The sequence below is a fragment of the Polypterus senegalus genome, chromosome 1, assembly GCF_016835505.1.
Source record: "Polypterus senegalus isolate Bchr_013 chromosome 1, ASM1683550v1, whole genome shotgun sequence".
NCBI classification, from domain to species: Eukaryota; Metazoa; Chordata; class Cladistia; order Polypteriformes; family Polypteridae; genus Polypterus; species Polypterus senegalus.
Window position 1 is genome coordinate 146560795 of NC_053154.1, and position 576716 is coordinate 147137510.

Genomic DNA, 576716 nt, shown 5'->3' on the forward strand with positions numbered 1-576716 from the left:
TAGTGTGTGTGTGTGTGATGCCAAGGCTGGGGTTATCCCTGGTAGTCCTCGAGTAAAATAAATAAATCACTGTCACTCATGACGGTGTGAATCTTAGCGACTTCTGACCGCTACATGAATTTCATGTTAATGAATTTCAGGCTCACAGGGCGCCAACACCTATCCCTGTTTAGATAATATAGTTTTACCTTACATCCTCTTATCTAGCACACTGTGCTCTTTTGCATGAACAAATTTTAGGTAACATAAAAAAGCAGGCTTATTTCCTGTGTTTCCAATAAAGCAGTTCCCCTTCCACCCTTCAAGTTTAGGTTTCAAGTGCAATGTGTTGTGGGTACGATATAAAACTGTGTACACAAATGCAAAATCGTGAGTATTTAATGACCACAAAATGAGAGAAGCCAATCAGTAAAAACCTAAAGTCAAGCACAAAGTAAAGATCTAATGCCAAAATAATTAGTAAGAAAAATAAGTTGTGAAAAGCGAAAAATGCTGAACAGAAATTAAAATAAAAATTTCTAAACCTGTATGAAAACATTTCCGTATAACTGTGAGCGAAGTTTCTGTGTTTTTTCAAACTTATTTAAAAGCTTGGTCATTAGTCTCTGTGAGTGTCACCAGTGTCTTTATAAGGGCGGTCTGATGATATCAATGATCGTGAACCACATGACTAGTGTCACACACGAGCGCATGGGGAGCAGTTTAAGGACCCGGGCTGCATCGTGACAGGTCGTGCCAATGGACAACGGCGGCAAATTAACCTTTCTTTTCTTGACTTCTCTGCCAGAACAAGGAATCGCCGCCGAAACAACCCCCTGACAAGCCAAAAAGCAGGCATACTTACAGGTTCCCTTCTACCCTCCAGTTCCTCTATGATGACATCAATCACTCATCCTGCATCACGATTTTCCCAGCATTCCACCTTCTAATTTCCGGTCCCCCTGTATAAATTGTCCCTCTTCCCTTCATAATATGTCTTATGTTGACCTTGTAAAAAAATACGTGGAGACGTTACTCTTTTTTTGTTGCAGTATACGGGGCTAAAACCCCAAACCTTTACCTTTAACCTTCACAGATTGGCGTAGTCGGCAGGATAAAGCCTGAAGATGTCGGAAGGCCAGGACTTGAATGCTGTGTTGAATCCTCTGGCGAATGAGCTCCAGGTGGTCAAGGTGAACCAGGCTGCCACCAAGGCGGAGCTCGCACAGACAAAGAGATGGCTGGCGGCCGCTGAAGCAGCGAGGCCAGAACCCACACGGCCTCCACCACCCCCAAATGTTTCCCTTACAGAAATCGATGATCAAGAAGCATACCTGACCGTCTTCGAGAGGACGGCGACAAGGAATCAGTGGTCACGGGCGGAGTGGGCATCCATCTTGGCTCCCTACCTGAAAGGTCCGGCGCAGCGGGCCTATCACGACCTTCCTGAGGAGGAACCTGCCCAATATGACCTCCTGAGAGCTGAATCATATAAGCGCTACGGCATCACATCCGGCCAGCAGGCGAGGGTATGGCGACACTGGAGGTTCAACCCAGAGCTCCCACCTAGGGCCCAGGCGTTTAAGTTCTGGGGAAAACTTGGGCGTTGGCTTCGGCCAGATGTCAATCAATCCCGCCAGGTGGTTGAGCAGGTAGCCTGTGAGGCGTTAGTTTACGCTATGCCAGATTGCCTCACCCAGCAGGTATGGAGACATCCCTTCTGGGATATGAACGGGCTCCTGGAGTTCATAGAGCGACACCTGGGAGTGAACCAATTCGAGGGTCTGAGAAGCCTACTCGTGGGGCCTGACAGGGACGGGCTGCCACCCCGGAGCTCTCCCATCATGTTGTCGCTACGGAGCCACCAGCGAAGTCAGACTGGGTGCTTACCCCACCGCTGTTTCAAGTGAGGCTAGGTGGGACACATCCTTCCCACCTGTCCCCTCAACGCAGAGCCCATGGACTGCAGCTACATGAGAGGAGAGAGGTACTATGCGCTGTCGAACCCTCTGGCGGTCACTAATACAGGAGTGGTGTTGGTGAATGGGCATTCAGTTGTGGCTTTATTTGATTCCAGGAGCAATATTACCATTGTTGCTCACCGTTATGTTTTACCGCAACAGTGGTTTGCAAAGTGGACGAGCATAACATGCGTACATGGAGAGACCAGGTCATACAGGTCTGTGAGGTGTTTTATAGCCTTGAAGGGGACTCCAAAACAGCTATTGGTTGCGGTGTTTCCCGAGCCCCCCTATCCGGTTATATTGGGACAAGACTGGTCCAAAAATAAATGCAGCAAAACAATCATCACTCCTGTACACAAGCTGGGTCTGATTATGGACGGTCAGGGGACCCTCCAAACTGCTCCCACGCCGTGCTCATCGGCAACCATTGATGCAGAAGGCAGCCCAGGAGGACCGTGCACCTGATGTATTAGCTGGCGTAGACTTTCAATTTCGCTCTACGTCGGTGTCATTTAAAAGGGAGCAGTGGAATGATGATTCCCTGAGGTTTGCCCAGAATGCTATTGTACCCATAGACGACCTAGATTCCACACCACCAGGACTCTACTTTGTCCTAGAAAATGACTTGTTGTACCAAGTTGCAGAACATGAAGGTGACGTGTGGAAGTTGCTGTTAGTGCCACGAACCTACCGGCGGGGACGAAAAGACGCTGGAGAGGATAAAACTCCGGTTTTATTGGCCCAGGATCAACAAGGAGGTCCGCCGTTTCTGTCAGTCTTGCCCAGTCTGTCAGTTACGCCAGATTCCCTGGAGGGAATCTCGATTGCCCTTATTGACGTTCCCTTTGAGAGGATCGGAGTCGATCTCGTAGGACCCCTAGAGCCTTCGGCCCTAGGCCATAAATACATATTGGTCACGGTGGATTGCGCAACACGATACCCAGAAGCAGTTCCCCTGCGAGCTGCTAACACAAAAAATATCGCACGGGAATTGGTAGGACTATTTTCCCAAGTGGGCATACTTACAGAGGTGCTTACGGACCATGGTACGCCCTTTACTTCAGATACGTTCAGGGAGGTGGCCAAGTTACTCCGTATTAAGCATCTCAAAATGTCCGTTTATCACCCACAGATGGACGGGCTGGTCGAAAGGTTTAACTAGACCCTTAAGCAGATGCTCCGCAAGGTAGTCAGCACAGACGAGAGGAACTGGGACCAGCTATTGCCTTTAGTCCTTTTTGCTTACCGGGAGGTGCCACAAGCCTCCTCGGGGTTTTCCCAGTTTGAACTTCTCTATGGGCGCCAACCCCAGGGTATTTTGGACTTACTAAAGGAAGGCTGGGAAGGGAAGGCACTTCCCTCCACAAACCTGTTGGAGTATATCGCGCAATTACGCGATCGATTAGACAAAATCCGGCCTATACTAAAAGTTCACATGTCTCGGGCTCAAGCAGCGCAGGCCCAGAATCATAAATGGAACTCCTCCCTACATGAATTTCAGCCAGGCAATCGCTTATTGGTGCTTGTGCCCACCTCTCACTCAAAACTGCTAACCCATTGGCAGGGCCCATACGAGGTTAAGGAAAGAAAGGGGCTCGTCGACTATTTGGTAAGTCAGCCAAACCATTGACCGAGCGAGAGGGTGTATCACATGAACTTACTAAAGCCATGGAAGGCCAGGGAGGAACAACCTCTTTCCGAGCCCACCCTCTGCTTTTTCTCCGAAAAGTCATGCTTAACCTCGGCCACAACCTCCCACCAATGACAGGAGCTCGAAGGAGCGATCCTATCTGCCTCAGAGGTGGTAAGTGAAGCACCAGGCTAGATATTGTGACAGACCCGGAGGTGGTTATCAAGGAACGACCCTACCGCCTCCCAGAGGCAAAATGGGCTGAGGTGGAGTTGGAGGTCCAGCGGATGTTGGACATGGGCATTATAGAGCAAATCCACAGTCCGTGGTCCAGTCCCATTGTTCTCGTGTCCAAGCCAGACGGCTCTTGGAGATTTTGCAACAACTTCTGACGTCTTAATCAGGTCTCCAAGTTTGACGCCTATCCCATGCCCCGAGTCGACGAGCTCCTCGAGAGGTTGGGAACGGCCCGGTATTTGACTACTCTTGACATGACCAAAGGGTACTGGCAAATTCCCTTAACGGCATCCGCTAAAGAAAAAACTGCCTTCAATAACCCTAGTGGACACTGGCAATACAAGGTCCTCCCATTTGGGCTGCACGGGGCACCAGCAACTTTCCAGCATCTGGTAGACAGAGTACTATGGCCCCACCAGTCCTATTGTGCCGCCTACTTCGATGACGTTGTCATCTTTTCCGGCACCTGGGAGGTGCATGTGTTGCAGGTTTACACTGTCCTCCTGATGCTAGTGAAAGCCGGCCTGCGTATCAATCGCCGGAAATGCTACTTTGGGTTGAACGAGGCCAGATATTTGGGCTACCTGGTAGGAGGGGGATGGTGAAGCCACAGTGTTCAAAAATAAAGGACATCCTGGATTGGCCCAATCCGATGATCAAGAAACAGGTGCAGGCTTTCTTGGGGTTAGCGAGTTACTACCGCCGGTTTGTACCTCGTTTCTCGGAGAGGGCAGCACCCTTGATAAATCTGACAAAGAAGAAGGCCCCTTTGCATGTGGTGTGGAATGAGGTAACGGAACAAGCATTCAGTGAATTAAAAACAGCCCTCATATTGTCACCTATATTGAGAACACCTAACTTTTCACTTCCATTTTTCCTCCAGACCGATGCTTCAGACACTGGCCTCAGTGCCGTGTTGAGCCAAAGTATTGACGGTGTCGAACACCCTGTGATTTACTTGAGCCGGAAACTGTTGGACTGGGAGACAAAGTATGCGGCAGTGGAACGGGAAGCCCTGGTGATAAAGTGGGTGGTAACTCACTACTACCTACTGGGCCGGGAGTTCACCTTGGTGACGGACCATGCTGCCCTCCAGTGGATGGCCCTCCACAGGGATTCAAATCATCAGGTTACCAGGTGGTTTTTGGGCCTGCAGTCATATAAGTTCTCTGTCACTTATCTTCGAGGTAATCTTCAGGCCAACACGGATGCCCTCTCACGGGCTCACAACCTCTCAGTTCGGGCCGCCCGACCTGGTGGGTCTGGGCTGGAGGGGGCCTGGGGGTCATGCCACGCACAAGTGCATGGGGGGCAGTTTAAGGACTCGGGCCGTATCGCAACAGGTCGTGCCAAGGGACAAAGGCGGTGCACTAACCTTCCTTTTCTTGTTTTCTCAGCCAGAACGAGGAATCAGCGCCATAACAACGCCCGGACAAGCCAAAAAGCCGCCATACTTCCGGGTTCCCTTCTACCCTTCAGTTCCCCTATGATGACGTCACCCATCCTGCATCACGATTTTCCCAGCATTCCACCTTCTAATTTCCGGTCCCCCTGTATAAATTGTCCCTCTTTCCCTTCATAATATGTCTTATGTTGACCTTGTAACAAAGTACATGGAGACGTTACTCTTTTTCTGTTGCAGTATATGGGGCTAAAACCACAAACCGTTATGCTGTGTTGTGTTGTTTCTTCCCACTAGAAACAACTGTTGCCAACAATGAAATGGCAGCACCCTTAAGAACAATGCAGAAAATGGGGGCGACTTGGAGGAAAATGTTAAACAAAATAGTGGTCAGTTGCTTGTTGGCACTTCATCATAGTGCTATTTTTTTCATTTCATTGTTTCTTTCATTATTTCACTGTTTCCTTAAGAATATACATGCTGGGCAACTGATAAGATAAATTAGTGTTCCTCACGTTCCAGTGTTTTTGTTCTAAATTTTTGATTCTGCCTTTCTACTTTCTCTTTTATCTGACGCTCAGATCCACCCTCAGGATGCACAGAATTTGTTTTTTTGCTCCCTTATCAACCCATCCCCTCTAATTTCACTGCCTCTTTCAGCTTCTTCTATTCAGGCTGTTTCTTCTATTCAAGTCCCTACATGACTGGTAAGATCACTGTCCCTATAATGCATAAATTGGATTCTGATCTTCCATCATCTTCTTTGTGCTGGCATACTATTTTTAAAAACTTGAAGCTTCAGTTAACAGAAGTTGCTTTTCTCCTAGATTACGTTTCACTGGAGACACGCTCTGTGCACTTTGCCTATTTAACACTTTGGGAATCTTCTTCCACATGCTCTGGGACTGTCCTTTCGGTAGCTGCTCACTGGTTATCTCTTTTCTCTTTTAAATTTCTCCACTTTTTTCTTTTCTATTTCTTTATATTCACCTGCTAAAGTCTTGATGGTCACAATGGTTTACCTGGAGGAGGAAAAAGAAGAATGACTTTTCTTGTTAAAAGGGAAGAATGAAAAATGTGGAATGATGGATGAATCTTGAATAGGGACATCCAAACTATGAGACACTCGAAAAACTAGTCAAATAATCACATACACAGTAATCTTTTTTTCATCTCCATAGCATTGCACACCTGCGACCCTCCCTCACACTAAAAAGCACCATCATACTTACTCATGCATTGGTCACTTCCCGCATTGATGATTGTAATTGTAATTCTGTTCTTTTTGGTCTCCCACGTAAGCTTCTCCATAAACTCAGGCTTGTTCAGAATTCAGCTTTCATGCAACACATTACCCCATCTCTTAAACAGCTTCATTGGCTTTTGCTAAAAAAATTCTTCTACTTACCTTCATAGCACTTCACAGACTTGCTCCATTATATCTCTCTGACCGCACCCTTAGGTCCTCTACATCTGGTATTCTCATCACCCACCCTGCACGCCTGATCACCATGAGTTCCAGGGCATTTAGTCGTAGTGCTCCACGTCTCTGGAACTCAATACCACAAAACATTCGGGACACAGATTCCCCACCTATTTTCACATCTCGTCTAAAGATTTATCTATTTAGATTAGCTTACACTACATGATCTTAGGCTGTATCCTTTTTTCTGTATTTTTAGTTCCATAGATATAGATCTATGTATATGTGTATGTGTACATGCATGTTTTTGTTGGTTTTATTATTTTATTATCTGTATGGTGTCCTTGGGTGTTTAGAAAGGCACCTTGAAGTAAAATGTATTATTATAACTATTGTTTTATTATTATTATAAGGAACAGCACATCTGGGTGTGAGTTTTCCAGATGGAACCCTCAGGTGGATATCTTAAGTAGCAAGCAATACTCATAGTCCAGTCTTAAAATCTAGGCAACTTCTTCAATTGTCAGAGATTACCTTGGCTGAGACTTCAGCCATCAGCAGTTTGCCCCAAACTGTTGCCCATTTGTTCCTCAAAATATTCAGTAAGATTAATACAGATGAATTGATGGCAAATAGCAGCTTCCCTGTGGCAATGGTTTTTAAAACATTCAGGAGCAGTTCAGCTAGTGTTAGCAGATCTTTCCTATCAGATCAATTTGAATTCACCATACATGTGTTATATCCTTGAAGATCTTAGTTAACATGTTCTGTCTCATCATTGCCTTCAAGATGATAACCAGACATAAGATTAAGTTAAATTCACAAAAATATTTTCAGAATATGGAAACAAATTGAGGTTCACAGTCAGAATTTATTGTTCTATGGAAGTCTAGCAACCTAAAAAACCCTTAATAGAAATGGAAATTAACTCCTTTGTTGAAGGCATCTTTTATAGGGTGATACAATGTGAACTCTTAAAGGCATTTAATAAGGACTAAAATAGTTTAAACTTGTGAATATAGTAGGTTTGTAATAACATTTAAAGAGATTACCTCCCACTGCTGTGGCCAGTGGAATATACTATGAAAGTAAAACTGTTTGGGATTACGTATCTAACAAGATTTCATTTTTATATCTCGTGCCAATTTTGGCCAATAATGGCGTTCTTTTTTTTTTAATTATTTAATTAAAATCAAATAACATTCCATACAAACAAGTCAAGTTTTACAAAACTAGGGTCGAAATAAGTCAACCAACCAAGGGTGTTCTTGTATTCATTCAGTTTTCCAGCCTGGGCAGAATCATATTCTCATATTAGGAAGTTGCTACAGTTAGATTCAGGAATGAACAGTTGATCTTCAGAGACATCAGTCTTCACCGTTTTGTTTTACTGAATAAAACAAGTCATTTGTAACTGAAAGTTGAAGCAAACAATAATCTTTGTTTATAACAAAACCAGCCAACCCGCAACGTACGCTGCATAATCAGGCTGTTTTTTTAATGATTTTTAAGCACAGGGAGAAAATGAACATTTGAAAAATCGGTAATATAATAAATCAGCAAGAAAAGCAACATTGTAACAATGCACGGAACGAACCAACACACAATTGTCCGTGACTGAAAACTGGCGGACCGCCATCGCACCTTGCTGATTTCTCGTTCAGTATGCACTGCCTGCTCATGTGCCCACCTCCAACTTGAGTCGTTGTCGTCTTTGCACAGTCCAGATGCACTTGTGACTCACGTAGACTTTCCGTGTAGATGCAAGTTTGTCGCGGATGCAAATCGCTGTATGTAGCGTGTAAAACAGTTTGCTATGGTGCACGCGGTCATGCATCGTAAACGAAAACTCGGTTTTTAAAGAACGCTTACTTCATTGTGTTTTAACCTCAGTTGTAAAGGATTGTTTTAAGGATCCCATGGGATAACCCTCGCAAACCGTTTTACATGCTGCATATGGCGATTCACCTCCGCGAGAAACATGCCTCTATGAACAGCCAATGTGGCCTCTGTGACAGACGAATATTAATGACACCTTTTTTCTGTGTCGTCGCGTCCGAGTTGGTGGGCGTGGCTCTGCGAGTTGTCGTCGTATCCAATGGTCTTGGAGTTGGTGGGCGTGGCTCCTTCCTGCGTGCGCCATAGGTGTCTTACTTGTCGGTGGCTTAGTGAATCCACGCCCCTTCCGGCGTGCTTTCCATGGGTGTCTTGCCTTAGTGAATTATATATATAGATTGGATTATTATTACCTTCAACTTGAAGGGATAATGCATTTCTTTTTTATTCTATCATAATAATTCAAAAAAGAACAAAAACTTATATTTACATAGTATATTTTATTGATGAAATGCAGTAAAGGCATTTGTAAGATATGAAATGCTGTAGAAAAATTGTTAAATTCATTTAAATTATTTTGGATGTTAATAATTACACATTTATATGTGGATAATATTTCTATGTTCTTTAAAACATTTGAAAAATCTGGATTCTAAGTTTTGCTATTACCTTTATTTTGACAGAAGCATTTTCTTTATTGCAATTGGTTATGGAGAGAAGCAGGAATAATGAAAAGGGAAGGACACGAATTGGAGTTTTTTATGTTTGGGGAGAGAGAGATACAGCTGCAAAAAAATCTACTGATCAGAATATCCATTAAATCCTGTACCTGTATCTCCAACCACCTGAAAGAGCCCACTCCTTACACGTAATTTAAGTTAACCCTTTGGGCTGTACCTGATAGCCATTCATATTGTCAGCCCCTTGGAGCCGAGTCACACCGGCTGTAAGGGTTGTCAGCTTTGGACATACAGGTGATGTGCAAACACCAAGGACTTTTTATACTGTATATTACTCTTTTTTCCACAAAGAAGCCGACAGGCTAATTACACTACCAGACAACATTGTTCCCGAAAAAATTCACCAGCAACTTGCTTCTTTTATTTCTGTAGAAAATGACGTACTTTCCACTATCACCCATATTCCCTTAATAATCACCTTATTCTCAGAGTTCAGTTTACCAGGTAAAAGTGATATCTTGGAGCTTATAACAAAATTTTATTCTTCCACTTACCATTTGGATCCAACACCTACAAGCGTTGCTAAATCCTGTATCATATATCTCCCTCATGATAACTACTATAATTAACTCTTCCCTTACTACTGACTTCTCATTAAAAATGGGCTCAATTACTCCAATTCTGAAAAACCCTGGCTTAGACCCTAATATCCTTAATAATTATTGGCCTATTTTAAATGCTCCATTCATATCAAAAATTCTCAAAAAGATAGTTGCCTCCAAACTTCAGTCCCATCTTTCAAAAAAATAACCTAAACATCCTAAACACACCACAGACATTACCCTGGTCAAATCACAAATAATTTTCTCCAGCAGCTGACATGGGACTCTTATCAATTCTTGTTCTTCTTGACCTCAGCTCTGCATTTGACACCATATCACATCAGATACTTTTTAAACGTCTAGCTAGTTTTGGAGTCTGTGGCCTTGTCCATCAACAGTTTTCTTCCTACCTCACTGACAGTGGGCAGTTTTTCAAGCAAAGTGCTTTGAGTCAGAGAATGCAGTCGTTACTCATCTCATCTACATCTTCCCAATAGGTAATATCTTTCAACACCATTGTATTCAATTTTGTTGTTATGCTGATGACACACAGCTTTATCTGTCCACTAAATCCACTTCTGTTTTCCCTCCAAATACTCTTATGGAATGTCTCCAAGACATAAAGATATGGATGACTCACAATTTTCTTCAATTAAATAGCAATAAAATTGAAGCGCTCCTCATTGATTCTAAAGCTACACTTGATAAGGTTAACCATTATTCCATTTTACTTACCATCACAAACATCTCTTCCCAGTTTAAGAGCCTGGGTAGTCATTCTAGATAGTACCCTCTCTTTTTCTCCCCATATAAGTAATGTTTCACAAACTGCCTTCTTCCATCTCCGAAACATTTCTAGACTTCGTCCTGTTGTTACACAAAACAGTACTAAAGTATTGGTTAATGCCTTAGTCACTTCATGTATAGATTGCTGTAATACTATTATATCTGGCATCCCTTGAAAACTTAATCCATCGCTTACAACTCATACAAATTTCTGCTGCTAGGATAATAAACTGTTCTAGACCCACAGAACATATCACACCTGTTCTCTTGTGGGTTCACTGGCTTCCTGTCTACTATCAAATACAATTCGAAATACTGCTCTTAACATTTAAAGCTCTCCACAATCTTGTCCCTCCCTGCCTCACTGATCACCTACAGATTTACTCTCCCTGTTGCCCCCTCAGATTCTCATCTGCAGCTTTACTTTCTGTACCACACATCAAACTCTGCTATATGGGAGCTCGAGCATTCTCTTAACTCTGGAATTCTCTTCCCTCTCACATCTGTCAGCTAGACTCAATAACACAGTTTAAAACTGCCCTTGAAGCATATCTGTTTAAACTGGCATACCAACTATGAGTTTATCACAGTTACAGCCAGCTATCTTTGATGTTTGCTACTATTTCTGGACCTTTATTGCTATTTGATTTTATTGTCCTATTTGTTTTTATCTTTATTACTGTTGTTTAATTAATTGTAAGGTGACCCTGGATGCAAAGAAAGGCACCTATTAAATAAAATGTATTATTGTTGTTATTCTTATTATGGCAAGGTGGCCTGAGAGTACCCATGATGCCCACACTAGAGCCAATTCAGCAGTCTGTAAAAATGAGTGGGGGATGGCAAATGGGTGTTGGTGGATTTGTGCATACCTGTTTACACCGGTAAGTAACCTCAATACAGTGACTGAATTTGCAAACCCGCAATGTTTTGCAACATTATATATTTATAAAATCCAACTCTGCTGTCTTCAGAAATTACTAGGTGATATCAGATGTTCACCTCAGTGGTGCAGCATTGTGACGGTTGTGTGTGCAGTGCTGCGGGTGTACTATTGCCTTACGAAGAAGAGATGGAGGTTGGAAAAGTAAAAATGTCCCAATTTTAGAACAGAGGGTGTATACCAGGCTAAGGGGACCATCCCAATTACTTTGTTTTCTTTAACAGTATGGATTTCATTCATCTTCAAGTATTCCAAAAAATGTATATTTAAAATACAAATACAAAACGTGCAGTTCAAAGGAGTTTGGAGGTTTTTAATAAATAATGGAATTAATTTAGTGGTACTCATCTTCCTTTGGAAACTATTTAAAATAACAGATGATATAAATGAAATATAAAGTCCAAAAAAGGTTTGAACCAGCCACCTGTATAATTTTTCCTTGCTGCGAAAGAGTTAAATTGGGAGTGCCTGTACATTGTGTACAGATACGAGTCCAAAACAGAACTGACTTAAGGAGGCAAAGATGGCAGTTTTAAGAAAGAGCAGAGGAAGTGAGGTCATCAGGATCGGAAACGGAAGTGAGGTCATTGGACCAAGGTGGAATTTCCCGTAATCGGTCTGCAGTGGAAAGAGAAAAAGGATCAGTACACTCCTCCACCCCCTGGTCTGTATAAACATATACTAACAATTTTAAAATTGCCTCTTGACTGTCCAAGCAGTGTCTATGTAGCTAAAAGAGAGCAAAGTCGGGTTGGCAATTCTTCTCTTTGCTCGCTCATCCCGCTTGTGTTTCCTCTCACTGTTGGAAAGGCTACCATATCCCTCTGTAAACAATTATATTCTTTTGTCACCTAAAGGAGTAAAACATTATCTTTCATGTTGTGTGTCCATTATTTCCTTTGTGTTTGTTTTAGAAAAAATAGCTGCCTGATGTGGATGCCAACTTATATGACTTGAACATGTTATTGGCTGAAATCACACACTATCATCTCTATGTTTTACATAAATCATCTATGTTTTATTAAAAACAAAAACACGGCCATGCGCCTACACCCATTTTGTGTTGTCCGTACTTGTTATACGAATATGCAGTAGTCTTTTATCTAAAAATGTCATCCAGCAGTAACACTAACAAGAGGAAAAGCAAATTCTCGGACCAAATGAAATGAAGTATCTGTGCTTTGGTGACGGACACACCAAAAACAAAGCAAAGTGTTTGGTTTGTGATTCTTACGTGTCCGTTGCAAACAAGGGTACCACTGATTTAAAACAACTTGTTACCAACAAAAAACACAGAAACATGGTAAAGACATCTGCATTGTTTGCCAAAGTCATGTCACTTTTTCAGCTGAAACATTCAGCTGAAGCAACATTAGCATTTCACACTGTTGCTCATCATCAGTCATTTAAATCTATGAATTGCACTGCTGGTCTAATGTGTAGGCAGTTTGATGGCTCCGAAACTGCTAAAAATATTTCATGTGCCAGGACAAAAATGGAGGCAATTGTAGACAATGTCATAGGTCTTCCCACTGTTATGGAAGTAGTAAAGTCATTATATAGCATTAACTGCTTTGGAATTGCAACAGATGACAGTAACCATGGTGTACGGAAATTATTCCCAATAATCATTCAGTATTTTAATTGGAAAGCTGGTGTAACTCAGACTAGATTACTTCCACTGGATATCATGCCAAATGAAATGTCTGAAACGGTATCTAATTACCTGCTGGAAACCCTTGAGAAATACAGTCTGTCGTCAAAATGCTAGACAATGCAAACATGAACTTTGGGGGCATCAACAGGAAAGAAGGCAAAAATGTTTTCTCACAAGCCTTAAGAAGCCATTGGTGGGCCTTGGACATCGAGCCCACATTCTTCACAACTGTTTTAGACACGGTGCAGATTTAATGGCAATCAATGCTGAAGCAATTGTGCTGAAGGTGTTCACCTATTTTTTATGTATACTGTTCGCACAGAGGCTCTAAAAGATTTCTGTGAATTCATTGATGTTAAGTATCAGCAGTTGCTATACCACAGCAAAAACAGATGGCTCAGCCTATTTCCAGCAATTAAGAGGCTATTGCAGTTATTACCTGTGCTGAAAATATACTTTCAGAGCATAAATCAGCCACAGATACTGACCAAGAATTTTTTCGAGAACAGTTTTTCAGAAGTATATTTGTGGTTTTTGCATTTGCTGATGTCAGTTTTTCAAGTGAAAATTGCAGCCAGTGAAATGGAAGAAACATCGGCATTGGAGGTTTATAACATCCTATAGTCGATAAAGCAAATCCTGCTTAGCAGACAGAGTGAAATTTTTATTTCCCTGAAAGTGAGAGAACTTCTGAAAAAACTGTATGAAGACAACTAAGATGAAGAATGCAAGACATTCATGACAGGAATTTAGTCCGTGCAATGATAATTTGGAAAAGTGGTTGACACCCGTCGATGAATTTTCAGTACTTTTGTTGGATGTTTTTAAACAAAGTGAAAGACAGTACGATGATCTGTGGCCATGTGTACAGTTTATGAGCAAAAAAGGTATTGTTGTGGACGATGTTCAGTTGTTTGACCAGGGCAGAAAGATGACAAGTTTTTTTTGTCTCCTTCATGAACAGTGGAGTTCATACTTTGTAAGTTGTGCAAATGAAGCCTGTTACTCAGAGCTGCTTAAAATCTGCAAATTTTTCTTTTGTATTCCTGGGCACAATGTCAGCATTAAAAGAGCATTTTCCTTGATCAACACACAGTGGACAAAAGAAAGAAATATACTGTCTGTCGGAGGAATTCTTCTTACTAAGTACAATTTTAAGAACGTTTCTTGTCTGGAATTCCACACCTATGTTCCCGGAATGATGAACTGCCTCATCTGAAAAATATGAAACTGCATAGTTATAATATAATTTTTAATTATAATGACTCATTTTGTGACCTGTCAAATGAATTGTTTTAAAAGTTTTCATTGTAACACTCTATTCACACTGTGTTCCGTGAATAGAAAGGGACGCATTCTCCTTCGTCCTCCCTTAGGTGTGCAGGTATCTGGTAACCCTAGGACTCCTGACTCACCACAATAAAAATATAAGCTAACATGCATCTTTCTTTCTTTCTTTCTTTCTTGATAATTTGTTACCCTATTTCTATTATAACTGGTACTTCTGCTTTGAATGAAGTTTTTCATAGTTTAATTTTAGTAAATTATTCTTCATGTTTCCCCTCCTCCACTGGAAAACAAAAAATATACTATACTAAAAGAAGTGAACAATCTGCATCTACATACTCTAATGTTAGTACCAATTAAACCTATTGAACAGATTTCACTGTAATAACTTATCCCATAGATCACAACCTTATAGATCAAACCAGTATGCCATAAGTGCAGCAAGTGGTGTTAAGAATGTCCTCTTATCCAAGTTAAACAATATTTTTAAACACATGGAGCAAGCTTAAAACCTCGTCAAGATTTTGTTTGTGGATTTTAGCAATGCATTTAACTTCTCAGTCAACAGATGCAGCTGAGTTGATTTAATTTAGGATTAATCAAAATTTAATATGTGGTTGTACAAAATTCTTAACAATAGCAGCCAGCAAGTGTGTTTTAACTCTATATTGTAATTGTAAAAAATTAACAGACACTGTACAAGGATGGGTTTTCTCCTATGTAGTGTACATTTTGTGCATAAATGATTACTGAGCTTAATTCTTATCTCACATGTGTGTTAGGTAGATAGATAGATAGATAGATAGATAGATAGATAGATAGATAGATAGATAGATAGATAGATAGATAGAAAATGAGCTAAGTAAAAGATAGATAGACAGACAGACAGACAGACAGATAGATAGATAGATAGACAGACATGTAGACAGACAGATAGATAGATAGATAGACAGACAGACAGACAGACAGACAGACATGTAGACAGACAGATAAATAGATAGACAGACAGACAGACAGACAGACAGATAGATAGATAGATAGATGTGAAAGGCACTATATGATAATAGATAATTTTTTTTAATTTTAAACAGACCTTTATTAACAATTATAACATAATTGCAGTCAAATTAACAGTCAAAATTAATCAGCATTTAATAACACAGTTTTCCTACTCATACTTTAAGACTAGACATTCATCTTCCAAGGAGCATAAAACATCATTTACAGCCCAGATCTCTCTAAATATATCTAATTGATTAATTAATTTAAAATATTCAAATTCGATTCTCAATCTCCTTTGAAGGAGGACCTTAAACATTAATAGAGCATCAGTGGTTTTCAAATCTTTATCTCGGTTTCTTCTCGTTTTTAACGTTGCCATCTTGGCCTGGCCTAACAAAAAATTGCCAAGTAAACATTGTCTTTTACAAACTCTTGACACCGGCATTCCAAAAATATAAATGAGGTTATTAAATATAATTCCCAAATCCTTGAACAATAAATCAAGAAAATGCAGCAGTGGTTGTAATCTGGTACAATACAGAAATAAATGATAAACTGTTTCTTTTTGAAGGCAGAATGGACACTGATCTGTTGTGCTGGCACCAATGGTTTTTAAAAATGAATTGGTGGCTACTGCCACATGTAGAATCCTCCACTGCAGGTCCCCAACTCTTTTCTCAATTGGCGGTTTATATAAAGTCCTCCATGCTGGAGATGTCGTGTCATGCAGACACAGAGTGTTCCTCCACAGGGTATCAGTCATGTCTTTCAAATGAATAAAATGGGACACTTTAAGACACCAGTCATACAATTCTTTTTTTGACAAATTTTGGAAAGAAATTCCATTTATGTGATTAATTGTTAAAATTGAGTTATTAGAACTGATAAAATCTTTTACATTTGGTTTAATTGTAATTTACATTCAGGAGGTTCTGCCTCTTTATGAGATCTCCTGAGATATAATCCTCACACAGAGGACCTGCACCCAATTGCACTAAAGAGACTTTAAGTTTGTTGATTATCGACCCCCCAAGACGGACAGACCTAATCCCAAGCTCATGTGCCACAGCTGCCCCAGACTTCCACTGGTTGCTGACTGGATCAATAAAGTTGGCTACTTTGGTAAAGCCTTTGTTCATTAGCAGTGAGTTTAAACTGACCGAGTCAAACTCCAAGACTGGATTCCATATTACCGGTTCTTCAAGTAACCAGAAGACTGACTCCACATTAATTCCCACTCTGTTTGTTTTGGTGTGCCAAATCAATAACATGTTGCGTAAAAGGTGGGCAGCACAGATAGCCAATCGCTTGACATCAATTAAAAGAGTTGCCAATCAAAATTAAGATTTCCGACCCTGTGAAAAAAGCAATGCTAAACTCCTCCACAGTAAAGGCTGAGGGGCATACAAGAGACGCTGTAAATCTGTCAGCCTAAAAGCTTCAATTCTGCACAGAATGTCCACCAAGCCCTGACCACCTTCATCCACAGGCAGATGTACCACACTGCGTTTCACCCAATGAAGTTTGTCCCAAAAAAAATCCAGTAATATCCCTGAATTTCTTTTAACAGCCAAACTGGAGGATCTGCACACCTAAATTTATGCCAAAGCATTGAAGCAATCAAATTATTAACAATAAGCACCCTACCCCGAAAAGAGAGCTTAGCGACCACCCATTTCCATTTGTTCAGTCTCCCCTGAATTTGGTCAATTAAACCTTCCCAGTTATCAGCTGTGGCTCCAGACTTCCCAATGTAAATTCCCAGATGTTTAAATACCTTAGAGTTCCATGTTAGACCACTTGGGAGGTTTGGGGGAGGACAGTCCCAGTTGCCCATCAGAAAGGCATTACATTTGGACCAGTTGACCCTGGCAGATGACACCGTTTGAAACACCTGTAAACAGTCCTGCAGCAGGACAACATCATCAGGTTCAGTGATGACAACTGTGACATCGTCAGCATATGCCACCACCTTAAAAGATGCAGTGGGACACACAGGCAATGACAGGCCGTGAAGACATTGGCGAAGTCTGTGGAGCAGGGGCTCTATGGACAGCGAGTATAGCATACCGGAGAGTGCACACCCCTGACGAATGCCCCTTGTAACAGAAAATGGGGCTCCCAACCCTCCATTAATTTTTAAAACACTAAACACATTTGTGTACATTAATTTAATATATCCTAGAAAGGTCTCACCAAAACCAAACCTTTCTAGAACTTAAATAAATACTGGTGGTCTACCCGTCAAAGGCCTTCTCTTGATCCAATGAGATGAGACCGCCTTAAACCCAAAAATCTCAGAGGCAGATACCAAATCCCGCACAAAGAAAATGTTATCAAAAATGCATCGTTCAGGGACACAGTATGACTGATCGAGGCCACCAAGCAGTTCATGACAGTCCTCAGACGAAGAGCCAGCGCTTTAGAAAAGATTTTATAGTCTGAGCAAGCAGGCTGACCGGTCGCCAGTTTTTAATGTTGCAGAGGTCCCCTTTTTTAGGTAAAAGAGTCAAGACTGCTCTCCGACAACTCACAGGAAGTTCTTTATCCCTGATGCTCTCCACAAACACAGTCAGGAAGTCCTTACCCATGATATCCCAAAAGGACTTGTAGAATTCGACGGAAGTCCATCGATCCCAGGGGCTTTGTTCTGATTTAAACTCCCAAGAGCACTAGTGAGCTCCTCCAGCGATAGTGGCAGGTCGAGTTCTTCCTTGGTGGATGGAGTCAGCTGTGGTAGGTCATTAAAGAAAATTTCTGTGTTTGAAGACAAGTCCACTGTTTCTGCAGAGAATAAGTCTTTGTAAAATTTAAGGCAAATTCCGGATCTCCTCGGTCTCCGTCATTCAGTCCCATCTGCAGTTTTCAGACAGTGAATGATTTTTGCCTGAGCAACCTTCTTCTCCAATGAAAAGAAAAACTGCGTAGGGGCGTCTATTTGGGAAATATTCTGGAATCTCCCCCTGACAATGGCGCCCTTCACCTGTTCATCCAGCAGGGACCTCAGAGAATCTTTTTTGTCTTTTAGAGACTCAAGCAAATTGGCATTAAAACCGGTTTCCAGTTTGGTTTGAATTATCCCAATGTCCTCTTCCAGTTCTTTAATGGCCATGGTGACCTTTCTAGAAGAATGTTCAGAATAAAACTGGCAAAAGAGTTTAATTTGGACCTTGGAGACGTCCCACCATTGCTTCAGAGATGAGAATTCATTTTGCTGAGTCTCCATTTGTCCCAAAAGAGACGAAAGTGTTGAAGAAATAGAGAGTCTTTAAGAAGTTTAGTATTAAAGTGCCAGAAAGATTTAAAATTACGCTCAGACCCCAAAGAGAAACGAGTGAGAGCTAAACTATGGTCTGAAAACCCTGTGGGCAGAAGACAAGAGCCCAAAATGAGGTTCAGATTGTGCCGTAAAGTATAAATCCTGTCCAGCCTTGCCATGGATAACATGCCACTGGAGGCCTTGAGCCATGTGTACTGTCTTGCGTCGGGTTCGACTCTCTCCACACATCCACAAGTTCTTGCTGATGAAGGACCGACTGCAACACCTTGACTGACCCGGGTGAGGCTCAGCCCATTCCTGTCCATCTCTGCATTTTCAGTGCAATTAAAATCGCCAGCTAAGAACACAACGTCCTCTGAACTGCACTCAGCTAGCACGTCTTTTAACAAAAGAAAAAGAAACTCTCTTTGCCTTCATTTGGAGCGTAGACATTTAAAAAATAATGTTTTTCCCTGAATACGCATAACGACCTTCATGAGACGACCTTTAATTTGCTCAAAACAGTCAATGGACTCCGGGAGAAACGCCTTACTGAAGAGCACTGCCACCCCTGCGCTGGCACTGGAGCCGTGGCTCAGAATCGATGTCCCACTCCAGTCCCTCTGCCACTCCGACTCATTCATTGGGTCAGTATGAGTTTCTTGAAGAAAAGTAACATCTAGTTTTTTCTGTTCCAAATATTGAAAAGTACGGCTCTCTTTAAGGAGTCTCTGCAGCCGTTAACGTTCAAAGAGCCCAAAGAGAAAACAGGCATTAGAAAGAAAAGAAACGGAGCAGCAATGACAAGAAGAACTTTAACTAATGAAAAAGAGAGGAGCTGGTGTGGAGCCATTATGTGCTGGAGGTGAGAGACTTTCTAACTTTACTGATAACATTCTTTAAACGATTAAATTATTTTCTTTCCATTCCCAAAGGAACAGCATTGCGCATAACTCGCTTGGCTGAAACCAAAAGTTCCAGGTCAGGAAAATGTTCTACACATTCACCTTCCTTTTGCCTTCAAGAAAATCCAGAAAGCTCAGAATGCTTTCAGTGCTGTACTCGTTGTTCCAAGAGTGCCAGTTAAATTGTCACTTGACATACAAGAGTCACTGTCCTCACCACCCTGCTGACTCCCCTCACACTCTGGGCTAATTGTCACCTCTCTGGTACTTAGAAAACGATTCTTTAAAGACACGTCAGCCCCCTCTGTCAGGTTCATTTTGTTACTTCTCTTGGCTCCTACTCCACCGTCTGAGGTTTCTTTCCTCTTTCTGGGGAGTGTCGTCCATTCTTCTTCAACATTCATTTCCTCAACAATTCCAGCTTTTTCTTCCCTAACTGCACTGCCTGAATTAGTGCCTGGTTCAGTTTCTGCCACAGCTTTGACATTTAAGAGAGGGCGAGCAGTTTCACTGTGGACTGTGGACTCAGGACTGGCCTCGGCCTGCTCATCCACCTTAGATGGCTCACAGGTAGCAGCATCAGCATTCAGACCTTCAATGTCATCCACCTCAGTTGGTGTCGTTTCACTGACAGCTGCATAACCTCGGCCTTAGCTTGGCCCTTTTCTTCATCCTGATTTATATTCACAGTAGAGGACTTCAACTCGGCCTCGGCCGATCCATCCACTTCAGGCATTTTTATCTCAGCTTTCTTTATTTCACTCCTTTCAACTGTGGAGCTACAACTGGGTATCTGATTATCAGAACTTCCTACAGTCGAGCTAAGAGTACCTGTGGATACCTCACAGACAACAATCTGCTGATCTTCAGCATCGGAGTCGGAGTCTTCAGACTCATCCTCTACATCTGACTCGCTCACTGCATTTATGTTTCCATCCATCGCATGACTACCATCAGCTCTTTTACAGTCAACTGCTTTGTGCCCTGCACGGCCACATTTAAAACATTTCATTGAATCAGAAGATATAAACACAATATAATCACATCCATCTACTTTGAATTTCAGAGCAACATCTAACTCACTGTAACCTCTGTTGAGGAGCATAAAAACCTGTCTCCTAAATGAGACCACATGTTTTAATTCTGGCTGTTTACACCCCAAAGGAATCATAGTAATGTCAGAAATAATCTCGCCATACCTCAATTCATTACGTAGCAGTTCATTCTTCAAGAAAGGAGGAATATTAGAGATTATAATCCTCTTTGCAGGAGTTGAAAGCGCAAAACAGAAATGAGGGTTCCATTAATGACTAGGCCTTCCTGAACCAGTTGGTGAACTAAGGCCTCTTCATTTAGAAATATCACGACAGCCTTATTCATTCTTGAAGCAGAAATAATGTTTTTACATCCAATTATTTTTCCAATTTCAGTAACACACTTCTCTACTGAAACTACTGGATCAACAATCAATTTGATGCCATTTCTTCTGCTAAGTTTTTCGAAGCCATGTGGCAAAAGGCCTGGCTGTATCCCTCGGGACACAGCCATCCTAGACACTTCTTTTAAAAACACTAAATAAACTTGAAATAATGACTATATATAAATAACACAGCTAAGAATTAAGAGAAATGACTAGAAAAAAGAAATAAAAGAAAAAAATGGAAAAAAGAAAAAGCTAAACTCAACTCACTCTCCTGCTAGCACAAAGGCCACTTCCACTCCAGACCAAAGCAATCGACACACAGAGAAACAGCAAGACAAGATAGATAGATAGATAGATAGATAGATAGATAGATAGATAGATAGATAGATAGATAGATAGATAGATAGATAGATAGATAGATAGATAGATAGATAGATAGATAGATAGAAGATAGATAGATAGATAGATAGATAGATAGATAGATAGATAGATAGATAGATAGATAGATAGATAGATAGATAGATAGATAGATAGATAGATAGATAGATAGATAGATAGATAGATAGAAATCAGATTTAGGCAACCTTCTTGACAACAACAAAAAGAAAACTAAAGAAATGGTTATAAACATTAGGAAAAAAAGGCGGAAGTCCCACCTACACAAATAAATGGAGAAATGGCTGACTGACTTGCCAAGTCAATAATACGTTGATTTATTTTGAATGCCATTAAGACATTTCAACAGAAACTTACGTCAGCGGTTGGATTCTGCTGTTTTGCAGAATATTCTGTCCTTTAGTCAGCTTTTTGTTTTGTGTTCAAGTTAAAAGTTAAAATGAAAACATTAAAGTGCAGTGCAATATTAAAGGTGTGAGAAGAGTGATTGAGATTGATCAGATAGATTTCTACTGTACCATATGTACTGTTAAGACCAACACCTGAAAAGCTTCATGAAATCCTTAAAGAACCTACACTTCGTCTGCATTATAAATTTTGTTTCTGCAATTTGGAATAAAAAAAAATGATACAAGATATCATTTGGGCTTTTTGCATTTAAGTTGTTTGATGGTGGAGCATAACTTTAGAAGAAGCATTTTATCTTATGATGTACTTTCTCTTTCTTTTGCCTCCTATATTTGTTGTTCATTTGTAATTCAAAAAGCCCAAACTGAATTGAACCCTTTTCATCACAAAGACCGACAGTCTGCTGGTTAGGGCACTGAATGTAAACGTTTAACTTACCACACCGACTCTCTGTGTGTGACTCTTAGCGAGACGCTTCACCTTGCTGTAGTAAAGTTACAAACATATGCAAACAATTGCACTGTGCTCCTGTGCTTTGAAAATGTTTTTGCTAAATAAATAAATTTAAGTACAGCTAGTCAAAAGCAGTCAATAAGAAGTTAGTAAATCTGTAAATACATGCATCACGTTTTTAGAATGTGGCATCTTTTTATTTGTTGCCAAGCTGACGCTGTCATTCCCCTCTGCCAATTTGCAGTCGTCAATGTACGATATCTCATATTGAAGGGATGTTTGTAATGGAAAAACTGGCTTCCCATTTACTACTCGGTATCAAAATCCAAAATAAAACATTACCTTTTTTATAGTACCTCTCTTTATATTCAATTGAATTATTAATGAAAGAGATTGCTGAACAATACAATACAATAAAACATACTAAAGAACAGAATCAGCATTATAAAATAAATGATAGAAGTGTTTACTAAATGTACTGTAAATTAGTGTTTGTATATAATTATTGTGATCATGCAGGATTTTCATTTTTTGCTTCAAGATATGCTTTTGCTTAAATTTTGACACATCTATTTAAAATAAGAAACGTCTCCTTAATGGAGAAAGAGTCCTTAGTGACCTTGACACAAAAAGCCAATTTGAGAGTTCCATATGAGGAGACTTTTAGGCTGTTTTTTTTTTTTCTGTTTGGCCATTTTCTGTATTTTGTTAGTTCCGGGCGATTCTTTCATTTAGCGTTTCTTGTTTTGTCTGTGTTTTGGCATTTGACATCTGTACTAACTGGACAGGGTGGCAGCAGTTTAAAGTAAAATGGAATTATGAATATAATAACAAGCCAAGGTCGTAATTGTGAGGGCAGGCATTAAATAAACAAAGGCCAGGATGTGAGAGAAAATTGTAGAATAGGAAATGTAAAGAGAGAGAGTCAGTAACCAGAATATTTCACATTGCCAAAATGTGAGCTGTAAATCAAAATCAAAGAACAGAAAGTAATTCCTAGGCAGAGATATTGAAACGATAATAACACAAGGGGGTTTTGTTTGCTTTGATTTATCCACAAACTAGAACATTTGGGTGGTACAGCATAAGGAGTGGACTTTATACTGTCATAGTAAAGATGGCATGCATGACACACACACACACAGCGACAGCCTGGCAACACTGCACCACAAAGAGCAAATAATGGTGGTTCCCATAATAAAAACAAAATGGAATTGTTGGACGACATATTTCAAAAATAAAGTCCTTTAAAACATTCTGACTCAAGAAGCAATTACACCATTACATTTCATGACCCCCAGATTTATATCTGTATTATTATTACAGGGCAAGGAAAAAAACTGAGAAATTCTACAGCAAAGCCCAGATCATGAGAACGTCATTGTCACCATTGCTATAAATCCAGCTGCCAAGTACAACATGTTGTATGGTCCGTGTATGGAGATCCTACAAGTATGAAGAGAAGCACCTTTTCAAAGCCAAGAAAACTGCTATTTTGTTTACATAAAAACACACATTTTTTAGTGCCAGGAATCTTGAACTCTGGACTGAGCAGGAGTAAAAAACCCAGCAAGCTGTTTTTTTCTGTCTAGTCCACAGTGCCGGTTGTCCGACAACCAGACAGAAGCAGCCATGATTCTGGCCTCTCTGTTTAACTTCCTAAGCCACAACCAGACAGCAGCTGCCTTGCTTATGTCATTTCAGTCTGCTCTGCTCTTTAGCCAATAGATGGCGGCCGTCCTGTAAACTTAAAGGCTGTATGCCTTGGTTTCTGTCCAGTTTCTTGTCCTTTTATGAGGCAACTGTTTTCCTTTGTGGGTTTCAGCAGTTTTGATTGAGCTGCCAGCAACTACATTTAAGTGCCTTCACTAAAACATCTATTGTATTATAAGGAAAGGCTTCTGATTTCTTCTGGTATTTTTTGATGAGCGTAATGTCATCTAGAGCTTAACTGCTACCACTGTAGAACACAAGTCTTCCTAAGAGACAGGGAGAGAGATGGCCAATGCTCACAGGGAGAGAGCAGCTCAGCTTGTCAGCACGAGAAGGCAGGGACTGTTAGTGGTGGCAAACCAAGTAATATGTGGAGCCCCAGAAGTGCAACAGGCAAACAATGAAGAGCAGAGGGGACGTGTTATCTCGTCTCAGGGTGCCGGAGAGCATAGAACCCAACCATTCCTCACCTGAATTGTTTCTGTAATGTCAGTCTGTTACTGTTCACAGGTCCATCACATTAAATGACATCAAAACTGATGTTTATGGACGGATATTATCAGAAAAATAAAATGTTAGTCTGTCTATTGCACCTGTTGTCTGTACGTATCACCATATTTATTTTATTTACTTTACTATTGATTGGTGCATTTTTTTAGGGTTATGTTTACTAAAGAAGAAGAAACTGGATGGAGACCACAGCAGATTTCTAGGACTTCGTCCACCCACTTTAAAGCACATAAGCTGTACTCCATTTTGTGAAATCATCTGTCCAACTATACTTTCATATCTCACAGATTACTTATTTATTAACAAAAAAAGTTTAAGAACTAGTCAAACATTTGGGTGAAACATTCAGTAATAAACAGTGTGAGATGACAGGAAGCACAAATTCTCTTTATACAGTTTACTAGTTAAAACATATACTGTATTATGCTGGCTTGCATTTATTTATATGCAAGGGGCAAATTGATATCTCTCTATTATAAAAAAAAATCCTGGGAGGGAGACTAGGGAAATGAGATGTGATCTTCTCGGAAGACATTTTGACGTCCCTCAAGAGACACTTTAACTTCACACGAAAACAATTTGATGTCCCGCGAGACAAGGCAGTGAGACCACATTTAAAACAAGTTCATGCACATCTAACCAAGCAGTTGTTGGAATTCTTTTGGCAGACAGACATCATGGGCTCCCAGCTCTTAAAGCATTGACAAGCAACAAGCAGAACATGCAGCTTGCCAGCAGCAGCAGCAGGAAGCCAGCAGATGATCCGACTGCTTCTCCTTAGCGTGCATTCAGCCCCCCCTTCACAACGTGAGTGGCATAGACACGAAGTGGTAAAAGGACAGCTGCTGTACAGGCTTTAAAATGATCAATGTGCAGAGCAACAAAAAGAACACGCAGCTCACCAGCAGCAGGAGCAGAAAGACAGCAGATGATCCGAAGGCATCTCCTTAGTGTGTGTTCAGCCTTCACAACGCGAGCAGTGTTATACGTCCTGCGAGAAAGATTTAACCACACCCGGGGCTGGAATTAAAGGACAAGTATTGTTTTTACAAAAGTTTTAAAGTAAAAGTGAAAATAATGCATATGTAACAATTCCCATGAAAATAACAATCTCTTTAAATTGTATATCTGGCAAACCAAACCCCCTAGTTTGTTAAATAACTATGACAGAAAGGAATGTAATGTAATCATGATCAAAAACGATTTCTTTCCTGAAAGCAAGAGTCTCATTTGTGGTTTTATTTGTTTGGTTTTATGGGTGAAAGGGAAGCATCAGTCCTTCAGATTACCTTTCTTGTGCTGGGTAAAAGCAGACATCATAATCACGTAGTAAATAATTCATAAACCAAGTCCTAAATAAGATTATTCCCCTCTATTGCTTTTGATTGAAAGATGATTACTTCCTGCAGTCCTTTGTTCTTAAATAATTTGGTCTCTTATATGTCGTAAATTGTCGCATGCACAGTAGCCACGCTTCAACAGTAAAGCATGCCCGGTAGCAAAATGTGATATGAAAAATAAAAATGATGTCACCAATCCAAACAATGAAACCAGTAAATAAAATTAATTCGAAAGAAAAACAAATATGGAAAAACAATTTATAGAGAATTTAATCTGTCACTGATCTTGATAATAAAAAGATTAGATTATCGCTAAAAGCTGGTGATCCTTATATTTGCAATTAAAATGTTACCTTCTATAGGTATTTACACAGTAAAAATGTAATCATTTTTATATTGGTTTGGTTGCAAGATCAAAAACGGTACAAATAAACTAGCATCACTTCATAAAACTGTGTGAGTGCTGAGTATTGAAATACTGTCCCATACACCATTCATAGGGTGGGATCTTCTTCTATCATATTTATTTACAGTTCTTTTTTGGTGCACACTGATACATATTTTTATTTCAACATTTTACTTAAATTAAGACTCATTAGTGAACTATAGCTTAGTTATGTTTCGTGTGTTCTTTGGGTGTTTTGGGCATCACAACATCAGATACACTCGCTCAGTTGACCCAGCCAGGAACCTCTGCAGTGCCTCCTTGTGGCCACCCCAGATTCCAACAGGGCTTTAGAGAACTCCATCTCCCATGGAGCCCTGCAGGTATCTGAGGCAGCACAGTCATCCAGGGGGCCTGCCACCAAGTGGTCCGGGGAAGGAACTGTGCAGCCCATGTTTGCTCTCCTGGAACATATTGAAAAGGGGCGACGCAGACAGGCATGGGCCCCGCCCATCCGTCACAGTGCCCCTCCCTCAGCTAAGCTCCATGGGGCAGGTTAGTTTCAGCGTCCCACCCTGCCAACCGTGAGCCATCGAGGCCCTTTGCAACCATGGTCCCCGGCCGCCTGTCACAGTATGATATGATATGTTACTGAAACTGTGTGTATGTGTGTGTGGTGTATTTGCTTTTTTTGTCCTAAACACATTTGTACTGTGTCTGGGGAGATTATGAATAGAAGCCCATATATGTAAAAGGTAAGGAGCTGTTAATACTGCGTATGTATCCTAAATGATTTATTCTTGCATTTCCTGTGAGAGTTCAGGATGATCTTTCATTTTGATATGTTTGGCAGTGTCTTTGCTTTTTATTTTTGTAATTCAGCTGTCAGTGTTGAATACACCACACTATCATGGTGTGTATGAGTTTGCTACATGCAGGGAGATGTTTGTAGACACCCCACTGTGAATTTCCTGTGGAGGTTGCAAGTCCATGTGTAAGCAATGTCACGTGCACGTTGTGCGACCACTTCTATGTTCTCTTTGCACCCAGCAGTTTTTTTCTTTTCAGGTGATGAGCATCACTACATCTTCGTCGGCCATGACAAGTACTCAAGGTAAACATTCAGAGCCACTGTGAGCCAGACATCAAGATCATGAACCATGTTGTGTGTGTCGTGGCATTAGCTGTTGATTGAGATCAAGATCAAGCGTCCAAGGCCTGGGGTGTGCACATTATCGTGTGATAGGTGAACATCCCTTACAATTTTATATATATAGACTAGCTGTGCTACCTGTCTCAGATGGCTTGAAATCTAAATAATCAAAGTAGAGCTCAGCATTAACATTTGCAGTGCAGTCTTCGTCCAGACACACAGACATTGCCCTTTTATTAAGGACGATAACCAAAGGTAATAATGTGTTCACACTTTACTTGCTAACATACATATATACATCATTTATCTTACTTTCATTAATTTTTCAGTATGTTTTGTTTTTAATCTGTCACTTATACACAAGTATTTTAATGTTACAATTGTTTTGCTGTTGGGGAGAAGGGTGGCTGATCCTTTTGAGTTGTGGGCAACATCTTCCTGGTTCACATCTTTACATGCTTCTAAAATGCTTATGTTCAGACACAGAAAACCACAAATACTGTGTTATGTTTTCTTTATGAGGCATGACTGGTAATTCTTGGCCAGCTGTAGATTTTTCCTCTTTTTGTGGTGGCTGCACCACAACCATTGCATTAGAATGTAGTCTGGACATTATTGAGCTGATGTGTAAGGGCTGAATGGCTTCCTCTTCCTCTTAATATCCTCATCTATTCTGTTTGTTCACTTTGTGTTGCAAGAGAGCAGAGCAACACAGAATTAGCACATTGCTACAAATGGAAAATCTAACTAGTGTCTGTAAAATCATCTCGGAATCTAGCATTTGAAATTTGTAACTGTGACCAGCAGTGCCTGTGAGCACCACCACCTCAGCATTTATTTTTTGATCCACATAAATTATACAGTACAATCATAAAATGGTCAAGACCACAGCAAACGTAAACTGCATGGGATGTGAATCACCCATAGTTATCTGGAATTAAAACTACAGGTGATTCAAATAACCAAAAAAGCACTGACTTACCCACAAGGTAGTGCATTAATGTGCTGTGCAAAAATCACTGATTACAAATTGAGAGTCTAAATGGCATGTAACTGCCTTCATAGTAACTATCTACCAAAAACACTGTGAAATGTGGAAATGCACCAGAATTCCTTCAAGTCTTAATCAGAAGCTTTGATAGATAAAAGTATTTTGTTAGAACACCAGAAGGTGACATTTCTGTTTGTGATTGCACCATCAAGCGCAGTTTTATTTTGTTTTGGAAGGAAATGAGGACAGCTGGGTTGGCACCCCAACATTTATCACAGTTACTGACCCGCTACTGACCACAATACAAACATCCTCAGTCCACTCAATCCAGTTCAGCCTCATTTTACATTGTGCTCATGGACAGGAATAAATGAGATAATCAGGTTTGGGTGTTGACAAGTTTGGAGCCACAGTAAAGAAAGGTTTCAAAAAAGCATTATAGGGAAAAAGCCTTATAGGGATATATATATATATATAGTCACACATGGGCGATTAGGAGGCAGTCAAAGAGCCTAAAGGTGAGTAAAACATCGCGAGATAAGGGGTTGTCACGTGGTACTTACCTGAACTCTTTTTTCTCATCAACAGAAAACAAGAAGGAAAATAATATTGCAACTTCCAGGTTCCAACATGGCCGCGATGACGTCACTTCCGGCCCCCACAAAACACCTCACTTCCGGATCCTGTTGCCACATCACCACATTGCCAACCGTTTCCTGTCACATGTGTTTTGCTTCCTATATAACCGCCATTTTGAAAACAGTTCATTGTTCATTGTACTTTTTTTACAAGGCTTTGAATCATTTCATTTTCTTATTGTCTGACGACAATATATGGGGACGGTCCCCAAATCTTTATTTTGTACTTTGTGACGTTTATTCAACTACTATATATATATATATATATATATATATATATATATATATATATATATATACTGTATATAGTGGTATTAGTGCTTTATTGGCGCCAACCCGACACAGACTGAAAAAACGAAAAACTTTTATTTTCTTCCCTGTGAACCCTACAGGCACAACACAGTCCCAACACAAATAAAGCACCCAAATCACCACATTCTTCTCCTCCACTCCTCTCAGAGCAGCTTTGTCCACCTCCTCCCGATTCTGGAGCCCTGAGTAGTGGCTGCAGGCTCCTATTATAGCCCACCTGGAAGTGCTGCAGGTGCTTGTTAACCTACTTCTGGCTGCACTTCTGGGTGTTGCTGCGCGCTCGCCCAGACAGGCTCGTTACGCCATGCAGCTCTATGCAGCTCCCCCTGAAGGAGGCCACGGAGTCCAACCAAGATGAGCTCTGGTGTTCCATGGAAGTGGCCCCGACACAACCCAGGGGGGCTGCCACCAAGTGTTCCGGGGGGACATAGCATGCATCCCATGGCTGCTCCCCTGGATCCAGCGTTGAAGAGGCATCCTCCACAATATATATATATATATATATATATATATATATATATATATATATAAAATATACACACACACAGTAAACCCTCGTTTATCATGGTTAATCCGTTCCAGACTCTATCGCGATAAATGAATTTCTGCGAAGTAGGATTCTTTATTTATAAATCGAATATTTTCACAGTTAGAGCATTCAAAACCTGTTTACGACCTTCTAAATACATTTTTTAACATTATTAGAGCCTTCTATACATGAAATAACACCCTTTAGTCTTTGCTCCATGACAGAGATGACAGTTCTTTCTCACAATTAAAAGAATGCAAACATATCTTCCTCTCCAAAGGAGCGCCGTCAGGAGCAGAGAATGTCAGTGAGAGAGAGAGAGAAAAGCAAACAATCAAAAATCAATACGTGCTTTTGGGCTTTTAAGTATGCCGAAGCACCGCGATAAAGTGGCCGCAAGGAAGGGAGCAATGTGAAGGTAGTCTTTCAGCATTTTTTACAGGCACGTCCGTATCTTCTATCAGTTCTGTCAGTTTTGGCTCTGACATGGAAAATCAGTTTTGATTATCTTGTATACCAACAAAGGGAAGTTGTACTATTATTGGGGAAATACAGATATATTTACGAAAAACACTTCAAATAATCACCTTTTCTAATTACTGTAGATCCGGCTACTCCAAAGCCTCCACACAACTTTAAAGTCCCATTTTTAGAGCAGTGCTTCTTAACCTATGCATTACTGAGCAGACTTTTTGGCAGTTACAAAAACAAAATGCAAAATAAGCAAAAAGAAACACTTTTTCAGCCATTTGAGTAAAAACAGCATGCCAACAACGAAGTAAACATCGCTGAACTTTCTTTGCTAGAGAGTCCTGAAGCTCTGTAATGGTCTGCCTGCTACTATAAGAGGTGCCCAATCAGGCTCAGCTTTTAAATCCCAGCTAAAGACTCACAACTTCAGTTTAGCATATCCTGAGTAGAGCTGCTGATTATCTCTGTTGTTAGTAATTTTTACTAAAATATAAGTAATACCATCTTTTAAACTGTTAGTATTCCTCCCATATTCTGTTTCACTTCTCGATATACTCTTGTAGCAATTGGTGCCACTGCTCCGTTGTTTGCCTGCCTATGGAAAAATCATTTCAGATAAAGGAGCACTGGAATCATCAAGCAGAAGGGTCCTTTCATTAGATTCGGGGGAGGTGGCAGCTTGTTGGCTCAGGTTTCCAGGACTCTTACTGTGTCTCAATGGCTTCTCTGACTCCTTTTTTTACAATCTGGCAGAGGTTCTACAGTTAAATGGAGGACAGATATTGTTGCTTTTCATTTAGGTTAATTAGTTTCTACCTTTGGTTTCAGTGTATGTGAACAAATCTGTTTCCTTAAATGTGATAGTTCTGTATTCACTGAGTGGTATAATCTGTTCTTGCATTTTGTCCATGACAGTTGTCACGGTACTATTTCTGTACCGTGTTTCTGAGGTGGCAATGATAGACAAGAGCTGTGAAGAGGAACACTGTACTTGTGTTCTGTTTTGTGTACTGTATTTATCCTACTTTATGACACCCATGGCCAGCCTACCTGGAAGGGGGTCTCTGAAGTATCTTTCCCAAGATTTCTTCTTCAAGGGTTTTTTGGCGAGTTTTCTTTTCTTGTCTTCTTAGGAAGTCAAGGCTGGGATGCTGTCTAAAAACAGGACCTGTTAAAGCCCATTGAGGCATTACTTATATCATTTTGGGCTATACAAGAAATAAACTGTTGTTGTTGTTGCTCCATGAAGAGGGTATTCTTGCAGTATAGTATGTGTCCAAAAACAGACAAATGTGTAGACAAGCAAGAAGGTGTTGTTTGGTCTTTAGCTGCTTTATTCAAATTGAAGTAAAAGGCCAAATCAAAGTAAATCATACATATCATATGTATGTATTTTCTTATTTTTCTTACTGATAGTGACTATCACTTTATGTCTTACCATAACAAATAATACTGTACTGCTGAAATGAACAAATATATTACTATAATTATAAAGAACATATAAAAAAAACACCCTTTACAGTGGTAAATGAGGATGTAGAATCACCACCATTTGAAAGGCACTACATATAATAATTTTTGAGTGACAAAAAGCTACAAATACAATGTGGACAAAACCCAAATATACAATCGACACCCAATCAGTGGCACTTCAAGCAAACTTTGAACGTGCCAAAGATAGTAAGAATACAAGGCTAAATTTAAGAACCCCTTTCCAAAATCAGTCCATCAAACTACTTTGATCCTAAAACCTGCCACTTATTTAATCCAGTTTCAGAGTAATATTCTTAGATTTTATTTGTAGTTCCTGAATTTCTGCCTAAAAGTATTCTTTCTGATGTGCTGTCATCTCAACCCTACTGTTAGGTGCATTCAATGTTTTTTCATAATGGTGTACTATAATATTAATTGCTTTGTGTCATATATAATATAAATTTGTATCTATTGATTGCTTGAAATGTCATCTCTAACAAGTCATATTTAAAATGTCCAGGCCTGTAGAGAACTACTTACATTGCATAGGGTCATTATTGCCTTGTGTATACAGTAAATTGAAATTCTTACTTACTAGTGCTAAAACACATGCAAAATGCCAAAACTCCTCGGCTCCATGATTAGTGAGTATGAGTGCCGTACAGCAAACGTCTGTCTTCCTTACCTGAAAAAAATCTTACTACTTTTACAATTATATAATTTGTAAATTCCATTTAGTTTTGAAAGACAAGCTGGTGATGTAGTACTAACATACCAATATCTGGCTGTAGAAATTCATCCAAAACATCTAAATATTATTTCTACAACTCATCGACAAGGTAGATATATTGCTTTAAGCCATGTTTCTTCTCAGTGCCCTACCACCCACCCTGCTTCTTCACTTTAGGCTCTCCATAGCTCTCAGTGAATTGTGATTTAATGTTTGCCTTTGTTGTCCCAGTGTCCTCTGCTCCTTTACATGCAGAATTCCTCACTAGCCCTGGCTAACCAAGTAGTGCCTGCAGATTATAATGTCTTGAAGAAGTGGGGGAAAAAAAAAAAACAAACAGGAATCCATCCTCCAAAATACCACTCTCTCTTTTCTCTTTGCCCTCCATTTTCTACATATTAGAATCCTAACAACCAACTTCCCATTCAGTTCCTGATGATCCTACCCATCGCTCCCTTCTCCGAAGGACTGTATCCTTTTTGGTTGTCCGAAGAGTTGCTAATGGTACAATATAGTTTTAAGGGAGGTAGTGAACATTGGGATACAATGCTTCCATTGATTGCTCTGATATTTCAGATCTGTCAGTGACCACTGACACACATTGTGAGCACATCTTGTTCCCTCTCCCTTGAAAAGTCTGATTACATTTCTGTTTTTTTTTTTATTTCCTCATGGTGCAATCCCTGAAGACTTTAAGAAGGTTAATACATTCCCAGTCCTCAAATAATGTTGCTAGTACTGAGACCTACCATCTAGCTTTCCTTCTCCTATTTAAAACATGTAGTACTAAGGTGTTGTACCGTGTTAGCCATTATGAATGTAGTGAGAACTAAAGCAAAATGACCCCTTTTATTGGCTAACTAAAAAGATTACAATATGCAAGATTTTGAGGCAACTCAGGCCCCTTCTTCAGGCAAGATGTACATAAATTGTGGAGTGCTGAATCCACAAAATCTTTTGGTTTGAGCCAATATTCTGCAAGATCTTCTACAAAAGTCATTTCACTGCAACATACCACTTTTAATAAAAGATATTCTTGTATTTGCTTGATCTGCAAACCTCTCATCTCTCCTCATTCTTCTCAGTTCCCAATCATCTAATTTAGCCTCATCCCTTTTTCTCTTCCCAGATGTATTGTCTTCCTCTTCAGCGGTCTCTCTCATATTCACACACTCAGCTTCTCAAGCAACCAGACTCATCAGAGTTATTCTAGAAAATATCTGATAATCATCTTCATCAAACTCTCACTTTCACATCTGACAGGAAGCTTCCCATATTCTTAAACGATTTGCTTTCCTGAACTCACCAGATATCTTCAGTGCCTAAGCTAGTTGCTTCTTTTGTTGTAACATCTGCAAAATCCATTTATTCTTGACTTATTATACTGCTAAACTTCTTGTCCTTTAAGGTTATATTACACTGCTGGCCACCAAGAATGATGCAAGAGATTAAATTGATATTTATGTGATTACTTCTAATACATGGCTTATATAATTAGAAATAGATCTCGGTCATGCATGTTGAACTTGCAATAATCAGCATTTGGAGTATCCACCATGGAAATAACCAACAGGAAAATACATTGGATGTGTATTTGCGGAATGGCATACTATGTAGCCTCCATACATGCCCAAAGTTTATCTGTTGTAACTTCTGGTAGTCTCGGATACACCACCAATCATTCATTCATGCCCCAGATCATGTCCCCTGTATTGTGGTGAATGCAGGGGCCATGGAAGAAGAGACACCTGGTGGTCATTCAGGAACTGAAGGATGTTTGTCCTCTTGGAATATGGCCCCAGTGAACCTCTGCAGATAGGGTACCAGCCACCTCAGCTTCTAAAACTTCTGTGATGTATTGCTGGCTGGTCAAGTTACTGGCAATGCGTATGAGGCAGGAACCCAAAGGCATCCTGTAAGGTACTGCAACTTACATGTCCCCAAGAGTCTTTTGCCAGTTGCTTCCATATACCAATCTATCCATCAAAGTGGAGTAAAGCGAACCAGGACTCATCTGAAAACACAGTTCACAGATGCCTGTGCTTGAGAATCATGGACGTCCAAAGCAGTGAGCAAAAAGGACTCACTGTTACAAATGATGTCAAACAATGTGTGTGGAAACCCATTGACAATGGACAGACCCCAATATTTGCGCTAGGGTCTATGATGTGGCTGTTTAATCTATCATTGCCATTTGCACAACATGTCTGTCCACCTATTGGTTTGTATGCCAGGTTGCTCCAGAATTCTTTTTGGTCAGTCGGACCCTGCTTTACTCACTGACGTCGTACTCTTGTTACTGTCCTCACATTCTGTCAATAAGAGTGCTAGTGTCTCAGAAGGAGAATCTGTTTTCCCACATTCCCACAATTCTCCCTCTCTCAAAGTCCAAGAGCTAGACATATGGCTGTTATTCTCTTTGACAGGACATGTGTGGTCCCTAAGATTACACTAACTGTCATTCAGTGAGGTTCCCTTTGCATGTGCCTAAATATCCACTGTGGCAAATCCAGGGGGCATAACTTGCACTGATCATTTAATCCATGGCTTGTCCACACATTCATTGCTATTTTAATGACCTTCCTGGCTCTGTTCCTTGCTCCTGTACCTGCAGTCTCTCTGTACTCTTCTCCTTGAAGTCTCCATTTTTTGCTATCCCTCGCATAAAGAGTGACATGATCACTCCCTGTGTTGACTTTAAAGTGCCTCTTGAAGACATGCAGCATCTTGGTCTACTCAAGCTTTAACCACTTTGCTCTAATTTAATTTCTTCTAAGCCTATGTGTCTTAGGTCTACTGTTTCTGGTTACTTGTTTATACGTTGCTCCATAACCATCTAGTCCTAGAGGTCCACTAAGTGTTGTGTGACAGGGACCATAAGCTCTCATTGTCAGGTGACTGTCAATGTTGTACTGTCTTGGAGGACTGAGTAAATAAGTATAAAAATATTAATAGTTATAAAGTACAAAAAGGAAAGGATAAGGTAGAAGCAAAACACAAACGCTAATAAATCAGCAAAAGTACAACAAAAATGGAAATGTTTCATGAACATTCAGCAAATTACAGAACAACCCCTGAACCCAAGCTTTGTAGAGACTTTTCTTACAGACATTTAAGGATAAAACAAATAAAACAAAGAAAAGCTGATAGTGAGAATTAAATACAGTTGTGGTATGCAGTATTTAAATGTATTTGTTTATACTAGAGCAATTTGTTTTTGCAGAAAACATTAAATATTATTAAAATGTTTAGTATGAAGTACATAGTTTTGTTTATTTTCTTACGATTCACCAAGCATGTCCGTAAAACAGAGATAGTGATGTTTTCTTTTAAGCTATATGCAAGTAATACTTTTTTATCGCCATTTTCAATGTAGTGTGTTAAATTAATAGCTTGTATATGTTTCATAGGTTTATAGAAAGTGGTTTATACAATTGCCAAGATATATTGGATACAAATAAAAGAAAAAGAAAAAGTAATTTTCTTTAAAGATTTGTTACGTTTAAAAGCATAGGGAGATATGTTGTACTAGCTGATAATCTCAATGGGGTTAAGAATCCAAAATAGTAAAGTATTGTGCTTGAAAATGTGTTCCTCATGAAACATCCTTAAAGAGTCAGTACTGTAATCACATGAGTACCACGGAGTAGTAACACCAGGCCTGCTTAATCAAATACGTGGTCCTGAAGAGCCAGAAGTTATCAAGCACAAGAGATGAACAAACCCAGACAACACACAGCCCATCACAGGACCCACAAAGAGTTGACATGTCCTTACGATGAGGTAGGAACACTGGAGTACTGAAAGAGAACTGATAAAAGTGCTGCGGGAAGAAGCAAACTCCACCTATTTGAACCTGAACACTGGATCTTTGAGTCTAACTACTGTGGCCCACAATAAACACGAGAAGTACATAATCATTTAGAGCATCCTGGGTGGGTTTGGTTTGGTGGGTTTTCTAGATGTTAGAATGGTTTAATCTCGTATTTTGTAAGGAGAAGCCCATACCCAGAGGAGAAAAATACAGTCTCAGTCTCTTACATCTGAGGTCTGTGTTTTCAAATAATTTGTATTCTGATATCTTAAACACAATAATATGAAGAATACCCAAAGGCTTCATTCTTTCGTGGGAGTTTTAACTCTTATGGATGCTGTTATCTGATATAAATTGCAGGAGATGACATGCCATTTAACTACTGTATACACATGCAATCCACTTTGAATGGGGTTACTTTTAAAAAACCACTTGATTGGTGCCCAGTAATCCACCCTTTACGTACACATAAACTGGTCATTATTCAAATGTTATTGCTGTCTGTAAATGTGTTCAACTTGTGCAACGATTATATCCTAAAATAACACTGTTTTAGGAAAAAATGTGTCTTCAGTGTGATATGTTGAAATGTATATAAAAGTACACAACATACATAGCTGGAGGGGGCAGCAAAATAGATGACAGATTTTAGAAGACTGTCATTATGATGTTAATTTATCCTTTTTATTTTTTAATAGACCTAAACTAAAGTAATTCTATAACCAAGATTATTTCAGACATATACACAGTGGTACATTGGGCGAGCTTGCTTCCTCACAGATGCAATGTCCTGGGATTGAGTCTCAGGATCAAGCATCATGTCCCCAGGGCCTAACCCAAAGCTCACAAGACCTCAGGAGAGACTAGAGAAAGACAGCAAACAAGCCTATAATTCAAAGGACCCCATCCACCATCTGTAACCAGATATGGGCCATGCAATAATACCAAAAAAACTGCTGGGATAAGGCATGACAGCTCCAAGTTTGGACAGACTGTGCTTTCCCCCTTCCCATGCATTCGGAAGTGACCTTGGGAATGGAGTTTACCTCGCAAAAGTCCTCATTTTACTGCGCCTCCAAAGGATGAAATGTTATCAACATACCAGGGAAAGTTGTGCAGGGAGAAGCCAAGCGATAGAACAGGGACAGGGAGTCCCAGGAGAAAGCGCAAGAGAGAACGGAGAGTGGTGGCCTACTAGATGGAGACCAAAGACTGCAGAAACGGAAACTAGAAAACAGCAAGTGAGGGGGGAAACCAAGCCCAATCAAGGAGAAGGGAAACTAAAAAAGGCCCAACAGCCAAGAGGGGAAACTTAAGCCCAAACAAGTAGTAACAGGGCAGTTCCACAGGCATCAGGTAAAACCTCCAGACACCCTAGGGCCTCCGGCGGGTCTACCCCAACTAAAAAACCTAAGCTTAATCAAGGGGACCCCTATCCTAAGGCTAACCCTATCCCTAATCCTAAGGGTCTTAATCTAAAACAAAGAAATAGAGGCCCCAGACAGTAGAAGAATCACTGATGGAGGACCAAAGAGCCTTTTCCTGAGGGCCAGAGCCACAGACCCGCACTAGAGGTCTTATCCTGGGTTAGGCTAATTGTTGATTGTAAGCTGGTCCTGTTTGAGTTATGCATTCAGAGGTGTGTCCTGCCTTGTGTTCCCCTGTGATCTTGAACTGGATTTAAATGGGTTTGGAAGTGTTTTATAAAGTAAAACATATCTTAAACTATTCTAAAGTGAAATCATACACTATTTTACCATATTGATCCTAAACTGTGCTTGTGTGCATTAACATTTAAAACAAGGGACGCCATGTGCAATCGAGCACTACATTGCAACAGCACGTCATCCACTATCAACCTTGTCAAAGAACTGCTCAGCAGTATTTAAAGGAAAGACTCCAGCTGGGCCTTCAAGTGAGTGTTTGGCATCGAGGGACTAAGCCTGGACGCCAGGATTCACTGCTGAGCCCTATGGAGGTGTTGTGGGCCTATCAGCTAAACATCAAGGAAAAAGGGTGCCCTCCTGAAAACCCAGAAGATGCCACCACTCACTTGAAAATTCCTTGAGGTATATATGTTGAAGGAGCAATTCCAAAAAGGAACAACACTGGAACTGTTGCTGTTTGCACCGTCAAAGGCTACAACAGCACAGAAGACCATCTCGAAGAGTCTAGGCAGCATGTCTCAGACACTCCATTAAGGGATTGTAACATCCAGTTCTACACAACAAATCTGGTTTTCGGAACTTTTCAGATTACACAATTGCTGATAAGGGATTGTGGAGCTGCATTTATAAATGCTTATAAATGTATACTTATATACTTCATATTGGCATGTTTTCTAAAAGAAAAAAACATAATTTGAGAAAGACATAAAAGAGTTAAATAACAGTAAAAGTAGTACAACAGTTCAAAACCTTTTCCTCACATAGGGGATTTTAGTTTATCAAAGTTCTGAAGCAATCAGATTACTGAAGCCCATGGTCACAGCATACTTACAGTCTAATAATAATAATACTACATTTTATTTATATAGCATCTTTCCCATTCCCATGTAATGAATACCACATTGACACTTTCCAGAGGTCAGATGGGAATAACATGCGTTTTTCAAATTATCTACTGTATTCTGAACAAACGGATTTCCCAGTGCTAAGGCAAACTGCAAAGTCTCATTTTCTACTGAGGAGGAGGCCTAGATTTTAATGAGATCATTGTCTGTTATTAAAGGTTCCCAGGTAGTAACTGTTTTTTTTTTTTATTTAATCAATTTGAATACTGTGAATAAAAGCTCATGGAGACAAGTCAGTGCTACACCTCCATGAAATCAAATCAGATATTTTCTCCCTCTCCAACCTCACTCAAAAATACTCAGATATGAAAAAGGTTTCAGCATGTTCAAGTACTTAAGAGGATGAATAAATGTCTGCGAGATTCTAAAGATTCTGTTATGTCTACTTTATAAACTTTGCATCTAAGAAACTAATGACCAAGATGCTAATTATCTGCTTTAATGTTTAAATTATTATGATAAGTACAGTAACATTGCTTGGAGTCCAGTGTTATTCTCATCCATATTATCTTTTGTTTGGGATCTGCATGTCCTTCCAGTAGCTTTGCCTTCCACTCCCTGTCAAAAAAATCGGGTGAGCCTGATGCCAACTCTGAATTCCCTCTCTGTGAGTGAGATTGTGATGTTGGCTCTGGACTGGTGTCAAGAGTTGATTCTTACGGGAGTTCGCTCTGCCTGAAACCTGCAACTGCATATTCCAGACAGAATATGGATTGTTGGGTAAGGCCGAGTTAAAGGTACACAGCACTGCTAATAAAAAGCTGAAAAGCAGAAAGCATCTGAATAGAAAACTGAACAGTTCACGTAATTTCAGTATAACTAATGATGGAGAAAGAGAACATGTAAAACTTACCAATACAAAATACGAGCTGATCACGATCACAAGTACTTCCTTCAAATCACACGTGAATGAATGTGGGGGAAAGGGGGACCTGCAAGAAGAGTGCCTTGGGGTTGACTGAATTCAAGAAGAACTTCCAGAAAGTTATCCAGCATGACTGGAGAATTTGGGGCAATGGGTGGGACAAGTGGCATAGTGAGGATAAAGATGTATCGAGTTGATTTGTGGTGCTGTGGGAACATGGGCTTAGGGTGTATTTTCTATACATCAGACAAGAAGGTGGTCTTTTATCTTTTAAATGAGGTACTCTTTGTACTCCCTGTACTCATTGCTCTCAACTGACTTTTTGTTTTGTTCATCTCAGTTATAGTAGTGTAGCAAGGTGGTTTCTGTTTACTGAGGGACTGTAATATTTCACAATGTATACTGTATGCAAAAATGTTACACATAAATTTATATAAAACAAACTTTGCTTTCATAGATTAAAATCTATAAATATCTCAAAATCAAAAATGAGTTTAAAAAAAGTCTTTTTTTATCTCTAACTACCTCATACAATTGTTGTGAGACACACACATCATGAATTTAAACCTTAGAGTTGTAATCAGCTGCACAAATTAAGAAGTGCCCATCAATGCCCACACACATACCACAGGGGCACGACATTGCCCCGAATTCAAATTCAAACCAGGGTCTACTGCTCACTTTTAAGAGTGCCACACATCTGGAGAAACCTTTCCTAAGAAAACAGCTTCATAATAATTGCTAACTTGAACCCATACACAGTCATTTTCAGCTACTTGTAGGGTCTCGGTCTAATACAAGGGTAGATAATCAGTATCCTGCGACGCCACAGTGGCAACTCCATTATCCTCATCAGTGGCTAATCTGTTCTTGCCTTAATTAGCCTTCTTGTTTATTTCTTACTTTATTTGTGACAGCATGGCTGCTTGAGGATGTGCTTGTTTTTTGTTTTTTTTAACATTGGTACTGACTGACATATACTAGCTGTGCTCCATCTTTTTAGACTGAGGCTGAAGACGTTGAGGGAGAATAATGTTCAGTTTTGGTTGAGAAAACCTGCTTTGCGCAGGCATAGGTCCATTAGTGCTAGTGTCTTTTCAGCATCACATCTCAACTACCTTTACAATGGGAATCCACAAATTAAGAGGATACATCAGGGAATCAAAACCAGCAATGTAAAGACCTTCAAAACAATACAAATATATAGTAATAAACTTTAAAAAACAAAAAAGTCACAATGGCTCTCACATTCTCTCTATTCTTTTATTCAGTACTGTTTTTCTCAAATGTTGTCTACATTTTTAAAATATCTGAATATGCTTGTTATTGAGTATTGTAAAAAATGATCATTGAAGTGGACTGCTTTATGAAAACCACCTTGACTGCTACATACTTTTGGGTATTTGGGCCTGACTAACATTTAGCCACAAAAGACAGCTGTGTGTGCTCATTCAGCCTACTTTGATAAGAATGTCATAAACATACAGTTCTTTGTGGTTGTGTGTAATCATGCCATACATCAGTTAATCAGTGTTACATATAATAGTTTCCTTTCCCTGTACACATCAAAACATGAGTGGTTATATGAATCCTATGCAATGCTGCACAGTGACCCAGTAAAGAGAACTACTGTCTGGGCCAGGGCACTGTTTGAGGGGAGTTTGCATGTTCTCCTTGTCCCTGTGAGGGTTTTTTTACCTGGATACAATAGTTTTCCTCCCACAAAAATGTGTGTTTTAGAGTAATTGTGCTTTGCAACTGCCAGGCACCATGTCTAAAGTTCAACTCGTTCAGCTGCAGGGATAGGCAGAAGCTCAGTATTTGGACATGTGTCCTAGAAAATGGAGGGATGAATGCAGCATATGTAAGAATACCCTTTTTTTCCCAAGAACCTACTCTGCAAACTGTTTCCATGCATCTAATATTCTTTTTATTATACTTGAAAAACACATTCATACATCTATTTCTTCTGCTCAATTCTTGGAAAGGCTGGCCGGGAGATGACCCCTAGGTCAGAAGCCATAGACACAATGCAGGAGGAAGCTCTAGAAAATTGTACGCCATAGCTGGATACTTACTCAAACTCTGTCACGTCATAAAAGTGTGTCTTTGGGCGAAACAAACATGCAAACATCAAACCAGTACTTTACTTTGAGTGACGAAGCTTCCTGAACCATGTAAGCATTACAATGTTCAGAATATACATGAGATTACATGAAAACCCACACAGCCTACAGTATTTATGTCTGTAAAGTTATTGGTAATTAGATGCATCACTTCTACCACACAAATAAAAGATTTACGGTTGGTTTTATGAACAGGTCCATGGTTCTAGGTGACTGTGACAAGATGTCATCTTGTCTGGAACACGAAATATAATTCATATGGAACAAGCTGGTTAAGTTTGCAGATGATACCAAGGTAGGTGGATTAGCAGATAATTTGGAATCCATTACATCATTACAGAAGGACTTGGATAGCATACAGGCTTGGGCAGATTTGTGGCAGATGAAAGTAAAAGGAAGTAAAAATATTAGGTTTGAATACACAAACGGTCGGAAAATCGAGAGTACACCTTATGAGAAGGATTTAGGAGTCATAGTGGACTCTAAGCTATCAACTTCCCAACAGTGTTCAGAAGCCATTAAGAAGGCTAACAGAATGTTAGGTTATATAGCACGATGTGTGGAGTACAAGTCCAAGGAGGTTATGATCAACCTTTATAATGCACTGGTGAGGCCTCATCTTGAGTACTGTGTGCAGTTTTGGTCTCCAGGCTACAAAAAGGACATAGCAGCGCTAGAAAAGGTCCAGAGAAGAGTGACTAGGCTACAGGGGTTGAATTATAAGGAAATATTAAAAGAGCTGAGCCTATACAGTTTAAGAAAAAGAAGATTAAGAGGTGACATGATTGAAGTGTTTAAAATTCTGAAGGGAATTAGTACAGTGGATCAAGACTGTTATTTTAAAATGAGTTCATCAAGAACACAGGGACACAGTTGGAAACTTGTTAAGGGTAAATTTCACACAAACATTAGGAAGTTTTTCTTTACACAAAGAACGATAGACACTTGGAATAAGCTACCAAGTAGTGTGGTAGACAGTAAGACGTTAGGGACTTTCAAAACTTAACTTGATGTTTTCTTGGAGGAAACAAGTGGATAGGACTGGCGAGCTTTGTTGGGCTGAATGGCCTGTTCTCATCTAAAGTGTTCTAATGTTCTAATGTAGTAATAGTTATAACCATTATAACTAAAACTGTTGCCACTCCTTTACACTGTAATAACTGTTGTGGCCAGCTCCCCAAAACCCCAACACAGACAGGTTCAGACACAATTGTAAAAGCACAAGAGAGTATATTTGTGGGAAACTTTTCCAATAACCCAATTAACCCAATTGTAAGTTGCAAACACAGCATCTTGGGCTCAATCCCAGGAGTCACTTGGCTCCAGAATGTAACACTAAGTGAGTGTTAACCACCATTTGTTCTGTTGGTTAAGATCATTTTATATATTCTTATATATTACAGGCACCGCAACCATTGTGACAATTTTGATCTTTATTACATCATTCAACATTAAGTTTAAGTACATGAGTTTAAAAAATATATTAAAGAAGGGCATCTGTCAAAACCTCAACAAGTTGCAAATCCAAAAAACAAGAACTGACCCCAAGAATAACACCACAGTCATATAAAACTACAGAAAAAACATACCTGTTACAAGAAGGTAAAACTACAGTAAAATGCACATGTTGAGCAAACCTGATGCAGAAACATCTCCTTAGCAGCAAATGATTAGATTAGCAAGCGTTTCATACTTTTTCAACAAACATCACTTCACTTTCATAGTGAATTAGGCCACCCGTTCTCCTTTACAGGATCATTAAAAACTTATTTTTCTAAGGCCAAAAAAAACCAAAAACTTAAAGATAATATAGGCATTTTAAAAATGCAGAAATCATACCTACCCATGCACCAGTAAGATAAACCAATAATCACTTCTCTTAGTAAATGACAGAACAAATGCAGACATTAATACCACTACAAGTTTTTGGTAACCTGAATAGATCTACACACACTGTCTTTTTTCTTTTCTTTCTACATTTTCCTTAATTCTACAGCTGGAGCTGCAAATATAGAACCTCACATATTACACGCTGAGCTAAAAACTAATTTGATACTTCTAATCAGCAGCAATTGATAATAATCATATTTGTAATAAATATGTCACCATTAGCTAAATAAATGCACTTACCAGTATATGCAAACTAGTGTTGCATTAACATAGTAGCATCACATAAGTTCACATTTAAAATGTATTTAATTATCAAATTTTATTTTCCCTTGTTTTTAGAAATACTTAAAAGGTAATTTGAACATAATTTAATGAACAGATTATATAGGACTACCTTATACAGTATGTGGACCTCATACATAATAGTATACAATGTTTCCTTGTTTTCTCATCATCTTCCACTCACACCAGATAATATTACAAATCTTTTGTTTTAATTAATGTGACTAAAGGCTTGTCATCTGGACTGTAGTCTTCATATGTTATTGGAGTAGCATCATACATAGCTGGTCTGGATTTCTTACCAAACCTGAAAAAGAGAAAAACACACCGTTTACTGTTAATTTCAACATTAAGATCATGTTATTGTACACACAACCAATATGTCAAATTTTATGGGTGTTGTCGGACATCCCGTGAGCACGAGAGTACAAACTTAAAAACTTAGTGGAAGAAAATCCTACCTACTGTACTTTTGAACTTGAATGTGAGATGCAGCACTTTACTAGAAAGTATTTGGGCTTTAAAAGGAGTCTGGCCTGGTAATTTGAAGACATTCTGTTTTACTGGAAAGTAGCTACTGGATTTATCTTATTTCATTGCAGACAAGAGTTCCATGTCTGCAATATATAAAGCAGTCACACATGCTGGAGTTTCAATGTAATTGTCCAAATATACTTAGAATGGAGTCATTGAAGCTAACTACCTTGCATCATAAGCTGTTAAGTACAATTTTAAAATACAGTATAAATAGTGACGGTCCGGGTTAGCTCCATGTGTTATTTGGGAGTCTCTTGAACCCGAACCGTTGATAGTCATGAATTGAGATGAGCCGGGCAAATGAAGACACACACAGTTACAGCAAGGGGTAGGTGCCCAAGTGTTATGTGTATTTATTAAAAAGAGTCCAAATAGTGCAGTTCTCCATCTATGATAAATAGTCAATAAATAAAAAATCCCTAAAAGCAGTGTATGTGGAGGTTAAAATCCATCAAATAAATATATTCCATAAAAACAAGGTTAAAACTCATGGGCAGGAAACAGTTTTTTAGAAACTCACAAGTCTTTTAATATCTGGAAAAAATTTGGGATTAACTTGCTTAGAGATCTTTATATAGACAACGTCTTTGCATCCTATGAACAATTACATTCCAAATTTAACATTACAGCTACACATTTCTTTCACGATCTTCAAATCAGGAACTTTGTTAAACAGAACCTTCCAGATTTTCCTCACCTTGCACCCTCGTCCATGCTGGAAAAAATATTGCCCAATCTCAAGGACTTAGACTCCATCTCTACAATATATAGAATCATTTTACAGTCCCTCCCTTTCAAAGATCCAAGAGGACACTGGGAAAAAGATCTCTCAATTAATATATCAGAAAAGCAGTGGAAAATAGCAATGCAGAGAATTCACTCGAGCTCCATATGTGCAAAGCATACAATTATACAACTCAAAATTATATATCGAGCACATCTGTCTCGACTAAAACTCTCCAAAATGTTTCCAGGGAAAGATCCAACCTGCGGACCCTGCAATCAAGTCCCAGCCTCACCGGGTCACATGTTTTGGTCCTGCACCAAATTAACGTCATTCTGGATCAAAATTTTTAATTACCTTTCAGACAGCCTTGGACTCACAATCGCTCCTAATCCATTAACGGCTGTGTTTGGTGTTCTTCCAGATGGGTTTAAAGTGGAGAAAGACAAACAAATTGTGATTGCATTCACTACACTTCTGGCACGCAGACTTATTCTGATAAACTGGAAGAATCCTAACTCTCCTCTTTTAAGTCAGTGGGAAACCGATGTGTTATACTATTTGAAATTGGAAAAAATCAAATATTCAGTTAGAGGATCTTTACAGATTTTTTTCAAAACATGGCAGGATCTAATCAATAATATTTTAGAATAAGCTCTTAAAACACAGAGGAAGCCATTATTTCTGCATTTCTTTTTCTTCTCCATTCATCTATATTTGCTTATCATCAATCAATCATCAATTTAGGTATGTTTACAAGCCTTAAGTTTTACCCTGTTGGCCATGCTCTCTCTCTCAGGGGTGGGGGTCGACTTGTTCTCAATCCTACTTTTTGTAAAAATTAATTGATTTCTATGGAATGATTACAATAAAATTAATAAAAAAAAAGAAAAAAAAAAGAAACTCACAAGTCTTTGTGCATTCTTCCAAACTCCTCTGTTTACCCCACACAGGATCCAGCAGACAGAGGAGACGTCCTGCTGACAGGCACAGCCAACCTTTTTCAGAGGCTCAGGTCCCTGCTGTCCCACAGGCTGCCTGCAGGGCACCACACCAAGCCTTGCTCCTTCATTTCCTGCTGCCATCCCTTGGCCTTATGTGGGAGCTCCCTACAAGCATCGGGTCACTCCAGTTACTCCATAAAAAATGCTCAGCTGGAGTGGCCCTCTTCATGCCGGAGCAGGGGCTCTCATCCCGGCTGCCTGCCTCCACTCCTCCACACCCCTAGGGTTTCCTGATTCTACCGTATTCATTTTCTCTCTCTCTCCCCTCTTTAACCTCCGTCTTGCTCTTTTTCATTCTGTTTCTATCTCTGTTTTTCTCTTGTTCATTTTTTATTTGCTGTACAGGCTCATCTTTATATGGCTCAATTGGACACAAGTGCAATGTGCTGCCACCCTAACCACACACACACACACACACACACACACATCCAGCCCGAACAACACACTTGGCACCTGACTGATCTGCTCACCTTGCACTGAGTGTGTGATCAGCCATGCACTGCAATCAACCCGGGAGCCTGCACACTCTCGGGTTGTGATTATTTATTTAAAACCCGTCCTACCCCACAGACCACTTCTCACATAAATACTATATAAAATTAGAAACCAGACTAAATGAACGGTCAATGTCGATTTTTAACAATCTATTTGACAGCACGAAGCCCAGTAAAGAACAGTAAGCTTTCAGTTGACTTTTTGGGGAAACTTGTTTTTCTTTTATGAATACCAACATACCTGAAATATAATTAAACTCTGGAGCACAAGCAAAGATTAATTATTATAGATGTAATATTAATGACTGGCCAAATATTAGAGTTCATTTTAATACATCTTCCATTTTTTTTATTTATGTATTTATTTTTTTAAGCATTTTATTGATTTTATTAAAATCAAATAACATTCCATACAAGCAAGTCAAGTTCAACAAATCTAGGTTCGAAACACATCAACCCCCACCCATGAGAAAGAGAGCTAGGCCAGCAGAGTCAAACTATTTACTTAAAAATAAGTAAATAGATAAATTAATAAAAATAAATAGAATAAAAAAATAGGGGAGAGAATCTGCTTCCTCAATTTAAATGCTTATTCTAGAATGCTATTGATTAGATCCTGCCAGGTTTTCAAAAAGTTCTGCACAGATCCTCTAAGTGAGAATTTGATTTTTTCCCATTTCAGATAATATATAACATCAGTTGCCCACTGACTTAAAAGAGGTGAGTTAGGATTCTTCCAGTTGAGCAAGATAAGATAAGTCTTCCATATCTTTAGCTGTGGTATTTATCACATCTTCTGTCTTGTTTTGTGCAATAATTATTAAATAGCTGGATGTTTAACTGTGTGTTCAGTACTGCATACTGGAAAATAGTAAATTTCCTCATGTGGGAAATAAGGTTATTGAATCTAGCTTCAGTATTTATTTCACTGATCTACTGTATCTGCAATACTCTGTCATTTAGTCCAAATGAAGCCCAATAACAGAAAGAATAACCGGGATATATAATTATAATAAGTATATAATAATTTATTACAAGTTTCTTTTGCAGCTATCAGAAAGTCCATTGAAGACTGATTCAGTGCTGTACATTTCTTCACACAGAGAACATCAAAAACCATGGAAATGTATTTTCTTGGCACTTGTTACTTTCAGACACATTGGACACACTGAAGAGGTTTTTGTAATTGTCCAGCCCAGAAGAAGAAGGATCTAAAATATCAAGTACCTTGCATGTCGAATGGAGGCAATTGCATTGCTAAACTCGCTGTCAATGCTCCTGCAGTTGTAGAACTCTTCATAGGCTGACCGGGATGAGCCTTGGTACTCAATACGACTGATGCGGCATATTCCCACAATAAGAATAATCAGCATAAGAACAAAAGCCACACACAGAGCACCGATGATGATATACAGGGAATGCCGAGGCATGTTGCTTAATGTTTCTGCTGTCCGAGAAGATTTCAACTGCAGATCTACAGAAGAACAAATCAAAAAACATTTTTGAAGGTGTCCTTAATATCACTTCTAACCATAGACTTTTGTTCAACATATTTAATATTACATACAATAGAATACCACACAGTCTATTAAAATCATATGGTAAGTCTAATAGTATAACTAAGGTATCTTAATATTTCATCCAGGCAGTTTTTAAATGTTGTTAGTTTCCACACCTCATTTTCAGGACGAGGTAGATTTCTCCCAAGCCTGTTTGTGTAAAACAAAGTTTTTTCTTCTGTCCCATGTTTAGATTACTTTTCCTTATTTTCCACCAGGCTGAATAATTCACTATACAGTAGGAGGTGTTTTACCGGAGTAACTCTAGATCAATGCCTTTAAGAATTTCAAAGATCTGAATTAGTTGCTTACCTACTCTTCTCTGTTCAAGGTTAATGAGACTTTGTTCCATTTGCCTTTCAGCATTTTTCATTCAAAGGAAAAATCATTTTACTCTTCTCTACACACCTTCTAGTGGGGCAGTTGGCCCTTTTCTGCATGCTGACTATGAGTGCACAAAATACTCCAAATTGGCTTCACTGCAAGATGACTAAGTTGCACAGTCAGTTATATGGTTATATGGTCTACAAGGTTCTGTTGTTTGGGTATTTTATGGCTTATGTCCTTTTCCCTTTATGAGCTCACAATACAGGAATTATTTTTTCCTTTACTAAGGGGCATTGCCCTCTGCTCACTTCGCTCGCCAATTATGACAACACAAATTAAACGATCTACAAGTCTCCAACTTAAACTTTAAATCCAAACAATATATTCGATCTCTTTTCGCTCTTACGTTATTTCACCGAGTAATAATTTCCGTTTGTTTGCGATAATTCAATCTTTACTATCATTTTTGGAGACTTTCGAATTTTCGTATTTCCATTATTTCTAACCTGCTCTGCATGTGTATTGCACCAATGTTTTTGAATTTTTTACGACGTTCTACTTTGTCATCTACTCTTTGTCTCACGGGACGTGAAATTGTCTCTCCGAGAAAGTCACGTCTCGTCTCTGTGAAAAACTCCTGTCTCGTCTTAAGATTTTTGTATATAATAGAGAGATTAGTTATATCTGCACACAAAGAGCGAGTATGGGTTCACATCCTCGGTCCTCCCTACATGGACAATCTGAATAGTGAGAAAAAGCACTATATAAATGTAAAGAATTATTAATACATTCCTTACAATCACATACGTTTAGCAGGCGTGCAAGTTGCCCACCAGATTTTCCAATGTGGTAGAACCTGCTTAGGTGGCACCATTCAGGAACTACATGTCTAAATTTTAAATTAATTCTGATTCAATTTTTAATCAATGTTTCCTTCGCTACCCATGCTATTCATGGCAATAATAGTATGTATTATGTGTATTGAAGATTCAAATAACTTACGTATTTCACAGTTGGGTCCAACCCATCCCTGGGGACAGTGACAAATGTAGCTCTTTGGTTGGTCCACACATGTACCACCATGATGGCATGGATTACTTTCACATTCATTTATGTCAATTTCACAGTCATCACCTGTTTAGAAAAGATAGATGGAGTGCCTTTATTTAAGGACATGATAAAAAAGCCACATGGCAAAGTTAACTGTTTTTTCATTATTGTTTTACTGCATAGAACAACATGGAATAATGTAGGCCATATAGTACATGATGTTGTGCATAGAGAATCCATTCTTGTTGTGAAATGCATTCTCATGCATACCTAACTTTTCCCTCATTACATGATATCGGAAAGAATCTTCTGAGAAACCAACGCTGAACAGAGTGGTAGTCTATTACAGGTACACTCACTTCATTACTCTCTTCATTACTCACAGCCATGCCATTAGGTGTCCTGTTCAAGCTCTTGATCTCTCTCAGTTTGATAATAGTTACTCTCTCCTGTCATGGCTCTCACCTCATGTTTTCTGTTCTTTGCTTACTCTCTAATCATGTGCTTTGTTCATTTTTATACTTTCTTCCCATTGCTCCTAGTATCCTTTTCAAAACTGAACGTAAGCTCCACTATCATTGCTTAGGCCTGCCTATTAACTGTAACTCTGCTGTGCAGATGAGCTAAAATGTTTGCTGTTGCTCAGCTCTTGCTCTCAAGATGTTCTCAGTTTTCTTTGTAAACAGCCTGTGTGAGTTTTCAAGAGAACATGAAATAGAAAACTGAGAATTGTTTCACCCTAGAAATAGACAAATGAAACTGCACGAGAAAATATTAAGCTAAGCAAAACAGTTGCAATAAAGGCAGGAAATATCAGTCAGTTAGTCACTGTCTAACCCGCTTAGTCCTGAACAAGACTGAGAAAGAGAATGAAGGCCTGCACTCACTGAAGACTGGTTAAAGCTTAGGAATAATGTGTGTGTTTACAGTCCAACCATCATTACATATCATCTTGTTCTGCCTTGCTGTGTCTCAACAGATGGTATATCCATGTGTTTCTGTAAGACAATAGGTTTAAAGAAACAGTAGATATTCATTCTGGAGCATTGCCTCCCTGCAAACATACTATATGATTGAGCCTAAGGCCTGCAGATGCTGAGGTTCAAGCTAATGCAGTAACTCCAAGTTGCTGAGAAAAAAAAAACTGACAGCTGTGGGATTCATTCTGGACTAAACAATCGTCTCCCCTATTTTCATAACATAGCTGAAATAGTGAATATTACAAAGAAACAATTTTCCAAGAGTGGTATACCCAATAAAATGTCCTGCTTCCACTTATATGCCATTTACAGTTCATGAAATGGATGTCCTTTTCCACACCACTACAATTTACCTGTAAATCCCAATGGACACATACAGGTTGCATTTAGTCCTTCACTTTCACATTTTCCTCCATTCTGGCATGTTACATTAACACAGGGGTCTTTGTAGAGCTCACAGTGTTTGCCTAAAGTTTTAAAATAAAATACAATGTTAAGTGAGAAATATACTGCAAAGGCACCTAGAAGCAGAGCCGATCTGAGTCAGATTAGGTGCCAACACCTTGGTAGAGTACACTCATACACACATCAACACAAAGCCAATTCCCAATTACCGATTAACCTAAAAACAATATCTTTGGACTGAGGGAGGAAACGCAAGCGTCAGTACATATCAGACTTTAAACCAATGGCTGCTGGGTCAATCACTATCTCCCTGTCACTGTGTGACTCTCCATTAATCACTTAACCTTCTATTTTTCAACTGTTAAAATATTGTAAATAATGATAATGTATTCTGCTCTTGTCTTTAACCAATGCATCTTATATCTTAAACAAAAATAATAAGAAGTAGCAGGCAACTTAAAGCACTAAATCATACTTATGTCATTGAAATTATGGATCAAAACAAGGATTAAGCATTGTAAGATGCCTTGCCATCAACAGTTCCTAAATGTACAGCATAACATCAGCTTATGTTTCTTTAACAGATGATCCGAGTGCAGCATTTTTATTCATCTATTATTATTTTTGTGCCTGTGTTAGATATAGGAAGACATGCCAAAGGGATGCTGTTTGAGGCTGCTAATGTTTGTGAGTCAGAAGCATAAGCCAGTTACACAGCTAAATAGGCCCAGTCACTTAACTGAGGAAAGCATGAAAGTAGGGAATTCATGCTGATCAAAAGGTACTGGAAAGCAACCTTAGTTTTCTGTATTTTAGGATGGCGATTCTTATTTAAGAAGTAGGAGTGGACTCTTTTGGCAGACTACCAATAGTTTGCTTTTCAAAGTGAAATTCAGCATTTCTCCTTGTTTACTACATCCACGCAAAATGAAACTTTTCATTTATATTCAGCGTGTGAGGTCTGCACAAGAACATGCCAGACACATTAAAATACATTTAACTGCACGCAACCAAGTTGTCTTTATGACCTGGCTAGGCTCATCTTCCACTTGTTTAAGAATTTCAAGCCACCATTCCTAATTTACTTAGTCCAAAGATTCAAGACTCAAATCCACAGATGGTCAACATTTTCTAGATTTATCACTTATCCAGTCAAGTTCCTTCTATGCATTACATGCTTATGTAATCAATTGATGTATTCAAGGTATACGAATCCTTTAACAAAAAGATATTCCAGGTTGTGTTAGTATTCTCTATACTGTAAATTGTATTGCAAGCCTTTCATGGATGAAATTGAAGTGAGGGATTTGGGGGTTTCACCACAGCTTACTGATTTGTGTGATTCTTCATCTGTTTAGGGGACAACAACTGAGAAGAACTCTTTTTGAACCTGTCACCAACACCTGACAGCACCTCCTTTCATTTTCTGGACTTCAGAGCCCTGAAGACATCTCCACAACTCATCAGTCTTGATGGCCAGAACAGCAGCTTTTCACTGTTGTGCAAGATGGCAGTTTTGTTGTTTATTTTCCCTGGCTTTGCAAATGGACAAATAAATATGTGAGTTTTGTGCTGACCAGACAGTGATTATAACATTCTCAAAAAAAAGATTGTAGCCTACTATGATGTCAGCTCTAATGTACAGTCCAACCTGTGCTGTGAGTAGAAATATAATAATTCCAAATCTGTCAAAGCCCAGGTATTTTATTTCTGGGAGTAAACGACTAAGTGGCCAGAGCCAAGATTGTGGAGTTAGTAGTGGTGGAATATTTCTTTCATGCTCTTTGAGACCTCTTTCTCCTGGTGGTGCAACATCATTCACTGAAGAATATGGAAGACCTGATCAATTTCATCAATTACCACAGAAAGACACTACCTGAAAGAACTTCCTGGGGGAGCAACCAACAATCGAGAGAGAAGAGAGGCCAGGACATAGACTGGAGTACTCAAAGATGAAGAAATCTCATGTTCATGAATCACTAAACCAAAGCACAGAGCCTAGAGACCTCTGGTGTAGAGAATGTCACTATGTCATTGTCCACTGTCCCAGCATCTGAGCTCATGGGAAATGGTACTGTGCACAAGCAGTGTATTCCCTTAAGTCAAGCCCTTGGTTTGATATGATAGTGGTGAATAGGTTTAGACACACAACAAAACTATTAGACACTAGAAACAATGTGTCTTTTGTTGCTGTCCAAGAAATGCCCTCAAAATGAGCAGATAAAACTAAAACCATGAGCCTTACATACATCCACAGAAACTTCAGGCCTCTGTCAAGTACCTACAGAGGCCAAACCCAACGTCTAAAGGCAGTGGTTTTCCCCGAGTCCTCCTTGTAAGTTATGTGGATAGACTGAAAAAATATGAAAAGTAATGTACAGTAATGGATACTACATGATGGGGCAGAATACAAAAAGGCTTGTGAACTCTGCATAAGGTGTGTTTGGCCAGGAAGAAGAAGTCTAAAGGAGTAGCGATTCAAATTGACCCTCAGTATATCTGCTCCAGATGTATCCTGACCTTTTTGAATCTCTCCTAAAATAGCAAAATGTACAGTCTTTATTTAAAAAGAGTAGTGGAATGGTGATTTTTTTGAAGAATGCTAGAAACTTAGTGGTCTACAAATGGTCACCTTATTAACAAGAACATATCATATCATTTCATGTTGGACATTTATTATTTTATAAAAGTGAACAACCATCCAGCCAACACAAGCAACTGCTTGTATGTAAAGGGTGTTTCGTAAAGTATGCAGTTTTTGAATTGCGTGGGATTTTTTTGTTTGAAGGTTGTCAGCACTGTTCCTATCAATTTCGTCCTCTATTATCACTCCGATTAGAAGACCAATTCCATTTAGTAGCCATGGAGCAGTTCAGTATCAAGCAGCGCATTCTTAATGTGAAAACTCATTACAAAAATGGGGAGTGCTATGCAGAGACTGTCCATAAACTTCGCACGATCTTTGGACGTGACAATGCTCCTACCACAACAACAGTTTCGAGGTTGGTACAGAAATTCGAAGAATCTGGGTCAGTTGCAACCAGAAAGTTGCCCGGTCGAAACCGTAATGTTCGAATGCAACAAAACATTGCGGTAGTGCAAGATAGTGTGAATGTGAGCCCCATGAAGTCGCTTTGCCATCATTCACAACAGCTGGATATGTCACCATCTTCGGTGTATCGAGAAAAGATCTTCATACTAGCAGATCATGCAAAACAGCAAAGATTCGTTGATTGGATTTTGGAACAAAAGGACGACAATTTTTCAAAAAGAATAATCTTCAGTGATGAGGCACATTTCCATCTCTCAAGGGATGTCAACAAACAAAATTGCCGCATTTGGTGTGATGAAAATTCTAGAGTGATCCAAGAGCACGAAATGCATCCCCTACGAGCCACGGTTAGGTGTGGTTTTTGGGCAGGAGGTGTGATTGGCCCCTTCTTTTTTGAAAATGATGATGGAAATTCAGTTACTGTGAATGGCAGCTGTTATCAGGACATGATCACTAACATTTTGTGGCCTGATCTGGAAGAAATGGAGGATGACGGAATTGATGAAATGTGGTTTCAGCAGGATAGGGCTACCTGCCATACGTCCCGGGAGACAATCACCTTGTTTCGTGAAAAATTCCCTGAGCGTCTGATCTCGCTTCACGGCGGCAACCAAGAATGGCCTCGGAGGTCATGTGACCTCACACCTTGTGACTTATTTTTATGGGGATATGTGAAGTCACAAGTTTACGTGAATAAACCTTAAACGATTGGCGAACTGAAGAGGGAAATTCAATGGGTAATCAGTGAAATCGACAGAGACATTTGCGAAAGAGTTATCGTTAATTTCAACGATCTCATGACTGCCTGCAGAGAAAGTGGAAGTGGACATATGCTCAATATCATTTTTCATTATTAAATCGAAGTGTGTGTTGAATGAAATTAAATAAAAATTTTGAATTTTGCTTCAGTTTTGGCTGATTTATTGCATTTTTAAAAACTGCATACTTTATGAAACACTCTATATTGTTTGGCACATGCTCACAGTATAGAGGAGCACAAGGGAATCAAGCTCTGATTTTAGAGGTATTATCTTTTCTCACTTCCAAAGGGTCAATTAAATCAGATCACCAGGCAATCTAGTGACTTCATTTTAATTGATGTACTCTTTGAAAGGGCGGAGTGGTGGCTCTGAGGCTAGGGATCTACACGGGAAATTGGAAGGTTGCCGCTTCAAATCCAATAAACGCCAGAAGTGACTCTACTCCATTGGGCCATTGAACAAGGCCCTTAACCTGCAATTTCTTTGTCCTGGGTATGACATTAATATGTAAGCAGTTCCTCCAACATACAGGAAAAACATGGGGATTGGTGGCAGGATTGACATTACAGCCACTGTAAAAACCTCACACTGTTTTAGTGTATTGCTGAGGTGTCACCCACTGCACTTGGGTCCCAATTTAGGTGGTTTGTTGTGTGGTGGGTGTGGCAACACACTATAAGTGCATGTTCCCAGCCTCACTTTGAAAGAACTGAGAGAGATACTGTGGGACCACCCAATCCATTGGCTCACGGCCTAACATTTGTGGATAATGTCACTTGATATCCCAAAGCCAACTTGAAATCCATTTCTGAGAGCTGCTAGGGGTCTTTTCATGAAAGGGAACCCCTAAAGAATTTTTAACCAACCAATGCATTCTATTTACTTTTGAAATATTTATACAAATAGCCAAGCACCTTAGTATTAAGCATTGAAATGTTCCTGTTTATGACCTAAAGTGTGATGGTCTGATAGAAAGAAGAATATAGTACAGACAGATGTGAGTGTGCCTTGGATGAGCTGCTTCCTGTAATTATGCTGCAAATTGGAAGCTGCCAGAGTCATCTACATGATCCCACTCCCCTTAGAGAGGCTACACCTCCTAGTGCAAAATCATATGAAGAAAGCCACCAAAAGTAGGACCAAAATTACAATTGTGCAACCTCATTGCATGAGTTCTAACTGGAAAATAGGGTCTAGTTGCTCTTGCATTGGCTGAGAAGCTACAAGGATAGAGAAAGTTAGAGATTAGTGAATTGGGAACTTAACTATGGAATGGATCTGTCTCCAAAATAACAGGACCATTTATGAAAAATGACAGGATAGGAAGCAGATATCATGGATATTAACCCAGGACTAACCTGCCTCATTTCATACATTATCTGGGGTAGTGGTGCACCAGTGGCCCATTGCCACCTAAAGAAGGAATGTGCTGAAGTGGAGCTGGACATATATGAAATGCTCATGCTAGGAATCACTGAGTCATTTTAGGCCCTCAACTCTCATTCCCATATGCATTGGCTCCTAGTGTTTCTGCAGTGTGGTTATTATTTCTATATTAGATTAGATTAGATAAACTTGACTAAGGGGAAACTCACATGTATGCATCTGCAGAAACATAAGGATACTGTCACGATTTAGGCTGAAAACTTATGCTTCATAAACTTTTTCTTTAAGAGACGCCATATTGTGTACTGTTGTCAGGGCCACATCCCTCGTTTCTAGGGGAGGGATCTCCGGGGTCGAAACCTTGACTTAATCGACAACCGGCATGAAAGGTCAGCCTTTTGCTAGGAATCTTATTCGTTATGCGGATAAAATCCTTAATTTCAATTTGAATCTATTGTGCGTTTTCTCTTCTTGCATTGCCTGGTTTTGACTTATTGCCTGTTAGTTGTCCTTGATTTTACTTCTTGTTTGGGTAACAGTTGCTACAGTTTATTTTTAGTTTCTTTTGTTTTGCCTTTTGCCTGCTTCTCCCAGTTTACTCACAAAATCAGTTCTTCTGTTTTCCTGCTGAGTCAGGACAGATACAGACTCACAGGACAAATAATACAGCCAATCAATCAATCGATATGCAAATAAAAATAAATAAATAAGTGCAAATTATTAAGGCATTTCAAAATGGTATTTCAAAATAAACTTAAGTTCTCTGAGAGCAAGCACTGAAATGCCTGATAGCAGTTAGCAGAAATGACCCCCAGAGGTGCTTCTTAACAGACCGTGGTGTAATGAGCCTGTGGCTAAATGTGTTCCAAGACAGCACCTCATGGAGGGGATAGAAGGTATTTTTATGATGGCATCCAATTTTGACACCATTCTCTTTTTCTACAACAACTTCCAATGTGTCGAGGGTTCATCCTGTCATGGAGCAGGCTCTCTTGATAAATTTATTCAAGTATTGTGCTTCTTTTGAGTTTAAGTTGCTTCCCCAGGAGACCACAGCATAGAAACCACACTGGCTACTCTGGACTGGCAAAACATTTCCAGCAGCTTGCTGCACACATCAAAAGACCTGAGTCTCCTTAGCAAGTACAGTATGTATTGGCCCTTCTTACACAGTGCCACTGTGTTGTCAAACCAGTCCAGTTTGTTGTTTTTATGCACTCCCAGGTACTCGTAGTTCTGAATCACTTCTATGTCCTCCCCCTGAAAGGTGTATGGTGTCTGAGGCTGTTTGGCACACTGGAAGTCCACCACCATCTCTTTTGCCTTGCTGATGTTGACTTGCAGGTTGCTGTCCCTGAACCACAAGATGAAGTCCTCCACAACCTTTCTGTACACTGACTTGTCTCCATTGCTAATGCAGCTTATGATGAAAATTCCTATAGATGGTAAGTGTTGGTATTGTGCTGGAAATATGATGTGCAGAGGGTGAACAGGAAAGGAGACAGGACAGTTCCGTGAGGTGTTCCAGTATTACACACCACCATTTCTGACACACAGTCCCTCAGCCTCACAAACTGTTGTCTGTTGGTCAGGCAGTCCATGATCCAAGAGACCGTGGGGGCATCAAGATGCAAAGCCTTGAGCTTTTCCCCCAGTCGATGAAGCAAAATAGTGCTAAAAGCACTGGAAAAGTCAAACGTTATCCTGACTGTGGTTCCAGCTTTGTCCAAGTGAGAGTAGGCTCTGAGGAGCATACAGATGAGAATGTCTTCCACACCCATACTTGTATGTGTCTGGTAGGAAAACAGGGAGGATCCAGTTGTTCTGAAACTAGGAGCTGTAGCTGGTTTTCATGATGTACGAAGTAACAGCAACTGGTCTGAAGTCACTGGGATCACTGGAACGACCTTTCATTTGCACCAGGACCACATGGGATGTTTTCCACAGCTGGATAACTTTCTGTAAATTCAGGGTAAGGGAGAACTGGCTAGCACATGTTTTCAGTACCCTGGAGCTGACTCAACCTGGCCCTGAAGCCTCGTTTATGCAGAGTTTTCCTAGTTCTCTCCTTACTTCTCTTCATCAGCAGAGACACAAAGTCCACAGAGCGGAGAGGAGCTTGAGAGCACAGGTGTGATGTCATTGTGGGGGAAACTTGTGCAGGGTGCAGATTGCACTTCCTCAGCTCGCTCACAGGAGCTAGCAGTGTTTGGAGAGGGCTGTACTGAAAAGAATGAGTCAAACCTGTTCAAGAACTGGTTCAGATCATTAGCTCTGCTCTTGTTCCCATCATCACCATATTTTAAAGAGTGTATGGTGCCAGTGATAGTCCTAAACCCATTCCACACTTCCTTCACGTTGTTTTGTTGTAACTTGTGTTCAAGTTTGTCTCTGTAGTGAGCTTTCCCCTTTCCGAGCTGCTTCTTTGGTTGTGACTGCATCTGCTTTATTTCATCTTTATCTTCAGACCTGATGGCTCCTGTCTTCCTGTTCAATAGGGCTTTCAAGTCTTTTGTGATCTATGGCTTGTTTTGGAGGAAACAGCACACTGGACTATGTTGTCTACACAAAATTTGAAGTACAGTAATTCTTATTTTTTATTTTTAAATCTTTTGCATTTATATAGCGCTTTTTCTCACTACTCAAAGTGCTTATCAACTGTAGGTTAAGGGCCTTGCTCAAGGGCCCAACAGAGCAGAGTCCCTTTTTGGTATTTACGGGATTCGAACTGGCAGTGCAGATCCCAAGCCTCAGAGCCACCACTCCGCCCTGTCTGTGCCACTAGTCTGTGTTACAGTGGCAGAGTCTGTCTATATCCTGGCCATGTGACTCATAAAGCATGTCCCTGACAGTGTTTTCCAAGGCAACCTTCAGAGCCTCTTCAGCCTCCACTGTCCATTCCTGCATGGTCCTGGTTGTGGCTGGCAGCTGCTGGACAATGGGTTTATATGTGGGTATGAGCTGAACAAAATTATGGTCTGATTGGCCTAAAGGTGGCGAAGCAACAGAGTTATATGCCCCTTGAAAATTGGCATACAATAAGTCCAGGTTCCTTTTTTCACTAGTTTTACAGTCCACAAACTGGTAAAAATATGATAAAGTGTCTTAGTCTAGCAAATGTTCCCTGGTAAATTCCTGCCTTCTGAATTCCTTTGGCTAAAATGTAAGTATTTAATCAGGGGTAAAATTGAAGTCTAATTACTGAGTAGTGATTGTTTTGTGCCAGATGCTGAAAGAAAGTTTGCTCACAGTAAAAAAATATTTACTTGCAAACTTCTGCCATCATTATCATTTTTTTTTTCTTTCATTTCTAGCACTGCTAAAAGGAGGAGGTTGTTTTTCTCTAATAAAACTGTGCTTGCGCAAAGAAAATCCAAATAAAGTAAATACCACTGCTGAAGCCTAATCTATAAATATAATATTAACTCTGGTGTTTCTCAGTTAAAGCAAGACCCCAAGGGGCATGTGGTGAGCAACTGTATGCTTGGGACACCACAATTGCGTCAGCCTTACCCCTGAGCTCCTGTTCAACATGTGGTAACCTCCTCAGATCCGGGGCAACCATTAACATAAACAAACAGAGTTTGAGTTGACAGAGACTGATGGCACTGTTTGTTTGTTCAAGCTGCATGTTTGCAGAAAATCCAAACATCCAAGACCCTTACCCCCTTTCTCCCCAACCCAGGACATCTCTATTACACACTGTTCTTAGCAACAAAGCTTACCTTCATACTCAGGAGTGCACAGGCATTCATAATCATTTACCAGATCCTTGCATGTCCCCAAATTCTGGCAAGGAGTGGAGAGACACTCATTGTATTCTTCCTCACAGTATAATCCATGGTATCCTATTGCAAAATAAACACATTGAAAGCTGTTAAGTTGTAGTAAAAACAAAAGTTGGGATTTAGTATTTATTGTTAAAGAATGTGACAGAAACAGAAATGCCTTACAACTTAGACAACGTTAGAAGACTTACTCAGTGGACAAGCAAACACACATCGCCATTGTATTATTTCAGAAATCAACTTTTATTTATCAGAGCATTTTTCACAGGACATATAGAAAATAACAAAGTAAAACAAAACAACATTAAATTATACAGTCCAGAAAAATATAATCACAATACAAAAACTGTATGCATCTCCAATAACTCTAGTATAAACAGACAAATATTATTTAGTTAATTGTGCTAGAGATCAAATCAGATGCTACAGTAGATTAATAAAAGGCATCCAGCATTATATCATGTGGGGTGCCAGTAAGGCACAAATCATGCCCAACATTTAAATGATTTTTAAAAGGAATATAGTTGGCAATACTGTATGAATAAAATGAATGGCAAAAGAAATGTGGCCTTGTATGTGCCCCAGTAATTTGTTGGAATGTTCCTTTATATGCACTTTTTCATTTGCAGTGGTACCCTTCATTAACTGGGAAAAACTCAGCCTTCTAAAAAGCTAAAACTCTTCTTAATTTATACATTCACATTTCTCCTCTTTGCCACTCCTCTTAATTTATGGTGCCACTCTTATTATTGCTGCCAGCCTTTTAATCTACAATACCATCTCCTTTATTTTTCCAGCATCCCTATTCTCAAACTGCCTCTCGTCAAAATCTGCGTAACGCTTCTTTTAAATGCTGCCAACCTTCCAGTTGAGTTATGGAGATTTAAAAGGGACTGCAAATAAGGTCATGGCAGAAGGCACAAAACTGCTTCTTTCTTCTGTATAAATATATACCTACTTGATGCAACAATTTGTAAAAATATTTTTAGGGGAAAAGTTTCTGAAGAAGTCTTTTAGTTTAAAAAAAATGACTTGCATTTATAACTAGAAGCTCCTTCATGGAAGCCAGATTTCAGCATGGTCATGGATTTTTTGGTTAAATTGTGAAACTTTTAATGTGGCACAGACTGTGACAACGTTTAAATGTGGGGTGTATAAGTGATCCTTCAGTGTAGGTAGAACAGTTTTACATTGTTCTATCAACATTTTGGGGCAGTAGCATGAGAACAGGAGATGCTATCAGTATTTCAGGATGACTGGCACCATTCTGGGCACTAGCCTAGACATAATAGTGGCAGTAGTAGAGTGAAGGGTGCAGGCTATGCTGTCGGCCATCATAGACAAAGTCTCCTACACGTTACATGACACCCTGGTGACCATGTGCTGTATCTCTGTCCTAAGAACGGTCCATTTAAACATAACTTGCATTATATTAATTTTAACCATTTACTGTATTTTCAATTTAAACAATGTCAAAATGACCAGAAATGACTCGTGCAATATACCCTAGTATAAGAGCTGCTTCCTTAATTGTCTAAAACATTTTTAGTAAAAAAAAAATCAAAACATAGTTATGGTCAACTTAATATTAAATACTAAAGTAGTCCATCATTAGCTTAAAGGAAGGAAATAATTATCATTCAAGTCTTTAATTACTTAAATGAATGTCTAATGATAACTGTCATGGTTTATGTAAATTGGTTTAATAGTGCATTGTTTTTATTGGAGCCGGTCACAGCCCTCACTTTAAATTGCTGATGATAGTTATTATTCGCTGTTTGAGAAAACAAATTATACATCTAGGAGGATAGAGTAGAACTTTTATGGAAGATGTGGAACTTTTCTTGCAACATTTTAAAGAAGACTTTTGCAATGACATTTATTTCTTCTCTATGCTACGTGAATATTTTGCAGTCAGTTTGGTGTTAGGGGTTAAGGCTTTGGACTTCAAACCCTGTGGCTATGGGTTCAAATCCCACCATTGACACTGTGTGACCATGAGCTGCCTGTGCTCCAACTGGAAAACCAGCAGAAATGTAAACAATTGCATGATAAATGTTATAAGTCACCTTGGATAAAGACGTCATCTAAATAAATAAAAGTAAATTATTAGTTTAAATAGAAAGTATTAAAATCTTGGTGGTATTGTAAGTGCAGAGTTTTTGGAACGCTGTGTGCAGTGCTTGACTGTGCCTGTTTTTGCTGATAAGAGATAAGTCAGTCAGTCATTCATTATCCAACCTGCTATATCCTAACACAGGGTCACGAGGGTCTGCTGGAGCCAATCCCAGCCAACACAGGGTGCAAGGCAGGAACAAACCCCGGGCAGGGTGCCAGCCCACCGCAGGATAAGAGATAAGGCCTGGTTTAAATCAAAGGTTTAACTGCTATCAAAAATCATATGAGCCATTTAAGTTGTTTCTAAGTTATACAAGCATGTCGGCACTACAGTCTCTTCTGGTGTCAGAATCACGAGCTTAAAAGTGGTTGATTTTGGAATAGTACAGCTTTGTAAGATCAGACAAAGTCAAACCCACTGCAGAGACTTCAAGCACCAGACAAGTGCCCCCTGGACTACCAGCACACACATTAACTGATCTTCAGCTGCTTATAGAACTACAGAATGATTTAGGCTGTATGGTGTGAATCATTATCATTTATGGCACTAGCTATTTTAATACTGTTTAAAGAGTAAAAGTTATTAAGCTTGCTTCCATTCTTGCACTTTTCACTCTATTCTATTGCCAAGGGCTAGGAACCAAGTCCCCTTATAAATTAGGCCAATCAGAGGTGAGGATGGGTGTTCCTACCAGTAGGATACCTGGGTGAAGTTTGGAGAAGTTACACTGACAGATGCTGGTGGACGGAAGTCCTGAGTGCAAATGTAAATGTGCAAAAAGCTGGTAAGTGTAAGAATAGGAAGAAAAAGTATCAACAGAGGTTGGACATTATGCTGTTGGGACCACATTAAAAAGATTCTGCACAAGCATGAGAAATTATGTTTTGAGAAGAGAGTGTCCCCAAAAGTCCTTCCATGATTAAACATACCACAATTTCCATCCATCCAGCTATATCCTAACTATAGGGTCACGGGGGTCTGCTGGAGCCAATCTCAGCCAACACAGGGTGCAAGGCAGGAAACAAACCCCGGGCAGGGCACCAGCCCACCGCAGGGCATGCAAACACACTAGGGACAATTTAGGATCGGCAATGCACCCAACCTGGATGTCTCTGGAATGAAACCGGAGCACACCCATCCAGACACGGGGAGAACATGCAAACTCCACGCAGGGAGGACCTGGGAAGCGAACCCAGGTCTCCTAACTGCGAGGCAGCAGCACTACCACTGCACCACTGTGCCGCCCTATACCACAATTTAAACATGTGTTATATGTTTTCATGCTATTCTCCTTGACCCATTATGAATGAGAAGCCAAAAGTGTCATTGTGGATTCTCAATGCTTAGACACTGACTCACTTCCCAGGTGGCCTAAAATAACAACGTAAGAAATTTGCCAGATGAGGGGGGGACTATTCAGTCCATCAAGTCAATTTTTTTAGTTAATAGCTACACTGTCCCAATATCTTATCCATATTTTTCTTAAAGGATGTCAAGGTGTCTGCTACAGGTACATGTCTCAGTAGTTTGTTCCAGAGTCCCACAACTCTCTGAGTAAAGAAATGCTTCTTGGCTTCAGTTTTAAATGCTTAATTTCCTCTCATGTCCGTGAGTACGTGATTAGCTCTTAAGCCAAAAGAATGTTGCTGGGTCTACTTTATCAATGCCTTTGAGGATTTTAAATACTTTGACTACGTCCCCACACAGTCTCCTCTGCTCCTGACTAAACAGGTTTAATTCTCAGAGTCTGTTAGAGTATGACTTGTCCGTAAGTCCTGGGATGCATTTGGTTGCTCTTCTCGGCACAGCTTCAAGTGCTGCTATGTCTTTATTGTACCTTGATGACCAGAATTGCACACAATACTCCAGATGTGGTTTTACCAGTGCAATCTATACTTTCAACATAATGTTCCTTGACTTAAATTCAGCAGTATTTATAATATAACCTAACATTTTATTTGCCTTTTTTAATTGCTTCTATGCATTGCTTAGTCAATGAAAATCCTTTTCAGAGTTGGTTTCCTGTATGACAGTGTTGCCCATCTTGTATTTATAATTGATGCTCCTTTTGCCCATGTGGAGCACTTTGAACTTTTCTACATTAGACTACATTTTCCAGGTATTCATACAGTTCTGAAGGTTCATCAGGTCTTTTTGAATGATTGTTGCTGCCTCCTCAGTGTCTGCCATCCGTCCAGTTTTAATGGCATCTGTGAATCTGACAAGTTTACTAACTATACCAGAATCAATGAATTTAATATAAATCACAAAAGGTAATGGTCCAAGGACAGACCCCTGATGGACTCCATTGATGACCTCGCTCCATGTGGAGCATTCTCTTTTTCTGTTCTATGTCTCCTGCTGGTTACCCAAGTAGTGATCCAGTTTTGTAGGCTATCTCAGATGCCTACAGCTTGTAGTTTTAGAACTAATCTTTGGTGTGGGACTGTATCAAAGACTTTTTGAAATTCTAGGTAAATTATGTTGTATGCTTTGTTTTTGTCAACTATTCCAGTTGTTTCTTCAAAAAAATCGAAAATATTGGTTTGACATGACCTTGCTCTAATAAACCCATGCTGGCAGCTATTTAGAATGTTATTTCATTTAAGTAATTTTGTAATTTCTTTCTTATTATCGTCTCCATAATTTTGCATGGCACAGAAGTAAGACTAATTGGTCTGTAATTACTAGGATCCATTTTGTCTCCCTTCTTGAAGACTGGAGTCACATTTGTAACATTCCAGTCGTCAGGTACTTTTCGAAGTGACTTCTGAAATATGCCTAATAAGGCTTTGTAGATTATGGCTTTCATTTATTTTAATACAATTGGTAAGTTCCCAATCAGGTCGAGAGGTTTTATAAGTCTTCAACATATTAAGGGCTTGAAGAACATCTGACTCTTCTATTTTAACATCTATGAAAATCACAATATGCAAGCTTTCAAAGTAACTCAGGCCCCTTTTTCAGGTAAGATGTAATGATGACATCTTGCTTGAAGTAGGGGCCTGAGTTTCCTCGAAAGCTTGCATATTGTGATCTTTTTAGTTAGCCAATAAAAGGTGTAATTTTTCTTGATTTCTCACTACATCCATTAAGGCTAACAAGGTACAACACCCTAGTACTACAAAACCTATTAACTCAGAGTGGACACCTTCAGGCTATAAGTCTCATAATTAGCAGAATTCTTGGCCATCTGCATTACATGGACCTACATTATTTATTTCTGGTGGCAAAACCTGGCACAGCAGCGTGGCAGCACTCACATGCTCCATGAAGGTACACAGAAGCTCCACTCCCACCTGCAATAGGGAAAAGGAGGCTCAGGCAAGGAGCAAAGACAGCAAAGGGCCAGGTATATACCATCGTCAGCAGCAAGGGAGCCAGCATGGGGAGCGATACTTCTAGTTGGAATAACAAAGCTCCAGATGATGGGCTCCAGAAGGATGTAGTTGCCCTGGCAGGATCACTACAATCTGCGAATGTTTTACATCCCTTGCATGCACTTACCTCCTAGATGGAGAAAGCGTGGAAGCCTATTTGTGGTAGACATACTTCCCTGGGGAAGATGACAACTGCGCAAGCTGTTGGAGACCTCGCCATTACGTTTGCCCAGGAGGATACCTGCCGTGAGAACCCAGGGGGTGTCCGAAGCAGGTGGTGGCCCTTGATGTGGATGCAGCCTCACCAAACAGACAGGATCTCACAAAGTGGAAGGAGGCGGTGGATGCCTGAACTGCTTTTCCCAGAGCAGGTAAGGGGTCAGGAGGAATGTGCTGGGATCCCATCAGTAAATTAATGGAGGTGGGGCCGGCTGGCTAGGCACAGGCTTTATGGCTCACTGCTGGTGGATGCAGATGAGCGAAGCCCAGGTCAACCACTGGCCGAAACAACTGACTGTGTTTTCATTGTACAGGAGCTAGAAAGAGGGCTCCAGAACATAAGGGATGTTTTACAGATGGCTGGTCTGTTGAGAAAGATGATTGAGGACCTGGAGAGGAGAGCCGAGGTGCTCTTGAAGATGGTGCAGTAACAAGTGTGGAGATTTATAGCAGGACTCTCCGTCCACGTGAATTCTGCGGTACAGGGGGGTGTCACTGGTACCGTACAGAAAAGAGGGATGCAGAGAAAAAGGTCCCCGGAAATAAGTAATTTTGGTGCTAAGTAGCGAACAACCCCTACAGTTGAGAAAAATGTGATGATCAACCAACCAATGGTGATGGAGAAAGAACAAAGGCTGGATGAGACCAGCCCCCTACCAAACCGGCGGCAGTCGCATGAAAGTCAAAGGCGGGGGTACAAACAGAGCGGGGTCTCTCTTTCTCGCACAGAGACATCCAGACCATTGCCATACCCCGGAGAAGAATGGAAATCAGTGAAAGGAAGACTGGGTCTCCTAACACGGCAGTGCATGAGCTCGTGTGCTTACGTGGGTCTGAGGGCCATCCTCCAGCATCACAGAGGGCCAAGACAAACTCAGCTGAGCATGGGGAGGGGCAGAATTTCCCGTCCTGCTTTCACACTTGCATGTCACAAGCTCCAGGAGGGAGGTGGCACTGTTAAGTGTGCCGTTGGACGGGGCTTGACAGGAGACACTGCCCATACACATCAACAGGAGATGCCAGAAGGCAGTGTCAGCACAGCATCTCCCCATCATTCTATTGTTTTTACATTTCAGGGCAGAATTCTGGACCAGTCGGTAATGACTGCCCCTCCTGGAGGAAGACAGCCCTCATGAGATGGACGCTTCACCCCACAAGGCACAGCTGAGGAAGGGGCTGTTTGGTGGACAGCTGGTGCCCTTGCCTGGCCGGGTCACCTTTATAGTGGAAGGACTGGAGGAGAGAGCATGCACAAGGCATTAGCCTCCCTGGGTTGGCACTTCAAGGATTCCCACAGGGCATGCTGGGACTTGGAATGTGTGGGCTCATCCCTGTTGGGTTCCAGGGGTGTCACGAGGGGAAGCTGCATAGACTAGGGAACCCTACTTTGTCTGGCTCCCACCTCACCCAGAAGTGCTTCTAGACCATGTTTACAGGACATCAGAAGTACTCCAAGGTGTAACATAAAGCCTGCTACCGCAGCTCAGAGAGCCAGAGTCGGGATGATGGAGACAAACCTTTCTGGGAGTGGGAGAAAGAAAGAGAAGAAGAAAAAGTAAAGGAAAAGGGCACTACTGAGTGCTTGTGCTTTGTACTGTGATTGTGGTGTGGGAAACAATTGGTAGTGAAGAGTTTCCCATGAAAAACATAATAAAGCCTGTGTTTTACTTCCTGAACTTGTGCCTGTCTGTGTCAGGTATGGGGAGCTGTTCAGGCCACGATAGATAGATAGATAGATAGATAGATAGATAGATAGATAGATAGATAGATAGATAGATAGATAGATAGATAGATAGATAGATAGATAGATAGATAGATAGATAGATAGATAGATAGAAAATGAGATAGATAGATAGATAGATAAAGATAGATAGATAGAGATAGATAGATAGATAGATAGATAGATAGATAGATAACAAAAGGAGTGCTATGATAAAATCACAAGAGAAGCACCACCTCCACCATGTAATGGTTGTGTCTGGAATGACACAACAGATGGAACATGTTGTGCTGGCCTTTAACCCATGAACACAAATGAAAAGAAACACTATTCATTATTTTTAATGTTGAGCAAATCGCCCTCTGATGACAGCACTCAAGCTGTTGACCTGACTTACACAGTATTTGGCTTTGAAAGTTTTATGCTGGAGCAAAAACAACAAAACAAAACAGATTGTACAAAGATATTGTCTTTGGTACTTGCCACTCCATGTTATAAATAACCTAAAGAAAACATACCAAATGGATAATGGCATGTGCTGACAGATCCATAAATTTTTTTAAATGTGCATATTTTTTAAAGCATATTTTTTGCCTTGTACTTTATGTATAAAACTATTATGAGCAAACAATTCAAATTTTGCTCCTCTTTTCACCAATGTGTTATCAGGTAACTGTAAATTTTGATGAATGAATCATTCTGTCAGGATATGCAGCACAAGTCAATGCCTTCATTTAAAAATTAAAATAGTAGCATTTGTATTTTAACTTCACAATAAAGTGATGCCTGCCTCTACTTTCCAGGCCTTAATACACTGGTAGTTTACACCAAATGCCAAAACAGTGTAGCTGCACTGCATAACCTTATCCATTTTGTGTTGTATGTATCCTTTTTTCTCTCTTTAAATTAGATGGTCTTTCATTCTGCCCAATGCTCTCAGTTTTATGTGCTTCATTATTGCTGTGTCTTGGAGTTGTATCTTAAATGATAAACAGAATTATATTCAAAGTCAAGAGTTGTTTTTTTTTACCTGTTTAGTAATATGATCTGCTGGTTTTGATGGGAAAAACAGCTGGCCTAATCCCTGAATATTTCTACAGAGCTGTGCCCCACTAAGTAGCCGCAGTCATACCACATACAATATGGCTACAACCCTCCTAGTGTCTCGACTGTCATGGACCAAATGCATTTGCCTGGTAATAGATAATGATACAGAGATTCTGGCAATCATTTTTCCAGGGCAGTTACTGCATCTTTTTTTTCATGAGTAGTGCTTCTGACTCTTTGACTGTTAAACCATCCACTTTCTTGACTGGTACTAACTGCTTACAGTGCATACTGGCTCATTGGCCTTAAAGACAAAACCCGCACCAAGCTATGCTAATTCCACTCATCCTGATGTCAAATGTTTGTAAGAGGCCCTATGCAGAAAATATTTTGTGTATGCATCTTACATCTTAACCATTATTAAAAGAAAATGTCTAGACAGCACCCCAACGCTCAAAAGGCACCGAACAAATAATTCAAGTACATTCACATTCACATTTTAAACCCTGACTTTATATTTGTGAGTGTGAAGAATTGACGTCTGTTTTCAAACTGAACATTGCAAGCAGTCCAGGAATTAACTACAGTGTAACTCTAAATGTAATTCTAAAGCAATGGCCTTGTGTCAGTTAAAAGGAAACACAGATGGGTGAGAATGTTGGGACCAGCACATGCTGCTACACATCATTAAAGACAGTGAGTCGTACAGAGAAGCTTCACAGGAAACAAGGCATGTAATCGAAGTATTGCCATAACCCTGTTACTTCTTTTTTTGTCCACATTAACACAAGTGAAAAGTAAGGGAGACCTCTAGTGGAGATGTTGTAAACGGTAGTTTAGTAAGACCTTTGCTGTAAGACAAGGATATTTTCCTTCTTGTGCCTTAAATATTTAGCACAATGACCCACTTAAGTTACTTAATCTAATAGTGCTCCAATCACAGGTTTAATTCAACCATAAATTGAATAATACATATAAATACAAACAAATTTATTTTATACATTTAAAAATAAAAATGTTTTGCACAGTGGCACAATGCTTGTCGGCCAATTATGTGTGGATGTTGCATATTTTTCTAATTCTGGACTCCTGCTTATTCTAACAGTAAGAAAATGCTAGCAGGTGATCTGATTTTATCAGTCGAGTCCATTTTTGAATATTTTTGTTTTCCCTTTGAATGCTTGGCATATGATCTACAGCAGGTAGATGTTGTTCTGGGATAAGTATGCATGAACAGCAGGACCATTGATGGCTTTTTAAAGAAAAATGACAACATATCCACTGGCAACCGGATAGGTAATTCTGTAATGGAAACATGAGATCTAATTTAAAATCTGGAAACATTTTCTTCATAATCTGTAACCCAAATGGCAGATATATCATATTTATCGCATTAGTGAATTTATTTTGTAGTTTAGTGCTGGTTATGTCAATAACAAACCTTAAATTCAAACATGAGTTTACCTGGTACCAGAAAAATCTGAGTTAAAGATCGATGATCAGTTTTGTTATTGAAGAGCAGACATACCACATGTGCTTCAGAAAAGGCCATCCACCTGAAAATAAGCATGTTTGGGTCCGGCCAGCACTTGGATGAGAGATCATCTAGAAAAAGCTTGGGTTGCTGTTGAAAGAGGTGTTGGTAAGATCAGCAGGTGCCGCTTACCCTGTGGTTTGTATGTGGATCACAATGCCCCAGCGCAGTGACGGGGACATTGTGCTGTAAACATGGCACCGTCCTTTGGATAAGACGTAAAACCGAGGTCCTGACTCTCTGTGGTTATAAAAGATCTGGGCATCTTTCGAAAGTGTAGGGTTTATCCCGATGTCCTGACAAAATTGCCCACCATGACCTAGTCATTCTGGCCCCCTAATCATCTTCTGTCTCTAATTGGGTATCTCTTTCACCACTTCACCTTCTAACAGCTAATGTGTGGTGACTGTACAGGTGCAATAATGGCTGCCGTCCCATCATCCAGGTGGGTGCTGCATACTGGTGGTGGTTGAAGTGATTCCCTTCTGTCTATGTGCTTTAAGTAGCTAGAAAATCTCTATATAAATATAATTAATTGTTATTGTGGTATCTGATATAATGTGGGAGTTTGCATGTTCTCCCCGTGTCTGCGTGGGTTTCCTCCGGGCGCTCCGGTTTCCTCCCACGATCCAAAGACATGCAGGTTAGGTGGATTGGCGATTCTAAATTGGCCCTAGTGTGTGCTTGGTGTGTGGGTGTGTTTGTGTGTGTCCTGCGGTGGGTTGGCACCCTGCCCGGGATTGGTTCCTGCCTTGTGCCCTGTGTTGGCTGGGATTGGCTCCAGCAGACCCCAGTGACCCTGTGTTCGGATTCAGCGGGTTGGAAAATGGATGGATGGATATAATGTGATATGGTTTGGACACTCGGTTTGAGGGGCATGTTGAACTTTCAGCTATTCACTTGGTACAGAGTTGAAATTGATGGACACAACATGAGCTTAACAGACCATGGAGCCTCTCTCCTGGTAATGCCTAGTGGTTTCCTTTGTCCTCCAACACAGCTTCCCTTGCATGTTGTAGGAGGCTGGAGTACATGGCGGTTGAATGAAGGGTGTTCAAAGCCATAATAGTAATCGTAACTATGAAGGGCTTTGACTGAAATTTGGTCAAGGCCACAGATCACCTTGGTAAACACACGCTGTGGAGAAACAAGGCAGCCTTTCAAACAATGTTAGCAGGATCGTTTTGTCAGGAACTACGATTTTGAATATCATTTGTGTCATGTTCCTCCCCTGACTGTGGTTCAAATTCATGTTTTATGTCTTTTTTGTTCATTTTGTGATTCTTTGACTTATATTGATTATGTTAACATTATGTTTGTTTATTATGTGCATTATTCTTTATTTTTGAAATGTTCTAATGCATACAAGTTGTCTATGTTATGTTCTGTATTACTGGCCACCTGCCAATCACCACCAGAAACTGCCCTCCATCTTATAAATCTGGAGGGTCTCCCATAGTTTCTGGAGGTCCATTGTAAATACACTAAGGAGATGGTGAGTGTACGTACTTATATTTATTGTCATTTCTGTGAGTTATTTGGATCTCTGATTTTTCGACATTCTGCTGTTTGTTTTTTTTACCTTGCTTTTGGAATCTGTACTGGGACTTGTCTGATTTGGATATACCTTCATTATTTCAGACATAGCGTTTCTTTGTGTTTGGAATACCATTTGTGAAAAATAAATATTTTACTTTAGAAAGATGCCATGCTTGCCCTTATTACTAGTCAGTGATATCCCCCTCTTGTAAGCATTATTGGAAGTGTTTGGAACCACATGCTTTGGAAATATTTAATGCTTTGGACTCAAAGTTCACGACAGTTTGCTTCTTCTGGGTGATTTTACACCCCTAAGGTGTTAATTGGATTAATGTATTTTTGAAACATACTGTGTAGTTACAGTTTGAATTTTAATCCGTGATTTGGATCTTTATATTACCACCATTCTGACAGCATTATTGATGATTCCCATTGCTAAAATCATCCTGGAGTGGGCATGTCCTGAGAAGTTATGGTCTATCAATCACAATGCAATGGGAAACATTCATTCAGGAATATACTTCCCTATCTGACTACATAGTTTCCAAAAACCTTTAAACCTTTTTGAAAATGTTCTTTCTTGCATTTCCCTAGTTTTGAACTCTGGACACTCCTTCTGACTTTGATTTTGTCTCAAGAGTCTTGGCTTAGGTTATTGATAGTTGTTCTTCTAGTTCTGGACCTCGGTATATTTCTTTTCACTACATTGTTGTCTTCCAGTCACCCTTTGAAATCTGTTGCCTACGGGGCATAACTGGTTTCAGGATAAGAATGAGAGGTATCAGCAAGCCTAGACAGTTGCAAGTACGACAGTGGTTAAACTGAAAGTCTAGGTGAGGGAAACAATTTTGCGAGGATATGGGGAATGATACAGGCGGCCACTGAATGCTTCTCAGAAGATCTCCCTGACCTAGTAATGGTGAACAGGACATTGTAATAGTTATAGTTATATAAGTGGGGGGGGGAAACTGACTTCAAATTGGGGGGTATTATTGGTAGGTAGAAGAAGCCTGTCTGGATTTCCTGGACAAAGAAGCAAGAAGTATCCGGAAGGTTTGGGTCCACTTATGTAGAACAGCTTGTTCCAAACTTAAAGAAATCACATTTTTCTGGTTTCCCAATAAAGATAATGCCATGTAGATGGGATGGAGACCTTGAAGAACCCTTAATTCAGAAAGAGGAAATGTAGATACCATCCTGAAGGTAGAAAAGTTTACTTCTTCTTCTTTACCCTATGCATAGTCATGGAGTTTTGGTGAAACCTGTCTATATATGTTTTTGGAGAAGGCTTTTGACCATGATCCTTTTATTCTGAGAGAGGGAATGCAACAGTATGAGATTAAGTGCCAGAGTTATGTGCCAAAAAGATAATTTTATCAAAGTATGCTGCACTGTAAAATGATTGCTCAAATACTAATACTAATTTGTTTAGTGACTCAATCGTTCTTCCAACCTGCTTATTCAAGTTCTCATTAATAGTGAAGATGTGCAGTTGGTGAGGACATACAGATACCTCTGGGGGCAGAGTAGAGTACCAATGCAGAGGTACACAAAAGGGTCAGAGTCAAATGTATTTCTTAAGGTGGTTGCGGTCACTTAGTGTATTCGGGTCACTCCAACACATTCTCTACCACTCTGTAGTGTATTTTTGTATGCAGCATTGTGCCGGGGAAATAGCATTATTGCATATGACTAAATAAACTGATTAAAAAGGCTAGTTCAATCTTGGGAGTCCGGCTGGACTCACTGGAGGAAGTGATAGAACAAAAGTCACTCAGGAAGCTTCTTACTGTCCTGAACAATGACTCTCACCCCCGTATGCGGCTTTAGCTAAACAGAGGAGCACCTTCAGTAGCAGACCACGAGAGGTGTGTTGCTCCAAGGAGTGCTGTGTAAGGTCATTTCTACCCTCAGCTATTAGACTCAGCAATGAATCACCTCTCAGCCGAGGAGGTATCGCTCCCTCATCTTAACAGATACTGTGCCAATGAGTGACATCATGAACTGTGTAATTGTAACTTATGAAGTATGTGCAATTGTAATCACTTTACACTTAGTAAATATCTACACTTTTTAAAATTACTTATACAGTACATTATTCTTATTATATGTGCATTTGTGTCATTTTAGTACACTTAAGAATTGGTATAATTCTTGTTACATGTGTAGTCGTGCCTCTTTTTGTCTGCTGCAGTAACACTGTAATTTCCTTTGGGATTAATAAAGTTTCTATCTATTTATCTAGTTTAGGGTTGTTGGAGACAGTGCCTATCCTTTCTGCAATGAGTGTAAAGCAGGCGGCAAGCCAGGAGAGACTACCAGTACTTTTCCAGTACCAATTTAAAATTACCAGTCAACCTAAATGAGTGCACGTGCTGTAAGGCTCCAATATTACTTTCTGCCCTTTTTCTAACCATCACTGTTTTCATTTAGAAATATATTTGAATGGGCTTTGCCTCCCTGCAGTGCTGATCATGAAATGGCATGTAAGAAAATGGATGGAAATATAAATGTAAATATAATTAAAATATAAAAGGAATTCATGCATAATATAAAGTAAGTCGGAGAATCAATACCAGTGTGCAACTGTGACAGCTCCTAACTATCTCTATTAGTCATGCCATCTGGCTTCTAAAGCACTGCCTTTTTCATGAAGTTCAGGGGATACTAAAATTCAGACCCGATTTACTTGCTGAAAGGTTGCGATTTCTCAATTCAGTTTTTCTTTTCTTTCATTTTCTAGAACTGTGGTGTCTGAATACAATCAATAGTGAAACACTCCCATCCTCCTAGACAAGTGCTTTGTCATTGCTGTAACAGCATCACAAGGACAAAGGTGCAGTTACCACTCTCTGAGGCTGTGAGGAGAAAAATCCATGGCAACTGCCTCAGAGCGATAAAGCCATCAGTCTCTGTCTTACCCTCTTCTCTTTTTCCAGTCTCACACGTTTGTCATTTTCCTAGATAAAAAACGTGCATTGAAATAGCAAGCAATTTGCCATTTATTTAAAAGAAATCAATCTCTTTGATTCTCATGAAAGAAAAGAATCCATTCTTTATGGAGCATCATGGGAAAATGACTGACAAAGAGTTGTCAATCGGATAATAAATTAAAGTCAAATAGGCATATAGTTATCTTAATAGTTTTCATTTTGAATTTAATTTTTAAACATTTTTTGTGTGAAGCATCATAGTGGCTTAGACAATAAGTGGCATTTTATTTATGACTTGTTTAAATTCAACTTTATTAATGAAAGACTTGGGTGTAAGAAAAGTATCAGCATATTAAAGTGTAATTGCTTATTACCTGAATTCTCTTCCACTTTAAAACAGACAAGTGTTAGTGTATCTGTCTGCATGAATGTCTGTTAGCTTTGTCTCTGTCATTCCCAAAGATGGAGCATCACAAGCAGTTTTAGTAATTAAACTGATTACATTTGTCATTCCAAAAGATACCACATCACAAACATTAACTATGCTTTTTATGAATCCCATACGAAATGGCACATAACAGAGGCATCTTTATTGCATGGTGTACTGCACACATTAACACAGAGGTCTACTTTGATATTTTAGATTTCAAACCATCTTAGACAGCTAGCACAACTAGTTTAACTATAATCAGGCTGTAATATGTTATTACTTGAATTGTAAGGGACAATCACAGAATTTCATTGCTACAGTACAGTGGGTTTATTGTGAATACTGTGCTGTAAAAATTGTTTTGGGTGAAGTAGGGTTCAAGAAAGGAGTCAATGAGAGGGGGAAAAGTAGTGCTGGCTTTATGATCTTTTCACTGTGCACACTTCAGTTTAATTTCACCCATGCGGTTCCTGTGTTGAATATACAGTTCCTTCTATTAAAAACTAGTTTAAGACACTTTTTAATGATTTAGTAGTAGTAGTAATAGCTGTGGTAGTAGTACCAACAATTATCCCGTCACCAACCTCCATTATAAATTAGAATGTATTAAAATAATTTTAAATAATACTTTTACTTAAAGGGTGTAAAAATTCACTCTCTTTCATAAGAACAGAGAAAATGAGTTATTTTCCTGTAATTTATCAGAAGTATATTGGGTTATTAGTTCAATAAGAACAGTTGTATTCGTTCTAGGTGTAGCTGTCTTAACTCTGTACTGTGCCTAATCTAACCTGTATCCTCCATTCATTAGCAAACATCCTCACGCCAGTTCAGAACTGCTAAAGCTAGACACTACTGTAGCAACTTCATTTGGAAGACAGAACGTCTCTCTTCATGGTGAGAAAGACCATTCACAAACACACAGACCCTCAAATTGGACCAATAACAAGTCCACAGTTTACATAATGAACATGTTTTGGGAATTTGGAAGGAAATCAGATTACTCATAGAAATATCCATGCAGAAATGAAGAGAACATGAAAACACCAAAAAGGCACTGGCTAGGTCAGGATTTGCAAATTATAACAATAAAACATTGCAGTTAAAAACCCATTGAAATACAAAAAGATGAACTTGAACTCATACAGAAGGATCTTTGATTTTTTCCTTTTGTTAATTTAATTCACTGACAAAACCTGGTATAATTTAGACCTCTGTGTGACAATATGTGACATCATCACTGATGAGTGAACATTACGGAGTTCACTTCAGTATGACTTTGGTGGAATCACAGAAATGTTTGAGATATTCTCCAAACTCAGCGTATTGCATTAAATTAAAAAGGGGAAGGAAGGCGATTAAGTGTCCATGTGGATTAGGGGAAAGTCTGCCAACTCTGTTGGACCAATTAATGTGACCAAACATGTGATCTGATCTGTGAGGCAGCAGTGCTAACCAATGTGCCACCGTGCCTGAAATCTCATAATACACAGAGGAAACAAAAATACCACAAACAAAATACAACAAACGGCAACAAACTAGCACTAAATAAATAAAATATAGATCATTGAACTCGGGTGGCACGGTGGCGCAGTGGTAGCGCTGCTGCCTCACAGTTAGGAGACCTGGGTTCGCTTCCCAGGTCCTCCCTGCGTGGAGTTTGCATGTTCTCCCCGTGTCTGCGTGGGTTTCCTCCGGGCGCTCCGGTTTCCTCCCACAATCCAAAGACATGCAGGTTAGGTGGATTGGCGATTCTAAATTGGCTCTAGTGTGTGCTGGGTGTGTTTGTGTGTGTCCTGCGGTGGGTTGGCACCCTGCCCTGGATTGGTTCCTGCCTTGTGCCCTGTGTTGGCTGGGATTGGCTCCAGCAGACCCCCGTGACCCTGTATTCGGATTCAGCGGGTTAGAAAATGGATGGATGGATGGATCATTGAACTCACAGACTCCAACTCTTGCTGCTCACATTGGCCATGCCATGAAGAGGTAGCGTGAGACTGGCTCATTCCATTCCAGCAGGCACGTATTTTTTATTTCATGTGTATCTGTACAGATGCTTCTTACTTTCTTCTTCCATCAAGAAGAAAGAACCATTTTGTACATAGTAATAAATGTTTTATTGCCATTAAACAAAACCGATTGTGCTGCCAGCCATACAAGTGTAAAGTACTGTACATATCTAACATAAAATACATATATGTACTTAACAGCTTTGATAAACAGATATGTGGCACATATACATGTATGTTCTCTTTATTTTTATATGTTAATGTGTACTTTCCATATTTACTAAGAAAAATAAACACTGTATTGTATAACATTGGCTACTAGTCTCATAGCATATCGGGCACCAGCCCTTGCGTCTAATCTTGTTCACAGACGTCTCCTGTGTACGTTTCGTACATCATACCTCCTAAATTATTGCAAAACCAAGGGCATTGTGGCCTTTAAATGCCTTGTGAGGAGTTGCAATGAACAGCATGACAGGTCAGCAAAGGAAAGAAGGCAGTGTGAAGACTCTTGAGGGCAGCATTACCCCTTGAAGATGAAGAGGATGAGCTGTGTTTACCAGCTGATCAGGGTCCTTTCTTAATAGATAATAAACAGTCCTTTCAAGTACAATTAAAAAGCTGCTTATGTCGGGGTGTCTGTCTCTCTTCATCTTTCTGGGGGATCACTGTCCTCATGGGTGCTCATATCACAAGGCTCCCCCCAGCAGAGACTCACACCATCCACAGTCACTGCACAAACTTTCAAACAATATGAAGGAGGCAAAGCACTGAGTGTTATCACACACTTCTATGGCGAGTCGCAATCAATGATAATGACAATTTTTAAAAAGAAAGTGGTTTATTTAAATATGAGTGATATTACTGTATCATTTGCTTTACAGCATATTTGACCTCTTCCCTATAATTATTGAAATACACCCATATGGACTTGCGTCTCAGTGCCACAACAAAACCTGCACACAAGTCAAGGGACACCATAATGTACCTGTCAAATGAAAATACAGCAAGATTTTATTTATTTTTTTTTTAACACATGCTGCGTGGAAGACTGGTGTACTTAGTGGGTCGCAACATCACGGGTGTCCGAAGCAGACTGGCCTTGCAAAGCATCAGGGGGTGCTCTGAAGTCAATGTTTGCCACGCAAGAAATTTCAAGTATGGATGGGGCGATACCACTAGTTTAGAATTGCAAATATTAATGGGTCAGTCTGTATTTAAATCAACTAATATCACAACACAGTATCAAGGTCACCCTAACAAATTTATTACAAAATATAAATTAATGGAATGAACATGTCATATTATTTTTAACCCGTTTGCTGCAGTGCAAGGGCTGCGACCTGCGCCATCACCACCTAATTAAAGCACCATGATGTTCCTACATTGATGGATTAAAAGCCAGAAGTCTACATGACCATCATCATCAAGTCTTTCCATGAGAACCCTAAATACAAAGAGGACTGTTTCATTTATGTTAGGTAGAATGCCCAGAGGGGGCTGCGTGGTCTCATGGCCTGGAACCCCTGCAGATTTTATTTTTTTCTCTCCAGCCGTCTAGAGTTTTTTTGTTTTTTCTGTCCTCCCTGACCATTGGACCTTACTCTTATTCTATGTTAATTAGTGTTGTCTTATTTCAATTCTGACTTCTTTTTTTTCTCTTATTCTTCATCATGTAAAGCACTTTGAGCTACATTATTTGTATGAAAATGTGTTATATAAGTAAAAGTTGTTGTTGTTGTTGTTGTTGTGGGGTGCCACAGCCTATCCCAGCTGCCATAGGGCACAACATAGGAGCAAATCCTGGACTGGGCGCCCTTCCATTGCAGGGCGAACGCACCAAACATATGGCATGGCCAAATGAGGTTTGCCAGTTCACCAAATCAGCATGTCCTTGGACTGTGGGAGGAAAGAGGCAGACTGCATCTTTCCCAGTTCATTTTTATTTTTGATAGTTTGATCATACAAATATACAACCTCATATATATATGAGTGTTCATCAATGAGAAAGCATATGGATGTTGGAAGATAACCATGATTTAGTGAACCATACAGTATGAAAAGCTGAAACTGTGCAGTGAAATTGTACTTTCACAGTTTATTTGATCCTTTTGCATTTTTGTACTGTGCTTTCTTTGTTGTGCATTTTTATCCTTTTTCAATAACATCATTTATTTGTTAGTGATTTTTATTTACTCTTTAATCATTCTGTATTGTGATGCTTTTCCTGAACTTAGCCACGAAACTTTTAACAAGTGGGTCTGAAACACAACTTCAATAAGCAAGCTAATGACACTGCAACTACTTGGTAAGTAAAGGTCTTGAATAACTGTGTCAAGTAACTACAGTTCTCATCACAGTAACACTTGACAGTCCTAATTTAATAAAAGACCCCACCACTGCATAAACAGAAAGAAATTTAGAGCTAGGAAGAGCTAAGAAACAAATGAAAACCTCACATAAAACACAAACTGGGCTGGATTTGCTTTTAGCTTTCATGTAGATCAGAGTAGATTGCATATTCTTAATGAGGCCAAATGGGACCTCCAAAAGTGTCTCAAACCATGTCTTAATCTTTTATTTGTCATTTTGAACACAATGCCTTTCTTTATATAATAAATGGGGAATGGGTAAAAAAAAAAAAAAGTAGTGGGCTAAGGATGCTGTAGGACTTCTTTGGAGCTTAAGAACACTTGACAGGCAAAGGCCAACGTGACACCCCTTGCGGCTCAACCTTAAGCCTGTGTGCCACTGCAGATGTTGTAACCTATCTGCTTCACCTGCTTTGATATCTTCTGTTTTAGCAGAGGTGGAAAAGGGCCCTCGTACAAAGTACACATATTGTAGATCACTCGGTTACTGAGGTAAGAATGATTTTAATTCCGGATGATCGCTGCAATGTGCAATGATGTCAAAAAAAAAAAACCCAAACAAACAAACTTGATAATGGTGCCTAAATTAGTTATAATTGACTAGCCAACCCGCGGCGTAGCATACGCCACATAATCAGGCCGCTTTTTAAATGATTTTTAAGCACAGAGGAAAAAATAAACATTCGAAAAATCCGTAATTTAATAAACCACCAAGAAAAGTAACATTGCAACAATGCACGCTACGAACCAGCATACAATTGTCCGTTACTAAAAACCGGAGGAGCGCCGTCGCGCCTTCTCCTTCCAAAGCGAAGGACGGGGTTGAACGGCGCCGTTCAGTACGCACTGCCGCTTATGTGCCCGCCCCAACTCCCTACCTGAGTCGCTTTCGTCTGTGTACAGTCCACACACACCTGTGAGTCACGTTGACTGTTAATTTTCCAAACACTGCCTCAGTCGGTTTCCACGTTGAATTTTCATTGTTCTTTGCGGTTCCGGTTGCTTTTTTATATATAATCCACTAAGTCACACGAACGGGGTGGTGTTTACAAAGGGTAGGGACATAATCAGTGTCCCGGATGTGAATTGCTGTATGTAGCGTGTAAAACAGTTTGCTATGGTGCACGCGGTCGTGCGACATAACCGAAAACACGTTTTTTAAAGACTGCTTACTTCATTGTGTTCTAACCTCAGTTGTAAAGGAATGTTTTAAGTATCCCATGGGATAACCCTTGTAAACCGTTTTACACGCTGCATATGGCGATTCACCTCCACGAGAAATATGCCTCTATGAACAGTCAGCATGGGTCGGAGCTGCATGTTGCCTCTACGACAGACGAATATAAATGACACCATTTTTTCTGTGTCGTCGCGTCTGAGTTGGTGGGCGTGGCTCTGCGAGTTGTCGTCGTATTCTATGGTCTTGGAGTTGGTGGGCGTGGCTCCTTCCTACATGCGCCATAGGTGTCTCACTTGTTGGCGGCTTAGTGAATCCATGCCCCTTCCGGCATGCTTTCCATGGTCGTCTTGCCTTAGTGAATTATATATATAGATACTGCAAAATGCACTTCACGTAAGAAAACTAAAATGGCAAATTTTGTGAGGGTTCATAATAAGTGTAAGTCTTTCTAACAAAATGGAGGACATGATACTCCACAGACTAAAATTCTACAGGAAATAAATACTACGCATTTGCCTTAACACACACTGTACACAATTTCCTGTGTGCACTTTTCAGAAGCTCATGCAAGCTGCCAGAAGCAGTAAAACACTTCTAGACCTTATATAGACATCATCATTTTTACAAATTTTTAACCAGTGAGTTTGACTAAAAGAAGCAAATTTGCTGCATATGCAGGACTACTTTGCAAGCATGGCATATTATGTAAAATGGGGGTTTCTCAGAATATTTTGTGAGCAAAACAAACTTGTCGTGCTACGCACAGTTATGATAAGACAACTGTTTAACAGATCACAAGAAAGGAGAGGTTTGGATAGCATTTAAGTGTATAAAATTCAGTGATTGATCCTATAGGCCGTTTTATTATAGTGACTGTATCAACTGATAAAAAATCTAGAGCATTATTAATACATATGGCCTTAATTCTAATCAACTTAAATGTAATTTTTTATTGATACATTTTTAATTGATAGATATTACAGAGAATACAATCTTCTACCACTCAGACTATAAACTTGTTCTAAACATTCCCCATTTATGATGGAATTGGATGATTTCCCTAGTTTACCTAACAACTAACCTTGGAGAATTAATGACTTTTTACTTAATCATTCTAGAGTTTTTTCACAGACTGAATGGTCTCTTACAGGATTCCTTTGTACCGATGTCGGTTCAGTCCTGAGCATGCCATGTTACTGTGTGCACATAAACCACAAATGAGAAATGAGTTCCTTTAGATTTGACCTTTAAAGAAAAACAAAAGCCAACAAATGATGGAAGATACGTACTTGCTTACATAACAAAGAACTCCAGAATAAGCTGTCTTTCTGGCATAAATTGATAAACTGAAATCAGCTTAAGCTCAATAGATATGAATTAGCTATGAAGAAACTAAAATTAATGCTTAGATAATTATATTTCACAAAGTGGAAGACCTAATAAAATGTTAGCTACTAATAAAGCTAAAAATCAAGATGACTAAAACAAAAATTCCTTTTCTGATTTTGAATAGAGGAAATAAGAATGTGAATCTCTTTTGCAGATGAATTTAGATCATATTATATCAAACTTTATAATTTAAATTAAGATTCCCAAACTCTGAACTCAAATATGTCAAATAGGGAATTTATTTTTGAAATATCACTTTCAGGGTGACCAACAGAACAGCTGTTATTAGTTATTACTCATATTGAGGGTAATGTTGCTATAAAATCATCCATCCATCCAACTACAGGGTCACGGGGGTCTGCTAGAGCCAATCCCAGCCAACTCAGGAACAAATCCTGGGCAGAGTGCCAGCCCACCACAGGGCACACACTAGGGACAATTTAGAATCACCAATGCACATCTTTGGACTGTGGGAGGAAATCCACGCAGACACGGGGAGAACATGCAAACTCCACAGAGGGAGGACCCGGGAAGCGAACCTGGGTCTCCTAACTGCGAGGCAGCAGCGCTACCCACTGTGCCACAGTGTTGCCCGATATATTGCATTCTGCCCAAAATTACTTGTGTCATTGCTCCCTAAATTTTTTAGTCAGTTTAAAGTCCTATGTGGATAGGAACAACATCTATGAGGTAACTATTACCACAAAATGTCTATAATGTTCACAACTAATTAGTAAAGAAGTAGAAATTTCTATCAATTAGAGATGGGAATGTCTGCCTAATGTAGGAGTTTGTCATCACACCCAAAACCCAATATAATGGAAGATTAGACAGAAAAATTGAAGAATGACTCTTCTGTTGCTGAGCCTACTGCTGCCTGTATCTAACAAGGCTTCTGATGTAATGCCATCAATCCACTGCAGGTTTAGCAGATAGCTGTCAAAATACTTCACCGTAGGTAAAATAAAACACCAAGGCTGTGATATTGCTTGGTTAAACACAAACATACACAAAGGCAGATCATAAAAAAATTAAATCATCAAGTCTGAAAACTGAATGTCTTCAGAAGTAAAGCAATCAAAATCATCATACACCAGCAAAACTGTGCCAAGAAAAGCACACTATGATAAATATCCACAGAAAAAAATGTGCAAGCATATGCATTTAATAATGTTCAAACATTTGAGAAAAAATAAAGTCCTCTTGGTAATCATTTCTTCACAATATGTACTATAGATTGCACATATAAATTCAATGGAATCCTCATTTAACACTTTTCTAGTAATAAATCACAGAAAATCTTAAATGAGGAAATTTGTCACTGACATCTCAGGTTCCTATTAGTACAAGACTGTGTTCATGTTGTTTTAAGGGGTTTATTTTATAGTTTTACCAAAGCTATTTTTTTAATTTATAGTTTTCATCAACTTTGAACATGTTCTTAATTGTTCACTTTAATTCCTAGAATTGTTATTGTCTTTTTCGCTGTTTCAGATAGTTGTTCCATTTCATGAGCAATGCCATGCTGTTGATAGCAATGACTGCAGCTCAGGGCCTACAATCTTGCATGTGGTTTATGAAAACTAAATAAGGCCACACACACATCAACTTAACTTCCATTTTTTCACTCATATGTGACAAAGATATCTGATCTCGGTAGAAAACTGTGATGAGCAAAAAGGCAAAAGGATTTTCATTACTTTCATAACTGCCATTTTCAATCCAAAATTTCAACACCTCAATCCCACCAGGCCTAATTTCTCTCTATGTGCAAACACGGCAGTGATAACTGCGCTCAAAGCCACAACTAGGATTGTCTGTGTTCTATTTCTCTTCTTGGCCATCATAAGCTGATATCCTGCACTGAAATGATGAGAAACACACCATCTGTCTATTACACTGAATCTGTCTGACAAAATGTTTTTTATTCATTTTGCACATGCAGGATACATCTCTCGTCTCTCAGATGTGGTTCACTTGCAAAATAAATTTGAGCTGTCAAACAACAAAAATCTTATATGAAGCAAAAATCAGAATAGTCACACTACAGAGCGAATGCAGTCTTAAAAGACACACACTTTTTCAGACAAGAGGTTTTTCTATTTTCACCAACAGTGTCTAAGAAAATGATAAATGTGGGAAAGTGATAGATATGGGAATGTTAAATCAATTTAACTATAACACACAATATATAATTGAATTGTGATTTTAGGAGCGTATTTGCTGGTGTGCTTTTTTTGTCATACCACCCAAAATTCTAGTGCATTGCTGTCCAAGAAAAGTGTCACAGTTTTATCCAACTAGTAACTTTTATTAAGTTAATTTTAATAATGTACATTTTTATTATGAATAACATATATATTAAAATGTATACACATATTCTGACACAAGTTTTTGTAAGCATTTGTTACGAGGGGGCTAACATTACAGAAATTGGGTGGAAGGTATGATGTCTTTAGGGACTCCTTTGTGACACTGGCCAGAGCCTGATGTATAGTGTACTTAGCTCACTCTTCATTTTCCTTATTTAAAAGCAGCCACACTTTAGATCTGTTTGGTCTGCTCACCATATACACCCTCTCCCCACACACTCAAGTACGCACAACAGATGATAATATTTTAAAAAACCCATTAAAATAAATAGCTAAGAATTCATCAGGCAGATTTTGGTAAAGATGAATTGGTTCCTGAATGGAACAAGTTTTTGGTACATAGTCATATTGGGGATAAAAAGAATACTCCCTTAACTTAACAAACTGTATACATATTGTTACATGTGGCAGTAATGTATATTTTTGCACCTTTATTAACTAATTCTGTATACTGGTTGGCGATCCTAAATTGTATGCTTGGTGTGTGCCAATCCCAGCCAACACTGGGCACAAGGCAGGGCCAACTCGCCAGCCCACCACAGGACATACACACACTAGGGACAATTTAGAATCGCCAATGCACCTAACCGGCATGTCTTTGGACTGTGGGAGGAAACCCACGAAGACACGGAGAGAACATGCAAACTCCAAGCAGGGAGGACCCGGGAAGCGAACCCAAGTCTCCTAACTGCGAGGTGGCAGTGCTACCACTGTGCCACCGTGCCGCCCAACATATAGTTAACACTTCAAAAGTATTTTTCAAGCCTGTACTAGTTTGTTTAATGCTTATGTTATCTACTCCTCTACAGTTTTCTGACTTGAAGAATTCTTGCACTCCCTGAATCTGTTTTTAACATACTACAGTTGTTGGCAATACTGTGTTGTGTGAATAAGATCCCATGAGACAATTACATCATCCCTGGTTTCCATAGTGCATATGCACAGGATTTGATTACAGTGTCAGCCTTAATTAATAAAATGTTCATCATACCCAAATAAAAAAAAAAATCAAAATAATACAATAATGTATAGTAATCATTCCCATGGCCAGTCCCAAGCTTTAGGCTCCAGAATATTATGCTATATAAATTATACAATTAAGGTCCTGCTAACTGCAAACATTTTGTTATGCTTTGACAAAACATTTTAGAGTTGGAGCATGTGTAAAAGTAAGTAATAAGAGAAATGTTTGTCAACTGTGGGATGAATCCAATAGGGGGGATTTTTCATTAATATTTGACTTCAGCACAGGCAATGGCAGTTAGCAAAATCAACTATGATGTTGTTTTCTATTTACAGAGTGCAGTTTACGCTAGACACAGTGGACTATAAACCACACCATCCCCAGTTTATAGCTCACTCTATGACCAGGAGCAGGTCATTCAGTGATTTGGGCTGTGGGACTATTGAGACAACTGACTGTAAAAACAAACAGATAAACTGAAACATTAATAATATGAAAGTATATAACAGTCTGCTCTCTCCATTCATTTTCAAACCTGCTCTGTCCACTTCAGGGTCTTGGCTGGCTGGAGTTTGTTCCAGAAGCAGCAGCAGTTGGGATGCTACAAGTAACAGCCTTGGACAGGGTGCCAGTTTTCTTACACTCGTCCATACTGAACCCATACAGAGTCGATAGCTAACGTGACCAACAAATACTTGGGAATTGAGAGGAAAAGCAGAGCACTCAGAAAAAGCAAATGCAGACACAGAGAGAGAATGTGCAAATAATGATAAGGCAGAATTCAAGCCAGCTCTCCTGGAGTTGTAAGGCAGCGCGGTTCTAACCACTGTACCAGAATGATGCTCTGAATAAAAGTCTGTTTTAAAGTCAGATTTAATACCGAAAATCTATTTCTGGGAAGTTTTTGAAGTAATGATTACAAAACCCAGAGACCAGAGAGTGGGAGATGTTTCACAAACTATTAGGGTTCACTTTCAAGGAGTATTCACTATGAAATATTTACTGGCAAGGAAGCTGATGCCAAAAGATGCTTCATGGGTTGTTCGGCTTAATCAACAATGACATAATTATAGCTGTATAAATTAGTAGCTTAGTTTTTAAGATAATTCAGTATTGGACAGAATGTTAAAGTACAACAGCCAAAATGGTTGGGGCAGGGGTTTGTGTGTGTGTGTTTGCCTTCTGCTTAGTCCAATAAAACTTAGAAAACAAAGCATGAAGACATTTCACTTTCAACAGTGTTTTTATTTACTGTTTACCTGTTGATAACATAACCGGCGTAATAAACCTACCTGGAACACATAGGCATTTGTAACTAGTTCCTACGCTGCGACAAATTCCATGTGAACAGGGGTTCAAGGCACAGAAGTCAATCAGCTGAGCACAGGTAGGACCCGTGTATCCAGGACTGCAGCTGCAGCCAAAGGACATTCTGTCAACATAGCAGCTTCCATTGTTCTGGCAGGGAGATGAGGAGCATGGGTCTATCTTCTGTTCACACATATTGCCACGATATCCTTTAAAAATACAAAAAACAAAAATAAATAGACTTGCCAGGAAACTTGAACAAAGACTGTGCCATTTGAGGCATTATAAAATAATGAAATATTAAAGGAAGACTACTTAAAAGAAAATAATGCATTTTAGGAATAAATGTGAAAATACTTTAATTTTAAATAAACAGAAAACTATTAAAACTGTATATCCAAAAAATTCTCTTACTCTAAACATAGTTACAAAATAGTAATTCAGATAGATATGTATTTAAAATAGAGACCCAGAAGAGAAAAACCCATGCAGGTAAGTAAGGAGAAACTAGTCTTACCTTTGTTATTTTAGCTTACAGAATGAAGATTATTAGATTTTTTGTAGCTGATAAACATGTTGTCTTTGGTGTTGTACATATTTTAGATGTTTTGTTTTTGATGTAGTAAATATTTGACTTTAGATGTTTCTCAGGGCGGCATGGTGGCGCAGTGGGTAGCACTGCTGCCTCGCAGTTAGGAGACCTGGGTTTACTTCTCGGGTCCTCCCTGCATGGAGTTTGCACGTTCTCCCCGTGTTCTGTGTGGGTTTCCTCTGGGTGCTCCGGTTTACTCCCACAGTCCAAAGACATGCAGGTTAGGTTCATTGGCGATCCTAAATTGTCCCTAGTGTGTGCTTGGTGTGTGTGTGTGCATGCCCTGTGGTGGGCTGGTGCCCTGCCCGGGGTTTGTTTCCTGCCTTGTGCCTAGCTTATTTATACCAATCCAGTCTTCAAGTACCTGTGCAATATGTAGCTAATGCTATTAACATAGCGTGAAGGCATCTTGGGAATGTGTGTATCTCTGGACTGTGGAAGTAAGACTACAAGCACATGGGGAGAACATACAGACTCCACAAAGTGAGCTCCTGGCACATGAACTCCAGTCTCCTTGTTTCAAGGCAGCATCACTACCATTACATCACTGCGCCATCCAAATTTTTACCAGTACCAGTAACAATAATATCTTTAAACACTACTAGCAAAACTCCAATAGGTTCAAAACTATACTCCAGTGCATCTAACAGTAATGCCTGCAGTGCATATAGTGTATATAAAAAGTATAAACCCCCTTGGACCTTTTCACATTTTTTTGTTATACAACTTTAATTTGCAGTGGATTTGGGTTTTTTTTTTTGACACTTCCAAACACAAAGATACTTTGGTGTCTAAGTAAGAACAGATCTCTGCAAAATGATTTAAATTATATATACAGTGGCATACAAACGTTTGGGCACCCTTGCTTAAAATATCAGTTACTCTGAATAGTTAAGTGAGCAGAAGATGAACTAATAACCAAAAGGCGTAAAGTTAAAGATGACTCGTATCCTTTCAGTATTTTTTTCAAGAATAACAAATTGTTTTTCTTTTGTAAAATTGTACAGCGGAAAAAAAGAAAGGAGCATCATGAAAAGGTTTGGGCACACCAAGATATTTGATGTCTCAGACAATGTTTACCAAGGTCTCACACCTTGTTTAGCTTGTTAGGGCTATGGCTTGGTCACAGTCATTGCTAGGAAACCTCTGATGATGCACATTGCAAAGATGTAGAAATTTTCTGACTCATCAAACCTTGTCTCAATAATCAGCAGCCATAGGTTCCTCTAAGCAACTGCCTAGCATTCTAAAAAATATGCACAGAGCAAGAAAAGGCTACAAGAAGATAGCCAGACGTTTTCAGGTAGGTGTTTCCTCGGTTTGTAATGTTATTAAGAAATGACAGTTAATAGGAATAGTGGAGGTTAGAGTTAGGTCTGGAAGACCAAGAAAACTTTCTGAAAGAACTGCTCATTGGACTGATAGAAAGGTAAATAAAAACCCCCATTTGATTACAAATGACCTTCAGGAACATTTAGCAGACTCTAGAGTGGAGATGCACTGTTCTTCTGAACTTCATGGTAAAGTCAACATCCTTACCCACAAAATTTAGCAGCTGAAGTTTGCAAATGAACAAATGTGCGCTTGTGAACCAGCCTAAGGGCTTAGGCAAGTGTGATTCTCTGCCAAGACATGAAGGAGCGCTCTGTTATAACAATGGTTCTTCTCCTTGCACTCTGCAGAAAGGAAGATTGTTGTGCCTCCATCCATGACATTACATCCGGGGTCAGACCACCTGGACCCGCCTCTTCCTCCCAGAAACCCCCGCAAAAGGAAACACCACCATCTTGGGCATACTGACTGATTTATTCAAGATGTCTTACTTTCCGCTGTACAACATGTTTTATTTTACACATGTGTACTTTATAATAGACAGGGTTAGCCATATGGTGCCCCAGAACCTTTTACTTTGTTGTTTGTCTTCTTACAACATGTAAACAAGTCTGACACATTTTGGAAACAAGTTCTGTGGACTGAAGAGATCAAAATAGGAAGTTTTGGCCACAATGTACAAAGGTATGTATGCTGAATTCCAGGAAAAGAACACCTCTCTAACTGTTAACACTAGAATCCCTGAAGGATACAAAAAAACTCCTAACCCCAGGCCACTTTAAATTCCTTTGCACCTCTCCTCATCAGTGTGTTTTGTTTTGCAAATGTGTCGATCAGCACAAGCAGCAAGCAGCCTGCTATCCCATCAATATCCCAAAAAAACAGAGTTGAAGTCAGTCATAAAGTTCTCCCAGCTCAAGGCTCTTTATTGTGGTGTGAGGTGCAGTTCTGAGTTCTGTGGTCATCACTGCTTTTGTGAAAAGAATGGAGATAAATGCCAATAACTCAGAGAGGGAGAGGCAAGTTCGTTGTACCACGTGAACGTCACTGAGTGAATAAAACCGAATAATAAAAAAAATGCTAAGTTTTAAAAGTAGCCAAAATTTACACTGGGTGTTACAGACTAAAATTAAATGTATGTGTTCTGCACCCCGTTAAAATGTGTTCATAGGGGACATCTAGTGGCTAAATTAGGTATTGTTTCATACTACTTCTAGCAAAATACCCGCGCTTTGCAGCAGAGAAGTAGTGTGTTAAAGAAGTTATGAAAAAGAAAAGGAAACATTTTAAAAATAACGTAACATGATTGTTAATGTAATTGTTTTGTGACTGTTATGAGTGTTGCTGTCATCAAGGATTTGATTATCATTATTTCTTTCAAACAGGTTCGTATTTGGAGGATGTGTTGTGTTCAAGTTATATTCCGTGTTTGTCAATTATTGTAAAGATAACAGGTTTTATTCATCGAAGTGATTACTACCCAAATCGGTACTTGTGAATCTAAGATGTTTAACAGGCATTCCCAGTATTAAGTTGTGGATTTACCTGCAAATATTTAGCGGCAGCGTGTCTATGAACTTAATTTAAACTTAAGCTTTACACCTTGCTTTCCTATTGATATGTCTAAAAAGGCTTCTTCAGCTTCAGAGGGTTGTTCCTGTCTTACTGCATCAATAAACAGCTCGTCTTCCTCTTTATCTGAGACATCACACACTGCATGCACGGGTTTACCTTTCCCAGTCCTGCAAACTTTAGCGAAGTGGTTCAATTTACCACATTTTTTACACTGTCTTCCTTTAGCTGGACATTGACTTTTTCCACTGTGTGCTTTGTTTCCACAGTAGCTGCACTTATGAATACGTTTGTATGCATCACTCGCTTCATATTCTTTTGCTGCCTTCTCAATTGTGTAATGCGTTTTTTGTTCAGTGCTCTTTGGAGCTTTTGATTGTTGTCTGCGTACTACGTTCACAGTCAGTTCATGTGAGCCGCTCGGCGTACCTGCATCGAAGGTTCTCAGCTGTGCTTGTGCTATCTCGTGCGATCTTGCGATGTCCATTGCTTTATTTAATGTTAGACCCAGCACTTAAAAGTTTCTCTAGCACTTTCGCTGAGTTTGTGCCAAACACTCGTCTATCCCTGACCATCTCATCTTCGTTTGCATAAGCATAGTCCTTCACCAGCAATTTTAACTCCGTTACAAAGAGATCAAAAGTCTTGTTTATACCCTGCGTCTTCTCATTAAACTTGTGTCTCGCGAATATCGTATTCGTCTTAGGCATGACAAACGCCAGTGTCAGCGTGTCTATGAACTTAATCTAAACTTAAGGTTTACACCTTGCTTTCCTATTGATATGTCTACAAAGGAAATCGCTACTCGTGAATCTTAGATGTTTAACAGGCATTCCCGGTATTAACTTTTTGATTTGCCTGCGAATATTTAGTGGCAGCGTGTCTATTGGATTGCTGCTGACGGACGGCCTTATATGGGCAGGCACACAATTACGTGGGAGGCATGGGTATGGGGGACACAATATAAGCAGGCAGCCAACTACGTGGGAGGCATGGTGATGGAGGACGCAACTCCGCCTCACATGGCGACCAAGCTGCAGGCTATGGCCGTATATATGTACGTAAGTAGGATTCAGTTATGACCATTACGCGTAGAATTTCGAAATGAAACCTGCTTAACTTTTGTAAGTAAGCTGTAAGGAATAAGCCTGACAAATTTCAGCCTTCTACCTACACGGGAAGTTGGAGAATTAGTGATGAGCCAGTCAGTCAGTCAGTGAATGCTTTGCCTTTTATTAGTATAGATTAACACTCCATCTTGAAGCAAGCAGCACATGGAGAAGCAGATGGCAGGTATAATCTGTAGATATTTTGTTTCTTTATTAGTATATACATTGTTGTGAGTTTTAGTAGTTCCTTTTACTGTTTTGCAAATGTTTAGTGTGTATGTACTGTATATATGTATATGATTGTTCAGGCTCTGCACCATCCAAGAATGCATATCAACTTTCTGTCGATTGAGCTTGGGTTTTTAACTCATTGACAGCAACATGTAAATTGAATGTTTTTTTTCTTTGGTTGTATTCTTGAATAAAAATGCACATGTTTATTTGATATTTGGACTAAAGTCTTCACACATTATACACTTCACGTCATTGTTAGTATAACATGGAAAAACGTTCTGTTTTAGGCATGTGTTCAGCATTTCTTGCCTCACATTTCGTGTCATCCTTCCCTTACACAGATCTTTGAAGACACAAAACACACATGAAATGTATGTATTCCACATAACGATGTTTACACTATACAATTCCAGGCACCTCACACCATGATAAAGAGACATTTGAGCTGGGAGAAGTTTGCGACTGACTTCAGCTCTGTCGTTAGGGGATGGGACAGCAGGCTGCTTGCTGCTTGTGCTGATCGACACATTTGTAAAAAAAAAAAAAGACGCTAATGAGAAGAGGTGCAAAGGAATTTAAGGTGGCCCCGGATTACGAGTTTTTTCATATGCTTCAGGGATTCTAGCGTTAAGCATGGGGGTGGATTGATCATGCTTTGGGCTTGTGATGCTGCCAGTGGAACAGGGAATATATCATTTGTAGAGGGAAGAATTGATTCAAATAAACACTAGCAAATTCTGAAGCAAACATCACATTATCTGTAAAAATGTTGAAGTTAAAAAGAGGATGGGTCCTACAACAAAATAATAAAAATCTACAATGGAATACCTCAAGAGGCAAGCAAGCGGACGGTTTTGCCATGGCCCTTACAGTCCCTGACCTAAACACCACAGAAAATCTGTGGCTAGGCCTCAAACGAGCAGTACATCCCAAGACTTCCCAAGAATCTTGCAGAAATAGAAGCCCTTGAAAAGGATGAATGGGTTAAAAAAAACACAAGTAAAATTTTAAAGACTTTTAGCTGGCTACAAAAAGTATTTACAAACTGATACTTGCCAAAGGGGGGTGTTACTAAGTACTGACCATGCTGGGCGTCCAAACTTTTGCTTCAGATTCTTTTCAGTTTTTTTGTATTTTATACCTGTGAATGATGGAAAAATAATGTTGCCTTGCTTAAAACATTAAAGAAATGTATCATCTTTAACTTATACCTTTTGTGGATCAGTTAATCTTCTGTTCACTTAACTATTTACTGTAACAGACAATTTATGCAAGGGTGTCCAAACTTTTGTATGCCACTGTATATATTATGTGGTATAATAATAAAATTTGAAAACTTTCAAGAGATGAATACATTTATATGATCTATATTACTAGCTGTTAAATACAGCTTCTGACAGCAATTAAAGTGCAAAGGAGATGATAACTCTCGAGTTATTACAAGAGAAAAAGTGTTTTATGAGAGGTAATGAAATTAGATTACCAAGAAAGGAAAAGTAAAGACCAATCAAAAACATAACTGGTAAATGACAAAAAGGCGGAGCTATACATGGACACCATGAAGAGATGGGAGCACAATGAACTAGAGTAAACAGAGGTGTTAAATACGCTTTTGGTTAGAACACCACTGATGGTCATGATGCATGACTATCAGGCTTAAAAAGTCCCAGTAAGGCAGGGCCATACATAATGGTTTCTGGGCTTAAGACAGAGTTATTGTGCCACCCAGATGAGGACACTCATAATGATGGTGCCTCTCTGAGTACTCTGGGGAGGCACTAGTGACAAACGGACTGTTTTTGATTTGATAAGTGCTATAAGCCCGTTAAGCCAGCACTTTCCCCATGTTGTATTCATAAAGAAATTCTTTCTAAAACATTCAACATTGTGTCTTTTTGTTCTCCCGGATGAAGCACTTTAAAGTCTGTAATTGCACTGTTTATCAAATTCAGCTCGACAGGCAGCTGAAAGGCCTCAAGAGATACAGCTTGAAATTATCTCTGCCATTCCTTCCAGAGACTTCTGTTATGTTACCTTGAACATATTGGCAAATTAAATTACTGCTGAAGGAGCTGTGTATTTTTTTTCCTTTTGCTTAGAAAGTTGGTCAACCAGTTGCAAAAGAATCTAATAGCATTTTCTGCTTCTTTAGGCAAGACTTGAATTTCAAATGCCGGATCAAAAGTAGCTCCAATTTTAGCTGCAACTGTTTCTTCTAAAGGGCATTGTTTCTGGATTTTTATAGCATTCAAATCAAATAATCTTATTTAAATACTACTTCAAAGAACAAACATGTCTACTACTTAGAGCACAGCATTACGAGGATCATAATGATCACACCAGCCATCTTGTTCCCTTTTCTACTCAGCACCTCCTGTCCTTTCAAGAAGGAAAACATTTCATTAAAACTGAACTTTTCACGATGAGCGATGACCCTTTCTTCCCTTTCTTGTTCTTGTTGTCTTTCTCTGTGTTCTCCCTTTAGGCACTTTATGCACTTTATACACCTTTATATACTTGTGGCTCTGCATTCTGCACCAGATGGTACTTGCTAATTATTGTGCTGCACACAGGGCAATGACTCCAGATATTGCACACACTTGTGTGTGATATGCTACCTAAAATCTGCCAAGTAAAGAGTTTATAACTTTAAAATCAATAAATAAATGAAACCTTTAAAACATCTTGCAACAGAACTTACAACAGAAACATACTAAACTTGTACAATCGTCTAAAGTATAACAGCAGCTTCTTCATTTATTCTTTTCACACTGCGCATCTTAAGCTTCTTAAGCTGTGGGGGCAACAGTGTTAGTAGTGAGGCTCATTTTGTCTTTTTCCTTAGCCACACTTGCCAACTCATGCTGTGGGATCTCCAAGCGATCCCAGGCATTCTGGAAGATACAATCTTCCCAGAGAGGGTCTTCCCTGGGGTCTCCTCCCAGCTGGTCATGCCTGTAAAACCTCCACAGGGTGGTGTCCAGGAGACATCTGTATCAGAATATCAGAAGCCTGAACCACCTCAACTGGCTCTTCTCGATACAGAGGGTCAGCGGCTCTACTCCAAGTCTCTCCCAGATGTCCGTGCTGTGAATGAGCCCAGCCACCCTGCAGAGAAAACTCATTTTGGACGCTTGCACCCATGATCTCATTCTTTTGATCATTACCAAAGCTCAAGACCATAAGTGGGGTTAGGGACATAGACTGATTGGTAAATCAAGAACTTTGCCTTCTGACTCAACTCCTCCTTCATCACTACAGATTGGTACTTAAACTCCTTCATTTCAGGCAGTAACTCAACCCCCACTCAGAGAGGACAGCCCACAATTTTCCTACTGAGTACCATAGCCTCAGATTTGGAAGGGCTGACCCTCATCTCTGCCACTTCACACAGTCGCAGACCATCCCAGTGTGTACTGGAGATGAATGATGCCAACAAGACCATGTAATCTGCAAAAAACAGTGATGCTTTTCTAAGGGCCCTAAGCTGGACCCCCTCCTTTACCCAGCTGCGCCTTGATATCCTGGCCATGAAAATCATAAACAGGACAGAAGAAAAAGCACTTGGCAGTGTCCCACACCCACAGGAAACACTGTTTTTCTGAGACACAGCTCTCACTGTGATTATACAGGGACATAATCATATGCCTTCTCTACATCCACAAAGCACATGTAGACTGATTTGGTGTACTCCCATGCACCCTACAGAATCCTCATGAGGGTAAACATGAGGTGGTCTCAGCTGGTCCACACTCCATGGCTTGGACGTTATCCGCATTGCGCTTCTTGGATCTGAGGTTCCACAACTGGACAGAGACTCCTTTCTAGTACCCTGGCATAAGCTTTTGCAGGGAGGCTGAAGAGTGTGATCCCCTGAAAGATGGAGCACTCCTGTCCCCCTTTTCAGAAATGGGGACCACTACCCCGATCTGCCACTTCAGAGGCACAGCTCCCAATGACCAGGCAACATTAAACAGCGTGTCAGCCATGACAGCCCAAGAATGTCCAGAGGCTTCAGCATTTCTGGGTAGACCTCATCAACCCCTGGAGCCTTGCCACTGTGGAGTTGCTTAACTCTCTCAATGATGTTCCTCAGGGAAATGGGTATTGATCCCCCCTCAGTTTCTGGCTTTACCTCCTCCATCCATTGGGTTCAGGAGCTCCTCAAAGTGTTCCTTCCACTGACAAACAACATCACCAGTCCGGGTCAGCACTTAATCCCTGCCTTCCATTTCACCTGATGGTTTGCCAGAACCTCTTTGTCACTTTCCATGATCTCTCTGAATTCCTCCCACACCTGTGTTTTTACTTCCCTAACCACCAAGGCCGCAACCCTTTTTTTTTTTTTTTTTTTATTTTATTAATTTTATTACAATCCATACATAGCAATCAAGTTTTTACAAAAAAAAGAATTATGTTAAGAACAGATCGATCCCCACCCTGAGAGAGAGAGCAAGCCAAACGGTGTAAAATTTAAGGCTTGTAAAATACCTAAATTAATAAATTCTCTGTGCTTTATAAACCTATTTTAAAATATTACTGATTAGATCCTGCCATGTTTTGAAAAAAGTCTGTACAGATCCTCTAACTGAGTATTTGATTTTTCCAATTTTAAATAATATAACACATCAGTTTCCCACTGACTTAAAGAGGAGAGTTTGGGTTCTTCCAGTTTATCAGAATAAGTCTGCGTGCCAACAGTGTAGTGAATGCAATCACAATTTGTTTGTCTTTCTCCACTTTAAGCCCTCTGGAAGAACCCCAAACACAGCTGTTAATGGGTTAGGAGGGATTGTGAGTCCAAGGCTGTCTGAGAGGTAATTAAAAATTTTTGTCCAGAATAATGTTAATTTGGTGCAGGCCCAGAACATGTGACCCAGTGAGGCTGGGGCTTGGTTGCAACGTCACAGGTTGGATCATGCCCTGGAAACATTTTGGAGAGTTTTAGTCGAGACAGATGTGCTCGATATATAATTTTGAGTTGCATAATTGTATGCTTTGCATATGGAGCTTGAGTGAATTCTCTGCATTGCTACTTTCCACTCCTTTTCTGATATATTAATTGAGAGATCTTTTCCCAGTGTCCTCTTGGATCTTTGAAAGGAAGGGATTGTAAAATGATTTTATATATTGTAGAGATGGAGTCTAATTCCTTGAAATTGAGCAATATTTTTCCAGCGTGGATGAGGGTGCAAGATGAGGAAAATCTGGAAGGTTCTGTTTAACAAAGTTCCTGATTTGAAGATAGTGAAAGAAATGTGTAGCTGGAATGTTAAATTTGGAATGTAATTGTTCATAGGATGCAAAGACGTTGTCTATATAAAGATCTCTAAGCAAGTTAATTCCAAATTTTTCCAGATATTAAAACTGCATATGTTTGTGAAGGTTGAAAGAGGTGGTTCTCTTGCAGGGTGCCACAGATAGAAGCTTCTCCGTCTTAAAATGCTTTCTACATTGGTTCCAGATTCTAAGTGAGTGGAGCACAATTGGGTTATTAGTGTATTGCCGATAACGTGTGTTTATTGGAGCACAGAGCAAGGAATACAAAGAAGTACTGCAGGATTTTACTTCTATTGTGGTCCATGCCTGTGTATGTTCTTCTATTTGTGTCCAGGTTCTTATCACTGTATATTTGCTGCCCAGTAATAAAACTGGAAGTTAGGTAGAGCCATGCCGCCTTCTGCCTTTTGTCTTTGTAGGGTCGCTCTTTTGATGCGTGGATGTTTTGAATTCCAAATAAATGAGGTTATTGTTGAATCTAATTGCTTAAAGAATGATTTATTAATGTATATTGGGATGTTTTGAAATAAAAAGGAGCTTAGGAAGAATATTCATCTTAACAGTGTTAATTCTTCCAGCTAGTGTGAGATGAAGGGTTGACCATCTATGCAAGTCTTGTTTAATTTTTTCCATGCAGACGCGAAATTTTGTTGATAAAGAGCTTTATGTTTACTTGTGATGTTTACCCGAGGTATTTAAACTGTTCTGCAATGATAAAAGGTAGGGTGTCTAATCTAATATTATATGCTTGAGAATTCACTGGAAAGAGTACACTTTTATTCAGATTAATTCTGAGACCAGAGAGCTTTTGAAATTCTGTGAGTGCTGCTAAGACTGCAGGCACAGAATTTTCTGGGTCCGATATATACAGTACCATGTCATCTGCATATAATGAGATTTTCTGTTCCAGTCCTTCTCTGCTAATCCCCTTTATCTGATCAGTATTTCGACAATGTATTGCCAGTGGTTCAATGGCAATGCAAACAGCAGTGGTGACAAGGGCATCCTTGTCTTGTGCCACGTTCTAGTTTAAAGTAGTCTGAGCAAATGTTATTGATGCAAACTGAAGCTTCTGGGTTAGTATACAGTAATTTAATCCATGCACAAATGTTCGGGCCAAACCCAAACTTCTCCAAAATAGTAAAAAGGTATTTCCATTCAATCATGTCGAATGCTTTTTCTGCATCCAATGATAATAATATTTCTGGGGTGTTTGATTTAGTTGGTGAGTATATTACATTAAACAGGCGTCGAAGATTTGAAGATAAGTGTCGGCCCCTAATAAATCCAGTTTGGTCTTGTGATATTACGAGGGAGCACTTTCTCCATCCTTCTAGCTATGATTTTAGAGAGTATTTTAACGTCGTTATTCAGAAGTGAAATTGGTCTGTATGATGCACATTGTAATAAGTCCTTATTTTGTTTTGGAAAGACAGTGATTAGTGCTTGGCGAAAGGTTTGTGGAAGAGATTGGTTATCTCTGGCTTCTGTAAATGTTGCTAATAGGAGGGAGCTAGCTGAGCGGAGAATTTCTTGTAAAACTCTGCAGGGTAGCCGTCAGGGCCTGCTGCTTTTCCACCTTGGAGTGACTTTATAGCATCTAGTAATTCTGATAATGCCAGAGGTTTATCAAGTTCCTCCACACTAAAAGCGTCAATTTGTGGTATCTGTAATGTATCCAGAAATGCATTAGATTGTATATTGTCTTCTTTAAACTCAGTAGTATATAGGGATTTATAGTAGTCTCTGAAAGTGTGCATTATATTTTTGTGTTCGATGATTTTATCTCCGTTCGTGTTAGTGATTACCGAGATTGCGTTGCGTACATCTTGCTTGTGAATTTGTTGCACTAAAAGCTTATTAGCTTTCTCTCCATGTTCATATAATGATGTCTGGATTTGTAAATTAGTTGTTCAGTTTCTTTAGTTGTCAAGAGGTTTAATTCTGAATGTAGAGCCTGCCTCCTCTTATGTAGAGTCTCGCTTGGTAGTCTGGCATGTTCTTCATCTATTTTAGTAATTCGCTTTTATCTCTGCTACTTTCTTCGGATTTATTTCTGTGGGAAAGATATGAGATAATCTGTCCTCTTAAGAAGGCCTTAAGAGTTTCCCAGAGTATTCCTGCAGAGATCTCAGGGGATGTATTTGTCTCTAGAAAGAATTTGATTTGTTTGGATATAAATTCAGTACAATTCTCGTCAGCTAATAGAAGCGGGTTGAGGCCATCTGCGGGTGAGTGTATGGGGCTTAGTAATTTCAGCTCCAAGATCATAGGAGCATGGTCCGAAATAACAATAGCATCGTATTTACAAGATTTAATCTTAGGCAAGAAGTTATTATCTATAAAGAAGTAATCAATCCTTGAGTAGCAATGATGTACTGGTGAGTAGAAAGAATATGTTCTTGAATTTGGGTTTAAAAACCTCCAGGGATCTGATAAGTTGTGATCAGTTATAAACTTTGTAATTATCTTTGCGGTGTTAGTTGCCGTTCCCCCTGTGGAGGAAGTCTTATCTAAAAGTGGATTTAAACACAATTAAAGTCCCCAGCCATTATAACTTTATGAGTGTTCAGATTGGGAATGGATGCAAATAAATTTTGTATAAATTCCTTATCATCAACATTAGGTGCATAAACATTTATCAAAATCATTTTACAGTTAGATAAGTCTCCCATGACCATCACATATCTCCCTTCAGGATCCAATACTACATCTGATGCTACAAATGGTACTGTTCTATGTATGAGAATTCCCACCCTCTAGTTTTCTTTGTAAAACTAGAATGGAACATTTGGCCAGTCCAGTCTTTTGCAGCGGAACTGATCCTTGCTTAGTAAGTGGGTTTCCTGTAAAAATACTATTTTAGCATTTAGACCTGTTAGGTGAGAAAGTACTTTCTTTCTCTTTAATTCGTGATTCAGGCCTTTAACATTCCAGCTTACGAAGTTAACTGTCCCATCATGGAGACACTGATTCTGAGTTTTTGATGTCATTTTATAGTCTTAACTGGAAGTGAAATAGTTTAGGTCTTAATTTCCTATTTCCCCAAGAGTTGTTGCCATGCAGCTTATTATTACGTTGATAGTTATAATTATAAAGATTGAGATGATAGATTAGGTATAGATCAAGCCTGCTCTCTTTCTCTTCCCCCCTTAACCCCCACCTCCCTTTTTGCCTCCCCAAGTGAGGCTAAAACCCACTTCACGCAGTCCCAGTCCTCTGACATACCCAGAGACAGAGCACGTCCAAAGCACAACAAGCCCCATGCAGTGGGCTTTAGGTTAAAAGATAGAGATATCTGTTACCAATATAGTCTTTAAAAGAGGAAAAAAATTTTGCACTTAAATATATATATATAGTCTTCAGCAATTTTAGTGCATTAAGATGATATCCCCAGATAATAAACCCGTTGATGGTGTTAAAGATGTGTCCAAAATAAGCATAACAAGTCTTAATGCAGTAATAGCAATAACAGTAAACCAAGGGTATGATATTGAACAGTCTCATTTAGGGTACACATGAAATAATTAGAAAAGAAAAAAAAAAAAAAAAGGGGAAAATGTAATTAAGCACAATAAAACATAAACATATAGCCTAGTAATACTAAGTAATAATAAAATATATGAGAATATATGCTGATAAAAACCCGTATTTTAAAACAATAGATCAGACAGTAGATTATTAATCCTAGCTTTATCATTTACCGCCATGACTCACTATTATGTATCAGAATAGTCCCGAGATCAACTTTCTTAATTCATTTTCTGCTTCTTCCTTGCTAGTGAAGACATAGAAATGACCCTGCCATTCCACTTTCAGTTTTGCGGATACAGGAGGCTGTATTTGACACTGGCTTGCCGTAGCCGCTGTTTAATATTATAGAAGGCTGCGCGTTTAATAGCTGTTGCTGGAGAGAAGTCAGGAAGATACGAATGTGGCTATTTTCATATATAATATCTTCCTTTTTTCTGAGGAGTGCCATCACCTCTAACTTAAATGATAATAGTTCAAAACGAACTATAAAAGATCTTGGTCGGGTCTGACGGTGTTTGATCAGCTGACGCTGTAAGCGCTGCTATCTCAGATTCTGCTTTAAAGTCCCCCGATTATTTTAGAAAAAAGTTCAGCTGCGAATTTCACAGGGTTTGAACTTTCTCGATTCTCCGGCAGGCCTTCAATTCTGACATTATACCTTCTACTCCCATCTTCTAAAGCAGCCAGTCTGTCTCCAAGTTTTTCTCCGAGTTTTTTACATTCGGAACTGACATTTACTGCTCTTTCCTCGGCACTGGCAGCTAAATGTTCGGCCATTTCGATCCGATTCGTGAATGTCTCCTTAAGATGCTCCAATTGATCAGCAAGCGTGCTCAGTTTAACCAAGTTTTCCTGAATGCGCTCTTCAAGTTTACCCAGCACCTGTCAAAGTTCAAGTTGCATCTCTTGACGTAGCCATTCATTGGCCTGTTTCATCTCCTGTTTCAATTCCTGTTTCAGTCTCTCAAGTGCCTTTGCCGTTGCTTTCTCATTAGCCTTCTCGCTTTTCTTTATATCTTGCGTGAGCTCAGCGAGCAACACTTTCAGTTCAGATAGCTCAATTGTGCCTTCTTGTACCGTAGATGAAGCAGCAGACTTTGCTGAAGCCGGTGCCCCCGCTGTTCCAGGCCCGCGTAACTGAAGCCGCGGACTTCCCGGCCTTTTCCAGTTTCAGGTAATCTTCTCCAATCGGCGAGCTACCCACATCTGCACTCACGATCGCACCTTCGCTCCCCTTTTCGCTCTCAGCCAGCGACGATGTAGCGGACCGTGTTCCCGAGGAGTCTGTGCTTTCACCCATCTGATCCAGGTTTGTCTCTGATAGGCCGTATCTTGAACTGGGGCTTGCTGATCGCAGCTTGGATGTAGCTTTAGTTTTCGATTCTTTTGAACCCCCCTTCTTGCTGGCCATATTTATATGTGCTTACATATACTGTAGCAGTCCCTCTCGAGTTGAATAAATACAGGATATCTCAGAATAATAAGCAAATAATATGAAAAATAGCACCACTGCTAGGGGAGCTCCACTTCAGACGTCCATCTCTCGCATCGGACGAGACAGGCCGCAACCCTTTTGGCCTATTGGTGCCTCTCTGCTGCTTTGGGAGTCTCCCTTGCTAACCACACACGGAAGGCCTCCATTTTTACCTTGATGGCATCCCTCATCTCTGGTGTCCACCATTGTGTCCTTGGGTTGCCACCTCCAGAAGCACTCGTGACCTTCAGGCTTTAGCTCTCTGCAGCCACTTTCACAATGGAGGCTTGGAACAAGACCCATTCGGACTCTATGTCCTCAGCCTCCCTCGAAATGTGAGAAAAGCTATTTGGAGGTTGGAGTTGACAGGGGCCTCCCCCTGAGATATTCCCAGGCCACCCCCACTAGTCATTTGGGCTTTCCATGTTTGTCGAGGCACCTCTCCCACCATCTGACCCAACTCACCACCAGGTGGTGATCATTTGACAGCAATGTCCCTTTCTTCACCCAAGTGTCCAGAACATACGGCCACACATCTGATCATATGATTATTAAATCAAAGATCTTTGGGTCTAGGGTGCTCTGGTACCAAGTACACTTATGAGCCACCTTATGTTCGAACATGGTGCTTGTTATGCATAAACCATGCCTAGCACAGTAAGTCCAATAAAAAAAACATAGCTCAGGTTTAGATCAGGGAGGGCATACCTCCCAATTACACCTCTCCAGGGGCCTCAGGTATAAACAGTGCGTACACACAAAAATATTACGTATGTCTGTTTCCACGCTCACATTACAATGTATAAAAACTATAATTGGCATGAAGCCACGCACATTCTCACACCATCTCAAACCATTGTGTATGCATGTTTTCAGCTCGGTTTTACAAACTTGCAGCACCCAGTATTAAAGCATTGTTGCTGTTCCTGTGTGGTTTCCTTTTATTTTTTAGATTCACATCCCTGACGCAGCTTTATCAAATACACTGAAAAAACTGCATATCAATTATAAATTTAAAGCATTTGATTGTAGTCATCCTGTAACAATATAATGGTCCATGGAATGGCCAAACCATTCCAAATACCACAGCTGCTTTAGTGTTGTTACTTTCACTGCACCACTTTGCTGCCTTAGCCAAGCGCACAGTCTATTTGAACTTCTCCCATTCGGCAAACGCTTCTGAGCCTTTCCTGCATGAACCTTGAGGTTCAGAAACAGCTTCATCCCAAGAGCTATAAACGCACTCATTCAGTCCATCAAGTACTTCTGGTAGAACTGTTGTACTTATAAATACAATTACCTCACTGTAAATTTGCACTACAGTTATAATGTTGCACAGCCAGAGCCACTTTATGAACCATTTGCACTATCTGCACTATATATGTACATGTGTATTGTACTTATGCTTTCATATTGTGTATTTTACATTGTTTTTATCATATTATTATTTTATTTTATAGGAAAATAAGTTTATGGAGGATTTGCATATTGAATCTCATACAATAACAATAAAGGAATTGAATTCAATTCAATAGAAGAGAGCTCGTATTTATAGATGATGACGAATGGCTTCTAAGTCGATTCAGATTTCCAGGCGGAATCTTTTTGGAGCTCTTGATATCATTTATAAGATGAAATGCATTAAAGTATGTATATTACATTATACAGTTAAATTGTTAACTTCATTTAAATAATGTATACTGTTAGTAATTAAATGTGTGGGCACAGAGCTGCAGCAGTAGCGATGAGCTGGCACACCATTCAGGGATTGGTCCTGCCTCTCTCTGTATGCTTGCTGGAACTGGTGCGATCCTGGATGGAAAGATGGATGGAATAATTAACATGTACTACGAAGATATTTCAATGTTCCGTAAAAGTTCTGAAGAATCGGTATTCTAAGATTACAGATGGCTTGACATTTATTACTGAACTTATTGTTTGTCAATTGGTTACTTGGAGAAAGAAAAGGAATTACAGGAATTGGGGGTTAGTACGTTTGAAAAAGACAGTACTGCTGCAATAAATTATTTCATTGAGGGTCGCGCATGGCACAGCAAGCATTTTGCGGGAGCCAGGAACGATCTCTTGATGGAGCGTCAGCTCATCACTACCACTGCACCACCGTGCCCCTCTCTTTAATAACATGCTTTAATTAATTTCACATGAACATTATATCAAGTATACATCTTAGTATTTAAATTGTTCAGAGACCTTAATATCATGAATGTAATGTATTCTGTGTCCTGTCAGCGTAAGAGAAAGCCCATATAAGGAGCACATACTGATTCACACACATAGAGTACATAGAAGAACACATAGAATACAAAGTATTTAAACGTGCTACTTCAGTTACAATGGGATCTGAAAAAACTCTAGTAAATTAAATATTGATTTTAAGATTAAATTTGAATTTTTGTTGTTTATATCACTCCTTAAGCCAACAAATAGTATGTTATTCCTTGCTTCAACGCATTCGCTGAAATTCTTTTTTTCACATGCTTTTTCCATTGTGTTTTAACTGAACACTGAACGGAAAGGGCTATTTATATTGATTTGCATATTAAAATATGCAAAATTCTGGGAAAATTCAGGGTGGGGTGGTAGCGTTACTTTTCACGCTGACCGGGATTTATGAAGCGGAAGTGCGTGGAATTTGGCTTACACACGTTTTTGTGCATCTGAATTTTTTTGTGCATACACACATTTACACTTTTTTCTGTACACCATGTTTTAGTCTGAATTCTATGCACGGCATTATGCATGGGGCCACAGGTATCTCCATTACCCACGTTGGCATTGAAGTCTCCCAGTATAACTATGGTGCCCCCCCACTTCAGTGACTCCAAGAAGGCCTGGTACTCCGAACTGACATGTGATACACAGTCAGAGTCCTCCCCTCTGCAACCTTCAGCCACAGAAAGGCAGACTTCTCATTCTCCGGGACAAACTCCAACATGGCATTGACCAGGCAGGGACTCAATAAAAAGCCCACTCCCACCCAACACCTTTTTCACAGAAAAATCCAGACAAAAGGATTGTCCAGCCTCTATTACTCATTACTCATAACTTCACTTTAATTTAATCCTGATACTCTGTATGTTCAATTAATCATAATAACTATTCATGGTGGCTCTAAAATCCGTACTGACCCCTATTCTCTCTTTTGTTTCTTTTTCTGGTTTCTTTGTGGTGGTGGGCTCCTTCACCCCAAACAGAAGTGACATTCCACATGTCAAGAGTAAGTTTGTGTGTCTGGGTTCCAATCCACCAAGACCTCTGCCTTCAACTGCCACCCAGGTCATACTGACCCTAGTACCTATCCTTCTTGCATGTTATGTTTTTAGGCTGTGTGCCATACCGGCCTGCATGGTACCAGGAGGAGGCCCTGGTAACCCCATACAGGGCAAGGTACTCTTATTATCTTTAGAAAGAGCTACATTATTAAAGGCTGTAAATTGTTCTTTGTCTGACTCCTCACCTAGGACCAATTTACCTTGGAAGGCTACCAGGAGCTTCTGCTCTGGACTATATACCTCCCAGGGTCACAGGGGCACTCAAACCTCTCCACCATGATAAGGTGGCAATTCCTGGAGAAGTAATATAACAACAGCTTCTCCCTTTAATACACTTCTTGTACTCTTTGTGTAACCTCTGGTCTCTCTTCATCCAATAAGTGGAGCTCTTGCCAAAACTCTTCCTCTGGATTGTCTATGAAGTAACCAATAGGGCTTTTAAGCCCCTGGAGGGAAATCCTTCCAGGAAGACCTCAGGAATAACTTTCCTTTTTCAGTGTTTCCTTATGAAACCAAAAGGGCTGATCTCCTGAAACTCTCTCTAGCTGTCATGATCCAGTTTGTTTTCCATTTTTTGTAGACTTTGTGTAGGGTTTTTCTGAAAGTTTTCTTTCTATTTGAGGTTATGCAGAATATAAATATTATATGCCGTTTTATTTACAAAATGTATTTAATTTTGTTGAAATATTTTCACATCTTTCAGCAACACCACATTTGTTTTCCATGGTCACCACCAAGGTTGCTAAAGTGGTTAGCTAGGGCTAGCACACAGAGCAGATATCATCATAATCATTTCCTAAATCATCTAGTTTACGGAGACAGAACTCTGAGCCCACATTCAGCGAAGACTGCTATGCAGGAGTAAAATAAAAGTTTGATAAACTAAAAAAATTACTGTGCAGGTGATTTCTGACTAACATTCTTGGCAAAACACTTTTGCTTTGTTTGTCTTACATTGATTTTTGGCTTTTGTTTTGTCAGTCTCCCCAGTAACAAACTTGGCACAAATGTGATTACATGTTATTTTCTGGAACTTTCTCATTAAAATACTGCTTCTCGCCACCAAGACAGTACACTTGTTATGAACTAGGAGTCCCAAAACATATAATCCCAAAAACATTTCCAAAAATTCCCACTAGAGGGTGATATCAACGTAAAACCCTGGCTAGTAATAAGGACAAACACAGAGTCTTCGTAAATAAAAAGACTTATTCTTCACCAAAAAATGCTCTTCCTCAAGAGTGAAGATCTATAGGAATACAAAAAGCAAAAAGGAGTTGCCTGTAACACAAAAGGCAATCCAAATCAAACAAGTCCCAAAATACACATTCAAAGAATGGTCCAAAATGGAGCAATAAGGTCAAAAAACCAAAGAATCACAAAAGCACAGAACTGTGCAAAGAAACACTCACCAAACTCCCAAGCACATTTGAAATAAACTGCCAAGAACTGTCTGCTAGACCCTCCAGATTTATAGAGGAGGGGGAAGTTCCTGGTGGTGAACTGGTAGTACCCCCAGCTCTTGGGAGATCACTAACAAAACAGATGGTGCATACCACAGGCAGATAACTGACAAAAGTAACATTAATATAAATAAATGGCTCAACAAACAAAAAACAGACATAAAAAAGACTTTGAATGCCAGCAACACTAGCAACCACAGATGTCCCTGCTAACCTTTGCCTCATGCCCTTGAAAAAAGGAGAGGCAACCTTTTTTTTTAAGAAAGCTGTAAGCTCTTATCTTTTGAGGGGCACAGCATTAACATCATACTGTGGTCCTACTTGCCATACAGTAAGGCGGGAACTACAAAAGGTTTTCTGGTGATTTTTCAGTTGAATTTACAGTATCCCTGTAAGGCTAGGAGGTAAAGATCTATAATCGCTTCAGGTTGTTACAGTTTTACCCCATCACTAGAGAAAGAAATTGAATATGTGTCAGTGCTAATGAGAGAAAACTTCAGAGGGGATTATTGCTAATTAGCAAAGAAGAGAAGAGATGCAACCAAAGTAATAGTGGCTAAAGGGTAAAGGCAAGGGGAAGTGGATTGTACTTTGAAGAAACAAGGACAAATAAGCACCATGCCAAGAGGCAGAGAAAATAAAGCCATTATATATTGTATAATGGGTTGGCCAGGTAGGCCCTCCACATTTACTGTCTCTGTTTGAGACTATCTGTAACCTTCTCCTTTGCATTTAATATTTCCTCTTGTGCCATTTACTCTGTGCTTTGCATAATGCATAATGGTGCATCTATTATATAATCTGACAAAAAACAGTATAGACCCAGAGGAAAACAAATACAGAAATATACAGGAATGATTGAACAAGCCTTACCTGAAATATTGCTCAAAAATGTCATAGCAAACAAAAGAAGACAAAAATACAACTCAAAATAAAAACGTTAGATCAATCTAGATGAGAACTGGCCATTCAGACCAACAAAGCTCACCAGCCCTATCCACTTAATTCTTCTAAAATATCATTAAGTTTAAGTTTAGTTTAAGGGTGGAGTGGTGGCTCTGAGGCTAGGGATTTGCACTGGCAATCAGAAGGTTGCTGGTTCGAATCCTGTAAACGCCAAAAAAAAGACTCTACTCTGTTGGTCCCTTGAGCAAGGCCCTTAACCTGCAATTGCTCCATTCTGGGTATGATGTTAATCTGCATCCAGCTCTGCATGTAGGCCCTCCGATCTAGAGGGAAAACCTGGGGGTTGGTGGCAGAATTGGCACTCCAGCCACCATAAAAAACCTCACAATGATTCCATTCCATCTGAACTAGTGTGGTGCTGCGGTGTCACCCGCTGCACGGCTACACTCAAGTCCTAATCTAGGATCCTGAGTTGGTTTGTCATGTGGTGGGTGTGACAATGCACTGTCTCAGCGTGTGCTCCTAACCTCCTCCTTCTCCTAGTTTTAAATGTTCCTAAAGTCTTAAACACTAAAATACAATTTGCCTAGCCATTCTATAACCACAAGAGATTGTCAACTACTGGATTTCCAGAACTTGACATGATGCATTTTATCTAAGGTTACTTTCATTGTTGATTCCTATCATAGCCAGCAGGTTTCAAGACTGAACTGACAGATCAATACTTGCTGACACGCTTTCACCAAACCAATGATGGCAAAGATGAATTTGCTGCTTATAGCCACAAAAAGATCAGTTGACTGTCAGAAATGCAACACCCCCACTTTATAATGCTAATTCCTTATCCCAGCAAAAGAACAGCACATGAAATTTGACCATATTCATACTGTACATCCATTTTCCTTACCCACCTCTCAGGTTGTGCAGGTTACTGGCTGAAAGCTGAATCTACTTTGCTCTGAGTGCCTGCCACTGACAATTGCTTTTTTTTAACAAAAAAAGATCGTTTGCTATTTCTTTCTATTATAGTTCCTCCTAAACTGACAAATCGGGGTGCAGTGTAGGTTAGTAATTGCTGCCACCTTTAACAAGTTAAAGTAATATGTACATAAACCTGACAGTGCTTTTTCATTCTTAGCTCAAGTAAACACTGTTCATATTTCTGTATGTGTCCCACTTACATGAGAGAGAGATAACGTTCATTTTCATTCATTGGCTAACCACATTCAGATATATGTATGAACTGTATGGAAAGTACCTTAAAATACACCCCCTTATAATGCATGGAATTCAGTTCATACAGTAAATGGCGGAACACTACCTAACTTTAAAATATGCAAAAGCAGAAGTCCTAGTGCTGGATGAAGTCTGTTAAACCTGTACTTTTGACTTTTTTAATAAATTTAGCTGTGGACAATCCTTGTTTATTATTATTTTTACTGTATTATTAATATTATTATTATTATTATTATGAGAACGGAACATCCAGCAGTAAAGCACAGTCCAGCAAAAGAGATGATTAATACAGTTATAGGGACATTGTGTTCCAAAATACTCCATCAAACTGAGCACTTGTCTACCTTCCCTTACGAAATTCTGAAGTATATACATGACAATTTGTCACATATATTAGGACAAAAAGAAAGGGTTTAGCAGAGACTTGAGGTTCTCATTTTACAACAAAATTAGAATAGCATTGCCAAATTGTTAAAAAAAAATCTTAAACTGCTCCTAGGAGAGACATTTTTCTGCTTTAAGGTAGTATAAGACATGACTTTCCCATTGACTTATGGGAAGTCTGTTAGAATTAATGAAAATCAGTCTTCATGCAAAGCAATGTTGCATATGACATCACAATGCTGTAGATTCTTCATTGTACTGGTATCCCAATTGGTGTTACACCAAATATTACTGTTGGAGGATTGCTGTCTGAGCAATATGCACATTTTGGAGTGTAGCTCGTTCCTAAATCATATGACCTATTGAGGGTTACACCTGATGGCACTGTTCACAACATGGATCTTGATAGTTTTAAATGAGATAAGCAATTTTTAGAATAATCATTATATTGAAGAACAATGTATTTTGTGGATGCCTAATTCTATTATCTGATTTTCTAATTTAGAGATCTCTTTTCCACCAATCTCTAAGATAGCCTAAGATTAAAATCCTTAAAATGTGTTTGTAGAATATAGACCTATATCTTCTTCTATCACCCCAGGCATAATTATTGACAGAAAATGAATGAAGTTCATTAGGTTAGCTTTTGATTAAATTTCTACCTTGTATATAAATAAAAATAGTGTGTTGTAGGAAGGTTATATTTGAAATGTTGCTGTTCTAAATACATATAAACTTCAATCTAAGGCACTACAAGAGAATACAGTCATGCCAACAGCACTTTCTACCAATTTAATTTTCTTTCCTACCAAAAAAAATGGAGGGGCAGGTTTTTTGAATCGCCAAAAGCTGCACATTCACACCACTACGTACTCTGTATAACAACACTACCCTTGAATACCATGCAATCACTGTCTCCTACTCTGCTAACAGTAACTCCATTGTTCTCTGTCATCCTTCAGGTCAGCTAAGGAACACAACATTTTCAGAAATTAAAACACAATATTTATAACTTGTGCATTTTACCCAAATATTATCGATTTGTCTTAGTCCTCAGACTCAGACCACAAATATAGCTTGTGCGGTGAGGCTATGCAACTAGCCAAAGACAGGAGAGGTTGTTATAATAAGTGCAGTTTTATCCAATGAGGTCCAAGCTGAACAATGTCTAATCAGGCCACCTTTAAAAGAGTCTTTTTTGAAAGCACAGGTCACAGCTAAACAAAATCCAAATCAAGTCAGTTTTCTGTGTATTCCATAATGTCTCCAGTATAAACCAGAAGCAAGATGTCAATCTTAGAGATTATTACACCTTCTAGACATTACCCCTAAAAGGTTTGGACCAGACTTCAATGGACTTGTCAACAGTCACATCATGTCCTCTTTCAGTTCATGCAAATAGTGTGTAGTATTCAGGAAAATGACCCCTATGGAAGGATCATTGTAATGAAGTGGGCTGTGTATGTGCCAGGGATAAAGGATGGATTCTTGCTGAGCCAGGAGGCCATAATGGTTGGACCTGACAAACGAGCAGTTCATTCCCGCAAATGACAGGCTGAACACGATTAAGACTCCCAGAGGGTGGCATGAGAGTTAGAGTCCAGAAAAGCTGCCCGATCTGGGACTTTGCATACCACTAGAGGGTGATGCTGGGGGAGGACTGCCCTGGTTTCCACACAACCCAGAAATACTCTGGGCGACATGGGGATTCCAGATTGAATTTAAAAGAGTGCCTCACGTAATTGAGTTGGGAGGCAGTGGGAAACACTCTATTGGAGGTGAAAGGAGATTTTATATTTGTGTGTTGTGTCTGGTGATTGTGAAAAGAAGGTGTTTGAGATCAATATAAATATATTTTATTTGAACAGGAACTGTATTTGGGCTAGAGGTCTGCAACCCAATGGGGTTTTGGGTTAGGCCCATTTTTAATATTAAACATTGGGCTCAGGCTGAGTTTGGGTTTTTTATTTAAGCCTTTTTTTTAAATAGCCCCTCCTTTTTCATTTTTGCTCTGTAATTTGCATACTAGCACCTCCACACCACCCCCAAATCCATCCTTCACTTGCTCTCATGGGTGTGTTTAATCTGAGTGATAACCAGCTATGGCAGGCATCTTAGCAATGAACGAAATAATTAATAAACTTGCAAATAGAGAACTACTTAAAATGAGTTGGGAACACCTTCATTATGGAACAATTATGACCTTGTTGTAAGAAAGGAGAAAAACTCTCTCGTTATGTACAGTGTTAAAGCATGCTCTGCTGCTTTGAGGTACGATACTCAGTAACAGCTCATGTCAAATCAAATATTTCAGATAACTTTGTAGACTTTTGCTGTTGGGATATTAGATGTTTTACCACGGTAGCAGGAAAAGTTTTTATTGATCTAGCACATGAACTTATAAACTTGGCAGCAAGCCATGGTTGAGTTCCAGCCAAAAGTGTAGTACTGGATCCCACTACCATCTCTTGTAAATTTAAGGAGACTGCACCGATGAAAAGACAGGATGTTATCAGAGAAATACCAGAGATCATGTCTGATATTGATTTCTGAATGACCACAGTCATGTGGCTGAACGATTATCATAAAGTCAATTACCTGATAATTACCTGCCACTATGTCACACTGCAGTACAAGATTTAAAGCAGAGTGCTTAGCAACTGCAATATTCCCCCTCGAAAACATTAAAAGAGGTGCCAACATACGTAGTGTGTTACATCGACAGATCATGAATGAGCCTGGATTTGATGCTGTTGTTATGAACAAAGTTGTCTGGGTAACTGATCAAGGACCAAATATCATTACTGTACTTGGTATGATGTATGACGTTAAACTGCATCCGGCCCTGCAAGTGGTCCTCCGACTTGCAGGGAAATCATGGGGCTTGGTGGCAGGATTGGCACTCCAGCCACCGTCAAAACACTTCACACAGCTCCGAGATGACAGAAAGGACTCCTTTTTGCTCTCCGCAGCAGTAGCTCTGGTGCAGCTGCCCATAGGAAGGCTGCTCGCATCATGAAGGGGATGGGGGAAAGCCCTCAGGAGCCCCATCCCCAGCAGAGTCGAAACTGTTGGAGAGCCAATAGGGTCAGGTCTGTTCGGGATCGGAACTGGTGTAGTGCTGAGGCATCGCCCGCTGCACAGCAGCAGTCAGGTCCCAATTTGAAGCGGCCCATACGGGTGGGCGCATGGAACGTCTTGTCTGTCCGGCAAGAAGATCATCTTCCTCTGCTACCGGAGGAGCTGCATAAACTCCGCATTTCAGTGGCAGCACTCTCTGAGGTGCACAGACCGGGGACTGGCCAGATCTCTGTAGGTGGATACACCTTTTATTGGTCTGGTCGCTCTGATGGCTGTCATACTCAGGAAGTAGCTGTTGCTGTAACGTATTGGCTTCTTCTGATGGTGTCCGATGTCACTCCTTTCAACGAGTGTATTATGGGACTCAGATTACAGCACTCTCTGGGTGCCTTGTCTGTTGTCTCAGCGTATGCTCTGACCGTGGTGAGTGATGTCTCAGCAAGGGGACATTTTATTCACAGCTTCGCTTGGTGGTTGATGGGTGCCCATGAGGTGACACTCCCCTGGTCATGGGTGACTTTAATACAACCACTGGCACTGACAGGGCTGGCTATGAGGATTGTCTCTGTCCCCATGGGTCTGGTGACTGTGATGAAAGTAGCTCCATGTTCCTTGACTTTGCAAAAGGTCAGGGCCTGCGAATTGCTGGATCCTGGTTTCAGTGCTCAGAATCGCATTGTTGGACTTGGTACTCCAATACTGGTGGTGCAGTGAAGGAGATCGATCACATCCTCATGGGCAGACACTGGAGGCTCTTGCAAAACTCCAGGGTCAACAGAAGTGCCCAGTTTGTGAATTCTGACCACAGACTTGTTGCTACTTTTAGGATCCTGTTTAGGTCCAGTAGATTACCACCTACCAGGAAAATGAGCCAGGAGTTCACCAGACTACAAGACCAGGCTGTTTCTAATGAGTTTTCATGCAGTTTGTGTGAGGAACTTTTAGATTTGGGTACGACTGCCGATCCTAATGTGATGTGGGAGACCTTTCGTGACAGGACCCTGAAGGTTGCTAAGGGCTGTGTTGGTGTTCCCAGAAAGAGGTGTTTCATCTCATAGGGCACCCTGGATATCATCGAGAGAAGTCGCTGCGCACAGCTCAGTGGCAACTCTGGTCTGTACCAGGAACTGAGAAGGACGGCTGCGAGGGTTCTGAGGGCAGATAAAGAGGCGTTTGTGAGCAAGTGACACACCATCTGTGGTCTAGCGACCCACAGGGGAATTGAAGCATTACACACATCTGAATCTGTTCCTCGGAGAGTTGCAGTCAGGGCAGCTGATGGAAAGGTCCTTACGGATGACACTGCAGTTGTGACCTGCTGGGCTGGCTACTTTGAGCAGTTGCTCAAAGCTGATCCTTCGGCAAGGACGTTGGATATCTCTGGGTCCACGGTTCTTGAGGCTGATCCTCTGATTAGCTGTGAACCACCCAATCTTACTGAGATTTCACAGGTGGTGAACCAGGTGAGATGTGGGAGAAGGCTGCAGGGATCTGTGGTATCCAGGGTGAACTTCTCCAGGTTGGTGGTAAGGCTGTCCTCCTGGCATTGCAAGCAGTCTTTGCTTCCATTTGAGAGACTGGCATCATCCCAACTGACTGGAAAACGGGACTTGTCGCCCCTATCTGGAAAGGGAAAGGTGATTGCCTGGAAGTGAACCCGGGTCTCCTAACTGCGAGGCAGCAGCACTACCCACTGTACCACCGTACCGCCCGTGATACAATATACTGAAGCATAGTAAGACAATTGTTGTTAATGTTTTCCTGATGTTTTTGTTGTACTGTCTCTATTATTTATTACTCTAATTTGTTTATTGTTACTTCAGTAATGAAGATTAAAACATTATTTCAAAACTGAGCTTTCTTTTTTCTCATCAGTGAGAATTGGAATCTCTAAAGATCAACACAAACTTAGGAACTTCCATTAATTGAATATTATATATTAAAGAAGTCTGACATATATATGATTATTATACACAAGGGCTACTGAAAACAGCATCACACATTTGTCCTACAAGGGGTTCCATGTTTTAAGTGAACAGTGAACAATGGGATTGCTGGCAAATTAATATTAACTAGTGCTGACTGGAGCACAGCATAAAGCATACCGAGGGGATACTGAGCAAAATTTCCTTTCCTTGGCTGAACAAGAAGGTTTAGTTTCAATGGCTTCTATCTCTTTCCAAAGTATTAGTGTATCATTCTAAGCCCACTTTTTCCATTCCATGGTTATACAAGAGCTGGATCTATCCCACCAACATCTGGCATAAGCCACATGTTGATGTCATCAAGCGGTTGCTATATTGTGGAGCCTAAAAGAAGGTGTCTAAACTTTTGATTAAAACAAAAGATGTGGAAGGATTGGAAGGTATCAATGCAGAGAATTCATTCGAGCTCCATATGCGCAAAGCATACAATTATTCAACTCAAAATTATATATCGAGCACATCTTTCTCGCTTAAAATTATCCAAAATGTTTCCAGGCAGGATCCAACCTGAGAACGCTGCAATCAAGTCCCAGCCTCACTGGGTCACATGTTCTGGGCCTGCACCAAATTAACATCATTCTGGTCAAAAATTTTTAATTACCTTTCAGACAGCCTTGGTGTCACAATCCCTCCTAACCCATTAACAGCTATGTTTGGGGTTCTTCCAGATGGGTTTAAAGTGGAGAAGGACAAACAAACTGTGATTGCATTCACTACACTATTGGCACACAGACTTGTTTTGCTAAACTGGAAGAATCCTAACTCTCCTCTTTTAAGTCAGTGGGTAAATGATGCTTTATATTATTTAAAATTGGAAAAAATCTAATTCTCACTTAGAGGATCTGTGTAGATCTTTTTCAAAACCTGGCAGGATCTAATCAATAATATTTTAGAATAAGCTCTTATAGCACTGAGGAAGTAGATTCTCTCCCCATTTCTTTTTTTTCTCCATGTATCTGTATCTGCCTCATAAACTCATCAATTTATTCATTTTTACTAGTTTTAAGATATAGTCCATTGGCCAAGCTCTCTTTCTCAGGGGTGGGGTTGATTTGTTTTCAATCCTTTTTTTTTTTTAAATTGATCTATTTGTATATAATGATTACAATAAAATTAATAAAATTAAAAAAAAAAAAACATTTCCTACTAAAAGAATCAAAGATTAATTAGGGTTTTATTTGACAAAGACTTTAGGTTTTGGTTCACCGTTTTGTCTTCTTTGAACTTGTTTTTCACCCAACCTGACTAACAGCTATTTTTTAAGAACACTACAAAAACTGTCCTCCACTTCTCTGTTATACTACTATAAAATCTCAAGTGGGTTTGAATGTGCTTTTGTCTCAAACTAACATAACGCTCAAGTTACAAAGTTGTGCAAAGAAGAAAACTAAATTGCAGGGCACAGGACATCTAGTTTACATCTTTAAAACATTCCAAAGCATTCTAAAGGTTGATATCATACTAAATAATTAAATATGCATTCACCCTGGACCACTCTTCACACAGAAAATCACCGTAGATGGGATTCTAGTTATATAGGTGTGTTATTCGCTTTCCTATGCACTTTTTATGGCTATTGCTACTAAAGAAGAATCTTTTACCTAAAGCCTTGAAGCTGGTGTTTTGAATTGAGTTTGCATTGACCCACAAAGCATACATACTATATTTATAATTAATTACCATCCAACCGTTTTCAAACCCGCTGAATCCGAACACAGGGTCACGGGGGTCTGCTGGAGCCAATTATAATTAATTACTCTTTACAAAATTTTGGAGACATTTGGGAAGTTTGTTATGCACTGATTATAAAACACCTGGACCTGATGGGATTTTACCAATTGTTTTGAAAGAAACGAAAGAGTTCATCTTTAAACACTTATTAGGAATATTCAAGCAATTACTTGAGAACAAGTAACATTACAAGAACTGGAGGACTAGAAAGTTGCAAACGTGACTCCAATCTTCAAGAAGAGGGACAAAATGAAGTCTGGTAGTTACAGACAAAGAGGTCTCAACTCTGTACCAAGCAAAATAATAGACACCATAATAAGAAATAAGGGGCGGCACAGTGGTGGAGCTATTACCTTGCAACAACAAGACCGGGTTCATGTTCCTGGTCCTTACTTAATGGAGTTTACATGTTCTTCCCATGTCTGTGTGGGTTTTCTTCCTGTGCTTCAGTGGAGATGCTACACTGTCCCTAACGTGTGTGTGTGTGTGTGTGTGTCTGTTTGCCTGTGTGTTCACCCTGCAATGGACTGGGGCCATATCCAAAGATTGTTCCTGCCTTTCATCTGTTGATTGCTGGGATAGGATCCAGCCCACTGCGAGCCTGCTCAGGATCAAGTGGGTTTTGAAAATGGGATTGTATGCTGTGGTATAATAAGAAATAAATTAGTTATAATACCTATATGAAAATAATACACTATATACGTTAACAGCCAGTATTATGACAGAAAGATCCTGCCAAACCAATTTTTTTACATTTGTTTTGAACAGGCAACTAGAGTACTTGACAAAAACAAAGCATACAACATTATTTACTTAGACGTTTAAGAAGTCTTTAAGGTCCCTGACCAAAGATTAATTGTGAAACCAGATGTTGTAGGAATCAGAGGTAACCTACAAAACTGGATCTCAAGTTGTTTGACTGACAGGAAACAAAAGAACAGATAAGATGAGAATGCTTCATATGGAGTGAGGTCATCACTGGAGTCCCTTAGGGGTCTGTTCTTGGACCATTACTTTTACTGATTTATATCAATGATATTGATTCTGGTATGGTTAGTAAACTTGTGAAATTCACAGATGACACTAAAATTTGAGGAATGGGAGGCATGAAGGAAGCAGCAAAAAGACATGGACAAGCTTCAGAATTGGGCGAACAGTTTAAAGTAGAAAAGTGTAAATTGTTGCATATGGGCAATAGGAACATCAGTTATAAATAAAAGATGGGAGACACTGTCATACAGGAAGTGACTTCTGAAAAGAATTTAGGAGTTTATGTTGACACAATGGGCGGCACAGTGGTACAGTGGTAGCGCTGCTGCCTTGTAGTTAGGAGACCCAGGTTCGCTTCCCGGGTCCTCCCTGCGTGGAGTTTGCATGTTCTCCCCGTGTCTGCGTGGGTTTCCTCCGGGGACTCTGGTTTCCTCCCACAGTCCAAAGACATGCAGGTTAGGTGCATTGGCGATTCTAAATTGTCCCTTAGTGTGTGTGTGTGTGTGCGTGCGCTCCTTGCGGTGTTTCCTGCCTTGTGTCCTGTGTTGGCTGGGATTGGCATGACCCTGTAGTTAGGATATAGCGGGTTGGATGATGGATGGATGTTGACACAATGCTTTCATCATCAAAGCAGTGTGCAGAGGCCTTTAAAAAGTCAAATAAAATGCTAGGTTATAACATAAACAATGTTGAATAAAAGTCAAGGGATGTAATGCTCAAACTACGTAATGCGCTGGTGACACGACATCTGGAGTACTGTGTGCAATTCGGTCAACATACTACTTGAAAGACACAGCAGCACTTGAAGCTGTGCAGAGGAAGGTAAACAAGTGCATCCCAGGACTTAAGGACATGTCGTACTATGACAGAACCAGGGAATTAAACCTGTTTAGTCTCGAGCAGAGAAGACTGCCTGGGGACCTACTCCAGGTGTTCAAAATCCTCAAAGGGATTCATAAGATAGATCCAGCAGAATTATTTCGACCAAATTGTGAATCACATACTTGATGACAACAGTGGAAATTAAGGGGAAGTGCTTTTAGGACTGAAGCCAAGAAACACTTCTTTATACAAAGAGTTGTAGGACTCTGGAACAAACTGCAGTTGAAGCAGAAACCTCCACAACCTTTAACAAGAATCTGGATGAGATATTGGGACAGCTTACCTATTAACAAATGGGCTTGATTTTTCTTGTTTGTCAAATTTCTTATGTTCTTATTATAATTTGTTACTTTATATATACACATAGCTGTTATAGTCACTGTATGGTTTGCATTATTTATTCTTTGCTAAAATATCAATAGATTCATAATGTAGTCTTCAGCATCTCTTGAAAATCACCAGCAAACAGAGGAAAGCTTACAGGAGCTATTCAAATTATTCTTAATTCAGTTACAAAACTAACATCTCTTTGTCAAGAAAAAATTTAAATGACAAAAAAGTGTTATGATTTCTACTAAACTAGCATGCACAAAACTCAAAGATGAAATAGGCCTTAAAGGGCTGATTTTTATTTTATGATTATTCTAAAAAAATTGTAATGATGCAGTACATATGTCGCTTCTTCATACCTTCTGGGCACTGGCAATTATATCCAGAGAATGTATTCAGGCAGGTCCCTCCATTCATGCATGGTTGTGGCAGACAGTGATTTACCACAAATTGGCACTGGTCTCCTTCATAGCCTGGGAAGACAAACATGAATAACCACATTACTAAAGATGAATTAATGCCTCATCCAATTCCACCACTCCCCTAAAGCCGATTTTACCTATAGCCACTTAAGCAATACCAAGGAGATCATTATTTTATACCCCTGATCCTCAGCTAAACTAATTGAGGAGGAAAGCCAGGCTGGCTGGTTGTCCTTTCCAGTGTTTATAAGTTTTGTCAGTATCTCTGCCTGCAGGATAAATGCATGTCTTCTCTAAATGCAAGGTCAATGCCGACATAATGCAGAGCTGCTGTCCTTTTATGTTGTGTAAATTAAGCAAAATAACAGGAATGGTCCTACTGCCATAGACAGTAAAACAAGTGGTGTCATGTAATCTGGTGTCTCATATGAGTGATGTTCTGACTAAATAAGACAAAATTCATTCAGCCTCAGGCATGGAGAGATAAACACTTAAAAACTGTCTGTGACACAGAGAATGAAATCCATAATAAAAGACACAAGCAAAAGGAGGGAAGGCTGCCTAGAATGAATAAATAAAACAAATAGTAACTAAATGTTTTTTAAAAAGAATTCAAATAATCAAAAGCACTTGCCATCATCATCATCAAGATAGATATTGCATAGAGGAGAACAACCAAAGCCATCCCAGGTCTGAAATGCATGCTCTTAGAGAAACTAAAAACTCTTTCAAATAGAGATGACTGCATGAAAGTCTAACTCAGGTCATCAAAATTTTTAAATGTAATTATAAAGTTAATTCAGCAGAATTTAACAGTGAATTGCAGACAGTGGTGAAATCTAAGAGACAGAGGTTCAGTTCTTCATACAAAAAGGTTCTAGGAATCACAAACAAATTATCAAGTCAGATAGGCGAAGCGGAGTATCTTAATGAAATGTAGAGAGAAGTTAGCTATTAGCTTGACAGACATGTTTGATGTACAGAATGGTTTCTTATCTTATTTAGAAAGGTCTCTCTCGTATTCTCCTGACTTGAAACTTACCCAGAAAGTTCTAGTTACATTCATGGGGCAGGTTACACAACAAAGCTAGAATTCCACTCGGTATATAGTACATAAAACAATCAAATCAAAGTAATAGTGTAATGCTTTAAAGCATCAAAAACGTAGCATGTTTAGCATTACAAACTCATTTAGAAGTAAAATGTATACATTTTTGTTTTAGTTCCAACCCTTTAACCACAAAACCATAATACTTGCTTATAGATCCCTTAAACATGTAGAAGATAATGCACATTCTAGTATTTTCCTATATGTTTGTCTGAAATTCCAAATGAATAATATATTTTCCAATAATTCAATTTTCTGAACTAGCTCTTTCCATTACATAGTGGCATACCACATCAGTTTATTAGGCAGAAGCAAACACATCAGTCTTGGACAAGACCCCAGCCCACTTCAGAGTATACTAACACCAAGTCAATTTACAGTTGCCACATAACTTGATATGCATATTATTTGCATGTGAAATGAAATCAATCGTATACAGTACGGGGAAAACCCACTTGGACTGTAGAAGAACATGAAAACTCTACAGAGACACTAAATGACATGGAATTAAAACCCAAGACCCTGTGGTGTAAGGAAGCATTGCTTACCATTGAGCAACTGAATTACTCATTCCAGTAGAAGGTAATGGCTACTCCAGAAGCAACGAAGGCAAGACTGGGTCTCAAACTTGAAGTGAGTGCCAGTGGACCACAGAACATAACAAAATACATGTCCCGCACACACACACGCACACATATATATATATATATATCAAAATGATTTTGTCAAAATTCCTAGAATGTGGAAATCATTCCAATGGCAAGTAACATGGGGAAAAACAGTCTACTTCATATCTCCTCAGGTATGTGATGCATATTATGATAATATGGTAAATCAAAAAGAAAAGCCTAAAGCAAAAAAGCCCTGCCAGAATTCTATTTAGTTATAATTTCCATAACAGCTTACAATTCTTCTCAGTCTAGACCTTAGGCACTAAATAAGAGCCCTAAAAGATGTTGTTCAGCAATTCCTAACTGTCACTTCAAAAACAGCCTTCAAAGCCCCTGGCCCATTTTTCTTCACAGAGTCAGCAAAAATAGAAAACTTCTGCTAGCACCCTTAACTTACTATTTTTATGTACTCTTCAGTTTTCTAAAGCAGTCATGAAACTCTCAGGAGTTATTTTCCAAAAGACTGACCTAAACCATGAACACAAATCTAATATATCAAAGCACCCTTAGGTGTTGGATTGTGTTTGTTTCCTTTTAGTAACACTAATGTTCTTTCTTTTTAGTTTTCTTTTTTTTTTAGTTTTCTTTTTTTTTACTCGTTCTCTAGTCTATTTGAGACTGGATTTGTTTTTTCTCATAATAAATGTATTATTTATTTATTGAGCTTCGGTAAAAAGACAAATTCTTTCATGGGGACAAATAAACTGCTATCTATCTATCTATCTATCTATCTATCTATCTATCTATCTGTACTATAATGTTTTTATCATGTTGCTATTGTGCCAGACATTAGGCTCATGTTCCAAGTGGCTTGATCCCATCAAACATATTTCCATATTTAGAACTTTTCCCTATATTTATAGCATAATTTCCTGTAAGAATACTAAAAGCTGAGGAAAGACAACAGACATATATGATTTGTCAGTTTTCTGGACCTACTGTTTTCATTACAAGGCCTCAGGGAGCTAGAGCATGAATGCAGTTCCAGTCCATTTCTAGGCACACTGAGGCAAACATCCATATTCAGTTATATTGGCCTAATTTGGAGTAGCCAACCAATTTAACATATACAGTATGTGTTTAGTGTACTATATCTGAATCTGCCCCACATGACAGCTTCTTTTTGTTTATCAGGGCTGAGCCTCTACTGAGTTTTAAGGGTCACCCTACCGTAAGGTGCTGACAACAAAACATAACTCTGCACAGAGCCTCATTGTGACTGCCAAGTCAGAAGTTTTCTTTTTGAATCTCTTCCTTTTTAGTAATTCTGGTGTGTGTACAGACTATAGTCAGTCTGTCTGTCTGTCTGTCTATCTATCTATCTATCTATCTAATAATTTAATCTTCTAAGCCTAATCAGCCTGTGCAATGTCAAAGACACATCTCACAGAACAACACACATACTGTACTATTTCTGAAGTCTATTATTTATACTTTTACTAAATGGCTTCAAAAAGGCTTTATTTAATGCACAACATGGAAAATGTTTCACTAATAGTACACTAAATTCTCTTACATTCATACTCTCACACATGGACCCCCATTTTTGTTTCAATAGACAGGGTATTGCTTAAAGTGAATGCATCTAATGGAAGCCATCCTAACCCTATCCTATTCTAAAGCAGTTAGTTTTGTCTTCAGTGTCTGGGTGACAGAATAACTGTTTTTCAAGTCAGATATAAAAAGCTTTATCAAAGAAGATTTAATCTGTATTGTTGTACGCATATTTAATAGCTTGGAAACATTCAAAGAAGTTGTATTATTTTATGCTTGTCTTTTGTCATTATGCATGATTGTAAAAGGTATTATGCTTGTCCATTCCATGTACTGAAACTGTCATCTCTCTTTTGCTAGCCCTCCATATCGTTTTACAAAGCAGATGATTTTACTGTATAAGGCGACATGCCAACAGAAAGGCAACATTCCACAGTAGAGACAGGACAATCTCAACATAAAAAAAAGCATCACAGTTTAAAGTCAGGTTTGAAAAGTGTAAGAGAAGAGTTTGGTCTTAGTCAACAATCTGTATAACATAGTTTTGGGATTGGTATCAGAACATCTCCATTGTTGTTGCATGGGTTTATAGGATAAAGTAGCCTTGCCTGGCATTTGATTCTCAGATTGCATTTTCATTAATATGTAAAAAATTGAATTAAGCAACTAACAGGAAGCCAATCTGAACTGTCAAACACTGGTTTAAAAACCATGCATACTGATGAATATGAAAACTTCATTAGTATCATGTTAAGACAGCTAATGTCTTTGAGTATTTCTTGCAGAGATCATTGATAATATACACAAATTGCAATGATCCACAACAACTGACAGGAAATTAATAAGGTGGCTAAAATTCTGTATTCACCGGTACTGTCCTATGCTTCAGCAGCCCTATAAATCACTGTATAAAATGGCTGTTTAAGGTTTGCTCATTTGTAGTATCGTATGAGGCTATCATAGCGGAAAGTGTGCTATGTGTGTTATGTCATTAGACAGATGCATTAAATTATACTGTAGTCTATGGTTTGCTGGGCTTATAAGTTGAAGAATGCTTCGAAAGCAATCAGAACAACATGGTGGATCAGTCTCACAGCAATGGGTTCAAAATGAAATCCCAACTGATGTCAGTGAGGAGTTTGCACATTCTGCCTGTGGCTGTTTTAGGTTTTTCTAAGAGTACTCCCATTTTTCTCTCATATCTGAAAAGCTTGCAGGTTAAGTTGAACAGTTTTTCTGAACTGGTCTGTTGACAGTCAGCCTGGGTAGTTTAGTAAGCGTGCCCCACTACAGACTAGCACCCCATCATGGGTTAGTCTATGCTTTGTGCCCAGTCTGTAGCACATCCAATCTGTGGACATAAACCTGGGCTAAACAGCAGAATTAGGAGCTATCCTTTCACTATCCTTCCTTTTTTATATTGTCTCATCCTTTCTGGTTTTATCATATGAACACTGAAGTAACAACTTATTAATAAGAAAACTTCTAAACCAATCACTTTCAAAATACCACTCCACAAGAAAGTCTCCATATTTGGCAGTAATTTACTGAACACCATATTTAATAAAAAAACAATGAGGAAAAGGTAGTCCAGTTTACTGGTCAACAGCCAAAGCAGTGTATTCAACTGAAGTTCACCGTGGAAGCAGAACTTCACTCATCAATGTGGAATCATTTTTGAGTATTACAGAAGAATAGCATTTGCTCTGTAGTCTACTCAAAAGTGAGTTAGAGAATGTTCTCTAAAAATACCATATTTAAAACCTTTACTTATAGCCCTAGAACGTGGTACAGAAGGAACCCAGCCAGCCCTCTCCAGATCTTGTGATCTTAACCTGGTCAGTAATGAGGTGGGAAACAAGACCAGCAATGAACAGACCTCACATTCACAAACAAAAACTGGGGCTCATTTGTCATCAGCGTCTCCATCTCCAGCATAAAAAGGACCTGGTTATGAGACATCCCCAGAGCACCACAAGAACGATAAAACAGAAAATACTGAACAGGAAACACAGGACAATGTGAAACAGTCAAGAAATGTTACACGTATAATCTGGAAATAATGGGGAGTAAAATTAATTTGATTGGTACCCAACATGATGACATGAAATGGTTGATGAACAACTATATTGAACTGATGGCAAATGTAACATATAAAACACATATAAAATGGTTACTGCCTTACAAATAAATATAAAACTCTTTGGAGTTATATTAACAGATTCTGAAGACAACGCAAGAAGGAAAAAGTTAAAAAGTCTTAGAGCTCCTGAAAAGGTGCAAATGACAGTTCTTCATAAATCCAAGAAACATTATTAAGGAAAATCTGTAAACTGAAAGATCATATTATCTGCCTGGCATACATTCTCTGAGAGTTTTTGTTAAATTTGATCACATTAGTAGAAAACATGTCCCCAAGAAAGACTAGTTTTGCAGACCTTGAAATGTATACCTTTCCAGACTGGAGTAGAGGGCTGTAAATAATGGAACGAAGCTGTGACTGCGTGATGCCGCACACATCATGGGCTCATATATTTAGCTAAGATTAGGGTCACAGTTGTATTGTACACTACAGATCACCTGCTAAATTGAATACGAATTTAAAAATACTAATTCCAAATACTTTTAAAACCAGAACTGGATCTGATCAAAAACCAAAAGAGATAATACAGTATGAATTAGCATACAGAAGTACGCATTGCGTATCACTCTGTCATCGAAAAATACCACATATAATTTAATTAAAATTTTTCAAATTAATGAAGACTAAAGTAGGTAATATACATGTACATTACATTTAAATGTCTTTAGTCTTATTTATTCTTAATTTGTTCCTGCCTTATGCCCTGTGTTGGCTGGGATTGGCTCCAGCAGACCCCCGTGACCATGTGTTAGGATATAGCGGGTTGGATAATGGATGGATGAATGTTTACCTGCCTATAGCTGCTATGTCCATATATGGCCGCTTGATATCTGTCTTCTTTTATTTTTACTTACTCCTTCTGTTTTATCTTCCATATATCTTTTTCCTATTCTTTTTTCATTACTTTACTGTAATTTCTATTATTTTTATACCTTTTTTGCTGTTAACCTTTGTCTAAACCACTTTCACTGCACTTTTCTGTACTGTAATCTTCCATCATTCACCTACTTAACATGATGGTATTTACTGTAACAGTACTACATTTAAATAACTCTAACTATTAGTTCATATTTTAGTTAAAATTTTTTTTTTTTGACTATTTTATTAGGAGTGTTTCTGATAGTTTGTAACTATTGGTAATTGAGCTAATTGGTTTATTGTTAGGTGTTGTTTTTAACACTGTAAACACACAGTACAAAGCTTAAAAATATTGGAAAATGAAGAGGGTTTCTAAATATGGATGAGTCTGATAATTATTCAGAACTGACTAGTCAGTTCTATAATTTCTAACAAGACTGACTACTGCAATATGCATTCACAGTCGTTTCAAGCTGTTCTACAGTATATGTAGCTTTGACTTATTTCAAAAGGCTGCTGCACAAATCATTACAAGAACTAGAAGTTATGACCATATAACTCCTTTCAAAATCCTTCTTCTTACATATACTGTAAAGCTTTAAATGACCAAGGCCCTACTTACATACCTGAACGTATGACTGCATACAAAGTGGAATGTGCATTAAAACCTCAAGATGTTGAGCTACTAAACATTTCAAAGATTAATAAAAAAATAGTGGCAGGTTCAACTGTTAATACAGGACTCCAAAGCTGTGCAAAGATCTGTCTGCTTATATGAAGTGGCCCTCAATCTCACCTCTTAAATCAAAGCTGAAGACTCACTACTTTCGTCATTAAAGATGTTAATTATGAACTCAGGTTGCGAAAGGTGGTTTGTGTTTCATCATTCTGAAGTCAGATGTAGTACTTTTGCAGGAAGCTAATATAAATAACACTCATTTTATTCTGGAATCTAACTTACATGTAGCAACTCAACCAATCAATACTGGCTAATGAAAATTATATTAATTTCCTCTCTATACAAATTGATATTTTCATAGAGACTACCATAGCTTAACAGATATTTGAAGGATCACCCTCAAAAACTCTTAAGAGGACAAATCATTTCATATGTTTTCATAAAAATAAATGATAAAATATACAGTAATGGTATCAGATTTCACTACTGAGATCTTTAAAATTGATCAAGAATTCCCACTGCTATATTTTATAACAAAGATTGCCAGTACAAACAGAATTCAACTCTTTGACCACAAGGAAAACAGAGCAACTCATTTTATGTCATTCTCATTATGAGCACTGAGAAACAGATAATACGTTTAGTCTAAAAAACACATAAGAAGGAAGTTTGGAATGCAGTTGCAGAGATTAATAGCACAACCAACACTTGCAACATAAGTAACATATTTAAGGAATATTATAAGACCATCTTGGATAAGAATATGCTACTCCCTGGAATAGTCTTGTACGTTAGATTAAACTAGATCACTTTACAGCTTGGAGTATTTCTCTGAAATCTAAGTCAAGATGGCATAAAGGAATGCTGGACATCAGACTACATTATAAGGAGGTCTTCATCTCATCCAAAGGATTGTCTGATACATTCCCTGCATGAGTTATCAGCTCCCACCCACTTGTTTATTTGGATCACTCCCTAAACAGGAGTACAAGGTGTTCTGGAGGACAGTTGGATGTTGGTCATCGGGGAACTAGAGGACAGCAATGGGAAATTGGTTTGATTTCCCTAGGGACCCCTCTGGGATCTTTCCTTTTAATGCGTTGGAGCTCACCAGAGAGGCAATGGCATTGAGGCAGCTAAGAAGAGATTCTGATGAGGAGTTGTACTCCTTTGAAGAGAGTCTGGTGACCTAAAACTGTGCCTCATGTGGTTGAGTCAGGCATCGGAAGTAATCTTAAAATTGAACCTTCAGTCCTTATGGTAACCAAGCTTGCAGTTGGGAACTACTCAGAGAAAACAGGTCATCTGACAGACATGGAGGTTAAGTAGGATTTGTCACCGTTATAACTGAGAGGAGGAGAAGGAAGGTAGGCAGGTGCATGACTATATTGTATGATCAGACACTTCTGTAGCTTACTCTTTGTTGTTTTCCCATTTTATATTTAATCATGTGCCTGTGCATCTCCCCGAAAACCTTTCTCCCTTCATTAAACCCTTATAATGCCAATGCTGTATTTTGTTGTGTCCGACTTTCATTCTGTGTTTCAGGTCTGCTCAAGAGTACCTCTAACAGTCATAATTGGTGACCCAAAAGAATTTTAAAAAGCTATCTGCTAAATTAACTCCACTAATGTTAGCCATGTTTAAGAAGGCTCGAGATGATAGCATATCATGTCAGATGTCAATTACTGCTTCTCAAAAGAAGACTGGATTTTACAAATGAATTTTATGTTGAACAAGAATGTCAACATCCTGGAAAATGTTTTGGCAAAAAAAGTATAGCCATGGTGATCCCCCCATAATATTACAAGATCAAACAGAAATTGTTAAAGACAGACATCTTATATCAAACCTTTTATGATTGTTTATCATAACCTACATTCCTGTGGTATATAAGTTTCCAGCGGTCTTGTTATGCCAGAATCAGTAAAGTGTAGCATGATAATTATTGCAAGCTAGGATAGTCTGTTTAACAAAAAGTAAATAATAATTATTTTTGGATGCAGACATATTGGCTTGACATTATGACATTATGAGGAAGATAAAAGCATAATGCCCCCACACATACTTATGTAGCTTTTAATGCTAGTTGTTCTAGTAGGCTTGTTAAGGTTATCCGTTATTGGCCATTTTCAAATGTATTAACGGTATATTTTTATTAAATATCAGGTTTTCTCAGGAGCATGATACATTTTCTTTTTATTAACTTAATTTACTGGAACTGCCATTAACCCTTGACTATCCACCTCAGCAAACAACCAGAGATTAAGGGAATTATAAGTAAAGGATTTAAAAAAAAAATCCTTACTTGTCACTACTACACATATTGAATATACTGAAGCAATTTTTTAGGTTCTCTGTGCTTAGAATTATCTTGGAAAAGAATACACTCTACCCTGGAATAGTCTTGAGACTAATTCTTGTACTTAAATAGAAATCAAGCAACAAAGCGGAAATAGGACTATCAGAAAGTTAATGTATAAAAATGACAGTGATGGACCTGATATTAATTGATTTTCAGTTATTTTACTGGATCATAAATCTACACACTTCCACACAAGGGATGGTGAAAGCAGATTGAAACAAAACTGTACATTCTGTGATTATTTCATATTAGAATATGGAACCTGACAAGGTTGTTCAATATCATCAATGCTCTTTGCAACTAGTATAAAGCTGCTGGCTATTTATTACCAGCAATAATCATAAAATAAAGGAAATTATAAGGGAAGGAAAAAAAACAAATGTATCATTGCTGATGTTATTAAACTTCATAGATAACTTTACAAGAGCTCTGGGTTAAAATGAACTTGGACAAAAGCATGCTTTTTCCAGTTACTGGCATGCCATACTATAATGCAGTAAGTACTTATTACTGACTTTCTCAGAAACGTTCATGTATATAAGAGATACAACTGTAAGAAAACTTAGAGATCTTTTTGAATGCAACTTTTGCAGCTTGATGGAAAGCATTAAAAGATGTGAATAGGTGGTTCTTCAGTTCTTTCTAGTGGACAGAATTAATGTAACACTTATCAACAGATTCATCTTTAAGAAGTTTGTTTCTCTTGTAAGATCACTTACTGTATATAGAAGGCAAAAAATCAAGTCAAGTCAAGTTGGGGAGCATGTACTGGTACAGTGCATTGCCGCACCCATTACACAACGAAACAACTCGGGATCCCGGTTTGCAACCCCCCAGGCAGACACGGAGTCCAGTCCTACCCTCCTGAAAAGACCCTCTGTCTGCCGCAGCCTGGTGTTACATGGGCGACCCCTTGGCCTGGTCCAGCCACTCAGGTCCCAAACAATGAGGATCTTATGAGCCGGATCACCCTCGGGGAAACATGCCACATGGCCGTAGAGCCGTAACTGGCGCTCCCTCACAATACAGGTAATGTGCCTCATTTGGGACCGCTCATTCAACACAATGTCAAACCAACGGGACCCAAGGATTTTCCGGAGAAAAAACACAGAGGTTCTGCAAAAAAATTATGCATTAAAATTTCAGTACTGCAAACCACAAAACCAGAATGTGATACAGTGCTACATGACTTTTAGGTTTGCTACTGGGTTGCAAATATTCATAATTTGAGGCAAAGGGAGGAAACAGAATGTGCTGAAAGTGCATCCACTTTATTGGTTCTGAAAAAAACTATTTTGTGAAATCTCTTCCTTGCACGACTTCCTCTGTGTTTTAGTCCTCAATAATTATCATCAATTTACTAAAAATTATATTGTGCTTCACTCACTCTATATACAGTATAGAATCAATGGAGGAAAAACTTCAAGGCACAGACACTTTTGTCTGTTACTCCATCACTGGATAATTTTGCAGTCTAGCCCTACCTCAGATACACAGTATTTAACTCATGGAAGTCTTTAGGTATCTCATCTTTTAGAGATCTTTATACCAAGAATGTGTTCGCAACTGTTGATCAGCTCCATTGCAAAAATGGAAATCTCTCAACATACATATGTTTCTATTTACAAGTTAGAACATTGTTTTAAAGGAATTTACCCAACTTTCCTAATTCTCCATCAATGTTTACAGATGTTTTAACAAGGGTGACACATGTCAGCCTGGTAAGTCCTTCATGAGGATAGTTTCTGGGTTACATCAGTGTGAAGACTTTGCAGTTACACGGTTGATTAAGCATTTCAGTTTCCACCCACTGTTCCAGACATCGACAATAAGTGTCATCACAACGATGCCACTAATGCCACCCCGCCCAGTCTGACAGGAAGCAGACATCATTTCAGACATCTGCTTTTGTACAAGTCTGATCTACAACTTATTGCCTCAATTTACCTTTGGCCAATAAATGGGCTGTCTTCAAGGTGGAGACAAAGGTCTTTATTGTCTCTTGTTTATTCATTTGTTTAAGTCATAAGAAGAATACTGGTAGTAAGTCCAGACTTTATCAATTAATGTCAGGGTGCTCACTGCTAGATTATCTAGAAATTGGAACAATTGTAAATCGTATGATGAAAATGTCTTCACCAATAATGGAATTAATTTCGGACATTCTCAAAACATATGCCTAGAGGATCTTAGACAATGCTGAGGATTAGACCTCACTGTCAATATCTCAGGCAAGGAGTGGATATCAACTATCCATAACATTCATTTTTCTTCAGTTTCTACAAAGCATGCTGTAAGTCATCTTAAAACTGCACACCTTACATGATTCTAAAGATTAACATTATCTAAAAGATAACAGTAGGTTACACCTTGCCTGATGAAGGGGCCTTAGCTGCCTCGAAAGTTTACATTTGTAATCTATTTAGTTAGCCAATAAAAGGTGTCATTTCACTATGCTTTCTCCTAAAAGATAACAGGGATTCAACCCTAATTGTGATGTTTTGCTCCATAAATGAGTGAAAAAAGAATGTCCTATTTTACTTAAAATCGGAAAAGATATTTTACCTAAGAGGAAAGGTCTAAAGCTTTATTACAATTTGTCAAGAATTTATTAATACTACATTAAGATAACCAAATGGGCTTCTGATGAGACTAGCATATACTAAAGGGTTTTGTATCCCAAAAACTGTCAACTCTTACTTAATATGAGAATGAGCATGGTTTAGTGTAAGAATCCGTTGTGTGATTGACTGACACTCTATGAAAATCTGCTTCCTGTTTTATTTCTGGCGATACTGGGATAGGCACTGGCTATTTGTAACACTAAACTAGGTAAGAAGGTCACAAAAATGGGTGGATGATCGATGTCTCGCCCTGATCCTGTGGGGAAAAATATCTCACAGCATTTGTCAATTTTATGCATTAATGCACAGTTCAGAATTTGAATCTGGGTGTTCATTGTTTAGCAAAGTGCCATTTCAGTTTCTGGCCTGGTCACCTGCCTACATAAAGTTAATATGATGGCTTCTTCAAGTACTCCAGGAACTCTGATTTTCTCTTATTATCAAATGAATGTCAGCGATTAAACTTGCAAATTGTAAAAATTGTTTCAGTTGAACACAAGGTTTGTAAATTCTAATTAATTTTTGTATTGTCGTTTGTTATTTTTTTTCATAAGCAATAAGTACAGTCTAAGAATGAAACTTGCCAGCACATGGGTGTGCCATGAACATTTTCATATATCTTAAGGCAAAATCTGCACCATAATTTGACAGATCCAAAATCACAGTTTAACGCCTCAGGTATGTTTTTATGTTAAGCTACATTTATTCAAGTGATTGCCTGCAGACACTAGCACCCCTGGCTTCCTTTAGGGAAAACAGATAAAAGAACACAAAATCAAAGAAATACTACAAAGACTCTGAGGCATGTGTTATCAATCAATACATATTACATTTATGCAATATATCTATATAGGGTGGATATCAAAAATGAATACATACTAATTACATTTTCAGATCTATTGATGTTAATACTATCATTCTTTTACTTTAAATATTGTTATTCTAGATCTTATTAAAGTGGAATACAAATTAATTTTAAATTACTTTTAACGTCTCAGTTACATAAATGTAACAAAACACATTTAAAATTATGTGCTGTATGTTGGTAATTTCTCATCACCTGACATCAAATGAGGTAGATTCTGATTAAAATGTTCAGTTTCTCTGAGGGTTTCCTCATTTCAACGTGCAAAGAACAATAGTAGTCAAGGAGTTAACAATAGATCACCACGATGTTATTGGTGATAGATAGATAGATAGATAGATAGATAGATAGATAGATAGATAGATAGATAGATAGATAGATAGATAGATAGATAGATAGATAGATAGATATCCTGGCCAATACCCCAAGGCCGCCAGATGAAGCCCTCCCTGCAGTATGGAGGTGCCCTGAAGACCAGCAGGGAGTCATGGACTTTGTAGTTTTTATCCTCAGCCCTGCTGGATACCACAGGGGCCGCAAGAGGGAGCTGCAGGAAGGACCGAAGATTTTTTTGTGCCCTATAACCCGGAAGTACATCAGAGGAAGAGCGACGTGCTTCTGGGGTGAAGAAAAGAACTTTTTACCTGACCTGGAAGTGATACAAGATCACATGGACTGGGGATTGGGAACACTTTCGGGTCAGGGAATATATGAGAGCTCCCAGACGGCGAGCTGAGCTAGGTGGTAGAAGGGCAACGCGTCTGGAAGTGTGAAGGATTGTATTATTGCTATTGTGATTTATTATATGAGTATAGTGGAGGAGAGGGTGCTTTGTGCACTGTGGCGATTTAATAAAGTCATCATTTGGACTTTTACCTGGTGTCTGGAGTCGTGGACAGGGGTTCAAGGGAGCGATAGATAGATAGATTATAACCTGAACACACAAATTACTAAAAAGGAAGAAAATAAAAAAAAATGTCTAACTTGGCAATCACAGTGAGCCTCTATGCAGAGTTATGTTTTGTTGCCAACACCGTGCAATGGAGGTGACCCTTAAAGCTCAGTTGAGGCTCAACCCTGATAAACAAAAAGAAGCTATCATGTGGGGCAGTTTCAGATATGGTGCACCAAACACATACTGTAAATGTCTAAATTAGTCCAATATCACTGAATATGGATGTTTGCCGCAGTGTGCCTCAGAATGGACTTGTACTGCATTCATGGTCTAGCTCCCTTAGTCCTTGTAATGGAAACAGCAGGTCCATAAAACTGACATATCATGAATGTCTGCTGTCTTTCTTGAGCTTTTAGTATTCTTACCAGGAAATTATGTTATAAATATAGGAAAAAGTTCTAACTATGAGAAGTACGTTTGATGGGATCAAGCCACTTGGAACAGGAGCCTAATGTCTGGCACAATGGCAACATGTCCTTTTTTGAGACACACATCAGTTATTAGGCTTCCTTCCACTTACCACCAGTTCTAACCCAAAGACAGCACTGCCATGCTCCACCCTTTACATTTGGCTCTGCAATCCCTTTTTGATGCAGAGGATACACAGAATATGTTCTGTTTTCAAACTTAATTACTAAAATGTCCTGAAACTTTTAATTTACTGAAAGTTTCATGCCAGATGCAGTTCTTTCAGCAGTAATGAGTGTGCATGTATATTTACTCTGTTTAGTTTTGTGTTTTCATTTAGTGCTGTCAGATTTAATATTCTAGTGTATTTTAAAAAGCTGCCTGCATAATTAAAAGTCATATGCACATTTAAACAACAAGAAAGTGTACTCTGTCCTTCTCTTTATTTGCTTTGTTTTCTACAGTATAATAATTTTAAAGCTATATGTTTGACCTTAAGAGCTACAATAAAATGGTGAATAAACCCTGATCACTCTTAAATATGTTAAACATATGCTTCAGACTGGCACCCTGCCCGGGGTTTGTTTCCTGCCTTGCGCCCTGTGTTAGCTGGGATTGGCTCCATCAGACCCCCATGACCCTGTAGTTAGGATATAGTGGGTTGGATAATGGATGGATGGATATACTTCAGATCAACAACAGGTCTTGCAATTTGCTGTCAAAAGTTAACAGAAGCACTGAATTTTCGGTAGTTTTGATGTGTTTAAGTATCAATTCTGATGTGATTAGGTGCATTTGTTTTCTTACACAATACTGTGGAGTCATTTGGGTCTCCCAAACAGGTTTCAAAAGGAAAGGTGTATGTCATTAGCTCAGTAGCACCTATATATGTAGGTCTTTGGTGAACTAACCCTGTGAGAAACAGGCATGTCTGCATCTCAAAAAAGGTGAGAGTGTCTCTAATTTGCTTTTCAATGTCAGATTTGTGTCCCTAGCTCTGCAGAGGGAATATTAGCAGGTTGTTTCGGGGAGCAGTTTTTTTTTCTTTCTTTTCTTTGGAGAGTATAGCTTGCCAATGAAAACTAGAGCACCACTAAACCTACTGAATTTATATTTCTAATACAAGAATTTTAAATAATCCAGATCAACCATATTTTATAATATGCAACTTTCTGAATATTTTACCTCTTCTGTGTAAGATATCATCTTTAATTAAGATGGTACAACAAACAGACAGAAGAAATCACATCCTAAAAATGTGTGTATTGTTTCCAAATAATGGCAAGCAGCTATGTGATGAAGGCAATAAACTGATTTTACTATGTATTTAGAAGATTAGAACACTCCAGACGAGAACAGGCCATTCAGCCCAACAAAGCTCGCCAGTCTTATCCACTTATTTCTTCCAAAAAAACATCAAGTCGAGTTTTGAAAGTCCCTAACGTCTTACTGTCTACCACACTACTTGGTAGCTTATTCCAAGTGTCTATCATTCTTTGTGTAAAGAAAAACTTCCTAATGTTTGTGTGAAATTTACCCTTAACAAGTTTTCAACGGTGTCCCCATGTTCTTGATGAACTCATTTTAATATAACACTCTCGATCCACTGTACAAATTCCCTTCATAATTTTAAACACTTCAATCATGTCACCTCTTAATCTTCTTTTGCTTAAACTGTAAAGGCTCAGCTCTTTTAATATTTCCCCATAATTCAACCCCTGTAGACCTGGAATCAGCCTAGTCACTCTTCTCTGGACCTTTTCTAGCGCTGCTATGTCCTTTTTGTAGCCTGGAGACCAAAACTGCACACAGTACTTGAGATGAGGCCTCACCAGTGCACTATAAAGGTTGAGCATAACCTCCTTGGACTTGTACTCCACTCATCGTGCTATATAACCTAACATTCTGTTAGCCTTCTTAATGGCTTCTGAACACTGCCGGGAAGTCGATAGCTTAGAGTCAATTTATTTGCCACTGTACAACATTTAATTCACCCCATATTTTTAGAATTTCAGAATTGTGGCTAGTGGGCATTTCAAGTCATTCTGCAAGGATGTCTGAACTGCAAATTGAAATGAAATACTTTACCTACTGTGCTTTATGTAAACCCTGGAATATATCTCTTCTCAATCTGAACTTTCATGTTTGCAGTTACACCACTTTAATTGTTTTCTGCATGCCAGTGTTTTGGTCGTTTAAATATATTAACATTTAAGGAGACCCAAATGGATGCTGTAACATTTATATTGCACTTTAAAATTAACTTGGAAAGTAACATTTTAGTAGCTGCTGTTACATCTGTAAGTCATGAGCAGGTTCCTCTCCTTTAAGTGTATTTGTGTTATTAATTTGTTTGACTGCATATTATGTAGTTAGTTTACATTTGTGTGTTTATTCAGCTATAGACACTATTTTACTTTAAACAATGACAAAAAATAAAATAAAAACCTATTGTCTGTGTAGTCCTATTGTTACACTTCACTGCTGACATAACAGGCAATGGTTGTACCTGTAGTACCTAGAAGAACATGACTGAAGAGAATACACAGCCTATTCTGAATCGGTGTTGTTACTAAATGTTTGTGTTAGTCATGGTTTGTCTACAACAAACACAATGTCTCAGACTTGGTCATGAGTGTACCCTGTACCAGAGGTCACTAATATATGTTCTGGATTATCACCACTTGATGGTATATCGGCCCACATAGAGAGAGTGTGCACTGGAAAAGTTACTTCTGTATATGCTGGATGCTGACCTCATCCTTATGGGCAGTGGTGGGTAGTAAGTTACATTTACTCTGTTACATTTACTTGAGTAACTTTTTAAAAAAATTGTATTTCTAAGAGTAGTTTTACTGCACCATGCTTTTTACTTTTACTTGAGTACATATGTGAAGAAGAAACGCTACTTTTACTCCACTACACTGGGCAACACTCGACTCGTTACTTTTTTCCATTTACACATTAGATACGCAATATTTTTGCCAGAGAGAAGTCACCAGTGGATCTACTGCATGGCTGTTTCACCAATCAGATGTAGCAACAATAATCACATGACTCCGTTTCACCAATCAGACGTAGCCATGCAGTCACATGACCACACACAAACTTCCTGTGTCTGCAGCCTGTGAGAAACTTTTTAGTCATGCAGGGCTCCTGTTCATTGCAAGAACCTTGGGAGCCAACTCCTGCTGAAGCTTAACCATCACTTCACTGAGTGAAGAACAAGTATGTTTTAACCAAACATGCACAAACACAGACAGTCAAGGTAAAGTGAGACTTCTTGTATGTGCACAAGCTGCCTTGTTCTAATGTTATTTTCTATCAGCTGTGCTATTTGGAGGGCAAGTGTGTGATGATGCCGGTCCCCTACAGACTCCCTCTTCCTACATGGGAGTCTGCTGAACCCACACCGTCGATAGTTATGACCAAGATGAGCTGACATATGAGGATAATTCACTGATGAGGCCAGTGGTCAAGTGCTTTTATTAAAAACCAGTCAAAACAAAAGTAATATCAACAAAAGTGTCAATGGTGCAGTGTTCTTACAAAACAGTACATATATAAATCCATAAAAATCATTGTGAAAAGTGGGGATAAAAAAATCAATAAATAAATCCGTTAAAAATCTGAGGTTTTTTGGTCTCGTCCGATGCGAGAGATGGACGTCTGAAGTGGAGCTCCGCTAGCAGTGGTGCTATTTTTCATATTATTTGCTTATTATTCTGAGATATCCTGTATTTATTCAACCCGAGAGGGAACGCTACAGTATATGTAAACACATATAAACATGGCCAACAAGAAGGGGGGTCCGAAAGAATCAAAGACTAAAGCTACATCCAAGCTGCGATCAGCAAGCCCTAGTTCGAGATACGGCCTCTCAGAGACAGACCTGGATCAGATGGGCGAAAGTACAGACTCCTCGGGACCACGGTCCGCTACATCGTCGCCTGCTGAGAGCGAAAAGGGGAGCGAAGGTGCGATCGTGAGTGCAGATGTGGATAGCTCGCCGATTGGAGAGGATTACCTGAAACTGGAAAAGGCCGGGAGGTCCGCGGCTTCAGTTACGCAATCACGCGGGACTGGAGCAGCGGGGACACCGGCTTCAGCAGAGTCTGCTGCTTCATCTACGGTACAAGAAGGCACATTTGAGCTATCTGAACTGAAAGTGTTGCTCGCTGACCTCAGGCAAGATATAAAGAAAAGCGAGAAGGCTAATGAGAAAGCAACGGCAAAGGCACATGAGAGACTGAAACAGGAGATGAAACAGGCCAATGAATGTCTGCGACAGGAAATCCAACAGGCAAATGAAAGGCTCGTCAAGAGGTACAGCTTGAACTTCGACAGGTGCTGGGTAAAATTGAAGAGCGCATTGAGAAAAACTCGCTAAACTGAGCACGCTTGCTGATCGATTGGAGCATCTTAGTGAGACATTCACGAATCGGATCGAAATAGCGAACATCTAGCTGCCAGTGCCGAGGAAAGAGCAGTAAATGTCAGTTGAATGTAAAAACTCGGAGAAAAACTTGGAGACAGACTGGCTGCTTTAGAAGATGGGAATAGAAGGTATAATGTCAGAATTGAAGGCTTGCCGGAGAATCGAGAAAGTTTAAACCCGGTGAAATTCGCAACTGAACTTTTTTCTAAAATAATCGGGGGCGACTTTAAAGCAGAATCTGAGATAGCAGCGGCTTACAGACGCTGATCAAACACCGTCAGACCCCGACCAAGATCTTTTATAGTCCGTTTTGAACGATTATCATTTAAGTTAGAGGTGATGGAACTCCTCAGGAAAAAAAAGGAAGATATTAAATATGAAGATTGCCAAATTCGCGTCTTCCCTGACTTCTCTCCAGCAACAGCTATCAAACGCCGCCTTCTATAATATTAAACAGCTGCTACGGCAAGCCAATGTCAAATACGGCCTCCTGTATCCGCAAAACTGAAAGTGGAATGGCAGGGCATTTCTATGTTTTCGCTAGCAAGGAGGAGGCAGAAAATGAGTTAAGAAAGCTGATCCGGACTATTCTGATACATAATTGTGAGTCATGGCGGTAAATGATAAAGCTAGGATTAATAATCTACTGTCTGATCTATTTGTTTTAAAATACGGGTTTTTATCAGCATATATTCTCATATTCTTATATTATTATTACTTACTTATTACTTATCATTACTTAGTATTACTAGGGCTAAATGTTTGTGTTTTATTGTGCTTAATTACGTTTTCCTCCTCTTTTTTTTTTCTTTTCTAATTATTTCATGTGTACCCTAAATGAGACTGTTCAATATCATACCCTTGGTTTGCTGTTATTGCTATTACTGCATTAAGACTTGTTATGCTTGTTTTGGACACATCTTTAACACCATCACCTGGGTTTATTATCTGGGGATATCATCTTAATGCACTAAAATTGATGAAGATTATATGTATGTATGTATGTATATATATATATATATATATGTATATGTGTGTGTGTATATATATATATATATATTAAGTGCAAAATTCTTTTCTTTCTTTTTCCTCTTTTAAAGACTATATTGGTAACAGATATCTCTATCTTTTAACCTTAAAGCGCCACTGCATGGGGGCTTGATGTGCTTTGGACGTGCTCTGTCTCTGGGTATGTCAGAGGACTGGGACTGCATGAAGTGGGTTTTAGCCTCACCTGGGGAGGCAAAAAGGGAGGGTGGGGGTTAAGGGGAAGAGAAAGAGAGCAGGCTTGATCTATATCTAATCTATCATCTCAATCTTTATAATTATAACTATCAACGTAATAATAAGCTGCATGGCAACAACTCTTGGGGAATAGGAAATTAAGACCTAAACTATTTCACTTCCAGTTAAGACTATAATATGACACCAAAAACTCAGAATCAGTGTCTCCATGATGGGACAGTTAACTTCGTAAGCTGGAATGTTAAAGGCCTGAATCACGAATTAAAGAGAAAGAAAGTACTTTCTCACCTAACAGGTCTAAATGCTAAAATAGTATTTTTACAGGAAACCCACTTACTAAGTAAGGATCAGTTCCGGCTGCAAAAGACTGGACTGGCCAAATGTTCCATTCTAGTTTTACAAAGAAAACTAGAGGGGTGGGAATTCTCATACATAGAACAGTACCATTTGTAGCATCAGATGTAGTATTGGATCCTGAAGGGAGATATGTGATGGTCATGGGAGACTTATCTAACTGTAAAATGATTTTGATAAATGTTTATGCACCTAATGTTGATGATAAGGAATTTATACAAAATTTATTTGCATCCATTCCCAATCTGAACACTCATAAACTTATAATGGCTGGGGACTTTAATTGTGTTCTAAATCCACTTTTAGATAAGACTTCCTCCACAGGGGGAACGGCAACTAACACCGCAAAGATAATTACAAAGTTTATAACTGATCACAACTTATCAGATCCCTGGAGGTTTTTAAACCCAAATTCAAGAACATATTCTTTCTACTCACCAGTACATCATTGCTACTCAAGGATTGATTACTTCTTTATAGATAATAACTTCTTGCCTAAGATTAAATCTTGTAAATACGATGCTATTGTTATTTCAGACCATGCTCCGATGATCTTGGAGCTGAAATTACTAAGCCCCATACACTCACCCGCAGATGGCGTCTCAATCCGCTTCTATTAGCTGACAGAATTGTACTGAATTTATATCCAAACAAATTGAATTCTTTCTAGAGACAAATACATCCCCTGAGATCTCTGCAGGAACACTCTGGGAAACTCTTAAGGCCTTCTTAAGAGGACAGATTATCTCATATCTTTCCCACAGAAATAAATCCGAAGCGAAGAAAGTAGCAGAGATAAAAAGCGAAATTACTAAAATAGATGAAGAACATGCCAGACTACCAAGCGAGACTCTACATAAGAGGAGGCAGGCTCTACATTCAGAATTAAACCTCTTGACAACTAAAGAAACCGAACAACTAATTTACAAATCCAGACATCATTATTATGAACATGGAGAGAAAGCTAATAAGCTTTTAGCAACAAATTCACAAGCAAGAAGTGCGCAACGCAATCTCGTAATTACTAACACGAATGGAGATAAAATCATCGAACACAAAAATATAATGTGCACTTTTAGAGACTACTATAAATCCCTATATACTACTGAGTTTAAAGAAGACAATATACAATCTAATGCATTTCTGGATAAATTACAGATACCACAAATTGACGCTATTAGTGTGGAGGAGCTCGATAAACCTCTGTCATTATCAGAATTACTGGATGCTATAAAGTCACTCCAAGGTGGAAAAGCAGCAGGCCCTGATGGCTACCCTGCAGAGTTTTACAAGAAATTCTCCGCTCAGCTAGCTCCCCTCCTATTAGCAACATTTACAGAAGCCAGAGATAACCAATCTCTTCCACAAACCTTTCGCCAAGCACTAATCACTGTCTTTCCAAAACAAAATAAGGACTTATTACAATGTGCATCATACAGACCAATTTCACTTCTGAATAACGACGTTAAAATACTCTCTAAAATCATAGCTAGAAGGATGGAGAAAGTGCTCCCCTCAATAATATCACAAGACCAAACTGGATTTATTAGGGGCCGACACTTATCTTCAAATCTTCGACGCCTGTTTAATGTAATATACTCACCAACTAAATCAAACACCCCAGAAATATTATTATCATTGGATGCAGAAAAAGCATTCGACATGATTGAATGGAAAAATCTGAGGTTAAAATGCAGGCTAACTCCTCCTGATCTCAGCCCACCTCCTTCTCAATCTCTTGGCTCACCCCTTGCTCGCATAGTTGGTGGAGACTCAACAGCCACAAGCTCCTTTTGGCCGACCTCCGTCTTGGCTGCCTCCAGGCATCACGGCCAGACCGTCTGAGGTCGGCTCTCCTACCTTCTTCCTTCGTGCTCACGTGGTCGCACCTCAGAAGCCTAGGGAGGGCACCTGCCTTGCTCGCCACACTCCACCCGAATGTTCAGTGGAGCGAACTACCCCCTAGAGCACCACAGCTAACACTCTTTCATGGGGCCTTAGCTCGCACTGCTTCCTCCCTCCAGGTGGCCAGATCATCATGTCTTTCATGTCTTTTAACCTTTTTTCTTTTCTCTTTTCCTTTGATTCCCCCTTCTTTTTTTGTGCCAACCCGTATATGTATACTCCTGTCTCCGTGGGCCTTAATCACACGGTGCAGAAATCCAATGAAGCAATTGAGAACGTGCAGGTGTGACTCTCTCCAACTACCTCATTACCTCCCCACGGTCATGCTTTATGGCTTTATGGATTTGAAACTGGCTTTTTTTTTTAAGCCGCGGACCCGCTACACCACAAAGTGAATATGCAGTATTATACTGCCAGTGTACAGTATATCTTGTTACTGTAAGTAGTTTGCACTGTTCAAAAATACATGTTACCTACTGTAGGTATTGGCTTCAGAAGCTTTATTGTGAAAAACTGAGGTTTGGAACTTTGTGTTATTTGTGCATCTTTGTTTTGTAAAGATGTTATTTATTTTTACTCATTTTTTTATATTTTATTACAGGTAGTCCCCAGGTTACGGACATCCGACCTACGACATACAAATGAGGCATGCGCCTTAGTAACTGCTGCTCCGTCATCTCTGGCCTGGGGACGCTGCAAGCAGTGGCTGGAGGGGGGCGATTTCACTGCTCACACAGTGTAGTGTCCCTCGGGCAGCTCCCAGCGGCAAGCAGTTTCACTGCCCTCCCACCACACATGGCTACCCCGTTCGTTCACATTGGGCAGCTGGTAATGCTGCAAGCATTGACCCAGTTGTGGCTGAATGGAGGACACTGAGGGTGAATGGGGCGGTGGGGGGTTGTATTGTAGTGTGCATTGGATGGCTGCCTATTGAATGAGGGCAATTCACTACCCGCCTTTGGCCGCACCGTGTTTGTTCTCAGTGGGCGGACGCTGCAGGCAGCATACTGTAGTGGAGGTGACTGTAAGGTGGGCTGGTGATGAACCGCCCCTCGATGCCCCCATTCATTCTCAATTGCAAGCCTGCTTGTACTGTTACGTACATAGCAGGAAGTTGTCTCTTGTCAGTACATCAGACGTGTTGACGACGGGTGCCTTCCTGCTGTGATAGTGTGGACAGCGCTGTGCAGAAGAGCTCGTCTTAACCTTTTGTGTTCACCCTTCAAGAATGTTTCTGAAACACAAATCTGATGCAAGTGCTGGTGATACGGTAAAGAAGAGAAAAACCATCACCATTGAAAATAAAGTAGAAATAATACAAAGGTCATAGACAGGTGAAACTCCATCATTCATTGGCAGGGCACTTGGTTACAGTCGGTCAACAATAGAATTTATTAAATTTATGTACCTGTTCCGACATACAAATTCAACTTAAGTACAAACAGTCCCTTTCTCGTACGTAACCCGGGGACTGCCTGTATTTGGAAATGGCAGAATTTGCACATTATTTTATATTTTTGTCAGTCTTATTACATTTCTAAAAAATAAATCATTTGTTATGTTCAAATAGTTACTCAGTATTTGAGTAGTCTTTTCACCAAATTACTTGAGTAATTTTTTGGATGACTACTTTTTACTTCTGCTTGAGTCATATTATTTTGAAGTAATGCTACGCTTACTTGAGTACAATTTTTGGCTACTCTACCCACCTCTGCTTGTGAGGTTGAACTAAAAGAAGTGCTCAGTGATAAATGTTACTTTTGTACAGGAATTAACTTAAAATCTCTTGCTCTTTAAAACTTCATTTTTAGTTGCTTCTAAGGGGTTGTGTGAGACTTTTTACAGCTTTTTCCCATTTAGAATTTTTTTGCTGTTTTTTTCACTCACACAGGGCAAAGATAGCCGAGTGTTTAAAAAAGAACTTGTGTTCAAAGTTGTATTGAGCAGGGCATAGAGCACCAGAAGTGGTTGGCGAACAAGGAATAATAACCAGTGTAATATTAGCTAATAGCTAAATGTAACCATGATTCCTTAGTGGGAAAAAATTAAGGTGTAAGGTAGAGCAGTATATATTGCTCATACCGGGAAGCAATAGCGCTAGTAGTAGAGAGACGGCATAAATGTTCACTCATAATGAAGAAAGCATTTATTTTATTTTAAGTGTAGGCGGTTGGCTGGCTTGAAGGTAAAGAAGTAACAAAAGAGGGGCTTCAAGTTAGAGAAACAGTGAGCTTGGGGGACATAAAGTGGAGGAAGCAGAAGTAGTAACTGGCAAGTCAATAAGTAAATAAAAGCCTTTGTGGTGGCGGATAGTATTCAGTAAGTGAGTTTTCTTAGTGAGAAGGAATTAGGGTGTAAAGAAGAATTAATAGTGCTTACAGCAAAGAGAGTTAGAGATAGCTAAGGAGTGAGGATTTAAGAATTCATTAAACACATTAGGCAGAGGAACAAAGCTTGAGAGTAAAGTTAATTTAAAGATTAGGGAAGCTAAAAGGCAGATAGAAAGAAACATTGCAGATAAGGCGAAAGATGACCCAAAGAGATTTTTTCTGTATTTTAGTTTTAAAAGAACAGTCAATGAGGAGGTGAAGCGCATAAGGAGTATTAAAGGCATATTAAAATATATTGATAGTGAAACAGCTAATACTCTAAACTTGCTGTTATTCATGTAGGCATAAGGGACAACCGAAGCGCTAGTAGTGACTGCCACAACAGGGGTTGACACTGTGTCCTAATGCCATTTCTCTCTTCCTTCCTCTGAAGACCAGTTGACTATGGCTATAACACTGCTGACATCACTTCTGATGTCCATCCTCTTGAAACCACAACTCTTCATGCTGGGAGAACAGAAAACCAGAAGCTCTGCCATGTTTGCTCAAGTCTAGAACAGTGTCTCTGTAATTATTGTGTATTTTCTTCTTTTGCTCGCAATCTAATTTTTCGAGGTTACCAGGCAGATACCCCAACCTCTTTATCATTGTCATTTGTTTCTGTTACATCTGCATTTTTCTAAAGTTTTCAAATGTAAAAAAAGGATAACAAATTGTAAACTGAGAAGTATTGATTCTCAGAGGAGTGTATATAATATAAAATAATATATATATATATATATATATATATATATATATATATATATCTATACTAATAAAAGGCAAAGCCCTCACTCACTGACTCAAAGACTGACTGACTCACTGACTCACTCACTCATCACTAATTCTCCAACTTCCCGTGTAGGTAGAAGGCTGAAATTTGGCAGGCTTATTCATTACAGCTTACTTACAAAAGTTAAGGAGGTTTCGTTTCGAACTGGAACCTACTTATTTACATATATACGGCCATAGCCTGCAGCTCGGTCGCCGTGTGATTTGGAGTTGCGTCCCTCATTGTCACACCTCCCACGTAATTGAGTGCCTGCCCATATAAGGCTGTCCATCAGCAGCAATCCAACAGACACGCTGCCACTAAATATTCGCGGGTGAAGGACTGTGCTTATGTAAACGAAGATGAGATGGTCAGGGATATACTAGTGTTTGGCACAAACTCAGCAAAAGTGCAAGAGAAACTTTTAAGTGCCGGGTCTTAGCTAACATTAAATAAAGCTGTGGACATTGCAAGATCGCACGAGATAGCACAAGCACAGCGGAGAACCTTCGATGCATGTACTCCAAGCGGCTCACATGAACTGACTGTGAACGCAGTGATCAAGCAAGAGCTCCAAAGATTGCTGAACAAAAAACGCATTACACAATTGAGAAGGCAGCAAAAGAATATGAAGTGAGTGAGGGATATAAGCATATTCATAAGTGAGGCTACTGCGGAAACAAAGCACGGTGTAAACCTTAAGTTTAAATTAAGTTCATTGACACGCTGCCGCTGCTGTTTGTCATGCCTACGACGAACACAATATTCGCGAGATATAAGTTTAATGAGAATACACAGGGTATAAATGAGACTTTGGATTACTTTGTAATGGAGTTAAAATTGCTGGTGAAGGACTGTGCTTATGCAAACGAACATGAGATGATCAGGGATAGAATAGTGTTTGGCACAAACTCAGCAAAAGTGCGAGAGAAACTTTTAAGTGCCGGGTCTGAGCTAACATTAAATAAAGCCGTGGACATCGCAAGAGATAGCACAAGCACAGCTGAGAACCTTCGATGCATGTACTCCGAGTGGCTCACATGAACTGACTTTGCAGGACTGGGAAAGGTAAACCCGTGCATTCAGTGTGTGATGTCTCAGATAAAGAGGAAGACGAGCTGCTTATTGATGCAGTAGGAAATGAACAACCCTCTGACGCTGAACAAGTCTTTGTAGACATATCAATAGGAACGCAAGGTGTAAAGCTTAAGTTTAAATTACGTTCATAGACACGCTGCCGCTAAATATTCGCAGGCAAATCCACAACTTGATACCGGGAATGCCTGTTAAACTTCTTAGATTCACGAGTACCGATTAGGGTAGTGAACACTTTGATGAATGAAACCTGTTATCTTTACAACGGTTGACAACAAGATGAGATGGTCAGGGATAGACTGGACAAACACGAATGTAACTTGAACACAACACATCCTCCAAATACGAACCTGATTGAAAGAAATAATGATAATCAAATCCTTGATGACAGCAACACTCATAACAGTCACAAAACAATTACATTGACAATCATGTTACGCTATTTTTAAAATGTTTCCTTTTCTTTTTCATAACTTCTTTAACACACTACTTCTCCGCTGCGAAGTGCGGGTATTTTGCTAGTATATATAAAATATACATAATATATAATATATAGGAGTGCAGAGTGGAGATGCTGAGTATATTGAGAAAAGGATGTTAATGATAGAGCTGCCAGGCAAGAGGAAAACAGGAAGGCCTAAGAGAAAGTTTATGGATGTGGTGAGAGAGGACATGCAGGTGATGGGTGTAACAGAACAAGATGCAGAGGACAGAAAGATATGGAAGAAGATGATCCGCTGTGGCGACCCCTAACTGGAGCAGCTAAAAGGAGAAAAAGACAACTGGGAAGTATTTCTTTGATTAAATATGCTGAAATCTAATACGCCATCAGAAGTACCAAGCATTTATTCTGTAGTCCTTAAGAATGTTAGTAAATGCATATATAAACCTTTGACAAATATTTTTAGAAGGTCACTGAATACTGGGGAAATTTTTAAGTACTGAAAAATGGCAGTTATCCTATTATATAAAATGGGTGATTGGAAATATCCCAAAAACTATATATTATAACTACAGAACGTGCATCTTGGGTAAATTAATGGAAGGAACTATTAAGAAGAAAATTGCGCATCACATGGCAAAAACAGAAGTGTTAGTGGACAGTCAGTGTGGGGTTGTATGAGGGATGTCATAACTTACTAATATGCTAATACTAAAGATGCAATAAAAGCATCCTTTCAGAGTGGTGCATATGATATTAATTATCTTGACTTTCAGATGGCATTTCATAATGTGACATATGAAAGGTTGGGCATGAAAGTAAAATAAGTGGGATTTCAGGGCATAGTGAATAGATGGGTGCAAAATTTACTAAGCACAGAAAGCAAAAGGTTATGGTGCAAGGAACTTTATCAGAACCAGGTAACTTTAAAATGAGTATCCCTCAGGAGACAATGCAGGGGCTTCCAGTAAATGTAAATGATATGGATAGGAATATAAATAACAAGCTGATTAAGTTTGCAGTTTATATCAGGTTAAAAAAAAGGCAGCTAATGAAGAATCAGCCAAATTATTAAAAAAGGGACTTGGACAGAAAAATGACTTGGGTAGATTTGTGGCATATACAGTAACAATTAATGCAAGTAGATGTAAAGTATTTTACATATTAAGCACACTTGTTAGATTTGAATATGCAATGGAAGGTATAAAACTTGAAAGTAACCGTTATGAGAAGGCCCTAGAAGTCATAATGGACTTGTCAATATCTACATCTTGACAGTGTACAGATTCCATTAAGAAGGCCAACAGAATTTAACGTCATATAGCGTGATGTACAGTGTACAAGTCAAAGGAGGTTATGCTTAAGCTTTATAACAAATTTGTGAGGCTACACCTGGAGTACTAAATGCCAGTTCGGTCATCGGGATATAAAAAAGAAATCACTGTGCTACAGAAAATATATACAAGAACAACTAAGCCAATTCCAGGACTGAGAGGTATGAGCTACTATATGAGGAAAGAAAGATTAAAGAAATTGAACCTTTTTTAGTTTAAGCAAAAGGAGATTAAGGGGTGACATAACTAGTGTTTGAAATTATGAAAGGAATTAGTACAATGGACCTGTTACTTTAAAAGGAGTTCAACAAGAACACAAGGACCCAGTTGTGAATTTATTAAGGGTAAATTTAGTTATAACGTTGTTCTACACTCCACCACCATTGACACATGGAAAAACAAGTAGTATGGTAGAGAATAGGACTTTTTGGACAAATAAGGAGGATAGGATTAACTACTTTTACTGGGCTGAATAGCCTGTTCTCATCAAAGTTTTTTTGATGTTCAGTTTTTCTGATATTCTAATATTGGTAGAGATATGGGAAGAGGGGTTTTTAATTGACATTTTGCAAGAATTCTGTAGTGTGGCTAAAATTTTTTGATGCCTGTCAAATCAGCATATATAAATGGTGAGGGAAGATGTAAAGTTGGTATATTTTTGGTTTACCATGACTTAATTTTATTGAGTGCCACCATTTTGTGCCCCTGTCGCAGTTTTGTTGCTAGGGGCAGCCCCCTGAAGCTATGGCAAATGAAGTCATTGGCATGACATTATTAAAGAGGGCGTTGCAAGTTAACCATTGTCCGCGTTTCTGGATAGAGTTCTTAGAAACCTTTGCAACCCATTTCCCTGGTTAACAACTTAATCGGTAAGTTGCTTAAGTCTCTGAGTTAAAATATGCATTGCAAAATAATTTCTGGCTATGACTCCCATTGTACTTTGTTTTAAGGTTCCACATCATAGTCCTTTTCCTTTTGTCTCAGTAGACTGCCAATATTTTAACATCTCTGGGAGAATACAATATTTTGTCCTAGCTCTGGAACAGTGGACCAACTCTTTGTGCTTGCACAGATATGAGGTGTCATGGTATTCTGTGGAAGATGCAATGAGGTTGCAAAGCTATTGAATGTGGGTGTAGAACTTTGCCTAGGGGATATACCTGGGCTCCTCTTGTGTTTATGATTTTCATGAACAAGTTATACAATGTTGTGAACAGGAATAGAGCTCATCTCACAGGACCAAGATTTAATGTTGTGGACCAGCAAATAAAGCTTCCAAAAGGGGAGAAACTGAGCAACTGAGTAAACAGCCCAAAATCAAACCCAAAAAGAGTAATAGAAATTGATTGTCAAAACACAATGTGTGAAATAAAACTTGAAGGTCCAAAAAATGAAACTAAAAGAGTTGATTGCCTTATTACCCCCTCTTAGTAACTACTGTATGTACAGCAGTCATGATGAGATTCCATTGTTTAATTCAAAATGGCACTTCAATACAGTCACCAACAAAACAATGAAAATAACAGCAAAATTAATACCTTTTTCCAAATCAAATATGCACAAAAAATTCCTCTATGTATAAAACGTATTAACCACAACACAGAGGTTGAGCTGAAACTTGGAGAATAACTTCTTTGGAAATATAAGGGCTGCATCACTACTGTTTGCAGATGATACTGTACTTTTGTCCTCATCCAATCTGAGTATGATTATTAGTGCCCCTGGTGTAGGGCATGACTGAGTGTGAGGTGATTCAGATGCATTTTAGAACCTCCAAATCTGATGTCATGATTTACTCGTGGAAAAAAGTACCATACTCCCTGCAGGTAAGTGAGGAACAGCTACTGTATATCAACTGAAGAAGTTGAAGTATCTTGTGGATTTGTTATTAAGTGATGGGTGATCATCAAACTGGTGGAATAGTACAAAGTATTATCTCTGTCAATGTAATACTAGGCCATGGCAGTGAGTTTAATGTGCTGCCAATGTAACAATCACCTGAAAAGTGAATAAATAGTGAACGAGTACACTTCACAGGCTGATTTAAAATGCTGTAAGATAAATTTTGCATTCATATATATCTCTCTATTATAATAAAAAAAATCCTTGGATGAGACAAGACTTTTTAGCCTGGGATGGGACTTGACTTTTTCAGAGAGATACTTTCACATCCCATGAGACGAGACTTTGTGCCAAGAGATTTAACCATGCCCAGGGCTGGAAATAAAAGACAAAGAGTAGATGACAAAGTAGAACGTCGTAAAGAATTCGTAAACATTGGCGCAATACACATGCAGAGCAGGTTAGAGATAATGAAAGTACAAAAATTTGAAAGTCTCAAAAAAATTATAGTAAAGACAGCGCAAACAAACAGAAATTATTACTCGGTGAAATAACAGAACAGCGAAAAGAGATTGAATATATTGTTCAGATTTAAACTTTAAGTCGGAGACTTAAGTAGTGTTTCTTCCCAATGAAGAGGCGTATCCGCGAGAATTAAAAGATTTGGTGTTTGGTGAAAGTGAAATCCACATACGCAAGCAGCAGAGACACGAACTGGCTGGCACATAGCGCAGGCAGGGGTGGAAAGGGGGTTTGTTGGCGAGTGAAGTGAGCTAAAATAAGCTAATACAAACACATTTTCTTTAAAGTACCTTTAGGACAAAAAATTCTAAATGATTTCTAGCTTTTCAAAAGAGAAAATATCTTACAGAAACATTGAACTTGCAAAATGACTGTTTTAACCATCATAGGCTCCATATTAATTATTATTCAGAGATGTTGATTTTCATTCAAAATTAAATGCTGTTTTGTTAAAAATGATAAATTAGTAGCAAAAAAGCAGTCTAGACTGTCTTCTCGCATGTAACTCAAAAACTAGACAACAATAGTGAACATATTGCTAAATATAACTTTCGAACGACATGTAGAGCAGAACTAGACAACAGTAAGCAATCTAATTAAGCAAACAATTCAGTTCAAAGTAGGAATGAGTCTCCAATTGAAGGCTGGTTATATTGAAAATGTACTGGTTTTAAAACCCTGCAGAACAAGGAAGGAATGTAGAAGGTAGTATTAAAGAGCAAGGGAGAGAGAAATACATGTTGACCCATCTAGCTCAGTCAATTTCATGTCTTGAGTAGACATTAGGGCAGTGCAGTGACCTAACAGCTAACACTGATCTCACTGCTTATGAAGTCCTAGGTTCAACTGTAGGCCTGGGAAATGCCCATGTGGAGTTCGTAGTTATTCCCCATGTCTATGTGGAGATTCCTATAGGCACTCTGGCTACCCTTGGATATCCAAGAACTTGCAGGTTAGGTTAAACTTCTCACTTTGCATCTAATCCTACCAGGATATGCACCAGCCTTACGGGATTTGGATAAATGGGATAAAAAAAATGGATGGATGAATGAATGAATGACATCACATTATTTGACATAGATTATAAGGGAATATGAACTGACAGGCTATGTTCTTATTTAAAGGGCCAGCCATCTGGGGATAATACTACACCTGCTTTCAACTCCTCTTCCAGCAGCATTTCTCTCTCATTTGCCATCCAGGGTGTACCTGCTGTTAAAGTTGAATCTGACCCCAGAAAATCTGTCTTTCACTGTGCACAAATGCTACATCTGATGTCCAAATATTTGCTCATAATGTTTACTGCAAACTTAAGTGCTACTTACCTCTGTCATCAGTTATGTTTTCTTATAATTCTTCTTAAACACTCAAGCTCACAATGCATTTATATGTTACCTGCAGAATGCTAGCAGATGGACTCACCCCTTTTTTTCTAGTACAAATGTGCATTCAGTTTTGCTATGAGAAAATCTCCAGCTGTTAGCCTGGACACTGAACAAACACTTCTGGCACAAATTCAAAATACATGTAAGACATTCAGGTAACTGCAGGAAAATATTTTTAGATGCCCGTCCACTACCTGCAGGATAAGCAATGTACTTGTCGATAACCCAGAGGAAAAGCTTAGTCTTGCCTTAGCTTCTTTATTTGTTTTTGTTTCCCTGAGAGCCATAAATAGATTTATTCTGACAAGATCAATGATTCTGCCACATTGTATATCTGAAAACAAATTAAACAGCATTATCTCTGCAATGCCTTACTGCCTTAAAATATTCCCTCCTAAATTGTAACAGAAACAGATAAAATCCACATAGAATTATGAAAAAATAATCTCAAATGCGTAATCTATTTTTTAACAAATATGTACAATTCTATAAAAATCTATGTTGGGAATCCCACCATTATTCAGGCACTAGTAAAAACAGAGACTGTGTTTATGAAGATGCTTTTGGGCAGTACCATGACACATTAGGCTTCATAGCACTACTTAGCTACTGTGCCCACCGTTTGGAGTTTCCTTCATGGTTTCCTTCAGGAGACTGCAATTTCTTCTCATATTCTACTGATATGCTGTGGGACAGGACCTCTAAGTTTGCTTAGTGTTCCTGAGTATATCCTGGGTAGACCGAACTTCTGCCTCAAGCTGTCCTTTGTGCTTGTGGCAACCAAAGAAAGATCAAGCTCCCTTTCTTACTTAAAAATTGGATTTATGAAATGGAAGGAAGAATTCAATTATTTAAGCAATAAAAACAAATTTTACACACAGCTATAAAGAAATATTTTTAAAATTCTCCCAATGCCCCTTGTCCTCTTTCATTCACTTTGATGTAACTTGACTTGAAAGAAAATCTGCAGTCTATGGGCATCCCTTGTAATATAGCACCTCAATAGACATGTTGGTGAAGTGAACAGTGGAGACGAGGTGGTGATGGGTAGGTATGGTGTCAAGGAGAGGAATGAAGAAGGTAAGAGGATAGTGGATTTTGCCAAAAGGATGGACATGGCTGTGGTGAATACGTATATTAAGAAGAGGAAGGACATAGGGTTACGTAAAAGAGTGGAGGAAGATGCACACAGGTAGATTACATCCTATGCAGAAGAGTCAATCTGAAGGAGACTGAAGACTGCAAAGTGGTGGCAGGGAAAAGTGTAGTTAAGCAGCATAGGATGGTGGTATGTAGGACGTTGGAGATCAAGAAGAGGAAGAGAGTGAGGGTAGAGCCAAGGACCAAATGGTACAAGTTGAAAAAGGAAGACTGCAAGGTTGAGTTTAGGGAGAAGGTGAGACAGGCACTGGGTGGTAGTGAAGAGTTACCAGACAGCTGGGAAACTACAGCAGATGTAGTAAGGGTGACAGCAAGAAGGGTGCTTGGCGTGACATCTTGAAAGAGGAAGGAGGAAAAGGAAACCTGGTGGTGGAATAAGGAAATACAGGAAAGTATACAAAGGAAGAGGATGGCAAAGAACAAGTGGGATAGTCAGAGAGATGCAGAAAGTAGACAAGAGTACAAGGAGATAAGGCACAAGGTGAAGAGAGAGGTGGCAAATGCTAAAGAAAAGGTGTATGATGAGTTGTATGAGAGGTTGGACACTAAGGAGGGAGAAAAGGACCAGTACAGATTGGCTAGACAGAGGGATCGACCTGGGAAAGATGTGCAGCAGGTTAGGGTCATAAAGGATAAAGATGGAAACATACTCACAAGTGAGAAGAGTGTGTTGAGCGGATGGAAAGAGTATTTTGAGAGGCTGATGAATGAAGAGAATGAGAGAGAGAAGAGGTTGGATGATGAGGAGATAGCGAAACAGGAAGTGCAATGGATTAGCAAGGAGGACATAAGAACAGCTATGAAGAGGATGAAGAATTAAAAAGCTGATGGTCCAGATGACATACCTGTGGAAGCATGGAGGTGTTTAAGAGAGATGGCAGTGGAGTTTTTAACTAGAATGTTTATGGAATCTTGGAAAGTGAAAGAATGCCTGAGGAGTGGAGAAGAAGTGTACTGGTGCCGATATTTACAAATAAGGGGGATATGCAGGACTGAAGTAACTACAGGGGGATAAAATTGATGAGCCATAGCATGAAGTTATGGGAAAGATTAGTGGAAGCTAGGTTGAGAAGTGAGGTGATGATTAGTGAGCAGCAGTATGGTTTCATGCCAAGAAAGAGCAACACAGATGCGATGTTTGCTCTGAGGGTGTTGATGGAGAAGTATAGAGAAGGCCAGAAGGAGTTGCATTGCATCTTTGTGGACCTGGAGAAACCACATGGCACGGGGCCTCGGGAGGAGCTTTGGTATTGTATGAGGAAGTCGGGAGTGGCAGAGAAGTATGTAAGAGTTGTACAGGATATGTACGAGGGAAGTGTGACAGTGGTGAGGTCTGCGGTAGGAGTGACGAATGCATTCAAGGTGGAGGTGGGATTACATGAGGGATCAGCTCTGAGCTCTTTCTTATTTGCAATGGTGATGGACGGGTTGACAGGCAAGATTGATGTTTGCTGATGACACCATGATCTGTAGCGATAGTAGGGAGCAGGTTGAGGAGACCCTGGAGAGGTGGAGATATACTCTAGAGAGGAGAGGAATGAAGGTCAGTAGGAACAAGACAGAATACATGTGTGTAAATGAGATGGAGTCAAGGAGTAGATTTAGTGAAGGTGGATGAGTTTAAATACTTGGGATCAACAGTACAGAGCAATGGGGATTGTGGAAGAGAGGTGAAAAAGAGAGCGCAGGCAGAGTGGAATGAGTGGAGAAGAGTGTCAGGAGTGATTTGTGACAGAAGGATATCAGCAAGAGTGAAAGGGAAGGTTTGCAGGACGGTAGTGAGACCAGCTATGTTATATGGGTTGTAGACGATGGCACTGACCAGAAAGCAGGAGACAGAGCTGGAGGTAGCAGAGTTAAAGATGCTAAGATTTGCACTGGGTGTGATGAGGATGGATAGGATTAGAAATGAGTACATTAGAGGGTCAGCTCAAGTTGGACGGTTGGGAGACAAAGTCAGAGAGGCGAGATTGTGTTGGTTTGGACATGTGCAGAGGAGAGATGCTGAGTATATTGGGAAAAGGATGCTAAGGATAGAGCTGCCAGGGAAGAGAAAAACAGTAAGGCCTAAGAGAAGGTTTATGGATGTGGTGAGAGAGGACATGCAGGTGATGGGTGTAACAGAACAAGATGCAGAGAACAGAAAGATATGGAAGAAGATGATCCACTGTGGCGACCCCTAATGGGAGCAGCCGAAAGAAAAAGAAGAAAAAAGATATGTTTGTTTATCTTGCTATCAAAAGCTAAATTAACAAGGTTAGACAAAATTCAAAAACATCTTCTTCAACCTCTTAGGTCAAACTAGCGAAGGTGTAGTAACTTGGAAACAACTCAGTCTTCTACCTTTCTATTTTTGCGTTGGCAACCTCTGACTGCATTTCCTTCTTGCATGTCAGCCCTTGAGTTTTGCTGCCAGGTCCAAGCTCAAAGTGGCACTGGATTTCTTCAACTTCTTGTGTAAGTTACATGACTACAGTTTAGTAGTGTTAAGGTCACTTTAAACTTTGGCCCCTACCTGTTAGACTTGAGATGACATGAGTCCAAAAGGAGTAATGAATGGGCAAAAGTAGAGTGGTTAAACATCTTCCCTGCAGTGAGGGTGCTTCAAAAGCCATTCCCTATTAACAAGGCACATTTCTTGCTGAAATAAGTGGAGGTCAAAGGTAAAACACATTCATATGGCATGAGACTAGAGGCTCCCATCTGAAACTAAAATACTATTCACAAACTGGACTAATCCAATTCAGGGCCACAGCAGGAGCTAAGTCAAGTCTGTCTACATTGGATGCAATAAAGGAAACATCCCCGGAGGGGTAAGCCACTTCATTGAAGAGCAGACTCAAACATACACAAACCCACACGGGATGAGTTTTGTACGATCAATCAACTTAATACACAAGTGTTTGGGGATGTGAATGGAAAGCCGGAGCAAATGTAGGAAAACCCATGTGGATGCAGGGTGATCATTCAGACTCCACAAAGACAAAGACTAGGCGTTGGATCCATGAGCTGGGAATGCCACCCTCTGCACCACCATAACACAGCTGAGCTCCCAGATACATTTTATAGTACCCTGGCTTATGAACCCCAGGAGAATAAGAATGATTGTCTCTGTCTAGATAAGGAAGCAATGAATGCGAGCCTTTATGATCTCCATCTACCGTGGTGTATTTGCTTTATCTTTTTGTCACACAGAGCCAGCAGTGTCCCAGCAGTTGTCACCCTGGGTATCTAACTCACACATTAAAGAAAAGAATGTCAAAGGGTGCTTCTTAGAGATGTAAGAAAGCACACACTACCTCCTTCTTAGACAACACATTAAAAAATATACTATCCTCAAACAACATCATCACCCTACCCAGAATGACTTCCTTGCAAATAGAAGCATTACTGGAAATCGAGCAGTGGTCTGTATTTCAGGTTTCAAGATTACACTTTTATACCTTCTTAGACCTTAGACCACTTTCCACCTTCTTCTCATAGAACGTGTGACCCATGTTAACTCTCCTTGGTCATTTCCTCTTACGTGCTCAGAGCCTCATTAAAACACACATCCATTAATCTTACTGTACTATACTCAACATCTGGCCTTAGCCTTAACACCATGTGGAACAAAATGGAAATTATTCTTTTTGATTAGGCTTTCATTCACAAACACACAGTTTCAGCCCCCTCCTACATTCCAAAGTTACTAAGCTGAACTGAAACCCTTGTGTCGCCTGTACCATCAGCCCAGAAGCTAATGTTCAGCCAGACTTTTGAATTTTTATCAAATATTAGTGGTGTTAATCAAGATAAAGTTGCATCTCTGCAAATGTTTCCAGTTCAATAGACACCTAGAAGGAAATCCAGTTTAAACTCTATAACTGGAAGCTGACCGTTTTCTTAAACAAACACTAATAAGTGTTAAAGAGACTGACTTTGACCAGTAAATGGAAGTGAATTTTTGTCAAATCTTAGCCCTTCACTTAACACTAGATATGTGTAAACTACTACTTCTAACTCTCTACCTCTTAAATGGCTGGACACACTCACTCACATTATCTCTCCAAGGGGTAACATTAACTTTAGCTTCTCTTCTGTCTCTGTGCCATTAAAAGAGCTCAGCACAGGCTAACTAGAAGCCATACTTCACAAAGGGAAAAAACAGCAATATCACACATTGCCTTGGCTGCCAGAAAGAGCTTTGACCTTCCCTATAAAGTTGCAGATGATACGGCAAACATCCAAAGCAAACAGACACAGTACCACGTGGAAAATACTGTACAAATGACTACATGCCAACTTAATCAAAGCTTTTCACTTAAACATACTCTTGATACAGTTACACTGCTTTACTGGTGTTAAAAAAATTACAATATGCAAGCTTTCGAGGCAACTCATTACATCTTAACTGAAGAAGGATCCTGAGTTGCCTCGAAAGCTTGCATATTGTAATCTTTTTAGTTAGCCAATAAAAAGTGTCATTTTGCTTGACTTCTCACTACATTCATAATGGTTAACATGGTACAACACCCTGGTGTTAAAAATGAATAGCAACTAAGCAAGCAACCACAATATGAGTGCCTCGAGACTCTTGCTGTGTAAAATGTTTAATAATAATGGTGTCAGAAAAACTTAGACAACAGCTTATAGAAGGAGCAAGTTCAGGCTCAGGTTTATTACCATTTGTACAGATGGGACTTTCATTTCCCTTTTTTTCCATGTGTTCACCTTAATAAAAGGATATGTGTATGTGTGTCTGTGTAACTCTTTGTCTGTTCAATTGTGATATCTCTGTCATTCCAACAGATGGTGTCTCACAAACATGCACTGCATTTGTCATTGCAACAGATGGCACATCAAACACTAACACATCTTTTTTGACTCCAATTTCAAATGGTATATATCAGAGACATATGCATTGCATTTGCAATTCCAACAGATGGTGCATCACAAACATTTGTAATATGCACATTACAAAATACATTCCAATAGATAATTGCACTAGAGTAATGCTGAGAAGCATGTTGTTTACTTAGATTTCAATCCATTTTGGATGGGTAGCAAGTTAATATATAAATAACAGAACTTGCCCCAGTATACTATTTTGTTTTCTACTGCTCTGTTTATTGAAATAATCACTTGGTATTTCTGAAATTATCAGGTTACTCTTTAATCAAATCCCTTCGGGGAAAGAAGACGGTGCAGGAGAGAGCGGACGCGGGCGTGTGGTGAGCAGCGATCGGCGCCGTGGACAGCTTGCGAGGAAGCTGGGTGTTAGGCCGACACCCAGGTGTTTGTAGATGTCGCTCCGCTGAGCGATCTGGTAGCGGGAGTGACAAGGTGAAAGAATCGGGCCGCAGAGAGGCCATGGAAAGGCAGCGGAAGTCGGGAGACTTGGTGATGGAATCCCCAACGTGGGCGACCTGGCCGTTGAGGGTAATCAAGTCTCGGGGACTGGGATGAGTGCCAGACCGAAGCCAGGGATCGGGAGGTCTCCAGTCTCGAGCGTGTGATGTAGGAGGGCAGCTGCAGAGGCGTCTTGCCTGCTTCTTGGCCCAAACGGGATTAGCAGGTGAGACGCTAACAGAAGAGCACCGGATTTGTTTGATGGTTTTTAAGACTGCTTCCTGATCATTTTAACCTCTGGTTTTAAAGGATTGTTTTTTCTATTTATTGATTTTTAAACTCCTCGTTTTCATTTAATGGATTATTTATTTATTTATTTATTGAAGAACTTGGAGAGTACTGCACTATTTATTGGAACACTGTTTTTGTTGACTGTTTTAATAAAAGCACTTTTGCACTTTTGTATACCTTCCCCTTGCTGGAATCATTTGCCTCCATTGACTAGCTCACTCGGTTACATTATCGACGGTGTTGGGTTCGAGTGCTTCCAATAGCAAAGGGAGTGTGGAGCCAGAACCCACATCGTCACAGACTCCATAAGTCTCAAAGTTTGATTAGTAGCATTTGTTGGTGGCAACACTGTTACATGTTGGTCAGGCACATAAGAAAGACCTAAATAATTGAACATATACAATATCATCCTCCATGCAACTTACAGTACAATAAGATGAAAGATCTTTTTCCTTGGATTGGAAATGCACTCCAGACTATATAAAACATAGTACATTGCTACACTCACATTACAAGAATGGAATACATAATGACTTGTGTGTAGTCTCACTGCTTTCTGTTGTGTTTTTGCTTATTCAGTTCATTACTGCATCCATTTTGCTTTTTACAATTGCCACAAACTACTTCGGGCCATAGGAAATCAGTCTATCTATGCATGAAAGGGTGCAATGCACATACTAGTACTGGATGAGATCAGTTGCTTTATTCATCAACCCACTATTTATACGTTTTTAAGATCATGGTTGTGGAATTACTCAATGAAGTCACAAATAACAGTGTCCACAAGGATCACAAACCTTACAATAAATATACCTTAATTTAAAATGAGGTACCATGTGATTTCATTTTCTACTTCATTTTACTAGGCTAACATCCACAAAATAGATTACTGCAACGTCTTACAATGCTAAGAACCTAAAGTAGTGTAACTTAATCACTTTTCTTAGGCTAAATTCAGTACTGAAGTTCCTTTAACAGAGATTATCTGTCAATAAAACAAAAGAAAACATCATGTGCCATCTGCTGCTTCAGTAATTCATAGATTGTGAATGCTTCTTGTAAACACTAAATGAGCAAGCCAGAAATGAATCAAAACCTCTCAAGACAATCTATACTAATAAAAGGCAAAGCCCTCACTCACTCACTCACTGACTCATCACAAATTCTCCAACATCCCATGTAGGCAGAAGGCTGAAATTTGGCAGACTCATTCCTTACAACTTACTTACAAAAGCTGGGCAGGTTTCATTTCGAAATTCTACGCGTAACGGTCATAACTGGAACCTACTTACGTACATATATACGGTCATAGCCTGTAGCTCGGTCGCTGTGTGCGGTGGAGCTGCCTCCCTCATCGTCACGCCTCCCACGTAATTGAGTGCCTGTCCATATAAGGCTGTCCGTCAGCAGCAATCCAATAGACACACTGCCGCTAAATATTCTCGGGTGAAGGACTGTGCTTATGTAAACGAAGATGAGATGGTCATGGATAGAATAGTGTTTGGCACAAACTCAGCGAAAGTCGAGATAAACTTTTAAGTGCGGGTCTTAGCTAACATTAAATAAAGCTGTGGACATCGCAAGGATCGCACGAGATAGCACAACCACAGCTGAGAACCTCCGATGCATGTAGTGAAGGACTGGCTCACATGAACTGACTGTGATAGACTAGTGTTTGGCACAAACTCAGCACACAAAAAGCAAGAGCTGAGCTCCAAAAGCGCTGAACAAAAATGCATTACACAATTGAGAACCTCCGATGCAGCAATAGAATACTGTGAAGCGAGTGACAAAAGCAAGAGCTCATATTCATAAGTGCAGCTAGTGGCGCGGAAACAAAGCACTGCGGAAACGGTAGAAAAGTCAATGTCCAGCTAAAGGAAGACAGTGTAAAAAATGTGGTAAATTGAACCACTTCACTAAAGTTTGCAGGACTGGGAAAGATAAACCCATGCATGCAGTGTGTGATGTCTCAGATAAACAGGAAGATGACCTGTTTATTGATGCAGTAAGAAATGAACAACCCTCTGAATCTGAACAAGCCTTTGTAGACATATCAATAGGAAAGCAAGGTGTAAAGCTTAAGTTTAAATTAAGTTCATAGACACGCTGCCGCTAAATATTCTCAGGCAAATCCACAACTTGATACCGGGAATGCCTGTTAAACATCTTAGATTCATGAGCACCGATTTGGGTAGTGAACACTTCGATGAATGAAACCTGTTATCTTTACAACGGTTGACAAACACGGAATATAACTTGAACACAACACATCCTTCAAATACGAACCTGATTGAAAGAAATAATGATAATCAAATCCTTGATGACAGCAACACTCATAACAGTCACAAAACAATTACATTAACAATCATGTTACGTTATTTTTAAAATGTTTCCTTTTCTTTTTCATAACTTCTTTAACACACTACTTCTCCGCTGCTAGTTTTTTAATATAAGGCAAATACAAGTGTTTTACTAGAAGGCCTTTAAAGGACATTTGTAAAAAGTCAAGTACACTGGAGGCATGAATCTTCACATGACTCTGAAGTGTAATTTTTCAACTTAATGGGCTCTACAATGTAAACTGATATTTTAAGACAGTGATCCTAATACCCAGTAAGAATTTAACAGTTGGGTCAGTAGTGCTGCCTTATGGCCAAAGTACAGGACTGCAAAACTGATTTAGTAGTCAGCACTGATGTTTTGTTAATAATTGTATACATTTTTAATAAACACATAATAATAATCATCATCATAATCATAATCTCTCTATGAAATTAATACATTTTTCTGTTGTGTCCGCATTATTCAGCCTTGACCACTCCCCTCCACACCACTCACCCAATCGTTACTCCTGCTGTGCACATCCTCTCTCCGTACCATCCCGTGTCCCTCTCTGTGCTAACTTGACCTTCAGTGCAGTCAGTTATAATGGCAAGCAGAAAAGCAAATTATCTATTCAAGACGCTGAATTTTAGATTGCGATAGAAAAAGAGCAGTAAGAGCTGATAAACAACATTGTAAAAAGAAAATGAACGAAAAAAAGCTGCAAATAACAAAAATCAAGAACAAAGAGAGTTGTCCAATAAAAGAAAAAGATAAAAATATCCTGAACAATATGTGAACAGAAATCCTATAAAGCAACATTCATAAAATGTAAGCTAGAGGATAAAGTAATTCATAATATTGTTTTTGAGGAGTTAATGTAATTTAATTTTTTATTTACTTTTTATTATGTTTTACTTTTTAACATACTTTTTTATTTTTACTTTTTATTACATTTTATTATTCATTGGTATTCACAATAAACAGTTGTAGTGAAATACTCAAGTAACTAAGGACCAAGCCATCTTCCTCCCACACCCTGTATACTCTTCTTTATACAAACTCTTTAAATACAATCGCTTTCTCTAACAGAGCAGTATCCCGACGCCCTTCAAGCCGCTCAGCTGCGAGATAGTGGGCACCCCTGGGGGTTGGCGAATGAAGCGAGGAGGGGGCAGAGCCACCTAGTATTAGTAATACTTGAATAATAATATTCATAATGATAAAAACTATTGTATTCACATTTTGAAGTTTAAATTAACAAAAAGACCACTGTGTCATCATCTGCACAGTCAGGACCATGTCCTGTAACTATAACCAGCTATTTGGTCAGTCACTTTCAACAGTTGTTTAGTCCAATATAGGGTCAAAGCATGGCTAGGAGTGTCCATCTTCTGTAGGATACCCTAAAACACACTTGGTTAACTTAATCTGTTCATCTTTGGGATATGGAAGAAAATCCACTGTCATGGAGCCAAAGCCATCTGAACACTAGGACAATGTGTAAATTCCATAAATGCAGTACTATTCACTGTATCAGTGTGCATCTGCATAAATAAAAATTAAACCAAAATGTAATTTTTTAAATAAATTTTATATGGCATCTTTAATAGTATACGATCACAAAGTGTTTTATAAAGCACACAAGAATTGAATTCAGATGAAATAGATGATGCATTCTTGTTTGTGCCATTTGTTATGGAAAACAAAACCGATAATGGCAAGAAAAACGTACACCAAGGTTATGAATCGCACACTCACTATGTAGAAAGTTACACTGAATGAAAATGGATTTTTTTTTACTTACACACATTAAAAAATGTTATTAAGTTTTCTTTTTTAAACATATTAAGGGTACCTGGTTTGCAGGCACAAGTAAAGTTTTTCCCAGTCTTTCCTTGTCTTACATCAGTACAGGTACCATTGTTCTCACAGGGCTTTGTATGACAGGCATCAAACTCTTCACAGAAGATCCCAGTATACTTCTGGTCGCACTCACAAAAGAAAGTGGCCTGCAAGACAAAAAAGGATAGTTCTGCTTATTATTTATTTACAGGGTTTAAATATTAAACTGTTAGTTATGAAACTGTCAATAAAATTACAACAATTGAATCAAAAAGTGACTGGAAACTATAAGAACTCTGTGTTCAAATCTCAAGGAAAAAAAAAAACAATGATGACTAAATAACAACAGGCACCGAGAGTACATCTGGAACAAATGTAAGCTCATCATATTTATTGATTCCCTTTCCTCATATGAAATTCTACGGCAGTACACGTAGTTCTGCAGCAAACATGGTGCACACAAGGGAGATGCTCTGTCATGGGGAAAAAGTATGAAAGTGTCCTTAAGCTTAAAGCTGTCAAGTCTTCAAAAAATTTCTTTCAAGCATCAAACACACACATCAATGTAATGCATTGTATTTGGCCAGGGTTATCATTGTTATTCGCATCCTTGAGAATCCTTTTTTAATTGAGATATGTGATTTTTTTTTTAATCATTGATTAATTAATCATTATATATGAAAACCCATAAAATGTGATAAGAGACACAGTAATATGTTACAGGAAACTGATTTCCAATGGATATTTTGCTTTAATATTAGTTGTTATTTTCTAAATGGAGTTCATAGAGGAAACTAATGTGAACAATGGGAAAACAAGCACATCACACTCGGGAATCAAACAGGGACCTGAGATCACTAAAGCCAAATTTTGAAGAATTTGCAGATTTCCATATGTAAACCTGGAAAATTCAGATCATTAAAGAAAAATGAAAGGCAGACTGGAAAAGACAAATAGTGAAATGAGTATCCATTTTGGAGTTCAGGGCCTGCCACTCCTAAAACTACAATATCCTGGTTTTTACAGATTACTTGCATTGTGAGGGAGCATCAGCTACGGCACTACGGCCATGTGGCGCGTTTCCCCGAGGGTGATCCATCTTGTAAGATCCTCATTGTTGGAGACCCGAGTGGCTGGACCAGGCCAAGGGGTTGCCCACGTAAACACCTGGCTGGCAGATAGAGGGTCATTTCCGGAGGGTGGGACTGGGCCGCATGTCTGCCTGGGTGTTTGCCAACTGGGATCCCGAGTTGTTTCGTTGTGTAGTGGGTGCGGCAATGCACTGTACCAGTGCATGCTCCCCGACTTGACTTGACTTTTACAGATGCTAATTTAATCTTGGTTTATTATTGGTGTACTTGGTTTATTATTTAATTCTCTCAGAATCTCAGTTGTGAGAGGTGCCACCAAACACCGGCTTTACTTAGCAATATGTTTTTATTTTGCCTTCACCTTGGAGGCATGCTTTGAGGATGCTGTTTGGAGGCCTTTGATGCTGTAATAGACATCCATTAAAAGTTCATTTTAGAATCTTTTTTTTATGCAACATTAGTTCTCAAAGACTATTCCAACACACTGCCCTTTGTCACATTGCTAGCTTGCAGACTAATCTTGTTGAAATGGAAACAGGATCAACACCATCCTTCACTTCTCAGTAGATTAGATATGAAGAAGTATAGAAGTACACAGACTGAAATAAGTGAGTGAGTGTTATGCTAATAGGCAACTAAACACCGGCCTTTAGTAGACGTGTGCATGAATGAGCACTGGAGCGTGTGTCTTGCTCCCAGTGCTTTTAGGTTAAGCTATAGCAACCCAGGCTGGATAAAGCAGGCCTGAGAATGTTACTTTGTTAATGATATATATGTAGTATGTGTAAATCTTTATTGTCCAAAAAATACAGATTCAAAACATTCAAAACTATTCTACTTGATACTTTTAAACAAAGAAGGTAATAGTACACAATTAACAATTAATATTTCCTCATCCGTAAAGAGTCAAGAAATTAAAAAAAAAAAATTTACCCTTTCTTTGTAAATTGTCCATTAATGTGTTTTAAAACTAATTATGAGAGGTTCACATAAAGGAAAACAAAATAATGGCTCATAACATAACATTTCAAACCCCTTAATCTAATTCAGGATCACAGGGGCTGAAGCATATCACAGAAATACTAGACAAATAGGCAAAGAAAAACCCTACAAAAGCATCAGTCTGCCACAGGACTAACATATGCACATACCCACACTCACACTGGGACTCCTCGTCTTAGAGGATGAGGGAGGAAAATTGGAGTACCTGGAAGAAACTTACAAAGACGCAGAAAGAGAATGTGTAAATTCCACATAGACAACAAACAGGTGCAGCTCCATGCTACCCACTGTGCCACTGTTTTATAGGAAAAGGCACAGCAAAGATGTTAGCAGATGCAGATGACTGGAGACTAGCAACAAGATAGTCTGAATGTTGTGGAATAAGCTCTTGGTTGGCGTCGACCCGACACAGACTGACACCAGAGACACATAAAAATTAACCACCCAGAAGTGCTTCAGGTGATAATTACCCTAATTCAGGCTGCACTTCCAGGTGTGGCTGCATTCCAGTCCACATGGGCTCGTTAAGCTGTGCCGCTCCTCCCAGTGGTGGCCATGGAGCCCAACAAGGGCTGAGCACTGAAGTCCCACGCCTGTGGCCCCATGTAACCCAGGAGGGCTACCACCATGCGTTCTGAGGGGTGGAGTGTGCATTCCATGGCTGCTCCCCCGGACCCAGTGCCAAAGGGGCATCCCAGATGGGCATGGGTCCTGGCCGTCCGCCACAATATATATATATAATCTTCTACAAAGAGGAATATTCAATGTGTTTAACAATGACTAGGCCAATGTAAATTCCTATTCTTATAATTACGTGGTGGTTGTAATTATACAGTCAGTGTCAGTTAGACAGATGTTTCATATTTTATGTAAACAGTACAACAGAAAGGCTGAGCTGGCATTTTCATATAATGCTGCAAATTCTGTGACAGTACTGCTAGTAGATATCAAACAAAAGTTCACTGTCTAAGACCTCACTACTTCCAGGAGCGGTCACAAATACAATTTAAATATTACAAAATTAGTGAATGGCAATTTGGAATGTAGGTTTTGACAAAATTTGGGAAATTTGAGATGAACATCTAGCTATAGTAAACTTTAGAACATCAGAACACTCTAGACAAGAACAGGCCATTCAGCCCAACAAAGCTCGCCAGTCCTATCCACTTATTTCTTCCAAGAAAACATCAAGTCGTAAAGTCTTACTGTCTACCACACTACTTGGTAGCTTATTTCAAGTGTCTATCGTTCTTTGTGTAAAGAAAAACTTCCTAATGTTTGTGCAGAATTTACCCTTAACAAGTTTCCAACTGTGTCCCCGTGTTCTTGATGAGCTCATTTTAAAATACAAGTCTCGATCCACTGTACTAATTCCCTTTATAATTTTAAACACTTCAATCATGTCACCTCTTAATCTTCTTTTGCTTAAACTGTAAAGGCTCAGCTCTTTTAATATTTCCCCATAATTCAACCCCTGTAGCCCTGGAATCAGCCTAGTCACTCTTCTCTGGACCTTTTCTAGTGCTGCTATGTCCTTTTTGCAGCCTGGAGACCAAAACTGCACACAGTACTCAAGATGAGGCCTCACCAGTGCATTATAAAGGTTGAGCATAACCTCCTTGGACTTGTACTCCACTCATCGTGCTATATAACCTAACATTCTGTTAGCCTTCTTAATGGCTTCTGAACACTGTTTGGAAGTTGATAGCTTAGAGTTCACTGTGACTCCTAAATCCTTCTCATAAGGTGTACTCTCGATTTTCCGACTGCCCATTGTGTATTCAAACCTAATATTTTTACTTCCTATGTGTAATACTTTACATTTACTGACATTAAATTTCATCTGCCACAAATCTGCCCAAGCCTGTATGCTATCCAAGTCCTTCTGTAATGATATAACGGATTCCAAATTATCTGCTAATCCACCTATCTTGGTATCATCTGCAAACTTAACCAGCTTGTTACTTATATTCCTATCTAAATCATTTATATATATTAAAAATAGCAGCGGCCCTAGCACTGACCCCTGTGGAACACCACTCTTAACATCGACCAGTTCTGATGAGGTTCCTCACACCATCACCCTCTGCTTCCTGTGTCTGAGCCAATTCTGCACCCATCTAAAAACATCACCCTGAACTCCCACTTCTTTTAACTTGATGCCCAACCTCTCATGTGGCACCTTATCAAATGCTTTCTGAAAGTCCAGATAAATAATATCATAAGCTCCACTTTGATATCCTTTTGTTGCCTCCTCATAGAATTCCAACATGTTAGTAAAACACGACCTCCCTCTTCTGAACCCATGCTGACTGTTCAGAATAACTCCTGTCCTTGCCATGTGTTGCTCAATCTTATCCTTAATAATTCCTTCCATTAATTTTCCTGTGATGCTTGTTAAGCTTACTGGCCTATAGTTGCTTGGATCTGCCCTGTCACCCTTTTTATATAATGGGATGATATTTGCCATTTTCCAGTCCTTCGGAATCTCTCCAGTGCACAGTGACTTCCTAAAAATATGTGTCAAGGGTTTATATATGTACTCACTAGCCTCCTTAAGAACACGAGGATAAATATTATCTGGGCCTGGTGATTTGTTTGATTTCATCTTATTTAATCTGAGCAGCACTTCTCCTCTACAATTTCCAAATCCCTCAGTACCTCCTTAGTAGTTGTGTTTACCTCTGGCAGGTTATCCACTTGCTCACTTGTAAACACCTCAGAAAAATGTAAGTTTAGGGCATCTGCTATTTCATTGTCTGTATCTTTTAATTCCCTTTACTATTCCTGATGAACTTGACCTCCTCCTTAACTGGTCTTTTACTACTAAAATACTGAAAGAATCTCTTGGGGTCTTCTTTCACCTTATCTGCTATATTCCTCTCCAACTGTCTTTTAGCCTCTCTGATATCCTTCTTAATGGTTGCCCTCATGTTCTCATACGCGCTACGATTCTCTTTGCAGTCATTAGTCTTATATGCCTTATACAGCAGTTTTTTCCTTTGCAACTTCTTTTTTAAATCTTTATTAATCCATCGTGGAGTTTTTTTTAGTTTCCTATTACTTCCAAATTTAGGTATGTATCTGTCCTGCATTACATGTAAAACATTTTTAAACCTGTTCCACTGCTCCTCGACTGTCTCCACATTTAAAAGCTTATCCCAGTCTATCCTACTTTAGACATTGTCAGCCCTACCAAAGTTCAACTTAACAATTTTAGTCTTTGCATCTGTACTCTTACAAAATACTGAGAATTGTATTACATTATGGTCACTTGACCCTAGTGGTTCAATCACCTCTACACCTCTCTATCCTGATTATTACAGAATACTAAATCCAGACAGGCTTCACCCCTTGTTGGTGCTTTAACATGCTGTGTTAAAAAACAGTCACTGATTACTTCTAAAAACTCCTGCTCTTGTGCTCCTCCATCTGTAAGGTTATCCCAGTTAATATTTGGATAATTAAAGTCCCCATGACTATAATATCCCCTGTAAACTTGCCTTTTTGATATTACTAAAAGACGTGTCTTGAAATTACTGTCTGAATTGGGTGGTCTATAACACACTCCTAAAATAAGACCCCTTTCCCTAATATTTTCCAGGCAAGCCACATGTCCTCACTAAGATGGGGCTCATCATCCAACTGAAGATGACTTACATTTAATTCCTGTTTGGCATAAACAGCAACCCCACCTCCTTTTCTGTTCTGTCTATCCTTCCTAAAAAATGTGTATCCCTCTATGTTACACTCATCCCCATCTTTGTTATTTAGCCAGGTTTCCGTTATTGCTATAATATCATAATTATGCTCTGCTACATACAACTCCAACTCACTTACCTTATTTTTGATACTTCTAGCATTAAGGCAAGCTATTTTAATGTGTTAATCCTTCTACATTTATGTTTGCTTAAAATTTACATTACTATGCATTTTTATTTCTACACCATTGTTTGTTCTTCCATGTATAGATCCAAACCTGGCCTGTCCTAAACTCCCTGCCCCCCCATTCCCTAGTTTAAACAATACCTGACTAGCCTACACATACACCTCCCCAATACATTGGTGTCCCTCCGGTTCAGATGTAACCCGTCACGGCGGAACAGTTCCCATCTGTTCCAAAAGGAGTCCCAATGCCCCATAAACATATACCCTTCTACCCTGCACCAAGACTTGAGCCACGCATTAAGCCTTGTTTCTACTAGTTTCTTTTGTTTTAGATTCTTAAATTATCAGGTAATAATTTTCAAAAAAGTTGGAGTCTTTATAGTATAAACACCCTACATAATTAAATCTTAAAGGCCATTAATAACTTGAACTGGGCCTACCTTAGATGTGTAGGTGGTGCACTTTCCCTTTCCAGAGCATTCAGGACCATTAAAGCTGCTCCCTGGTTCCACACAGTTGCTGACCTTCACAGTGATATTCAGGTGCAGCATCACAACTGACTGGGAGGAATCTTTCACAAACCCTGCAAGAAACATGATTTGCGTCACGTCATTGTCAGGATCTCCTTCTAAACAGTCCAGCAGCTTATTTCACATTAAGATGTAAACCACAACAGCTTCACAGAAATTTTGTAATAAAGGCATAATTGAATTTAAATTAAACACTGATGAATCACAGTAATTATGCATTTTGCTGTAGATGAAACAGCTGGAAATGACCCCTTAATGTGAAGGAGTATCTTTAGAAACTGTGTATGTACAGGGAATGTGGGTTTGTTTTTTTTTTTTTTTACAAAAAATGGCTGTGTTTCTGTAAATCTCCTTCATTCATCTCTTTCTGATCCTAGCTAAAAGGCACATTATTTCTTTTACTGTATATTCTAAATCTGACAATACCCTATTCATTTGTTTTATTAACCTACTACTTTCACTTGTACTATTGACTCCATTCTTCCACTCAAACAATTGATGGAAAGCTTTAATTCTTTTCAGCTTTATGTGATTTACTTATGAATATGGTTTCTCACAATGTGAATTTTGAAAGGCAATACACAATTTATGTGAGCTTGAGAGGTTGCTTTGTAAATATAGTAGCTTTGTGACAGTGGTTAGACTGTAATGATTTGGCTTTTTCTAAGCATTGTCCTAGCCCACATGTGTCATTTTCATCATCTTAGACAAACAAACAAAGATATTGACATGATTTCAGGGACTACAGAGGCACAATAAAAAAAATATATTATTTGAAATAGCCATATTGAGGGAATGTACAATATATGCATATGGAAAGTGATCATTGTTCAGTTCAGTGGATTTGTTTTAAAAAATAAACATTCAAATGTACATTTTGTTGATTGTGTTTGCCACAAGTATATATCTGTGTTGTTATGTGATAGGGTTTTATCACTTCCTGAAAAGAACTACAAATGACGCTACCACATAGCATATAGTGCCAGACTTTCTAGGCTGCCTAGCTGGCACTGTCACATTGTGCATGTTGTGAATGTATTGGATTCTGTGTCACATGTACACACTGATGTGGGGAGGAGAAGATAATCTACACTACTGGCCATGTCTCACACATCAACAAAAAGGTGCCACAAGGAAATCCTATACTCGACTGCTGTAGTCCACTGGTTATTGGAGGGTAAGGTTAATATCTAAAGGTAGCACATAAGAAGAAAGACTGCAGAATGTAAGGGGTCTATAGGGTGGTGGGAAGGCACATCACCCAGGACTACTGCAGACATTCTCCCTGTTACTATGCACAGTAAAGAATTCCTTCTATTTGCATGTTTTAAACTCAGCAAGCAAGAGATTTCTTAATTAATAGGAAAAAGGTTCAAGGCTTGATTGAACTGTCTTGGGGCAGAGAATAGGGATGGTGCGACATATGGAAGAAAATTGTCATAAACAATCTACTGTCAAGGTGGAAAGAAACACACTTGTGACTAAAAGTTCCCACTTGACATAACAAACAAGCAGGGCCTTTGGAGCCTCAGGCACTTGTCTGCACATCACATGTACTGTAACAGTTCCTGACATGTGGCATGAAGAACTGCTTCCCAGGGCAGAAGCATGCCAGTCAGGTGGTAGGTTGGAAACTAATTAATGAATTTTCCCCTGGAGATCAATAAAAAACAATCAGCCTGTCAATCTCTAGTTGACAAAGCACAACTGGAGTACTGTAACCACAGAATAGTATCATACTGGAGCAGATTTAGAAGAATTTGGTGATATACAGATCTGTTGCTGTTCAACTCAACATATCTAAAAACTAACACAATACACCTTTTTACATCCCATTATCTGGACCTGCTTATTCTGTTAGTGGACCACAGGGAGCTGGAGCCAATCCCAGCAACCTTAAGCACAAAATAGAAAACAACACTCATGAAGGACCATTACAGGTCACAATTGTGCACACATCTATATTTTCTTTTTATGGTCAATTCAGAGTCACTGTTTACTCAGAATTCTGTCCTTAAGATGGGAGAAGAAACAGAACCTGAAGAAAACCAACACAGACCTGGAGAAATGGGGAGAGTTGACACAATGGTCTATTCAGAAACAGAAACAAGATCCCTGCGGTAGAAGCAATCAAATGATTAAAAAAAGTGTTTACTTTACGGCTTTTCATTTTTTTTCAATTGGCATTTTAGGGAAACTGCTGATTTTCCTGGATAGATGACAGACTAGCCAGGTTAGGGAGAAGACCTTGCAGTATAAAGATGAAAACTTGGTTATCTGTGTGCAATAGGGCACACTATTTTATGCAATTCTATGCTCTGGTTCTGTATTGCTACATCCTTCCATCTCTCACTTACAAAAACCCACCCCTCATCCTATCTTGGGAGGGCAGTTTCAGTTGAACAAGGAATTTGGATTGTAGCACCTAGTAAATCTCATTGATGGGCTGCCTCAATCTATACTTTTACGGTAAACTGGAGCGTATACTTTCATGAATCCACTAACAAAGAATTATAAACAGCAGTAGGGCTGCCATTTCTGCATTATAACATGGCATGCACATCTTTGGGAAGTGAGAGGAAACCTGCATATCCTGAAAAAAACAGATACAAACATAAGGATAGTCTACACACTCAACACAGGAAATAACACAGCCAGAAATCACACCCAGTGTCCTGGAGCTGTGAGGGAATAAGACTAAACTACTTTGCAGCTTTGTTGCCCTATCAGTCAGTTTCAAAAATTAAATTCATTAATGGCACCAGCTTATTAGCAAAGCTAATAAAGATGAGTTTTGGACATGGCAAATGAATTACCTATTTTGTTGTTATAGTTAGACATCTTAGATCACTGGATGTTCATCAAAAACATTAAACATTCAATCAGTCTGTTTATGCCCATTAGGTACATTTGGTTCTCTTCATTTCACTTCTTTCATGAAAAATCTAGCTCTGCCATTAATGTTTTCGATAATGTAATCTGAAATGAATCCACTTGGTTGAGCTATTGCATTTAAGTTAAATGTATGTCATCTCCATCCTGGGTATGACATCGATCTGCATCCAGCCCTGCATGTTGGCCCTCCAACCTGCAGGGAAAAACCTGAGGGTTGGTGTCAGAATTGGCACTCCAGCCACCATAAAAAACCCTCACACTGCTCCATTCCATCTGAACTAGTGTGGTGCTGAGGTGTCACCTGTTGCATGGCTGCACTCGGAACCTAATCTGGGATCCTGAGTTGGTTTGTCGTGTGGTGGGTGCAGCAGTGCGCTGTATCAGCGCCTGCTCTTAACCTCTCTCCTCTCTCTCTCTATGTCATCTTAATACTTTAGTACCACTGTATTTGTGAATTTTCCCTTGGGATTAATAAAGTCTATCTATCTATCTATCTATCTATCTATCTATCTATCTATCTATCTATCTATCTATCTATCTATCTATTTGTTGATTTTCACAGGATTTTGAATTGTAGTGTTTAAAAGAAAAAGTGTTGAAACATCAGTCAAACCATGATAACACACTGACTTTGACAGTAGATTTTTCCTGGGAAGTTAATATAGGTAAAAATTAAAGTGAATATTTAGAAATAAGCAGGCAAACACTACTACTAGCTTAAACAAACCTGGCTTTAGAAGAACACCAGTGAAAAGCCTCAATAGAAGGACTTCTGGGACTTTCATTATGATCACACTGATACTTATATATTTGGGAGACAAACATAAACAAGCGTGTAGAATATCCTTTCTAATGGGAGTTAAATTGGAACTATGGTGAGACATAGAACAGCATAATACATCATCTGAACAGCCTTACTGTTGGACAAATCATAAATAAAATTGGCTCAAATGTTAAAAACAACTAAAATATTAAATATTAAGCCTCAAAAAGTATTCACCTAAACATAAAAAGGGGCAAATGCTAAGGCTTTGGGTAAGACACAACTGAAACATCAACAGTAGTTGCATATATCAAATTTTTATTTATGAAGCATTAAAGAGACTGCTATAGAAGCAGAATTTAAACCCAAGTACTGATAGTGTGCGTGTCTGTTTTTGAAAAAAGTGGGCTTCTTTCAACACGTGCACTTAAAAATACCATTTAGTTATGCATCTTTTCTGATCACAGCTCTAATGCATCCGTGTTATAACGGATGGGTTCTGAACTTAAATGACAATGCATTTATCAAAAGAGAACAATCATGACAAATTTGACTTCTGGACTTACAATGGAAAATAAGAACATAAGAAAGCTTTCAAATTAACAGCATATAATAAAAAATTACAACTCATGTAAATCTGTAAAGCAGGGTGGGGGGCTAAAGATGGGGTAAAGGGTTCACATTCTCCCTGTGTCTGTATAGGATTTACCCCATCACTCCTGTTGTACTCCCGTATCGCTATACTTGGGCAGATTATGAGAACTGCTGATTCCAAATTGGTCCTCGTGTGAGTGCAAGTGTGGGTGTTTGCAGATTTGGGTCCAGTGTGACAAATGTGGTGTTGGTTCCTACCTTAAGCAGGTGTAAGAACAGTATGTGTTCAAATTGGAAGTTTGAGATTATAAAGTAGTGTAAACTTGTGCAAAGTCATTGCAAACCACAAGGTTGCCAGTTTAACTATCACTACTGGGGTAGTGTGTGACACTGAGAAAGTTATTTAATCTGTCAATGTTCTAATTTGAAGTAATGTCCAATTACTTTTATACATGCCCAATCAGAACCATTAAATTAGCAAAGGTAAAGAATGTACACTGGCAGCAAATTCTTAATTTGACTTACTTGAGATTTGCACCAGAAAAAGACAAAAATTATACAAAACTATTCTCTGTCATCTCTCCCCAGTGCCATGTGCCATTGTTGCTGGTACTCTTTCAAAGTGAATGATCTGTGATGTGCGCACATTTGTAGTATTTGTGGTGTGTGCATTTTCAATATTTCCCATCTTCTTATTTGATTTCCAATTGTCTATGACAGATACCCAGTATTCTATTACACCTTAGTGATAATCAGAAGTCATGTATCATTACATCTCACTTTAACAGGCAGACATTTCATCTGATTCTACATTTGTGCAATAAAATATGTTAAAAACAGTAAATAAATAAAATAAAATCAAAATCAAAATCAATAAAGTATGCGACTGATCAAGCAGAAAAATCTCTATAGTATCTCACCAATGAAATAATTGTTTCCCAGAGATAATGCTTCTTCAGGGAGCACCATCCCATCCAAAGCATCAAACAAAAGAACACTTTTGCCACTGGTAATCGAGCACTGCCTGAAGTCATCTTCATTGACGCTCCACAGTGCAGGTGGGTTTGTAAGGTTAGCCTTAATCCTGCAAAATAGCAGATAATATATTATAATGAATTACAAGTATTTGTGTAAAAGTAAGCAGGCAATTTTCATTCATCTATCAGAATTCTCGTATATCTGTGGCAGAGACTACTCCTAAAAGCACTGGTTAGAGCAAAAGAAGACATGATCCCACTCTGAATGGAATGACCACAATATTTTTCAAATTTAAAATACAGGTTAAAAAAGTCAGAAAAGGTCCTCATTGAGTAACATTCAGATATATTATATAGATCCGCAGATCAGCTGCTCCTAACCGTTCCCAAGGCACGTTTTAAAGCTCGTGGTGAAAGGGCTTTTTCCGTCTGTGCACCCAGGCTCTGGAACTCCCTACCCTTAGTGGTTAGGTAAGCCGCCTCAGTCGCCACATTTAAATCATGCCTAAAAACGCACTTCTTCACATTGGCTTTTAATTCTTAACCTGTCTCATTTCCACTTGCTTCTTCCTATTTCTCTATTTTATTGGGTCCTCTGACCTGTTTTTAGTATCTCTGTTTTAATTCTCTCTTAATATTTGTTTTTAATATTTTGTTTTTAGTCCTGCTTCTTTTTAAACTGTACAGCGCTTCGGTCAGTTGTAATGCTGTGCTTTTAAGCGCTCAACAAATAAAATGGTATGGTATGGTATGGTATATATTCATGGCCTTTTTGTTTATTTACTTCACCAAATATATTTCATTAAATATTTTTGTTACAATTCAAGCTTGAAAGTAACAGTGATAATATGTAGAATGTAATTACATTTATTAGTAGATTACAAAAAAACATTTTCTAAAAAGTATTTAATCATGTAATTAAATAACAAACCCAGATATTCTTGTGGTGGTTGGTATATTTTCCATAGACAGTAGATGCAAAAATAACATCAATTTATATATCATTGTCAATTGTTAAATTGGAAGATCTAATGTTATTGACTTTGTGATGTCCTAACATCTATTTAGTGCTTACTTTCTGACCAACTTAATCTAATTCTAGGCATATAATCATATTGAGCCAATACAGAGTCATGAATCTCTGGTTTGAACACACGCAAAAATGACTAAAGAGGAAGAACATTTAAAAAGAAAACAAAAAAACAAAATGACTTGACTTGGTTGTCACAGTCACCGTGAGGCATTAAGCTGGCATATTGCCATTTGTGTAAAAGAGCCCCAGTAATGCTTCTTGACACATTTCTGCTGAATAATTCATTGGCTGAAAGTATTCAGTGTTAGTATGTCAGAGGAAGAATAACCAACATTGTCCTTAATGGTTCATAATCAGTATGCCTTTGGGTTTTTGGGGAAGATTAAAGACCCCAGATAAAAAAAAATGAAGGTGGACACTAGAAGAACAAGTAAATCTCACAAAGCCTGCAATAATATTACAAGGCCTTATTGTGATAAGCCCATGTCACATTACACAACTTTTACAGTTGTTTTCAGTCGCAGATTTCATTCACATAATCTTAGTGAGTCAGGGGTTGTAATGGCACACTCCAGTGACTGCCAGTCGCATAGTGTGACATAACTGGAGACTCGGTCCAACCAGTCTGGAACTTGCAACCGATGACATCAAACAGGTCTGATTTTGTCTTAAATCAAAGGGGTGGGCTCTGTGTGCATGAGAGTTAACAACCAATGAGTGCTCACCCAGAAGTTTACAATTCATATAAAGCAGCTAAGAGGAATAAGGAATATGTGTGTTTTGGATCTTGCAAACAGAAGAATGGCTTGTCTGTCTGATTTAACATGTTTTATGTACTAAAACAGAATAGAAGAACAAAAAGGGGGTGAGAGTGTGGCTGAGCTCGCCATACCTGTAAACTTTTGCACAGGCACCAGCTTTGTCATGTAACACGTTATTTATTGGCTAGGAGAAAAATGAGGTGAGGTCAAGATACTTTGGAAACATGAAATTGTGCTGGACAATCGTTACTCAGCCATTTAATGTGACATGCCTTGCAATTTCTACTTGTGCAACGAGATCAGCAACTTCCTTCGCCAAGTCTGACATCCCTTCCAACTATGAGTATTGTGACATCGGCTTTAGCTAACTAGCAAACGTGTAGAATGTTCTTGCGGAGAGCACCAAACCCTAAATATTGAAAATCCCAGTTTTACCTCAAGGGTAGCTACAGGGTGGTCCAGATCTAATTATGCAGATCCAAATCGTCTGGATGACTTTGGTTTATGCGGGGACGATTCCAATTTGGCGCAAAGACGATTCTGCATGTCGTCTGTTCGCACACTTCTCAATGGTCTGGGAATTTTTGGGCGATTTTCTACGTAATAAACTTAATAAGTTATAGCGTAATGAAAATTGCATAATTAGATCTGGACCACCCTATATTTAATATTCAACGTAAAAAAAAACTGGTTCAAACAGTTTTCCATTTCTAAAACTTTCAACTTAATTAATTAGATGCTAATTGAGATTCTGGTCTCCTAGCAATCAGCAGTGCTGATACCATGCTTAAATTTTAATTCTTACTTTGAATTGTCACTGTGCCGTATGCGTGTCATCACTTAGGTATGCCAATAAGTTTGTCTGAAGTTTATTGTGCTTTTGTTTATGACATGCCTTGCTTTATTTTAAATACTGTAACCCTTCTGGGCAGCCTAATTCACTTCTCAGGACAATAAAGTTTAAACTCTACTGACACTGAATGTCCCAGGAGCACACTGATTAATGAAGAGACCTGGGTTTATTTCTTTGTCTGTCTATGTTGAGGTGGCATATTCGCCATGACCAAGGGTTTTTTTTCTAGGTACAGTGGGTTTCTCCCATATCATAAACACATGCACATTAGATTAGGTGGCGATTCAAACTCGTAGCAGTTCCATGGTCAGACTGCATAGTGAAAGTGGCTGCGTGCAAGAACAACCTCTAATGGATGCCAATGATACGCTAAAGGGTTCAAGTATATGGTAACTCTGTAGTAGTATCAGAAAATATATAAAAGAACAGATGAATGTTTTTGAGCATTATATTTCACAATATAATCTTTTTCTGTTTAAACTCATTTTTAAAAGGCATTGTGTGTGGTTTATTTATACACCACTAACGGCGCACTGCACGTTACACTTGACTTGAGCATTCATAGTTTTCATCCTCTTTCTCTGTACATTTAACATTCGTTGGCACAGAGGTTGATGCACTTGCTGCTTCCTAAGCAGCTTTTCTTTTCTCCACCCTAGCAGCCCACTTCTCTTCTTTTGTTGCCATCTTTTCCCGTTAAATCTGTTTGTGTTGCAATTACTTAGTACATTTTTCTTAATTTTTCACTTAAGCTGGCACTTAACTCTTCAATCTGCCTCACGAATGATTTAAGATATGAAGAGATAAGGGAAGTGACAGCGAAGGTGGTAGGGATGAGAACGGCGCCCATACGCATGAGCCGCATGCCGCCTTGCTGGCCGCTGCTGACAGTTGATTCTAGAATGAAATAAAATACAAACAAGAGGAATAACCTTGGAGGTCAATAATCACCTCGAAAGCGGATAGTAGACATCATGTAGTAAATGTGTACCAAATCATTTCAGGTCAGTAAGTCAAACGGTTTGCGAGCTACAGGTGATTTAAAATCCTGGACAGACAAACAGACAGCCATGGTAACATATTATATATAAGAAGATTTTTCGGATATACCAATTTGCATAGAGCTTCTAATTTATGTACATATTTAATTTAGAAGCACATAGGACTCTTACTTTACTGAAGTCTCCTCCATAATTTCAAGCGCCAAGCTGCGACCATCATTTGATCCTGTAAGGCTTGAATTTCCACAGGAAAAGTCCAGTGTGATCTGAAAAAACAAACGATTGGCTGATTGGGTCATGTTTAAAAAGAAATACAAATTAATTAATAGTAATCAGTGATATTAAAAATAATCTCTAAGGAAGTTGGCAGCAGTTCTTGTACAGTGAATAGAAGAATCTCGTGGAATAACCACCGATGGACATGCAAACCAATCTTATACAGACAAGTATACATCTCCAACAAATAAGATTGTAATTTAAGGTACTGTAGGATCTGGAAAAGAGGATTTTAAATATCATTGCTGCTTCAGAGTTAAGAATAATTATGAAAACCTGAATATATATACCATATGTGTTTAAGCCAACCTCTATTTCTGACGAAGATAATTTAGTGACCATTGTCTTTTTTGCAATCTGGAAACACTGGGGTCTTCAGGGCTTGGGTGAAGATCCTCTGTCATTCTTCAGGCAAGGAACACTCACCAGTTTCACTTGCAACAAAATAGCTCAGTGGTTTTGGAGTACAGTGAAAAGACTTAGGCATGTAGAAATGTGAAGGTCATGTGATACTAGGTTGTAACAACAGTTCCAATGCCCAAGCTCATAAAGCTCTCAGAACATTGTGGAGGTACAGTTCTCCCTGTGTGCTTCATTAGGAGATGGCAGCACAGAGAGTTTAGCATTTCTGCTATAATATATACAGGCACAAAAGAGGTTGGTTCACCAAAATGAAAAATAAACACATAGTATAATATTCTGAAATTATTTCATTATAATTGTTCTTTATTTCCGCTAAATATTTATGTAAGCTATCTTATACAAGTTCCATGTAAATTACACTTTAGTGAAACCATTGGAACTCATTTAAAGGAAGATCTGACAACTGAGTACAAATGATTATACTGTACAATAATACAGCATTAGGTACATAAACTTATATAATACAGTATTTATTACTCAAAAAAGTAAAAGCAGAGTAAAATGAAGAGGAAATTGATCAAGTGAAAAACTTCAATAACATTATATTTGAGTCTAAACACATTGGATCAAACGAAGTAAGCAAACTGCATATTGTAGATAAATAAATTGGTACGGGGTGGCTCAATGCCCCTGTCCATGTCCATGTCAGCCTTTAGACATTTATTGTGGTCATACGTAATTATCAAAACCTCACTGCAATAAGAAGAACTTTAGTTGGCCGTCTCTTCACTTTGTATAATTTTTGGCCAAATCCGTACTTTCTGCAGTTATCACTTGGGTCTGTCTGAGTCACATTGATAAAAATGAAGTTTAGACTCATGACAGATTTATTCACGTTTTCATCCTTTTTGCCCTGCTATTGTTCATCACATTCATTGCAATAAGCTCTTATTAACTAAACATCACTATGTATGCCCAGTTTTGGCTGTAACATGGTGTTTAGTGTGGCAGCCATGAAACACTGCATGATTCAATGCAACTCTAAAGCGATTCTCAACTTATCTTGATGCATCTTGATTTTTGACTTACATACAAGATTTTTTTCCCTAAATGTGACCACTTACTACTTTAATTACAAAATTATAATTTATCTTGAAAAATGATTACAATACAATAACTAAAGAAAATGTGCAAGTTGGCAAGTTACGTGTCAATATACATGTACAGTATTTTATAACATTGCGTAAAGCCCAAAAGAAAAATAATACTGTGACTATATGGTAACATTTTTTGATTAAATTATAGTGACTTGCCGCCTGTCCTCAATCACTACACATAAAGTAATGTGCACATTTTACAGCACCATTCCCACTGGTTTTGGATGCTCTGGCATACATGAGCAATTAAAAATTTTTTAAAAAGTGCATAAAACAGGTACAACTAAGAGGCTACTTATCAAACTTTGAACCCCTTTTTATACTTGTCGCTATCACACACTTTCTTATTTGTAATGTATAATTTAGTATAATAATTACTTCTATTCATTCAGATGCATCTGTGGGGTCAGTATAATGACAGGAGAGAGACTGTACTGAGATCTCATTGACGGTCTAACATGTGCGCCACAAGATTAAGGGCTTTGATCGTCTGTCACCTTCTTTGGTTCGGTACAGTGCCTTGCTTGATGGTTGTCTCAGTATTCAATTTAATTGACCCAATCACAAGTAGATGTACACTTTTTTAAAAAAATTCTATTCATATCTGATCATTGCAGCAGGAAAGAATTTCTCTGAGCCCAAGTCGGATGCTGGGCTTGATCTAATTGATAGGGGCTGATGAAAGCTGTGTTATGCAAAATGGGGTAATTTGTGTGTATGTGTGGATATGTTTAATCTGTTTACTGTGTAAATATCTTTATGTGTTTTGTTATACTAAAATTTGTATAATATTTTCTTCCAAAAATAATTACACATATATAAACAAAAGACTTGTGTATGTATGGAGCAGTATGTTCTGCTCACGCTCAACTACAGCCACAAGATGGAGCATGTATGCACTTTTACATTTTTTCAGGGTCTGCATGCATTTCACTTCTCACTACGAAAAACCTGTGTGCAGCAAATGCCACCATGCAACAACGTGCAAGGGAAACACCTCAGCAACAGAGGGCGAGGCTTGAAGTTTGTCTATCTCAAGGTATTTTCTCGAGACGAAGATTAATAGGACACGCGATATGCCAGTGATACGGCTATGATATGGCATCGCCAGTGTCTTCTAACGAAAGCCAGTGGGGCAGCAAAAACAGCTGGGTCCACGTCCTCTTCACTGGCCAATTCTTAAGAGTTAGGCAATGCCTCTCCAAGTTCACAAATACTGTATGGCAAAACTGCTAGAGAGCCTTGGGGTTGTCTTTTGTCCAGAAGACTACACGGAGCTCATCCATATATATATTTGGTTTTTAATTGTACCTGAAGTTTGTCATTTTTACCCAAAATGTTTTGTAATGTGCATATTTTCCAGTTCATGTAGAAGCCCATATAAAACTCTAATTATTAGTTCATATGAGCATTGGTTTTTGCCCACCCCTTGGAATGAAGACTAAACAGATGGTGTTATCTTTCCCACGAGTTGAGCTTAAAGACTTTTGTACCTGGAAAGCAACAAAGCATTTTTTAAAGTCATCTAACAATAAAACATGATAATATACAGTATGCAGGCTGTGCAACACTTTCATGTTTTAAAATTTTGGAAGTGCTTGAGCTCCAGAACACCCAAGGGACTGACGCCAATGCGTGTGTGGGTTTAGTCAGTCAGTCATTGTCCAACCCGCTATATCCTAACACAGGGTCACGGGGGTCTGCTGGAGCCAATCCCTGCCAACACAGGGCGCAAGGCAGGAAACAAACCCCGGGCACCAGCCCACCACAGGGCACACACACAAAGCACAAACTAGAGACAATTTAGGATCACCAATGCACCTAACCTGCATGTCTTTGGACTGTGGGAGGAAACCAGAGTCCCCGGAGGAAACCCACACAGACAGAACATGCAAACTCCACGCTGGGAGGACCCGGGAAGCGAACCTGGGTCTCCTAACTACAAGGCGGCAGCGCTACCACTGTACCACTGTGCCGCCCATTGTGTCAACATAAACTCCTAAATTCTTTTCAGAAGTTACTTCCTGTATGACAGTGTCTCCCATCTTTTATTTATAACTGATGTTCCTATTGCCCATATGCAACAATTTACACTTTTCTACTTTAAACTGTTCGCCCAATTCTGAAGCTTGTCCATGTCTTTTTGCTGCTTCCTGCTTTTTTGTGTGGGTTTACGTGTGTTAATTTCTTTTTCTTAATCAGCAAGGATATGCTCTGGTAGGGCATACAAACTTTTAGATATCTTCACATAAACATTTCCTTAAGTGTGTGTGAGGATATGTGCTTGTGTGTGCATCCCTTTGTCCATACATGTATATTTAAGTAGTATCTAATGCACAAATGTTGGAAATCAATAGGCCTGGTTCAATGACTAAACAGAGCAGACTGTAAAGCTCCCAGTTAAACTGAACAGTTTCTACAGCAGTTATCACTGGACATACTGTAGGTCATACTGTACTGTTTTTGAAGGATATGGTGATAAGTAGTGGAATAAACTGCATTAAAAAACATAGTCTTGAAGCCTATAAAATGACAAGCATGATGTAACTTGTTTGTAGAAGACAGGCGATTATTTTAAGTTCTTGCTGCACACAGATCTTGGAATTCAGGGCAAATATCTCAGAAAACATTAGTTCTGTAATTTTCTGTCTTTGCTAGTAGTCACCTACAAGAATGCAGAAAAATGGCAAATTTTTTGATAAATACTGTAACTTTAAAATACAAAAATTATTTTTGATTTTACATAGACACATTCACACAACCACACGGACACCATGCTAAAATCAACTTGTCTCGACATTTTGAACAGAATCTTGAATTTGAATCTGAACTTAACTTGATAGTGAATTTGAGACCTCTATTTACATGGAAGTTGTAAAAACAATCACTATAGATAGCAAGGTTTGGAATGAAGTTCAGAATAATATCGCCCCAAGTCCTGCCTCTTATGGGGATAGTAGTTAATTTGCGGTTCTTGTGCAATGCAGCAAAGCAGTTTCACTCTGCTACTTTTTCACGAAAATATGAAAAGCAACCAAACTTACAAAACAACTCAATTACTATCCAGCTTACTAATAGCAAAAGTAATGACTAATAAAGGAAATAGGGTGACTAAAATGAAAATCTACTAATCAGAATTGAGAATGAGCCCCCTGGTGTGGGGTGAAGGACCACCATGTTCAACTAGAGAGAGCCCTGGCTTGATCGCTCTCCCTGTAGCAAAAGGAGGAACATCTCAGATTCCAGCATGGGGTTAAAAGCCACTTTATGGCCAAAGGTCTACTACTGTAAGTGTGGAGTTGTGAAGAAGGCTGAGGCAAGCACTCCACTAGGTGGGGTGAAAGAAGGAAAGAAATGAGGTAAAACGGAGTCTCCGATGTATATGTTGTTGGCCAAGTGGAAATGAATAAATGAAATAAAAAGTGATATATGAGTTCAGTAATTGACTTTTAATACAATTTTAATTATTAATCCCATCAATCTATTTGAACAGTTCAGGGACACAAGGAGCTGGAGTCTATCAGGGTAGAACAAGGAGAGCTAACCGAGGCCATCATAGGACACATTAGACATTTAACCTAATTAACAGACATCCTTAAAATTTGCGAGGAATATTAAGGTATCCCCCGAAAAACCTACATAGACACAGAGAAAGAATGAAGAAGTGAGGCATCAGTACTAACTAATCAGAGTTGCAATTCATTTAGTAATTTAAAACCTGGGCTGGGACAGGGTCATAGCAATTAGGGATGCCTCATAGTTCCAGGGACAAAGGTTGCATTGCAGGCATATTCACTGTGTGTACCGTTTGGAGATATTCTGCAGGCTGTTTTGTTTTGCTAATTTCAAATTGTCCAGACACAAGTGACAATAAATGTGTATGAAAATATGGCCTCCTGTAGACTGGCAACCTACCCTTGGACTCAGTGCTGCAGTACTGCATACAGTTAGGTCCATAAATATTTGGACAGAGACAACTTTTTTCTAATTTTGGTTCTGTACATTACCACAATGAATTTTAAATGAAACAACTCAGATGCAGTTGAAGTGCAGACTTTCAGCTTTAATTCAGTGGGGTGAACAAAACGATTGCATAAAAATGTGAGGCAACTAAAGCATTTTTTTTAACATTTCAGGGGCTCAGAAGTATTTGGACAAATTAAATAACTGGAAATAAAATGTTCATTTCTAATACTTGGTTGAAAACCCTTTGCTGGCAATGACAGCCTGAAGTCTTGAACTCATGGACATCACCAGATGCTGGGTTTCCTCCTTTTTAATGCTCTGCCAGGCCTTTACTGCAGCGGCTTTCAGTTGCTGTTTGTTTGTGGGTCTTTCTGTCCAAAGTTTAGTCTTCAACAAGTGAAATGCATGTTCAATTGGGTTTGACTGACTTGGCCATTCAAGAATTTTCCACTTCTTTGCTTTAATAAACTCCTGGGTTGCTTTGGCTCTATGTTTGGGGTCATTGTCCATCTGTATCATGAAACGCCGCCCAATCAATTTGACTGCATTTAGCTGGATTTGAGCAGACAGTATGTCTCTGAACACCTCAGAATTCGTTCGGCTGCTTCTGTCCTGTGTCACATCATCAGTAAACACTAGTGTCCCAGTGCCACTGGCAGCCATGCACGCCCAAGCCATCACACTGCCTCCACCGTGTTTTACAGATGATGTAGTATGCTTTGGATAATGAGCTGTTCTACGCCTTCTCCATACTTTTTTCTTGCCATCATTCTGGTAGAAGTTGATCTTGGTTTCATCTGTCCAAAGAATGTTTTTCCAGAACTGTGCTGGCTTTTTTAGATGTTCTTTAGCAAAGTCCAATCTAGTCTTTCTATTCTTGAGGTTTATGAGCGGCTTGCACTTTGCAGTGCACCCTCTGTATTTACATTCATGCAGTCCTCTCTTTATGGTAGACTTAGATATCGATACGCCTACCACCTGGAGAGTGTTGTTCACTTGGTTGGCTATTGTGAAGGGGTTTCTCTTCACCATGGAAATGATTCTGTGATCATCCACCACTGTTGTCTTCCGTAGACGTCCAGGTCTTTATGCGTTGCTGAGTTCACCAGTGCTTGCTTTCTTTCTCAGGATGTACCAAACTGTAGATTTTGCCACTTGTAATATTGTAGCAATTTCTCGGATGGGTTTTTTCTGTTTTCGCAGCTTAAGGATGGCTTTTTTCACCTGCATGGAGGGCTTCTTTGACCGCATGTTGTCTGTTCACAGCAAAATCTTCCACATGCAAGCACCAGCACCTCAAATCAACTCCAGGCCTTTTATCTGCTTAACTGATAATGACATAACGACGGACTTGCCCACACCTGCCCATGAAATAGCCTTTGAGTCAGTTGTCCAATTACTTTTGAGCCCCTGAAATGAAGGGATTGTGTTAAAAAAATAATTTATTTGCTTTACATTTTTATGCAATCTTTTTGTTCACCCCACTGAATTAAAACTGAAAGTCTGCACTTCAACTGCATCTGAGTTGTTTCATTTAAAATTCATTGTGGTAATGTACAGAACCAAAATTAGAAAAAAGTTGTCTCTGTCCAAATATTTATGGACTTAACTGTAGGTTCAAGTTCCTCACACCCAGTAACAAAAACAGAGAGTTCAGACAATATAGGGAGGGGTGAGTGATTTTCTGTTTTATGTCTAGGTTCTGTGAAATATCTAACAGTAAATGACCCCACATTTACAGTAATGCTTTGTTAAAAAAGGTCAAATACCTAACTATCATGTTCCTATTGAATGTCTATTGTGACATCCATCATAAAACCTTTAAACCTTGACTTTCTTCACAGAGCCATCTAGTAAAACAAGCACGTTTCCTTCATCTCAACACAAGCATATCATGGCCCAGAGAATTATGACCTCTAAATCTTTTCAGGAACAAGCCGAGGTCATTGTTTTCCCTTGAGACTGGTCACATACTCTAAGATATCACTCTTACTGTAGTTGCAGCTTTTATGCAATATCCACAGATGACCTCTGAATACATTAGCTATATGGGTCTGAATATAAAGAAAGGTGAAATCTGAGACAAAATTATTCTCTCAGTCAAATGAGAACAAACAAGGACCTTGGTTAGTTCAGCTGCCAGAAGAATGGGCAGAGTGTGTTACAGTCATAGGCTTATTGTATTTAATGTAAATTCACATTTATGAAAAAATAGGAATACTTTAAAATGTGCAATATCCCTTGAACAAATAGATACATACAGTACATACATATACATATAAAGGGCCCCAAATGTGGTAATGTGACCTAAAGATGCATTGGATGCCCTATAAGGGCTTGGGACAGAGGAAAATGGAAGCACACTACCCTCCTTATAATATGAGGCCATGGCAGACCAGGACAAAAAGATCAGAAAGCCTCCTGAACACACATGGTCCTAACCTAAAAAAGTGCTGCAACTTTAATCTGCAAGTTAAAAGCTACCCTGGAGAAGTGACCCTCTGAAGGTGATAAAGAGCTCAGCAATGCAAAGGCACCAACGCCTGCTACAAGGAGCTCTGGCTTAGTGTCCATTTTTGGAAAGCTAGGCTGAACTGACTATAGACATGATTCCAGGGTATGGCCAGAAGTGGTTTCAAAGGTGGGTTTAAAAGCAATGTGAGGTCTGGAGGGGCAGAAATGCTCATTTGGAGGAAAGAAGGAAGGAAGAAGCCTGAATAGTGCACAAGAGATATAAAACATGGAGAGGTGAGTGATTAGTACCTTACTTATTGGTGAGGAAGCCACCCCATCAGGCAGATAAGGGGTTCCAAACCAAATTAGGTATGTCCAGAGGGGCTTCACCAGTTTATTATCCGTTTACTTTGTACTTTTATCTGTGTCATTTGTTTTATACATGCCATGTGCGTATTGGCAAAAAATGACAATTTTATATACTCTGGCCTTCATGGTATTGTTCTGGGTTGGAAAAATGCAGTGAGAGTGCCACATCTAATTAACAGATATATATTCTCTACTTCAGCACAATGCTGTAGAGTTTCAAATCTAAATTGTATAATTTGTAAACAATCTGGCACAGAGGATGTTGGAGCTAGGTAGGTTGTGACATTAACCATTGCGCATGTTGTATTGCCAGCAGACTAAAAATTTTAATATTTAAAAATCAAAGGACTCCTCCTGGAAAATATAAAATCCAGAAAAAGTCAAGGTGACCCTATTACATATTATGGCAATATGACATATATTTAAGATCTCTTGGTGGTGAAAGGGGAATGGTTTGATAGATCTATTGTACTTTGTACAGAACAGCCACTTTTAAACGTAGTTGGGGGATGTCCATCAGACTGCTTTATCTGGAAAAGGTGATGAATGGCATATTGCTGGCAGGAGATTTGCTCTAATGTGACAAGTGAACTTTGGACTATTTTTAGATTGGTCCATAATTTCTCCTTTCATTAACCACCAGTACAGTATAATGTCTTGGTGGCAGCATCACTTGACCTTGCAGCATAATGTGCCCTGTAACAACCAAGGGCTGATGTGCTCTGATAATTTCTATATGCTGTAGCCAAAGCTCATTGTTATGCTTCTCATCTGCAGCAGATGAGTCTGATTCATCCTAGCAAGGAATAAGTAATGCAAAAACAGTTATTAAAGTGAATTGTGTGAATTTCCCCTTGGAGATTAATAAAGTATCTAAGTACACTATGCCAATGAAGCAATGGAAAAAGTAAAACCTGACTAAAATAGGTAGTTACAATTTTTGGTAAAATTATTCACTGTCAATTAATAAAATAAAATTAGGTTATGCAATTTAAAAATGTTTAATTTTCATATTCATGCAATATATATTAACTAAGGTCATAGGTGGACCAGTCATTAAGACATGAACATCCTTTGATAAGACAGCCATTTCTCTGGGTCTATCCAGAAGAGTGGTGGCATCCATCTCCTTCATGTTCCTCTTACCCTCCACTGTCAGAGTGATTTTTCAAGTTTTCTACTTTAAAGTCAACCATACAAATGTATCCTTATCCATCTTATATTCACTTTAGAATAACTCCCATTCTGTTATTTGATCAGCATAGCTGGGAAGCCGAGCATATCATAGCAACAAACGAGAGTTACTGAACACAGAGAAGTAAGTAACATATACAAGGAATAGAGCCAGATGCCATATTTGGTGGAACGTAACGAAAATCCATCCATCCATCCATCATCCAACCAGCTATATCCTAACTACAGGGTCACAGGGATCTGCTGGAGCCAATCCCAGCCAACACAGGGCGCAAGGCAGGAAACAAACCCCGGGCAGGGCACCAGCCCACCGTAGGGCACACGCACCCACCCACCCACTAGGGACAATTTTGGATCGCCAGTGTACCTAACCTGCATGTCTTTGGACTGTGGGAGGAAACCGGAGTACCCGGAGGAAACCCACACAGACATGGGGAGAACATGCAAACTCCACGCAGGGAGGACCCGGGAAGCGAACCTGGGTGTCCTAAATGCGAGGCAGCAGCACTACCCACTGCGCCGCCGTGCTGCCCCGTAACGAAAATGACTCTCTAAAATTGTTTATTTATTTATTTTTAATGTTAAACAAATATTGTGGCTCCAGGCATCAAGTACTGATAATCACATTATCACATTTGGTATACTGTACAATTTGTTGCTGCTGGGTTATGACAAACTTTTTTGAGATTTTTCAACTAAGGTGGCTATTTAATATAAGGGAAACAGTAATCTCAAGTTAAACTAGTTATACTTTAAGCGTTATCACATTAACATAAGAATTTCACTGTACTCTGTACATGTGATAATAAAGACCCCATAAATATATAATGACATTATAAAGGCTTTTCAGTTATGGGCCCATTTAAGGAAACTAGTTAATTTCCTACTTTGTACACCGTACAGTTATGGGAATGTGAAAGTAGCTCAGTTGATCATTTCTATCTAATAAGTGAATATGCAAGAATCACAAATACAGTGAATGAGTCTGCTGTGGCTCCTTGCTGCCACAGAAATAAACATGAGCATGTATCAGTCTGTCATGATGAACATTTGAGCCGACCAGTTAGTTTAAAAAGATCTTCATCGCCACCAAGAAAATAAGCGATCTGAATCCACAGAAAAGAGTAAGACTATGCAGGATCAAGTAAAAACTAATCCAACTAACACTAGAGAAAATGAGCATGGCTTTCAAGCACAAAATTATAGATTTTATTGCAAAGACAGTAATGCTGCTTCTGAAGCCTGTTTGAAAATTGCTTAGCACCGAAAGGATGTTGCTGAAGCAGCACTTCCAGGGATGTAGTGAATCATTCTTTACAGAATGTAAAAACAAAAAAGAAAAGAAAATAAAGAAAAGCAAAAGTCAGCACTTGCTTCAAGTTTTGTATTTATCCATTGACAGAAGAATAGAAGGCATTTTCATCAACTACTTTGAACACCTTGCAAATGCAGACAATTACATTCTTGTCCATGGCAGATCTAATGTACCCAAAGTATGAGTTGCTTTGCAAGGCCAGACTTGTGTAGCCAGGAAACTTCACACAGAAGTCTTACTGTTTTTAGAAACACATTCTGCAAGCTGTTTGAAGAGTTTGGTCTGTAAAGATTCCAGCCTGTGTGTTTGAATGTTTTCCCATGAATAGAAGAAAACAGAAATATGAATGAATTGATTATCTGCATTCAGAATAAAGGAAGGTTTGCTGGAATGCAAGTTATTTTGAGATCCCATGAGTGCAAGCAAGACTGCAGGAACTTGGATACAGTCAGAAGTTTCCAAGGGCTGAACAGCTGTAACAGATCACTTATGTTTGGCAGCACTCTTCACGTTTCATCGGTTTTTCTATCCAATTCAATACCCTCCGTCCAATACAGTAGTCTGGGGAGCCACAACCGTGTCTGGCAGCATTGGGTGGCAGGTTAGCTGTGAATTCAGGACAAAACTCTAGCTCATCCTCTTTATTTGAAAACAAATTTCAACTAAATAAATCCTGTTGCTCACTCAGACATCAAGAACCAGGTTTACAGATTCAAATAGGAAAGCCTTTTTACAGTGATATCTGAATTTCAGTCATCCACATTTGAAATACAGTAATCCCTCGCTATATCGCGCTTCGACTTTCGTGGCTTCACTCTATCGCGGATTTTAAATGTAAGCATATCGAAATATATATCACGGATTTTTCACTGGTTCGCGGATTTCTGCGGACAATGCGTCTTTTAATTTATGGTACATGCTTCCTCAGTTTGTTTGCCCAGTTGATTTTATACAAGGGACGCAATTGGCGGATGGCTTAGAAACTACCCAATCAGAGCATGTATTACATATTAACTAAAACTCCTCAATGATATACGATATGCTTCCCGTGCAGTGCTCGATTGTTTGCTTTAATCTCGCTCTCTCTCTCTGTCTCTCTGACGTTCTCTGCGCCTGACGGAGGAGATGTGAGCAGAGGGGCTGTTTGCACAGAGGCTGTTTGCTTAGAAGATACTAACGCTCCTCTAAAAATGCTGCGGCAAACTTAAAAGTACACGTATTGATTTTTTGATTGTTTGCTTTTCTTTGCGAGCGAGCTCTCTCTCCCTCTGAAATTCTCTGCTCCTGAAGAGAAGAAGATCTATTTGCATTCTTTTAATTGTGAGAAAGAACTGTCATCTCTGTCTTGTCATGGAGGACAGTTTAAACTTTTGACTAAAATGTATTTCATGTCTAGAGGGCTCTAATAATGTTAACAGTGTGGGAGAGTTTCTAAGGGCTTAAAATATATAAAAATAACTACACAAACATATGGTTTCTACTTCGCGGATTTTCGTCTATCGTGGGGGGTTCTGGTCGAGGAGGGATTACTGTAGACTGGTTAAAAATGAATGTCGAAATCTTTATTGTATTGATTAATTAAACCATGTATTAATGGAGAGCATTTGTTGTCCCCTTCTTTGAGAGTTCTCTTGTATTAGCTAAAGACAGGCCTGTAAACATACGTCTCTGTAGGTACCCACTGAAATTACAGAAACATCAACCAAAAATGCTGCATCTCCAATTTAACGCAAGAACCAAATATACACCAAACATGATTATTTTATTCTGTCTTCCTAGTTCAGTAATTCACCAAGATTCAACACATTATAATGTTACAAATAAATGCAAATACTTTACATCCAGCTGTTATTTTAATGATGTTGTTAAAATGACTGCAGGGATAAAGAAGATACTTTTCAAATGGACTTAAATATTTGGTTGTAAATGGAGAATTTTATAATGCAAAAATGCATTTACAGTTCCAGGATATGTTAAATGAACTTTTTGTTAAAAGCAGTAAAACACCATACCCAAGACCTGATTAAAACTGTATTCTTGTTGTGCACATCATCCTTACAGTTTGGCTGACCGACCACTTTATATTCACAATACCTCTGACAAACTTGTAATTATCAAAAGAAGGGCTTGACAAATCATCACAATGCAGAAAACATCTCACTAGAAGCAATTAATATTCGCTTTGTATAATATAGTCCTTGATAGTCCTTTCAGGTACACTACTTTCCTAACACAGCCAAACAGTGTTCACAATAGGTGATACGTCAACTATAAACTGGCCCTGTACGATGTCTTTAGGTTTGTGTGTGAGTATGCTGAGCATTGGGCCAGCACCATATACAGGGTTAGCACCTGCCTTGATCGTGATGGAGCTAAGATAGGCACAAGACCTTGGGACTCGGAAACTAGAACAAGCTACTTTGATAATGAATGAGTGGATGGTCACTCCTTGTGGTGGGCTGGCGCCCTGCCCGGGGTTTGTTTCCTGCCTTGCACCCTATGTTGGCTGGGATTGGCTCCAGCAGACCCCTGTGACCCTGTAGTTAGGATATAGCAGGTTGGATAATGGATGGATGGGTGAGTGGATGGTTGAATTGGTTTGGTAAATACATTGATTAATCAGTCAACAATTTCTTCTTGTATAAAGTTGTGCTGCTTTTTTAGACTCACAACCTGAAGTTTCCCAATACATTATCATGCCATGCCCATGAATACAGTTTTCCTGGTCTTTAACCACACCACTTAAAATTACTTAAAATTCACTGATAGAACCAGGCTCATGTATCTAAACATGGCTGTATATTTATACATATTTCTTAAATGTATTTTAACTCTTTGAGGGCTAAATATTTTTTCCAGAAAACAGTTTACTGAAAAGCAATGACTTTACACAGAAATCAACATAAAACATCTGTTGTTGCATGCTGTGGCTGCCAGTTAGCCAAGAATGTGTGGCAGGCTTGCTGCCAGGCTGTCTTCGCCTGGCTGGGGCAGCAGCAGCAGCAGCAGTCACTGTCACAGTGCATTGTAATCTGGTTGCTACCTCTTATCATTGTTAAGTGGCAGTCCTCCCAGGGGAACAGTGCCAAAGGCATGTCAGCTACTTGAACCTGTTCAGCACCACGAATAGCTGGGGACCAATCAGCTGAAGCCGGAGCCTCACATTCGTTTTCGATCGCTTGTATCAAAATCAGAGTCTGTCAAGTCATAGTTCAGTTCAGAGAGAATAGGCAAAACGCCGTCCCTGGAATATTCTGCTTTACACATCCACTTTGATCTCTCGTCAAGAGTCAGGGCCATTTTTGTCATTGTTTGTGCCTTGCTACTCATGGGAGAGCAGGAAATCTCGGTCAAAACCAACAAAGCTAACTTTCCTTCTACCAACAAGACTCCAACTAAAACATAACGGTTGGTTTTGTCAAAGTTTACAGTTGATTATTATTATCAACTCCTCCTTTGAACAAAAGTCGACATCAGCCCTGAAAGAGTTAATTGAATGTTGACACCATTTCTGTTTTCTTACCACTTTATGCTCTATCATGTAGACACCTATTTCTACACTTTCCTCAGTTCAAATGCATTTCGAAACATCTAGCACATGCTCTCTCTTTTGGCCAAGAACCTAACTTGAATCTTAAGCTTAGTCCAACCTCATATTTTTGGTTGTCTGGTAACAGAACCAACCTATTGGCCAGTTATGTATTTACAAATTCAGTCATTCAGCCCCCTGAGTCTTGTAAGCAGAAGTGTCAAACTTTTCCATCAAACAACTTCTTAGTTTGATGCCATATCTTGTTCATTTTTGATAAGAAAAAATTTTAATTAAGCATTTTATTTACACCTTCTGTTGGTTTGGTCACTCTGATGGCTGTCATACTCAAGGAGTAGCTGTTGCTGTAGCAGATCGGTTTCTTCCAAAGGTGTCTGATGTCACTCCTTTCAACAAGCATATTATGAGACTCAGATTAAGGCACTCTCTAGGTGCTTTGTCTTTTGTCTCAGTGTATGCCTCAACTGCATTGAGTGATGTCTCAATGAGGAAGACATTTTATTTGTAACTTTGCTCGGTGGTTGATGGGTGCCCAAAAGGTGACACACCTCCAGTTATGGATGACTTCTGTGTAACTACTGGGACTGACAGGGCTGGCTATGATGATTGTGTTAGTCCCCATCGGTCTGGTGACCGATGTCAAAGTGGCTCCAATGTTCATCGACTTTGCAAAAGGTCATGGGCAGTGGATTGTTGCATCAGGCTGTTTCTAACAAGTCTGCATGCAATTTGTGTGAGGAACTTACAGACTTGGGTGTGATTATTCATCCTAATGTGATGTGGGAGACCTTCTGTGACAAGACCCTGAAGGTTGCTAAGGGTTGTGTTCCAAGAAGGAGGTGTTTCATCTTGTAGTGGACCCTGGATATCATTGAGAAGCTTTGCAGCACACAGCTTGATGGCAACTCTGGTCTGTACTGAGAGGGACAGCTGCAAGGGTTCTGAGGGCAGATAAAGAGGTGTATGTTAGAGGAATCTGTGAGCAAGTGACACGCAATCTATGGTCTAGTGACCCACATCGTGCTTGTAAAGAAATTGAAGCATTACGCACATCTGAATCTGTTCCTCGGAGAGTCGCAGTCCTTAGGGATGACACTGCAGTTGTACCCGCTGGGCTGGCTACTCTGAGCATCTGTTTAAAGCTGAACCTCCGGCTAGAACGTTAGACATCTCTGGGTTCCCGGTTCTTAAGGCTGATCCTCTAATTAGCTGTGAACCACCCAATCTTACTTATATTGCACAGATGGTGAACCAGCTGAGGGTAGGGAAGGCTCCAGGGATCTGTTGTATCCGTGGTGAACATCTCCAGGCTGGTGGTAAAGCAATCTTCCCATCATTGCAAGCAATCTTTGCTTCCATTTGGGAGACTGGTGTTATCCCCACTGACTAGAAAATGGAACTTGTTGTCCCTATCTGGAAAGGGAAGGGTGATCGCCTGGATTGCAGGGATTGCAGGGGGGACTACAGGGGGATAACACTGCTCTCGGTGCCAGGTCTTTGCTATGGTCATCCTCAATAGGATCCTTGACCACTTGCCTTATTGAACGCAAACACAGCCTTTGACGATTTTCGTAAAGTGTTTGACTGAGTTGTACTGAGACTTTTCCCAGTTGATTCTAGGGTTTATCAGGAGTGTGTTCTTGCTCCTACTCTGTTCTATGCATGGACTGGGTGTTGGGCAGATTCACTAATCTTGACTTTGCCGAAAATGGCCTTTTGGGCACAGCCATCAGCAGTGTGTCTTTCTGTGGAGAGAGTGCCGACCTTGTCGAGAGGTTTACTTACCCCGGCAGCGACATTCATGTCTCTGGTGACTCTTCCTATGAAGTCAGTAGGAGAGCATGGGGGTCAAGAGGTTGCTGGAAAGGGGTGTGTGGCACTCCCATTATCTTTGCAAAAGGGCAAAGGTCAAGTCTTTAGAGTCCTGGTGCTTCCTCTCTTGCTATATGGTTTTGAGAAATGGACGCTATCCAGTGACCTGAGATGAAGACTGGACTTCTTAGGTACTGTGTCTCTTTGGGGAATCCTTGGGTACCGCTGGTTTGACTTTGTGTTGAATGCTCATGGAGTCCCAAATGAGGCACATTACCTGCATTGTGAGGAAGTGTCAGTTAAGGCACTTTGGCCATGTGGCGCGATTCACCGAGAGTGATCAGGCTTTCAGGATCCTCATTGTTGAGGGTTGGAACAGGCCCTGGTAACACCTGGCAGATAGATGGTAATTTCTGGAGTCTGCCTGGAGGGGTTGCCAACCAGGATCCTAAGCTGTTTCGTTATGTGGTGGGTGCGTCAACACACTGTACCTTTGCATGCTTCCCAACTTCCCAACTTGTATGGCGTCCCCATTCTACCACATCATTGATTTTTTAATTCATTATATTTCATTATTTCTGATAACTTAAGAAATAGCCTATAAGTTCTCAGCTGTTTATGTTTCTCTCATTTCTTTTTGAATATTTCATTGAAGTGGGTAATTTATGAGAAGGACACACAGATGGAAACAGAACCAAATCAGCTGGCTAGCCTTTGCCTACTTTACTTTTCACACAAACCACTACAGGTACTGTATGTACACATTGCTCATACATATATACAGTATAACTGAGTGAATAAATTAATGTACCCATATGCAGCATTCTACATTAAACATTTTTCTTACCTCCTCTCCTTGAAAGCTGAGTTCAGTAACTTTCTGGCCCTGCTTTGGCTGCCATGATGGCAGAGTGACAGTCATCTGTAAATCAGGCAGTGATGTAGTATCCAGAGGAAGGGGTTTTTCAGTTGTTGAGGTGTCCTGTCCTGGTAGGGGTGAAGCAGGAGTGCTGAGCAGTGTCTGTTCACATTGTTCACCTTGGTAGCCCTCATTACAATCACAGATATAGCCGCCAGGGCCAGTGCTGGTACAGTTGCCATGGATACATGGGTTGCTCATGCAGGGATCTATAAATGACTAAAAGAATGTAGAAACGCATCAGTTTCAAGCATTTTGGTGAAGCAGACTGTATGCATATATGCTGTCAAATTATACAGTACGCTGCCAAGAGAATCAAATGCCACTGATTTGGCCCATGTTTTGTTTTTGCTTATTTGTAAATAATATCATAACTCTTAAAGCTTGGGCATGGAAGAAAACAGTTGTTTCAATGTGTAATATCAAAATCTAACTGCATGACAATAACATTTCCAGCTGAGCCTGTAGGCAAGCCCAGCAGTCTTCTAATTAAACCAATTTTGGTAAACGAATCGAGTTGCAGTGACAAGGTCGAGCCAGTGCGGTTTCCATGGAGCAGAGTATCATCTGAGCTTGCATAATTAAACAGTTCTAGCAATTTATTATTGATTGCACTGATGTGCAAAGGCTGGGCTCAGTCTGGAGGGGAAAAAAGTCAGAGCCACTCTCATGTATCAAAGTGCACAGGTGACTTTTCTCAAATAGCACAACCTTGGCTCAAAGTTTAGCTGCCAGCTTCAAGACAAATTTAACCCAGTCTTCTCACAAACCCTCTTGAACAATTCTCAATATGATTATCTAAGGGGCAGCAACCAAAATAAGTGAAATAACACCTGATTAATGATTGAAAGATACTAACAAGGAATTTATGGTGTGACGTCAAACTGTGCAGAGTGAGAAGGGCGAGAATTTAACCGTCTGACCGATAAAACATATTTTGTTGAAATAACTGGCGCCCTCTTATTATCTCAAGATGCTTCCAGATGTCCGTTTCTGCGTATCTTTGATCTTGTCCATACATGCTGTGTTGAATCAAGAAAATGAATTGTCTGACTACTGCAGCACTTCTAACAGGTCTCCATATCTAATTTTAATATGTTTAAGCTAAATATTTTATTTTTATCAGCATTGATATATTTTGTATATTCCAGATCTTTCTGTTAATCATTTGATAAATAACACCAGCTGTCTTAAGTGGGTAACAAAGAAACTCTAAATGAGAGGTTGCAAAGAATCTTTAATACTGCATTGTTCTTTTAAATTTAGCTCCTCTAATGTTTTGTCAAAACTTAACCAATGACATCTGCACCACCAAAACACAATAAAGAATGAATCTGGGGTTTGAAACTTAAGGAGCATGAATTATAAGGTCTTCATTGAAATCCTACTGAAATACTGTAAATAAAAAACTCCATGTGATAATGATTGGCTATCAGGGTACAGTAATCCTTAATAAAGTATAAAATACAGTTCAGTTTTAGAAACATGGGGGTGCAAGCATGGCATGTTCTTAAATAATAAATATTCTCACTCAATAATATGGTACCTTTAGTAAAAAAAAAAACATAATCATCCACTAAAACAAGACTTAACAAAAATGTAGGTATCTGAAATTTCAGTTATGAGCAAACACAAAGTCATCATGGGGTTTACATCTGTGACCCTTATGGTGAAGCCGCACTGCACCCCCCTGAATTCAGGTTAATGCCACGGCTGCTAAATTTAGAGCTTAAATGACTTGCACTTCAGCATGCTTACTGGCAGACACCTCTGAGATATGGCAACTTAGTTTGCAGAAAAACTGATTTAATCAGGAACATACTGACATTTTGGAAGAATAAAAAGTCATTGAATAACTAGAGGATGATATGAACAGTTAATTGAAGTATATTCTCGAAACTAGGCATTTAATTGTACTGTAAGCCATTGGGTGGCTGTCCTGCTTTATGCTCAACTATACTTTCTACTAGGCTCTCTGTTGCCGACTGCAGTTAAAGCAGAATGAGGGTCTTTATTGGGCTGAACCACCTGATGTGCACTATTGCTGACTGATGATGTCTCTGTATTCAAAATGTGAACAAAGTGCACTGAACCTATCAGGGTCTGCACTTAAAGAATTAAAAATCATAATAACATTTGATTTTGACTGTTTAGTATAAATCAGCAAGAGTAAAAGTGAAGGTCTACAGGACGGTAGTGAGACCAGTTATGTTATATGGGTTGGAGACGGTGGCACTGAACAGACAGTAGGAGACAGAGCTGGAGGTGGCAGAGTTAAAGATGTTAATTAAGATTTGCATTGGGTGTGACGAGGATGGACAGGATTAGAAATGAGTACATTAGAGGGTCGGCTCAGATGGAACGGATGGGAGACAAAGTCAGAGAGGCGAGATTGTATTGGTTTGGACATGTGGAGAGGAGAACTGCTGAGTATATTGGGAAAAGGATGCTAAGGATTGAGCTGTCAGGGAAGAGGAAAAGAAGAAGGCATAAGTGAAGGTTTATAAATGTGGTGAGAGAGGATATGCAGATGATGGGTGTAACAGAACAAGATACAGAGGACAGAAAGATATGGAAGAAGATGATCCGCTGTGGCGACCCCTAACTGGAGCAGCTAAAAGAAGAAGAAGAGACATTGACGGGTTGTATGTAATTAAAATAAAATATGAACCTTTCACCTTAATTTATTACATCTAGCATGCTGAATAAACTTCTTTATTTGTGTGTTTTAGGTGAGGTTGTAATCAATGAAATTTGATATCAGATTAAGCAGGTGTTAAGATAAAATGAACTTGTGCATCACTGACCAGGACGGAGTATTAACAAACAGTGTGAATGTAAATAACCTCAGTCCAAGAAATGCCCACAATTTACACATGTAAGCAAGTCTAATAAGATACACACCAAAATTATGATATACTACCTGGTGACAAACACTGCCTCAGATTTGCAGATCATTACAGAAGTCCTTGTGACTTTAGATGGCACACTGCTGTCTGACAGTTCCTCTGACCTACAGTAGATTCAACTCAAATGCCTATGTGGCATTTACATGTGCTGCCCTCTTAACTTTGATTTTCACGTGACATTCTAAATATTTTCTTATTAGAGTACCATACCAGGTGACACTAAATTAGACCAATGGTAATTTAAGGCAGAGACACATGCGATGGTTTGACTGGCAGAGCACATTTAATTTTTGCTTTTTGCTAAATTATACCAAAGCAAACTCTATCTCCTTCAACTCTGTAATGAAGCAAACAGATTTAAAAGATGGATGAATGGACACAACAGCTCTCTGTGCTTCAGCAGCTTATAATTTTAAATAAGATATTGATAAATAAATTATATATTTATGAACATTTACTATAGTCAGAACTACTTTTTTATGCCAGAGCAGCATTGCAATGCTGATACTTGCTGTGTTTTGTAGTATGAATCTCATTTACGATGACATGATACTCAGAATGACAGAAATGTATTTTTTTTAGCCCTTCAACACGTTTTCTGCAAAACATTTCACACTACTGGCCGAAGTTCAAAGAGGTGTTTCTGTGTATCTATCCATTCATCTTCCTAACCAGCGTATCCAGGCCAGGGATGCAGGGCAGCTGGGTCCCATCCCAGCAAGCATCAAGTACAAGGTAGGAACAATCCTTGAATGGTGAGACAGTCCATCAAAGGATGAACACACACACACACACACACACACTCGAGGGCCAAATTAGCAACACCAATTCACCTAACCTGCATGTCTTTGAACTGTGGGTGGAAACTGGAGTACCCAGAGGGATCCATGTGGACAAAGGAAGAACATGCAAGCTTCATGCCGGAAACACCAAAGAAGCTAATCTCGGTCCGCTTACTGAGAGGCTTCAGTGCTACCACAATGCCGCCATGCCTCTTATGAGTGATAAGATTTTGTTCATTCTATGAGAAAACTGGGCAGACATACATTGTTTACCACAACTTGACCCTCTTTATTTACATGCAGAGGAAGACTTTCGCAACATGAAGTATAGCTACAAGCAGAATCCAAGTGGAAAATCTATATGCAAATATAAATAAGAAAAAGATGGTATTTTGTCATGCAATGTCATGTTATTGTGCAAACTCATGTGTTACCTGAGGTCTGTGTGGTTGCACTCAACATCACAAGTTGACTGTATGCTTCTGATATTATGCCACCATGAAAAGAAAAGTGAAACCCACACTTTACAGCTGTTACAGTGGTTTGTCAGGCAGACCATTTAATTCTGACACACCACAATACATCTACATCCGGTTGTAACAATTCATGCTGTATGTGCCACTGTAATGACCTTTAAAGACTACATAACATATAATAACCTCTTTAAATCCAAATCTCAAAGAACAGGATCACTCTAAGCAGTATATAGGAATCAGCCATTGACCAGGCACCAGTCCATCACCACATAGCCATGCTCATATGACCAATTCAGAGTCGCCAATTAACCTAAACCGTACACCTCTGGGCATGTTAAAGCAAAAACCAGAGTACCCGAAGTAAAACACAAACAGAGCTGGGGAGAATGTTCATACTCTACGCCGATAATGACCAGGTACAGAATTTAAAGCTGAGTATACTCTGTATTTCAGCTGGTGGAACCGAACATCTCTTAAAAATTTCAACCCAAAGAAGGTAGGTTCCACTAGCACAAGATTCTATATCAGAGATGTGGGTTAAAATTAATAGACAACACCAATATTGTACATTATACAAAGAGCCTACATCATTTACTCTTCTTTAATACAACCACAATACAAAATACACATTCTGTGTTCACTCATTGGCTATGTAGAGTTTGCACATTCTCATGGCATCATTGGGGTTTCTTCCATTGTGCCCCAATATCACCCCCACATGCCAGAGTCATAGTGTATGTGTTATATTCACTGGTGCTTCTAAATTGGCCAGGGTGAATGTGAGTGTTTCTTCTCCAAAGTTGTCAATATAGGTTACATCACACTATGACTATAAAAAGAACTACACAGGTTTGAGAATGCATGTATGCATTACAATTTATTTATTGTGGCAAAGTGGTCAGTGCTCCTGCCTCATATCTCCAAGACACAGGGTTCTGATCCTAGAATATTCACTGCCTATGTGTAATATGCACATTCTTCCTACATCTGCATAGGTGGTTCTTAAGGTACTCCAGTTTTTCTCCTATATTTCATAGATGTGCAGGTTAAGTTAAATTCTGACTTCAAAATGGCTATGTAGGAATGATTTAAAGGTAAGTGTGTGTCTCATTGTGTGGGTGTATGTGTGTGTGTGTGAAAGGACACATGCAATAGAACAGGGCCTAGTCTAGTCCTGGTTTATGCTTTGTGCCTGATGCTGCTGGAAAAACCTCTGGGACCCAGCATTCCTGAATCGGATTAGACAGGTCTGATGGGCAAATGGAAGAATAGACAATGCATTAAATTACCAATCCTGTTTTATCTCTTTCATACTAAAGTCTGTAGTACTATGGTGTTGTACCGTGTTAGCCATTATGAATGTAGAGAAAAGCCAAGCAAATGACACCTTTTATTGGCTACATACTAAAGTCTATAAGAGTATAAACTCTACATGATTGACAATGTTAAATACATTTGCAAGGTATGACAGAATGTAAATAAGCATGACTGCACAGTCTCAAATGGGTGTCTCAGCATGTTGGCTAGATTCACTGACATTATACATCCTCTCTGAATGCAGACAAATGAGGTTTAATGGAGAGCTGCGAGCAGAGTACAGCTGTGCCCTTCCTTTGAGGTTAAATAAACTCAATTCTTTTAATGCACCACTAAATAGCATAAGACAATGTTGTTTGGACCCTTAGTAGCATTTTAAATTTTTTTCCAACAAACACAGAATAATTGACGCTGTCATTGTTCCAGTCTTCTTTTTAACATTATTTTTTCCCACATTTACCTTGTATTAAGGTATATTACAGCACGCCATTTTCAAATTACCTGAAGGACACACGCTGAGCCCTAGTAAAGCAGCAGACCTTATGGTATGAATCACTTATGTGCAGCCATAAATAGAAATATACTTGTTATTCAAAACAAGTATGCCCTATATAAACAGAAACAGGACATGATGCCCCTCATGCACAAAATCTGCAACCTGTTCATGTGCATTATTTTAATAAAAACGCTAACAGATTAAAGAAACAAGCACAGCCCTTTAGATTTTTTCTTCCCTTTTTGAATTTAAGTATTCTAGGCTTAGCCAATTTACAGTGTATGTCAATGTACAATACACTTAATTCTTGAGAGCAGTGGATCTTCATTTCAGTCTTGGATGACTGCAGTGGTTTGTTGCTATTGATCGAGCTAATTAATTAATTTGAATTCAATCGCTGGATTTAACTTAACTTCTTATTTAATTAGATCTTGCCATGCAATCTCAGAAATTACCGTAAGTGCAACTTCTACTATGGTATACTGTACTACAAAATTTAGAAAGTTGCTAAATGCTATAAAAGGTCTTACTGCAATTAACTAAAAATATCTTTCCCTCTGTCCTTGCTGATCTTTTTCAGTCTTCCCCTATTGTAGCAACACTAGATAGTCTTGTTGACTATTACAACCCAGCCCTACTTTCAGCAGTAGATAAAACATTTCCTTTAAAAAACAAGGTTTCCTGTAAGCTTCCAGTACTACTGTCTATGAAAGCAGCTGGCTGATGCCTTGAGTGAATGTCACATAAGACATGTCCTCACTATGCATATTCAGGCTTTCTTTGGCCATCCTAGTGCTTACAGGGATGCACTAACTGTAGCCAAGAACATGCATTATGGCAGAATAATTGAAAGTGGCCCTGATAACCCAAGGGTTTTGTTCTCTGCAGTTAATAAACTACTTCTACCTGTATCTGGCCCTATTACCTCCTCCAATGAAGTCTGTAAAAAATTCCTCCACTTTTTCCATAATAAAATAAAAAATCTAAATAATTCAACTAACACAAATCCATCGTCCATTTATATCTTTACCTGTCTTCCTATTCCATCCAGGCCTTTTGCTAAATTTTCACCTGTTACATCTGCATTTGTCAATGACCTCCTTTGTAAGATAAGGCCCACTGCCCTGTGCATTGGACCCAAACCCCACCACACTTCTTAAATCCTGTCTTTATGTTATAATCCTGACTTTTATAAAACAACAAATATGTCAGTTGAACATTTCTTTGTGCCAGCCAATTTTAAAATTGCTTCTGCAATCCCACTGTTAAAACAAATATAGTCTTGATGTTGACAGTCTTAACAATTCTTGGCCTATTCCGCACTTAACATTTCTGTGAAAAGTTCGTGAGCATGTTGTAGCCTTCCAACTCACCAAATACTTAACTTCTAAAAATTTCATGGTACCCTTTCAGTCTGGTTTCTGGGCACAGCACAGTTGTGAAACTGCTCTGCTTCAGGTAACTGATGATTTGGTTATTGCAGCAAACTCTGGGCAAACCAGCATATTCATCTTGCTAGAACACTGTGCAGCTTTTAACACATTCAGATATGACATTCTACTGCCCAGAATAGAGAACATGCTGGGTATCTCTGGCATTACCGTCAAGTGGTTCAAGTCCTATCCGAGTGAAAGGCAAGAGTTTGTTAGTCTTGGCAACAGCAGATCCAGCTCAGCGCTGGTCACACAAGGAGTTCCTCAGGGCTCTGCCCTCGGTCCTCTGCTCTTCTCTATCTATATGCTTCTCCTTGATCATATCATTCATAGCTATTGGCTAGGTTATCATTTTTGCAGATGGTACACAACTCTATTTCAGTGTTAAAAGAGAAATGTCATCAGAGCTTTCTCGCCTCACAAGTTGCATTAGTGAAATTAAAACCCGAATGAAGCCGAACTCTTTAAAATTAAATTACAACAAAACTGAGCTCCTGCAAATTGGCACTAAAGTGCATGTTAAGAAAATGAGCTCCTTCTCAGTCACTGTTGACAGTTATCTCTTCAGACCTTCTTCTAATGCAAGGAATCTTGGTGTCATTTCTGATTCCTCCCTTTCTTATTCCTCCAACATAAATCACATTAAGAAACGTTCTTACTTCCACCTCCATAACATATCCCGTGTTTGCTCATTCCTCTCATTTTCTAATACTGTACTGAGAAACTTCTCCGTGCTTTTATCACATCCTGCATGGATTATTGTAACTCCCTATTGGCAGGTAACACTTCTAATCTTATATCACAGCTCCAGTTGATTGAAAACGCTGCTGCAAGAGTCCTTACACAAACCAGCAGCAGCAAGCACATCACACCCATCCCGCTTTGCCTCCACTGGCTCCCTGTGTCTTACAGAATTGAATATAAAATTCTATTAATAACCTACAAAGCTTTAAATGGCCTTGCGCCAAACTACATCAGTGACCTTCTAAATCACTATGTGCCTGTCCACCCGCTAAGGTCCTCTGATTCTGGCAATTTTGTTGTGCCCCACATTAACCTTCACTCTATGGGTGACCGACAGGGCCTTCAGCTGTATAGCGCCCAGACATTGGAATGACCTCATTAAATTAATTAAATTAGCTGACTCCATTCATTAAAAAAAAAAAAAAAATTTAAACTAATCTGTTCAGGAAAGTGTTTAACTTAACCTAACATTCTGCCCCATCTTTCAGTTTACCTTTCAGTCCAGATGCGCTGTGTAATTTGTCCATCCATCCATTATCCAACCCGCTATATCCTAACTACAGAGTCATGGGGTCTGCTGGAGCCAATCCCAGCCAACACAGGGCGCAAGGCAGGAAACAAACCCCAGGCGGGGCGCCAGCCAACCGCAGGGTGCACACACGCACACCCATACACCAAGCACACACTAGAGACAATTTAGGATCGCCAATGCACCTAACCCTGCATGTCTTTGGACTGTGGGAGGAAACCGGAGTGCCCGGAGGAAACCCACGCAGACACGGGGAGAACATGCAAACTCCACGCAGGGAGGACCCGGAAAGCAAACCCAGGTCTCCGTACTGCGAGGCAGCAGCGCTACCCACTGTGCCACCGTGCTGCCCTGTGTAATTTGTGCATGTTCTATATCACAAATTATGTTATTTGTTCAGGTTTTTCTTTTAGCTGCAAGGGAGGGAGCAATGTGAAGATAGTCTTTCAGCATTTTTTAGAGGAGTGTCCATATCCTCTAGGCCAGTATGTGAACAGCCCCTCTACTCACACTGTCAGGAGCATAGAATGTCAGAGAGAGAGAGAGACAGAGAAAAGCAAACAATCAAAAATCAATACGTGCTGTTCGGGCTTTCAAGTATATGAAGCACCGCGTGGGAAGCATATTGTATATCATTGAGGATTGGGTAGCTTCTCTGCCATCTGCCAATAGCGTCCCTTGTATGAAATCAACTGGGGAAACCAACTGAGGAAACATGTACCATAAATTAAAAGACCCATTGTCTGCAGAAATCCGCGAACCAGAAAAAAATCTGTGATAGATATGCTTACATTTAAAATCCGCAATGGAGTGAAACCGCTACAGTTGGAGGACGATATAGCGAGGGATCACTGTATTATTATTACTACCACTTCGTGGCTCTGCCGCTCACATATGGGGAAACAGATGTACAATTTAAACAGATTGTTATTTACATGGGAATTGTTACATATGCATAATATATAATTTTACATTACAGTAAGTAATTAACCATAGTAAAAAATAGTAAAACGCAATAAATTGAAAGAAAATTATGTTTCATGTTGCGTTAGAGGTATTCATTGCATCATATATTTTCGTTCTGTTTGACTTTGAAATTAACGCGCAAATACTTTTTAAATTTACCCCTTTACTGTAAAAATTCAGTAAAAATAATATTTGGAATTAACTTTTCGTCAATATCGCTTTGAATTTTGATTCCGTGTTTGAAGTTACATCGTGACAATGCAATTTATAACTGCCCGTCAGTGAATATCATTTCTTTCTCTCTAATAAATAAACCAACTTTTTTGAATGTTTTTCCCTGCGATTTGTGAATTGTAATAGCAAAAGGTATTCTAACGGGAAACTGTAAACATTTTAATACGAATGACATATCAAGATCTCTTTTGGTGTCTAATGTTTTCCACGGAAGATGTACTACATTACCTTTCTTGTTGCCTGTTAAAATTTTATATGTTTAGAATTGTTCAACCAATTTTTAATACAACTAATCTTGTCCTTTTGTATAGCACATCACTCAGACATAAATTGCGCAATAACATTACGATACATCCTTCTTTCAACAGTAATTCGTGTTAACGGTTGTAGATATTCTACAGGATATTGTAAGTTGATGTTTTCATCTTCCGCAAAATCACCACCAACTGTTTCAGCATAGTCTATTGATATGCATTTAACCAATTTGTCGTGTATCCGATTGACAATTTTCGCGTAAACTTGTTTGACTTCATCATTTCTCGGTTCTAGGATTGCCCCGTGTATTCATTTCATCTGTTGATAACCCTTTGGGATGAAATTCTTCATTAAGATTTGAACATAATAAGTCTTCTTTGATTGGAACTTAAAGTGAGGAAAACGTAAAAATTTATAAGAGCTGAGAGCGCAGGAACAGTGTCTGACAAAAGCATTTACATGAATGACAGGTGAGAGGACCGTGGGCCCGTTAACCTGAAATGGTTGAGAGGAGGGCGGGACTTGAAAAAATCTCTTTGCAATAGTCTTGTGTCAAGATTTTTTTTTATAATAGAGAGATTATTATTATTAAATTAGCCTGTATTTTTGGTTCTTAACTGTTAGTTTTTTTTTTAACAGCAACCAGTTCATTTGAAATATTAATAAAAGAAAGGTAATAGAAGACTTGCTAGATTGTTATGATTTGTAGATGTATACTATTAATAAACCAGCTGTTTCATTAGTTTTGGGAGAGAAAAGGTGAGAGTTGCAAAAGTTGATGGATTGAGGAATACCAGTCCAGTATTGTATTTCTTATTGTTTCAGAAAATATCAAGAACTGCATTTAAATTAAGAATGGAAGCCAGCTGCCATTTTGTCTCTGTTGGAACTTAGTCTGAGATCCTTGCCTACTTCACTATTCCCCTGTGGCTGAAGGTTTTCACCCCAACCAGTTTCAACCAGTTTTATACCAATCACATAATCTTCATTTTCTATAGCACCATTAGCAGAAAGTACAACCACAATGTGCCTTTTACAATAAGCAAAAATATAAATTATTAAATTTAATAAATGAAGAGTAATAATGTAAGAAAAGTAAAAGTTACTCACTTACTCAACTCACATATAATCCCAAATGTGATAAAGGTATTGCCATCCTAGGAAACACAACCCAATTAGAGGAATCATTAGGATCAGCTGTTTGAATACTTCAATTAACTATCAGTCCTGATTTAGACAAATCTCACTCAATGTAAATGTGATTAATATTGGCCCTGTCCATAAAAATAAAACCATCAGCGCATAGATTCTAGAGAATCCAGATGGATGTTTTTTGTAAAAAATCAAAATAGTTCACTTTCTGTAAAAAGTCTACCTACAAAGGGCTAGAAAACATACAGTTCCAAAGTACTACTGTTAGATCAATTTTATCCCAGGGAATTGCAGAATCTAAGAGAAAAGCATACAATTGTCTATGACATCCTAAGGAACCCTATGTCAACAAATGGGGATGCAGGCCTCTTATCTTGGTTAGGGTTAGTGTTCACGATTTATACATTAGTAAGACATTTGACTTAAATCTATAACAGACAAGCAAGGCAAAAAGCACTGCTCACAAATAAGACCATAAGCAGTCCGGGTGTGGTGGAAGTGCTGCAACACACCTCCACGGAACCCAACAGGGCTGTGCCAAACTCCAAATCCCATAGAGCCCTGTAGGAGTCTAAGGCACCGCTGCAACCCAGGGGACTACCACCTAGTGCTCCAGGGGAGGTAAGGCCCTAAATAAACTCTCTCCCCTTCACCTGTAGAGGCGTGGGGAAGGACACCAGCTGACTGCCACACTAGTTATTGGGTAGGACAACCTTTTGCCTCCAGAGCAGCGAAATTGTTGTTGGCATGGATTCAACAATATTAAAGAAATGTTTCTTACCTGACAGTAGGGCTGGGTGATATGGATTATAAATAATTTTGCAATATGTTTAGGCTATTTTGTGATACACAATATATATCTCAGTATTTTGAAATCTTCCCTAAGGAACTGTATGTCTGCATTAAGCCATTCTTGTTTATATTCATTTCTGGTTTCTTTTGGAACAATCTTATAAGTTGTATCCAAAACAAGCAGAAAATCACAACCAAGTTGTAACCAACCTCCTGTAATTAATGATATCTTCATTTCTGAATTCTCTGATCTCCTGACTGATATTACCATCTCGTATGACAAAGTATTTATTGTTGGTGATTTTAACATACACGTTTGTTGTCAATCGAAACCTTTGGTTAATGATTTTTATCACTGTTTGATTTTATCCAGCATATTAATACGCCAACTCACTCTCTCAGTCACACCCTTGATCTCGTTCTTACACGTGATATTTTAGTTAATAATATTGATTTATGCAATGTTTCTTTCACTGATCACTGTTCTATAATGAGGGATTTGAATATTACCGTTGATGTCCCGACTACTAGTTGTCCCCCACGCTGCTCTCGCTTTCTGAATTCTTCTATTATAAAAGATTTTAAAACCAAATTCTCTAGTCATGATGTGCATGTCCAAAATGATGGTATCGATGATTCTGTCTTAACATTTAATTCTTCTTGTAAAACTGTTTTAGACTCATTTGCTCCACTCAAGACATGCTGCAATAAGGGGAAGACCTGCTCCCTGGCTAAATGAAACTATGCGATCGCTGCGCCGTGCCTATCGAACTGCGGAATGGAGTTGGAAAAAAGATGGTCTGATTGTTTCTAAACAGATTTTTAGGACTTCTCAATTCAACTTCCAGGCTGCAGTTAAGAAAACTAAGCAAGATTTCTTTGCTGATTTAGTATCCCGTCATTCTCAGAATCCTAATTTCTTATTTAGTTCAATTAATGCAGCCATTCACCCTTATTCTGTGATGGGATTAAAAAGCACTGTTCATTCATGTGAGCAGTTTCTTTCATTCTTTGTCAGCAAAATTGATACTATCCGCTGTGGCATTGTTCAAACTGGCTATGAACTTCCTACTGTTAAACAGGGCATTGTCTTGGAATCTTTTGATCTTGTCTCACTTTCACAGTTAAAAAGAACTATTGACACCCTTAAACCAGCTATCTGTCCTCTTGATATAATACCACCACACCTCGTAGTGGAAGCCTTTGATGTTTTGGGCCCATCTTTACTAACCATTATCAATGATTCTATTAGTGAGGGATATGTGCCTTCATTTGTTAAACATGCTGTGGTCCATCCCTATCTAAAAAAGGCAGAATTAGGTCCTGGAATTTTAGCCAATTTTCGTCCACTTTCCTAATTGCCATTTCTGGCTAAAATTTTAGAAAGAATTATTTATAATCAATTGGTTGATCACCTTAACTCCAATAATTTATCTGAGATCTACCAATCTGGCTTTAGGCGCTTTCATGGTGTTGAAACAGCCCTCCTGAAAGTATTCAATGACATCTTTATTATTACTGACTCAGGTGACACGGCAGTCCTTGTACTCCTTGACCTGTTTGCTGCCTTGGACACTATTGATCATGATATATTGCTGTTGCGGCTTGAACATCTTGTTGGGCTTAAAGGGGCTGCTCTTATCTGGTTCAGGTCATATTTAACTGGTAGACGCTTTTCAGTGACTTTAAATTCCTCTTTTTCATCTACTGCTCCTCTTAAATATGGTGTTCCTCAGGGATCTATTTTGGGTCCTATTTTATTCTCTATATACCTTCACCCTACTGGAGCTATTTTTAGGAAATGTAACATTTCTTTTCACTGCTATGCTGATGATACACAGGTTTATATTCCTGTCTGTAACTCTGCAATAAATCAACTGCACAACTAAGATCCTGGATAGCTAAAAATTTTCTTGATCTGAATCAAAATAAAACGGAGGTGCTTACAGTGGGTCTATCAGTTAAAGCCCAAAGTGGTCTTGGATTTCTCAGCTCTTTCTCTGTCTTTTGCAAACCTTAAGTCCACAATCTTGGTGTTATCTTTGACAGTCTTTTGAGAAACAAGTAAATTCTGTAGTCAAGAGTTGCTTTTTCCAGCTTCGTCTATTAGGTAAGATTAAGCCTTTTTTTATCTTCTAGGGATTTTGAGAAAGCTACTCATGCTTTTATTTTTTCTCGCCTTGATTACTGCAACTCGCTGTATTCTGGGATTAGCAAATCCCTGATACACAGGTTACATTTGGTTCAGAATGCTGTCGCTCGCTTTCTGGTTGGGGCAAGAAAGTCTGATTCTGTTTCTCCAATATTAGCTTCTTTACACTGGCTGCCCGTCAGTTTTCGAATTGATTTTAAAATCTTGTTGCTAGTTTTTAAATCTTTACATGGGCTTGCTCCTGCCTATTTATCCAAATTGTGTGTTTTACACCAGCCATCCAGAGTGCTTAGATCTTCTGGTCTGTTGTCTCTTGTTGTCCCTCGTACCAAGTGTAAAACCAAGGGGGACAGGGCTTCTGCAGCTGCTGCTCCTTGCCTGTGGAACTCTTTACCTCATCACATAAAGGAATCGTCTACAATTGAACTGTTCAAAACAAGATTAAAGACTCATTTCTATTCACGTGCATTCCGTGACCTTCAGTAATACTGATGTATTTTATGTTACTTGTATATTTTCTTTTATTCTATTATTGTAAAGCACTTTGGCCACAGCATTCCTACAGTATGTTGCTTTAAATGTGCTATATAAATAAATTGACATTGACAAGTTAAATTTAACAAAGCAGTAGTCATTCAAACCTGGTAATTGCACAGAACATTTCAAAACAACATCAATTAAAGTGAATAATGTTTGTGACAACAGGTCATTTCACAGTGACAAACCACTCTGCAGAATAACAGTCACTTCACATTACATTAAACAGGATATGTTATGTATTTTTTCAGTTATTTTGTGCTATTTTATTCTGAAACAATTCATCCTCTTTTATCATCTAAACTCACTTTCACATTTCACTCCTTTCTGTCTCTCCAGACTCTTTCACACCCCAGATACAAAAATACACATCTTACCTATATGACGGGTCACATGCATTTGCACAGGAGAGTGGTCTGGATGGGGAGGCAAGTGTGTTTGACGTATATATGTGAATTTTTTTCCATTTTGGGTCTATGAGAGGCAAAGAAAGGAATGGCAAAATGAATCTCATGCTGGCATCTTAAAAAAAAATCCATGATAATTTGTACTCATTTACTGCATCCCACATAGAATAAGCCATGACGCACCGAGTATACTGGATGTGTCCCACTGCCCTACCTGACAGCATCTCATAGTTCCACCAGATTTTTCACGTATCCATTCAAGCTTCAAATCTCCTGCTTGAATGCTCCCCAAACATTGTAAAGTAAACTCAAGTCACAGTCATGTTTGTAAAACCAGATTGAGATGATGTTTGCTTTGTAAGATGTTGCATTACCCTGCTGAAAGTATCGATCTGAAAAGGGTGAATTCCAGCCATAAAAGTATGCACCTAGTCAGCATTAATGTGCAGGTATGCTTAGGAATTCATTCAATGTTTAATTGGTTTATGAGGCCAAATGTGCACCAAATAAACATACCATTACTATACCACCAGCAGCCTGTAGCATTGACACAAGCCAGGATAGATCCATGTATTCATGCTGTTTTCATTAAATTTTGAACCAAACTAGTAAGACATTTTTCCAATCTTCAAATTATCCTATTGTAGGTGATCACATGGCCACTGTAGCCTCATCTTCCTGTTCATAGTTGACTCGATGAAACCCAACATAATCTTTATGGCGCAATGCATCATGCAGTCAGAGATGCCTTTCTCAATATGATTGTTATAAAGAGTTATTATTTGAGCATGTGTGGCCCTTCTGTCTCCTTGAATGAGTCTGCTCATTCTCCTCTGCTTTCTCTGAATAACAAGGTGTTTTTGATTATAGAACTTCTGCTCACTAAAAGTTGTTATGTTTGTCACTTACATTTTCTGAAAGACTGTGGCGTATGAACATTCCCAGCATCTCAACTGTTTCTGAAATACTGGAACTTTCACTTCTGCCAAATACAATCAGTCCTATTGATCACATCTCTTGCTCATTGTAGTGTCTGGACTACCAACAAGTAAAGCCTGCGATCACAGCTGCATAAGACAGGTAAAACACATGCCACCTTCCCTATATGTTCTGCAGAGTGTTCTTTATTTTGTCTGAATCTGCATCTTTGGAAATGTATGCCCAAGACAAAGTCATGACTGCAGTATTTGATTGAAGCAACAAGTAAGGTCATTAGGAAAAAATAAGAAAAAAAAAAATCAGTGCAACAGCCGCATGAGGACTTGGTTCTTAAAAAGCTTCATCAAATCTTCCTCGATCCTAAAAAGCCACTACATTTTAAATTTAATTTTAGCTCTGTGACACTAAACAGAATCTTATGATGTCCAATAAAAAACGTACAGATATAAGTGATGATTGTACCCTCAGTAATTAGACTGTTTAATGAGAACAGGTAACCAGCATACATGTCCATGGCAGATGCATACAAGCTACTACTGTAGATAGATGAGGGCAGTATTTTAGCATATCTATTTGCATGTGTATGCATCTATGCTTAATATATGTATGCCTGTTGGTATTCAAACATATGTTGTTCCTTATACTGTCCTTTCTCCTTCCTGATCTTTTTATATTTAAAGCTTTTGTCTATGTAAGTTTATTGTTGATGCACAAACCAAATGAATTTCTCTATTGGGGATAATAAAGTTGAGTTGACTTGTTGGATGCTATGCTGTATATGGTAAGTTGGACCCAACTGATCGGTTCGGAGGACCTAAAAATTGGTTACCGAGTGTATATGCAAACAATTGCTCTGTAACTGTTGAAAAAATGGCAAAAAAATTATTTTAATTTGGTAATCAGTGGTATTATAATGTATTTTCTCAAACCCTCTTAATCCATTTCAGACTTAATGGAGGGTGAGAAAGTTCACCTGTAACATTGGGTGCAAGGCCAGAATCAATGCATTGCAAAGATCACCAGTCCAGTGCAATGTCCACTCATGTCCATACTTACAAAAGTTGAATTCAGAATCACTTTAAAAAAACAATCCAAAAAAAAAAAAAAAACCTTGAGTGCCCATCCTTAGCATTTGGAACGAAATCCAGAGTACTTGAGGATAATATATGCCACCTCTATGCATGCAATAATGGATTACAGTATTTGAATCTAGAATGCTGGGCACAAGAGGCAGCAGAACTAACCATGTGCTAGCAAAACACCCTCCATCACAGTTTACTTTCTAAAAATAAATAAGAAATAGGTACTTCTGAACTGATCTTAATTAAAACTTTAGATATCTAACCGACTGCCGATTTTCACATTTTAAACATAAGGTGAAGGCATTTAAAAAACAAACCCGACCTTTTGTTAATACATACAAATTTTGCTTGCACTAAGTAGACTAATCAATATACAGTGTGTTGCAATGCATTAGGCAATTGAGCCCATCAATTTCAAGTTGAGAAGCCTATTATCTAAAGGATTATTGGCCTCCTTCTACTGCTGTAAGCTCCCTGCTCTTCTATTACTTAGCATTTTACTGTAATAAAATTGACAGGGTAGAAATTAAATGGAAGGAAGCAGGTGGGTAACCACAGCAGTAATTGTCTTTGTGCACCAACTCGGTCCTATTCAAAACTGTATTCTTTGGAGGCGATTTCTTTTTAATCCATTCTTTATCTAACCTTTAATGGAATAATTCTAAACATTTTTAAAATTTGATGGACACATCACACAGAGGTGTGGTGTACGGTACAAATTTCTGTAAAGGCTTATTCAAACCCTGTTCAAAGGTGTACCGCATTTTAAATATAGTAAACTCAAAGTGCAGGAGAGACAATTTAAAAACAATCACTTATTGGGCATTCTAATGTTAAACAGGAAGATACAAATGTCATTTTTATCTGATTGATGACTAGCATAACTGAAATACCTGGTATTGCCCGGGAGGGAAATAATTTTTTTTTTTAAATTGTTTGAGAAAAATAGAATTAAAAAAAGCACAACTTTAGAAATAAAAACAAATTAACAAACAATGAAGACTCACTAATGTGCTTGTCTTGCAGTCTTCTATGTACAGTATGTTAATATCAAGTTGATGCTCGGAACCAGCCAACTCAATTTATTTTCAAAAGTAAGTGGTGCTCAAACATAAGGAACGCTGGCAGTCACCTCCAGTTCGCCCTCTGGTGGTCATTCTGAGTGTCAACTGGATGATAACATACATAGAAGACCGCAAGGAGGTGGGTTAGGGTTGATTTCACCCTACAGTATTTTTAGTCGACCAATGAGAAACACGTGTACCAAGTTTCATGAAAATCGCTCCAGCCGTTCGGAAGTGATGCTGGAACATACATACATACACACACACACACATACACTGACTTTACTCTCTATTATAAAAAAAAATGTTGCGACAAGACAAGACTTTTTTCCTGCGATGAGATGTGATCTTTTGAAGGGAGATCTTTTGAAAAGAGACAGAGAGAAACCGTCCTGCAAGACGGTCAAGTCAAGTCGAAGCAAGTCCTTCAATACACATGCAGAGCAGGTTAGAGATAATGGAAGTAGGAAAATTCGAAAGTCTCAAAAAAAATGAAAGAAAAGATTGCATTAGCGCAAACAAACAGAAAATATTACTCGGTGAAATAACGGAACAGCGAAAAGAGATCGCATAGTGTTTGAGGATGTCTGGGGGAGAAGAGAGACAAGGCAATGAGACAAAAGGACAGGTGCTGTACAGGCTTTTAAACGTTCAAAGCGCCATGTGAGATGCAGATCACGTGGCACAGCAGCAGCAGCAACCCAGCAGCAGATCGAGCAAAGAGGAGGTAAAAAAAACTGTATTTGTTTCCCATTGTATCACCATTTAAGAGGGCGTTTCGGAGGAGTGACCGTGTTGCCTTGGGGTGCATTCAGCCCCTTTTTCACAACAGTGCATAGCGCTAACGGGGGTTGCCAAGTGAAGCGAGCAGGAGACGAAGCCCACTAGTATATATTTTTATATATATATGTAGATTAAAAAAATATATTTAGCATTTATATGTTTCCTTTTTGTTTAAGATAATTCCTTTAAGTTCATATTTGGATAAGACATGATTAAACCAGAAATATACCATATTAAGACCATGAGCTCCACTGAAATGTAAATGAATGAATAGCTTCCACTGCCAAACCCTTTTTCAAAACCAGGGGATCATCTATTAAAGCACTTCTAAGAAATCACTGCATACTGCTGGACAAAAAAGGAAGACGTATACACTGAGCAATACACCTTGTACTGCAGCAGGGAAAAAAATCATGCAGATCTGCATGGAATAACTCAGCCTTTTGGATAAAATCGGTTGGTTCAAAGAGTCAAGGGGAATGTGAGCATCTCAAAAGGAAAACCCAAGGTGTGTCCAGTTTACAGGCCTTCAAAATATGTACAAATTTTGTCTTTGTCTGAGCATCTCTCTGAAAATGAGGCGACATATTACTGTATTTTGCAACTCCTTTTCCATGTTTCCCATTTTTGAATGTCCTATTTTGAAAAAGGGCATCCCATATTCCAAGTTTCCAGGTTTGATTGATCCTTGTTTTATTCAAGCTGATGAACATGCTGTTCACAATGTACAAAAGATTTTATAGTGTATTGGGTTTAAATGTCACTTTTAATATTCCAATCAGCAGAAGGGTTATAATCCTGAAGAACAGTGTGTGCACCAGGTGTATTGTATTCTCTTTTAACTTTATTTACAGATTTTACTTTTAGTACAGCTGCTCAAATATTGCATAGATTTCATCCTTATACAATTCTTTAATGGACTTAATTCCTTTTTTGTTCAATATCCATCATCATATTGGCCTGCTCAGGAAGAGCAGTGTCCTGTTAGGATTAAAGCAGTGTTCCACATGGTTTTTCTTTACTTATTTATTTTTTGTGATCCTATACACTTATCAAATTTTTGCTTTTTTCTGATTTTCTCTAGGCTTTTACCCTCAATTTGCCTTCAGCTGTAATTATTTGACATGACTTTTTAAAATCCTCATTTGCCTCAGCATGTGGCTATGGCATTAGCAAGTATTGGGTGCTGTTTTTTAAGACTCCTTCTGCAGTTTAACCTTCTTCACAGAGTTTTGGCCTCGCTATTATTGTTCAGCTTACTGGTGATACAATTGGGACTTATTAAGGAGTATTAGACTTACTTTGAATTTTTGGCTTGTCCTGTAGAGTTTCACCTTGTTGTTTGCCTGTTTTGGTTTTGGTAATTGATCTTTATTATTGGTCCATTTCGTGTTTTCTTTTGCTATAGTTCCCTCATGTTATTTCCCTTATCTATTTGGTTGTTAAGTTGTGTTTATTAGTTTGTTGGAATTTCCTTTATTTGTTTGACAAACATATTTTTCCTTCTGACATCTTTGAGTTTAAAAGGATTTTTAATGGCATTTAGTCTGTTGGCCATGAAGCTCAATTTTGTTCTACACTGTAGAACCTTCTGGCAGGTGACTTCAAAGTCTCTCATGTGCCTTCTGGCAAACTCTAGAGCATTAGAACACTCTAGACAAGAACAGGCCATTCAGCCCAACAAAGCTTGCCAGTCCTATCCACTTGTTTCTTCCAAAAAAACATCAAGTCGAGTTTTAATAGTCCCTAACGTCTTACTGTCTACCACACTACTTGGTAGCTTATTCCAAGTGTCTATCGTTCTTTGTGTAAAGAAAAACTTCCTAATGTTTGTGTGAAATTTACCCTTAATAAGTTTCCAACTGTGTCCCTGTGTTCTTGATGAACTCATTTTAAAATAACAGTCTTGATCCACTGTACTAATTCCATTCATAATTTTAAACACTTCAATCATGTCACCTCTTAATCTTCTTTTTCTTAAACTGTAAAGACTCAGCTCTTTTAATCTTTCCTCATAATTCAACCCCTGTAGACCTGGAATCAGCCTAGTCGCTCTTCTCTGGACCTTTTCTAGTGCTGCTATGTCCTTTTTGTAGCCTGTAGACCAAAACTGCACACAGTACTCAAGATGAGGCCTCACCAGTGCATTATAAAGGTTGAACATAACCTCCTTGGACTTAATGATTTTGGCCATTCTGTTTTGGGATGAATGTTGGCTGTTCATTAATAAAACAGAAAATTCAGTATTGCTAGACCACCATCCACTTTAGCTCTCTGGGGAAAGGACTCATCTACATGTGGAACTTTTTTACTCCAGATAAATAATTAAATAATGAGATAAAAAAAACATCTACTTTGGATAAACGAACGGAATGAGCAGAAACAAATATAAAAAATTGGAGACTATGTTCAAGTTAACAATTGCAGAGATGATACGGGGAGAGCCAAGGGTGGAGTTTGACTGTCTTTTAGCCCCAGAATGACATGATACAGACCAGTGCACCATAACTCCGGTGGTGATAACAACAGCAAGCATAAAGCCAAAGCTACACAGGAATGTCTCAGAAGCAACAACCTTAATGTCCTAGAGTGGTTAAGTCAGAGTCCAGATCTTATTCAAATTGAGAATTCATGGCTGAACTTGAAAACAGCTGTTCGTTCATGAGCACATTCAATCTGACCGAATCTGAGCAGTTTTGCAAAGAACAAGGAAAAATGTCCAGATGCGCAGCTAATAGAGACCTGTTCACACAGATACGAGGCTGTCATGGCTGCCAAAGCTGCATCTGCTTAATACGGACTTGGAGGGGAGGAACACTTAAGCAATGAATTATTTTTTGCATTACACATCAGATCTATGTCAAAAAAGTTTAATTAAATCCACAATAATTCAGTCCTGTATAACACAAAGTTGTAATCAAATATGAAAATGTCCAGTAGGGTCAATACTTTTTAAAGGTATTGCATATATAAAATCCTAAAGAAGGATGTATATTTTTTGAAAAGAAATAAAGGTTTTGATGTTTTTCAATCAGGTTTTAGAATGTGCCATAGTATAGAATGAGTCAGTCCTGAATGACCCATGCCTTTCCACTTCTTGTGACTACTGCTGCTGGATTATGTGAATTTCCCCTTGGGATTAATAAAGTATCTATCTATCTATCTATCTATCTATCTATCTATCTATCTATCTATCTATCTATATACATGTCTCTGCTTGTAATTTTGAAACTAAGTGCTGCTTTTGATACTATAGATCAGAATATACTATTGAACAGATTTGAAAAAATTGTTGGTATAACTGTTTTATGGCGTAAGATCTTATGGTGACCTGTGTTTTCTTCCTTTATACTCTTTATTGTGTAGACCTTAATAAAATGTCTGAAATCCCATACACTTATCATTCTGTGATCAGGTACTTTAGCACTTCCTCCACCATTCCCTTCTACATTTGTAACCTCAGACAATTAGACAGGACAAAGAAACAGACAAGAGTTATGTTACACGTTTAATTATGTATTATTGATAAAAAATGCCAAAAAATATTAAGGGAGCAGAATACTATGTGAATATTTGCAAATCATACCCTTACAGCCCAAGTAGCAGTGCATCTTGCGTCCAGAGACAGCTCTCGGCTTATCTTCAGTCTTGCTTGCTTTGCTACCACATGTCCTTTAAATGGACCATTGAAACAGGCCACATGTCTGTCTCAAAATAGCTGCCGAGACAGAATTGTTTTCATGCTGCTCTTCTCTTTATGGCCAGAATGTGAGAGACAGAGATAAAAGCAAGGCGATCAACTTTATACCATTATTGCAATAAAAACAAATCAATAGGGCATCATAATACAGAATGGCCATCGCTTCAAAACCAATCATAAACGGCCATACTTTAGACCAATAGAATTAGTTTCTCTGTCCCTACCTGAGCAATCTACCAAGTCATCCCTCCATTGCTTTGTTTAGGCAGTTTTTGGCCTTCCTGCGGCGGATGACTTATAGGGTCAAAGTCCAAACACAGTCACCCTTGCCAAGCTGGTCTGATGCTTGGATCCCTCTCATCATAAATTCCTCATCATAAGTAAGTCCTAAATACTGGGTGGGGTGGATAGGTTGACCATCAAGGCACCTCTGTTCTCATCAATGAAGTAAATCATGCCTCCTCAGACATTATCTAATACTACATTTGTTTTGTCTAACTTACAAATAGACATGGAAAATATTTATCAACTTATATGCTAGAAATCAGTCCATTATAATAACTCTCCTAGTTTAGACCGCTGCCAATTTGTACACATAACTAATGAATAATCTGTGGTAACCAAGGTTAAAATATGGATTCCCTCAAGGTTTAGCATTTTGCTGTTTTCCTTTAGTCACATAATTTACAAGCTTGCTACTACTTTCCAGTGATATGCAGATGATTTTCAGCGGTATTTATCAGTGAATCTAATTGAGATGCCTCAATCTGCCAAAACAGAAGCTTACCTAATTGACATACTGTAGGTGATAGATGGCTTGCAATAATCTTTTGTTAAACTCTGATAAAACAGAAGAGTTTTGATGGCCTTTCTAACAGCCCTTTAAGTTAAAACTGATTTGTTTATAAAGACTCTGATCTTTCACTTGATACTTGGGTTAAAATAATTGTAGAGATGCCTTTTTTACTTGTGAAAAATTGCAAATCTTAGGAGGATGTTACCCTTCCGTGATATTGAAAAAGTAAGTTATTTTAGAGTACACAAACTATTAAAGAAATCTAGGTCTGAAAAAGGTAAGGTATTAACACACTAGTGACTGCTAAACGCTGGAGACACCACAGTCTCAATACAAAATGAGCATTGCCTAAAATCACCATAATGTTATTAAAAAGCAGGAGAAAACAGAAGATGAATCTATACAAGAGAAATTGTGATAATCATCATTGGGATAATCAAAGACTTAAAGTAGGCTGAAAAAGGAAAAAAAATCCCATAACAAAGAGTAAATAGTTTCAGAGATTGCACAAAATAGGGAAGGCTTTGGAGATGAACAATCTAAAGAAGCATCTAAGACACACATATATGTATATATATATATATATATAGCCAAAAAAGCAGCATTAACCATAAGAGGCCTTAAATGAGAAGACCTTGTTGTGATTGACAGGATGATTCTTGGTCCTTCATATTTTAGCTGGCAATATTGACCTTATAGTCCAAACTAGGTGCCATCATAAAATAAAGATAACAAAAAAAAGTACTGGTAATAGGCAAATCATTCCCAATTTAAAATGGAAAAATCTTTTCATTCCCACACTGGATCACGTGGGGTCAAAGCCTATTCCAACAGCATAAGGAGAAAATCAGGACCTAACTCCAGACCAGATTACAATGCGCTTCAAAGCACACTCATACACACATTCACATTCAGTCATGCTGGCCTTTTTCAGATGGTAGTTAACATGACTTGCATTTCTCTGGGAAGAAACCAGAGAGCCTGAAAACAACAAATAAACAGAAAGAACAAGCCACCTCAACATAGACATTGCTAAGACTAGTATTTTCACACAGGAGTCTATAATGTAGAGATGGCAACAGTGGTAGCAATAACTACTGTGCCAACTTACTGGTCCATTTACATTCTAAAGAGAGTTTCTCATATCCTTAAATTTATGTTTTATTTTTCTCATATGCAAGTACATAAAGCTAGGAATGTAAAGAAAAGCCAAGCAAAATGACACCTTTTATTGGCTAACTAAAAAAATTACAATATGTAATCTTTTTAGTTAGGCAATAAAAGGTGTCATTTTGCTTGGCTTACATTCATAATGGCTAACACGGTACAATACCCTAGTACTATAAAGCTAGGAACAAATCCAAATCTGAATTCTGTTTGTACATTGACATTGCTTGCTTAACCACACCTATGTCTTCTCCAGTTACAGTTTGCTTCTTGACTAGTGGTGCACAGATTTGTCATTAAAGCATAGCATAGCTCACCATTCTTACACCCTTCACTCCAATTTATAGTCTGTGCCTATCCAAACAGCAAGGAAGGAACAAACCCTGCCCTGAGAGCCACACCGCTGCCTACTAACAGCCAGACACACCCATGTTATCATTTAGAATGGCCATTTAATCCAAAACACGTATTTTTTGGGATCTGTAAGGAAAACTGGAGCACATGAAAAAAAAGTCACATAGACTTTATGAAAACAAGCAAACCTCACACAATCAATAATCAGTAACCATTTGTGTGTTACAGCAAGAAGAATATTTTTCTCTTTCTTTCTAAAATTGTGCTCTTTTTTACAGGAGCTTATTCCCAGTGCTCAAAAACTTTTTTTTGGTGCTATTTCACAAAAGTATTGTGTTGTGCAATAAGTATTGCAAAACGTGGCTGATGTTGTCTACTGCTGCTGGTATCATCATGTGTGCACATGTAATAGGTAATGAGAGACAAGATGAGCATATGCAAAGCATGCAAACACATCAGCATAACGAAACAAAAGTTATAGGTTTACATTTAGTTTTAAGTGTTGTCACAGGTGGCTGGGAGGGTGACCCGGCCGGGATGCCCCAGAGGACCGGAGGAGGGCTTATGCCTCCCCCAGACTACGTAGGGGTGACTGCCCTGGTGGCTATGGGGACCATGGGTGCAGAGTTTTGAAGCTCAACCCTGTAAGGGCCCGAGGTCACTGCCATGGGGTGCCCCAATAACTTGGGAGCCCTGGACCTCAGCACTTCCGCCACACCCAGAAGTGCTGGGTGGGAAAAGGATCGGGGACACCCGGAGTGCTTCCAAGTGCACAGCCGGCACTTCCGCCACACTGGGGAGTGCCGGCGGAAGATTGTCGGGAGGCACCTGGAGCACATCCGGATTATTATTATAAAAGGGGTTGCCTCCCTCCATATGATGGCTTGAGTCGGGAATGGAGAAGGATGGAGCTCGGGAGGAGAGGCAAGGAGGTGGCCTAAAGAGGGTGAGGCATAGTGTGTTGTTGGCCTGGACTTTTGGGGACTTTGGGGTTGTGTGGCACTAACTGTAAATATTAGAATGTACAGTATAATAAACGTGTTGTGGGTGACTTGAACGTATCCGCCTGTGTGCGTCTGGGCCGGCTTCCACAGTGTGTTGAGCAGATGGAAAGAGTACTTTGAGAGGCTGATGAATGACGAGAATTAGAGTGAGAGAGAAGGTTAAATGATGTGGTGATAGCGAATCAGGAAGTGAAATGGATTAGCAAGGAGGAAGCAAGGATAGCTATGAAGAGGATAAAGAATGGGAAGGCACTTGATGCAGATGACATACCTGTGCGGGCATGGAGGTGTTTAGGAGAGATGGCAGTGGAGGTTTTAACCATATTGTTTAGTTAAATCTTGGGAAGTGAGAGGATGCCTGAGGAGTGGAGAAGTGTAATGGTACTGATTTTTAAGAATAAGGGTGATGTGCAGAACTAACTACATAGGGATAAATTTGATCAGCCACAGCATAAAGTTATGGGAAAGAGTGGTGAAAGCTAAATTAAGGGGGGAATGTGATGATTAGTGAGCAACAGTATGGTTTCTTGTGCAGGAAAGAGCATTACAGATCTGATGTTTGCTCTGAGGGTGTTGATGAAGAAGTATAGAGAGAGGCACAGGACTTGCAACGTGTCTTTGTGTACCTGGAGAAAGCATATGACAGGGTGCCTCAAGATGAGCTGTGGTATTGTATGAGGAAGTCGAGAGTGGCAGAGGAGTATTTAAGAGTTGTACAGGATATGTACGAGGGAAGTGTGACAGTGGTGAGGTCTGCGGTAGGAGCGACGGATGCATTCAAGGTGGAGGTGGGATTACGTCAGGGATCAGCTCTGAGTCCTTTCTTATTTGCAATGGTGATGGACAGGTCGACAGACGAGATTAGTCTCGTAGTCCCCGTGGACTATGATGTTTGCTGATGACATTGTGATCTGTAGCGAGATTAGTGAGCAGGTTGAGGAGACCCTGGAAAGGTGGATATATGCTCTAGAGAGGAGAGGAATTTAGGTCAGCAGGACCAAAACTGAACATATGTGTGTGAATGACAGGGAGAACAGGGGAATGGTGACGATGGAGGAAGCTGGCAAAGGTGGATGAGTTTAAATACTTGGGATCAACAGTACAGAAACGGGGAGTGTGGGAGAGAGGTGAAAAAGAGAGTGCAGGCAGAGTGGAATGGGTGAAGAAGAGTGTCAGGAGTGATTTGTGACAGACGGGTATTGGCAAGAGTGAAAGGTCTACAAAATGGTAATGAGATGGTGGCACTGACAAAAGGACAGGAGATACAGTTGGAGATGGGAGAGTTAAGGTTTGCATTGGTTGTGACAAAGATGGGCAGGATTAGGAACAAGTTATTAGAAGCTCAGCTCAGGTTGGGTGGTTTGGAGACAAAGCCAGAAGCACAAGGCAGGAACAAACCCAGTCTAGGTGTACAGTATAGAAAAGTCCAAAAGGTAATAATAAATGAAAACATTTATTGAAATACAGTACAGTAAATCAAAAAAGCAAAAGGGCAAAATTAAGGTGAAAACAATTTGACTACAAAGGCAATCTAAGCAAAACTAGTTTCAATCCACGATCTGAAAAACTAAAGACCAAAGCAAAATAAATCCAATAAACCAGTAAATCAAGAAACAACAATACTCACAGTAAATTACTAATAGAAACTCAGTGATCATCTATTGAGTTTTTCTCTTTGACTAAAAATAAAGCCAGAGGGAAAATCCCAGCAGCAGTGATGTCAGGGGTTCCACCCACAAAATACAAGTAACAACAAAAACTTTAAAGAGACAATAGATACATATTAAATCATAAGAAGACATGACAGAAAATATGGAAAATTATATTTAAAAAATAACAACAACAGAAATTCAGCATGACACATAGAACAAATTAGCACACACATGAACATTACACTGAACTTGTTGCTCCCCATTTGCGACTGGGTCTGTATGACACACCATGTCAAACTATCTGTGCCAATGGTTTGCACTTTTTCCTCTACCAAATAGATAGAAATGTCATGTAAATAGGAATACATTTTTCCTTATTTTTTATATTTGCCTCATCTCTTATACTGATGGTGAACTTGAAGATTGACCTGCACATTTGGCGAAAAGCAGAGATAACTCATTATTTTTGCTGTAAAATTTTCATAAAAATAATTTTGAGAGCGTGCATTAGTTACTGATCTATTTTACCACTAACTAAGTCCGTAAATCAAATAATCAGTATTATATACCCGGGGAGGTGGTCCCATCTAATGTTGGCTGTTACAGCTCCAGGGGATGTCATGCTGGCCTTGCAAAGCATTATGGGGCACTGGGGAAAAACTTCTCCTAAATCAGTCGAATTATCAGTAAATAATTTGATGAACAAGGGGTGAATGCAACCCCAGCAAATTCACTGCGAATAACACTTTGACGAAAATCACTGATCTTCACTAGACTTTACATAATGCTTAATGGCCCAAGCGGTGTTTCTAGAATATATCATTTATTTGTTTGCCAATTGGTGTAACTGAAATGCTTCATAGTCATTATATATAAATGAAGCTAACAGATACAGTAAAGGAAGCTATTCTGTTTGACTTCTTCAGTCTGTCAGGTTGCATTAACAAAAGCACATGAGACTTCACCAGTTGGTGTAAATAATGGACATCCAAGTTGAGGTTCATTTATAACAAAAGCTCAATGCTCTTCTTTATTCACTGAATAGATAGATAGATAGATAGATAGATAGATAGATAGATAGATAGATAGATAGATATTTTATTAAAATTCACAAATATTTTATATTTTTTAAAATATTTTCCACAACTGAAGCCTTTATCACAAGTTAAAGCTTTTATACATCCTTATTTGCATTTTTATCACAACACCATTTTGTTTTGGGCTCAGCATTGCCATTTTGTAGCTCATATGCATGCTGGGGTTGCTAAGGTCATGATCGTGATAGGATAAACATTCACTATTTTGTTCTCGGTGTCAAACTTTGTGAATTTCTCAAGGAGTATCATCACACAGTTAATCTTGAGTTTATTTTGTTGTTTTGGTTCTCTCTCTCTCACACACCTTTAGGTTTTTAGCAGGCAGGTCTTTAACTTCCTGGTCCACCAGTCTTTCTGTCTGTACATCTTCATGGTACCAGAACACTGAGGAAGGAGTCAGCCGATGTTTCATTGTTGTGGCGTAATCATTTTTATATTGTCTCCCAGCTGCCATTCACTTATAGTACAAGTAGAGAGCACCTTCTTTTAGGCTGGCTAAAGAGAGACTATGTCACCAAGCTCCCTATGCTCAATTATCATGGGAGAATATATGGTCCACTCCCATTCCCACCAGAAAACCAGAACCATGATTATAAGCTGAGAGACAGGAATGGAAAAGATTCCCAGGAGAAGAGAAAAGTACATTAACCATACAGTGAAACCTTGATAAACATGCTCACACAAAGCAGTACAAACAAGGCTGCTCTTGAGCCAAGTCATCTTTCTACTAGAATGAGATTTTCTGTACGAAGCACATGGACATTTAACTCTCTGTGAGTGAGACGGAAGTCATGCTATTTAGACCCAATAGCATCAGCGGGACCCCCTGCATCGACCTTTCCACTGTGGCTCAATTTGAGAAATCCATGATCACAAATTTAGGTGTGAAAATGGATTCCACTTTAAAACGTGATAGCCATGTGATCCCAGTGGTAAAATCTTGCTTTTTCCAGTTGAGGCAGCTGTCAGAAAGCAAGCCTGTCTTGTCTAAGCGCAACTTTGAAACAGTGATACATGCCTTTATAACATCTCGTCTAGATTACTGCAATGCACTTCTTTTTGGAATTAGCCAGGCCTCCATTGCTCGCCTATAGCTGGTGCAAAACGGTGCTGAAATCATGAGCATGGGACCTCGATTTTGGCTTCCCTTTACTGGCTTCCAATTCGTTTTCAAATCCATTTTAAGATCCTTATATTTGTTTTTAAATCCTTTAATGGTTATTTGTCGGAACTGCTGCACCCTTATATACCATCTTGCTCTCTCAGGTCAGCAGACCAGATGTTTTTATGTGTTCCCAAGGCACGATGCAAACTCCGAGGTGATCGAGCTTTTTCAGTTGCAGCCCCAAAACTCTGGAACGATTTGTCGTTGCACGTTAGGCAGGCTCCTTCGCTAGCTGCATTTAAGTCATTTTTAAAAACACATTTTTACTCTCTGGCTTTTAACCCAGTATGAGATGTTGGCTAACTGTATACTTTTTATTATGAATCTCTTCAGTTCTTATGTGTTTATGTGTTTCTGTTTCATTTACCCTTTGGTTTTGTGTGTCTGATATGTTGGGTTTTCTTTTTTTGTTTTATTGTACAGCACTTTAAAAACAACATCAAGGCTGAACAAAGTGCTTTATAAATATATAAATAATAAATAAATAAATATTGAAGAAAACAAATATGAATTGATTCCATAATATTATGGTCAAGTATTTTATGTTGTCTTATGATGTTATCATGCTTTTTAGATTGGTTGTAAAGACAAGGTAAGAGTGTTTATTTTATATACTGTATTTATTTCTGCCTAAAGCACTCCTCCAGTTCCACCAGGCACACCAGTCAAAATATATCATTCAATGCTATTACACTAAAAAGTGGACAGGGAGTTGAATGAAGGTCAGGCTGACAAATGACAGTAATATTAAAAATAACTTCAAATTAAAAGATTCATTTTCCTATAGCAGCTTCAAGATGGCATTTAAAAATGACAGTGTACTGAAACATCCTGTTAATTATACCTATTTGAGACCTTTTCTTTAACAATTTCCTAAAGTCAGCCATGAAGCAAGAGTGTGGCTGTGATTTTCATTTCACCCATTTTAATACAGAGCCAATATGTTACGTATGTCCTTTAAACTTGTGATATGTCAAACAACAATCAGCCAGTAAAAGTCTGTTTTACTCTGCTATCTTCTAAAAATGTGCACATTTTATTTACAGAAACATTGCAATATCCAGTTACAGTACTTGTTAGGATTTTGTTCTCTTAATTGTCATTTTGAAATTAAAAAATGTAAAAGTTACAAGTGAAAGCTCTTAACAAGAAAATTAGTATCCTCGAATTAAAAGAAAAGAATTAAGAGAGGGGGTGGCACGGTGGCGCAGTGGGTAGTGCTGCTGCCTCGCAGTAAGGAGACCTGGATTCGCTTCCCGGGTCCTCCCTGCGTGGAGTTTGCATGTTCTCCCCGTGTCTGCGTGGGTTTCCTCCCACAGTCCAAAGACATGCAGGTTAGGTGCATTGGCGATTCTAAATTGTGCTGTGTGTGTGTGCGCCCTGTGGTGGGCTGACGCCCTGCCCGGGGTTTGTTTCCTGCCTTGCGCCCTGTGTTGGCTGGGATTGGCTCCAGCAGACCCCCGTGACCCTGTAGTTAGGATGTAGCGGGTTGGCGGATGGATGGATGGAATTAAGAGAGGGCACAGTGACACTTTGGTTAATTTTGCTGCTTTACTGCAAGGTTGGTGCCCACTCTGATTATTATGTGTGTGAAGTGTGCATAATTTTATGCCAACGTTTGAGGTTTTTGTCCAGGTTTTCTCCTTTTTCCACCAATACTCAATCATGTGACTGGCAGATTAGTTTTCTATGAGTTTGTGTGGTTGTGTGTATGATTGTGGTCTACAATGAACTAGTGTTTCATCAACAATTTTTCATAAAAACTATGATTAGATGCATTTAAAATGAAAGTGAATCCCAAAAGCTATGACACTTTTTTTATACCTGCATATCTTAATCAAAGTTTTGGGATAACAATGTCCAGTGTCATATTTCTTAGAAAAATGAATTGCATGCTGAGCACTTGGAATTAAAAAAAACTGTTGAAACAAAAAAACTACATTTCTAACAGTCCTTTAGGGCCAAGACTGTAAACTCCCTGTACAGTATACTCTATTTGTTTTGTGTTTCTCCAGCAGTAGACAGGTTTCCACAAGTACCACATTAGCATTAAAAAATCCTGTACCAGTCAGCAAACCTTACCAACGTTGTTCCCAGCCTGCTCCATTGCACTACTTCCATATGGGTTTTCTAGTTTTTATCTTTCTTATACAGTAGGAGTCGAATGAATGACTAAACATGAGCACTTTGTGCACTGGCAGATTTCCAATAGATGCTGACAAAAGTGAAGCTCAAAAAAAAAAATCAATATGACCTCCCTAAAAGAACTTGAAAATGGATTTGTAGGCCTAAAGATTTCAATTTAATAGCAAAGCTGTGCATTCATTTTAAAAGTCAGTGACTTTATTTCAGAGTAATGAGCTTTTATGTGTGTTTAATATGGCTCTTCTATTTAATTTATCGCACAACTGAATTTCTCTTCATAGTATGGACAGGTATGTAATATTAATTGATTAGTGCTGTACAGTATATTGGTCTGTGAGACTACTGTATATAAAAGGCACACTATAAAATTACTGTTCAGAAAATGCTTTGTGAATCGCTCAGTGGTACTGCTTACCTAGTAAGGAACTATAAAAAATAAAGAATGACTGCTTTGGAAAATTATTTGTAGTCAAACTGTTCATCAGAAGCATTATACAGAATACTGTATATCACACAGTACTATTACGGGTTTAAATGTGTTTTTTTTTTTCTGGTTGTACACTTGTGGTATGTATTTTTTTAATACTGAATATATACATTTTCCTCGACTGAAATACATGATACTAGAATTTTCTGAATCTTATACTACTCATTACATGTGCTTAGTCAAGTGGATTGTGATGAAATTCTCTATGAAAGACATTAAATAAAACAAACACTAAAAAAGTATCCATTTCATGTATTATACTCTACTTAGATTCTACGCCATTTGTGGCAGCAAGGAAAATGTTTCTCCATGTCTAATAACATGACCCTGTGCTACTTTAATATCCACTCTCCTCTGCTACAAAATCATTGATAATCATCTATATATCTTAGTGGCTGCCATGTGCCTTTGAGAATATCACCATTTATATATTTTTGAAATACATAAACAACTCACGGTGGCAGAGTGACACGGTGGCACAGTGGGTAGTGCTGCCGCCTCACAGTTAGGAGACCCAGGTTCACATCCCGGGTCTTCCCATGTCTGCGTGGGTTTCCTCCCACAGACATGCAGGTTAGGTGGATTGGCGATTCTAAATTGTCCCTGGCGTGTGTGTGTGTGTGTGCCCTGTGGTGGGCTGGTGCCCTGCCTGGGGTTTATTTCCTGCCTTGCACCCTGTGTTGACTGGGATTGGCTCCAGCAGACCCCTGTGACCCTGTAGTTAGGATATAGCGGGATGGATAAACAACTCAGTCTTGACGCACTGCTCTTCATAAACCATGAGATATCTGTAGAGATCTTTCATGGTCTGTCCTTGAGATCCAGACATACTGTATTTTGAAACAATGACATTTAGTCCACAATACTTACTTCCCCACTCTCCATTATTTTCCTTTTTGATATCCCTATTTATCCTGGGTTGACTGTAGTGTACTTATCTTTTAAACATTTAACATGGAGCTTGATTCAATTTTCAGTTAAATATTCTTATGAAAAGGTCATATATTTAATCAGGAAGAACTAACTAAAACTCAGGATGTAAAACAGAAATTTAGAATTCTGATACTTTATCATAACTGGTAAACTAAATAAAGACAATTTTTTATATTAGAATGCTAGTATTAGTGCAACAGATGTGACTTGTGTACCAAAGTAGATGCAGATGAATTGCCAGTACTGGTACTGTACAAATAATACAGTACAACTTTATGACACTATCTGTGGTCATACTGCATGTTTCTTCTTCTTTCAGGAGCATAAATACTAGCTTCTAGAAGCTGTTATAAGCAGAAAATTAATCATTCAACTGACTTGTGAAAAAAGTATGTAAAGTATCGCCATTGTACCCAAGGGATGAGCAATAAGCAATAATCAGCAAGTTGCTGGAATCTGCGAGTCAGATTGCTTTATATGTTCATCATCTCTGTGTGTGTGTGTGTGTGAGTATATATCCATCCATTATCCAACCCGCCATATCCAAACAACAAGGTCACGGAGGTCTGCCGGAGCCAATCCCAGCCAGGGCGCAAGGCAGGAAACACACACACACACACACACACACCCACACCAAGCACACACCAGGGACAATTTAGAATCGCCAATGCACCCAACCTGCATGTCTTTGGACTGTGGGAGGAAACCCACGCAGACACGGGGGGAACATGCAAACTCCATTCAGGGAGGACCCGGGGAGCGAACCCGTGAGTATCTAATGCACATATATTTATACAGCATGTGCGTGTGCTATAATAATCTATTTATTACCACAGATGATGTAAGTAATTACTATATAAAATCTCAAGCCATTTTTGTCTAAAACACTTTGAGTGTTTATAACACTATACAACCATTGCATTCTCATAGTGTGCAATTCAGTATTGAATTCATTCTTGATTATCCTTGTATTTCACATGTATGGGAATAAAATTATCTCTTTTCTTTGGCCTGCTGCATATTAGCATCATTACTAAGAACAACTGAAAAGTGTTTATTTCAGAAGTGAGTTAGACAACTTATTACAGTATAAAAATAGTTACATTTTTATTTTTAAAAGGCATTTAAGGATTCTGCCATTATCCATTCTTTTGTAAGCTGGTTGGCTGAAAAAAATCAAAAAATAACATTATCAGATTCACTTGTTAATTTTCTAAACCTGCATACTCCAATACAGAGTCATGTTGGGGTGCAGAGTCTAACTGGGCACTGGCACAAGCCTAGAACCATTCCTGGACAGGGCATCAGTTCTTCAAAGCACACACTTGCATGCGCCAACAATCACTTGAAGCATGTGTCTGAAACACTGAAATAATAAATTACAGCACCAAAGGGGATAAATTGATCCTTCAGATTACAAAATAAGTTCATGATGGTATTAATTATGGAAAGTGTTATAGACAGTACTACTCTGCAAAACAATGCAACTCTTTTGAGTGTTACCAGACCATTCACTAACCCTGTCAACCTGCATTTCTTAAGAAAATATCACAAAGATGGAAATATTAAAGCAGTAGCAACCCATGCTACACAGGAACCAACAATGTAAAGGACGGAAGACCCTCAGAGAACAAACACACTGAGGCAGTTATTATTAAATGGAATAAAGCTATTAGAAATTAGATGAGTTCACATTAATCTATAGTGTATATTAAGTTGTACTTACACAAAGGATGGAAAGAAAACTTGCACTTACCCAACTATCCAGGAACAAATACGTTTTTTTTTTTTCCTTTTGCTTTTCTTTTATTAAGATGTGGCTTGGAAATTCAATTTATTATTTATTATGAGTCAACCAGTCCATCTTCATTTCATATTGGTCATTTTACAGCATATACTGTCAAAAGGCTCTATCCAATACTCATTGTACTGTAGTTACAATAATTGTGGAAGGAAATGAATGCCTAATAGTCTGATTAACAACAACTGGAAGATGCTATGCTTTTCTGAAATATACAGTACTTCTTTGCAAAACAATGGAACTCATTTGAGTGTTACCAGACCATATGTACTGTATGGTATAAAGTTCCAATATAAATGTGCTCTTTATACACTGCTTTACAATTATAAGCTTTTAGCAGCTAATGTCTATCACTTTACATTTTTATTAAAAGTGTTTGAATTTAAAAAATTGAAAGTATCAATGTACTTTAACTTCTTGGTCTTTACACATTTAATTAAGGAAATTGATCACATTTTTACCAAATTGTGTATATCTCAGTTTTTACTACAAATCAGAAGACGATAGCACAACATCACTGTATTAATCACAGTTGCTCTGAACAAACAGTTGCTTTAAAAAACAAGTAAAGCACCTATTAGACTGTAAATATGAAATCAACTGTATATAAGTTAAAATTATTATGATTCTCAGTTAATTACTCACAGCAATATAACTGAGAGTTTGGAAGACACACTGCTATACTTAGCAGTCCTGTTTTGGTAAGGTACTTGTACCATTTCACTTTAGGTACACTGTAAATGACCCAGATTGTCTATTGCTGATATAATCACAGAACAAGTATTAAAAACTGCCTTCTGTGCCATGCCTTCACTGTTTTCAGTTTGCCATGAAGGGGCACATTGCACCTACTGTTGCTATAATCAGATGCCAACAGTGCAGTAGCTTGGAAAGCTTGACAGTTGTGCTGAGAGAGCTCTATAAGAAGACTTTACTTCTAGTCAGTGCCCTAAATGTATCCTATAAATCCTACACCAATAAGGAAACATTTAAAAACATCTTTTCTCAGAAATTACTGACAATACCAATCATCTTCTTTATTCATGATGTAATCCCTACCTTATCCTCACCAGTTGCACTCTCTCTTTAACTTCAGAATAGGCATTTGACTGCATGATCTGCTTTTTTCTTTGGCAGACCCTTGTAACAAATGAGGGTTGGTGCCAAATGAATTAATATGATTAAAACCCTAAATACACAGGCTGCTGTAATAATTATTAGTAATGTTAACATACTGTATTTCACCCATTTTAAATTCACAAGATGCTAGACAAGAATGTCTCTTGTCCCCTCCTCTTTCAAGTCCCCAATGTGTGCGTCCTGGTCATTGGTGGACATCAAGTCTCGGGACTGGGATGAGAGCCAAACCGAAGCCAGGGATCGGGAGGTCTCCAGTCTCGCGAAAGTGTAAGAGGAGGGCAGCTGCAGAGAACGTCTTGCCTGCTGCTAAGCCCAAACGGGATAAGCAGGTGAGACGCTAACATAGAAGAACACCGGATTTGTTGTTTTAAAGAACTGCTTCCTAAAGAAGATTTTAACCTCTCGTTTTAAAGGATTGTTTTTTCTTATTGTTGTTTTAACCTCCACTTTCACTTCTGTTTTAATGGATTATTTATTTAATGAAGAACGTTTCAATTGCACTTTATGAACACTGTTTATTTTGTTGACTGTTTTAAATAAAAGCACTGTTTCACTTTTAACCATCCCCTTGCTCAGATGCTCAATTATTGCCTTCACTGACTAGCTCTCTCGGTTTCATTATCGACGGTGTTGGGTTCAAGGGTTCCCAAACAGCCATGGGAGCGTGGAGCCAGAACCCACATCGTCACACTCCCTCAAACAATTGGCCGTTTCTACCAGCAAAACAGAATTAATCACCCTATTAATTACATATGATGTTCAACACAACATTTTTATGTGCTGATGATATCCTGCTATTCCTGGGTGATGCCACCTCAGACATGCTACTCAATATTCCCTCTCTGTCTCCTCCTATACATTATTATCCTGAAGTTCCAGCCCCTCCCTCTAAATTTCTTTGGAATGGCTAGAGACCTCGTATTAAGCATTCTACCATAACCTGAGACAGAACTAATGGGAGAGATTCTCTTCCTGACTTGGGACTGTATCACTGGTCTCATACCTTTAGGCTTATCTGAAATTGAATTGATCCTCCTGCCAATACTCCATTTTGGATTTTCACTGAGCAAAGGCTTGCTTCGCACAATCCATTACACACTCTATCATTTCGCTACCTTAATGCTAAAGTCCCTTCTGTCTAAATGTGGTCATTTTATTCCTTATGCTTTAAAGTCCTGGCACCAAATAGAAAAGCTTCTAGGTTCCATTCCAACTTGGCATTTAAATACCCCCATATTTCATAATAAAGCTTTAAAAGTAAAAGGAAAGGTTTTTAAGACAGTGGTAAAACCAGCAATGATGACATGGGCAGTAAAGGGAATGCAGGAAAAGAAGTTAGGTATGGAAAAAATGAGAATGTTGAGATAGATATGTGGAGTTACCAAAAAGGACAGAATAAGAAATAAGATAATCGGAGGTACAACAAAAGTGGGAAAGATATCTAAGAAAATACAAGAAAGTAGGTAGAAGTGGTATGGACATGTGATGAGGAAAGATAATTAATATGTAGGCAAAAGAGTGATGGGATGGAAGTACTGCTGGGAAGAGAAAGTGAGGATGACCAAAGTGAAGGTGGATGGATAGAATAAAAGAATATTTGAAGGAAAAGGGTTTGATTGGGGAGGAGGTGTAGGACCAAGTTATTAGGAGAAGAAGGTTAATCAAGCATATTGACCCCACATAGAAGTGGGAAAAATGAAGAGGAAGAAAAAAATTTAATTTATGTTTATTATTGTTCTTCACACTGTTGGTGGTGGTGGTGGGGGTTCTGTTTTATTATCTTGTAATTTCATATATCATGTTTTTTCAGTATTTCTTTTTTTTTTCTTCAATTAAAATTTGTTCCCAAAAAAAGAAACATGGACAGAGTTATTTTTTGTATTTACAGCTTTTGTATAGAGGCAATATCAAAGAGCCATGTACACGGCCTGATGTTCATTACATCACTGAGTAATAAAATAAATAATAAAACTTACAAAATAGTTGCAAGCGTGCCCAATTTGACACCAACACTTTGAGAGTTTTATGCCACAGTTTATATCAAATAAATCAATTCACAGGGAAAATGAATAAATAATTAAACACAGCTCATATACAAAACTGACAGGAAACACTTTTAGTAACATTATACTGTACTATAAATTCAAATTCATCATGGTGTAATGTTCCAAAAGGTTGATGCAGATAGAGCAAGACAGGTTGTAAAAGTTAAATCTTTTGTGTTATTGAGGTAACGTGAAAGGATACTTGAGGAAATGTCTACTTGGAGAATCAAAATGATGAGAACATCTGTTAAACATATCGTTTTTATTAGAGGACTAGTTTAGAGAGAACTGTTAACACATTCTAGATCTGCCTAAATGGATATCTACGTACTTCTACATCCAGGATTTAAAATCAAAATGAATTTGATTGATATCAGTTATATTCTTCATCTTTTGGAGCTCACTCTTTTCTAATTAACGTCCGTATTGCTCATCCCGTCCTCAGTGGAAGAAACACTCGTCTGCCATTGCCAGATTTTTAGAAGAATCTCTTAAGTGGCATTGCCAGGAATTTTTACACTGCTCTTTTGCATGAAAGTCTTCTGTTTGTTCTCATCCTTGGACTCTCTGTCTCCCAAAAAGCAGGATTACTCCTCGAAAAGATCAAAGCTTAGCTTCAAGCCCACTGCAAAAGGAGATTTCTTCACAATGAGAGAATTAGTATGAATCCTGTTTTATATTCAAGCAATAAAACCCGTGCTAATGCGCTGCTTAAAATCTACTTAATTATTTTGCAACTATTGAGGCAATGCACTGTTGAAAAGTGAAGGGAAAATGCATGTTTTCAGATTTTTAAGGTTACTGTGCCCTCTGTTTAAAAAAAGAAACAAAACTTGATAGAAATGACAGCTGGAAGGAACAGATTCTTACACAGCACATGCGAAATGTGCAGAATCAAGAAGTTTTGGGATGAAGGAGAAAAATAGCACAGTGAAAAAGAAAAAAACATGATAAAAAGAAAAATAAATGCTTCTTTGGAGACCTCATAACACTTAACAGTTAAAATCTGTTGCTTGATGATGTGACAGTCTGTCAGATTTATAGACAACAAGTCTAACATCAAAATTTATCAATATACAGTAAGCACAAAAATGTAGTATGCTTCACTAGTAGTCTAAAGGTCTGTTTTTACCTGTACTGTATATACAATAAGTACAGTGGATGCCAGTGATTATACGTTAACATTGGATTAGTGTGCTTATCGTACATGGCTGACGGGGTCAAATATTTTTGTGCGATTCTGTACCCAATGATCCTGACAATACTCCACATTCAATCCTGTAAGAAAGCTCTCTTTTAGTTAAAGAAAATGTTAATTTTTTTTTTTTAAAAGATTGGTGTACGTGCTTATTTACAGTGCCTGTGAAAACAATCATAATGATGATAGATTACTGTATGCTGTATCTACAGCTAAGGCAATCAGACTTAATTATTAGAAAAAACTCTTTGAATGAGGGTTGCAAAACAACAGGAAAACTTCACATACAAAAGGTTACAATGTGCAAAATAAATACATTTGGAAATTATGAATAACAAGAAAAAAATATGAAAAGATTTGACTTTTCAAAACTGTTTCCTTTAGCAGTTATAAAGAAAGTAAAGTTTGATTGTCCGACTAATGTAACAAATATGTTCTTTAACTGAGCGTAACTCCTGTGATGCACCGAGTGCCAAAGAACTGTTCACCCACATCATCTTCCACTTTCTCATTTTCCAGCTCGAGATCATTCAGAAATATTCAACTCTTCACATTTCTACTGCAGTACTAAGTAATTTTATTAGGATCTTAATGATGTGGATATTTATCTACAAAGTTATTTTATCCATAAGTGACACTTCAGAAATTAAATCTAAAATGAATGGGAGTTAAAATGAATAGCAGTACTGTTGTATTGGTCATTAAAATAATCAGTTAAAATAATTTCCAACAGGATTTGTACATTGCGGTTTCCTGACAATTGAAACAATCTCACACCATCAACTATGTTGTAACACGTTTCTGTATCAACACATGATTTTTTTGTCGATTCATTTTTATTTTTTCTATCAATTACTTTAATATTGCTATTCATCTTTTTTTTGTGCAATAAGAAGACAATTTACAATAATTCCCTCTTTTGCCGTTCACTATAATTAAGTCCCAAAGGAAAAGATTTCAACATATTTAAATTTATCACTGCTATTTTGCTGTTAAGGAAACTAGAAATCAGGAAATGTTAAATTAATTAAAAGAAACTACAAAAGGATTGAAAGCATTTTACACCATATATAATGCAATACAACACTTTTTTAAATACATGACTTATGTATCAGAACTATTTTTTGATCTTTTTTTTTTTTTTTTTTTGATTCTAAGGCTAGCAGCAATAAAAGAACAATAAAATATAACAGGCAGGGTTCAATTTTTTAACTCACTTGATTATTTAATAATTAAGTTAGATGTCTATTCTAAAACCCTGTCAGGCTCTTCACTTCAACTGAATGCTTTTATAGTTTGTCTTAGATGCTACTGAACTTTTTCCAGTTTCCTTCTTGAATATGGTTCCCTTTATTTTCCACTCGTATGTTTAAATAGAGTATACATTTCATAAATGAGATGGAAGAAGTTAGCTGGATCAGTTTTATCAATGCATCAAACACCATTCCTACAAATTTATATCAGGTACGGTGCTGGCCTTCTCCCCATGCTTATTAACTTGCTAGGTAATGTTATATATACCACAGTCTTGCAAGAATGGGCTTAGGAAGATAAAAGAGTGCATGCCCCTTGGAATGTGCACAAGCAAAGCATTTACTATAACTACTATAACTACTATACTATATAACTACTATATTTTTATCATAATTACAGGTTTCAGCTTCTGTTTTTGTAGTGGCATCTGCCTTAACATTTACCAAAGCTCTCACTCAAATCTACATTCTTTTAACTTTTAATGAAACTGGCTACCAATACCCATAGAGACATGCAGGATATCTGTTCAAATTAAATGCAGCATCTTTGGTGTGCAGCACTGAACAGAAAACACAAACTGAATATACAGTCAGTCAATGTGTGTGCAATTGTTTGATCACAAGTGCATTGGTTATTTTTTAACTCCACACTTGAAATATGTTTGACACATATTCAGAAATAAAGGAACAAAAAGTCAATAGAAAACAGTTAAAAACAAGAGTGGTACTCAATAGTCATTTGTATGTGATATCATATATAGAGGCGCAGCATGTCTGTCTCCAATTAGTATTTTAGGAAGAATATTGCCATTTAGTTTACTAAGGTCCATGACGGGAGTGGTGTGTGTGTGTTTTTTTATTTCCATAACACAGCGATTTCTATTACCTGTTTGCCTGCACAATATCTACTTGGTATTTACCTGTGCAAGTACAATGCATATCACGAGGCACAACACAGAACCCAAATCTAGATAGGATATTCCGTCTTAGTCGTACTCAAGCACACATTCCACCCTCACTTGCGGTTCATTCTGGCTAATTTAGAAACATCAATTAACTGAACATGCACATCACTGAGATGTGGGTGGAAAAGTGTAGAAAGATCTATAAGATACAGGAAGGACCCATGCAAAAAGTGACTAACCCCACATCTGTGCCCAGTATTTTGAAAACCGTGAGGTAGAAGTGCTAACAACCGTGCCTTTTCAAACATGATCTGCTACTTTAAATAACAATGCATATTTACATGCGAGACTTTTGCGTATTCATGTTTATAGACACATATTGTAGAATGTAGCAAAGGTCTTTTTGAAATGCATACATATGTGCAGATTTTGCATAATGAAACTGACAAAAATCAATTCAAATCTACATAGAAGCTAAGATTTTAATGCAGCATATAGTGGTTCCTTTTAAAACTAGATGGGTGCACTAGGAACACCAGGCCTTGCAAATCATTTTACTAAACAAGACAAAGGTAGGCTTTATATGTTTTATTTTATGCAAACATGAACTTTTAGTTTACAATTTGGAAAATGTATTATGTCCAATTCAATTAAACATTGGTGCATGACCTTATAAGATAAATGCCACTTTTTTACAATGGCCATGGACTAAAAGAAGTGAAAAAACATTTAACCATGTCTAAATGATGAAAGACATTTAAGAGACATTTAGCATATATTTAAAAAGGTATAAAATATAACAATAGTAAATTAAATCAAACAGATACCTAAGACAGGTTCAAATGGATATAAAATGTCACAATGAATTTAAGAGTAAGTTTTGCTGTTTATCACAGAACTAGTCATTATAAATAAAAATCTATATATATAATTCACTAAGGCAAGACACCCATGGAAAGCACGCTGGAAGGGGCGTGGATTCAGTAAGCCGCCGACAAGTAAGATACCTATGCCGCATGCAGGGAGGAGCCACACCCACCAACTCCAAGACCATTGGATACGACGACAACTCGCAGAGCCATGCCCACCAACTTGGGCGCGACAACACAGAAAGAACGGCGTCATTTATATTCGTCTGTCGTAGAGGCCTCATGTACCTCTGAGCCACCTTGACTGTTCATAGAGGCATGTTTCTCGCGGAGGTGAGTCGCCATATGCAGCGTGTAAAACAGTTTGCGAGGGGTATCCAATGGGATCCTTAAAACAATCCTTTACAACTGAGGTTAAAACACAATGAAGTAAGCAGTCTTTAAAAACCGAGTTTTTGGTTACGACGCACGACCGCGTGCACCATAGCAGACTGTTTGACACGCTACATACAGCAATTCGCATCCGCGACAAACATTCGTCTTCTTCACTCAAGGACAATTATATGTTGCTTTCTCCAGAGTTCCATCTTTTCATTCACTTTCTGTTGTATCCTCAAACCCTCCCTTTTTAGACAACTGTGTCTTTCCAGAAGTGTTCAACCATCAATAAATAATTATGCAGCGTTGTGTTATGCCGCGGGGTTCACTATTGTGTTGTATTTTGCTCTCTCCAGAGTTCCATCTTTTCATTCACTTACTGTTGTATTCTCACACCAACCCGTTTTAGACATCCGTGTCTTTCCAGAAGTGTTTAGCATTCAATAAATAATTATACATTTGATTGACCGTGTGTCTACCAGGCGCAGAGAGGCGTGGGTAAGCCGTTGAAATCCATTCGGGCTGCAAACCGTGGAATTCCCACTAAGTGCGACTCATACGCTCCCACTGGTTACGTCCCTACCCTTTGTACACACCCCCCTCCCACCTCGCTACTAATGTGTTCGGGTGTCTTGGTAGATTATATATAGAAAAGCGGCCAACGACTCAACTGACGAGTTGGAGGTGGGCACATGAGCGGGCAGTACATACTGAACGAGAATTCAGCAGACTCACATGACGAAGGGAGCTGAATGGACGTCCTTCTCCTCTCCTCCCGTTCCACACTCCGCGCTGTGCACCCCCATCCCTCCGTCTGGCAAGAGAAGGCGCGATTGCGGTCCGCCAGTTTTCAGTCACGGACGATTGTGTGTTGGTTCGTTCCGTGCATTGTTACAATGTTGCTTTTCTTGCTGATTTATTACATTACCAATTTTTCAAATGTTAATTTTCTCCCTGTGCTTAAAAATAATTAAAAAAACGGCCTGATTATGCGGTGTACGGGTTGGCTAGTAAATTTATATTAAATGTTGTGTGGTAGTGCCCATCTACCGAGAAGTTGCCAGAACAATGACACCAAAAGGAGTCAAACAACATATGAGAGAGAGAGAGTGCCAAGATGGCAGCAATTAAGGTTCAGGACATGACAGGGTGGGAATCCAGGGGCAGCTGTGGTGGCAAACACTTTATGTGTGCCACATGCCCCCAGAATACTAACACCACCATGAGTGAGAGATACAGACTAGATAAAAGCAGACAAAGCTTATCTAGAACACTTGTAAGTCGGGTTGATTCAGGTCTGCAAACTCTTAACATGTGAGCCAATCAGATAGGATTATACAGACAAATTGATGTCCAAGTGATCGCAATCTATTTAAAATTAAGAGCTGATGTTGAGGGTCACTCCTGCAGTGGGCTGGCGCCCTGCCCGGGGTTTGTTTTCTGCCTTGCGCCCTGTGTTGGCTGGGATTGGCTCCAGCAGACCCCCGTGACCTTGTAGTTAGGATATAGCGAGTTGGATAATGGATGGATGGATGGTTGAGGGTCACAAATTTAAGACCAGGCATTATGATCCATGAAAGATTCATTATGAGAAGAAAAGCTAAGATCATAGTCAGAGCTTGAAGGGTATTATCTACTTAGATCTGACACTCATATTCGTGTTTGTTGACATTTTTTATTTACAACCCTCACTTCTCTGCCTTCTACTTTATCCTTTACATCATTTTTTTCAGCCTTCTCCTATTCCTAAATCACATGAACACACAGTTTCGACAATAAGGCCGAATCATTAAAATCTTTTATCCTATTTAAAATGAGTCCCTTCTAAAATATTAGGAGAGCTGTGTGGCTAAGACTGGCATATTTACTTTAACTCCACTGTTCTGTATTTTTCTTGCCTTCAAAAAAGAACCAGGCTTGACCTACTGTTACTTTTAATCTGCCTATCAATACATACTTTACATCGTTGCACTGTTGTTCTTGAGTCATTCTTAGTTTTTGAGAAACAGCAGTTACTCAGGACTATGAGACTGAATGTTTGCTAGGCATGTATATTTGGTTTCAGCTTTGTACCTGTTGCTGCTAGTTTAATCTCAAGTTCACACAATCCTAAAACCTTATTTAAGAGTTTCAGTAAATGAACAGAGAAAGTGTATGTACTAAATAGGACAGAACTCACAACTCAGGACACAACTCTGTAGTGTCTCCTTACATTCCAGCAATGCCAATGACCCAGCAGAAGAAACAAATTAGAAAATGTACACATGGAGTAACATTCAGGTGCGTTTGGGAACTTAGTTAACCAATTTGAAAGTTTGAGCATTTTAAATGTTTTAGCTACTCCATCAGTGTCAATTATAACATTTTTCTTTATTAAATATTTCTGTAACCATGAGTCTTATGCAAAAGTAGCAGTGATAATAGAATTTTATGACTTGCTTTAGTACACTATATTAAAAATTTCCTTTTAACAGCACTTTACAACATCATGCAGTAAAAAATGTTGATTGAACTGGCTTTATAGGGTGGTCCAGATCTAATTATGCAATTTTCATTATGCTATAACTTATTAAGTTTATTACTCCAAGCCTGTATCCAACTGAATGGAGGACAAGTGGGACATTACATGGAAAATCTATACTAATAAAAGGCAAAGCCCTCACTGACTCACTCACTGACTGACTGACTGACTCATCACTAATTCTCCATCTTCACGTGTAGGTAGAAGGCTGAAATTTGGCAGGCTCATTCCTTACAGCTTACTTACAAAAGTTAAGCAGGTTTCATTTCGAAATTCTACACGTAACGGTCATAATGGTCGATAACGGTCAACAACGTCCGCCATGTTGAACTTTCTTATTTATGGCCCCATCTTCACGAAATTTGGTAGACGGCTTCCCTGCGCTAACCAAAACCGATGTATGTACTTATTTTGGTGGTATGACGCCATTGTCGGCCGCCATATTGAATTTTCCACACGTCACTAATTCTCCAACTTCCCGTGTAGGTAGAAGGCTGAAATATGGCAGGCCCATTCCTTACAGCTTACTTTCAAAAGTTAAGCAGGTTTCATTTCGAAATTCTACGCGTAACGGTCATAACGGTCAACAACGTCCGCCATATTGAACTTTCTTATTCATGGCCCCATCTTCACGAAATTTGGTAGGCGGCTTCCCTGCGCTAACCAAAACCGATGTACGTACTTATTTTGGTGGTATGACGCCATTGTCGGCCGCCATATTAAATTTTCCAAACGTCACTAATTCTCCAACTGCCCGTGTAGGTAGAAGGCTGAAATTTGGCAGGCCCATTCCTTGCAGCTTACTTAAAAAAGTTAAGCAGGTTTCATTTCGAAATTCTACGCGTAACGGTCATAACGGTCGACAACGTCCGCCATATTGAACTTTCTTATTCATGGCCCTATCTTCACGAAATTTGGTAGGCGGCTTCCCTGCGCTAACCGAAACCAATGTACATACTTATTTCGTGGTATGACGCCACTGTCAGCCGCCATATTGAACTTTCCAACGTCACTAATTCTCCAACTTCCCGTGTAGGTAGAAGGCTGAAATTTGGCAGGCTCATTCCTTACAGCTTACTTACAAAAGTTAAGCAAGTTTCATTTCGAAATTCTACGCGTAATGGTCATAATGGTCAACAACGTCCGCCATGTTGAACTTTCTTATTTATGGCCCCATCTTCTCGAAATTTGGTAGGCGGCTTCCCTCCACTAACTGAAACCAATGTACGTACTTATTTCGGTAGTATGATGCCACTGTCGGCCTGCATATTGAACTTTTCAACAGTCTTTGTTACTTATGGGCCCATCTTCAAGAAATTCTATCGATCAAAGAACTGTCACTTACCGAGTGGTTTCCATGCCTTTGTTACATATTGCACGGCCATATCAGGCTCACTCTTGATATCCGGAGGAACATTCTGTCTTATGTATTGAATGACTGGGACAGGTTCAAGGTGTGGACTGATGACGGTACAGGAGATAATTATACTACACAGGAGCACTAGAAGAGTGAAATGCTTAAGCCCTTCACCTATGGTTCTGCATGTGAGTTGATGGCGGCCTGTGAATTGTTCGGTTGTCGCTTTCAAGTGTACCAAAATGGCCAAATATTTTACACCTTTCGACAACCGCCAATGCCTCTTAAACATCTTAGATTAACAGGTGACGATTTCAGTAGTGGACACTTTGATGTTTATGAATGTTTAAACTCTCAAAAGCTGGATGTGATTTTATCGATGAAACTGGTTGTGTGCTTACAACGCTTGACAGATGCCGAATGTCACTTCAATTGACATTCAACAAATCCTGCAAATACTGTCATAATTGAAACAAACCCTGAAACTCAAACCGATTATGACAGCAGCAATCCAAGCTGTGAGATTTGAAACAAGATTACTGTTCACATGGCCAACTGTGAATTACATGCTCAAGAGTAAGCTCAGGGCACAGCTTGGTCATGTTACAACCGGAGGGCCGAACTGACAACATGGTAAACAAAGAGATCCTTAGCAAATAATTATTGGCATATTGTCCCACAGTTTAAAAAAGTTTAATTTTCTTCTTAATAAAAATTAGAATGCAGTACTTCACCGCTGCGAAGTGCGGGTATTTTGCTAGTCAGTGAATAAAATGGAACGAAAGTCCATTTTCGTTTATTACAAGATATTTCAAACAATTCTTTTGTCTTGTATGGTTTTCCTGTATTGCATTAAAAGTTGCATAATTAGATGTGGACCACACTATAGTAGCTCAAAAACTTTCATAGATAGCAGAAACCAATTCAAGTAATATAAAAATGGCATTGACTGTTATTCGGTTGATTGTGGAGGGCCTGTGACTAATTGTATCTCAAAATTTCTTACATGTAACATTTTTTGAAAGATGTACCTGTGTTGAAGTGGTTGGCTGCTTGGGACCATGCTCTTGAGCTTTGCCCATAAATATAGTGTCAGACAAATGTTGAGTCATGATCTGCAGATAATGCAGCTGTCCGGTTTTAAGTGCAACATAAATATTTATTTGTTTACTCCATGTCTACAGAGTGATGCTGAAAAAATTTCTGTCCTCTTTCATTACACACCTAAAATGGACCTTAAATACACACAAGCAAAGGTCCCATGAAGGGAAAAAAATATTTATAAAGGAAAAGCATAAAAAAACAAAAGCCTGCTGAAAAAACTGGGCCTTCCTACACAACGTGTTGTTAAAATCCTGTCTGAAAGGCAGCAGGTCCTGTGAACTTACCCATTTCTCCAGTACTACCAAAACAACTTCTCCAATATGAGACTATACCAATTTCTCCCTGTCTCCCTTATACTCCGCCATCTTTCTTCTGTTAGGAATCTTTAAAACAAACACTCCGAGCATATCATTATCCTTCTTATATTGCTTTCCTTGCCTGTTGTACTTCAAAGGCATCATGTCTGCCATCCTCTACTTTCTGACACTGAAATGCTGAGGGTAGGGGTTTCTCTCTCTCAGTCTTTTTATTACATTTTATTAAGGGTTTCACCTCAGCATGTACTACCTCCATGATGCCACTGTTCAATTTAAACTCTTGACATCCAGGCACATCTTTATATTGCCAGTGTAATATGTATTCATGTGCTTGATTACGCATGGCTACTTGTATATTTTTTTAAGTGTACAGACCACACCATAGCTGATAATTGGATACAAATAAAAGTTTGGAAAATGACAGTTTGCACCTATAAACAAAGTAAAATGCTTGTGTAATCCCTGGACTGTTATATTAGTGTTCTTTTAACATCCATCCATTATCCAACCCGCTGAATCCGAACACAGGTTCATGGGGGTCTGCTGGAGCCAATCCCAGCCAACACAGGGCACGAGGCAGGAACTAATCCCGGGCAGGGTGCCAACCCACTGCAGGACACACACGGGCCAATTTTAGAATTGCCAATCCAACTAACCTGCATGTCTCTGGGAGGAAACCGGAGCGCCCAGAGGAAACCCACCCAGACACGGGGAGAACATGCAAACTCCACGCAGGGAGGACCCGGGAAGCGAACCCGGGCCTCCTAACTGCGAGGCAGCTGCGCCACCATGCCACCCCTTCTTTTAACATAGAAACGGTTAATCAAAACCAATTGTCATGTATTCACTTTATTAATAGATCAACACAAAGAGCTATTAACATTCTGCCAAATTAATAAAATAAAAGAATTACATCTCCTCTTGCATAGTCACCCTGCTGTTACAGTTAACATTGTCTTAGCTGGACAGAAAGGAAAAAGATCAATAGGTTGTTATGCCTCTTACTGTCAAGCTACTATTGATGTCTTTCTTCATTAATCCAATAATGCTTTTAATATTAAATTACTAACAGTCATTGTGCAGGCAAGTATTTTGAAAACCTTTTGCATATTAAGGCATTTGCGCTTCCTATATGTTTGCCCATGCTTTCACTCATGAAAGGCCTTACTTAAGTTGTTACATAAATACAAGATTTGTTTCCTGTTTAATCCAACATTCAAATTGTTAAAATGAGGCGGCAAACCAGCTGGATGGAAAACTTTGAAAGAAATAAAGTTTTTAAAAATTAATCAAAAAGAAGAGACAATAGATTCTTAATATAGGTTATGTGTGTGAGTTGATAAGCAATATTTCTGAGCTGGTGTACTGATTAACCAATTTAATAAGAATTCATTTTCGCTCATTATAAAGCTTCATACCTCCTGCTAAGCTGCTTTTCAAAGCCGTGAAGAATCCTCAGTTGGCCTCTAATTCAGTATCAGCTTTGACCCAGCTTTTCAAATCCTGTTTCATGCGTACATCAAACGAGCGGATAAGCACCCTCCGAGAGTTACTGTGTAGTTTGCAGTTGTCATGAAGAATGTCAGAAGGCAAGTGTTATATTCCATCATGTAGCCAATTAGTCACTTATTTGGCAATACTGGCACATGGAATGTCGGTCAGAGACTCTCCTGTCCAAAGAGGCGCCAAAGTCTGCGGTTTGAGATGTATCGAACTGCAGAGCCACAGCACCATACATCACTGTAGTTCTACACCAGCGGTTTCAGGGTGAAGGTGGCATCACCACAGGTCTAGACCAGCAGTTTGACAATAAACATTTATACGTCCTCAAAAATCAAATTGATTGACATGCTAACCACAGCAAACCCTAACCTTAGCAAAAGTAGCCCATAACATTAACTAACTCAGAGCCCTTAACCATTTATCCTACACGCTAACCATACCAACTCCTAACCTAAACTTCCATCCTATAACTGAATAAACCTGACATATGGTGCTTTCGCTCTGCAGTTGAATATTTTTGGATTTAATCACCGTTGTAGCTGCATTAAACTGGTTGACACTCTGCATGTGGGTGAGCCAAATTTATTCTTTGAACCTGCCCAGATTTGAAGGGACTTTAATACTTGTTACTTTTTATTTTTATTTCTTCAACAGAAACTGATATGGGCGTAGCTATATTGGTATATTCCAGATTTGCTGTTCCTGCACAGGTATGACAGAGAAGGACTGCATAACCAAAATAATGTTAAATGCAAAGTTGTCATAGGATCTCCGTGGGTCTGGGCCAACTTTGTGTTTTGAAATTTGACACAGAAAATAAGCTAATGAGGCTAATGTTAGCTACTCATTCAGTTATGAACTTGGCTGCCTGCTTCTTTGCTCCTAGCCAGCTACTTATTCACACAGACAAATTACTTGTACATGTCAACAAAAATGAAATATTAAACAATATATATTCATTTGCGTTATTAAAACTAAATACTGTATTTGAAAAAAAACAAGTATTCCACATTTTTTCCTTGCATGGATACAAATCAGATGCATCATATTGGGCCACCTTAAATTTCTCAGTTTTGAGACAAGATAGATTCCTTTGTTACATTGCACTCAAATTTTTCTGAGCCCAACGTAAGTACAGTATATGGGGCAAACGTAGTATACTTCCATATCTAAAGAATGTTGCTAATTATGATGTTTAATGTAAAGGGTCACCTTAATTTTTTACAGTATTGTGATTTTTGTTTGTTAAATGGTATTTATGTTTTGCCCAGCCTAACATGGGAACATGCATCAAATTCACTTGGTATAATCCCATATCTAAATGAAATGACAAATGACATTTAATGGGCTTCTGAAAGGCTTAGATTCCTGAGTTTGTGGGTTTGGATCCTGCTACTGACATTGTGTAACCATGAGAAAGTCACTACGCCTGTCTGTGCTCCAATTGGAAAAACAACCAGTTATATCTGAAATATTGTACACTCACCTAAAGGATTATTAGGAACACCTGTTCAATTTCTCATTAATGCAATTATCTAATCAACCAATCACATGGCAGTTGCTTCAATGCATTTAGGGGTGTGGTCCTGGTCAAGACAATCTCCTGAACTCCAAACTGAATGTCAGAATGGGAAAGAAAGGTGATTTAAGCAATTTTGAGCGTGGCATGGTTGTTGGTGCCAGACGGGCCGGTCTGAGTATTTCACAATCTGCTCAGTTACTGGGATTTTCACACACAACCATTTCTAGGGTTTACAAAGAATGGTGTGAAAAGGGAAAAACATCCAGTATGCGGCAGTCCTGTGGGAGAAAATGCCTTGTTGATGCTAGAGGTCAGAGGAGAATGGGCCAACTGATTCAAGCTGATAGAAGAGCAACTTTGACTGAAATAACCACTCGTTACAACCGAGGTATGCAGCAAAGCATTTGTGAAGCCACAACACGCACAACCTTGAGGCGGATGGGCTACAACAACAGAAGACCCCACCGGGTACCACTCATCTCCACTACAAATAGGAAAAAGAGGCTACAATTTGCACAAGCTCACCAAAATTGGACAGTTGAAGACTGGAAAAATGTTGCCTGGTCTGATGAGTCTCGATTTCTGTTGAGACATTCAAATGGTAGAGTCAGAATTTGGTGTAAACAGAAAGAGAACATGGATCCATCATGCCTTGTTACCACTGTGCAGGATGGTGGTGGTGGTGTAATGGTGTGGGGGATGTTTTCTTGGCACACTTTAGGCCCCTTAGTGCCAATTGGGCATAATTTAAATGCCACGGGCTACCTGAGCATTGTTTCTGACCATGTCCATCCCTTCATGATCACCATGTACCCATCCTCTGATGGCTACTTCCAGCAGGATAATGCACCATGTCACAAAGCTTGAATCATTTCAAATTGGTTTCTTGAACATGACAATGAGTTCACTGTACTAAAATGGCCCCCACAGTCACCAGATCTCAACCCAATAGAGCATCTTTGGGATGTGGTGGAACGGGAGCTTCGTGCCCTGGATGTGCATCCCACAAATCTCCATCAAAAGCAAGATGCTGTCCTATCAATATGGGCCAACATTTCTAAAGAATGCTTTCAGCACCTTGTTGAATCAATGCCACGTAGAATTAAGGCAGTTCTGAAGGCGAAAGGGGGTCAAACACCGTATTAGTATGGTGTTCCTAATAATCCTTTAGGTGAGTGTAAGTTGCCTTGGATAGGGATTCAGCCACATAAGTAAATAATACAAATCTCATTGGACCACTTTTATTTGCACCATAAAAAATTATGGATTACGTCATAGGTACATAATGTGTATGGATAATAGAACCTTTTAAAAAAAAGTGCCAAAAAATAGATGCACTATTGGTAGAAATATATAAAACTATTAAATTTCAGATTTGCTATTCAAATAAGGTTCTGAGCAGATGCAGCTTACCTCAGGTAGAAAAAAACAGACATGGGTGTTGATTTTGAATGAGGCATGCTTCTCCTGTCAGTTATTATTGACAGAATTATTATTATTACTATTCATTTGATAAGAACATTATTTTTGACTACCCAGAAAACTGGTTTCAGAACCCACACTTCCATTACAGTAACATCTAGATTTGCAACTCTGGGTGCAAGGCAAGAAACATCCCATAAAGAAAATACCTGTCCAGCACTCCTGGCAAGTGTAAAGCTTCACTTGAACAAACTTTAACTTCTTAAAAATGAGAAAAGAAATTGGAACATCTGATGAAAACAAAACTAACCACCAGGAGAACAAATATACTCCACATAGTTAGTGGCTGACCAGGAATACACCCCAGTTATGTAAAAAAAAACCACTTTAAATACCATAATCTTTCTGATGTCAAGTCCTGTAAGTAGAATTTATTAATTTATTTAATTTATACTCCCAGGGTGTCAGAGTCTATCCTTGTGGAACACATCCATTCAATTGCAGAGCACACGTCTGTTAATCTTCATGTATGCAGTGCCCATCCTGCGATTCTCGAGCTGTGTGCAGCACTGTAGACGTAATTCAGTTCCTCTCATTTGATTAATTTACAGTCTCAGAATCACTTTAAAAAGATAAGGTGTTTTATTATAATATCTAACAACTGTAATGATTTTACATGTCATATTTTGAATGTACTGTATCTGGTACATGGTCACAGGGATGTAGAGATTATCTTGGGAGCAGTGGCTCAGTTCATGGACCAGCATTTGGATGAGAATCCAGTCAGCTCATGAATACACCAATGCTCATTCAAATGAAGCCATTTAGAATCTGCAGTTAGACACATATTATATCTTTGAATGTCCATTGAAAACAAGATGCTCCAGAGAAAACACATGCACAGCAAGAATGGACATAAAAACTGCTCACAGGCGACAGCCTGAAGTAAATAAAGTCCATGGTTAATTGCTGCAGAACATCAACTCCACACACCATCCATGATAATAAGTTAATATGAGCTAATACACCTCAGCTTTTATAATTCAGAGAAAATACCACGACTACTTTCTGCATGCTGCTAGCTGCTAGAGTCCAAATATGGAAATCTTTTTGCTATTTGCAGAGTTGCCTTACAGGTACTGTCACATCTAACTTTCCTTTCTAGCTCAGATTTTTAAGGATTGAGCTTCATGGGAGAATTATGAGTGACACTTACTTTATAAAAACAGTTTTCTTATTATAGTTTGCCTACAGGATACAGATATCATATTTATGAGCTCCCCAGTCTTGCAGATTCTTTCATTAATTGTTTTAAAGAAACTGCTTTGACTGGGATTGAAAAAGGCACTAAAGTAAGGATTGCTTTATAATCTTTTTAAACTTTATTCTGTGAAGGAACTTTCTGGAAAAAAGATACCAAAGCTTTTGACAACATAAGTTTACTTTTATAATTGTTTTTACATGTTCATCCCAAAATAATTCCATTCACAAATATGCAAATTCTCTACATACGTATTTAAAATGTAACTTCTTTTGACATAAAGATTCAAATGAATGTAAAGCATGCAAACCGTCTTTAATAAGATTTGATAATAATATAAAATATTTAAGTGAAAAATATATGTGTGCACTCCTTTTATGTCAGAGGTTGTGATAATTTTCATAATAAATGATTAACATTTCATATCATGGACAAAGAATTTGCTTTTACCTGATATCTTGTGAAGTGGTTCTGATCAGCTTTAAACAGAAGTGTGTGTTTCTGTTGGACTTCCCTAAAGGTTTCTTGGTTACATACAGTAATGTAGAGATTACAAAAATCCTCAAGAAGCTGGTAGAAAAGGACAGTATAATCATATTGCTAAAAGGTAGTGATTAGGAGAGGAAAACAAAGGAATTTCAAAAGGCATCACAAGTATCACAGAACACTATAAAGGCCATCATTATGTAATGCAGAAAATATAGTGCCACTATGGCACCATTGCAAAGAACAGAACAACCCTCCAAAATGAATGAACAGGCTGAACGGAAGCACAATTACATTTACCAAAAGGCAAATTAAATTGTAAAGGGCAATAAATGACCACTCCCTGTCTTGTGACAACCATTTCATTCTCCACAAGTCTGGTCTGTGAGGGTTCCATGATAATAGCAGAAGAATTCAATGCTACAGTATATCAGTTTTGAAGGAAACATTCTGTCTCCCAAACCTATGTGGCAAAATGTCTTATCATAAGATATAATCAAGATAGAACCCTTGGGGCTTAATTCTAAAAGACATGTTTGGCACAGAGCCAACACAGTTTATAAATAAAACCCAGCAACTCCTATAAAGTAGTGGTAGAGGCAATATCATGCTAAAAGGCTGATTCTCTTCAGAAGGGCCTGGGGTTCTGTTATTCTCAGAAGTAAACAAAAAGAATTCCTTATATCAAAAAATTTTAGAGAAACAATTACCCTTTGGGTCAGGCAGCTGAAGTTAAGGAAGAATTTCATCTTTCAACACATGACAAAAACCCATAAACTCAATCAAGAAATGGTTGGAATAAAGGGAGATAAATGTCCTGGAATGGCCTAGTTACAGCATACACCTCAGTCCTACAGAAAATATGTGAACTCATCTGAAGAGTGCTGTGCCCAAGAGATCCTTTCTGCAATTTCACTTGGTTTGAATTCTTACACAAAAAATGTGTGGAACAAAACATTTAAATCCAGTAGCACTAAGTGGACGGAGACCTATCCAATAGATCTGTTGGTGTATCAAGGTATAAGGTGCTCTACAATGTATCAACTAAAAGATGTGTATACTTATTTCAGTTCTATTCAGTCAGATCCACCCCTCTGTGAAAAGAACATAGGTAATAACTCCTGTCAATCATGAAGAATCCACTGCATCCACTTAACAGTGTCATCTCCAGGCAGAGGAGTAGCTTCAGTGACAGACTTTTGTCACTGTCCTGTTCCACTGACAGACTGAGGAGATCGTTCCTCCCCCACACTATGCGACTCTTCAATTCCACCCGGGGGAGTAAATGCGAACATTAATTTTATTTTAATTCTTTTCATTTTTATTACTATTTAATTTAATATTGTTTCTTTGTATCAGTATACTGCTGCTGGATTATGTGAATTTCCCCTTGGGATTAATAAAGTATCTATCTATCTATCTATCTATCTATCTATCTAATATACAAATATAAACTTTGATAGTTACACAATGCATGCATATTAGTATAAAGACTAGTTTTAACATAAAGTAAAACAAAGCAGTTACAGACTGATTAACATTAATAGATCCTATCAATATATGTTCATTAACGTTACTGTTGAGCTTTGGCTAGTTCACAATGGAGGAATGGAAAAAAAAACTCCACTTAGCAACATTTTTTTCTCCAGGCAGAAAATAAAGCTCTTTGTACAGTTACTTATAAACAGACAAAAGCCAACAGAGCTTTGCACATTGGCCACAACCTTTCCTGGGTAATCGACAGTATGGGTCTGTCTAGTCTAATATGCTAACAGAATCTTTTCATTCTTTGATTCCAAGGCTCCTGGGATCTCCTAAGGGTAGGAAAACAGTTTGGAAGTGGAGCAGTGGTACCAAGTGCCACACAAAATGGAAGGGGGACAGTAATGGTTCATAATTATTGTATTACTTAGATTTTTATACAAATGAGTAAAAAACACAGATTAAATATTGTGACAGATTAGGGCTGTATTGCTCCCTTGAACCCCTGTCCACAAATCCAGACACCAGGTAAAAGTCTAAACGATGACTTTATTAAATTGCCACAGTGCACAAAGCATCCTCTCCTCCACTATATTCATAAACAAATCACAATAATACACAATAAACAATCCTCCAACTCCCAGACGTGTTGCCACCCTTCCACCCAGCTCAGCTCGCCGTCCGGGAGCTCCCATAGTCCTTTTGTTCTCCCTGACCCGGAAGTTTTCCCAATCCCCAGTCCAAGTGATTCAATATCACTTCTGGGTCAGGTACAAGTCCTTCTTCTTCACACCAGAAGCACGTTGCTCTTCCTTTGACGCACTTCTGGGTTAAAGGGCACAAAGAAGTCTTCGGTCCTCCCTGCAGCTCCCTCTTGCGGCCCCTGTGGTACCCAGCAGGGCTGAGGATAAAAATTACAAAGTCCATGACTCCCTGCTGTTCTTCGGGGCACCTCCATACTGCAGGGAGGGCTCCATCTGGCGGCTTGGGGGTATTGGCCGGGATGACAAGCCGGCCAAATACCACAATATACACAGCTAAACAGCAACTTTAATCGGTGTATGCTAAACTAAAGTAGTGAGTCTTCAGTCTGGATTTAAGAACTAAGACTTAAGGAACATCTCTTATATAATCAGGCAGATCATTTAACAGCTTTGGGGTCCTGTATGTAAAAGCGCAAACTCCACCCATTATTCTGATAATCCTTGGAATGTCTAGTTGGCCAGCATCTTGAGATCTTAATGCACACTAAAGTTTCTCTATAAAAATAATTTCAGATAGGTAAGTAGGACTTTGACCATTTAAAGCCTCATATGTAAGAAGGAGAATTTTGAAATCAGCCCTAAGTTTAACTGGAGGCAACGTAAGAAAAGATGTTATGAGGTAATACTTTCTAGTTCATGTAATGATTAACTGAAAGTTGCATAAAGAACAGGTTGAACAGCTTGTGAATAATACATTGCAGTAGCCATTCATACTAGAGATACATGACATGAATGACTTAATTCCTCACTATTTATCATATTTTAAAACAGAACTTTTCCACAATATTTAGGCTGAAAAAAAAAGTTTTAGATAATGTAATGTATGTTTTAAAAGACATACTGGTGTCAAAGATTGTGCCTTAATTACATGCTGATTCAGTAAAACTAATGTTTAGACCTGATAAAGATTAGTGACAGTCGATACATTAATATTCTGCTTCAGAAAATTGTTGTGGTCAACATCATTCACCCAAGTAAATAACAACTGCCAATTTTCTTACATTTTCAGATGTAGTATGCAGTTCATCACACAAAAATATCTCAAGGCCACCTCACCATCCTGTTTATCTTGATTTATGAAGGAATGTAAAACCATGTAGCGCAGTCAGGTTTACTAACCCAGGTTTCAATGAGAAGACACAGATTTTGTACTTAGTATAATATTGTTCACCAAGGCAGCTATATTTCCAAGAGAGCAAACTTTACAACCATGGCATTGAAAGTTATTTTATTCTTTATTATTTTTATCAGTTTGTTTCTAATTTAAAACTTATTGGTTACAAAATCTAATTTCAGGTGAAAAATTAGGCAATCAGGCAATTTTTTTTTTATTTTACAAGACTTTTCATATCCACTATGTGATTATGTCTGTGTGGTAATAAGGATTATAATCATATTTTCAAATAAACTCTGCTGGAATCCATAAGCTTAGTGAAGGGATTTTCACACTAAATTTTTAAATTTTAAATATATTTCAAAAAATTAATAATGTTTTAAAATTAGACATGGATTTGTTTATGCCTTTCTCTTTATTATTGCTGAAAAATATGTAACTTCAGAATTTGAGTTACTGGTTTGTATTATTTATGTTTTTTCTTTGTTTTTTGTAATTTTGCTGCAAATATTTCCCTATAGTGCTATGCTTAGCAGATTCAGATTTGATTTATACGTCAAATAGGTCAAATTCATTTCACTTTAAAATAAGGGAAAAATGCTTCTCACAAACTTCATCCTGTATTCAATTAGTTTCACACTGGCAAGGAAAATGCAGTTATTGAATGTTTGGAAACACTGAACATAAATGATAACTGGAGCTGCCTATTTTTAGATTGTTTTTCATTTCCCCTGGGTATCCATAAGAAAGAGAGCTGAAATTATAATTAATGTAACAACCTAGTTTTAGTTCAGATGCTGACAATGACACATAAATGACCAAGAGAGGTTAGTTTTTACATTGACTAAGCAGTCATAATTATCCTTTTTCATCATAATAATTATGCTTGGAAAGAAAATATGTCCATCTACGCAATTTCTAACCTCTTATCCAGTGCAGGTTTGAGAAAGCCAGTGCTTATCCCATCAGCACTGGAGACCAGGTGGGAATTAACACCGGGCAGGGCACCAGTCCATTGCACTGTAATCATTATAAACAAGTTAATTTTATTCTGTAATCATTTTAACAAGCCCTCAGCTAATTAGTGAGTTTTTTTTTTCTCATGTATCCTAATTTAGGACTCCTGGTCCATTGTAGCTCATATTATAAGAAAATACAATTTTTCTTTACTAAAATGAACATAGTCTTTTAAACTTATTTGGTTTACTAATAACTAACTTTTCCATATTTATTAACAGTACATTTTTTTAAAGATCTTAGGCTGTATGCTTTACCAGCATGACTCAGTAATTTGTTCTTAATTCCTGTGTCCCTCTATCAAGAAAAAGTACTGCATATTTTCCATCTGAATTGCTCTTCCACTTGATGTCCACAAGTATCCTCGAGTACATGATTAACTATTTAAATGTAAACATTTGACTCAATCATAATAGATGTCGTTGAGAATTTTGAAGACTTGGATTAAGTACTAAGCAGTATATAGTCTTTCATTTCATACAGTCATAAATATTTGGACAGAGAATTGTACATTCTTCCACTTTCAGCTTTAATTCATGAACAAAAGATTGCATAAAAATGTGAGGCACAAGTATTTCAGGGGCTCTGGACAATTGACTCAAAGGCTACATGATTAACTATTTAAATAAGCAGTAAACATTTGACTCAATCATAATAGATGTCCGTGCGAAAACAGAAAAACCCATGAAAGAATTTTGCAAAATCTACAGTTTGGTACATCCTGGCACTGGTGAACTCAGCAACGCAAAAAGCTTCGGAAGACAACATAGAATCATTTCCATGGTGAAGAGAAACCCCTCACAACAGCCAACCAAGTTTCCAGGGGTAAGATATCCAAGTCTACCATAAAGAGAAGACAGTAAATACAGAGGGTGCACTAGTGCAAGCCACTCATAAGCCTCAAGAATAGAAAGGCTAGATTGGACTTTGCTAAAGAACATCTAAAAAGCCAGCACAGTTCTGGAAAAACATTCTTTGGACAGATGAAACCAAGATCAACCTCTACCAGAATGATGGCAAGAAAAAGTATGGAGAAGCGGAACAGCTCATTATCCAAAGCATACCACACATCTGTAAAACATGGTGGAGGCAACTGCATGGCTGCCAGTGGCACTGGGACACTAATGATGATGTGGAATTCTGAGGTGTTCAGAGACATACTGTCTGCTCAAATCCAGCTAAATGCAGTCAAATTGATTGGAGGGCGTTTCATGATACAGATGGACAATGACCCAAAACATACAGCCAAAGCAACCCAGGAGTTTATTAAAGCAAAGAAGTGGAAAATTTTGAATGGCCAAGTCAGTCACCTGATTGAGCATGCACTTGTTGAAGACTAAACTGACAGAAAGGCCCACAAACAAACAGCAACTGAAAGGCTGCAGTAAAGGCCTGGCAGAGCATTAAAAGGAGGAAACCCAGCATCTGGTGATGTCCATGAGTTCAAGACTTCAGGCTGTCATTGCCAGCAAAGGGTTTTCAACCAAGTATTAGAAATGAACATTTTATTTCCAGTTATTTAATTTGTCCAATTACTTTTGAGTCCCTGAAATGAAGGGATTGTGTTAAAAAATGCTTTATTTTTTTGCAATCTTTTGTTCAACCCACTGAATTAAAGCTGAAAGTCTGCACTTCAACTGCATCTGAGTTGTTTCATTTAAAATTCATTGTCGTAATGTACAGAACCAAAATTAGAAAAAAGTTGTCTCTGTCCAAATATTTATGGACCTAACTGTAGGTGATCACCAACAGTCCTGTAACTTTATTTAATCTTTTCATTTTTGAAGCAAATATTAAAAATTTGAGTGAAATTCTTGTGTACAATGATATTAAAATTTTTTGGGGACAAATCTTTCTTGTAATTTGTTTCTAGCTGGGTGTACAAGGTCACAGATACTGAGAGAAGTAAGTATTTGGATACCATGCAGACACCAGTTTGAATAATAAACTCCACCACTACCGCATTGTAATGCTTAAACAGAAGATGTTTGCTGCATCATTTTTATGCATATTGGGTTCAGCTGCCAACTATGGGTGCCAAAAAGCAGATTAGTTCCTAGAGTTTAGGTGAATTCCTTGTACGAGCGTGTATCGCTGACACTGTAAAACATTATATATTGAGTAGGATGGAAGGTAAACTATAATTTACTTAAGGCTTAAACAATTTATTTTTCAACCTTCCACAGGAGAAAGGGTTGATACATCTATCCATGGAGGGAACAGAATGGATGAGAAAGCACCTGGAGTTCAGTTTTGTTGACATTCAAATTATCTGCACGGTATTACAATAGTATCTTGCATATTAAAAACTGTGAAGGTAATTCTACTATGTAAATAGTTTTGCAAGGACCACAGCTCAGCAGACTGCATTTTCTTATCATTTAAGAAAACTGAAGTATGAAATCTCACTCACAATATGTCTATTTAATCTTAAGTAGTACCAGTACTTCAAAACTATGAATAACTTTCTTAGTTGGTGGTGCTCCTAGCTATGCACCATTTATGTTCCCTAGGTTACAGGTACAAATATATATTTGCCTCAGTAACACCTAAAGCTGCACTAACGTTTGTGTTGCCTTTTTTATTCATTTATTGATTACTGGTGTATTCCTTTTTCACATGATGCAATGGTTCAAGATTCATATTTTTAATGTTGTCACTAATCAGGACCTCAGACTGTTTACAGATTTTTGTTTTTCATACGCCCAGTTATCTATTGCACTTTTTCCTTGTATCCAAAGTCAAAGAAAATGACGTACTGTATGTTAGTATAATGCAACTTTTCACGTCGGAAAAAAAAGTAATGCAAAATGCAGCTCCTTATCTGAGAACAAGATAGACTCATTGACACTAGATGAAAATGAAGAGAGATGTTTCTTAGGCGAAAATGAGGTAGCTGCCAACCCAGCTCCAGGGGGTCATTTATTCTATTATGGTGTTCCACAAGGCTCTATCCTGGGTCCGCTGCTCTTCTCAATCTACATGCTTCCGTTAGGTCAGATTATCTCAGGTTGAAATGTGAGCTACCATAGCTATGCTGATGACACACAGCTGTACTTATCTATAGCACCTGATGACTCCGACTCTTTCGATACACTAACACAATGTCTTACTGGTATTTCTGAATGGATGAATAGTAATTTTCTCAAACTAAATAAAGAGAAAACTGAAATCTTAGTAATTGGCAATAACGGATTCAATGAGGTTATCAGAAATAAATTTGATGCATTTGGATTAAAAGTTAAGACGGAAGTAAAAAACTTAGGGGTAACTGTTGACTGTAATCGCATATTCATCAGACCACTAGGACAGCATTTTTTCACTTAAGAAACATAGCAAAAGTTAGACCTCTTATATCATTGAAAGATGCTGAGAAATTAATTTGCGCTTTTGTTTTCAGTAGACTAGATTACTGTAATGCACTCCTCTCAGGACTACCCAAAAAAGACATAAATCACTTGCAACGAGTGCAGAATGCAGCTGCTAGAATCCTAACTACGAAAAGAAAATCCGAACACATTTCTCCAGTTTTGATGTCACTACACTGGTTGCCTGTGTCATTCAGGATTGACTTTAAAATACTGCTTATGGTTTATAAAGCCTTAAATAATCGCGCTCCATCTTATATATCGGAATGCCTGACACATTATATTCCAAATCGTAACCTTAGATCTTCAAATGAGTGTCTCCTTGGAATTCCAAAAGCTAAACTGAAAAGAAGTGGTGCGGCGGCCTTCTGCTGTTATGCACCTAAAATCTGGAATAGCCTGCCAATAGGAATTCGCCAGGCTAATACAGTAGAGCACTTTAAAACACTGCTGAAAACATATTACTTTAACATGGCCTTTTTATAACTTCACTTTAACTTAATACTGATACTCTGTATGTTCAGTTAATCATAATAACTATTCATGGTGGCTCTAAAATCCGTACTGACCCCTATTCTCTCTTTTGTTTCTTTTTCTGGTTTCTTTGTGGTGGTGGCCTGTGCCACCACCACCTACCCAAAGCATCATAATGCACCAACATTGATGGACTAAAAGCCAGAAGTCTACGTGACCATCATCATCAGGTCCTTCGATGAAAACGCTAAATACAAAGAGGACTGTTTGACTTATGTTAGGTAGATTGCCCAGAGGGGACTGGGCGGTCTCGTGGTCTGGAACCCCAAAGATTTTATTTTTTTTCTCCAGCTTTTGGAGTTTTTTAAGCCAACAAATAGTTTGTTTTTCCTTGCTTCAACGCATTCGCTGAAATTCTTTTTTTCACATGCTTTTTCCATTGTGTTTTAACTAAACACTGAACGGAAAGGGCTATTTATATTGATTTGCATATTAAAATATGCAAAATTCTGGGAAAATTCAGGGTGGGGTGGTAGCGTTACTTTTCACGCTGACCGGGATTTTATAAAGCGGAAGCGGAATTTGGCTTACACACGTTTTTGTGCATCTGAATTTTTTTGTGCATACACACATTTACACTTTTTTCTGTACACCATGTTTTAGTCTGAATTCTATGCACGGCATTATGCATGGGGCCACAGGTATCTCCATTACCCACGTGGGCATTGAAGTCTCCCAGTATAACTATGGTGCCCCCCCACTTCAGTGACTCCAAGAAGGCCTGGTACTCCGAACTGACATGTGATACACAGTCAGAGTCCTCCCCTCTGCAACCTTCATTATCAAGTCCTTCCGTGAGAACCCTAAATCCAAAGAGCACTGTTTCAATTATGTTAGGTAGAATGCCCAGAGGGGACTGGGCAGTCTAATGGTCTGGAATCCCTGCAGATTTAATTTTTTCTCCAGCCGTCTGGAGTTTTTTTGTTTTTTCTGTCCACCCTGGCCATTGGACCTTACTCTTATTCTATGTTAATTAATGTTGACTTATGTTTATATTTTTTATTGTGTCTTCTATTTTTCTATTCTTCATTTTGTAAAGCACTTTGAGCTACATTTTTTGTATGAAAATGTGCTATATAAATAAATGTTGATTGATTGATTGATTGATTGAGCAAGGCTAACATCCCAACCCCCCCCAAAAAATATTATGCCAAGCCCTCCACTCAAGCTCTCCAGTGTACTGTGTGACAGATAGGGGGCACTGTCGCCCCCTTGAACCCTCAGATCAGACGCCAGACACCAGGTAAAAGTCCAAATATTAAATTTATTTGTACAATAATGTGCACAAAGCACCCTCCACTCCACTATACTCATAAACACAATAATTACTACAATAATCAATAACCAATTCTCCACTCCCAGACGCATTGTCACCCTGCCAACCGACTCAGCTCATCCATCTGGGATCTCTCACAGTCTTTTATAGTCCATGACCTGGAAGTGCTTCTGAACCCTCAGTCCATGTGACGTTATCCAGCAGGGCTGTACAGGAAAATTCCATAGTCCATGATGCCCTGCTGGAATTCGGGGCATCTCCATGTTGCAGGGAGGGCTCCCTCTGGCATCCTGGGGGTATTACTATTACTTGTTGGATTTTGGGACTTTATTATACAATGCCCCCTCTAGTATTTCACACACCCCTTTACTATTTTGGTCTGGAGCCAGGGCTGGTTAGCTGCAGCGGGAAACCTAAAAATGCACCCTGAGGGTAAGCAGAAAAATGACTTATAGCACAACGTAAAGCTAAAATGTTGAAAATGCAATTGTTATTAGATAGATAGATAGATAGATAGATACTTTATTAATCCCAAGGGGAAATTCACATACTTCACGTACTAAATTTATTTTGTAGTACTTAATTGTCATGCAGATTTTTACGTAATTTGCAAATATATTCAAGCAACGGGCATGCGTAAATTCCCAAAAAGAATTCATGACGTGTTCTATAAAACATTTTTGAAAAGTCTTAGGTGTGACCCAACCTCCTTTTTGAAGCACTTCTAGTACCTTAACTATTATATGATTTACTTAACAGGAAGAAGATCCATGACTGCATGATATGTCATCACATGACAGCACAACCAACATGTATACCGGACAAGCTACTCAATATGTAACTGGATTAAAGTCGAATATTCCAATTCCAGAACTGAGCACAAGTCTCAGAGCTCTCAAATGAGTTACTGCATTCTCAAGAGCTGTGTTTGCAGGAATCAGATGCACTCTTTGGTAATAGAATATGTCATAAGTATTACTACATGAAGATATTAGATGTAAAGAAAGATAAAATAAAGCTACAAGTAATGCCTTCAGATGCAGCCTGCTTCATTAGATGCATAAGTCCCTTAATTGCATATTTCGGCAGATGTTGACATTTACACATTTATTTACCCTCTAAGTGGATAACAGCACTTCACACTTGAGAGAACACCACATAAGAAGCATCTGTGGGTTTTGATGTATCTGTTGACTTATTAAACACATTAGCAAGGCTCTGTAAAATCTTTAACTAAAACACATCCCTATTACATTTGGGAATGGCATCAACATGTGTCCCCATGGCATCAAATGAAAAACACTATTTAAATATGTGCAGTGTTTTCTATTTTTTTTTGGCTGGAATCTCCGGACAATCTAAGGACCAACAAGTTCTAGGAATCAGGTCTAAGGCTACCAAGGGAAAGACAAATATTATATATCCATTTCACTTCCAAGCCACTTAATCCATTTTGAGGGTTTCATTGGGTTCCATTTGAGCCAACACTGGGTAGGATTCCAGCTATTTATAGGACATTTCCCCACTTACTTAGCATTCACTCATACCAGGACAATTTTGAGTTGTCAGTTAAACTAAATCACATATCCCTGGTATGTGGGGTGAAATCTGGAATAATGGGTAAGTAACCTACATCAACATATTGGAAATAGGCAAGTTCTAAACAGAAAGCGACCAGGACATGATTATAACACAACCTCCTGGAGCTGTGAGGCAGTGCTAAACCCGTTGCCACTCTGCTGTCAAGCCAGCGAAGTATAAATATAACTAATTATCAGTAGCCCCTTGCTGTTATCCTAATTACTGCACATGCCCTACATCTCCTTCTTCAATACATTTAAAAATAGGATAGTGACTGAAGCTTACCATACAGCATGATGTAAAAACATTACAAAACATAATAACAAAAAGGGGGAACAGAGAAACAGAGCAAGACAAGAAGAAAAGCCATTAGAAATGAAAGAGATGAGTGTCGTGGACAGAAAAGTAAGCAATATGTTAGTGCATGTTAGTACATCATTTCAACCTCTTTGTAGAAATGCAAGATTGTTCCTGTCTTATAGTGCAAAAGCTGGGACAGCAGCACTATGCAAAAACAGAAATAAAGCAACAAATTCAATCCAAGGACGTCTAACCTCCTGAAAAGCCAGTGGGACCCCAAGTTGGTAGATAACAGGGAGAAATGTGTTTTTAAGACATGCCGCTCCAGTCTTTTTCCTCTTTTTCCCTCCTGAAGGATGCTTACAACAGCTTGTGAAGTCGCTATTCTAAACCACTTTTTAAAAAAAAAATGTTTTTGTTTATGGTAAAATCCAAACAGGTTAACCGGTTTAAATCAGCATACTTACCATGGCTAATAAAATATCCATGTTGGGTAGGCTGAGTACAGGTAAAATAAGCTAATAGGGGAGGCAAGTCTTAGTGATCATGTTTTAAAATTACTCTACCTTTCAGTTTGAAATGCTCAAAGGTACCTCTCGCCATCCAGACAGCACATATTTTAATAGTAAATTGTTGAGACGATTGGATAGCAATCTGTTATGTATTATTGTTGAACTAAATAATAAGATCACATCACGACTGCTTTACAGAGAAGACCCTAAGATCAAGGACTGCTGTTCTCCATCAGAAGGCACTCAAGTGTACAATGTAGTAGTGTTTGCTATGGGATCTCATTTTCTCAAACCTATTACTATTTTTTCCAAGTTTATTGTAATTTGTACTTAGTACAATGAAATTCTCACTTCAGGTTAAATTGGTCTGAGACAGCAGAGTATACTTACTGTATCCCAAAGTGAGCCCACGGTTCCATTTACTACAAACACCTGCTTTCCAACTATTCCTGCACCAGTTACCTCCAGCTCCTAGAACATGATTCCTACCTACAGTATATCATGACATTTATCTAATAAATGCTTAAAACTCATCAACTGTCATGCTGCATCCATGGTGCCACTCTACTGCAAGGGGCCAACCTTTCATACCAAAGAAAGTTAAGCTTAATGTTTTGCAGACACATCTGTAGTACATTATTTGTCTTAACCGTGTTGAATTTTTCCTCTGTTCAGTTTGTTCAGTCAAGCAAGATGAGGCTTTGTCTATTTACCTAAACACTTTTCTTAAATGCAGCCTTCTTTTAACAGAATGTTTTTTTCAGGCTGTCTGGCAGTTCACCCATCCTCAGTAACGTACTGCTGCTTCTAAAGATAGTATCAAGCTGAGAAATACACAGAAGTAGAATGCAGATTAAAAACTGAAACCATTTCACTTTAGCTAGTGTGGAACATAGCCCCGGACACAGACAGGCAGACATCGTTTTGAATCACCCAACACATGTTTATTTACAATCCCTATTATCTACAGTACACACACAACCCCAAAACTCCCCCAAAGTCCAGGCCTCACAATGCCTTTGCCTCTTCAGATCCGCCTCCGCCTCCTCTCCACCAAGACTTTGTCTTCTACACTCCCAACTCCAGCCATCAAATGGAGGGAGGTGGCCCCTTTTATACACACCCGGACGTGCTCCAGGTGCTTCTTGATTAGCTTCCGCCGACACTCCCAAGTGTGGCGGAAGTACTAGCTGCACAACCAGAAGCACTCTGGGTGTCCCTGGAATTCTTCCCACCAGTACTTCTGGGTGTGGCGGAAGTGTTGAGAGCCAGGGCTCTTCAGGCATTGAGGCGCCCCCTGGTAGTGAGCAAGGGCACCTATAGGGTTGAGCTTCTAAGCTAAAGACACCAGGGCAGTCGCCACCTCGTGGTCTGGAGGAGACGTAATCCCTCTTCCGGTCCTTCTGGGCATCCCGGCTGGGTACCACCCCCAGCCGCTTGCCACACTAGGTAGAAGATTTGTGCACCCATTCACCTATAATGTAATGAGCTATTTCTAGTTACACAAAATGTTCCTTGCTGAGAAGCAGTTGAAAAGCTCCATTATAGACCAGCTTCCTAGCATAAGGTGAATACGTTGTCACAGGTGGCTGGGTGTGGTCGACAATCAGCCGCCTATTTAAGGAGCCGCCGCCCTGCAATCAAGGCTGGAGTCAGGTGAGGAGGAAGACGAGGTCGGTGCAGAGGAGGCGAGGAGAGGCCCAAGTGATTTGTGTGTGGAGAAAGGACTATTGAGAGCCTGGACTTTGGGGAACTGGGGTAGGTGGTGGTGCACATAGAATTTGTATATATTAGAAGTGTAAAAAAACGTGTGGTGATGGCTGAAACGGTGTCCGCCTGTGTGTGTCCAGGCCGCTCTATTTCACAACGTATAGAAACGCAAAAGTGTATTATACTTGCAACTTAAGTTATTTATATCGCAGTGCATCAAAAAAATCAGATACTATGGACAGTTTGGAGATTCATGGCACACATGTTCAAATTAAACCAAAATGTGGTTGTTTTGATGCAAATGAAAACCACATTGCGGGTTTGCTAATGTGGTCATTGTATTAGGGTTACTTATTGGTGTAAACAGGTATGCACAAATCGACCAAAACCCGTTAGCCATCTACAGACTGCTGAATTTGTTCCAATCTGGGCATCGTGGGTACTCTCAGGCCACCATGCCACAATATACCATATATAAAGTCCTTGGTGATTGTACATCACCTGCATGTTTAAAAATGACAACCTTTACAGCCGGTGTGACTATGCTGGGAGTATGAAACTTACACTTAAAGTAAGTGTAAGGGTTGGGTCCTTTCAGGTGGTCAGAGATGTAGACAGAGACTGGAAATTCTTCTCAGTAGGCTGTCTTCAATGTAGCCATATCTCCCTCTCTCTCTTTCTCTCTCTGTTTGTCTGTTTCCAATTCCTGTCCTTCCTTTTATTTATTCCCCATCTGTCTCCATAATAAATTGCAATAAAGAAAATGTTTCTGTCAAAATAAAGCTAGCAGAAATTGTAAAAAAAAAAAACAACAACATGGAACATTTATTTAATAATTATAGAACAAAACTATTTAAGTGGCCTTAACCATTTACTGGTATAATACTATCATAAAAAATTTTATATTGCATTTCATCATGAAAACAATATATATTCATCATGTAATCAAGTATCAGTCGGTGTCTGGCAACCGCTGTCTGTTGCTATGGCTGGCACAAGAGTTAGACAGTGTATGTGCCTTCTTCTTCACAGAAGAAACAGGCAGCCACTCCATGTCTTGCTAACTATGAGACTTCCAACAAAGAATTCTGGTCTGCAGATTTGGGCTGTGTGGCACTGTAAATTAAGAGATGGACTTGTGTTATGTGGTGATTCACCCAGGATGCTTGGCAGCTTAACACCAAGAAGTGGAGCTTGAAAGCACAATGGTGCAGGTCGTAAACACCCCAAGGTTTCCCTGTCTAATCCTGGGAAAGGAACCCAGCCTTGCTAGTGCTTTGTAATGGATCCAGTGTCTAGTGCGCTATGCCACAAAAGATGCTATATGATTACACTATGCATAATAAATGGCATAAAATCTGAAAAACGGTTTAATGTCAAATAGAATTATTAACGCATAGTGGCTTTCCGTTCAATTTATATTTTTAACAGCCTTTAATCAAAAACATTTTACTTATAGTTAAGGCACAATGTTGTGATGCATTAAACCTTTAAATTAATAGCAGGAAAAGTAAGAAAGAAAAAATATAGCAAATTACCAAGTCAAAAGTGGCAACAGTTAATGGGCACTTGATCCCTAGACTCACCAAAACAAAGCTGCATTACACTGACACAATAGGGTGCTTGAGAAAAAAGAAACTATAAGTCTTAACTTTCTCAACTTTAAGAACTTAATTTATTTGGTAACATATAAGAACAACAAATGTTTTTCAAGCCTCCATGTTTATAAGATTCACTGCCAATATTCTCCAATTAAAAAAAAGCCAAATTCTTACTGAATGTGGCAGATTAGAACATCTGGAAAGGCGAAAGGCATTTCAGTATAGATTCAACTGTGAGCTGTGTGAGGCCGAGTGTGTGGACTCAATTGAATTCCTTCTGTTTCTTACGGTAAATACAAGCAAAACAATATTATTGTTTAAAAGATCTCAGTTAAGATACAGAGAGAAACATTGACCTGCATATTATTATCCATCCAGTGGATCTTCTGAATCCTTTACTTCCATTTCAGGATAGAAAGATGACGATGTTTACCCTGATAGAGTTGAGTCCAAAGCAGTAACAAACCTTATGAAGGACACTGTTTCATCGCAACAATCCCTCATACAAAGTCAATTTACTTGCCATTTATCCTATAGTTTGTCGTTTTGGAAAGTGAAGTTTTTGGAAAAAAACATCCAAAGTTTGCAAACTTTGCATAAACCAAGGCAGAATTCAAACACAAGTTTCTCAAGTAGTAAGGCAGAAGAAACAACTCTCATCCTAGGCACTAAAACATTTAAGCAATTTTACAAATTTCAACCAATCATTTTTATTAAGTATACCAGATTTCAATGAGCTTTACAAACCCAATAAGATTATAATGAATGCATACATTAATAACCCATGTAATACTTCTTGCTCTTGGGGTAGACTCCGGATCTGATTCCAATTTAGACAAGCTGCAAACAAGCCTGAATAAATGGAATCTTATTCAGTCAATGGTTCTTTTTCTTCTTCTTCTATATCCCTCTTCTTTGGCTAGAGGTGAGCTACCTTGATGAGTCCCTTACCACACAATCTCTATATTTGAGCATCTCGCTCTCTCCCTGTGACATGTCTTCTCCCCCTTGTTTCTCCTTGACACATGTCCATTCCATATCAGTCCAGTGTCTCTAATTTTCTCAATGATCTTACCATCCCTGGCATTTTCTCAAACTCATCATTCCTCAGTCTCTTTTACAGAGTGACCTCCAAAGCTCACGTCAGCGATCCCACTTCAGTTCTTTTAAGCTTCTCTTCCTTTATTTTACATATTGCTTGTTTCTCTGCAGAATACACCAGAAATGCCCCTAGTTCTGTTAAACAGATATTTACATTTACTTTGCTTGGCATCATTTTATCAAACACCATCCTGGACACCTCCCACTATTTCTTCCATGGTATTTTTGTCCTCACTCCTATTTCCACTTACAAAGTCTTCTGTATTTGGTTATAGCTAACCTTATCCACTGATTTGGTTGATTAGACACTAACTGATCACCTATCCTCATTTCCAAACAATGTATACTTTGATGCAATACCCATCACACAGTCACTTCTGCCCAAGCTGGAGTAAATAAATGCTTCCTGTTCTTGGGTTCAAATATTTTTTCCCATTACAGTACTTCCAACTAATAAGCTAAAAGACCTTTTCTAAACTCTCTTATGTGATGCCTTGGATTATATAAATGCTGAATTAAATGGAATGGCAGCAGTTAAACATCATGATTCTTCGACTATACTGTGTTTTTCAACCATTTTGCATAAATTGTGCAATGTGTTCTGCATAAAGTAAAAAGTTATTGTGATTCCCCAAGGACCACACTGTAAGCCATCAGATGGCAGTGTAGTGGTGCATCTAAATCCTTATGGTCTTCGTTTGACTCCTCACCCACCACATCCCAGTGCTTTTCTGCGCATTTAATAACAGCATTCTATTGTAGTTTTTGTCGGCGGTTAAATCATCATTTAGACTATCTCAGTCTTCCTGCAGAGCTCCTTGGTTCCTTGTGGGCCCATATTCTATAATGGAAGTAGCAGGAGATTTCATGGCACTGCTGTCAGGTTGCTAAGCAACCACTGCTCCAGGAGTAAAGGCGGGGCACAGACAATATGATATGATGGAATATGCCTATTAATACATATTAATCTACTTACATTGAAGAGAGAAGCAGGTAGACAGGTTTTTTTTTTTATCTGGCACACAAGAAATTGCATTATTCAAGAGAAACAGCACTAGCTATCATGGCAGCACAAGCTCCATGGAGTTTGCAAGTGACGTGAAAAACAATAAATTATTTGATCTGTCTCATTTAATCACTTTCATGGTTCCTGGCTACACACAGAAGAAACGTAACCATTTAACTGCTGCATCAGGATCTTTTTGCAGAACTCTTGTTTCATATATGAGAGTATGCAGCATTTCAACAACATTTATAAGGAGAGAGGTGGAAAGAGGCAGTCTGGAACTAGACTACTTTCTTATGATGGTGTGTCCGATATTTTCTTCACTTTTACCATCCCTACAATGTTTTGTTAGATTTTTTTTAAAACTAGTTGTGCCTTATGATTAGTGAGTTGGGCTTAAAATAAAATTAGGGTATTAATCAAAAAATAGCTGCTGTTTTTAATAAGTAAAATGAAAATTAGCTCATTATCTTTCTCTTCAGATTCAAGATTAACAAGGGAGACAGTAAAACTGTGACACCAGTTTTTTTCCTTTTACTTTATTTGGTCAACTACACTGCATAGACATTGTCTAGTCTCCCAATATTTTAAACTTTAAATTCAAATCTTATTTAATCAGACCAAATCTTTTGAAGAAAGAGGATAATAGATTTATACAAGCAAAGGAGCAACTTGAGGAGCAGCAAAGCCTAAACCACAGTCCAAAGAAGTGAGAGTATGTGTTGCCTGGTTTTACTAGGAAAAGACCCAGCCTCCCTAACCTATAAATTGTGTAAAGCAAATTCAAAAAATGTATGGCTGGATGTACTGCTCTGTACTCAGTAACTACTCTTATCCTTCCAGAGCTGTTTCCAACCTTGTTCCCACTGCTAACATAACAAGCTTTTCCAGCCCAGATCATAATTAGTTTAGTCAATGATTTCAGTCAAGAGTCACGTTATGTCTTAGTGTGATCATTTTTTTAATACTGTATTTGCTGTCTTTTTTGAATGTAAAAAATTAATGAATCTTATGAATTCAAAGTTCAAGAAAGTGAGAACATTAAAGTAATGATAAAAAAACGTATGAATGCTTCATTAATAAAAATGAGAACAGGAAACTCATTTATATAATATGGACACTTTAATTAAGGCCCCTAACACACATTCATTTTTTGTTCTCCTTTTTATTAATTTTATATCCTGAATGCTATCAGGGTCATCATGTCCAATAGCACTTTAAGCAACCTACCTAGGTCCACAAAAAAAAAAAAAAAATTCATTATAACAACCTTAGTTTGCTTCCCGGGTCCTCCCTGCGTGGAGTTTGCATGTTCTCCCTGTGTCTGCGTGGGTTTCCTCCCACAGTCCAAAGACATGCAGGTTAGGTGCATTGGCAATCCTAAATTGTCCCTAGTGTGTGCTTGGTGTGTGTGTGTGTGTGCCCTGCGGTGGGCTGGCACCCTGCCCGGGGGTTGTTTCCTACCTTGCACCCTGTGTTAGCTGGGATTGGCTCCAGCGAAACCCCTGTGACCCTGTAGTTAGGATATAGCGGGTTGGATAATGGATGGATGGATAACAACCTTAATGCTTTTTGTCAATTAAAAAGAAAAAAAGAACAAGATCAAACAACAATTTTGCAAGCATAGACACAAAAAAGAAAGTTAATAAGAGTGGTAAACTGCCAGAAATAAACTCATTAGCTTTCCAAACCCAGAAGTCCACATACTGATGTGCCACATTCATATTCAATGTGAATAATGTCCCTGGAATGGGTAGTTCAAAGAATATTCAAAGACAGTGTTGACTTCAAAATATTCATTTCTCTCTATTATAAAAAGAAATCCTGGAATGCAAAAGCAAGGCGACGATACATGATCTTCTCGGAAGTTCTCGAAAGACATTTAAAAGACCCACGAGACAAAAGAGACTTGCCACGGAGCGTATCGTGGGGACCGTAAACATGAAACTTGGTGCCAAGAGACTGTCCCGGGCCGTCTCGTAGGGACGTGGAACATGAGATTCTTGCAAGACACGCCCCACTTACAACAGATATCATATAAGAGCACACCCATTAAAAAACAGTCAGTCGTGTAAAAGCACGTAATGCACACACACCCTGTGCTCTCAACACATATAAAGCATATAAGGACAATACGGAGAATAGACACCCAAAGGCACTGGAGAGAAAAAAAGGCAGATAAGAGATTATGAAAGCAGTGTAATTCGAAAGACTCAAACAAACGATGGCGCGATACACATGCAGAGAAAGGTACAGAATATGAAACCAGTAAAATTCGAAAGTATTGCACCGTGCCAGCCAGGTTGCAGCCTTTTTGGTTTTAAGTGAATGTTCGGTCTGATTGAGGGAGGGCAGAGTACAGCACGGAAGACTGATAGAGGGGTATTGATTGATGCAGTAAGGGAGGGCGAGGCGCGGGGATGACGGATTGGAGAGAGTGCTAGAAAGTTGTGTTTGGGGTTACGAAGTCAGCGATTGTTCAAGTAAAACGTTTGTGACACTTTATCATGTCAGTCGCTACAGTATCAAAAAAAAGATAGAAAAGATCGCATTACCGCAAAACAAATGGTGATTAATCATCAGAACCAGGTGTAGTTGAAAAAAGAGCAGGAAAAAACGTGGTCAGAAACAAAAGGCAAAGGTAAAGTCTTTTCGTATTCGCATCATTCAATGCACAAAACATTGATTTACACAATAATAGACCTTACGCTATGAGAATCTCTGGTCCCGCAACAGTTAAAGCAATGACAAGTTGAATTTCAAAGAATAAACAATTCGGTCAGGTGTATATTTATGATCACGAAGAAGCGATGCAAATTTTAACAGGCAAAAAGAAAGGTAATATATATATTCCGCGAATAACATTACACACCAAAGGAGATCGTGATATGCCATTTGTATCAAAATGTTTACAGTTTACCATGAGAATAGCTTTTGCTAGGACAATCAATAAATCACAGGGACAAACATTAGAAAAAGTTGTATTATTTATTAGAGAAACAGAAACAATATTCACTCACGGGCAGTTATACGTTGCGTTGTCACAATGTATCTCCAAAAAATAGTGTTTTTAATGAAGCTTTAAAGTAAAATTCCAAAGAAAAAAATTTTTAAATTGTATGTCCGATTAACCAAACACAGGGGTTGGCGAGTGAAGTGAGCAGGGGGCGAAGCCCCCTAGTATAAATAAATAAAATATAATAGCTACTGGAAAAGTCTCCAAAACTAGTGAAAACCTCTTAGGACTTACTGTAGCTAATGTTTCAGGCAACTTTGAATGTTGTATCTTTCATTTTAATTAATCTGGTATTTTTACTTTTTTATGAACTCAACATAAGCAATAAATTTTATTATCATCATTTTTAAAAGAAAAAAAAATCCTACTTTGTACAAAGTTTAACTTCCTCTGAAAAACAGCCAGTAAATTTCTGATAGGATGGTTTCTTTGCATAATACCCCTATTGATTAAGTTTTCTTTTTTGGCTTTACTTCTTACCCTTCTTAAACCGAAAAATAGGTCTTGAGCCTTTAGAAAATGTCAGTGGCAGACGATAAAAATGATAAAACCATCTGAACCAATCTGGGGATTTGCTTTCTGCACCCCTTGGAGTTTAGTCATAATCCTATTTAGCACACAAACTTTTCCAGGGCAGTCCAGTAGATGCTGCTGTCTGAACCTCCATACTGATTACCTATGAAAACATAATTTGCACTGGCAAAAGTGAGTTTCTCTAAAGAAACACGGAGGGAAAAATATGACACAAGGAGTAGGAGGGAGGTAGGCTCTACAAAATGATTTTACTTTGTGATAAAACATGCTTGAATTTTTTTTGGATAGAAAAATCTTCCATCCTTTTGCTTAAAAGTTTTATGAACAAATGCAGAACCCTTCTATTTTAAGTGTATGCATTGACATGTCAATGCACTTTGTGTGAAAAACTAACATTTTTACAAGCAACCAGAGTAGCTACTTGTAATGATGTACTGTGAGTAAAGTCAGCATAAATGGTGCTTGTCGTCAGAAAATCTAAACAAACAAATATTTTGGGCTGGTTCTACAGAGCTCTTTAAATTGAGAAGAATGTTCAAAAACATCTGCTGAAATGTTAGAAGTAAATATAAAATTAATGTACTATTATACTTGATGATCCATCCATTATCCAACCCGTTATATCCTAACTAACTCCAGCAGGGGTCTGCTGGAGCCAATCCCAGCCAACACAGGCTGCAAGGCAGGAAACAAATCCCGGGCAGGGCGCCAGCCCACCACAGGGCACACACACACACACCAAGCACACATTAGGGACAATTTAGGATTGCCAATGCACCTAACCTGCATGTCTTTGGACTGTGGGAGGAAACTGGAGCACCTGGGGGAAACCCACACAGACACGGCAAGAACATGCAAACTTCACACAGGGAGGACCCGGGAAGCAAACCCAGCTTCATTTCAGGAAATACTAGATTCTAGATAAAAACATGTATGTGCAGTATGTACGTATACGTAGGTGTTTGTGAGTGTATTTAGTAAAGGGTTGTAGATTGAGACACAGAGACAGTGAATACAAGAACTCAGGTCACTTTCTTTTTATGTTATTTTTTATAACTAATTGAACTATAAATGCAAATGAAAGCAGTGCACCTCTAATTTCTTCCTAAACTACTGGAATGCCCTACAAAGCCGGCTGATGAATTTACTAAGTATTTTGCAGAACTGTAAGAATCTAATATAATTGTTAATAGTTGTTGTGCTACCTGAAACTACACGTCTAGGTTTAACAGGTTATACTGATTTGTAATCAACACTCATTCTGTTCTACTTCATTAAATTCAGGCATATTATACATAATGGATAATTAATTAAAAATGTAACTCTCTATCCTGTTTGATCTATTACTCTCTCTTGTTGCTTGAGGGCATAAGTGTAAAAGGCAGAGCAAAATATTAAGGGTAAAAGACATTGTGTGATTTAAGACATTTTTTAAGGTCTACACAATAAAGAGTATAAAGAGGAAAACAGGGTCACCTAGAACTCGATATGACAAAAGAAGTGCTTAGCAAGTACATATATAAAGCTTTGACACATTTTTCAAAAATCTCTGCATAATGGGTAAATTCCTAAGGGCTGGAAGATGGCAAACATTATTCCAATATATAAAAAGTATAAAAAAAGGCTGATCAAAGTTAACTGTAAGCTTAACATGCACCACAGGTAAATTATTGGAATAATTTTTATCTGGCAATGGACTGGTGCCCTGCCTTGCACCCTATGCTAGCTCCCACGTTCAATAGAAAAACCTAGTAACTGCCATTTTTTCAAAATAATTTTTTTTTTTAGTTTTTGGAGTTACTAGGTCTTTCCTGATGTTATAAGGTAGTGGTGATGGCCAAATAGATCTTCTTTCTGGTCATAGCACGACAGAAGAAGCTATTATGTACACAGTATTTTACACACTGCAAGACAAAAACCTAGCAACTCCACTGACCGAGGAGGAAAGATCACCTACCAATGAAAACATCAGATTATGATCATGTGATTTAAATGCTGCGACTGCGTGATTTAAATGGCAGATTTTGTTGATTTGTGAAAAAAACAATATTGTGTATGTGAGGCTCAGGGAAAAATGAAACCAAGAGATCGTTAATTATAGGGGTGATATAATTTTGTCAATTTGCCAAACACTTGGCAGATGTTACATACTAAGTTTCTCCATAGTTGCTGAGAGGTGGGATAGGCACCAGCTCACCAGCCCCCCAGCACCTTCCACCCTTCTTGCGACCCTGTTTGGAACTAAATGAGTTAGGCAATGACTGGCTGACTGACTTATTTATCTGCTATTTACCCCTTGTTGTGTGTAGTAATGGCCAAGATAAAAGATCTGTTGTATGGGGGAAAAGCACTGAACAAGCAGCAAACAATATGAAAATGTCTAATTAAAAAAAAAACAAATCTTAGTTTACTCGTATCACATAATCTATGTCAGGTATGCAGTTGTATGCTCTCAATACCTCAAACATATGTATTTTTGATAAAATATCGTTAAATAAACCACTACTGGAGAATACTCTTTTGAATAGCTAAGGAGTACATTTAAACAGGAATGCGCTTTTTGAATTGAACACACACCTCTCCCCTACTACAGATAGCACAAGGTAAGTAAAAGGTAACAAAACTATCATTTTTGGAGTGCTGCATTCCTTTAATGCAAGTAATTATTAAAGAAAAAAATTGAGGGTCATGCATCAAAAAAAGTTGTATTAGCAAATAGTCAGCATGAGTTCCAATATGGGAATTCATGTTTCATTGATATTTTGGAATTCTATGAAGAAGCAATCAAAGCATAAGACCACAAAGATGCATATGATGTAATTTATCCTTATTTACAGAACACTTTCGATAAGGAACCATATGAGAGGCTAATAATCAAATTAAAAAAGTGAGAATCAGAGCACTCTGTGTAGGTGGGTACAACAAAGATTTAAACACCAGAGTCAAAGGTTATTTAGCACAATGAGTAGAATACAAGTCAAGGGAGGTTACGCCTAAGCTACAGTATATAGCTCACTAGTGAGGCCTCATCTGCACAACTGTGTGCAGTTTTAGTCGACATATTACAACAAAGATATAGCAGCACTAGAGAAAGTTCAGGGAAGAATGGCTAGGCTAATTCTGGGACTGAGCTATGAGGACATATTGAAGCAAACAGAGAGTAAGAGGTGACATAATTGTTTAAAATGATGAAGGTAATAGGCACAGTGGATACCTGCTGCTACTGCTAAATATATTTATAAACAAGAACACTGGGACTCGGTTGGAAACGTACTAACAGTAAATTTTGTATAAATTTGAGAAACATTTTCTTCACACAAACAACCATGGAACAAATTACTATGTAGTATGGTAGACAGTAGGACTTTGTAATTCTTCATATCCTCACTCAATATTATTTTGAAGAATGTAAGTGAATATGATTGGTAAACCTGTTGGGCCGAATTGTCTGTGCTCATATGTTCTGACAGGAAATTAAATACCATCAATGAACAAACCTGACATACCAATAAATAAAAACTGGAGTAACATGAATATTTTCAAATCATTAAGTATTTCATGAACATACTTGGAAATAGGACAGAAAGCATCCCGCAGATATAAACTGCAGCCAGAGCTAAGTACTCCGAGAAGTAGCAATAATAAAGCACTCTATGCTTTGTCAGATATCCTTAATGACATATTATACCTTTAATCATTGATGACATGATGTGAGTTGAAAGAAACAATGGACTCCTCTAAATTTAGATTTCATCACCAGAGCGTATAAAAACTGTTGCACCTCAGCACTGCATGTTGGTGTAGTTTTAGGGAAGAAATCAGTGAAATGATAAAATAATGCGTAATACCTCTGACAAATAATCATAAGTGGTAACACATTAACCTTGACAACCCTAATTACAGTATTATGCATTTTATGGAGACAGGGAGTTGGGGTAATTGAGACATCACTGGCACAGTAATATTCTGTAAACAGATTGATCAGAAAACAAAAACAAAAGGGCATGGCAAAAACGGAGGATTAAATTGGGACAAATAGCCAAAAGAACAAAGACGACAAGGATTAGGAGTGTCTTAATGAGTGGCAGGTAATCACAACAGCCTACTTAAGAGTTCTGTTTATTGATTAAATAGGCTTCAGTTGAGTGCACTACAATTAGTTTGTAAGCAATAGCAGATTCGATTGGCTGAGAGGGGCAGTGCAAAGCCGTAAACATCCTTACACTATATTTTTTCTGTCTTCAGCTTCCTGTTTCACGCCTGTCGGCGGTCACAGATTGCCAGTTGGCTGTTCATTAAACTAAACTAAACCCCTGTATGACTACCTGAAATGTCATTTACTTTTCATTTTGGGGTGCCTTTGGATTTTTATGCTTTTATTCTTTGTATTGTATTTCTCTATGATACATACATAACATACTGAAACAAGTTTGACCACATTTAGTGTTGTATGGGCTGGAGCCTATCCCATTAGAATGGGTACTCTTTGACAAAACGTTCTGCATAAAAAAAAGCAACACAATTAACACAGCATTGTCAAAATTTGCACATGTATAAATTACAAAAAAGACTATGTGCTATATGAATACTTTTATCTATTTTAATGCACTTTCCTATGAGAATGTCTCTTTTAAAGACATAAGAACCCCAAAGGCGAAGTTATAGTCCCATCCTTTTAACGGTCTTAGTAGAGTTTGACTTGTGTGAAGTTGTTATAAGAGCAGCAGTTTACAGTGTATAATGAGTGAAGACAGAGAAAAGGAGCTAAGTGGTTGAAGCCTAAGAAGGATGGAGTAATGAAGCAGGAATTCAGCCCAAGCTAGCCTAACTATATTATGTCACCATATATTTCATGTTGGGATAACTCTGTGTGATTAACTGCATGCTGCTCCTAAAATGTAGATACATTTATATCCTCTGAGGTGCTCATCTAAGACATTAAAACCTAATCAAGTACAATTGTAGTAGTAATTTACATACCACATGGGACATATCCACTGTACATCTCTAAATCTGTCAGCTTTGTATCTGATTTAGCTATAAATTATGATCATGTAATGTTGATGGGAGAATTTAATGTTCACACAGATGTGGACACTGACAATTTTAGCAAATGATTTCCTTGTGTAATAAACTCAGCCATGTTCCGTGCCTCTATTGTTGAGGCGGCTGACCGGAGCTGTGGCCGCAAGGTGGTCGGTGCCTGTCGTGGCGGCAATCCCCGAACCCGTTGGTGGACACCAGCGGTGAGGGATGCCGTCAAGCTGAAGAAGGAGTCCTATAGGACTTTTTTGTCCTGTGGGTCTCTGGAGGCAGCTGATAGGTACCGGCAGGCCAAGCGGAACACGGCTTCGGTTGTTGCTGAGGCAAAACTTCGGGCATGGGAGGAGTTTGAGAGGCCATGGAGAGCGACTTTGGACGGCTTCGAGGAGATTCTGGTCCACCGTCCGGCGTCTCAGGAGGGGGAAGCAGTGCAGTGTCAACACCGTATATGGTGGGGATGGTGCGCTGCTGACCTCGACCGGGGCGTTGTGGTGGTGGGAGGAGTACTTCGAAGACCTCCTCAATCCCACTAACATGCCTTCCAATGAGGAAGCAGAGCCTGGGGACTCTGAGGTGGGCTCTCCCATCTCTGGGACTGAAGTCACTGAGGTGGTCAAAAAACTCCTTGGTGGCAGGGCCCCGGGGTGGATGAGATAGCCCGAGTTCCTTAAGGCTCTGGATGTTGTAGGACTGTCTTGGTTGACACGCCTCTGCAACATCGCATAGACATCGGGGACAGTGCCTCTGGATTGGCAGACCGGGGTGGTGGTCCCCCTCTTTAAAAAGGGGGACCGGAGGGTGTGTTCCAACTATAGAGGGATCACACTCCTCAGCCTCCCTGGAAAAGTCTATTCGGGGTTCTGGAGAGGAGGGTCCGTCGGATAGTCGAACCTCGGATTCAGGAGGAACAGTGTGGTTTTAGTCCTGGTCGCGGAACAGTGGACCAGCTCTTCACCCTTAGCAGAGTCCTGGAGGGTGCATGGGAGTTTGCCCGACCGGTCTACATGTGTTTTGTGGACTTGGAAAAGGCATTCGACCGTGTCCCTCGGGAATCCTGTGGGGGTGCTCGGGAGTATGGGGTACGGACCCCTGATAAGAGCTGTTCGGTCTCTGTACAACCGGTGTCAGAGCTTGGTCCGCATTGCCGCAGTAAGTCGAGCCCGTTTCCAGTGAGAGTTGGACTCCGCCAGGGCTGCCCTTTGTCACCGATTCTGTTCATAACTTTTATGGACAGAATTTCTAGGCGCAACCAGGGGGTTGAAGGGGTCGGTTTGGTGGACTCAGGATTGGGTCACTGCTTTTGCAGATGATGTTGTCCTGTTTGCTTCATCAGGCCGTGATCTTCAGCTCTCTCTGGATCGGTTCGCAGCTGAGTGTGAAGCGGCTGGGATGAGAATCAGCACCTCCAAATCCGAGAGCATGGTCCTCAGCCGGAAAAGGGTGGAGTGCCCTCTCAGGGTTGGAGGAGAGATCCTGCCCCAAGTGGAGGAGTTCAAGTATCTGGGGTCTTGTTCACAGTGAGGGAAGAATGGAGCGTGAGATCGACAGGCGGATCGGTGTGGCATCCGCAGTGATGCGGGCTCTGCATCGGTCTGTCGTGGTGAAAAAGGAGCTGAGCCGTAAGGCAAAGCTCTCAATTTACCAGTCGATCTACGCTCCTACCCTCACCTATGGTCATGAGCTATGGGTAGTGACCGAAAGAACGAGATCGCGAATACAAGCGGCTGAAATGAGTTTCCTCCGCAGGGTGTCTGGGCTTTCCCTTAAAGATAGGGTGAGAAGCTCAGTCATCCGGGAGGGGCTCAGAGTAGAGCCGCTGCTCCTCCGCATCGAGAGGAGTCAGATGAGGTGGCTCGGGCATCTGATCAGGATGCCTCCTGGACGCCTTCCTGGTGAGGTGTTCCGGGCACGTCCAACCGGGAGGAGGCCCCGGGGAAGACCCAGGACATGCTGGAGGGACTATGTCTCCCGGCTGGCCTGGGAACGCCTTTGGGATTCTCCCGGAAGAGCTGGAAGAAGTGGCCGGGGAGAGGGAAGTCTGTGTCTCTCTGCTTAAGCTGCTACCCTCGCGACCCGACCTCGGATAAGTGGAAGTGGATGGATGGATGGGACTTACTGATTGTTAGAGGCCAAACTTACTATCATAATCACTCATCGAATTCAATTGTTACTTAGAGGTTCAAAATGAAAATGTTACTCCACTAAATTAAATTTACTCTGATGAATACTCATGTTTGACTTCTTTATGCCCTTACCAGTACAGGTAGCTGTTGACTAACGACTACATTTGGTTCCGAAGGACTGGTCATAATTTGTTCTGGTATATGTATTCAAACCTGACCTTATGTATAGTACTTTATAGTAAGTCCCTTAAGTTGTATTGTTTGTTTTATATTCCTTTTTATAGTAATTCTTAGCACACTATTCTGTTACATATGCTAGAAAATTACACTGGACTCTCAGGCATCATGCTAGCATGGTTTAGTTCATATTTCTGAGTATGTAAAGAAATATGTCGACAGTACTCAGTCATTATATTCAGATAGTTAAAAAATTAAATATGGTGTCCCACTGGGTTCAGTACTCAGACCTTTACTGTTTTCACTTTACATACTTCTGTTGGGAAATATCATTAGGAAACATCCATTTTCACTCATATGCAGACTATACCTAGCTATAGTTTTCTTTCAGACCAAACAATGTTTGCCTTATAGTGATCTTAATTGTATCAGTGAGTTATAAGAGCAGAAGGATGATGACTGTTTGCCTGTAAATACAGGAGTTTGCAACAATGTCCTCTTTTCAACTAAGTAGGTTTAGACATTAGATTTACTAAACTGGTGCCTAACTTAGGTGTGATCTTTAAAAAAATGTCTTTTAAAACACACAGTACAATAGTATACAACATTTGTTTTTTTTCCAAATTAAAAATGCTGAAAACTTAAGTAGGTTTCTAAATATGGAAGATGGTGAGCAATTAATTCATGCAGTTATTCCTAATAGGATTAACAACAGCTATGCATTATTTACAGGCTTTCAAGCTGGTTTCAGTAAATTCAAAAGGTTTCTGTAAGAATCACCACAAGAACTAGAAAGTACGACCACTTAACTCCTGTTCTAAAGTTTATACACCGACTTCAAGCTAAGCTTAGGGTTGATTTCCTCCTTCTTACATGTAAAGTCTTAAATGACTGAAGCCCTACTTACCTATTGGACTTATCAATATATATAAAATAGAGGGTGCATTAAGATCTGAAGATCTCAGCGTATTAAAGATTTAAAAACTGAATATAATAAAAGTGGGAGGATGAGCCCCAAAGCAGTGGAACAATCTGCCTGCTTATATGAGAGAGGCCACTTCAATCTCAGATTTTAAATTTAGGCTAAAGACTCAGTCTAGCATACTCTGATTAGAGCTGCTGATTAACTGTGAAAACTGCATCTCTGCTTCTTAGTTATTTGTACAAAAATGTAAGAATACAATAATTATGAACTGCCACTATCCCCGCTCTATTCCGTTTCACTCTGTATCTTGCAGCTCTATTGCCAAGCGGTTTCCCTGCCCATGGGAAAGACACCAACGATACTAGGAGCCTTGAAATGAAATGATTAAATGAGTTGATCTTCTTATTACACTGTCCAGTATAAGTTTTTACTTATGCTAGTAGTCTATGCCTAGTAGAGGATAGACAGCTAATTGGCCAAGGTCTCCAGGACTGTGACTATGTCTAACTTTGTATTCGGACTTTGTTTGTTATAACTGACCATGGACCAGCAGGAGTTTATTTTCTCCAGGGATGTTGCAGAGTTTTGTAATCCTTCATTGTCAACGGGTCATATCTCAATGACGATATTAATGGATATACTGTATACTGTTAGTATCCTTTTTCTTAATTAGTCTGACATTGCAATATTGTACTGTATGTTTAAAACAAATAAATATTTTTATGTGTGTGCTTATGTAATTTGTATAGTTTTAATTTTATTTTACCTGTATACCTGTTAAAGCACTCTGAAAGGAGCACTATAAAAATAAATTGCATTGAATTAAATATAAGACTGTATTCATTCATATACAATGATAGCAAGTTGGGGACAAGAGATCATCACAGTTAAATACATTCAGATTTAAACACAAGATCAGGAGCCTCATCCCACATAGGCCAGTAGTAAGCAAGCGAATTATACTTGGCATTTCTTGTGTTCTGTCATATCGAACATAGCAGGTCAAAAAAAGAACCAAAGAGACAAGGAAATAATGAGACTGACAGTCTAATACCTGCAGAGAATCAAAAGATGAAAAAAACCCAACAAAATCACTAATCAGAAATTTAAAGAAAAACCATTCGGACATGAGCGTCACTATGCTTTGCACCCTAGGAACCAAGTTACCTGAGCTATTCTATAACATTTCAATAACTATTTACTGCTGTGAAACTGATCTTTCTGACCATAAAATAGGTCATTACAATAGTAATTGATGAGAAGAATTTATTATTAATTGCAGAATTATATTATGGAATTTAAGGGTTCCTCTAAAGTGCCTCCTTTTCTTGCACAATTTGGCTAAAACAATAATCAACACATTTTCATCTCATAGCAAGCTTTAGTTTCGAGTTTGGTATTTTTCTGTCCAGCCGTTTTAGCTCTGGGCCGTCCTCAAGAAACTGTGACACACAGACAGAAACACACCCATCATTAAGATATCAATGTTTTTGGTATTAGGGGACCCTAAAACATTGAGATCCATTGAGAACCAATGATCAAAATGTCTGATAAATCTAAAGCTTTCACCCCCTCGACAGATGATAGGTTATGGTGATGGAGGGCACAATTTGGTGCACCTAGCAGGGAGCATTAGATCCACAAATGGACCTGGTTCAATGATGACATTTGCATTGAGGAAAGGTCATTCCATCTACAATTATGCCTCAAAAACACATCAGGGACAAAATAAATACAGCAAGAACAACATAAAAATTTCAAAAAACAAATTGTATTAAATAATCTTTCAGCATACAAATAAACATATCAGGCTCTGTCTGGAGAACCCTAATAAAAGTTGACAGAGATACTTGCAGCAGTAGCTGTTCTGCTCTCAGTGCTGTGGCCAATATGTTCTCTGGGTGCTGTTGTAGCATGTAGAAGTAGTTTGGGTGTTGAAAGATTATAGATTAAAGATTGAAAGATTATACTTCCTTAGAAGGGTGGCGTCCTTCAACATCTGCAATAAGATGCTGCAGATGTTCTATCAGACAGTTGTGGCGAGTGCCCTCTTCTATGCTGTGGTGTGCTGGGGAAGCAAAATAAAGAAGAAGGACACCTCACACCTGGACAAACTGGTGAGGAAGGCAGGCTTTATTTTAGGCATGCAGCTGGACAGTTTGACATCTGTGGCAGAGCGACGGGCACTGAGCAGGCTCCTGTCAGTCATGTAGAATCCACTGCATCCACTGAACAGGATCATCTCCAGACAGAGGAGCAGCCTTAGCGACAGACTGCTGTCACTGTCCTGCTCCACTGACAGACTGAGGAGATCGTTCCTCCACCACACTATGCGACTCTTCAATTCCACCCGGAACGGGTTAACATTATACAAAGTTATTGTCTGTTTTTATCTGCATTTTTATCACTCTTTAATTTAATATTGTTTATTTTTATCAGTATGCTGCTGCTGGAGTACGTGAATTTCCCCTTGGGATTAATAAAGTATCTATCTGTCTATCTAATTCAAAAGCCCAGGTTGGAGTAGATCAACAGCTGTGGTGCCCCAGCAGTCCAGCAGTGGTGGGGTCTCAAAATGCCAAGGTATGTTAGGATAGTACTGTTTTGGTACAATCATCCAATCAGTATTCAGCTAAGCATTTTACCATTCTTTTTCTAGATGTCTACAAAACAAACAACTTTTTCTGCCTTTCTCCCAGCAGAGCCCAAAAAACACTCATAGATTTATATAACACAACCTTGAAAACAAAGGCAAACAATTGATAATGAAAAGGAAGAGCAAGCAGTGTAACATACTGTAGTGATAATAAAAAAATAACAATCAGAAAAAGTATATATATATATACAGTACAGGCCAAAAGTTTGGACACACCTCCTCATTCAATATGTTTTCTTTATTTTCATGACCATTTACAACACTCCATCACTCTCCTTCTTGGTCAAATAGCCCTTACACAGCCTGGAGGTGTGTTTGGGGTCATTGTCCTGTTGAAAAATAAATGATCGTCCAACTAACCTGACTTCTGCACAACACAACTGCTGGTCCCAACCCCATTGATAAAGCAAGAAATTCCACTAAATAACCCTGATAAGGCACAACTGTGAGGTGAAAACCATTTCAGGTGACTACCTGTTGAAGCTCTTCGAGAGAATGCCAAGAGTGTGCAAAGCAGTAATCAGAGCAAAGGGTGGCTATTTTGAAGAAACTAGAATATAAAACATATTTTCAGTTATTTCACCTTTTTTTGTTAAGTAGATAACTCCACATGTGTGTGTTCATAGTTTTGATGCCTTCAGTGAGAATCTACCAATGTAAATGGTCATGAAAATAAAGAAAACACATTGAATGAGGTGGTGTGTCCAAACCTTTGGCCTGTACTGTATATATATATATATATATATATATATATATATATATATATATATATATATATATATAAAGGAGTAGTATTTCATAAACAGGCTATATATATATATATATATATATATATGAGTGCAAAGCTTATTAAATGCACAGACTACAGTGATGTACTGAATATCATTAATCTTTGCTGCTGTCTACCTTTGGACAAAAGGAGTTGCACACACAGCAACATGGTACCATTGCTAACAACAACATGGCCTTGGTTATCAAAAAACAATAACTAAAATGGTGGTGGGAGAAACATTCTAAAAATGATAATTAAACAATTATAGCTACCTTAAAACAAATATCATAAGCACAAGATATGTGCAGAAGAATCTGCAAACTGCAAAAGTCTTAGATCTTGACAGACAGTACCAATTCTGCAAGGAGAGTGTCTTTCCCAGATTTTGTCTTTTTCTGACTCCTTCTGGATTAGGGCTAATATAGTTTATGAGAGTGAGCTCCATCCAATAAAATGAGAGGAGATATTGGTACTACTTTTCAATAACTTCCATTAATAAGACATTAACATTGCATAGTGCTTCTTTACATCTTTGCACATCATTATTTTAGTTGCAGTTCTTTTTGCAGTACTAACCTAATGAAACCAATCATTATATTACTGAAATTAATGAAAGTGTCACTGAGCCAGCTGTTAAAATTCACCTTCAGAGTTGATGGGCCATGTGGCGGACAGTTTTTGTGTTGCCTGGATTTGCTGCAGGTTGAATATCAAGGGTGCAAGCTAATACCTTGTATATGTTTACACCTAAGACCTTGGATCAGTTACTGGCACTGTGCACAGAAGATGATATCTTGCAGGTTTATATGAGTCCGTCTGTGCACTTCTACCCATCACCCACCAAAACTACAAAAACAAGAAGCTTGTAAAAACTGTATTCCCAGAAAATTCACCTGTCCCATTACAAGAAGTAGAAACAACTTAATGAAGGAGTAACATAGCCCCATGCTATTTCCACTCTGCTGTGTTATTATCACCTTCTTGAAACCCCACAATAACTTCTATTAATTAATACTTATTAATATCCTAGTATGAATAAACAGAGATGAAGAGCCCTTCCTAGTAGAATCAAAATCTACACCACTGCCACATCCTCCTTGCAGAAAGATGCAGGCCCATCTGGTAGAATGAAGATCTTGTAATCAGGATCCTTTTGCCATTTTGCTCTATGCTTCTCCCAGCCATGCCAAGGGACATTAACAGGGTGTAACAACTGACCAGACTAAAGGTGCATCCTGCTAAACCAAGAGATGTTGTCTGCAAACCTAAGACTTCAGTGAACAACGTCCTGCCTGCTTCACTGGTAGAGCCAGTCCTTAGCTCTTAGTCTCAGGTGTGGTTACCCCCAAGTGCCCATTATTATCTCACTCTTTGCTGATGTAAAGCCCCCCATACTGTCATCTGACAATAGTCAATAACATAAGTCATGCAAACACAATTTTGTGGTGTTATTTTTCTTGGGCTTCCGAATCTACTGTTTATAGAAATCTACAGCACTGCACATGTGCAATGAGGAAGAGCAGGTAAAGGTCAGTACAGAGTTAGGTCATTTTTTTTACTGGGTGAAGAAATCCACCAGGCATGAAAAGCACAAACAGAAAGGTTGAACTGTTAATAAGCTCTTAATAAAGGCACTTCTTCCAGACATTCATTTACAACAGAATAAATAATTCAGGCCTCATTTTTCAACCCTTCAAGGTCAAAGCTTGGTGTGTTCTCCTGGATTATTAATATGCATACATGTTGCATGTAAACTTTATTAATACATGGTTCTACTATATTTTATACACTGGGTAATAACTTGTCATAAGCTGAGGAAAAAAAAGATAAAGGCTTGGAGAAAAATGGCATTAGATTGTGAGCTTAATTGTGGGCTTAACCAAGCATCAGGCTCAAGGCACCATGGAGTGCTGCCGGCCTGTATTTTTTTTCACATGACAGGAGACAGTGACTGTGTCCCCTGAATTATGGAAAGCTTAGTGACAATATCAATGAGAACTCCAATAAAGCTGTGACAATGAGCTCCCAATTAGACGGCCCAAACCATTAATTTGTTACCTCAATTAAGCAAGTCACTTTCCTCTTCTGTATTCATTAATACATCTTCCATAACAAAAACGTGTGGCAGGAAAATCAATGCACAGCTATGAAGTTCACTCTCAATGAGAAGTAACAGCCAGATGTTTAAATGCTAACATCTTACATCAGAATGTTAACTGCCTTGTATAGCATCTTTCATTGTGAAAGGTGTCATAAACTACTGATCGAAAGTGATATTAATATAAGATAATAATATATTACAGCTGTGCCAGTTATTGAGCTCTCTGTAATTTTAGTAGATATTACAGAAGCACATTGCACAAAGGGACAGCGCATTGGCACAGAGGTTAGTTCTGCTGCCTCAAGAGTCCTGGGTTTGAACCAAGAAGCTTAGGCACTGTCAGTGTGGAGTCTGCATGTTTTTTCTGGGTCAGTGTAGCTCTTTGTCTATGAGCTTAGCTCTTCTCCCACATCCCAAAAAACACCTAGATTAGCCAGTGAGTTAGAGAAATGTGGTCTGCAAAGAACTGGCATCCTGCCCAAGGCTGGTTCATAATTATGCATGTTATGCCTGTTATCAAGAATCACTGAGAGGACTAGATGTTTGTAACGTAAAGCATTCATTACTGAAACATGAAGTACTTCTTCTTCCTAGCATTAGTCCCACACGATTGCAGGGTTCGCTTGTCTACAACATCCCCTCCATTTGGCTTGATCCAGGGTGTCCTCCAGGGCAACACCACTGATTTTCATGTTTTCCTTGATCCGGTCCATCCAACATTTCTTCGGTCTCCCTTGCGGGTGTCTGCCTTGAGGGCTCAGATACAGTACCGTTCTGGGGCCTCATGTATAAATGGTGTGCCATAAGAACGTTTCCACGTTAAAATCATGATGTATAAAACCTAAACTTGGCATAAAGCCACGCACTTTTCCATGCTACCTCATACCCTGTCGTATGCAAGCTCTCCACTCGGTTTTGCAGACTGGCGGCACCCAGCGTCAAAGCAGTGCTACTGTTCCTGTGTGGTTTATCTTTCTTTTTCAGATCCACTTCCCTGACACGGCTTTATAAATACACTGGAAATAACCGTATATTGTTTATTAGTTTAAGGCATCTGATTGTAATTAACCTGTAACAATATAATGGTCCAGAGAATAACCATAGTATTCCAAATACCATAACTACTTTAGTGTTGTTACTCTCACTGCACCACTCGGGGTATTTATATCACTGTATCTGAGTGGGGAATCACAGCAGCTAATTGATAAGAGAATTATCAAGATATAGCATCAAGCACATGCTGCCTCAGCCACGGCAAAACATTTCAGAGTCTTTACTGTACGGACCTCGCAGTTCAGAAACAGTTTCATCCCAAGAACTTTAAACATAGTCAATCAGTCCATCAAGTGCTCCTTGTAGAACTGTTTGTATTTACAGTAAAAGTACAATCACCTCACTGTAAACTTGCACTACAGTTATAATATTGCACAACCTGCACCATTTTATAAAGCGCGTATTTACATATGATGACGATATTTTTTAGATGAAATGCAGCAAAATATGTTGATTATATTATACAGATAAAACTAACGTCATTTAAATAATCTGTATTGTTAATAATTAAACATGTGAGGACACGGTGCCGCAGCGCTAGCTAGTTCACAGATTGATCCTGATTGATTGCTGTATGCTGGAAGGATAGATGGATAGAATAATTAAACACGTACTACAAAGATATTTCAATGTTCCTTAAAAGTTTTGAAGAATCGTTGTTGTAAGCTTACAGATGGCTTAATGTCTATTACAGAGCCGATTGTGTGGCGATTGGGTATTTGGAGAAAGAAAAGTAAGGACAGGAATTGAGGGTTAGTACGTTTGAAAGAGACAGTACCACCACCGTGTTCTCATGTTTAATAACATGCTTTCATTCCTATTATCATGAAAAAGATATCATGTATACATCTCAGTATTTTAATTATTCAGACAGCTGTAATATCACGAATGTAATGGATTCTGTGTCCTGTTGGAGAAAGAGAAAGCCGGTTTAAGAACCATGTAGTGATTCACACACAGAGCACAAAGAAGGTCAAATACAAAACAAAGCATTTAACATGCTACTTTAGTTACGATGGGATTTGAGAAACTAGTAAATTAATCGATTTTAAGATGAAGTTTATGATGTTCTAGTTTAATGACAAAATAAACTAGGTGATTAAAATGGAAATTTCGAGATTAAAGTTGACATTTCCTGCTTTTTTCCCCACTGCGTGCCTATTTTTTTTTCTCTGTACCCTAATAAGCTTTCATATGACACTCAGACGTTGGGCTACGACTTACCTTTTCATGGTGACTTGGATATGTGACGTCTTTTTTATTTCGGGTACTGTGCGACTTTGTGGACTTGAGCTTTCGAGTTTCTCTGACACTCTGTCACTCGATCAACTTCCTTTTGTTGATTATACCCCTGTTTAAACCAACAAATAGTAAGTTTTTCCTTGCCTCTACTTAGTATTCGCTGAAATTCTTATATTTTCCCCCATTGTCTTTTCACAGAAGGCTGAGCTTAAGCGCTATTTATATTGATTTGCATATTCATAGAGGCGTAATTCTGGGAGGAGTTGGGGCGGGACAGAAGGCGCGTGCACGAGCGTTACTTTTCACGCTGACCAGGATTTATGTAGCGGAAGAACGTGGAAGTTGGATTCCTGCATCTAGATTTTTCTGTGCATAAGCACATTTCGGCTTTTGTGCTTACGTCATGTTATAGTGCGAATTCTATGCACGACGTTATGCATGTGGCCCCTGGTCACTGAGTTCTCATCACCATGGGCAACATGACCATACCATCATAGCCTTGCCTCACGCATCTTTTCCGTGATTGATGCAACTCCCATCCGTTTCCAGACATCAATGTTCATGACATGGTCCCATCTTGTCAAACCAAGGCACCACCGCAGCATCCGTGTTTCCATCACACTAAGGGCCCGTCCGTGCTTTGCAGTAGCTGTTCAGCACTCTGAGCCATAGAGGACAATTAGGCACACCTTCGTTTTGTATATTTTGGACTTAAGTCGGTCTGGCATGCAGCAGTTGCAGAGAACTCCGGTGACCTGTCGCCATTTCAACCATGCAGCATTGATCCTAGCACGGACGTCAGGGAACAGGTTGCCATTGCTGCTGATGACTGAGCCGAGATACTTGAAGTCGGTGACCTTCTTCAGGTCTTTGCTGCCAACGCTGATGGTGCCATTGGTCTGCAGGCCACACTCCATGTACTCAGTCTTCTTGATTTTAAGCCTCATACCATTGGCATCCAAGCAAGTCTTCCACTGCTGTGTTAGCCACTCCAGATCTTCACGGTCTTCATCCGCAAGGAATATGCCGTCAGCATAGAGGAGCGAACATGGGTGGAGTGTTTGGAGATAAGAGGTTACTATGTCCATGCATAAGACGAACAGGAGTGGCAAGAGGGCGGACCCTTGGTGGACTCCAACGTTGCTTGTGAAAGGTGGTGAGACTACCACTGGACACCGGACGATATTGCCAACATTGCTGTATAGTAGCTTGACCCAGTCAACGTAGGCTTCAGGGACCTCATGTGATCGTAGGACATAACAGATAAGATCGTGAGGTACCCTATTGAAGGCCTTCTCCAAATCGAGGAACATGAAGTACTGATCTGTTTATAATGCACAACTGATTCTTTACAAATTCACCTTTCACAACTATGCTGCATAACAGCTTTATAAAGTACTGCTAAATTATGCTTGAATGGGGTCAAGGGTAGTGAAGTGAGCTGAGCTTTATGCATAGCCCCCTGATGATATGCACAAATTAATTAACATCATACCTTCTGTAATGAAAAATGGACAAAGATGTAAAGGTGCTTCATAAATACAAACTTTCTTCATGCTCTTAAATTAACAGACCACATCCATACAATAGCATTTTCAAATTCAATTTAAGGTCAGTGTCTGTTGGACAGGATGGCAAGGACATTGTAGTGAAAATTTTAGAATGGCTATTTAACCTGTTCAACATGTCTTTGAGGATAGAGGAGGAAAAAACCCCACAGACATTGGGAGACTCCACGTGGACAATGCCTGGACACAGGATTCCAGCCATAAAGCAGCAACACTAACCCTGCACTGCTCCTTTTATTTCCATTACTCATAATCCATTTGTTCCATACAGTATATTAAGATTTTTTTTTTTAAATGAAACAACAATTTTTAGAAAGCAGTTTTGTGTTACACTGCTGCGTGACTTTTTGCAATTTGAGTGAAATGTAGAAATATTGATTGACATTTTGGTTTTGGGGCCTATGCCTTAAAAATAAAATGAAAGAAAAAAGAAATAAAGGTCCCTGACTGCTTCTTTTAGTAAGGCATTCAAGAGAATTACATTTTCTGAAACGGCAGTGCAGCCCCACTAAGTCTTCCTTGTTTTTAAGCCTGTTTAGCAAAGACTATGATTTGTCTCTCTGGAATATGCTGCATTCTGTTTGTCTCACGAAGGCTGCCTGTTACAGCGGGTGTAGCCAGCGGTTAAGTTGCCTGGAATTCGTTCATTATTCCGGTTCAATAAAATTGTTGACGGCTAATTAACATTTGGGGCTGATTGCTTCTATGGTCTTTCTCTCAAGCAAGAGTAACAAGCTGTGGATCAGCCTTGGACTAAGTGGCCAGCTGGGAATGCACCATCTGCAGTGCACACTGGTTTCACCTTACCTCTCATGGGCTAAGCACACATCCTGGTCTAAACACTCACATTCTTACAGTAAATCAACACTCACACCTGTAATGGCGGTCATATACACTAAGAGTCAGTTATCTACTTCTTGGCTTTGACAAACATCTCAGCAGTGGCTTTTGGCTCACATAGAATAAGCAATGGCCAATCAAATGACCTGAAAACAATGTCTGTTAGTTCAAGTGGTCTTGGTGGGAGTTGCTTTCGATCTCAGTTATCTAGTGCCTCTTTTGATTTTATGCAGCAGCTGCTTCTGATCTCACATGCTCTGCCTGCTGATTCTCCATTTGATTTAACGCTTGCTCTGTGCCACACGTGCTTATCATGGAGTGATGTCATTTAGTGTTTTTTCAACTGCACCAGGAAAAAATAAAGTCATTAGCCTGCTTCCAGATGATTCTGTAATGCTAGGAACAAACCTAATTGAAGGCATTAACTTGTATACAAATTACATTCAAATGTACGTGAGTGATATTTGTGTACGTTCTTACACAGTAGATTTAGAATATATTATTAAGATGCCAATACATTTTATTCTTATTTTTTTTTTCTACTTTCTCCATACATTTTAGGCAGGGTTACTGCTTCTTCTGTTTTAATTCCCATTCCTCTATACCACAGCTTGAATTCAAATTTGAAAAAGTCATCTTGAACCCTCTCAAAAATGCTTTTACTTAGTTTGCAGCTTAGTGCATTTGCTACCACACTGTGCACAAAGCACATTTAAACAATTAAAGTGAGCAAAATGACACCTTGGGTTTCTTTATGTACCAGTAAACTAATTAGTGACCACAGCCTCAGAGAAGGGGGCTGCAACACTCCAGCTACTAGCATTAGCCAACTGCATCACAATGAGAAGCTGATTCTGCTGCATTTGGAAAAAAAGAATGGGAACAAATCAGGGTCTTAGTACAAAAGGGAGTGTATAATAGGATCATTACACGTGGGAAGAGAGTCATCTTGCAGCCACTCCGAGAGGCTTTTTGTGCCATGGTGCTCAGGACCTAACTTGTGTACTCCTCATGGAGATGAAACAGCCTGTTGAGTTAAAGAAGTCTATTGACTGTTAGGGATTAGACTGGGACGTCATCCGTATGCCAGTACATTCATGCATTGGAATAGGATCATTGGGCCAGTCAAGGGTGCAAGTGTTTGGTAGTAGTGGGAGGGAAGGGTGTAGAGGTGTTATAAGTTGGACAGTCAAGACCAGAAATTGTGCTGTTATGTTCTTATCCCACTGGGATATGTACTTGTACTAAACAGTATCTAATGTGGAACAAAAGAAGTATTAATAACTAACTAGCCGACGCCTGCCGTAGCATACAGCGGTGTATGAATAGGAATGGAAAACGATGAGAAAGGAATTCAGAAATCAAGGAGAAAGAAATACTTCTTGAAAGACGCAGTTGTGAATAGGTGTTTGGTTGTCCAAAGGAGGAATAGGAATCGAGAAAAGCAGAGTGGCAGTGTATGGGAGGCCACAGGCAGTGTGGGGAAGGGTTTGGAAGAGGGCGAATAGGAATCGAGAAATGCTGTGTCGGCTGCATGTGGGCGCGACCAGTTTTAAAGAGGAAGCAGGACAAACCAGAAGAGAAATATATATAAGAGATAGTTAATAAGGATTGTTAATAAGTATTAATACATGCTGCTTTTAATATCGTAAAATATTTATAATAATTACAACGGCATATAACATTTTCTTGAACAGATTAGCAGCCTGCAGAAGCTCAACACAGTGTTTGGCATAACTGAGAAACTACATTTAACATTTGAAACTTTAGCACAATCAAGAAAATTAAAAAATGCAGAGTGACTTGAGACCCTGAAGTTCCATCATTATTCAGTATGTCACTGTGGTCTAGTGATGGGTCGTTCTTGAACGATTCGTTCATTTTGAACGAATCTTTAATGTGACTCGGGAAGAATGAGTCATCTCGTGTGAGTGATTCGTTCAGTCGCGCATGCGCATTTATGCAACTTCCTATAGCTTCTGTATTGGAATAAGCTAAACCAACTCAGTCTGAGCCGGAAACAGAATTGATTAGTTCATCTCTCGAGTCTTCAGGTTTGAGTCGTTCGTTCATCACGTGTCAGCCCCATAAGCTTAACCTATGCAGTCTGAGTCGGAAAGAGAATTGATTAGTTCATTCCTCGAGTCTTTCGAGTCGTTCGTTCTTTTGTCACGTGACCACTTACCGGCTCAGTACCTCAGTCAAATACTAACGTAAAATTCCATTTGTTGTATGTTGGATCATATTTAGAAATGATCATAAACTTATCAAAAATATCTAAAACGCATTTTCTTATAGATAGAAAAGGTCTGTCAATTTCTGTCACTATGATTTTGTTACTGTTTCTTGAGGATCTGTGGTGTGTTATTTTATAAATAAATAATCCTGTTACAAATAAATTATAGATTAATTATTGTGATCAACATTTGTGTAAGCAGTAGATGTGTTAGGGAGGTAACAGGTAACATTTTAATTATATTTTTCTAAAATGAACGAAATGACTCAAAAAAAGATTTGTTCATTTTGCTGAACGAGACTCAAAGGTCCAAGTCGGTAAAATGATCCGAACTTCCCATCACTACTGTGGTCTGTGTATTCAACAAGCTTCGAACTCATGTATATGACTTGCTTATGAAATATTATTCTTTCATGTACAATATATATTTAATTTGTACTAATTATTAATATGAACCAACAGTTCTTGCTTCTCCTTTTTTTCAACACATTCTTGCTTTATGTTTTCTCTTATGCTGCATCAGTCTATGAGATAGCTCTGCCAGGAGAAATGTCAAGAAAGTTCTTTGTTACCAGATAATTTTCTAGCACTGTGGCTGGCAAAACCCTTTGTTAATCACTGACTGAATTATCATACCAACACTTTATTATCTTAAATTTAGGACCCTGGCATTGACACCTCACAACCGTTGGACCCCAGATATACTGGAGCACCACCACTATTGACCTGCTCAGCCCTGGGTGTTTTGAATTGTGGCCCCTAGTCACCTTCCAACCTCTGAACGTCTGCATTCTCTGAGGACACGGGGATAGACAGGCAAGGGCTGGAACACAGGAAACACCTGAGGCAACAGAAAAAGAGAAAACAGGAGAGTCCCGAGCACTGCCACTGCTTTCATCTCTATTGAAATCCCAGCAGAGCCTCCAGTGGTTTAGGCTGATAGAACATTTGCTATTGTGATGACTAACTTGGTCATTTGATTGATGGCCCGTAAGTCATTTTCCAACCCGCTATATTCTAACACAGGATCATGGGGGTCTGCTAGAGCCAATCCCAGCCAGCACAGGGCACAAGGCAGGAACAAACCCCGGGCAGGGTGCCAGCCCACCGCAGGGCACACACACCCCCACATACCAAGCACACACTAGGGACAATTTTGGATCACCAATACACTTAAGCTGCATGTCTTTGGACTGTGGGAGGAAACCGGAACACTCGGAGGAAACCCACACAAACACGAGGAGAACATGCAAACTCCACACAGGGAGCCCCCCGGAAGCAAAGTGCATTTCCCAGTATTGAGTGTGGTTTATTTGAAGGGCTGACAATATCTGCTGACACACATCTATAACGTAATGGAGTACACAATTGCTTGTTTTTGAACATTACCATGTTCAATTGACTATACAGGCAGCATACATGTGTAGCCGCGTCTAAGTCATTGTTTGTATTACCAGTTTACTTCTGCGACTAATGTCAGCCACATAGCACTCTTGGAATCCAGAGGCCTGTCCAGCATTCAAGGCGAAGTTACAGAGCAGCAGGTAATTAACAGATAATATATTCATTGTTGTTACTTTCAACAGCAATATTCTTGATATTTGAATATCTTAGACACACTACTTAATTTCCTTATGTGTTACATGAGCTCTTGCAAGATTGTTGAAAATAAAGAGGTTATAAATATAAATATAAAATAAAAAGGCCTAATGTATAAGAGATTTCCCCTCACTTTTATGCGGTAGCCTACCCCAGAAGCAGTGCCGGATACAAGTCCATCACAGTGAGCACAGACACCCAGTGGAGATCATGGGGAGACACCGCACTAATTGTCCTAACTGGAAACAAGACACACTACTTCAGTGGAGAATGCAAATAAGTTAATTGCAACCGATATGTCTAAAACTCAACAGTTGTTCATTCTCATTTAATCAAGACTAGCACATAGCCAATGGATTTGAAATAAATTATAACACAGCAAACAATTTAAAATTTTAGATAATATTCTCAGGGCTTATTTTTAACTTAGAGTCACTGGGACGTGCCCTGCCTGGAAGCACTGGTTTAGGGAAGGAACCCACTGTGTGCAGTACTAATTCATTATGTTGCCCATTCACACATATGGTGCAAGAACATTTATGGGTATAGGGAAGCCGGAGTACCACGAGAGAAACCCATCAAGACATGAAGAAAACATGCAAAGTCCTCTCACACAGCCAATAGTTGAGGGATTTGAATTCGGGGAGACAAAGAAAAGCACAAGGTTCACCGTGAGTGACACACAAATTCAGAGGTTTAAAGCTGCGTGTATGCTTGGGGAAAGCTGGCATTCCTGTGTTAATAGCCTCAACGTCATCATCTTATAAAAGTCAAACCACTGATTGCCTTTACTGCACTATTGGCACGCAGACTTATTTTGCTCAACTGGAAGAATCTCATCTCTTTTAAGTCCGTGGGCAACTGATGTTATAGATTATCTGAAATTGGAAAAAATATACAGGATCTGTATAAAACTTTTTCAAAACCTGGCAGGATCTAATCAGGAGGGGTCCTTTCAGTGGATTGGCTGGCCGAGCAACGTTTCAGCCGTGGAATGGCCAAATGGGGGAGGCAGCTTGATGGATGAGGTCTCCAGGACTCTAAACAAATCCAAATCATATTATGTGATATCACCTACTGTTAAATTCTGCTCTGGACTTCTAAAATTTTTATTTTTATACTGTATTGGGGATTTGTTCTGCTCTGTGTATTGTATTGTATTGACCCCCTTCTTTTGACACCCACTGCACGCCCAACCTACCTGGAAAGGGGTCTCTCTTTGAACTGCCTTTCCCGAGGTTTCTTCCATTTTTTCCTTACAAGGTTTTTTTGGGAGTTTTTCCTTGTCTTCTCAGAGATTCAAGGCTGGGGGGCTGTCAAGAGGCAGTGCTGTTAAAGCCCATTGCGGCACTCCTTGTGTGATTTTGGGCTATACAAAAATAAACTGTATTGTATTGTATAATCAATAACATTTTAGAATAAGCATTTAAATTGAGGAAACAGATTCTCTCCCCTCTTTTTTACAATACTTATTTTTATTCATTTACTTATTTTTACTAGTTTAAAGTTTTGCTCTGCTGGCCTAACTCTCTTTCTCATGGGTGGGGGTTGATGTGTTTCCAACCTAGTTTTGTTAAACTTCACTTGCTTGCATGTAATGTTATTTGATTTAAATAAAGTCAATAAAATGCAAAAGTCAAACTATTAAAAAATGGAGAAAACATTTTGTCCTTGAATTGAGAAAATATTACAAAAGGCAGATGGGATGCTGTGGAATGACAGAATCACCCATCACCAGCCATGCATTCAGAGTTTCTGTGAAATGCTGTAATTTGCCGCTATAAGTGATTTAGATTTTTTACACAATTAAAGTCATAAGAAGTTCTGTAAAGATTTGGGAAATACACCATTATTAAGAGCGCTGCTGCCTCACAGTTAGGAGACCCAGGTTTGCTTCCCAGGTCCTCCCTGCGTGGAGTTTGCATGTTCTCTCTGTGTCTACGTGGGTTTCCTCCCACAGTCCAAAGACATGCAGGTTAGGTGCAATGGCGATCCTAAATTGTATGCTTGTTGTGTCTGTGCTTGTGTGTGTGTGTGTGTGTGTGCCATGTGGTGGGCTGGCGCCGTGCCCGGGGTTTGTTTCAGTGTTGGCTGGGATTGACTCCATCAGACCCCCGTGACCCTGTAGTTAGGATATAGCAGGTTGGACAATGACTGACTGACCATTATTAAGCAAAATAATAATACAATAATCATATGCATCCTTTAACACAAAACGTTATTTGCATGGATGCCCAGTTGTTAAGAGTTGTTAATGAAGCTCTGCTATAGTAAGAATTTCATTTATTTATTTTCACACTTGCTTTTTAAGGTGCTGGAGCATCAGACCCTCAGGAGTTCTACGATATTATTCCTTGATATTTTTATTTTGGGTAAATAAATAATGTTACCTTTGCAACGTCATAAAACATGCTAGTTATTCTAGGCGGCGCGGAAACACAGTGGGTAGAGTTGCAGCCTGAAAGCCGTGAAGTCCTGCATTCAAGAGCCAGCTTGGTCACGGTCCATATTAGGTTTGCATGTTCTCCTTGTGTTGCACATAGCTTTTCTATCCCACACCCAAAAAATATAACATCCTCAAACTGTTTTAACTCAGTTCGGGGTCATGGAGGCAGCAGCAATGGGTAAAAAGCAGAAAACAGCCCTGAAAAGAGCAGCAGTGCATCGCAATTTAGAACTGCTTGTTAGCTTAACTTGCATGTCTTTGGAGGTGCTGGCAGAAAACCCCCAGTTATAAAGCCAGTGCACTGGGTCCGCCATGCAGCAGTTGCTAACCACTCCACTGTCTGCAGTGACTTTACTGGCTAGAAAGCGAACTTGGGCATCCTGTGTTCTTTGAGTGGGTCATCAAATGTATTCAAAAAAGAATTAAGTGTCACTTAAATTGGCAACAGCAAAATGGCCAGGCATTAGAGAGTGTGTGCCTCGTGATAAACTGATGAGTCTGTTAATGCCTGGCTCCCCATGATGCCAGGTTACACTGCATTGCATTGAGTGGCTCTCGAGATGGATGAATGTGTTTTCTTTTTGTAAAGTTTATTGCCTTTACCTCACAGACTGAACACTCCCAGATTTGTGCCTGCTTGTTTTTTATTCCAACTAAAGCATCAAACAGGTGTCAGGTACTTAAACATGTTATCATTTTGCACCTTCATTTTTTGATATGTCAATCCAGAAATCCCTTTTCAATTTCTTGAAAGAATTGTGCAAAGCATTTCAGAAAAGAATTAATTTCTTTGAGATATCTTGTTAAGATTTGCCCCCCATATTTCACTGCAATGTCTGTTAAAACAGCTAGCAATTGCACTTTGGTTTGTGTCTGCTGCACCATTAAGGCCACATAGGCACTTGCGTGTTCTCTGTTTATTGTACAGGAAGAAGAAAGCAACTCTTTAAATGAGCAGGGAATGGAGAGAGAGAGAAAAAGGGGACCATGTGTGCTGAAATTATAACGTTTCAAGTGTTGATTATCTTAGTCAGGCCAGTGGGGCAGCACTACTCAGCCTTCTCAATTTACGACAAACTGAAGCTGACCTGTGAGTTGAGGTCAGACACATGGCAGCTAATTAAAACATAACTTGAGGAAAAGGCAGGCCCATAGCTGCCATTAACTGAGACATGGACTGGGACAAAAACCAGCAGCTGCAACAAGATCTACCATATCTACCACTTCCATCCACGAAAGGCTTGATGCCTTCTCCAGAGAAATAGAAATTAGGCTTGTATTAATTCCTTCCAGAAGAAGCTGGTCTTATCTTTGGAGACTGTCTAGGAGACTCACGTCAAGTCTTCCTTGAGATAACCAGGAAAGAAAACCAAAATGATGCTACACATCACCACAAAGAAATGCAGCTGTGGGGACCTGTTGCGGGTACCATACAGGTAGGTTTGATCTTTCACTCAAACACAAAATTCTCTAACCAATTTAGGGCCCTAGGGTACTGGAGCTGACCCCAGCAACACTGGGTGTGAGGTGTCTTAATTTGGGAAAATGAAGTTTCGTGTCATAGCTAAACAGCATAAACCTGGGAGTGTTGGGTTATAAAGACGCTCAATCATCACAGACAACTCTGTGGATGCAAGCAGTACACATTAGGCTGGGCTCTCAGTCAGCGCCTTGCTCCTACGTACACCTGGACCATTACAGTTGTGCGATGTTCAGAGTGATAAACACAGTGGAGACCACTGAAGTGTGTCCCCCACAGCAAAGAATCCATTTCCTCAAACTGTTTTTCTCTTAGAGGGTCACAGGGTACTGGAAAGTTGAAACTGGCTCTGGATAGGCATATCAGTCCTTGTCTCATTTCAGCCACCTGATAGGCTTCAGTTCTAAAGAAAAGGCCTCAGGTTTCACAAACATATTAAAAATGAAAACGTAGAGTTTGGCGTTGCTCACCTTGGCACTTTCTACAAATTTCTGACTGAGTGGTCTAAGCTTGTAGTTGTCCTGCTGCCCTGTGCTAGCGAGAGAAAAGTCCACAGTGCACAAACCACAATCTGGTCTAGGAGATGACAATGAAGACTATGTTAATTGAATTGCAAAATCTAATAGAAGGAATGAAAAGAAATTCATTAAACAAAGAATAAAGAAAATATGAGAACAGCTGCTTATACTGTATGCACATTGGCTTGCTGGTGGTGCAATATGTTTGACATGTTAGTTGGAGATTTCATTGTACTTTACTAGTGCTGCCTTAAACATCAGGAGCTCCTTTCCATCATCTTATAAAAGACTGAAGGATTCAAGAATAAAAATCTTGCAAAACATCATTCTCAGGCTAATTAGGCTAAGAGGAAATGAAGCCCAGCCTGGCAGCATGGTGCACCATGCCCCTTGACAGGGTGTTGGTCTATTCACACTGCCATGCAGGGCCAATATGGAATCACCCTTTACCCTACCACACACATAGTCTGGTGAAGTTGGAGAGAAAACATGCAGAAACATGTGGAAAACAGGCAAACTCCACGTGGCCAGGAGCAGAATTCATACTCAGGGGGCTGGATTTGTGAAGTAGCACTGTTAACCGCCAGACGTTATCCTCATTAAGCGCTGGCTAAATCTCAATGGAGGGCCTTTCTCTTTAAACTGAGATCCAATCTCACACACTGCACAAACTGCAAACTTCTAAAGGCAGTCGGCAACAAACCTTTGATTATAAAGTTACTCGGCATATTGCTACAAGACAGAGGAGAAGCAGGCCTAATACAAAAATCTCCCCGCTGGAGATAAACAAACAACTAAACATAAATTCACTGGTTATTCCTGCTTTGCACATCAGTTGACAAGGAATCACATAAACATTGGAAAATGCACAGCCAACACAAGGAGAAAGTCCTGAGGCCAACGTTTAAATTGCAAACCTGGTGCAGCGAGGCAACTGGAGCAGACAAATAGACCACCATCTACCATTTAGGGGAATGAGATCAGTGAATCCAAGGAGGAAATGTGGGGGACAGCAAAATCAAACAAAAGGCAACTGGAACCGTGTCTTCTGGTTTAGGCAGCTCAGCCTGGAAGACTTGCAAGGCTGCTTCCAGTGACCTTCCTGATTGGCCACTCAACAACTTGGAACTCAAAAACATAATGGATGTGCCATTTGTGATTACGTCCCTTAAGACAGAGAAGAACCTAGAATATGGTTTTACAATTTGAGCTTCCAATAAAGTGTGCGCCTACAAACAGAGATCATCCAAAGCCTGAGGCAGTAATCTCTCTAATAATTTAAAACTGATATGTATGTTAAATTCTTCAAACATCTGGTTGGGTGTTTTTTTTTTTACTGTGATATGTTTTATTGTAGTACATTGAGTTTCGGGTTCCCTATAAGATAACCACAGAGTAAATAATGGGTGCAAAACAGTCTGGAATAAAACATGGCCAGGACACAATTTAGCACAAGTCAAAGCTTTTTTCTGGGGGAGAAATGACAAAAGGGTGCAGATAGACATGAACTCTATTACCCCATCAGGGCTCACAAAGGTCCAAGTGGTGCAGCAAATTTACAAAACAGTCTTGTCTCCGACCTTGGCCAGGCCACCATCTAATCTCCAGCTACATGGCCTTCAATCCAATTCATCTCCTGATTTTTAGCTTCAGTACACTTTTGGTAGGCAGCAACTATTTGTACCAGGTCATGGATTCATTTCATTACACATATGCCTAGTACATTTACACGGCTTAGTGGTTATCTAAAAATTATCTGAACAGCAGTTCCAGCCATCAGTGCAACCCAAACTCTGAAGCCCTTCGAAAAGGATGAAAATCCTGGAAATACGTTTCACTGCCTGCCTAAGCAGATGGCCAAATGAACCACAGGGCATGATCTTCGAGTGCGATGGTTGCACACAGTGATGTGGCCCACCATGACCTCAACACAAATGGACCACCATCTCTGAAATTTTGAAATATAGGGAACTGGGTCACTGAGCCATTTTTGAGGGGAAATGTTTTATCTAGTCTGAATCACAGTGAAATATGACATTGGGACATCAACTTTGAAAAGACAGCCAGGTAAAAAAAAAAAAAAAAAAGTAGTTCACTAGAAAGAAATGAAAGGAGCTAAATAAAGAAGGGGTTAAAATGATAGGAGCTATAAAAAAAAAAACAAACGGAAATGAAAGGAGCGATGTAAAATAGAGACAGAGAGAAAAATGAGAGGAGCTACATAAAATAAGGACAAAAATGAAAGTAGCTGTAAAAAATGAATAGACAGAAATGAAAGAAGCTATGTAAAATATACATATATATGAAATGAGCAATATAAAATATGGATAGACACAAAGATAAAGAAATGAAAGGCGCTATATAAAATAGAAAGATATGAAAAGAGCTATGTATATAAAATATAAAGATATTAAAGGAGCTAGATAGATAGATAGATAGATAGATAGATAGATAGATAGATAGATAGATAGATAGATAGATAGATAGATAGATAGATAGATATTGAACACATCAACATTTATTACAACATTAAAGGCCATAAATTAAGGATTGTGTAATAAAAAGGGATGATACAGAGAAAAAGTATTGAACACACTAAGAAAAGGCAGTACAAAAAAGACAAGAAATCAAGTGAAATCCATAAGTAGTTAGAAAGTAATTCCACCTCCTATCCATGCAAATTCATATCAGCTGGGTTAGGACAGATTGATGGGCTATAAAAAGGTGTTTTGCTGCCAAGGTGGCACACGAGAAACATCTCAGGATGAATAAAAGCAAAGAGCTTGCAAGATTTCTGACCAGGGAGTCAGAATAGGAGAAATGGTGCTGCACATCACCCAAAAAAGGAAAACTGTACCAACAGTGGAGTTTAGAGGTGGAAGCATCATGGTGTGGGTCTGTTTCTCATCTCATGGTACTGGAAGACTTCATGTAATTGACGGTAAATGCCTTGGGGCCCATGTACTGAGAGATTCTTGAAATGAATCTGCTGCCATCCACCAGGGTGATGAGGGTGAGATATGGGCGAACCTTCCAGCAGGACAAAGATCCAAAACATACAGCAAAGGAATATTTCAATTGGAATCAAAGAAGGAAAATCAAGCTGTTAGAATGGACCAGTCAACCACCTGACTTAAAGCCAATTGAACATTTGTGGAAGGAACTAAAGATCAGAGTTCACAACAGTCCCCCCCCTCACCTCAAAATCATCAAGATTTAAAGAGAAGAATAGGTCAAAATCACACCCCAGCACTGCAGCCGATTGGGTTCTTCACACAGGAAGTGTCTTAAAGTCATCATTACAAACAAATCTTCTCCACTAAGTATTAAATTAACATGTTACTTTTTAATGATGTCATTCCACTTTATTACACATAAGTTCATGTATGGCCTTTAATGTTGTGAATTCTTTATATTTGTGGATTTCCTGAGTTAATGCCAATGTCTGGTGAGAATTTCATGTGAATAGCCTCATTGGAAATGTATTTACTGAAAAAAATGTTGATGCATTCAATACTTATTTCCTCCAATATAGATATAGATAGATAGATAGATAGATAGATAGATAGATAGATAGATAGATAGATAGATATGAAAGACATTACTGAATTTAAAATAGAGCTAGAAATAAAGAGAACTATATAAAATATAGTTAGACGTAATCATTGAGCTTATTTTTATTTCCATTAAAATGATAAAATAATCCACTAATAATATATTAATGTCCATTACTTATTACCAATTTGAAAGTGACAACTTGAAAACACCCATTTAGTCTTTTTTATGAAATTTAGCACCGGTTCTCGTCCTACTTCATCACTTGCAGATGAAACCTATCAGTCGAACAAAGTCATTTTTAATTCGGGAGTGTCGCTTTGTCTATCTCAATATGGGGTCATCTTTGATTTATTCCTTAAGGACGCTGAAAATTTCCTCCAAAAATTCAAGAACGTTAAAACTGGGAACTTTTAAAAGAAAAAGATATGATAGGAGGCAATCGTTTCATAACATCGGGAGGGCAGACAGAATGAGTAACAGCCGCGGGGTCTCATTAGAATGTATTTTTGTCTGTTAAATATCAAATGCTGCTGGCCAGGACCTGCTCGTCTCATTCACGCTGATCACAAGTGGATTGCCTTTTTTTTGGAGCGGACATCGTCGGGTGGACAGCAGAGTCCCGGCCGTGAGAAAGGACTGCTTCAGCGGTTATCTTTCGTGGCGCTGCGCGGATCGGGTACCTTGGACAGCTCCAGCCGCGCGGAGCGCCCCCAGCCTGGCAGGCGTTTTCCAGTGCGCTGTTGCCGGAGTAACCGCGTCGGCATTTTCAGATGAACCAAATGCGGATAAGCGGACAGGGTATCAAGCAACTGGCAACGGGAGCACCAGCAGACGTGCCAAAACAACCTCTTACCGATGGCAGCAAGAAAGGAAAGAAAGCGCGGATGTCAGCTTACCTCGCAGCTCTTGCCGGTGAATCCCGGGGCACAGGTGCAGTTGTATGTCTGGTCCGTAGACGAACTTTCCTGGGAGTAGCTGCAAGTCCCGTTGTTAAGACAGGGTTGACTCGCACACGGGTGCGGCCGGCCGAGGTTTACGAAGACGCATCCCACGTAAAGAACGAGGGTGAGCCGCGAGAGAGCCCGCATGCTTCCCCGCGGAGTTAGAGGAGCCTGGCAGATGTGCGAGGCGTGTGTGAGACGGAGAGCGGCTTTGCTCCCGCCAAACGCTTCCTTCTGTCTCTTGCTTTCTCTCTCGGTCGGTCGGTCGTCTCCTGCGCGCGAACGAGAAGCGGAGGCGGCTGCTCAGCTGACTTTAGAGGAGAGCTGGATATGCGGGGGGCAGGATTCACATCGCATTCATAAACTGGTTCATGGTGACGAAAGGTGACGACAGCTCGAAACCTTCAGGGATACAACCTACTTTGAGGACGGGGAGGGGGGGTGGAACGGGAGGAGGAAGCGGGCCTGGCATTGCTGGCGACAGTTCTGATTTAAGACGTGCACAAGGTCACGAGACAGGCTTGTTGTCTTTTGTTTGATTAAACAATTAGTCTGAAACAAGGAAGGATTGCAAAATCTCATTAGAGGAGGCGGCGTTAGTTTTAAATCCGAAGATGTGAGCAGGAAAAAAATAAAATAGCGCGTGTATGAGTCCAACAGTTCCCTAGTTAATCCTTCAAAATGAAGACGGCCGTTGGGCACCTGTTAGCCGTTACTTGTAACAGGGAGTGTGACCAGCGATCCGGTCAGGCACAGACCACACTTGATGGACCAAGCGGGCTCGGGGATCGTTAATAAGAGGTGGCCAAAAATCAAGTCACTTGACAGTCTTGTGGACTGGACACCTCAATGTGGATAATAAGGCTGGATGATTGGGTGGCAAAACATTCGGAGCAGATTAGGATTCACTGCAGAATGAGCCAGGATGGGGGCCATGAGGTCAACAGTGTCACGCGTACACATTACAGCGATGTGCAAGTCAACATGCAACACAAGTCTCAAAAAGATGCATACTGAAAATGCATATCATGTCTGGCTTCTGCTGTATAATGAACTGTAGGTTAATTTCTTGAAAGCTTGATCTCTGCTTCTTGGATTGAATATAAAGTGGGCCATAGCCATTACTTTATTGGGAGGCGTTTCTTGCGCAGCCAGGTTTTCTCTCATTTTAATATGCCTTGAAATGGCTGTATTTACTGACACTAATCCATAAGAACACAAGAAATTTGATAAATGAGAGGAGGCCATTCAGTTCATCAAGATTGTTGGTTAGCTAATAGCTAAGCTGTTTCAATATCTCAACAAATATTTGAATGTTGCTTAGGCTGGACACTGAAAATATTAAGATTTCTTATAAAGATGGTTTAGGGACCTTGAGTAGTGTTAAAATATCAGATTCCTCAGAGAAGTTAGGCAGACTTTTAATAGTTCAACAGAAGTAAAAGATGGAGGAATGAGTTTAAAGAGCTGCATGTCTGGTCAGTAATGGTAGACGGTAAAAGACAATTGGGGGCATAGTGCAGAGACCAAAACACCATGTTGGATGTGCCTTCTGAGACAGAGGTCCTCACTTATGGTCTTGGACGGCTGTAGTAGCTGCAAGTTTTAATTGCCACCAGCTTCCTAATTAGAAGAAAGTCCTTGCTGGTAATGCAATTTGGTATTTAATTGTATGGCTTGTTAGGGCTTTCACTCAATCAAGACAAATTTGAATTGCATTGTAGAGAAGGGGTCCTCAATGAGTCCTGGAGGGCCACATGGCTGCAGGTTTTCACGTCAATCGATTTCTTAATTAGAATCCTTTTATTTACTGCTAAAGCAATATGTTTTAGGGGGCTTAATTTTAGTTAACTCAGTGGTTATTATTCAGAACCCTAAAAATGCCCATTTTAGTTTTAAGCAACAGTTTCCTGTTTTCTTAATCATCCCCACTTAATAAAGAAATGCAAATAACAAAGAAACCACCAGCTCTCCAGCTACCTTGGTTCCATTTACAATGGTGAATGTGCATCATGAAGTATCTGTGTTAATAAAATGGTTAGAAGTAATTAAGAGAGAAAAGAAGAATATTGTTAAGTGCAGATCTAGACTGGTCCGCAAAACATATGGATACCTAACCGGGGAACCTGTAACAGAATCATTGCAAAAAGTATTTGCTATCTCATGCCTTACGTGTACTTTCATCACCTTTCCTGTGTATTTCGCCTGTATCTGAACCTCTCTTCACCAGACTCTTAAACAGGTTTGTGCAAAGCCTGCATCTCAGAGTCTGTCATTTAATTTCGAGGCCCCTTTCTCAGCTCCTGTCCCACTTTTATACATCTCGTCTTTGAAGACTACTGTGCGGTTTCTCCTCTTTGTTTGTCTAACACTCGCACTTCCCCTTTCAATTGCATCACCAAAGCCATACTGACTAATCACACTACTCTAAGGGTCAGGACAGACAGACACACACACACACACACAGAACTTGAGTACTTCATTACATAATAGACAGATGTTCTCATCTGAGATAAAGATTTGTCATGGATGAATAAAGGACTAACAAGCCATACAGTTAAATACCGAGTTTCATTATCAGCAAGGACTGACTTCTAATTAGGAAAATAGATGGAATGAAAACCTGCCGCCTGAGTGAAGATCCCAGTTCTACATGGATACACTGACAACATACAGACATTTACATTACAAGTATAAGGAGAGGTGCCATTTATGTGTCGCCTAAGATGGTGGACAAGTGACACCACAGTACAAGATCAGAACAGATTTTAATGATACACAATGGGGCCACTGTGGTGGGTTGGCACCCTGCCCAGGATTGGTTCCTGCCTTGTGCCCTGTGTTGGCTGGGATTGGCTCCAGCAGACCCCCGTGACCCTGTATTCGGATTCAGCGTGTTAGAAGATGGATGGATGGACAATGGGGCCACACATGTTGGAGGTGGGGAAACTGTTAGGGTCCATGACTCAAGCAGCTACACCAGGGGTCCATAAGGTCAGTCCTAGAGGGAGACTGTGGCTACATGTTTCTATTCACAGCCCAATTTCTTAAATTACATATCCTTGCTGACTAGAGCTTATTTAATTTTATGACATGTTAGCGTTTACATTCTGCCATGGCAGCTTGCTCATATATTGTGGATTTTTCCTGTCCAGTGGTAAGACACAAGTGACCTGTGACCCTAAACAGATTAGCACATCTCAGGTCGTTCCTGGTGTTTTATTCAGACTGTGACCGCTGCTGCAGGGGGACGCAGAGTTCTTCAGAAACAGCATCTTAAATAGCTTTTCAATGGGAAAGTAACACACTCTTACAGTTCCTCTTTGCAGGATCATCTGCCGACTTGCCGTGCGAAGGCTTTGAACATTTAAAAGGCCGAGCCACAGCCAACCTGTGCTCTCTCACTCTCTTGTCTCTCTCACTCCCGGCTCCCTCTGCTCTGGCCACTGGACCCCCTTGATGAAGAAGACTTTTGAGCAGGAGTCAGGGCCGATGCATCAAGTTTGACAGCTGTTCCTTGTGAGTCCAGATCGCCTCTGTAAGAGACTTGTGTTTGTATCTGGCAGAACAGCAATAAAGTTTCAGGGTACTTGTGTACTAAATGGACAGCTAGTACCCTTTTCTATTATCGTGACGCAAATCGGATTTTCTTTTTTAACATTAGGCACCCAAAGTGGACATTAACATTAGGGACCGATAGGCAACTATGCTTCACCTCCACTGACTTTAAGGTTAATATTTGCAGTTGGGGTAGGTCAGTCTAAAAATGTAAACTCCAAAAATTAAGCAACTGGGGCGCCTCCACCACAGAGCCCAACACTAGAATGGGTAGGAACTGCAGTCTGTGCCATCCGTTTAGTACACAAGTACTGCTTCTACTCCTTGGAAAACCTGCTGAACTCTCCTGTGTAGCTTTGTGACCCAAGCTTGACAAGACAAACCCTTTATGGTGATCACACAGGTGTAAAGGGTTATCTGGTGAGCCGCTGGCTCCTTTCTCATTGGCATCCCCTTGTTACTTGGCTACTGATTAAATGAAAAAGCAATTAAAATTTGTGAATGCATCTATTAATTACTTAAATAAAAGTATTTAATGCTCTTCCTAGACAGTAGGGAACCACTTCAACCACCAGTAATGTGTAGCACCAACCTGGATGTTGCAAGAGCAGCCATTTTTGCACCAGTATGCTCACCACACATTAGGTGGTGAAGGGAGAAAAAGTGATAATTAGCCAATAAGGGCACCAGGATAATGTGGGGGACCAGGATTCAAGAGTTTTATTTGTCATACATACAGTTATACTGGTACAGCGTGCAGTGAAATGAAAAGGCTAGCCTACTGCAAGATTGTGCAAAAATAAATAAAAAGATAATAAAATTAACTAAATTAAGCTAAACTAGGTTAAAATTAAATTAAAACCTGAAACGATAAAAACAGTAAAAAGCATGAAGTGGCTGTGCAGTAAGTTAAAGCGAGTTTTAGGTTTGAGTGCTTGTTGAAGGTAACCGCTCCTCTTGAATCTTTTGGTCTTTACCATTAGGCTGTGTAGCTGCTTGTCTGAGTTGAGCAGGCTGAACAGTCTGTGCTGGGGTGGGTAGAGTCCATAGTTATTTTAAATGCCCTGGTTCTGCAGCGCTTGGTGACCTTAACATGCAGTCTGCTGAACGCACCACTCTCTGCAGGGCTTTGTAAACTTGGACTGAACAATTCCCAAACCATGATGTGCAGCTCTGTGCTAGGATACTCTCTATGCCACTGGTGTAAAAAATTTTCAAAATGATTGGCAAGATCTTGAATTTTCTCAGCCGCCTCAGGTGATAAAGGCCCTGTATTGCCTTCCTGACCCGAGTCTGTGTGTGCTGGGTCCATGTCAGGTCCTTTGTGATATGCACACCTAGGTATCTGAAGCTGCTCACCTTTTCAAACGGAATTTCATTTACGCTGATGGGGCCATAGATCTGCTGCTGCTTCTGCTTTAAGTCCACCATTAACTCCTTGGTCTTGCTAAAATTCAGTGAGAAGTTATGAGCTTGACACCATACTGCCAAGTTCTCTACCTCGTCCAGATAGGCCTCTTCATTGTTGCTGGAAATGAGGCCTAAGACCACTGTGTCATCAGCAAACTTAACAGTGGTGTTGGAGCTGTGCTTGGCCACACAATTGTATGTGTAAAAGGGAGTACAGCGGAGGACTCAGTACACAGCCTTGTGGAACTCCTGTGTTGACAATGATAGAACTGGAGAAGCAGTTTTCTGTTCTTACCACCTGAGGTCTGCCTGTTAGAAAATTCAGCACCAGTGAGTGGGGCAGAATGGTGTTAAAAGCCAAACCGTAGTCTATGAACAACAGTCTTGCATAATTTCCCTTGTTATTGGCTACATGGGACACAGAGGTGGGCAGAATATGTGAGATGGCATCATCATCTGTAGACCTGTTTGTACGGTATGCAAACTGAAATGGATCAAAGTCCCTAGGAAGATAGGAACAGGTGGAGTCTTTAATAATCCCCTCAAAGCACTTCATGACAAGAGATGCGAGAGGTACAGGGCAGTAATCATTAAGGCACAGGATGACAAGGGTATGGGTGAGCGACTTAGCCAGGGCATTAGGAAATACCCTGCTCTTTTCGAAGGATGACCAGGGTTATGTTATGACCGCATTGGGGGAGCTTTATGTCTTACTTGGAAGGGCAACCCCTTTTTTCAGCAGTGTCCACATCCCTGCACTGGAACATTAGAATCCATGCACAGACCACAGAAGCATTTAAGAGTTGGGTATCTTATCAAGGTTTTATTGCACTTTGCATTTTTTTATAACTAAGTAAAGGCAGCAGCAGCCCAGTGAATGTCTGTTCGCTGTAGCATCGCAGATGGCACATGTTTGAATTATGATGTAAACAATAATTTAACAGTCTTTCCCAATCAAACATCATTATAATAATAATACACTAAATGTACGAGCGGTATATATTTATTACTGACATTGTTATCAATGAGTAATGCAAGATCAGCATCAGCTCCCTGAAAGCACAGAAACATGAATATGAGGGTGAGCTCTGAACACACCGATAAGACGTTTATGAAAATCTGCCGCTGTGGTGTTTTGAAGACAAGGACATTCCAGAGACGACAACCGCAAACAGTGCTTATTTATCAAATAGAAATCCCATTAGTTTTCCACCCATAACCCACAGATGTGTCCAGCTGGTTCCATGGTCAGGTGGATTTGGCTGTGGTTGTGCGCTGCATGTGTTGTGCTTTGAATCCAGTACTGCCATGGTGAACTTCCTCTCCCAACTTAAGCAGGCAAAGAAAATGAACAGATGGTTGGAAAGGCAGATAGCTGGCATCTTGTATAGCACATGGACAACATATGTGAGGAAGCAGGGGCTGCAGGTGCCGCCTTGAATTGTAAAGTACTTTCATATCAAAGTGTTTCTACGTTGGGTTCAGAAGTTATCTTATTAAAATAAAACCGGCGGCTCCATCAAGCCGTATTTTTTGGGTTAACCTTATGGACTTTTACTTTATCATTAGGACAGTCTTTGCACATTCATGTTTATAAATCAGTTAGTCATCCGAGTATAGTGAGGTAGCCATGCATTTTTTAACACTACTGGCCACAAAACTGTCACCTTCAATGAGATATTACAGTAATAGTCCTTCTTAAGACATTTTATTCTCGGTAGCCCAACTCTGTTGGCCTGTAATAGTCCAGGCAGGCATACGCTCAGGACAGCTCAGCCTAAGTTTCACACACAGACATGTGCTACTTGCAGGTGGAGTCCCCTCAAGTTGAGCACCTAAATGTCTCTGGATCACAGCTGGTGAGTGGGTCTAAATCGTGACATCATAGAGCGAATACCCACACTGAAAGAAATGGTGCCGTGACGCACAGCTTCACCTAGTCAAAGCAGTCCAAGTGCACATGTAGGAGTATGGGGCTGGACTAGAGCCATTTTGACATTGAACATATGGTGACACAGAACTTGCAGGTTATTCTCTAAAAGGAGTGGGGAGCTCTCCATTGACTCTCTGTGACACAAGAGCATTTCTCTAACCCACAGGTCTCTGGTTCTACTGGCAGGTAACACTTAGCCACAGCACCTCAGCGCAGATTCCTGGACCTAGACAAGACCACTGCTGGTAATTATGATACTGGAAAAGCTAGCTGTGCTTTAAAATTAGATTTCTGCCTCAACTGCTGCAGGAATCTCAAGCACTGCATGGAACTGACATGGAATGTGACACAACATTACTATTTGTCTACTCGGAAATGGAGCACGGCCTGACCAGGTAACCTATCATAAGATTCAGTCTAAAATGTATTAATTCCCCCAAAAAAACTAATTACTGACAAAACCATTATTAAATATAAATTAAAATACATTTATAAAAATATTAAGTATTCACTTTCAAGTTTTTGTTGGTAAAAACTGGCAGAGCATTGCCCTAGCTGACAAAACACCACAGCTCCTGGTATTGAGATGTTTTCATCGCAGAAAAGCAGCAATCGGCGTTCCTGAGCAGTGGCACATTGGTCTTACTTAATGGGGGCCAGTTGATGTCGACATACCTGTCTCAGACTGGCTTAAATCACCAGGACCAAGACCCTCAGACACAAAAAGAGAAAAGTATAAAGTCCACATTCCAAAACAGACAGCGGGATTCAAACCTAGGACTCGATCCATGAGACAGCAGAACTACTAACCACTGCACCAACATAACCCCTCCAAGTATGTGATGTACTGTATGTGTTTAGGAAACACTGTTGATTTCATATTCCACCCAGCTCTTACACAGATGCTATGTTGCTCCATGTACGTGCATTATTAACTGAACATCTCAATAGTGCAATCTCTTTCTCTACTGTTTTAACCCCCATTTACATATTTACTGTACTTGAAGTTTATTAATCCATTTGAAATTGCTTTGTTTTACTGAGTGTTTCACCAAAGGCATATTTTCCTGCGGTTGTATTATGTCATTTGTGAAGTCTGTCCCCTGAGCCTCTATGAAGAGCACTATACAAGTGTAAACTGAACATATTTTGCACCATCAGTGTTGACAGGTCATGCTCACATCTGGACAGCACAGACTGCTGCAGAATGCCCAGGAAATGGGGGGTTTGGGGGGGAAGAGCAGCTGGCCTGGTCCCTAGGACAGTGACTATGTCAGAAATTGTCTGAGTTTTTGCAGTACTTCTTTACATTCCTTGCTTTGTACCCCCAGTAAGTACAAGTTATCGCCAATATACTAACAACCCAATTGTGCATCATTCACTCAGAATATGGAACCAATGTAGGAAGTACTTCAAGACAGAGAAGTGTTTATCTCTGGCACCTCTGCACGAGAACCACCTTTTCCTACCCTCTCAAACAAATACAGTTTTTAATGTCTGGAAAACATTTGGGAATAAATAACTTAGAGATCTGTACATAGATAACATCTTCACATCCTACAAACAATTACACTCCAAATTTAACTTTCCAGCAACACATTTCTTTCACTACCTTCAAATAAGAAACTTTAAACAAAACCTGCCCAATTTTCCTCACCTCCCACCTACCTCTATTCCAGAAAAAATATTGATCAGTCTTCAGGACTCTGACTGCATTTCTGTAATATATAAAACCATTTTAAAGTCCCTCCCTTTCAAAGATCCCAGAGTACAGTGGGAAAAGGATCTCTCACTCAACATTTCAAAAAAGGAGTGGAAGGCAGCCATGCACAGAACTCACTTGAGCTTCATACGTGCAAATCATACAATAATTTAACTTAAAATCTTTTATTGAACACATCTATCTTGTTTAAAATTATCCAAAATGTTTCCAGGGCAAAATCCAACTTGCAAATACTGCAATCAAGCTCCGGCCTCACTGGGTCAAATGTTTTTGGCCTGCACCAAATTAACATCATTGTAGACCAAAATTTTTAAGTGCTTTTCAGACAGCCTTGGGGGGGGTCACAATGTATCCTAACCCACTAACAGCGTGTTTGGTGGACTTCCAGATGGGCTTAAAGTGGAGAAGGACAAACAAACTGTAATTACCTTCACTTCACTATTGGCACGCAGACTTATCTTGCTCAACTGGAAGAATCCGAACCCACATCTTAAGTCAGTCAGTGGGTAACTAACTGATGTTATATACTATTTGAAATTGGAAAAAAATCAAATTCTCACTTAGTGGATCTGTTCAAAAACTTTTTAAAAACCTGGCAGGACCTAATCAATAGCATTTTAAAAATAAGCATTTAAATTAAGGAAGTGGATTATCTTTCCTATTTTATTCCATTTATTTATTTCTTTATTTTACTTACTATTAAAGCTTTACTCTGTTGGCCTAGCCCTCTTTCTCATGGGTCAGGGTTGATTTGTTTCAAATCTAGTTTTGCAAAACATGACTTGTTTGTACGGAATGCTATTTGATTTTAATAAATTCAATAAAATCAAAAAAAAAAAGAAAAAGAAATTGTCTTTTATAACAGAAATGTGGTTCCCCTGAATTTACTTAAGATGCTAACTTGAGTTTTTGTTTTTCTCTACTCTCTTATTGACTGTTTCAACAATTAATTAATGGACAGACAGTGTTATTTTCCATTTCTGTTAATCAGTTTCAAACTACAGTCATGCACCAATTTATGGCTCCATTTGGGACCTGCCATTTGGCTGTCTGTTGGTTATAAAGCGTACAGGTCGTTGCAGTTGTGGCTGTGTGGGTCTGGTGTGGGTCACCGGAAGGCATACCTTAACTTCCGATATCGAGCAGCACAAAGTGATCCTCAAGTCTCAGTGCCCACAAGCTGGGTCTGTGTAAGGGAGGATCTGAACCACTGGATTGCAGGTTGCGTCTTTGGTTCATGACCCGAGCTGCTACCAGTGGGTTCCAGGATGCCGTCTTTGGGTTATGAGTGGGTTGCCTATGCAATTAGCAGCACTGCACAATATGCTTCCCTAGTTCTAAGTGGGCTTGTTTCACTTAAAGAGTGGCTTGCAATAGCTGGTAGTGGGTCATCAATGAATTTAGAAAGGCAAAACTGGGTCGTGGGACCATGAAGGTTGAGAAAGACTGGTACAGTGGAACCTCGGGTCACGAACGTCTCTTAACATGTACTAATCAGGTTACGACCAAAAAGTTTGCCAAACGTTTGCATCTGCTCACGACCACACACTCAGTTGACGAACAAGCCAGTTTCCCTTTCGGTTCGTATGCACCGGTGATTTACACATGTGTTCAGTCTTTCCCTGTACATTCGCTGTGAACGTTTTGTGCTCTATTTCGTTTCCCTTCTGGTTTGTACACACCGATGATTTCCGCACGATGTTTAATCTCTCCCTGTGAACTCTTTGTGCTCTATTTCATTTCCCTTCCAGTTCGTACGCACCAATGATTTCTGCACGTTTTCAGTCTCTCCCTGTACTGTACATTGTTCTCGGTGCATCACGCAGAGGGACTCTCCCTCAAAACTGTAACCTCCTCTCAACCCAGCTTCCTCCTGTGGTACAGCTGGTCCACAGCTCCTGTCAAAAAGGCCAGTTTTAATAAATAATCACCGCACTCGTGGCTTACAGAGGGGGCGTGGTGGTGTGTGGCCGAAGCGGTTCCTGAGGAGTTCGTGATGTGGGCGTTTCTCACCTAAGTACACAGGTAAGAAGCGGTCCGCATCTGTAATTGTTCCCAGGAGTTGCCGATTGCCACGACTACAATGCCTCTTCATAAATAGAAGGGAAAAAGAAGAGAACAGGAAAGAACGGGAGGTTGCAGTAAGCAGGAGGAGTAAGCCGGTGCAGGAGAGAGAGAGTGAGAGAGTGAGAGAGAGAGAGAGAGAGAGAGAGAGTGTGAGTGAGCGAGTGCAGGCTCGCGTGCAGCTGAGCAGGGAGCCTGGGTGTTTGTCTCAGTGTTATTCAATGTTTTTACATTTAGTTTACTATTATACTGTGCATTCTATGATATAATTAACTATTTTTGTGCTTAAAAATCTTTAAAGAAAATATATTTAAAGAAAATGTATTTATATACAGTTCGTACAGTCTGGAACAAATTAACTATTTACATACAGTCCTATGGGGGGAAATTACTTCGGGTCACGACCAAATCGGGTAACGACCAGGAAACCATAACAGCCCCTACAAGATTCAGAAAACATGTGAGACCCTGTGAAGAAACAATAATAACAACAACAATGAAAGATTACTGCGACTGGTTTCAGCAATGTCTAGAACATTATTACTCTATTGTTTTCCTGTGGACCTCAGCTGTAAGTACAAATCGCCTCAACTCGGTTGACTGTAAATAAGTGCATGACAGTACTTTGTTTTTCTATGTTTGAACAAATGTGTCTTAATTTGTACTAATTTTGCATTTTACCTGGGAACTTGTCACACCTGTACTCGCACTCAAAAAAGTGTGCTATACAAAAGTGAATTGGAAAAAAAAATCTCTAAAATATTTTGGGAATAGGACTTTCAGTGAATTAAATAAGTATACGCAGCCATAGCCTGCTGGATCCAGATATAGAGAAATGAAAGGGGCGACAGTCAGAAAGACACAGTTGTGTTTTGATAAGTTTATAATAGACAGATAGATGGACAGACAGAGATTTTTACTTTATTGACACACAGTGGAAAATGTGCTAGTGAAGAGGGCCTGAAGACCTTTAATGACAAAGGCGGCCAGTACAGATACTGAACAGCAGACAGATTAGAGGTAGAAGTTCTACAAGAAGGAAGTTTTAATTTAATGACCATTGCACAGGATTGAGGTGGTTGTCAGGTAGTTGTGGATCCTCCTGACACTGTTTGGGAGCCACCAAATTCAAAACTAGGTTTTGATTTGAGGTTCTGTCAGAACAAGGATTAGAAGGCAGAACGACATCCTGAACACAGTTCCAAGCATGTTCACTCAGAGACCCTTAGGTCTTCATACCCTAAACCACTGGAGATATTATAAAAAAAATACTAATTGAGAGAATTACAATAATTAGCACCATATCACTTCTTTTAATTCATCAAATATTTATAAGATTATGCAGATCCGTAATATTTATAGTACAATTAGGTACAAGCTTAGAAATATTTCAAGACAAATAGTTTTCCTATTGGGCAATGTATATTCCATCCTAGGCATGCAATTTAGGAAATGGTGGAGTTTGTTAAGTCGCAGTCACATGCTTAACATATTTTTGACATTCCCGAGGTGTCAGCTAAAATATAAAAGAGCAGCGTTTGCTCAAGTGTGAATTGCCGGATGTTTTCCGTCTGCATCAATTATTCTGATCTAATTAAACAGAAAGCACGATAGAAAATCACAGCAAGATTCAGGGAAAAGGGTCTTCTCTTTCTTTATTTGGAGCAGGAGGATGGAGGGTAGCATCCAATTAATAAATAAAAAAAAAATTGGCTTACCTGGAGAAGCGAAGAGGCGGAGAAGACTAGCGGCTGTTGACATCCTCCTAATGCTTTCCAGCTTAGCAGCTTTTAAGCCTCTTACTAAGAAGCTTGTTCATTTGGAAGCCATAGAAATATCTGCATTCTTTCATTTATTCATGCTGGCTTCTACAAGTGTTGCTACCATGTCATAGGGGACTTGACAAGTGCACTAATCAGCAAGCCGGCGCCCCTCTGACAGGGAAGTTATTGAATCAAATTCAGCAGCCAGCATGGAACAGGGAGAGAATGGAAGCAAGCTCAGTCGAAATAAATACGACTAACTTAACACTCTTACGACGAGTTTATCCCAGATCAGTTTGCCATTAACAGACCTGTAAAACAGTACGTGAAACTAAATGCACACTATAAACTGGTTCATATCCCTGAAAACCATAAATTGATGGCATATTAACTACTAAGACTAAAAGCATCAATGTACTGATATCCGCATCCCCTCCTACTGTGGAATCTTCTCTCATCTGTGTGTTTAGCTTCTCTCTCTTTCTTTTCTCTTATTCAAAATGGTAGATAGCACAAGCCCCATTTTCCAAACAAAAAGTTCCTAAATCCTCCTGACAGGTGATATAACATAGGATGGAATTTAAGCCTTGGAGTTTCCCACCTTAGCCCCACCAGGCTACAATCAAAGATGTGTAACTCAGCCAAACAGGACGAGAAGATGAGTTGGTTGGCTAAGCCAAAATATCTGAAGCTGCACACACACTTCGCAGGACCCATTTTAAGTAAATAAGTTAAGGAGTATGGCACATTTGTGTGTCATACAGTTGGGGGTGGTACCCAACTGGGATGCCCAGGAGGACCAGAGGAGGGCTTGCGCCTCCTCCAGACCACGAGGGGGCGACTGCCCTGGTTGCTTGGGGGACCACAGGTAGAGAGCATTGAAGCTCAGCCCTGTAGGGGCCTGTGGTCACTGCCAGGGGGCGCCCCGATGCCTTTGGAGCCCTGGACCTTAGCACTTCTGCCACACCCGGAAGTGCTGGGGAGGTGTGGGGGAGAAGAGGATCGGGGACACCCAGAGTGCTTCCAGGTGCGCAGCTAGCACTTCTGCCACACTGGGCAGTGCTGGTGGAAGATTGCCGGGAAGCAGCTGGAGCACATCCAGGTGACTATAAAAGGGGCCGCCTCCCTTCATTTAAGGCTGAAGTCAGGTGAGGAGAAGGACAGAGCTTGGTGGAGAGGAATGGAGGCGGCCCGAAGAGGCATTGTGTAGTGTGAGGCCTGGACTTTGGGGAGTCTTGGTGGTTTGTGGTGCACTTAATATTGTAAATATTAACTGTAAATAAACGTGTGGTGATGCTTAATACCATGTCTGCATGTCTGTGTCCGGGGCTCGTTCCACACATAGGAGACCTCTTTCTGCCGACATTTGCTATATCGTACACTGTCCTAATCTACAAGGGGACACTGTCTTTGTCTTTTCACTTGCCTGCCTTTCTAGATTCTGCATGGTACTACCATCAGCCAGTGTAGAGTAGCTGTCGACAATCCTTAAAATAGTCTCAAGTGGGAGGATGCTAAACACTCCTAGCAATGACAACATGCAGTTGAATTCCAGGAAACAAGGAAAAAGTATATGGGAAGGCCAGTCAACAACAGAAGCACACAGTTGTGGCAAGGAAGTAGTTAAATAAGGCAAAGCTTTCAGCCTGAAATAGCAACACAAATGCGAAAGCAAACAAGAATTTGAAGAAAAGGGTATTTGATGAATGCAAACTGAACAGGGAGACATGCAGGTTAGGTGCATTGGCGATCCTAAATTGTCCCTAGTGTGTGCTTGGTGTGTGTGTGTGCCCTGCCCGGGGGTTGTTTCCTGCCTTGTGTTGGCTGGGATTGGCACGAGCAGACCCCCCCGTGACCCTGTAGTTAGGATATAGCGGGTTGGATAATGGATGAAGGAAAAAAAAAAAAAAAGAGCTACAGTAAATAGGCCAGAGCATACAACAAATATTAACAAAACTACAAATGAGGACAAGCATCACGGTCTCTGTAATGTGGTGGAGTCAAACGGTATGCGGTGAAATGAGGCCGCACTGCCAGAAAACTGCTGTGCTAATCAAATCTAAAATTAGTCGATTAAAAATAACCAAAAGCAGGGAGCAGCAAAGTACAAGCTGCACACACAAACGGTACTTTGCGAAGCATCAGAGCTTTAACATTTTATGAAAAGGTTTAAATGCTTTACAGAGTCTTTAATTAGCATTTTGTGTAGATTATTTCTAACTAGTGTGCACCAACTGGGTCTTTATGTTACTGCGGTTTGTCAGACTAATCTACTAGTACGTAAATGTCATTGATTTCAATCGATGGACCCTGCCGAATATGCTGCTGTTCCCTTCGTCACTCATTATGTTTTGACTTTCAGTCTAAGATACAGCTTTTTATAATATGTGTAAGCCAGATGGATACGGCCGGTTATGTCTTTACACACATGGGAGTTCTAGTGGCACTGGCTTTCTGGTTAAATGTTTAAGGATAATAAAAAGCTGACACACATCATCAGACCAGTCAGAGTAAAAACCATTTACATCTTGTCAAAATCTCAGAGAGCTGGAGAATGACCTGGCACAGGTGCCAACACTGGACACCCTGCCACATGAACGTGTACTCTGTCATGCTGAGAAGCGTTTAGTGTTTTAAATCGGTCTAAAACAGTGTTTGCCATGTTCAGTGCCCCTGATGAGTCCACCCTCAATGACCGCAGATTTTCATTCCAACCAATTTTGCTCCTTTAGTGTGTCATTCTTACTTTAATTTGATCTCACTGTTTGAGGCCTACATATAGAAATTCATAAACATTGGTATGTTTTCTCCTTTGCTTTAAATGCATACATCTCTTCAGATTATTTTCTTTTCAATTTATGTTTCTCTCTTAAGTATTGTATATCGACCCGCTGATATTTGTTTGGGGTCTTCTGGCAGAACATGTGATCCTGTAATACAAGGCAAGTATAAAATTGTCATTTTGTCACCAATGGAGCTTTGAGTCAATACTGTAAGCATAGTGGCTTTCCTAGACTTGCAAGTTAATACTATTTGCTGGATACACTGCGTATTTCGAATAATAGCGTCTGCCAAAACAAGACGCATTGCCATCTCACAAAGAAAGCCCTGATGGAATCAATACCCTGGAATCACTGCACTGCTTGTGTCCCTAGTAATGCTGGCCCAAATGACCCTCCTTGCTCCATATTAAAAAACCAGGCAGCCCTAAGAAGCAATGGATGAGTCAAGGAGGACTGACATATACAAAGCAGAACAGCTAAGTACACCTTACCACCCATTGCTCTGCTTTTATCGTAGTACAGAGCTGACTGATGGTCGCTTTCTGTCCCCAGGAGGCACCGGGCTGTACTTATTCACAGCTTTCCTTCAGAACTTTTATGAAATAAGAGACTATCAAGAAGGTGACCAGATGCGGGATTCTTCGTGGTTTAAAGTCTTTACACCAAAAGGACAAAGGCAAACTGAACATTAATGACAATTACATACAGTGGCTGGCAATTCCACAAACAACCAAGGGTAACTGAGGATTAAGGACCTCAATGGCACCAGTTTGAGTTAACCTCTGAATTGTTCAGACTTTCAATAAATGGACAACTGTGATAAATGGGCTTGTTTCCCATGTGCAGAAGGTACCACCTCTGACAACTGAGGTCTTTCCGGCAACTGAACACAGATTGGGCATAGACCAGTACAGAGTGTGTTTGATTTAGATGGACAGAACCACAAACCCTTCCTGATCCTCACCACTACTCACCAACACTCTAAAATGGAAGGTCTCATTAAGCAAAATGCAATGCTTCCCTGCTAGCACGAGGAGACAGCTTAAGTGTTGACCTTACTAAGTAACAACAAAAACAATCAAAATTTCTGCTGAGTGACTTATTTTATACTCAGATCTCCACTGGGAATCCACAGCTTTTGGTTAATTAAAGAAGAGTGACCTACAGTTTTGGTTATTTTAAAAGGTCTGGGAAGACTGATCTGCACTTCTTCCGAGAGTAACATTTTAATCCAAATACTAAAAGAAATGAGAATTTGTAAGAGATGTCCCCTCATTCACTCAGGAGGGGAAAAAAAAATCTGTGCCAATCTTGTGACAACAGTTGTGTATTTTGCATAAGACAGATTGTGAAAGTCATAGATGTTTCCCTAGAAAATGTCCGTGATGGTGGCTGTTAAAGGCATACATAGTGGCTAGGCCAGTGGTGGCGAAGTGGGCACACGTACCATCACCCCAGCACAGAGTTTGTTATCCAGTGCCAACAAAACTAGTAATAAGTGCAATGGATGTTCTTGCAGCGCCTATTCTAACCGTTATCAATAGTTCATTACTGCATGGCACCGTACCTGATGCACTAAAAGTGTCAGTCATTAAACCTTTACTTAAAAAGTCAGACCTAGACCCACACATACTAAATAATTATAGGCCTATTTCAAATTTACTGTTTCTCTCTAAAATACTAGAAAAAGTAGTCGCCAGTCAGCTTCAGTCACACCTTACGCATTACAATTTATTTGAGAAATTCCAGTCTGGTTTCGACTGGTCATAGTACAGAAACGCACTAACACGGGTTGTAAATAACATTCTGATATCCTCTGATGAAGGAAACTCCACTGTAATTATGTTGTTGGACTTAAGTGCAGCATTTGACACCATTGACCATTCTATTTTACTGCACAGGCTAGAAAACGATGTTGGGCTTACAGGCCCCGTGCTCGCTTGGTTCAGTTCTTATTTATCAAATCGATTCCAGTATGTACAGAAATGTGCTGACAGGACTCCATCATTATACACAGAAGTTCAATATGGTGTCCCGCAGGGCTCAGTACTGGGACCTTTACTGTTTTCACTTTACATGCTTCCACTGGGATCTCTCATTAGGAAACATAATGTTAATTTTCACTCGTATGCAGATGACACCCAGTTATACCTTTCATTTAAATCAAATGAAGTTTCTCCGATGTTGTCTTTAATTAGTTGTGTTAGTGAATTAAAGGAATGGATGAATGAGAACTACTTGTCTTTAAATACAGATAAAACAGAGATGTTAATTGTTGGAGGGAATGACGCTGATCACAGCAATATTTTGTCATCATTTAACTCAGTTGGAATCCCAATTAATTTTACTGAATCAGCCCTCAATCTAGGAGTTATCTTTGACTCTAGCATGTCATTTAAAGCACATATTACAAAGTTGTCCAAAACATGTTTTTTCCATCTTAAAAATGTTAGGAAATTAAGGTGCTTTCTAAATAAACAGGATTGTGAGAAATTAATTCATGCATTTATCTCTAGTAGGATTGACTACTGCAATGCGGTGTTCACTGGCTGTTCAAACTGTTCTTTATACAGCCTCCAGTTAATCCAAAATGCCGCTGCAAGAATTATTACAAGAACAAGAAAATATGAACACATAACCCCAGTTCTTAAATCTTTACACTGGCTCCCAGTTAAGTTTAGGGCAGATTTCAAAATCCTCCTTTTAACATATAAAGCATTAAATGGCCAAGGTCCGACTTACTTGTCTGAACTTATCATGACTTACAAACCTGAGCATATTAAGATCTCAAGATGCCGGTCTGCTTAGGATTCCAAGGATTAATAAAATAACAGTGGGAGGTCGAGCTTTTAGTTACAGGGCCCCTAAACTGTGGAATGGTCTTCCTGCTACTATAAGAGATGCCCTTCGGTCTCAGCCTTTAAATCCTGGCTGAAGACTCACTACTTCAGTTTAGCATATCCTGACTAGAGCTGCTGATTAACTGTACATACTGCATCTCTGTTGTTAGTCATTAGCACTATAACATAAGTAACATGATAATTATATTTGAATACTAACCCTCACCTATTCTGTTTCTTTTCTCGGTATCCAAATGTGGCAATTGGTGCCACGGCCCACGTGCCAAGTTGTTTTGCCTGCCTAAAGTAAAGTCATCCCTGATGGAGGATCAGCAGGAATCATGGGAAGAGAGGGATCCTTTAATCGGATTGGCTGGCAGCTGTTTCAGCCGTGGAATGGCCAAATGGGGGAGACAGCTTGATGGATGAGGTCTCCAGGACTCTAAACATATCCAAATCATATTATGTGATATCATCTACTGTTAAATTCTGCTACGTACTTCTAAAGTTTTTATTTTTATACTGTATTGAGGATTTGTTCTGTTCTGTGTATTGTATTGTATTAACCCCCTTCTGTTTGACACCCACTGCACGCCCAACCTACCTGGAAAGGGGTCTCTCTTTGAACTGTCTTTCCCATGGTTTCTATCATTTTCTCCCTACAAGATTTTTTTTTTCCCGGGAGATTTTCCTTATCTTCTTAGAGAGTCAAGGCTGGGGGGCTGTCAAGAGGCAGTGCTGTTAAAGGCCATTGCGGCACTTCTTGTGTGATTTTGGGCTAAACAAAAATAAATTTTATTTTATTGTATTGTTACTAGAAAGCCAGAATTGACGCGGGGCCGTTCTGTTCTCCCTCTCCCTCTCCCTGCGCACCTGAGGACATTTCTCACATCATCCGCTCCTCTGCCCAATGGCCCAATGGGAGCGCTTCCTCCCTCTCCTGTCTGGGGTAAGACAGGCGGGCTCACATGTGGCGTGGATGGCAGCCTGTTGAGTCTGTGGCGAAGGTGATTCCCGTGGTGAGGTTGGAGAGCAGCTAGGTTGAAGGGGATGTATAGCGGGTGCACAGCTCAAAATTGAAAAGACCAGCATTAATAGATAGTAGTGTGGCCAGAGCGGTTCCTGGGAGCTTCGTGATGCTGGCGGTCGTCGCTTAAGTGCACAGGTGAGGAGTCGTCCGCATCTGTGTAACTGTTGCCGGGAGCTGCTAATCGCCACACCTGATCCACATCCCCGTAATACATAATAGAAGTGCGAGGCAAATGGAAAGGGGAAAAAAGAGAGAGAGAACGGGAATGGAGGTTAATGGGGAAGACCTGCGTGAAACACTTGAGAAGATAGAACGGGTGACAAAGGACAGCACAGTTAGTTCTGAACTGAAAATGAAATCCTTAAAGTGTGGAATTCTCTGACAAATAATTTTAAGTCAATGAAAGCACTTGGGATTCCTTTCCTTACTTTGTTTGAATCATCCTATGCTTATGATCAGCTGTTTTCAGCTTTGAATTATATCTACTCTGACACCAGAAACAGACTAACAGATGACCCGAGTAGTGCATGTGTTGCTGTCAAACTTACAAAGTATGAGCCAAGGTTAGACAAATTATCAGCATGCATACAACAGCAAAAATCACATTAATTGTTCAAAAACATTCCAAATGCAAACTTTAACCTTTCAATAAAAAGTTGTTTGTATCATTGAAAGCTCTGTTATTGTGTGAGTTGTTTTTTCTAAACTAAAACCTAAGTATTCAGGGTTAAATTGCCGTGTTGGCACTTTGCGATAAATAAGTGGGTTTTGGGTTGCAGTTTTGGCACTCAGTCTCTAAAAGGTTCACCATCACTGGGCTAGGCTCTGAGCACACACTGCTCAGCACAAAAATGGCTGACGGGACCTGGTTAATCAAATTGTATCCCAGCAGCACAGGGCACAAGGCAATATGCTGGCCAGCCCACCACAGGGCCAACTAACTCATTCTGGGCCAGACATAAATGTGTAAAATCGGCAAAGTGATCATTTAAAAATTTGCCACTGGCCTCACAAAGCTGTGAAGCTGCAGTATTAGCTGCCATGATTGCTAGACTCCCAAGATTTACATCTTAAAATGAAGCAGAATTCACTTAAATTCTGCAGAGGGCCTTGACAATTGGAGATTCCCATCAGTCTGATTTTCCTCTTCAAGCACACTTATTTTATTTCTAAACTAAACAGATGTACATTACTACATTTTCATGCAAAGGTTTGGACACACAACATATTTTGTTCAGCTTTTAATTTAAAAAAATAATAAAGGCTTGATAAACTAAAACAATGACATTTTTAGGAAAATGTTAACGTACAGTTAAAAAATATAAGTACATGTGGCATTTGTAAAACTCTGGGCACCTCTTTAGTTGGGTCTCTTAACTTGTTAGCACATCAGTCCTGTCTGGCTTAGCTCGTGGTGCCTTTGTCTTCTCAAGAATTGTCATTAGGAACTGTCCACTGACGAGTGTAACAGGAAGATTCAGCTTCTGCCATTGAGGTCTTGAGGACTCTCAAATTCTCAAATACTCTTTGCTGTTTGTGCAATCATCAATCACTGTAATTAATATTCATCAACATTCCATTTTTTTGCTACTTTTGGCGTAAAGGATTTGAACAGAGAAGATCTCCAATCTAGCCAACTCTTTGGTGGCCCCTTGTTTCATCAGAAGTAAAAAAAAAAAAGGACGTCCCTCTGCTAATGACTTTCACAGCTGCTCAGCCAAATGTTTAATAACTGTGGCTTTTCTATCTTTACAAAGTGGCTCACAATACATGTTGAAATTTCAGGATCATAGCCACTGGGGCCTGGTATTTTACAAGATTATATTTGACCTCTGTACTCTTCTTCTGGGCTGGAGGTTGTCAGGGTGACCTGTGCAGGAATAAGCAAACCCAAGGTCCTGTGGAGGGTCCAGTGTAGACTCAGTGACACCAGACTGGATCAAGCGGCTTTCAAACGGGGAGGATGTTAAAAATGTGTGATACTTTGTGTCAAACCTAAAGCTCATCAAATAACGATCCGGTAATTCAGATTTCTCTGTGTGTGTTGCCTTTTACACGGCAAGTTAAAAAGAGATGTGACAACTAAAGAACTTTTGAAAATGGCTACAGCAACAAAATGAAACTGTTGCACAGGAATCAATTTGCCCATCTTCTTTTCACATTTCTATAAGGAGTCAATTTGCTGCAAAATGTTTACCAGCATAAAGACAATCTTCACAGATAATGTTCATGTCTCCAAATTGTACACAGCTTCCTTTAGCCAAGTTGAAATAGTGAAGAGTATAAAGGGAAAGCTTTCTAAGTAACCCCAGGGGTGCACTGCGTACCCTCTGTGGCATGGCAGACCCAGTACAGGAGTGGTGTGATCCGAGCACCTTTCTGACCCTCCCCCCCACATGTTGGGACAGGTCAGATTTTAAGGCAAATATCACATGTTTACTGCTAAGGAACCAAATCATAACTCCACTATTTCAACTTGAGCACCATCTGTTGGAAACCTAGAAGCAAAAAGATGCATTGTACTCACTAGTCTCTAGATTTCATGTGGCAGGTTTTCCATTGGTTAGCCTTGAGGTCAGACCAGATGTGGACTTTGTGCATCTTGAGAAGGTGGTTAATCTGTAGCACTAGGAATTTAAAAAAAAAAAAGACCTGCAAAATTGAGGTGTCATTGCTATAATAAAACTAAACCCCCGTTCACTTACCAAGAGTTGTTCAGATACCATTACAAATGCTTACCGGGCAATTTTTTTGTGCTTCGGCATACATGTCATTTACCTTACCATACAGTGTTTTTGGAGAGATTGGCAGGCCACTAGTAGCCAGATAACACAAATGTGTTTTAAAAATGAGAGTATTACGGAACGTGCAATCAGAAGACCCCATTTAATTTTTGGTCTACTGGAGGGGAACATCTATTTTTTAAGGTCTTGATGGCACTTGCAATTAACTCACTGTCCAGGCTGGGGTTCAAATCCATCCTGTAGGAACTGAAAGACAACAAGCACAAGTTGTCACACTACTGACAATTAAATAGTAATCCAAAAAAAGACATTAAAGTTAACTCGTGCTTTAGCAATGAAACGCAGACAGCCTTTTGACTTGGTAGGTGCCAAATGAAGAATGTGCAGCTTCAATACAAACATGATCTGAACAGTATGAAGACTAGGCTAAAGGTGATCATAAAACATTGTACTGGAGCTTCAAAATGGGATGTGTAGAAAGGTGAAATGGACAACTAGGGCTGAAACAAAATACTTAAATAGTGAGTAGTAGGGAGAAATGACACCTTTTCTTGGCTAACTAAATAGATTACAAATGCAACTTTTCATTGCCTGATGAAGGGGCCTTAGCTGCCTCGAAAGCTTGCATTTGTAATCTATTTAGTTAGCCAAGAAAAGGTGTTATTTCTCCCTACTTTCTCCTGTATCAATCTACGCTAACACAGTACAACACTCTACTGTTATGGATATCTTCAAGTGAAATTCTTAGTTCCTCCGTTTTAATCAGCTCGGTTTTCACTTGACAAGTGACAGCAGCCAAAGTCCTACACATGAACATGTAACATTTCTAACTCACATGGAGTTTGGTTGTTCACAGTTTCATACGTACTATGTCAAACAACAAATGGACAAGACGGTATTGGGAAGGAAAAATATACAACAAACAGATCCATAAATAACAGGTCCATAAATATTTGGACAGACAACTTTTTTCTAATTTTGGTTCTGTACATTATGACAATGAATTTTAAATGAAACAACTCAGATGCAGTTGAAGTGCAGACTTTCAGCTTTAATTCAGTGGGTTGAACAAAAAGATTACATAAAAATGCGAGGCAACTAAAGCATTTTTTAACACAATCCCTTCATTCCTTCAAAAGTAATTGGACAACTGACTCAAAGGCTATTTCATGGGCAGGTGTGGCAAGTCCGCCGTTATGTCATTATCAATTAAGCAGATAAAAGGCCTGGAGTTGATTTGAAGTGAGGTGCTTGCATGTGGAAGATGTTTCTGTGAACAGACAACATGCGGTCAAAGGAGCTCTCCATGCAGGTGAAAGAAGCCATCCTTTAAGCTGCGAAAACAGAAAAAACACATCCAAGAAATTGCTACAATATTACGAGTGGAAAAATCTACAGTTTGGTACATCCTGAGAAAGAAAGCAAGCACTGGTGAACTCAGCAACGCAAAAAGACCTGGACATCCATGGAAGAAGACACAGTGCTGGATGATCGCAGAATCATTTCCATGGTGAAGAGAAACCCCTTCACAACAGCCAACCAAGTGAACAACACTCTCCAGGGTGTAGGTGTATCAATATCCAAGTCTACCATAAAGAGAAGACTGCATGAATGTAAATACAGAGGGTGCACTGCAAGGTGCAAGCCACTCATGAACCTCAAGAATAGAAAGGCTAGATTGGACTTTGCTAAAGAACATCTAAAAAAAGCCAACACAGTTCTGGAAAAACTTTCTTTGGACAGATGAAACCAAGATCAACCTCTACCAGAATGATGGCAAGAAAAAAGTATGGAGAAGGCGCGGAACAGCTCATTCATTATATAAAAGCATACCACATCATCTGTAAAACACGGTGGAGGCAGTGTGATGGCTTGAGTGTGCATGGCTGCCAGTGGCACTGGGACACTAGTGTTTACTGATGATGTGACACAGGACAGAAGCAGCCAAATGAATTCTGAGGTGTTCAGAGACATACTGTCTGCTCAAATCCAGCTAAATGCAGTCAAATTGATTGGGCGGCGTTTCATGATACAGATGGACAATGAACCAAAACATACAGCCAAAGCAACCCTGGAGTTTATTAAAGCAAAGAAGTGGAAAATTCTTCAAAGGCCAAGTCAGTCACCTGATCTTAACCCAATTGAGCATGCATTTCACTTGTTGAATACTAAACTTTGGACAGAAAGGCCCACAAACAAACAGCAACTGAAAGTCGCTGCAGTAAAGGCCTGGCAGAGCATTAAAAAGGAGGAAACCCAGCATCTGGTGATGTCCATGAGTTCAAGACTTCAGGCTGTCATTGCCAGCAAAGGGTTTTCAACCAAGTATTAGAAATGAACATTTTATTTCCAGTTATTTAACTTGTCCAATTACTTTTGAGCCCCTGAAATGAAGGGATTCTGTTAAAAAAAATGCTTTAGTTGCCTCACATTTTTATGCAATCGTTTTGTTCACCCCACTTTTAAATTAAAGTTAAAGCTAAAAGTCTGCACTTCAACTGCATCTGAGTTGTTTCATTTAAAATTCATTGTGGTAATGTACAGAACCAAAATTAGAAAAAAGTTGTCTCTGTCCAAATATTTATGGACCTAACTGTATTTAGGACAGGACAGCACCAGCACAAAGTTATGTCCTCGTATTTAGGCATTAAAATTAAAACCAGGCACCAGAATGGTAATGACATGTTCTTGTTCTAAACACTATGCAGATAAATACGTTTTCAAACATTAAATCATTTTCATATTTCCTGTTACCAGTGCAATCACTTTAGCGTACTTTTAATCATTTTAGTGTAACTCCAAGTTTAAATTTTAAAAGTGACGCATGAAGTTCTCTCATTAAAAAATTATTTACCAATTATTAATCTTGAAGGCAAAACAGACAAAGTCAGCCGCAGATCCTCAATTGTCCAGATGACTGTGATAAACAACACTTCTAAACAACATTTATTGTTAAAGCCCCAGAAATACGTGAAAGTAGAAAATCACCACAAAACCAAAATCAATTACCAACTATTTTATAACTTGGAATCTTAGTTTGGTGTTTTTAAGAAAGACATGATTTATTAACTTGTACTATTTTTTATATTTGTGACCTTAGAGTGGAAGTGGTGTGTGTGTATGTTTTTCAAAACCCCTTAAAACTTCTATATGTTGTCTGAAGATCTTATAGGTGAAGCCAGACAAAGTACACTCCATCAATAATTTTCATGATAATCACACTCAAATAAAAGAGTAACTCACCCTGAACAAATCTGGAGTGTCCTCCCTCCTTTCCTGTTCCTGAATTTCCACAGACAAGATATAGAGTCGGAGCAGAGGACTGCAATACATTCAGTTTGGGAACCCAAGAATTACATGTCTGCTTTTTGGAGATATTGTCATTCTTATGTTTTTTTTCTGACTGTGGCTTGCTGCTAGGAGTCAAGTGGCTGAGATGATAACAACACATCCAAACTTAACATCAAGGCTCATTCCCAGAATAAGGTGGTTATTTCTTCTTTAGGTAGGCAAGGAGTTCAAATGCTTCAGGGTCCTGCTCACGATTACCATGTGATTAACAAAATGAGGGGCCTGGCAGTATGGGAGTATGCTAGTAGACCTGCTACTTCCCAGGATTGAGAGGGGTCAGTTGAAACATTTTAGACATGTACAGTAAGATCAGCAAGTAATTGGACAGATACAATTTTAATAATTTTGGCTATGTATGCCACAACAATGAACCTGAACTGAAGCAATCAAGATATATTGAAGTGTAGGACAAAAATATTGTATGAGCCATTTAGAAAACACAGCAATTTTTATATATGGTCCCCCAATTTTTTCAGGGGCTGAAATGTATGTTATACTCATGATCATGTTAATTTGTCCAATCATTTTCAGTACTTAGTTTGAAAATCCTTTACAGTCAATGACTGCCTGAAGCCTGGAAGCCATGGCCTTCTCCAAGTACTGGGTGTCCACTCTACTGATACTTTGCCAGGCCTTTACTGCAGTTGTTGCATGTTCGCTGGACTTTCAGCTATCAGTTTTGTCTTCAGCAAGTGAAATGCCTGTCTAACTGGGTTGAGGTTAATTGATTGACTTGGCCATTGAAGAATATTCCACTACTTTGTTTTAAAAAGGACTTGGTTTGCTTTTGCAGTATGCTTAGGCTCATTGCTCATGTGTATTGTAAAGCGTCGTCCCATCAGTCTGCTATTCATCATTTTTCCGATTCTGAGCAGACAGTACAGTTCTGTACACTTCAGAAATCATCCTGCTACTTCTACCAGAAGTCGTATCATCAATAAACACTTAGTGACTGACTTCCATTCACAGTTATGCATGCCCATGCCATCAACACTGCCTCCCACTATGTTTCACAGATGAAATGGTATTCATCGGATCATGAGTGGTTGCTTCTCCACATTCTTCTCTGTCCATCATTCTGGTTCATATTGATCTTAGTTTACTTTTCCTAAAGAAAACTTCCAAAACTGGACTTTGTGTTCTTTTTCAAGAAATATTTTCTGGTTAAGTTTAATTTGCCCTTTTATGTTTGAGGATTACCAGTTGGTTTGCACCTTGTAGTAAACCCTCGTCTTTACTTTCATGAAGTATTCTCTTGACTGTAGACTTTGGCAATGATGTCTACCTCCTGGAGAGTGTTCTTGATTTGGCAAAATGTGAATTGGTTTTTCTTCAACCAAGGACAGAATTCTATCATCACCCAGCACAGTAGTCTGCTGTGATTGCCCAGACCTTCTGTTGTGCTGCAGAGTTCACCAGTGTGTTCCTTCTCTTTAAAAATGTACCAGATAGCATATCAAGTCTCTCTCTCTCTCTCTCTCTAAAGTGTTTTATTTTGTTTTCTCAGCCTAATGATGCCCTGTTTTCACTTGCATAGACCTCATATATTGAGGGTTTACAGTGACAGCTTCCAATTGCAAATTCCACACCTTAAATTAACTCCAGACATTCTACCTGCATAATAAAATAATGAGGGACCTGCTCCCACCTGGCCATGGAACAGCTTGTCAGTCAATTGTCCAAATACTTTTGAGCCTCTGAAAGTCGGGGAACGATGTATAAAAATGGCTGCCATTCCTTAACAGTGCATACAGTATTTCTGTTAAACCCTCTGAATTATTCGGAAAGCCTTCACTTCAATCATAATTATTTCTTCATTTAAAATCCACTGTGGTAGCGTATAGAACCAAATCTATGAAAACTGTGTAACTGTCTAAATACTTATTGATCTGACTTAGAAGTCCAAAGGTCACCTCTCATAAAAGGTGTATAAGGCATGGCCCACTGAAAAAGGATCCAGGATATACTGGAGGGATTAGATCTCTCAGGAGAAGAGTACAACAAGGCCTGGTCAACCACAATCAACATGTTAATACTGCAACCTTAATATAGTTAACTTAAGAGAAACTGTTATGATTATGATGTGAAATAAATTTTAATAGCAATATTGTTTTTTAGCATCCTGGATTCTGAAATAATAAACACAAGCTTGTGTTCACAATCCTCAGTCTGCTGTTTCAGCCAACAAAGGAGGAGAAGGGACGCAGATTCAGTCCAAGCTCATAAAAAAGCACATTTTACAATAAATAATCTCTACTGCAATCTTCACAAATGGCTGTGTTTTGAATTTAGTGACCTCTTGTGGTGAAGGAAAATTATGTTTTGCCATTTAATACTAGTCTCAGACAATATCATTTGAAAATGTGGTATTTTTACTCATTCTCAGAAATCACAGAATGACAGCATTTTATTAGCAGTTCAGCATTCCTCCACCAAGCCTATCTAGATCAGTCAACAAAAGTTAGCTTCAATGTGTCCAAAAGGGACCATTATTTGTGCCAAGTGGAGCTCCTGTTAACTGGGTTTCTTGTACTAAACTAATGAGAACATCACATTCTTTGCTTTAAGTTGCCCAAATGGAGAGGGTTACATGAGCAAACATCTAATGCTCAAGCAAAAACCAGATATATTTGAAAAAATAATGTATATTTTTGCTTTTTTATATGTAAGCCTAAAACCAGCAAGCAGCAGACAGAAGTTAAATGAATAATTCCAATATTTTTGCTCCATACCATACATGCATTAAAAGCACCAAAACTCATTAACAGGAGTCATTATTGCTTAATTTGCATTAACAACAACTGTTTGACTTTATCTCAAAAATGTATTTTATTCTTTCCTAAAAACATTGTATCCATAATATGTGACTTCTTTTTCACATCGGAACACTAGGTGATTAAATTAATCAGAAAACAAATTTTCCTAAGGACTAAAACATAATGATAATGAAAATGACATTTGCGAACGAATAAGTTATCAACAAAGGTGCAAGTCAAAACAGTTATTTTATTTATGTTCAGGTAAAAACATTAACCTGATAAAGTAAATTATTGCAGATTGCAGAACCAGCACATGAACAGTTGGACAGACCATTGCTTACAGGTGCCCAATCCTAAATCCACACGTTAAGATCGCTCAACTGTTTGTTTCAAGTGAAAAGTGCAAGAAACAAGAAGACAAAACCAAAAATCTACTTTAAGAAATGAATAAGACCCCGTCCCTCCCATTCCCCAAAACAAGGAAAAAAAAAAAAACACACACACACACTAGAAAAAGTGGCTATTTTAATGCCAACAAAGGCATGAAACAGCAAATTAACTTTTTCCCTTCCATTTAACTTGAAATGATATCTGGCCATTTGAAAATAAAAAAGCCTGACCAGCTACATTTTCTTGAACAGAAGCAAAAAACTGAGCTCTCTTTTCTTTAGCTTAGCCATTATCCTTCAAGCCAGAAACAGTCCTACACTTCAACAAATTGCTCCATGGACCCCAAACTCCCACCCTCCCCTGGGCATTCATCAAAATAGACCTACCTATGCCAAAATCTATAAACAAATAACTAATTAAAAAGGCGGATGATTTTCAACAATTAGTTGTAAGTAAATAGCTGATACAGCATCTTTTGATTGATTACATTTTAAGGGGTAAATTTAGACTGTAATTTCTATCTGCATTCAACCACCTGTAACAACTCCCTGTTTGCAAGAATAACACACAAAGCAGAACCCAAATACAACACACAAACTTGTGGCATATTATACAAACAATGTAAATGGACAAACTAAAATGGGCAAAATGATGAGTGAACATACATAAAGCTAAACTATTAGATATATGAGCAAATTCTGCAAATGTATGTCTGTACAAAATCATCTTTGGAACAAAACAAAACTATATAGAGATTTTGCTAGTTGGAGAGACACACCCCAGTATTAAACTGCACAGTGACATTTATTGTTCCACCATCTTGAAAAAATCCCTTTTTAAATACCACACGGCAATGCAAGATAAAAATGTCACCCATCAAATGACCACTTCTCTTTATATTGGAACTCTTCCTTTATGAATATCATTAGTCTTCTATTACTTCAGTGGGGTATGCAATGTCTTTCAGTTTATAGGAGAGGGGCAGCAAAATATGCCAAGTCTTTAAATTTTGCAAGCTGCTTTCTACAACAAGGCGGCTGTACACATTGCCTCAATGAAGGTGATAAAAAAAATCATGACTTCTTTCTTCTTTTTCTGTAAAAGGCATTTGTGTTTCTTTTTTGTGTGTGTGTTTTTTTCTTTTATTTTAACTTTGATCAGGAGAGATGGAATGACTGCTGCCCCTCTCTAGCAGCTATTAAAAGTTTTTCTCGCATGATCTCAATACTGGAATAGTCCGGTAGCTTGAGATAATTGACACAGGTCATTACAGAGGGAAGAAAGTCATCAGGGTTCTCTGTAGACTCAAATGTCTTGCGAACAATCGTCAAAGGGGGATTCAAACTCCTAAAGCCTGTAAAACAAAATATTATTATTTGCAAACAAGAAAAAAAAACTTCCAGTACTCATTTTCAGTTTAGTTAATTTATGTTATGAGCATATTTACTTTTACTGCATGAGCAGTCTATGTGCTATTGATGGCAATGGAATTTACTGTCACAACAGATGAAAGTGAACATACCTTTAATTTTTTCGAAAAAATTAAGAATTGAAAGGTCTGATTCAAAATGGATGTGTTTACTGTTGTGTCTTTGGCACCTTAAATATTTATAAAGGGCAAAAAAATGTGTCGAGAGAGCATGGTTTCACCATCAATAAGCAGTACATCTTCATCAAGTTTCTCAAAATTGTATTGCATAAAATCATTTGAAAACTTTGAAAATTTGCAAAAATAACAGAATAATAGAAAATATTGAATTTAAACAAAATGTTCTGTTTAAATGATGGCTTAGTTTCTTTTTGCTTACCTCCAACAGGAAGTCTTGGGCTACCGGTAACAAACTGGAGAAACAACCTTTGTTGTTCAGAATCAAAACTACTGAGAATCTCAAAGAGGAACTTGACAGCACGGCTATAGGAAAACAAAAAAACTGTTAGAAAATGTCACAAAAAGACAAGATATTAAAAAAAAAAAAAAAGTACAAATTGATTTATATACTGTGCCTGTTATAAGCCAATACACAACTGAAACATACAAATCAAAACAAACAGAAAAGCAAATAAATATATATACCTCATTGTTTTCTTTTTCAATACTTTCTTATACTTATCAATTAGATACTGACTTAGCGCTACCAGAGAGTTATTCTTGCCTGACTATTGTGCTATTTTTTATTTGGATTTAAAGTTAGATCAGTTGCAGACTCGATCCAGAGTACCAGCATTTCCCTTAAAAGTACACCATGTTTAAACAATCCGATTTCTAAGGTTACTTTTCCATCTTGAAGGAACTCTATGTAGAATCTGCACTTTCCAATTCTATTTATTTCAAAAGTAGCCCATTTTTCTTTCATTAGGTTCTGTCCATTTGACATATTTTATATTCATTCACAATCATTTAAAAAATGGGGTGGGTAGCAATGAGAGTTTCAGCCATGGTGGAAAAGACCAGTTTATCAGTTATACACTTATTATAAATTAGGCCAATCTTTGAACTTTACTGCCATTCAACATGGTTGCTAGGAAGTTCTCTTAGTGTTACATCCACACACTTAACGTAAATATAATTAAAAAACAAAATATACATACATGACAACATTAGAACATTATATGCTGTAAACAGGAATAAATAAAACAATATAGTAAAATAGTGCAATTCTAAATCCAATACAAAATAAACAGAAAATAAACAAAATGTGTACTGAATGGAGAAGTTTTGAAGTCTGAAAAAGACAGAGATGAATCAGAGACTACATTTAACCAGAGTGACTATGTCTAGTTGTTCTAGCTGAAAAAGATGTTTTTTGTATATCTAGCACATTTTTCCACCCGTCATATATACAGTAGTCCAGCTTCAGGCCTATAATGTTTTCTACTGTCCAAATGACAAGCTGCACTTTATGTTTAGTGTGAGAAGACTCATTGCTATAACAGACTGTTATGGAGAAAGTCGGGATGCTTTGAATGATGGCTCAGTAAGTCTGTACCAGTACTGATTAGAACAGGTTAAACTTTTTAAGTTGATGGAGAAAACACACAACAATGCTGAGGTATTTTAACTGGAGGAGTTATGCTTTCATCCCAGTTAAAATTGTGAGACATAATTGTGCAAAGAGATTTAAGACGATTCTACCCAGTTGACAGCGACATCATTTGTAAGTACGTGTCTAGGAGATGAGGAGTGTCTCCCCCAAAATCAACAATCTTGTATCAGATGCACAGCGAAGGTTTTGATCAGTGTTTTAAAATTCAATGTCGCTGTATTATATATTTCATTTATTTGGATTTTTAGCTAGCTGGGCACATTTTTTCATGCATTTGTTTGCATTCCCTTTTTGTCTGTATTATAGCCATTAAAAAGAACATTATTGAAATGTCAGGCATTTCAAAAACACTGTTGCCAGTGATGTAAATATTTCTTGCAACAGTCTGTTATAATGTACAAGACATAAATAAATCAGGCATTTTCTAATTCTATTTTGTTATAAAGTATGAATCTGGCTACATTAAAAAGAGACTGATGCTGAAAATGAAATGTTATTAAGCCTCTCAAAATCCCTTCATTCAATAAAAGATGAAATTACGGGTGGCACAAGGTGGCAAGTACAAGTCTGAGGGATGTTCAAAAAGTTTCTGCACTTTTTTTAACTCATTATTAAGAATTTCAAAAACAAATCTCATTACTTTTCTACATAGTCACCTTCCTTTGCGATGTAATTACCCAGCGTCGTACCAAATTTTTAATGCCATCAGAAAAAAATGTTTTTGATTCAGAGCATAGCCACTGATAAACCGCTGCTTTCACATCAGGGTTCTTACTTCATTCCTCGTGGTCATGGCTGTAACTGGATGTCCGGAATGCTCTTCATCAGTCACACTAGTACATCCATTTTGGAACATTTCAATCCACTTATAGACGACTCTATGAGGGAGAACTTTATCCCCATACTGAGCACATGTGAAGATGTATTTCTGCTCCCGGCACACATTCTGCCCACAAAAAGCCCATGACAGAATGTTGTTCCTCTTTGGTGCAATTTATAAGTTTCACAGCCATCTTCAACCACAGAGTGACAACTCTTATACTAAACTGCAAGGACAGCCAGCTTACCAGACAGAACTAGTCACAAGACACTCTCAGACACGACCAATTACTACCCCTACTCCTCCCCTCCCCCTCACTGTTTTTCCAATGAAAATATAAAAATGCAGAAACTTTTTGAATGACCCTCGTATCTGCTCCTCCTGTTGACTCAAGCATAAAGTCTCTGCGCATAAGCATTACATGGGCATTTTTAATTTAAAGCTTTTGATGTACCTTTCTACTTGAAGCTAATGATATGTATACATACTGGGCAGATTCATGGATACTGGCAAAACCAAGTCTGCCACATTTTATGGGCAATGGGAAATGTTGTCTAAGCACCTTTTACTATACACGGTGCCTAGAAGTATCTCTCTTAGTGTAGGATTAGGTCCTATGTTAGATATTGAGGCTATTCAAATCATCTGGTAAGAAAGTCAAAGAATACTGAAGTCAATAAGATAATGCTTCCTACTTTATTTATGGTAAATTGTTTTCTACCTAAAGTCTCAACACCAGTCAGATGACGTTATGATCCACATGAACAGGAGTTATTTTTTATACTGCTGTTTAGCACTTACACTCTGGCACCCGTAAACAACACCAATCTTTAAAGTTTACTACTATGCTTAGTTGATTTCATTTAAATTATCAAACCACAAAAAACATACTACATACCATGAATTTAACTGACAGCTAAACATTCTTCTTAACAATGATGGGTTGTAACTGGACCTTAAATTTGACACTCATGAGTTTAAAAGTAACCCACTGAAAATTATTCCACAGAACATATCTAAACATTATTACATTAACCACACTCATTCGTCACAATAAATTGAGCACAACTCTCAATATCACTGAAGAGTAGCAGCCAGTTGCCAAATACAGCACCACCTCAATTTGGTCAATGGGAGGAATTCTAACTTGTCTTTAACAATACAGTGGGAAAGTAATTACTTAACAATAGAATCCCTGAAGCCTACAAAAAACTTGTAAACCCGGGCCACTTTTAATTCCTTTGGACCTCTCTATTAGTGTCTTTTCTTTTGTAAATGTGTCTATCAGCATAAGCAGCTCAACTCTGGCAAAAAGTTCTCCCAGCTCAAGTCTTGTTTATCTGGGTGTGAGGTGCATGGAGTTGTATAGGTTAAATAATATATTATTATTTGGAACACATGTATTTTGCGTGTGTTCTGTGTCTACAATCATCTATGTAAATGCAAAATGACAGGAAAATGGGAGAAATGCAAGAAATTCCGAACACATACCTAAAATAGAAACTTTTTCATGTTATAGTACTAACGACAAAAAGTTTACATGAAGTGTATAATGTGTGAAGACTGAAGTCCAGATATGAAATAAACACTTTCACAAAAGGTACACGTATAACAAAACAAGTGTGCTTTTATTCAAGTGAAGAAATCGAGTTAGGGTATGACACTGACACGACCACTTGGGTGGTGCAGAAGTAAGAACTGCTGACTCAATCAAAAAGCTGCTAGTTTGATTCTGGGCCCTTCCCAGAATTACTGTTTTGAGTAGTGAGCTGCTCTTATTGTTACTATTGTACAATAAAAACAAATTTGATTTGAGTCTGTACCAGCTGGTGTAAATTTATGGTACTCGTAAAGATTAGCGTTTCTGTATTCAGTTTTATTTTTAGTCACATTCACACTCCTTCCAATCTCACACTGCTGTTTTCAATTAAAGACGTGTTACAACTGAGGAGAACTCAGATGAGGATTCTTCATCAGAGAAAGTGAAGAGAAACCCTCCCCACAAGAAACGTCTACTCGCACAAGAACAATGTAGCCAGGAGTAAAGGCTAAAGATGGCATAATTTGGATACAACAAGAGGTTGGGCGTCATCCTGCCAGTCAGTCTGCTCCACACGTGTACTTCAAAGAAACAGCAGGGCTTGCCTTGCTCGCCATGGTATCGTGCCAAGTTCTGTTTGTGATGGTCTTTATATGAAAAACATTTATATGTTACTTATATAAAAGCCACATCAAATGTTGTTTACTTCCTACAGCGTAACATCAAAAGTAGACTTAAGAGCTTCCTGTGTTTTGACACGGGCATACTGACAAAGTACATGTGCAATGCTGCTTCAGTATGCGAATAATTTTAGCTTCAGGTGGATGCTCCTGTCACAGTCTACGTAACTGTTGCTAAAGTTCTGCCTTTGTCCAGAAATGGTTTCATAAGCTGTATGACCTTAGACTCAGACTTTTTCCCCGTGGGATGACTGGGATCTTTTTGTAAATAAGGAGTGGTGCAGCTGCATTGTTCTTATGTTTAAGGGACGTTTCTTGCCTGTTTGGGGCTTTACAAAAAAATACACACTGATGAGGAGAGGTACGGAGGAATTTAAGGTGGCTTGGGATTACGAGGCTACAGGGATTCTTGTGTTAAAAGTTAAGAAAACCAAGCTCAGCCAATGGGGACAATGTAAAAACATTTCAACCCATGGCAGCCATTCAGAAATGCCTTCCTTGATAGGGCTGCACGTCTACTGGCTAACTATTGGGTTATTACATTGCAAATATTTTAACATAATAGATGTATATATTTCGTTATTTCCTTCTCATTTCAATTGACTATATTTTTTCCTTAATGGGGAAGGAAGACTTGAATGTGAAGTCTGTGTAGTACATAACTAAGTAGCATCTTCAATTTTAATGGTGATAAGATATTGATACTTTGAAACAATTAACCACTCTTCCTCCATCACATTAGCATAAGGGTAAAAAGCTGGGTAGACATGTATTTCAAAGTGAATAATAACATAAAAAAAACTTAAAATTGTTCAATAGAGGGGACACACAGCATGTCCACCAACTTTAAAATGTTTGATTATCTATATATATAATTCACTAAGGCAAGACAACCATAGAAAGCACACCAGAAGGGGCGTGGATTCACTAAGCCGCCGACAAGTGACACCCCTATGGCGCACGCAGGAAGGAGCCACGCTCACCAACTCCAAGACCATTGGATACGACGACAACTCACAAAGCCACGCCCACCAACTCGGACGCAACAACACAGAAAAACCGGCGTCATTTATATTCGTCTGTCGAGGTCACATGCAGCTCCACCCACGCTGACTGTTAATAGAGGCATGTTTCTCGGAGGTGAATCGCCATATGCGTGTAAAACTGTTTGCGAGGGGTATCCCATGGGATCCTTAAAACGTTCCTTTACAACTGAGGTTAAAACACAATTAAGTGAGCAGTCTTTAAAAAACGAGTTTTCGGTTACGACGCACGACCGCGTGCACTATAGCAAACTGTTTTACACACTACATAATTCGCATCCGCACAAACATGCGTCTTCTTAGATACTCCTGCACTTTGTACACACCCCCCTCCCACCGTGGTCGGGTGTCTTGGTGGATTATATATAGAAAGGCGGCCAAAACCGCACAGAGCAATGAAAAGTCTACGTGAGTCACAGGTGCATCTGGACTGTATAAAGATGACACATGAGCAGGCAGTGTATACTGAACGAGAAATCAGCAGACTAGCATGACGGAGGGAGCAGAGTGGATATCCTTCTCCTCTCCTACTGTTCCGTTCCACCCGGAGCGCTGCACGGACGATTGTGTGTTGGCTCGTTCCGTGCATTGGTTAAAACCCAATGAAGGAAGCAGTCTTTAAAAACCAATAAGCCCTGTGCCTCTGTTTCATTACCGTCTCACCTGCTTCACCAATGCAGGCCCCGCAACAGGCGATCCGCAGCCAACCGGCTAACCAAAGTCTTTGGGTTCAGGGGGGAGTATGGTTACAAAGCTGAAACTTAAAGGAATTGACGGAAGGGCACCACCAGTTGTGGAGCCTTTCGCTTCATTTGACTCAACACAGGAAACCTCACCCGGCCCGGACACGGACAGGATTGACAGATTGATAGCTCTTTCTCGATTCTGTGGGTGGTGGTGCATGGCAGTTCTTAGTTGGTGGAGCGATTTGGCTGGTTATTTCCGAAAACGAACGAGACTCCCGCCTGCTAAATAGTTACACGACCCAACAGCGGTCGGTGTCCAAATTCTTAGAGGGACAAGTGGCTTTCAGCCACGTGAGATTGAGCATTAACAGGTCTGTGATGCACTTGTATGTCTGGTGCTGCACGCACGCTACACTGAATGGATCAACGTGTGTCTACCCGGCATGGGTAAGCCGTTGAACCCCATTCGTGATGGAGACCGTGGCTTCCAATTGTTCCCCACGAACGAAATTCCCAGTACGTGCGGGTCATACGCTCGCAATGATTACGTCCCTGCCCTTTGTAAAGCTCCCCATGGTCGGGTGACTTGCTGGATTATATATATATAAAAAAAAGCAGCCGGAACTGCAAAGAACAATGAAAAATCAACGTGGAAACCGACTAAGGCGGTGTTTGGAAAATTAACAGTCAACGTGACTCACAGGTGCGTGTGGACTGTACACAGACGAAAGCGACTTAGGTAGGGAGTTGGGGGTGGGCACATAAGCGGGCAGTGCATACTGAACGCGCCGCTCAACCCCGCCCTTCACTTTGAAGGAGAAAGCGCGACGGCGCTCCTCTGGTTTTCAGTCATGGACAATTGTATGTTGGTTCGTAGCGTGCATTGTTGCAATGTTACTGTTCTTGGTGGTTTATTAAATTACGGATTTTTCAAATGTTTATTTTTTCCTCTGTGCTTAAAAATCATTTAAAAAGCGGCCTGATTATGCGGCGTATGCTACGTCGCGGGTTGGCTAGTATTCATTAAAACGATCCAGTTAGTTTTTTTTTTTTTTATTGATTTTATTAAAAGAAAATAAACTCAAGTATTACAAAGAAAACAGAAGTTTGAAACAAAAACAAAGGTTCATTTTAGGTTAAATAAATAAAAATGAAGCTTATGATCTGCCAATTATATAGTACATAAAGGAAATGTGAATCAAAAAGGAAACAAATGAAACTGTACTTTATTTTAGAAATAAATATTCATGATTATGACCTATGGCTATGTAACTCACACACTAACACGTTCAGTAGGAAACGAGAACTAAACAGCACTAAAAATGGCACTTTAATACAGAGTGGCTGCATCAGTAAATGGCTGATTTAGTGACACAACCAAATTAGTCAGAGGTGTTGTGTAATAAGTCTAGCAGAATGGGACCCAAAATACCTCAGTGTACTACAGCAATCTGTACATTGTGTGTCAAAATATTCAGTGGTTAGCCAGCTGTGCAAGAAATATGATGTAACACAAATACACTATCCATTGTGGTTGTATTGTATATGAATATTGTGTTTTATATCTAGAACCATCCCATCAATTGTCAGAGGACTGCCACCAAATTGTTAAAAAAAGCAGAGTCTACAATTATTTCATTATAATATGCCTACTTAAACCCTTACTTAATACAGGCAGGGATTATTTTAGCTACCAATAGATTAGATGAACTAACTTTGTACCTTAGTCTCCAGACTAAGAAATACAGATAATATATATGAAATGTAGTATCAATCTAGAAATACAGATTAATTTTATTATTTTACCTGTCATGGGTGTAACCATGATCTGGTCTACAGCACTCCATCAATGTTTTTACATCCCAGGTTTCAGTTTTACTACCACAGAGCAACTGATCAAGCTGGCAAAAAAAGAAAAAAACAAACAAAAAAGGCATTCTTAAAATGTGCATCTAAAGCTCATGTTAATAGACTGAAATATACATAAATTCATTATACAGAGATCTCTTCCAGTCTTGAGCCAATTATCATGCTCACATATTTGAAATTCATCTTAGGGTCCATTCACACCTGAACAATTTTCCAGCATTTTACAGCTAAACCAGAACGCTCCAAAATAAAAGTTATTTCCCCATTATTTTCAATGACATGATTCACACCTAAACGTTTTAGCAGCAAGCAGGAGTTTGAGCATTTTCTAGTCAAAATGCTTGTTCCACTGAGATCAATTGATATGCTTATAAAATGCTGGTAAAACAGAGTTTTGGAAAAATTTTAATAAGCAACTCCAGCTTAGTGTCCCAGAAGTCTTGTGATACATTTTGGATCAACTCTGCAAATCCCAATCCTAGTGATGTGTTCTTTTTTTTTTTTAGAGACAACATACTTTTCTCTAGCTATGATTTCAAAAAAGAAACTTCCAAGTTCTTTTAATCATGGCTGAACTACAAACTGTAAAACTGACCATACACGGAAAGGAGCATACCGATCTGTGGATGTAGCTTTGGGGCTCTTTGTCATTTAACTGAGCATCATACAGGCCAATTCTTGAACAAACTGAAAAATGAAACTGATTCAATTGACAGATCAATGTGATGGTATGTGCGAGTACTTATAGAAAAAGTGCACAATCCTTCAAAAAGGTACAATAAGAAGCAGACATTTAGAGTAAAGACAACACATCATAAAATCCTGATAACCTTTACAGATAAAGGACATAGCCAGGAAAGCTCCACTAAAATTAGGGAGGTTCTTAAAAAAAGAAAGTGAAGACATTTTCTGTCATGATTTATAATGCTACTTGTATTAGTCATTATAGAAAACACTCCTACAAACAGTAAAGCAATGACAAACCGGACAGTGTGCACAGCAATTGGTTAAAGTTATCTCAGTATAATCACATGGCTGTTCAGATCACTACTGCAAAGCTTCACTTTAGCATCAGCAAGCTAGTTGTCTTCCCAAACTATACTGTGAAGCATTCAATTAAGACAAAAGGCAAGAATATACAGGAATAAACAGATTATTACCTTTCAAATAATAAATAATTTAAAAATTCAGAAAGCTTCTGAACAGCATTTTTTAATTCAAAATAATGTTGGAAACACAAATAAAAACAGGATTCATAAACAAAGTAACAAAAAATTGCCACATTTTACCTCTTCTGGATAGAAATACTGAAGGTGATGGAGAGGGAAGACTGACTCAAATCCTTCTCTGAATGATTCAAATTGCCGAGAAACTCCTTCATTCAACGTCCAGTACACCACCAGCTACAGAAAGACAAAGGCCAAACATGTAAATAAACTGCTGCTTCGTTTAAAAGTTTAATTTTCCTGCTTTTTATCATTTGTCAAATACTTATTTAGACATTTCATATTATGATAAGAGTCATTCCATTTTATTTCAACAAATGGCCTTTGCATAAGCATTTTTGATTTTAATGGAACTACCTTCCAGAGGTAAAAATACTTATTTATTATAATAAAAAAATCTTGGGACAAGACGAGACGTGACTTTTTGAAGAGACATTTTGGAAGGAAGTCCCACGAGACACAGACTTTTACCATGAGATTCTTTCATGTCACACCATACCTAAAACCTTTGGAAGCAAGTTATGCAAGACGGAGACTTTTGACATGAGATTCTTTCAAGTCATGCCCTACTTACAACTATTTTCAAACAAGACCACGGTCATCAGGTGCATTCCGGCACTTAACCTGGACAGACACCAATTCATTAAAGGGCTTTACTTATGAACACCCACACACACACACACACACACTTGTGAAGATCCAGTTTAGAATCACGCATTCATCTAACTATGGCAGTGAGTAAGTCAAATGAATTAACGTGAAAATTGTTGATCAGTTACACAGCAAATTAATTAAATGGGTATCAATAGACTGTGCTGAAACAGATTGGTGGGGATTGTGCGAAAAATTAAAACATTAATTTACAATATCACAAAGAATATCTACAACTGTTAACACCGTCCGGTCTTCCACCAGCCAAATTACTGTTGAAAGGAGGATGTATTATAATGCTATTGCGTCATTTATGTATGAGTGATGGACTATGCAATGGAACAAGATTATTTGTATTCAAAATTGGTCAACAATTCTAGCATGCAAAATTTTAACAGGCAACAAGAAAGGTAATGTAGTACATATTCCGCAACCAACATTAGACAGAAAAGGAGATCTTGATATGCCATTCATATTAAAACATTTACATTTTCCAGTTAGAATAGCTTTTGCTACAATTAACAAATCATAGGGACAAACATTCGAAAAAATTGGTTTATTTATTAGAGAGAAAAACGATATTCACTCACGGGCTGTTATACGTTGCGTTATCACAATGTGAATCCAAACACGGAATCATAATTCAATGCGATCATGAAGTTAATTTCAAATATTTTAACTGATGTTTCAAAGTAAAAGTGAAAATAATGCATATGTTACAATTCCTATGAATATAATCTCTTTAAAATGTATAACCAGTTAACCAAACCTGGGGGTCGGCGAACGAAACAAGCAGGAAAACCAAAACATTTATCAAAATTCAACGCATCCTGATACCAGTGCTATTAAAACTGTTCAACAGTTTTACCAAAGTAATTACCACATTCGAATGATGCCAAGGAAGAAAAAACGGCACATCAGCGAGTTGGAAGGGCTGCAAAAACTGACATTCCAAAGAGGCTGATTTTGTAAAAAGTTAATTCAAAATCTGCTCAGCGTAGACAAGAATTGTGTCCTGGGTAGAGCATCTGGCACACCTTTCGTTTCCATCATTAAAATGCCAAGTTCATATTGTCTACAATCACAATTCCGCACTGTTTCAATGTCCTTCTGGGGGAACACTAAGTTCTGTTTACTGTCAGTACAGTGAAGCACATGATTTTTTTTCTCCTAGTTAATGAGGCATTTTTTTGTTTATCTACTCATGCGTTTATACTCTTCCCCTTAAATACCCCAACAATATAACATTTACACTTAATTCTGTTTTAACGAAATAAGTGGATTAAGACAGGGTTGTTTCAGAAAATATATTTTTGCAATTTCAGTGCCTCATAGTCCCTGTTTTGTTTAAAAGCAGGTAACCAGCATTTTCTTTATAATTAACAGAACAAATTTTACCCATAACACAATGTGAGGTTTCGTACTTGCAATTTAAAAAAAAAAAACAAACCAACAGCTTTTGGGTGGTTATCTCATGAAGGAGTCAATGAAACAGGTAATTTAATTTTAGAAGTAGAAGTAGAAACCACACATATGTATTACATTAGAAAAAAATCACTTGTTACTGTAAGCCCTTTATTGTTTAAAAAAAAAACTCAAAATAATAAAAAATGCAGTTTCCAAGATGCACTTCAACCCCAAATAAAGAAACCGAAGACTTGTTTGAAAGAAGAATTTGAAAAGTACAATACTCTTTTGAGCATCCCAGTGCTCTAAAGAGGGGTCATGTAGCTTTCATAGAAAAAAAAATTAAAGCTCAAAACTAATCTAAATTATATTTTTTATGCTGCCTACAGTGAGGACAAATACCTATATTTAAAGGAACAATAATAAAATAAAAACGACAAAAACTATTTAGCTGCAATTCTTATGCCTATGTTTCATCAAAATCAAACATGGTTATGCAAAAACAATTTTGAAAATGTTTTTAATTAAAATGGGATAACCCATAATCTTTACAAATATTTCATGTTTTAATTTTTAAAGTTATAATTTTAAATTTTTATGCTAACTGTGCTACCTAAGACATGTTGAAATTGAAGTAATCAACATAGACCTCAGCATTAACGTTTGCTGTTTGTTCACCATGCAGTGTGTGGGTCTCTGTGATATGCAGTTTGAAAGAAGTGTTTGTGATGCGCCAAGGTGGAGTTTATACTTGAACTACTATTTTTTGAATATGAAAGCTCTTTTCATGCCACCTACTCTCAGATATTCCTCCAGGTTGTGAATGTTTACTGGAATGTCCTTGCCTCCTTTTTTCAGCTCAATATTAGGAAATCCAGGCAAAGTAAAGTCAAGACCAAGGTCTTCTACGGAACAGCCATTCATGTTAAGACTTTCCAGTGCTTGCTGAAGTGACTCCCGTGTCTGGAGAAAGAGAGAGAGATGATTACATAACAAAAATGGAAAACTATTTCCAAAACATTGTATCCCTTATATTACTCAGTCTTAAGAAAAAATATGGACAAATAATTACCAATAAAGGGCTAAAAATTCTGCTAGGAAATTGAGGCTAGATATTTAAATTAAAAAAAAAAAAAAAAAAAAAGTTAAACTACCATTTTCCTTTGCATGTATTCTTTAAAAATTTTAAGTGAACAATGCACTTAGTTTTCATGTTGTTTTTAAATACCCACATAATTAAAGTATATTTAAAAAATGCACCTCTACCTGTGTCCGGTCCTGTTCTAGTTTCTTTTTCTGTCTAATGATGTCTTCTAGGTGATTTACTGATTTTGCCACTCCAGGATCAATATTTATGAGGTCATGTGAGCTAATTGAAGACTCATGACGGAGCATCCATTTGTAAAACGGCAGTCCAAGAGGAAGGTCCAGCTTCGATTTCCCCAAAATTGCAGAAAATTAGGTAATTTTATTAAATTTTAAAATAACGAAGAAACAAATGTTCAGAAAAGGTTATCAGTTTTAAAAACATACTGCACCTTAAGAAAATTTCTCACTTAATGCATGCCCCACTGCTAAGAGAGATTTCCAAACATAACTTAATGACTTAGATCCTGATGCCTCTATCAATTTGCTCTGCCTCTACCCAAGAACATTTAATAAGGGAACAGGCTGTTGTTAAAGAGTTATATAGACACACTCTTACTACCATATGATGAAGTTTTTGTTTATTCAGTTTCAGTTTATTGTTCCCAGGAATGATGTTTACTGAAGATTATTTTGTTTACCTCACCAGAATGGCAACAGAAATGATGGTAGTAAAATTATGTCACAGAAAGCATTCATTCTAACAGAAGGGACTGATTTTAGACCAGATTTCCTCTTGTTAGCTTTCTCAATGCTCTTGTAAATATACTACTATAACTGAATATCTGAGAAAAAATTGCAAGAACACCCAAAGGGACTAATAAGACAAAGATGGTGTTCCCAGCCCCTCACTAGTTTATGGGTCTAAATGAATAATCTAAGCTTGGAACAAATACATTATTATGCATGTACTCTTATATAATAACAAAAGACATTTCTGCAAAGTTATAGGAGGGGTTAAGTTCTACAGAAAACTACTGTTCTAAGAAAAAAATAAGCAAAGAATAGAACTTACTGCACATTTACTTAGTTAGCTCAGGCTTTGTCAGAACATACAGTTAAATCACAGAATAAAACAGTCCTAAAGTGGTAAAAGATGGGGAACAAGAAAATTCAAGAACTCACCAGTCGGAAATCCATTATGGCCTTGGCCATTAACTTGCCCAGAAAACGAAACTTCATTTTCACCTTGGCTATGTGTGCTGGTTTTGTTGTTCTTCCAAATGGAACAGCAAACAGGCCACCTGAGCTAAACATGTACTTGGTCCCTTCCTGACTTCCTGTTGACCCATAATAAAAAAATCATGCCATCAAAAATGCATTTGAAAAGAATTTTAAACATAGCCATATTTAAAAATGAACATCATAGGATACTGAAGCAAAATAATGAACAATAATAATATGTCCTTATGAAATATTTACATATTTAAAATTATAAAATATATTGATCCAAAGCTGAAAATTCTCATTTAATTACACAATTGTGGGAGGTCAAAGCAACTCCAGGATCACCTCTTCAATTGAAAAACTTCGCTCTATTCATTCAAAAGACCATTTAGGTTTGCTGTTCTTACATCAATTGAAAAACTTAGCTCTATTCATTCAAAAGACCATTTAGGTTTGCTGTTCTTACAGCAATCAGATTTATTCAGTCTCATTTCAGAAGAGTTCAAATAATGATAGTGAACATGGGGAAAGTACAATTAGACTGAGTTGCTAAGAAGATAAATTTGTCTGCCAGAGTATATTTTTCAGTTTCATCCTACACCATTATTTTAGGTTTTGTTTTAAAACAATGTCTTGGGGAGAAAAGAAAAAAAAAAAAATCACATTTCATCAAAATAAAAACTTGACTGGAACCAAGGATTTTGTTATTTTCCATTTAATAACTAAAAGAAATCAATTTTCAGTAGGCTTCTAATACCATGCTACTAAGACAATCTTTGAAATCATTTATTAAACTACAATGTATATCAATTTGGAAGTGTGGGCATACAGAATGCATCTAATTCAGTATTTCTGGATTCAGATGCTGTCCCACGGCCTCAAAACACAGAATCTGTAAAGGCCAAAATCTTCGCACAAAAAAAAAAAAAAACCCTATTATCTGGAAAAATAGCAAGAAAATATCACTAATGTACATTTTACAAGATAATGAAAATACTGCATTTATCCAGAGAATAGGTTCAGTGAAGCTCTTTGGCAAAAATTTTAAATTTTGATTTAACTATTTTAGACACACAAAATGAAAAATATTTAAATATAACTAAATATGGATTGTGAAAGATTTTTTCCCCCTTAAACTGTATTTAATAAATAGTAAAAAGGGGAAAATATTTAGCTCAGAGTTAAAAAATATACAGCTAGAACTTCAACAGAACAACAACTAAAGACAACTACCTTTGGGATTTGCCAGCGTTACTTCTTCCCCCCTCCACAAACCCAAGTCAGCCCTCTGAAGTTCCTGAGATACTAGTGCATAAAACTCCAGCGTGGGTCCAAGGCCAGTTCCCACCTGAAATATCAAATTGAGAGCTATTAATCCATCCAATTTCATCCATCCATTATCCTATCTACAGGGTCACAGGGGTCTGCTGGAGCCAACCCCAGCCAACACAGGGCGCAAGGCAGGAAACAAACTCCAGGCAGGGCGCCAGCCCACCGCAGCCATCCAATTTCAGTTAAGTGTTATTATATTCAAGTTTAAGATCACTGGACCTTGGACTTGACTGTAGAATTAATTTTAGCTAGTTTATAAACAAGTAATTTGTAAAAAGCATGCAATCATCTTTTAATACATTAAACAAAAATTATTAAATATTACTTAAGATTAAAAAAATGGGTACATACTTCATTTTCATATTGAATTTCCAGCATTGCTCTTGAGCTACCCAAATCTTGCATTACTGATTCTGCCTGTTTAAGCAGTTCCTCACGATTTATTGTGCGCTGTAAGACAATTAAGGTTGGGGGGGGGGTGGGGTGGAATTCAAATCACAAAGTTGTGCTTTTCATTTTTAGCACAGTTTCACCCTAATCTTAATCTTTTACTATGGCAACAAATCTGAACAAACACTACCTAAGGATAAGTCACTAACATGGTCATTCATTATTGCAATAAAACAAAAGTTAAAATTACATAATTTGAAAGACTTCAAAACCCTTATACTTTGTATGCACATATTTGTATATATTGATACCTTTTTCCTGTCTAGACGGGGTGCAACTCTGCTGTCTTGGGAATCAGACTGATTGATTTCTGGATTTGTGTCCAGCAACCTTTGCATGGCACGATCTCTGTCAAAGGCAGTCACATAGAAAAGCATTTGACGAGTGTCAAATGGAAAGAAGAAAGGGCTAGGAAATAAACAGTATAAATAAAATGAGTCTTCTACAAAACACATTTTATTCTACTAATAAAAATACATTTTCCATTTTTATTCAAAGTAAAACAGCAGTCTGAGCAATTACCTTAAACCTGAATTGTTTCACTTGTTATTTAAAAATTAGCTGATAGCACCATTATGCACACCTCATTAATTGCTTAATATGTACATACATTTTAATACAGTGTGACAACAGAAGTTTCCGTTACACGTTTAAATAGTTCTTTCAGGCTCTTATTATAGCTGATGTGTCTTTAGATTGTCCCAGTATATAATGGTCTTGCTTCCTACTTCTATGGCTATCTCTATTTTCCAAACCCATGTCATCCTCATTTCTTTGAAAAGATTAACAAATCTTGAGTAGATTATTTATGCTCATTGATTTAATCTGGTTCATAAGTTTCTTTTGCAGACATGACTTTGGTGAGTATGCTTCATATCCTGACTGGTAATTAAGGAAATACTGATTGCTGCGTATTATATTTCAGTTAACCATTTCATTTTTTTGTCAAATCATATTAAAACTGCAGTCTTAACTTACAGCTACAGCATACACAGCTTCCAAAGGCAGACTGCTTCTGTGGCAATTATGTTAGAAAGGCTAGAATTTCAGGAAGGTTTCCTGACTCTCAGCATTAGAATACAAATACACTGTACAATTCTTCCAATACCATCTTCTAAAAATGACTACCTAAAAGTTATCTTAACAAGAAATTACATAATATATTTAGTACTAAAGAAGCAATACTAAAACAAAAGAAAATTGTGATGTGGGGGTAACAGAGAATCAGTTGGAGTGCTTGAAAAGGAATCAACAAAAAATGTATTAAAAAATACACAATGTAAAAGCAGAAACACTAACCCAACAAACTCCCCCTCAATTACTTTTTATGTAGAAGACAAAAATGTTATTGCACTAAATAGAGAACACAACAAAAACAATCCATTTGCAAAGTAGTAGTGGAAAACGCGTATTTTAAATTTTATCAATAGCATACCACGTTTTTCCAAGTTCTGTAAGCCATGATGGGATGTTTCCAGTCATGATAACCAACGGATCCTGAAGTTGTCTGTTTGCTTTGGCAGTTAATTTGCTATTAATAAACTCACTTGTAGGAATGATCTCTTTGCAAACTGCATTCTACAAAAAACAAAACACAGAATATGAGGTTTTAAATATAATGTTTCATTTCTTGCATTGCTTTTTTTGTATAACACTTTTTATTTTATTAATATTATCACAGTTAACCCTTAAATTATTCTCATAATTAAATCCAAAGGCTAATGTGAAGTACTTTTATATAAACCTTAGAGAGCTATGTTATAATTTATTATCCTAATTTCAAGAACAATACAACAGGCAAGGTAAACGCAACAGAAATGTCTTAAGATTTGTGTAATTTAAACCCCAGCTCATTCTCACTGCCATTAAAAGTCCTGACAAATTTTGCTAACTGTTTTACTCTTAAAATGACATTAGTAATTCTAAAATAAATAATGTTATTTGTTTTTAAATTAAGTGAGTAACAAAGTAAAAGAAAAGTTTTCAACTCTTTTCTTATGGTATCTTAAGAAAAAAGCTTCAGCAGGTAAAATGTGGTACAATATAAATCCCTGCTCAGGGAAGTGTTGCAATAAACCAATGTGTCAAAAAGTGTAATTTCACTCTAAACCAAACTAGTTCTGTGTATGCCAAAATACGATCAAAGCTATGACAATGCATTTATTGTATACTGTATATGAAATTTCACCTTTATTCAATAGCCAAGGAAGATGTCAACCTTAAGAAAGGAGGTAATGGGTGAGTTTAGGTATTAACAAACATGAGTAAACTGTGATGGTTCGTCAAAAGAAATATTCTTTGTAATGAAAGTATAACATTAAATTGCATTAAAGAGAGAAACATATAAAGGCTAAGCCATTAAATTATTTACAAAAATACAACACAATAATAAAAGCTGTAGTAGAAAGCTCAGTTTTTAAATAAAAACTTCAAAAAATGGATTAATAACTTATAAAACTGCAGCATATGTATGTGGGGAAAAAATGTTAACAGCATGAAAAACAAAGAAAATGATTGTGTTTTGTGATAAATGGTTTTGCTAATTAGGTTTTAAATAAGTATCTACTAGGGGGCTCTGCACCCTGCTCGCTTCGCTCGCCAACACCTGGGCGGACACTATGTGCTAGCTACTTCGCGTCTCTGCCGCTTCAGAATGGGAAGCGGATGTACAATTTAAACAAATTGTTATTTGCACAGGAATTGTTACATATGCATAATAGACCTAACTATTTTACATTACAGCGAGTAATTAACCATAGTAAAACGTAATAAATTGAAAGAAAATTATGTTTCATGTTGCATTAAACATTTTCGTTCTATTTGGCTTTGAAATTAACACGCAAATACTTTTTAAACTTACACTTTTACTGTAAAACTTCAGTTAAAAACAATATTTGGAATTAACTTTTTATCAAAATTTGATTCCGGTTTTGGAGTTGCATCGTGACAACATGTAACCGCCCATAAGAGAATATAGTTTTTTTCTCTCTAATAAATAAACCAACTTTTTCAAATGTTTGTCCCTGTGATTTGTTAATTGTCATAGCAAAAGCTAATCTGAAGGGAAACTGTAAACATTTTAATATGAAGGTATATCAAGCAACTGTATTCTCAGGTATGAAAACTGAATCATGACACAAACACAGTGTATACAATGAACTATTACACTTACATCATAGAGATAAAACCAGTATCTGCTTATTGAATGCAGAACTCGTAAAAGAAGAATGACATCAAGAGAAGGGTCCTCAAATGTAATACTTTCTGGTGGTGATGAAATGAGATAAGCTTCTAAAGGGTTTGTTACTGTGGGGCACACACCATCTGAAACACAAAGAACACTTCACTAAAACTGTATCACTGTCAAAAAAAGATTAAGCAGTTTTTAAAGCAGTGGTGTTAATGAATACAAGAAATAGACCATACCATGCCACAACTCATCATGCTTTTTTGAATTACGAGGAGAGGTTTTTGTTGGAGCCGTTTGAGCACGTCCTCTTTTTCCTCCCACTATTTCTTTGCTGCCTTCTTCATCTTCTTTAACAGGTTTATACCTAATCAATGTAACAAAAATAAAGTAAAAATTATTAATTATATCTCAAGGTTGCTTTTTAACTTATAGATCTAATTATGTTTACCAAAGTTTCACAAAGGACATAAGAGACAACAAGTAATCAAACAATGTAGAATTTAAATAACTTTAGTTCCATTAATACTACTTAATTAATTAATGGATTGTTTCAAAATTAATGGTTTATTGGTTAACACTATTTTTGGTACAATTCATAAATGGTATTTTAAAAGTTATTTGGAAAATTTTAAAACAAAATATAAGTAGTTGTTTTTCACAGTGCTTGTTGAAAACCATAGGTAAAGCTGAAAGAATAAGACTAAGTGACTGAGGTTTACATGCCTGCACTATTTTAACTCTCATATAAACAAACTAGACACATAGGACACAAAGAACCCATTCCACTAACTTAACACCTGCATTGATAAGACACTTTTTATATCATCATGATTGAAAATACAATTTAGAGGTCCAGATCACACTGGATAAGAGTGTAGGGTTCCAATGCACCCTTTCAAAAGGATAAAAGTTAAAGATGTGAAAGGTACAAATAACATGCTAGATGATTCATGCCATTTATAACATGCAATAGGAATTGACATGTGAAAGAAATAAAAACAAAAAATGTAATTAAATTCTGTAAACATAATATATAATTTTTGTGAAACACTTCATTGTACTGAAAAAAAAATGTTTGGTGCCGACATTAAAAAGGAATGACTATTTGCTTTTTGAAGCACTGATTTCCAAAAAATGTTTTCTCTTGACAGTATAAAATCATACAGAAAAATTATGGCTCATCCTTAAAAATGTTCAATTGTATAAATATATTTCTAGCAACATAGTTTTAGAAACTTGTGGGTTTGTTAAAACAAAAAGAGAGGGCATTATAAATTTATTTAATTTTTTCATGATGTGACAAAACTATTACAATTAACTTTGTTAAGTAAGCTTTCAAATTAAATTGTTGCATATTAAAAAGAAAAAGTCATTAGGACCAAAGAGAAAAAAAAAACAGTACCAGATCGTATGGGTTTTTGTCCAAATTCCCGCTCTTCCTAAGGGGTTGCTTTCATCATCTGTAGACTCGCGCTCCTCTTCAGCTTGTATACTAAACTGTCTAACAGCCTGGTACACTGTCATATTGTAAGGTAATAAATGATCACCAATGTAAAACTGCAATCTGTGTCTCACATTTCCAGAATTCAAGAACTGTGCTGCCTTAAAAATAAATAGATACAAAAATAAATAAAACAATTAATAAATCATGGACAATATTACAAAATATCAAATGAATAAATATTAACATACAAGAGACTCATCAATTTCATCATCAGAACCATCATCATCACTGTCTTCATCTTCTTCACGAATTCTCCCATAACCTGTTGATTTAAAATAAATCAATTAATTATAGATTAATGTATTGAAAATCAACTCAAAGTACTTTAAGCCATGTGCCTGTTTTATCACTGTTATTGCCAGGAAATCATATTGAACCTTCCTTTCCATTCATACAATGGTATCACTATTTCCAAAAGTTGTTTCAGAGTCTTTAAACTAAATTATTAAAGCCACATGACTGAACATTGTCTGCATTACTCCTCACTGTAGAAACACACAAGTCAATAGAAAAAAACATAACTGCTTATTAATTTGATGTACTAAAAGAAAACAGAATGTAGAATCAGACATTTTACAAGGCATGAGCATCTCTGCTACAAAAGAAAAAAACATTAAACAGAAGAAATACATAAGTGGCCCACAACAGATTTAGCAGCTAATGATTGTTAGTGAAATACAGACTGCAGTATGTAAAACTATCAAGCTTCTTGTGCAGGTCAAAACTTTAAATATTGTAGTAGTTTTGTTTCAGTATTTTAAAATGCCTTTGAAAAAAAGATAATGATAGAATTGAAACTCTAAAATCATTAAGATTTTGCTGGTTAAATAATCCTGTTTTATACCTTACTTTGATTATTAAAATGTGACAATTTGACAGGCTAATGCTCTTTTTATTGCTTTAAATACAGTATATTAGGTTAAGATACTTATGCACATCAACAAATTACCCTTTCAACAGTCCTTTTCATATACAGTGCATCAGGAAAGTATTCACAGAGCATCACTTTTTCCACATTTTGTTATGTTACAGCCTTATTCCAAAATGGGTTAAATTCATTTCATTTTTTTCCTCAGAATTCTACACAACACCCCATAATGACAACGTGAAAAATGTTTACTTGAGGTTTTTGCAAATTTATTAAAAATAAAAAAAAATGAGAAATCACATGTACAAAAGTATTCATAGCCTTTGCTCAATACTTTGTTGATGCACCTTTGGCAGCAATTACAGTCTCAAGTCTTTTTGAATATGATGCCACAAGCTTGGCACACCTATCCTTGTCCAGTTTCGCCCATTCCTCTTTGCAGCACCTCTCAAGCTCCATCAGGTTGGATGGGAAGCGTCGGTGCACAGCCATTTTAAGATCTCTCCAAAAATGTTCGATCGGATTCTGGGCTCTGGCTGGGCTACTCAAGGACATTCACAGAGTTGTCCTGAAGCCACTCCTTTGATATCCTGGCTGTGTGCTTAGGGTCGTTGTCCTGCTGAAAGATGAACCGTTACCCCAGTCTGAAGTCAAGAGTGCTCTGGAGCAGGTTTTCATCCAGGATGTGTCTGTACAATGCTGCAGTCATCTTTCCCTTTATCCTGACTAGTCTCCCAGTTCCTGCTGCTGAAAAACATCCCCACAGCATGATTCCCTGCAGGGATGGTATTGGCCTGGTGATGAGCGGTGCCTGGTTTCCTCCAAATGTGACGCCTAGCATTTACACCAAAGAGTTCTATCTTTGTCTCATCAGACCAGAGAATTTTGTTTCTCATGGTCTGAGAGTCCTTTAGGTGCCTCTTGGCAAACTCCAGGCGGGCTGCCACGTGCCTTTTACTAAGGAGTGGCTTCCGTCTGGCCACTCTACCATACAGGCCTGACTGGTGGATTGCTGCAGAGATGGTTGCCCTTCTGGAAGGTTCTCCTCTATCCAGAGAGGAACTCTGGAGCTCTGACAGAGTGACAGATCCCTGACTTAAACCCAATTGAGCATCTCTGGAGAGACCTAAAAATGGCTGTCCACCAACGTTTACCATGCAACCTGACAGAACTGGAGAGGATCTGCAAGGAGGAATGGCAGAGGATCCCGAAATCCAAATGTGAAAAACTTGTTGCATCCTTCCCAAGAAGACTCATGGCTGTATTAGCTCAAAAGGGTGCTTCTACTAAATACTGAGCAAAGGGTCTGAATACTCAGGACCATGTGATATTTCAGTCTTTCTTTTTTAATAAATCTGCAACAATTTCAAAAATTCTTTTTTTGTCTGCCAATATGGGGTGCTGTGTGTACATTAATGAGGGAAAAAATTTTAATGATTTTGGCAAATGGCTGCAATATAACAGAGTGAAAAATTGAAGGGGGTCTGAATACTTTCCGTACCCACTGTATATGTTATATTAATGCATAAAACTGCTATTTATAAAATATTTTTTTTTTATAATTATAGCACATTGTCAGTTACATTAGACACTTTAAGTGAAGATGTGTCTAGTCATTTTATTTAAAAGAGAAAAAAAAGTAATATCAAACTGTTTAAAACTGTACCCAGTGGAGAAAAGGACCAAATAGACTACTTGCTGAAAATGGGTACTTCATCCATTTCACCCCAAGAGTGAAAGCATAAATGCCAAAATATGAGTTATATCAACAAGATATACAAGTGCAAATGTGACAAAACGCTCATTGTTGTTGTTGAGGCTTACCAGAGTCTGTATAAAAATGAAGAAAAATGCAAAAGACTGAAGATGGAAAGTTAATGGAACTACCTCGACAGGTGACAAGCAGAGGAAAATTCACAGTCTGTATGTAGCTGCTATGAGGTTTAAGGTGACTGCCAGTGTACAAAAGGGAACTGTCTAATAAAGCCCACTAAGAAAAACAAAATCTACTCTACAGGGGAAAAGATTTTACATTACTGCTATTGTAAAATATAAAAATGTCAGGCCACACACTGGTTTCTATCATGAAATAATAAATTTGTTTTACTGATTAATTTTCAGTCATTTAACACAGGGGCAGATCAACCATCAGAGCATTCTGGATGTGCACCAAGAGTGAAACAAAGCTTGACAAAACAATGGGAGTATCTGCAGGCCAAAATGACAAAGGGACAAGGAATCCCCCCAATTCCCGAGACAACACTGAACTGTGTGCCGAAATCAAGAGTGACAAATACTATGCTATATTAAACAACCCAGCAATCAAATCTCTGTTAAGAAGCTAAGGAGCTAAGTCACCTAGGGGCCTGTGTGGGTCTTAATCCAACCTTGATTATGCATTATGTTCTGTATGTATTTTCATTTTCAGTTACATGTTTAGACCTGTGCTGTACTGGACAAACAAAGACAATTTCTGAGGCAACAGACAAAACAAAAACATTAACTTAAAAAATACCTTTTGTCAACCAAGTGAAAAACTTTGGATAACCCAATTAGACCAGGTTAAAACATAAAATATCTCCATTGCAAAAATGTATTAATGGCCTTTTTACCTAAACTTCTGAATCAGATGTATTATTTCTAGCAATTGTTTCAAAAAATAAAGTCCCAAATTGAACAACATTCTTGTAAGAATTTCAACAAAATGAAAATACTATGCTGAATGAATCTTAAAATTATTTCTGTAGAATTTTACAAACCTCTAACAACAAGGTATCTTTCAATTGCCTGCACCAATGCTAGAGGATCTATCTTCACAGGACCACCTTTCCATTGTTTCACATTAGTGCAGTCTGGATGTCTCTGAAGCTGGCATTTGAGTTGATGGGTGTTAAAAAATTTTAAGGCCTGAGATCCTCTGATTAAAAGTGAAAACAAGAGAAAAAATATTCAAGACAAATAATAACATTACACATTTTAGAATTAATACACCAATATTATCTATTAAAAAAACAGTAGTTATGCTACTCTCAACTTCTACTGGGGTCTTTGAGACAATATATCCTTTGAACTAAATAAATCTAAATGGGGTTTTGCCTTAATTTTTTTATCACCAATTGTGTCTAAATCCTTCCTGCACTGGGGTGGTGTAAACATGACAATTGTGTCTTAAAACCTTACTTAAACCAAACATACAAGTAAAGCAGTCCCAAAGTCCACCCTAAAAAAGAGGCAAGTGTATATATATAGCAAGCATTAAGGGATATCATACACAAAATGCTGTCAAGTGGTCAGCAAGATGAACTGAAACTGAATGAGTCAGGTAAGATTTCATCTCTGCGTAACAGTTTTGAAGCTGTAAACTAATCATAAATAAAGTAATTGTCTGAAACACTAATCCCAATGTGTGTACATACAGATCATATTTGCCTTCATTCATGCATAAAGCAGCAGTTCCCAAGCTCAATCCTGGGGACAGGCTGTAATTGCATATTATTGTTTCAACTAGATTTACAATCACTGAAAATAACTGATCTAATTTAATTAGCTTTTTTCTGATTATTTTATATTCAGAATTGCACAGCAGTATGATTATTATATTCCTAAAACATTTAGAAATGTGCCTATTTTTGCTTTACTCATTTTTGTTGTTTTTCTATTTTGCCTTTTTTCAGTGTAGATTGCTCCCTTCACTGTACTCTAATAATGACAATTAAAAACAAGCACAGCAGACACCAGGGCAAACAACAATGAATGACGAAAGACTGTACCTACTTCAGCATCAGACTGACCAATTAGTAAATAATGGATTGAATAACCAGAACACCTGGAAATGCACAATTAAAATCAGGATGGACATATTATTTAAAAGTAAATTTAAGAAAAAAAGAGAACATTATCCCCATATACCTGCTTTGAACATATTACTAAAAATGTAGCAAGCTTGGTTTAGGAATTTTCTCATTAACCCCATAACACAGAAACTGGGAAATAAAGTTCACTTAATTAGGCTAGGAGTTCAGGTAAAAACAGACATTGATTGGAACAAAGACCTGCAGCCACAGTGGGTCTCCTGGATCGATTGTTGGAATCACTGGCATAAAGTATTTGCCACAGAGATTTCTTTGCCTCTGTTTTCGTTCGGTGGCCATGTAGAAGCAGCAGATTTTGATCAAGTAGTTGGTAATAGGACAAAAATGAAAAATGTTACTCAATGAAATTAATTATTATTTCAGTGATCCGAACCTTTTCGCTGAACTGAACCAAATCACTCAACTCTGTTGAACACTGGAAAAATTCTGGGTGTGATATCTTTCTGTGCATAGCTGGTTTCTTTCTTTTCATTGTCTAGAGCAGACAAAGAATAACATGCATGGATACAAACATTTATGTGTTTTAATTCAGAAATGTTTTAATGTAATGTGCACAGTGTACAAAGGGATCTAGAAAAGTTGCCCCCCTCACATGGATCACTTAAATTTTTTTTTTTTTTATTATTACCTGTACTTAATTTTGATTTTATTTTATATATCAAAAGAGTTCCATAGAACTAGAGTTACTGGATTTCGCAAGTTTTTTCATCAGCACTGTTACTCAATTTAATGTGTCCACACACACTATGGCCATTACGCAGTGCGCATTTGCTGTTTTGAACAAGCAGCACATTGCAAACAACTAATTCAGGCAATCAAACAAACAAGAAGTATCCTGCAATATCTGCTAGAATGAAAGGAATAGTCCAAGATTTTCAAAATCATAATGTGATTATCTTAGAGGCATTGCACACAACTGAGTTTTAAACAATTATTTTGTTTAATTTTTAATTTTATTTTAAATGTTAAATTAATTTGTTTTGACTACGGAGATAACAGAGACTTAACGTATAGCTGGTGCAATTGGCCTGGAGACTAAATCAAAAATGAGATTATAATTTTTATTGAAACTAATATATTATTCTAAACATTATACGACATAATAATCATCTTAATGAGCACTACTTAAATATATTTCATAAGCTTTTTGTTCCAGGTATATTTTAAGTTTAATTGTATTTCACGTATTTGGTACATTTTTTGGCAATTTTAATAGGTGCATTCATTAAACCAAAATACATTAGAAGATATAAAAAAAATTAGGTGCATTATTTACATTTACTCATTATCTACAGGGGGCAAATTGTGGCAGGCTAAATGTGGTGGGGGCAAAATGTGAGCGGTCGACTTTTCTGTAAACCTATTTTTAAGGGGGCTTTACTTTCTTTATATCTATAATGGCAGAAGAGACACTTTTCTGTTTAAAGAAATGCTGTGAAAAACAAAGTTAGTTATCAAAAAAGTGATATAATGTATTCAGATTCTTAATACAGTTGCAATATCAATTATAGATAGAAGAGCAACATATATAAGAACTTTCATAAATAGTGTACCACACATTTAAAATAAAAATATATCTAAACTACATTTTTCCATTCTGTGGAAGCCATGAGATTAGCAAATATCCACTAAAGAGCACCCATCAAATGTCTGCACCAAGCAACATTCTTTTATTTTTGCATTTTACCTACCTTTTCTGTACACACCAATGTGCTGCTTCACCTTTTTATTTTGCGCATTCTACCTCTTTTAATTTTCTGTCTGAGAACACTAGGACATCCTTGTTAACAATAATGCACCTGTATGTATCTAAAATGATTGTATTTTGAACTTTAAATGTTTTTTGATTGTGAGACAAAAATTAAAATGCTTAATTTGCCATTCATAACAAAGATTAAAAAGTGTTTGTATGGGAGCTTAAAACTGAAAGTGACCCAACCAAAATACAGTAATAAAAACATCAGTTTAATGTGGCAATAATCTCATCAGTACCATAATACCTGCAGTCAAGTTTTACCCAAAAATAGAGAAGAGAAGGCGAATCAAAATGCAACATAGGAACTTATTTGGTACTAGAACTTTGGTACAACCTGTGCTTGGATTGTTATTGTTACGTTTCATTGTTTAGGATGAAAATCTGTTTGTTGTAATCTGTTGCTTAAGCACTCTCCGGCAATATCTGATATGAATCAAATGTGGGTTACTTATATTGTAATCATGCTTACCACTCCCCACCCCTGAAATTCCAGGGCTCCCCTGCTAAAATTGTCCTGGTGGAGATCATGCATTATAATTGAGGTACTTATGTAATGTTATACATAAAGTTTTTACAGACACTGGTAGATAGAGCATGTATGTCAAAAGAATCCTGTTTGCAGCATACAAGCTTTCTGAAATGTTTCTGCATTGGTGTGACAAAACAGACTTTTCAAATTACATTGTATTTTGATATTCTATTAAGTGTAAGCAGGGAAACTAACCACTGAAACTAAACCTTTTAGCATTTTTAGTACAGAGATTTCTCTTATACAGAATACACATTTATTTTGCCATCTTTCATTCTCGTGACGACTATGCCATAACCAACAAATGCAGACAATACTCCAAATCCAATATATTGCAGCTATAAAAAAAACTGATCACTATTAATTTGCATGAAAACTGGGATAGAGAACAACTGGCTTGTGAGTAAAAAGTGATTCCAGAACCAAAGTAACTATGTTTTCAGAAGTGTGCTTATGGTTGTACCTTTATTAATGACTCCACACATGTTTGGAGATATATCCAACCAATTCCTAAGCAACTGTTTTTCCAGAAACACAATGGTATATGGTGGGTGCAGTGTGGATAGTAACTGTTACACACTACATTGTCTAATTATTAACTATTAAGGTCAGTGCTTATGTAACCACCTCTTGTAATAGTATCAAAAAGGCAAACTGGAATGTCTTTTCTGGGTTCAACAATACCAAAAACATTGTATCTTGCTCATGAAACTTAAATATACATAAAACATTAAGAAAAAAATGGAAAAAAGCCAACCTGCTCCCAGTCCCATTTCCACTAGGGAAATCATGTACTTTAACAGGGAACTGTTCCATCTGGCTAAGACAGTTGTTCATTTTGTGCACAAGTGCCATTAGCGGTCCATTGTCTGATGGCTCTATTCGTCCATATGCCTCATGTCCCAGTGCCTGAGGTGAGAAAGTAATCTGAAATATTAAATATTAGCATTAACAATCTCTTGATGTTTAAGAACAAAACCGCAATTAAAAATGAAGCAAAGGAAGACTCTCTCTCTTACCGGGCAGCCAAAGAACACATGTAGGAATCTCTTTAATCTGACATCCCTACTCACAGCATCTTTGTCACTTTTACACGTCAAGTATAGCAGCAATTGTTTTACAAATCCACTGTGTTGGATTTCAAATGATGATACATCTGATTCTGAGACTATACTGCGAATTTCTACAAGGCACTCGACTCCTCCATCCATCTTTAGCAAAAAAAAAAGTGAATAATGAAAACATGACTATATCAATTATAAGTTTATTTTAATAAAAATAAAAAAATGTTCCCACTTACCATGGTTAGACAATCAACAGTAAATTGACCATTTTTAGTTGTAACATTTTAAAATTTGAAGACTAATGTGATGCTCAAGCCACAGTCTCTAGTTAAAATTCATACTGGATTGATTTTTTAATTTACAAAATAAAAATCAAACTGAAAAGGACATTTTTGACAGTAAAATAACCATAAACATTAAATTATACATGTGACATTAACTTCATACCTGTAGGTTGAGTTGTTCTGTTGCTGTGCAAAGTCTTTGTAGTACATTCAGTGCAGGGTTGCTTGAATCTATATGCTCTGAATTGAAGTAACGTTCGACAAATCTACTTGCTTGCTCCTTAATCCAAGCCTTAATTTTATCTCTACAAAGAAAAAAATAAAATATATTAAACATTATAACACATGTAATGATTTGATAACAAGTCCACATATTCCAACAAATGTCCACTTAAAGGTTATATTAATAAAAAGCACACATTTTCCATAGATTAATTGGCTAAATAAATATGAACCTCACTTCAAAAAACACAAATCTGAATTTTTTTTACCCACACAGGAAAAGCATAGAAATTACAGTTTGTATTGTCATTTTCCAGGCATTTCATAGTTTCATTTTTATAGTTTTGGACACGTGATATTGCTGCAACATGCTATGAATGATATAATTAGAAGAAAGTGACTTACACATGTAGTACAACTGTTTCTATACGACCAGGTTTAATATTGTATCCATTCTAATACCGGTATAGGATTAGTGATAAGCGAACTCCTCTGAATTTCTATTGACTCTGATTCATTGAAAAGATGGAAGCATCCAGAAATTTCACTGAAATGCACTGAAGTCAATAAGGAAGGAGAAACTTAACTAGTTTTAGGTGGATTATAATTGGCCAACGTTCTTCAAGTTTCCCTGTGAGCTAGGGAATAATCTGCCAACTGTATTGACCTAGGTGGCCAAAAAATTGACCTGACCTGTGAGGACGAAGTGCTAATCACTCATCCATATTGAAAGAAAATTATTTATTGAATCCACAAAACTCAACATCCCTTCATCTCTATGTATCTTCTATGCTCCTATCAGTACAACTAACACATATCCACAGAGACCGTGATGCAAGGGATGAGCATTATATACTTGGGAAGCTGTCCTTGTCACAACCCAATGTGTACTACATAGCAGTAAGATTACAACATGCTTAATCTAGCAGTGAAGATACAAGGAACATATGCAGAACAATGAAGTATTTTGATAAATGAAGTATTTTGATAATACTCTCATTCTGGTCAACAAAAGTACCTCACAAAGTATCATGGGTTGCCGTGGGGAAAAACAGTTTGGCTAAGCAGGCCACATGGAAGATCTTAGGGGAAAATTCAATGAACAAGGTCACTGGTAAACCCAGCAAACACGCTGTGAAAAATGTTTTGAAGAATTTTACCAATCAAAACTAGATGTTGCTGAACTTGGACATAATACTGTCTTAAGGCTAGGCTCCCAAATGTATATTTTAAAATGGGCAGTAAATTTTTGTTGTTTTTTTTTTTTGGATGGAGTATTCCTTATCTGTTACTTACCCTGTGATGTTTGTAGTGATGGCCAAGAAAATGTTTTATTTACATATTTTAATTCAGATCTAAGATCACAAAGTTTATAATACAAGCCTGAATGGAGGGGTGTGTGAAGCCAATACTGAACAGCAGCAAACAATTGTAAAACAGCCATGAAAAAAAAATTTGCCATATAATCTACATCAGTTTTCCAATAGTATGCTAAAGCACATGCATTTCTTGCATTATGAATGAAATGCTAATTCATATGGGCTCAAGTTTTTGAACTGAAGATCTTTTGTTTAATGTAGAATTAAAATACACATCAAATTTTGTTCAGTTCTTGTCACTTGATTGCACACTATGTGCATGTTTAATCTTTTTCAAAAGCTGTTACTAACTTTTTTTTTAGCTGTTACGAATGTTATAACAGAACCCTAACACGTGTTCTGTTACAACTAACACTATAGCGCGTTTTTATGTGATCCAAATAAATATGCGAGCTATAGTGCGTCTTTATGTGATCCAAATAAATGACATACGAGCTATAGCGCGTCTTTATGTGATCCAAATAAATAACATGCGAGCCATATAGCGCGTCTTTATGTGATCCAAATAAATGACATTCGAGCTATAGTGCGTCTTTATATGAAAACACCAGTATCAGATTAGGGTAGGATCGTGAACGTGACTAAAAGAATGAAACTGGGGAAAAAAAAAAAAAAAAAAAACCCAAAGCTAACCTTTACAAGTATCATACATTTACACCAGCTGCTACAGAAGTGAACTGAAAGCAAATGTATATTTTTATTCTAAAATAGTAAAAATAAAAGCAGCTCATTTCTCAAAACAGACTCGCCGGGGAATGGACCCGTGAAGTTTTGATTACCAGTCAGCAGCTGATACCATTGTGCCTCCGAAGCAGTCGTAGTAAACGCGTGTCAATGTCACACCCTGCAGGTATATTTTTGAACAGAAATGTACTTGTTTTGTTATATTTGTACCTTTTGTGAAAGTGTTTATTTGATATTTGGAAATCAGGCTTCACACATTATACACTTCATGTCTACATTTTGTCAATTATTACTAAAACATGAAAAACTTTTCTGTTTTAACGATGTGTTTACTGTGTATAGATCGTTGTAGACATGGAACACACATGCGATGCAAGTGTTCCAAATAATGATATAGTATTTATAAAAGGTGTCATTTTGCTTGACTTCTCACTCTATACAACTCTAAGCAACTGACACTCGGGTAAACAGACTTGAGCTGAGAAAACTGTGCACCGGTGGGTAATGTGATAGCAGACTGCTTCCTGTTTGCTGCTTATCAACACATTTAAAGGACAAAAGACGATGATGGAGAGGTGAGAAGCGATTTAAGGTGGGACTGATCTATGAGATTTTTCGTAGGCTCTGGTAATTCTAGTGTTAAGCAAACAAAGGCTTGGAGTTAACAAGACTAAATTTTTTTAATTTATGAAAAAGATTAGTACAGTGGATCCAGGATGTTAAATTAAAATGAGTAATTCGACAAGAACATTGGGATACAGATGGAAACTGGTTAAGGGTAAACATCATAGATTTTCATACAATTTTCATACATATGAGAAAGTTAGCACAGCCAACCTAGACACATTAAATAAATTGCCAAGAAGTGCAATAGAGGTCCTACAAAACTCAACAATGTTATTTTTGAGAAATAACATGGATAAGATCGATGAGCTTTGTTAAGTAGAATGGCCTATTCTTGTCAAAATAATGTTCTAATTAGAGTAAAAAAACATATTTGACAGGATGTACTAAAATGTATTTATTTCAGTAGGTCATAAAAATGCAGAGCTTTACACATTTTCATTTAACAGTGACATGTCCTAAAACAACTTCATGGACAAGTTTATGGATGTATCACTTTGCAATACACTGCTTGTAGTCACCCTGAATAAAACATTAAATACGATATCCAGTAGTTTATGAATTATCACTATACAGATAAACATACAGAGTGTACTTTAAAGATAATAGCTTTCTCATAGATTTAAGCAGACTTGTCATACCTGTTGTTGGATACTGAATCTTTTGGAGGAACCCGTGCTAGGCCACTGACTCCAGCTGTACGTGCAGGTTCTGAATTGGTGCTATTTGTTTGGGTGCTTAATTTCCCCCAAGTTTTTGGATTCAGACTTGCCAGGAACGAGGACTTGGGAGACTGTGTTGTTGTAGGACTCTTAGCTGTAAATTACAAAATGGAAAAAAAATAAAAAAGTTACTAGAAGAGAATCATGTACACACACAACACTGTAAAACAGTTGTGCTATGAGTTGTTAAATGTCTTTGTACTCATGTAATACAGTGATTTTTGGAAAACTTGTTAATGAATAAAACAGTACAGTAAAAATAATAACAGGACAAAATCATAAAAGTTTCTCAATCTTCACAACAAGACCGTATAAACACTTGTAAAAAAGATACTTGCAAATGTATCTGTCATAGTCTATCACTCCAAGTTCAGGTATAACTTACCATGTGATATTAAATATAATTCAATCATTTTTAATTCTAAAAATATTGCAAAAACTATAAAATGAAATATTTTCAGATTGATAATATTCACATATTTCTTACATTATCATCAATTACATTTTTAGCTGTCAACTGTAAATTAATGTTAAAAATAAGAAGTTGTGAGAAGATGGAATACCTTGATTGTCAACTTTCTCATCATCTCTTGGAGGCGAATATTTTGGCCTTCGAGGCCCTCGCTTTGGCATTCTTTTTCTTTTTAAGACGTCACTAAGTCGACTAGAAGAAACAGAAAAGTTTATTTTTCAAATATTGTACTGTCAAGCCAAACTTTAGTTACGACAATTTCTTTTTAACCTGATATATTATTTGACATATGCAAAATAAATCTGATGCTTGAATTAAAAACTATTTTGATTTTATAAAAATAAACCAAAGAAAATGCACATCTTTGAATGGTAATCAAATAGACTATAATCTGAAAACACCCTACTTTATCTTTTCTACATGTCCTTGATTAGAATGTGAAATAGCTGCTGAGAGCTAGACAAAAAATGGTTAACTACAACAATCCAAATAACTACAAAGATATGGGTAACCAGACCATAAGGCTAGATAACACATGACTAATAAGCAAGTACAGTTCACAAAAAAAACAATGGGCATAAAGTATAATACTCTGCCAAGATTTACAATACCGGTGCTAGTATGAAAAGGGCAGAGCAGGCTCTTCTTCCTTAGGAGACTGAGTTCCTTTAATGTGGGTAGTGGTATCCTTCACATCTTCTATAACTCTGTGATGACCAGTACAATTTTCTCAATTGAAGTGTGCTAGGCTGGTAACATCACTTCAACAGTGTAATTAAAAGGGCAAGCTCAGTTACAGGATGCACGCTGGACCCTCTGGAGGTCACATTAACAGTACTTTCAGCCAACAATACATACAGCAAAACTGTTGCGTCTACATAATACATCAAATGGACTGTGACATCCAAGTCAGAACTTTTTTTTCTTTTGAAATTTCTTACTTTATAGTTATTCCAGTATGTGTTCAGATGAATTGTGTGTGTATATTTATTAGGGCTGCAACGATTAGTCATCGCAATTGATGACGTCGACTACAAAAAAATCATCGATGCAGATTTTTTTATTGTCGACTCAGGATCTACAGAGAATGCAATTTGCTGTGTTTTAGTGAAATGTTGCTAACAACTAACATCCCAGATGCTAATGTGGAGCTACCCAGGTTTAGCACAGTTAGAGCAGACAGAGACGCAAGTACCTGCGGGAAGCAGAAAGGAAGTCGTCTCACACTCTATACAGTATGTCAATAGAAGATGGTGTAACTCTGGATATGTAAACATTAAAATCTCCACTTGCTGCAGGGAGATCGAACTGTTGGCAGTAAGTTTGCGTACCTATTACTTGCCCAGAGAGTTTGGACACGTAATTGTTATTGTTTACATCCCCCCTCGAGCGAACACGGAGATAGCGAGTGACGTCATCCATTCTGCCTTTGCTAAATTACAAAACGCAGCACCCTGATGCTCTTATGCTAATCGCTGGAGACTTTAACCATGTAACGCTGGACAAAACATTACCTGCCTTCTCCCAGTATGTGGATTGTAACACCCGGGGAAATAGGACTATTGACCTACTGTATGCAAACGTCAATGAAGCATACAGCGCCACCCCGCTGCCTGCACTTGGGAAAGCAGATCATAATCTGGTCCTGTTTCAGCCCCACTACAAACCAAGAGTGAGGGAGCTACCAACAACCATACGCTCATTCAGGAAGTGGTCCCCTGAGGCAGACAGGCTCTGAGAGACTGCTTTGGAACTACGGACTGGGATATCCTGCAGGGATCATACACTGAGAACACTGAGGAAGGTTTGACTGCACTACTGATTACATCAACTTTTGTATGGACATTGTAGTTCCGGTAAGAACAGTATGCTGCTATGCTTACAAGCCATGGATTACAAGTGACATCAAGGGCCTTTTGAACTAGAAGAAAAAGGCTTTAAAAGGCGGTGATCAGCATGAGCTCAAGCGTATGCAGAAGGAACTTCGAGTCCAGCTCAGAGTGGCGAAGGAGCAGTACAGGGGAAAGCTGGAGCAGAAGTTGTAGAACAAACAGCATGAAGGAAGGGATTAAGATCATCACTGGCTGCAGCTCAAAGTGGGGTGCCACCATCGAGAGAAACGTGGAGAGAGCAAACAAGATAACTTCTTTAACAGGTTTGACCACCCTAACTCACGCTCACCTCGGAGTACTACATCCTCCAACCATTCTTCTGCTGATACCAGCATAGGAGAGACATTCCCACCCACAATTAGAGGAGCCCAGGTGAGCAGAGAGCTGAGGAGACTTTGTGCCAGCAAAGCAGCGGTTCCAGATGGATCCGTGCCACAATGTATTCCGAAATGTACCGTACGGTCATAAAATGAATAATTCCAAATATCATATATACCTATGTCTGTTTTTGTCAGTGCATCACGGCCCTTAAGGCACATACTAATTCAGCATAAGCGGAACACTCAATAAAATTGGGAAAAAAAAAAAAATCAAGTCATAATGAGATATGAATAAGGCAGATTCGCCAGCGCTTTGTGTGTCAGCTGTTATCCATCCAGATCAGAGAATTTCCAGTTCGACTGTCTCAAAACACCACTCACATCTACAATTATTCCCAGTTTCAGATAAAAAGTAATAGTGTCAGATCCCTGAGCGAGGGTGGGGGGGGTGGATGGGTTGTGTGGAATAGTATGTATCGTGATCGTGACAGAGAATAAAAGTGAAAAAAAAAAAGTTAACTTTTACAAGTACTATACATTTACAGTGGCTGTTACGGATGCAAATCAAATGTATGTGTTTATTGTATAATATTAACAACCAGTAACGGCATTCTGCACAATAACGTGCAGTGAATACACTTGACTTGAGCATTCCTAGTTTTCATACTCTTTCTCTATCTCTGTTTAGCATTCGTTTGATCAGAGGTTGATGCGCTTGCTGGTTCCTAAGTAGCTCTTCTTTTCTCCACAATAACAGCCTGCTGCTTCTCTTCTTTTGTCGGCATCTTTTTGCGTTAAAACTGATTAAGTTCTCCTCCTTGAACCGTCACCTTATCGTGGTGGAGGGGTTTGCGTGTCCCAATGATCCTAGGAGCTATGTTGTCCGGGGCTTTATGCCCCTGGTAGGGCCACCCAAGGCAAACTGGTCCAAGGTGAAGGATGAGACAAAGAGCGGTTCAACAAACCTCAATGATGAGTGAAAACTTTGGACGACGTTTTCCCTTGCCCGGACGCGGGTCACCGGGGCCCCCTCTGGAGCCAGGCCTGGAGGTGGGGCTCGATGGCGAGCTTCTGGTGGCCGGGCCTGCACCCATGGGGCTCGGCCGGGCACAGCCCGAACAGGTAACGTGGGTCCTCCTCCCCATGGGCTCACCACCTATGGGAGGGGCCAAGGAGGTTGGGTGCAGTGTGAGTTGGGTGGTGGCGGCGGGACCTTGGCGGTCTGATCCTCGGCTACAGAAACTGGCTCTTGGGACGTGGAATGTCACCTCTCTGAAGGGGAAGGAGCCTGAGCTAGTGCGCGAGGTCGAGAGGTTCCGCTAGATATAGTCGGACTCACCTCGACGCACAGCTTGGACTCTGGAACCAATCTCCTTGAGAGGGGCTGGACTCTCTACCACTCTGGAGTTGCCCCGTGAGAGGCCGAGCAGGTGTGGGCATACTTATTGCCCCCACTGGAGCCTGTGCATTGGGGTTTACCCCGTGGACGAGAGGGTGGCCTCCCTCCGCCGGGTGGGGAAGGGTCCTGACTGTTGTTTGTGCGTATGCCAACAGCAGTTTGGAGTATCCACCCTTTTGGAGTCTCTGAGGGGTTGCTAGAGGGCATACCTTCTGGGATTCCCTCGCTTTGCTGGGAGACTTCAATGCTCACGGGCAATGACAGTGAGACCTGGAAGGGCGTGATTGGGAGGAATGGCCCCGATCTGAACCCGAGCGGTGTTTTGTTATTGGACTTCTGTGCTCGCCACGGATTGTCCATAACGAACACCATGTTCAAGCATAAGGGTGTTCATATGTGCACTTGGCACCAGGACACCCTAGGCCTCAGGTCGATGATCGACTTTGTGGTCGTGTCGCCGGACTTGCGGCCATATGTCTTGGACACTCGGGTGAAGAGAGGGGCGGAGCTGTCAACTGATCACCACCTGGTGGTGAGTTGGCCGATGGTGGGGAAGATGCCGGTCAGACCTGGTAGGCCCAAACGTGTTGTGAGGGTCTGCTGGGAACGGCTGGCAGAGTCCCCTGTCAGAAGTAGCTTCAACTCCCACCTCCGCAGAACTTCAACCACGCCCCGAGGGAGGTGGGGACATTGAGTCCGAATGGGCCATGTTCCGTGCCTCTATTGTTGAGGCGGCTGACCGGAGCTGTGGCCGCAAGGTGGTCGGTGCCTGTCGTGGCGGCAATCCCCAACCCGTTGGTGGACACCGCGTGAGGGATGCCGTCAAGCTGAAGAAGGAGTCCTATAGGACTTTTTGTCCTGTGGGTCTCTGGAGGCAGCTGATAGGTACCGCAGGCCAAGCGAACGCGGCTTCGTTGTTGCTGAGGCAAAACTCGGGCATGGGAGGAGTTTGGAGAGGCCATGGAGAACGACTTTGGACGGCTTCGAGGAGATTCTGGTCCACCGTCCGCGCCTCAGGAGGGGAAGCAGTGCAGTGTCAACACCGTATATGGTGGGGATGGTGCGCTGCTGACCTCACTCGGGACGCTAGGGTCGGTGGGAGGAGTACTTCAAGACCTCCTCAATCCCACTAACATGCCTTCCACGAGGAAGCAGAGCCTGGGGACTCTGAGGTGGGCTCTCCCATCTCTGGGACTGAAGTCACCGAGGTGGTCAAAAACTCCTTGGTGGCAGGGCCCCGGGTGGATGAGATACCGAGTTCCTTAAGGCTCTGGATGTTGTAGGACTGTCTTGGTTGACACGCCTCTGCAACATCGCATGGACATCGGGACAGTGCCTCTGGATTGGCAGACCGGGGTGGTGGTCCCCTCTTTAAAAGGGGACCGGAGGGTGTGTTCCAACTATAGAGGGATCACACTCCTCAGCCTCCCTGGAAAAGTCTATTCGGGGTTCTGGAGAGGAGGGTCCGCCGGATAGTGAACCTCGGATTCAGGAGGAACAGTGTGGTTTTCGCCCTGGTCGCGAACAGTGGACCAGCTCTTCACCCTTAGCAGAGTCCTGAGGGTGCATGGGAGTTTGCCCGACCGGTCTACATGTGTTTTGTGGACTTGGAAAAGGCATTCGACCGTGTCCCTCGGGAATCCTGTGGGGGTGCTCGGGAGTATGGGGTACGGACCCCTGATAAGAGCTGTTCGGTCTCTGTACAACCGTGTCAGAGCTTGGTCCGCATTGCCGCAGTAAGTCGAGCCCGCTTCCAGTGAGAGTTGGACTCCGCCAGGGCTGCCCTTTGTCACCGATTCTGTTCATAACTTTTATGGACAGAATTTCTAGGCGCAGCCAGGGTGTTGAAGGGGTCCGTTTGGTGGACTCAGGATTGGGTCACTGCTTTTGCAGATGATGTTGTCCTGTTTGCTTCATCAGGCCGTGATCTTCAGCTCTCTGGATCGGTTCGCAGCTGAGTGTGAAGCGGCTGGGATGAGAATCAGCACCTCCAAATCCGAGCATGGTCCTCAGCCGAAAAGGGTGGAGTGCCCTCTCAGGGTTGGGGAGAGATCCTGCCCCAAGTGGAGGAGTTCAAGTATCTCGGGGTCTTGTTCACGAGTGAGGGAAGAATGGAGCGTGAGATCGACAGGCGGATCGGTGCGGCATCCGCAGTGATGCGGGCTCTGCATCGGTCTGTCGTGGTGAAAAAGGAGCTGAGCCGTAAGGCAAAGCTCTCAATTTACCAGTCGATCTACGCTCCTACCCTCACCTATGGTCATGAGCTATGGGTAGTGACCGAAAGAACAAGATCGCAATACAAGCGGCTGAAATGAGTTTCCTCCGCAGGGTGTCTGGGCTTTCCCTTAAAGACAGGGTGAGAAGCTCAGTCATCCGGGAGGGGCTCAGAGTAGAGCCGCTGCTCCTTCGCATCGAGAGGAGTCTGATGAGGTGGCTCGGGCATGTGATCAGGATGCCTCCTGGACGCCTCCCTGGTGAGGTGTTCCGGGCACGCCCAACCGGGAGGAGGCCCCGGGGAAGACCCAGGACACGCTGGAGGGACTATGTCTCCCGGCTGGCCTGGGAACGCCTTTGGGATTCTCCCGAAGAGCTGGAAGAAGTGGCCGGGAGAGGGAAGTCTGGGCCTCTCTGCTTAAGCTGCTACCCCCGCGACCCGACCTCGGATAAGCGGAAGAGAATTGATGGATGGATGGACTGATTAAGTTAGTTTTTGTGTTGCAATTAGTACGTTTTCTTAAATTTTTCACTTAAGCTGGCATTTAAGTCTTCAGTCTGCCTCAAGAATGATTAGCGAAGGTGGTAAGGAATGAGAACAGCACCCATATGCATGCGCCACATGGCTGCCCTGCTGCGTGCTTGATTCTACAGTAAAATAAAAAGAGTAATACAAATCATCACCCAAAAGCGGATAGTAGACGTCACGTAGTATATGTGTATCAAATTTCAAGTCAATAGGTGAAATCGTTTGCGAGCTACAGGTGATTTAAAATTCTGGACAGACAAACTAACAGCCACTGTAGCGTATTATATGTGATGATAAGAGTAACTCGCTACTGAAAAAGGTAAATATACGAGGCAGTCAGGTTCAAACCGGGGGGATTCTTGATTATAAGTCAGCAATTCCTACCACTGCACCACAGAAGCTATTGTATCATCCTTGAACCTTTTGTGAAGGAGTTTATTTGATCTTTGCTCTTCAGGCTTTAAACATTATATTGCTTATGTCTACATTTTGTAATTTATTACTAAAAAATGAAAAAGTTTCAGTTTTAACAATGTATTTTTAAAATTTTTTTGGTTTAAAGACTACGTGCACTTTAGTTTGTATTGTTTAATGTATTTCTTTTTTATTGTGATGGTATTACTAATCTAAAAACATCTGATTATTTTCAAATTCATATGTTTCACTGGTTATTTTAATTTAATTATTATTATTATTTTTTTTTTTTTTATTTATTTATTAATTTTATTACAATCAATACATAGCAATCAAGTTTTTACAAAAAAAAAAAAAAAAAGAATTATGCTAAGAGCAGATCGATCCCCACCCTTGAGAGAGAGAGCAAGCCAAACGTGTAAAATTTAAGGCTTTTAAAAATACCTAAATCAACAAATTCTCTGTGCTTTATAAAATCATTTCAAAATATTACTGATTAGATCCTGCCATGTTTTGAAAAAAGTCTGCACAGATCCTCTAACTGAGTATTTGATTTTTTCCAATTTTAAATAATATAACACATCAGTTTCCCACTGACTTAAAAGAGGAGAGTTTGGGTTCTTCCAGTTTATCAGAATAAGTCTGCGTGCCAACAGTGTAGTGAATGCAATCACAGTTTGTTTGTCTTTCTCCACTTTAAGACCCTCTGGAAGAACCCCAAACACAGCTGTTAATGGGTTAGAGGGATTGTGAGTCCAAGACTGTCTGAGAGGTAATTAAAAATTTTTGTCCAGAATAATGTTAATTTGGAGCAGGCCCAGAACATGTGACCTAGTGAGGCTGGGGCTTGGTTGCAACGCTCGCAGGTTGGATCATGCCCTGGAAACATTTTGGAGAGTTTTAGTCGAGACAGATGTGCGCGATATATAATTTTGAGTTGTATAATTGTATGCTTTGCGCATATGGAGCTCGAGTGAATTCTCTGCATTGCTACTTTCCACTCCTTTTCTGATATATTAATTGAGAGGTCATTTTCCCAGTGTCCTCTTGGATCTTTGAAAGGAAGGGATTGTAAAAGGATTTTATATATTGTAGAGATGGAGTCTAACTCCTTGAAATTGAGCAATAATTTTTCCAGCGTGGATGAGGGTGCAAGATGAGGAAAATCTGGAAGGTTCTGTTTAACAAAGTTCCTGATTTGAAGATAGTGAAAGAAATTTGTAGTTGGAATGTTAAATTTGGAATGTAATTGTTCATAGGATGCAAAGACGCTTGTCTATATAAAGATCTCTAAGCAAGTTAATTCCAAATTTTTCCAGATATTAAAAACTGCATATGTTTGTGAGGGTTGAAAGAGGTGGTTCTTTTGCAGGGGTGCCACAGAAAGAAGCTTCTCCGCCTTAAAATGCTTTCTACATTGGTTCCAGATTCTAAGTGAGTGGAGCACAATTGGGTTATTAGTGTATTGCCGATAACGTGTGTTTATTGGAGCACAAAGCAAGGAATACAAAGAAGTACTGCAGGATTTTACTTCTATTGCGGTCCATGCCTGTGTATGTTCTTCTATTTGTGTCCAGGTTCTTATCGACTGTATATTTGCCGCCCAGTAATAAAACTGGAAGTTAGGTAGAGCCATGCCACCTTCTGCCTTTTGTCTTTGTAGGGTCGCTCTTTTGATGCGTGGATGTTTAGAATTCCAAATAAATGAGGTTATTGTTGAATCTAATTGCTTAAAGAACGATTTATTAATGTATATTGGTATGTTTTGAAATAAAAAAAGGAGCTTAGGAAGAATATTCATCTTAACAGTGTTAATTCTTCCAGCTAGTGTGAGATGAAGGGTTGACCATCTATGCATAATTGTGTTAATGCAGAGACATCAGGGTGACATTCACAGGTTGACAGATGTGAGCAGATGAGGTAAGACATGTTCTGGAGCCCAGAACAGGATGTGCAACCACAGGTTGTAGGCATCAGAATAGTCAGGCATGAAATAATCGTGACTAATCGAAAAATAACTTGAACGATTAGTCAACTACCAAAATAATCATTAGATGCAGCCCTAATACTTATGTATTTATCTATTTAAAGAGGTCCTGTAAAAAAACAAATTAAGTTCTATCTGGTATTATAAAAGCATATGATGAATTACGTTGACATACCCGATAGAGTTCATTTAAAGTGATACACAAATGCTGAACTTTATTCCATGGTTTGAATAATAAAGCTGCCAAGGAAGATGCATTGTGGCACATCCTAAATCTACTGATACATAAAACTGAAAGTATGGCCTGACAGTGTGCTCCAAATAAATTCTAACACCATTTAAGCTATTAAGATCACACTGTGTAAAGTGACCTACAATGACCTGACAAGTAACACTGACACCTGGAGAGCCTGACAACAAAGTTAGGTTGACAGCGAGTTCCACATTTAATTAAAAGGGGACAAAGGGCTCCTTGATTTTGCAACCACCACCAATATGTGAAGCATTTGCTACAATTTGAAGGTACAGTATATACATTTGAATAAACAGCCAGCCCACATATTTTTTAAGAGTTTAATTTAATATATATAAAGTGCAATGTGACATCAGATGCCAAATAACCATTAAGACTCTATAACTAATCATATTATGTTGGTGGTCAAGTTATCTCAAGAAAAACAAAGGTTAATGTTTTTCTGAACATTAAAAACAACCTTGAGAATAAATGATTGTGCCATCAGAAAAATAGGTCCATTCAGTCATATCAGTTTTCAGAATTGGCTAGAGTTCTTTGATTATAATCAAATATGAATACATGTAAGCATACATAATTAAATGTGTAATAAAATGTTCACTTATTTTTTAATGGATTTAATCATTTCTTTTTTTCAGTGACACTCAAGCAACAAGAAATATGCCATGCCAGGTGTATATGATTGTAAAAAAAAACTTGCCAAGAATTTCCTCACAAATCAGGTACTTTAAATCAAGCAGTCATGAATTCATCAATCTTTCAAGAATCTGCATCTTAATTGTCTGCCTATAAATGTTGCACTTGATGGCCAAAGATTTACTAGCACTCCAATAATTTAACAATTAAAAAAACAGTACTTGCTAGAGCCCATTCTGTTGGCTTTGACAGGTGACAATGACAGTTTTTATTTCAAGGAGTATTATGTTACATCCACTGTTGCTGAAATAAATATATACTTACATTAAAAAAAGACAAAAAACATTTCATAACGCATTATTCAAGCTCACATATCCTTGTGTTTTTAATTATGTATTGTCACATTTCGCAAAATGTTTATTTGCAAAATGTATCTCCTTGCTTTTATTATGACTATAAACACCATTTCAGGGTACTCACACTGCTCCACTTATCACAGAGAAAACTTTTGACCAGCAGTGGTTGATATTTGTGTGTGTATGTATGTAAGCATATTAAGCAATTAATTTCACCCATTTAATGTGTTAAAAAAATTATTGCATTCAGGGCTGGTAATGAGGCAAACACCTCAGGCGGTGCTTTGATCAGGGCAGCATTTCATTTTTTTCTCAACATTACGAAACAATAATATTGTAATGATCAGGCTGAAGATGCACAGGGCCATGTGGCTGGTCAGCTACTGTTCGATGTGATAAATCACAATAAATTGCATACATTTATGCAATTTTTAAATTGATTCTTAGCCCTAATTGAAACCTTATGCTAAAATCATTTCAATTATTTTTTTTCTCTCATCATGCACCATTCTATACACCAGAAACATAACATACATTTATTTCCTCCTTCATGAAAAACTATCAGACTGACAGAAGAAATCAGACCCTTTGTTATGACAGTTGAATTTTGACTCAGGTGCAACCTATTCTGTCACTCAATGTTGATATGTTTCTGCACTTTGTTTGGAGTCCACTTGTGGTAAAATTAATTGATTGGACATGATTAGGAAAGGGGCACACATCTATTAAAGGTCCGACAGCTTAAAATGTGTATCATGTCAAAAACCAGGCCATCAATGGCCTGCAGATGGTAGAGACATGATTTGTGCTGAGGAACAGATCTGGAGAAGGCTACAAAAAAATTCTACAGCATTGCATGTTCCCAAAGACAAATTGACCTGCATAATTCGTAAATGAACAAGCTTCCAGAAGTAGAACCATCACTGAAACACTCCACCAAATTCGGGTTTATGGCAGTGTGTGCAGACAGAAGCCTCTCATCAGTAACAGACCCATAAAAGCCCACTTGGAGTTTGCAAAAAGGCACCTAAAGGAAACTTTCTTTTAGTCTGCTGAAACCAAGGCTGGCCTGTTTGACCTCAACTCTAACCACACTTCTGGAGGAAACCAGGCACTGCTCATCACCTGAGAAATACAATTCCAAAGGTGAAGCATGCTGGTGGCAGTGTCATGCTGTGGGGTTGTTTTTCAGTGGCAGAGACTGAATGACTAGGCATGGTAAAAGAAAAGCTGAACAGAGCAAAGTACAGAAATGTCCAAAATAAAAACTGGGGGGCTTCGCTTGCCCATCCCCTGGTTTGGTTAACTGGATATACAATTGTTATTTTCATGGGAATTGTTACATATGTATTATTTTCACTTTTACTTGAACACTTTAGTAGAAACAATACAGTAATCCCTCATCATCGAGGAGGTTGCGCTCCAGAAACCCCCGCGACAGGTGAAAATCCGTGAAGTAGAAACCATATGTTTGTATGGTTATTTTTATATATTTTAAACCCTTATAAATTCTCCCAAACTGTTTATAAATATTCCCCGTACAGTTATACAGCATAAACCCTTTATATTCTTAGTTATTAGGTAAGATTCATTGAAAATATTTATGTAAACACACTCTTTATATACTCCTCACAAACATACGTATCGTATATCATTGAGGAGTTTTATTTAATAATACAGTTTTAAACATATTGTAATTAATTAGGTAATATAAAAATAAGTGAAAAATCTATAACATGTAAATGCTGTATGTAAAACCAAAATGTTATTTTAAAGATACTGTAGAGTGTCTCCGATATTGCCTATGTTACAGCCATTAAGATAGACAGGCCACCGGCAATAAATACCTACAATGCAAGAAAAATTGTATAAAATGTGTGCAGAGTTGCAACAAACGTATGTACATGTACTAAGTACGTAGAAAATTAGTTATGGGTACTCACCAACAATTACATGACGACTTGCTCAATAACGATGAGTTTAATTTTACTGCACAACAAAGGAGAGCGTTACAGCTCTTCTAAAAGAGACTCTTCAGGCGATTGTGTAGCACCGCCGTTGTTGTTCTTCCGGCAGTCTTCAATCCAAATCCCTAAAGCACATTCCATCCGGACTACCGCCTTATTACATCCACTTACAACTCGTTTTGCGCCCCTGGTTAAAGGACACTACGGCCGTAGATCTTATATTCTTTTCCTCCTTTTTAAATTAAAAGAATCTTGGACTCATTGATGCGGTAATGGCGTGCTGCAGCGGTGTAGCTGTTCCCTTCCTTCAACATATCCAAAATTTTTACCTTTTCGGCAATCGTTAGCATCTTCTTTTGGCGCCTGGGCACGGCTCCTGAAGCAGTAGCAGGAGTAGATCGTTTTGGAGCCAAAACAAAGGGCTTGACTATGCACAAAGATAAACACAACAGTTATCTCTTTACACAGCGAAAGATGTTGATGCTGAATGAGCGAGACGAGACTTCCTGGTTAACGCAGCAGAATCAAATTCGGCTCTCTGTCGCTGAGCCAATCAGCACACAGGAACTTAACTGCGTGCTCTGACTGGGTAGTTACTCAGCCATCCGCCAATAGCGTCCCTTGTATGAAATCAACTGGGCAAACCAACTGAGGAAGCATGTACTAAAAAGTAAATTGTCCGCAGAAACCCGTGAAACAGTGAAAAATCCACGTTATATATTTAGATAGGCTTACATATAAAATCGCGATAGTGTGAAGCCGCGAAAGTCGAAGCGCGATATAGCAAGGGATTACTGTATTTGGAATTATCTTTTCTTCAAGATCGCATTGAATTTTGATTCCGTGTTTGGACTTGCATTGTGACAACGCAACGTATTACTGTCTGTGAGCATCGTTTCTTTCTCTCTATAAATAAAACAACTTTTTCGAATGTTTGTCCATGCTCTTTCTTCTTCGCTTAGTCGTTGACATGTCATCTAGAATGTATAAAATTATTTTCCTGATAAAATGTATAAGAACTGAGAGTGCAGGAAGAATTCACACGACCGAGGTTAGATGATCGTGGTCTTGTTTGAAAATAGTTGTAATTAAGGCGTGACTTGAAAGAATCACATGTTAAAAGTCTCCATCTCACGGGATTTCATACGGCACCAACGTTTTTGGAATCTTAAAGTCGGAGACATGTAGATCATCTAATTCCAGCGAGAATTAAGATTAAATCCAAACAATATACTCGATCTCTTTTCGCTGTTCCGTTATTTCACCGAGAAATAAATTTGTTTGTTTGCGCTAATGCAACCTTTAATATCCATTTTTTGAGAATTTTGAATTTTCATCCATCATTTATTTCTAACCTGCTTTGCATGTGTACCACGCCAACATTTCTGAATTCTTTACGATGTTCTACTTTGTCATCTACTCTTTGTCCTTTATTTCTGGCCCTGGGCATGGACTCATCTCACGGGACGCATGAATGTCTCTCTTAGAAAAATCACATTTCGTCTCCTTCCAATATTTTTCTTTTTATAATAGAGAGATAAGCTCCAGAATGCTCTGGATTTCAGGCTGGGCCAAAAGAACACTGACACTAAACATAAAGCAAAAACAACACAGGAGTGGCTTAGGGTCAACTCTGTGAATATGGTTGAAATGGCCAGGCCATAGGTGGACTTGGAACAGATTGGGGAGACCCAACAATACCCGTCTCCATTCAACCTGACAGACCTGCAGAGAAAAATTGCAGAAAATACCCACATGTGCAAGCTTATCACATCATACCCAAAAGGACTCCAGGCTCCAACTGGTGCCAAAATTACTTTAACAAAGTAATTAGTAAATGGTTTGAATATATCTGTTAATGTGATATTTATGGAAAAAAATCCTGTTTTCCCTTTATTCTTGGGTATTAAGTGTTGCTTGATGAGGGGGTAAAAGTGAATTTAAACAATCTGAGCATAAGGCTGAAAATAACAAAACGTAAAAATAGTGAAGTGGTTAGAATATTTTCTGAATGCGCTTTATTTCTGAGGAAAATGAGTCATCTGGTACAAACAAAAATAAAAAAATACATCTGATTGGTGCACTTGTAGCCAAGTAATTGAAAATAATAAAACGGTATATACAAACATCATTCATAAAATGTAAACATTAGATATACTTTGGGAAATAACAGCATTGTGCAAAACAATGTCAGTTTGATTATCTATCTAAATTAACTCCTGGGCTAATTAAGTAAACTGATATTTCCCAAGTTCTGTGCTTAGGGAACAATATAGAAATTAGATTAGAAAACTAAGTTTGCTAATATATCTATATAATAAAAGCCTAGCGCGGTGTCTGTGTCCGCATTCCTTTTGGCTGTATAGCCGCCCCGTAGAAAAGCCCCAGTCCGTCCCCTCTCAGAATTCCTGCTTACCCCCCTCCGTTCTTTTCCCTTTGCTTTTATTTTTCCTGTTCCCGAAAATCTTTTCAAAACAAAAGTAAAGAAATAGACAGAGTGTTACATTAACGTCTTCTCCCCTCTGCCTATTAAATAATTAATAAAATGAAATAAAAAAATCACAAAAGAAACAGAAACCACAACCTACCCTTACAGCGTCCACCGTGCTTCTAGCGTTACAGCCAAACACATGGTGTATGCAGGTTATGAGGTGTGACGCTAATTAACGCCCGTACTACAACAGATTATATTGTTGATATACTATTAACTATTTACAGGGATAAACTCTTCTGGGGAAGTTCATAACAAAAAAAAAAAAATTATAAATAACATGTGCACTTGAGTATTTCGAGCCCCGCGTCTGAGTCGGATGGTTCCCCTGGTCATTAATTCGTCTGTTTCACTATGCCCACTATGCCTTTCCGTCTTCAGCTACCCATGTGCACTTGTACGGAGGAGACCTTACGGAACAATGCCGAAACGTAACACAACTAAACCTGCTGCTGCGAGAGAGGACACATTACAGCATGATCAACGGCAAAGAGGCAAAGGCGTGACAGTCGCTCGCAAGAAACGGACACTCAGCATTCACACAGATTAGCTCAACGACGCATCTCTGCCGCACAACGAAAGGCAACTGAAACACCTACAGAGAGAGATGACAGATTACGCCGTGATCGCGAAAGAAAGAGGCAAAAGCGTGCCAATTAGACACCCGACGACAGGTCCTTACGATTGCAAAACAACCGTAATATACAGAAATGTACGGTCTCGCAAGAAACTCCGACTGAACGCTCTCAGACTGACACTCACCACTCAAAGACATAAATGTGGTACGATGAGGGACCCAGTTCACGACTGGCAGCCGTGTTTAAACAGGGAGTCCTTCAACCGTGGTCATCCAACGCGCAGCGTACCGCGTGCCAAGTTGGTAGTATATATATAAGAATGTACCAAGCAGTTATATAGTAATAATGTATTTTTTTTTTAAAGAGTTAAGCATTTAAATCAAAAGCAGAAATATTTAAGAATGTCTTATAAATGCAAAAATCATGCTGCCATGAAAAAAATACCAGCTAATTAAATGAGATCAGTGTTATCAGATGCTGTCACTGATTAGGAACGTGGTTGGAACAAAAACCTGCAGCCACAGGGGGTCCCCATGACCGAGTTTGGGAAACACTGCTTTACAGCCATAAATGAAAACACACACACGAAATATTTTTTCCTAGCTTTACTTACTCAATGCATCCTATAACATCCAAGATATCACAGCTACAGCTCAGAAAAACTATTAAAAAAAAACCGAAAAGATAAACTGAGATTAGTAAAGGATCACCACTCCCACCAACCCTACGTCAATATTTTGTTGAACCACCTTTTGCTTTAATGATAGCCTTGAGTCTGCTGGGGTACTTCTATCAGCTTTGCACATCTAGACTGAGCAATATTTGCCTACTCATCTTTACAGAACTGTTCAAGTTTGGTCAAATTGGATGGTGAGTGTTGGTGGACTACTATCTTCACATCTTACACAGATTTTCAATGAGATTTAGGTCTGGGCTCTGACTGGTCCACACGAGGACTTTCACTTTTTTCTCCTTCAGCCACTGTGTGGTCAATTTTGCTGTGTGCTTCAAGTCACTATATTGAAAGGAACATTCTGCCCATCTTCAACTTTCTGGCAGAGGGTAGCAGGTTTTCCTCAAGAATTTGACGGTATTTTGCCCTGTCCATTTTTCCTTCTACCCTAACGACAGCCTCAGGCCCTAAGGCAGAGAAAGACCCCCCACATCAGGATGCTGCCACCTCCATGCTTTACTGTAGGTATGGTGTGTTGCAGATGTTGAGCTGTATTGGATTTCCACCAGGTGTAACGTTTGGTATTGAGGGCAAATAGTTTGATCTCATCTGACCATAAGACCTTTTTCCACTTGGCATCAGAATCTTCAAGGTGCATTCTGGCAAAGCACAAAACGAGCCTTAATATGGCCTTTCTTGAGAAGTGGCTTTTTCCTTGCGACCCTCCTGAACAAGCCACAATTGTGGTGCGCTTGTTAAATTGTTGGTAAATGCACACAATGACCACTCTTTGACATACAATCTGGTAACTCATTCAAACTGGCCATTGGCCTCTTGGTACCCTCTCTTACCAGTTTCCTCCTTGCTCTTCCACCCAGTTTGGAGGAAGGGCTGGATCCAGGGAGGGTCCTAGTAGTACCAAACACTTGCCACTTCTAATTATGGACTTTACTGTGCTCCTTGGGACTGATAAAGCCTTTTGAGATTTTTGTGTATCCATCTCCTGGCCTTATGTCTGTCCACAACTCCATCCCCGAGATATTTTGAAAGTGGTTTGCCACCCACAGTCAGTTGTTTACTGTTATTTACACTACCAAGCAAGGGAATGCTCCAGGAACAGCTGTTTTAATGCTTCACTAAATCCACTGCTTACAATTGATCACAGGTGGAAGCCAGTAACCATGGTCTGCAATGGAAATGACGGTTACTTTCACCTGATTGAGTTTACAAATATTGGTTTTAATTTTAGGGGAGATGATCCTTTATTAATCTCAGTACTTCTTGGTTTTGTTTTTTTTTTAAATTCTTCTGAACTATAGCTGAGATATCTTTCACTTGGATGTTACAAATTGCATTGAGTAAGTAAAGCTGGAAAAAATATTGGTTTGTGTGTTTCGGAACATAACGAAGGGGGGCGATTCTTTTCTTTACCCACTGTGTGTGTGTATGTGTATATATATATATATATATATTATATATATTTATATATATTATACACACACAGACATACATACAAGGGACATTCAAAATGTTTCCACACTAATACCTTCATTGGAAACAGTAAAGGCGGGAGGAGCAGTAATTGGCCATGTCTGAGAATTTCATGCGACTGTTAAAATTGCATTGCAAAGGAAGGTGACTATATAGAAAAGTAATGCAATTTGTTTTTGAAATTCTTAAACAGAATTAAAAAAGGTGCAGAAACATTTTGAATACCCCTCGTATATCTGAGAAATTTGCTTCATTTACAATTCTCAGGAAATGTATTGAATCCTTATGAGCAGTCTGCTCCAATAAGACTCTGAAGATTATTAAAAAACAGTAGACCCTGCAAAGATGCGGTTCAGGGTTTGAGGCCTCAGTCATTTGCGGATTTTTCCTTATAACCTAACAATTGTTATGGGAAACTGCAAATATCCTCCGCAATTTTTTATGCCTTTTTTAGTGGCAATACTGCACTGTAGGGAGAACAGGAAGCAACTATAGAGGAAAACGCGGCTTGGGATGGTAAAAGTAGCCAATCTGAGAGTGTATTCTACTAGAATTTGAAACTGTAACTCCCAACAGTCCTTGCAGTGGCTCCGATTGGTCTTCTGCGGAGGATGCAAGGGCTGTTGGGATCAAAGGACGTCAGTGCGGCTTTTAAAAAGCGGGCCAGTGACCAAAAAAAAAAAAAAAAAGATTTTGTAATTTGTGATTCAAGTTCCAGTCTCTCTTTCAGCCTTCTACCTACACGGGAAGTTAGAAAATTAGTGACGTTGGAAAGTTCAATATGGGGGCCGACAGTGGCGTCATACCACCGAAATAAGTATGTACATCGGTTTCTGTTGGCGCAGGGAAGCCGCCTACCAAATTTCGTGAAGATGGGGCCATAAATAAGAAAGATCAACATGGCGGACGTTGTCGACCGTTACGTGTAGAATTTCGAAATGAAACCTGCTTAACTTTTGTAAGTAAGCTGTAAGAAAAAAGCCTGCCTTCTACCTACACGGGAAGTTGGAGAATTAGAGATGAGTGAGTGAGTGAGTGAGTGAGGGCTTTGCCCTTTATTAGTATATATATATATATATATATCTACACCCGTGCTTCGCAGCGGAGAAGTAGTGCGTTAAAGAAGTTATGAAAAAGAAAAGGGAACATTTTAAAAATAACGTAACATGATTGTCAATATAATTGTTTTGTGACTGTTATGAGTGATGCTGTCATCAAGGATTTGATTATCATTATTTCTTTCAATCAGGTTCGTATTTGGAGGATGTGTTGTGTTCAAGTTACATTCCGTGTTTGTCAACCGTTGTAAAGATGACAGGTTTCATTTATCAATTCGTTTCTTACTGCATCAATAAATAGCTTGTCTTCCTATTTATCCGAGACGTGACACACTGCATGCACAGCTTTTTTTTTTTTTTACACTGTCTTCCTTTAGCTGGACATTGACTTTTTCCATCGTGTGCTGTGTTTCCGCATTAGCTGCACTTATAAATATGCTTGTATGCGTCACACGCTTCATATTTTTTTGCTGACTTCTCAATTGTCTAATTCGGTTTTTGTTCAGCGCTCTTTGGAACTGTTGTTTTGTCTGCGTACTGTGTTAATTCACGTGAGCCGCTTGGTGTACATGCATCGAAGGTTCCCAGCTGTGCTTGTGCCATCTCGTACGATGTCCACGGCTTTATTTAATGTTAGCTAAGACACGGCACTTAAAAGTTTCTCTCGCAGTTTCGCTGAGTTTGTGCCAAACACCACCCTGACCATCTCATCTTCGTCTGCATAAGCACAGTCCTTCACCCGTGAATATTTAGCGGCAGTTTCTATTGGATTGTCGCTGACAGACGGCCTTATATGGGCAGGCACTAAATTACGTGGGAGGCGTGATGATGCGACATGCAACTCCACCTCCCACGGCCATCGAGCTGCAGTCTATTACAGTATATGGACGAAAACATAGGTTCCACTTATGACCATTACGCGTAGAATTTTGAAATGAAGCCTGCCCAACTTTTGTAAGTAAGCTGTAAGGAATGAGCCTGCCAAATTTCAGCCTTCTACCTACACTGGAAGTTGGAGAATTAGTGATGAGTGAGTCAGTCAGTGAGGGCTTTGCCTTTTATTAGTATAGATAGATGAAAAATGTTTCTGTGTTAACGTTTTTACAGAGATAGTTGAAATGTATGTATTCGAAATGACAATGTACTTTTTTACCCAATAAAGCTCCAGCACTTCACTCAAAGATAAACACTGAGCACTGAGAAATTTCTTTGCAAATTGAAATGCGGCGGTGGGTGGGGGGATGGAATAGCCGGCTGCTTGTCTTAATCGGCACATTTACAGGACAAAAGACGCTGAGGGAGAGGTGCAAACGGATTTAAGGTGGGCCGGATTTTCAAGTTTTCTCATAGGCTCTGGTAATTCTAATGTTAAAGAATTTCAGTATTACAGAATAATTCACTTCAAAAAACACAAGTTTTCATTAAGATGGAAAGTTTAGCAAACTACAACAGTCCTAACTCATATCATGGACACACTTGAATTACAGTGAATTCAAATACTTAATTGTTTTAAAAATACATGTCACATGTAATTACCTGATAATGAGCACTATGCAGTAAAAAACTGTAACTGATCTTGGCAGGCGGTCTTTAAAATATATATATTTAAAAACAGGAGAATAATTTTCACAAAGGATAAAAAAGTTAAACAAAGAGCTTTTGTGTGCAGAGCACTTCAAACTTTAGGAGCAAATGTTAAAACGGTTTTCTGAGCAAGAAAAGAAGTGTTTTCGTATTTTAAAGATATTCAATACTTGCCATAAATCTATTAACCAAAAACGTGTTTAAGAGACATATTCCATGGTTACTCTTTATAAAAAATGTCCTTCAAGTAATATCCTCAAAAACAGGTAGGGATGTCAGAAATATGAAGTTTCATAAATCTGCGAAGGCACTTTCACATTCTCTGCTGAGGTTCAGACGTGACCAAAGACTTGCTTTTACCCAATATCCCAACATACTTGTTGAAATAAACATAATAAAATTTAAAAACAATTCCAGAAATATTAGCATCCATCAAAAAAATGAACAAAACATTCATATAATCTAGATAATAATGCAATAATTTAAGAATTCCTCAAATGTTTGGAGAAATTGTTGACTATTTAATAAAAACAATTTCTGCAAAAGTGTTGTTATATCTTCAGAATAGTTTTACCTTGTCAAAAACGTATGCAGCAAAATTATTGGAACTATAGAATACTATAAATAAGACCAAATTATTTGGCATCTTTGGGGGAAAAATGTTTCTTAATGTTACTTTTAGTGTCTAGGAATGGTTGTCTGTGGCCATATCCTGTTTCACTGGGGTATAAATTCTAGGTAAGACACAGGTAAAATCCCTTTGTCATCCATCAGCATACTGTAGGTAAAACCACCAAACTGCTCTCAACTTAAATGAGAAAAGTAGTTGTTGAGCTGTAAAGATTGAGGAATTGCTACAAAAAAAAAAATAGGCACTCAACTGAAATCCCATTAAGCACAATCAGGGCCACACCTGATAAAAAACATGGTTTATACCCGACAAGTCTACACTGGTTAGGAGGGCAGCACTACAAAAAAAAATATATATATATCAGATGTGGCAACATAAGCTGGGTTTTCATTGCACTCTAAATTGACTTTTTTCTAACTACCCAGTGAGGACACTACAAACTGTTCTACAATTGCTTCAATATCACTTACCAGTGCAAGGGAATCATAATTACATCAAGCATTATGCTAATTAAAAAAAAACAAAAAACTTTTCAAATACTGGAGAACTTTTCTTAGCGGATTAAATACGGAGAATATTCTACAAAGTAATGCTCACTGCAGGAAAAGGAAAGCATCAGAACCAATCCAAAGAACGTACTGTTGCTGTATGCAGAGTATCCAAACAGCACATATCAACACAGTCCTTTATTTTCAGGAAAAACTAATTTTAGGACTGAAACTGAAAAGGTGAGATAGCACAGTAACATTAGCCTTTAATATTTACAAAATGCTGATGTGGTTTAGAATCTGGTCTTGAAATGTACAAGTTGGAAACAGAAATGTACACTGATGCTGCTGGTAACTCTCTTCAACTGACAGGGCTTGTTACAACTGAAAAAAATGACCTAAAATGCTTAGCAGCTTGTTGATCACATTGAATGGTGGTTTGAATGTTACAACGATGTTCCTGTCACAAATTGAAAGCCCAGCAGACTACCAAATTCCTTTACAATTTGTCCACCCCTGCAAACTGTATTCTATTTTTTCAGACTAGCCCTGGGTACCATTTTAAAGTAGAATGAATCCTTCCAACTTTTTTGCGGCCATACCCTAAGCACTGGGGTCTATGCTACACAGCAGAAGTTATAACCAGGTCGTGCAGTGAGCTGATAGAGGGACGCAGTCAGCTGAGGTTTTACAAGGGTTTTTAAAAGAAGGAAAAGAGGTCTTGTCACTGGTTTCCTGGGTGCACATAAGCCCATCCTCTTAGGAGACCACTAGTGCAAAGTTCTGTCAATCAATGTAGTTTATCCTTGATTTATGGTGCATTGTTCAGATCTTGGATGTCCAGCTCATGCCTCTGAGTGATGTCCCTGCGATGTTACAAGGTCTGGTATCAATCATCTTATCAGATAAGCCAATGAAGACACAACCCAAAGAGAAACCCAGTGAAAAAGAGGCTGACTATTAATAGTGTCTGGCAGTGGCTTGTTAAATGGAGAATGCCAGACTATCCTACACTGCTGCCCAGTTTGCTGCTGCCAGTCATTTTGTTTTGAAAGGAACACCATGAAACATTCTTGAAAACATGTGGCTGATTCATTCACCATTATACACTTAATGCATAATGCACAACAGTTATCCATTCTTAGCTGATGTGCTTATCATAAGATATATTCAGTTACACAGATACTATGTGCATATACAACAGAACCCTCATATCCGGTAATTCCAGAAATTAACAATCACCACACTACATGTACAGCGCACAGTGAAAACCTGGTCTTGGCAGGGAGCGTGCAGGGGTGTGCCTCTGTGTTCGACAACATTTTCTACTCACTGATATGTCCACATTCATTGCCCAGTTACTGCAGTGTTGTGAGCATAAGTTTTCATTTTCCTTAATAATGGCCCCAAAAGTACATTTACAGATGCTGGCACTTCTTCAAAGCCAAAGAGAAGTCACTAAGTGCTTCCCATCAGAAAATCAATTAAGAATGGAGAAGCCGGTGAATACTACAATAGACTAAGATATTTTTTTAAGAAATAATGGTAAAATATAATGTAAAAATTTGTTAAACTGTGTGTGCCACATATTTTTATTACTGTTACATCATCCCTTGAGGGTTACATTAAAATGCTAGAATCCTGTTCATATGAGAGGGAGAAAGCATAATAATGTACAATATATTGTATTATTTAATGTTGATAATTATTTACTGTGTATAATTTATCAATTAAACTATCATAGGTATGAATGTAAATAAAAAACAATCAATATATAGGGTTCACTACTATACTTGTTTTTAAAGATCCATTATAGGTCTTAGAACATACCCACAGACATGGGGGCTCTACTGTATACATGTGTACACAACAACAAAAACATTTATTTATAAAGCACATTTTCATACAAAACATGTAGCTCAAAGTGCTTTACATAATGAAAAATAGAATAAAAGACACAGTAAGAAAATAAAATAAGGGCGATTGCCTGCTAATACCTCCCAGTGATGAATTCAAACACCACAATCTGTGTTTAGCACTTTACAATAATGCACTTAAAACTACAAAACACTGCATAGAACAAATTATTACATCCTGTTTTCTAGTGGATACCCAAAGAGCATTTGCATTGTAAACTGTACAAGAAAGTCTGCAGTATATTGGAAAACTAAAGTGATACTGTAGGTAAATCATAAGATATCATGACATGAAATAACATAAGAAAAAGTTTGTCCCTTTCAAAAAAAGTTAATTGAGGACTTGAGATTGCTGGCAGAGGATTTGTAGTTCATAAATAAGGTAAAGGAAAGATGGGTAAATAATTTTCAGAAAGATCAACTAGTTTATATACTGAGCATATGTTACACGTTCAAACAACCTCTGGCTCTAATATTAAACATGGTGGGGAGAGACTCTCCCATAGACATAAAAAAACAAAAAGAAATTTGCTCTTCTTATTGACATACAGTAATAAACATATAACTGACATTCTCTGCTCCTGACGGCGCTCCTTTGAAGAGAAGATATGTTTGCATTCTTTTAATTGTGAGAAAGAACTGTCATCTCTGTCTCGTCATGGAGCACAGTTTATACTTTTGACTAAAGGGTGTTATTTCATGTCTAGAGGGCTCTAATAATGTTAACAGTGTGGGAGAGTTTATAAGGGCCTAAAATATATAAAAATAACTACACAAACATATGGTTTCTACTTCGCGGATTTTCATCTATCGCGGTGGGTTCTGGAACGCAACCCCTGCGATCATGGAGGGATTACTGTATTAACTGATTTTATTGGTAGACTGCATTACATTCACCAACATGCCTTTCAAATATACATTGTGGCAGACGACTAGGGACCTTGCCCCACCGGGACGCCTAGAGCAGGGTAGGACCGGGAAAGGGGCATTATTCCCCTGGACGCAAGGGGGCAACCCCCCTGGATTCCATCAAGGCCACGAATACAGAGCTGGGAAGCTCATACCTGTGGGGGTCCTTGGCTGCAGCTGGGGAGCGTGGCTCCTGAGCCATGGACTGCAGCACTTCTGCCACACCAAGAAGTGCTGCCAGAATGGAAACCAGATACTCCCGGAGTGCTTCCGGGTGCAAGGGCAGCACTTCCAATCACACCAGAAAGTGCTACTGGAAAATCAGGGAGCACCTGAAGAACATCCGGGTGTGCCATAAAAGGGGCCACCTCACTCCATTCAAGAGCCGGAGTCAGGTGGAAGAGGACAAAGCTTGTCAGAGAGGAGTTGGAGGTGGCAGATGAGAGAGCGAAAAGTGAGCATTATTATTATTATTATTTTGTGCACTGTGGTGTAGCCTGTAAATAAACATGTTGTGTTTTAGAACATTCTCTGTGTGCTTGTCTGTGTCGGGGTCCGAAACTCCACAACATGTACTTATACTACATTTGTCATATTTTGGGGATTATAGAAATGGACATTAGTATGGCTTCAAAAACCAAATGAATGACACAAATTTAGTATTTGCATAGCAATGAGGGTATGTTGCTTTGCCTATCCTGCAAACTGGCTTACCTGCATTTTGAAGCACTAAATACATTTTAATTTGGTACTAACAACTAGTCAGCTCATTTCATCACCAGTGTAGGCAAGACAAATAGCCGCTTTGCCCAAACTTGCTATAGCTGTTCACACTGCCAGGGTGCACATTCCTATATGCACAGTGCATGGCACATGAGATGTTCATTCACGACCATGAATTGTATAAACTGGTTAGAAAATGGACTGATGCTTAACAAGGACACCCATGCACGTGTTTGACCTTTCTTTCTAGGGTTTGTGTAGACACGGTATTAAAAAGCAATTCATCACACCATTATTCTGTCGCCTCTTGAACAATTAAAACTCATACCTAACAAGTCACAACGGTGAGCTCTCAAAGCATGCCTGAAGCTATTCATGAACAGATTTCATCATGAAAGAAAAATAGTAATAATGAAAGCCTGTGTTTGTGTTTTGGCTTTTTTAAAAATAATCAGCACCATTCCCACTGTCATACGCTGACATTCTCCTGTCTTGAAGACTAAGTACTTCTAGACAAGACTTTTGTTACTCATTCCGAAATTTGGTGATGTGGTGCTGATCATCATCATCATGAGCCATGTTTATATGCAGTTCTAATTCACATTTTTTTCATGTACTACTTTGACTTCTGGAGTATTTGGTCTATGTGCAGTTATATATGAGTGCAGGGCCCACTGTCAATCCATACTACTGATACTGAAACAAAGCTAGGACAATTATGTTTTTGGAATTTTGGTATCCACTTGTACCAAAAGTACCAGTTCTTCTAACAACCCTACTAGCCACTGAAAGAAAACAAAAACATACTAATGAAATGATCCTGAAGTAAATTATTTTGTGCAAGATGTTGCAATATGGAATGCATGTGGTAGAGAAACACATTTTCTTAATCATTAGATAATATTTTAACAATGCAGAAAAAACATGCTAAGTAAATAAAAAAAGTTTGCCTCTCTGTTTTACCAGAATGCTATTTATTTTTTAAAACATGAGTCAAAAGTGGAACTTTCTGGCCAATATATGCATGCAACATAAAGAGGAGGTTAAAACTATGCCTCACTGAAAATAATCTTGAATCCATTGGTCAATACAGTAGAGATGGTGCTCTAATTTATATAACTGTGCTACACTGGAACCTGGCCATCCTGTCATCACTGGAAGAACCTTAACATCTGCTCTATGCCAGATTATTCTTCTGGAACATGCTAAAACAAACATTAACGTACTGAAGCCAAGGTAAAGCTGGATCAATCAGAAAAAACATAGAATAATAAAAATGCACAGTTTAGAAATGACCTAGTCAAAAGTAAAGATCTAAACATTAGATGGTGAGAGGAGTCAAGACATATAGATCAAATATGAAAATTGCCAACTTAGTTGATGCTACACAGAGATAGGTGAAATTCAAAAATTGCAGAAAACGTTCAAGTTTGGAAAGTACTCTATGAGGCTGTGAAATGGATATAAAGTCTAAAGAACACACACACATATACATTAGTGCTTGAAAGTTTGTGAACCCTTTGGAATTTTCTATATTTCTGCATAAATATGACCTAAAACATCATCAGATTTTCACTTTTCACTCAAGTCCTAAAAGTAGATAAAGAGAAACCAGTTAAACAAATGAAACAAAAATATTATACTTGGCCATTTATTGAGGAAAATGATCGAATATTACATATTTGTGAGTGGCAAAAGTATGTGAAGCTCTAGGATTAGCAGTTAGTTTGAAGGTGAAATTCAAGTCAGGTGTTTTCAATCAATGGGATGACAATCAGGTGTGAGTGGGCACCCTGTGTTATTTAAAGAACAGGGATCTATCAAAGTCTGCTCTTCACAACACGTTTGTGGAAGTTTATCAAGACACGAACAAAGGAGATTTCTGAGGACCTCAGGAAAAGTGTTGTTGATGCTCATCAGGCTGGGGACTGGGCAGTCTAATGGTCTGGAATCCCTACAGATTTTATTTTTTTCTCCAGCCGTCTGGAGTTTTTTTGTTTTTTCTGTCCACCCTGGCCATTGGACCTTACTCTTATTCTATGTTAACGTTGACTTATTTTATTTTCTTATTGTGTCTTTTATTTTTCTATTCTTTATTATGTAAAGCACTTTGAGCTACTGTTTGTATGAAAATGTGCTATATAAATAAATGTTGTTGTTGGAAAAGTTTGGACTCCACCAATCCACAGTCAGACAGATTGTATACAAATGGAGGAAATTCAAGACCACTGTTACCCTCCCCAGGAGTGGTCGACCAACAAAGATCACTCCAAGAGCAAGGCGTGTAATAGTCGGCGAGGTCACAAAGGACCCTAGGGTAACTTCTAAGCAACTGAAGGCCTCTCTCACATTGGCTAATGTTTATGTTCATGAGTCCACCATCAGGAGAACACTGAAAAACAATGGTGTGCATGGCAGGGTTGCAAGGAGAAAGCCACTGCTCTCCAAAAAAAAATTGCTGCTCATCTGCAGTTTGCTAAAGATCACGTGGACAAACCAGAAGGCTACTGGAAGAATGTTTTGTGAACAGATGAGACCAAAATAGAACTTTTTGGTTTAAATGAAAAGCGTTATGTTTGGAGAAAGGAAAACACTGCATTCCAGCATAAGAACCTTATCCCATCTGTGAAACATGGTGGTGGTAATATCATGGTTTGGGCCTGTTTTGCTGCATCTGGGCCAGGACGGCTTGTCTTGATTGATGGAACAGTGAATTCTGAATTATATCAGAGAATTCTAAAGGAAAATGTCAGGACATCTGTCCATGAACTAAATCTCAAGAGAAGGTGGGTCATGCAGGAAGACAATGACCCTAAGCACACAAGTCATTCTACCAAAGAATGGTTAAAGAAGAATAAAGTTAATGTTTTGGAATGGCCAAGTCAAAGTCCTGACCTTAATCCAATCGAAATGCTGTGGAAAGACCTGAAGCGAGCAGTTAATGTAAGGAAACCCACCAACATCCCACAGTTGAAGCTGTTCTGTACAGTGGAATGGGCTAAAATTCCTCCAAGCTGGTGTGCAGGAATGATCAAAAGTTACTGGAAACGTTTAGTTGCAGTTATTGCTGCAAAGGGGTGGTCACACCAGATACTGAAAGAAAAGGTTCATGTACTTTTGCCACTCACAAATATGTAATATTTGATCATTTTCCTCAAAAAATAAATGACCAAGTATAACATTTTTGTCTCATTTGTTTAACTGGTTTCTCTTTATCTACTTTTAGGACTTGAGTGAAAATCTGATGATGTTTTAGGTCATATTTATGCAGAAATACAGAAAATTCTAAAGGGTTCACAAACTTTCAAGCACCACTGTGTGTGTATGTATATATATATATATATATATATATATATATATATATATAAATATAAATACTGAAATAGTTAGAAAAGCCAAGGAATAATGGAAATGCAATTCCTCCAAATGTGAAGTGTAGGTAAACCATGGTATTATACAGTGATTAATGAAGTGAGGGTCTTGTTGGTGCTTTCTTAAAGACTAACATTCTTGTTAAAATAATGGTCAATTGATATATATTTTGAAGTTTTTTTTTTTAGCAAAAAATAAGTAATATTTGGGGGCTAAGTAATTATTTTGTTCCATTTAAATTAATGTTAACTATGTTTACATAAAGAAAATTCACCTTAAAAAAGGTAATAAAAAAATAAAAAAAGCTTAAAGCAAGGGAATCCTGCACACAAAAAGCCTCAGATTTATGTGCAATTGAAATGATGCATCTTTCTGATCAAGTCGCATGAAGTGGGCTTTACTAAAAATTTGAGAACTAGGCTCAGGATGCTTATTATCTCTGTCCTTTACACTGTATACAGTCGACTGTATAATATGACACTTCAGTGAGTGCTTTCATTGCTTAGAATATCCTAAATGGGGGAAACCTAGACATCACACAAGGTGGTCATTGCAGACAAAACAGATAAAGGAGTAAGCAAGTTTTGACCTTTAAAATATCAATTTATTTTTAGGCAGATATCAACTTCTTGAGCTGGATGTTAATTTTAAAATGATAAACTGGCCTTGAAAAAGAGTTTAGTTATAGATGTTGCCAATGTAGCGAGCACAGGGACCTGGCTGAATTAAGTGAGCTGTTATTTCCAAGTTTCTATGCTTTGGGGTCAATGTAGAAATTACAAAACTAAGGTTTGTAAATTTTTATATAAATGAACTAAGCAGTTACATGGGAATAATGCAGTTTAAATTTTAACTTTTCAACAACATTTTCATCTTTATTTTCCAGGAGTTCTGGTTATTCAATCTACAGTATTATTTATTAACTGGAGGGCCTGATGCTAAAGTAGTTGCAGGCTTTCATCATTCACTGCTTGCCTGGGTGTCTGCTCTGGTAGTTTTTAATTGTCATTATTAGGACACAATGAATGGAGCAAACTACACAGAAAAGGGCAAAATAGAAAAACAACAAAAGAGAGTTAAGCATTTAAAGCAATAGCAAAAGCATAAATATTTCTACATTTCTTATCAGTGTAAAAATCTTACTGTTGTGTGTTTCTGAATGTACAATAAGACTAAAATAGACCAGGCAATTAAATGAGATCAATTATCACAAATCTTGAAACTGTTTGGAACAAAAACCTGCAGCCACAGTGAGTACCCAGGACTGAGTCTGGGAACCACTGATCTAAAATATGCAAAAATGATACCGACAAAAGAAAAGACACGAAGTAAAAAAAGGCACAGAATTTAAAGAAAATGTAACATAACAGCCATTAAGAATGGAGTCTGGGCTAGAGCAGAAACCAGTGACACCGAGAATATTGTGAAGACAGAAAGTAGGGTAGCTTTCAGGATTAGTTGAATCCAATATACCACAAATGGGAGAGCCATTAAAAATGGACGTGGTTCTGTTGTATTTAAAGGTAATGTTGTAGCCATTGGCACGGGAAATACTTTGAAAGAATGTTAGCTTCTAGGATGAGATTGTGTTAAATATGATAAAAAAAAAACAAGGTCATATTTTTTATGAAGTACTTACAAGAACAACAAAGGCTTTGTGATGAATGCAACAGTCCCCAGACATGAATATTTTGCAAATGCTGTTAGAAGATCTCATACACAGTGTATGCAAGAAGAACTATAAACATTTTTGCACAGTAGACGACTTCTGGAAGGGAGAGCTGAATGATCCATAAACTATGAACAGCTAAACTATTAAATGCTTACAAGAAGCATTTTGAAAACTGATTTCCCCCAAATGAGTTGTTACTAAATACAGAGTGTAAGGCTGTGCAAATACTTATGCATGTTGTCTTCGGCTTAGATTTTTTTTTTTATTACTAAAACTCACAAAATAGAGCACTATAAATGGATATTAAAATATGCAGAATTATACAGCATCATGTGTACATATTGTATTTGTATTCTCAGGTTTTACTTAAGAGACTCCATAAAACTAACTCTGCTCCAGATTGACACAAGCATTATATTTAAACATGTAAGATGAGTTCTACTTTCACTGTAAAAACATTGCATTTTTGTTCATTTCACCAAGCCTACTTGAGCATAAACCATTATATTGGAAACATTGTTTTGGTAATATATTTTTCTTATTTCTCTTATTTTTGGCCCAACTTTAAAACATATCTACGTGAAGACTGAGCAGGAATATTAAAACAAGTGGTGGGATACTAAATTATGAGAGCATACTAAAGGAAGTTCAAACACCATATATACTTTAAAGTTAAATACTGTATGATGCAAAGAAACTTCCTTCTCTCTTGATCAGTTATAGTTCTTATTTTATAAGATGTTAAGACTGAAGCTATTAAAGAAAAGAATAGTGAGAAAGATAGAATGCGAAACATGTCACTCTTTGTAAAGTATGGTAAGAATGGTACAATTTGTGCGACCATGTAATGTGTGGTGCGGCCATATATGCCAATCTAGACTTACTGTGGCGAATTATAAAAGAAAGCAGCTTTTTAACTGCCACGACACTCACTTGGTATCTGTCCCTCTTCATTGCTCACCAGCTATCTCTCTCACTTTCTCTCATGTAAATGTCTCACACAGCTCAATGAGGTCTTCTGCCCTGTCAGCAGAGCATAATTGCAGACTTCCTGCAGTGAGGCCAGCATGCAGCTTTAAAGAAAAACAGACCCACGAGAGAGAGAGAGAAAGACAGAGAAAAAAAACAGGAATGGGTTCAGCATTTAATCTTGAACCACTATACTTTCGAAACCTCGGGCTTGTGACATACAGCTAAGCTCGCTGTCTAAAAATATAACCACCACCACTCATCTATTCAAAAATGGAAACACATCAGTTCTTTATCTGCTATCTTTAGTAGCAGATTGGCAAATATAAACTGAAAATGACAATGATTTCAAATGTAATTTAAGATTTAACTGGTAAAGAAAAAGACAATTTATAAAGCAATAGTAAGGCATTACTGAGCAGTAACTTGAGAGAGGAGAAGTACTGGAGAGCTGGAAAGATGCAAATGTGACTTGAATATAAAATATATCCTAGTAATTTTAGGCCAATAAGTCTTACTTATATGGAAACTAAGAAATAAATTAGAAATGTACTGTGAAAATAACATACTAAATAACAGCCAGCATTATAAATGTACTGTGGAAATATTGGTTTACGAGAGGAATAGCCTGACAAACCTAGGCATCAGAAGTAACCTACAAAACTGGATGTCAAGTTGATTTATCAACAGGAGATGTAGAGTACAATTAAAAGGAGAATGCTCCACATGGAGAAAAGACAGCTACATTTTGATTTATATTATTAACATGGATGCCAGTATGGTTAATAAACTTATGAAATTCGCAAATTGAAGGAATGGCTGACACTGAGAAGGCAGAAGGAAAAATTCCAAAAGACGTTAACAAGCTAAAGAATTGGGCAAACATTTTGAAAATAGTTTAATGCAGAGAAGTGCAAAGTCACTTGGAAAATGCAATTTAATATAGAAAAGTGTAAAGTGATACAAGTGGGTAAAAGGATTGTCAATTATAAAAAAACAAATGGGAGACACAGTCCTACAGGATACAACCTCTGGAAATAGGTTGACACAACATTTTCATCATCTAAGCAATGTGCAGAAATTATTTTAAAAATGTCAAATAAAATGTTAAGTTATATCAAAGAAGAATTTAAATTGAGGAACACTGCGCTTTGACTATATAATGTACTAGTGAGACCGTATCTGGAGTACTGTATGCCACTCTGGTCACCACATTGCAAGAAAGACAGCAATATTTGTAGCTGTGTAAAGGAGCACAACCAGGTTCATGTCAGGACTTAGGGACATATCACATTCTGACAAACTCAAAGAGAATAAATCATGTTTGGTCTCAAGCAGATAAAACTGTATGTGATGTAATCAAGGCCTTCAAAATCCTCACAGCACTGACAAAGTATCTCCAGCATAATTCTACCAGTTTAAGAGTGAATAACTAAGTCATAACTACCAGTAGAAATTAAGGCAAAGTGCATTTAAAACTGAAGCTAGGAAGCACATCTTTATGCAAAGAGCTGTGGGAATCTGGAACTAACTACAGATATATGTAGTTGAAGCAGAAACCTTGACAATCTTTTTGAAGTATCCAGATCAGAAAGCTAAACAAACAAGCTCGATGAACTGAATGGTCTCCTCTCATTTTGTCAAATTTCTTATGTTTTCATGTGGAGAGATCTAATTACTATCACTAGTGCTGAAGAGTCACTAGTTGTAAATAACTTGACCCAAAAACAAAAAAAAAAAAAAACTGAAAACAGACTAAATGTATCAGCATGCTTTTATTACTTTGGCAAATGTTTCAAATAAATAGGTTAATGCTTCTCATTATCCTAGGCTGCATGGGGTCAGAGGCAAACTTGTTTGTATGTTTCTAATTTTGAAACTTTTGAAAATAGATGGTAATTCAAGAAATTGGTAGGAACTCAAGAGAGCAGCTCAGACACCACAGCCTATTGAAAGCAAAAAATTAATAAACTAACCTTAAACTACACTGTACAAAAGACAGTGTAATAATACGTGACGATCAACATCATTTAGTCAAATACTAATTCATTATGTTTATGATAAATTCAAAGAATAGGCAAAACTAAACATTCAAATGGCATGCTGGAGAGAGCCAGGCCCAGTTCCATATGCATATGAAACCTGTAACTTTTCAGGAGTCTCAAGAATAGGTTTCACCAAAAACATACCTATTGAACAGCAGTCCAATAGACTTAACATGAAAACTGATGAGAAGTCCTGACAAAGGCTAATAAACCTCATTGAGAATAAGACTAAAGTTGGCCAGCTAACAAATAAACTCATCAGTACTGAAAAAGGTAGGGAGATAGTGAAGCAACCGTTTTATATTTACTGCATGGAAATAATCCATACTTTTTTTTTTTTTATTTTAAACTGTATCCGAAATCTCAAGTTACTTCTTGTCAACATAGGGAATGGCAGTACACAAACCAAGCTATTCAGAAGAGAGTAAAAAAAAAAACACCATCTAAACTACAAAAGTTAGAAAAGTCAAGCTGATGTACTGTATTCCAGGCTTTGTTATCGATACCAAAAATCCAGGTTCATATGTAATTTTTAAGTTCAAATACATATTTTTGCTTTGAAACATTATGAAAGCTATAATTGTACATGCAAAGGCATTTCTTTACACTTTAATTGCTTATGACAATGAAGAAAATTTCAAGTACATGCATACAGGCAGCTGTTGACAACTAATGTTTAAAAAAAGATCCATCCATGAAATTTAAGCTGTAAGGAATAGTAGCTGTAATGGATATATTAGCTGGTTAAATTTTCACCATCCATATTCTGAATAGCAATTTGGGCATACTACCCAAGAAGTCCGCCCATTAAGAGATGGGAAAAGTTTTAAGATTATCAATTTGCATTTGTAAGCTCCATTTAATAAAATCCTTTAAATAACTAACTATACAAATTTATAGCACTTAATGCTATTAATGCTAGCACTAATGATAAAATACTTCCAATAAAATTCAAAATCTCTTATTTTTGGTAATGTTTTGTTCATCAAAACAAAAGCTTGCCCGTTTCCAACTATTAAAAGTCTTTCACTTCTTTATAGAGTGTCATATATTCCTTTACATATACTAAAAACTGCCCACGTAGTTAAAGACTTGGTTTTGAGGAAAGGGGTGGGGAACAAAGCATTTTTAAAATCAAAGTACACACTGACCCCTGGGGACTAAGATCCAATGAGTCATCCATGCTGTGTTGGAAACTTGGAGAGCCGAGGTCAGACGTAGCATTAGTAACAGCAGCGGTGGTTGCTGTAGTAATGGTGGTTGTACAAAGACTTCCAGTTCCACTAGTGCAAGCTTTTGTGGGGCAACTAAGAAAAGTTTCTGATTCAGCCAAGTTCTTCACTTGATGCATCACACCTTAAAGGGGAAGAAAAAAAAAAGTTTTCAATGGGAAAAAAAAAAAGTTTTCATCACAAGCTCTTTTAACTACATTCATTCTTCTCATAATCTGCTTATTAAGTGCAGGATTATGCAGGGCCAATACCTACTTTGGCAACCCTGGGAAAAGAAAAGCTTTGAATGATTATTACATTAAACAGCGAAACAATACTTAGTTAATTAAAGCTGTTAATGGTTCATCACATTAGCATCACAGGACCATGCATTTTCTGGTTTTAAATACAGAGAGCATTAAAAATGAAAACAAAACTTTTAGTTTTACAATATGAAATTATTTTAACTTAATGACAAAGTTTAGGCTATTCTGACATCCTATTACCTTGTTATATGTTGACATAAACACTCGCACATCAACTGTAAGAACAGAGCCTGAGGTGAGGCACATGGCAATACTGTACCAGATGATTTTTTTCATCTCTTTTCTAGCTCCATATTTCATTTTAAGACAAACATTATTTATTAATGGTTACAACTGTAACGTGCCTAAGAACTTCCAAACAACAGAAGCTAAAAATGGTTTTGTTGTAAGTATCCAATTTGCGATGCGAGACCGGTTGACAAAACATAGGCAGTTTTAAATTTTTATCTTGTGATCTCTGTAGTCCCATCAGGACTGATTCCTTTACTGAAGTTTTTTTTTTTTTATCACAGACAGATCTGCATGATGTAAGGAGCTTCAGGATTTTGTTCACACTTATTTCACTGCTGACTTCAAGATCCCCATTAAGGATCCCAGCAGTAAATACATGTCATGCCTTTCAAAAAAAACAAAAAAAAACAAAAAACTAGTAATTATCACTGAAGTTCCTATTATAATGTTCAGTGCTTTATGTGGCGCATGATCAACTGTCATATACATATATACAAATACATACATACACACATTAAATATATATATATATATATATATATAAATATATATATATTAAATATTATATATATATAATTATTATATATATATATATATATATATATATATATATATATATATATATTTTTTTTTTTACACACACATACATACAGTGCTACTATTAGTTAAAACTCCCAGCAGCCGAAGGTGGTCAGAGGGGTTTAAAAGGAGGGGCAGGTGTCCGAAATGAAGGGAAGTGTTTTTTGTTGTTGTATTTTGTGTTCCGTTTACCTGTCGGACTGCTTTCTGTTAATTAAGCTATATTTAGTTGGCATGTCCTGGATCGTATTCGTTGTTGGGGTCTGGATCGTCTTCTGTGCTCTGAAGACTGATAGTGGATTCATTGGCTTCCCCACAAGAAAAGGAGCACTCCTGAGCCATTCATCTGTCTACCGGTAGGACTGTTTTTTCATTCCCTTTCAGCGTGCAGATCTGTGGAATTACTATCATCTTTCATTGCATCCAGTGTTGTTTTTCATGGACTTTGCTGTGAGTTGTTTGTGTTAATATGTTTAATGTAATTTCGCCGTAGGGGTACAGGGATGGTATTATTGTTTTCATTTATATAATTTCATTATATTCTTTGATTGTTGTTAGTGCCCAGTGTGCATTATTTGTCTCCGTTTGTGAGTGTGTGCGGGTCGGGCCAAGGCTGGGAGCGTCCCTAGGACCCTCTATAAAAATAAATAAATCACTGTCATCTTGATGGTGTGAATCTTAGTGGCACCGGACCGCAACATATCTACATAAGTACATATACATACACACACACACATACACACATACATATAGACACAGTCATATGAAAAAGTTTGGGAACCCTCTTAATTCTTTGGATTTTTGTTTATCATTGGCTGAGCTTTCAAAGTAGCAACTTCCAATGCCTTATGGATACAGTAGTATTTCAGCAATTTAAATTTATTGGATTAACTGAAAATATGCCATCATAACAAAATTAGACAGGGCATAAATTTGGGCACCCCAACAGAGATATTACATCAATACTTAGTTGAGCCTCCTTTTTGTAAATATAACAGCCTCTAGACGCCTCCTATAGCCTTTGATGAGTGTCTGGATTCTGGATGGAGGTATTTTTGACCATTCTTCTATACAAAATCTCTCCAGTTCAGTTCAATTTGATGGTTGCCGAGCATGGACAGCCTGCTTCAAATCATCCCATATATTTTCAATGATATTCAAGTCAGGGACTGTGACAGCCATTCCAGAACATTGTACTTCGCCCTCAACATGAATGCCTTTGTAGATTTCGAACTGTGTTTTGGGTCATTGTCTTGTTGGAATATCCAACCCCTACACAACGTCAACTTAGTGACTGATGCTTGAACATTATCCTGAAGAATTTGATGATATTCGGTTGAATTCATCTGACCCTCAACTTTAACAAGGGCCCCAAGTCCCTGAACTAGCTACACAGCATGATGGAACCTCCACTAAATTTGACAGCAGGTAGCAGGTGTTCTTCTTGGAATGCGGTGTTGTTTATCTGCCATGGAAAGCGCTTTGTTATCACCAAATAACTTTGTCTCATCAGTCCAAAGTACTTTGTTCCAAAATTAATCTGGCTTGTCTAAATGAGTATTTGCATACAACAAGCGACTTGTTTGTGGCGCGAGTGCAGAAAGTGCTTCTTTCTCATCGCCCTGCTATACTGATGTTCCTTGTGTTAATTGCGCTGAAATGTAGAACGATGTACAGATACACCATCTGCAGCAAGATGTTCTTGCAGGTCTTTGGAGGTGATCTGTGGGTTGTCTATAACCATTCTCACAATCCCGTGTATATGCCGCTCCTGTACTTTTTTTGGACTGCCAGAGCTGCTGGGTTTAACAGCAACTGTGCCTGTGGCCTGCCATTTCCTGATTACATTCCTTACAATTGAAACTGACAGTTTAAACCTCTGAGATAGCTTTTTTGTAGTCTTCCCCTAAACCATGATACTGAACAATCTTTGTTTTCAGATCTGCTTGCTTTGAGGATCCCATGCTGTCACTCTTCGGAAGAAAGTCAAAGGGAAGCACAACTTACAATTGGCCACCTTAAATACCTTTTCTCATGACTAGACACACCTGTCTATGAAGTTCAAGGTTTAACAAGAAAATCAAACCAATTTGGTGTTGCAAGTAATCAGTATTGAGCAGTTACATGCATTCAAATCAGCAAAATTACCAGGATACCCAAATTTTTGCACACCCAGGTTTTCACATTTTATTTATTTTCATACAACTAAATAGTGCTTCACTAAAAATCTTTGTTCGGAAAACAGCCCATTACTCAGATGTTCGTAGGAAATGAAAGACATACCACTGTTATCTTTTCTGTTGAAAGTAGAGTAAAGTATTATGCAGTCTGAAAGGGGTTCCCAAAGTTTTTCATATGACTGTATATATCTATATCTATCTATCTATCTATATCTATATACAGGTGCCGGTCCATAAAGTTAGAATATCATGACAAAGTTGATTCCATTCAAAAGTGAAAGTAATTCCATTCACAAAAGTGAATTAAATCAACTTTGTGTATATTAGATTTATTCATTACTATACAGGCACTATCTATATATCACTATATCTATATATATCTATATATATATATATATATATATATATATGTATATCTAAATATACAGTACATCACACACAATACACACACATTAACAAATTCCTTAAACCATCTACACAATTTTCTCTCAAATGCTACAATCAATATTTACTAAATTTTTCATCTTAAACATTTACCTAGGAGTTGAAAGAAACCCCAAATAAGACCTTTACATCTGATCACTTGTAGAAAACCAAAACAAAAATTGCCTAAATACATAAACAAAAAACTAAATAGCAAATTGAAATTTAGCATATTAATAGAGCCTGAATTTATAGATTTTCAATACTTTTGTCTTACTTTGGCATAACTAAAATATACTTGTGGGTATTGTGAATTATCAACCAACAGAAGGGAAGTGGTTCTCAGGTTCTGGTACACCCATGTGGGTGCAGGTTGTTACTCTATACAGTGCTACAAATCAATAATTGATCTATTTAATTGGCTGGAATATTTTCCAGCTGCAATTTTGCATTCAGAAAAATTAGTATGAATCACTTTTTTTTTTTTTTTTTTTTTTTTAAAAAAAGATTTTATATGAAGAGAGACTAGAATGTAAGGCTACTACATTATGTATGCTAATGTTACTACTAAATCAATTCTGTGGACATTAGAAAATCTTATAAATATCTCCCTTTTAAACCTTATTATGGAAGTGTGATGCCATGTTACTAATTCACCATTGCATCATATGTAATTTCATGAGGAACAGAACTTCACTGAAACTTCTGCATAATTAAATAAAAAGCATTAGCATTTATTCAGTTAAGTAAAGGCCATTTCAAATTAGATGGCTTTTCCAGTGACTTTTAGTCATACCAGTCTTCATTTGCATAATCTTGTAGAGTCGGCGATGTACAACAGTGAAACCAGTTGTGTGATGTGATGTGCCCAGCAACGTTGCGGGTTCAAATCTGGGCACTCGTCATTTTGAGCAGTGAGCTGCAATTATTATTACTACTAGGGGGCTTCGCTCGCCAACCTCTGTGTTTGGTTTTCCGGATACACACTTGTAATATTTTTTTTTTCTTTGAATTGTTGCTATTTCATTAGTTTCACTTTCATTTCAGAACATCTGTAAAAACAATACTGTATTTGAAATCTTTCGTGTCCCAATAAGCTGAATCTTTTAAATGAGGTCTGTGAGACTTGTGTTTAATGAATTTTGTACCATAATGTAGGAAAAGTTTCTCTGTTTGGAATTTCAGCACAGACAAAATGTAAGACGTTTCTTGTAGTTGGTCACCAAGTTTGCACACATCTCAGGAGTGATTTTGGCCCATTCCTCATTACAGAAACTCTCTGAATCCTTTAGGCTTCTTGGCTGCTGCTTGGCAACTCGAAGCTTCAGCTCCCTCAACACATTTTTTGATAGGATTGAGGTCCGGGGACTGGTTAGACCACCCCATGACCTTAATGTGCTTCTTCTTTACCCACTTCACTCCTTTGTTGACTTGCGGTATGTTTTGGATCTGTGATGTGATTGATTGACTGACTGATTGGCAACCTGTGGGAGCCATAATTCTGGCTGGGTTGTACACAGTGACATGCAAATCAATTTATAACTTATGTAATGCATTTTTTCTAAATTTTTGGTTGATTTTCTGTCTCTTTCCATTACAATGAAAATACCATAAAAATTAGAGACTGTTCATTTCTTTGTTAAGTGAGCAAACTTACAAATTCAGCAATGAATCAAAGAATTATTTGCCTCATTGTACATGCTGTATATATTTCTTCATCAAAATATAAACTGAGTTTTCTACATTTGTAATTTACATTCACTTTGAATAAAATAATGGCTGAGAGCACAAGACATAAAGCTCCACAGAGAAGGTTGTGAAGGTATCTTGGCTGAGAGCAGAAGACATAAAGCTCCACAGAGAAGGTTGTGAAGGTATCTTAAGTGTTCATTTTAAACTCTTGATGCTAAATTTAATACTCTTGAAACTTTTTAGTAAAAGATGCACCAAGCTTGATTTATTTTCATTAGACTCTTATCACTTCAGTAAAAATGACAACTTCATAAAATCTAAGAATAAATAAAACACGGTATGTACTGAAAATGTCAAGCAACAATCTAGGCTGGAGCAGAAGGTCAACCGATGTGAAAACATTACTGCATGTTAATTTATAAAATTTAAGGAAAAATACATCACAGCAATCACAGTAAATATCTTATTTTAAGAAGCAGAAAAGATTTTGATTACCTTCTCTTCGAAAATAAACACTGAATATATCTGGCAACTTCTGCATTAAAATTTCTGCCATTTGTAGTGCCCCCACAACTATTTTGAGATCCTGACTTGAAAGCATAGAAGCAATGTGGCTGAAACAGAAGACAAAACTAAGGTTTACTATGGTAAGATACAAATCTATTTAAAATGAGTTGAAGTTTTGTAAAAATGTATTGTCTTAAGAATGACAAATTTTCATATTTTGTTTCTTCAAATATACTCCCTAAATTTCAAGTTGTAATTTTTGTAATTCTAAATATCTTATTTTGATTTAGTACTTTAAATCTCTGCTTTATTGGGTAATAAGAAATCTCTGTGGCATTCCAAGTGTGGATTGTAAGCATTTTAAACTCAAGTTTACTCTCACAATACTAGCCCTCTCTAGACTGTAGTTTACTAAGATATAAAAAATAAATACCAAAGACAACAGTGAAAGCAACATTACATTTTCATTCATTCTCAGTATGTTGGCAATTCAGTGAAGGTACCACCATTATTAAGATTATTGTGCTCTCGGTACTTTGGAGTTTCCAATAAACAATGTTCCATCAAATGCATAAATATTTTATTGCCAACAAAAAAACTACACACAACTTTTTAAGCACTGATTTAGTTCTGATGAATACAGCATTAACCATTATGTCATAGATAAGTAGCGGTGCAAACTTGCTGTGACGCAATGCATACTAATACAGAAAGCATCGTCTTTACTTAAAGCAGCTGCCATAACTTATTAAAAAATTATCTACAGAATCTGGAGATACCCGCACCTGATAGTTTTACCCATGTAATACTGGACTAAGCAGAGAGGTCAAAGGAAAAAACTATCTATAAATGACCCTAATAACAGTTCCCATTAAGTCAAAGGGCAGATCAAATTTTGTCCAGAACAGGGATACTAGGACTCTCTTCTGGATCAAGGATTGAGCCTTGGGGTTGCCAACAAGCACACCGTGATCAGGTAAGCCCACACAGCCCAGTTAGAATCATTATTTTTTTTAAAAAAAAAAAAAAGAAAAGGCTATGGAGCCACCATGTGAGCTCAACAATTTGCACAGTGAAAGATGAAGGTTTTATACAATGCTGGGAAGGTGTCAAGACAATAGTGGTGCAAATCCAAGCATACCTGACGTTCATTATGGAAGCTTATTATATTGTATCGAAATAAGCAGCTAAATGTAAAATTCAAGCTTTATGAAAGCTAATTAAGATATCATTTTAAAATAATGAGCTAGTATGTGTAATTTTGCAGCTGGAAAAAACAAAAAAAAAAAAAAACACCAAAACATTAAAGCAACATGGCAAATTTATACCAATACTAGATGATTAAAAAATTATCAGATAAACACTACTACATCATCATAAAAATGTGTCATAAGGAAAAAATCAATTTCATAGAACAAATGAACACTGAAACATGCATTTTATTAGTATAAAGCCTTACCCACCTAGAAACTGCATGATTTTTTAACACATCTTTCAGAAGCTCTGCATCTGCAAAATAAATAATCCTAAGAATTGCTCTAAGGCACTTATGTCTGACAGCAGGACCAGCTGAAGAACTGTATACTTCATACAGCACACCAAACAAAGTCTTAATAAAGCATTTAGCTAGTTCTGGATCTTCTTTCATCAGCTGTGCTCTTGCATCTTCCTTCTTCACCTCCAAATGTCCACCTTTAAAGTTTAAAATAATGGTTGAGGAAGTTAATTGTAATTTTTCATAACAATAAAATAATGCAGTTTTATTCTAAAATGCCAAAATTTGCAAGGTAAAAAGTGTCAACAGAATATTAAGTAGGAGAAACAAGTGTAAATTACACAATTTACTTTTTACCTGTTGATTTAACATTTAAAGTCTTGTACATTGCTGTCTTTCAGTAAAACCTGATTGTTCCTAGATGTTGACATTTCAAAAAAATTTCACTTAAGTAGCATCTGCAATCAACAGTATATATGCAAACACATACTCGTGCATCTACCTATACATTACACATTTGGAAATGTAAACAATGTGGCTACGCAATATATTGAACCCAAAATGAGAAAAGTTGAATGCAGGTGCAAGAGCGACAAGTATACATAAAATGCCACACTGTAAGGAATGTTATGCATATACTAAAATAATTATTGGTTAAATGTGCAGTTTAAAATAAATTTACAATACAAAATTACTAAAACTCATTATTCATGCTTCAAATTAATGCATTTACAATGTTCAATTAATTTGGAAAATTGTTGGCTGATGTAACACTTCAATAACTACAGAAACAAAAACACAGGTGAACTGTTTAATATTTTTTAACACTAGAATCCCTGAAGCCTATGAAAAAAGTCATGATCTCTGGCCACCTTGAATTCCCTTACACCTCAGCAGTGTCTTTGTTTTGGAAATGTGTCAGTCAGCACTGGCACTCACTCATCCCCCCCACGGAGGAAGATGAAGTCATCTCAGATGTTGAAGTTTCTTTATCTGGCAGGGTGTTTGGAATTGTATAGTGTGAATAATATATCGTTATTTGGAATACATACATTTCATCTATGTTCCGTGTACAATGATCTGGGGAAATGTACAATGACAGGAAATGCAAGGCAAGAAATATTGGACACAAAACTAAAATAGAAACTTTTTGCATGTTACAAGACTGAAGTCCAAATATCAAAAACACTTTCACAAAAAGGTACAGGTATAAAAAACAAGTGTACTTTTGTTCAAGAATATAACCAAAGAAAAAGAAATTGGGTTAGGGGACGATGCAACAAGTCCACTGGGCTGGTGCAGAGGTTAAGAACTGCTGTCTCATAGTCAAGAGGTTGCAGGTTGGATTCCTGGTCTTTCTTGCATTAACTGTTTTAAGTAGTTAGCTGCGATTATTATTACTATTATAGAATAAAAACATACATTTGATTAGAGTCTGTAACAGCCAGTGTAAATTTATGGTAAAGAAAACCCAAAAACACAGTAACCTTTACATTATTCACTTGTATTCTCTCAGTCAAGTCCACGCTACCCCCAATCTGACACTGTTAGGTGAAGTCAGATGAGGGTTCTACATCGAACAAAGAGAACAGAAGCACTCACCGTAAGAAACATCCAGTCACACATAGGAACAAGGCAGCTACACCAGGAGTAAAGGCACAGTCTGCATGCAACAGAGGTTGGGCGTCATTTTGCCAGTGAATCTACCAAACACACATCCTTCAACAAAACAGTAGGGCCTACAGAGCTTACCAAGGTATTGTTCCAAATGCTGTTTGTGATTATGCTTTTTGATGGTCTTTATATTAAAAAAAAATATTTATAGGTTACTTATATAAAATCCATATTGAATGTTGTTGGCCTATATTTATTTACTTATCTTCCTATAGCATAAAGTCACAAGACGACTGCAGATCTTCCTGTGTTTGATTGACATAGGCATGCTGACAAACTACATCTGTAATGCCACTCATTATTTAAGAAATGATCAATTACGTTAAGTGTGATGGTAGCTTCCACCTGCAGCTAAAGTCACTTCAGTTTGCAGTTTCAGTCACTAGTGTTTCAATCTGGCAGCGCCAAGCTGACTGTGTATGTGTCCTAAAAGAAGAAGTCTGTCTACATTCGCTGTACCATTGCACGCGTACTGAAGAGTCTATAGCTGCAGGTGGAAACTACCATTGCACTTTATTTATGGTACCAAGCAGAGCTGTGTTGTGGTGCAGCAGTCAATTAGCCAGCAAAAGCGACAAGAAGTTGCCTGTTCTTAGGATTCTGCCTTTGTCCAGAAATGGCTCCATAAGCTTTATGACCAGTCTCGGATAGACTTCCTCCCATGGAACGACTGGGTTCTTTTACTAAATAAGGAATGGCACTCCTGAGGATCGGGGGATTATACACTTCATGTCAACATTTTGTCATTAGTACCATTACATGCAAAAAGCTTATTTTAGTTATGTGTTCAACATTTCTTGCCTCGCCATTTCCTGCCATACTACATTTACCCAGATTGTTGTAGACACAGAACACACATGTCTACAGCATGTATTCCAAATAACAATATTTTATTTACCCTATACAATTCCAGGCACCTCACACCCAGAAAAACAGACTTAAGCTGGGTGAACATTTTGTCCGACTTGAGCTGCATCAGTGAGGAATAAGATAGCAGGCTGCTTGCTCCCAGTGCTAAACGACACATTTGCAAAACAAATGATGTGTATGTGCAAAGGAATTTAAGGTGGACTGGGATTACGACTTTTATCATATGCTTCTGGGATTCTAGTTTTAAAAAGTTGAACACCGTCTCATTGTTTTTGTATGTTGTTATTATTATTATAACAACTATAGATGTCCCAAATAAATCATCATTTGAAATGAGTGGTCAGATGTCATCATAAATGCAAGCTTGGTAGAAATGTTCTGCATCTTGTTAAAAATGTGAGGTAGGTACAGTTAATATGCAAAGACAACTTAAGAAATGACCCTTGTCTAAGTGATCTTTAGAGGGAGGTTTATGATGAAAACCAATGCACACATTGCAGCCAGATAAGGTATCAGAACTATCATCTCATGCTTTTTTTATCACTAAATCCCAACTCTATGAACCTGAAAACTGGATTAAAATAAACAGCACTTATATTGGCATTTTTTAAGTATTCAAAATTAATGAAATTACAATTAAATACATAATTTAAATTATAAGTCTAGGATGTAATGTTAATAATTTTATTAATTTTTTACATAATTGCCCTGCTGCTTCAAAGTTTGCAAACATTATTGCTTATTTTACCAAAAGAAACACTTAACAGTATATGTGCATTCAGTAAAAGTGTTGTATTGATTTGTAAAATGCACAGATGCCAAACTAAAACAAGTAAATGATGGCAAAAAATTTAAACGAACTTTAAATAATTCAACACCGTGATATACCATACTCTTCAGGCTATATATAACATGGAATCGCTTACTTGCACTGGGATTGGCTAAAGGGTTGGGTTTTCGCTGAATTGCTCGTGCCGTCCCTGTATCCTCATTGATCTGCTGCATAGAATTAAAATCAATAGTATAAACACGTCCAAGGGTGGACAAGCTAATCTCATCTTCACCATTCTGATGAGCTGTCTGTGAGCAGAAAGATAAGAGCAAATTATCAATTATTCAATGAAAAGGAAATGCCTGAGACATAGCTGGGACATAAAGATGAAATACAAATCAGTGTTTTTTTGTTTTTTTTTTAAACAACTATGTGAACTTAAAAGATGGAAAAGTGTTTAAAACATTGCGCTCATCTATATTAATACAGATATCAGGCTTTATAAAAAAAAAAAAGCTCAATATCACTGAAACTAAAACATAACACACTAATGTGCAAAAGAAATTCATTTCAGAATTAAGATTTACTGCATGATTATTATTCAATAGTTGATTATAACAGTAATAAAACAAAGAGCCAAAAGAAAAAAATGAAGTTATAAAAACTTTTTATAAAAACTAAAAATGTGAAAATGTACTATAATTCACTACCTTATTTAAAATATTCAGATTTTGCTGGAACATTCCTATGGTATTACTTTAAACAATGCTATATGCTATTTTATTAATTGCTTAAAGCAACAATGCAGGAAAAAGTCACACAGTAAGTTTATCCTGAGCTAAAGCTTTCTGAATGAAGAGTCAATAGACATTTTCTAATATGAATTCAAAAAACATCTCATTCTTCCATTTTCTTAATCTATTCAGCATTAGGCAGAGCTCGGTTTAGTTAAATCCTATCCCTGCAGCAATGTAAAAAAGGCAGGATTAAGTCATATATGAGAAGACAGTATATCAACGGGCACAAATGCTCTTTTAGAGAAACCAAGGAAACTAACCTATAAGTGACTGAATAAACAAAATGGAGTACCTAGATGGGAGAGAGATAAATTATTAAAAAAAAAAAAAACCCAACATGTAAGCAGTGTGAACATGACACAGATAGAAGACAAGCTGGGGGTCTGGAACAGTGCTGTCCTACCTCAGGATTTTTCCAGAAATTCTAACACACACTGGCACATAAGAGACAGTAGTAAATGTATGCAACCTGTAGGATTTAAATATAATCCATATTTACATTTTTAGACCCAACAAACATTTAGACAGAAAACCCTACACTAATTTTGTTCTTTGTGACATTTTAATTCCAAAGCAATAAAATTGAAAAACAATTTAACGTAACATTGTTTTTTATGTTAGGGTAAAAGTGGGAATAAAACAACATCATTCTGAATAATAAGATTATTGATTAGACTAAAATCATGACTTTTGATTGGGCCATTGCATGATGATCACTTTTGGCCTTGAGCAACTTCAATTTTGTTTTGGCCCTGTGTTTGGGGTCACTGTCCTGCTGAAAGATGAGCTTTCATGCAAACTTTAGGTTTTAGCTTGTGATAATGCAGTGTTTGCAATTTCCACCACCGTTTCTTATTTCTATTGTAACCAGATACTGACTTCTAACTGATTAAAATCATCCTGATCATAAAACCAATTCCCATTTAGTAACTGGGTCAGGTATTCTTTTTCGCAAACCACAGACATGCATTTACATGGTTCTTTTTGAGTAATAGTTTCTTTCTGCCACATTCCCAGTTTTAAATAGCATTAACATGGATGCCTGGTGCAATAATCTCTGAGGCTCCTACCAAGTTACTATTGAATCTCTCTGTGCCTTGCGTCATAGCTTTTCTTGCTGGAACAGAGCACTTTGAGGGACTACCTTTTCTAGACAGCATGTAAGTGATGTAGTTTCCACTTCCAGATAACTAACACCCATGTACTGGACAATGGTCCCCAACCTGGGGTCAGCAGTCCCCTGGGCATCCACAGTGATATTTTACTACAATATGATTGTATTAGGGTGGCACAGTGGGTAGCGCTGCTGCCTCGCAGTTAGGACACCTGGGTTCACTTCTCGGGTCGTCCCCGCGTGGAGTTTGCATATTCTCCCCGTGCCCGCATGGGTTTCCTCCCACAGTCCAAAGACATGCAGGTTAGGTGCATTGGTGATTCTAAATTGTTCCTAGTGTGTGCTCGGTGTGTGGGTGTGTGTGTGCACCCCTGCCCGGGGTTTGTTTCCTGCCTTGCACCCTGTGTTGGCCGGGATTGGCTCCAGCAGACCCCCGTGACCCTGCAGTTAGGATATAGCGGGTTGGATAATGGATGGATGGATGATTGTATTATTTAAAAAGTTGTAAACAAAGCTTTTGTCTAGTTCACCTTGTATTTTAATAATATTGTCACTTTATTAGTGCACTTGCCAATTGTGCCTATTGATAAACACATTTTTCAAATGTTAGTTGAAAGCTACTGTGGATGTACACGTTGCATCATGGAATTAAAGCAGTGCACAGCCAGCTAGGCACAGTGCACTGAATGCTAAAACATACGTAATGATGGATCATTTTTTAAAAAGGAAACACACTGAAAAAAACCCACCTGCCAGTTCTGCATTATAAAGCAAAATCTAAATTTAGTAAGTATGATGCTTCATACAAAGAGTTTGGATTTGAGCTGGCTAAGAAAAAAGGCTGACTTGATTACCACAAATGTGTTCTTTGTCAGGAAACTGTCAAACAATTGTCTAAAACCATCTAAATTGAAAAGACATCTAGATCAAAAGGATCCAGCTGATGTTGGGAAATATGTTGGCTTTATCCAAAGGAAAGCAGCTCTGCTTGTGAAAAAAGTGAGCACTTTCACACAGCAAGCAACAGTTTCAGATAGGCATTGAATGCTCTTTTTTGGCATTATACTGCATTGCCTGTGCAAAGTAAGTTCACACAGCTGGAGAAGATCCAATATTACTGGTGACCAAGACACAGTTCAGGAATTGCTTGGTGAGGAAGCTGCCCATAAAACTGACAGTGTATGGAAGGATATCTGACATGGCCAAGGATGTAGCAGACCAATTACTGGAAAAAGTATTTAATAAGTATTTAATTAAAAAAAAAGAAAAAAACCACAACAGCCCTTGGTTTGAATTGCAGCTGGACGAAAGCAAAGATGTAGCTAATGCAGCAGATTTACTGGAGAGGGAAAGGTTGTTAAAGAGCCTTCTTATCTGCAAAAAATTCGGGGTAGGACAACAAGTCAGGGGATTTTTAAAATTTTAAACACATTCAAGCAGACAAATTTGACTGATTGATCTTACTGCATGGGCATCTGTATGGATGACACTGCCGCCGTCATGACAGTCAAGCATAATGGAGTCATCATGTTATTAAAGGCCAAAACTTCAGATGCTATAGATATACACTGCATGCTTCACAGAGAAGCATTTTGTCTCTAAAAGAATGGACAAATTGCAACAAGTTCTTCAAAATATTGTTAAAAATGTAAATAGTATCAAAGCACGTCCCCTTGAACACAGGCTGTTGGCCAAACTGTACAGGGCATGGGGGGCAGTTTTGAAAGCCTTCTGCTAAATTCTGAATTCCTGTGGTTGTCACGCAGGGTAGTTTTACAATAAGTGTTTGATCTCCTCAAAAAGCTGCATGAATTTCTGTTGTCTAGGATCGCAATTTCTCAGCTGTTTTGACAACCAGTTGTGGGTTTTAAAGCTTGCATACCTGGCCTACATATTTCAACTTTCAAATATCTTTAATCAGAGCATGCAAGGCTACGATCATAGCAATCTTATTTTGCAAGAAAGTTTGTTTATACCAAAAAATTTTATACCAAAAAACTTTGGCAGAAAACGCTAAACAAAAGAAATACTATAGTGTTCCCGGTCATTCACCAGGAGCTTGGAACCTCCAATGAACCTAGCAGACATAATCCCATCAACAATATCGTCATGTCTGCCACACCTGAAGAAATACTTCACTGACTATTTCCCAGAGCTGGACAATCGTCATTTAAACTGGATCAAAAATCTATTTGAGTCCAGATCTTGATTGTCTTGATTTGGGGTCACAAAAGGAATTAAATGAAATAGTCAAAGATGGAAGTTTGAAAATGCCATTCATTTGTCAGAATTTTGGAACAATCTCACAAACAAATACCAATGACAGAACATACCTGCGTGGCAGGTTTTTCTGCACTGAAAGTACTGAAAACCAAAAAGAGAAAAACTAAATGTGGAAAATAATTTGAAATCCCAATTAAACAAATACCTGCAACAAAGCTGCTTGAAGATCACTTTGCCTAAGCAGTATAAAAACACAAGTAAAGTTCAAGCATGGTAATTGGGAAGCACCACAAGAAAGAAAGCATTTTAGCTGAAATCCACAAATGACTGTGGTATGATAATACAGGTAATACTCTGGATGCAAGAATCACTAAGATAACCCCCCAATGAACAAAGTAAACGCAGAAACACTGCTCTCTTAACACAAACCACTGAACAATTTTGAAGGATAATTTTTCAAACTGAATTATTTTTTCACAAAAATAGTAATACAATAATTTGTCACTGAAAATAGTATTGTCTAGTGAAGCATTTTTTAATAAGTTTAAAAAAAACGCTGTTCCTGTTCTTGTGGGGTCTACTGTGTATTTGTACAAATGTGTAAACAAAAAAACTTAAACATGTCCATTTTCAAATGAACAATGTCCTCAAATATTGAACTTTGCCTTTAAATTGCACAAATATTGTTAAGCATAATCATGTAATTTTCAGAATTTTTTTTTTTTGCGATGTTTTCCAATTTTTAATGTATTTCTGCTGTGCTCGTCACCTCATTGCCTGTCTCCTTTTATGGCAACCCTTCAGCTTGCACAGGTATGCTTTTCTGTAGCTTGTTTTCATTAATGCTGCAGTGATTAAATCACTTAAAGCAAGACTGTTCCGAGGATTCAAATTAATATGCAATCTTTTAAACCCACTTGCACACCTACATCCATCTACAATTCTAATACTGTGTAATCACCAACTCATCTGTACTGCACATCTTTGGGGATGTGTATGGAAACACCATGCTCACCTCAGGAAGAAACTACCTGGCAATACTAATGACCAGGCACAAGATACAAAACCAGGACTCAAGATCTGTGGATAAGCAGAGCTGTAGCGAGCATGTCTTTAGGTATGTGTATAGAAAAACTATACTCACTCATACATAGCATGCAGACTGCATGGAGACAATGACTAGACATAAGTAAAAAGTGGGATGCCAAATGTGAAAAGCAACAGCACTTTAGACTGCTGTACTCTGCCACCTTGCAAAACAGTGACTCATCTGTACAATATTCAATTTGCTGGTAAATGATATTACCATTGCTAATACTCTATCATTGCATTTTTTACACTACTTCACTTTCAAGCAATTATTCACAAGGGTACCATTTAGAGGGTCTGTAGGCACTGCATTAAAAAAAGTGGCAAATTAATGTATAACATGACTGTAAGGAGACAACTTTATCAGCTTGAAAAACATCCCACAATTCAATTATTTACACTAACCCGTGTACAAAATTTGAGTATACTGTTATTCAAATACAGACCGTTTATCATAATATAAGTGAGCCCAAGGTTAATGCTGAAAACAAACTAAAATGACAAACAAAACATTTTCTTAAAATGAAAAGTGGAAAATGGAAACTAACTTGAGATTAAAACCACCAGCCTAAAAACCAAGTACAGTGGAACCTCGGGTCACGACCGTAATTCGTTCCATAACTCTGGTCGCAACCTGATTTCGTCATGACCCAAAGTAATTTCCCCCATAGGATTGTATGTAAATACAATTAATCCATTCCAGACTGTACGAGCTGTATGTAAATATATATATATATATTTTTTTTAAAGACTTTTAAGCACAAAAATAGTTAATTATACCATAGAATGCACAGTGTAATAGTAAACAAAATGTAAAAATATTGAATAACACTGAGAAAACCTTGAACAGAGAAAACTAACATTGCAAGAGTTCATGCTATAGCCGTACGAATTGCACTCTGTAAACATTTTTTAATGAGTTTTAAGCACAGGGAAAAAAAATGAACATTTGAGAAATCCATAATTTATACAAAAACGAACCATTAACAACCAAGAAAAATAACCGTGCATGAGTCAAGTTCTGGCATGAAAGAAGTGAGGAGGAACTGGGTGGAGAGGAGATTACAGTTTTCAGGTAAAGTCTGTGACGATGCGGGTTCGCTGCATGCTCCCATCTTGCTTCCGGGAGCCCTTAAACCCGTCACTGTCGGTAATGTTACCGATGAGCACGAGAGTGAGGCACTACAATGGAGCAATCGGATGGTGCAAAAAGGGCCAAGTGCTTTTATTAAAATCAACAAAACAACAATCAAAAACAAAGTCCAAATTAAATAAAGTGCAGTGCTTTCAGAATCCTTCAATAAATAAATTATCCCATGAAAACAGAAGTGGAGGTTAAAATCCAATAGAAAAAAGTCTTCATTAAATACAAGGAGATTAAAACAATGCTTGAAGCAGTCTCTTTAAAAACAAGCCCGGTACATTCTTTAACTGCCTTCTCGCGCATGCTCTCTCTCTCGCTGCACAGGGAGAGACTGAACATGTGCGGAAATCATCGTCGTCTGAACCGGAAGGGAAACTGGCTTGTTCGTCACCCGAGTGTGTGGTCGTGAATAGATGTAAAAGTTTGACAAACTTTTTGGCCATAACCCGATTTGTACGTGGTCCAAGACGTATGTGACCTGAGGTTCCACTGTACAATTAAATTAAAATGGATGGAAATTAAACTGTTGTTTGTAATTTTTAAATAAACCAAAACATTTTCCAGTAACATAGAAAGAAGAAAGGGAGGAATTCCCTCATCTCTAACCTCACAAAGGTTGGGGGTAACAATCTTTGTTGTCATCAATTATGTAGATTTTGCACTGAAATTAAAGCGTCTGAAATACTTTGCCCACCCATTATGAATATTACTTATGAAGCAAATAACCTTAAAACTCTGCACAAAATTACTGGTTTGTGAAAACAAAGCAAAACAGATTTTGATGACTAAATATTTCAACAATAAACCCTGAATTGAACAAGAAACCAGTAACGTCTATGTAAAATTACAACTGAGCTGCTTTAGCTTTTTTTAAACTTTTGGATATGAGCAAAACAGACTAAATCTATTCACATACATGAATAAAAAGGCATTTGTGTACATGGCACGAAACCCACAAGTTAATCAAAGGTAACAGTATTTTAACATATCCAAGGTTTTCTTCTTCCAAATAAATAATACGTTTCCATATTGTTTGGTCTGTTACATTAGTAAAATAGGTGATTTGTACACATATACAGTATGCCAAGGCTTGAAGTTTGTACTAGGAAAATGCATACGGTCAAGGAAGTCTTAAAAATGTTGCAGAATGTTAAGTGATATAGAATAAGACTCTACATTAAATTCTAGTGACAGCTTTGACTCTACTGAGGGTGCATTTGCTGAAAGATTCAAAGCTACACTTGATTTTTCAGTATAATTTACAGTGGTGTGCAAAATTTCTGCATCACAAAAGATCTGTGCACCGATTTATTAATTCAGTATTTTAAATGTGAAATCTTGAGCTATGACAATACATTTTCAAATTAAAAATAAACCATTTTCTGCAAACATTTAACTGAAGATTTGAAGAAGTATTCAAGCCCTACACATTAATAATTTGTTGATAACCCTTTTGCTGTAATAACAGCCTTGTGGGGTATGTATGTACCAGTTTCACACATTGTGATTCTTCCCCATTCTTCTTGACAGAATCTATAGAGATCCTCTAGGTTGCTGGGATGGTGGCCCTGGACAGCAGCTTTCAAATACTGCCACAGATTCTCAATAGGGTTAAGATTAGGGCTCTGATTTTACCATTACAAAACAATCACCTCTCTTTTTTTCAGCAATTCCAAGATCACTTTGACCTTATGCTTAGGGGTTACGGTCATGATGAAAGATGAATCTTCTCCTGAGCCATAGGTTTAAAGGAAACTGGAACATGTTCTAGTGCAGTGTTGTGCTGTATTTTGTGTACATCCATTGTCCCTTCAACTCTGACAACATTCCCAGTCCTAGCACATGAAAAGCATCCCCATAGCATGATGCTGCCATCACCATATTTTACCGTCCTAGGTATGGTGTTTCTTGAGGCATTGACAGTGTTAGTTTAACGGCATGCATACCTGTTTCAAGCCTGGCCAAAATGTTATATTTTGCTTAATTCTGACCATAAAACATTCTCTCACATCTTAACTGGGTCTTTCTCATGCTTTAAAGCAAATTACATATGTGCATTTACATGGCCCTTCTCATTGAGGCACATTTTATGGAGAGCTTTTGAAATTATGGACCCATGCAACTTTAACTCCAGTTTCAGCTACAGACTTATGAGAGTGACAGCTGGAGTTTTTGGTACCCTTACTCACTAGTCGATGTCTTACTATGTTTAGTTTTGAGGGAAGGCCTATTCTAATAACAGTCTGTGTGCTGTGATGAACCTTCCACTTTCTGATGATAGCTTCAACAGTGCTTAACACTAGAATTACAATTGTACAATTCTAATTCTAGTGTTAATGGGACATTCAAACGCTTCTTTTGTAGCCATTTCATGCCTTGTACATTTCAATGACTTTGTTTCTTAAATCAACAGAATGTTCCTTTGTATTCATTTTTGCAGTGATTGTCCAACAAAGACTATGGCCCTAACAAAAGGTGCTTTTTATATCCAGCAAGATATACAGGGCACACAAGTGGTACTTAATTATGGCAACGTTTTAGTCATTTGTGATTTGTCATTTGTGTAAACCTGGAGCTTCCAAAGCACAGAGATTTACATACTTGTGCAACAATAACTTGAGTTTTTTTTCCTTCAGTTAAATATCTACAGAAAATGGTTTATTTTGACTTTGAGAATGCATTGTTACAGCATTTGAATTCACATTAAAAACACTGAATGGATAAATGTGCACAAATCTTTTGTCTTGCAAAAAATGATGATGACTTTCAAGGGAATACTTTTCCACACCACTGTATAGTATAACCAAGCGTTGCAAACAAATATATACACACACTTTTCCAAATATGGACAGAAACACTACAACTATGCAGTGCTATAGGATATGAAATCAAAACTTGGTACGAGGAAACCTGATAGATTGGGGCACAAAAGAAAGTTGATCCCGGGGTTGTACTGTTGAAAATCCCTAAAACACCTAATTGTTTTTAGTTAATAATGGTGTGAAAATTTTTTCTCATACATTTTCATTTAAACATTTAAGTGTTATACTCAATACTCTTCAGCCATTTCAAGCTGCTTCTGTTCATTTTCAGGAATCAAATTTAGACACAATAATGCCAAAAAGACCTTGAGGCATAACATGTTAAATAAACATGTGACTTTAATAAATACATTATTAAGTTTGTGCTGTAGTGCACAAAAAATCTGGTCACATTTGCATAGATTGCCATATTGCCTAATAATAATCGTGCTCTCAGAGTAATATAACAAAATATTTGGAAACATCAAGTCCATCCTTAGTTATTGACTGTCCCTCCTTTTGCACTAAATGCTATGAAGCCTGAGCATGAGAGTCGGCAGCTACCTAGACATGTTTTTGAACAGGTTTACACAGCAAAGAATTCTTGTAAAAGGAGAGGTCCTGTCTTGAAGTACAACAAGTATATAAACAATGACTTGACTATTTTATGGAACTCAAATTGGATTAACCTGACAACTTTAAAAACACTTTTAAAACTGCTTGAAAAAAGTCTATAAAGAAGTTGAGGGATGTTTTGAAATGATGATAGGTTACATTAGTGAACAAATTTTCACTTTGCCCCTGCTGAAAGCTGCTGTTTGGTCACCTAAGTTGAGTGAAAACAAAGGTAGAGAACATGTATTAGTATAGCTACAGTCTGTCTCCCTTCCACAATTATTGGCATCATGGAAAAGATGAGTAAAAAGGGCTGTGAGAGTGATCTAAATCTGAAAAAAAGAGATTAAACCTTTAGCTGAAGTAAACTTACTTAGGAGAAAAAAAAATCTCTTATTAAGAAATAATTATATTTAACAAAACCAAATGTGCCACAGTTATTGGCGATCAGGAAGTTCTTATAAATAAGTGTAAAGGAAGAACTTTTCCAATTCTGTCTTAATGTTTTAAGTTGATCACAGTGTTTAGGAAGCTTCAAGCAGAAAGCCATGACTTCCTGTCTCACTGGGTTAAAATTATGAGGTGGCACACAGGCCAAATCCCCGATTCATTCAACAAAACAGGAAAGATAAGAGAACACAATTCAAATGAGAGAAAACCTTCATAAGTCAGGGAATGGCAGCGATAAAATAGCTTGAAAAGGCACAAATCTACAGTGACAGTAATATTCAAAAATTCACATGAACTGGAACTGTTATCAGACAACCCATGTTTAGCACAGTGAGGAGAATGGCACTGATACAGCACATTCCCAGCACCCACCACATGACAAACCAATTCAGGATCGCAGATTAGGACCCAAGTGCAGCCATGTAACAGGTGACACCTCAGCACCGCACTAGTTCGAATTGAATGGAACCAGTGTGAGGTTTTATGGTAGATGGAGTGCCAAACCTGCCACCAACCCATGCAGGACTGGATGCAGATTAACGTCATACACAAGACAGAGCAATTGCAAGTTAACGGTCTTGCTCAAGGTCCCAAAGAAACAGAGTCACTTTTGGCATTTACAGGATTTGAACCAGCAACCTTCTGATTGCCAGTGCAAATCCCTAGCCTCACAGCCACCGCTCCCACGGGGTGAGGGGTTAGGGGAGGAAAAATCCCCAAGGATCAATGTTAGAGAAATACATAAGAAGTAGCATCTTGGCATCAACCAGGTCTCCAAAACTTTCAACTTCTATTTATATATATAAAAAAAATTTTGACAACAAACTCTTAAAGTGGGTATGCAATAAAAGGATGGCTAAACTGAAAAAACCTATTCCTCACTGTCAAAAATGGTGAACTTTCTGTACTATTGTGGGGCTGTTTTTCCTCTAAAGGCCCAGGAACCTAGTTAGGAAATATGGAATCATTAACTTAAAATACCAGGACATTTTAAATTTAAAACTGCCTAATTCTGCAAAGAATTTAAAACTGGATCATTTTGGATTTCCTGGAAATAATCCAAAACATTCATCCAAATCAACACAAAATGGTTAAAGGAACACAAAATCAAGCTATTGCCATGGCTGTCTCAGTCCCCAGACCTAAACCCTATTGAAAATCTGTGTGTTGAGCTGTACAGGAGTAGGCACAAGAGAGCACCTAGGACCTTGCATGATCTGGAAAAACTCTGTAAAGAGGAATGGTTTTAGATTGCCTGCTCTACATTCTCCAGCCTTATAAGATGTTATAGGAGAAGACTCACCGCTGTTTAACTGGCATGGGGACGTTGTACAAAGTATTAACACTAGAATCTCTGAAGACTATGAAAACCTTGTAATCCCGGCCCACTTTAAATCCGCTCTCCCGTCTCCATCAGCATCTTTTGTTTTGTAAAAGTGTCCATCAGCCCAAGCAGTCTGCTATCCCATCCCCCTCACCACCGGAGCTTATCTTAAGCAAAAAAGTTCTCCCACTCAAGCCAAGGCTCCTTATCTGCGTGTGTGGTGCCTGGAGTTGTAGAGGGTAAATAATATATTGTCATTTGGAATACATACATTTCATGTGTGTTCTGTGTCTAAAACAATCTGTGTAAATCGTAGGATGAAGTGCAAGGAAGGAATTGTTGAACACAAAACTAAAAAAGAAATGTTTTTCATATTTTAGTAATAATTGACAAAATGTACCCATGAAGTGTATAATGTGTGAAGACTGAAGTCCAAATATTAAATAAACACTTTCACAAAAGGTATAAGTATGGCAAAACAAGCGCACTTTTATTCAAAGATATAACTGTAGAAAAAGAAATCAGTTCAGGGTACAATGCTGACACAATAGCTTTGTTGGCGCAGCGGTAAGAACTCCTGACTAGTAATCAAAAGGTCACTGGTTTAATTCCAAGCGCGCCTGTTTTGAGTAGTGAACTGCTATTATTCTTACTATTATACAATAAAAACATAAATTTGATTTGATTCTGTAATAGCCGGTGTAAGTTTATGGTACTTTTAAGTTATGTTTTTTTTTAATTCATTTTTATTCTCCCAATCATGTTCTTGCTCCCCCCAATCTGACACTGCAGTTTTCACATAAAGACGTGCTATAACAGAGGTGAACTTGGATGATGATGAGGGTTCTACAACGGAGAAAGAGAACAGAAGCCCTCCCTGCAAGAAACGTCCACTCACACATAAGAACGATGCAGCTGCACCAGGTGTAAAGGTGAAAGATGGCACCGCTTGGATGGAACAGGTTGGGCATCATCCTACCAGTCAATGTGCCACACACATGTCCATCAAAGAAAAAGCAGCGCTTACAAAGCTCCCCAAGGTATCGTGCAAAGTCCTATTTTTGATTATGTTTTCTGATGGCTGATGGATTTACATGTTACTTATATAAAAGCTAGACTGAATGTTATTTACCTAGATTTATTTACTTATTTTTCTACAGTGTAAAGTCACACTTAGACTGCAGAGCTTCCTGTGATTGACAGACACGGGCATGCTCACAAAGAACATGTGCAATGTCACAAAAACTGCATGCGGATACTTCAGTACGAGAACAATAGTACGAGAATGCAGTCATACTTCTTTTTTGGGCACGTAACCTTCCAGATCTAAACACTAGTGTGGAGAGTCGCTTGTGTACTGAGGAGTCTATAGCTGCAGGTGGTAGGTGTCAACACACTTTTGCCGCCCCTTTACGTTGTGCAGAGTTTCCTGCATTTGATCTACAAGGGCATGTTCACAAAGTTGTGCTGGTAGACACGTTTACAAAACAAAAGATGCTGATAGAGAGGTATGAAGGGATTTAAGATGGGCCGGGATTACAAGTTTTTTCATAGGCTTCAGGAATTCTAGTGTTAAATGGAGAGGTAGTAATAATTGTGGCACATGTGGTTTTGCTAAAAATTATTTCTTGTTGAATATGTTTTCAGAATAATTTTACTTCAGTTAAATGTAGCTATTTCTCTAATTTTTTCAGTGTAAAATGAAGGCAATTCAGCAAAAGGGGAATTATTTATAACCGCTTTTATTCATCTTTCCTAGGGGTGCCGATAATTGTAGTTGGGACTGTATTTATGACATCATGAACGTTTAGCAGGTTATACAAAATACAAACCTTCAAAAGCTAATAAGTACATAATGCAGAGTTTAAAATATCTAGTGCTTCCAAAACAAACAGCCTGTTCCCTGATCAGAAGTATACTGCTATAACTCGCGTTACAAAACCTTCAAATGATGTTAGTACAGTAATCCCTCGCTATATCGCGCTTCGACTTTCGCAGCTTCACTCTATCTCGGATTTTAAATGTAAGCATATCTAAATATATATCACAGATTTTTCGCTGGTTCGTGGATTTCTGTGGACAATGGGTCTTTCAATTTATGTTGCATGCTTCCTCAGTTTGTTTGCCCAGTTGATTTCATACAAGGGACGATATTGGCGGATGGCTGAGAAGCTACCCAATCAGAGCATGTATTACATATTAAATAAAACTCCTCAATGATATGCGATATGCTTCCCGCGCGCTGCTTCCCACACTTAAAAGCTCTAACAACCCGTATTGATTTTTCATTGTTTGCTTTTCTCTGTCTGTCACTCTCTCTGAGAAATACTGGCAGATACTTAGCCATCATGCAATACCATCAGGGAGGTATGACTGGCCCCATTATCTGCTCCTGATGGAGGGGGTGTGAGCAGAGGGGCTGTTTGCACAGTGGCTGTTTGCTTAGAAGATACGGACGCGCCTGTAAAAAAAATGCTGAAAGGCTACCTTCACATTGATCCCTTCATTGCGCCACTTTATCGTGGTGCTTGCATACTTAAAAGCGCACCAGCCCTATTGATTTTTCATTGTTTACTTTACTCTCTCTCTGACATTCTCCGCTCCTGACGGCGCACCTTGAAGAGGAAGATATGTTTGCATTCTTTTAATTGTGAGAAAGAACTGTCATCTCTGTCTTGTCATGGAGCACAGTTTAAACTTTTGACTAAAGGATGTTACTTCATGTCTAGAGGGCTCTAATAATGTTAAAAAACGTATTTAGAAGGTCGTAAACAGGTTTTCAATGCTCTAACTGCGAAAATATTAGATTTATAAATAAAGAAATCTACTTCTTCGAAATTCTTTTATCTGTCTGGAGCGGATCAACCGCTATGAACGAGGGTTTACTGTATAACTGTGCGGAGAATATTTATAAACAGTGTGGGAGAGTATCTAAGAGCTTAAAATATATAAAAAAATAACCAAACATATGGTTTCTACTTCGCGGATTTTCACCTATCGCGGGGGGTTCTGGAACGCAACCCCCGCGATCGAGGAGGGATTACTGTATAGACAAGTCTTATGTTCATATCTGCACATTTTTATAATCCATTTGCTATGTAGACACAGGATGCACTGCTAAACCTTCATTCAACCGAAATTTTTCTAAGATAAAACAAGACCTAACCTGAAATTATTCTCTCAAAATAAAAAAATAAATAAATGAGAGAACTAACCAAAACATGATAAACTAAAAATTGTCACAAGATAATGAAAAAGAAATGACAAGTGAAAGCAACAGAGAAACAAAAACTTATGGTTTAAAAAAAAACAAACAAAAAAAAACACTAAAGTAACACTGGAGTGAACAAACAAATTAAGTATATTTTTGCATTGCCAACCACTATTCAACAGTCAGCTTTGTAGAGATGCACATCTTGACATTTTTACCACTATTCTTTTAATCCAAAGACATTTATCATTCAAATAAGGACTTAAAGGATGCATGTTTTTGTCATTTTAATGAATAAAAAAAAAAACTCATTGATAAAAAAATTTACTTTGTGTACCGTGTTTTACTGCCAAATCAAGTGAGGGATGTTTCAAGCAGTGACCTACAGCACAATCTTAAGTATGCCAGTAAAGGGAATATTTACCTCGAAATACAAAACATAACTACTTACTTATATAGAGAAATGTCTATTGGTGGCAGGGAGCTGTGATTTTTAGGGACAGTATTTTTTTTTTATACTTTACTAAAAGGCAAATAAAATATTGTCAAGCAAGCCTAATGAAATTCAGAATTGAGACAAGACCAAATCCTAACTTGTCTTCAAGGCAGGATACAAGCTATGGCAGAGCATCTATCTACTAAAGGCCCTACTCATGCACACATCCAAACATACACAAAATAACAGTTGCAAATTAACCTAATGTGCATATCTTTGGGAAAGTAGGAAAAAATGGAGAACCCAGAGTAATTTCATGCTAAAACTGGTAGAACTCAGGGTGGCATAGCCACAAGGTAAAGCTATCATACCACAATCAATACTTCAGAAAAGTTTTTAAGTGTATTAATCTGCTACAAGTCATGGACATTACCACTAATTCTGAATTTATCCACATAATGTATGTGTGGTAACTGCTGAACTTCAAAACCAAGACTACAACAAAAACTTACTCATCTGCTAAAAGGATGCTGCAGCTGAACTAAAAGACAAAATCTAGATATATTTTAAATGCTAATTAAAATATGTCTAACTTGCACAAAGAATGAGTATAAACTGAAGAATAAATTGATTTATGAAATGAAAACGGAGACCTTCTATATACAACATCATTTAAAGAACCACTGAATGAATTTGTTTGAATTTGACGTTTGTTAATAAAATTTACAAAAAAGTGGTATGCTGTCTTAAAATGCCATTCAGGACTGCAGAATTTATTCAGTTTAAGCAGTTAACTGATCCAATCACTAAATTTATGATACAACAGATAATCATACTCAGTATAAAACTCTATAGCAGGGGTGCCCTATGCGTTGATCGCGATCGACCGGTAGATCGCAAAGGTAGTGCAGGTAGATCGCGTTGCGTTCATAAATTTTTTTTAAATATTAGTTTATCATATATCTTCCTTATGGCATTTGCCACTTGATTGACATACAGGGCGGCCAGTCTGAGATCTCTTTTCTTCTTACGCACTGGTCATCCCGCACACATGATAAAGCTCATGAGCTACTGCAAAACTCCGGCTAAGTGATCTAGTTAGCCTTACAATTTATATCGACTAAAGAAGGGATTAAAAAAAAAATTGTTTGGGGAGGATATGGGCTGGATGTGAAATTGGAAGAGGATTTTTTTTCTCACAATGTCACAATCGAAGTGAGTTTGTCTGATCTGTCAATATATCATTGCTATTCCAAAGAAGGAAAATGTGGAAAGGCATCTTTCAAACTGTTCATAAAAACTACAAAACTGACTTCCTACTGAAAAGTGATCTGAGAAAGAGAAAGGAGAGGGAACTAAAATCGCAGTTAAATCGGACAGCCATCATTTTTCACTCGGCTGAATTCAAAAGCAAGGGCAGACACACCGGAGCATCTTTCCGGGTGATATTTGGGGAACATCCAAAACCTCGCGTCAGAGCTGGAGATGCAATTTTCAATCCGCTCTGTAGCGTATGCTGTCAAGTTGCGCATACACATACGCTAGAGAGCGGATTGAAAATTGCCTGTCAGACTTTGGCAGATGGTTTCAAGACTCAAGCTTTACTTGAGCCAATCGCTACATTTAAGTGCTATCCATTTAGGGAAGATGTTGAGGGTGATTCATCCGCATCACAAATTGCAACACTGTTTCACCTAAAACTCCTCTACAGTGGAGGATGAGGTTTTGACACTACAGGATGACAATAAGCTGAAGTCTGGGGCTCTTGGACAGTTTTGGAACTTACTCACAGAGGAAAAGTACCCAAACATGAGGAAATGTGCTACCTCCTTGACTGCATTATTCGGCTCTATTTATTTATGCAAGTCAGCCTTTTACCATATGAAGATTATTAAATCCAAATACTGCAGTGACCATAAATGTATTTAATTGTTATTGTGCCATAAAGGTTATTCAGTTATGCAAGGTACGACAACATATATTTTATGTATAAAGTATACTCAGTATATGTATAATTTTTAAAGTAGGTAGATCATTTCAATCTGGTCATTTTAAAAGTAGCTCGCAAGCCGAAAAAGTGTGGGCACCCCTGCTCTATAGTATAAAAAACAATATTACACAATATTGAAATCTGAAAAAGAAACATTACCTGCAAAGAGAATTCACACAAGTAAGTTAGCGGCACACACAAACAAACTGATACATAGCAAAAAAAAAAAAAAAAATGCTTTTGAACCCTGGTAAAAACGTCGTTTTAAGACCTATTCTTTGTTGTTTCAAACACATTGGAATTTAAAAAAAAAAAAAAACTATGAAGTTTACCATTCTAAGAGAAGAAATTAATTATACCTCGATTATGCGACTGTCAATTCGGTTATAAGGATGCCACAGACCTCGGTCATCTCTCCACTGCCAGATTGCACCATCAGTGTTTTGAGCATTTCCCTTTTTCAGCATTGTATCCACAGCAAAAATACCTTCTTTAGGCAAGCAAGGCATTAGCTCACTGTAATTAGAAATCACAATTTGTTTTTATTTTTGGGTAGCTATTAAATGTTGAACACTTCTTGCACCCAACACCAGACAATGGTTCATGTAATAATAGATGACACAATCCCAATAAGAAATTATCAACTAATTCAAGCATAAATCATATAAAAGGAAAATGTTATGTCAGTTTTATATGTGCTGCAAGTAATTACCTATGCAGTAAGGTATACAAAAAATAGGCCAGCAGAATATATTTGTTTTTATTTCTGTGATTGTATATCTTTCAACATGTTTCCTGTGAATTATTAAATAAAATTTGCAGATACTATAAATTAAAACATAGTAAATGAGTAGTGTAATTTCTCAAGCAAGTACATAATTAATCAATAGTTACTTAGCTGAATATAAATGGTGATACACCACCTTGTCATTTCTACATTAAATGAATCACAAACATGTGTGAGTACAGAACCCTCTGTCTGTGTTAATGTAAGGCTTTTGTTCTTTTAGGTCTATCAAAGTTAATGTATGCGATTAACTTTTAAAGGTGTAATGTATTACTTTCCTTAATTATGTTCACTGACACCCCTTACTATCTAAAGCAAATGGTCTTCAAACTAGGGACTATGGTTGCAGAAAGGTTTACATTACCAAAAATCAATTAAATATTGTCTTTATATTGCATAGTTTAGAATAAACACATAGGTAAATGAAATGTCTTTAGTTATTATATAAATTAAATTCTCTATCAGTCACTTCACAAGGAAAAAAAAAAAAAAAAAAGCTAAAAAGAGAGGACTATAAGGACAATTAGTGAGTCTCCATGCTCATCTATGTTTCAACTCCTACATGGTGTCTCACAGTACTCCTGCCGCTAAGACTCCATTCCTCTCAATCCCACCCCAACTCTCCTCTTCCATGTCTATGTCCCACATCAAGTCATCTACCACTCACCAAGCCCAATGGATTTCGGTGAAAGTGTTTCACCTGAGTGCTCTCTTTCTCACACAATCAAGTTAAACAGAATGCCCATTCCTTTGTCTGAGGTCTAATTCTGAAATCTTACAAGATTTTTTTTTCATTTTGGTGAACTTATTTGTACCATTACTTTTAGAACAGTTTTATTTAAAAATTGAGAGATTAAGAATATTTAATATTGAGCAAAGAGCAAAAATAAAATTCATGTATCTAAGCATTTTAGTGTTATTACTATTAATTAAGAGTTAAAGGCTATTGTTTCAGACAGAGTTGCCAATGTTTGGTAACCTTCATCTTCCTACTAAAAATAAATGCAGTAATTATCTTAAGTTACGAGAATAACTGTGCTAAAAGTTTGAAAATGATAACATGACATTGACAATACCCTTACACACCCTTATATTGTGCCTAAGAAAAACAAAAAGACATACACACCCACACAAAAACTCTCTGTAATCACTTCAAATGATTACAATTCAAAATATCAAATCCTGGATGTCCTATACCAAGAGAAAATGTTAAAAACTCTGGCCGAGAGATATTTCTTGATATTTAATCACATTCTATAGGGACTGCAAAACTATAGCCTGCGGGCCAAATCCAGAACTTGGAACATTTTAGATTGGCCCAGGAAAGTCTGTGAAAGTCATATTTATTATTTAGGTTTAAAAAAAAAAAAAAAAATCACTCATTCTCTATATTTAGTGTAAAGCAACAACATTCCTGTATAAATCCAACACGTCTTTCTGTACCTTCCACTGTAGTGTTTTTTGATACTTTAATGATGCCTTTAAGTACATGTACTGTACTTCTATTGGTTGAATTAAACACTTTTTTTTAATGTTTTATATAATGAGGCTTTTAAGTACATGTATACCTGGCTGAAATAAGCTTGCATTTCTTTGTCAACCAATCTGGGACAAAGTCAGTTACAAATAAGATGTTTATAATTTGAAGTGCAATGGATAGCAAGAAGCAGTAGTCATGTCTAAGAAATGTGAAAACTGATGCAGAGTGTTGAAGTTTAACAATAAATGGTCAGAGGATTACTTCTGTTCACCATGGAAAGACAAAGTTATTTGTCTTGTATGTCAAGAGACGATCGCTATAGTAAAAGAATATATTGTCAGACGACACTACCAGAGCAAACATCAGGACAGGGTTTCAGAATACATGTGAGATGAAAGGATGGTCAAGTTACAGCAGTTAAAGAAGACACTCCTGGGACAGAAAAATCTTTTCCAAAGGAAATTCCAAGAAAACATATAAGCCATGAGAGCAACTGACCAAATATCACATCTTATTACAACATCGTGGAAACTGTTCCCAGGGGGCAAATTCAACAAACAGTGTGTGCAAGAGCTGGTGGATGAAACAAGAAGAAATGGGAGTGAGACAAAACATTTTTTGAGCATCCAATTTAATGAAAACAACGATTAAACTGAAACAGGCTGTTTTACAGCTGATCAAAAGTGTCGGACCACACCTCCAAAACAACCCGTAAACCCCCCCAAAACAGAAATCAAACTTCCAAACATGAACTCAGTACTGAGTAGTTCCACCGTTATTGTTGATCACTTCAAAAATCCGTTGCGGCATGCTTGATGCACGCGTTTCCATTAAGTGAGTGGGAACATTTCTCCAAATGGTGAAGACGGCCGCACGAAGGGCATCTACTGTCTGGAACTGTTGTCCAATTTTGTAAACTTACCTTGCCATCCAACCCCAAAGGTTCTCAATTAGATTTAGATCAGGGAAACAAGCAGGATGGGCCAAAAGAGTTATGTTATTCTCCTGGAAGAAGTCCCTTGTCCTGCGGGCATTGTGTACTGTAGCGTTGTCCTGTTGAAAAACCCAGTCTTTACCACACAGACGAGGGCCCTCAGTCATGGGGAATGCTCTCTGCAACATCTGGACATAGCCAGTGGCCGTTTGACGCCCCTGCACTTCCTGAAGATCCATTGTTCCACTGAAGGAAAAAGCACCACAGACCATTATGGCGCCCCCCCTCCACTGTGGCGCGTAGAAAACATCTCAGGTGGGATCTGCTTGTCATGCCAGTTAACGTTGGAAACCATCAGGACCATCAAGGTTACATTTTTTCTCATCAGAGAATAAAACTTTCTTCCACCTTTGAATGTCCCATGTTTGGTGCTCTCTTGCAAAGTCCAAACGAGCAGCTCTGTGGCGTTCAAGGAGATGAGGTCTTTGAAGACGTTTTTTGTTTTTGAAGCCCTTCAGTCTCAGATGCCGTCTGATGGTTATGGGGCTGCAGTCAGCACCAGTAACTGCCTTAATTTGGGTCGAGGATCGTCCAGTGTCTTGACAGACAGCAATTGGATCCTCCGGCTCAGTGCTGGTGAAATTTTTTTGGGTCTTCCACTTGACTTTTTTATTCCATAACCCTCAGGATCATTTAAGAAATTCCAAATGACTGTCTTACTGCGTCCCACCTCAGCAGTGATGGCGCGCTGTGAGACCCCCTGCTTATGCAGTTCAACAACCCGACCACGTTCAAAAAGGGAGTTTTTTTGCCTTTGCCATCAGAACGTGTGACTACCTGAAAGAAAATGACAATGAATCCACATCTTTGCACAGATTTGGCCTTTTAAAGGCATGTGGTCCTAAAATCTTGATCAGCTGTAAAACAGCTTGTTTCAATTTAATCGTTATTTTCAATTAATTGAATGCTCAAAAAATGTTTTGTCTCAATCCCATTTCTTCTTGTTGCATGATGAAGCTCTACTTGGATCCTCGTTAAGATCCGACCACGCAAAATATGATTTTTTTGCCATTTTTCAAGTGGTCTTACACTTCTGATCGGGACTGTATGTCCTGAGAAATATGATGTCTTTAATAGTGCAAGTTTATTGGCCCTAACTGTAACAAGAAGAGTGGAGGATTTGGGTAAGATTTTTTTCCAGCATTTAAAATGCATTGCCCAAAACATTTTTTATTTATTGATTTAATAGCATACACAAATGACCTGAATTACAGATTGCAAGGCAAAGGGAAACTTATTTGTGATTTCTATAGTTATGTGAAGAGGTTCTCAAATGAAGGTATCATTTTTCAATACGCAATTATCACATGGCACATTTGACCATTTACCTGTTTGTTTGGGTCTTCAGCAAAACAAAACACTTGATTCTGATTTCCCCAAAGACATGGTTATATAAATAATTAGACTGCTGCAAGCACAGTTTTGTGATAAATGTATCATGTATCAAGAATTTACATGAAAAGCACAAGTCTTCACATTTTGAGCAACTAAGAAAATGTACAGTAATCACATTTACAAAAGACTACAGGACATTGCTGAAGTATTTCGATTATACATGGAATAAAATGAATTTAATCGAGTGACATTTTGAGATTGGTTGTGATTAAAAATTTTAATTATTTTGACAGATATGTACACACACAAGAATGGTTTTCAATATGAATTTGTTTCATGAAGAACAGACTCTTAATATTCTAATCTTGTATTCAAAATACTCAAGGAAGGCTATTTTAACATAAAAATATATATAAATACCAGATGAGAGAGGTTAGTTCATAAAGTTCTTGAGGACTACGTGGCACAAGGTCTATCTGGTCTTGACAGCTGCCATTTGAGGCACCACACAGAAGAAATCTTAGAGTTTCTGCAATGTCTGAAAGATAATCAACATATGCAATATCAGGTTAAAACATGTAAATGTTTAGCAAGCTGAAAAGAAGCTTAATATGAACGTAACTTGCTTCCTTTATATTTGTGCCAGCAATTGAGTAGTTTAAAAACAGATTAGGGAAATACCTAAAATAATCCAAAACATGTGTGTACATATACGTGTGTGTATATATATACATACATACATAAAAAAAATTAATTCCAAGCATATTCAGACTTAATTCTACATAAAATTGGAAAGGATAAAAACTTGTATACTCACTTTGCTTCATAAGTTGTACAGCCAGAGAAGGACAATTAGAACACATAAGAGAAAACATGCGGACAACCATGATGAACATGCCTGAGCTCAAAATAGGAGGAGTCACTACCAAAAGCTGCTGAATATTGGTTAACAAGTCTTTTGATGCAACCTGTTGTAGCAAGTTCTGTAAAACACAATAATTTAAACTTAAGAATGCCATTTAATTCACCCACTGTTTGACACTTCTTTTTTTAAATCTGTAAACTAACTTTTATAAAATAGTCATTACTTGCAACTTTCATAGGATATCCTTAAATAATCAGAAAATGAAATAAAGCCAACAAGTATTTTAAGAAGTGTACCTATAAAATAAAAAAAAATTATATATATATATATTATGTATTTAAATTACCTCTTCGTGCTGGAAGTTGTCTACAAGGCGGGCAAAACAAAGGCAAGTGCTTTCAACAGATTTCTTATCCTACAAAAGCCAAGCAAAATGACACCAAAAAAAAGTTAGATTTATTTTTAACAAAAAAAAAAATTTTTGAAAACATTTAATTACTTACACTGAGAAAAGCTTTATTCTAATAGAAAGGTAGCTTTAAAACATTTTTCTTCTATTTTGAAGACATTTTTATATTTTTTTACTGGTTTCATGTTTTGCTTTACAATATATTAACTACATCTCTGAGACACACATTAGGATCAACTTCCAGTTCAGCAACACAAGGCAATGTGCACCCAAGGTAATGTAAATGATCACTGCAGATTATTCATTAAGTTAAACCTCATAGGATATCTGCTCCAAATACTACTGTAAGTATATCAAACACTGTTGAAAGATTAGCAAAAATTTAACTCCAATAAGGACACAGAAATAGAACATTCTCAAAATGAGACCCAAAGAGACAGGCTACTTTTAGGAACATTCACAATGAGTACCGGGTTTCTTTTAAGATAATCTAGGTTCAGCTAAACTGAGCTGAAGGAGGATTTATTTCACAAAAACTGATTACAAGTGTATATTATTTATTATTAGGGAATGCAAGGTCTCTGTCATGGTAATAAGCTTTAAACCCTTATCAAGCGGGGTCATTTTTGCTAAATCGCTTGTAATTTGACCTCTCCAAATTAGAATCATTGCTGTTATTGAACTAGCTGGAGTATAAACACGTTTGGTCTCTTTGTAAAGGTAACATTCTCTAGTTTCACCCTTAGTAGTCAGAATCACTGTAGGTGTGGCTGATCAAAAGTTATGCACATTAAAACTCACAGAAAAAATGAATTTTTTGGTTCTCGCCTAGGTTTTTTTGTGAAAATAAAGGCCTCTATAGCTGCAGTAGGTAGGTGGGGACAGAAACACAGAATAACTTGTTGACTACTCACATTTCAAATTTGAAAAGAATACCTGTAAAAATGACATTTTTACACCAGTTTTTATGTGGGCATGTCCAGGTGCTTTTTAGAGGGACCTATGGTTTAGCCATTATCCACATTTTGGAACGTATGAAAAAAGTGTAATAACTTTTGAATGCTTCAACCCACATATATCAATGAGGGCTCTACTGAAAGCTTACACCTAAAGGGATCTATATCTACATACAGTGTCACTCTATTAGTTATAGAAATTCATATTCCATAATAAAAACAATAAAAAATACACATTTCAATATAAAAAGTGTCAAAACAAGTCTTATGGGCTAAAAATATATATATATATATTTTATTTTTTACTTTTTTTTTTTAATAAAATGCACACAAACTATATAAGTTTTTTTACAACACAGCTCAGCGTTTTTCCATGTGCCACTGATTGTAGCAATCCCTAGCAGGCAGAAAGCACAAGGGCGTGTCACATGTCGCTCTCTGCCATTAGACGTCTCCTGGTCCGATCGATCACTGTCACGCCGCGTACATGCCTCTATTACTTAATCGAGAGTGTATTTACGTTTATCTGTGCTTTTATCCATATTTAAAATGCAAAAAAACTTGGTGAAATCACAATAAACAACCACGCACCAAGTCTGCAGACTGGCACAAATGCCAGCCGCGCAGCTCGATCGGTTTCGTTTACAAGTTAGCATGGCAAGTTACATATCGGCGTGCTCAGCTGCTCATTGGCTGTAAGTTTGGAGTGTCACTCGCAGCGTCCAATCAAACTGGTAGATTCTACCAGGGTTTGGAGTTGTGCGTCATCGTTCAGCTGTCTGTGACACTTGTTGGCTATACGAGGTGCCAGTCACCCCCCAGACCCCTCGTAATTGGCCAACTTAGGTGTCAATCAGAAGCTAACACTTCCGTGTAACATGCTTTAGCATGGTTATTGCCGACAGAAACAAATTACGTCTGATATGACCAATAGAAATGAAAAAAAATGTCGGAGCTAGTCTCAAGTTAAGAAACGTTTTCTGGAGTTTTTGTTCCTTTGAGGATCTATAGTGTGTTTTGGACCTAATCGTTTTACTGGATTATATTCCCTGGAGCCTTATGGACAGAATGAGATCAATATTGCTCGGAAATATTGATGTTTGACTTGCAGAGAGCCTTCAAAGGTAGTCAAAGGTAGGAAAAGTCAGCTCTTAAAAGTATTTACTTCTCTGTAAAAAAGGATTTAGTGTCAGTGCTGTGGTTGTTGTGTGTCAAAATGGTTTATATCATCGGAAAGACGAGACTCTGAATTTTCATTTGATGTGTAGTATGTCGAGGTGCATGACAGAGGGGCATGCACACATGGCTGTGACATGATTGTGACGTCGTCCAATCGTCGTGTCCATGTTAAGTGGTTTTAAAAGAGGCTGAAACCTAGCCACCATGTGCATAATATACACATGCCTGTTTTTCTATTGCATGACTTAAAAAGCAGGAATTCTTGTTATTAAAATTTAATTCTATAAATGGATGTCACGTTTTCTCTTAACATTTACAACCCACAGAGAAAAACAGGGACATTATTTCATCAAGATTTCACCTTACTAAAAGCTACAGACCATGTAAAATCGAGTCAGAGTTTCTTACATTTCAACAGTTTGTTTTTGTGGGTCCAGCTTTATCATGTTTTTATAAATAAATAAAACACTGTTTAACAACAAGAAATTAACAGGTAAAATATCTGCCAATTGAAGATTTTTTTTTTAAATGTCACTTTGTAATCTTTTACATCCAGGTTTAACAGGAAAAAATATATTTAGCACGAGGCAAAGAAGCAACTACTTACTTGCACATTTTAAGATATCCTTGGTGGCTAATATTTTTATTATAAGGATCATGCACCATTTACAAGCAGATTTTAATAAATGTAAAAGTTACCTGGTGAGTCAGCCTTTGGGTAAGTAAAGGCAGTGAATCAGAAACAAAATGGAACTCATCAGGGGTAATACTCTGGCAACAATTTGCTGCAATAGCCAGTGCATTTCTCTGAGCATTAATGCTGAAGAATTCCAGATACAACAAGCAATCTGCCAAGCCTCCCTGTATTGTTGGAAAAACTTAGTGTTAATATTTGACAATTTCACACTCTAATTTGCAGGATAACAAAAAGTAAACTGCTCACATTTAGTTTTACTATTATGACATTTAAACAGTACATTCAGAGGAAAAGATGAATATGTAGTATGTAAGAAAGAAACAGAAAATGTCTTCAAGAAATGGTCATATAAATTATACAGAGACATACATTACTATATACTCATTACATTACAAACAGAAGTAATATTTGCATTTTTGCAACAGGACACTGAGATGTATGATTTGTAATACTTAATTTACTTATTACAGATGCATAGACTGGTCTAAATAGTTATTGTAATGGATTTTTGAAAGTTAAAATCACACAAGCACCAAAAATACAATTGTTTAAATTAGTAATACAGTATTGTTAACCTTTCAGAATTAAATAAACAAACATCAGATATAGTAACTATGATTAAAACAATGCAATTAACTATGAATACATTTTTGAAGATTAGAATAAATCTTAAAAGTAAACTGCAATTTTATTACATACATCTCTTGCCCAATAAACTGGGTAAACTTTTAAATCAGATACTTACAGCCTGCAAGATTGCCTTGCTGTGTCTACGTGAAAGCATTTCAAGAGCTGTCAATGCCTGTTCTGCCACATCAATGAACTGAATGACTTGCAGCTAACAGAAACAAAGCATTAACAGAAATGTACCTTACATTAATGTTCAAGGGAATATAAAACCTTTCAACATAAAATAAACTTAATTGTTATAGTATAATCCATTAAGATTTATTGTAAACACATATGGAAAAACAGTTTTACTTTACATTTAAGTGTAAATGTGCCTCTCAGATTCTTTTTCACCTTGAGCATGGTGAAAGTGCTATATAAAGAAAATGTATTATTAATGTTATTATTATTTTTCCTTGATTTACTCCATCTTCACAGTTTAAAATTACAAATTACACAATTCAGACATTACTGAAGTGCACATTGTAGCCCTCAAGAAAGGTATTTGCATACATTTCAGTCACACCATGTAGAAATGTCAGCACTTTTTTATTATATTAAACTGCCATTTAAAAGTCTTTTTGTCTATATCACTACTTTTTTTTTTTAAATGGACCTGAAAACCACTGAAAGAAGAGACATATTACTGCATGAGTTAGCACTGGTTGACTGTTTATATGAATTTTACTCTGTTTAAACAGGATTAACCTAAGACAGACAGACAGACTCTACTCGTGCTGGGGAACAATAAATATAGTATATTTTACAATGTAAAAAAACAAATTATAAAAAATCACTAGACAGACAAAAATGTTTTAATGAATGTACCACGTTAAATCCTGAACTGTATTTTCAAACAGAGCTTTGCTTTGCAATTAGTCATCAAAATAGCTCGAAAGTCAGAAAATTGCTTACTTTTTCCAAGAACACTGGGATGGCATCAACCACTACTGCCGAAGACCTAGGAAGTGCCTCCATCATGTATGTCAAAGCCCTGGACGCATGATTCATCTGTTAAAAGTAATAAATCTGTTTACATGCCAAAATCTATATAATAGGAAACAAATTTCTTTAAATGGTAATGACAGCTCAAACATTTAATAATTTTACCCAGAAAATTACAGTGAACCATCAGAAAATATTTATTTTACTTCTTCAACAAGACCTTTATATTATCCTTGGTTTTATTCAGTTTTGAGAATTTTGGTCAGGTTAACTAATAATAATAAAACACTAAGGAGATTAGTCAGTTTGGCTTTAGTGACATGATGAAAGAGGGAGTGCAAGTGTGAGATGCATAAGGAGGAGTAAAGGTGCACATTGAGAGACTCGCTTTCAAAGACAGAAAGCATAAAAACCTACTGGAGGTGAGAAAGGTGCCTCGCAAAACAGTCTAAGAAGCAGGCTTTATGGGAATGCACTGAAGAAAGGGATTGCTGGTGAAGAGAGATTCAGATACACATAAATACAGAGGAAAGACACGGAAAGTAAATGTAAGGCAAGAGACGAAGTATTTTAAATTTATCTGCTGCTAGACTAAAATAAAGCAGATAAAATTCCAAAAAACAAATGCAATTTTACATAAAAAAGGAAAAACACAAAAATATACTTTCAGATGTAAAACAAATTGTAAGACTTCCCCTGAATTACTAAGAACTTTGCAAAAACTCACATATACAAATAGTATTTTAATACCACAAAGAAGTGCATTTTTGTTGTTATGAAGACTAGCAAAGAAGACTGAGTCTGGAATTATTTTCAAATGTGCACTGCAAGAATAAACATCCAGTCATCTTTAAAGTCATCACAAGCATACCCTTACTACGGCCACGGAACGGAACATGGCTAAATGCTGGTGATGCACAATATTTCAATCAACCTAATAGCTGATGCTGCATTCAGAGACAGTAACCTTGTGAGAGCCCGCGGAATGGGGCTGGGCTATGCTAAGCTCAGCTTGTGACGGGTGATTCTCATATGTACTTCTCACATAATTATGATTGCTAAACACATCATGGAATAGCTGAATAAACCCAAGTAGCCCAAGAATTTCTTTGAATGTCAAACAATGTGAAAAATCGTTAACGTTGACAGTTTTAATAAACTGTATTTAATGAAGAGCCAAGTCACATTGAGGTTTGTTTTGACAACTTGTGTCATTACTGAACTAATGCTGTCAATTTTTAAGTGTTTTGGTGTTATTTAAACAAAACCGAAGCCCAGAGAACACTCAAAATGTAATTACCATTCATTTAAAAGAAAAAACAAGTTCACATTAAAGAAATCCACTTATAAAGGGATTAACAGGAACAGATTTACTTCATAAAGTGGGGGAAGCCTATATATACTTATTCTCAAACTCACTAATGAGCAAATGGTACGGCATGAATGTTCTGAGATAAGGTCATTAGACAATACCAACACTTCAAATGCAAAATATCTTAACCTAAAAGCCGAAATATAATATTTACTTACAATATCAAAATTGTGCTCCATTTGCAGCAAAGTTATCTAAGGGAGCAAAGAAAACAATTTAAGAATAAGCAAATATAGTGAAAGCAGACCAGACTGACAAATCGTAATTATCAAAAATGCAGTAGATGTATAATGATAAAATATAAATGAGCAACTAAATATATAATTTTAGAAGATAACTATAAACATACATTGGCATTATGTACACCTGATCTAGGGCTGTTCGATATAACGATATATAATCGGATGACAATATGAAAACGTCTATCGCTGCACATTACGCTATCGTTTGTTTCGTGGTGTCGCAAAATAAACTGTTTACGGCAATATTTTTTTCATTGTTTTGATGGCCTGCGTGGATGCAGACACACTAGCATGGCTGATGAAGACGAGGCAACACCAGGTAGCTCCACACAGAAGGACCTTGTTCTTAAACGAGGGGCTACCTCTGTAGTATGGAGATGGTTTGGATTTGAAGAGTCTGACACGGACCAGAAAACGGTACTGTGCAAATTATGCTGCAAACCGATTGCTACCACAGACTCCAACACGACAAACCTCTTCTACCACCTCCGCAAAAAGCACGTGAGCGAGCATGCAGAGAGTTTACAACTGAGAGGCAGGCCACGTATTACAGTTGTAAAGGTACTATTTAAACGAGCATGTTAAAAGCTTGGAAGATTAATTGCTACCAAAATAATTTGCTTAAGGCATAATTTTCCCTGCAGCGTTTGCTGTCAGCGTTAATCTTGTTAAAATTACGTTTACGCCACAACTGCATTAACACGGCAAATCTCCGTTAACAGTTACGCGGATGCCCGTGCTTAGGGCTGGGCGGCATCAACACGTTAGCGCCGTCCAGTCCCACGCACGGGGCGATCAGCTGTAACTCATTAACGGAGATTTGCCACACTACGATGTGCAAATTAACATTTTACTAGAATGTAGCCTAAAAAATATTATATTTAATATTATATATTTAATATATTTTTGTCGTAAGCCTTATTGCTGCTACAGTTTGAAGTACAATGTTTACATTTGGTTTTGACAGTTAATGTTAGACTTGTATTTATTTTGTTTAAAGGGTTTATTGGCCTTATATAGTTTAGTTGTTAGTGCTTTGATCCTTTTATATTTAATATATGTTGTGAGAGTTATTGCTGCTACAGTTCACATTTTGTTTATGTCAGGCATTTTATATAGCAGTATTTTATATTGGGCCTTTAGTAATTTGTTTTTGAAAAGTGTTTTATATTTGATACATTAACATTTTATGTTTACATTCTAAGTCAAACATTTGCTCAAATGTTCTAAATAAAAGAACAGAAATAATTACAAGTTGAGTACTTCTCATTTTTGATTTTTTTAAATGTACTGTATCGTGATATCTGGATATGAAATGAAATATCGGGATATAAGATTTTGGTCATATCGCACAGCCCTAACCTGATCAATAAAAAACTGAAACCAGTGGCTAAATACTTGAACATACATGTTATATTGTGACTTACCAATGCAGGCACAACACTCTTGACTGGAAATCCTCCTAGTGTTTCTTCATTTCCCATGACTAAAAGTTGACACATCTCAATTACAGCCTGGAGTTGTTGAGATTCATCTCCGGTGGCCTGGAGACCCTGAAGAAGCTGTTGGGCTTTTGAGCCTTTTAAAATAAACATTTATACAGATGATTTTGATCGAATTAATTAAAATTTATTTCATTATTTATGCAGTCATTCAAAAGTTATGTAACCTCTAATAAATAGTGTCTCCTAAAAATATCAATCCATAATAATGTTAAAACAAGGATTTATTGCCAGAAAGTGACAGACAACATTTCTTATTATTGCTTAACTAGATAAATACTTTTGATAGATATTACAGTTAATGGTCTATGTGATGTAAGGTTTACATTAGTGAGGATTTTTGTTTTCCAACACAGTATCCGTCTGTGATATGCACTAAGTTCAGCATTGCACTTTAACTCATTGCATCACTAATGAATGCTTTCAGTTCCTTTCCACCTTATTTTTTAATTATGTTTTTACAGATTTTTTTCTTGAGAAAAGAGATAACACTTCTATTAACTTGCACTTTAACATAATACACAATCTCAAGAAAACTCACTCTAGAAAGAGAAAAAAAAACACTTTTAAAACAGATCTCTGCAACAAATAACACCGATTTTGATGCAAAAAAAATTATACGAAAAACATTTTTTTTGCCATTTGATTAAAGTCAAAGATCTGAAATAAGTAAGATACTCTAACAGTAATGAAAATAACTATTAAAATGCAAGCGCTTTTTACGCAGCATTCTACATTAATAAATTCATTTGCAATTTAAACTTTAACTCACTTAATACATGCACTCACTATTTCAAGCAATAGTTTCAAGCAGAAAACACCCTGCCAAAGACTGCATTTTAGCAAGAAATATACCTGTTACTATTTTATGTTATAAAAGTGTTTTCATGTAAGACATAACATAGTTCAAAGTAGCCTGAGCTGTACTCAAAAAAAAAATGTTTTGCAATAAAAGTTTTAGCTAGTTTTTGTAGATTTCATTAAGTGATCTAATTGGTGTTGACAAAAAGGTACATGCTGTATGCAAGTAAGGATGTGTACATTTTCAGCTGATCACTGCAAATGCCTATATATTCATTTCAGGTTTATTTTGTTTTGTTTCATAATTGCAAATTATTTCAATAATAAATTTATTTAAGAGCAGGACATAGCTAGAAACTCCGGAGCACACCCTGTGTAGACAGAGCTTTGTAGTGTACTGAAAATAGTGAAGACATTATTGGGTAAAGGAGTGGTGTTGAATGTGACTTAAAGTAACGTACATTTAAACACCATCTGCAATGCTGTACTGATTGCATTCTTGCCTGAAGTTATAGTAATTGTAACAAAACTGTTAATTTTTATTAAGTAAAAAATAATTTATAGCTATTGGAAAAGTAAATAAGTTTGGAACAGGTTATGATGAATGTATGAGTAGGAAAATACTAAAGAGTACACGGAACAAGACAACTGTTAATAGCAACATGACAAAATTAAACACTTTGTATTACACGTCGGTTGCCAGTACATTAGGAACTCCTGTTTAGTAACATGTGGAACCTTCTCTGACCTTCATTAAAACGGATGCATTTTTCTGGAACGTGTACCATACAGAACTGATTGTGGTTTGCAAATGCCTGTGATTGGACAGATACACAGTCTTGCTGCAAAAATACATTTTCTCCTCATCCAAAAGATGCTTGATAGAGCTGAGACCAGAGGACAGAGGAGACCACTGAAGCAATTAAAACTCACTGTGTTGTTCCCGGAACCATTTGGTGACAACACATACTTTGTCACACGGTATATTAGGGTCTAACTGAGCATGAACAAACTATAGCTACAAAAGGATATAAGCACAAAATTCTCAGATACCTTGCTATTTTGCTGTTTTTCAGTGAGTTTCAAGGGTCCTAATGTGTGCAAAGAAAACATTACCCACTATAATGATGGCTCTAAGGATGGATGCTGGTTCTGTCACTTCTGATTTCTCCATCAGCATGATGCAAAATAATTTTGTATTTGTCTGAACCAGAAACTTTTCCCACTTCTTAATAGTCCAGCTTTACTGCATCTGTGCATGCTGGAGGCAGGCTTACTCATATTTTCCAGACAACAAAAGGCACCAACATGGGTTGTTGTAGCCCATTCCAGATAAAGTTTGATTAGTGGTGCTCTCCAATGTTGAATCTGTTAGCTTCGGTTTCATTTGTTTGTTCGCATGTATTTTGCCACAAGATTTGACCACTCTGATTCTCAAGCTGTTTTCATTGACAGGTCACTCAAAGGTAAACATAAGACAGGCGCTAGGATTAATATACCAAGCGCAAATAATGGTGTCACATTCAAAGTCATTAAAGCTCACTCATTTTAAGTATTTTACCACTTTACTGAGCACTGGAAACATTGATCTGCCCAATTTATAACACACACCATTACCACATGGCACATGTCATGTAGGAATGTAGAATCAATGTAATGGTGAAAGGCGTATCTAATAAATTGGCAACTCAGTGTATTTTTACATATATACTGCTATGTTAATCTTAGATGTTTCCATGCCTACAGAGTATAAGAAGCAAATGCCAAATACATATGCATATACGGCCAACAAAGGCACACTATTTTAAACATAATAATCTCATGCAAGTCTCTACATTTTTTACCCCCACTAGATTAGTTTTTTCCCCCAAAAGTGTATTTTTTATTTAGGCATTTGCTTTGAAGGTGCAGCATAGGCTTCATATTTGAAATAAACAACCATGTCTTTGTGCTTTTCAGGAGATCTGTATTAGATGATGTGACCATGAGCAACAAAATTACAGTATAACGGTCTTAATCTTGGCTGTCATTCAAACAAATAGTATAGCCGATGTAAATGAAGTTCTTTAAATGAAGTTCTTTAAGCCAGTAAAGCATTTAAGGACTCGATGAAAATATCTAATTGAAAAGAATAAGGAAGCATACAACACATATAAGAAAACTGATTAAAGCATACAGGAATTGCACCATAAAGAGAGAGAGCCTCAGCAAAGATAAATAAAAATAAAATCCAGTAAACTGTGAATGCTTTAGCTCTTTTATTATAATGAATTTCATTGTAGGTTTAAGGTTAGCATGTGTACATTCGTACAAATAAAGGAGGACAAAAACCTGGCATTTGACAAAAAACTAAAACCACCAAGACAACCCAAAACAGTTCCATTATAAACAAACATATACAAAACACAAACATACAGAGTAACTGCAATGTACAGAAAGAGTAAACAGCAGTTATTTTGAAACAGCACGTGATTAGGTGATGAAGTGAAGTCAAAAATAACTAGTGTGAATAAAATTTTTAAGATACAACACAGATTAACTTACTTGCACCACTCCCAATCGTTCTGTGGAAAAGCTGTGACATTCTAGGACCAAGAGGGCCAAAGAGGTGTGGAGGAAGACCCCTTGCTTCCAAGAGAGCTGGGGAAATGAAAAAAAATGTAAAATTCCAAAAAAATTGTGAAAAAAGGTGCACCTTTCCTTGATATAATGACCATCTTTGGTAAATCAAAATTGTACATCATACTTGGAGGTCAAAATGAACAAAAAAACACCTGGGTGCACAGTTCACAAAGACATCTAAGATGTGCAACCTTCAGACTGACTGGAAAACCACTCACTCCTCCTGGGCTATTTAGTTAGCATGGAACAGGTCTTCTATGGTATTCTTACAATCAGCCATTAGGGAAGAGTGCAGCCTTCACTTCTCCTCTATACTGCTGTTTTACTGTTCTTCATTCAGGATATGAAAAAGCAAGGCAATCCACTCATCTGCTCTTCCTCTTATGCTCTGACTCAATATCCATTTCTCTTCGGTCTCCAGTGCTTTCAAATGTGTCTGTCCTGCTTTCATACACTAGATCTAGTGCCTGCCCTGAATACTTCATAACAGAAAAACTTTTTTAAATCTTGGAGATCACTTTCCAGGCTCTAGAAACTGCAAATATAAGTTGCTTCAAACAGAACTTAAGCAGCTGGTATTAATATCCCTTCACTCTTGATAGATTACTCACATTTCTTGAGGTTTTCTGCTTACTTTCTAACGCGTAGGAAATATTGGTTCAAGTAAATTCTACAACATTGAATGTTAACCGAACGTTCCGTTAAGATGAATATCCACACTGTTCAAAACAGATTTGCTGTCAGAGCATACATTGCCAGAATCCTTTTCATCTTTAGTTGTTAAAGTAGTGAAAATAGGAAGGGGGGATGTAGTTACACAAGAAAGCTCATATTTTTTGCTGTGCTTTCTGGATCCACACAATTTCATGGTGTTTTAGAAGAATCTTTCCTTGGCGTCCACAGGATTTTTGTCTCATCTCACTGACAAACATTGTTATCATTGCTGACTATACAAGGTAAATAGAAATTTTAGCAACTTTTCAGCTATGCTAATCCTCAACTTACCTACAATCATCTGGTACAAAATGATATGCAATTATAAACAGTCACTTGGAGTTCCAAGCTTCCTCTGACTGGCACTCTGTCAAGCTAGAGTGATGCTAGTTGAGTAGTAGATTCAAACCTGAAATTATACTTGCAGAAGTATTTAGCCTATACATTTTGGTGCAATAGCAGCTTTCTCTTTAATGGGGAAGGCACATAGAAGATTCTCACAGATTTTTGCCCAATCCAGTTGATGGATATATTCCAGTTCTATAAAAGGCTGGAATGGCAATTGTGTACTGCCATATTCAAATTGTGGCACATAGTACAGATGAGGCTGATGGACTTTGAAAGGACCACTCAAAGAAATGCATTTTTACTCTATAGCTCCTCGAATATTGTTTTGGTCCTCAGTGTGAGGCAAATTTTCTGCCGAAAGCTAATCTTTTCCCAAACTTCAGGTTTTTTAAAAGACAGAAACAATGTTTTCCTGATAATGTGTTCTAGCAAATTGTTCAATGCTTGCTGGTAAATAGTATATCACATAGATTGCTCACATTTCTTGAGGTTTTCTGCTTACTTTCTAAGGTGGAGGAAATATTGTTTTTTTTGTTTTTTCACCAAAGCTTCTTGAGTTTAGAAAACTAGAACATTTCAAAATAGGCGATTCAGTCTTAAACTTTCTGCCAACCAGTAGATGTATATTTGTTTTGAGTATATACGTCTCTTTTACCGCTAAAGCCAGACCAGTGTTATTACATGGCTCTTAGTCCAGTTAACTGATGTACCTTTACGCGATCCTCAACTTTCAAAAGTGATTATGGCTTCCCTCTAAAGTGTCCATGTTCATATACTGAGTTTTAACAAACTCCTCCCTTAATCAAAGTAAAAAAAAATCCTAATTTTTTTTTGAGATTTTTTTACAAGGTTTGTTAGCTTTTGTTTCATACATGACATACAAGGGGTGTTCAATAATTAATCTACCTTAGTAGGAAAGAAGAGTTTTAAAAAAAAAATTGTGTTTCATTTTTCAATATAGTCCCCTGACTAACCCCTTTGAAAAAAAATCTTGTGCTTGGCTTTCAAACCAGGACATCCCAGCTGCCTTGACATCTTCTTCACTTGAAAACTGCTGTGCACAGAGAGATTTCTTTAAAACTTGGAACAGAAAATAATCTGAGGGAACCAGGTCAGGACGGTAGGGTGGACAGTTCCACCTGTAATTGACAGTACATGTGAACTGGTGCATTGTCATGAAGAAGCAACATGCCTGCTATGAGTTTTCCTCGTCTTTTCTCTTTGATTGACTCCTGCAAAGCGATCATTGTGTTGGCACAACTCCCCCCAGTTATGGCTGTCAATATCCCAGAAGACAGTTGCTAAGACTTTGCCTGCAGATTTTTCTGTCTTTAACTGTTTTTGGGTGTGGGATGACTTGTACTTCCCTTTGCATTGACTCCATTTTGGACTCAGGATCTCCATTATAGACCCAAATCTCATCTCCAGTCACCAAAAGATTAAAAACATTCACTTGGTCTTCACGGAGCATCTCCAGGTTCTCCTGACAGCACTAGAGACTCTTGGCCTCCTGACATGACGTCAGTATTCTTGGAACCCATTTTGCAATGGGTGACATGCCCAGTTTTTCATGATTTTCCTGTACCTCCCAATATTCACATTTCTTCAGCTATTTGGGGAAAACTTAATTTGTCTGTCTGACAAAATGATATCATCAACTTTCTTGCACATTTCTGTGCAAGTTGCTTCCAAAGGTATTCCAGTGTGATGACTCTCTACCCCTCTTAAGCTGCATACTCCAAAATCTTACCTTGTAGGTTGATGGGGCAGACTCGCCATAAACTGCAGTCATTTGTTCATGGATCCTCTTTGTCTTTTTCCCTTCTTTTGTGAGAAATTTTCTCACTGAACGTTGTTCCAAATCTAGATTTTTTTTTACTTGATTCGCACGAGGACACTAAGGACATTGTCTCTTGGAATGATAGACTCGCACTGAGCCAAAACTGTGTATGAGTAACTTTGAAACCTATTACAACATTCCAAGACTTTTGATAATATGCTTGCTACTTTCTTTCATACTCAGGTAGATAAATTATTGAACATCCCTCGTAAAAGTTAATCTTGTGAGTAGTAATTCTGAAACAATCTGATGATTTTATCCAGAAAAACATAACAGTGACCTCAAAGGTACATAGGCAGAAACCATGGATAAGATACTTAAATTTATTTTATTTTATGTACTTTGTTAATCCCAGAGAGATTATTACGCAAATATATATCATATGTAAAAATCTCAGAACTACTAAAGGTCAGCAATCTCTATACAGCACATTTTAGGTTTGACTTTAACATGCTGCAAATAAATAATTTTGCGTTTATAATGTTTTGTTACTGACCATGTTCATTAAAAAAAGAAAAATACAAAAAATTCAGAAAGGAATGATATGTATTACTTGTACCTCAACTAACTTTGAAAATGGAAAAGGTGAGATTACTGTTGCAAACAACTACATATGTATACATTTAAATTTTTAAATAAAAGTGAAAACAGAGAGAGAGAGAGAGAGAGAGAGAGAGAAACTGAAAAATCAAGGATGTTAACATACAAAAACTTAAAAAAAACATTTGCCACGTTATTTATTTCGAAATTGTATTTATAAATACTATCTTTATAATTCAGATTGAACACATTTTGAAAATTAGAATAGTTGAATATTTCAATTTAGCTACTTAGTATAGTAATGTAAATAACAAAATTCTAAACATGAAATGTTTCTAGTGGCCTACAATTATTAGGATCTTATTATATTACTAATTCTGTTTTCTTAGCATTCTAAACTATACAATCAAAGCATTTTAATAATCAAACAGATTTTTAATAATGGCAGTGGGACCCATGTGAGGTAAACAGTCTCATATTTACATTTAAAGAGTGAGTCTGGAATTAACATTAACTCTTCATTTGATTTTAATTCATAACTATTATGTCCATATGAACACAAAATAGATTTCCTTCTATACTGACTGAGCAACTTCATAAGGTTTCACTAAAAACATATACACAAAACATTTAATTTTGACAGTAAAAATAAGGCATGTCTGAAAGACAGTTTAAACTTAAGTCACTTATTTATTGTCATTAATAATATCCCCTATTCAAACCCTTTTTACACTGGCCATGTACTCCAATTTGCCACCATGGTCTGTACTGACTTGTACCAATCTGAACAAAAGTTATTACTGAAATGGAACCAAGGTCATAAAATTGGACTGTCTGGATTGTGGGCATGATATGCTCATTAATGATGTTATAAATGAACAACTTTCTCATGAACAACACTAAATCACAAAAATGAGAACAAAAGCCCAAAATCCTTATCTTTATATGCTAAATATCATTACTTATAACATGAGCAAAACATCAACAAATGAAAATATACTGAGAAAGAACGTCCTTGTATGATGATCAAATAAACTCCCTCTTATATACAAGTATGACACTAAGAGCGTAGTTAGACTACAATATAACTTGCGCAAGTCAATTCTAAAAAACTGTAGTTTGGTGTTAAAAAAACAATCTTAAAAGACAAATTCTACATGTAGTAGTCATGGTATTTTGCTGGAATCAACCACAGGTGTTATAGTTTCATTCGCACAAAGTATCTAATACCACATAAAGTAATACAGCTTATATACCATAGGATATTTAACATTTATTTTAAAGCCAACTGCAGTTTCAATGGTCATCTCTGAAGAGTATTTGGAGAAAAATATTAAAACATTAATTCGAAATTAAAACATTATGCATTTTCACCTTGGCTGTCATCTTTGCATTTCACCATGCTTGCGATTTTGACCCAGGAGGAAAAAAGTTTCCAAATCACAAAGAATAATGATGCACTTAATTATACAGTGCTAACTTGTATCCAGTGGCAACTAAACCCAGAGGATGAAGTTATTCCATATTTCACCATTCTTCAGAAATATTTAGATTTGCAAAACATTAAATCTGGACTCAAATTTTCATATACTATTGCCTTTCATGATTGTTTCAACTTTTAAATGCAGCAGTCATGGCATTTTGCTTGAATCAACCACTGGTTTTATAGTTTTGTTCCCAAGTAAGTTCAAGGAACTTTAACAGGTCTTGACTTATTTTATTCCTTGAATAAATACCCTGACCTTTGTTAACAGATCCTCAATTCAGCAATTTACATGTAGAATTCTTTGAATAGTCTTGCATGTATGAAAAAAGGTAAAGGTAAGTTTTTAAAAAGTCTGACTTCTAGAAGTTCAAATTGTTATTGTCCATGGCTTTGCTGTACTGGTGTTAAGCAACCATTGGGCAATCTTTAGTAGAAGTGAAAATGTGTGATAATTCAGCCCTTTCCCACAGAAGCCTACAACTGTCCTTCAAAAATGTAACATGGGTAGATTAAAAGTCCACTTCAAACACTGCAGCGTCCCAAAATGACACAGAGCAACCAGCTACCTTTGTTGAAACATAAACTAACAATCAGAGGACAGTTGCAAGTTCACCTGATGTTAATGTACTGAAAAATTATGGAGGCGTGTAAGGACTTTGGGGGTGTGGGAGTAGTGGGAATGTTTGAACTCTTTCCTTATAAGTATCCAGTTTAGATTAAAGCTATGTACCTGTGCATGTGGTATTTGCCTGGTCAGATTTTCTAAAATATTCTTAAGCCAGTTTCTTGGAGGTCATGCAATCACAACCTGTCATATAATCATTGTATGCAAATAAAATGGCAAGGTTTGCAACCAGCTAGAACACACAACATTAACAAGTTAAAGGTACAGGAAGTGCAGAATTATTAGGCAAGTTGTATTTTTGAGGATTAATTTTAATATGGAACAAACTCAGTGCTATCAGTCAATCCAAAATGTTAATAAACCTGAAACCTGAATGTTTCACAACGGAAATGTGAGTGTGAACATCATCAGGGGAATACATATGTGCGCACAATTATTAGGCAACTATTAGTGTGCAGATTTATTATGCAACTAAAGGAAAAATGAAAATTTTCCCATCTCACTTGTTTATTTTCATCTGTTATAGTGAGAATAATAAACACCTCAAAATTTACAAATAAACATCTCTGACATTTCAAAAAATAAAATCAATCAATCAATGACCAATATAGCCACCCTTCTTTCCAATAACAGTCATAAGCCTTTCCATTCATGGAGTCTGTCAGTTTCTTGATCTGTTGACGATCAGCTTTTTGTGGAGCAGTGACTACAGCCTCCCAGACACTCTTCAGAGAGGTGTATTGTTTTTCTCCCCCGTAAATCTAGCGTTTAAGAAGTGCCCACAAGTTTTCGATAGGGTTTAGGTCAGATGAGGAAGGGGGGGCCATGTCATTATTCCTTCATCTTTAAGGCCTTTACTGACTGGCCACGCAGTGGAGAACTTCGATGCAAGTGATGGAGCATCGGCCTGCATAAAAATCATGGTCTTTTTCCTGTATCACTGTTTGAAGAAAGTGTCTTCGAAAAACTGGCAGTAGGTTTGGGAGTTGATTTTGAGTTCATCTTCAATGCGAAAAGGTCCAACTAGCTCATCTTTAAAAATACCAGCTCATACCAGTACCCCTCCACGTTGGAGTGGAGCTCTGTGCCCATTACTGATCCACAGGTCCATCCATCTGGTCCATCAAGAGTCACTCTCATCTCATCGGTCCATAAAACCTTTGAAAAAACTCTGTCTTCAGATATTTCTTGGCCCAGTTTTGACGTTTCAACTTATGTTTCTTGTTCAGTGGTGGTTGGGTTTCAGCCCTCCTTACCTTGGCCATGTCTTTGAGCACTGAACACCTTGTACTTCTGGGCACTCCAGGTAGGTTGCAGCTCTGGAATATGAAAGTACTGGAGGATAATGGGTTCCTGGTAGCTTCACGTTTGATTCTTCTCAAATCTTTGGCAGCTAATTTGCGTCTTTTGTTCTCAACACGTTTTTTGCGACCCTGTTGACTATTTGCAACAAAATGTTTGATGGTTCTGTGATCACACACCAATATCTTAGCAATTCCAAAAGTGCTGCATCCCTCTGAAAGACTTTTTACAATTTTGACTTTTCAGAGTCAGTTAAATCTCTTTTTTGGCCCATTTTGCCTGAGGAAAACTAGCTGCCTAATAATTCTGCACACCTTGATATAGGGTGTTGATCTCCTTAGGCCACACCCTCCCTCATTACACAAATACACATCACCTGACGTGCTTAAATCCAATAAGCATTCAAGTTAATACAGCTTGGAGTTGGAATATACGCATTAAAAATGATGATATGGTCAAAATACTCACTTGCCTAATAATTGTGCACACAGTGTATATACAATTACACTGCCTGTATTAGGCTACCTGTTAATTCTTAAATAGGTTGCCCTTCACTATGCCCAAATTCAGAATGTGGTGAAAAAATATATTTGTTATAAAGGTCCAATTCACTGTCACAATTACATAAAAGAGATCTAAAATCTATGACAAATTAGATTTGGAATGATCCTCCCATTGGCAAATAATTCATAGCTACAATACAGGTTTACAGATTACCAGATACAACACCACACACACAGGATACTTGTGAAAAAATTTAAACCCTATCTATCTATAGGATATAGATGTGTTGATATATGACTACAAAGTGTATCCTAAATGGGTATTTTACAAAGTAGCCTCTCTAAATGTTCAAGTAAATGCAGACATAGCTGAAAGAACCCAACCCTTGCTTGCAACTGGACATTTCTTACACTTCCTTAAATGTTATTTTTTATATTTTGGCATCAATTGTGTTTAAATAACCAAATAGAGATAGCTTAATTACAACAGTTTAAATGATTAAATTCTGTAAATAAAAAAAAAAAATAAAAAAAAAACTTTTTAACAATGTGCATCTAACAGACCAATTTTCCTAATAAGCTAAGATTTACATTCTAACCAAAGCACTAACGATCACAATTGAGATGCTTCTTATGATAAGTAAGTAAATCTACTAATACAGCAGTCGGTCTACTAACATATCTTTCAAGTATGCTCAACTTAACATACACACCAGTGGAAACAGAGCTTCCAAGGGATGGATTCATTATATCTGAAGGCAGACAAACTGAGTTATTTATTTACCGTGGACGTTTTGATTTGGACCCAATATATGTGTGTTGAGTAAACAATCAAATTCCAACTCCGAAGTCTGTGCAACAATATACATTCTAACTACTTCACCTAAGAATGTGAAACCTTACAAAGAGATAGTTTGATTTTACTGTAAAACGATATACCATCGCCATTTAGCACCTTCCCATTCTTTTATTTTTGTTAATAATTTAGCATTTTGGGGAAATGCAAGGGAGAGGTTGGGTCTCTCTTTATGCAGATAACATGGTACTTTACTGATCCATACTCAACTTTCATATGTACAAAGTGAGATCTAAAATATCTTCCGGATTGAAAAATAGCTTACTACAAACTCAGAAATTAATATTTCTTTACACATTATCTTATGATTAGTTTTAACAGCAAAAGCAATTAACAATTAAAATTATGGCCTAGAATCAAAAAAATGCAATATTCAAAACCTGATGATAAGTTTTGAGCATGATATTTTCAGATGTCTAGGTCATCACCTGATATTAGTTGGGTGAAACATCTTTTCAGGATACTCCTAAATACATTAAAGCATCCATTAAAATTAGAAATGATTATATCTTCATTCACAAAAAGGCGGCAGATAATGAAATCAATTTTTAGAAATCTAAAAGCAGAGGAGGGGAACTGCCGTATTTTTCGCTCCTTAAAACAGACTTTTCCCCAAAAGAAGGGTGGGAATGTCTGTGCGTCTTAGGAACGACTGTGATGTGCATTACCTGAAAAAAGTCGACATCTAGGGGTAGAGGGTGACAAAACTCACCTTTACATTACAGGCATTCCCTCACTAATTGGAGGAATGTTAAGACTCATTGACTCAATATCTAATCCCTGTTTGTGTGAGAGTTACGAAATGTAAACAAATTTAATCAAAGGCAAGATGGCATCAACATCTCACGAGGGAACGAAGTGAGTGCAGAAAACAAAATACTCAGCAGACGATGTTTTACACATTATCGCGGAGTCGGACTCTGATTTTTCAGAATCTGATTTTGCCGACAGTGATCAGGAGATCGAGCAAGAGAGTGAGGAACTAGCATCAACTGATCAGACACCAGCTGATGCCGCCCAAGCTGATCGCATTCACGCAGCTGATGCACCTACAGCAAGGTTTGTGTGGGAGGAATATCCAGACATTGATCCATAGGAACCAAACTGGCTACCGGACTTCACAAGACAGCACCATGCTTGCTGTTGAACTCGAAAGATTACCAGCCACAGGACTATTTTAGGCTTTCCTTAGGCGGCGTTTCAGCTATTGTCAGACGTGACAAACAGGTATGCAGACAAATTTTTTTAAGCACGGGCTGCGCTTGCACCGCAAACTCGTTTTTCAAAGTGGAAGCCCACAACAAAAAACAGGATGAAGGGCTTTGTGGCATTACAAACAGAGATGGGACTAGACTGGCGATTCAGGAGCATTGGTCCAAATGTGCTTTGTCCCCTGGTGGCTTTGGACAGGTTATGCCACGTGATAAGTACGTGCTCCTGCAAAGTGATTGTGAGCAACTGAGCTTCATAAATTCCGACACTAGCAATGAGGAGTTCTTGGGGTTTCCAGAAAACAAGAAGAGTGCTTGAACCTTAAAGCCTCTTCATTTGTTAATGACAGTGATGATGATTCTTAATACCACTGTTGACTTTACATATTTGAAATATTATTCTGCTATATATTTTATTAAATATATTAGTACACCTTTTGGTTCAGAATTTTTTTTTTCTTGCTTTCCTCCTCTAAACCTAGGTGTGTCTAATGGTCAGGTGCATCTTAAGGAGCGAAAAATATGGTACTTCTGAACTGCAAATGAATATAGACTAATAAAAAATGAACCCATGCTGGGGTTGCTAGAAAAGGGAAAAGAAATTCTACTCTAACTTTCCCTGTATACTGTTATTTGTGCACCATTTACCAATAATTATCACAAATTAGGTTGAAATTTAGTGTTTCGTAATATTGCACCAATTTGGGAGATATTTAGAGGCTATTAAGTTACTATTAATTACATACTTACAAGACTATCATATAGTAACACTGAAATCTTGATACATGGAAAGTTATTTGTATTGAAACTATTAGAGATAATTACATTGGCAGTATGTTTGAATCATATCAACAGCTATACCTTAAATATAACATTTCACAACACACTACTTGCAAGTTTGAGCCTTTCCTAACTTTCCCTCAATACATATGAAACCATAATGTCTTGATAATAAAGCTGTTGTCTACACATATTTCCAACTTTTAAAAAGACAGTAAGTCATAGGCAATACTAGAACTGGGTTCTTTTCTAACAGAACTTTAAAACACTGAATGGATGTCAGATACAGATTAAAAAATCCTCGTAAAGATGAGCAAAGCCTGGTCTACTTGATGTTAAAAATGCATACTTCACAATTTTTCCTCTGAAGACGATATTATATACCTCATTAAAAGTTCTAATTGTAAATGCTGTTATCACACACCTGTCTCACTGTGTATTGCACAGACCTTACTGTTTGCTAGCAGACAGTCCCGAAACTATTAATCTCTAATCCTAACTGCATGAAGTAACAACCAATGGAATATCACCGCTTAATCAATAATCTATAGAGGCACATCACCTCAGACTCATAATCCACCCACTCTAATATTAAGGGGAAAAGAACATTATTTTAGAATTGGAAGAAAAGAAAATCAAATGCAATTTATAAGGAATTGTCCGAAGACCCATTAGAAACAGACATACGATTTCTTACTCCCTGAATGGGAAAGGGGAGAGGATGTTAATTTGAGTAAGATTTTGTGTTGTATGTTTAACATCAAAGTATTAATTTATTGCAATGTAATTTAGAACACCTTTAATCATTACAAAATAAATGCATATTTAACATGTCAATAACTGAGGCAGCTATGCTGACTTCAAAGCAAAACCTCGAGAGATATAGTACACATGAGAACAGAAAGAACTTCTCAGGTCTCCTTTTTTCAACATATCTTGAGCTAGGCCTACTTGTGGGTTGGTGCTAGTGTGTTTCAGCCATTTGTACTGAGAATTGTCATTTCAGTTGAAGTTTGCAAGCTGGTAGTTGGAGAGTAATAATTTAAGCAAAAAGAGCTGGTAGTCAACTCTACATCTGTGGTCAGAGAGAGGGCAGACTGAACTATTTAAGTGTATTTTTAATTTTTCTTTTTCTGGTATTGAACTTGAAACAATTTAGTTATTTGCAAGATATATTAAATGTTTTGCTGCCTTTTTACCTACATAATCTCCCTCTCCCCCCGTAAAAAGATTTGGCATGTGTTGTAGCCAGTGCATAAGAAATAAATGACTATAGAGAAAAATGGATTTAAAACGGATAACAAATCTTAAAACCTACAGCAATTTAATAATCAGGCAAGAAATTTATTCTGATTAGAGACTGGATATTTGAAAAAAAACACAAACAATCCAAAATAAATTAAAAAAACAGAGCTTAAAGCATAAAGAATAAGGTGGTTTTGTAATGATGACAAAAGACAACTTATCAAACTAATTTAACTTCTGTGAGAAGATCTCAAGAGAGTTCAAATTAAATGTTTCTAAAATAATTCCAAAAGAAAACCTTGGAAGAAATTCCAAAAAAAGGAAATATTGTTACATTGACACAGGGAATGTCTGAGAGTTGGTATAAACCATCCAAAACAGGTATCTTCCATGGACAGTGTGTACAGATATTTGCGAGCAATATACTCTGTTTTAACTATTTGCTTGAAAGTGTCCAAAATGAACAGCAATAATGAACTTAAAGATATTTCAAAGTATCATAACTTTGCAAAATGTTGAGGCAAGGTCAATGTCTGCATACTGAAACTGTCTGAAAACTACATTTTAAAAATAGATGCCCTAACTCTCACATAACCAAAAATGTAATTTCAAATTCATTGTTTCAAATGCAGTAGAATTTTAAGAAAAACTGTAATGCATTAATTCCATTAAACAACATATTAAACAAACCAATCTTAAACTAGCTGTAAGCAACAGTGGTTTAAGTCTGCACTTAAATATTATTGGAAAATAGACATATAAAAGCAGTTTTCTTACCTTGCAAACGACCCATTTCTGAATCATCAGACTCGCTTTCCCCAGAGGTTGTCATTCCTACAGCACCAGCCACGGAACTAGAAGCTAAAAATGAAAGACATACCTTAAGTCTACAGTGTAAAACTGCAATAAAACGGTTCATTTGCATTTCATGTAGTACTTGAGAAACTATTCTTGTTTAAAAATTTCAAGGAAAATTTAAAAGAAAAAATTACATAAAGTTATAAATACACAGGGAAAAAGAAATACAAATATAAATCTCACTTAGCTGATGCTTAAATGGATCAATTAAGTATTTTTTTTTCTTCACAAGGTATACTTTCATTTATTTACAGCATACGAGGTGTGGCAGAAAAGTAATGAGACTGGCAACACTGCAAGTGATCTGGTAACGCTGCGCTGTTGTCCTTGATAGAGCACGTGTATCAGTACCCTCCCATAGCTCAGTGCGAGTTTCAACTCCTTCCGTTAACTACGTGATTTTTGTGACTGCTATTAGCGAAGTTGTGTTTTTGGTTGTGCGTCACGCAAAATGGAACAGCGGAATTTGGAGCAACGTTGTGCCATTAAACGGCAAGTGTGACGTTTGAAAAGTTAAAACAGGCCTATGGGGAACATTCTTTATCCCGAGCTCAAGTTTTTCGCAGGCACAAATCATTTTTGGAAGGCAGAAAACATGTTGAAGATGAACACCGTTCAGGGAGGACTTCAACATCGAAAACCAATGAAAACATCAAACGTGTGAAATCAGTGAGATCAGACCGTCGTTTAACATTAAGAATGCTGAGTGAACAATTAAATTTGAACAGATTTACCGTTCATCAAATTTTGACTGAACATTTGCACATGCGAAAGGTCTGTGCCAAAATGGTACCGAAAAACTGCCCTCTCCATAACAGAATTTTTGACCTCAAAAGGCATTCCTGTGGTTCCCCAGCCCCCTTATTCACCTGACCTCAGTCCGTGTGACTTTTCCTTTTCCTAAACTGAAAAATGTCCTCAAAGGACGTCATTTCGGGACTTTAGAAAACATCCAAAAGAGTGTAATGGACATGCTGAAGACCATACCGGTTGAAGACTTCCAGCGCTGCTACCAACAGTGGGAACAACGGCTCCATCGGTGTGTAGCTGCCCAAGGGAACTACTATGAAGGGGATAACATTGATATTTGAAAAAAATAAAAACTTTGGTAAATAAAAAAATCAGTCTCATTAATTTTCTGCCACACCTCGTAAAATTAGGAAGCATTCTTATTGGATTTAAAAAAATACCTATCCTATTTTTGAATTTTAAAATGGAAATCATTATTGGTTGAAAACAAAAGTCATAAAACTTGATAAGAATCTCTGCTCTGAAGAAGCAATGGTTTAAATTTAAGAAAATGCCTTTCTGAGGCATATTTGCACCAACAAAAGGAAACTGGAAATAATATATTTTATCACAGATTCTTGTCAATATCTTTCTTGAAGGACATATTCCTTGTTCAACTTCTCTGCTCACTGTGTTCACTGTAGCAGAATTTTGGACATTTTCCAGAGGCACAGAAGTCAGCAGTGTTCACAAGACTCGACATCGCTTCATAAGGCAATATTGTTCTTCTTTTGTCTCTTCAGTTCTGTTTCATCAACAGATATGTCCTGACATGGTTTGTAACTAAAGATGTTCTGCACAAAAGAAGTGTCTGATATAGTGGCAAAACTAGTGCTGTGCTATTAAATAATGTAATATGAAAACACATTTGCTGATTAAAATCAGTATGACTGTGTTTGATTCAAGACATTTGCCAATGGTGGTGGTGCATGCATCCTCAAATAATATATTACTATGCCATGTGAACACTCAATTTATATTTTTTCATATGTGATGCTAGGACACAAATAGTCACATAAAGACAAGGTGACTTCATGCAAATGTATACTGAAATCTTATTTTTTTCCCTCCTATACAGTCAGGTTTAACACTGCATCAGTTTACAGGCAACAACTATTTATTGTCACATTTCCATACACTGAAAGATCTGCCCCTTCCAGTATTGTGCTCTTTGCCTTAGGCTTGCTTTTTCCACTCTGTCTCATCTTCTCTTTTCTCCATGCAGTAACTGGTTCAGGCTGCGTGCTGATTAGTCCCCTGTGTGTGTGAAAAACATTGTACGTGGATATTCCCAGTGATATTATACAATTTTACCAAGCTGAAATTATAGATGAAGGAAGTCACAAGGTGGTGCAATTGCAGCTGAGGTTGTTTTTACCACTTTACATTCTGTGTTGTTCTTTAACAAAGGTTATGATGCAAGATCTACCCAGGGTGGCAGTGTGGTGCATGTTGATGAAGCATGCACTTAAGAGACAAAAAATTGGAACTGATTACAGTACACTACATTTCATTTTTTATCAATGCCTTAGATTTGTGGAATGTGGGTGGTCTCGGCCAAGTTGATATTAAACCCAGAATGCTCAACAACTTAACATTATATACTTAAGGTGGCAAAAAATAGGGGAATGAAAAAGATAAGGTATGCATAAGTTACACATAAGTTACCAATAAAAAGACATAAGTGCCAAAATCTAATTATTATATATTACCAGTAAGTCAATTAGACTCAACAAAAAAAACAAAGAATGTTTTATATACTGAATTAAAAAGTAATAAGTAGAGTCTGAGCAATTAATCACATGGAAGATTAGGTCAGTCAGTAACTTGCTCTACAATAAGTAACACAGATTAGACTCCATCATACTGGGCAATTGAGCTGTTCAGAAAATACAAAATTTAGAAAATACAAGATTTAGCACCTACAATGTGATTCACAAAATGGAGTTTAACCTACATTAGGTAATCCATGTGTCACATGCATTATTCGCATTAAAAACTGATTGCATCCTAATGTAGTTCAGTGGCTGTAGTCTGTGTTAGTGCACCCTAAAGAGGTATTGTAAACGAACTAAAGAGGTTGCATAAATAAATGGATTTGCCCTCATCATTTTACTTTGAACTTGATGAAAATATACCACAAATGCATCTCCCAATCTTCAACCAGCTATTCCATTTGTATGATGAATTCGCAATATATTACACTGGATGTACATTATCATTAAAACGTTTTTTAACGCCACTGGTAAAAAGCATAAACGACTCTGTGGCGAACTAAAATGTTACTCTGACCATGAATGACAGACAACTTCAAATGGGGTAGTTGGAGAGATGTTGATCTACTTTAGCGTTTAGACTCCAAATCATTAGATAATACTTCTCTGCCAATGAAGAATTGCCAATGAATACTAATAAAAGGCAAAGCCCTCACTCACTCACTCACTGACTCATCACTAATTCTCCAACTTCCCGTGTAGGTAGAAGGCTGAAATTTGGCAGGCTTATTCCTTACAGCTTACTTACAAAAGTTGGGCAGGTTTCATTTCGAAATTCTACGCATAAGGGTCATAACTGGAAGCTATTTTTCCCCATATAATGTAATGGAGTCTTGAGTTGGAGATGGCCGCGGGGGGCGGAGTTTCGTGTGACATCATCACGCCTCCTACGTAAGTACGTAAAGCACAAGGAAGAACTCCAAACAGCGATCAGCACAAAACGCCATTTCACAATTGAGAAGGCAGAAAAACATTATGCATATTCATAAGTACAGCTACTGCGGAAACAAAGCACGGCGTGAACCGTAAGTTTATATTAAATTAAGTTCATAGGCTACCACTAGCGTTTGTAATTTAGTGCCTGCCCATATAAGGCCGTCCATCAGCGGCAATCCAATACAAACACTGCCGGTAAATATTCACGTGTGAAGGACTGTGCTTATGCAGAGGAAGATGAGATGGTCAGGGTGGTGTTTGGCACAAACTCATTGAAACTGCGAGAGAAACTTTTAAGTGCCGGGTCTTAGCTGACATTACGAGATGGCACCAGTACAGCTGGGAACCTTCGATGCAAGAACACCAAGCTGCTCACGTGAACTGGCGCAGTGCACAGACAAAAAGCAACAGTTCCAAAGAGTGCTGAACAAAAACCGAATTACACAATTGAGAAGGCAGCAAAAAAATATGAAGCGTCTTATACATACAATCATATTCATAAGTGCAGCTACTGCGGAAACAAAGCACACGGTGGAAAAAGTGAATGTCCTGCTAAAGGAAGACAGTGTAAAAAAAACCCGTGCATGCAGTTTGTCACATCACAGATAAAAGGAAGGCGAGCTGTTTATTGATGCAGTAAGGAACTAATCGATGAATGAAACCTCTTATCTTTACAACGATTGACAAACACGGAATGTAACTTGAACACATCCTACAAATACGAGCCTGATTGAAAGAAATAATGATAATCAAATCCTTGATGACAGCAACATTCAATAACACTCACAAAACAATTACTGTATATTGACAATCATGTTACGTTATTTTTAAAATGTTCCCTTTTCTTTTTCATAACTTCTACTTCTCCACTGCATACGGGTATATATATATAAATGTATATATATACCCGATCTACAATACATACTTTAGCATAGACAAGCCACACGCTGTGGCTAATTGTAGAGTCTTAAGCCTCTAACGCCGACATTCGAGGTTGATTCGAGAGGGATGTACTGACTATATGCGCTACCGATTCATTTTACCTTCGCATCTCCTTGGTTTGGGACGTATGAAAAAATATTAGGTTAACGCAGAATCATGTTACGTTATTTTTAAAATTTTCCCTTTCTTAGCACAAGCACAGCTGAGAAGCTTGATGCATGTACTCCATAAGCGTTAAAAATAACGCATTTAATCACACTTTCAATTCCAAGCAAGCGGGAACTTTTGTCAATGCATGATTTCCTGGTACATCCATTACACTGATGCACACATCACAGCTACAAAAATGTTAGAGTCGGAATAAAGCGCGTTCCTACGACTGATCATTTCGACTTCCCGCGAAGCCTTGATAAAAGCATGGTTTTGTGCACACTGAAAAGCAAGCAAAATTAGATGCATTACAGAAAGCGGACTTTGTGGCTCTTACTGGGGATCATTGGACTTCCGTGACCGTTAGTAATTCTAAATACATCTAATTACAAAATGTTCAATGATCACACTGTTTTAGCCTAATGTACAAAATAATTTTGGCTAATGTTACTCAGAGTTTAAAGAGTAAGCTGGTCAAATTACCTTTTATGTTTCTGACTTATTTTTTTAAGAAGAAAAACTGCACTTTATGTTGAAATTTTGGTTATTATTATTTAAAGACAATACTATTCTGAAAATGTACTTAAAGTACCACTTTATTTTTAAGTCTGCCCAATTTTAACCAGGGATGATATTTTTGTTTCTGTTTTGAATTCAAATGCAGTTTAAAGGCTTTTTTTCAGAAATTAAAACAGCTTCAGTTTACAATATTCATGTCCATGTCTATTATTTGATTCTGTAAGCCCACTAAAACCGTTTTAAATAAAAAAAAAAATTTGCGATTTGGGGCAAATTTACGTCGATTACATACGATTAATCAAGATTAATTCTTACACAGCCTCTAATTAATTGGATTAATTTTTTAATCGAGTCCCACCTATATATATATATATATATATATGTGTATATGTGTATATATATATATATATATATATATATATATATAACTGTATATATATATATGTGTATAGATGTGTGTATATATATATATATGTTTATATGTATATATATGTGTATATATATGTGTGTGTGTGTGTGTGTATATATATATATATATATATATGCCAGCAACACTCATATCAATGACAAAACAATTACATTAACAATCATCTTACGTTATTTTTAAAATGTTTGCTTTTCTTTTCATAACTTCTTTAACACACTACTTCTCGCAGTGGTGGTATTCTGCTATATATATATATATATATATATGTATATATATGTATATATATGTAGATATATATGTAGATTTGTATATATATGTGTATATACAGTATATATGTAGATATGTATATGTTGTATATACAGTATGTGTATATATATGTGTGTGTATATATACAGTATGTGTATATATATGTATACTGTATATATATTATGTGTGTGTATATATATATATATATATATATATATATATATATATATATATATATATATATATATACACACACACACACATACGTGTCCTGCGGTGGGTTGGCACCCTGCCCAGGATTGGTTCCTGCCTTGTGCCCTGTGTTGGCTGGGATTGGCTCCAGCAGACCCCGTGACCCTGTTCGGATTCAGCGGGTTAGCAAATGGATGGATGGATGGATATACACACATACATATACATATACATATATATATACACACATATACACACACATACAGTGGAACCTCGGTTCACGAACGTCTCGGTTCATGAACAACTCGGTTCACGACCAAAAAGTTTGCCAAACTATTGCCTCGATTCACAACCACACACTCGGTATACAAACAAGCCAGTTTCCCTTGCCTGCCAGAGCCGAATCAGAGAGAGAGAGCGCGATCCACGTGCCTGCTGGGGAGGGGGAGACTGCTGCACGTGTTTGCCTGCCTATCTGCCCGCCTGTGCCGGGGGTGGAGTTGGGGGGATGGTTCAAGTGCGCGTACTGCCTGCCTTCTGCATAAGGGGGGGGTACAGCTGAGACTCTCTCTCTGAGAAGCAGGCAGTACATGCAAGCGAACCATCCCTCCAACTCCACCCCCGGCACAAGCAGGCTGAGAGAGAGAGAGAGAGAGAGAAAGCGAGCTGCGTGCCTGCAAGAACTCTGTTCATTGTTCTGTCAGACGTGCACTCTCTTTGTGCTCTACAGTATTTCGTGTGCTTTTGCAGTTAACTATGGCTTCTAAGCAAGTGAAGAGTGGTGAGAAGAAAGTTTTGAAGAAAATTGAAATTGAAGTAAAGAAACAAATTACAAGAGGTGGAAAAACTGTTTACCAGTTTACTCATTTACCAATTTGAGAACCCTTGTGCTTTCAAGCAGCACAATATAACAAAGCCAGGCTGCCAGTAATGTGGAGGGCAAACACGAAGGGTTGGGTCACAAGCACTAACTTTTTGGAATGGCTGCATGAGGCTTTCGCTCCCACCAGCTAAACAGCTAAAAACACCAGAAACCCAAGAAATCACAAAAGAGAAAACACCTGAAGGAATACACTTCATGCCAGAACTCGACTCATGCAAGGTTAGTTTTCTTGGTGGTTTTCGTATTACGGATTTTTGAAAAGTTAATTTTTAGTTCAGTAGCGTGAATTGTTGCAATGTTACTTTTCTCTTTTTTCAAATGTTCGCTTTTTTCCCTGTGCTTAAAACTCATTTTAAAAAAAGTGTTTACAGCGATCGGGCTGTAAGGCTATTAGCATGAACTCCTGCAATGTGTTTTGGTTGCTTGTGGTTGGTTTTTAAATTAAAGTTCAGATTTGTTCAAATGTTCCCCTCTGTTCAGAGAGAGAGAGCGAGAGCAAGCGAGGACGTGCTGCTGACTGGTGTGTGCGCTACAGAGAGAGTTAGCAAGTGCGTGCAGCTGACAGGGTTGTGTGTGTGCTTCAGAGAAAGAAAGAGCGCAAGCGAGTGCATGCCGCTGACAAATGGGGGTATGGCTGACAGTGGTAGGGTGTGCTACAGAGAGAGAGAGAGCGCGAGCGAGCCTGCTAGTGTAGCCGAGCAGGGAGGCTGGGTGTTTTGTGTCAGTGTTACTCAATGTTTTTACATTAGTTTACTATTACACTGTGCATTCTATGGTGTAATTAACTATACAATATTTGTTCTTAATCTTTACATATATTTACATACAGTTTGTACGGTCTGGAATGGATTAATTGTATTTACATACAATACTATGGGGGAAATTGCTTTGATTCACGACCAGAGTTTTGGAACGTATATATATATATATATATATATATATATATATATATATATATATATATATATATACTCACACACACACACAGTGGAACCTCGGTTCACGAATGTCCCGGTTCACGTACAACTCGCTTCGCGACCAAAATGATCGCCAAACTTTTGCCTCGGTTCACAACCACACACTCGGTATACGAACAAGCCAGTTTCCCTTGCCTGTCTGAGCTGAGCTGAAAGAGAGAGAGAAAGAGAGAGAGCAAGAGCGAGCGAGCACGTGCCTGCTGGGAAGGGGGAGGAGGAGATTGCTGCACGTGTTTGCCTGCCTATCTGTAGGCTGTAGTGCAAGCGAAACCATCCCCCCACCCCCCACTAGCAGCCTGAGAGAGAAAGAGAGCTGCCATGCTTTTTCATTTAAGCAAAGCCGCTCCTTGTTCATTGTTTTCAATAAGACGTGCACTCTCTTTGTGCTCTACAGTATTTTGTGTGGTTTTGCAGATAACTATGGCTTCTAAGCAAGTGGAGAGTGGTCAGAAGAAAGTTTTGAAGAAAATTGAAATCGAAGTAAAGAAAGAAATTACAAAAGGTGGAAAAACTGTTTACCAGTTTACTCATTTACCAATCGGAGAACCCTCGTGCTTTCAAGCAGCATAATGTAAACAAAGCCAGACTGCCAAGTAATGTGGAGGGTCACAAGAACTTTCTTTTTGGAATGGCTGTTTGAGGCTTTCACTCCCACCAGCTAAACAGCTAAAAGCACCAGAAACCCAAGAAATCACAAGAGAGAAAACACCTGAAGGAAAACACTTCATGCCAGAACTCGTTTCATGCAAGGTTAGTTTTCTTGGTGGTTTTTGTATTACGGATTTTTCAAAAGTAAATTTTTTAGTTCATAATGCGATTTGTTATTTTTCTCTTTTTTCAAATGTTCGCTATTTTCCTTGTGCTTAAAACTTATGAAAGGTTTACAGATGGAGTTTTTCATAGCGCGATTAGGTGCGAGGTTACATTTCTCTTTTTTCAAATGTTCGCTTTTTTCCTTGTGCTTAAAACTCATTAAAAAATGTTTACATGGAGGACTTTGTGTGATTTGTTGCAATGTTACTTTTTTGGTTGCTTGTGAGTTGGTTTTTAAATGAAGTTCGGATTTGTGCAATGTTTTTTTTTCTGCAGTGCTTAAAACTCATTTTAAAAACATTGTTTACAGCGATCAGGCTTTAGGTTTAATAGCGTGATCTCCTGCAATCTAACTTTTTTGTTTGCTTGTGAGTTGGTTTTTGCAAGCGCTTCGGATTTTTTCTGCTGTGCTTAAAAGTCATTTAAAAATGTACTGTACAAGGACGAACAAGATGAGCATTTCCAGAGCTCTACAAAATGACCTCCAGCAGGCCACTGGTGTGAATGTCTCTGACCAAACAATCAGAAACAGACTTCTTGAGGGTGGTCTGAGGGCCCAACGTCCTCCAGTGGGCCCTGTGCTCACAACCCAGCGCAGTGGAGCTCGATCGGCATTTACCATAGAATACCAAAATTGTCAGGTCCACCAATGGCACCCTGTGTTTTTCACAGATGAGAGCAGGTTCACCCTGAGCACATGTGACAGACGTTGAAGGGTCTGCAGAAGCCATGGAGAATGTTATGCTGTCTGTAACATCATTCGGCATGACCAGTTTGGTGGTGGGTCAGTGATGGTCTGGGGAGGCATATCCATGGAGGGGCGCACAGACTTCTACAAGCTAGACAAAGACACCTTGACTGCCATTAGGTATCAGGATGAAATCCTTGAACCCATTGTCAGACCCTACGCTGGTGCAGTAGGTCCTGGTTTCCTACTAATGCACGACAATGCCCGGCCTCATGTGGCAAGAGTATTCAGGCAGTACCTGAAGGATGAAGGAATTGAACCAATTGAATGGCCTTCACGATCCCCTGACTTAAACCCAATAGAACATCTGTAGGACATTATGTTTCGGACCATTAGGCGCCGCCAGGTTGCTCCTCAGACTGTACAACAGCTCATGGATGCCCTCATACAGATCTGGGAGGAAATGCCACAAGACATCATCCGTCGTCTCATTAGGAGCATGCCCGACGTCAAGCATGCATACAAGCTCGTGGGGGCCACACAAGATACTGAAAAGCATTTTGAGTAGCAGAAATTAAGTTTTTGAAAAAATATAATATATACACATACATACATATACACATACATACATATACATATATATATATACACATATACATATATACATACATATACATATACACATATATATATATACATATAATATATATATATATATATATATACATACATATATATATATATATATATATACATATATATATATATATATATACATATACATATATACATATATACATATACATATATACACATATATATACATATATATACATATATACATACATATATATATATATATATACATACATATATATATATACATACATATATATATATATATATATATATATATATACATACATACATACATATATATATATATATATATATATACATATACATATATATATATATATATATACCACATATATATATATATACTAGTACAGCTTAAAGAAGCAGTGTGTTAAAGAAGCAATGAAAAGAAAAGGAAACATTTTGAAAATAACGTAACCTGATTGTCAATGTAATTGTTTTGTCACTGTTGTGAGTGATGAGTGTTGTTGTCATATATATATATATATATATATATATATATACATATCTATACACATATATACATACATATATATATATATATACATATATACATATACATATATATACATATACACATATATATACATATATATATATATATACATACATATATATCTGCATATATACACACATATACATACATACACACATATACATACATACACACACATATACACACAAATACATATATATATATATATATACATACATACATACACACACACATATATAAACATATATATACATATACATACATATCTACATATATACACACAGCTATTTCGTATCAGTGCAATACGCTGTTTGTTAAAACGGTTGACTCCGCTCTTACGTGCAATAACAAATCAAATCATTCAGTTGTCTTTGCTCATATGTCATTTTAGAGCTGGACGCCTGGCATCTTTTTTGGCCACAAGTTCGTTTCTGTTTGGTGTGAGGTTCTGTGTTGTGGAGATTCTCAGGATGGATTGCAGGTGCTCATCAGTGAGGCGACTCCTGTGTGCTGTTTTGTTAGTCTTTATCACTGAGAAGAGCTTCTCACACAGATATGTGCTACCAAACATGCACAAGGTTCGAGCCGCATGTAGACGGACTTTTTTTGTTCTTCAAAGTCACCAAAGCGCCGTGCAAACTCAGTGCGCAATAACTGTAGCTTCGCAATAACTTGCAGCATCATAAGGTAGACTTGATTAACGCGGTAAGTGTTGGCAAGGCAGCTGAAGCGCTGCATTATGGGATCTGTAGTTTATTGTGTTACCAGCGCTTCATATACCCGGCTTTAATAACAATAATACAGTATATAAAATGATCTCGGGGCGGATATAATTACGCGGGCGGATGTGGCCCGCGCCCTTGAGTTTGACACATATGGACTAAATAGAACTTGAAAAGATATATTTTTTCAAATGTGATCGCGCAATTCAGATAGAGTTGACGCAAGACTACAGCCTGCATGCCTCAATGAGTCATCCTCCCCTCGCTCTTACTTTTTTACCGTTCATCTAATGAATACACTGAGTATGGCTTTACCAAAACAATCATTGATGGCGAATAAAGTATCCATTATTCGAGTATGTAGAGCGGGATATATATATATATATATATATACCAGCGTATCGCAGGAGAAGTAGTGTGTTAAAAAGGTAGAAAAGAAAAGGGAACATTTAAAAATAACGTAACATGACTGTCAATATACAGTATTTGTTTTGTGAGTGTTACTGAGTGTTGCTGTCATCAAGGATTTGATTATCATTATTTCTTTCAATCAGGTTCGTATTTGTAGGATGTGTTGTGTTCAAGTTACATTCCGTGTTTGTCAATCGTTGTAAAGATGACAGGTTTCATTCATCGATTCGTTTCTTACTGCATCAATAAACAGCTCGTCTTCTTCTTTATCTGAGACCTGACACACTGCATGCACGGGTTTTTTACACTGTCTTCCTTTAGCGGGACATTGACTTTTTCCACCGTGTGCTTTGTTTCCACAGTAGCTGCATTTATGAATATGCTTATCAGACGCTTCATATTTTTTGCTGCCTTTTCAATTGTGTAATTCGGTTTTTGTTCAGAGCTCTATGGAAATGTTGCTTTTTGTCTGTGCACTGCGTCAGTTCACGTGAGCCACTCGGTGTACTTGCATCGAAGGTTCCCAGCTGTGCTGGTGCCATCTCGTGCTATGTCCATAGCTTTATTTAATGTTACCTTAGTCCTGGCACTTAAAACTTTCTCTCGCAGTTTCGCTGAGTTTGTGTCAAACACCACCCTGACCATCTCATCTTCCTCTCCATAAGCACAGTCCTTCACCCGTGAATATTTACCCGTGGCAGTTTGCTATTGGATTGCCGCTGACGGACGGCCTTATATGGGCAGGCACTAAATTACAAACGCCAGCGGCAGCCTGTCTATGAACTTAATTTAAAGTGTAGGTTTACATCGTGCTTTGTTTCCGAAGTAGCAGAACTCATGAATATGGTTGTATATGTCACTCGCTCGCTTCTTATTGTTTCGCTGCCTTCTCAATTATATAATGCATGTTTTCTTCAGCGCTTTTTGAGGTCTTCCTGGTTTTCTATGTACTGCGTGATTACGGGAGGCGTGATGATGTCACACGAAACTCCGCCCCCACGGCGTTGAAGCTCATCTCCATTACAGTAAATGGAGAAAAACTGCTTCCAGATATGACCATTACGCGTAGAATTTCGATATAAAACCTGCCCAACTTTTGTTAGGAAGCTGTAAGGAATTAACCTGCCAAATTTCAGCCTTCCACCCACACGGGAAGTTGGAGAATTAGTGATGAGTCAGTGAGTGAGTGAGTGAGGGCTTTGCCTTTTATTAGTATAGATATACATACATATACACACACACACATATATACAGTGCTCAGCATAAATGAGTACACCCCCTTTAAAAAGTACGGATTTAATCAGTAGCTCAATGAACAAAAGAATAATTTCCAAAATTTTCACAAGGCTGAGTTTTACTGAACACTTGTTTAACTCCATAACATGAAATTAAGGTTAATAATATAACTTTGATCACAAAATCTTCAGTTTTACTCAAATTGGTTGATGCAAAAATGAATACACCCAGCAACAAACTACTACATCTAGTATTTTTTATGACCACCGTGATTTTTAAGGACAGCACCAAGTCTTCTAGGCATGGAATGAAGAAGTTGGCGACATATTGCAACATCTATCTTTTTCAATTCTTCAAGAATAACCTCTTTTAGAGCCTGGATGCTGGATGGAGAGTGATGCTCAAACTTGTCGCTTCAGAATTCCCAACAGGTGTTCGATTGGATTCAGATCAGGAGACATACTTGGCCATTCAATCACCTTCACCCTGTTCTTCAGAAATGCAACAGTAGCTTTAGATGTGTGTTTTGGATCATTGTCGTGTTGGAAAAGTGCACGACGACCAAGTGCACAGAGTGATGGCAGCATCTTCTCCTTCAGTATAGAGCAGTACATTGTTGAGTTCATGATACCATCAATGAAATGCAGCTCCCCAACACCTGCAGCACTCATGCAACCCCACATAAGGACACTGCCACCACCATGTAGGCACGATGCATTTTTCTTTGAAATCCTCACCTTTACGACGCCATACAGTTTTGAAACTATTAGTTCCAAAAACAGTGATCTTTGTCTCATCATTCCAGAGTATAGAGTCCCAGTAGTCTTCATGTTTTTCAGCATGGGCCCTAGCAAATTCTAGGCGTGCTTAGGAGAGGCTTCCTTCGTGGACGATACCCATGCATGTCATTCCTCTGCAGTGTGCGCCGTATGGTGTCACGGGAAAAGGTCACTCCAGTTTGGCTTTCTACTGCTTTAGCTAACTGCAGTGAACTTGCATGGCGATTTTCTTCAACCCTTCTCATCAGAAGATGCTCCTGTCGAGATGTTAACTTCCGTGGACGGCCTGGACGTCTCTGTAAGATGGTTGCACTTCTATCTTTCTTAAATTGTTGGATCACTTTTGCTACAGTATTTTGACTGATATGTAAAGCTTTGTTGATCTTCTTGTAGCCCTCACCTGTTTTGTGTAATGATTTCCTTTCTCAGATTTGTTGACATTTCTCTTCCATGTGGAGCCATTGCTGACAGCATGAAATGGGAAGGACTTTTCTTTGTTAAGTAATGACCTTTTATAGTCACCTGTCTGCTGGACACCTCTTAAATGAATCATTAGACTCACCTGTGGCTTTTCTCCTAAGAGTATGATTGGAATGTACTCATTTTTTCAACATGGGCTTGAATGAATTTGTTAGGAAAATCACTTTTTTGTGTGTGCAAATTAACAAATCTTGTTTGCAATCAATGGCCCACATCTGTGGGAGTATTTTGTAGTACAGTATCTCATAGAAAATGTTGATACTGAAAGGGAACTAAAGGTTTTCTGACAAATGTAGTGGGGTGTACTCATTTATGCTGAGCACTGTACATACACACACACACACACATATATATTATATATATATATATATATATATATATATATATATATATATATATATACATACATACATACATATATATACATACACACACAAACTACATACACAGTCATATGAAAAAGTTTGGGAACCCCTCTCAGGGTGCATAATAATTTGCTCTACTTTCAACAAAAAAGTGCTTCCCTTTGACTCTCCTATAAAGAGTAATCAGGAAATGGAAGGCCACAGGCACAGTTGCTGTTAAACCCAGGTCTGGCAGGCCAAGAAAAATTCAGGAGTGGCATATGTGCAGAATTGTGAGAATGGTTACTGACAACCTACCGATCACCTCCAAAGTCCTGTACGAACATCTTGCTGCAGATGGTATATCTGTAAATCGTTCTAAAATTCAGCTTAATTTGCACAAAGAATATCCGTATGGCAGGGCGATGAGAAAGAAGCCCATTCTGCACTCATGCCACAAACAGAGTCACTTGTATGCAAATGCTCATTTTGGAACAAAGTGCTTTGGACCGATGACACAAAAATTGAGTTATTTGGTCGATAAAAAGCACTTTGCACAGCGGAAGGAGAACACTGCATTCCAAGAAAAACACCTGCTACCTACTGTCAAATTTGGTGGAGGTACCATCATGCTATGGAGCTGTGTGTCTAGTTCAGGGACTGGGGCCCTTGTTAAAGTCTAGGGTCGGATGAATTCAACTCAATTTCCAATCTTTATGCTCTCTAGCAAATTGAAGCCTCTCTTTCCCGGTTTGCCTCACTGATTAGTAGTTTTCTTACAGCTACACAGCTGTTCAGTCCCAATCCCTTGAGTTTCCTTCGCATTGTGCATGTGGAAATGCTCTTACTTTCACTATTAAACATAGACCTGAGTTCTACTGTTGTTTTTCTTTGATTTGATTTTACCAAACGTTTAAGTGATTGCCGATCACGATCATTCAGGATTTTTTTTCCGGCCACATTTCACCCCCGAAGACGATGGGTCCCCACTATCCTTCCAGTTTTTAATAATGCGTTGGACAGTTCTTAGCCCAATTTTAGTAGTTTCTGCAATGTCCTTAGATGTTTTCTCTGCTTGATGCATGCCAATGATTTGACCCTTCTCAAACAGACTAACATCTTTTCCACGACCACGAGATGTGTCTTTCAACATGGTTATTTAAGAAATGAGAAGCAACTCATTGCACGAGTTGGGGTTAAATAACGTGTTGCCAGGTGAAAGATAATCACCCATGCAATAATTATCCAATAGGAGGCTCGTACCTATTTGCTTAGTTAAATCCAGTTGGCAAATTTTTTTTTTTGGCCAGGCAGTCTATATACTTAAACATACATACACACAGTTAGGTCCATAAATATTTGGACAGAGAAATAACATATGTATTTCTTTATTTAATATATTTAAATAATATATTTATTTTTAAATTATATATATACACTGCAAACCTACTTTTACCCACCTCAGAGTGTGTCTGTGTATATATACACATACAAACACATGTAGATATTTTTCCACATCGTTTAAATCACCTATACAAAAAAGGCTGTGAATGACCCCACATCTTAACTCAAAATTTAACTTTTCTATTTTCAGCACTAATGACTCAAATGCTGTAAACACTTTGGATAGCCACAGTTCACATAACAGGAAATCGAAACATTAAGTTTTAGTATATCCCAACTCCATTTAACTTAGTAACAAACTAAAACTAAATTTATATAATTATTATACTGATGCATGCTAAATAGTGCATTATGTTTAAATCTGTTGATGCAGCTGTTTTGTTATTCTACACAGGTATACTATTCTCACTTTTTTATAAAAAAAAAAAAAAAAGTTTCATTTAGAATTGGTAGACCTTAGATTAAACAGAAAATATTTGCACATTATAATAACCAATGGTAATTGAGATAGAGAAAAGGCATTTAGATTGAATAGCTACCAAAAGGAGTATGGGATCAAGTGAGACTTTTTAAAGGAAAACAACACTCATGCGTGTTAATCTAAATGACATATTATACAATGTATGAATACTAAAACTTAAATACTTAGAAGAATGGATTTATATTCATTCATCCATTCATTTACTTGAATATGTTAAAGAAAATAATGAAAGAGAGAGACACTCATTTGAAAAGTTAAACATACATAATGGGCATTTCACTATCTTTACCCATGAGAAACCAAATATACTTCAAACCTCATCTACATTAAAACATTTAAATATAACCAATTTACATAATATAATTCAATCTAAACACTTATATGCATAAAACACAAATGTACTAGTACCTGAAGCTCCTTGTGGTGCTTCATCTGTGCGTGCAGCTGAAGAGTTTGCTCCATCCTGGTTGTTATCAGAATCTGCCATTTTTTCTTGTCGGCGAGCTTCAGCTGCTCCTCGTTTGCCCAGGCCAGAGCCTCGCCGACTGAAATTGTATTATTAAATATACAACTAAGTATCACTGCTAAATAGACACATTTCGCAAGAACTGAAATTAGAATTTACATAAATCATTTTAGTCTTTTATGTGAAAACAAAATAAATCACACAAACATGCATCAGAATTTAGAAAAGGCTGAATCAAATATGTACTTAAGTGTATATGCATCATTTTTTCCATTATTTTCTTTCCAGTTATTTTATTAAAGTAGTATTTTATTTGTTTTATTGCTTTATGTATATTTTTTAAAATTTATTCAGAAAGTAGTCTTTGTACTGAATTATCAAATCATAGAAACTACTGGGCAACTCAAAAATGTGTCCTCCTCCTAGTAGCTGTGAGAGTGCATGTTGAAAGAATGATGCTTCTTCCTTGGGTTGGTTCATTCTTTATCCATTGTATGACTAAAGTAGAATATTAATTTCCTATAAAGTACTGTAACATGTCAATTAAACTAAGTAAAAATAAACAAAGCAGGAAATATATTTAAGTGATAAAAAGAAGATAACGAATAATACACATTCATTTAGTATATGCAATGCTAATTTGTGACAAGAAAAAATTAGAGAAAAATTTATGCTCTAGGAAAAAAGCACAGAGATATCTTGCATTTAAGAACACATTTTTTTGTGAATGTAACATTTAAAAAATCTGTATATTGACTCGATACTGATAAAAAGCAAATATAGTAGTACTGTATTATACACTAAAATAAGCAAAGATGTAAATGACATTGTAGGGTACTATACAGTAATAGTCCAAGTTAACAAAAACACTGAATAAATCATACTTACATAGTGGATTCACAAAGTATTCAGACCTCTTCACTTTCTGCACACTTTGTGTTGTACTCTCAGAAAGCAAATTTATTAAAAATCAACAACTGAAGGTTCTCATTCATACAAATATTCAGACCCTTAATTTGGCAACAATTACAGCTTTGAGGTTTATTGGGTAAGTCTCTACAAGGATGCATATATTTGAATTTGGGCAGCTTATCCCATTCTTACTGGCAGATTGGATGAGGAGTGTCTGTAAACTGCCTAATTCAGGTCTCTTGACACACGTTCTAAAGTCCCTGACAAAAGTCTTGTCACTTCTCTATTTTGTAGAAACTCCTGCTATTAACCTGACTTTTAATTAATCAACTGATGTTAGAAATAGCTCATATGAAAAGCTAAAGCCTTCCCAAATGATGTTTAATGCACTGAAATAAATTAGTTTCACTGAAAAAACATTTATCATTTAATCAAGACAGAAAGGTCAAATTTGGGCAAGACAAAATTTGTTTTGTCGCCTATACAGAAAATGAACAACTTTACTGCAAATCCAAAAATATGTCAGCAAATTGAGTAGTGGTGCTGTGAGATCCAAATTTAATATCTTGTATGACTTCCATGAGCTTGAAGGACAGCATCCATGCAGTTTGGCAAGGATTCATACAATTTATTGATGAAGTCAGAAATAGCAAAGAAAACAGTCTTGCATGCCTTCCAGAGTTAATCAATATTATTTGGTTTCATCTTCCATGCTTCCTCTTTCATCCTACCCCACATATGCTCAATGATGTTCATGTCTGGTGACTGGGCTGGCCAATCCTGGAGCATCTTGATCTTCTTCACTTTAAGGAACTTTGATGTGGAGATGGAAGTATGCGATGGAGCACCATCCTGCTGCAGAATTTGGCCTTTTTTATGGTTTGGAATATAAGAGGTAGCTAAGATTTCTTGGTATTTTAGACTATTGATGTTACCTTCCACCCTGCAGATCCCTCACATAACCTCATACTAGATGTAACCCCAGACCATGATTTTGCCTCCACCAAACTTCACTGTTTTCTGGGTAAATCTCGGCTCCATGCGGGTTCCAGTAGGTCTCCTGCAATATTTGCGGTGACTGTGGTGTAATTCAACAGAAGATTCATCTGAAAAATCCACCTTCTGCCACTTTTCCATCATCCATCTTTTTAGCAGGCTGTGGGCCTTGGCAAATGCCACACGGTTTTTCAATTGTCTTTTGTTTAGTGCTGGCTTATGGGCACTGATTTGACCGTGGAGGCCATTTAGAGACAGAATCCGACAAACTGTTCTGGTTGACACAGGGACTTAAGGTGACCAGGTCTCATGGAGCTCTGCTGCAGTGGAAAATGGGCTGGCCTTGGATTTTCGAGCCAACAAACGGTCCTCTCGAGCAGTTGTCTTGCGGGGTCATCCTGACCTGGGCTTGTCAAAAACGTCTCCAGTCTCTTCAAATCTTTTTTTTATCCTCTGAACTTGACACTGAGACACACTGAAGGCGTTTGCCACATCAGCAGTGGATTTGGTCTTCAGGCTCTTGATAATCAACACTTTAAGTCTCAGGGTGAATCTTAGGCATGTTTGCAGAGGTCTAGTTGCAGTTGAATAGAAGGTCTAGTGTACTGGGGTTCTTTTTATGCACACCTGAGACCTAATTGATCCATTATTAGTCACAGGTGAAGCTCATATGACAAGGCGACAACACTTATGTCTTGCCAAAAATTGACTCAATGGGCTGTGAATATTAGAAATTTAGAATACTTTTTGTCAGTTTCGTTTTGAACTGAAACATTATTACAAAAGGTGATGGCATTGAAATGACCCATTGCTTGTAACAAAATCTTGATTAGAAATATATTTTAGCGGCACTTCAGGTCAATTTGTACACAAGCGACAAGACTTTTGTCAGGGACTGTATAGGGTCAAGTCTGGGATTTGGCTAAGCCACTCAAAAACAGTCTGAGACATGACTCAAAGAAACTAGTGTTTTCTTGATTGTATGATTCAGACCAATGTTGTGGTGAAAGATGAACTATCACCACAGTCTGAGGTCACCTGAACTCTGAAGCTGGTCATCATCCAAATATCATTCCATATTTGGCTACATTAATCTTTTCCTCAATTCTGACCAGATTTCCTGTTCCTTCTGCTAAAAAGCACCACCACATCATATCAGAAGTGAGTGCCAGATCTTGTGATATCAGAACTCAGATGTAGTTCATTGAGTTCACCCCAAGAGTTCAAATTTTGTCTCATTAAACCAGAGGATTTTTTTCCAAATGCTCTCAGAATCCATTAAATATTTAGCAAACTACAAGAGGATTGTCATATGCCTTTTACTCAAGAGTGTATTCTGTGAATGCAGGATTAATGGAATGCTGCCGAGATGGTTGTCCTTGCAATAGGTACCCCCATTTTCTGTTAGGATGACAGGACTATTGAATTCTTGATCACCTCTATGGTCAAAAAATTTTTTGCCAGCTGCTCACTTTGGCCAGATTGCCAACTCTAGGAAGAGCCCTAGTAGTTCCAAAATGTTTCCATTTCACAATTATTGAGGCCACTGTGCTCCTGGAAACACTCAAGCTTTAAAATTTGTTTTACACGCTTAACCTGATTTATGCCTAAACATAATTTTATCACAAAGGGGTACGTATATAGAGTTCCTTGGAAATCTTGGCTTGGTTAATATCCTGACATACCTTATATATACACAGGTGTGTGCCTTTCTAAATTATATGCAAGCAATTAAATTTCCCAAAGAACAAATCTGTAGAAATTAATGTAAACTGAATGCACCTGCCCACGACTTGTGGTACTGAAAATATTATAAATGGGAAATTCAAGTTTTTAATATATTTATGGACCGTTATGAAAAAAAACTTTAAACTTTGTTATGGGTTATGATTGTATATTGATAGACCAAAATGGTAAATGTATCCATTTAAAATAAAAATTTACAAAGAGTGCAGAAAGTGAAGGGGTCTGAATAATTTTTAATTCACTATATATTGCTGCTGTGTGATGCTTTATACATTGGTAAATTTAAAAAAAATGCTTGTACTTGAGATTTTAAATAGTGTCTATAGGGCACTGTTGTAAATGTGAAAAAAGCCTTAAAAATGTACCAAATACAGTCAATCTGAAAAGTTTCAAATTAAGACTACATGCCTCCCACATTTCTGAGGTATGTTCATGATAACAAAAGTAAACTACAAGATACTTCGTATCTACGTGTTAGGATTTTCGTCTTCTGTTACCAATTTACTTTCACCTGTCCATTCTATCAATGTCCCTCTACATCTTGGACCTCTCCTCTCTGTCCCTACCCCAGTGAAATTTATTTTCTCCAAGAATGATTACCACCAAGTCAATTATAGCATCTCTCTGGATATCAGCTAATCTTCCTGCTCCCACTATGAAAAGCATCCCTATTCAATCTTTCATATCTCAAACTGTCAGTGGAGAGGATCAACGGGTCTTGCAGCCTAAAAATTGCTGAATTATAGTTTACGGTGCAGTTAATGCTGGAATATGTGGCATGTGATCCTCGTCCTCCATCTTAATCTTTTTATCCTCTGGGCCCAACATTTGGGTCACACTACTCTTCTTAGTGTGTCTAAGCATTGTTGGACTACAAATTTTGTACAAGAACTGCTCCGGTCTGTTCATAAGCAGGGGTGGACAAATTGAAAAAGTATATACAGTTGTGCTTGAAAGTTTGTGAACCCATTAGAATTTTCTATATTTCTGCATAAATATGACCTAAAACACAAGATTTTCATTCAAGTCCTAAACGTAGATAAAGATAAACCAGTTAAACAAATAAGACAAAAATATTATACTTGGTCAATTATTTATTGAGGAAAATGATCGAATATTACATATTTATGAGTGGAAAAAGTATGTGAAGCTCTAGGATTAGCAGTTAGTTTGAAGGTCAAATTAGAGTCAGGTGTTTTCAGTCAATGGGATGACAATCAGGAGTGAGTGGGCACCCTGTGTTATTTAAAGAATAGGGATCTATCAAAGTCTGCTCTTCACAACACGTTTGTGGAAGTGTATCATGGCACAAACAAAGGAGATTTCTGAGGACCTCAGAAAAAGAGTTGTTGATGCTCATCAGACTGGAAAAGTTTACAAAACCATCTCTAAAGAGTTTGGACTCCACCAATCCACAGTCAGAGAGATTATGTACAAATGGAGGAAATTCAAGACCATTGTTACCCTCCACAGGACCAACAAAGATCACTCCAAGAGCAAGGCGTGTAATAGTCGGCAAGGTCACAAAGGACCCCATGGTAACTTCTAAACAACTGAAGGTCTCTCTCACATTAATGTTCATGTTCATTAGTCCACCATCAGTAGAACACTGAACAACAATGGTGTGCATGGCAGGGTTGCAAGGAGAAAGCCACTGCTCTCCAAAAAAAACATTGCTGCTCGTCTGCAGTTTGCTAAAGATCACGTCGACAAACCAGAAGGCTATTGGAAGAATGTTTTGTGGATGTATGAGACCAAAATAGAACTTTTTAGTTTAAATGAAAAGCGTTCTGTTTGGAGAAAGGAAAACACTGCATTCCAGCATAAGACCCTTATCCCATCTGTGAAACATGGGAGTGGTAGCATCATGGTTTGGGCCTGTTTTGCTGCATCTAGGTCAGGATGGCTTGTCTTCATTGATGGAACAATGAATTCTGAATTATATCAGAGAATTATTCTAAAGGAAAATGTCAGGACATCTGTTCATGAACTGAATCTCAAGAGATGGTGGGTCATGCAGCAAGACAACAACTCTAAGCACACAAGTCGTTCTACCAAAGAATGGTTAAAGAAGAATAAAGTTAATGTTTTGGAATGGCCAAGTCAAAGTTCTGACCTTAATCCAATTGAAATGTTGTGGAAGGACCTGAAGCGAGCAGTTAATGTGAGGAAACCCATCAACATCCCAGAGTTGAAGCTGTTCTGTACGGAGGAATGGGCTAAAATTCCTCCAAGCCGGTGTGCAGGAATGATCAAAATTTACCGGAACCGTTTAGTTGCAGTTATTGCTGGAAAGGGGGTCACACCAAATACTGAAAGCAAAGGTTCACATACTTTTGCCACTCAAAATATGTAATATTCGATCATTTTCCTTAATAAATAAATGACCAAGTATAATATTTTTTTCTCATTTGTTGAACTGGTTTCTCTTTATCTACTTTTAGGACTTGAGTGAAAATCTGATGATGTTTTAGGTCATATTTATGCAGAAATATAGAAAATTCCTAATGGTTCACAAACCTTCAAGCACAACTGTAGTAGTCTGCTAGGTTACCACCTTTGAAACCCTCATAGTCCAGGTATGCTTTCTGGTAACCCAGCCTTATATTCAGTGTGGAGGATTACCTGCACCTTTACACCAATATTACTTTGTAAAGTTTTGTTGTAAACAAGTGCATAGCACTCTTCTACTACAACATAAACATAATTGTCATCTTGGAAGAGCAAATTTTAGCAAAAAGATCATTTTGAAAGGATTGTCATGTTCATGTGTAGTCTTCTTCCAAAGAACACAAAAATATTTTATCAAAGATGAACTGAAATACTGCAAAATTATTGTATTCTCTAATTTTGTTTTCTGACCTAATACAAATCGCACCAATTAGTTTCTCTGTCAAAACATCATTGGGTTGCCCATCAAGGTTATTCAGAGGTGCAATATGTCCTTTACAGGGTCATATACCTTTAGTTGACCATGGCCAGTGATTTATACGCACAGCTACATTAAAATTTGTTACACTTGGGTCATTGTATTGCAGTAAATGACCACCAAATACAATTCACTTTTGGCATTCCTGCCCTCAATGCCCCAGATGCTTTACATCTAATGTTACTGTTTCTCTTGCTTGCTTTATAGACTTGTGAGCAGTATTATATTTGTGTTATACTGTTCACTAATGTGTGCATGTACAAACCCTTTATGCAAAAGTGGTGAAGGGAAAGAAAGAATAATATGCTTGCAATTGTCTGTCTTATACTTTGATGACTTTAAGTCATATTCAGCCCTTTGTTCATCATTATGGCATTCACATAACCAGCCTCTATTGGAAATTCACCAATTAAGGTACAAAGCACTGCAGTAGCATTGCTGTCTGGTTAGAAAAAAATCTTAATGCAGCGTGCAGCAAACACCCAGTCAGATGTATTTTTTGATGTGCTGTTCTTACACAGATGCTTCAAGTTTAAGAATGGTTTTAGACAATTGTTATGGCAAGCTATGAGCTGTTCTCTTTAAAAGCAAGACCAAAGTTAAGAGCATATATAAAGAACTGGATCTTGTAATATCGAATTGTGCTTAGTCAGGAAAATATTGAATGGATCAAAGATCCTAAATATCTGGTAGTTCAAGGGCCTTTGCAAATTTGTGATTTGGTAGTGTAGAATTAAAAACTCATAGTCCCTGGGATCAAGACTACAGATTCATCCACCTCTAAATCACGGTAGTTAGGTGGGTGGATATCCTTTTAAGGAGTATCCTGTTTATATTTTCATTTTTTCTTTTTACCTTTAACTTGTAGCATTCTCATTTAATATGAACTTCTCTAAATCTTGCAATTTTTCTTACTGAACATCTAAAAAAATACGTCACAGAAAGGTAATTGGAGGTATTGCATTTTATTGAAAGATTCTGTAGAATTTTTTTAATAATATAAATACATGTTCCTGCTCATTTGCTTATTCATAGTAACCTTCACATGAGTAGTGTTCCATGTAAATAAGGAGGTAAATTAGTAGATATCCTGCATGAGTCTTAAGCTGTTTGAGGCCTACGCTGGCTTTCAAAGAAATTACTTCAAAAATGAACATATATCTGGGATGTGACAATATAAAGAATAAAATGCTTGCAGTTTTCATCAACTCCTTTATGCCAATCATGATACCTTGAAGTTATGGCCTACTGTGGTTCCTAACATTTATTGCCATTGTTTACCTGACATTGTACTGAAGCTAAAAATGAGGTAAAAAATAAAGCCAAATATGATTAGCAATAAAAATGTTGTTTACTAGCCAAATGAATGCTGTATAGATGAGTAGCACTTATGCTGGGTGGCACAGTAGTTAGTTCTGGTAATGCTTCATGGATCTAGAATCACAAGTCATTGTCCATGTCGGGTTTGTAAGTTCTCCCAAGTTACCATAGGCTTCCTACTATTTCCACAAACACACACAAGTAAGGTGAACGGCCAACTGAAAAACAGTGAGAGTGTAACTGTGTGATTGTTTGTTAAGAGTGTGAGTAGGTGTAAAATGGCAGCTTATTTTTTAAACCTTGAGAAAACCCTTACCCTACTTGAATCACTCTCAAAACCATGGCAACTGTAACATTTATAAAATGAGCTACAAGAATTCATGTCTGGTTGGCTGTAAATCTGCCATGCAGAGAGAGAGGAAAGCACAGCTGAGACTTCCTTTAAAATAGAAAAAACTATTTTTTTTTCAAGCACACACTGTTGACATGTGTGTATGTAATCTGAAGATCAATGCTCAAGAATATTCTTGGCTTGAAAATGGATGTATATGATAAGTTTCAAGGCAAGTGTTTCAGGTGTGAACTGTTGCTCCCTAGACACTATTTCAAAGTGTAAGAACTAGAACAATGTTTTAAAATCTATACAAAGTGCTTAATTTAAGAAAAGTTTCAAGTGATAAACTAATATATGCCATGAATATGAAAAAATAATCTCTACTTAAAAAATACTAAACAGACCCTACCAACATAAATGTGGGGAGTGTTCTGAATCTATTTTGTACTGCTAAATCTCATTTTTGTGGAAAATCAGTCTGAAAAGATTATACTATTATATGATATAAAAAGGTAGAACTACAAATAAAATCTGCATTAAAGAACATACATCAAATCATTTACATAAATAAACTCAAAATACAACAATTAATTATGCTACACTTGAATCCACTCTGAATAAGAGAAAAATAGAATATTTAAATAAATTTGTTAAACATGGTCAACATGAAGAAACACACAAGCAGTAGTGTACCATTGATTACATTTTATCTAATAAAATTTCAGGCAAAATATTTTTCTCAATTTTTACTTTTAAAATTTGTTTCAAGATAGTAAAAGGTGAAACTACTTTGCACATTGCCTTCAGAAAACATGTAATTTATTTATACAAATTACTTAATGTCAAAAGGTTAAGGAAGGGCTTTTTATACTGTAATAACCGAGTCTGATTCAAACTAACACTCCCATATGATATTGCATTCTCTTGGGTTGGGGCATACTGGCAGACACTGTCACTAAAACCTTTCAATGCAAAGCATATGTAAATATATCAATCCTTTGATAAAATTTCTAAGAGCTAAGCCTAAATACAATCACTTGCTATTGCAAAAAAGTGAGACACCTTTCCCACAAAATGCACCTAGCCCTAATAGCCTTGACCACCTAAGAATACTGACCTCATTTTTCAACTATCATTAACACCTGACATTAAACATTCAAAGACTTAATTAGAAGTGTACTGTAACAGAGTAAAACAACATGTTGGCTGAACATAAAGGATTTTTAAACATGACAAGTACGTCTCTGCATGCTTTTTTTGTAGTAACAAATATCTACCTTGTAAAAACAAATATAAAAACCTATTTAGATTGGGCATAGTAGTTTAAAAATAAAATTGTGAAAGTATGAAAGTTAAACGGGCAAGTCATACCATTGGTTTATAAAAATAAAAAGTCAAAAATACTTAAAAACTGAAAAGTAAAATTACAACAAGCATGCTGGTTAAGGCAGAGAACAATCGCAGGTTTCAGTATTATGGGTCAAAAAAATTAATACATTAATAAATTAATAGGGGCAAGAAGTAAACACCAAGCATGAATCCCTTTTCTCTCCAAAAGATATATATTTACCTGGTGCTAGCACAGGAGCCCGTGGTCTTTTGGCGTGTGCTCCTCCGTAAACTGGGGAGCTCTGCTGGTGGGGACTCGCTGCGTTTCTTTGGAGATTTTCTTAAGCCTAATAATAAAACAATTATCAGACTTAAGGGAAGGAAAAGGGTAACATTAAAAGCAACTTTAGTAAAATGCTATTTAACAGTTAATTTAGTTGTATTTATTTAATTAGAAGACAAAAAGGAAGGGAATAATGGGAACCTTATGATCCATGCTGTAATTTGACACAAAACGACTTATACAATCTTTAAACCAGAAACTTGAATTCCAACACTATTAAAAGATAGGTGTAAAAAAAAAAAAAAAATCTTTTATCCCAATCCAAATGTAAAGATAGGTGTAAAAAAAAAAAAATTCCTTTATCCCAATCCAAATGTAGTGTGACGTGATAAACTAAAAAATGAACACAGGAATGTATAATATCCACCACATAAATATTTTGTTCCTACAAGTAAACCACTATACGGTTTTGAGAGACTTGTCATATTTTGATGGATGGATTCTGTGTGGATTAAAGGAGGAATCACAAAGATGCGAATAGATTTGTTTTTGATATTTTTTTCTTTTTCACAGTATAGTTATTAAGGATGATCTATTGATATATTTTCCAAACAAATAATAAATTAAAAGATGATTTGATAACCAGTGACCAGCCATTCTCTTGTCCCCAATGGTTTTCTTCTTTGTAACAATTGAAACAGTGGTCTGTGATTTTGTCTAAACCATTTGAGACAGTCACATGTTTTGTGGTCAATGTTACTCGCATGCAGCACAGGCTTGGTTTGGATTGGTATTACCATGAGACAGACTCAAGTGACAGCTTGGAAGGGAGTGTACAGCCATGTTCCTATGCAATACCAATGTAAAAGAAGAAACGGTGGCCAAAAAACTAAAGTAATATATATTTGTAAACAAGTAAAATAGTAATATTAATTAATAACAGTAATATCCATATTTGCAATACGATATAACTACTAGGAAGCCGAATATGCGATCAGGAGAGCAGGCAGTGCAACTTAAATTTCACAAATACACTGTAGAGCACACAACTACTTTAAACGAAGACAGGCCATCTGCTTCTAAAATTAAAAAAAAATAGATAATTTTTTAAAACGAATGAGAACTTCTCTTAGATTAGAATGTATGTAGTTATCTTCATTTCCACATCAGATGGTCTCAGTGTAATAAAAAACACTGCAAGTCCTTGAATGGTTTACTAAGTGACGGAATATAAACTAAAATGTTTTGAACTCTTTGATTAGAAAAATTAACAAGGATCCATTGTGTAGGACGCATGTGTTAAGTCTTGATTATATATTTGCCACTTTTAAAAAACATTTGTTCTCCCTTATAAACAGAAGCTGCTTTGCTGTGCATACCGCTAAGACAAGCATTCAATTATGCACAAATCAGCAAGGTGAGAGACGATCTCAGTACAGCAGACCATGTCACTAATTCTCAACATACAAAGTCATTATAGATATTAACTGAAGGGGTTAAAAAAAAAAACAGCACTTAACAAGTAATCACTATCGAGCTCATGACCTACAAGCCACAAAGCATATGCAATACTATGTTTGCAATGACTCATTATTAAACTCGGTTAAAAAAAAAAAAAGGTGCATGGCATAATAGAGAGATGCCATTTGTCTTTTCTGATTGTATGCAATTTTTTCAGTGAAGCTGTATTGATTATAAGGTAAATGACTATATTAGAATAACTATATGCAAGTTATTTCTCAACAATTTTCTCAGACATTCATCAACACTATGTCTATAATAAAGACAACTCATCCACACCCACTGATTACACAGTTGCATGCAAAAAGTATTCAATACCCTTTTGAAAGTCAATTTATACATAAACGTATTGAATGTTTTGGGATGGCCAAGTCAAAGCCCTGATTTTAACACCAAGGATCTCTATAAATTTTGTCAAGAAAAATAGGGAAGAATCATAATGTGCAAAACTGGTATGTAATTACCACAAAAGAATTAAAGCTATTATGGCAGCAAAAGGGATCTTGACAAAGTATGTGTAGGGCTTAAATGCTTTAACACTATTGAGATTTTCTTCTTCAGTTAAATATCTATAGAAAATGTTTTATTTTGACTTTAGAAATGAATTTGTTACAGCCAGGAGTTCACATTCAAATAATGAATAGATAAATATGTGTACAGATCTTTTGTCATGCAGAAACTTATGATGGAATTGAATACTTTTGCATGGCATGTATTTAAGTTTTAGTCCTGCGCCGCAAAAAAGGAAAAAAAAAAACGGAATCGGCAGGAATGCAGACTTCTAGTCTACAGCACTAATATAGCATGTCAGAGAGGGGAAAAATGAAGAGCTGAGCACAAGGTCATTCAAACTATTGAATTTATAAAACTGGGTTTTTCTGTACTTTTTCAGTTTTGATATACCACACAACCCTAAAACAAATCTTTCTCATTCAAGTACATCAGGTAATTATATAACATATAGATTAATCAGGAAAGCATAAAATATAACAAAGTATAAAGAAAGAAATGATATTCACTCATGGGCAGTTATATGTTGCATTGTCACAATGTAATTCCAAACACAGAATCAAAATTCAATGTGATATTGACGAAAAGGTAAAAGCGAAAAGAGACTGAAAATATGGACATAGGTGATATGACAGAAGTATGTGAATATTGTTTGGCTTTAAACTTTAAGCTGGAGACTTGTAGATTGTCTAATTCATGTTGCCATCTGGGAAAAGCAGTGTTTCTTAGAAGACTTGTTGTTTGGTGAAAGTGAAATCCACATATGCGAGCAGCAGAGACACAAAGTTGCTGGTGTGTGGCACAGGCAGTGGGGTTGGCAAGCGAAGCGACCAGGGCCCTAGTAATATCAGAGGCAGTAATGTTCTGTTACAAATTTTTTCATAAATGTGCATCTATACTAATAAAAGGCAAAGCCCTCACTGACTGGCTAATCACTAATTCTCCAACTTCCTGTGTAGGTAGAAGGCTGAAATTTGGCAGGCTCATTCCTTACAGGTTACTTACAAAAGTTAAGCAGGTTTCATTTCGAAATTCTACGCATAACGGTCATAACTGAATCCTACTTGCGTACATATATATGTCCATAGCCTGCAGCTCAGTCGCAGTGTGAGGCGCCGTTGCATCCCCCATCCCCACGCCTCCTACGTAGTTGGTTGCCTGCCTATATTGCGTCCCCCATCCCCACACCTCTGACGTAATTGGCTGCCTGCCCATATAAGGCCGTCCGTCGCTCCGGTCTCTTCATTCCCTTCCTTGCTTCGCCACGGTATTCAAGTCTTCCTGCTGTAACTGCAGCCTTTATTTAATCCACAGCTTTTCTGCTATTAATTCCGAATATCACTTCAACACAAGTCCTGCAAATACTAATGTAATTGAAACAAACCATGAAACTCAAACCGATTATGACAGCAGCAATCCAAGATGTGAGAAAACAGTAAAAAGGCGTGTCAGACGAAGTGGTACATTTTCTGATGCAGCTAGACGGAAACAACTTTGTGACGCTGCCGCCAAATACTCACAGGCAAATCCACAACTCAATAGAGACGCTGCCGCTAAATACTTGCAGGCAATTCCACAAGTTAATACCGGGAATGCCTGTTAAAAATCTTAGATTCACGAGTAACAATTTGGGTAGTGAACACTTCGATGAATGAATCCTGTCATCTTTACAATGGTTGACAAACACGGAATGTAATTTGAACACAACACGTTCTCCAGATACGAACCTGACTGAAAGAAATAATGATAATCAAATCCTTGATGACAGCAACACTCATAACACTCACAAAACAATTACATTGACAATCATGTTACGTTATTTTCAAAATGTTTCCTTTTCTTTTTCATTACTTCTTTAACACACTACTTCTCCGCTGCGAATCGCAGGCATTTTTCTAGTCTCTAATAAATAGTAAAGATGTCAGGAGTGGCTCTTTTATTGCTGCTGCTTTTGTAAAGAATAAGGGAAACTCTTAGATGGCATCTACCTACTATAGAAATATGTCACAAACTACAGTCTATTTGATAGGTTTGATGAATTTCCAAAGTAACAATTTTCTCCCATATAACAATGGGAAAATGGTTATTTACTACCAGTGTGTTTAGAGACCTTGGACTAAAGAATTTCTATTGAAATATTTCAGGTTTGGAACAGAATTGCCCCATTCCTTGACAACTGCTATCAGTGAGCTTTAATTAAGCATCAATGCATGTAGTAAAAGTTTAGTAATGTACCTGCTTGCATTCTTTGTTCTATGGGAAAGTATACCATTGTCAAGCTGATGATTTGTCTAAAACAATTTTGAATTGAAAGGATGGATACTTGGGTTTTGCATCTCTTCTGTGGTTTAAAAATCATTCTGCATCATTTACAATGTGGCTATGTTTGTGTCTTTATTATTCTAACAAAGCATTTAAATTATGTTGAGCCACTATAAAGCCATCATTACCACCAATATTTGGTATGGTCTAAAAATTAATGTCATTTAGATAATAGGAGAGAGAAAGACAGCAATGCTACTTCTATTGTATCCCTTACAACCCCTAACTGTTAGTAACATAATACGCTTCATAGTGGTATCATCTGGCAATAATATGAAATCTATGTGAAAGCTATTATATGTACTTACCTTAACCTAAGACTACAAATTGTCAACAAAAATTCAGAAAGCATATTTCCATGACCAAATAGTGAACTGGAAAGACAAGGGTCTCAATCATGAACTAAAATGAAAGAAAGTACCCTCGCATTTAAAAAGTCTACATGCCAAGATATTTTTACAGGAGACTCACTTATTAAGGAAGGACCAGTTTCATTTGCAAAGAGAGTGGTCTGGCCAAACTTTTCTCTCTAGCTATATGAAGAAATCCAGGGGTGTGGGAATCTTAACACATAGAACTATCCCAATTGTAGTGTCAGATTCAATATCTGTTTCTGAAGGGCATTATGTCATGGTGACGGGCAATTTATCTAATACTAAAATGATTCCGATTAATATTTAGGCACCAAACGCAGATGATAGAGCTAAACATTGTTAAGATGACCATCCTTCCTAAGTTGCTCTTCCTATTTCAAAGCAACTCCATATTCATTAACAATTTTTTAAGAAATTATAACTCAATCATAACTTTACTTGCAATTCAAAACATCCACACATCTAAAGGGTGACTCTAAAATGACCAAAAGCAAAAGGGGGCATGGCACTACCCAACTTTCAAAGATATTACTTCCTGGCAAATATAAAAGATATAAAGAGATAGACATCGACACTGACTGATGCATATACACAAAATTCAGATATGCAATAGAAATAAAACATTGGTAGTAGGGGTGGGCGGTATGACCAAAATTCTATATCACAGTATTTTTCTAAATTATCCCGGTTTCATGGTATTCGACGGTATTTTTTTCCCCATGCATGAGTGGATGTCAACCACATTTTCCACTGCAGTTACTGGCTAAGAATAACCTATTCCAGTGTCAAGAGTATTGTACATTGTACAAAAAAAAAACATTTTAATGTGCGCACAAGTATTAATACAGTTTTGCATTGCCCCATGAAGTGATAGTTTTCAAGGGGGTGGCACAAATGGAGACGGTATCACGTTGCATGACAGATGCAGTCAAAATATAGAACCTTTTTATTGAACAAATTTTGCAAAAACAAACTATAATTTTGACAACATATTTTCAACCATACAAAGAGGCATTTAGACTTAGTAAAATACAGAAGTGCTTGTCAAAAATTGTATTGCACCGAATGTGTCTTAGAAAACCAACTACACTTTCTGTTAAAGTTAATAATCTCAGTCCACTGACTTTTTAAACAACTTTATCATCATTAAACTGGATAATATTTAAATTAATCTATACTAATAAAAGGCACAGAGCCCTCACTCACTGACTGATTGACTCACTCACTCACTGACTGATCACTCCCGTGTGGGTGGAAGGCTGAAATTTGGAATGTGTATGTGTATATATATATATGTATGTATATGTAAGTGTATGTGTATGTATATATATATGTATGTATATGTATATGTGTGTATACATATATATATATATATATATATATATATATATATATATATATATATATATATATGTATATGTATGTATATGTATATGAATATGATGTGTATATATACACTCACCTAAAGGATTATTAGGAACACCATACTAATACGGTGTTTCACCCCCTTTCGCCTTCAGAACTGCCTTAATTCTACGTGGCATTGATTCAACAAGGTGCTGAAAGCATTCTTTAGGAATGTTGGCCCATATTGATAGGATGGCATCTTGCAGTTGATGGAGATTTGTGGGATGCACATCCAGGGCACGAAGCTCCCGTTCCACCACATCCCAAAGATGCTCTATTGGGTTGAGATCTGGTGACTGTGGGGCCATTTTAGTACAGTGAACTCATTGTCATGTTCAAGAAACCAATTTGAAATGATTCCAGCTTTGTGACATGGTGCATTATCCTGCTGGAAGTAGCCATCAGAGGATGAGTACATGGTGGTCATGAAGGGATGGACATGGTCAGAAACAATGCTCAAGTAGCCCGTGGCATTTAAACGATGCCCAATTGGCACTAAGGGGCCTAAAGTGTGCCAAGAAAACATCCCCCACACCATTACACCACCAGCCTGCACAGTGGTAACAAGGCATGATGGATAAATATTCTCATTCTGTTTATGCCAAATTCTGACTCTACCATTTGAATGTCTCAACAGAAATCGAGACTCATCAGACCTGGCAACATTTTTCCAGTCTTCAACTGTCCAATTTTGGTGAGCTTGTGCAAATTGTAGCCTCTTTTTCCTATTTGTAGTGGAGATGAGTGGTACCCGGTGGGGTCTTGTGCTGTTGTAGCCCACCCACCTCAAGGTTGTGCGTGTTGTGGCTTCACAAATGCTTTGCTGCATACTTCGGTTGTAACGAGTGGTTATTTCAGTCAAAGTTGCTCTTCTATCAGCTTGAATCAGTCGGCCCATTCTCCTCTGACCTCTAGCATCAACAAGGCATTTTAAGCCCACAGGACTGCCGCATACTAGATGTTTTTCCCTTTTCACACCATTCTTTGTAAACCCTAGAAATGGTTGTGCGTGAAAATCCTAGTAACTGAGCAGATTGTGAAATACTCAGACCGGCCCGTCTGGCACCAACAACCATGCCACGCTCAAAATTGCTTAAATCACCTTTCTTTCCCATTCTGACATTCAGTTTGGAGTTCAGGAGATTGTCTTGACCAGGACCACACCCTAAATTCATTAAAGCAACTGCCATGTGATTGGTTGATTAGATAATTGCATTAATGAGAAATTGAACAGGTGTTCCTAATAATCCTTTAGGTGAGTGTATGTTTATATGCAGTTATGTGTATATATATATATATATATATATATATATATATATATATATATATATATATATATATACTAATAAAAGGCAAAGCCCCCTCACTCATCACTAATTCTCCAACTTCCGTGTAGGTAGAAGGCTGAAATTTGGCAGGCTCATTCCTTACAGCTTACTTACAAAAGTTGGGCAGGTTTCATTTCAAATTCTACGCCTAATGGTCATAACTGGAAGGTATTTTCTCCATTAACTGTAATGGAGTTGAGCTGGAATGACATGGGGGCGGAGTTTTGTGTGACATCATCACGCCTCCCACGTAATCACGTGAACTGACTGTCAACGCAGGGGGTAGAAAACCAGGAAGACCTCCACAAAGCGCTTAAGAAAACATGCATTTTATAATTGAGAAGGCAGCGAAACAATAAGAAGTGAGCGAGTAACATATACTACCATATTCATGCGTGTTGCCAGCTCGGAAAGAAAGCAAGGTGTAAACCTAAACTTTAAATTAAGTTCATAGACAGGCTACCGCTGGCGTTTCACATACCCACAGGTAATGCGGGATACAAGTTTAATGAGAGGATGCAGGATATAAACGAGAGTTTTGATCACTTTGTAACTAAGTTAAAATTGTAGGTGAAGGGGTGTGCTTATGCAAATTCCGAGAGACTGTGTTTGTGGGGGATTGACAGTTAAGGCGGGTGGGGAGTCACGTAATCATCTCCCCTCCCACCTCATTTTGCTCTGAGCTGAGCTCAGCGCTAAAGCTGTCTTCGAAGCAACCGTCAAACTGCCACCAAATACTCTACACACTGAATCCTCCAGGCACTACTTACAAAAGGTCACATTGACAATCGTGTTACGTTATTTTTAAAATCTTTCCTTTTCTTAGCACAAGCACAGCCGAGAAGCTTCGATGCATGTGCTCCATAACGTTAAAAATAATGCATTTAATCACACTTTGCATTACAAGCAAAGGGGAGCTTTTGTCAATGCATGATTTCCTGGTACACGGATTACATTGATCAGTGCATCCCGATTCATTTTACCCTCGCACCACCTTAGTTTGAGAAGAAGTATGAAAAAATATGAGGTTAACACAGAAAAACAGATCACCAATTCAAGCTTTATGAATAATCGATTAAGCCATCAATAATTGTTTTGGTAAAGCCATCCTCCTTCCATTTTATAATTTTTCCGCCACTAGCCATGATTAAATGAACGGTAAAAATGTAAGAGCAAAGCGAGGGTGACTTATTTAGGCAGGCATATATATGACAGCAACACTCATGACAATGTCAATCATGTTACGTTATTATTAAAATGTTTCCTTTTCTTTTCATTACTTCTTTAACACACTACTTCTCGCTGTAGGCACGGGTATTTTGCTATATATATATATATATATATATATATATATATATATATGAATGACCTCCAAAGAGCACGGAGACTTTTGATATCATGAACGTGTCTGCAAATTGGGGTCTCCTGCCCAGCAAAAGTCGAGCAGCCAGCGCGAGCATAGCTGTGCCGGCCTTTGAGACGCTGACTGCGCTTCTGCCTTAAGTCAAAGTGAGCACTTTTAATTTTTTTCATCCTCCCCCTGCGCTATAGCCCAGACAAGTGCAAACACGGGACCCCTTTTCTACACCACGGCAAAATAATATTAAGGCGATTCACACTTTCTTTTGCACGTATACGATTATCAGGTCCGCACCTCGAATTATGAAGACAAGCACACGAGTGCAGGACTGACAGTGCCATCACAGCCGATTAATGGTGGGGACGTCTCACCAGTCTACACAAGACCCACCGCGACTGTCCCCAAAAGGCGATCATAACGTCAGCGAACACATCTCTCTATACTATATAAAAGAAAAAGGCAACTTTCCTTTCTTTACACCTTTTTTCCTTTTATCCCAAACCAAAGCCTTTCTCTCTTAACACTGCAGAGGACACAAAACTAATTTTCTTTAAATGCCGGTAAGGCACATTACCAGAGGCACAAATTTGAGCGTTCACATAGAAAATGTAATTTCAATGTACCTGTACTTCTTAAAACGTTAATGTTTTACTGTTTAATAACTTATAGACTATAATTTATTATTTTTCCCTTGCACTCAGTGACCAAACCTATACACACACATATAGACACATACAAACATACACACAAGTATATGTATGTGTATATATATATATATACACACACACACATATATATAATTTGTGTGTGTGTATATATGATGTAGGTATATATATATATATATATTATATATATATTAATATATGTATGTATGTATGTATGTGTATATATGACAGCAGCAATCCAAGCTGTGAGAAAACAGTAAAAAGGAGGCGTGTCAGACGGCGTGGTACATTTTCTGATGCAGCTGCCGAAAACAACTTCGTGACGCTGCTGCCAAATACACAAAACAATTACTTTGACAATCATGTTACATTATTTTTAAAATGTTTCCTTTTCTTTTTCATAACTTCTTTAACACATGACATCGCTGTGAAGCGCGGGTATTTTGCTATATATATATATATATCACACGACACTCATAACAGTGACAAAACAATTACATTGACAATCATGTTACGTTATTTTCAAAATGTTTCCTTTTCTTTCTCTTTTCTTCTTTAACACACTACTTCTCTGATACCAAGCTGGATATATATATATATATATATATATATATATATATATATATATATATATACATAGATATATATATATATATATATATATATACATAGATATATATATATATAGATACATATATATATACATAGATATATATATATATATATAGATACATAGATATATATATATATATATAGATATATATACATATATATATATATATATATATATATATATATATAGATACATAGATATATATATATATATATATATATATATATATATATATATATAGATATATATATATATATATATATATATATATATATATATATAGATATATATATATATATATATATATATATAGATAGATATGAGAACAACACTCATATCAATGACAAAACAATTACATTAACAACCATGTTACGTTAGTTTTAAAATTTTTCCTTTTCTTTTTCGTACCTTCTTTAACACACTACTCTCGCATGCGCGGGTATTCTGCTAGTATATATATGCCAGCAACACTCATGACAATGACATGTTACGTTATTAAAATGTTTCCTTTTCTTTTTCATTACTTCTTTAAACACATTACTTCTCCACTGCCCAGTTGCATTACACAGTATTCACCAAATTAAAATAAAATAAAACAAGTGCAACTTGGTGATGACATCTTTACCAACTGAACCATCATTTAGGCAAACTGCATTAATATGGACCTTGCTTCAAGCTAAGCTATACTGGGAAGAAAAAAACAAACTTTATGCCGAGAACAAAGTCAACATTTCCACTTTATTCTCATAGTTTACTTCATAATTAAAGTAGAATGTCATAAACTAAACTTCTTCCTAAAATAAATGTTTAATCAATTACTTAATTTACCCTGTCATAAATTAATGCAGCACATTAAATGCTTTGTGTTACGTTCCCCGACCCAGTGGTTAATCACTACGCTTAAACTGACTTCCTCCACACTAAGAGAAGACAGCAATCACCATACAGAATCCATTCACTTCATGATATTCCTGCTTTCTGAAAATTTAGAATCTATACTAATAAAAAGTAAAGCCCTCACTGACTCATTCACTGACTGACTGACTCATCACTAATTCTCCAACTTCCCGTGTAGGTAGAAAGCTGAAATTTGACAGGCTCATTCCTTACAGCTTCCTTACAAAAGTTGGGCAGGTTTAATTTTTAAATTCTATGCGTAATGGTCATAACTGGAAGCTATTTTTCTCCATATACTGTAACAGAGTTGAGCTCGAAAGCCGTGGGGGGGCGGAGTTTCGTGTGACATCATCACGCCTCCCACGTAATCACGTGAACTGACTATCAATGCAGTACGTAGAAAACCAGGAAGAGCTCCAAAAAGCGCTGAAGAAAACATGCATTATATAATTGAGAAGGCAGCGAAACAATAAGAAGCAAGCGAGTGACATATACAACCATATTCATGAGTGCTGCTACTTCAGAAACAAAGCACGGTGTAAACCTAAACTTTAAATTAAGTTTATAGACAGGCTACCGCTGGCGTTTCACATGCCCACAGGTAATGCGGGATACAAGTTTAATGAGAGGACGCAGGATATAAACGAGAGTTTTGATCACTTTGTAACTAAGTTAAAATTGTAGCTGAAGGGCTGTGCTTATGCAAATTCCAAGAGACTGTTTGTGGGGGATTGACAGTTAAGGCAGGTGGGGAGTCACGTCATCATCTCCCCTCCCATTCACCTCATTTCACTGTGAGCTGAGCTCTGCAGCTAACGTCGTCTTGAGGAACCAACTTTGTGACGCTGCCACCAAATACTCACAGAAAAATCCACAAGTAAATACACACGCTGTCTCGAAAGTTTCTCCACACTGAATCCTCCAGGCACTACTTACAAAAGGTTACATTGACAATCGTTTTACATTATTTTTAAAATGTTTCCTTTTCTTAGCACAAGCACAGCTGAGAAGCTTCAATGCATGTGCTCCATAACGCGTTAAAAAATCACGCATTTAATCACACTTTGCATTACAAACAAAGGGAAACTTCTGTCAATGCATGATTTCCTGGTACACCGATTACATTGATCAGCGCTTCCCGATTCATTTTTCCCTCGCACCCCCTTGGTTTGAGAAGTATAAAAAAATATGAGGTTAACACATAAAAACAAATCACCAATTGAAGCTTAATGAATAATCAACTCACCACAAATAATTGTTTTGGTAAAGCCATACTCAGTGTTATCGTCCTTCCATTTTATAATTTTTCCGCCACTAGCCATGATTAAATGAACGGTAAAAAAGAGCGAAGCGAGGGTGACTTATTCAGGCAGTTAGGCGACAGCTCAATAGCTCGAATTTGGATATAAGTAGGTTCTATTTAGTCACCAGAAATATCATTGGTAGGAATGGAAGTTGAATTTAGTCTTTAAATTTCTATGGTAAAGAAAAAGTTATGCAATGATGACTAAATCTATACTAAAAAACGGCAAAGCCCTTACTGACTCACTGACTGACTGACTCATCACTAATTCTCCAACTTCCCGTGTAGGTAGAAGGCTGAAATTTGGCAGGCTCATTCCTTACAGCTTCCTTACAAAAGTTGGGCAGGTTTCATTTCGAAATTCTACGCGTAATGGTCATAACTGGAAGCTGTTTTTCTCCATTTACTGTAATGGAGTTGAGCTCGAAAGCCGTGGGGGCGGAGTTTCGTGTGACATCATCATGCCTCCCACGTAGTCACGCAGTACGTAGAAAACCAGGAAGAAAACATGCATCAGATAATTGAGAAGGCAGCGAAACAATAAGAAGCGAGCGAGTGACATATACAACAATATTCATGAGTTCTGCTAATTCGGAAACAAAGCACGGTGTAAACCTAAACTTTAAATTAAATTCATAGACCGGCTGCTGCTGGTGTTTGTAATTTAGTGCCTACCCATATAAGGCCGTCCGTCAGCGGCAATCCAATAGCAAACTGCCACGTGTAAAATATTCACGGGTGAAGGACTGTCCTTATGCAGAGGAAAATGAGATGGTCAGGGTGGTGTTTGGCACAAACTCAGCGAAACTGCGAGAGAAACTTTTAAGTGCCGGGACTTCGGTAACATTAGATACAGCCATGGACATAGCACGACATGGCACCAGCACAGCTGGGAAACTTCGATGCATGTACACCAAGCGGCTCACGTGAACTGACGCAGTGCACAGACAAAAAGCAACAGTTCCAAAGAGCGCTGAACAAAAAACGAATTACACAATTGAAAAGGCAGCAAAAAAATATGAAGCGTGTGATACATACAAGCATATTCATAAGTGCAGCTACTGCAGAAACAAAGCACACGGTGGAAAAAGTCAATGTCCCGCTAAAGGAAGACAATGTAAAAAAAAAAAACCTGTGCATGCAGTGTGTCAGGTCTCAGATAAAGAAGACGACGAGCTGTTTATTGATGCAGTAAGAAACAATCAATGAATGAAACCTGTTATCTTTACAACGATTGACAAACACGGAATGTAACTTGAACACAACACATCCTACAAAAACGAACCTGATTGAAAGAAATAATGATCATCAAATCCTTGATGACAGCAACACTCAATAACACTCACAAAACAATTACTGTATATTGACAATCATGTTACGCTATTTTTAAAATGTTCCCTTTTCTTTTTCATAACTTCTTTAACACACTACTTCTCCGCTGCAATACGCAGATAGAGATATATATATATTATATTATAATATATATATGTATATGCTGTATATACCCCGATCTGCATACTCGAATAACGGATACTTTAATCGCCATCAATGATTGTTTTGGTAAAGCCATACTCGGTGTATTCATTAGATGAATGGTAAAAAAGTAAGAGCGAGGGGAGGGTGACTTATTGAGGCACGCAGGCAAACCCACAATAGCACGCGAGATCATTTTATATACTGTATTATTGTTATTAATGGCCTGGGTATATGAAGCGCTGGTAACACAATAAACTACAGATCCCATAATGCAGCGCTTCAGCTGCCTTGCCGAACACTTACCACGTTAATCAAGTCTAGCTTATGATGCTGCAAGTTATTGCGAAGCTAGCCCACACGATGCCAAAGAGAAAAGTTGATTCTGAAAATAGAGCCTTTAAAAACCGATGGGAGGCTGAGTATATGTTTACTGACATTGCCGGTAAACCCGTGTGTCTTATTTGTGGAGCTAATGTGGCTGTAATTACAGAATTTAATCTAAGACGGCACTATGAGACAAAACATCAGGATAACCTCAAACACCTGAATGCAATGCAGAAGATACAGAAAGCAGAAGAATTAAAGAATTTGACACTTCAGCAAACATTTTTCCCCATGCACAATCACAAAGTGATTTCAAGTGAAGCTGCTTTTATGGGAGACACAAATGCACTAGTGCAACATGACCCACTTTCCCTGATGCCAAGTAATGTTGAACCAAGTCGGCAAAACGGTGTTCCCAAATACGCACTTTGCTGATAAACTGAGCGCACTGAGTTAGCAGGGCGCTTTGGTGACTTTGAAGAACAAAAAAATCATTTTGAGTTGTTTCGCAACCCATTTGCCGTCGATGTGGAAACTGCACCTGTGCAGATTTAGATGGAGGTGATTGAGCTGCAGTGTAATGGCACACTGAGGGCAAAGTACGATACTGCAGGGCCCGCACAGTTTATTCACTCCATTCCCGCACAAATGCTCCAGCTCCGTCTACATGCGGCTCGAACCTTGTGCATGTTTGGTAGCACATATCTGTGTGAGAAGCTCTTCTCAGTGAAGAAGACTAACAAAACAGCACACAGGAGTCGCCTCACTGATGAGCACCTGCAGTCCATCCTGAGAATCTCCACAACACAGAACCTCACACCAAACATAAATGAACTTGTTGCCAAAAAAAGATGCCAGGCGTCCAGCTCTGATAAAATGACATAAGAGCAAAGACATCTGAATGATTTGATTTGTTATTGCTGAAAAGAACACATTTTATTTATATTTCCAGGTTATTTTATGCAGCATGTTCATATTTGAATTTGTATAATTTAGACAGGATATATTTTTATGGAGAGCAAAATATTATGTTATTTAAGGTTTGAGTTGATTTATTCAGGAATAATTGTTTCTGACCATGTCCATCCCTTCATGACCACCATGTACCCATCCTCTGATGGCTACTTCCTGCAGGATAATGCACCATGTCACAAAGCTCGAATCATTTCAAATTGCTTTCTTGAACATGACAATGAGTTCACTGTACTAAAATGGCCCCCACAGTCAGCAGATCTCAACCCAATAGAGCATCTTTGGGATGTGGTGGAACAGGAGCTTCATGCCCTGGATGTGCATCCCACAAATCTCCATTAACTGCAAGATGCTATCCTATATCAATATGGGCCAACATTTCTAAAGAATGCTTTCAGCACCTTGTTGAATCAATGCCACGTAGAATTAAGGCAGTTCTGAAGGCGAAAGGGGGTCAAACACCTTATTAGTATGGTGTTCCTAATAATCCTTTAGGTGAGTGTATATACATACATACATACATACATACATATATATATATACATATACACATACACATCTATACATATATATATATATATATATATACATACTTATATATAACTTCTGTCTGTCTGCTTTATGCAAAAGAACTAAACGGATTTAGATCGGGTGTCATTTCCATAATTTGCTTGAAAATGCTGGTTGATTTTAAGACTTTTCTCATTGCATTATGTGTCATAGTTCACTTGCAGGAGTGATATATTTGCAATAATCTGAGACAGAGGTCAAGGGGAGGGGGAAGCATGACGTCAGGAGTTTCCTCACTGCCCTGTTTCACTGCTACATGCTGTTTCACTGCTACATGGGCAGAGCCGCAGGGGACGGCTAGTTTAAATATAAATGCAAATCTAAGTGTACAAAAACTAAGGATACCCTTACATTTATCACTGCATACAATTATAATCAGGTACGCCAAATATAAATGGAAAAGAATAGATTATCCTTAGATTAGAGGGAATCTTGAAGGAACAGTCTTTCAAAAACCTCAGACACTAATATGGGTTTGCTTTTATTGTTGAATCGTGTGTAATCATTATGCATAAATCAAAGCAGCTCTCTGAGGACTTCAGAATGAACATTATAGATACCTATGCTTCTGGAAAGGTTTTTAAGAAAATCAATCGGAAATCAACCATTCCATTATTCTGAAGATATTCTTAAAGTAGAGATATCAAATAACTGGCAACTTCTCTGAGCCAGACAATCCCAGCAAGTTCAGCCAGAGGGCAGAATGAGAGTTACTGAAAAAAGGCCACAAGAAACCACAGAAGTTCATTAGAAGGTCTACAGCAGGAGTCCATTATAAAAAGGATGCACACATTAGATCTAAATGAGGTGTGTGCCAGGAAGAAACCTTTGCTGTCCAGAAAGAACATTAGATTAAGACTAAAGTTTGCACATTAACACCTAGGCAAAGACAAGGACTACAGAAACAACCTACTCTGGACAAACAGGGCAAAGACCAGATTATCTGACCACAGTCCTACGTGTGGCAAAACTAAAGGCAACATTAATTCAGCAGAACCCAACACCATCTGTAAAGCATGGTGGTGGAAAAGCTGGTGCTGCTATGCTGAATCAGAACCTGGATAGCTCACCATTATAGAATCCACTACAAATTCTTCATTGTAACAGAAGGTGCTTGAAGATAACCTTGCAACATGACAATTACATTAAACAAACCAGTAAATTCAGCAAGGAATGGTTGAAAAGAAATAAATGGAGGATTCTGGAACAGCCAGGGTTGGTTTACTTTTTCCACAGACAACAATGGCACATCTGTTCATTTGTCACTAAATAAATTATTGCTAAGTTCAATTTTTTATTTATTTTTTTCCCCCAATTACTTCACCTTTATTTAAAGATGCTGTTTAAATGTATTTAAAATCTTGGTATATCCACGTGTTTCAAAAGAAAAAAAAAAAATCACATGTTGTACTTGTGTTTTCAAGTCACTAACTTAACATTGCACATGCCCACTCCAACACATACCCATCCACGCCCTGTTACTAAACAATGGGATTTCCTAACATAAGCAAAAGCAATTTTCCCCATTCTGCAAACATAAAAAAGCCAGTTATATTGGACATTCCTTGCTACATGTATCAATGGTCAATCAATCCCATTTCATTTCAAATCATGCACAAAGTACAGCACTGTAGGACATTTTAGCCACAATAATCTCCAATCTTTGCATACAGATATCCATTTTATTAAAAAGGCCAGCATCTTACTGTTTGTTACCCTGCTTTTAACAGTGAACTTTTTGAAGCTAGGTGACAAAGGATTTCTCAGACTGAAAGATTTACTTCACTGCTTCTCTATTTTTGCCCATTTATTCCACAATTAAATAAAAAAAAATGAAGATACAGGTGCACCGGATTTGTTAACTCAGGAAATCTAATAGTTTCAAGCTAATCTATGGCCACATGACCCATCATTAACTTCTTCTTAAGCTCCTTCCCGACACTGAAGAACTTAACGTTTACTTGGTAAATGTAGTCATACTAAGTCAAAAGCACATACAGATTGAATATCCTTAATATGAAATTCCATAATTCCAAACATTTTGAGTGCAGACATGAGACCATCTATGTTTCCTCTATATTTTTTTTGCAATGTATTTTTGTACTGATATGAACAACAAATGAGCAGAATTTAAAACAGATTTATTCATTCTGAACTAGGTGAGGCAGGTTGAAGTGCCACAAATCTAGGACACATGACTGAAGTCACAGTTCCCCATGAAGCACTATCACTTGGTCAACTGTGAGAAAGGGGGAGTGACCGTAAAGCACTGAAGCAGTGGACAGATACTGCGTGGAAGTTTTAATATGCTACACAGACAGTTTGGGAGCGAAATGCTAACACAAGTGCTATGCATTAATGGAATACCGCTACTTACGGCCAATAAAAGGAGCTTCATTCTCGCTAGGTAGTTATTGCAACAAGTGCAGTAAATTGCTCTGATTACGTTAGGAAAACTGGAAACTGCTATACTTTGGCATTTTGTTGTTCTTATGTTGGTAAAGCCATGTTATGTTTTAGGTGTGTAGATCTAAACCATACCAAATCTAAATAAATGTAGCATCTAGTCAATTGGTAATGGCTTTCAGCACAGCAGGCACAATGGATTCAAGCTTGGGTGACATACTCCTTACCTGTAGACCTGTTCTCTGAGCAGTGAACACAGGTAGCCAATATAACAAAAAAACAAAGTGTATGAAGATAAATTAAACAGCAAATTTAGAATTTTTCAAGTTGAAATTATTCCCTCACCAATATTATATATGTATGTATGTATGTATGTATGTATGTACTAAACTTGTCCATTTCCATTTACAGTGTTTATTTTACACTTAACTTTGTTTTAAACATGATCATGCATTTAAATTTCATGAATGTAAAGAGTTTATATTTAAACTTATTTGTGTACCCTGTAAGAGCCAATTCATAAAACAATGAAAGATCAATTCACTTCACTGCACTCTGGGTCTCTCTACATTTTAGCGGTTAACTTTATGCAAAGCAAATTAATTCAACTATATCGTAACAAGTTATTTTATTTCTTTCATGTCAAGTTTCAATAAAACACTATATGCTTGCCAAAAAGGACAATCAAATTCAATAGTAACATATGGTAGTTTAACTGTATCTCAGCTAACTTTTAAATAATTGCATGATCTGCAAAATATCCATCATTTGCCAATCACTGTATTATTTAAGAAACCATTCCATCATCCTTTTCTTTGTCACAATAACCATGTTAAAGATAGTTCTATCACTTGAAAACAATCTTTTAAATTTAGACTACCAATATTCGCAAATCAACATTTTAAAAAAAATATGAATAAGCTGGCATGGCTTGAGCACAGTTGTGGTGTACAGAAACATGTTATCCATTCAAGTTCCAGTAAATGCCTCCAAACTCATTGGACAGGACTTCATTATACTGTACAAAAAAAAATAACAATTAGAAAAATACTGCTAATGCAGCACATGGATTTTTCAAAGGTAAAAAATGGAAAATTTTTTCAATGTCCAAACCAGTCACCCAGCTTGAATTCAATCGAGCATTCCCACCATATGCTAAAGAAAGAATTTAAAGGGACAGGCCCCAAAACAAGAAGGTGCCGAAGATGGCTGCATTAAAGACTTGGCAGAGCATCACTAAAGAAAATACTCAGCACACTGCTGATGTCTATTAATCGCAGGCTTCAGTCATTACATACACAGCATATGCAACACTAAAGTACTAAATACTAAGTACTAAATATGACTGCTTTAACATACCTACCATTTTCTATGTCCCAAACATTACGGATCCCTGAAATGGGGGGACTATGTAGAAAAAGTGTTGTAATTTCTACATGGTGTGTATGTGATAAGTGGTCTGTGGCACTGTGCCGATGTTAAATAACAAGTCCCTCAACAATACAGGTTTTAGCCAGTTGTTGCTCAAAGGACAACTGGGGGTGCCTGCACAATTTGGAAGATACGTGCAAGTGAGCACGTCAGGCAGTTGTCTCAATAATTCCTCAGAGGGCGCAGCATGTTCGTACCTGAGCTCCATTTGGAGCATTGGTGTAAGAAATCTGCACAGGACAGAAGAGTAAAAAAACATAATAGAAGCAGAGCTGTGAGAACAGCATTCAGGTAGAGTGGCGGGATGAACTAGCCAGCTAGGGCGGAAAGCCAGCGCGCACGTTGGCCCTGCAAAGAAGCAAAGAACTGGTGTACTGGAGTGGGTGCGATCAAGGTGGCATCCTGTTTAGGGATCCAAGGTTTGCTGGAGCGAGCGAGAAGGAAGACATAAGGACAACCAACCCAGAGCAGTCAAGACAGGGGATGGGTTGGCAAGGACCACAGCTGCTTAAGTCTCTGCCAGCTGAGCAAGCAATGGGTGAATTGAGGAGATAAACAAGGTGTTGTACTGGGCTCATCTAGGAGTGGAAGGAACATTGAACTGATGACTGTTGGTTATTCTCATTTTAAGTCTTGTGTCCTCATCTGCTGGCTCATCCATCGGGTATGTTAATCAATAGTAAGCGGGTTCAAGTGGCTCCCCAGAAGGACCCAGTAGTATGGGGCCGGCCCACACCATCACAGTGTGACTGCAATGTATGCAAATACCCTTGACTTAAAGTCTGCAATGTGCTTTTTAATCACATCTGAATTGTTAAATTTGTAATTTTAAACTGTGCAGCAGAGGGGTAAATCAAGGAAAAAAATGTATGTTCCAAACAATATGGAGGGCACTATATATTGGTAGGTTGTGTGTGCGCGCTCGCAGAGTCACTAACCAAAAACGTCCTAAAAAGTTTGAGTATAATATTCTTATAAGTGGTTGATATGCATGTGTTCCTTGTGCTTTGATGGCTACTGCTTCATATTCTGCCCTTTGTTCATCATTCTGGCACCCATGTAACCAGACCTTCCTTAAAATTCACCATTTTGTGTATATAGTGCCACGGCAGCATTGTTGTGTAAAGTAAAGAAAATTCCATACGTACCATTCCACGCTAAGTCAAAATAAATTCAACTGAGAAGCAGAGACGGAACACAAGTTTATTTCCCTTTTCAGACATAAACGAAGCCATAAAAATAGCTGCTCACTAAACCCCCTACAGCATCCAATGTGCATTTTTCAACTTTTTTTTTTTTTTATATAACAGGCATGTTACATACAAAACTATTTACAATATATTATTCACATTTTTGTTAGTATAAGATTACTTACAATATTCATAGCCTCACACAAAAGGATTATTCTAACTTTCTAATTTAAAATATTTTAACATGAAATAAAATAGCAGACCGTTGTAGAAATATAAAAACAGGTTATCTTAAAATCAGCATTTCACCAACGCTTATCATATATCAAGCTGATTATTAAGCATTCCAAGACAGCTCAGAATTTTGCTCAAAATCTACCTGTATCCATAAGTTTAAATTCAAGTGTAACTGATTAGCTGTAAAAAGGCTGCACAAAAGGCTGCTAACTTGAACCCATCCATAGTACTTAGAAAAAAACTAAAACACAATACTTGTGCTCAATCACACAAATACACACGAAACACAACTGACAATAAAATGTTTAAAAGATGCAGCACCATGACACCATGTAGACTGGTCAACAACAGTCTCAAAAAATGTGATAGATTAGTAGCTTTTGCTGTCCAAGTGGTCAACACTAGCTATAACATTTTACTGTTTGGCCTTATTAGACTTGGGAAACTGCATCTGCTAATTTTGCAAGCAAATGATGTAGTAACTGTCAGGCAAAAACAGACATACAACACAGACTAGAGAAACATTTTCTAAATAATATTTGAAAGCATTTCTTTAAAATGAAAATGAGGACCTAACCCCATTGATATTAATATCATAAATAAATAAATCTAAATAATATTTCAAAGTATTTCATTAAAATAAAAAGGATCTAATTTAGATTTGCAATTAATAAATGATATTAATATTACGGATGGCATTTCTCAGGGAACCAATGACATCTAATCCCAATACAGTAATCCCTCGTTATATCGCACTTCGACTTTCGCGGCTTCACTCTATCGCGGATTTTATATGTAAGCATAACTAAATATATAACGCTGATTTTTCGCTGCTTCAGCGGTTCCGCGGACAATGTGTCTTTTTACTTCCTGTACATGCTTCCTCAGTTGGTTTGCCCAGTTGATTTCATACAAGGGACGCTATTGGCGGATGACTGAGAAGCTAACCAATCAGAGCACGCAGTTAAGTTCCTGTGTGCTGAATGCAGTGTTAACCAGGAAGTCTCGTCTCGCTCATTCAGCATCAACGTGTTTCGCTGTGTAAAGAGTTAACTTTTGTGCTCTTTTGTGTTTATCTTTGTGCATAGTCAAGCCCTTCATTATGGCTCCAAAACGATCTGCTCCTGCTACTGCTTCAGGTGCCGTGCCCAAGCGCCAACTGAAGATGTTAACGATTGCAGAAAAGGTAAACGTTTTGCAATTGTTGAAGGAAGGGAAAAGCTACACCGCTGTAGAACGCCATTACAGCATCAATTAAGCTACAATTCTTTTTATTTAAAAAGGAGGAAAAGAATATAAGATCTACGGCCACAGTGTCCTTTTAACCAGGGTGCAAAACGAGTTGTAAGTGGATGTAATAAGGCAGTAGTCTGGATGGAATCTGCTTTAGGGATTTGGATTGAAGACTGCCAGAAGAAGAGCAACGGCAGTGCTACACAATCGCCTGAAGTGGCTCCTTTAGAAGGGCTGTAACACTCTCCTTTGTTGTGCAGTAAAATTAAACTCATTGTTATCGGACAAGTCATCGTGTGATTGTTGGTGAGTAACCATAATTAATTTTCTACTTACAGTACTTAGTACATGTACGTACGTTTAGTGTCACTGTACACACATTTACTGTAAACTATTTTTCTTGCATTGTACGTATTTATTGCTGGTGGCCTGTCTATAACAATGGCTGTAACATATGTGATATCGGAGACATACGATATCTTTAAAATACTATTTAGGTTTTACTGTATATAAACAGTGTGTTTATATACATAATTTAAATGAATCTTACCTAATATCTAAGAGAATACAAAGGGATTATGCTGTATAACTCTGCGGGGAATATTTATAAACAGTGTGGGAGTGTTTATAAGGGCTTAAAATATATAAAAAATAACCATACAAACATATGGTTTCTACTTTATGGATTTTCACCTATCGCGGGGGGGGTCTGGAACACAACCCCCACGATCGAGGAGGGATTACTGTACTTGGTTTTAAGGCATGATTTTTTGTTTTTTGTACTACTATACCATACTACCACAGGGCTCTAGAGTGCGATCAATTTGGTCGCACGTGCGACCTAATATCTCAATGGTGCGACTAAAAAAAATCAAAGGTTGCACCGGTGCGACCAGCCATTCGAGGGGGAAAAAAAACGAAACTCCGTGACTCTTAAAGTCTCCCTGTTGTTCAACAACAGACACACATTAGGCCCATATCGCCATATCGTGGTCTAAACCAATCAGAGATAGTGAAGGCGGACCTTAGAAAAAAGTTAGGCGCACCAGTGCAAAAAGTTAGTCTAGAGCCCTGTACCATATAACAGTATTTCTCTCTCTATGATTTAAATTAATAGGAAATCATACCTCTACAGCTTAAATCTATCACAGCTAATAAGAAAACCTCTGTTCCAAATCTTTATAATTTATAAAGAGTGATTCAAGCTTCTCTGCAATCCCAACAAAAAAAGACTGGGAATACTGCGATATAGAACACACACTTGCACATTGTTTAAATTTAGATTTCGTTAAGTCCTTGTGATGTAAGCTCTTGCGTTTGGTGTAGGTCTGCCAACCAACAACTAATATTACAATATATACAGCTGTGCTTGAAAGTTTGTGAACCTTTTAGAATTTTCTATATTTCTGCATAAATATGACCTAAATCATCAGATTTTCACTTAAGTCCTAAAAACAGATAAATAGAAACCAGTTAAACAAATGGGACAAATTATACTTGGTCATTTATTTACTGTATTAAGGAAAATGATCAAATATTACATATTTGTGAGTGGCAAAAGTATGTGAACCTTTGCTTTCAGTATTTGGTGTGACCCCACTTTCCAGCAATAACTGCAACTAAACGTTTCCGGTAACTTTTGATCATTCTTGCACACAGGCTTGGAGGAAGTTTAGCCCATTCCTCCGTACGGAACAGCTTCAACTCTGGGATGTTGGTGGGTTTCCTCACATTAACGGCTCGCTTCTGGTCCTTCCAAAACATTTCAATTGGATTAAGGTCAGGACATTGACTTGGCCATTCCAAAACATTAACTTTATTCTTCTTTAACCATTCTTTGGTAGAACGACTTGTGTGCTTAGTATTGTTGTCTTGCTGCATGACTCACCTTCTCTCGAGATTCAGTTCATGGACAGACCTGACATTTTCCTTTAGAATTCTCTGATATAATTCAGAATTCATTGTTCCATCAATGAAGGCAAGCCATCCTGGCCCAGATGCAGCAAAACAGGCGCAAACCATGATGCTACCACCACCATATTTCACAGATGGGATAAGGTTCTTATGCTGGAATGCACGGTTTCCCTTTCTCCAAATAGAACGCTTTTCTCATTTAAACCAAAAAGTTCTGTTTTGGTCTCATTCGTCCACAAAACATTCTTCCAATAGCCTTCTGGTTTGTCCATGTGATCTTTAGCAAAGTGCAGACGAGCAGCAATGTTTTTTTTTGAGAGCAGTGGCTTTCTCCTTGCAACCCTGCCATGCACACCATTGTTGTTCAGTGTTCTCCTGATGATGGTCTCATAAACATGAGCATTAGCCAATGTGAGAGAGGCCTTGAGTTGCTTAGAAGTTACCCTGGGGTCCTTTGTGACCTCGCCGACTATTACATGCCTTACTCTTGGACTGATCTTTGTTGGTCGACCACTCCTGGGGAGGGTAACAATGGTCTTGAATTTCCTCCATTTTTACACAATCTGTCTGAATGTGAATTGGTGGAGTCAAAACTCTTTAGAGATGGGTTTGTAACCTTTTCCAGCCTGATGAGCATCAACAACTCTTTTTCTGAGGTCCTCAGAAATCTCCTGTGTTTGTGCTATGATACACTTCCACAAACATGTGTTGTGAATAGCAGACTTTGATAGATCCTTGTTCTTTAAATAACACATGGTGCCCACTCACACCTGATTGTCATCACATTGATTGAAAACACCTGACTCCAATTTCACCTTCAAACTAACTGATAATCCTAGATGTTCACATACTTTTGACACTCACAAATATGTAACACTCGATCATTTTCCACAATAAATAAATGACAAAGTATAATATTTTTGTCTCATTTGTTTAACTGGTTTCTCTTTGTCAGCTTTTAGGACTTGAGAGAAAATCTGATGATGTTTTAGGTCATATTTATGCAGAAATATAGAAAATTGTAATGGGCTCACAAACTTTCAAGCACAATTGTATTATATAAAACTTTTCCAAAATTCTTAGATCAACATAAACCTTGATTGTCATAAGGTACTTTAAGATCATTAACATGCTATTTTTATAATAAGCTTTCATAAATAGGAACATTTTTGAACACCTGTTTAACTCAAATAATATTAAACAATTCCATGTAAATTAAATGTGGAATTAAAAAAAAAAATACAGTGATGCTTTACATTTCTTTTTCTTTTAATAAAGATCAGACGTTTGTTATTTGCTTGCTGTTTTCATTGTAATGAGGAGATAAGCTCTGGCCAATCAGGGTAGGTAAAAAGTAAAAAGCAGCCAAATTTGATAATTTGATTTTTTTTTTTTGCTTCTCCATTTTCTACTTCATTAAATTTTATGAATTCTAAATTTAGTAAAAATTAACCTTCAAAACCCACCTGTTAGTTGTAGTTTCAGACAGCCCTATTTTGGAGTGGGCCGGAGTACTTAATATGAAATAAAAATTAGGTACTTCATTTGTAGTAACACTGTCAAAACCAACATTAACTCAACTCAATGACAAACATGGATAGAGCATGTACAATAGGAATCTTTGCATTTTTGCCAACATTTGCATAGTACCATCTGTTTGAATAAGTATTAAACACAAACTAATAAAACTCACAAAAACTTTACACACTGCCTCAGATGTGCTGCAAATGTTTGCACTGCTGCAAAGATTGATATGTCCATATTAAGCACAAAAACCATAATGTGTATGGATGATATGGAAATCACAAAAATACTTCTATATGTAGTTTTACTAAAGATATACAATACAATCTATGAGCTAAATATACCACTAAAGTAATTGCTCCCCTTCAGCATTCAGTATTTAAGAATTTATAAGAATAACTGAATGAAAAGGGCAGCATGCTAAAGAACGTAAACAAAAGAATAAGAAGAATAAGGACCAGAGAATACGCTTCCTAGGACTTAAAAACTACTGTGCTTTCCTTAGGATATGTCACTGGCAAAAGTTGATTCTAAATGGTATGGACTGTTATATTTTATGAGGAAGAAATTGGGCAACTAGTCTGTTTTTAACTGAGGAAATAGACAATTAGTAAGATTATTGTTAATTACTAGTGCAGAAATTGATGAATATTGATGAAAATACACAGGAAAAAAATTTTGCATAAATTTCCTACCAACAATAATGACGACCGGTGAATAAAAACTACAAATATATATAATATCTAACTGCTTTTGCTGCTTTGTGAATTAAAAACTACAGATTAAATCACGACGTGTCTAACGTGCAGCTCCACTAGGCTCATGTAACACTAACCCTGGTCAGCAACACAGATTGAAGCATAATTTTAAGCTAAGTTTAGTATGCCAGAATGTAGAATAAGATAAATATAGTATCATTTGTAAAACAATTTAGTGGAGACATTTATGTTTGAACACACTAGTAACATTAATCAAATTACACAATTTGAAAATGATAAAATCTACGTGGCAAACAAAACATCAAAATCCTGGAACCAAACTCACTTGCTAGTTTAGCCTGAAGTCCAGAAGGCCCAGGTTTAGATGGCTCCGATTTGGAAGACCCTGGCAGAGACAGTTTTGGTTTTGGCAGGCTAACTTTAGGGCTGAAACGGGCAGCCCACTCAAATTTAGAGGATCCAGCAGATTTGTTCTGCTCTTTGTCACGGCTACACCTACGAGGGCTAGGGCTGGAGGCAGAGCGGGAACGCCGTGCTTTATTCTGGTCTTTTCCTTGTTTCACACGGGCACCCTGAGGTATGGTGGTAGAGGTTGCAGTGGAGGATGAAGAGGATGTAGAAGCTGAAGAGGGCGAATCTGTAACAGTGCTACACCCAGCTTTGGCTGATGTCGCTGATTTAGAAGCCAGCTTGGTGGGTTTTACAGACCTCTCCTCAGCACAGGCTGTTTGACAACCAGGACCACTATTTGAATTTGAGGAAATCTCAGTCTTTTTCCGTTTTTGAGTAGGGGAGCCCCCACCAGCCCCACTCTTTCTGTTATAAGTCTTGCTTGTCAATGCTGACTCGTCAGGTGTCTTTTGCTGGTCTTGAGTCAATTGTCGTTTCTTAGACTTGGACTGAACTCTTTTTGATTCCAAAGGGTTTTCAGCAGTTTGAAGTGCTTTTGTTTTTTTTGCAGGGCTGGGAAAGAATGTGCTGCTAAACTCGGGGCTTGAACTCCGCTTAAATGCTCGGGAGCTATCTCTCTTTGACGGGTGCCCCGTTTTGTCTCTCTCTGAAGTACTTGCTGTCTCTGGTTCCTCTTGCTGCAGTAACAAGGACGATGAAGAAATGCAGCTTCTAGAAACAGAAAGAGAGATATTCAAAAAGATTCAACAGAAAAAATAACTACAGTACCATAAACATTCCTGGAAGATCTACATTTGCAAATGTATTTCCTACATTTAGAAAGCAAATGAAGAAATTACTGCAATGTAATCACGTATCTTTAAAAAATGTGCAAATGAGCTGTACCTTCTAGAGCTGTGTCCTCTGGATTGCCCAGAGGCAGTGATGGACTGCACTTTTGATGCCTTAGAAAAAAGTCTTCTATTCTCAGGAGGAGAAATTGCTTTTTGTTTTGCCTGATCTGAATGTAACCTATAAGGTTGAAAATTAAACAGCATGTGATTTGGTGGGGGAAGGGGAAGAAAGAGAAGTGAATCTCAACAGGTACAGAAAGAAAGAGAAAGAGATAAATTAACAGCACAAAAGTCAAAGTTTGGACCTACAAAGTCAAATTTAACTTGCACTTAGTACTCTTGAAGCTGTACTGTATAAGAATCCTTTGCTTAAAATAATAAAAAATAGATAGTAATCACTATCATTACTAAAAGATCCAGAGTTTGCAAATTAATGTTTTACAACATTTAACTAAATTCTACTTTCACAATCAGCTAAACAAACCACTGAAATGTAAATGAATTTAAGTTTAAAAATAAATAAAAAAATAAATATACTAACAGCGGTCATTATGTTGAACTTAAATATTTATTAGTCAAGTCCAACTTGACAAGCTTTTTATAGGGTACTTGTGATACCACTGTTCTATAAACACACAAATGCTTTTCCCACAACCCATTTTTTTTCTAATGCTAATTTTAATGTGTCAAAAACGTAGAAAAATTCATTAAATTCTTTAAAGATTTTTAGACAAACGTTTAAGCACATCAAAACATTCAATTGTGTTTTTCCAAACTACTTTAATTTGTTTACATTTCAGTCTATATATTTTATCTTTCATCATACTACTCTTTATTTAGTATTTTTTTTCCCCAATCGCAACATAATTAAAATCACAGTTCCATCCACATTATCAAATTAACTTAAATGGGCACTAGCCTTGTAGAATAATTATTATATCACTGTATACAGTAGACCCCTGAAAAGTCGCAGTTCAGAGTTTGCGGCCAAAGTCATTTGCGGATTTTTCCTTAGAACCTAACTAATAACTGATATTGGAAACCCCAAATACCCTCCGCAATTTTTATTCCTTTTTTCGTGGCAATACTGTACTGTAGAAAGAACAGGAAGCGACTGTAGAGAAAACCATGGCTTGGGATTGTGAAAATAGCCAATAGAATTTGAAACTGCAACTCCCAGCAGTCTCTGTAGTGGCTGTGATTGGTCTTCTGCTGAGGGTGCTGGGGCAGTTGAGGTCCAAGGATATCAGGGCAGCTTTTAAAAAGGGGGCCAGTGACAAAAAGCAAAAATAAAAAAGTTTTTGTAATTTATGTTTCAAGTTCGTCTGTCTGTCTGCCTTCTGTTGGGTTACCTGTACTTATTCATTTTGTCCTGGATCATTTCGTGCATCTGGATTGTCTGCCATCTGCCTGTGTACATGAGGACTGTAAGTGGATTCATGGCCATCCTACAAAAGAAAGGAGCACTCCTGGACTCGTCCACCCGTCTTCATCATTTCAGGATCTACTGGTAGGTCCACCCGTCTTCATCATTTCAGGATCTACTGGTAGGACTATCTGTACATTCCCATTGAACGTGTGGATCTCTGGACTATCTATTTTCATCATTACATTTCATCCATTTCCAATCTTCATGAACTTTTTCCTGATTTACTGTGTGTTTTGTTTGTGCTTTGTTGTATTTAATGTGTAATCACTGTAAGGGGAACACGGTGGTATCGTTTTCTTATTTCATTTGTATTCATTACATGTTTAATTTGCTGTTGGATTACCGGTTTGCTTTGTTTTTGCCTCTGTTTGTGAGTGCGTGTGGGTCAGGTCAAGGCTGGGAGCGTCCCTGGAATCTCCACCATAAAAATAAATAAATCACTGTCTTCTCGATGGTGTGAATCTTAGCGGCGAAAGCACCCCTAGAAGACACAGATGCTCCTCAAATACCCACTCTTAAAAAACGCTGATATATTACCTTCACATTGCTCCCTTACTTGCGGCTGCTCTGTTGTGTAATATGCCTAACGCACTATGCTTACTTAAAAGCCTGAACAGCACTTGTCCTTTTTGGCGGATTGCTTTGTTTCTCTCTAACCCCCCCAACCCCGACATTTTATCCTCCTGTTGGGGGGTGGGGGGTGTGTTCCCAAATGTTGTCTATTTTTTAATCAATAACTAACTGCATACTGAGCTACTTTTACTTCTGAAAGAAAAATGCTTGTTTTAAGTGTTTGAATAAAGTCCCTGTCTCTACAATCTCCTGTGTTTCTGTGACCCAAGCGTGACACCCTGCAATACTGCAGTCTCACTGTCCCTGGGATTGAGCCGCTGCACTAGAGTAGCCTGCAAGCATGAATGCAGCCAGTTCAAGCACAGTTGGCTCAAGGATTTACTGAGTTTCATCCATGGCATGAGTTGCACTTTTTACATATTGTTCCAGTAGTTTTTTAAAATAGATTTTACAGTTCATTAGCAGTGTGTAAAATGATCACTGTTGCAGTAATTGTGATGCTCTTTGCATGAAAAAAAATGTGCTCCATTAAAATTTCACTTTTTCCTTTGTGAATTGTGACGTTTACTTAAAGTGCAGCAAAAATGTATGTGTCGTCCAGGGATGCATTAACCCCCAAGTATGTGGCAATTAAAGGGTTAAAGCCCCAAGATGCCGCCAAAACAAGCTGCACCATCTAATGCTTATGGCAATGAAAACGCCCTTGCATGAATTACAGTACATATATCGGTAACATCTGTATTTTACATTCTAGCACTGCGGGAGACATAGTAGTACAGTATATAGGTTTACCTTTACATTCTTTATTTTTAGGTAATGTATTAAGCTGAGTTTGAAATTAAAGTGTTTTGGGGGCATATTTAGGGTTTAAGCTATGAAAATAGACATTTTTGTTAACCACATCCAAAATTCGTGGTTTTTCACAATTCGCGGGTGCTTTAGGAACAAAACCGCAGTGAATTTTGGGGGTGTACTGTACATAGCTGACGTCTTTATTCTAGCAGACTTAATTGTACTGCCATTTTTTTTTAAACAAATGAAGCAAGTTAACCTAGGACTTAGACTAACACTGTGCAATAAAATTGGCTGGCAAGAATCCCACCAAAGTCCTGTTGCTACCTAGACAGACTTTAAAAACCTTGAATAGATCTAAAATGTACTTAGTAAATGTCTGGGAGGTCATCTGACGCGAGTTGGGCTGCCATTGAAAATAAATACAAGTAAACACAAAGAAAAAAACATTGTTTCACTCTGGGTGATGAGACTATCATTTTGCCTTTGGACAGACATTTAAACATACTAAATACATTTAAAGTAATTTATTACTTTTTTGCTCATCCTGACATCTTATGAAAGTTCTGAACTCAAAAGGTGTGTAATATTGGTAGTAATATGAAGATCAGATTAATGTATGGTAATTGTTTGACAAGTGTAGCACTTTCACATAGCTCAAGATCACAAACACTTTCCTAAAGTTTATTTGGCGAATACAAACAAACTAGTAAAACCTACTCACCTTGATTCTGTAAAGTGTGATGTAAAACACCACAATAAACAGTATTAATCCTCAATGTGTCTTAATTAATGTTAACTTCACTTATTCATGATACAGGCTGTCAAGAGTACAACATTGACATCTTTTAAGATTTTTCCTGTCTTAAAATATAAAATTTGGGAAAGGAGCTTGCAAAAAAGTAAAATGAATTTAAGAAGTATACAGTCCCTGACAAAAGTCTTGTCACTTGTGTACAAATTGACCTGACGTGCCGCTAAAATATATTTCTAATCAAGATTTTGTTACAAGAAATGGGTCATTTCAATCTCATCAGCTTTTGTAATAATGTTTCAGTGCAAAACGAAACTGACAAAAAGTATTCTAATATTCACAGCTTGGTAAAGCCCATTGAGTCAATTTTTGGCAAGACATAAGTGTTGTCGCCTTGTCATATGAGTGTCACCTGTGACTAATAATGGATCAATTAGGTCTCAGGTGTGCATAAAAAGAACCCCAGTACACTAGACCTTCACATCAACTGCAACTAGACCTCTGCAAACATGCCTAAGATTCACCCTGAGACTAAAGTGTTGATTATCAAGAGGCTGAAGACCAAATCCACTGCTGATGTGGCAAACACCTTCAATGTGTCTCAGAGTCAAGTTCAGAGGATAAAAAAAAAGATTTGAAGAGACTGGAGATGTTTTTGACAAGTCCAGGTCAGGAAGACCCCGCAAGACAACTGCTCGAGAGGACCGTTTGTTGGCTCGAAAATCCAAGGCCAGTCCATTTTCCACTGCAGCAGAGCTCCGAGAGACCTGGTCACCTTAAGTCCCTGTGTCAACCAGAACAGTTTGTCGGATTCTGTCTCGAAATGGCCTCCGTGGTCGAATCAGTGCCCATAAGCCAGCACTAAACAAAAGACAATTGAAAAACCATGTGGCATTTGCCAAGGCCCACAACCTGCTAAAAAGGATGGACACTGGGAAAGTGGCAGAAGGTGGATTTTTCAGATGAATCTTCTGTTGAATTACACCACAGTCACCGCAAATATTGCAGGAGACCTACTGGAACCCGCATGGAGCCGAGATTTAGCCAGAAAACAGTGAAGTTTGGTGGAGGCAAAATCATGGTCTGGAGTTACATCCAGTATGGGGGTATATGAGAGATGAGCAGGGTGGAAGGCAACATCAATAGTCTAAAATACCAAGAAATCTTAGCTACCTCTTATTTTCCCAACCATAAAAAAGGGCAAATTCTGCAGCAGGATGGTGCTCCATCACATACTTCCATCTCCACATCAAAGTTCCTTAAAGCGAAGAAGATCAAGATGCTCCAGGATTGGCCAGCCCAGTCACCAGACATGAACATTATTGAGCATATGTGGGGTAGGATGAAAGAGGAAGCATGGAAGACAAAACCAAAGAATATTGATGAACTCTGGGAGGCATGCAAGACTGTTTTCTTTGCTATTCCTGATGACTTCATTAATAAATTGTATGAATCCTTGCCAAACCGCATGGATGCTTTCCTTCAAGCTCATGGAAGTCATACAAGATACTAAATTTGGATCTCACAGCACCACTACTTAATTTGCGGACATATTTTTGGATTTGTAGTAAAGTTGTTCATTTTCTGTATAGGCGACAAAACTTTTGTCTTGCCCAGATTTGACCTTTCTGTCTTGATTAAATGATAAATCTTTTTTCAGTGAAACTAATTTATTTCAGTGCATTAAACATCATTTGGGAGGGCTTTAGCTTTTCATATGAGCTATTTCTAACACCAGTTGATTAATTAAAAGTTAGGTTAATAGCAGGAGTTTCTACAAAATAGAGAAGTGACAAGACTTTTGTCAGGGACTGTTTTACTGTGTTTTGATCCATATTTAGTTTTAAATGATTCAAAATGCATCAGGAGGGATTTTACCCAAAGTATTTGGCTAATTTCTTTCAAACACTCATATGCTAAAATACATTAAGATACAGAACATTTAAAATTATTAAAATGCATGATTACTCTCCTTATACAGTCCAGTGTGTCCAGTTCTGCAAATCATTTTTTAGAGGAAAACATCTTGATTATATTTTCAGAAAAATTTCAAGTTAAAAATTTACCTGACCTTTGAAACTATCACGATCTTAGTTAAGAGTGAAAACCTTGAGCACACTTGGGAGAAGACTTCTTAGCAGCATTTATAACAGGGCAGGGCTCCACACAAAATTTCACCTCAAAGAGCCAGTGGCTCCTTAAAAGAAAAAAATTAGGAGCCAATACCTTTGATTTAGGTGACAAATAATCAAATGTGTAAAATATTAATCTTTCAGTCTCTTGCCTTTCTAACCTACATGTATGTGTGCCTAATTTAATAACATTCACACTATGTACAGTTATTAAGAAGTGTATTTTATTCAGTCTCCAAGTATGTGTCACTGAATATCAGTGTCGTGGGCCATCCAGTGTAATTTGGTCTTTTCCTCTTGGTTGAGGTGAGCCAGCAACCTTTTAAAAATACATTTTGAAGAATTGTATCTGTCCAGTGTTCATTTTATAAGCAGAAGACAGGCAGCTGAGCTCCAGCTGAGGAAACAGTTGTCTCTTTCAGTTGATAGCACAAATGGGCACAGAGTAACTGCCAATAGATTATTTTACAATAGTTTCACTCAAAGCTAACTGTCCAGTTTTCAGCTGTGGAAAGGACAGTCCCCTCCAGTGGATGGGATGGAGAGGCATACTAAATATGAAAACTGCCTAAAGACTTATAACATACATTTTGGACAATTGTAGCTATACAGTATTCATTTCACAAACAGCGTTCAGGGGCACACATTTCTACAGCAAAGTATCTGCTGTGGAAAGAACTTTCCTCGAATAGGGGAAGGGATGGAAGGGCAGAGTAGATGTGAACATGCTATAGAAGACTGCCCGATAGGCTTATTAAACTACCCAATGTTCATTTGGCAAGGGGTGACAGCAGACAGATTTCCATTGAATTCTTGCTACAAGGTTTTTTTTTTTTGTTTTTTTTTAAATACTTAGTCAATTTTAATATGCCACGATGAGCTGTGCATGAATTCCACAGGAAAAAGATTTTTCTAGGATAATGACATCTACTGTGAAAATGACATCCTCCCCTAATGTAAAGGGGTGGTCATGACAGGAAATTCCTTTTCTTTGATAGAACTATTTAATCCACACAGTTTTAATCACTCGTATGACAGATTAAATTTGCGTTCTGCAACAAAACCTGCTCCATTGAAATGTTTTATTTCTCTCTTTTTTAATTCTCTTTTTTCCACTAGGAAAAAAACTACCAAGTAAATATTTAAGAGCAAGGCACCATGTATAGCATGAAAGTGGATTAGCACATTTATTTTAACAATTTGTCTTTTAAATGTCTTTGTCAGAGTTCTTGGGTGTCAACTAAGTATGCTTGGATCAATAGGAGCACTGATCGAAATCAACCAATTTTCACCAAAAAATAAAAATTTGTGAGGGGTCTCCCTTAGAGACTTTCTTATATACTCAGATATGGGGATAGATATTCGAGGAGTAAACCACAAGATAATGATGATTATATTTTTATATTATGTACATTAAAGAACAATCAACAACAAACCAAATTAATATATTGAATAATTATAAAAGTATAGTTGAATAAATTGGACTCTGTTGCTGCATGAATAAAAGCGCAAGGTATTACAGTCGTTGAGCAAGCAAGTTTTTTTTTCTTTTGCAACGAACTTCCTGCAGTGTAAAGAAAGAGAAGGGCATGAAAGCTTAATTTATCAGTGAACGAGAGGTGAATTGTTAAATGTTTACGTTAAAGAAAGTGGAGTAATAAACCAAAAAAACTAATTGGAGAAGTCATCCTGTGAAAATTAACAAACAGCAAGAAAAGCTACTTGAAAAGCTACTTAACTGTAAAAAGAATGATGAATTTGAAACTGCTGCTTAGTAAATAGGCTTTTTTATTTGCACTGTGTTCATTATTTGTTGCTGTGTGTCATGCAGTATAAAATTTGGTAAGAAACGAGTACTACATAATTAGATTTTTATTTTATTTGGTATACGTTGTTCATCTCCAAACTGTCTTTTTGCATGACCTTTGGTAATCCATATTTTATTTGAATATAAATTTCAAGCAAGCAACAGCATATGAGTCATTATGCTTTAAAGACAAACTGTGATCTAAAGTAAACAAAACAAAAATATTGATATTCACAAAAACAAGAGTACTACTATTTCTGCGTGTGTGTCGTTTGTTGGTATTGTATTACATATATACACATATATACACACATATATACATTAATATATATACACACACATATATATATACACATATACATATACAAATATGTATATATACATATATATATATACAAATAAATATATATATATATATATATACAAATATGTATATATATATATATATACACAAATATATATATATATATATATATATATATATATATATATATATACACACACACACACATATGCCTCACAAAAAAAAAAAAAAAAAAACGTATTTCATTAGAATGTATGTGTACAGCACCAATGTAGTACATCAGAGAGAGCTGAATAATGATGCAGAGGGTATTCCAAAACTACTCTTTACTTCACTGCACTGTGTATTTTAAGAACTTGGATTCTTGTAATTATTAAGGTACTAGCTGAAATACCCAGCGTTGCTCGGGAAAGAAAAAGTTTTGTTGTTTTTTTTTTTTGTTTGAGAAAAGCATTAAAAAAAAAAACACAACTTTATAAAAAAAAAAAAATTAACCAACAATAAACCTGGGTTTGCTTCCTGGGTCCTCCCTGAATGGAGTTTGCATGTTCTCCCCATGTCTGCATGGGTTTTCCTGCGGTGGGCTGGTCCCCTGCGCGGGGTTGGTTTCCTACCTTGCACCCTGTGTTGGCTGGGATTGGCTCCAGCAGACCCCCGTGACCCTGTAGTTAGGATATAGCGGGTTGGATAATGGATGGATGGATAAAGACTCACTAATGTGCTTGTCTTGTGGTGTTGTATGTATGTAATCATCCAGTTGACGCTCTTAACCGGCCAACTATATTTAATTTGAAAAGCAACAGGGGCATGATGGTGCTCAAACATAAAGAATGCTGGCAGTCACCTCCAGTTCACCCTCGAGTTTTTTTTTAATCGTTTCAGAAAAACTAATTAATAAACACAATGTTAAAAATAAAAATAAATTAAGAAACAAAGACTCACTAATGTCCTTGTCTTGAGGTCTTTGATGTATGTTATCATCTAGTTGACGCTTGGAACTGGCCAACTCTATTTAATTTGAATACCAATACCAATGCTGGCAGTCATCTGGTATGTACAGCACGGGATCCTAGAAAGTATTTAAAATAATTCAGAACAACTCTGGGCATCTCTCTGCTATAAGGATTCATGTTGCCGAAGTGCTCGCATCATTTGTGCATTATCAGCTAAGTGACTGTCTTTCGTAGGAGGTTTCCATTTGCTGGTGTACTGGCCTCGCTTGCGTATCCTCGGAGCTGGAGTCCTCACCCCGACTCTACGTCTCACTTCCAGGTCGGACAGACACACACACTTCCACACGTAGAACTCTATTTAATTTCAAAAGCAACAGAGGCGCAGTGGCACTCAAACAAAGAATGCTGGCAGTCGCATCCAGTTCACGCTCTGGTGGTCGTTCCAAGTGTCAACTGGATGATAACATGCATACAAGACCACAGGATCACCCTTCCCCACGCCCCCCACATAACCCAGAAGGGAGTGGGTTACAGCTGATTTCACCCTACAGTATTTTTAGTCAACCAATGAGGAACATGCGTGCCAAGTTTCATGAAAATCGCTCCAGCCGTTCGGATGTGATACTGGAACATACATACACACATTGACTTTCATATATATACTAGCAAAATACCCACGCTTCGCAGCGGAGAAGTAGTGTGTTAAAGAAGAAATGAAAAAGAAAAGGAAACATTTTAAAAATAACGTAACATGATTGTCAATGTAATTGTTTTGTCACTGTTATGAGTGTTGCTGTTATCAAGGATTTGATTATCATTATTTCTTTGAATCAGGTTTGTATTTGAAGGATGTGTTATGTTCAAGTTACGTTCCCTGTTTGGCAACCGTTGTAAAGATAACAGGTTTCATTCATCGAAGATGTTCACTACCCAAATAGGTACTCGTGAATCTAAGATATTTAACAGGTATTCCCGGTATTAAGTTGTAGATTTACCTGCGAATATTTAGCGGCAGCGTATCTATTCTTCTATTCTAACTTAATTTAAACTTAAGCTTTTCTATTGACATGTCTACAAAGGCGTGTTCAGCTTCAGAGGGTTGTTGACCCCCTGCAATGACCCTAAGAACACAGCTAAAATAACGAAGGAGTGGCTTTACAACAACTCTGTGACTGTTCTTGAATGGCCCTAACTGAAACCCAATTGAGCAACTCTGGAGAGACCTAAAAATGGCTGTCCACCAACGTTTACCATCCAAACTGACAGAACTGGAGAGGATCTGCAAGGAGGAATGGCTGAGGATCCCCAAATCCAGGTGTGAAAAACTTGTTGCATCTTTCCCAAGAAGACTCATGGCTGTATTAGCTCAAAAGGGTGCTTCTACTAAATACTGAGCAAAGAGTCTGAATACTTAGGACCATGTGATATTTCAGTTTTTCATTTTTTAATAAATCTGCAACAATTTCAAAAATTCTTTTTTTTGTTTGTCAATATGGGGTGCTGTGTGTACATTAATGAGGAAAAAAAATAATTGAAATGATTTTAGCAAATGGCTGCAATATAACAGAGTGAAAAATTGAAGGGGGTCTGAATACTTTCCGTAACCACTGTGTGTGTGTGTATATATATATATATATATATATATATATATATATATATATATATATATATATATATATAGTAAAAGGCGCTATATAGCGCCCAACCCGCACAGACCACGCAGAGGCACATGTACAAAAACACACAGGCTTTATTTTTTCTTCAGCTGTGTGAAACGTCTTCCCCGTGCCACACAGCCCAAACACAGTCCCAAAGCACAAAACAAACCACAATTCTCCACCTTGCTCCACCACTCCTCCCAGACAAGCTTCGTCTCCTTCCTCCCAACTCTGGCTCACCGAGTGGTGGTGGCTGGGCCCTTTTATAGCCCACCCGGAAACGTTCCAGGTGATTAACCACCTGGTCCTGATTGCACTTCCGGGTGGGGCTGAAAGCTCGTCCAGCCGGGGTGTGGGAAGCAGGCAGCTCCCCCTAGCGGCCACGCCGGGCCCCAACCAAACTGTGGAGGACCCCAGCTCCCATGGAGCCCTGCGGGCGGTGGGGAGTCACCGTCGGCCAGGGAGGTTGCCACCAAATGTCCCGGGGGAGGTATTGGACTGCCTATGGCGGCTCCCCCGGAACATAAGTAGCAGGGGCGTCCCTGCCAGGCATGGGACCCGGCTGTCTCTCTCTCTCTATATATATATATATACATATACACTCAGCAAAAAAAGCAGCAAAAAAAGAAACGTCCCTTTTTCAGGACTGTGTATTTCAACAATAATGTTTTAAAAATCCAAATAACTTTGCAGATCTTCATTGTAAAGGGTTTAAACAATGTTTTCAATGCATGTTCAATTAACCATAATCAATTAATTAACATGCACCTGTGGAATGGTCGTTAAGACCTTAACAGCTTACAGAAAGTAGGCATTTAAGGTCACAGTTCTAAAAACGCAGGACACTAAAGAGACTTGTCTACCGACTGTGAAAAACACCCAAAGAAAGATGCCCAGGGACCCTGCTCATCTGCGTGAACGTGCATTAGGCATGCTGCAGGGAGGCATGAGGACTGCTGATGTGGCTAGGGCAATAAATTGCCATGTCCGTACTGTGAGACGCCTAAGACAGCGCTACAGGGAGACAGGAAGGACAGCTGATCATCCTCGCAGTGGAAGAGCCCGGATATCAATTCCATTGAGCACGTCTGGGACCTGTTGGATTGCAGGGTGAGGGCTAGGGCCATTCCCCCCAGAAATGTCCAGGAACTTGCAGGTGCCTTGGTGGAAGAGTGGGGTAACATCTAACAGTAAGAACTGACAAATCTGGTCCAGTCCATGAGGAGGAGATGCACTGCAGTACTTCAAGCAGCTGGTGGCCACACCAGGTACTGACTGGTGCTTTTTGATTTTGAGCCTCCCTTCATTCAGGGACACATTGTGAAACATTTTTAGTTTATGCATTATGGTGTTGACTCTTTTAGTGTTCATACAAATATTTACACATTAAGTTTACTGAAAGTAAAAACAGTTGAAAGTCAGAGGACGTTTCTTTTATTGCTGAGTATCTCTCTCTCTCTCGATAGATAGATATATATACACACACACACACACACACACAGGTGCCGGTCGTAAAATTAGAATATCACGACAAAGTTGATTTATTTCAGTAATTCCATTCAAAAAGTGAAACTTGTATATTAGATTCATTCATTACACACAGACTGATGTATTTCAAATGTTTATTTCTTTTAATTTTGATGATTATAACTGACAACTCCCAAATTCAGTATCTCGGAAAATTAGAATATTGTGAAGAGGTTCGATATTGAAGACACCTGGTGCCACACTCTAATCGGCTAATTAACTCAAAACACCTGCAAAAGCCTTTAAATGGGCTCTCAGTCTAGTTCTGTAGGCTACATAATCATGGGGAAGACTGCTGACTTGACAATTGTCCAAAAGACGACCATTGACACCTTACACAAGGAGGGCAAGACACAAAAGGTCATTGCTAAAGAGGCTGGCTGTTCACAGAGCTCTGTGTCCAAGCACATTAATAGAGAGCCGAAGGGAAGGACAAGATGTGGCAGAAAAAAAGTGTACAAGCAATAGGGATAACCGCACCCTGGAGTGGATTGTGAAAGAAAATCCATTCAAAACTGTGGGGGAGATTCACAAAAAATGGACTGCAGCTGGAGTCAGTGCTTCAAGAACCACCACGCACAGACGTATGCAAGACATGGGTTTCAGCTGTCGCATTCCTTTTGTCAAGCCACTCTTGAACAAGAGACAGCATCAGAAGCGTCTTGCCTAGGCCAAAGACAAAAAGGACTGGACTGCTGCTGAGTGGTCCAAAGTTATGTTCTCTGATGAAAGTAAATTTTGCATTTCCTTTGGAAATCAAGGTCCCAGAGTCTGGAGGAAGAGAGGAGAGGCACAGAATCCACGTTGCTTGAGGTCCAGTGTAAAGTTTCCACAGTCAGTGATGGTTTGGGGTGCCATGTCACCTGCTGGTGTTGGTCCATTGTGTTTTCTGAGGTCCAAGGTCAACGCAGCCGTCTACCAGGAAGTTTTAGAGCACTTTATGCTTCCTGCTGCTGATGAACTTTATGGAGATGCAGATTTCATTTTCCAACAGGACCTGGCACCTGCACAAAGTGCCAAAGCTACCAGTACCTGGTTTAAGGACCATGGTATACCTGTTCATGATTGGCCAGCAAACTCGCCTGACCTTAACCCCATAGAAAATCTATGGGGTATTGTGAAGAGGAAGATGCAATACGGCAGACTCAACAATTCAGAAGAGCTGAAGGCCACTATCAGAGCAACATGGGCTCTCATAACACCTGAGCAGTGCCACAGACTGCTCAACTCCATGCCACACCGCATTGCTGCAGTAATCCAAACCAAAGGAGCCCCAACTAAATATTGAGTGCTGTACATGCTCATATTTTTCATGTTCATACCTTTCAGTCAGTTGGCCAACATTTCTAAAAATCCTTTTTTGGGACTTTCATTAGTTGTCAGTTATAATCATCAAAATTAAAAGAAATAAACATATGAAATACATCAGTCTGTGTGTAATGAATGAATCTAATATACAAGTTTCACTTTTTGAATGGAATTATTGAAATAAATCAACTTTGTCATGATATTCTAATTTTATGACCGGCACCTGTATATGTATATACAGTGGTGTGAAAAACTATTTGCCCCCGTCCTGATTTCTTATTCTTTTGCATGTTTGTCACACAAAATGTTTCTGATCATCAAACACATTTAACCATTAGTCAAATATAACACAAGTAAAAACACAAAATGCAGTTTTTAAATGATGGTTTTTATTACTTAGGGAGAAAAAATCCAAACCTACATGGCCCTGTGTGAAAAAGTAATTGCCCCCTGAACCTAATAACTGGTTGGCCACCCTTAGCAGCAATAACTGCAATCAAGCATTTGCAATAACTTGCAATGAGTCTTTTACAGTGCTCTGGAGGAATTTTGGCCCACTCATCTTTGCAGAATTGTTGTAATTCAGCTTTATTTGAGGGTTTTCTAGCATGAACCGCCTTTTTAAGGTCATGCCATAGCATCTCAATTGGATTCAGGTCAGGACTTTGACTAGGCCACTCCAAAGTCTTCATTTTGTTTTTCTTCAGCCATTCAGAGGTGGATTTGCTGGTGTGTTTTGGGTCATTGTCCTGTTGCAGCACCCAAGATCGCTTCAGCTTGAGTTGACGAACAGATGGCCGGACATTCTCCTTCAGGATTTTTAGTAGACAGTAGAATTCATGGTTCCATCTATCCCAGCAAGCCTTCCAGGTCCTGAAGCAGCAAAACAACCCCAGACCATCACACTACCACCACCATATTTTACTGTTGGTATGATGTTCTTTTTCTGAAATGCTGTGTTCCTTTTCGCCAGATGTAGCGGGACATTTGCCTTCCAAAAGTTCAACTTTTGTCTCATCAGTCCACAAGGTATTTTCCCAAAACTCTTGGCAATCATTGAGATGTTTCTTAGCAAAACTGAGACGAGCCCTAATGTTCTTTTGCTTAACAGTGGTTTGCGTCTTGGAAATCTGCCATGCAGGCCGTTTTTGCCCAGTCTCTTTCTTATGGTGGAGTCGTGAACACTGACCTTAATTGAGGCAAGTGAGGCCTGCAGTTCTTTAGGCGTTGTCCTGGGGTCTTTTGTGACCTCTCGGATGAGTCGTCTCTGCGCTCTTGAGGTAATTTTGGTCGGCTAGCCACTCCTGGGAAGGTTCACCACTGTTCCATGTTTTTGCCATTTGTGGATAATGGCTCTCACTGTGGTTAGCTGGAGTCCCAAAGCTTTAGAAATGGCTTTATAATCTTTACCAGACTGATAGATCTCAATTACTTCTGTTCTCATTTGTTCCTGAATTTCTTTGGATCTTGGCATGATGTCTAGCTTTTGAGGTGCTTTTGGTCTACTTCTCTGTGTCAGGCAGCTCCTATTTAAGTGATTTCTTGATTGAAACAGGTGTGGCAGTAATCAGGCCTGGGGTGGCTACGGAAATTGAACTCAGGTGTGATACACCACAGTTAGGTTATTTTTAACAAGGGGCAATTACTTTTCACACAGGGCCATGTAGGTTTGGATTTTTTCTCCCTAAATAATAAAACCATCATTTAAAAACTGCATTTTGTGTTTACTTGTGTTATATTTGACTAATGGTTAAATGTGTTTGATGATCAGAAACATTTTGTGTGACAAACATGCAAAGAATAAGAAATCAGGAAGGGGGCAAATAGTTTTTCACACCACTGCATGTATGTATATGTATGCATGTATATGTGTGTGTGTGTGTATTATATATATATATATATATATATATATATATATATATATATATATATATATATATATATATATATATAAACAAAGGTTTATTAAAATAAGGAATAAAAAAGTTTTAAAATATGGGTTTCACAAGAGGCAGTATTATACATCAAATAGTCTAATATGTGCTCCTTGTAACAAGTGGAAGAGCTTCTTTCCTACTCAAGTATTTCAGACATACAGTAGATATATGCAGTAAATGCTTGCTTCATGAAGTGAAATGAGGGCCTACTCTATGAATATAATTTCCAGAATTCCAGATGGTTACAATTTTAAGAACTCCAATGGACACATGTTATTTTTAATTAAGAGTAGAGTGGATGAAATAGTCCAGGAATTTTTTTTTTTAAACAGCTTACTGAGCTAGTGACACAGTATGCATACTTTTGTTTGAGGAAGATTTGCTTTCACAAGATCAATGGAACACACGAACATTAGACAACTATGCATATTCTGTGAACTGGCTACTAAGGAAATTACAGTTAAGACTAGAATTTACATGTGATTTCCCAGAGATGTGGAATGTGCTAATGTGTCACAATACCTTAAGTATTGAAACTTAAATTAATGGTGACTTCAGAAGCAATCAGCTGAAAGTTAAACATGAGATTTCAAAGAGCCGAGATTATTCAATATCCATTTCTATTTGATGTGACCTGAAAAGTGCTAAAAAATATATTTAAATTGCCAAAAGTAAGTTAAATATGAGAAATCAAAAGCATTTAAAAATTATAATTGCCTATGCAATATTTGAAAATTAACTAAAATGTAATTAGAATTAACTTATTGTGCTAGGAACACAATCAAACAACAAATTGATTTATAAAGAGGTTATAGTAAGATAAGCATATTAAAAGCCTATCCCCCCTTCAAACTGGATTTTTCAGCTAGTACCAATAATAAATCAGAAAATGGAGAAAAGACATACTACTTTGTTTTTAAAATTCCCTTTTGCTTTGAAAGCCCATAAATTGGTAACAATCAATGAAAGCAATAGACTGTAGGAAATAAAGGAATGAACTTTTAAAATGTTTAATTCTTCCTGATTTTAATAAACCTTTAATTCTACATACCTTAATAAAGAACTACAAGAATTCAAATTCTTAAAATACAGTGCTGCAAGAAAGTTTTTGTTTTAAATCCATGTAAACTGATCCTCATTTCAGTCCAATGAGGTGCCTAGCTCTACATAAACATCAGGAACTTGGTCTAGTTCCATATCAATTATACAGCGGTGTAAGAAATGTATCATTATACTGTACAATCAATCTACCCTGCAGAGGTGCTCAAACTAAATGCTCAACTTATGTTTGTGAGTGATTAAAATGCAGTTTCAGAATATACAGTTAATTATTCAGTAGTAAAATGGATGTGCTACTAATGGAAAAATTCAAGGTAAGCAAAAATCTAATAAAAATAGGTGGTCCTACCATATTCAGCCAATACAAAGACCAAAAATTGTTTACATTTGTTCAAATGCACTACTGTTTAGCAAACAATCTAGGTCATCTCTTGCCACAAACAGTAAAGTGCGTCAATAAATTTTCTGTGAAAAACAAGGGCATGGAATCGCAGGCATGATATAGCCTCCACTAACAAATTACAATATATTTGTTATTAGAGATCCCTAAAACAATTACACAAGTTCACAACAAAGTGTTTTGACCTAATGAACTAAATTTGGAACATTTTTACAAGGTTGTGTCACTGAAAAAGCTTCAGACTCCCTATCTAGAAATATTCAAAGTATGGCTCAGACTCCATTATTAGCATATGCTAACTTTCAAACCATAAATGTTATAGGAGACATCACTATTCTGTAACATTAGTTCAATTATTCCTTTACAGGTGCATCTCAAAAAATTAGAGTATCATCGAAAACTTAATTTCAGTAATTCAATTCAAAAAGTGAAACTCAAATTATATAGATTCATTACACACCTAGTGACATTTCAAGCATTTATTCCTTTTCATTTTGCCGATTATGGCCTACAAGTAATGAAAACTCAAAATTCAGCATCTCAGAAAATTAGATTACACAAGATACTATTATATAAAGTTACAGAAAAGTTGGCCTACTGAAAAGTATGTCCATGTATACACTCAATACTTGGTCGGGACACATTTTGCATTAATTACTGCATTAATCCGGCAGAGGCATGGAGGCAAAACAGCCTGTGGAGCTGCTGAGGTGTTATGGAAGCTTAGGATGCTTTGATCGCGGCCTTCAGCTCGTCTGGATTGTTGGGTCTGGTGTCTCATTCTTCATCTTGACAAAACTCCATAGATTCTCTATGGGGCTTAGGTCAGGCAAGTCTGCTGGCCAATCAAGCACAGTGATACACCATGGTCATTAAAGCAGGTATTGGTACTTTTGGCAGTATGGGCAGGTGCCAAGTCTTGCTGGAAAATGAAAACAGCATCTCCATAAAGCTTGGCAGCAAAAGGAAGCATTAAGTCAGGGGTGTGGAAATCCAATTTTTTCTACTTATCCACGGACAAGTAAACTTAGAAAATCCACTTGTCCGCCAGTTTAATTCACTTGCCCATAAACAAATAACAAAAGTGAAAAATAGTTTATTTTTTCTGATCTCTTTTATTGATACAAAACTGCCTTCCATTTTAAAACTGAAAAAAGTTCTTTCAGGAAGTAGTATTTTGCCACCCTGCTCTAGAACATTATATGCAACAAGATTCCCTTATCATTTTAACTCACTAATAAACAATACCTTAATTAAAGCTAAACTAGTTCTGTTTCACATATTACAGTTACATAACAGAGCACTGTCCTGATTCATTTTCTGCCATGTTCTTCAGCTTGTCTTGCAACATCTTCTCTCCCAAGAATCTTTACCATCTCAGACAGCATGGGCTGAATGCTGTTCATTTCTTCTTGAGCTGAACTGCATGGTTCCTGGACTGATGGTCCTGCAGAAGTGGATCCTGATGACTTTTCAGGTTTTTTAATAAGTGATGTTGCCAGATGACAGCCAGAATTCCACCGCTGGTAGTGGGTTAAACTCTTCTAAAGGTTTGCCATCAACAACAATGTGCATCTGGTTTCGAAGGTTTTCCTGAGTCAGGCGGGTTCTTAGAGAACTTTTTACTAAATTCATATTAGAGAATAATCTCTCATACGAAGCTGTGGAAGGAGAAACTGTAAGAAACAAAGAGACCAGCACACTAACATTCTTCAGAGACTCTTCCTTCCTCTGCAGAACTGAGGTATAGACAGCAAGTGGATGATACTGCCGTTGCATTGATATCTGCACTTTAAGTGCTCGCGATTCAGATGGTGCATGTTTAACTTGCTCATCAGTCAACAAATCACTATACTGCTGACACAAGTTCTTGATTTCATAGTTTCCATAAATGCTCAGTTCAGACAGTGTGTGTGGCCAGATTCTGAAATCAAACACCCTCATATCTGACACAGGAGGCTTATCAAGGTCAGAGAATCTGGTAAGTATATACTGAACCATGCTTTCCAGAAGATCATGAACATCTCTGTCTTCACAAAAATCTCTGAAACCACCAGACAGCATTAAGTATCCATCAAATGTACTAGACTCCTTGTCAAACAGGTTATAAAACTTTGCAAGGTTTTCTCCTGGCTCCTTTGTCATGGCATGCAATCTGGTGTACAAGGTGTCAATAGCCTCCTTAACTTCAAATATCAGCAAATCTTTGCTCTGGAAAAGAGTTGAGGTGGCTGTAATAGCAGAAAGTACATCCATCATCAGATATAGATACTTAATAAATTTTACTTGCTTGAGGTCATGTAGGATGGCTTTAGCCTGCCCCAGTTCATCTGCCTTGTTTGATGTGGAAAGTATCTGTCCCACGTAGGTAACAGTTACATGTAAATCCTGGCTAACAGCTTTCAGTGCTCTGGACTTTGATGAAACCCATCTGATGGCTTTAATTTCTGAATGCATAAGCAAGGTTTCATTCAAAATTGACGCAAGATTTTGCAGCTCATTTCGTCTCTTTGGTAAAAAAGAATAAAACTTGCAGATGCGCATAATGGTGTCTTCAAACTTTTTCAGATAGCACACGTCTTTTACAGCATCAAGTACACCTAACTCCAGTTTGTGCGCCACACAGTGTGTAACAAGAACTTTGTTACTTACACAATCACTGAGCTTTCTGGCAACACCATTTTTAGCTCCAAGATGAACTGCAGCACCATCAAGATTAATGCACACAAGCTTTGGGTCATTGTCTCCAATATTTTCAATATCAATGCCACATTTTGACAAACCATTTTTAATGGCAGCAACAACACCATCTGCTCTGGCATTTTCTAAATTCTTAATGCTAGCCATGGCTGTGTAGGGATCAAATGTTTCTGGATGAACGTACCTCAGTAGTATACCTTCTTGGTCTATTACCGATGAGTCACCCATGACTTAAAAGAATCTAACATGTTACATGTGGCTTGAGACATCATTTAACAAAACAGACGATATTGACTTCACAAACTCAACACAGGCGTCCCTGCCTCGATGGTCACTCCCTAAATTTACACCAGTCTTTTCCTGCACAGAACACAGAAATTGAAAGTCAGTAAATGGCCTGTTGTGCTTAGCAACAGCGTAAGCAGTATTGAACAGCCTAGCATAACACTCAACCTCCGAGCGTTTAACTTTAGAAAATGCTTTTTCAATTGAACCAACTTTTTTCTTACTTTTAGACTCATGCTTTGACATACAGGCAATGTGTTTTGCAGACAGCTGATGCGACAGTAGTGTCTTTTCTGTCGAATTTCTTGCCGGAAAATAATGTGGACGTTTTGTCGGCAATAAGTAGCAAATACTGACGGCAAATCTGGCAAAAAACTGAGTCAATGTCGTCTGTATTTACCTACGGAAAACTCTTTGAGCCATTGCGACTGAAAAGACCATTTTCGTTTGTTATCATACTCACGGTCCCTTTCAGCTTTAGTTTTTCTTTTCTTGCCCTTATTGTCATGCTTTTCAGGGCCTGTTGTGCAAGTTTTAATCAAGAAACGATCCATTTCTCATCCGCGATGCTACTTGCTTCAGTTTCAGCAACACGCATATAGCGAGAAAAACGTGCTTACCACAGTGCATTATGAGTTAAGCAGGTAATTCCTAATGACATATTCAAAAATTTGCAAGATGGTCCATTTCCAAAGAAGTAATTATCATCGATGTTGTCGGGGAAAAAATAATCGCATCTAAGTGAAGATTTTATAATACATTTCATAATATTTGAAAACCATTACAATGTTTTCTTCTTTATTTTTAATAAACTGACAGTGCAAAACCAACTTGTTTTATATGAAAAATTCTCTAATCAAAAATGATCTATAGACAGCTCATCAAAATTGATGTTGTCACATAATAAATTTCTTAACTTCTCAATATATCACAACCTATGCGAAATCGCAAATTTCAGGAAAGATTAACTGCCTAACAGGCTTTTTTATGTGGTGAAAACATTGGCATTGTAAGTAAAATGACTGCATTTTTATGTAGAAACAATGAATTTTATCAATAATATATAAAAGTTATCGATTTATGAAAAATCATCAGATTACATCGTAATGTCGGCATGAAAAAAAATGACCACATCTCGAAGCGTGTAAATAGTAGGGTAAAATACTTATGTAAGACTGCTTTTCCTTTGAAAAATCAGCCGTCATTTTTAAAACATGATGAACATGCGACTGTTTCAGCATGAAGTACGCACCCAAATGTTTAAAATTTGAAAGTAGGGGTAAACATGTGCCCTGCACAGCACATAATTATTTTTACTTCAGAAAATTGCAATTGTCCGTGGACAACAGAAACCAGAAAAACACACTTGTCCGACGGTCAATTTACCCGTGTCGGACGAGTCGGGCGTTGGATTTCCGCACCCCTGATTAAGTGCTCTAAAATTTCCTGGTAGACAGCTACATTGACTTTGGACTGATAAAACATGGTGGGCCAACACCAGGATATGACATGGCTCCCCAAATCATAACTGACTGTGGAAACTTCACACTGGACCTCAAGAAACTTGGATTCTGTGCCTCTCCACTCTTCCTCCAGACAAATTTACTTTCTTCTGAAAACAGGACTTTGGCCCACTGAGCAATAGTCCAGTCTATTTTCTCCTTAGCCCAGGTAAGACGCTTCTGACGTTGTCTCTGGTTCAGGAGTGGCTTGACACAAGGAATGCTACAGTTGTAGCCCATGTCCCAGATATGGCTGTGTGTGGTGGCTCTTGAAGCACCGACTCCAGCCGTAGTCCACTCCTTGTGAATCTCCCCCAAATGGGCTGAGCTTCATAATCCTCTCAAAGTTGTGGTTATCCCTGTTGCATATGCACCTTTGCCTGCCACAATTCCCACAATGTTGCGCAGAAAGATAGTGGAGCAATATCAGAAAGGTGTTACCCAACGAAAAATTGCAAAGACTTTGCATCTATCATCATCAACTGTGCATAACATCATCCGAAGATTCAGAGAATCTGGAACAATCTCTGTGCGTAAGGGTCAAGGCCGTAAAACCATACTGGATGCCCGTGATCTCTGGGCCCTTAAACGACACTGCATCACAAACAGGAATGCTACTGTAAAGGAAATCACAGAATGGGCTCGGGAATACTTCCAGAAACCATTGTCAGTGAACACAATCCACCGTGCCATCTGCCGTTGCCAGCTGAAACTCTACAGTGCAAAGAAGAAGCCATTTCTAAGCAAGATCCACAAGCTCAGGCGTTGTCACTGGGCCAGGGATCATTTAAAATGGAGTGTGGTAAAATGGAAGACTGTTCTGTGGTCAGACGAGTCACGATTCGAAGTTCTTTTTGGAAATCTGGGACGCCATGTCATCCGGACCAAAGAGGACAAGGACAACCCAAGTTGTTATCAACGCTCAGTTCAGAAGCCTGCATCTCTATTGGTATGGGGTTGCATGAGTGCGTGTGGCATGGGCAGCTTGCATGTCTGGAAAGGCACCATCAATGCAGAAAAATATATTCAGGTTCTAGAACAACATATGCTCCCATCCAGACGTCATCTCTTTCAGGGAAGACCCTGCATTTTTCAACAAGATAATGCCAGACCACATTCTGCATCAATCACATCATCATGGCTGCGTAGGAGAAGGATCCGGGTACTGAAATGGCCAGTCTGCAGTCCAGATCTTTCACCTATAGAGAACATTTGGCATCATAAAGAGGAAGGTGCGACAAAGGCGGCCCAAGACGATTGAACAGTTAGAGGCCTGTATTAGACAAGAATGGGAGAGCATTCCTATTTCTAAACTTAAGAAACTGGTCTCCTCGGTCCCCAGACGTCTGTTGAGTGTTGTAAGAAGGGGAGATGCCACACAGTGGTGAAAATGGCCTTGTCCCAACTTTTTTGGGATTTCTTGACACCATGAAATTCTGAATCAACATATTTTTCCCTTAAAATGATACATTTTCTCAGTTTAAACTTTTGTTCCGTGATTTATGTTCTATTCTGAATAAAATATTAGAAGTTGGCACCTCCACATCATTGCATTCAGTTTTTATTCACGATTTGTATGTGTCCCAACTTTTTTGGAATCGGGTTTGTACTATAAAAACAGAATGGAAAATGAGATTTCAAGGATTCTTATTTAGATCCTGTGAGAGTCAAGTGGTGGATACAGGACATTTTTATTCTCATGTGGGAAATGATTGTCAGGATTTAGAAACGTTGAGATGACAAGTTGCTAATAACATGCAACATTCACCAAGAAATGTTTTGAGTATGAAGTGAAACCATCACATTGCAAAACTTCTATCTTGCTTATTTATTAAAAATCATACACTAATGGCATCATTTTTATAATGAAATTTCCAAACACGTTATTTAAACTATATTGTGAAAATGGAACAGGCAGCTGCACAAAGGCAATAAAACCCAGAAATGTATAGTACAGTAAAAACTCAAGATTTGGAGGAGATGGTTTTAAAGATGGACAGACAGACACAGACAGACAAGTAGACTCAGATGGAACTATCTGAGCCATGTTTAAAGCTAAAATGGAAAAGAGTTGAACTATCCGAGCCAAAATCTAAAATTCATTCAGAGAAGGCAAGATGTGCTTCCTCATAGCATTAATCAATAAAAAAAATAAATTGTATTCTGTATAGCAATCGTCTTCACAATTTTGTGGAGAGTAAAGGCTTTATAGAGTAAAAAAAAATTATTAACTTATCTGAAATTACTTTGTTTGGATAATGTTTTTATGAAAATATCTCTATGGACAAGAATGGTCAGGAAAACCTGTGAAATTAATCTAAAAAAAAAACGTCCTGTTCACAGCTCAAATGCATACATACTCACTGGAGCCACAATAGAGTTGAATAATGTCCCATAACTAGTTGCACGACTTGCATGTGATGTGTAGGCCAAATTTTACTACATCCCCCGTACAACAAATGTAGCCCACTTTGGTGCGGATGGCAACATTCCTGAGTTTAAACCAAATTAAATTTGCAGTTGATATACACAGCAGCCCACCAGGGTACAGATGTCAACACTCTTCGTTTAAAGTTTAACCGAAGTTATGTTTGAAGTTGGTAAATCAGTGCATTTTTATAAATGTTTTAGCCAGTAAAAAATTGATGGACAGTTGAAAGTGTAGTCCTGCTTACTAAAGTACTGGGACTCAAGGGCTCGATTTGGAGTCAGGTAAGAATTTTTCACCTCCAACTTCGCCAAAACTAGCCCACTCTGACTCCAACTATGCTTCTATTCTGCAATGTGCAATAGGCTCTATTCAGGTTGTCAACCATGAATTTTAATAGCAGAAACAGAGTATTACAGCAGTATATGGGGGGAGGGGGCTTGAAAACAGAATCAAAAAGGTATTTAATTTATTTAAAATTTATTTAATGTGACAAATATCCAAAGATATTTGGTTAAACTTTGCAAAATTCTATTTTGGTCAGAAAAACTAAGGGAGGAAACTACACTCTAAAAAGCTGATGTGACATGGTACACTTTTCATTCAAAAATATGTTAGTTTTCCTACCTGCACACAAGCAGTTTTATATCTTCCAACTTTCAAAAAATGAAAAAAATTCCAGTGAATCAAATTAACTTCAGATATTTAAAGAGAAAACGTGAAAGATGTTGATTCATATTGAGGAAGTTATTCAACCTGTTCTCCAGTACAGTACTATTCCATTGACTTTTTGGCTCACTCTTGGGTGTTGATCCTAGATCAAATTATGACATCCCTAGTGATAATTTAACATTTTCTAACAACTTTTTGCTCCGTATTATTAAGTTTGTATTTCAGATATAAAGGGACAAAGACTGATTTTCGTTTTTGTTTTTTTTTTTACATCTATCAAACTGTTCTCAACATTTATCACCTATAAATATCTGTAGATGCTAAAGATAAAAAGCACACCTAACCCCCCAAAATTTCACTGAAAGTACATGCATGCTTACCTTCCTCCAGCAGCGTCGTCTTGTAGTTGGGCCCCGGCAGTGTTCCTCTGTGAACGTCGCAGTGACCCCCCTGGATTGTTATTAGGCCGGTTGGACATTGGCACCTCTCTCCTGAAGGGACATACCCTTTCTAGACACTACCATTCACTAAGAAAAAAAACAAACAAGTTATTGGTTTTGAAATATTTTCTCAAACTTTTTTTTAATACAACAAATCATGACTATAGTACACGAGTAATACTTGAAAAGAACTGTAATTTTAGTACCTAACCTCACATATACTGAGATGACAGCTAAATCCTTACTGACACCTGGTCCTGGCACTGTGAATATCGAATAAATAAGCAAGAAAGTTTGCCCAGATATTTGTCACAACACAGTCACCAACTGAGAGGATAAGTAAATATTAAAAAGCTGCATTTTTGGTGATTAATAAAAAAAATTTACATGTGTGAACATACAGTGGAACCTCGGTTCACGACCAAAATGTTCGCAAAACTTTTTCCTCGTTTCACAACCACACACTCTGTATATGAACAAGTCAGTTTCCCTTTCGGTTTGTGCGCGCCGATGATTTCCGCACGTGTTGCATTGTTCTCGGTCAGACTGCTGCCGCCTGCTGCGAGAGAGAGAGAGAAAGAGGGGGAGAGGTGCCTGCTGGGGAGGGGGAGATTGCTACATGTGTTTGCCTGCCTGTCTACCTGTGCAGGGGGTTGGAGTTCGGGGATGGTTCGTGTGCACGTACTGCCTGCCTTCTGCTATGGTGTACAACTGAGACAGATACAGAGAGAGAGAGAGAGAGAGAGAGAGAGCGCGCGAGCAAGCCACGTGCCAGCCTGGCTGGTTCATTTAAGCAGAGCCGCTCCCTGTTCATTGTTTTCAGTCAGACGTGCGTGCTTTACCTGCACTCTCTTTGTGCTCTACAGTATTTCGTGTGCTTTTGCAGTTAACTATGGCTTCTAAGCAAGTGAAGAGTGGTGAGAAGAAAGTTTTGAAGAAAATTGAAATCGAAGTAAAGAAAGAAATTATTGAAAAGTTTGAGCGTGGCGTTCGTGTTACTGATCTTGCCGCCGAGTACAAGAACGAATCTATTAAAGCAGCTGATATTGCAAAAGGAGTTACAGCATTAACCAGGCAGAGGCTTCAAGTGCTGGAAGAGGTGGAAAAACTGTTTACCAGTTTACTCATTTACCAATTTGAGAACCCTCATGCTTTCAAGCAGCACAATGTAAACAAAGCCAGACTGCCAGTAATGTGGAGGGCAAACACGAAGGGTTGAGTCACAAGGACTTTGTTTTTGGAATGGCTGCATGAGGCTTTTGCTCCCAACAGCTAAAATCACCATAAACCCAAGAAATCACAAGAGAGAAAACACCTGAAGGAAAACAACCCTCCATTGTGGAGCCAGACTCTTCCTCCTCACTTCATGCAAGGTTAGTTTTCTTGGTGATTTTTCAAAAGTTAATTTTTCGTAGCGTGAATTGTTGCAATGTTACTTTTCTCTTTTTCAAATGTTCCTTTTTTCTGCTGTGCTTAAAACTCATTTTAAAAAAAGTGTTTACAGCGATCGGGCTGTAAGGCTAAAATAGTGTGATCTTGTTACTTTTTTGGTTGCTTGTGGTTGGTTTTTAAATTAAAGTTCGGATTTGTTCAAATGTTCCCCTCTGTTCAGAGAGAAAGAGCGAGTGAGCCAGCGCAGAGATAGAAAGAGAGCGTGCTGCTGACAGAGGTGGGGTTTGCTACAGAGAGAGAGAGAGAGAGAGAGAGAGAGAGAGCGAGCGAGCGAGCTTGCTCTTGTAGCTGAGCAGGGAGCCTGGGTGTTTTGTGTCAGTGTTATTCAATGTTTTTACATTAGTTTACTATTACACTTTGCATTCTATGGTGTAATTACCTATATTTGTGCTTAATCTTTACATATATTTACATATTTACATTTGTATTTACATTCCTATGGGTTTACGACCAGAGTTCTGGAACGAATTATGGTCGTGAACCGAGGTTCCACTGTAATTAAAAAAAAATTAAGGAAAGTTTTAAAAGAGTAAAATCATTACGTAACCTGTTGTAAAGTCATAAATATCCGAACATGTATCATTGATGTCAAGTTGTAATCTCCCTTTCGTCTCGAATACACCCTTCGAAGTAAGAATGTCAGCACAAGGAAAAACTAACACTGATGGAGCTAAGCTGAAAGCGTAACAAATTGAAAATGAGCACGCAGAACGTAAACAGGCAAGGCTTGAAATCAAATGCAAACATATAGCAGAAAACAGGGAAAAAAAGTGAAGAAAACATTTAAGACTTGAAAATAAGCAGAAAAGAAAACAAGAACTGAGAGAAAATGAAAATAATAATAAAAGATTAGACTTAAAGAACAGAGGGAAAGAAAAAACAATTGTGATTATGAGAAAACATTCAAGGAAAACATGAGAATTGTGATAAAAAGAGGAAATATGAAAACCAGGACAAAGAAACCATGGAAGAAAGAGGCACATGCCTTGAAAAACAAATACAGTTCGATTTGCATTCTAAGAAATTAATACAAATGAAAAATGTTGCATCCCACTACCAACCATATGTGGAATAAAAAACATTTCAAGTTGATCAAAATAAAAACAATGGATAATCAATGCCCACACTGCAAGCCTAAGAAATGGACTGAAGAAGCAATAGGAATGTGTTGCAAAGTTGGAAAAGTGAAACTACCACCTCTTAGACCTATTCCAGAAGAACTGGAATCTCTCATCGATGAGAATAACCCTAAATGGAAACACTTCATTGAAAACATACTGCTATAAAATTCATGTTTCCGAATGACTTCAGTCGATGCCATGAAAGTTAATCAATGAGCACAGATTCATGCCGGTATTTTTGTTTGAGGAAAAATGTATCATAAAATTGGAAAGTTAATTCCATCTTCTGAAGAGAAAAAATTTCTACAGATATATTTCACAGAAAAAGAAGATTAAATTAAGAGCCGCTGTAGTTTTTTTTTTTTAACCAAGAGTGGACAAAGAAATTGCCATCCTTTAAAAAAAAAAAGTTGCACAAAAACAATCTATACGTCCAAATGTTCGATACAGCTATGAAAAAAATTAATGCAATGGCAGAGAACGACTCAAATGCTCTTGAAAATTATCAAGTTGTGATTCAATTAATAAACTGATTGCCAAATAATAAATGGAACCTGTTACAATTTTTTTTTCCTACCCAAGCTTGGCACCCCCTGCTAATATACAAATAAAGAAGAAATCCTATATCAAGAATAAAATATATTTGATCAAAGGAATGATTTGCAGCTTTAATATTCATGTTCTTGTTTTATGAAAACTACAAAGTCATCAGTTTTGTCCAACAGCAGGAAACCAAATGTCTGACAAGTCTTCAACTTTGTCTAAGTGTAAGGGATAATCATGAATAGTTTTAAATGTACCCTATTTACAATAGATACAGGCAGATTACAGGGAAATAGGAATATAACTGTATAGATTTTCATGTGATTATCCTGCATCCTCCTTTCCTGGTCTAGTGCCCTCTATAGCTTTCCAGTTTCTGCCAATACTATTTACAGAAAATGTATTTAAAATGGGGGAGAAAGGAGAGAATGTGATATATATATAGTTTATCCAAGGGTGAAAGCCAATTTGATACAGGTAAGTAAAACCTGTGTTTCTCTCCTGCTTGGAATGCATAACATATCAAAGTACTACAGTCCCTGACAAAAGTCTTGTCACTTCTCTATTTTGTAGAAACTCCTGCTATTAACCTGACTTTTAATTAATCAACTGGTGTTAGAAATAGCTCATATGAAAAGCTAAAGCCCTCCCAAATGATGTTTAATGCACTGAAATAAATTAGTTTCACTGAAAAAAGATTTATCATTTAATCAAGACAGAAAGGGCAAGACAAAAGTTTTGTCGCCTATACAGAAAATGAACAACTTTACTGCAAATACAAAAATATGTCAGCAAATTAAGTAGTGGTGCTGTGAGATCCAAATTTAATATCTTGTATGACTTCCATGAGCTTGACATCCATGCAGTTTGGCAAGGATTCATACAATTTATTGATGAAGTCATCAGGAATAGCAAAGAAAACAGTCTTGCATGCCTCCCAGAGTTCATCAATATTCTTTGGTTTCATCTTCCATGCTTCCTCTTTCATCTTACCCCACCCACATATGCTCAATGATGTTCATGTTTGGTGACTGGGCTGGCCAATCCTGGAGCATCTTGATCATCTTCGCTTTAAGGAACTTTGATGTGGAGATGGAAGTATGCGATGGACCACCATCCTACTGCAGAATTTGCCCTTTTTTATGGTTGGGAATATAAGAGGTAGCTAAGATTTCTTGGTATTTTAGACTATTGATGTTGCCTTCCACCCTGCTGATCCCTCGCATACCCCCATGCTGGATGTAAACCCAGACCATGATTTTGCCTCCACCAAACTTCACTGTTTTCTGGGTAAATCTCGGCTCCATGCGGGTTCCAGTAGGTCTCCTGCAATATTTGCGGTGACTGTGGTGTAATTCAACAGAAGATTCATCTGAAAAACCCACCTTCTGCCACTTTTCCATCGTCCATCCTTTTAGCAGGCTGTGGGCCTTGGCAAATGCCACATGGTTTTTCAATTGTCTTTTGTTTAGTGCTGGCTTACGGGCACTGATTCGACCATGGAAGCCATTTCGAGACAGAATCAGGTGGACACAGGGACTTAAGGTGATCGGGTCTTGTGGAGCTCTGCTGCAGTGGAAAATGGGCTGGCCTTGGATTTTCGAGCCAATGAACGGTCCTCTCGAGCAGTTGTCTTGCGGGGTCTTCCTGACCTGGGCTTGTCAAAAACGTCTCCAGTCTCTTCAAATCTTTTTTTTAATCCTCTGAACTTGACGCTGAGACACATTTAAGTTGTTTGCCACATCAGCAGTGGATTTGGTCTTCAGCCTCTTGATAATCAACACTTTAGTCTCAGGGTGAATCTTAGGCATGTTTGCAGAGGTCTAGTTGCAGTTGATGTGAAGGTCTAGTGTACTGGGGTTCTTTTTATGCACACCTGAGACCTAATTGATCCATTATTAGTCACAGGTGAAGCTCATATGACAAGGCGACAACACTTATGTCTTGCCAAAAATTGACTCAATGGACTTTACCAAGCTGTGAATATTAGAATACTTTTGTCAGTTTAGTTTTGCACTAAAACATTATTACAAAAGCTGATGGGATTGAAATGATTCATTTCTTGTAACAAAATCTTGATTAGAAATATATTTTAGCGGCACTTTAGGTCAATTTGTACACAAGCAACAAGACTTTTGTCAGGGACTGCTTAGATGTAGACAGTAATGCCACAAAGAATTAATTACTATTTTTAATGTTTTTAAAGATGACCTACTCATTTCATTCTATAGGTCAGTTATTGGGAAATCAGCAAAGTCAATCCATGCTATTAACATTTTCTCTGACTGATTGTGCTCTTATTTCTCCCTGCATAGATTTTCCCTCAAGATCATAACTTATTTTCACGTATTTACTCTCTGTAATAGTATTGGATCACAACTAGGGCTGCAACAACTAATCATCATAACTGATTATTAAAAACATTGGCAATGATCACTTTCATCAATTAGTTGATTACATCATTAGGTCAAGTACTTTGTGCCACAAAATTACATCACTAATTCATTTAGTTGTGAAGGCATTTGAAAAAAGGCAGATGGAAAACAAGTGCCAGAAAAGATAGTGCAACCTAACAGTTTAGGAGCATTTTAATCCAAACACAGAAAAAAAAAAAAAAAAGTTGAGTGGCAAATTTTGTAGGTCTCACCTCTTATGGCACGAGAGCACAATGGAGATGTACAAACATCTGAATCGGAAACATACCGTCACAAGCTCTGTGGAGACTCACCATTATTCCATTAAGTTGAATGTTACTTCAGATATATTAACGCAATATTTGCTAGGCCATAAGATATGACTTTCAGTTTAAAGCAGGGCTGTGGAGTCGGTAGATAAATGCTCCGACTCCCCGACTCCGACTCCTCTGTATGTATATACTATGCTAATGTATTTTCTACATCCATTGAAGGAAAGGAAGGCCACATACATGTCATTTCACCACAGAACTACTGGCTAGGAAGCCAACACTCTACTATAATGCCAGATTAAAGACAAACACAATTGATTGGCGGCGCGAGTTGCGGGTGTCCACATGGACGGGCAGATCCAGCTTGCTGAAAATCTCGACCACCGCCCCCATCCAAAGTAATGTGATGCCTCTGTCTGCTGCAGTGGCTGTCTCCTCTGTCAGCCAGCCGGAAGGTTAGTGCATTGTGTTACTCACCGGCTAGCTGATCAGCAGAACGAGCCTCTGCTGGAGACAGGTAGGGAGATCTGTGTTCTCGGCTCCTTCGGCTCCCTTCACTAGCGCATAGCGAAGGGGAGCTGACGGAGCTGAAAACACACCAGATGATTTTTCAGGCGTTTGATGTGTGATGACTCGTTGAACGGCCGAAAAATCGGCAGTGCATCTGTAAATGTATTGGGGGGCTTTAGGCTAGGTTCACAGTTCCCTGTAACAGTGGAACATGACACAATGGAAAGCGTTGCCACACCTTACCTGTGCATTACATCCCATATAGTGACGCATACAGTCAATGAAAAGCATGCTTCATGGTTACTTGACATGTTCGTTTTGTGGTAACATTATGCACTGCATGCATTGGGCTTTATTCTTACAGCAGAGAAGTAGTTCGTTATGACTGTTTGTGAATTGGGACATTTCAACTTACTTTTTTAATTCCCATTTAAATTTAGTAGGAGTCGGTTAACTTTTTGCTGACTCCGACTCCACAGCCCTGGTTTAAAGTGACGAATAATTCCAGCCCTCTCAACACTAGCATATGCAACAGGAAGGAAATCAAAAACTTAGTGAGAGTTCAGCTGCAAATCTCACAGCATATCTACCACGAATGAAAGGTGGATCACTCATTCCATGTCAAAATATTGGAGTGGGGAGGACAAGCCAAAGTTCCAGACTAGCTTGCTATAGGACTTCAAGTGGCTTTTATACAATCTGGAGGAAGACGTGATAACATGCAAGTACTGCTGCAGCAACCCTAGTTTAGCTGGCAAAACATATTGTGGCAGAATCACACAGTTTAGATCTGAAAAGCTAACACCACACTCCCAACAGCAAATAACTCAACAGTAGGCTGGAGAGAAATGTGCCAAAGAATCGGTGGTGGTGAAAGGTCTCCAGACACTACAAAGGCGAATGATGATACAAAAAGATATGAACTTTCAGTTAAAATAAACTTGCCATATTACATAGCAAGGAAAGAACTAAGTTTTACACAAATAAAACCACTTCTTTGCTGCAGAAGGAAAACAGTCCAGACATTTCCCCCAACATATCACTACCATGTTCGCTGTGCTGAATTTTTAAGCAATACCGCAGACAAAAAAACTAATAAATTAACAGAGTCTTCTGTCGTGAAATATTGTGGTGGTCAGATATTTACATGATACTTTGTCAATAAAATGTCTCTTTCAGAGAAGCTAAAAAAAAAAATTACATCTTTTATTTTGAAGTTCTGGTTTAATACAATTCTGAAAACAAAAGACAAATAATTTAGTTAGTTTAGTTTAGTCATTTTAGTTAAATGATTGAAAACTACTGTGTTTAACACAAGAATTACCAGAGCCTACGAAAAAACTCGTAATTCCGTCCCACCTTAAATCGCTTCTTAAATCCCTTCACACCTCTCCGCCAGCGTCCTTTGTCTTCTAAATGTGCTGATAAAGAAAAGCTAGGAGCAGCCGGCTATTCAATCCCCCCACCAATTTAGAACGTGCACGAACTTCACTTAGCTCATGCCTTGATTGAGTATCTGGGAGTGAAGTGGAGTTTTAGAGTGGAAATAAGATCGTTGTTTGGAACACACGCATTTCATGTCTGTTCCGTTTCTACGGAGTAATCTGTGTCAACACATTGTTAAAACAGAAACGTTTTTTATATTCTAGTAGTAGATGACAAAATGTAGGCATAAACTATATAATGTATGAAGCCTGAAGTCCAAATAGCAAAGAAACATTTTCACAAGAATAACACAACAATTGCGCTTTTATTCAAAAATATAACTGCAGAAACAAAAAGCCGCCTTAACATGTGACATTGACAGCTGTTTATTATAACTGCCTCCGTGGTTCAATAGAATCAGTTCCCGTCTGGGAATCAAAAGGTCACGAGTTCGATCCTGCGCCACTCCGTTTTGAGAAGTAAACTGCTCTTAGTCTTACTATGTTAGAATAAAAACATACATTTGATTTCAGTCTGTAACAGCCGGTGCAATTTATGATCCTTGTAAAGGTTAGCTTTTTTTTTAATTCACTTTTCATTCTCTCAGTCGCGTTCAGAATCAATCCATATAACCCCATCTGACACGGCTCTGTTACAATCCTGAAATGCTGGTACTATACCATTTAACAATCTGGGTTTTTCAGTACTGGTATATCACATGACTGTATTTTCTGAAGAGGGCTGTTTTGTTTACTAGTAAGCGGTCAACAGTCATGGTACAAATGGTAACTGCTAGCATCAGACAATGCACTTAGCCCACAAAAGAATTCATACTGAGATTCCAGCACACGTTTAGTGTTACTTATTAGACATTCATAAATCAGAATACCGCAAAATGAATTCAAATCAGTGCACAGATAAAACATATTTAGTTCAAGTTTTTGTATTTTTTCTTAATTAAAATAAAATTGACATTTTAAAACACATGCACTGTAGTAAAGCAAGACATATTAACTTAGGCAGCAGCTACTAGGCATTGCCTCACATCACTTCCCTACCTGCATCTGCAAGAATGAAAAGCAGAGAAATCCAACTCATTTGGCAAAAAAAGGTCTTTGAAAGGCTGATAACATCAATAAACCAAGGTTTTCTGAGGATGTGAGAGCCATACCAACAAAGGATAGTTGCTGCAGGGGGCAGATAAAGGACAAGCATCAAACGGATCTATAACAAACATGTTGCCTGGCTAACAGAAGCAGTGACATCAATAGCGATTCCCCCATCTGTGACTTGGCACACAACTGTCACATGCCTTTAGGAATGGGAAATTCCACAAATATTCAGGTGAAGATCAAAATGCCTGATACCTACAACTAAAAAAATAAACTCAGAATAAGCATGTGGACCTATAAGTAATCCATTGCCAGGCAAATAGAGGCTATACTTTAGCAGAGAATGGTTTTTGCATGTCACTCAATAGATTCCGTACTTTTCCACGAAAACTGACACAGCAAACTGATTTATAACCCAAAATAAAAGCCTGTAATAAAGTATGTCCATGACAACATGTTCAGTCAGGCAACTTTAACATACACAACATACAAATGCAAACAAGAAAGAAAGCAGAAAAGTGCATGCTTTGTCAGCTTGCTCATCAAGGGACTTCAAAAATGTGGACTTACTGCTGAGTCACGACAGTGATATGCATTTGTTAACTAGATGATGCATTTGTGACATTCAATCTATGTACTTTACACATTTGCAGATCACAGCTTAGAAAATTTAACACGAAAGTATATTAAACAGTTTGTTAATAACCTTAGGAGCACCAAGAGATTAAGTACAAAAAGCCTACTTACTCCTCACCAAAGCCACAATACTCCCAATTAGGGATGTACCACCATAACACTACGAATAAGAGTGCAAGAAACAGAACTTAAATCTTTGATTTTTAATGAAACAATTAACTGTAAAACATGATAACACCCAATTATATGTACAGAAGAGCTAATAATTATGTTTCACCAAATCCAAATGAAATGTGGTTAAACCAATCCCTTAATATACCATATTCCTTCATTAAATGCTTTTAAAAGCACAAAAGGAGATGCTCTTTTTGCAAGACAGCAAACTGGTCCTTTGTAGGTGACCACAAAGCACAATGGACTTTTTGGTCTTAAATAAGTTTATCTTTTTCTCTGTTACAGACTTGATGGATTGAAATGCCTCAATCAAAGAGTAGTTTGTCAGTAACTCAAATGACATGAACAGCATTATTACTTGAGTCACCAACTTCAAGCTCTGGAAAAGGTATAGAAAGATTGCACCATCAATGCTAACAGATACTACCAAAGTACTTTGTATTATTCTTTTGAACTTCCGAAAAAGAAGCAAGAATCATCCTTGTTCTCCTGACAAAATAACGAAGTGTCGGAATTATGTGCCACCATCAGGAAGATTCCTAAATAAGGGTGTCACTAAAAACAACTAATTGCCATGACTCGTCTCTTCTTAAGTGTTGAAATTTTCAAGGTCGCCTTCACAGAACTTTTAAAATTACCTTCATGTATTGTTTGTCTGCCAACCCAAAGAATCTGCCCTATTTTCAACTTTAGCTGTTCCATTGTGGCTGCACTGAGGGGGGCATCACTTTCTTACACCTCAATGGCAATAGGTTGAAGATTCTTTGTGCTGCTCCATCAACCCTTTGAAATTCCAGTCCCACAAAACCACAAAATGCATCATGACCAACCTGGAAAGTTGATCCAAGGTATGGAATGAGATAAAATTTGTTTGTGTCTGCCTAAACAAAATTAGCAACATAGCATGCAAGAATTCCACTCAAAACACCATCTTTATCCAGCCTGTAAAAACTGCAGAATCCACTGGTATAACTTTTCCACCTGTCTTCAGCCTGATCTACTTTATTTTACCAGTAAAGTGATGCATCTTTGAGGCTATAAAAACATTTTCCGAGTTCCCTCTAAGCCTTAGTATGTGGACAATATAAATATCGCGAAACAGTCATACCCTGTAGAAAAGCATATCTGATATCCATGGAATAAACTTTCCATTGCCTTTTTGACAAATGACAGGAAGATTCTAATTAACATGTTGAAGAATCACAATTGAGCCATTTTGTCTCATCCCTCAAACTGTCTTGCATGCTTTGAGTTCTATTCCTGCTAAAGAAGTCTTTTTTTAAAGTGCATATCTATCTTCTGGAAACACGCTTCTGACCAGTGTTTTCAACCTGTTTAAAGACACCATTACTTTTCCAGTTTTTTCTTCCTACTTGCTGACTCAATATATCCTTGCTTTGAAACACATTATCCATGCACAAGCCCCATAACTGTACCTGATTAGTTCAACAGAGATAACCCACACTTCAGAATTCAAACAAAACTCTTTAGTTTTAGCAGTACTTCCAGGATCCATAAACTCTAAATTATAGAATTTTGTGTTTTTGTCTGGTGCTCTGCAAGGCCATCCTAAGACTTTAGCTGTATGCCACTGTCTCTACCCATGTGTCCCACAGATCCCCACTTATGCAGACTAACACGAAGACTGTCTTTTATTCACGAGTCTGCTCAATTTCACCGTCAGCATCTTTTGTAAGTACTCTAGAGTTTAAAATCTCTTCCATTTGCCCTTTCTCATCTTCAGTATCTTCATTATCTGATAGTGTTTGATAAATCTCTCATTGATAGCAATCTGTACATAGTTACCTTTAATGATGACTTTATGAAATCTGGAATTGTGTACCATATGGGAAAACCTATATATATGATAGATATCATAGCTCATCCAGGGCCATTCTATTCAGTACACAGTCAGTACTTTTGTAGTATACTCTGTCTCCTGCCTCAGATTTATCATTTACAGCACTAATCTGTGTCTGGAGTGCTGTCTGTACGCTGCATGACTGCTTAGCTTCAGAAAATGCTCTTCTTGAAGCATGCACTGCTGAAATATGTAGTCACAATGATACAGTTCTTGTGGTGCCATCTAGGGCAGGTGGTCCATTCATGAGAACAGATGAAAGATTTGAGTTTTGGCCAAACACTAGCCTGTACCCACTGATATTGTGCATTGTATTTGCCATTAACACCCAAACCAATGCTGTTCTCCAGTCACATCCAATATTATTTCTTACTTTCAGGATAATTTTCAATGACTGCCTGATTATGTCTGTATGCAGCTGTGGTCAATACTAAAATTCTATGCCATATCCCCGATTTCCTCATTATTAAATTCACCACCATTATTACAGAATAGATTTTGAGGCACTCCATGCACACTTACCCAAAAATGAATGGTTTCACAATGTCTGAAGGACTCATCTATCATACTTCCTGCACTGGAAATAAGTGAATGTATCAATGAAATAAAGATACCATACTCCAGGTTCATGATAATACACGCTTACGTCAATAACCACAGTTTCACTGCATTCAGAGACTAGCAGCATTACCAAAGGCTAGTCTGGAATTGGGATTGTCATATTTCAGGCATGTCTAACAGTTCAACGACCTGCTTAAAAAGATAAGTTTGGTATTGTTCAAGCCAAAGATATTTCTTCACAAACCTGGAATAGTCAAGTGGATTTATTGTTATACCATCCATACACAGTATTGTAGTATACTATAGTACAATAAATACATAAAGACAGGACAAGTGCAAGGCAGGTAAGGAACTATAATATCTAAATAATTAAAAGTAAATATGTAAGTTAACAGAGTGATAACTAAAGTAGATAGTAATAAATAACAGTAAAACGAATAATAAAAACAGTAATGACAAGTGTAATAAATGGACGACTAGAGGCAGCACAAACTTCAGAGAACAGACAACCAAGGGGTAGAAGCTGTTTTACTATTTGGCAGAACTGGACTGAATTATACAGTACCTTCTGCCAGATGTAAATATGACAAAGCCCATGAGAGGGGAAAGAGTGGCCCATCACAATGCTGTAAGCTTTATTGATACTGCAATTTACGGCAATGTCTTCAATGGAGGGCAGAGTGGACCCATTTTTTTTCCTGCGGTATGTACTTTCTGTTGTAGGACCTTAGAGTCAGAGACACAGCAGTTCTCAAACCAGACAGTGACACAGCCAGTTAGAACACTCAATGGTGCCCATGTAGAATGTGGTGAAAAAGGCAAGCGCCAGCGTTATCTTCTTCAGCCTCAGAAGGAAGTGGAGATGCTGCTATGCCTTCTTGGCTATGGAGATGGTGTTAATTGGCCAACTAAGATCAGCTGCTAGATGCACACCAAGGAATTTGGTGCTCTTGACCAGTTGCACAACAGAATCCGCAATGTGTAGGGGGTGAGGACTGCATGGGTCCTACTGAAGTCAACAACCATCTCTTTTGTCTAATCTACATTAAGACCGATTGTTGCACTTGCACCAGTCTGCTAATTATTGTATCTCCATTTTGTAAACTGACAAATCCCCAATTTAGAGATGACAATTACAGTAGATATGCATTTGCCATATCAAATTTTCTAAATTATTTCCTATAATTTAAAAAAAATATCACCAGCCACCATAAAAAACCTTGCACTGTTCCATTCCATCTGAACTAGTGTGGTGCTGAGGTATCACCCATTGCATGGCTGCACTCAGGTCCGAATCTGGATCCTGAGTTGGTTTGTCGTGTGGTGGGTGTGGCAATGCACTGTATCAGTGTGTGCTCCTAACCTTATCCTCATCATCTTCATCTTGCCCTCTATGGTGCTTTCCAATGAAAGAAATTTTCTTTTCATATAATTGAATGCTACATAAGTGGTTAATTATACACAGAGCCAGGGCATGTGCGTTCTGTTACACAACAGCAGGCAATGTCTTAAAAGAGCAATAATTCTGCAAAATAATGTGGAATTTTTTTTTTTTTTTTAATAATCTTCCATAGTAACTGATGTGTTTTTTGTTTAAAATATTGTTAAGTATTCTTACTTCAGAACTAAGTATTGTGTCAAGTTGCTACTTTAAAATTAATGTATTATTTACCCAAAACAATTTCATTTAAAAATTTCACATTCAATATATCTATAGGTGACACATTTTTCATGGTATATTTTGTTCAAATTTGAGGGTTGGCTTAAAACACAGATGGGTTTATTCACAACTATCTATACACAACTGAAGCATGAGCAACTATTCTTGAAAATATCCTTCCAGCAGTACATAATTTCAATATTACACTCTTAATGTAAAAAAATGTCAAATATGACACTAGTGTGATGAAGACAACTGAAAAAAATCCCAGCATACCTTTTGTGGACAGACAGGCATATTAAAGAACAAACCTTAAAAATCATACCCATATTCACACACTACTAAACATCTACAGTACTAGTCAAAAGTCTGGACAAACTTACTCACAGTAGTGATATTTTCTACATTTTAGAAAGAAAAAAAAAAAAGATACCTTCAAGTATATGAAATACAACATATGAAATTATAAATTAAAAATTCAAACTAATTCAGTTTTTTTTCCAAAGTAGATGAAAGCTTTGCATATTAATTGTATTCTTTCTACTAGCTTAATGAGGTAGCTAGCTGGGATTACTTGCCAAAAGTCCTGAAGGAGTGTATTTTGAACACTTCTTGGTTACTTGTCCTTCAGTTCAAACCATCTCTCCTTGATTAGATGATTGTGGAGGCCAAGTAATCTGTTTGAGCACTCAATCACTATCCCTTTGTCAAATAGCTTTTATACAACCTGGTATTTAGTTTACTGTCCTATAAACAACAAAAAAAAAAGGCCGCCCAACTAAAAAAACAAGAGAGAAAAAAACCCACTAGATTAGATGTATGGAATGTCACTACAGTGTGGTAGTCAATGACTACGTGTGCACTTAATTCTAAATAAATTATTAACACTGTTACCAGCAAAGTCCACTATCTCCCAATGGTTTACAGTGGAAATCACTCATGATTTCATTAGATGAAAACACAGATTTCCAATGGCTTAACTGCCAGCTTCCTGGCTTAATCATCTCTCTTTTAATCTGTCGCCTACAGTAGTGGTTTCTTTGCAGTAATTCTACCATGAATGCATGATTCATGCACTACTTCTCTACGTTTCTGCTGCTTGAACTAAATGAACCACTTATTTGGACTATAATCTGATCTGCAGTTAACTGGAAATCTTGGCCACTCTCTATATCACAGATAACTCGTGCTCCTTTATGTGGCAATCCTCATGACGGCGTGTGTCATCATAGCAGTTGGTGGATTTTGGAATGCACGTGATTACACTTTCCAAGATCTTGAGAGCTGCCAAACTGCCTGATCTTCATCTCTGTATTATAAAAAAAATCCTGGAGAGAAACACTAGGGATAAGAGACATGATCTTCATGTGAAGATCACAGAAGACACTTAAAAGACCCACGAGACAAAAATGATTGGCCACAGAGCGTCTTGCGGGGACCTTAAACATGAGATTGACCGTCTCGTGATGACGTAGAACATGAGATTCTTGGAAGACACGCCCTACTTACAACCAATATCAAATAAGACCATGGGCAGCAAAACACTCAGTCGTGCAAAGGCTTTGAGCACACGCAGATCCAGGGCTCTCAGCGCATATAAAGCTTACAAGGACAATACGTTATAAATGAAACAGACGACTATGCGAAGAATAAAGCAGCGCGGAGAAAACAGACTCAAAAGCATTGGAGAGAAAAAAAAAAGAAAAAGAATAATCTAGGTGCAAATTCAGAAAATAAGGAAAGTAATCATCAGCCCGGAACAAGTGGAATTGAAGAAAAAAAAAGCACATCCAATCGGGCTCAGAATTAAAAAAACAGAGTAAAAGACAAAGTAGAGCTTCAGAAAGACGTTCGCAAGCCTTGGCGCTATACACATACCGAGCAGGTTAGAGATTATGAAAGCAGTGGAATTCGAAAGGCTCACAAAAAAAAAAAAGCGTGATACACATGTAGAGAAAGTTAAATATGAAAGTAGGAAAATTACAAAGTATAAAAAAAGAAAGTAAAGATCGCAGTAGCGCAAACAAAGGCAAATTATTACTCGAAAAGGAGAAAAATAATCACCACAGAGCTGAGGGGTATTTTCCGTACGTCGCTTAAATCATCCGAGTTCAGATGCCTCATCTTGGATGAGTTAATGCCAGTGAAGCTCATCCGGGATAAGTCAAGTTTTTCAAACGCAGCCGTGTAGTGGATTAGTATAACTGAATCTAATCATCCGAAATGATTGTACATGCCCACACTGATTGAAAACCCCATATATATTGAGTCTAGAAAACATGATCAGCAAGTCTTTGATAGGCTGCAACAAAATTTCGAAAGAACGCTTGTGTGAAAAAAAATGAGCCCGGAGGAGGACCTTTTATTCGAAGGATATGAAGAATTTCAAGATTTAATATGCACAAGGGTTAACACTGCAAAAGCAGCCCAAACCAGAAAAGACGGCTGGCAAAAAGTGGCCTACAAATTAAACGCTAAGTTGTGTGCATTGTACTTACTGAATGCAGCGTTTCATTTCCTGTGTCAGATTATTATTTAATATGTCATAATTCCAGATCAAACTTGAGCACAAGAACAACATGGGAACAGATCAAAATGAAGTACAAGCATATACTTCAAATTGGTAAATATTGGTATATAACTATTTAAAGAATTGTTGACATAAAGAATCATATATAATATAAAAAAATAATAATTTTAAAGCTAATAAGAAGGCAAACGAGCAAAAAACAGGTGGAGGTCAACGCGGTCCAGACCTAACCCCTGCATAAGAGTTGGCTCTCCAGCAAAATGCCCATCGCCCTGTTTCTGAGGGCATTTTTTGTTGGGTCAGGTGCAGGGAATGTCATATCACTAGAACTTGTGTCTGACCAACGAGATATTGACAAAGGTCAAATATTTGATGAAGACACTATGCCTGATTACAGCATTCATCAGGAGGAGAGGTACATTTTCCAAATAATGTTTGATCAAACTCCACTCTGATCAGTCCCATGTGCCCCAATCACATTTGGAAATCCTGGGAAATGAGAATGTTAGGCTGATTATGAGATTCTTTTGGAACTGTGGGTGTTTTTGCCTGTGTACCTGCAATGGCATGAAATGCTTCTTTTATTGTCTGCACACGCACGTGTCCAGGAAAGGAAGGAAATATTTCAGAGCCAAACAGACTTTACCAATTGCCTAGCAAACTGCACTATTAGATAGATTTTCCGCAACACCTACAGTATATAAAAAAAAAGTGCCGCTTGCAAAAAACCTCAAAGCAATGCATACTGTCTGTGTAGTTGTGAGAGAACGACTTTGCCTAGTTTTACTTTGAATATAAGGTGCTAATAAATCTTTGAGGTACAATATTCCCCCTCGGCTAAAAGGGTTTCTTTCAAAAAGAATTTCCTCTGGGAGAAATAAAGGATCTTGCCGACCGTGCAAACCCTCTCTATATGAAATTCTCTTCTTATAATTTGCGCATCGATATCAAATGGTAGCACATTCATGAACGGCAAAGCCATGACTGAATGAATTCCATGGTGTGAGCTAATCCTTGTTTACATAGAACAAACCTGCTCCAAGCAGGTTTGAGGATTTGGATGTGCTGCTATGACAACACATCCAGCAAGGGTTTAGAAAAACCGACGGATCCAGGATCGTGCCAAATCGGCAACAATTACATCTGGCTAAACGAGTAATCCACGTACGAAAAATACCCCCCAGGTGTCATTGAAAAAATAGCAGGACAAAGCAAGGTCAGAAATAAAAGAGAGTAGAAAACAAAGTAAAACGTCATAAAGAGGTTAAAAAACAAGGGGGCCAAACACATGCAGAGCAGGTTAGAGATAATGAAAACTGGAATTCATAAGACTCAAAAAAAACCTAGGCGCAAAACACATGCAGGGCAAGATACAAAATATGAAAGCAGAAAAAAAAAATGACAGTGTCAAAACAAAGAAAGTAAACATTGCATTAGCGCAAAGAGAAATTATTACTCTGAGAAATAACGAAAGGCGAATAGTGATCGAATATATGGACATAGGTGATATGTAAGAAGTATGTAAATATTGCAAGGCTTTGAAGTTTAAGTCAGAGAATTTAAAAAATGGGGTTTACCTCACATGCATTTATAGGTTACCTTGCAAAAAAAATTAACTTCTGATGATATAGATCATTTTGTCTGTGCTGAAATTTCAAACAGAGAAACCTATTCTGAATTATGGCACAAAGTCATTACACACGTCACACGGACCTTACTTAGAAGCACATTGGGACTCGAAAGATTCCAAATAATGTTTTTTACAGAAGTTCTGAAATAAAAGCGAAACTAATGAAATAGAAACAATTCAAAGAAAAAAAAATATTAAAAGTGTGAATCCAGAAAACCAAAAACGGGGGTTGGTGAGCGAAGTGAGCAAGGGTTGAAGCTCCCTAGTTTCTTAAATTAACGATGAACTATATCATTTCTGTATTCTAAGTGAGCTGTTCTTCACATATTATGGAATGTTACAGCCAGAAATAAACGGGCTTCTTTCAAAAAGGGCTATGGATATCCATGCTATGTTTTCATAAAAAAAAAACAAAAAAAACAGTTTAAAAGCATGGATGAAAGAAATTTCACAAATTTACTTTCAAATAGGCACTCAAATTAAAAGATACGATTATGGTTCTACATTACTGGACTATACTTTTTTCTAAACAAAAAATGCTTAGATTTTCAGAAATAGCTTTTTTTTTTTTTTTAATTTGAAGTTTTCGGTTTAAATAAATGTATGTGTGGGCATTGAAATCAAGTAAGCTATTTATATTTGCCCTAAAAACAAATCTTAAAAGTATTTAGGTACAAGTCTTTACATTAAAATGTATTTAAACACGTCGAGAACAATGGGATTAGTTTACACACAAGGAGGTGGCATTTCTTGCAAAGGGGTAGTGACACACCAATACACTGCACTGGACTTTCCCCATAGTTAATGTATGTGTGCTGTCAATTGAGGCCTCAAACACAACTCTTAGTTATTAGACCAATATGTCTGTTCATGCCTCCAAAAGGGGCAGCCCTGCATCTACATACGTTTCACTATAAATTCCTCATATTAAAACTCCTTCGGACCTTCAAGGAGATACAGTATTATGAAAACCAGCTGTATAACACTGCCACATCTTTAACTTGGTCAACAGAAACAATTCAGTAGAAAAATGAGGACCTTGTAGGATGCCTTTCGCTATGATGCCACAATTTTCATTTAAGTACACTTATGGTCTTCCGGAAAAGTCATGTGTTTTTGACAACAGTTCTAATGTGTGCACGAATGTACCATGTCACGAGTAACATCCTCATGTGTTACCTATTAGCACTGAGCACAAGGAAATAAGTACTAGTCACCGTACTGTACAAGTTACTGATGGGATTAGTTGGAGGAATGATTTCCTCTCCCTTGTTAAGATTAGCTTATCTAATATTCTGGACCGATGTTTCACAAAGGGAAGTAATCAACAACATCATTACTCTGACGGATCACTCCAAAGTTAAATTTAATCCAATTTACATAATCTTACCTTAAAATGAAACTTGCAAATAAATGCATACATAAATAAATTCAATTTAGGAATTATAAGTGAATATCTAATCTGAAATTAATAATCAAACATCTCAGCAGCCCACTTTCAAATAAAATGTTCAGGAAATAAACAGCACACTCTGAATGTCAAATTAAGCAACCAGACCAATCCAGAGGTTAGTGGCAGAGAATTCAGTTCACCCATTATCCTCTTTCTATTCAATATATATCAGTGACTTAACCCCAGACACTTAACCTACCTTTATACATCTAAGGGACATGTTTTTAAAAAACAAAAATAAACATACCAAGTATGACAATCAAAAACATGTAAATGAAAGAAAAGCTATGCTTCCTATATATTAGTTAAAAAAAATAAATAAATAAATAAATACCTTTTATTTCATGTCTTGGTTCACCTGTTTCTTCTTTTTCCTACTATTTCAGCCCTGGCTTACTGTGAGAGAAAGAGAGAGAGAGAGAATTCAAATATTTAAATAAATTATACATTTAGACATCTGTAGATATGATCTCAAATTAGCCTTACTTGAACTATTTTGCCTCTGCTTCAAGTAATTTACTAAGCAAATGAATAGAAAACAATGCTTTAGAGTACTAGAAACAGATAAAAGTTTGATTTAATTGAGTAACATCTCTCAAGTCTTAATTTATCAACTTAATGCTGAAAAGTACCAACCAATTGCATCAATAAAATATTTTTACCACTAATAGCAAAATAAAACCTTTAAATATGCTGCTATCACACAGGCAAAAAAATGGAGGACAAAGACTCCATTTCTAATTATACACTGGATCAATGTTACTACCATTTAATTTTACAACCTAACATTTAATTCCAACTGCCTGCAAAATTATATAAATTTAATTTTGCTTTCTATTTCACTACTAGGGCAATTGATGTCTACTCATGTGTTATCTGACAGCAAGTGTAGCAGGTATAAAGCTCTGTGCTGTATGTACCTATAAAGATGCCACACTGCTGGCTCTGATTCTGTCCGGTTTTCTAAAATTTTGTTAAAAAAAAATGAAAGGTTCAAAGGCGTTTCCCTTCAGACTCCTTAATAGTGATGTCTACTGCAGTAATAAGAAAGTTATAGGAGAGAAAACGGCCATCATATAGCCAACTGGCTCTGGTTGTCAACAAAACATCACTTATAGAAGAAAAAAGAAAAACAAACTGCTGATGTAATAGCAGCAGAGATAAAATGCTTAAAAATCCATATACCCACTGGGTTTTCCGCAATTTTGACAGTCATATTTATATGTTCTTGGTGACCTAAAAAAGCCTTACACATGTACCTTTGCGTATATGAAAGGACAGACATTACATGAGTATAGGTTTTCAAGACTGTTCCATTTGAAGAACAAGAGCTGTGCATGCATTTAATATTCATAGGGATGATATCAACACACAGCTGAGGTTTTGCCTGTATCCTCTATTAAGAGACCTGGAAACTGCATCTCAGCAAATTACCACATCTATATATCCTTAATTTGACAAATCTCCCGAATGCACTGGAGTTTTTCCACAAGCAAATATGAAGTGGACAATATAAAAAAAAGTCATCCAATTCTTAAGTGAAGGTTCTCTTCAGTGGGAGATTGAATACTGTGGCTGTTGTCTGTACATGGTGAAATATGAACTGTAGTAGTTACAAATGGGCAAAATTAAGTTCTTTCCCACAGCTGTAGAAGTAATCTGTGATAAGATGAAAGAGTAAGTTGTAAAGAAGTCAGTTCAGGTCACACTGGAAACTAGTCACAGTTATTTCTTCATAATCATTCTACATTAATTTGACACATAAAATTGCACTCTAAAGTAAAGCATTGTCTATAAATTTATAAAATACTAGCCTGTATTCTAAAATGAAGTTGAACACAGAAACCTTAATACTTACTGACTGCATCTATTTTGAAGTGGCAAAGGATCCAATTTAAGAAAACATGGTTTCCGCTATTCTATATCATGCTTATGACAAATGTAAATTAAAGAAATAAATTTTATTACAGATTCATTGTGCCATTTTCTTGAGGATATGTTTCCTGTTCGTTCAAGTGCTCACATGGACTATCAAGGGTGGAGTTTTGACATTTATCACAATTGCACCCCTAATTTTTTTGTAGTCGTTTCTTAAATGGTTATATTCTGCCGTGCCTGGAAACAAATTCATTTTTGCACAAATGTGTGCTAAATGTCTCACATACCAACCAAAGCTGTCAGCATCCCCTGAAGTCATCTGATCTGAGCACAAAGAGATGCATTTTTTTTTTTTCACGGTGGGGAACTTGGCTTTACAGAAGCTCTTTAAATATACAAACACACAAACATACATATACATACCTACACATACACACACACTATGGTCTGAATACACACCAGAATGACTAAAAAGAAACAAAATGTATAAAAGAAGAAAACTTCTGCCTTGGCAGGCACAGTGAGGCATTATACGGGTATTATTGTTGGTATTAAGCCCCAGTAGTGACTTTTGACTAACTTCTGCTAAATAATTTGTTGGCTGAAAGTACTCAATGTTAGTGTTAGACACAGGGTGTGATGCATTGTTCACAATTGCACTCAAGTTTTGTTTTCTTTCTTTCCTTTGCTATTATTTCCTTAGGGATCAAGAGTGCATCCCACAACTGAGCCTTCCCTTCTAAATTAGCTTGATGATTTAATGGGCCTCTCGACGAGATATTATGAGACATGCACACCACAGCATAAAAAACTGCACTGGCCATCAAAGAATTGTAGAAGATGTGAAGGATGGCATGAAACATTATTCTGCAGTGAATCAAACTATGCGCATGTATACTAAACTTTTTTTTTCTTATGGCATGTGTAGACTTTTTCCCTAATAAATACTAGCACACGTGCAGAAGAACATAACAGCATTTTAACGACACATTGCACACTCGAGCTATATAATTTTTTTTTACCCTAAACCTGGGCTATTCAATTACAAAATGAGTTGGGTCAGACTTTCAAACCAAGACATTTAGCTGGGCAAGACAATTTCAGCAGCTGGTAAGTAGCAGGTAATGACAAATTTTAAACCAACACAAATAAAAGAATTGAAAAAAAAAAAAAAACTTGTTTGTTTGAATGTTTACCAAAATGTGCAAAAAAAACATTTTGGTCATTTCTGACCTAGGCACACCTCAAAGTGCATAAAATTCCCTCTGGAAAAAAATATTTTGGTCATATATGATCCAGGCACAAACTGTCTTAACATATTAAAAAAGTACTATCAATGCTATCGGTGCACAAACCCATAACAAGAGATAACAGCAACTAACACACATGAATAAGTCTACTGCACACTGAGGGAACATAGGTTTCATTTAAAAATCACCACATGTGTGATTAGGCAAGACTTTTGTTATACATCCCACATTACACTCATATTGTGATCTGTCTTGCTACTGCATAGGCTGTTGGGGTGGAGTCTTTGGGGAAAGCACTTTACAAGGGCTAGAAAGAGCTGAGTGACAGGATGAGGGTGCAAGGGGAGTGAATGGTAAAAGAGCAAGAGGCAGAAAAGTAGTTTACCTTAATTTTTTGGTTTTTGAAGGTTTATCTGTGGTCCTGAGAAGGGGCCACATGTATAACGTCGTGCATGGAATTTACACTAAAACATGGCGTACAGACAAAACGGGAAATGTGCATATGCACAAAAAAATCCAGAAGCATAAAACTGTGTGTACGCCAAGTTCTACACACTTCCCCTCAATAAATACCAATGAACATGAAACTGAACGTATGTGCATGCACATACAGCCCCCACCCTAACTCCTCCCAAAATTTTGCATATTTGAATATGCAAATCAACAAACATATATAACCCCTTCTGTTCAAAGTTTTGTTAGAAGACAAAGGCAAAAGCACGTGGAAAAAAAAAAAAAAAGAATTTCAGTGAATGTGAAGTGGAGCGAAGCACAAACATATTGTTTGTTGGCTTAAACAGTGGTATAGGCAACAAAAGGAAACTGATGGGAGTAATACAGCATGGCAGAGAAACTCAAAAGTTCAAGTTCCGAAAGTCGCACAGTGCCCAAAATAAAGAAGCAGTCAGATATCAAAGTCGATGCGAAAAGGCGAGACCAATCCCACATTATGTTTATTTTGCTTCAGACAATATTACAAACAGTGACCCCTGTACCATGGACAACTTCAGGTGCTGCTGTGCCCAGCACATCTTCAGGTGCTTGCTGCTCACACATCTCTGCCTCAGAAACTGCCAGCCGACCATCTGGCCATGTGCCTCCAGATGCTGATATGGAGTCACAAAATGCAATAGTGGATGCTGCTGTAAGAAACGCGGCCAATGAAATAAGGAATACAAGGGTTGTACTATTTGATATTGACCACAAAATTACATGAATTGGTTAAAAAATAAATGCTGCATCTAATTTAACAGTTTTTACAATTTGCTAATTACGGTCAAACTGAGTTATAACACTGTCTGATTTGGCTCACCATTTCTGGCGGGTCAGGTTCATCATGTCATCTCTTCAGGTAGAAGCAAGCCACAATTGTGTGCCACATTATGCATTAACGCTACAAGCTTACACAATGCAACACACTTTCTGTGGATTATAGAGCAGCACATTAGAGTGGAAATACTTTCTATTTATATAAGCACGTTTATTCTCCGAAGGGACCTTTATAGGGTAGTGTCAGAGCAAGATGCCACGACAGATAGATTCCCTTCTATTTACATGGCTCTTTGAGGTGATTCGCTATCCTTAAAAGGATTGCTGCACTAGTTGGAAAAAGCATCTGTGACTGTGCAGAGTTGTAGTTTTCAAAGGCTCTCCTACTATAGAGGATATAATCCCAGATCATACTTTTGATTATTCATTCCTAGCTGATGTAACTTGTCCGGCACTATTGCAATAGCAATGTATGTCCAGTTGACCGCTCCAATTACATTTGAAAAACTGGACATTGTTGTGAATTGCACTTTGATATTTCCCAGTTCAACCACAATGTAACAAAATCTTATATATCCAGATGACAAGCGGATAATACCATCCTATACAGCTGGCATGGAGAGATTCAGTGATGTTTGGGAAATAACTGATCGTCAGCAAGTTCACACTGAAAATCTCCTATGGCAAAAAAAAAACAGAAATTGGACAGAACTTGCAAAGGAACAGGTAGTAAAGCACAATTCTTCAAATCTGTTATTTGTAAAACTAGTGCCAGTTCAGCACACAGCTCCAAGAAAAGAGCACCTAGAAATCTAAATAGACTTAGAAGCCAGTCATCATCACATATAAATACATGCTCTATTCTTATAAATGTTATTTGCAATGTCTTCTACCAACGCTAAAGCAGCCACGGTAGTTGGGGGAAAAAAAAGCTACAGAATGATTACAATCAAGTGAATTAAATTTGTAAACGATAATACAATTTAATAAATCCTGTGTCATTGATGTGGATCTAAAAAAGGGACACCACACAGAAACAGTAGCACTGCTTTGACCCTAGGTGCTGCCCAGCAAAACCGAACAGAAACATCTGTATGCATGGTGTGAGGCTATTGTGAAAATGTGCGTTGCTTTACACTAAGTTTAGTTTTTATAAATCTCAAAGTGAGTGTGGAAAATGGCATACGCAACTTTTGTGTATACGTACCACTTATGCACGAGGCCAAAGGAATGGTAGGACACCATCTATAGTGCAACACATCAAATAAAGTCTGCATTTTTAAGATTCCGTAGAAGTAGGCCTTCACAGTATCACAGCCACTTCTAAACACACAACAGTGTGCTGCACTGTAATAAACAGCAGCAATAATAATTCTTTACATTACTATAGCGCTTTTCTCACTATTCAAAGCTCTCTACACGTTGTAAGCACCTGGGATATAAACCTATGATCTCCTTACTGCGAGACAGCAGCACACCACTGCACCATGTGCATGGATTGTGGATTGAATGTTGCTAGGCTATGTTGAGTGCTGCATTTATAGTCTGTTCTACTGTAGGAATTTCTGAACACTAGTGAAATGTGTTTTACTCAGTTTTTCTCTGCATTTCTGGTGGGACCACAGGCTTGGCCACTCTGAGGTTGCTGGCCGCCCATTTGAATAGAATGACCCTAAACAGTGCCTACTTTTCGCCCATTACATACTACTAGCCAACCCGCGGCATACCATACGCCGCATAATCAGGCCAGCTTTTTTAATGATTTTTAAGCACAGGGAGAAAATTAACATTTGAAAAATTGGTAATGTAATAAATCAGCAAGAAAAGCAACATTGTAACAATGCACGGAACGAACCAACACAAAATCATCCGTGACTGAAAGCTGGCGGACCGTCCTTGCGCCTTCTCCTGCCAGACGGAGGGATGGGGGTGCACGCCTCGGAGTCTGGAACGGGAGGAGAAGGATGTCCATTGAGCTCCGTCCGTCATGCTAATCTACTGATTTCTCGTTCAGTATGCACTGCCTGCTCATGTGCCCACCTCCAACTTGTCACTTGAGTCGTCATCTTTATACAGTCCAGATGTACCGGTGACTGACGTCGAATTTTCATTGCTCTGTGCGGTTTTGGCTGCTTTTCTATATATAATCCACCAAGACACCCGAACACGGTAGTAGCGAGGTGGGTGTGTACAAAGGGTTGGGATGCAACCAGTGGGAGCGTATGAGTCGCACTAAGGGCTCATTTATACTTCACGCTCAGAACGCGTACGCGTCCGCATCATGGTTGCCAAGCGTTCCCAGTGTTCATTTCATGCGTCCTCTGAGCACGTCGTGAGTTGAAGTACCAGCAAAAAGTCGGGGGGCGCAGTGTGCTAAAAGTGAGCGTGGCGTCAGAGTCTCTGTTTACTATCTACATGTGACAGCAAGCCTCTATGGAGATCCTTCGGGGATCGATGTGCGGGCTTTGCTGTTTGATGAATGGTTCAAAGTGTTGAAGCAAAATGCCGACATACAGATGCATTCGTGGTGCTTTTATATTCAAGCGTCGCATATTCCCGATCCTAATGACACGATACATTTTAAAAGTCTCACATGCCATCTTTTGTGACGTCTATTTTTTATTTTTTTACTTTACCTGCTGTCAGGTACAAGAAGCTCATAGCGATGAAAAACTGGGATGACGTTTACGATGGTCTGCTTTAATAATAAAGTAAACTACGAGGTTAAAGTGGACATTTCGAGATTAAACCCAAAAATTTCCACTTTAATCACAAAATACACGTTTTCACAGTGTCTTTTATTTTTTTCTCAGTGGCTCAAATACAGCGCTATACATCATGTTGCCGATGTGAAGTTGCAAAAAAAAAATAAGACGGCACTGAGTATATAGAATATAAAAGCACCACAAATGCATTTGTATGTCAGCATTTTGCTTCACCACATCGAAGTATCCATCCCGTAGGATCGGCATAGAGGCTTTCTGTCACATGTAGATAGTTCCCGAATGTAATGACACGATACATTTTAAAAGTCTCACATACCATCTTTTGTGTCGTCTTTTTTAATTTTTTTATTTTTGCAACTTAACAGCAACATAATGTATGGCGTTATATTTGAACCACTGAGAAAAAAATAAAGGACACAGTGAAAACGTGTATTTTGTGATTAAAGTGGAAATTTCGGCTTTAATCTCGAATTGTCCACTTTAACCTCGTAGTTTACTTTATCATTAAAGCAGACCGTCGTAAACGTCATCCCAGTTTTTAATCGCTACGAGCTTCTTGGACCTGACAGCTGTGGCAAGTAGCAAAAGATCACCACACAGAACAAATTAAATGTATGATATTCCAACTCTCTGCACATTTAGAATCTTTAGATTCATACTTGATATCACTTTCATGATGAAATGCATTAAAGTGTGTATGTTACATTTTACATATAATTTCATTTAAATAATGAATACTGTTAATAATTACACACATGGGGGTGACACGGTGGCGGAGCAATAGCACTGCTGTCTCGCAGGGAGTTACGTTGCTGGTATTTCCTGCTTGTATTCCACACTGTGCTACGGTTTCCTTCCAAAGATAAGCAGATTTGGTGCCGCTAAAATGACGCTAGTGTATGTGTGCTTGTATTCACCTTGCGATGAGCAGAGACCTCGTCCAGGGATTGTTTCTCAGTCGTGCCCAATGCTTGTTGGAATGGACACATCCCTGGATTGATGGATTTAATCAATAAACATCCTTTTCACAGATATTGTGGTAAGGTGTTATCGGAATTTAATAGGTGTTTTAGGCAATTCACAACACAGAGAAGCCAAACATGTTCTCACCGTGATAATATCTAGCACTGCCACCTGGTGGATTCCTCCAGATTTATGTAAAGTACGCGAGCAAGTATAAACACTTCAACGCTTGCGTAGCAGGAGCGTCCGCTGCAGCATGCGTCGCGTGAAGTATAAATGAGCCCTTAGTGGGAATTCCACGGTTTGCAGCCCGAATGGGGTTCTACCCACGCCAGGTAGACACATGCTTAATGTTATGCATAATTATTTATTGAATGCTAAACACTTCTGGAAAGACACGGTTGTCTAAAATGTGTTGGTGTGAGAATACAACAGTAAGCGAATGAAAAGATGGAACTCTGGAGAGAGCAAAATACAATACAATAGTGAACCCGCGGCATAACAAACGCTGCATAATTATTTATTGATGGTTGAACACTTCTGGAAAGACACAGTTGTCTAAAAAGGGAGGGTTTGAGGATACAACAGAAAGTGAATGAAAAGATGGAACTCTAGACTTTTCATTGCTCTGTGCGGTTTTGGCTGCCTTTCTATATATAATCCACCAAGACACCCGACCACGGTAGTAGCGAGGTGGGAGGGGGGGGTGTGAACAAAGTGCAGGAGCATCTAAGACGACGCATGTTTGTCGCGGATGCGAATTGCTGTATGTAGCGTGTAAAACAGTCTGCTATGGTGCACGCGGTCGTGTGTCGTAACCTAAAACTCGGTTTTTAAAGACTGCTTACTTCATTGTGTTTTAACCTCAGTTGTAAAGGATTGTTTTAAGGATCCCATGGGATACCCCTCGCAAACTGTTTTACACGCTGCATATGGCGACTCACCTCCGCGAGAAACATGCCTCTATGAACAGTCAAGGTGGCTCAGAGGTACATGAGGACTCTACGACAGACGAATATAAATGACGCCGTTCTTTCTGTGTTGTCGCGCCCAAGTTGGTGGGCATGGCTCTGCGAGTTGTCGTCGTATCCAATGGTCTTGGAGTTGGTGGGTGTGGCTCCTCCCTGCATGCGGCATAGGTATCTTACTTGTCGGCGGCTTACTGAATCCACGCCCCTTCCAGCGTGCTTTCCATGGGTGTCTTGCCTTAGTGAATTATATATATAGATGTTGTTATTTAATATAGCCTACAGACAAACTGCAAGTACAGTATGCATTGATGAAGCATGCATACAAGAGCTTCATTGTAATTTGTAAACATTAAAAAATCAGAACTAGTTACACTACACTGCAATGCATTTTTTAATAAAATCCTAGAATATTTAAAAGAGCAAAGACCATCTGTATGTCAATGCTAAGTTCATAGTGCCAATCAATGCTCAGCATGAAAAACAAAGAATTAAAAAAGGCTGATTATGCCAAGCCATGACGAAACAAACTGAAGGACCACCAAGCCATTAACAGATTTTATAGCACATAGTGAATCGCTCTTGCTGAGAACATGGTAATAATAAGGACATTTTCAGAAACTGAATATAATTTGTAATTCACTGTTTCTTCTTGGTAGACATTTAATCAACCCCATATGATAAGGTAGTTCTCAGTTGTGATACGAAGCAATTTTAAATCAACTTTATTTTTTTAAATCACATGTAGGGAAAGACAGTCTGTGATATGACAATTTCTCAAGTGATTAAAGGTTAATTTGTCAGTAAACTGAGGCAACAATTCACATGAGGGCATCAACATTCAGTAATCACAGAAATCAAAGTTGCTGTGGAGGTATCCAGTCAGCAAGGTGAACTCCTTTTAAAATGACTGAATCTCACAAAAATGCTTTGCAGTTTTTCACTTACTAAAAAACAACAAGAATATGCTGCTTCACACTATGAGTGAAAAGTAAAAACACGGATCAAAACTAACACCCTTGCGCTTGAAAAAAATGGGCATGCTCGAAGTTTTAAAGTTTCTGTTTTTCTGTTTATACCCCATCCATTCATCTGCATTTTAACACATAAGAACTGTCTTAGGAATTTTTTTTTATTTATAAATAAGATGTTCCACTTTAAAACACAACTTGTCCTTTAAAACTGAAGATTAAATTCTTTAGTTTACAGAGCCTTGATCTTTCAATATAGTTCTTAAATAATATGGACATGGAAAGAAAAATATTGTTAAAAAATAATTAGGATGCTACAATATTTATTCACATAATTGCAAAACATCCTGTGCTAAGCAACCTTATTATAGCCTTTTCAAAAAAAGCTTTCAAATACTGAACAAGAGTTATTCATATTTTGATACTCAAAATGTTGTCATTTTAAAAATGTCGTGGAAAACATTTAATGTGACTGTAAATTAAAAGGTAACATTTATGTATCTTAGTATTATAAGTTTTTTGGTACACTATTAGTCCCTGAGGGGAAAAAGTCTCTTGCAACAGGTTATTTTTTTGTAAAAAATTTCTTCCTCTCATACAATTACAACACAGCTCAATAGTCAGTTCATTAAAAGTGCATAATATTAAAGGCTTACATGTCCATCTATTAAATGTACCTTTTTGAACCCTTAAAACATTTCAAAATGTGGGGGATGCGAATACAAATGTACACATTTTATCCAGATAGAAAAAAGGAGGTTGTAGAACAGAAAATTTGCAGATGTGTTATCTGTACAAACTTGAGACATCCGTTTTTCTTTAAAGAAACTGTGCTTATATAATCATACACAAAATGAATCAAGTGTTGTAATGGAGAAGCAAAGCAGTAAACCACCCAGTTAAAAAATTACTTTTAATAATCATATGCCAAAAGTCCAGTACTAAAACTTCTGTTCCAATATCCATCCATAAACTCCTTTTGTCATTCAGCTTTAACAATCATTTCATTTTTAAATAATAAAATTTACTCAGTTAAAATACAGAAAGTTTAGTTGTGCCTAAAGTAAACAACATCATCTACTGTTATGGCAGACAAAATCTTTCCAAGTGATTTGTATTTTACATCACCAACAGGGAAATCTAAATTTCAATCTTCAGCCTGATTAAATTAAATATTTAAAAAGTACATTGGCACCAATTTTCCAAACACCTTATGCACACATATGCCGAAAATCATCCTAATTGGCATTAGGATTGCAAATACTAATAGGTGATTTTTCCAGAAACACCCATGTCAAATCAACCCACTACACCCCATCTTGCCCTTTGACAACCTACCAATTTTGAAACGTATTACATCTAGTCAAAATTATTGACAATGAAATGGGTTTCACAGTAAACTTCTAAATGTATGCAACAGGCAAAAAAATTCCATCAGCCAATATAAGAAGCAGCTGATGACTCATTCATTACTTGTTTAGACTATTACTAAGGAAATAGCATACTTTCTAAAACAAATACTGAAAGGCACACTATATACAAAATATTAAATTTACATTAAAAATCTTAAGCATGTATAAATATATTTCAATATATCAATACATGTTCAACACCAACCTTGAACTCATGACAGAAGTGGTTTGATCTGTATGGCTGCTGAGGATTTTTCTAAAGAATATGGGACTGATCTATATTTTTCAGGAGGTATATTACAACAGTATTAATATGCAACCTATAATGACTCAAATAGTTAACAAAAATTTATGCTTTAATAAATTAGCATAAAGAATTTTCTTCAGCTATATCAAATTTAACCCAGCTATCTGCTGGCAAACAATAACTCCCCTCCCATGCAGGTAATGGTAAAATCTAATACCCCAAATAGAAAGAATGTCATTTTAACTTACCTACCCAACAATTTCATTTAGCATAAGAATGGAAGGTTGCAAATTGGCCAAATGATGTAAACATTTGAAAAGCACATGATCAAAATAATTATTTTTATGCTTTGAATAACCACAAAGGAGACAGGACAGGGAGAATACTGCAGTGCAACGTAACTGGGTACACAACACCTAAAAGCACTAAGAGGAAAAACAAATTTATATGGGGATGCCTCCTTTTTGTGCTTTCTTTAAGGCAGTTTCCAGTTTTGTCCATATGTTCTTGAATCAGCAGTCACCTGTTAATGGTCAAAACACTTGCCACAACTTCCACAAAGCCATGGTGGCACAGAAGTCATCATCTGTAGAAGAACTAAGTGTGCCCTTTTGAAACATTCACTTCAGGTGTTTGGCTAGCTTGTGTTTGCTTAAAGTTTGTTTCAGCCAAAACTATCATTAAAACAATAAGGGTGTTACAATGTACAATTATTTTTAATTACATAAATGCTTTAATACCCTTTGCTCAGTAAGCTTATTATGTCTTTATAGAAAACTGAATGTGTGTTTGAATGTCTTTTTTTGTACAATACTTTTTTCAGCAAACATATGTAATATTACAATGTATATTAATTAATCATTTTTAATACAATAATTCCCCAGTATGCGGATAAAGAATGAATGCTTTTTTGAGGTGTATAAGGGAAAAAACACTTCTAAATGTGTCCAACATTAAATCGGAAAGGTAATTAGATATATGGCTGACTGCCCTGATGTAGAATTAAAAAATCCAAACATATTCCAAATGCTTTAAAATTCATGCTAATATTTTTTCTTTATTTGAGAACATAATCTAACTCAAACTACTATGATTAACACAGCAAATGCAACAGCATGTTTCTATCTTTGATTCATAAAAAAAAAAGCTCAGCATTCAGTCCCTACCCAAAAGAGACCACAAAAAGAGCAACATGAATGAATATGGGAAACCCAATCTGAATAAGGTCTTTATACAGTGCGTGATAAAAAAGCAAATAGACTAAGAAAAGTTTTAAGAGTTCAATAATGTGCTTTTGCCATATTTTGAACAGATCCTCTTAAAAGAGAATTAGAATTTTTTTAACTGGAGATAATAATACATCACTTTCCTATAAAGTTTAGAAGATGTATTGGAATCCTTCCAATTGAGCAAAATAAGCTTACGTACTAGGGCTCTCTCAGATCAAACGTCACTATTCGAAAATAACTAATTTATTTGAAAAAAGTCTTATCTGAAGGAAAAACCTGACATTCAATTGTAAAAGAACAGTCGGTTGTTTTACCAACACTAATTTTGGCATCCAAGTACTCAAGATGTGCAAAGCAAAGCTGCAGTATTTTATCAACACGTCTTTGCACATCACATCCATGATCAACCCTTTTCATACTTTTAAATAGTGGGCTCATCTTCAGTAGTAAAACCTACAGCAAATCCCCTTCAAAAGTTTTAATTCTTTTTGTACCACAGTCCTATACTTTGATCTATAAGTGTACTCAGAGCAGTTTTCCTAAATGCTTCTCTGGTACGGTGTCCCTCAATCTCCTTCATATGTGTCTGCTGATTTGACCCATAACGCCTAAAACAATAAGGTGTTATTGAAATATTCAGGCCATCTTTATTAAAGTATTGCAGAAAAAAAGAAAACAATACAATACACACAGTAGAAGCATAAATCTTAAAAGAAACCATCACATTCAATAATGAAAAAGACAGTTACGAAGAAGTGGTTATTGTAACCAAATTAGAAAAAAACTGTATCCAGGAATTCAGATCTCTGTTCTTTCCCTTGCTGTGTAACATTCATTTCTTTACACAAACTGATCTCTTAATTTTATTAATTTTCAAATAAAGTCCTTTACATGGTGCTACCAGTCTGGTTATATGTAAACACTAGCAAAATACTGCGCTTCGCAGCGGAGAAGTAGTGTGTTAATGAAAAAGAAAAGGAAACATTTTGAAAATAATGTAACATGACTGTCAATGTAATTGTTTTGTCACTGTTAGGAGTGTTGCTGTGATATATTATATACATACATACAGTAATCCCTCCTCGATCGCGGGGGTTGCGTTCCAGAACCCCCACGATAGGTGAAAATACGCGAAGTAGAAACCATATGTTTGTATGGTTATTTTTATATATTTTAAGCCCTTATAAACTCTCCTATACTTAACATTATTAGAGCCCTCTAGACAGGAAATAACACCCTTTAGTCAAAAGTTTAAACTGTGCTCCATGACAAAACAGAGATGGCAGTTCTTTCTCACAATTAAAAGAATGCAAACATATCTTCTCTTCAAAGGAGCGCTGTCAGGAACAGAGAATGTCAGAGAGAGAGAGAGAGAAAGAGTGACAGAAAAGCAAACAATCAAAAAATCAATACGTGCTGTGGGGCTTTTAAGTATGCGCACCGCGATAAAGCAGCCGCAAAGAAGGGAGCAATGTGAAGGTAGTCTTTCAGCATTTTTTAGAGTAGCGTCTGTATCTTCTAGGCAAACAGCCTCTGTGCAAACAGCCCCTCTGCTCACACCCCCTCCGTCAGGCGCAGGGAGAGTGAGAAAGACAGAGAAAAGCAAACAAGCACCGCGCGGAAAGCACATCATATATCATTGAGGAGTTTCAGTTAATACGTAATACATGCTCTGATTGGGTAGCTTCTAAGCCATCCGCCAATAGCGTCCCTTGTATGAAATCAACTGGGTAAACAAACTGAGGAAGCATGTACTTTAAATTAAAAGACCCATTGTCCGCAGAAATCCGAACCAGCGAAAAATCCGTGATATATATTTAGATATGCTTACATTTAAAATCCACAATGGAGTGAAGCCGTGAAAGTCGAAGATATAGCAAGGGATCACTGTACTTATGTATATATATACACACACACATACACACACCCTTTGGGGTGTGAGCAGCTGTTGCGGGGGGTGCCAGAATCCATCAAGGAAAAAAAAAAGAAAAACATTTGTACAAAATCTTAATTTATCTATCCATTCCTAAATAATTAAATGGGCAGGCTATTTCGTATCAGTGAAATACGCTGCTTGTTAAAACGGATGACTCCCACTCTTACATGAACTTAGTGCTGCGTGGGTATTATAAACTATCGTATCTGTTCAAGTTCTATTTACATTTTAAATATTATAATATTATTATAATTTTTATTTAGTCGACAGAAATATGTTTGGTAGGAATGCAAGTTAAATTTAGTCATCATTGCATAAATTTTTCTTAACCATAGAAATTTAAAGACTAAATTCAACTTACATTCCTACCAAAGATATTTCTGTCGACTAAATAGAACCTACTTATATCCAAAGAAAACTTGAAGATATATTTTTTCGAATCTGATTGCGCATTTTAGATGGACTTGGCGCGCACCACATCGAGCCTGCAAGCTATTGAGCCGTCGCCTGCCTGCCTGCCTCAATAAGTGACCCTCGCTTCACTCTTACTGTTTTTACCGTTCATTTAATCATGGCTAGTCGCGAAAAAATTAGAAAATGGGAGGATTACACCGAGTAAGGCTTTACCAAAACAATGGCGAATAAAGTATCCATTATTCATAAAGCTTCAATTGATCTGTTTTTCTGCTTTAACCTCATATTTTTTCATACTTCTTCTCAAACCAAAAGGGGTGCGAGGGTAAAATGAATCGGGAAGCGCTGAATATATACTGAATATACTGAAATAGTTTTACTGTCAAATAATGCAAACGGTACGCGGCACGCGTTTCGCCCTAATTCTGGGCACATCAGGCGTATACACTCACTGCACCCCCTCTCGGGAATCGAAACTCGGACGTCAGTGCTATAGGCGAAGCCTCTCGTGTTGTGCCACGGCATGTGGTTGATAGATAGATAGATAGACAGGATAAATACTGTAGCCACAATAAATGCCTTTATTGAAACCGGGGTGAACAAGTTCCTTTCTACTGCAGCCACAGCCGCGACACACAAAGAACATCAACAATAACTCAAACTTGCAATATTATTTAGGAAAATCGCAACATTTTACTCATCAAAAATTCGGATTATTTTTAAACAAAATCCATCCTCCTCTCTTTCCTCAAAAACAGTTCAATTACTCTTGTCATACGGATTATCCGTGTGTTTCAGTTCCATCAAAACGTCCCTTTCTATCGCACTCGAAGCTAATGCTGAAAGGCGAACCCGCCCTATGGTATTTCTGGCCTAAGTTTGAATTCGCTTTAGGGCTGAAAATGTCCGCTCGACAGAAGCAGTGTACACGGGAATGCTCACCGCCAAATATACCAATGTGAGCAGCTGCCCCATGCTCTCATTCAGATTTTTCTGATGAACAAAGTCAAGGAGATCAGTGGGAGATTTTCCTACAAAATCATCCATGTCATACATTACAGTCAGTTCTGTTTTTAGCCGAGACAGATCAAAAAGCGCTCCGTGGCTCTTGCGTTAAAGGCTGCATGCGTGAAATTTTTCTTGTATTCCCAAAACTTCTGGGGCTCGAGGAGAGTGACAAACATCAGGTTTTTGTGGTCTTGAAATCTGCTCTGTGTCTGGCAAATAATACTGTCCAGAATCCTGCCATGGAGTTGGCTGTAGTGCGCGCAATGATCTTTCGCTCGGAGTGTTTGCGGTGCGTTCAGTGGACTCGTAGAGTTCCTCATATCGGCTTCTATCCAATCAATGGGTCTGAATATGGTGACGTTGCCGTATGCCTGCTAGAGGGACACCAGCTCAAAAATCTGATTGGTTGAAGCAACAGGTTAATCGACATCTATTCTGTGTTAGAGTGCCTGCACAATGGATTGTGAAAGCCTCTCTGCCTGGCAACAAATGATGGTTGAAATGTGATTGGTTAAATGCTTTAATACGAAACTCCGCCTCTCCACGACTATCGAGCTGCAGTCTATTACAGTATATGGAGGAAAATACGTTCCAGTTATGACCATTACGCTTAGAATTTCGAAATGAAACCTGCTCAACTGTTTTAAGTAAGCTGTAAGGAATGAGCCTGCCAAATTTCCGCCTTCTATCTACATAGGAAGTTGGAGAATTAGTAGTGAGTGAGTCAGTGCTTTGCCTTTTATTAGTATAGATGTCAACATTTCCAACTTATTACCTTTACCTTAAATTCTATTGAAAAAGCAATTCAAATAACTTCAGTTTGTTTTCTTGCTCATTCTCATTTCAAATTTATAATTTTCAGTGGCGCCCATAAATGGTAAGCAAGGTTGAAATCAACCTTCAATATAAATTTACAACAAGTAAAATATTCATTAAGTTATTCATATTAAAGTAATTTAAAAGTTGAAGTCTAAGCAATCATTCTTCACTTAACTGCATTCAGAAAAGTATTTATGGTCAAAACATTAACTTTATATTTATATTACATGTAAATTTTTACTCAAATTCAATCCTATAACGTGAATGTGAAAAATGCCATTTTAAAATACATTGTGAAATTAAAATGTGTCAACAAATTCACATAACTAATGTGAAAGATGCCACTTCAAGACACATTTCTCCATTATGTTCCTTGATGAACAAATTAAATAACTACAAACTTAAAAATGTTTATTTGTGCAAGTATTATAGACAAACACGACAGATTTCAAATGTGTAATCACTACCTGAAATGTGTTCCTAGCTAAGCATAAGCCATGTCTGTCTACAAAGCTCATCAAACCACCCAGACCATTAACGGAGTACAGTTCAAAGTTACCAACACAGAGACCAAGACATTTCAGTGCTTAATAATGTTTAGGGTTATTTAATGGCTTTAACACTAGAATTACTCTTAAATCCGGCACACCTTAAATCCCTTTGCACCTCTCTGTCAGCATCTTGTGTCTTCTAAATGTGTCGATAGGCCCAAATAATTCTTAATAATTATTCTTTGTATTTATATAGCGCTTTTCTCATTATTCAAAACTCTCAACAATTGCAGGTTAAGGGCCTTGCTCTAGGGTCCAACAGAGCAGAGTCCCTTTTGGCATTTACAGGATTTGAACCTTCCAATTGCCAGTGCAGATCCCTAGCCTCAGAGCCACTACTCCAACCTTGTAGCAAGTAGCCTGATATACCATCCCCCCACCACCTCAGAACGGGCAAGAAGTTCTCCCAGTTCCTGCCTTGACTGATTATCTGGGAGTGAGCTACCCAGAATTGTAAGGGGAAATAATTTGATGTGTGTTTTGTGCCTACAACAATCTATTTATTAAACACATCGTTAAAACAGAAACGTTTTTCATGTTTTAGTAATAAACAACAAAATGTGGACAAACTGTATAAAGTGTGAAGGCTGATGTCCAAATATCAAATAAACACTTTCACAAATGGTGTAGGTCCAATATGACAGCTTCCGTGGTATAGCGGTAAGATCTGCTGACTTATAATCCGAAGGTCGCGAGTTCGAAACCAGCTCCCCGGCAAATTTACTGTTTTGAGTAGTGAGCTGCTCTTATTGTTAATATTATACAAGACGGACATACATTTGATTTGAATTTATAGTACTTGTAAAAGTTAGCGTTTTTCTCCCACGTTTATTCTCTCAGTCACAACCAAGATACGTATCGTGTATGGGGCGTTTCTTTTGTACTCCAGGACATGAGGAGGAAAGAATAGTACAGAGAGGTCAGTTCTGTGCTATATGCAATCATCAGATTCAAATGTTAACAGTTCCCACACCCCACCCCTAAGGACCGTCCTTTCTATGTTTATGATGTGTACCTGTTGCAATCCACACACTTCTCTCTGTGCTGTGGTTACTATTACACTGTTGGGGCTTGGGGGAGCGTTGGTCTCCGTGGCCCCCGTACATGCCTTGCACAGTACATGTGAGTTGATCGCTGCCAAGTCAAGCGTGTTACAGCACACAGCAACCAGCCACCTGCGTGCTCCTGCACACACTGAATAAGCTCACGCATTCTGGTGCACAATGCAGCACTGGGCAAAAAAGACAAATATATGTGACATTTTGAAGAAATAATTTTATGACCTGAATTGTACCAATCAGAAAACACTGTCGCACTATTTCAATATTATTTGAAAACAAACAGTGTCAGATCAGCTGTAAATGTAAGGCATTTCTAAAAGTTAGCTTTTCTCAGTTTTATTCTCTCAATCACATTCACACTCTCCCCCCCCCTCCACTCCCGATCTGACTCTACCAGTGCCAGTATAAAATCACACCCAATCTGATGCTGTTCATTTTCAAATAATATTGCATTAGTGTGACGATGTTTTCTGATTGGTACTATTCAGGTCATAAAATGATTTCTTCAAAATGTCACATATATTTGTCTGTTTGTTTTTGCCCGGTGCTGCGTTAACATCGTGCACCAAAAGGCGTGAGCTTATTCAGTGCGTGCAGGAGCACACAGGTGGCCAGTTGCTGTGTGCTATACACACGCTTGACTTGGCGGCGATCAATGCACATGTACTGTACAAGGCATGCATGGGGGCCACTGAGAAAAGAACTGTGTTTATGGTTCACCCTGCAGAGGAACTTCGTCATCGCTTCTTATGCTTAGAATCAAAGACAACAAAGCACACGCCAAGAAACTCTCAAATCTGAATTACAGTTTTTGTCAACTCTGTAATGGCTTCCATAAAAACAAAACCTCACAAGAACATCATTAAGATGGAGGCATCCACAGAAAACAACCAATTAAGAGAGGCTAAAACTGTACCTTCAGAGAAAAAAAAAGTTGAGACCCACCAACTAAAACAGCCAAGGTATTAAAGGGAGCTGCCAAGGTTTAGAATATCTATTTGAACAAGCCGCAGGCTTGAGTCTCTGTTCAGCATGTTTTTCTCACCCAATTCAGTGATTTCCACAAACAGAAAATTTTGAGGCAGTCGCAGAGGTGAATGTGTATATATGTTTTTCAATGTTACTTGCCAGACTTTTGATAATTACAGAGATAAGCAATATTAAAAAATTTTTTTTAAAAATTGACAGTGTGCGCCCCTGGATTTTCTCATATATTGAGATAGAGGAAAAGGTCATCTGAACTACTTCCAGTTGAATAATATTTCTCAGACACCATGTCTTTGTTACTCATAAAAACTAGTTGATAATATCAATATGCAATCATTATTTATAATCAAACTTTATATTAAAATTATATTTTCGTACATAGGGAGGTCAAAAACAGTGGTGGAATTTTTTCATAATTAAATATGCATTACTTAGATTACATGCAAAGTAAAAATAGTTATAGTCACCTAAAAACATAGAAAAAATATTAGCTTAATATTTGTTACAATAAATTGCTTTAGGTAAAACTGCATTTAGCTACAATTATGATAATGATAGGTGAAAAAAAAAAAAAACAAAAAAAAAAAAATTAAATATATTACCAGGAACATGACAGGGATGTAGAAGCTTATTGTTCCCATTACATTTATATATTTACATGGCACGTTCAATATTTACACGTTATTGATAAACTGATGATGTAAAAATTAAAATAAAATTAATAGTTATTGTGTGAATATGTGTTACATTTAATACAGTTTTTAATATCATGCACACATTTATATTTGCATGGTATATAAAATTCGAATGGTTATTGAAATAAAATATACTGCTCAAAAGAATTAAAGGAACACTTTTTAATCAGAGTATAGCATAAAGTCAATGAAACTTATGGGATATTAATCTGGTCAGTTAAGTAGCAGAGGGGGTTGTTAATCAGTTTCAGCTGCTGTGGTGTTAATGAAATTAACAACAGATGCACTAGAGGGGCAACAATGAGATGACCCCCAAAACAGGAATGGTTTAACAGTTGGAGGCCACTGACATTTTTCCCTCCTCATCTTTTCTGACTGTTTCTTCACTAGTTTTGCATTTGGCTACAGTCCGTGTCACTACTGGTAGCATGAGGCGATACCTGGACCCTACAGAGGTTGCACAGGTAGTCCAACTTCTCCAGGATGGCACATCAATACGTGTCATTGCCAGAAGGTTTGCTGTGTCTCCCTGCACAGTCTCAAGGGCATGGAGGAGATTCTAGGAGACAAGCAGTTACTCTAGGAGAGCTGGAGAGGGCCATAGAAGGTCCATAACCCATCAGCAGGACCAGTATCTGCTCCTTTGGGCAAGGAGGAACAGGTTGAGCACTGCCAGAGCCCTACAAAATGACCTCCAGCAGGCCACTGGTGTGAATGTCTCTGACCAAACAACCAGAAAGACTTCATGAGAGTGACCCAAGGGCCCCATGTCCTCTAATGGGCCCTGAGCTCACTGCCCAGCAGCATGCAGCTCGATTGGCATTCGCCATAGAATACCAGAATTGGCAGATGCACCACTGGTGCCCTGTGCTTTTTACAGATGAGAGCAGGTTCACCCTGAGCACGTGACAGAAGTGAAAGGGTCTGGAGAAGCCATGGAGAACATTATGCTAACTGTAACATCATTCAGCATGAGCAGTTTGGTGGTGGGTTAATGATTGTCTGGGGAGGCATATCCATGAAGGGTCACACAGACCGCTACAGGCTTGACAAAGGCACCTTGGCTGCCATTAGGTATCAGGATGAAATCCTTGGACCCATTGTCAGACCCTATGCTGGTACAGTGGCTCCTGGTGCACGACAATTCCTGGCCTCATGTGGTGAGAGTATGCAGGCAGTTCCTGGAGGATGAAGGAATTGATACCATTGACTGGCCACCACACTTTCCTGACGTAAATCCAATAGAACACCTCTGGGACATTATGTTTTAGTCCATCCAATGCCACCAGGTTGCACCTCAGACTGTCCGGGAAGTCAGTGATGCCCTGGTCCAGATCTGGGAGGAGATCCCCCACAACACCATCTGTCATCTCATTAGAAGCATGCACCGATGTTGTCAGGCATGTATACAAGAACACAGGGGCCATACAAAGTGCTGCATACAATTTTGAGTTGCTGCAATTAAATTTTGGCAAAATGGACTAGCCTGCCACAATTTTTTCACTCTGATTTTTGGGGCGTCTTTGAATTCAGGGCTTTGTAGGTTGATCATTTTCATTTCCATCAAACGATGTGGCATCCTTTCGTTCCTAACACATTACCCAGTCTATATCAGTATAGATATCCAGGAGGATTTCTTTTTCCCATTGAGATCTGATGTGTTTTCAAAGTGTTCCTTTAATTTTTTTGAGCAGTTTACTACTTCAGGCTGAGTAATTTTTCTCAAGTTTCATATCTGTTTGCTTTTTATCATTATACATCTCTCATGACATGAATTTTTCCAAAGAGATACTTTCACATCCCACGTCCCTCTTTGTGCCAAGAGATTTAACCACGGCCAGAGCCGGAAATAAAAGACAAATAGTAGATGACAAAGTAGAACATCATAAAGAATTAAAAAATGTTGGCACGATACAAATGCAGAGCAGGTTAGAGATAAGTGTTTAAGTACTAAAATTTGAAAGTCTCAAAAAAATGATAGCAAAGATCATATTAGCACAAACAAATGGAACTGCGAAGAGAGATAAAATATATTGTTTGGATTTAAACTTTAAGTTGGAGACTTGTAAGATTGTCTAATTCATGTTGCCATCAGGGAAAAGTAGTGTTTCTTCCCAATGAAGAGGCATGTCCGCGACAATTAAAAGATTTGTTGTTTGGTGAAAGTGAAATCCACATACACGAGCTGCAGAAATGCGAAGTGGCTGGCACGTAGCGCAGTCTGGGGGAGGGGGTTGATGAGCAAGCGCATAGTAGGAGGTGAAGCCCCCTAGTATCTATACAAAATTTGAATCAACTATTATAACCGTGGTTTACTTGAAACTTCAGGAAAGTATTCAGCTAAAGTTCCACTTCCAGTTGCTGAAATTGGCCCAAAAGTCGATAGGATTCCTTATTTTTGATATAAAACAGGTGTACAAAATCTCACTGACCTAGTTTAAAGCATTTTCATGTTATCTTGTTTACACTCAAACAATTACAAAAATGGTACATTGTCCGACTCAGTAAGGTCTAAAACGTCAAATCTTGAGGTTGAATTTTTTCAGGATTCCTATACTTTCTATATACTATGTATACAAAGAAGTAAATCTTTGAGCTATATTGATCCATCACAATACAGAACTTCATATTACTGTTTCAGTTTTTAAAGATTATCTATCCTAGTACTATAGATTGAGCAAACGATGTTTGTAACAATTTAAAATGATGTATTACCAACAAATCAAACATGCTGTATATGAAAGTAATCAAATGAACTAAACTCACAACATGGCTTTTATGTATTCAGAATCAAAATGTACTAACACTTCAATATTAAACGTAATTTCAATCACAAGGTTTTTTTTTTTGTTATTTGTTTTTTTCTAAAAACTATGTGATAGTGAGTTTACGGGTAATGCATTATGTAAATATCACAACACAACAATATTCCACCACTTTTAGATTATTTTTCTTGTAAGTCAGCAGCAATATTTGAAATTAGAAAAGCACAACGAATATCATTGTCATACAGTATATTAGGGAAATGTAGAGACTACTTTTTTGCAGCAAAACAAGTGATTTAATTTGTGTGAAACTCAGTTCCTCCTTTGCGATGAAATTTATTTTAACTGGAAGTTCATATCATGTTGTATCATTTTATTTTTGTGTCTGGAAATCTTTAATCACTGCATGTTTAAAACTTTGTGATCTTGCCACAAAATCTGTTTTGCCATCATCACATCTTCCTCTTGATTGTTTAAAAGCCAACTAGTTCTGAATTCACAGCTTTGTTCATACTGGAATGGTGTTGGGAGTCTTTGATCTTCTTTGCACACAACAATGTAAAAAAAAAAAAAAACCCCAGCTTATTGGTCAGTGAGAACCTAAATGTTTATTAGCTAGTTGCTAATAAGGTGTCTTATTCACACTGAAGTAGGCTGAACTTTTTATTCCACATTTCCAACCAAAAGTCATGTCATTAAGCCTAGTAACACTGCAATCACTTATGATCACACAACAGTGAAGTAACATTCAGCTTATCTGGCTGAAGAGAAACCCAGCCACAGGGGATGCACATACCAGTGTGTTTCTTTGTGCCGGTCCCAAGCTCGGATAAATGGGGAGGACTACGTCAGGATGGACATCCAGTGTAATACTTTGCCAAATCAATATGCGGACAACAATACAAATTTCCACACTGGATCGGTCAAGCCCCGGGTTAACAACGACCGCCACCAGTACTGTTAGCCAACAGGGTGCTGGCAGAAATTGGGCTACTG

At 38.2% G+C, this 576716-nt stretch overlaps 2 protein-coding genes across 14 annotated transcripts in view; both read right to left on the bottom strand.

The window, feature by feature from the left end:
* Window positions 1-43307: 43307 nt before the first annotated feature.
* dner (delta/notch-like EGF repeat containing) lies at window positions 43308-301320 on the bottom strand. The gene is made up of 13 exons (XM_039760000.1): window positions 300845-301320; window positions 193993-194283; window positions 176861-176955; window positions 172985-173148; window positions 167723-167865; window positions 161315-161468; window positions 118413-118526; window positions 86630-86854; window positions 60071-60193; window positions 51095-51208; window positions 49714-49845; window positions 48053-48299; window positions 43308-44373 (listed from the first exon to the last, which is right to left on the bottom strand). The coding sequence occupies exons 1-13, from the start codon at window positions 301034-301036 to the stop codon at window positions 44262-44264; spliced, it is 2106 nt and encodes a 701-aa protein (XP_039615934.1). The 5' UTR covers window positions 301037-301320; the 3' UTR covers window positions 43308-44261.
* Window positions 301321-329074: 27754 nt separating this feature from the next.
* trip12 (thyroid hormone receptor interactor 12) overlaps window positions 329075-576716 on the bottom strand; it is a 268901-nt gene continuing 21259 nt past the window's right edge. For 2 of the 13 annotated variants that reach the window (XM_039760012.1, XM_039760014.1), the window contains exons 2-43: window positions 552906-552967; window positions 533158-533304; window positions 508610-508735; window positions 507639-508435; window positions 480976-481081; window positions 471111-471247; window positions 454272-454355; window positions 441967-442062; window positions 438547-438698; window positions 437036-437071; window positions 435476-435571; window positions 434637-434729; window positions 433894-434055; window positions 430997-431065; window positions 430603-430768; window positions 430206-430323; window positions 425549-425705; window positions 408150-408303; window positions 404648-404876; window positions 403173-403291; window positions 397187-397391; window positions 363560-363660; window positions 362916-363090; window positions 359529-359670; window positions 359037-359228; window positions 358775-358944; window positions 354620-354777; window positions 351181-351254; window positions 350891-351090; window positions 349725-349852; window positions 349471-349622; window positions 347734-347876; window positions 346550-346706; window positions 346200-346298; window positions 345750-345864; window positions 344475-344629; window positions 343464-343634; window positions 343002-343166; window positions 340209-340322; window positions 338857-338951; window positions 331046-331149; window positions 329075-330591 (exon numbers count right to left, since the gene is read on the bottom strand). In XM_039760012.1, the coding sequence (XP_039615946.1) occupies window positions 330395-330591; window positions 331046-331149; window positions 338857-338951; window positions 340209-340322; window positions 343002-343166; window positions 343464-343634; window positions 344475-344629; window positions 345750-345864; window positions 346200-346298; window positions 346550-346706; window positions 347734-347876; window positions 349471-349622; window positions 349725-349852; window positions 350891-351090; window positions 351181-351254; window positions 354620-354777; window positions 358775-358944; window positions 359037-359228; window positions 359529-359670; window positions 362916-363090; window positions 363560-363660; window positions 397187-397391; window positions 403173-403291; window positions 404648-404876; window positions 408150-408303; window positions 425549-425705; window positions 430206-430323; window positions 430603-430768; window positions 430997-431065; window positions 433894-434055; window positions 434637-434729; window positions 435476-435571; window positions 437036-437071; window positions 438547-438698; window positions 441967-442062; window positions 454272-454355; window positions 471111-471247; window positions 480976-481081; window positions 507639-508435; window positions 508610-508735; window positions 533158-533255 (6207 nt within the window). In that variant the 5' untranslated portion in view covers window positions 533256-533304; window positions 552906-552967 and the 3' untranslated portion in view covers window positions 329075-330394. The remainder of the gene's footprint in view (window positions 330592-331045; window positions 331150-338856; window positions 338952-340208; window positions 340323-343001; window positions 343167-343463; window positions 343635-344474; window positions 344630-345749; window positions 345865-346199; window positions 346299-346549; window positions 346707-347733; window positions 347877-349470; window positions 349623-349724; window positions 349853-350890; window positions 351091-351180; window positions 351255-354619; window positions 354778-358774; window positions 358945-359036; window positions 359229-359528; window positions 359671-362915; window positions 363091-363559; window positions 363661-397186; window positions 397392-403172; window positions 403292-404647; window positions 404877-408149; window positions 408304-425548; window positions 425706-430205; window positions 430324-430602; window positions 430769-430996; window positions 431066-433893; window positions 434056-434636; window positions 434730-435475; window positions 435572-437035; window positions 437072-438546; window positions 438699-441966; window positions 442063-454271; window positions 454356-471110; window positions 471248-480975; window positions 481082-507638; window positions 508436-508609; window positions 508736-533157; window positions 533305-552905; window positions 552968-576716) is intronic. The other 11 variants (XM_039760059.1, XM_039760049.1, XM_039760041.1 and 8 more) reach the window with 11 other exon arrangements.

Coding starts and splice junctions, on each gene's coding strand:
- dner (XM_039760000.1), bottom strand. CDS start 301,036: ATGCGGGCTCTCTCGCGGCTCACCCTCGTTCTTTACGTGGGATGCGTC. Junction 167,866..172,984: donor GGGAAACAATTATTTCATTG/GTGAGATACTAT, acceptor TGTTTCTTGCAG/GGTTTGTGAAAGATTCCTCC. Junction 44,374..48,052: donor GCCTCCATTCGACATGCAAG/GTACTTGATATT, acceptor TCTCTTTTTCAG/GTTTGGTAAGAAATCCAGAC.